Source organism: Magallana gigas, chromosome 5 (genome assembly GCF_963853765.1).
Source record: "Magallana gigas chromosome 5, xbMagGiga1.1, whole genome shotgun sequence".
In the NCBI taxonomy this organism is placed as follows: Eukaryota; Metazoa; Mollusca; class Bivalvia; order Ostreida; family Ostreidae; genus Magallana; species Magallana gigas.
The window spans coordinates 1,268,324-1,830,545 of NC_088857.1; the positions used below are offsets into that span (position 1 = coordinate 1,268,324).

The 562,222-nt window shown below is 35.0% G+C and overlaps 24 protein-coding genes and 6 long non-coding RNA genes across 77 annotated transcripts; 21 read left to right on the top strand and 9 right to left on the bottom strand.

The window, feature by feature from the left end:
• Positions 1–30,939: 30,939 nt before the first annotated feature.
• LOC105327353 (natterin-4-like) lies at positions 30,940–34,968 on the bottom strand. Of its 2 annotated transcripts, none has more exons than XM_066085427.1 (2): positions 33,725–33,828; positions 30,940–31,892 (listed from the first exon to the last, which is right to left on the bottom strand). In XM_066085427.1, the coding sequence occupies exon 2, from the start codon at positions 31,881–31,883 to the stop codon at positions 31,452–31,454; it is 432 nt and encodes a 143-aa protein (XP_065941499.1). In that variant the 5' UTR covers positions 31,884–31,892; positions 33,725–33,828; the 3' UTR covers positions 30,940–31,451. The 2 variants fall into 2 exon arrangements, with proteins under 2 accessions (XP_065941499.1, XP_065941498.1); XM_066085426.1 differs by lacking the exon at positions 33,725–33,828 and adding an exon at positions 34,753–34,968 and having other exon boundaries at positions 30,941–31,892.
• A 12,714-nt stretch (positions 34,969–47,682) lies between these two features.
• On the top strand, positions 47,683–48,959 carry LOC105324352 (natterin-3). The gene is made up of 2 exons (XM_011423413.4): positions 47,683–47,840; positions 48,365–48,959. Exon 2 carries the CDS (start codon positions 48,374–48,376, stop codon positions 48,809–48,811), a length of 438 nt encoding a protein of 145 aa, XP_011421715.2. The 5' UTR covers positions 47,683–47,840; positions 48,365–48,373; the 3' UTR covers positions 48,812–48,959.
• A 7,879-nt stretch (positions 48,960–56,838) lies between these two features.
• On the top strand, positions 56,839–68,183 carry LOC117680533 (uncharacterized). 3 transcript variants are annotated; one of them, XM_034480691.2, is made up of 2 exons: positions 56,839–56,980; positions 66,211–68,183. In XM_034480691.2, the coding sequence occupies exons 1-2, from the start codon at positions 56,966–56,968 to the stop codon at positions 67,255–67,257; spliced, it is 1,062 nt and encodes a 353-aa protein (XP_034336582.2). In that variant the 5' UTR covers positions 56,839–56,965; the 3' UTR covers positions 67,258–68,183. The 3 variants fall into 3 exon arrangements, with proteins under 3 accessions (XP_034336582.2, XP_034336580.2, XP_065941215.1); XM_034480689.2 differs by lacking the exon at positions 56,839–56,980 and adding an exon at positions 59,139–59,261; XM_066085143.1 differs by lacking the exon at positions 56,839–56,980 and adding an exon at positions 65,852–65,958.
• LOC136275571 (uncharacterized) lies at positions 60,765–64,949 on the top strand. The gene is made up of 3 exons (XR_010714159.1): positions 60,765–62,162; positions 62,243–62,346; positions 62,445–64,949. It is a non-coding gene; the product is annotated as an uncharacterized lncRNA (long non-coding RNA).
• An 868-nt stretch (positions 68,184–69,051) lies between the features above and the next one.
• LOC105327355 (methionine--tRNA ligase, cytoplasmic) lies at positions 69,052–90,656 on the bottom strand. Its single transcript, XM_066084516.1, has 25 exons — positions 90,465–90,656; positions 88,341–88,431; positions 85,865–85,943; positions 81,703–81,828; positions 81,473–81,548; positions 81,066–81,181; positions 80,814–80,945; positions 80,281–80,381; positions 79,786–79,902; positions 79,313–79,516; positions 78,888–78,977; positions 78,394–78,580; positions 77,770–77,940; positions 76,964–77,059; positions 76,540–76,657; positions 76,321–76,454; positions 76,000–76,079; positions 75,548–75,679; positions 74,988–75,092; positions 74,260–74,443; positions 73,124–73,219; positions 72,948–73,004; positions 71,926–72,081; positions 71,317–71,415; positions 69,052–69,441 (listed from the first exon to the last, which is right to left on the bottom strand). The coding sequence occupies exons 1-25, from the start codon at positions 90,565–90,567 to the stop codon at positions 69,280–69,282; spliced, it is 3,012 nt and encodes a 1,003-aa protein (XP_065940588.1). The 5' UTR covers positions 90,568–90,656; the 3' UTR covers positions 69,052–69,279.
• A 909-nt stretch (positions 90,657–91,565) lies between these two features.
• Positions 91,566–102,898, top strand: LOC105327359 (uncharacterized). Its single transcript, XM_011427783.4, has 13 exons — positions 91,566–91,817; positions 92,000–92,248; positions 92,407–92,528; positions 93,422–93,563; positions 94,184–94,294; positions 95,446–95,593; positions 95,890–96,012; positions 96,736–96,822; positions 96,958–97,037; positions 97,127–97,204; positions 97,363–97,408; positions 97,503–97,972; positions 98,589–102,898. Exons 1-13 carry the CDS (start codon positions 91,647–91,649, stop codon positions 102,690–102,692), a joined length of 5,931 nt encoding a protein of 1,976 aa, XP_011426085.3. The 5' UTR covers positions 91,566–91,646; the 3' UTR covers positions 102,693–102,898.
• LOC105327358 (cubilin) lies at positions 102,836–147,860 on the bottom strand. 2 transcript variants are annotated; one of them, XM_011427782.4, is made up of 67 exons: positions 147,700–147,860; positions 146,668–146,797; positions 144,490–144,540; positions 144,097–144,222; positions 143,408–143,533; positions 142,819–142,881; positions 142,295–142,333; positions 142,068–142,169; positions 141,875–141,978; positions 141,509–141,638; positions 140,879–141,047; positions 140,306–140,437; positions 133,274–133,369; positions 132,997–133,130; positions 132,502–132,688; positions 131,891–132,241; positions 131,007–131,191; positions 130,564–130,726; positions 130,163–130,353; positions 129,739–129,895; positions 129,342–129,523; positions 128,888–129,053; positions 128,157–128,382; positions 127,574–127,704; positions 127,037–127,223; positions 126,715–126,875; positions 126,360–126,541; positions 125,274–125,427; positions 124,760–124,941; positions 124,330–124,489; positions 123,936–124,117; positions 123,531–123,699; positions 123,191–123,372; positions 122,663–122,825; positions 122,436–122,549; positions 121,983–122,222; positions 121,515–121,647; positions 121,027–121,226; positions 120,547–120,728; positions 120,121–120,328; positions 119,508–119,711; positions 119,106–119,255; positions 118,689–118,876; positions 116,241–116,596; positions 115,890–116,068; positions 115,321–115,530; positions 115,035–115,175; positions 114,443–114,624; positions 113,391–113,559; positions 112,841–113,041; positions 112,592–112,744; positions 112,354–112,475; positions 112,035–112,260; positions 111,570–111,754; positions 110,510–110,669; positions 109,604–109,759; positions 109,307–109,495; positions 108,922–109,048; positions 108,447–108,664; positions 107,509–107,705; positions 105,982–106,144; positions 105,478–105,689; positions 105,162–105,303; positions 104,600–104,781; positions 104,304–104,469; positions 103,706–103,947; positions 102,836–103,191 (listed from the first exon to the last, which is right to left on the bottom strand). In XM_011427782.4, exons 1-67 carry the CDS (start codon positions 147,804–147,806, stop codon positions 103,087–103,089), a joined length of 11,172 nt encoding a protein of 3,723 aa, XP_011426084.3. In that variant the 5' UTR covers positions 147,807–147,860; the 3' UTR covers positions 102,836–103,086. The 2 variants fall into 2 exon arrangements, with proteins under 2 accessions (XP_011426084.3, XP_019922397.3); XM_020066838.3 differs by lacking the exon at positions 142,819–142,881 and adding an exon at positions 142,944–142,997.
• A 728-nt stretch (positions 147,861–148,588) lies between these two features.
• Positions 148,589–154,083, bottom strand: LOC105327360 (uncharacterized). Its single transcript, XM_011427784.4, has 10 exons — positions 153,888–154,083; positions 153,143–153,340; positions 152,541–152,653; positions 151,312–151,438; positions 150,859–150,987; positions 150,503–150,682; positions 150,284–150,418; positions 149,867–150,073; positions 149,650–149,734; positions 148,589–149,373 (listed from the first exon to the last, which is right to left on the bottom strand). The coding sequence occupies exons 1-10, from the start codon at positions 153,952–153,954 to the stop codon at positions 148,872–148,874; spliced, it is 1,743 nt and encodes a 580-aa protein (XP_011426086.3). The 5' UTR covers positions 153,955–154,083; the 3' UTR covers positions 148,589–148,871.
• A 416-nt stretch (positions 154,084–154,499) lies between these two features.
• LOC105327361 (protein arginine N-methyltransferase 1) lies at positions 154,500–160,250 on the top strand. 2 transcript variants are annotated; one of them, XM_066085077.1, is made up of 10 exons: positions 154,500–154,571; positions 155,322–155,453; positions 155,911–156,066; positions 156,922–156,985; positions 157,246–157,394; positions 157,739–157,826; positions 158,022–158,137; positions 158,616–158,766; positions 158,878–159,002; positions 159,318–160,250. In XM_066085077.1, exons 1-10 carry the CDS (start codon positions 154,509–154,511, stop codon positions 159,399–159,401), a joined length of 1,128 nt encoding a protein of 375 aa, XP_065941149.1. In that variant the 5' UTR covers positions 154,500–154,508; the 3' UTR covers positions 159,402–160,250. The 2 variants fall into 2 exon arrangements, with proteins under 2 accessions (XP_065941149.1, XP_065941148.1); XM_066085076.1 differs by lacking the exon at positions 154,500–154,571 and adding an exon at positions 154,735–154,857.
• Positions 160,251–162,539: 2,289 nt separating this feature from the next.
• LOC105327363 (uncharacterized) lies at positions 162,540–169,536 on the top strand. 2 transcript variants are annotated; one of them, XM_066085078.1, is made up of 15 exons: positions 162,540–162,680; positions 164,115–164,270; positions 164,470–164,611; positions 164,780–164,891; positions 165,164–165,311; positions 165,877–166,143; positions 166,437–166,583; positions 166,890–167,042; positions 167,394–167,509; positions 167,766–167,822; positions 168,048–168,119; positions 168,339–168,410; positions 168,593–168,753; positions 169,006–169,154; positions 169,365–169,536. In XM_066085078.1, exons 2-15 carry the CDS (start codon positions 164,130–164,132, stop codon positions 169,458–169,460), a joined length of 1,833 nt encoding a protein of 610 aa, XP_065941150.1. In that variant the 5' UTR covers positions 162,540–162,680; positions 164,115–164,129; the 3' UTR covers positions 169,461–169,536. The 2 variants fall into 2 exon arrangements, with proteins under 2 accessions (XP_065941150.1, XP_011426088.3); XM_011427786.4 differs by having other exon boundaries at positions 162,541–162,680; positions 164,470–164,545.
• Positions 169,537–174,941: 5,405 nt separating this feature from the next.
• LOC105327373 (sperm-specific sodium:proton exchanger) lies at positions 174,942–197,000 on the top strand. 6 transcript variants are annotated; one of them, XM_034462327.2, is made up of 30 exons: positions 174,946–175,389; positions 178,818–179,021; positions 179,207–179,467; positions 179,742–179,879; positions 180,117–180,233; positions 180,673–180,834; positions 182,228–182,336; positions 182,730–182,873; positions 183,977–184,148; positions 184,463–184,544; positions 185,360–185,462; positions 186,041–186,260; positions 186,514–186,611; positions 186,722–186,782; positions 187,059–187,313; positions 187,583–187,777; positions 188,108–188,309; positions 190,060–190,208; positions 190,610–190,735; positions 190,850–190,948; positions 191,813–191,995; positions 192,835–192,975; positions 193,138–193,252; positions 193,564–193,646; positions 193,765–193,947; positions 194,380–194,397; positions 194,637–194,654; positions 195,247–195,350; positions 195,507–195,524; positions 195,875–197,000. In XM_034462327.2, exons 2-30 carry the CDS (start codon positions 178,874–178,876, stop codon positions 196,539–196,541), a joined length of 4,371 nt encoding a protein of 1,456 aa, XP_034318218.2. In that variant the 5' UTR covers positions 174,946–175,389; positions 178,818–178,873; the 3' UTR covers positions 196,542–197,000. The 6 variants fall into 6 exon arrangements, with proteins under 6 accessions (XP_065941175.1, XP_065941176.1, XP_065941173.1 ...); XM_066085101.1 differs by lacking the exon at positions 194,637–194,654 and having other exon boundaries at positions 174,944–175,389; XM_066085103.1 differs by lacking the exons at positions 194,637–194,654; positions 195,507–195,524 and having other exon boundaries at positions 174,942–175,389.
• Positions 197,001–197,500: 500 nt separating this feature from the next.
• LOC105327364 (sorting and assembly machinery component 50 homolog) lies at positions 197,501–204,620 on the bottom strand. Of its 2 annotated transcripts, none has more exons than XM_066085107.1 (14): positions 204,522–204,620; positions 204,252–204,290; positions 203,798–203,899; positions 203,595–203,685; positions 203,052–203,155; positions 202,605–202,738; positions 202,184–202,271; positions 201,877–202,005; positions 200,742–200,813; positions 200,373–200,456; positions 199,950–200,091; positions 198,446–198,592; positions 198,031–198,172; positions 197,501–197,735 (listed from the first exon to the last, which is right to left on the bottom strand). In XM_066085107.1, exons 2-14 carry the CDS (start codon positions 204,285–204,287, stop codon positions 197,690–197,692), a joined length of 1,317 nt encoding a protein of 438 aa, XP_065941179.1. In that variant the 5' UTR covers positions 204,288–204,290; positions 204,522–204,620; the 3' UTR covers positions 197,501–197,689. The 2 variants fall into 2 exon arrangements, with proteins under 2 accessions (XP_065941179.1, XP_065941178.1); XM_066085106.1 differs by having other exon boundaries at positions 204,483–204,590.
• Positions 204,621–212,808: 8,188 nt separating this feature from the next.
• LOC105327367 (vinculin) lies at positions 212,809–240,693 on the top strand. Of its 15 annotated transcripts, XM_066085108.1 has the most exons (27): positions 212,809–213,024; positions 218,350–218,457; positions 221,809–221,980; positions 222,260–222,405; positions 223,043–223,211; positions 223,499–223,650; positions 223,763–223,835; positions 223,960–224,108; positions 224,292–224,484; positions 224,951–225,096; positions 225,180–225,272; positions 225,437–225,506; positions 225,677–225,828; positions 226,363–226,540; positions 227,038–227,235; positions 227,985–228,076; positions 228,400–228,505; positions 229,119–229,265; positions 230,658–230,702; positions 231,388–231,492; positions 232,689–232,816; positions 233,085–233,200; positions 234,809–234,871; positions 235,306–235,429; positions 235,790–235,880; positions 236,230–236,268; positions 239,135–240,693. In XM_066085108.1, the coding sequence occupies exons 1-27, from the start codon at positions 212,968–212,970 to the stop codon at positions 239,302–239,304; spliced, it is 3,282 nt and encodes a 1,093-aa protein (XP_065941180.1). In that variant the 5' UTR covers positions 212,809–212,967; the 3' UTR covers positions 239,305–240,693. The 15 variants fall into 15 exon arrangements, with proteins under 15 accessions (XP_065941180.1, XP_065941195.1, XP_065941181.1 ...); XM_066085109.1 differs by lacking the exon at positions 236,230–236,268 and having other exon boundaries at positions 212,810–213,024; XM_066085111.1 differs by lacking the exon at positions 234,809–234,871 and having other exon boundaries at positions 212,810–213,024.
• Positions 240,694–244,160: 3,467 nt separating this feature from the next.
• LOC105327365 (forkhead box protein N4) lies at positions 244,161–251,740 on the top strand. Of its 2 annotated transcripts, XR_010713920.1 has the most exons (8): positions 244,161–244,326; positions 244,584–245,322; positions 245,961–246,003; positions 246,525–246,714; positions 248,428–248,600; positions 248,910–249,021; positions 249,145–250,391; positions 250,522–251,740. XR_010713920.1 is itself a non-coding variant. In XM_034447304.2 (7 exons), the coding sequence occupies exons 2-7, from the start codon at positions 244,607–244,609 to the stop codon at positions 249,219–249,221; spliced, it is 1,311 nt and encodes a 436-aa protein (XP_034303195.2). In that variant the 5' UTR covers positions 244,161–244,326; positions 244,584–244,606; the 3' UTR covers positions 249,222–250,512. The 2 variants fall into 2 exon arrangements, 1 of the variants encoding a protein (XP_034303195.2); XM_034447304.2 differs by lacking the exon at positions 250,522–251,740 and having other exon boundaries at positions 249,145–250,512.
• Positions 251,741–252,522: 782 nt separating this feature from the next.
• Positions 252,523–322,382, bottom strand: LOC105319881 (nostrin). 6 transcript variants are annotated; one of them, XM_034447317.2, is made up of 20 exons: positions 322,262–322,382; positions 310,747–310,939; positions 305,048–305,156; positions 304,604–304,676; positions 303,311–303,463; positions 300,608–300,769; positions 300,076–300,156; positions 298,717–298,884; positions 293,790–293,941; positions 289,096–289,207; positions 285,526–285,660; positions 277,541–277,610; positions 266,947–267,120; positions 262,167–262,316; positions 261,256–261,291; positions 259,034–259,170; positions 256,709–256,791; positions 256,335–256,386; positions 255,949–256,086; positions 252,523–255,663 (listed from the first exon to the last, which is right to left on the bottom strand). In XM_034447317.2, exons 2-20 carry the CDS (start codon positions 310,853–310,855, stop codon positions 255,562–255,564), a joined length of 2,196 nt encoding a protein of 731 aa, XP_034303208.2. In that variant the 5' UTR covers positions 310,856–310,939; positions 322,262–322,382; the 3' UTR covers positions 252,523–255,561. The 6 variants fall into 6 exon arrangements, with proteins under 6 accessions (XP_034303208.2, XP_034303213.2, XP_034303202.2 ...); XM_034447322.2 differs by lacking the exon at positions 322,262–322,382 and adding an exon at positions 319,156–319,522 and having other exon boundaries at positions 266,947–267,117; XM_034447311.2 differs by lacking the exon at positions 322,262–322,382 and adding an exon at positions 319,156–319,515.
• LOC136275345 (adventurous-gliding motility protein Z-like) lies at positions 312,122–316,991 on the bottom strand. Its single transcript, XM_066084205.1, has 2 exons — positions 316,921–316,991; positions 312,122–313,892 (listed from the first exon to the last, which is right to left on the bottom strand). The coding sequence occupies exons 1-2, from the start codon at positions 316,989–316,991 to the stop codon at positions 312,122–312,124; spliced, it is 1,842 nt and encodes a 613-aa protein (XP_065940277.1).
• A 7,799-nt stretch (positions 322,383–330,181) lies between the features above and the next one.
• Positions 330,182–347,875, top strand: LOC105319882 (serine-rich adhesin for platelets). 2 transcript variants are annotated; one of them, XM_066085446.1, is made up of 7 exons: positions 330,182–330,286; positions 337,873–338,981; positions 339,803–339,851; positions 340,780–341,012; positions 342,036–342,181; positions 342,524–342,675; positions 343,257–347,875. In XM_066085446.1, exons 1-7 carry the CDS (start codon positions 330,220–330,222, stop codon positions 344,867–344,869), a joined length of 3,369 nt encoding a protein of 1,122 aa, XP_065941518.1. In that variant the 5' UTR covers positions 330,182–330,219; the 3' UTR covers positions 344,870–347,875. The 2 variants fall into 2 exon arrangements, with proteins under 2 accessions (XP_065941518.1, XP_011415909.3); XM_011417607.4 differs by lacking the exon at positions 330,182–330,286 and adding an exon at positions 334,558–334,716.
• Positions 347,876–350,169: 2,294 nt separating this feature from the next.
• LOC105319883 (diablo IAP-binding mitochondrial protein) lies at positions 350,170–359,130 on the top strand. The gene is made up of 5 exons (XM_011417608.4): positions 350,170–350,373; positions 356,368–356,499; positions 357,373–357,501; positions 358,313–358,382; positions 358,541–359,130. Exons 1-5 carry the CDS (start codon positions 350,212–350,214, stop codon positions 359,002–359,004), a joined length of 957 nt encoding a protein of 318 aa, XP_011415910.3. The 5' UTR covers positions 350,170–350,211; the 3' UTR covers positions 359,005–359,130.
• A 479-nt stretch (positions 359,131–359,609) lies between these two features.
• Positions 359,610–366,033, top strand: LOC105319884 (transmembrane emp24 domain-containing protein 1). Its single transcript, XM_011417609.4, has 4 exons — positions 359,610–359,819; positions 360,924–361,021; positions 362,063–362,255; positions 362,874–366,033. Exons 1-4 carry the CDS (start codon positions 359,655–359,657, stop codon positions 363,102–363,104), a joined length of 687 nt encoding a protein of 228 aa, XP_011415911.2. The 5' UTR covers positions 359,610–359,654; the 3' UTR covers positions 363,105–366,033.
• LOC109617580 (uncharacterized) lies at positions 365,859–370,025 on the bottom strand. The gene is made up of 3 exons (XR_002198670.3): positions 369,889–370,025; positions 366,908–367,021; positions 365,859–366,000 (listed from the first exon to the last, which is right to left on the bottom strand). It is a non-coding gene; the product is annotated as an uncharacterized lncRNA (long non-coding RNA).
• Positions 367,502–385,846, top strand: LOC105319885 (protein SpAN). The gene is made up of 13 exons (XM_034447375.2): positions 367,502–367,688; positions 367,800–367,908; positions 368,556–368,685; positions 369,593–369,665; positions 369,885–370,094; positions 370,206–370,332; positions 371,672–371,794; positions 372,480–372,631; positions 373,002–373,135; positions 373,237–373,358; positions 373,722–373,831; positions 384,790–384,911; positions 385,528–385,846. The coding sequence occupies exons 1-13, from the start codon at positions 367,641–367,643 to the stop codon at positions 385,745–385,747; spliced, it is 1,680 nt and encodes a 559-aa protein (XP_034303266.2). The 5' UTR covers positions 367,502–367,640; the 3' UTR covers positions 385,748–385,846.
• Positions 385,847–389,901: 4,055 nt separating this feature from the next.
• LOC136275325 (melanocortin receptor 5-like) lies at positions 389,902–390,934 on the top strand. The gene has a single exon (XM_066084137.1). The coding sequence runs from the start codon at positions 390,014–390,016 to the stop codon at positions 390,932–390,934; it is 921 nt and encodes a 306-aa protein (XP_065940209.1). The 5' UTR covers positions 389,902–390,013.
• Positions 390,935–397,780: 6,846 nt separating this feature from the next.
• LOC117681711 (uncharacterized) lies at positions 397,781–416,029 on the top strand. Of its 5 annotated transcripts, XR_010713975.1 has the most exons (7): positions 397,781–398,020; positions 398,466–399,462; positions 401,023–401,163; positions 411,201–411,240; positions 412,096–412,208; positions 412,451–412,504; positions 412,606–416,026. XR_010713975.1 is itself a non-coding variant. In XM_034447396.2 (6 exons), exons 1-6 carry the CDS (start codon positions 399,297–399,299, stop codon positions 413,787–413,789), a joined length of 1,632 nt encoding a protein of 543 aa, XP_034303287.2. In that variant the 5' UTR covers positions 399,154–399,296; the 3' UTR covers positions 413,790–416,028. The 5 variants fall into 5 exon arrangements, 3 of the variants coding, with proteins under 3 accessions (XP_034303294.2, XP_034303287.2, XP_034303278.2); XM_034447396.2 differs by lacking the exon at positions 397,781–398,020 and having other exon boundaries at positions 399,154–399,426; positions 401,053–401,163; positions 412,606–416,028; XM_034447387.2 differs by lacking the exon at positions 397,781–398,020 and having other exon boundaries at positions 399,166–399,462; positions 401,053–401,163; positions 412,606–416,022.
• A 5,998-nt stretch (positions 416,030–422,027) lies between these two features.
• On the top strand, positions 422,028–452,651 carry LOC105319886 (VWFA and cache domain-containing protein 1). Of its 11 annotated transcripts, none has more exons than XM_034472421.2 (25): positions 422,028–422,427; positions 422,638–422,773; positions 422,933–423,078; positions 423,288–423,350; positions 423,576–423,731; positions 423,950–424,158; positions 426,200–426,344; positions 426,749–426,947; positions 427,189–427,311; positions 427,672–427,751; positions 428,112–428,250; positions 428,463–428,739; positions 429,546–429,657; positions 429,751–429,925; positions 430,051–430,187; positions 430,560–430,735; positions 431,578–431,685; positions 432,888–433,004; positions 447,478–447,574; positions 447,757–447,852; positions 448,188–448,328; positions 448,689–448,789; positions 449,398–449,523; positions 451,020–451,135; positions 452,269–452,651. In XM_034472421.2, exons 2-25 carry the CDS (start codon positions 422,737–422,739, stop codon positions 452,538–452,540), a joined length of 3,348 nt encoding a protein of 1,115 aa, XP_034328312.2. In that variant the 5' UTR covers positions 422,028–422,427; positions 422,638–422,736; the 3' UTR covers positions 452,541–452,651. The 11 variants fall into 11 exon arrangements, 9 of the variants coding, with proteins under 9 accessions (XP_034328312.2, XP_065941521.1, XP_034328259.2 ...); XM_034472368.2 differs by lacking the exons at positions 447,478–447,574; positions 447,757–447,852; positions 448,188–448,328 and adding exons at positions 433,337–433,433; positions 433,629–433,724; positions 434,065–434,205 and having other exon boundaries at positions 422,153–422,427; XM_034472342.2 differs by lacking the exons at positions 447,478–447,574; positions 447,757–447,852; positions 448,188–448,328; positions 448,689–448,789 and adding exons at positions 433,337–433,433; positions 433,629–433,724; positions 434,065–434,205; positions 434,608–434,708 and having other exon boundaries at positions 422,159–422,427.
• On the top strand, positions 443,262–445,202 carry LOC105319890 (uncharacterized). Its single transcript, XR_004602156.2, has 2 exons — positions 443,262–443,559; positions 443,653–445,202. It is a non-coding gene; the product is annotated as an uncharacterized lncRNA (long non-coding RNA).
• A 4,876-nt stretch (positions 452,652–457,527) lies between the features above and the next one.
• On the top strand, positions 457,528–462,388 carry LOC117690023 (uncharacterized). The gene is made up of 4 exons (XR_010714395.1): positions 457,528–457,682; positions 458,184–458,294; positions 460,249–460,306; positions 462,273–462,388. It is a non-coding gene; the product is annotated as an uncharacterized lncRNA (long non-coding RNA).
• A 10,391-nt stretch (positions 462,389–472,779) lies between these two features.
• LOC105319888 (uncharacterized) lies at positions 472,780–477,490 on the top strand. The gene is made up of 3 exons (XR_010714363.1): positions 472,780–472,948; positions 473,376–473,486; positions 477,438–477,490. It is a non-coding gene; the product is annotated as an uncharacterized lncRNA (long non-coding RNA).
• A 34,330-nt stretch (positions 477,491–511,820) lies between these two features.
• Positions 511,821–515,553, top strand: LOC136275669 (uncharacterized). The gene is made up of 2 exons (XR_010714189.1): positions 511,821–512,398; positions 515,260–515,553. It is a non-coding gene; the product is annotated as an uncharacterized lncRNA (long non-coding RNA).
• A 14,469-nt stretch (positions 515,554–530,022) lies between these two features.
• LOC109618002 (neuronal acetylcholine receptor subunit alpha-3-like) lies at positions 530,023–531,713 on the top strand. Its single transcript, XM_020065188.3, has one exon. It carries the CDS (start codon positions 530,218–530,220, stop codon positions 531,457–531,459), a length of 1,242 nt encoding a protein of 413 aa, XP_019920747.1. The 5' UTR covers positions 530,023–530,217; the 3' UTR covers positions 531,460–531,713.
• A 15,952-nt stretch (positions 531,714–547,665) lies between these two features.
• LOC117687129 (acetylcholine receptor subunit alpha-like) lies at positions 547,666–549,167 on the bottom strand. Its single transcript, XM_034463324.2, has one exon. The coding sequence runs from the start codon at positions 548,918–548,920 to the stop codon at positions 547,691–547,693; it is 1,230 nt and encodes a 409-aa protein (XP_034319215.2). The 5' UTR covers positions 548,921–549,167; the 3' UTR covers positions 547,666–547,690.
• Positions 549,168–562,222: the final 13,055 nt, after the last annotated feature.

A 562,222-nucleotide genomic window follows, 5' to 3' on the forward strand; every position in this document is an offset into this window, starting at 1 on the left:
ACATGGCTTTTGACTGATGATTCGTTAGACCTCAGAAATGTTTGAAATTTATCCTCATGTTCCAAAATGTGATTACAAATAGCACTTCGAACAGCATAATGGTGACTTTCTGTACAAGTTAGACAATAGGAAACTGCTCTGAAAAAACAATTGCCATCTCCAGTAATATCCTTGGTCAAAGAGGGTCTACCTAACTCTCGTGAATGCATTTCAATTGTATTTTCATCCTTTTGAAAATATGGTAAGGCTAACTCATTGCAACATTCATGTTTTAAAGCTTCGGACAATGGACAAAATTGAAATCTATGTCCTTCACAATGAAGAAACATTAAATCATCGTCATCGTGGTTATCTACTACACTGGCATCTGTAGAATTGTCAGACCAATTCTTTTCAGTTTGATTTCCAGCAATATGGTTGTTTGAGACTTGTTGCTCCAAAGGGTTTACCCTGCATTTTGCCGCTGTTATGTTACATTCCACAATATTTGAAAACCCCATTGAAGTAGCTAGATTCTGGATATGGTTCAATAAATCTTGAACATTTTTGAACAAAAGTCTTGTACTTTTCCCATTAATTGAGAATAAGCCTCGAGTTGATCTTGAATGGGAGTCAAAGGTGTAAAACAATCCATTTGATTTTCCTATTAAGAAGGTATTTCCCCCAAAGCACACAAAACACCCATTTGATTCCAGCAAAGCAATTTGTAACGCCTCATTTAAAGGGTATGCATTAAAGTCTTCATAGCATGGTTCTTCGCCAGAGAGACAAATAATACTTGCTAATGTTGAATCTGTTGTAAATTCAAATGAACTATTGTAACACTCAAAGAACTGAGGCAACTCATCTACAAGCAAGTATCTGCTATGCATCAAAGAACTTCTTTGTAAAAATGTGTAAAACTCATCACCAGTTGCTAGAATCTTGTTCATGTCTTGAGTTGTCCAGTGCATAGTACTTTTAACCTGTTCAAAAGCTAGCCCCGCTAAACAGTTAGCAACACACTGAGTACCTGCATTGTCACCAAACATAGGATGTGCCTGATGAAATGAACCTTGAAGAAAAGTTGTAAAATATGTGTTTTCCATTTCATTCTCATCTTCATTTTTATTTGTTTTTCTATCATTACTTTGTTCTGAAAACATATGATTTACTGTGACCAAGTCAGTACTTTTTTTACGATCAGAAGCCGGTTTGAAAACTGTCTTTATTTCCTCATCTTTTGATATACTGCTGAACCCTCTTAGCACGGAGGAGTCCAGCTGCGCCTGACCTGCTGGGCTAGGCTCAGAGCCTTCATCATGCCCAGGTACTCTCGCAGGAGTACAAACCCACGCTGGGGAGTCAGGGGACGGTGCCCTTGTCACGTTTTTGACAAACAGACGACTTCCCCGAGGAGATGGCAACCTCGGGGCAGGTGAATGCATTCTCACACAAGGCGAGGCCTGCATCCTGGCCAGGGGTTTTTCCTCTTTAGGTGGAAACCCCATCAAACCAAACCCTGGAAGACTACCAGGAGGGACCGTGACAGCCCCATCCGTTGACCTGCAAGGGACAACAGACTTTGCAGTGTCATGTGGTGTTGTAACATCAGAGGAACAAGCCATCTGTTCTCTTTTCAGTCTTTTCCTCATCTTGTCTTTCTGGCGTTTCCGCCTATCGTCAATTATTGCTCTCTTTGGCATCTAAAAAAAAAATAACATAAAAAAAAAACCACTTTAAATTATCCATTAAAAGGATATACCATGTAAATGAATGGCCTTTGAATAAAACATTATTTTTTCCTTACGTTTATGTGGAATAACTTTTCCTTTAAAAACTGTTTTAAAATGATCATCGTATCATAATATGTTCTTGGTCAGAATATTTGTTTTAATATATATAATGATATCACTTAAGCTTTACTCAATGATAAATATCAATTTCGGGTGTTCCAACTGTTTCTTATTGATGTATATGAAATCTATTTTAGATAGGTAAAAACAACTCATATCAAACACTAAAAGAAGCTCTTTTGATTCATTATTTATGATTATTGTGAAGGAAATGCTGGAAAACAGTCTCTCTCTCTCTCTCTCTCTCTCTCTCTCTCTCTCTCTCTCTCTCTCTCTCTCTCTCTAATTCTTTGGTACTAGCATTTTTGCAATACTTTCTAGGAGAGAAATCAATGGTACATTGAATTTGGGGCAGTCAATACAAATCCAATCTCTTATTTCTTTGATCTGCTGCTTAAAACCAATGTATTGTAAAATAGTGTATAAAATTTCAAAAGAACAGCGTTTGTTCCCAAATTGGACAATTTTGTCTTAAAATCATGTATTAAATAAGAAAATGAAAACAACAAATCTCCTTTCTAAATTCATTTGCAAACAGAACTTAACAAGAGTGTCATCCCTAAAAGTTCTTTCAAAGTCAAAGTTAAGAAGAGGCCCAGGGACCACATCACTACTTGAGCAGCAATAGCCATAACTGATCAAATCAGCTTTATAGTATAACATTTTAAAAATTCAACAGTTACTTACAGAACATCTTACACAAAAAAGTTAAGGAATCTGCCAATTTTTAAACTTGGAATTTTCTGGTTATTTGCAAATCTTTACATATATAGTGTTCTCTTTACATGCCAAGTTTTACAAAGTTCTGTACAGTGAAAGGGTTTATACCAATAAAATACACAACAGATAGACTGAAAGATTCATTTTGACGTGATTCCTGCAGAAAATATGCACAAATTTTGCTCGAGACGCATCATTTCATTATATGTGCATCTCTAAGGACGTATCATATAACCGGTAGGAAAAACACACATTTTCTCGCTTACGAATTCCAAAACATCGATTGTTCCTTTCTTTACCTACTGACTAGAGGCACAATATGTTTTGAATTTTAAAAAAAGTACACTTCAAAAGCCAAAATTTCATTGGTCAACACTTAATGATTAACCAATGAGATTCAATGATATACAAAATCATGGCTGGGAAATTGATGTCGATCATGATTTCACTAAATAAAACAAATAAAATTCCTCCTGAACCTAGATAGATTAACCTAAAACCAGAGTTTATGATAAAGTAGATAAATGGCAGTTAATATGAGTAACTTAACAGACAATAAGATTTGGAACTTATTTTATTTCTGAAGTTTTATTATGTTCTCCAGGGGTCCTTTACTATATATAAGGTAAACCAACATGACCCAAGAAAGAAGAATATATATGGTTAATGGGTGGGGATCTTAACCGTTTTCAAGATATTCGGGCACATCCTGCTTGAGGGGGTCAGGACCATCCCCGTGGCCTATAACCTGCATACCATGTGATTCCCCTTAACACAAGGAACGAAAATATATATGGTTTAAGGGTGGGGATCTCGACCGTTTTCAAGATATTTGGGCACTTCCTGTTTGTGGGGGGTCAGGACCACCCTTGGGGCCCATGACCTACATACCATTTGATGCCCCTTAACACATGGAACAAAAATATATATGGTTTATGGGTGGAGATCTCGACCGTTTTCAAGATATTCGGGCACTTCCTGTTTGAAGGGGGTCAGGACCACCCCTGGGGCCCATCCCCTGCATACCAATTGATGCTGCTTAAAACATGGGAAAAAAATATATGGTTTAGTGGTGGGGTTCTTAACCGTTATCAAGATATTCAGGCACTTCCTGTTTGAGCGGGGTCAAGACTACTCCTGGGGCCCATGATCTGCATACCATTTGATGCTGCTTAAAACTTTTTTAAGATAAACGGGCACTTCCTGTTTGAGGGGGGTCAAGACCATACCCAGGGCCCATGACCTACATACCATTAAACCCCTTGACAAAAGGAACAAGAATATATATGGTTTAGGGGTGGGGATCTTAACTATTTTCAAGTTATCTGTGCACTTCCTGTTTGAGGGGGGTCAGGACCATCCCCGGGGCTCATGACCTACATACCATTTGATGCCCCTTATCATATGGAAAAAGTAATTAATGGTTTAGGGGTCAGGATTCTGAGAGTTTCTGAGATATATGGTCATTTCAAATACCTAGGGGATGGGGATGACCCCAGTGGTTAGATCTTATAAACCCTATATATTGCCTGTAACAGTTAATATATGATTCTGAAATCTTTGTCCTTTTTCAAGGTATAACCATTTACAATACAGTACACTATTTTTCCCCATTAGGTTCAATGTTAGATCCCACGACCTTCTGACCCCCTAGAGAAGTGTTTGGCCAACCCCAAATGAGAAAAATCAAACAAGCGTGCACATCTAGATATTCAGGCCTATCGTATCCTAGAGTTTTGTACAATTCTGTTCAGTCATATCTGGGAAACGCGATGAAAAAGTTCAGAGCGGGAAAGAAGAAAAAGAAGAAGAACCGTACAAAAATAATAAGTCTCCAAACTTTGTTTGGGAGACTTAATCAATGCCGGTATCCTATTTTAATCTTATATGCTTGTTATATTACCACTGTCTCTAAAGTATTCTTTTAGAAGAAATGGAAAGAAGTCATAGATTTTGCATCACACAACAACATGAAAAAAATGTACAAGCATTTTTATGGATGCATGCATTCATCTAAATTTATATTTTAATTAAAGCAATATGAGCTCTATCTTTTAGAATTTTATTTTGCTGCTAAAACATGCTAGTATGAAAAGTCTGCCAGTAACTTAAACTTTTAGGATAAATAAGATTAGTAAAAATCATTAATTCTTGTTAAGAGAAAGATTTCACTTATATAAGGAAAATATATCCGATCAATTTTGTACAGGACAATAATTAAATTTTGCTCTAATTAAGACTTCTTAATGGCTTTTCCCACAAAAACAGAGCTCACAGAAATTAATGAAAAACCATGATATTTATTGTCATTTAAGTAGAAAATAACATTTTCTTCTTTAAAAATTTCAACATGAAATTGCAGCTCATTTTGCTTTAAAAGAAACCATATGCAAACTTTTTGATGTACATTTTCCTCTTCCTGTATATATTAAAGAGACAGTACAGCTAAAAACACAAGCATGAATAACTTCAGATTTAACTGCAGATTTACCCATTGTTTTGTTAGGATATAAAAAATAAAGTTGATTGTAACAGTTGAAATAAATGAAAATCCCTTTCACATACCTAATTACGGTAATGTAGTTATGAGCTTATGGAAATTTAATAGTCGTACAAACCGGAATAATCTTATATCGTTTATTTGTACCACGTGGATTTTGATTGACAGTAATTGACATGTGCTGAAAACTACAAGACATTCGCCAAACTCCGATCATCGTGGTATACGAGGTAAAAAGGACTCCCTAAATGGAACACATGATCACTTTCTCGATAATCTATTAATGGTTTTCCAATTTCGGTTCATTTTAAAATGCACAAACATAAGTGAGTCAAATAAACCCTCAAGGGGCCTCACTTACAAAAATAAATTTAGCTTGTAGTCAACTCCTATGATAAGCACACAAAATACATGCTTACAAAATAATAATTGTGGTTATTTTAAAAACTTTGAACAACTATTACCTTCGAGAAGTAGAAAAGACATGATATTTTTATCAACAAACATGTACAGGATAATCTTCGCGAGCCCTGCATGTGTTTTGTTCACAGTAAATACGCATGCGTAATAGTATAGAAGGCTGACCCCGTAACATGTGCGTTGTATTTATGTGATAGGTTATACGTAATTATTAATCATAATGAATTAATAATTAGATTTATTTCATGGAGAACTTTGTAATTTTCAGAAAGTTTATATTTTCATGAGTGGTACTTAATTACTGAACCCAATCGGAAAATTTTTTCAAGTCAGTTTTTTTATAAGATTATCTGTACTGTCTCTTTAAGTTTATGTCGCAATCATTTCCTGTGTATAGATTGACAAACTCTGGGTAGGAAAAACATGCCCAAGGGAGGCGGGGTTACACACTAAAAAAACTAAATAATGGATGGTTTGAATGTCTAAAATGTACAAAATCCACCCATTTCTATTTTTTAAAAGAGGCTTCTTGATTGAAGTAAATTCAGATGTTTGATGATCATTACATTAATATGAGAGAGAGTTTTATCTTTAAAAAACATAGTATACAAATTATACTTCACAAACAAAGTGCATCGCAATAAATTAAACACAGAAACACACACAGAGTAAAAATACTTTCTTTGACATGTAGTACTTTGTTTTCATTTACTTGAAATAACAACTTGTTTCTCTTATCATCGAAGAAGCATGTGGTGCAGCTTGTGAGCAGCCTGTTTGATTTAAACACAAAGTACATTTTCTTTTATGGTAAAAAGCATGCATCAAAGATTTCTGATTCTCAGCCATGCTTGATAACTCTAAATTATCCATTTTTTTTTCCATTCCTACCACAAATATGACTTTTATATAGATAAAATGATCTAGTCTTCTAATGCTAATAATTATCAAATACTCAACAAATTGCTTCGCTTAGTAGATCTATTCTACAAAGATCTACTACCTACTGGTAAAGAGGTTTAGCCACTGATACATCAGTACAATCTTTTTATTGATTTGATCTCAACTTGTATAACTATTTGAGGGCAAATGTGTAATAACTTTGTGAAATGCATGGATACTATCAGCAAAATCATTTATAAAATGTTTTGATTGAAATAAATGTACATAAATGTATATTTTTCATTGTAAAATATAAAAAGGTCAATATAATACATGAGTTTCACTTACTTATTAGGTACCGATAAACCAATAATAACTATAGTTTTATTGGGCACTGCCAGTCAGTTTCCAGACATTTTTCTGTTATTTATCATATGGATAATTGGTTTGAAACTAGCTGCATAGTTTTCAAATGAAAAACTACTTATTAAGTTCAAGTTTTGTTTGGTCTGGATGAAAGATGATGACAAAAGTTATTTTTTACAGTCCTTTTTTTCCAAATCAAATTCATACTTCAAACAAGAACACAAAACAAAATTTGTGGTATAACATAAAAGGTTGTTTTAGCAAGATAACATCAAATATGAATAAATAATTCCATTAGAATTTAAATTGATTTCAATGATTAATACCCTATAGCCTGTATATGTACTTGTATGCAATACACACTTATGTCTAGCATTTACTTTAGGTAACTGTGTTAAATAATGATTTATCACATAATTTCTCAGGATGAAATTGCATATACAATATAATCAAATACCTGTATCTGCATTTTTTAATACCATTTATGCATAAAACAACAATCCTTTTATCAAAAATATAACAGCATATCAAACTCCCACATCCAACCCATCTTCAATGCAGCAGACTTTAACTCTCGCAAACTTAAGACAGCTTACTACAACTGAACTAATTCCTCAAATCTTAATCAGCAGAAACTTACTGAAATGTAATGTTAGATAGAATGATGTATGAGAAGCATATTAGTCAACTTGACAAAAAAACATGCAAATTTAGATGAAAAATTCTATTTCAAAAATTTTAATACAGCACAAGGGATTTGAACTCATGATCTGTGCTTCAAAAGTGGTACGAACTGATAGGATGCCGCTCTGTAAATTGAGACCGAATACCAACCAAGTCTGACCCAGCCTGTATGAAACTTTAACCACTGAACTATGATGATACACAATACAAAAAAAGTAAACAAACAGTTTAACAGCATTGATATCGCAATCTTGAGACGTAATGTCTTAAAAAGTTTAAGTCTAGATGTAGTGAAGTACCTTAATTGTCCAACCCATAACCTTCTGCTTATATATTACATGTATATTGGTTTCTGGTGATGCTCATGAAACCCATGCTCATTTAACGATCGCTGAACATTTTTTTTTCCTGGCCGAGATTTAGGCTTCTAAAGCTACATGTAGGTTGCTTTACAGCAGATAACCTTAAAAATTAAAATATGTCAAAGTGTTTGCCATTGTTTATCGTTATAACATATTTCTATCAATCAACACACTTCGGCCGATTCGTATTTCATCTAATCATACTAATTCAACATACACAAGCATTCTGAGAGTATTGCATATAAGCAATACACTACCACTACCGGTTTGTATCATTCTATAAAAGCTTCGAAGCATACATCTATTTCAAAACTATTATAAACAAGATGTTATTCTTTAATCAGTGATAAAAGAACAGAGGAAATTCAAAAATTAAATGAAAAATGGGTAAAATAAGACTCTATTTTATCTCCCGTAATTTCGCCAAGTCCATTAAGAATTCGCTGACCAGTAGAAATTTTTTAAAACATTGCACTGTTATGTAGAATTTCATTTCTTACAGTCTTCTGTACCCCAAATCAACAGACCAACCGGGACCCGAAAACGAAGCTGATTGTAATATTATAAAAAAACCTGTTGATTAAATTTACAACACAATGCTTGTCACTATTTTACAGAACTTACTTGTTTGTTAAACAATAAAAGGAAAGGTACAAGTAATGCACAGTATAATTACTGACTACATACTTTCCTCGTTTATTAAAGATAATGAACCCGAACAATAAAAAAATTGGAATGTAAAAAATTAATGTTCTCGAAAATATGTCAACCAGATGCTAAAAAGGTGTAAACTTGATATGTAGTTTGACATTTTAAAGTGGTTCAGCAAATTTCATATTATTCCTCAAATGCATCAGGAAAAAAAGTGTGGAAAACTTAAGTGGGATTGACAGACTGATGGACAGACAGACGGACGGACTAACGGACGCAGAGGAAAGTCCCCTCAGGTGAAACCGGTAGCGGACAAATAAATGTACATTCGAAAATCGGTTCATGTTGTTTTTTTTTACATCAAGATCGATAACTCTTCTCAATAATCAGTTTCATACATTTACGCCCAAGATGACACGCAATAATTCAAACTGTGATATCGAAAGCTACTAACAAAGCAATGACAAAATGATTGCCCAGTTAAAGGTATATTTATTGGATTTTTAAAACAACTATCGCTGAAATCTCACTAACACGAGTAGACCTATACCAAACACGTGACCTGTTACAAAACAAACAAAAACTTACGATTCTTTACTTGTTTGCGCTGATAAAACAAAACGCAGGGAATACGTAATGCTGGAGTTTGTCAAACCATATATCTATGTTGTTATTCTTCTTTCAATTTCACATTCTTTAATCGATGTTCAATCAAATAAAGGGAATGCACAATCTAGTAACTTTCCGATGTGACGCAGCTTTCTCGACCTTCACCTTCAACGGTTGTTTGCAGGTGTCACTACAGTATTATATAAATAGTGCCTGTTTGGGAGGGTAACAGTTGAAATTGACACCCCGAGAAAACCATTGTCAACCGACGCGAAGCGGAGGTTGACAATGGTTTTCGAGGGGTGTCAATTTCAACTGTTATCCTCCCAAACAGGCACTATTTATTTTGTTATACTGAATGTCCTTTTTAAAATTTTTAAGGAAATTTTACTGCTTTTATATAGGAATAACGTGAATTCTACAGCGAACCGTACGCGCATAATTTTCGCGCATGTAACATTTTTTAATGTTACCCGTTGCCAAGTGCGTTGCTAACGCTGAGGGTAATAGTAAATATTATTAACTGCGTCTTAACCAATCAGATTTCAGTATTTAACATGAAAGTATAACAATAAATTTTACTATATATTCTTACCAAAATTGCACAACTTTACATACAGATTAAAAATTCAAAACGAACTTCTGGAAAAAATCCTCTTGACATCTTTTTAAACAACGCTTCATTTACAATTTTCTAGCAAAATACACACGTGCATCCAGCAAGGCGTGAGACTTTGTTTACCTCGAAGTTACACATGTGCTTGAAAATCAAGCCCGGGCCTTTTCACCCCCCTCCGGAAACAACACGCATCAAAAATTCAAATGACCTCGCATTATTACAAAAATGGGATAGTTAGACCTCTTACACATTGTTTTTCAGCTCATAAAAAAAATCAGCTCCTGTCGCGTGCGGAAACGCCCCGAATTCAAAGGAAAATTCGGGAATTATTTCGGCTCAGCCATGTTTTGACGTGAACCTTCAGTGAAATACTGTTATGACACCTGCACAGTGAATCGTACGATAATTATTTCGAGTAAAACAAACATGTTTGTGTTTGATACGCAAATTACAGTTTATCATAAATTAATTACATTCGTTTTTTAATCAATAAAATTATATCTTCATACTTGAAATCTTTACAAACTCTTCATTCAATATGTCCAATGCAATATATGATCCAATATTATGTACGTGTTGTTCGATCATTCATAAAAATAACCAATCTCCGACAATTAGACTCGGCTTAATATTGCGATTTATGCTTTTACCAGCACAGTCTTCGTTAACTATAATGAGTTTTCATTAATTTTCACCAATAAATTTTTTTACAAAATCTGCATTCAGTGATGTACGGGGTGATTTATGTTCGATTATTCGATTATTTAACAACTAATTTAAATAATTTGCAACGATTAGGCTTTTGCGATTTGAATATGCTTTTACCAAATTTCAGAAACGACTATCAATCGCTTTTTGCTGTTAAATCGGGATCTATGTCTTCCACCTGCTTCGTTTTTCTTTTTATTCCAGCAGAGAAATTGTTCATTTTTCTCAAATTAGAAGCACATATTCAACATTCATGATCAGTCAAATTAAAGAAATCGTTTTAATTCACACTATAATTAACTATTTACAACCAGGGTTTGGTTTAATGACCAGTATCAATTGTTTACAGTAAGAGTTAGTTTCGTTGAGAATTGTACACTATTTTCTTAAAGCTTACCTGCGGAATAAAAAATTCCGGAAAAATCGATTTTTAAACCCCGATATCTCAGCAATGCGTCGTTCAATTTTAAAAAGAATTTCAGTTTCGTTTTAGGTTTTATAAACTCTATTATATGCAGTTAATGTTATTATTTGCACAAAAAATTGAAATTTTCGATAATTTAAAATCACTTCCGGTTTCAACCGGAAGTCACGAAATGCAATTTTTAGTTGAAATGCCATTAGCAAATCGGTACTTTTACATTCACAGAAAATTTCAAGTCTTTATGAATAACCATTTAAGAGAAAAGTTGTGGACAAAATCACTTTTTGAAAATTTTGAAAATGACGTAACTAGAAAACGGAAGTGATGTAACTTATGAAAGTTTAATACTTTTGAGGGACAACAATCGTCCATACTCCCAGAAAATTTCATGCAAATCGGTTTAAAAGTTTTTGAGATATAAAGCCAAAACGGAGTCAGAAGGAAAAACAAGAAGAATAATAATAATAAAAAAAAACAATAGAATAACAAGAGGGTCTTCCGTTGAAAACGGAAGACCCTAATAAGTTACAACTATTTGATTTCGCAATCTTCCTTAAATTTTCTTTAGAATTTACAAAAAGATATTACAAATTTTGGAGTAATTTTTTTGTGAACAAGATTTTTATTAAACATATTTTTCAATATAAATTCCTTTAGTGAAATTCAACCTCCAATCCTATCTCCTATTGTTGCCTCACCAAACTCCCGGAATTCATTATTTGAACAAACTTGAATCTACATAATCTAAAAATGCTCCCACACAAGTTACAGATCTTGTAGATTTATATCTAAGGATGACGTTTACTCAGAATATAAAAAAGATCCACTGATGATAATGAAAAACCAACTATTGGGTGTTATAGACCTTACATGGTAGTGTTATTCTTCATTTTCAAATAATTAGGTCAATGACCTACTTTTTGAGTTAATGGCCATTGAATATTTTTTGAAAATTTAAGAAAAATGCATAAAAATTTTACACTATGATTAAGATTTTCTTAATTGTGAAAATAATACAAATTGCTTAACTGTTTAACAAATGAAATACAGTATATGAATGGTAGTGACATTAAATGGATATGTAACATAAATGGTAAATGAAAATGGGTGATGAGTACCGAGAGACACTCTGAAGTCGCTAACGCCCGATTCTTTGATTGTTCCGAGTATCTCAGATCACGTGATCAAAGGGTATAAATACGAGATGCCGTGAGTCAGCAGTCAGTCGCAGTGTAGACGCTGAAGTGAATACTTCAAGGTAAGCTTATTGTTCGTAAGTCAATATTGCTCAGCGATTTGCAGAACAATAATACTGGCGTATAGAAGCAACTTGTCTTCGTGAGCGTTGCTTAGATTCAGCGAGTTGACATTTGTTATCAGTTACGAGGGTGCTTCGTGGGGTTGCTTTGAAGTGACCGACAGAAGCGACGGGTTGTTTGAAGCGACCGATATAAGCGACGGGTCGCTTGAAGTGACTGATAGAAGCGACGGGGTGTGTCGGAGCGACGCATAGAGTTCGGCTACGGCCCATATATTCAAGTATATATAATTAATTGAGTTTTGAATCAATAAAAGCTAGGCAAGCGATAAGGAAAATTATTATATATCTTAAACAATTATCATAAAAATCAAACACCTCAGCAAGGTATCTGAGGGGACCCATTATAAATATTAGCGTGTTTAGGCAGACACGTTACAAAATTTGGCGCCCAACGTGGGGCCACGTTTGATTGTATGATTTTTGTCCATTAAAGTTTTTAAATAATAATCTCGTGTTTTTATTGTAAAAATGGCATTGGAAAATATTACCGAGGAAATACAGAGAATTGAAGCGGAGCTTGAGGAGCTTAACAGGACGACGTTTGAACACTCGATGAAACTTAGAGAAGATATGAAACAGCAGACCTCGACTCCAGCACATCAAACTGTTCGGAAAAGCGACTCTGGAATTATGTCTGAAGGTCCAACAGAAATCAGATTCAAAAGAAGAGAATATAACCAAATGTATGACCCTGAATATCCAGAGGATCTCGATTTAACGGCATCGCCGAGGTTTCGTGAGAAGAATCGAATAGAAGTAAGGGAAAATGAACCGCGAATTACTGTCAGGCGACAACGACCGCTTGAAGCGCCCACAGAAAAAGATGAGGGAGGATATAAAAACCCCGATACTTCTTTTAAGAAGCCATCCAACTATATAAAGCCAGCGACATTTGATGGCAGCGCTTCGTGGCTAGATTACAAATCGCATTTTGAAGCGTGTGCAGCCTTGAATGGATGGACAGACAGGGAAAAAGGTCTCTACTTAGCAGTGTCCTTAAGAGGAAACGCCCAGGGAGTGTTAGGCAACCTTGCTGGCGAATTAGGTAGAAACTACAATGAACTCGTAAGGGCTTTAGAGGATCGCTTTGCACCTGCAAATCAAACAGAGCTATATAGAGTTCAATTGAGAGAACGTAGACAGAAAGCAACAGAGACGCTCCCAGAATTGGGCCAGACAATAAGGAGATTGGCACATTTAGCTTATCCAACGGCACCGAATGACGTGAGGGAAACGCTCGCAAAGGAACAATTCATTGATGCTTTGGTGGATGCGGATATGCGCCTTAGAATCAAACAGGCCAGACCACAGAGTCTAAACGATGCAATAAGGCTTGCAGTAGAGTTAGAGGCTTTCATAAAGTCAGATTTCGGGAGAATAGAACAGAAGTCACACTTGCGTGTGGCTAATGGTGACTCCTCCAGAAATGATGATGCCGACAACACCGATGAATTGACGAAGTGTCTAAAAGGCTTACAAAGCTCTTTGAATGAGCTTAAGTCGGAAATACGAGAAATGAGAAAGCCTGATGATTCAAGGCGATCAGCCCAAAATGGCAGTAAGCAAAGACACTTGCCGAAAACAATAAAATGTTACAATTGCCATGAAGAAGGACACATAAGCAGACAATGTCCATCAAAGCAAAAGAATAGAAAACGTCCAGTAGAAAGCAACTATGGTCCTAAAGCGCCACGTCCTGCATCAGTTAGTGCAGCAAAAACTAGACCAGAGGAAGAAGTTAAGCAACCTTCAGTGGCATTTAATAGACCGAGTGAGGCCGGAATGTATGCCGTTGTCTGCATAGGCGGAACTGAGATAAAAATGTTGGTAGATACAGGAGCAACTGTTACTTTGCTTTCGGAGAGAGCTTATAACAAAGTTCAACAATCAAATGGCACCTCTGCTATAGACAAAGTAAAGCAAGAGATTATGACCGCTGAAGGCAGATCTTTGAAGGTGTTAGGAAAGATCGTGGCCAATATTCAATTGGGTGATAGGGAATATCTTTCACAAATAGTAATATCAGACATTACTGTGGATGGAATCATTGGCTTAGATTTCATGACTGAACATAAATGTTCGTTAGATATACCTAACAAGGTATTAAGCATCGGCGGAGAGAAACACTCGTTGTTGCTCGAAGGTACGCTAGGATGTTACAGAGTTGTTGCTTCAGAATCGTTCGTTGTTCCAGCTAGAAGTGAAATCGTCACAACTTGTGATGTGTGCGTGCCAGATGGGGTAAACCTTTGCAGTGGTTTGGGGATCGTAGAGCCAAAGGACTGTTTGATTACGACTAATAGAAGTCTGGTGGGGAGGACTTTAGTAAACAGTGAAACTAGAGTACCTGTTCGGTTTATGAATCTTTCACAAGATCCTCAAACTATTTATAAAGGGACTAACATTGGACAACTTTGTCCAGTCGAAAAAGTGTTAGAGACTACAAAAGCGACCGACCACCAAATGACTTGGTCAAGGGAACTTGAAACTCTGAGTGAAGTCACGAAATACAGGTTGAATCAAGAGCAAAGAAAGTCAGTGGATAAGCTTATTGAGAACTATGCCTTTTTGTTTGCTAGTTCAGATAACGATCTCGGGAGAACAAACGTAGTCAAACATAAAATTGACACTGGAGATGCTCGTCCTATAAAGCAACCACCAAGGCGACTCCCAGTCCACATGAGGGAAGAGGCAGATAAATTAGTAGACGATATGCTACGGCGAAATGTCATAGAGCCGTCTTCGAGTCCCTGGGCCTCTGGGGTTGTTCTTGTCAAGAAGAAAGATGGTTCTACACGCTTCTGTGTAGATTACCGGCGTTTAAATTCGGCAACGTTAAAAGATGCGTACCCTTTGCCGCGCATCGATGACATGCTCGATAGCCTGAGCGGTGCGTCATGGTTTTTAACTCTCGATTTGTGCATGGGGTACTGGCAAGTAGAAATGGAGCCTGAGGATAAGCCGAAAACAGCCTTCGCGACAAGAAAAGGTTTATTTCAATTTCGGGTAATGCCGTTTGGTCTCTGCAATGCTGGAGCAACATTCGAGAGGCTTATGGAAACCGTACTTGCCGGGTTGAACTGGGAAATTTGTTTGATTTACTTAGATGATATTATTGTCATCAGCAAAACATTCGAAGAGATGGTAGAGAATCTTTCAAAAGTGTTTGGTCGGTTGGCTGGCGCTGGACTAAAATTGAAAGCGAAGAAGTGTTCTTTGTTCTCTAGGTCTGTAGAATATCTTGGGCATGTCATATCCGACAAAGGAATAACTACAGACAGCAAGAAAGTAGAGGTAATCAAAACAATGAAAGCACCAGCCAATGTCAGCGAACTTCGCTCATTCTTGGGCATATGCGGATATTACAGGAAGTTTGTTAAAAACTTTGCCGGTATTGCAAAACCCTTACACAAATTGACAGAGAAGAACAACACTGATTCTTTTACATGGAGTACAGATTGTCAAACTGCCTTCGATCAATTGAAAACCGCCCTGATAAGCGCCCCAGTACTTGCACATCCCGACTTTAACAAGTCGTTTATATTGGACACCGACGCAAGTAATTTTGCAATGGGGGCTGTGTTATCACAGGTTCATGAAGGTAAAGAGAGGGTAATTGCTTATGCTAGCAAAGTTCTATCAAAGTCGGAAAGGCAATATTGTGTGACAAGGAAAGAACTCCTGGCTGTGGTGTATTTCACAAAGTATTTTAAGCATTACCTCTATGGGAGGAAATTCATTCTGCGGACAGATCATAGCTCATTAAGATGGTTGACTACTTTCAAGAATCCCGAGGGTCAATTAGCTCGGTGGCTTGAAGTGTTGTCTACCTTCGATATGGAAATACAACACAGACCAGGAAAGCAACATCTGAACGCAGACGCTTTAAGTCGTCTACCCTGTAGGCAATGCGGCTATGATATTGATGATGACAAAGAGCCGCATGTTCGAAGGGCAAAAGCAGATGGTAAAGATTTAGCTTTTGACGAACCTTACATAAAGACAATACAAGATAATGACAAAGAGCTTAAATTAGTCAAAGAATGGATGGGCAAGGAAAAGAAGCCAAAGTTTCGCGAGATCTCTAGTCAAAGCGTATTTTTACGCTCACTATGGTCACAGTTAGATATACTTACTATAGAGAACAATTTGGTTTGCAGACGAGTAAAAGACACGGACACAGGATTAGAGAATTTACAAGTTGTTGTACCTATGTCGGAAAGGAGGCGCATCTTGCTGGATTGTCATGACAAAAGAACAGCGGGTCACTTGGGGATAAATAAAACGATAGCTAGGATACGAAGTAAGTTTTATTGGCCCGGCCTGAACAAGGATGTTCGAAAATACGTGAACGGTTGCGAGGTTTGTGGGAAAAGAAAACCTTCGTTCGCTGGACAGAGAGCGCCGATGCAGATTGTGCAGAGTGGGTTTCCAATGGATAGGTTAGCAACGGACATAATGGGTGAATTGCCCGTGACAGATTCAGGGAATAAGTATATTCTCGTGGTATCCGATTATTTTACTCGTTGGACTGAATGTTTCGCTATGCCGAACATGGAGGCTAAAACAGTGGCCCAGATAATAGTGGAGGAGGTTATAGTAAGATTGGGGGTACCATACACTATCCATTCGGACCAAGGGCGTCAGTATGAGAGTGAACTGTTTAAGGAGGTATGCAACCTTTTGCAAGTAGAGAAAACTCATACTACACCTTACCATCCACAATCCGATGGTATGGTGGAACGGTTTAACAGAACACTGGAGGCCATGTTAAGTTCATGTGTAAACCAAAACCACACCGATTGGGACAAGCAGCTACCATACCTCATGATGGCGTACAGATCGGCGGAACACGATACTACTGGGTTCAGTCCAAATTACCTTATGCTCGGTAGAGAAGCAACGACCCCGTTAGATCTCGTATACGAAATGGAAGTGCAACGAAAACCTATTCCACAAAATCGATGGGCGTGGTTGCTCCAAGAGAGACTGGAGCAAGCTCATCGCATCGTACGAGAAAACACAAAAGCAGAAATGTTGCGACAGAAGCGTTACCACGACAGAAAGTTAAAGTGGCAGATATTTTCCCCCGGAGATAAAGTTTACGTTTATTTTCCGCGAAGAAAATTAGGTACATCGCCGAAACTAACAAGCTTTTGGCAGGGCCCGTTTTTGGTCCTCGAAAAGTGCTCGGAATGCACGTACAAAGTTTCGTGTGGAAGCAAAGGTTCTCCTCAAGTGATACATGTAGATAGAATGAGGTTGGTTAAGTCTCAGATTTTGACTAATGAAGAGGAGGTCCCTAAGTTAGAGTCAAATTTCGATGAAAGAGAATCTGGTGATCAGATAGATGATGAAAATGATAACAAGTTGGGTTTAATTAATATTGAAGCTGAACAAGAGTTACCGCAAAGATCTGTTAGAAACAGACGCGCTCCTGCTTATTTGTCAGACTATGTGTTAGGTTTTGATTAATTTTGAATTGTTGTTTTATATGCCTGTGAGTTAAGAGTATTCATGTCTCGGACTAGTAAATATATTAAATTGGTTTTTGTATCCTTTCAGAACCAAACCCATGGCTAATACCAAGTTAACTAAAGCGAAGCAACAGGAAGGATGTCCTTTCTGTGACAAGCCAGTAAACGAGCCTTGGCAAGATCATGTTATCTTATGCTCAGGCCAAAAACACAAATGTCTGACGTGTGGAGTTCGCTTTAAGAAGAACAGCTATCTTCTAAAACACATGAAGAGACACGCTCAACCAGCTACAGTAACGCCACCGGCGAAAAAGCAGAAGTTAAGTCCCTCTCAGTCTTTAGAGAAAGCCCCAGAAAGGATCGAACCCACACTCACTACACCAGGTTTAGAAGAGGATGACAGCCCGAGTGAATGGGAAACGCAAGATCCTGGCAACCTGGAAGAAGTTCTATTGGGATCGTGTAGTGGGACAGATGAAGAGGAAGAGTCAATGGCAAAAGATGAAGACAATGATCTAGAAATCGGAAGAATAGTGAGGAAGAAAACTCAACCTGTCTTGTTCACTGGTCGCAGATCCGAAGAAACCAATCGAGATCAAAAAGTTCGTAACGAAAGTAGCAATCTGGGGCCATCTACAAGGGATGTAGCCGTGCAAACAGAACCAATTTTGTATGTACACTCCACGAAGAAAGTAACAACCAAGTGGGAGAATGGAGTGAAAGTAAAGGTGATTGAGAAGAAAAAGAGCCTGAATAAGGTGTAGAGACAGTGGGTTTGTTGTACGAAAATGGTAGATAACCATTTCTTGTTGTGGAAAACTTTTTGTTTAAATATATTGTTAAAGATAATCTACGATCATTGTAAATAAGAAAAATTGTATACACTGCTTGTTTGTTTTTATTCCTGGATTCAAGCGAGGACGCTTGAGACGGAGGCGTGGGTAATGTAACATAAATGGTAAATGAAAATGGGTGATGAGTACCGAGAGACACTCTGAAGTCGCTAACGCCCGATTCTTTGATTGTTCCGAGTATCTCAGATCACGTGATCAAAGGGTATAAATACGAGATGCCGTGAGTCAGCAGTCAGTCGCAGTGTAGACGCTGAAGTGAATACTTCAAGGTAAGCTTATTGTTCGTAAGTCAATATTGCTCAGCGATTTGCAGAACAATAATACTGGCGTATAGAAGCAACTTGTCTTCGTGAGCGTTGCTTAGATTCAGCGAGTTGACATTTGTTATCAGTTACGAGGGTGCTTCGTGGGGTTGCTTTGAAGTGACCGACAGAAGCGACGGGTTGTTTGAAGCGACCGATATAAGCGACGGGTCGCTTGAAGTGACTGATAGAAGCGACGGGGTGTGTCGGAGCGACGCATAGAGTTCGGCTACGGCCCATATATTCAAGTATATATAATTAATTGAGTTTTGAATCAATAAAAGCTAGGCAAGCGATAAGGAAAATTATTATATATCTTAAACAATTATCATAAAAATCAAACACCTCAGCAAGGTATCTGAGGGGACCCATTATAAATATTAGCGTGTTTAGGCAGACACGTTACAGATACAAAGCATTAAGTTTTCATTCACAATTTTTATAGATATTCTAGTCCGAATTTCCTCTATCAGTTTTCAAAATACTACCCAATTTTGATTCAAAATATCAAAAACCTGAATGATGATAATGCTAAAACATTTATAGTAATAAACTCAGTATATTGACCTCTCTCTGCTGGCAGAAAATTTATATGAGGTCAATGATCAAAATTTTGAGATATGGTGTCTTTTATCATTTTTAAGCATTTTTCAATATTTTTGTAGTGTGTGCTATACGGTTATCTAAACGAAAAAGCAAGATAAAACCAACAGAAAATGTGCAAAATTATGTTGACTAACAAATAAAATCTTAACTTTTGATATTATAGTACTACCAAGAATATTTCAGTAGAAAACAAAATCTGAAAAATTTATTTATATCTAATGAATGATTATCAACATGTTGTTATCTTATTAATATTCATATGAATGTCTATCAATTATAGCATTGTATTCATTCGGCTTTAGTTGAGTATGAAACGGAAAAATCAAATGTATACGAATTGTGAAACATTAACATGATTAAACGAGAAAATTAGCTATAACTTTTTACTTATTTTTCTTATATGGTATTGCTGGCATATCAGCGTAACGTACGCAGTTAGTGAAAGCGTTGTATGCGTGTTTTGAGTATTTTTATATTTTAAATATGATGTACATGTATATACTTACATCAAAATTGAATTTTCGCTGTTCTAGACGATCTTTTATCATACAGACGATACAGTATCATTGAGATGGAAGAAAAAAACCGTAGGATTGACGACATTAAAGATTAAAATACAGTAAACATTAAAATACCCGGTAATTTGTGAAACTAGTAATTTGTGAAACTAGTATTTTTAGCAATGCAATTTTGTTTACGTTTGCATTACTTATGATCCGAATAGAAAGCTCTAGACGTTGCCTGGTTTGATTTTCCGATTATATATTGGGACTATAGTCTGTCGATCCTAAGATATTAATGCAGCACATTTGGACAATTTATAATGGAAAATGTTGACATCTTTTCTCCATTTGGAAGTCACTCAGAAGACCTTGCACAATTTTTCAACACTATCATCCGGGTCTGTTGAAATGCAAAACCCCGTAGACTTCTTTATTTATAGCAATGTATTTATACCAGCTGATAAGCTAGAGAGGACGTTTTAAAGAAAGAATAATGAGAATGTTTAATGCTTCTGAAAGAGAGTCGCTTGAACCCTGAGGTATATATAAATATACAGCAAAAAGTGAATCGAGGATATTTTGGGACAGAATATAGTGGTCAATGCATGTACTGTTAATTTTGAGGAAATAAATATTCTTGAATAAATAATCTAATATTGCTAATCTTTCAAAAAAAATTAAGAAGGTACATAAAGTATATCGTTTTAGCATGATTAACAAATCTATGAGGTAAATAACATTAGATAAGATTTTCCGTTTTCCCTTCCGTTCCGTTTTCCGTTCCGCGTTTTAGCAACACCCATGTATGTATACACGTGAACCCATCTAATCGAAAAGCTGGGTAAAACTAGTACCCGCAAATGAGACATGCAGACCTGTGTTGTGTACGTAACTTCAGACAAAGATCATTCATTTGTAACATGCATGCATTTTTATGACCTATTCTTCAAATCCACTTGCACTATTTTATTAGGTAAATAACAGCTTTAAGGTGGTGCAGGACACCTGCATATTGTGATGTACATGTATTCTTTCTATTGAGATAAACAATATTAAAGTATATTAAATATTGATTAAATATTTACCCCCCAAATAATGTTACCTAACATTGAAGCGCAATGGGTTAGAGCGTTTACATGTCTGTAAGAGCATTGGGGTCAAAGGTGTATTTTTGGTATGGTAATTTTACAATTGATTTAAATGAATTTTCATGCGGAGGGGGGGGGGGTCTGGACCCCCCACTCCCACCCTTTCTCTGAATCTGTGCGCACGATGATGTACCTGTAGGCACACAGAAGCAATTCTAAGACCGGCAACCGCCATGCGGAGGGGGCATAATTTAATTTTTAATTTTGTTTGTAATAATTATATAGACCATTATACTTTCTATGACATGAAATGTTAAGATTATTGAAAATTACTGAAAATTCACTGCAAATAGTTCAACCCCAAATTGCACATAAAGTGCTGCTCATGTGTATTGTCATATGGGAAGGGATCTCATCCTTCAGTTATGAAAATTATAATCTTTAAATGTATTACCGGAGCTTGCATGTGGCCTTCATTTTTAATTAAACTGGTACAAAACAGTGTTATTTAGGGGCAAACACTTGGTGCGGGTATTACTGTCTAATGACAGCATCTAGTTTTATTTACGAAGATCGACAAAGGTTTCTACAAATACAAAACAGGAATATCTCATGGCTAAATTGCTTTATATATCTTTAACATAATACAGAGTAATACAAAGTATACCAACGTGAAGAATATTTTCTCACAAAAATTGAATGAATAAGCGCTGGAATTTTAGTTTTGTTTGTAACGTGAAGGGCATTGATTGATTCTCATAGAAAAATATCTAAGATTAAGTCTGTCAAATAAATGTGGATTGTATTTCATATAATACAGTGAAGTAGAAAATGCCCAAAACGTCAACATTTCATATTGCGATTTATTAGTTGTATTCAAATCGCAGATAACAATTCCATGTCAAAATACAATTTTATGTCCTGTGGTCTATATATGTATATATATATATATATTCAATAGGTGTCAAACTTGTTCAAAATTAAACACGACGAGTAAAACTAGAAAATAACTAATTACCACCGTTTAAAGATCTTAACAAAGTTACAAATATAATGTTATCAAATGGGTTTTACAGCCACTAGGACGTCTTCCGTATGACTTCTGATTGGATAAGATTTACATTAGGATTTAAATTGATCCGACCATCGAACATCGACAGAGAAAACACAGTTTTCTAATATCTAAATATCTTGATTGAAATTTTACTTAGCGGTGGAAGAGTACTTTCAACGAAATTTTGATGTTTTTTTTAATTTAAAATCAATTCCTTTAAATTAACATCTTATTAGGTCTTTCCACCTTTCATGTGATATACCTTTTGTATTCTTAATGTTTTTTTCTTCTTAGAATATATCAAAACAACTTTTTCTTTACGTAATAAATGAAAACAAGAAAAAGAAAACGCCAAAACATAACTAGGTAATGTCTGTAGGTTACTATATTCTTTTGTAGGAATCCTGTAGAATTACAAAGCTTGTCAAATGAATGGTGTATCGGTTTGTTCCTTTTATATTGAGTCCGTCTTACTCTTCAATATCAAGCCATACTTGTCATAATTTCATGAAGCCGCCATGAATGATTTTAAGAAATATTTCGTTGCCCAGGACAGACAAGTGGACCCTTCTCCTTTGAAAAGCTTGGAATGGTCCAAGATGCCTCGATATTAGTTTACAGAACTCCAAACTTTAAAGAACTCTTTCAGCATGAAGGAATTTATGCGTTTCTATGATCATTTTATGGCCGCTGCATTGTCGAAATAGCGCTATGTACGTCTGAACAAAATGAGTGACAAGATGAAGTGCATATGTAGAAACTCCTTTTTTGTACTGTAGCAACACTATAACTGGTATCCAAATTTTCTTAAAATTTTCTTATAATACCGAGGCAACGACCAAAAAAATTTAATTTGGTTTTTGATTATTTTAGTGTCAAAATCGGGAAAGTTATGCCTTGTGTGAGTAATAAAACGATTTTAAAAATAAGCGAAGATATTATTTATGTTGAAAACCTCAATTTTCTAAAGATAAATGGTTTGAATTATAGCAACACTGCTTCTACTGTCATAGGTGAAGCAAGAATTTTAAAAATCTGTGATATAGTCTGTAAGTTGTTGTTGTTTTTTTTTTTACAATGCAATGGCTTTTCCTGGTGTTTTTTCGGGAGTAAACAATTTTTTTTTTAGTTTTAATATTTCTTTGGTTTTCTCTTTGTTTTATTCATAACGTGCTCAACAAAATTCTCACACATTTATTATAAAATGTGAATAAAATTTTTAAGGTTATCTGAGTCATTGAGGTGACCTATAGCAATAACTTTTGTCTGTTGTCGTATTTCGTGCATAGTGTGTCCTGATTTAGCAATTGAACTTTTTCAATTTCTTAAAAACTACATGTACATGGTCAATGCTTTTTATACGGTATGGTATATCTTTGTGGAAAGAGGAATAGATAATACACGTGAATTTTGTCTAACAGAGGGTTCAGGATGCAGTACCAAAAACAAATGCGAGATAATGTGTAGACCTTTTGTTTATCATACTGTTCTATATTATCTTTTGTGATATAAAACTCCTACATAAATCCTGCACAAGAATCAATGTCATCGGATATATAAGTCAAACAATATTATTTTACTAATCGAATATTTCGGGACTTTTGTGCAGTTAAATCAATGTCTGGAGCATTTTGCGGTATATTATTCAATGTTTGCAATAAAACATTTGTACAAAATATGTTTTCCTGCTTTATGCTGTCAAATTTTAATGATCTTTAAAATATAAGGTTAATCTTATTCAAACAGATGATAAAATATATACCTCATTTTTTTCTTTATGTATGATTTTTTTTTAAAATAAAAAGAATACCAAGAAATGCCTTTACTGATGACAGTGTCTTTGTAATTCATTAAAAGTTTCACATATAACAATAGACAATGCTTAACATTTTATGAAACATCAAGCGATTTTATTTACGAAACAATTTCTTGTATAGATATGTGAGATTGTCATACATATATATTTTTTGACAAATGAATAAAAAGTCAGGTTCAGAAAATAGTAATCATTCGAAGCTCAAATCATTGACTCTTTCTACTTTATTATTATAAAAAAAAACAAGCACGGAAAAATTATAACATCTTTATGTGTTCACACAAATGGTAAATTTGTAATATTAAAATGATTTGTGAATAAAGAGGTAAAGATGTTTTTTGTTTTTGTATTATTATTATTAAGCTTTTTTTATTTAAAACGTAATGGGAATAGAAAGATCAATTTCAGGCAGATATCAGACTACAATTCTTTCAAAACACATTTCATAAAAGGTGTTCTTTACTTATTGTAAAATTCGTGCAAGATGAAAACATACATGTACCAGTCACAATGAAAATTCATTTCAAAAAGTACCATCTCATCTGAATTCTTCTGTGTAAAACTTTGTATTTTCATTAGTCCACAAGCATTAAAACACGGAAACGACTTTGCAATTAATATAAGGTGTTGAAGTATATAAATTATTTTCTGCCTATTTCTGGTCTATTTTTATTGCTCAGGACAAGCGAGGTAATTCTAAGTTTGATCATTGAAGTTTTGAACAGTTTCAGTAAACTGGTATTGATACCAGCGCCATATGGAATACTAAAATGGGGGGTAGTAGGGGTGCACGTCAAACAACACCTTCCCACTTATCCTTATTTATAAGTAATGTTTGTGTGATAAAGAAGTTTATGTTAAATTTTAGATAGGCAATTAGCATTTAAAATCATAAAATACATGTGTACCTTTCCTCAACTTTCATGCATATAGTTTATACAGTATTGTTTGAATTGTTTAATTAATGGTTATTTATCAGTGCAAGTTTTAGAACATTGAATCAGTGTTTTTGTTGTTCCATCATATATGTGTGGTATACATCAAAGAGAGTAGCCCTTATTGTGGGTTATGCAAAAAGATGGACAAGAACATATTTTAGTGTTTAAGAAATGGGTTGGTCCAAAAAAGTATATTAAAGTTTCCTCACAAATGATTTTGATTTAACTGGAAATCTGATAAAGCAATGTCAATATAATTATGTACGTGGCAAACAGGAGGCTAGACATGGGCGTTGATATGTGATGAATTTATGCTTTGATCGAAAGAAATCACCAGAGTACATATTTAAACTGATGTATCAACATAAAAGTAAGAAAGATAGGAAACAAGGCACCATTAAATGTGGTTCCAACAAATGTTTAATGGAAGCCTGGGCCTTGATTATATATAAATAAGATTTTGTTGAATCATTAAGAGTTTTGGTTGTTAAAAACCCAGGAATCCCACAGCGTTGGTTGGATATACGAGAAAGTTTTGACGATAATTCCCTTGCCACTATATGGAATGTAGGCTCTTTTGTGTTCTGGAATCAATTGTTTGGAGGTCCAAGGGCCTTCCTACTTTGCCCGGGCAATAATTAGAGGATGTTCGCTTTCCTCGTAACTGACACGTATGGCATTATCCGGAATATTACTTCCAGATGTTGATACTCACATTGCCACTCTATTTGTCTGTAATAAATAATTATCGATTGTTATTATCCTTTCATTTGAAGCTTTAGAAAAAAACATTTTTTAAGGAGAGAAAAACATACAGTAAATCTTGTGTAAAAGTACAGTGTAACTAGAGAATGAAATTGTGCTTAATGGTTAGTCGTGTTGCTGACGGAATGCAAAAATGACTGTGTACCACATGACTGGAGGCATTTGACCACGCTTTATTTATTCAGCCTATTTTGTTGAATTCCTATTCTATTTTCTTTGTTGAATTTCTTTATGTTTTGTAATGTTTGCAAGTTTAGCCGGGGCTAATTTTTTCTGCCCTAGATTTTTGAATGAAATTTTTTACAAGAATTTCTAGTGATATAATAATTATTTTAAGATAAAAAAAAAGAAGACATTTAACACACCGTTTGTTTAAGGGGTCATCTCAAAGTTTGTTAATTTTTAACATAGGACCCTATGGGATTTTGCTTAAAATGTACCAAATTTGCACATTTTTTAAACTTCTGCCCTAGGGATTTCTTTTTTTGTTCTACATATTAAAGTTATTGCTAAAAGGTATCAAATTGTCAAATAAAAAAAACCTTTTACCTCCTGGTTTGTTCCAGGGGTCTTATCAAAGTTATTTTTTGTACGCCCAATTTCCAAGTTTGTCAGATAATTGCTATTTTTTATTCGACAAAGACGGAAATGGTGATCTTTATTGTGTTATTAAAACATTACGACATATTTAAGTAATAAATCAATATATAACATCACATATTAAGGGTAATTAATATAAAATACATTGTTAATGTCTTGAAATAAATGAATGAAGCGATATTTAGGCGGGTTAAGAAAACGTGACAGAGGGTTAGGCTTGCTGAACCCTCTTCACGTTTTCGACCCGAGCCCAAAAATAGCTTATACTTCGAGATATTTATGTTTATTCCACAATATAATATCAATTTTACACATCAAACGAGCTATTTTCAACAAATTTCGCGGAATATCTGTAGTTGAAACTATCACGCCATGGCGTCAACAAAGCAAAAAGATGACGTCACAATACAAATGAAACGCTGCGCGAAAGCGTGCGTACTCGTTCTGTACTCGGCCTCGTTAATATAGTGTTGTTCTTAATTTGTCATTTATATCTTTTTTTTCTCAGCTAAATAACTCTCAAAATAAGTAAACGTAATTGTCGTTATCTTATTGTATAACCAAAAGAGGTATATCACATGACACTTTTTTACCACTATTTCGCATACACTTGAGTTTGAACGAAAAGAAACTTTTTTTTACTTAAAAATATGTCAAAGTTCATACATTTATAAAGCTTATAAACTGGTTTGTCATTAATTCGGAAAACCTTCATCTTCATTTTATTATGTTATAAGTGGAAAAAAAAAGCACAAAATTTTTATGCTTGGGGAAATCGATCCAGCGACGCAAAAATCAAACCCACGGTTACCATTAGGCCACGCATACATTTAATTATTAAGATGACTTTTTAATACCTGTGGCTATATACATGGATGTTTAAGAAAAGTCACTGTTGAAATAGTTGTCTAGATACCAAGTTATATCAAATTCAAATCAATGTACATGCACATTGATACCCGTACAACATAATTTTAATCCGATTGTTTTGGTTTAAAGAGGTTCCAATGTTCAAATATCTAACTGTTTTTGCTTATTAACTATTTTCCGATATATTTCCAACAAAACCTTAACACTTTATTAATATAGTGTAGAATATCTAGGACTCATTTAAGTTGTTGATAGTGTAATTTATGTTATTGTTTTTTAAATAAATTCAAATAAATATTGTGTCAAATTTAAAAGGTCTCATTTTTTGCAAAAGCGCTACAATGTTTGCGAAATTGTATAATAAGTGCGTTATACCCTTTTCTGCATTGATTATTTTTAATCAGAACAGCATAGTGTGTCCTGCTTTAGCAGTTAAACATTTTTAATTTCTTGAAAACTAAATGTACATTGTCAATTCTGTTTATATGGTATTGTGTATCTTTGTGGAAAGGTGGTCCAGGATGCAGGACAAAAACATGCAAGATAAGATGTTGACCTTTTGTTTATCATACTGTTTGTTATTATCTTTTGTAATAAAACCCCTTAACAAATCTTGCACAAAAATCAATGTCTTCAGATATGTATAAGTTAAACAAGCATTATCTTTCTAATCGAAGATTTAGGGACTTTTGTGCAGTTAAATAACAAATGTTTGGAGCATAATGTGTTATATTCTTCAAAGTTTGCAATATAACATTTGTACAAATTAAGTTTTCTTATTTTATAAACGGTCAAATTTTAATCATCTTAAAACTATGAGTTTTATCAAATTTAAACAGATGATGAAATATAAAACTCACCCGGTGAGTTCTCTTTTTTTGAAAAAGAAAAAAGAAAACCAAGGATTGCCTTAAATGATGACAGTGTCTTTGTGATTCATTAAAAGTTTCATATATAACAATAGACAATGCTTAACGTTTAATGATATATCAAGCGATCTGATTTTCGAAACCATTCCCTGTATAGCCTTGTTAGATTGTTTTACATATATACGATTTTTTTCACAACTCCCATATTCCTGAATTCATTTCATTTAAAAACTAAATAAGTGCACCAATATTCATCAAGGTGGCTTACCCATAGTTAAGAAATCTGCAAAATAAATAAAAGCCATCTTACTGCTTTAAAAAACCTAAACAAGCACCAACTTCAGACAACGATAGCTAATTGCCAACATATTTCTTGCTAGAGAAGAAAATTTATCCACGCACAGGTTCAAAAACATTAACATTTTAAAAGCATTCGGCGTTCGGTTCACTATAAATAGGGGATATATCGTGTGAAATTTACCTCTTATTAGCCAACTATTACGACTGACAACTTAAGCCCTTGTGTGTTCTGTTTCAAAGATACCTGCAGGCATGTCCACGAAGCTATCTTAGGACTATTTTATATCCTAAGTACATCTTAGGATACGTCTTAGTCTTAAAGGGGCATGGTCACGTTTTTGGTCAAAAATCATTTTTTGATTTTAATGTTTACAATGCCCCAGTAAGGCTTTTTTAATAGGCAAGCAAAATTTGAGAGTCATTTGTTGAGTTATAAGCGAGTTACAGAGCTTACGATTCTTCGCTATGTAAACAAATCTTTTGTTTACATTTTGAGTATTGAAGTGAAAATTCCCGTTTTAAACCTAAAATGAATGTTTTAATGGTTAGGAACTGTTTATTTATGTTTAAAATGAATAAAAAGATAGACAAATCAGCTTGAGAAAAACTTTTTACTAGTATATTGAACCTATGTAAAAAAAAAAAATACAGGACACGAGCCTTGTTTACATGACGAAGAATTGTAAGCCCTGTATCTTGCTTAAAACTCATTGACTGGCACCCTTTCATTTGATTATTAGAAATGCATTTCTAAAGCATTTTAGATAATAAAAACAGAAAAATAAAATTTGACCAAAATCGTGACCATGCCCCTTTAAGTCTGTTTCTCGAAGCTATCCTAAATTTAGGAACCGCCATAACTTTGCCCTAACTTTAGGACATAACTTACCTTGTCCTAGGACCATCCTAAGGCTGTAAAATCAAATTTTTGGGAATATTGGGACTGTTGTAAAGATTTTTTGAAGACCGGCAGAATAAAGCAATATTTTTTAAAGTTCCAGCATATCCGAAAAAACTCAAACTCCCAATCCGGGAGAAGGGGGGGGGGGGCTAAGTCATTTAGTCTATCATGTATGCTCATTTTAACAAAATTATGTGGAGAGAGACCCCAAACTCTCATCCCCCTTCCCGTTGCTAAATGCCTGCCTTTAAGCAATTTATTTTAACGCATGCGCAAATACTGTCTCTGTATTCTTAACATCTACAATGTACACTACGTGAGATACATTTTTTGTTTTGATTCTTTTGTTAATTTTTCAAATATCCTTGCCTAAAAAGTAAATTTACATCGGCTAATTTTTATCACTTCATTCAGAAAAAAAAATCTGAAAAATTTCGTTGAAATGTTGAAAACACTGAATTTATGTCTTTTGGAGATATATTATGACTTATTTCTTATTTAATATGTTCGTGTATTCTATTTTTTGCAGATTAAAGGGAAAATGGTTGTGTTTGTACATGTGTTTATTCTACATGTAACGTTAAATTCTAAGACAAGCGCGTATTTATGTATTACATGTACTTGAATGACATGATTATCAAATGTTGATTTACACTCAACGAATGCACAGGTGTTGTTTAAATAATTACTTGCTTTGTAAGCTATTTCTGTCCGGATACATATTTTCTTTTTTTTTGTTTTTTTTTTACTAAATTGTTATTAGACACTGATATATATATATTTAAGTATTTGTAAATTTTTAAAAATGTATACATTAAACTTACTGGTTTTAGACATATTGTTTTAACTACCGACACTTACACTTTTCTATGGCAAACTGGTTAATGATTTATCTCCACAAAAGTCTCTCAAAATCGATCTATATAAATAAAAATGTAAAGTAAGAAGGTTAGGATATCCTAACATAAGATGTTCCTATGTTACCGTCGAGCTACATTTCAAGACGTGTTCTAAGTTGATCTTAGGACGTTCCTAACTTTTTTCCTAAGTCATATCTTAGGAACACACTTAGGTCATATCTTAGGAAAGTTTCGTGAACATGCCTGCTGATATTTATCGGCTCATAAATTTGATTTGTCATCGCAAATGATTCTAGGAATAAAATTGAAAAAAAAATGCCTTAGTGTCAATTTATTGAAATTTTTCTGTGAATAAAGTTGCTGCAGCTATATTCAACATTGTTCAGCTATACTGTGAGCGAAAAAAAACCCGTTAACCTGAATAATGAAAAGTTGAGAAATTATATGATAAATATAATAAATTTTGTTTAAACAGATAATCATTACCTACCTTAACTAAAACCTGTGTTTTTATTAGCATTTATATGGTTAAACCTATCATTTTAAAAGTTTGATAGGTTTTTTTTGTAAGTTTTGCATGGCGTATTGTGTCCAGTTTTAGAGTTCGTAAGGAAGTGTAATATGTTTTAATTAATTTTTATTAAATGATCACGTATTGATGATTTTTTAAAAGTGAAGAAAAACTTCTTTCTAACAATATTCTGAAATAAAAAGGGAATTCTATATAAATTGTCCTTTACATTGCTACGTTTTGTAAGCCATGTACAATGCTTTAGGAAATGAGAGTGAAAGATGTGCCTCAATTGTACTATGTACGGTGCATATCCAAAAATTTGACAAGAGTACTATTTGCTTCTATCTTTCGTCGGTTTTTAGAATGATGAAACTAGCACATTCCTTTTATTGGGATGTGTTTTTTCTCTATGTAGATTGCAAGAAGGTGATGATGAACTTCTGGGACGCATTTATATTATACGCCTCAGACACTTTACCTAGTGTAATCGACTTTTAGGATATACAAGCTATGATACGTTTAAATTATGTATGACAGTGAAAACACACGCATGCTTTTTGTTTTCTTACGTTACACATAAGCTGTAAGTTATTTATTTTTCTCCCAGGACAGAAATACCTTTTCTAAAAGCAATATATCTTGTGACATTAAATGTTTTATCAAAATTTGATTGTTACAAGCGAAATACAAATGTAACAAATATTTATAAGGTTTACAAAGTTCGAGAAAAAAAGCTCTATGTATATAATGTGTTATTTTTAATTTAATAGGCCGTATACAAACACTTTTAACTTTTTCAATATTTTCAATGATATAATTTACAAACACTTAAAGAAAACTTTTAACCTTTTTCATTTACAGCGTAATGTTTTTTCTTCGCACAATGATATGCAAAAGAATCTGAAACTTTAGCCATTTTTATTTTGTATATCAAATGTATTGATATTGATGTCTGCTTTTTTATTTGGAAGAGCATTACTTATGTAATTAAGATAGTTCTTTTCCTTAAACAATTCCTTTTGATCTCTCCAAGCTACTTGATTTGACAGAGGACTTCGTATTCTTTTGTGGTGTGCTCTTTCAGCCCGTATCCAATGTAAGCAACCTTATAGCGAGTGCTAATTTTACCCGGAATCAGACCTCCGGCGTGATTAGCCCGTCCCACGTACAGATCTTTGTCTGTTTTGAAGGCGTTGTCGGGGACGTTTCCGCCAGATGCTTGCTTCCAATCTAAGAATCCCAGGGCGTTAATCGGATATACGAGAACCTCGTAATCTTTAATGATGAATTCCTTGCCGTTGTAAGGGATATAAGCTCCTTCAAGGTGAGATCCGCATTTTCCGGGGGTCCATGTGCCTTCCTTCTTTGCCCGGGCAATAAACAGAGGATTTCCGTTCTCCTCGTATCCGGCACGTATGGCATTTTCCGGAATATGACTTCCGGATATTGATACCCACACTGCCATTCTTTTTCTCTGTAATATATAATTAACATTAAAATTCGCACTGTTGTAACTATCTTTGCATTGTAGTTGTAGAAATAAATGTATTCAAGGCAAAGTAAACATCAAATAAATTTTGTGTTAAGGTAACCAGATTTTCTACAAACCTTCTTCCTAATAAATACTTACGAGAGAATGAAATTATGCTTAATGATTATTCATGTTGATGACTGAATGCGAGATTGTCTGTGTACCACCTGACTTGGGATATTTAACCCCGCTTAATTTCGTTGTATTCCATCGTATTTTCTTTTTTAATTTTGTTATGTTTTTTAATATATGCAAGGTTCGTTTGAATGGAGTGTTGTTGGCTTATTTCTTCATTTTTTGGGATCATATATCTCTTATTTTCTTTCAGCTAAATAACTCGCAAAATAAGCAAGCGCAACGTTTTTTGATGATCTTATTGTAAACCATTGTAATAAAAAGAACGTCCAAAAACGATATATCACATAGCGCCTTTTACCGATACTTCGCATACGCTCGTGTACAAAAAAATAGATTTGGGTTATTTATTCATTCAGAAATTGTATCATAATTTCAGGGAACCTACATAGAGAAATGAATGGAGAGAAGTCTATATAAAGTTAGTTGATATTCTGAACCGCGATTACTTCTAGCAAAATGCAATGAATTTAAGTGAAGACAGAATGTAGTGTTATTGGAGAGATGTTTTTGTATTTATGCGATCATACTCAGAATTATACAATAGGATTTGATATTTTAAAAAACATCAAAGCAGCAGATAAGATAAAATTATCATGAACTTTCTATTCTTATAATGTTCTGAGTGAAAAGAAAAAATATATTAACTACTTGGGAAAATCGATCCAGCTATCGGAAAATCAAAATACCTAGGCGTTACCACTAGGCCACGCATGCATCACATTATTAGGATTAACTTTCAATAAATGTGGCTATATACGTGAATGTTTTAGAAAAGTCATTAATTGGAAGATTTATATTATTACAATGTTACGACCGCCCAAAATTAATTCTAGGTTAACGTCACTTCAAAATACCAAACCTTTGCCGTAGGGAAATAAAACTAAAACAAACAAAATTTTCAAACAATTGATTTCTTTTCATTTGCATTTAAACAAATACATTGCGTATTCAAGCTACATACAGACTACCTCAGTCTTTAATAGTTAACTTTCTTATTTAATCCTATTGAGTATCTGAGTTATAGTCCATAATGTGCTCTAAACATTTGAATTTCTACAGATTACAGTATTTCAGTACAATTAAAGTTGAAACGATCAAATTAAAATGGTGGTTTGTTTGAGTTTTTTACACCAAATTTCTCCGCCTGAAGGTTACGTTAAAAACAGAATTAAATTTGGCCTTAACCAAAGGCAATTCAATGAAAATATGTACTACAATACTCGTAGAACATAATTTTAATTGTATTTCTTTGGCTTAAAGTGGATCCAAATACTCAAATATCTTACTCTTTTCATTACATACTATTTTCCTATATATATATTTTTTTATCAAAACGAACATTTTATTACTCTTGTGTGAAACAACTATGACTCCTTTAACCTAATAATTGTGTAATTTTATCTTTCTTTAAATAAATCAAATTAAATATTGTATAAAATTGAAATTGTCTCATGTTTGCAAGAGCGCTATAATGTTGGCGAAATCGTACATAAAGTTCGCTATACCTCTCTCTGGATTGATTTAATTTTTATCAAAACAGATTTAAACATAGTTTCTTTTATCCCCACTCCCATATTTTTAAATTCATTTTATTTTAAAACTACCTATGCATCTAAATAATCACTGAAATAGCTTACCTGTAGTTTATAAATCGGAGAAACAAATGAAAGATACCTTACTGCTTCCACAAACCAAACAAATATCAACTACAAAGTTATCTGAATGTGGAATGTCATTTTGGTCACCTGACAATTGCAATTGATCATTGGTCCGAGCACTTAAATTTCGTTCAAATTTATTACAATTGTGAATGTTTATTAAGGGACTTAGACACGATTTTACTTAACATTTTTAAATTTTATTTTTCCATTTCTAATGTTTATAGCGATAAATACAGATGTTTATAATGCTATGTCAAAATTAGGAAGTTAAAGATCAAGTTAGAAGCAAGATACAGAGTTCATAATGCTTTGATTTATAAACAAAGCTCGAATATTGTCATTTTTACATATGTGTTGTATTAGTGTAAGTTTGAATGAAATGTAATTTTCTTTTTTAGATAATAGTCTTTATGAAGATATTGAATTAGTGTAATTTTTTTTATTTGTCATTTTATCTAAGAAATGGCAATTTTCTACATTACATTATCTGTAAACATTTATACGACTCGAGCTTGGTTTACATAACAACCAATTTTTACCTCTGTATCTCGTCTGTAACTTGACTTTAACATTCGATATTTTTGTCAATCATCTAAAATGCACCTGTAAACCATTTTATACATGAAAAATAAAAATAAAATTTTTGATCGCAAATCGGGTCCAAGTCCCTTTAAAAGGGGGTTGAATTATTGTTTCAATTTTCCCTATTCTTAGTCGACTAAAAAGATAAACAAATTAACCTTCTGTTTTTCTGTTTTGATAAAAACTAAACGAGATGTGTTATTGCAAGTATATCTAGTTATAACATTAAAAAAAGTTGTACACAAGTTTAGATTACAAATTTTCTTTTTGCATATGAATTGACACCAACAGAACACACGTACATGATTTTGATAAGTATATTTTTGTAAAGTTATACGATTTTTTATCAGAACTCTCAATTGTCTGAATTAATTTCATTTTAAAACTAATTAAGTACCTGAATAATCATTGAGCTAACTTACCTGTAGCTGAAAAATATGCAAAACAAATGAAAGACTCCTCACTGATTCTACGAACCAAGTACAAACTTCAGACAAAGTTAGCTTAATGCAGAAGGATTTCTTGCTATATAAGAAGACTTGCCCACCTGACTATACCCCTCACAAACTTTTTAGCACAGGTTCAAATAAATCAACATTCGCATTCATCTTTAGGTTCATTTTAAATAGGGGATATATCGTCTGGATTCTCTCTCATTTTAGCCAACTATTACAACTGACAAATTAAACCCCTGTTTGTCCTAATTTAAAGAAACCTGATATTCATCCGCTCATAAATTTGATGAGTAATCGCAAATGTTCCTAGGGGAAAAAATTAAGAGAAAAAAAATTGCGTTTGTACATTTTGTACATTTACAAAATATTGAAATTGTGTTGTTTTTTTTCAATTATGTCGCCGCAACTATATTAATTTTTTGAAACTTTACTGTGAGCGAAAATAGAGCATAAGAATTTTTTGAAAAGAATAAAAATATATAAAATTTTACAATATAATAAATCTAGTTTAAAAATTAATGATTACCTTGAATTAAACCGGTGTTTTATCATCATATTAGTTTTACAGTTCTTAACAAAGTTTTATACGTGTCAACTAAATGTTTTATTCACTGACAACATATTGGGAAAATTTATTATATCAATATTGTAGAATTAGGGAGTACAATGCAAATTGTCCTTAACATTACAACGTTTTTTTTTGGCCATGTACAGTGCCTTAAGACAAGGAGAGGCGAAGCTGGTCCTTTATTTTGCTACGTACGGCGCAGATCTAACATTTGACAGGGATAACACTTGCTGCTGTACGGGAGGATGGTTTATCTCTCGTCAACATTACGATAGCGAAAAATACCCGATTCCTTTTATTCAGATGGGTTTTTGCTTTGTAGATTGCGCGATGGTGATATGAATTTCTTGGACGCATTCATATCATACACCTCAGAGCAGTTACTTTTTGTAATCAACTGATAAGTTACTCACGCTACAATTCGTGTCGATTATGAATGACTGAAAACATATTTTTTGTTTACGCTTTTTGTGTACTTTTAAACCTGTCATATAAGCTGTTAAGTACATGTACATTGCTAAAGTCGATCGCCATAATAATATATAGAAGTTTAACTATTTTTTTTGTTAGGAAAGTAATGCCTTTTGATATCAATTTATTTCAAATCAATTGGATTTATTAAAAAAAAAAAATAACTATTAAAGGTAACACAAGACTTAGAGCGTCTTAATGTCACATTCACAGTTTTAATGGACCAATTATACTGGACCATGACCGTAATTAGAGAGTTTTTCTTTGAGACAAAAAGCCGAGAGCAGCGAAAATTGACTAGGGCATTGAGACCGCTTTTGGCATAATCTTTGGATTTAGCCATTTTCTTGTTTCCTTTTCTTCGCTTATAGTTGTGCTTTTTTAGGTAAATTTATCTTTTTTAAAATTAAAGAAGCGGGCAATAAGACAACTTTTCGGAACCTACATAAACTAGAACTGCATTCAATTGATTTGAAATAAGTTTTATCATGTTTAACTGTGATGATACATCCCGGGGATATGTAGTGAGGCCTTCAATTATCAAAAGACAAATCCACATTTATAATGCATGGAATGAGTATAAAAAGAAAAACATTTTAGAAAGTATAAATACCATCCTTAGGTGTCAATTTTAGTACCAAACAAAAATTGACATTTAGTGACAGCAATCTGCACAAGTAATGTAGTTAATAGCTGGATTTTGATTGGGAGTAGCTAAGATTAAGGTGATATGGAAAATTTGAGATTTTGAAACAAAAAAATTATTTGAGTCAAAGAAAACTTTGCATTCACTCAACTGTACTGTTTTGTTATGAGAACCCTTATCTAGAATATGATTAAATGGCAATAGAAATTATATTGGCAACTTAATATAGCACATGATTAATTGTTTTCTTTTCCGCTTTCAGGCTTAAAAATATTTGATACTTTCCTGAAAATCAAAGAAAAATACTTTTGCACTTTCCGATTGTTAATTTATGATCAGCAGCAAAAAGTAAGATTCATTTCTTATTAAAAAAAAAATTGATACATGCTTCCGCTGGTATAATTTGGTTGAGTCAAGTAAGCTTTTGGAAAGCTATTAGTTGTCGTATAGTTCGCCTTTTTTACCTACTTTTCCAAGAAACGTCTATTTTTCCTTCGGCTGTATCCAGAGCATCTTTGTCAGTGTGGTTGTAAATCGGACACTTGAAAGGACCTGGATTTATCCCCCAGGTATAGATGATTAATTACAATGTAATTAATTAAGTCTCTAAATGCAACGGTGTTGATATATGTTTATTCATTTTAATCTCAATCCATCATCAACAGACACGTTTGTTTACGTTCTAAATTGGTCTCACACTGGACAAAACGATCTCACACCGGTGATAATGCGAGACAAACATGAGATAAATAAATATAAACGTGTAAAATAAGCAAATACACTTTAAAAAATATATTAAACGATCTATAAAGATAGTCGAGTATGACTTGTGTCCTTGTCCTTGTCAAAAGATGTACAAACCGTATTTAATATTTATATTATATCGAAAGATAAATCGCCGATTGAAGCAAATTCATTTCCATACATATATAATTATGATATATTTTGTCCTACAATTTTAGTTTCTGAATTAACAATGCATACAGCCCAATATTATTTTCATATATACATTTTATGTATGCATAAATTATTTATAAAAAGTAATTTCCAAAAAGAAAAAACCAAGCAGCGATTTTTTATAATTGATTTATTATTTAATACTGATAAAAATTAAGTACATGATTAAACAATTAAATAAAATATCAGGATGTTGTAACTCTTTAATAAATATTTATCTTAAAATTAACTTTAAGTTTTATTTCATACAAATAGGTCACAATCCTTATTTTTGGTTTAAAAAATCCTCTATAACTGCTAGGAAATGAAAATGAAAATAAATAGATTTTTTCATGCTGACAACCACAAAAAAGATATTTTCATAGATTACGTTATGTTTAACATTATTTATTTATATAATTTTCCACTTGGTCGCATGCTGAATGACTTTTTCACACTAATTGTTAGCCATAATTATTCACCAAATTGTCTACGGATTTTTCCGGGATTTTTCCCGATTACGACAAAGAGCCCTCGGAGGATGTGACCGGTCAGCAGAGGATGCTTACTCCTCTTGTGCACCTGATCCTACAAATGTACCTCTATCTTTTTGGAGGTCCGTGTTGCTCTACTTTGAATTTGTATTTCGTTTTATGGATTTTTGAGATGGTTGACGGTTTGTTATTGTCATTTTTTCATGTTAAACAAATCTAATAAACTAACAATAAGTGATTGCTGCATATAAAAAGTGTATTTACTTAACTGATGATGCTGTCTTAATTTCATTTCACATTTTGTTATTGGTATTTATAGAATTGTATTTAACTTACAAATGTACATACTATTGTATATAGTTATGTTATACGATGCCTGTGTATATAGATTATGGTCTGAGTAAATGAATATGAATTAAATTGAAAAATGTGCTTGGTATATTTTGAGTTTAGCAATCAAAATTTAATAGACGAAAAATTTTCTTTCTACAAATCTGAAAAACCTGAATATTGCTAAGATAATAATTCTGTCTTTAACTTATTTGTTAATTACTTTCCTTTATATCATTTTTCTTGTGTCTAAAGGTAGTTACCATTTGCTTTGTGCTCAAATTAAATAAAAGATGTGCCTTTATTTTGCTATGTTCGGTACATATCTAGACATTTGACAAGGATAATATTTTATCTTTCGTTGGCTATAAGAATGGGAAAATTACAACATTCCTTTTATTGGGATGGGTTTTCACTATGTATTGTGCGGCGCTGAAGATGAACTTCCAGGCGCACTTATATCATACGCCTTAGACAGTTTACGTAGCGTTATAAACTTTTAAGCTATACAAGCTATGGTTTGTATTAATTATGCATGTCAGTAAGAACACACGCATGCAATTTGTTGACTTATAAACGTTACACATAAGCTGTAAATAAAAATGCTAAATGTGATCACCTTAATAAAGATATAGAATTTTGATGATTTATTTTCCTGCCAGGAGAGTAATGTCTTTTATATCAATATATCACGTGACATCGACAACCAATTCTAAACTGGTAAAAATGATAGGTAAAAGGTCAACACTTTTATAATTGCTATATTGTTTCAAAGGAGATTTTTTCTGTGAAGCATAAATGGATTTTATATACGATTAGAAACAAATTAAAACAAAATGTGAGCAATTAAACATGTATGTGTTGGTATAACTGACTATTTTGAATAAATAATAATCAAAATCACCAGCTTAGGTTAAAGTTTAAAGAAATCATAGTCTGGAATATTAACTGGAGGGCCTCAATTGTTTTGTTCTTATGCCCTAATTTTACGATCAGTTGGACAATTTCTTTTATCTTCAAAAGGGTGTAAATTGCGCACGTGTGACTATAGAAGTTTTTCTATGAGATAAAAGGTGTAATCAAGGAGGCAAAAAGTGACAAGGAAATTGGGGCTGTATAATCTTTAATTTTAGCCATTTAAGGTATGTTTTTCCCTAAAAAATCCAATCGATTTTATTTTCGAAATAATTCCATATAAAGTCTTGTCATAATAAAATTAACACCGGCTTGGATAAATTGTAATAAATGTACTCCTGATGAAGCCGTTGTTGAATGATTCTTTTTAATGTAACTTTATCGAACTTTTGAGTTGGTAATCACGTAATTCTTATTTAAAACGTATTGGGAAAATAAAGGTAAATCTCAGGCAAAGCACAGAATATGTTATAAAGATAAAATTCTTCAGGACTATGGTTCTGTACCTTCTTGACTTTGTATTGTAGAGGGTTTATATAGGCTATTTCTTTTTTATAATTCATTTGAGTATCAAAAACAAATGTTTAAAATATTCTGTACCTAAGTTTCAAAAGAAGGAAAAACGGTAATACACTGATAATAGCGATCACTATTTCAAAATCCAACATAGCCTTTATGTAATGGCCGTATCATTTAATATTTATTCGTTTGATGAGAAATCGGCGCTTCTGATTGGTCGAAAAATTTCTTTGATCCCTGCATCAATAAAATTTTCGCCGGATCTACTATTCTCAACTGTTCTGAACTAAAACTATTTATAGAACGGGAATTTCCAAAATAAACACAACAAAGTGTAAAGTTGTGTCTGTTTTATTGTCAGCAAACAAAATACAACTTTATAAACATAAAAACCTGAAAGTTTAACCTTCAAAAATAAACACAACACAATATCTTATTCACGAAATAGAAAATTAAGCGTCTTCTCACGATTTCGTCTGCTTGAGATCAATCAACATTACTGCAAGGCTGGCTGTTTCTTTTCCAGAATAATTATAACGAACATATAGGCCCATACACTTTCACGGTAACACTGCTGTTCAAATTTGGTAACGATGATTTTTAAATTTACACAGTACCCTACATCATAAGAAGTTCAGAATAAGCATCGTTATGAGTACAATGCATCAACTCCTTCCTTCGGCGCATTCCAAGCGGCAGATATACCAATTAAGTACATCACTGGCTATATAGCTACCACAACGTTTATACATACTATTCTTTGTCGACATATCAAGTATTTTCGTCCACGATCGCCTCTCCTCGGATGGTTATGTCCAGTTGCATATTCCAGCGATCTCACATGAAAACTAGTTTTATTACGAATTTTTCTGCAGTGAATAATATCACAAGCTATCGCATGTGTTTTCCTATCGTTTTCAATTCAGCCGGTTAAGATTTTAACTCACTATTTGTGTTTAATCCATTAAATTCAGTTCAATAGCTCTGCATGATCAGCTAAAGGCGCATCCATTTTGAATATTGTTGCTGTTGTTGTTTTGTATTCATACGCGCCGCTTCATTTACATTATTTACATTTTTGATCAATGACACTTCACATTTTTTGATTTGAAAATGTTATAATAAATGATAAGAAATGAAGATAATTTTTCTATTGATCGACGTATCAAAGAAAAAAGTGACCGGAAAACTTTTTCAAAGAAGTTTTCCGGTCAATTTTTTCTATGATACGTCGATCAATAGAAAAATTATTATCTTCATTTTTTTAATCCAGCTTAGATAATATACAATTATATGCAATAAAATAAGACATTCAACTTAACTTTTTAAAAATTTTAATATTTTCATTACACATTGCAGCATTAAAATAACATTTTCTACGTAATCCCCCCCCCCCCCTCCAACTCACACACGCACAAAAATAAGAACTCATGAAAAATAAACATAGAATTTAAAAGAAAACACTTGTGAGATAATAGATTCGTTTTTAACAGGAAAAGTTAGAAGTTTAATAATTAAAAGCATGTTTAATGTAGCTGTTCTATTTTTTCGATAGGTTCATATTTTTGTGATTGACAAAGATAGTTCTTTTATCTAAACATTTTCTTTTTCTCTCGCAGCTTATTTGACAGGGGACTTCGTATTCTATAGTGGTGTTCCCTTTCTCGCCGTACTCCATGTCAGCACACTTGTGAGGGTAGCTAGTGGCGATCTTACACGGAACCAGACTCCCGGAGTAATTGGCCCGTCCCACGTACAAGTATGTGTCTGTTTGAGGGTTTTATCCGGGACTTTCCCTCCAAATGCTTGCTGCCAATCTAAGAATCCCACGGCGTTAATCGGATATACGAAAACCTCGTAATCTTTAACAATGAATTCCTTGCAGCCGTAAGGGATATAAGCTCCTGCAAGGTGAGATCCGCATTTTCCGGAGGTCCATAAGCCTCCCATCTTTGCCCGGGCAATAAACAAGGGTTTTCCGTCCTTCTCGTACCCGGCACGTATCGCATTATCCGGAATTTTACATCCCGATGTTGATTCACACGCTGCCATTTTTGTTTTTTCTATATAGATACATTAATTTATTAATAAAATGGATTCATATACAACAATGCATGAATAAGTGACAAAATGAATTAAAATATCAAGGAGTCGGGTTATGTGAATCATAAAAAAATATTGTTTACAGGCAATCAAATATTCTACAAACAAATTAAAACGATACAGTGAAAATGTGCATAATATGCCAACACTTTTTTTATCAAAAGATACATGGTTATTTTTGTTTTGGTCCCATGTAATAGTTCATTATGTAGTCAAAGCTAAAACTTTTGCCCAAACTATATCCGTTTTTTCCTAACTTTTTAAAATGGGATTTCATAATATAGCTATGCTGATAAACTTTTAGTAGATTTGCTAAACTGCCATTATAATCTCCTTGATAAGGTTTTTTTTATTAACATATAAAATTTAAGCATATTTATTTTTTTCAGCTAGTCTGCCAATCTTTCTGTCTGAAAGTTTCAAAGGGTGGGGTTATGTGAATCATACAAAAAACCTTCTTTACAGGCAATCAAATATTTTTCAAACAAATTAAAACGATACAGTGAAAATGTGCATAATATATGTACACTTTTGTTATCAAGTTCCTAAGTTATTTTTTTTTTCTATGAAGTAGCTCATAATGTAATCAAAGCTACTCTTTTTGCCCAAACTTTATCCTGGTTTTTTTTTCTAATTACCCTAGTCTGCCTATTAATATGTCTTTCTGGATGTCTGAAAGTTTCAAAGACTTTTTTTTTCATAACGTCTGCTCCTGCTCTCTCTCTCTCTCTCTCTCTCTCTCTCTCTCTCAATTTATTAAAGCTGTTTGAGGGTGTTAGTGAGGTGAGTAAGGTTGAATGCTAACGGATATGATACATGTTAAAGATTTTTATTCGTCTAATGATAATTCGTTAATTGAAGATTCCCACAAAGCCTTTGGTTGCATAAATGGGCCAACCTTTGTTTGTGTTTATGTTTTTGCTTAATATCAAGCAAATTAAAGCAAGACATACCTTTTAGCTCACATGAACCAAAAGTTGAATCATAATGCTAAGTACATTTGGGATACCAGAATGAAATGATATTCGCCTTCAATTTTAATAGTACATGTTTATGTAATCTTGTGTCTGTTGGTATATTTTTTATTTTAATCTCATTTTGGAAACACATTTTTTAAAACTTTTAAATAGGTATTTCTTAATAATTATGTAGGCAAAAATTTTCTACTAAATGCTTGCAAATAAAACATTTTAATTGAAATATTCAATGCATTATAATGATATGTGCTGATAACGAATAGTGTTCAAAATCGAAATCTGAAAGAAAAAAACAAAACAGGAGCAGAGCAAATACTGACCTCTTAAAAATATGTTAAAGGTAGAATCAGGTACCATGGAGGAGTGAGCATCCTCTGCTGGCCGCTCACGCCTATACCGTGTGCATTTTATCGTATCGGAATAACGGGGAAAATCCGTAGACAATTAGGTATTTAACTAGACTCTTGTTGCTATAGCAACAAAAAGGTCTTCCGTTCCTCATGTCTTTATTGGTATAAAAAGATCCATTTCTCTTTTAAAAGAAAATGGATACAATATATACTGTAAAAGAATACGGAATAAATTATTTCTAAGTTAAACAAAACAAAAAGACTAAATGTCAATTTTTGAGTACTTTCTGTGACGACCAGAAGTTACGACGGATCGATTAAAACATAGCAAACCATGTCTTCATACGTTGTTTTGTCTTTCCTCAAAGTTTAGATGTTCAAGTTTTTTTCAGTTATAATATCTCGTTGAGAATGGGTTTTTGTCTCGGGACCGGAAACGGACAAACGGAAGTGATTAAAGAAATTAAAAGTAGATATTTTTAGTACATTTACCTACGGTACGTTACTGTTCATCACTTTGAGTGAAATGTTAAAAAAAAAATTCTAAAGTTAAAAAATAAACCTCTACTGCTAAATCGCTTTGAGTGAGTACCGGAAGTGACGTAAGGCCAAATAAAACCCGTTAAACACATGTTGAATCAAAAGTCCATTATCCATAAAAGTTTTGTTTCTTGATCTCTCACAGTTTCTGAGATCTTGTGGGTAGTTTGTTTTTTTTAAAAAAGGCTACCTGAGATATATGAGATGTCTCACCGGAAGTAGATCTTTTTTACGTGTTTATCATGTGTAGATGACCTTTTGTGTTTTTATAGCTAAAATGTTACTTCCTTGCTAAATAACCAACATATTTTTAAAAAATCAAATTTTGTTGTACTTCCTGTGACGTCCAGAAGTTACGACAGATAAAATGAAATAGTGTTAACACATGTATATACATAGGTCTATAATCCCACAAAGTTTGGTTGTTCAAGTCTTCACCATATTTGAGATCTCGTCGAAATAAGGATTTTTGACTCGGGACAGGAAACGGGCAAACGGAAGTGCTAAATGAAAATTAAATTTTTTATTTACTTGTTTACTTGCATATTTTACATTATTATCCGTCGAAATAGCTTAAGCTATCGAGTGAAAGCAGTTAAAAAGCTAAACAGCTTGAATTGATTGAATTCTTTCGGTAAACTGGAAGTGACGGACGACAAAATAAAACTATTTAAACATATCTTCAATCAAATTTCTATCATCCATGAAAGTTTCGTGTCTTGATCACTTATAGTTTTTGAGATCTTGCGGGTACAAAATATGTTTTAAAAAAGCTTACTGAGATAATCGAGATATTTCATCGGAAGTAGATTTTTGTTTGTTTATTTAACATTGCATAGATGACATATGTAAGGAATTATACTAATATCTTTATTCTAAGGAAAATTAATTAAATAGGTAAAAATTAAAAAAATTGAAGTGCTTCCGGTGACGACCGGAAGTTACACCGAACAAAACAAAAATGTTTAAACACATCTACAACTAAAGGTCTATCATCCCTCAAAGTTTGGATGTTCAAGTATTAATCGTTTCTGATATCTACAGGTGATAAAGTTTTTTTTTGTTGCGGGACAGGAAACGGACAAACGGAGGTGCTCAATGTAAATTGTATTAAATATTTCTTGTATACTTGCCCTTTGTACATTACTGTTCATTGAGCTAACAACAAATATCAAAGAAAAACAGTAAAACTGATATACAGCTTGATTTGTTTGAACTCTTTCTGTGTGGACCGGAAGTGACGGAAGAAAAAATGAAACCGGTTAAACACATCTTCAATCAAAAGTCTACCATCCATGAAAGTTTTGGGGCTTGATCATTAATAGTTTCTGAGATCTCGTGAGTACAAAATGTGTTTCAAAAAAGATACCTGAGATACTTGAGATATCTCACCGGAAGTAGATTTTTTTTTTGATATAATATTGCATACATAACCTACGTATAGATTTATACTTATATATTTATTCTATGGAAAAAGAATTTAATGCGTAAAAGTTATCATTTCTGAAGTGCTTCCGGTGACAACCGGAAGTTACGACGAACAAAACAAAATAGTTTAAACACATCTACAACTATATGTCTTTCATCCCGCAAAGTTTGGTTGTTCAAGTTTATACTGTTTTTGAGATCTCGAGGTGACAAGCTTTTCGTCGCGGGACAGGAAACGGAAGAACGGAAGTGAATTTAGGAAGATTTTAAAGGTGATCTTCTAGATCTTTTTATTTTCAATTATCCGTGAAAATTTCATGAGAATTCATCCAGACATCTCTGAGAAATTCACAAGACAAAAAGGGGAAAAAAATAATAAGAAGAAAGAAAAAACCTAACAATCACTTAATTTTTGTCTAACAATAAGTATGAAAAACGTCAGTCAGCATCCGACCCAGTGATAGATTACTGTATATTTGCTGACAAGATCGTTGTATCTAGTTTTAAAAAATAATGATTATATTCAATCAAAAAATGTTTTTATTTCATACTTATGGTCAAAACAGTTTGAAAGCTGTCTTTCTTTTTAGTTTTGACTAGTATTTTAATAATGACGTCGACATATTGTGTCTAGTTTTACAGTACGTAACACAGTCTAATACATTTCAATCAAATTTTTAATAAATATCATAATGATTATTTTAAAAATCTTGCTTGGGAAAATTTCTTTATAACAATAATTTTGGAAAACGAAGTGATTACTATAGAAATTGCCCTTTACCTTGCTATGTGCAATGCCTTAGCAAAGGAGAGTAAAAGATGGTCCTTTTTTGGCTTCGGTACGTTGCATATGTAGACATTTGACAGAGATAATATTTGCTGCTATACTGCTAAACTGGAGGATTGTTTATATATTGTCAACTTCAAGAATAGGAAGATTACCCCATTCCTTTAATTGCGATGGGTTTTCACTATATAGTTTGCTGAGGCTGGTGTTGTTACCTGCATTAGAGTTTCCTTGGTGTTATTTCATGTCGTTTGGAAAGATTTTTTAGTTTGTAAAAGTTGACATTTAGAGCAAAGCATAGCAGTTAAATGAAACACAAAATGTTAATAACTATTTCATAAGTAAGCAGCCCGAATAAAAGAGGAAGGAATTTATTGATTTTCCATACTTATCTGCATTTAAAAACTTGACTTCCTGGGCTTACATGTAAGTAGAGATTAAGACCGATCTTCCTTGATCTTAAAATATTATATCTAAATGTAGAAAAAAATTACCGGTTCCTTGATGTAAAGATATAATATTGTCATTTACACGCTTCTTCCTTGATTAAAAGAATACACGTATTATTTCTAGATTTTTTTAGGTAGCCGAATATTATTGTTTAGGAGGAATGAGTTAGGTTTTGATTTGGGTTAAAGGGGCATGGTCAGAATTTTAGTCAAATTTATTTTTCTCTTTTTATCATTTACAATGCTTCAGCTATAGATTTCTAATGATCAAATGAAATTTTAGAATCAGTAGAAGAGTTTTGAGAAAAATACAGGGCTTACAATTCTTTGTCATGTTAACAAGGCTCGTGCCTTGTTTTTATTTTCATAGGTTCAATACACTTATAAAACTTCTTTCTCATGCCCCTTAAAATAATGTCATAAAAGCTATTTTTAAGATTTTATAATGTGACCAAAGCATGCATGCTTTGTAAAAATGCTTATAATAATTTATAAATTGAAGTTTAAGCTTCACTTACATAACCAAGTATTAAAAAGGATGTATATTCTAGGAAATATTATTTTCTTTATAAGCATTTTTAATATTTGTTGTGACAAGTAATGCTGAATGCAGAATCAATAAAAAAATAAAGTGGTGATTGAAAATTTGTATTAGATACAGTTTATGATAAAAAAAAATTGATAATAAATCAGAAATATGAATTATTATAATCGCATTTCTAATACATCAGCTCACATTTACAAAATATATGAGGAAACCTAATATCAAAAAAGTGTTGTAATTTAGAACATGATTTATTGATGAAGTCATCATCTAGACACAAAGATGAATTGTTTTTTATTTATCGGAGCTATAACATATTTGAGTTGATCATTAGTAATGTCCCTTATTCAATTTTGCTTAAATTTAATTAAAATGATATAAAATAGACACATGCTAGACATTATGTGGTTTTTTAATGAGCTGTCAATGTAAAAATTATCAAAATTCATGTTATCGAAATCGTAGACAAATTCTTATAAATATTTTAATCAGTTGTTTACCTTGATATTACCTATGGAAACTCAATTCAATTCAATTAAGTTTAATCGCTCAAACCATGGTATGGTACATGAGGCCCATCATTATAAAAATTTCAAATGTCAGAGGTACATTCTATAAATTAATAGATTAATTAATTTATTACATTTTTTCTGCAATTTTTTAAAACACTTGCCAATACTATTAAATCAAAGACACAATGAATTCATCATTTTTAAAAAGAGTTATAAATACTGTTTTGAATTATGAAATGATACCTAATCAAAAAATGATCTTACACACCATATAAGGAGACGTTATTACGCTCAGTACTGTGATAGGATAAACTCAGTAACTTCTTGTCACGTGAATTATCCCCAGAGGAAGCGCATCAGGCCATGACCTCGCGAGTCATGTGACTACATCTGACTATAAAGCAGCAGTTCTCTCCCGTGCCAGCAGGCTCTGGCAGGAGATAGTCCTCTGTAAAGTTTCTTTTAGGAGAAACCTTTGAACTTGAGGTAGGTCATTTTAATGAGATGTTTACTCAGTCCAACTATAAATTAAAATGTAAATCATACACTTCTTCATTAATAACTCAAAATTGCGCACACGATCTAAACTGTACTATCATTGTGTTGATTAATAATGAAATAAAGAGAGTAACCGATTTTTTACGGTTAAAATTTTTAAACACATTTATATACATGTATGCAATTTGGTATTTCCTACAACTTTTAAAGTATATATAAATCAAATGTAAAATTATATTGACATCTGTAAAAATACTTTATTCTGGTGGCCAATAGCAGTAAATGATAAGTGACACTATATTTCACAAATTTATTGATAGATAAGCATATTTTTTTGGTTTCATATTCTTCTCTCTAGATTGTTGGATTCTTTTTTTATAAGAATTATAATATGTTTCTTTGCAAATAAATAACTTTAAGAAATATTTTCTGATTCACACAATTTAGCCACTTGCAAACAGATTTTTCAAATGATTAATTCATTTTTAAGAATATATTTCATATCATTAAAGAGAACAGCGATGACACACTGGGTATCTACCTCTGGATGCAATATCCCAGAAAATGCGATACGTGCCGGGTACGAGAAGGACGGAAGACCTTTGTATATCGCCCGGGCCAAAATGGAGTGTACTGAAACTGCCGGTAAATGTGCACCCCACCTTGGAGGAGCACATATCCCGTACGATGGTGAGGAGAAAATAGTCCATAACTACGAGGTCCTAGTGTACTCGATCAAAGACCAAGGATTCGTAGACTGGCAAAAAGCTTCCAATGGTAATGTACCCTGCAACGCTGTCAAAACGGACAACGACAAGTATGTGGGACGGGTTTTTGCCTTTGGAAGTCTGATCCCGTGTAAGATCGACACCGCGCACAATCACATGTGTGCCTACATGGGTTATGGCGGGAAAGAACACAACACGAAGGATTATGAAGTCCTCTGTAACATCAAGTAGTTGGAAGAGACGACTGCAAACAAATAGCCGAAGTTTCACCTATATTTCGCAAAAATTGATGATCTAAAATAAAACTTCCTCCTTGTTTTTATCGCACAATATTTTGGCAAATTTATTCTTTTCTTTAATAAATTCTTTTTTTATGTCAGTTCATATTTTTGTGTTTTCCCTTCCGGGAGGAAAAGATTGATTTTTGAATATTTACATTTTCAAGTGTCTTTGTCGGTGACCAATTTTCAGTATCTCAATTATTCACACACAGAATGAAATGGTAAACATCATCACGTGGTTCCTCTGCACTGGTGGTTATAAACAGTCTGCATCCACGGGAATTAATATTTTACACATTAATTTATCACTACCAAAAATGAGAATTTCAGATAAAAGACTGCATTGAAAAAAAAAACAATATTTAAGAGGGTGGTCACCCTCCTCAATTTAACTTCCCTGCTTAATTAATACATAATTTTTTCATATAGACTTATAACATAGTCTGTTTCATGATTACGAATTTTATGTCTAAGGTTTACTACCAATCTGTCGTGGTATTAAAATGTATGAAATTTTAAAAAAACGCTAGAGTGTGCTTATTAATTTACATTTTTTAAACCAAGGTTATCATATCCAAAGTATCTGCCCGATGGTTAACTCACCTTACCCTTTTCGCCGTTGTGTAAATTCACAAGCACTTGGTAAATTAGTCAAACCGCGTTCCTGAGCACCCCATTATGGACTCTTAACAAAATAAATTTCAAAAATATTCGTGAAAAAATATTAAAAGGCCTATTTTTGATTTGCCTTAACATTTTTAAATTTTACTTATATATTTATAGCGAATGTCAAAGTCATAAAACAAGCATACCCGCCTCGACGCCGGTGATCAGACCTATATAAGGGCGCGAAAAACGTGGTACCTTTTATGTACAGTTAGTCTTGTAAAAAATTTTGCATATTATTTTCCCGTTGAAATTTAGCTTACTTGGGAAACTACTGTAATGCATGTTATTATACACATACTTCACAAAACTATTAAAAGATAGAAAATCGGACCAAGGGTAAGGAAAGTAAAACACACATTCATTTTTTTTAATGAAGTGGTTGAATTATCACATGTGGTCATGCTGTTTTTAAAATAAACAAAGTGGTTAAGGTTCCTCGACACATCAAAATTTTATTTTATGGATCGATAGAGAATTTTTTTTAAAACATGATTCCACAAAACAGAGATCAATATCGGCTTTCAGTTATTTTATACGAATTTTTTTGTATTTTTTCAGTGAAATAGGAAAAACTGTTTGGCAGACAAACAGAATATATTACAGCTTTCAACTTGTTGTCAATTAATGTGTAATATAATTATAAATAAATTCATGCCAAAGATCGTTTGGTCAAGTGTTTAATTTTTTAATTAAAAAAATATTTCTGAAAATCAAAATTGTAATTCTTTAATACCGTTTTAATCTATGGATAAAATTTTAAAAATAACATTTATCACATAAACTTTTTACTAAACAATAATATTTTACAAAGAAATTGAAATGAAAATGCGAAATTTTGGAAAAATTGCTATTTATCAAATTTTAACCGATCCCGATTGAAAAAAAAACTGATCCCGATCAGAATTATTTTAAAATTGAAATTTTACAAATAAACTGCAGTTTTTTTCTAAGTAATTGATATAAATTATAAAGTTAGTAAATGACGAAACCATTTTACAGCTAAACAACCTAAAATGTTTGCAAAATTCTGATTCATTCTAACTTTATGTGATTTCGTTCGGGATCAGTTTAATTACAATCGAGATCGGTTCGATTTTGAAATTTTCCATTTTTTCTTTAATTTCACTATTTGGTTTCAATTTCTTGTTGAAATTTGATTGTACAGCAATTGTTAAATGCGAGTAACAGTTTATCTGCTGTTTTTATCCATAGATTTAAAAAATATCTACAATCCTTTTTTTTCATTTTCATAAATATTTTTTTACAAAAATATTTCAAAGTTTTCTGGCCATTTTTGATATATATTTATAGATAATTGTATTGTGAATTAATTGATAACAAATCTTTAGCTCTAATATATCTTGTTCGCAGCTAAAACGATGTTTCCGGTTTCTATAAAAAAAATACAAAAAAATTCATATAAAATAATCAGAGGCCGATATCGATATAGGTGTCATTTTTGTATAATCATTTCTCAAAAATGATTCTTCATCGAACCTTCAAATAATGCATTGGTGTGTCGAGCCACCTTCTTTATGCACGTTTGAAGTTGAAGAAATTGTATTTACTCGAGGCTGACATGATGTAGAACTCTTTTCTATTAAAAACAAATAAAATACTAGTATTTGTTCTGACGTCACACCATCTATTTCGGTTTGGTTTACATATATACAAGGTACACAGTGCTCTATTTTATGCGTTACTCAAGTAATCGACTGAAAAAATTGATAAGGTTTAAGTTGACACGTTAATATAAAGAATAAATATATGTATGCATAAATATACTCATTTTTATGAAATAAATGACAGCTGTTTATCTAATAGCACTCAAAGACAAAATTGCCATGTCAAAAATAACGACGTAAGTCATTTTCTACGAATTTTTTTATCAGCTGACAATTTTCACAATAACTGTACAGTAGGCAGAGATTCCCCCGACCCACTTTTAGATTTCAACGAACACGCTCCGTTGTAATTCAAACGAAAGTCAAAGGTTAAAAATGGTCTCAAATCAATATTGTTTAAAAATTTTCAGAACTTGTCATTTAGAGCAAATATCATGATTTGCTTATACTGATGCTATGTTGATAAAACAAACCGGAATAGCTAGATGGTGGACGCCATCATAGATTAGAGTTCAGTGGCAGCTGCAATACTGGGGATAAATTTAAATTAATGATAATGAACTGATTTTTTGCACAACATATTTAAATCAATTTAATCTTTAAGAGGGGATGTGCAGCCATCTTATACATTTGAGAAGAAAAAAATGTAAACATTTTTTGAACTGGCTTGTTTCTGTCCAAAACTTACCAAAACTGTTGTCAAAAAATAAAAAATGAAAGGTGTGACGATCTACACGTTGCTTTGTATGCAAATGACGCACACAAGAGCAGAATAAGGCATTTTAATTCCTTCGAACTGTGCAGCTACAGACTAAAAATCAATATTTAGAAGTCTAAAAAATCCATAAGGATGTCATTATTGTCCACTTTACAAACATTTGTTGTTAAAAAAAAGTCCAACCTTGCTTATTCAATTTGTAACTTTTTCTCAAAATAGGGTACTTTATTCTTAAATGTGTCTCAAACTCAATAAAGGATCAATTGTCTATTACAATTAAATTGACCTATAGAGTCGGTATTGGTTCCTGTCTTTACAACAGCATATTGATTTCCGTTCCACTTCTTGATTTTAGGCCACACACAGTAAACTGTTGGGTTCTAGTTCTCATGATGTATAGTGATAAAAAAAAAGTTTCACAGTCGTTGTCCAAACAATATGAGTAATGGGCGCTTTTTTTGGCTTTACTATCTTTATATTTTATTTTCAGGTTACTTTTTTTAATACATCCACTTTATATGCGTCTATTTACAACCAGGGACGATGTATGTAAATTCTTCCAGATGAATTCCCTAACTTCTGTAGCCAACAAAGCTGCAAGAACCTAATGGCGTGTTATCATGTGGCCTTTAAAGGGAAACAGTTTTGCTTCTCCCATAATAAAAAACAAGCTGAAAATACATGTAGTTGTACCCTGTCCTAGTGACTCAAAGACTTTTTGAAGTACATCCATGGAACTATTATATTTTCCAGCGAGGATAAAGAGTTTGTCCACATGTGCCAACTTTTGGCTGTTCCAGAATTTCATCCTAGTCTGACAATTTTGACAAAAGGAGAATTTTTCCTGTAAGCAGCTTTGGAGCGACAAAGGATCATAAATGTTGTTTAGCCTCGCCGTATGTCAGGCTTCAAGTTGTATCTGGATGGTGAAGGCATCAAAATGTAAATCCAAAGACACCCCAAGGCTCTATTGAACTCAAAGCGTTTACTTTTCCATGTTGAGTGACACCATCTTCTTCCATACATTACGGGGAGGGCACTCATGATTACTGGGTCATTTGAGGCGATTTTGTTAAGATATATAGATTGCCTTCTGTTTTCCGAGCGATATGTTTTATTTAAGGAGATCGGTAAGCTCTTCTGCAGAAGTTATGAAGATACGACTACATCCACAAGGAAATTATGTGTTAAGAATTCTGCTACATAATAACTGACATCTGTCTGTTGAACATATCTTCTAAGAGCGTATGTAATTACGGCAAGTGAAGGTGAATTTTCAAACGCATGAGCTTTCATCCTGTACTCAATTAAGGTGTATTTTGGTCATTGTTTTCATACCACATAATACTCCTGATCCTTCCTGTCAAAGAAACAATGAAACATTCGTTCTATGTCTTGTCTATGTTTGCAGTATTATCTGCAAGTTGTTTGTAAAGTTAGGTCCAGTGGCGGAATATTGTTTCGTTGAACTCAGTTGGGGAGTCATTTGATCTCTAGCCCTATGTGGGGGTATACTTCAAAGACTCTGTCCTTGACAAAAGGTGTTCTCTTTATAATATTCTTATGGAAGATGTCAGCAGTGCGTTCTGCTAACTCTGTTGCTTGGTAGGAGCGCGTCGTCGGAATGGCAATGGTGTCGTCCAAATTCCATCCTCTTCCTCACCATTTCTTTATCCATCACCACAGAGTCTAAGTCATCTATTTCATATTTAGATATTATATTATTGTTAAGCCATTATTAATCACCAAATTAAATACAGGTTTTCCCGTTTTTTGTGATTACGTCAAAGAGCACACGGCGGGTGTGACCGGTCAGCAGAGGATACTTACTCCTCCATAAAACCTGATCCTACTTCCAATTTATGTAAAGGTCCTTGTTTGTTCTGCTCGTGTTTTGTATTTTTTTCGGACTGATGATTTTGAACTCTGTTCGTTATCACCACAGTTTATTTCTATGAAGTGTCTGTCCTCTACCGATAGTCTGATTTCATTCCATTATCATCGTTTTCTTTACAAAAGAGATTGCCACCCAAGTAAGGACCGGCTGCTGCCTATGATCTTGTCATGATGATTGTTAGTATCCAATTGTTTTACAGAGATGATTTTACTGCATGATTCAAGGGAGACCCGGCCCTTTCTTCTCACAAAGGTTTTCTTGCTGTTTATACTTAAGGGAGTCCTAGTTCACTCTGGGTAGACTTCTCCAATGATGACCCAGCCATAATGAAGCCGTTGAGCAAACGGTGTATCTTAGGATCCTATTTTCTTATCCAGCACATCTTGGGTTTCTGCAATATTCTTTCAATGAAAAGACCTATAAGTTAGTCTGGGTCATAGTGGGGCATGATGTTTGCAATATCCTGCAGGTGAGGAAAATACTGTACAATATCTGGTGTCGTAATTTCAGTCACATCGTTCAAAAGATCGGAGCACTCAATCACTAAAGGAAGCTTCAAGGTGTAGCACTTGTCAACGGTTGTCATAAGCCATACTTTGCAGCTGCTTGATGGCATTCCGAACCAGAGGTTATTGTGAACTGCGTTTCCGCTGTATGCATTCATAGTGGTTCTAGCACCCCACGACTGGTAAGCGACCTGTTGCAGAGTTCATTAAGCATGGCATATACTTTGGATTACCTCTCAGGATTCCCAGTTTGGTAGATGTTGAGAGCAAAGTCTTGGCATAGTAACGTCCTTTAAAGGATATTTCGCCCGCAGTTTGCTGTGCACTTGGAACTACAATGAAGGGCATTGAAGTGGTAAAAAAGATTGTTTGAATGAAATATTCTAAATTTTGTATCCAACGTCAATTGTTACATAGGACACGCCCACTTATTTTATAACGAGGCAAACAGTATTCGTAACAATGCTTTCTGAACCGTTCATCTTCTAAACAACACAAGCAGGGCAGACCGAAATGTTGACACAAGCTGAATCCCGATATTTTCTCCGTATATGTTTTCCATGTCCCGCGCATATCCCAGTACCCTCAACAAGCTGCGAAAACAGCAACAAAGCAGAAGATCAAAGAAGACGCTTACCCCTCTAAAACGAAAAACTGAAACATGTGCATATATGTTGTGAAATAAAATTCTTTTTTTGCAATACAGTACATGTAACAGGAAGTTCAAAACACAAAGTTACTCAAATATTCTTATTTTGAACAATATCCTTAAATGTTCTAAACTGCAGCATCTAAAGCAGACCCGAAGTCCTTTCTTCTCATCGGAGGATTTCTTGACAAAAATTCTTTGCAGTTTTGCAACGCATGAGTGCACGACTTGGGGTGTGTAGGGTACAAGACTTTCTACTTGTATTCAGACATCCCGTCCTGTTTTACACCTGTTTTCTCCGTTGTTACGTAACATAGTCTTTGTTTTTGCACCTGTTTCAGTTCTTCAGTGACCAGTATGTGATCAAACATGAAACAAGGGTCGCCCAATGTTGATGCCATCTCAGTGATCAGGTCTATGAACCTTGTGAAAGGTGACAAGGTTACACTTCTTGAATTCTTGTATCTCGTCGCACGGTCCACCCACTAGTTCTGAAGAAACTGGGGTAGTTTTGCTATGATAGTGTTCACGCCTGTAGAGGTGTCAAAGAAGGAATATACGGTTGCATAGTTCGAGTCTTCTCTCAGACACTGTATTTCTGACATGATGTCAACAAGTCATGTGTCTAATGTTTCGAGGAAGTTGAATGCGCTGGAAGGCAGCTAACCTCTTTCTGAACTCAAAAGTAAAATAAAATAGTGAAATAAATGGAATTGTGTTTCGTTGCATTCTAATCATTTTGAAAACAAAGAAAATTCGACTAAAAAAAATTGATATTTTTTCGTATGTATAACATGTATAACGTGCTGGTTTCTCAGATTTAGCAAAAAACATAGTTGGTAATCAATTAACAAATGTTGGGTTTTTTGGTGTGTTATGTAGAATATGATTTATTCTAATTTTCAATATTATTTTTTTTTTTTTTTTGCTTTTTTAAATTATTAGTTTTAGTCATTTTATATAAATTTTTATACCCAAAATGATAAAAAAGATTATATGAGATATACATAAACATACGTAAAATTATATATATATATATATATATATATATATATATATATATATATATATATAATCATGTATATGGCGAATAAACAGTTTTTCCATATGTCTGTGAGTGAATTTTTCAATCCGCCGAAAATGTTCTGCACAGACCAGTAAATATGTTCTCCCGGTATTTTAAACCCTGATCGCGAAAATATGTCCGCGTGAACAAGATTATCATCGGTAAATCGGGAAATAAAATCTTTGCGAATAATTTGAATTTTACCTTTGGATGGTGAATCGTTTATTATTCGTATGTTCCTGGAGACATTAAAAAATGTACAGTAAAATGTAACAGTGAATGACTAACAGCTGCATATAAATCATATTAGTACCATATTTAAGAGTTATTAAACCTTGCTCAAAGCGTACATTAATGTGATTGCTGAGGATTACAAATTGGGGTTTTTTTTTAAAAAACGTTAATCTGTTATGATATTTCTTGCTTTCTATATTTTTTTTCTTTTTTTTTCTTTTTTTTTTTTTGTTGTTGTTTGTTTGTTTTAAATCGAACCTTAATTGTCTAAAAACGAATTGATGAGACAACAGCATGTTGATTTAAACTTATTTTATTGTTATGCATTGTTACAAAAGGGATTCAGGGGTTTCGAAATTAATAACTCAAATACCCTGAAATTAATACATTGCGCATAAACCAACTGCATATTATTGTAGTAGTGTTTATATCTCAACTCCCATGTTACTAGAGGTAGTTTATCAATGATCAGTGTCTTCCTTGCGATACTTTAGGTTATCAAAATCTTTTTAATTAAACGTAATAAGTCTTTAAATACTCGACGACCTACTTTTACCGCTTCAAAATCACGGCCCCCGTGCTACACCGATCACAGCCCCCTTATGTGTGTTTGTACACGGTGACTTAACAATCTTTTTTATCGAGAAAGTCTGAATTTCCGGTTTTTATTAGTATAAATTTTAGACATTCTTAAAGTTTTGTAATAACTCGTGAACTTCGTAATGGGATGATTTAGAGCCATGTTAACAATGAAAGTAAGAAAAGCATTTACTTTTTAAATATTACTTCATATTGATTTATTCTTAAGTATGCTCTTTTTATTATATTTGAACAATAACTGCTATCTTTGCTATAATGGTTGCGATCTAAACAGTTGTTAGCATTACAAGAAAAATACTTATTACATTTTTCTCCTATATGATTGCAAATATAACATAGGCTTGTATCTAATTCTACATTGCATATATTTTTGAATGCAATTTTATTTTATAAAAAAAAACAATATTTAAATCAATATCATCATAATTATTCAGATTTCGAATAATAGAAGATTTAAACTTTCGCGAACTTTTCTACATTTTCAGCTGCATGAATTTAGCTATGAGATCTGACAAGTGTGAATTTGTTTGTGTTTAGTGACGTTTTTTCTGAATACTTGTAATTCTATTAAGCCTAAAACGAGGTACCTTTATCATCATTATTATTTCTGTGATACAGCTGAAATTATCAAAACGAAAGTCCTGGTTTATGCACTATTTAGTCTTTCTATTATTGTTCTTAATTAGAACCTTATCAAACAAAGCCAAAAAAAAAAAAAAGAGAGAGAGAGAAAAGGGCAACCTCTCTAGAAACATTTTTATAATTGTTTATTAATACAAAGCAGGGGTAAGTAATAACATTGTTCACTTCATATTATAACAAGATTATAACAAGAATGTCTGATACACAACGTTACATAATGGAGTTCTGCTGCACAGTTAACTGTGACTAAAAGGTGATTTAAAAATAACACGATCTGTCAATTTGTCAACAATAATCTAAAGCAAAAGAGCAAGTTGTTATTAATTTTATATTAACAAACGAAACTCCGCTCGGAAATATCTCACCTACAAGTACGCAGAGAAGTTCAGCAAATACACGTGTACATTGTAAGTGTACGTGTATGTTTAGAAAAATGTGAGAATTATGCCATGATGACGAATTTCAACACGTATGTACACGAATGAACACACGTGTAGATTGCAAAGTACCAGTAAGGTCAAACTTGTAGGTTATATTTTTTGTTAGCTTATTACTTTAACAAATGTACTGATTTAAAGGCGGTTTTGATATTCTATTATTCTGGTATTCTACATCTTGATTGCGAAAATTTGTCCCCATGAACAGGATTTTCATCGGTCAATCACGAAATAAAAGTTTTGCGAATAATTAAGATTTACCTTTGGACGGTGAATCATTTATTATTCGAATGTTCGTAGAGACATAAAAGTAAATTAGAAGTAATTTAAAGTTAACAGATGCTTAACACCAGATTTAAGATGCATAACCTTGCTCAAAGCGTGAACAAATTTAATGTGATTACTAAGGATTACCATTTGATTTTTTTTTAAAGAAAATGTTAACTTATAAAGGTTTTGGTTTGGGTTATTTTTTAAATAGTAACTAAGTGTCTAAAACTGATTTAATGAGACAACAGCCTGTTGATTTGAACATAATTTAGCGAAATGCATTGTTACAAAGGGATTTAGCACAAGTTATGAAAACTTATTACGCCCTCTCCCTACACGTTTAACGAGTTCAATGACATACGTCACATACGGTTTGTATATATAGTAAAACTTTTGCAATTACTTGTACAGTACATCAAGTGATAACGAACAGCGTTTAAAATCGAATGTCCAAAGAAAAAATACGAAACAGGAGCAGAGCATACACGGGCCTCTACGAATATTAAAGCTACAGGGTCAGTTGTCATGGAGATGTGAGCATCCTCTGCTGACCGGTCACCCCACCGTGTGCTCTTTGTCGTTATCGGGAAAAAACCGAAAAATACATTAAACAATAAGCTGATTAGATATTATTTAAGTGATTACAAATAAATAACACTGAGAAGGAAGGGGCTACTGCTTGCTATGGTAATGTCATGTTGTAAATTTTGAATTTACCGAATGGCAGTAAATAAAACTTACAACATGACAGTAATCTAGAAAAATATATAAAGACACCAAGAAGGAATCCATTTTCTAAAAATACAAATTTTGCCGATATTTTGTTGTAAATAAATTTTACCAGATAAAGTTGGGTTGAAAGTATTCAGTTTCTGTAAATACTTAATTAATACTTCATATGGTTCTTGCAATTAATGTTGCATAAAGCTTAAGTGAATTGTACCACTTAAAACAATCTTTTTCCTCCAGATAGTCTGAATTTCCGGTTTTTATTTCCAATGCATATATCATCCATTGTTCTTAAAGTTTTTGTAACAACTGCCGGAATTACGTAATTGGATGGTTTAGAGCCATGTTATTAATGAAAGTAAGAAAAGCATTTTTTTAATATTTCTTCATATTGATTTGTTCTTAAGTAATGCTTAAAATTTAATTTATATTTAAACAATAAATGCTCTCTTTGTTATTTGTTATAATGGTTGCGATCTACCAGTTGTGGGTACAATACTAATTAAATTTTTCTCTTATGATTGCAAATATTTCATTGACGGTACTGAAAAACTTAGTACTGATAATTACTGATCCTATTTATTTTGCTCTTACTGAGTTGAGAAAATGTACCTGAACTCATTTTACCTCAACTGATAAATTTCTCCAACATCTGACAACATACATGTATCTTAAAATGTTTTAATGAATTGATGCTATAGTTAAAAAGTAGTACACATCTCCAAGTAACTAATTACTAGTATTCCGTATTAATATCAAGTCCTAGCCAACTAAAAGTAGCTAGGTTTTCTTACTTCTCGCACCTGTTGCTAGTAGCCAGTTACTAGTAGCTAAGTTTACCGAAGACAGAATATCTCAAAATTTTAAACATTCAATTTGACTCTGTCAGCCGAATAAGGTAAATATCAGTATATGATTCTATAAATGTTTTAGAGTCATCATCAGTCAGATCTTTGTTTAATTGAAAGTAAGATTTCAAAATGGAAAGAGGAAATTCGGACTGGAATATTTTTAAAAAGTTGCTACTGAAAACTTAATGCTTTGTATTCATTTAGTGCCACTGTCATTCATAAACTGTATTTAATTTTTAACAGAGGTTGTGCCAAAATAATGTACGTCATTTGACACAGATATTTTAAAGTTTTAATATTGCCCCAGTTATAAGTAACTACGTTATGCTGTTGAACTCTTTAATTTTGTCAGTATGCTTATGATGAATTTATTGAAAAATTGTTTAAAAACCTGACTCGATCGTAGTTTTATCATGGACGGGGATACATGGAAATGTAAATATTAAAAAAGATATTCATTAAGGATAAGGTTTATAAATACAGAATGAAAAAATCCCCTTATGATAATGAAAAACCATTTATAGGGTATTGTAGACAATCTATACTTCTATACTACTATATTAAAATAACAGACTCAATTTTTTGGGCTTTAATACCGGTAAATCGGAAGAGTACTTCCTTTTGTTTTACTTATTTTTAACATCATTGGTACTTGAAGATTGCCAATTTGTTTTTATTTTTACTCAATTAAGCTTTGCTAATTAATAATTAGTGAAATTTCCTCAAAATATCCCGGAAATTATCTGGATTTTTTGGATTTTACAATCTAGCGCGTGCGCAATACATTCACGCTAACGGGAACTTTAGTTTATGTTTCCACAATATCATATTTGCATGAATAAACTCAGAAACGATAATAGAAATATGTGTAAATTTTCATTGGAAATTTAATTGCTACATATTCAGTTCATATATATTTTTCATTTCTTATGAGAGAAATTATAAATTAACAAATATCTTGAATATACATATTTACTTAGTATTTACTTTTGTCTTCGTGATGGCAAAATAATATTTGATTTCATGCATAAAATTCACGATATATTTCTTAGGAGAGTGAAATATAATATACAGAATGTTTTATCGTTAAAATGATAAAAATATATTTATATTTATGTCCTACGGACCCGAGTAGAATGCGTTCCATGTATTGTCTCTGTAGCAAAGAAAATACGTGTACGTTGTTGAAAAAGTGTTGAATATTTACATTATTTGGATTAAATTTTTAGATGAAAGGTATTTACAGTCAGTCTCAAAATGGTTTATTATGATTAATTTGACTGTTATTTTCAATACAACTTCATTAATTTTCTCTAAAATCGTTTCGGAGCGATTCTGCAATTTTCTGTTACATTACGGGTATATGAGAGGCATTCTAACTGTCCATGGTGAGGGCCTTTCCTAAGACACAGTTAGATTAGATCTATTCTAACTAGGAAAGTGTAGTGAAATTAATGGCGTTGCTTTGGTATGTAAATGTCAACAATACGGTGTTTCGATGTATTTATTTCGTAAATGTCCGATATGCAAATTGTTAACACGTGCACGCACGAGTCAAAGTCTAGTGTATTATAAAAACTATAAAAACTATATATTTGGGGTGACTTTACATTCGGGATTTTTCTTTTGATCATTTTAATTTTTCAGAAGATCGTATTTTCACTTATGTTCTTCTTCGTTCCACTCAAACGAACATAAATAATTCATAAAATAAAACACAAACACGTATGTTAGGATGTGAAGCGCTCTGAAGTGCAGTTTACTTATTCATGAAATACACAAGTTTTCTTCTCTATCTTCATTTCTACAAAATAAAACAATATTTTAACATAATATTCCAATAAACATCAAAAGCAAGGGCGGGTGGGTGGGAATTAAGTTATCTCCACTGAAAAGAGCCTTCGAATGGCTATATAACTTTCCGCGCTAACATCGGTCAGTTAAAACCCGTGCAATGAATATTTAAATGTCACCTGACAAGGTGACCAACAACTAACCAATATATTACAGGTGTAAATAAACACGAACACGTGTTATTCGAACCTTTAGGCTGTTTAAAATTAATTCTACGTTTAACGTTACCCGCGCGCGTAGGTTTCGTCGAAATTGTCGTTTCGAAAAAACAAACAAATCCGGTTTGGGTTTTCATTTAGCAACTGAATTCTACATCCTGTATGAGATAAAAACATGCTTAAAGACAGCATTGAGGTATTCAGTTTTCACAATTCGAAGAAAATGAGAGTCTATGCCACTATCAAAGTAAAAAAAACCCAACAATAATGGATCAGACAAACACATGATCGAAGTTGGCAGTAAAAATCTTATTTCGAGATTGTTTAATGTCGGTTGTCAAGTCACAGAGCCTGTACCATGCTGAACAAACTTCCGCCCAAAAAGGCAAAAACGAGGTTTGTTGTATATATTTATTTAAGTGTTCCATCAACAACTGAAATGACTACCCATCTTCTTTAACAAAACCTCAAAAGAGGAAGAAACTTATAGGTGATCCAGCTAAAGTGGAAGAACGGAGAGAAGTGGAATACACTTGTAGGTTGGCAGTTATTTCAAGAACCCTGTCTTGAGTTCTTAGAAGTAGGTACAGTGATTCTTACAACAAAACTCTGATATGATAAATTTTAAAATGTGTCATTATGAAAATGTGTGAAATAATGTCATTATTTTGATTTTAGATAATCCGTGAATCACATGTGTTGCGCAACATTTTCCCTGAAAAGAAAAAGTTTTCCCTTCGGTTGCTATGTTGATGTAAATCCATTGGATGTACCACTTCATGTGCTTGCAAATCACTCCACTTCTCGTCCAGTATACATGATGTACACACAGAAAGGATATAAACATAAATTACACAAAAGTATATTCTTTGAAAATGAAAAATTAACATGAATCCTACCATATGTATTACATGACAGTGCTGTATTGATAACTAAATGGGTGACTTTCAATAAATACACACTTGTTTGAAATTTTTGTTTGTTTATTTTTCCTCCCTCCCTCGTAGGTTTTAAATTTTCATGTGACGTTAAACGTAGAATTAATTTTAAACAGCCTTAATAAATATCGCATAGCCCCCTAACTCCGTCACTACCCTAACTCCGTCACTTTCGGGAAACTCCTCGCCGTTTGAAATCAAGTGCGATTATGACGTTATTTTTTGCATGTCAAAAATCTTCAATCAAATGTCAACAATTTACAACGGTTAAATTTAAGAATGTGTTCTAACTTAACAAAATTACATCTTGTTCATTTTATGCAACAATAATTGCGTGAAATCAGCTAACACTTTTTCACGGGTGCACTAAAATAACGATATTTCTGACATGCGGGCCTATTTGATTATTTACGGTGGTCAGTTATTTTAAGAGAGGTCAAGATGAAACATTTCACATGTAATTAATTTTTTATTGAGGTTATTAATACATTTTTTTCAGTCCGCAATAGCGTTTATGCACTACGTTTGATGATAACGTCAAATCGCTCATGCCGTAATATTTGCCTAATACAGGGTTACAGATATATACGGTATGTCGGTATTTAGAATATGCTACATTTATTAAAAATGTAATAAATAATATAATCATTAATATATTCATTATTGATATGATATATTTGAAATATGTAAGGACAGAAATCAAACGGCACCCATACATTCTGAAAAGGTCATTGTGATTGTAGTTACAACGACCCATTTTTTTTTTATTCTGGCGATCATTTCACTTTGATGATATTAAATACAATTTAAATTGTATACAACGATTTTACTTATTAAAACTTGACCTAGATACAAGTTGAGTTTAAACTAAATTGTTAATGTGTTTTCATTCCCTGGCGTATCATAGATCATGTGGGTGACGGAGTTAGGTTCATAAGTTAGGATAGCACGTGTGATAAACGTCGTATTCAGAGGGCTTATTTGAATAATAATAATAAAAAAATATTTGTGTTTATAATTTTATAAACTATATCGTTTCAGGTTATATTTAGTGGCTGCAAATGATAAAAACCGCAAAAAATAATTAACAGAGAAACGCGGAATGTTTTCTGCTTATGGTGACGGAGTTTGGGTACTCGGGGATACATATTAAAAAAACTACATACACGTATATCGTGAAATGTAAAGTAAATCAGGAGGACGGATTGTCAAAAAATTGTCAACAAAAAAATATCCATTAGTCATACTTTATAATTAAGGAATGAATTCAATATTTATTTGTTTGATACGATATAAAATGGTTTGGGGCAGTTTAACTTAGGCTTTATAAACCTCGAAGCGGTTTATAAAGAAGCGTAAACTGTTTCAAACCATTTTATATAATTTAAAACTAATAAACATTGAATTCATTGCTTATAATTTAATTTTTTACTCTTCATTTAGATAAAAACAGTCATTTGACCTTAACGAGGCCGGGTCTAATTTTTTCTGCCCTAGATTTTTTTATGAAATTTTTTACATGAATTTCTACCGATATAATTATTATTTTAAGGAAAAAAATCAGACATTCACCACACCGTTTGTTCAAGGGGTCATCTCTAAGTTTGTTAATCTTTAACATAGGACCCTATGGGATTTTGCTTGAAATGTATCAATTTTGCACATATTTTACATTTAATTCTTTTTAAACTTCTGCCCTAGGGATTTCTTTTTCTGTTCTACAAATTAAAGTTATTGCTTAAAGGCATCAAATGGTCAAATAAAAAAAAACTTTTACCTCCTGGTTTGATCCAGGGGTCTTAGCAAAGTTGTTTTTTTATGCCCAATTTCCCAGTTTGCCAGATAATGGCTATTTTTTTATTTGACAAAGACGGAAATGGTGATCTTTATAGTATTATTACAACATTCAGACATGCACATTTAAGTAATAAATAAATATATAACATCGAATATTAAGGGTCATTAATATAAAATACATGGTTACTGTCTTGAAATATAGAAATTAACCTATATTTAGGCGGGTTAAGAGAACGTGAGGGCTAGGCTTGCTGAACCCTCTTCACGTTTTCAAACCGAGCCAAAATATAGCTTATACTTCGAGACATTTATGCTTATTCCACAATATAATACCGGCATCAATTTTACGCATCAATCGAGCTATTTTCGACAAATTTCGCTGAATATCTGCAGTTGAAACTATCACGCCATGGCGTCAACAAAGCAAAAAGATGACGTCACAATACAAATAAAACGGAGCGTGCGTACTCGTTCTGTACTCGCCCTCGTTAAAATGACGTAAAATTGTACAAAATTAAAACGTAATGTCAGGCGTATTGATACGTTTTTACGTAAGTCTTACTATGACGTAGGCAACATTCTTTAAACGATATAAAATATTTTTTAGCCAATCAGAGAGCGCGTTACAACCAGAATTAAAATATTTATACCGAGCGCAGCGAGAGGCGGGCGAAGCCCGCCTCGCGAAGCGAGGATTTATACCGAGCGCAGCGAGAGGCGGGCGAAGCCCGCCTCGCGAAGCGAGGATTAATGGTAACACGTATATATAAGAAAATCAGTGAAAAATGAAAGTTGAATCAGGGGTACTAAGGCCAAAAAAAATTTCTTCCAGCCCTGGGCGCCGCCATCTTGGCAGCCATTTTGTTTTAAAAAAGTTAGTTCGATCATTGATTGACTGGTACTTATCGATGTTTATTGCCCCTAAACTCGATTTAATAAGTTCCAGTGTTTCAATAGAAGGTAATTTGAATTAAAAGAAATTAAAAAGGAAACCAGATAAGTTTCAATAGTGCTTCAATCAAGAAACACGACTTGTTCTATGTATGTCTTATCAAATTATCAGATGGAAAATAAAAACATTAACGTCAAGGAACTGATCTTTAAGATTCTGAATAAAGTATTCAATTTTATTACATTGGCATTCATATAAATTAAATTGATGAACAATGAAAGAAGAAATAACAAAAAATTCGGAATCACGTAAGTCTCCTCGGCTATTTCCGAAGACGTTTTACGTCTGAAATATGACGTCATAATGTAGACTGAGCACGCGTCTTTTAGTTTAACTTTGACGAATGATTTGAGTTGGCAACCTTCCTCGCGGATCCTACTGTGTGCGTTTTAAATAGATTTATTATACAAAAATCAAACTGCCCAGTGTTAAATCTGCGCTCGGTCCAACGGTCACACCGTTTACATATTAAATATTTTATTTTTGGCCTGTATGCTGTCATAAGGTAAAGGAAAATCCAAATAAATTAGCATAAATTTTAAAGTTTTTTCTTTAATTACATCTTATTTAAAAATGGCGTCACTGAGTAAGTAACCATTTAAAACCTCCAATTTTCTTTGTCAATGTGAAATACATGTCTTTCTCTTGAGTTACAATGTCTGGCACCAATAATATTTTGTCATTTGATGATAAAATGCATTTCAAATTGGTGAATTGCTAGTACATTATTCATATTTATGGTTTCACACATTTTCAGCGCCGTTCCATGATATGCTTACTAGTCTTGCTGACAATAGGACTGCTATCAGTAAAGCTAACTCCCCGTGACAAACTAGAGGAAGTTTGCAATGACAAAATCCCCCTGTCAATTTGTGCGAACAAAACTCAGCACAGACTTGAAGAAAACGCGCTAGAAAATGAAGACAAAAAGCATGTTGTTCGTGAAGCAAAGAGAATTGCCATTTATTATGGAATGGTAATGGTGACGTTTATAAACAAAGCATTTGTTCCTTTTCTTACCAACTGGATGTGTCATACTGACAAAATGGTGAATTACTCCCAGGTGTTGGTTCTAGTCACGGACAAATCAGTTTACAGGGACATTTCCGCCCAATATCCATCACTAACTGTTGTGTACATTAGTGTGTTCGAAGAGATGAACGGCAGACAGAAGTACTGCACTGCAGGCTTCATGCGCATCGGTATATACAGAACCAGGGTCGTCAATTGGCTTCTACAGGAAAATATACCCGTCTTTCTCTTTGAGCTGGATGCATTGTGGGTAAGCAACCCCGTGTCTTTTGTGACAAGCAAGAAAGAATACGACTTGACAATTATACCAACCTACGAGAAATCTTTCGAAGCAGCGATCGGTTTTTACTACATGCGGAACACGACTCGGATGAAGCTGCTCTGGGCGGAGCTCGTGTACCGCCTGGACGCATTGGATACCACGTTTTCATGTTTACACAACGAAGACCTCGTACGATCCAACCACAACGATCAGATTCAGCTGATGGAACTCATTCTAGAACATTACAGAAACATTGTTATCTACTTCCTACCACTGAATAGATTTCTAGATGGGAAGTGGTACAAAAACCCAAACACGGAACAACTGAAAAACGCCTTTATTCTTAACTTCAATTTCATTATTGGGATTCAAGAAAAGATAAAAAGAGCAAAACGTTTTGGACATTGGTTTGTTGCCGACGATCACGTGACATGTGTGAGACCAAGCGTCGAAATGACTTTAAGAAATCAAATAAAGAATAACAATAAGAATTCGGGGTCAATAAAGTGACTGGACATAGCTATGTCGTCACATCTTATGAATAGAAAATAAATTCGTGTAATAACTTTTGATGATTACAATGAATGCATTGATAGTGAAAAACAGTAAAGTCTTTAGAGACTTACAGTGAATAATGTGTACGAAATTGCGGAAATCCTGATGAATTCGCAAGTCTAAATTCTAATTATGCCTTAAAAAATTGAATGTTTTTTAAATAAATGACGAAATCGTGTTTTAAAGTTTATGATAAAGCACGTAACAGTTTTAAATTTATACAAAATTAGTTACTTTCCATACAAGATCGTACTGGACAAACTTAAAGACAACTTTATCATGTAGAATTATGGACCTTATGGGGTTTTTTGCAAAGAGAGGAACGGTACATCAGCAGAAAAATTGGATTTTATCCCGTTCACCATTTAAAATCACGAATTTAATTATTTCATCAGAGTCATCGTCTTAATTTGCTAGAACTTCAGAAGTAGCAGAAGAATTGGGAACATTGAATTTTAAGACATAAATAAAAAATAACCTGATAATTTTCTTAATGCTGTTTTGGGCATGCTTATTCTGTTCAGATTCAATCTTATTTCACCTGTTAATTCCGTGACATCGTTACGTTATTGAGATTCTCAAAGACACCCAGTCTTATAAAAGGACGTCCAATTATGATCCACAATACATGTATCTACACCACTGTATGACTTTGGACTCAAGTAACACAATTATATAGTATTCTAGATAAACACCTGATTTATACAAGAAAGGGTTCGTTTCTTTCCCATACAAACTAGTGGGTTATTTCAAGGCTGAGAATTTAATTATTCAAATACTCCACCATCTACAGGTTTCAAGAGCAGTTCTCAACAAAATCAAACAAAACTACCATCTCATGTTTTAAGATTGCAACAAATTCATATCATTCCTACTTAACTCAAGACATTTTCAAATTTTTTTTAAAGAGATTTTTTTAAAATATATTTTAAAATACGACCGAGAGCCCTTACTACTATAGAGCAATCATCAGAGAATTTTTACACATTTGTATGCTGTCATATGCAACAAATATACCCATACATGTATGAATTGTTTATAAATTTGTCACTCATATTAACATTGATTGTCAATTAATTTAAAATCAAATTCTGCATGTTTTTCTGAAATTCATATGACCAAAGACTTATTTGAATTGTGGTATAGCTGTGGTACAATTTATTGGTTACTATTGTCTAAAACAAAACAAACAAAAGTGTTTATTTAAACAATACATGTACTGGTGGTGTACCTTTATCCAATTAGAGAGAGAGAGAGAGAGAGAGAGGGAGAGAGAGAGAGGGAGAGAGAACGGCAGTCTATATTGTTGTAATATTTAGTAAATAATAAAACATAGGAAGTTAATAAAACTTGACCTTGAACCACTCGTAATATATGTATACATGTATCTGTTCAAACTTTCTAGAGCTCCTTGTAGAAGTGTATTACACTCGAACAAACACTAAGTGTCATCATCAAAGCTACGGAATCAAAACTTCAGGTTGGTTTCACAAACTGCTTGAGTTTAGCCTTCCCAGCTAAGTATCCATTGACGTGTGATGTGGTTTTATCCTTAAGAGTTTATCTATTTCTCAATTGACTCATTGGTGAATGATAAAATACTCAGTCATTAAAATATACTTATGAAATCATAATGACAACGATGTAAATTGCTACAAGTACTTGAACCCTCTGCATTTTACTTTTTCCACACATACTTTTAGTAAGGTTATTTTGTTCAATCATGAATGACAAGCAATAAATTACACATTGCAATAGCAATTTTTTGAAGTTCAAGCTGCAAACAATTTTCAACTAAAAAAAAAAGGCTCCATTAGTGATGTTTTAATGTTTTTATATTACAGTAAATAATAAATTCAATTAAATTAAAAATTCTTGGTATTCACAATTCTTTGTCTATGATGGCTTCTCTGACCACTTTTTTCGTCTTATTTCTTTCTTTTTTCTTTCCTTAGCCCCTTGTGAAGGCCTCTCTGATCACTTCTTTTTGCCCTTCTTCCCTTTGCCCCCTGTGAGGGCCTCGGGGTCCTGTCCCTGGGCCACAGCCAGCTTTCTCTTCAAATCCAGCAACACAGCAACCTCCGAGTCAATTCGGGATTTTTCTGCTTTTTGGGATTTTAGATCCCGAACCAATAACCCCTGAAAAAAAGAGAGGCTAGATGTGTCAGAATGGGTAAATGTTCCCTCAATAGGAAAATAAAAAAGAGGCCCAGGGGTCACATAGCTCACCTGATCAACAATATAGCCATAACTCTAATCAAATCAGCATTAGTATTGAAATTAATATATCTTGACAACTAAGTACAGTAGATTTTGCTCGAAAAGTTGAAAAAATCTGCTGATTTTTATTCATATTTTTAGGGTAAATACCAAACTCTTTTTGTTGTTTTATTATTGTAAGAAGATTTTTCTCTATTTCCATATAAAAATCCCCCCCACTTTGTGGCCCCACTTTTCTCTAGGGAATCAAAATATTTCATAGACAGGTCAAACAAAAAACAGTGTATTCTTGTTTCATGTAAAATAGCTGCAATAATGTAGCTCTCTCCCAATTTTTTTTCTTTTTCTTTTCGGTAAACATCAGATATAAAAATCGGAGAGGGCTACATTATTGCAGCTAGTAAAACACGGGTACTTTAAGGCAACTCGAGTTTTATGATTGTCAATATTTTTGTCATTTTAAAAATTGTTTATCTTTATGAAAACAAAGTCTGAATATTAATATCAAGTGAATATGTCCACTAAAGAATTATACTTCTACTTCAGAATTGAGTCGCCTTTTGAAGCTGTCTTTCCATTATACCCCTTTCAGTTAAAAATAGATCACTTATTTACCTTAACAAAAAACCAAAAAGTGTAACACTACTCCAAAGTTCATTCATAACTTGAGTAATACAGAGAAATCAAAGATATATTCAGTTAAAAATGACAGATTTCTTGAATAAAATATGACTAATGCTGCTTATTGTAACATCATATTGATCAGATATTGATGAGAATTTTTACTCAATCGATCTCTAAAAGAGTTGCCTTATCATACCCACAAACATAGATATCAATGCCTGTTAGAATAGAGGTTTTCCACATCTATTATGATAATGTATTCTCATACTAAGTGTAGAGAATAATGCCTGTTTCCAGAAAAGACCTTTTATGATGCTGTAATTCCACACTTAATATACAGACTTACTCGAGTTACATGATAGATGCATTCTGATGGTACTTCTACAAAACATATCAAAATGTACTTCCTACTGTTGAACAATAGATGTATTCTGATAGTACTTCTATAAAAAATATCAAAATGTACTTCCTACTGTTGTACAATAGATGTATTCTGATGGTACTTCTACTAAACATATACTTGATAAAAATGTACTTCCTACTGTTGAGCAATTGATGTATTCAGATGGTACTTCTATAAAAAATATCAAAATGTACTTCCTACTGTTGTACAACAGATGTATTCTGATGTAACATGTAGATAAAAATGCACTACCAACTGTACTATACAATAGATGTATTCTAATGATATATATCCACACAATTAATCCATTCTGATGTTATTTAAACAATAAAATGCTTTCTTTGGTGATTCATGCGGGTATGTTAGTTGCCAGCATTGCAGAAAAAAATACATAACCCGCATTATTTTTTTTTTTTAATTTCTACCTTAATAGCCAACATGAATCACCAAAGAAAGCATTTTACAAACATTTTATTTTTAAACATGTACCTATTTTTGCATAATTGAATTAATCCTATAGAGCAGGTATAAGCAACTATATTATTGTTAATGTACATCACTACAGTCAATAGAATAGCCTGTGAATGCTCCTATTTTGGGGGAATTTAAGTTTGATGTAATTTTTCTTAGATTAAAGACAATGAAATACTTGTTTGCACCGATCGTATAGACCTCAGCCCTGTAATTTCTATAGAGCTATGAATCACATTCGGTTTCCGTAAGAAATAGAGGAGGAATACTATGTGAATGTAAGTAGGTGGATGGACCTGTTTTGAGACGGCCTCCGTCAGTCTCTCCACTTCTTGGCTGTCCACCGCCCCATTGGCTGTTGTCCCTGATGACTCCATCTCTGGCTTTTTACTTTCCTAAAAAACAAAAAATTTACATTCCTGATCTTTTCCTTAGTTTTTAAAAGATTTCCTTTGTATACAGTAAAACTATTTATCAAAGAAATAGCCACCCATACAAGCTCCTTATTCCCTACAAGAAAGGATTTTTTTTCCTTTCCTGATCTTCTGTGGAATTATTTAAATTTGTGGGGGCCAGTTTTTGTGGATTGTGGGTAATTTGCTAAATTTCATGGATGCACCGGTTTTCAGTTTCGGTAAGAAAGGTAACTTTTTTCTAAATTTGTTTTCATGAGGATGTAAATTCATGAGGAAGACCTACCCAAGAACACCATAGAGAATAAATCTGGAGGCTTTTTTTTTTTTTTATATAAAATGCTTCCTACCATAAGCATACATAATATTCACATATGTTAAGAAGAATTATCCATCACCCTGCATTAGTTAAAATTTTAACTCTTATGTTACACTGAATAAATGAAAAAAAAAATATTCCTAGATTTTGGTTAGTTTTGGAATTTTATGAACCTTTTTGGCTTGCTTGCTGTTCTGTTTGCCTCCTGCTGGAGCAGGTTCCCCCGCTAATTCAGCCAGTTTCTTCTTCAGGGCCAGTAACTTGGCCACCTCCTCAGTGACCACAGCTTTCTCCGCTTTCTTGGCTTTGAGCTCCCTCACGAGGTTTCCCTGACAGACAAAAATAAGCTACATATCAGGCACGTAGCATCGTTTTTGAAAGTGGGGGGGCCAGACCCATCCAAAAAATCTTGACAAGCAAAAAAAAAAAGAAAAAAAATTTTTAAGTTTCCAAAAATCTTCAAAATCATAATCCGGGGGGGGGGGGGGGGGGGGGGGGGGGAGGGGTTTACTCAACTATACTTCCAAAAACAAATTCTTCCCTACCAAAAAATTTTTCCCTCCAAATCATGAAATTCCTAATCCGTGGGGGGGGGGGGGGGGGGGGGTACCTTCAATTTGACTACTCATTTCCTAATTTCCATATGGGGCCAACTCCTTTATAATTCATTTTTTTATATGTAAATTTTAAAAAATTTGTTGCTGCGAGAAAAAGTGGGGGGGCCAGGCCCCCCCTGATGCTACATGCCTGCATATATATACATGTATATATATACAATATATTAACTAGGAACTATTAGAATACACTACCAAACTGAAACAGTGTACAACTTGTATCTGAATTTGTGTAAGATTATTTTTCCCAATCATCCTATGTGAAGACTCTGAAGGGTCATGGCGATTTAATTTTATTGAGTTCTTCTTCTGAGCAAAGAGGAGTTTTGTAAATCTTAATTATTGTTAAATAATTCAATTCAATTGCAAGAATATTTCAATTATTGTTAATAAACTTAATTCACTTACAAAAATTTTTTTTTTTTCTAAGATTTGAAAGTACTTAGCCATTGCAAATAGTTCTTAAATGACCTAGTCCTATAACGCCTCTAGTATTTGTCGTAAATTATCTAGTATATAGGCTAGACCGTGAACCAGTTAATCAGGTTGTAACATAAGTGATAAAGATTCAAAATAATTACCTGTGCAGCGACTTCATCTGTCAGTTTCTGTATTTCCTCGGGATTTCCAGATGATGCCTTTGAACAATATTGGAAGATAAAATGTTTATATTCTTTTATAGCCTACTTCAGACCAAAGATTCTTGAATGACGTACTTTGTACCAAAAAGAGTCATTGCCATCAAAATTGTACTCACCTTTGAGGCATTCTTCTGCGGAGCTGGTTTCCCCTCAAATTTCTTCTTCAATTCCTGAATTTTAGGGGTTTCAATTTTCTCAAACAACGGACTAGGCTAAAAAAAAGTAAAGAATTAAAGATTGAAGATGGGCTAGATTCATCTAGACATAGGTTTGGATGGCTTTGTGTTAGATTGACAAGACAGAAATGGTCCAAGGTCACTTCCAAAATCAGGTGTCCCAACTTGAGAAGTACACAGGCAAATGTGTCTCAAATGATTTTTATTACATGTCAAAACTGCTACCATTCATATAACAAAGAGGACTAATCATGTTAACATGTTTTTTAGGCAATTAAAATTCATTTAAAGTACGTTTCAAGGGAAATTGCATACACACATCTAGCACAAAAAAAATTTATGTGAAAAAATATTAATGGAAATCCATCTGAAAATTTCACTTGTTACAGTATTAAAGTGAATGCTCTTTTGAAAGGTTATTCAAAGTTTAATAAATTGCATCTTAAAACACAAGACAATGTAAATGTAACATGTACAGTCAACATGTAGCAGATGAGGACATTTCTTCAATTCACTCTAATTCAGGAGATTGAGGATTAGACTATTAATATAGAAACAAGTTCCATAGAAGTCAAATATAAAACTTAAGCAAAATTTTCTACTTTACTATTCTGATCTTATTATAAAAATGAATATGTTCATTGTTACTTGAAAAAATGTTTTTTCTTTTGCACCTACATGTACCTTTTTTAATGAAACATCAACAAAAATAAGAATGGTATACAGGGAAATATTCGTCCCTGTTTTATTTTTGCCTCTTTCGCCCTCCTTGTCAGCAGGCAAATTTAAAGCTGGACGAATTTCACTGTCGCAAATAAAGTCTCTTTTAACACAACCGCATCTGGGCAAATACAACACATGGCGAAGTTGCAAGTTTAGGACGGCAAAAATAACACGAGGCAAAAATAACAAATTTAAAGCTGGACGAATTTCACTGTCGCAAATAAAGTCTCTTTTAACACAACCGCATCTGGGCAAATACAACACATGGCGAAGTTGCAAGTTTAGGACGGCAAAAATAACACGGGGCAAAAATAACCCTGTACAAAATAGAACATATCTTGGATCATTGGTACCTTTCCGATTTTATGTCCGGGTGGTAGCTGACACACAAACTCCTTGTAGATGACGTTACACTGGGGTGGGGTCCTGAGCTGACCCTGTATGGTGTCGCTGACCGCGGGCATGTAAGGCTGGACTAGCACAGACAGCAGGGTGGCCAGGTTAGCTGACAGACTCACCACTGTCCCCGCACGATGTCTGTCACCATAGAAACACAGCTCAGATATACCACCAAGCATAAACAAATTCACTTATGTACTAATGCAACAGAGCTTGGAAATAAACAGTGTCCATCATGATTACACTACTTTTGTTATAAATGATAATTCAAAAAGCTCAGAAATGATTTGTTTCTACATGTACCAAGCTTGAATTGCCTTCGAAGAAAAAGTAGTAAAAGCTCAAAAATACTCAGTTCTTTACAAGCAGAGAGTACCTTTTATAAAAATGAAGTTAGCATGGAAATTTGTTCTTATAAAGACAACTGATTAATGAATGTTGTCTTAATTGTCTGGTTTGCTTCTCTTTACCATTAGTACTAAAGACTCATTGCATTATGAGCTACAATTATGTCTCCTAATGCTGTCATACTTACTAAATCACTGCCCTTAACCACTAGCAGTAAAGACTCACTGTGCTATGAGGTCATTAACTGGTGACTTACTTGTCTGAATCGCTGCCCTTGACCACTAGCAGTAAAGACTTGCTGTGTCATGAGCTAGGTCACTAACTGGTGACTTACTTGTCTGATTCGCTGCCTTTGACCAGAACCCAGGGCTTGTTGGCCTGCATGTACTGATTGCCCAGTCTAGATATACTCAGGATGTTTCTGATGGAGTCCCTCAGTCTATAACACAACAGTACAGCAAAATTACACAAAAAACTCAAAATAATAGAACTTCTCAATATACATTTAACTTCTTATTAAACACTTTTCATTTGCAAATGCTAATGTGAGGCTATTTTCAGCCATATGCAAGTTATCACAGTCATTTGATTTTTTTATCTATACAATGAAATAAACAGGTTAACAATGATGATCAACTTGCAAAGGTTGCTCAACAATCCTGCAAGAGTGATAAGCTAGGTTTACAGCAACAGGTTTCCCTTTAAAAGATATCATGAACACTATCTTGTTAAAATATTAAAATCTTATCTATCTATATACCAATCTAATTGATAAACTTGCAGCAAAATCTCATAAATCCTGTGAAAATGCAATACCTGGTCTTTATCATTTTTTCAATTACACACACTCTCTCTTTAACAAATTACAAAGTAATCCACTGAGTAAGGTCTCACTTGATTTGCTCCATGTTGTCTATGTAGGAGGCTAGTTCACGGTTGACCAGAGCAAGTAGGTGGAAGTCGGCCGGGGTCAAGGTCATCTCCTGGATCTGACCCCCAAAGCTGTTACTGACAAACATCAGGGCCCTGAAACACACACAAAGGTACACATATAAATACACACACACAATAGTACAATTATAAATACACACACTCAGTAGTACAAATATAAATACACACACACACACAATAGTACAATTATAAATACACACACTCAGTAGTACAAATATAAATACACACACAGTGCAACTAAAACTTATTTCTACTCAACTTCTGACTGAGTTACAGGGCATTATGAATTAACACAATGACAAGCTAAACTGAAATTCAAGTTTATCATTTCTATGTTCTGTAAATGAGATTACTGTCAGTAAGCCTATAATATACTGTCTGTCTAAATGACCTGCCTGTTAATGAAGTTCCCCAGGTTATTCAGAAGTTCACTATTGTTTTTGAGCTGGAAATCATCCCAGCTGAAGCTGCTATCCTAGAAAGTCAAAGAACAGAGAGTTAATTATGGTGAACCAATCAGATTCCAAGTAAATCTTAGCCATGGGCAGGTAATGTAAACTATAGGTGCTGTAAGTCTCCGACTGAAGTATAGATAAACTAAAACATACATAAAAGTAACAAACTTTTTTATCAAAAACTCAAGAATTTAGCTCTCTCTTGATTGGCCATGACAGCTGCGTATTCTGATCTTACATCAGAGGGAGAGTTTAACTCACCTGAGATTCTGGTCGTACAAACAGCAGGTAAAATCTAAATATATCTGCTGGGATTCCTGTGTCCTTGGCTTGGTGACCAAACACACCTGTCCCCCGACTCTTGGAGAACTTGGTGTCCTCATAGTTCAGGTATTCTGTAAAACAGGCACTAATTTTGTCAACAATATCAAATAATGATTCCTTAATAATCTGTACCTGTAAATCTATCTGATCTCTCACCTGTAGCTGACATGTGGTTAACAACTGTAAAATTATCGTCAGCGCCCAGCAGGGAGCAGGGGAAGATGACCGAGTGGAAGGGGACATTGTCCTTACCAAGGAAATTGTACAGCTCCACCTATAGGACAGGTGTAAAACAGGTAAAGGTAAAAAATATATACACATTTACAGCTCCACCTTCAGAACAGGTGTAAAACAGTTAAAGTTAATCAATACACACATGTTCAGGTAAGTATAATCTACTGAGACTAAGTGCATCAGTTGATTTCGATGGGACAAGGCATGTCTCCAAGTTTTGTAATTAGAAAATGTACTTTACAAATTCAAGGAAAAATCTTCATTCATGAGGGCATTATTGTGAGGTGGTTACCTGTTTGGGGGTTTGTGAGGTGATTATATATTTGGGGTTTTGTGAGGTGGTTACCTGTTTGGGGTTTTTCCACCATTGCTCCCATTTGTCGGTGTATGAGGCGGTGGCTGAGATGTATCCAATGGGGGCGTCAAACCACACATAGAATACCTGCAACAGGTAATGAACAATGAAAAACTAATATAACTAGAAAAAACAGCAGATTTATAAAATATTAATTCCTTGACTAATAGTCTTATAACCTCTCTAGGGATATTGATTCTGTGCCTTGTACATAGTCTTGGAACTCCTCCTACAGTTGATTGCAGTTTATATCTTGCTACCCTCCAAAGAAAATAATACAGCTTTTCTTAAAACCCCTCAAGAGAAACTTTAGTACATGTCCTTTTTTTTAAACTTTTCTAAAGGTATTGATGTACAAATTACCTCTCTAGAGGTACTGATGTACACATAACTTAAAATCCCTATAGAGACGTGAATGTACATATGCATTTTTGGAAGTTCCTGTAAGGGTATTGATGTAAAAGTACTTGAAACCCCAGGGCCCTCTAAAGACATTGATGTAGATATGTGTACTTTACATTGGTCTCCCTGTAGGAGAATTAATGCCCACGTACCTTGTCTTGGTACCCCTCTAGAGGGACCGGTATTCCCCACTTGAGGTCCCTGTCCACGTACCTTGTCTTTGTACCCTCTAGAGGTACAGGTTTTCCCCACTTGAGGTCCCTGCAAACGTACCTTGTCTTGGTACCCCTCTAGAGGGACCGGTATTCCCCACTTGAGGTCCCTGTCCACGTACCTTGTCTTTGTACCCCTCTAGAGGGACCGGTATTCCCCACTTGAGGTCCCTGTCCACATACCTTGTCTTGGTACCCCTCTAGAGGGACTGGTATTCCCCACTTGAGGTCCCTGCTGATACAGCGTGGCTTCAGTCCATCTCGAATCCAAGAGTTGGTGATGACTCGAGCATTGTTAGTCCAAATCCCTTTGTCAAACTGAGCATTCAGGTGGGCCTTTAACTTATCTTCTATCTGTTGAAATATAAACATGCTATGCTTATCCATATAATAAATTCCATTCCATGATTAATACTTAAATAACAGAGAAAATAGTTTCAAACTTTATAATACATGTTGTTTTTTCATGGCTAATTTTGTGAATTGTCATACTTTATTATTGTACCTCACCAGGTTGAACTCAATTTGTTTAAACAAGGAACAAGAAATTAGGATTATATTTGGTATACATGTATCTAAAACCAGGTAACTTGACTTACCTTGGATAATCTTTTAACAGATTATTTTCTTACCTTGGATAAAATTAAGAACAGGTAACTTAACTTACTTTTGGTAAATCTAGGAACAGGGCACTTGACTCACCTTGGGTAAATCTAGGAACATATAAATTTTCTTACCTTGGGTAAATCTAGGAACATATAAATTTTCTTACCTTGGGTATATCTAGGAACATATAAATTTTCTTACCTTGGGTAAATCTAGGAACAGGTGGTTTGAGGACTTGACCTGGGGAATGCCTTTACACACTTTACACTTGGGGTCCTTGAGCTCAATGGCATTCAGTAGTTTACCGCACCCATCACACTGGTCACCACGGGCATCGTCAAAGCCACAGAGGGGACAGGTGCCCTCCACAAACCGGTCAGCCAGAAACCTGTCAATGAAAGACAGCAATTCAAACACAGAGTATGGTATATCTAAGTTATTATAGACAGAGGGGGTGGGTGGGGTGGCAGGTGCACTATAGAAACCGGTCAGCCAGAAACCTGTCAATGAAAGACAGCAATATAAACAAAGAGTTATCATAAACATAGATGGGGGAACAGGTGCCCTCCACAAACTGGCCGGTCAGAAACTTGTCAACGAATGTCAGCAAATATACAGAGTATGTTACATGTATATCTCAGTTACTACAAACGGTGTTTGATATCATGCATGGGTGAATTTCATGCATCACTGACCGTAAACACTGCTGACACTGCAGCTGTTCCACGCTGTCCCTGGAGATAAAGCCATTCTTCTCCAGCTTCCAGAAAATGTCCTGGGCTATTCTGTTAACAGAGAGAGTTGGAAACAGTTACGAATACACTAGACTTCAAAATCATTTTATATTCACAATGTATTATATCAAACACAATTTACACCTTTGAATGAAAATATTGAGATAATTTGAAATAAATACAGAAATCTCCATATGTATCAGTAGATCTCCATATGTATATCTGACTATTTTTAATAAAAAATCATGCAACACTTAAAGTTATTTGATATACAGTTTAAAATGTACATCAAATTTGAAAAATTCTTTTCCTCATTCAAATTGATGAGAACAAATGATAAATCTAACAGTAACACTAAAACCTGACAGACTCTGTACAATACTTACTTTGTTTGCTCTGGTATAGAGGTCCGGCTGAACTTGTCAAACGAGATGTTGAACCAGTCGTAGATTTCGGCGTGTATTTTATTGTATTTATCACAGATTTCCCGCGGAGTGACTCCCTCCTCGATCGCCTTTGTCTCTGTCGCTGTCCCGTACTCGTCTGTTCCACAGATGTACAGACAGTTGTAGTTTCGCAGTCGACAATATCTAAAAATAGCCTTCATATGTCATAATACATGTCGATATTGGTCTTATGTCACAAATGTTTCAAATAAAGTTTGTTCATTAAATACAAACAATTCATATAAAGATGGATTACCTCTTATATTTTTTAATGTTAAAAAGCACCTTTTGATTTTTAAATGATAGTTTGTAAATTTAAAACATTTTGAGGATCTTTAATGATTATAACATGAAACAGCAACTCTGGTTTCCATCTTTTGAGATTATGTCTATGTAAATAATGAAGCAGAGACCTTGAGAAGACATCGGCACTGAGCACACAACCAATGATGTTACCAAGATGAGGAACATTGTTGACGTAAGGGAGAGCACTGGTGATCAGAAGATTTCTCTCCCCTGACTTTGGTAAGCTGAAATATAAAGCCCGCAGTGTTAAACATCAAATTAATTTACATCACATCTCAGACCTACATATCAGACATATACATATATTTGTTATGGTAAAAAAAAACTGACAACAAAAAATGAATGTACAAAAACATATTAGCAATTTATTTTATAAGTATACATAATAAGAAAAACAGTTTCTTGTCTTATGTCTTTAATACTTGATGATACTTTAAGTACCGGTATAATATGAATATTACGTTGTCACGTAACTACAATTTGATAAATTAAAAACTTCGTCAGACATTTTTTATTGTTTTAGTGTTCACTAATCTCACTGTAATGAATTTTTTTAATTCCACATAGACTTTGTCATAAGATTTACAATAATGCTGACTCACATGGGGTGTTTTCGTTCTCTCGGCTTAGGGAATTTTGACTTCCCAGTCAGCCATGATTCTTTAGCAGCCTGAATTTCCTCAGGTGAAGCTTCCTTGGTGAGCTAACAATGTAAAATGAATTAAACCCTGAATATACATGTATAAGCTTTCTTGCTTTAACGTTCAAATGCCAACTTAATGGATATCTGACAATGACAAATTTCCACTTATCAATTCTTTAGTCAACAGGTATTTAGTATAGAGAAAAATAAATACCACAGGAGCCAAGCCTGGTTTGGCATTTATGGTTTCATTGAAATCAATGTCAAAACAGGCCTGGCCCCTGTAATATAAAACTGAGAATATTTCTTCATGATAAAAATGAACACAAGATTAATTTTTCTATTTCGTCAACCATGCTTGGTTATTCTTAACCTCACTTGCTTAGAACTGCTAATTCCTTTTTAGAAACTAAATAAGGCTGATTTATCCGTTTCCCGACTTCTAAGCTACATGCACCACTGACAAAGTAAACAACACTTTAAGACACCTACCAGACTCTCTTCAGGTGTTGGTGTCTCCGAGGGTTTTTCCATTTTGACTTTCTGTGGCTTTGATTTCTGAACTGGTTCTTCTTGTCTGGTCTCCGTCTCCAACAATGGAACAGGCTGAGTGTTCAGAGAGGCCTGTGTATATTACATCCATAAGTATAATTAAATTACATGCTCATTTACATATTATAATAAAGTTCTAAAGAGTTTTAAGGACTAGAATAATTTATTTATGGTAAATTCATCCAATACAACCTTTAGACAGGTGGTGTCTCCTCCTGGTATGACTTTATCCAGGGCTGTCTGACAACATGGCAGACTGTTGATGGTGTTAAACCAGGACTTGATGTTAGAGTACTGGCCCTCCCACCCTGTAATCACAAGGACTCACTACAGATGCCATTTCATGGGAATCAAACTCATACTCTTATTACTTGATCCATTTTAACAAATTATATAATTCTACAAATGATAAAAAACTGTCTTCTCTCATTCTCTCCTTTACTTTATTGTTGGTCAGGGTAGCATTTTATTATTAGAAGCAAAGAGTCACAAAAGGAGCACCTGGTTATAAATTATGATAATTAATCTTCACAAGCACAGTCATGTAACTCCTAAGCATTGAGATCTAAAGAATAAACTTTGTTGAAAAGTTCCTCTACCTTTAATTTCTGCTGCACCTTTGAACACAGGGAAGAGGGATGCCCAGAGAACAAAATCTGCTGCACAGTCCTTGGTCTGATCATTTAACAAAAACACTTACATAGTATCAAAGTAAAAGACTACTTATTAGTAAGTTAAGTTTTAAAAATGTTTTCAATATGTTTAAGTCCCTGTATAAGGTAACAGGGGGTGAACCCAAGAAGAAGATTGAAATCATGACTATAATTACCTTGGTCAGTGATTTACTTTTGAGTTCGGCGTTCAGGAACTTGAGCAGCTGCTGCAGTCTGTTCAGAGACTCGGCGTCCGGCTTCTTGTGAACAAAAACACTGACCAGGTAACGAACCAGGTAAGGCTAGAACAAGGAGAGGAACAATTGATGATTTTTTTTGTTTGAACAAAAGATCAATGATGTGTAAAGTGTGCTTAAGGAAGAAAACCATACAGGATAATAATTATATACTTGCTAAACTAATGCTCAGCACCATAAGATCCCTAACTCTTGATATAAGTCAAATTACTGCATCTTGATACACATAACAGTACACCATGAAACATAATGCTATAATGGGTCAAAGACAAAGTGCATACAAATGTAACTTACAAAGTCCTGTGACACATTGTAATTAAATTTTGTTCCATATTTGAAACAGGTCTATAATTTAACCTTAACACATATCATTTAATTCAACTTGAAATTGGACAGATTTATGCAAACACAGAACTGTGATAACACCTAGACACAGAGCTGTGATAATACAATGCAACAGAACTGTGAAAACACAATGTCAAATAACTATGATTACAAAATGACACAGAACTGTGATTGCAAAATGACAGAGATCTGTGATTACACCTTGACACAGAACTGTGATTACACTTTGACACAGAACCGTGATTACACCTTGACACAGAACTGTTATTACACCTTGACATAGAACTGTGATTAAACCTTGACACAGAACTGTGATTACACAATGACACAGAACTGTGATTACACAATGACACTGAACTGTGATTACACCTTGACATAGAACTGTGATTCCACCTTGACTCAGAACTGTGATTCCACCTTGACTCAGAACTCAGATTACACCTTGACACAGAACTGTGATTACACAATGACACAGAACTGTGATTACACAATGACACTGAACTGTGATTACACTTTGACACAGAACTGTGATTACACCTTGACACAGAACTGTGATTACCCCTTGACATAGAGCTGTGATTACACCATGACATACAACTGTGATTACACCTTGACTCAGAACTTAAATTACATCATGACATACAACTGTGATTACACCTTGACTCAGAACTAAGGTTACATCATGACATACAACTGTGATTACACCTTGACACAGAACTGTGATAACACTGAACACAGAAATGTTATTACACTGTGACATAAAACTGTGATTTCATCTTTACACAGAACTGTGATAACACAATGACTCAGAACTATGATTATACTTTGACACAGAACTGTGATTACACCTTGACATAGAACTGTGATTACACTGTGACACAGAACTGTGATTACACCTTGACACAGAACTGTGATGACACAATGACACTGAACTGTGATTACACCTTGACAAAGAACTGTGATTACACCTTGACACAGAACTGTGATGACACAATGACACTGAACTGTGATTACACCTTGACACAGAACTGTGATTACACATTGACATAGAACTGTGATTACACCTTGACTCAGAACTCAGATTACACCTTGACATAGAACTGTGATTACACCTTGACACAGAACTGTGATTACACAATGACACTGAACTGTGATTACACTTTGACACAGAACTGTTATTACACCTTGACACAGAACTGTTATTACACCTTGACATAGAACTGTGATTACACTGTGACACAGAACTGTGATTACACCTTGACACAGAACTGTGATGACACAATGACACTGAACTGTGATTACACCTTGACAAAGAACTGTGATTACACCTTGACACAGAACTGTGATTACACAATGACACTGAACTGTGATTACACCTTGACACAGAACTGTGATTACACAATGATACTGAACTGTGATTACACCTTGACATAGAACTCTGATTACACCTTGATTCAGAACTCAGATTACACCTTGACATAGAACTGTGATTTCACCTTGACACAGAACTGTGATTACACAATGACACTGAACTGTGAATACACTTTGACACAGAACTGTGATTACACCTTGACAGAGAACTGTGGTTACCCCTTGAAATAGAACTGTGATTACACCATGACATACAACTGTGATTACACCTTGACTCAGAACTTAGGTTACATCATGACATAGAACTGTGATTACACCTTGACTCAGAACTTATATTACACCATGACATACAACTGTGATTACACCTTGACTCAGAACTTAGGTTACATCATGACATACAACTGTGATTACACTTTGACACAGAACTGTGATAACACTGAACACAGAAATGTTATTACACTGTGACATAAAACTTTGATTTCATCTTTACACAGAACTGTGATAACACAATGACTCAGAACTATGATTACACTTTGACACAGAACTGTGATTACACCTTGACACAGAACTGTGATTACACCTTGACACAGAACTGTGATTACACCTTGACACAGAACTGTGATTACACCTTTACACAGAACTGTGATTACACTTTGACACAGATCTGTGATTACACTTTGACACAGTACTGTGATTACACCTTGACACAGAACTGTGTTAACACCTTGACACAGAACTGTGATTACACAATGACACATAAGTATAATTTTAACTTGAAACAAAAGTGATTATACCTTAACAAAGAACTGTGATAACACTTTGATATAGAACTGTGAATTCACCTTGACATAGAACTGTTATTTCACCTAAACACAGAACTGTGATCACACCTTGACATACAACAATGATTACACCTTGACACAGAACTGTGGTTACACCTTGACACATAAGTATAATTATAACTTGAAACAAAAGTGAATATACCTTAACAAAGAATTATGATTACAATTTGAAACATAATTATGATTACACCTTGACTCATTGCTGTAATCATACTTAGCTGTCGTAACACCTTAACACAAAAAATTTATTATATTGACACATGTTTACACCTTGACATAAAAATGTGAAGCATCTTGACAAAGAACTGTGATTAAACTTAAAACACAACTGTGATTATATCAAATACAAAGAACAATGAGTACATTTTGACATTTAACATTGAATTGCATTGACAGAGAACAGTTATTACACATTGACACTAAATTACTGACTAAATATGATTACACCTTAACATAGAACTGTGACTAGACCTTGACACAAAACTGTAATTACAACTTGAAACAACAGTGATGACATCTTAACATAGAACTGTGTTTACACATTGATGCAGAACAATGATGACATATTGACACAGAACTGTAATTACATCTTTATACAGAAAGAGATTATACCTGACTTTGACACAGTACAATAAGAATACCTTGACACAAAACTGTGAATACACCATTTCAAAGAACAATGTTTATACATTGACACAGCCTTACTATGATTACACTTTGACAAAGCTGTGATTATACCTTTATAAAGAATTGTGATAACACATTGACACAGAAATAACACCTTGCACCAAAATGTAATAACACCTTCACATATAACTGAGATAACACCTTGACATACAATATGTATATCTATGAATACACCAAGACACAGAACTGTGATCACACCTTGACATAGAACTGTGTGTTTATATCTTGATATAGAACTATGATTACATTTGAAAATAGATTTGTGATCACATCTTGACATACAACTCTTGTTTATTCCTTGACATAGAACTGTTATTACACCTTGACATAGAACTGTGTTTACACCTGGACACAGAACTTTCATCATACCTTGACACAGAACTGTGATTACACCTAGACACAGAACTGTGATTACACAATGACATAGAACTGTGATAACACCTAGACACAGAACTGAGATAACTCCTTGACATAGAATTGTTATTACACGTTGACAAGAACTGTGATTACACCTACAGAACTGTAATTTTAACCTTAAACCATGATCACTGAGAAATCAAATTTCACTTAGATATTTGATAGGGACAAGGTACAGTGATTATTCTTTGACATACATTATTATGTCTTACAAATTCAGTATTTTAATTAATATAATTTAAAAAGTTAACAGGTTTTAAATGATTACACCTTAAACTTAAGCAGATACATGTATTTGATTTCAACTTCACATAAATATGACACCTAAGTACTATATCACAATCACACCTGGTTGACATTAACATATCACCTTGACACAGATTTGAAGCCCCACCTGGGGATCAATGACAGGACATTACCTGGAGTTGAACACTCTCCCACTCCAACCACTTGTCTATGTTAGGATCATCCTCATCAGATTTCTTGTTCAATATGTATCTGTGGAATACAACAACATTTCATATTAGATGGTATGCAAACAAGTATCTGTGATTATTCAATAGTAATACCCCTGCTCAGATATGAATAAACAAAATAAGCAAAGTCAACATTTAACAGGACTTTGACGTCCAGTTGGTACAAAAATAGGCATATGGCATGCCTAAATGAAGAGTGTGTTAAAAATTTCAAACACCTGCAATGAATAGTTGCTGAGAAAAATGTGACAGAAATTGTTTTTATGGACAGACAGACAGACATACAAGGGTAACACAGTATACCCCCCTCTCCTTCGGAACGAGGGTATAATAACTTTTAAAGCAGTAAAATGTAAGCAAAGAACCAAAAGTCTGTGACCAGACAGGTAAAGAATAAGGTACATGTACCTAGAGCTATGCATAACTTATAGTCAGGTACTGTTTTGTGTGCAAAGAATCTCTCTTCATGACTAAAGATATTCATGAATTAACTGTAAACCAATTTTTATTTCATTAAAAGAGAATTTCAAGAGGTTCACATTAACCTTCCAAAACATTTCTCACAGCAAATCAGTGTTTTATTATCTCCGGTATTTTTGTAATATCATCAATAAAGAGCTTAAGGCTCAGTCCTATAAACAAGTCACTGCAAACCATTTCATCACTTGTAAATAACAAAATAAAGTCATTGCAAATAAAAACAAGAGGTCCATGGGCCACATTGCTCACCTGAGCAACAATAGGTATGATAAAATCAGCTTAACAGAGTCATAATTCAAACTATCTTGGCAATGTAGTATAATACATGTAGATCCTGTATAAGTAAGAGTCCATTTTTTTACTCTGGATATTCTTATGTTTATAATCAAGTCCCTTTTCTAAAAGCATGATTTTATAGTCATATCACCTGTTGAGCATTGCAGTTCTCAAAAAGAACCTTAACAATTGTTTATATAAAGGATATAAACCTACATCAAACTCTGAACCCCTTGTGAGGCCCAAGAATCGTCCTGGGGACAAAGTCTAATCAATTTGAAAGAATCAGCAATATGTCGAAATGCTCACATATAAGTAAAACTATATATCATAACATTTCATTTTTTGTGAATAATTAAAATATTTTCCTTCATAAAATTGGAATCCCGTAAGGCCACACCCTACTCCTCAAGATTTTGATTTGAAAGAACTTATATCTGCATTATCTGAGGTTGCTTTCAGTAAATTTACAGCTTTTCTTGGCAAATGGTTTTTATAAAAAGATATTTTAAATTTTATCTTCTTATATTCCTATGTAAATTTTTGCACCCCCTTCCACCTGGGGACCATGATTTGAACAAACTTGAATCTACCCTACCTGAGAATGCTTTCACACAAGTTTCAGCTTTCCTGGCTGATTAGTTTCTGAGAAGTAGATTTTAAAAGATTTACACCATATATTCCTATTTAAAAGTTCGACCCCTTTACATTGTGGCTCCACCTTCCCCCGATAGTCATGATTTTCAAAAATTTGTATCTACACTACATAATGATGCTTCCACACAGGTTTCAGTATTCCTGGTTGATTAGTTTCTGAGATAAAGATTTTAAAAGATTCACTCTATATATTTGACCCCTATTGTGGCCCCATCTTATCCCCGGGAACAATGATTTGTACAAATTTGAATTTACACCATCTGAGGATGCTTCCACACAAGGTTTAGCTTTTCTGGCCAAATGGTTTTTGAGAAGAAAATTTTAAAAGATATAAACTATATATTCCCATGTAAAAGTATGACCCCCCCCCCATTGTGGCCCCACCCTACCCCTGGGGGTATTGATTTTCACAACTTTTAATCTACACTACATGAGGAAGCTTCCACACAAGTTTAAGCTTTCCTTGCTGATTGGTTTTTGAGAAGAAGATTTGTAAGGATTTACTCTATATATTCTATGTAAAACTCCCCGTTTTGGCCCCACCTTACCCCCGGCGACAATGATTTGAACAAACTTCAATCTACACTACCTGAGGATGCTTCCACACAAGTTTCAGCTTTTCTGGCCAAATGGTTTCTGAGAAGATCTATGAAAAAATATCAACAAATTTTCAATAAATCCTAATTATCTCCGCTTGAAAATGAGCGTGGCCCTTCATTTTTACAAACTTGAATCCCCTTACCCAATTGATGCTTTGTGCCAAGTTAAGTTGATATTGGCCCAGTGGTTCTGGAGAAGAAGTCGAAAATGTACAAAGTTTACAGACGGACGGACGGATGCCAGACAAAAAGTGGTCAGAAAAGCTCACTTGAGTTTTTAGCTCAGGTGAGCTAAATCTGGCTTACAGTATCATACATTTTTTCAACAGAATGCAGCCCAGGCACAGATTTCCTGGTGAATGACCTGTCTAAAATAAGAATAGAAACTCATACACAAAATGTCTTACCTGGTGGCTGTGTTAGGTGAGAAGAGGAACCTCTGGGGGCTGACCTCTAGCACAGGTAAACTCGTCCCAGACAGGTAAGGGACCACTCGCTCTGTAACAAGAAATGTAACACACCAATAAAATGTACTGCTGTCCACTAACAAAAACACTTCAAAGGCAGTCAAAATCATCCCATCAGAGACAAACAATTTTTTTAAAAAGTTTCCAGTCCTACCTTCTTTTAAGCTGAAGACAAGGATAAAAATCATTTTTTTGTGTTATAAGAATAAAAAAATATACAAAATTTTTAGCAGACTAATTTGATGCTTTAAAATATATAAAACTAAAAATGGAATCTTTTTTACCTCTTTCACAAAGTCTTAACTCCAAATTTTCATAATACACATCTACTCTTAAATTTTCTGACTAAAATGGCATCATCTATCAGGTCTGAACTATTTTAATCCATCTATACAAGACAAGTATTTGATCAATGATTGTAACATACAAGATGACAAGAGAAATCACCCATCAAGGCGCGAGATAATTGAACTAACGATCGTTAACATACACAGGATGTTCTACAAATCTCCCAGACATGTTTCTCTGACATGATTTTGTGAATGAAACATTTCCTTTATTCAGTCAGTGTCCTGTGCATCTTATGATGCAATGCCAAGCTAATATTCACCAAAGTTATGATACCATTATGATGATTATGTAATTGAAATTGTAAGTTTAAAAATAAAGATCATTATTGAATCAACTTCTATCTGTACAACGTACTGTACTTTTTAGCTTTTAAATTATCATTTATTTATTTATTGGCTATTAAATAATGGAATTCTACATAGATATTTTTATTCACTTTGCAAAAACTTTGCTACTATATACAGCAAAATATTCAACCCTGTTTTATTTTTGCCCCTTTTGCCCTCGTTGTCAGCTGAGCGGAAAAATTAAAACTAACCGAATTCCAATGTCTCACATTATCTCTCTTTAAACACAACTGTGTCTGGGCAAATTCAAGACGGAGTAAAACTTATTGCAAGTGTAGAAGGGTGAAAATTATACGAGGCAGAAACAGCCCTGTACGTATAGTACTGTAATTTTTTACTCCAAATTACACGGTGAGCAACATGAACCATTGCAGTTATTTTGTCGCACATATCATGTAAATACTCATTTCTAATCTATAACCAGTACAAAGCATCTTGTCTAGTCAGTAAGCAATAGCTAACAGTATCTTGTGTGCAGAACACAGTAAAAATAGTTGTGTTGTATACACCTTTGTAGGTAAATTAATATCATAGAATAGAACGGTAGTACATGTAGTAAACAAAATTTCCTAAATTCACTCTGAAAGTCTGGAAGGTGTCTTAGGCCACACCAATATAATTTCTTGTTCGTCGTACATTTAGCGAAAAAGGGTAAGAGCCGGCCAGCAAGTAAATAATAAAATTATTCTTTTTTTATAGCAAAAAATTTTAAGCGCTACATAAATAAATTTGAGCGGACAGTTATATATCTTCTACTTGTTTCTGATTTATAAATTAAAACTATCAAAAATGCAAGAAAAGAACGAAAAAGGAACAGAAAACAGCGCAGAATTTCCTGGATGCCAGAAATTAATAATGTTATTTGCATAGTTTTATTTAAATATGAGCGTGTGCGGTCTGACAAACAAGAAATTATATAAGTGTGGCCTTACTATATTGTATTCTTTATCAGTGATACATTGTACGTACATGTAGCTTAGAAGTCAGAAAAGGAACAAATTAGTTACTTTGGTTATAGTGTGGAGTAAATCGAGTAGTAAGTTAGTTAGTTACAGTAACAGTCAATTGTAGAAAAAAAGGACACCACTGTCTGAATCACACTCTAGATTTGCGCACAAAGTTATTTAAAAAAAGGAATAACTTTATTACAAAGAGTTTTTAAAAGAAAAGAATTATTTAATCTACGTCGTATTTTCTCTGAACTATCGATTATAGCACACCCCTCTTCAAAACTAATTTCATATCAGATTGTAATGCAATAAATCAGACAGAAATCTTGTTTAAGATCAACAGATGGAGCACATCGACGAAGTGTGATCATGCAATGTTCCAGATGTAAACATCGGCATGTTTGTTTTCACTTTACCTTCCAGGCCACATTCCGTCAATGAATAAGACAGTCCCGTGAATTCTAGCGCTGCTATCACCTTCAAAGATTTGAAATTCCCTCGATCAGTGTATAGTTTCATTGTGTTTAGCGATGTAGATGAATAGTTTCATCAGCCACAAACAGTTGTCACACAATTAATGTCTGCGCCCATATAACACGTTAACAAGGAGGACTTCGAGCCCGATGATTAAAATCCTTCCATATCACCCCCTTTTTTATGATACGTTAAATCAGAGACATATATATATATATATATATATATATATATATATATATATATATATATATATATATATATATATATATATATATATATATATATATATATATATATATATATACGTCCCTGGTTGAATCTAATCACGCTATAAATTTTGTCAATAATAGATGACGATGAACACATTTTAGTTTGTTCCCTATTTTTGATATTTACAAATAAGCAAAATCACATATAGTGAAAGAATAAAAACTCTATCTATACATGATATCTTTAATATGAAAGGCTAAGAAATTGTATCAAGATTGGAAGGAGGATTTCTTTTTATTTTGATTGTTAACACATCGGGGCGCGTACCGCATTGATGTTAAAATCATATAATTTTATATTAGGTTATTATGCCTCCATCCTTTTAAAAGAAAATATATTATATACGTTTCTTATCATTTAATATTGATTTATTGTAAGAATACTATTTTAAAACAAGGAAACTATGTATGAAATGATGGACTCAATACAGTTGTTCAGACTGTTCATTGAAAATTTGTTAATAAAGTATCATTCGATTATTTTTTTTTTCAACAAAAATGATTTTTTAAACAAATTAAATGGGTGGTTTAACACGAATACGATTGGTATTATGAAATGAATTGCTTCTTTTTTCCGTGGATGGATTCAATGATAGAAAATATGGACGGGAAACTTTCTTCATGTATTACGCGCACTGATGCATTTCATCATCGTCCAGTTCTAATTTCTACCTTGATCTGTCGAGAAATATGTATTCACGTCATGTCAGAATTAAACGTCGCGCACCTTTAAGCGTTATGACGTCACAGTAATGTTCGATTCGTAAATCAAGTTGTCAAGCAACGGACGTAAGAAAAACATCATGGCGTTGTGAAAATGATTGTTTACAAGATTTTAGACCAAAGAAGAAAATGGAACAAATGAATTTATCTTCAAGACCAAAATCACCAGAGAGGGACAAGTGTTACGATGCGGGAGACGGACTTCCGTTATGGAAATCACTGCCTTTGTACTCCAAATTCCCCATGCTACCAGTTCCAAAGGGGACCATCACATTGTGTACAACAAAGCTATGCGAACCGGTGAGTTGTTAAAAAGCTAAAATTCGGTGTGTTTTTTTTTGGGGGGGGGGGGGGTTATTCTAGAAAATCATAAGGAATAATGCCCTTTTTCTTTGCCATACATATACATAAATGATTATTATAGAAGCTTTAATTATATGTTTAAAAACTTCTATATATTGTGACATTAATTCATTTTCTAGCTGTATAAAGTTAATGACTTGGAGTTTGACCTAAGTGACCCCTATTGTCACGTAATTTCCAATGAGTACCAACCCTTACATGACCCCCACCTGAAGAACCACTACAATCTCCCACGCATGCGCCGTCACCTCCGTAAGAAGGGGTTCATCACGGAGAGGGGCAAGATCATTTGTAACCTCCGGGAGTTCAACCAATACAGGCAGTACCTCCACAAAATGTGTCTGCTGGAAATGGCCAAGGAACGCAAGGTGTGACAACTATCAAATATCATTAATCTCGTGGGATTATATTATATTGTACATTGTTATATTCTTATTTCATAATTATTAGGAGGGGTCTTTTTTGTTGTTGCTTAAGTTGTTTTTTTTTGTTTGGTTTCTAACTCAAATTGCTCAATGAATTTTAGGAAAAAGAAGAAGAAGAGAGACTCCGGAAAGCTTCCCAGGAGGAGAGGGGAGGGAGACCGGAGTCCCGGGGGTGTCAGGTCAGGGCACGACTCCATCAGATGAGGGAGGAGACCAGGAAAAGGTGGGGAAAATAGGTCATCTACTGCCACCCCTAAAACCAAACATTTTATTCATTTTTTCACTACCACAAGCTACATGTAAATAGAGAATAATACATACCCTTTTCCATATCACAGCTTGTATCAGCCCGAGACTCCAATATCAGCCCGAGGGCCGAAGGCCCGAGGGATGATATTGGTCGAGGGCTGATACAAGCTGTGATATGGAAAAAGGTATCTATTATTATATTTATTACATACTTAGTAATAAATTAAAAAAAAAAACATCAACTTGAACAAATTGATTATTCATATTATTTGAAAATAGTCTAGACATGTACATGTATTTAATAAAAATGTGAGTTCTTGTTTTAACAAACATGAAGCTACAGTACGGAATTTCATCAGGTTTTAAAAGTTGACTGCTTTAAAACATTTGCTAGCATTTGAAGTTTTCAACTGCACTTAAAAATGTCGACTGTAACTGTCAAACGTTTTATTTTTTGTCTGTAAACATGCAAAAATGCCGAAGCGAAAAAAGGCAGAGGAGTTCCGCAAGGGGTGTGATTAGCCTGGTCCCCGAGGCCTTCCGATTGTGCAAGCACAGAAGGCCCTTCTGTGCTTGCACAATCGGAAGGCCTCGGGAACCAGGCTAGGGGTGTGATACGGATCCGTATCAGCCCTGGACAGCTGATAACCGATAACCTGTATCAGCCCCGGAGGCCGATACGGATTTTGTAATGCCATCTGTATCACATGTGCAAAAAACCTGTATTTATTACTAAGTATGTAATAAAAACATTTAATTCATTATCCTGTGTGGCATGATAATACATCAGCTATAGCCGTATCATTGAAACACTTTTCCATTATTTTGCCTGATCAGAGATTTTAGCAGTTTAAATTTTGTTTGCAGGATTCAGAGAGAAATTGAAGAGAAAGAGGAGAGACTGAAGTTAAGGTTACACGAAATAGAGATCCGCAAAAAACTGAGAGACAACCAGCGGCGTCAGCTGTTACAGAGGAGGCACGCGGCGGTGGCCGAGTACCACGACAAGGTGAGAGAGAGAGAGAGAGAGAGAGAGAGAGAGAGAGAGAGAGAGAGTCATGGCTACCTAAAAGAGAAATTGAGAGAATATTGAGAATACCACGATTACATGTAAGTAATATATTAAAGAATAGAGAATATCACATTGTGAGAGATAGAGAGAATACAGAATAGCACGACAAAGTTAGAGATAGAGAGAATAGATAGTTTTACAAGATAAAGGATAGAGAATATTCAGTTATAGAGAAATAACGAAAAACTAAGACAAGGTGAGAGGTAGATAAAGTGAGAAACGTATAGAGAAAAGAGGATATCACGGCCAGGTAAGGGATAGAGAATGCCACAGGTAAGAAAACAGAGAAAATACCAAGTGATATAGAAAATAGAGAATACCCAAACTTGTGAGAAAGAGATCTGTAACGCAGGAATAGGGACTGAGAAAAAGAGAAACATACAATAAGAATGGCCGTATGATACGAAAATATCAGAAAATGTAAAATGAGGAATAGAGAAGTTAAAAAAATCCAGATTAAAGAAAAGAAGTACATGTAGAGATAGAGACAACGACAGAAAAGAAAACAAGATAGAGGGAGTTCATGGTTATTTATAGTGTTCTCCTTTTTTAATCAGATGATGAGAGAAAACATGATGCTGAATCGTCAGTGGAGACAGAAGGAGAGACTCCGCCAGCACAGACTGGAGGAGAACAAACGGATGCGACAGCTCTCCAAACAGAAAAGAGTGAGTTGTGTTAAGGAAGGAATCTTTTGTGGTTTTCGACTTGTAAAACGTAAATTTGATTAATTGTTCATTAAATCAAGATGAAAAGAAATTAAAATAGTATATTTTTCTTTCTTTTTATTATCATACATCTTGGCATAGAAAAAGTAATCAATGTTTAGAATCTAATAAGGTCTATATTTTTGGCGTAATATTGGCGTAGGAAAATATCACGTGTTTCTCAATTCAGAACTGCTGCAGATTAATGAGTCTGTTTTAGCATTTTAAAAACAATAACATTAATGCTGAATTTTGTTTACTAATGTGAACTAATGATATGATACTTGGGTTTCAGAATATGTTTTTAAAATATGATTTGCCTATCAAATTACATTTTTATAAGCTTTTTAAAGTGCACATTCTATACATTGATTTTTGTGAAAAAATCACTAAAATCAGTTTTTCTCTCTTATCAAATGGTCAATATATTAGCTTTTCTGTCAATTTATATCTTTATATAAAGTCTTCGATTCATTATACATAAAAATCAGAAATATTTTATTATTGGAAGCATAAAAAAATAATCAAAATTTCTTCAAAATTTAAGAAAATTAGAGGAAATGCGGGCTAAGCAATATCAAATTTAGTATAAATATATATTCCAATTTCGTAGTATAAGCTGATAGACATTCTAATATTCTATCATTTCATTGGTGAATAGAATCTTCAAATCTTAAACAAATGTCTACAGAACTACAAAGAGCTACACTTATTTTTATCAACCTTTACGTTGAGGAAAATGGTAGTGACCTTGACCTGACCTTTATGCGAAAACAAAAAGGTCAAATTTGATTAAACTGATAGAATCATTTGGTAATATGATCCGTTTGACTGTGTCAAAATTTCATGAATTTCTTATTATAAGAACTATGTTTGATAACGGGAAGACTCATTCCTTAAAAACTATGTTTTTTAGAGAAAACGAGAAGATGTCACCAGAAAAAATCGAACTTAATGCATCGTGAACATAAAAAAGGCACTATTATTGGCATTTTTTTAAAAATCGCTCCACAAAACTGGCCCAGACATAATGTAATCCTGCACATAATTATACTAGCTAGCAGTCCTACATATAAGTATAGTTCTAGGTTGTAAGGATTTCCTACTTTAAGGATTTTGAGATGTGGAATTCACGGAGGGCAGAGCAGTTCCAGCGAATTGCAGCGGCAGAAGAGGCGCAAAAGGCAGAGGAAGTCAGACGCGAAAAGAGCATGGCCGAACGGGATCAAAAATTCACTCAACATCGCGAGAAACTACAGGGTGAGCTAAAATGTGGGGGATCACCGGCAATTTGTGTAATCTATACGAAATCTTTGACCCGGCGTTTGTTGTTTTACCCGGTGATCCGGTGTTTTAGCCCATTTGCAGTATAATGCGATAATTGTCATGTGCGAATGCTGGGGGGGAGGGGGGGGGTGTCGGAATTAATTAACTTATTAAATTTATAGAGAAAATTACCAGAAATTTGCGTCCCTGATCTATCCCCCATCCAGCAAATAAAGTTAATCCTCATACCCCCTGCAACCATCGTTTGACCCGGTGATTCTGCATTGTAGCGCACCTGGAGGAGATCCAGCGCCAGTCCCGGAGTGAGCGGGATAAGACGGAGAGGGAACACACGGAGAGACTGACCCGGCGTCTGGCCGTAGTCAAACACAGGATGGCCCGGGCACGCAGGGGTAGGTCTTGTATAGAGTTCGAAGTCTAAAGTTGTATCAAAGTACTATATACGAATTGAAAATAAAGCCAGGGCACGCAGAGGTACATGTATGTCTTATATATCTAGTATAAATTATATCTAGTCAAAAGTCTAAAGATGTGTCAAAATACTACACAAATTGAAAGAGCAGTTTTACATTCTATGGGGATTCATATATATACTAGTAATATAGTGATACATCGTTCACATGTTGTTCCTACTCCAAAAAAATTTAGTAGCCTACTTTATACAACAATTGCGATATTCGAATTTAATTCTATAAAGTCAATTGTCTTACGTTTATTTCATGTGAAAATATTATTCAAATAAAACGCAAGTGAAAGGGTTTTTCGAATTTCACTCCAAATCATTTTCACGTAATATTTTTCATATATATACATGTTTGTCCGAATATAAATATTCAAAAGATCTGCTGTTAGACCATTCCAGATTTTTTTTACGTTTAGCGTCCACAGGCGAATTGATTTTGAAGAATGAAAAAAAAAAAAAACAATGTACATGTACTCTAAGAATGAACCTTTTGAAAAACATTTACCTAATGATGATGCATGTTTGTTTATTTATACTTTTTCTTCGTATTTTGTCAACGGTGCTTATTATATATGTTTCATTGGTAACTGAAAATCAACAGTTTGGCAATTATCTTAATTAGTAAGCTAAAATGGTAACTTAAAATTTTCAGGTAGACGAAGTAGATGTCGCTATGAGAGTTTGTGGGCTTTGGAGGACATCCTCAGAGAAATAGCCACGTCAGACCTCCAGTTCTCTGGTAAACGTAGACAACAAGACCAATCTGTTTGGACCGATGTAAAAACTCAAAGATATTTCATTTTTTTCTTGTTTGATGTCAACTTATGGTAAGAAAAATCTATTTAACATAAATGTAATGTTCATGATTTCACAGGTAGGGAATCGACTGGCCAGTTTCTGAGAATGTTAAATGAGGCTCTAGATGCTGAGATAAAGAAACTCGGGGAGGACGAGGTAATTAAGGGATATTTAAAACATTTTTCTGATCACGAATTCCTATTTATGCTTTATGGTTGAGGTATCGGGTTGTGTTGGTTTTTTAGCCTGGATACGACAATGAGGAGGACATCATCACAAAGGCCAGAGAGATCGTAGACTCCGTCATCCAACGAGTCAAAACGGTGAGAACCAGTGACTAACTAACTCCTCTATAAAGATAGGTTCCTAACAAAACGCAATCATATAGGTATTCTAGTATTGTTCTACAATCTTGACATAGTTTAAGTTACCAAAAATATATTTTTGATTGTGCATACTTCTGTTTGATGATTTACTTTAGGACGTTTACCCGGTATATGTGCAGATGCGCCGGGAAGAACAAAAGAGTAAGTATTAAACGATCACTAAATTATGTATTTACTCTCCTCATTCAGTTAATTCAATACATAGTTGACGGAACTCCTGGGTGTATGATTTCAGGTACAGTGAGGTTTGGTAGAGACGACTCCATTCCGCCGAACCGCGCGGTGGACCGGACTAAGCTCCGCCCAGTCAGTGATCACGTGCTGACCCCGATCTCAACCCCTTGTGTCATCGGAAAAGACATCTCGACGGAGAAATGTTCGGAGATGAAATTAGTGGAGAGCCTCCTTAATCGTCTCCTTGACGACCTGAACCGAGGACGGCTTACGGAAGAAGAGGTCAACCTCCTGACGGGATACGCGATGGACGTGGTGTATAACCGCATCAAGGGGGTAGGGGTCGGCTACGACATGGGCAAGATCGCCGAAAGTGTGGTGGAATTTACACTCGAGAAGATCCTGAACGACATCCGGTCTGACAATGTTCCCCATGAAGAAGTGACCGAGATGGCTGCCTTGATGATTGGTAAAAGAATGGAGAGCGATGCCTCGGATATCAGCATTAGTTCTGATGATGATCAACTTCAGGTATTGTTATCAAAACTACTTACTTTCTTCATAAATAGAGAGGTTGAGATTTTAAACGTGTACGGGTACGTGTACGTGAACTAGGGGAATCACCTAAATTCTGTGCGTATTACGTCATCAGTTTTTGTGACGACATGGTTTCTACACGTTCTCTAAACTTGTAGAGTGTCGTCTACACGTAAGTACAAACGTGTAGCTTTTTACAACAACTGAAATCTTATTGATGAGTGAATGTATTCTTGTGATACATTATATAGATTTTTAAACGTCATTGCATAAAAATTGATAAGAAATTTACCATTTATTTGGAATTAACTAGATAAATTCATGTCACAAAACTGCGTCGATTTACGTACACATTTATATTCTACAAGTTAAGAAATCTCAACTGATAAATTACAAAAACGTGTACGTGTACCTGTAGTTTTAACACACGTACGCGTACCCGTACACGTTTAAAATCTCAACCTCTCTAATATTTATAATTATGAACTCGGGTGCAAATTTAGTTTTGAAAATTTAGTTTTGAAATAGTATTTGGTTTGCCGATTGAAAATAAAATGGAAGTAAAACAAAAATAAAACAAAGACAATCCGTACTTTATATTCTGTTACAGATGTTCATCGACGACACACTAGAGTCCATCATCAATGATACAGGTAGAGAATCGCCTCAGCATGATGCAATTTTGGAGGAATGGATAATGAATACGCTTAAAGAAATCTCAGACGACATCAACCACGATAGGCTGTCCAAGGGAGTGGTGGCGGAAATGGTGTCCATGATGACCACACACGAAGACAGTGGAGATATCCAAGTCGTGGCTTTACGGCCATTCTTAGAGAAAGTAATAGAGGAGATAGGAGAGGAGCAAAATACACCCTTATATAAAGTGGTCCACGCCATTGTATCGGCGTATCACGCCTATAAGATTGCGGCGCTGGAATCTTTTAGCCAACTGATCAGACTGCTCATAGAGAGACTCAACCAAGCAAACATGGACAGCGAGTTGAAAGACTCCGACATAGATCTCAATATTCTACAAGACGCTGCTGAAAAACTGTCATCAAGTGCTCTGAGCAAGGTCAGGATAAGCGACTTGGCTACAAGCATTGCAAAGGTATTCCAAGGCCATGAATATACAACTACATCAAGTCAGTTGGTTGACAATGTCATTGAGAAGGCAAAGAGCTTAGTCACAAACTCAGATTTTCCAACTCTCAAAGGATACGCCAAAGCGATGTCGGAGGCATTAGAAACTATTCTTGTCGTCATTCAAGAAGAGGAAAAAACCTGTCAAGTCGATCCAAACTATCTCAGTAAAGTAAACGACCTTGTTGTCAATATTCTCAAAGTAGTAGAAAACGGCCTGGAGAGCGACGGTTTCACCGCTGATGATGTACAGGACATGACAAGAATCTTCACAACTATTGTAAGTCGAAGTGTATCGCCAACAAAAGAGGGTTCAAGAGAGAAGATGCTCATTGCGCATATTTCTGACCTTCTCGGCACATTTGAATCCGGGCAATTGGACCCACATGAACTCTTGCATCTCGGTAGTGCACTAATTGAGTGCGGAAATCGATTGCTCCTCAGCCATGAGGCAGTGGACTCGTCTATTGTATCCAAAGAACCGTCTCTGACTAGTTCTGCTGTTGATTCCGATGTTTTGTCACACATATTGTATTCAATTCAGGATGAAATGAACAAAGGCTTGATTACCAAAAATGCGATTAAAGAATTGGCTCTATGCATTCTAAATACGAGAGCATCTGAGGGCTTCTATGAAAAACCAATCAAGAATTCCTTAGACGACAGATCTAGTCCAACATCTGCGGCCAAACTTGAGTTCGCGAAAGAAACGTTAAGGGAGATGCTCAGTGATTTTGAGCTTGGGAATGTCGACATGGATAAGACAACATCTGTTGCTCTATCAGTTGTCTCTGAGTTGTCAGATGGGTTTTGTGGTGAGCACAAGGACACGACAGAGAGAATAGCAGATACAATAATACAGCTGCTGCAAAGGGATGAAGTCACAAAAAGCGATACCAAGCGAATCTTCTCCATTGTTCTTCAACGTCTCGTATCAGGGATAGAAGAAACTCATGCTGATCATCAAGTAAAAGCCATTGGTAGTAATTTGGCCAACTCTGTGGTAGAAGAAGTCCTTAGGAAAATAGAGAGAGATATAACGAGTGGTCGACTCAGTGATGAGGACATTTTATGTGTAGTAGACGACTCCAGAGAGGAAAGAATCTCGGCCCTTAAAGGTCATTGTGATATCGTGAACCTGACTCTTGCTGTAATGCAGCAGTTCCTCCTGGATATGAACACCAAAAAGGCCACGAAAGAATTTGTCCAGCAATTTCTTTCTTCTGCTTTGCAAATGGATATTCCCTGCGATGAAACTGTTCCAATGTTGAGAATGCGTGTCCGAGATATCATGAAAGAAATCAGAAAGAACAAACTTCAGTCTGTACATATAAAAAGATTTGTGCATGCTTTTTCATCTAAGTTATTGGGAAAAGATGACGAGACGTCGAAAAACGAGGCAGTGACACTATTGAAGCAAGCTGTTCAAAATGTCCATCCAAGCATAATGTCTGACTTCATTCGTTTGACGCTACAGACACTTGTCAGCGACTGCACTTATTACCAGCATGAAGAAATGGAAAATGAACAACAGGGATACGTTCTTCGATCCATGTCATCTTTGGTAGCAGATAGAGTTGTTGATAACTTACTTCACACAATAGAGCACGCCATAAGAGAAGAAAGACCTGCACAGTCAGCGGATCATCTCGCAGTGGACAACTATCTTCTCAGTAGATCAGACCTTTCCTGCATTCCTTCCGAAGACTTGAATGCCATCATAACAGGGACATTAAACAGCATTATTAGCAGTATGAGACTCGAGAAGCCAGCTGAAACTGAAAAGGAACATCCAATAGAAGCTACCTCACAAATCATTCATAATTTTGTATTGGAGAAGTTACAGGACATTGTAGATAGTATGCAAGACAGCCTGGAAGAGGGCGATGCATTTACAAAGACATCCATTGCAAAACGGTCATCTTTTACTGCTATCGAAGGAGCAGGGGTCAAAAAAGTTATCAGTGATACATTCAGATCCGTAGTCAGTGATATTTCTACAGAGCCAGGACGTGTCAAATCCAACCATGCGGAACAATCCACGTCTACAGCGTCCTTAGAGGCGGAGGCTATTGTCGTGGAAGCTCTCCAAGGAATCATTCAGCATTACGAGGAAAAGGGAGTTGATATGTCCCATGATCAACTCATCAAAGAACACATGTTGTGTATCCTAGAAAATTTCAAGAAAGACATATACACGAACAAAGCCGTACACGACTCGCTCCAGAACATATTCAACTCATTCATTGTTCCTGTTGCGAGCTCACATATAGAAAACGAGGAAATGGAATCCGCGATTGACGTCATCATAGAAAACGTAAAGTGCGACAGTATACCAGTAGCAGATGTACCCAATGTCAAAGACGGAAAACCGGACAATCAAAGAGAATCGAGCATCCAACTGATAGAGGAGAGACCAGGTTTAGATTTGCAAAAAATGACAGATATGACACAAGAAATGGCATATCTGTATGACAATTTTCAATCTTCTCAAGAGGAAATGGATAATGGGGAATCAAATCATAGTTTAAATGAACGAGTAGCCAGCGAAATAAAAACAATCGCTAAAGAAGTCCTTGAGAAGACAATAGATAACGTCCAGCACAACACGTTGAGTAACGATGAGCTTCTGACTCTAGCCTCGGCGATATCGGCGAACGAGGGCGAAGTGCCGATGACACAGCTGAAGTACTCAGAGAGCAAGATTGAGGATATGATCGTGGAGGTTCTACAAAACGCCGTAGAGGACCTGAGAGTAAGTGGCATCGATCACGAAGACTTACCAATCATAACAAAGAAAATGTTCCAAGTGAAAGCAAACAACGGAGGTAAAGAAACGACGGCTAACACGAGTACTTCTGATGTTTCCCATGTACCCTCTGGTGTTATTGTGGAAATGGTGACCTCTGTTCTCAGCAAGATTGCGGCAAATTTATCAGAAGAGAGTGTCAAATTTACGAAAGTTCAGAGGAGTGACGAGTGTGTTCAACAAAGCGCATGCGACCAATCGGACCAAGTGGTTGTGGAACAAGGCAATTCATCTCAGGATAACATGAATCCAAATGCCTTAAAACTCCCCACGGTAAGATCGCTTGAAGATAACGCAGGGCCCTCAAAACGGACCACGCCAACTCCAGTTGTTCAATCTGCACACGACATCAGACACAAAACTCCCCATCAGAGCGGTAAAAGCAAGGAGAAATCTGATCGAAACGTGCCGAAAAGAGGAACTTCAAAACCTCCAGCACAGACACCAAAACAAACCCAAAGACAAAAGGCGGCTCACAAAGCCTATAGACCACCCTTTCCAAAGGAGAGTAAACCGCATTTAAAGAGTGTGAAATGCGGTGTCTCTCCAAAAAGTGGTACTGAGAAGGTAAAGCAAGTAAACTTGGCTGTCATAAAGCCCTGTAGAAGTAAAGAAAAAAATTTGCTTCCATGTAATGCAGAGAAGGAAACCTTTACAAACCAGCTGGAGGAATTGGCCCCAAAGGATCTGCCGCAACAAGTGTATTCTCTCTGGGGATCGTTCAAGCTTGCGGTAAAAAGCGTTTACGAGACGTCGTAGATTTCATAAGCCCTTTATGAAACATAATGAAAAACAATATGAGAAGTTATCAATAGAAAAATATTTTTGGTCACCCAATCTTAATATCTATTTTATTAATTAAGAGACATATAAAAATCGTTTAAAAAATACTCGACACCAGATTAAGTAGCAATAGCACTTTTTATTTATGTTTGATGTAAAATGAATAAAGAATGTTATAATCACAGTGTGTACTCGTAAATGTAAAACAAAAACGTGTTTTCAGAAACATAACGGATAGTCTTCAGGTATGACACGGTGACATTGTTGAATGAAGTATATAGCGGTTACACTCATCGAACCTTGTTCAAGTGACAGATGCCGCGGAATATACAATAGAGTTAGTTTGTGTCTAGGAGCTACATAGTCCTCATCAACTTGTGTACAAAAGTCGGAATCCAGGCGCAGTGTGAAATCCATCGGTGACGAATTTGATGAGAATCTTGTTACCGGAAGCCCTGAGAGGTGGTGGTTGTTCCTGCAATAAAAATAGCACACCTCTGATATACAAGGCAGAACGATATGTTTGGTTAAGAATTTTCGCAAAAACTAATGTCAAAGACCCTGCTCATGGACAATAAATTATTGGGTTTTTTAAAATAGATGGTGGAAAAATTGATCCGAAATCGTGCATTTTAGGTATTTGACACCACAAAGCATATTTATGGGATTTTTCTGGGGGGGTTTTGGTGTGTGGGTTATTTTTTTTTTAGGGGGTGGGGGGGGGCTAAAAACGAATCACTGTAACTATATCAGCATAAATTTTCTTAATTCTGCCGGTCTTAACACAAAATTTGATGAGTTTTCTTCCTATCTGTATTGAATATCTGTATTGAATGGGAAATAAGTGACTTAAAGGAGTTTAGACACAAATGATTATAGCACAGAATAACCAATTTCAACAGTGTACAAAGTCAATCAAATGGTTCATTATTATAGGTTAAATTACTTCTTTTTAAATTCATATAGAAATATTTTTAGTATCAACGTACGTTTCCACAGTATCGTCCAAACGAAGGTGACGAATCCAAGTAGCCATTATGAATTTCTACATATGCACGGTTACAGTCTGGGCTTCCTAAGATATTGATATTAACGACATATACAGTGATGACCCGACGCGCAGGCGCGGTGATGAGCCAGCGACAGCTGTGTCGCTCAGTGTAGTTACCGGGGTAGTTCGGACTGGTGATACTCCCGTTTATTCCAACGATATCACCGCCACACCCCATACCTAAAATTCAAATATACAAGATTTACAACCACATTCTCCAAAAAATAAAACTGTCTTGAATCCCTACACCAGTCATGTGTTTCACTTTTTTCGAATATCTCAAGTCTATTCTTAATATTCCTTATACCAGTAATCCATTGTATACTGGCCTAGGTACGAATTCTCACCACTAACCATTTCTTGCCTTTGAAATGAAATGTCAAAATTAACAAGTAATACTTTATTGTGGCGAGAAAAGGTACTGTAGTTGCCAGTAATTTGTATAAATCCTATGTACTTGAGATAAACTGATTGGAATTAAAAAATAAGACATTCCATGACTTATGAGCGGAAAGATAGCAAGCAGCCAAACACACCTGAAGTAGAGGCTGTCCACGTGATGTCGTAACCCGGATGGACTATCGAGGAATCGGTAACCAGATTCATCCACAGTGTATTCCCGGTGGCAAAGATCGGGTTCGGTATCGTGTTCCCACAAAGCTGATTAATGAGCGGAGAGGAGGAAGTGGATCCATTACGTATCTAAAACAATGACAACAAACCATGACAACCAGAAATATTAACGTAAGCTTCGTTCATGAGACATTTGAGAATATATGTCACCAAAGTTCTTTATAAAAAGATAGATCTGCAGATGTGGTAATTAGTTCACCTCCAAATAGTCATATCTACAGGTAGAGTGGGGCTCGATGTAGAAAGAATTGAAATAGAGTGTGACGTAGGTTCCGGCGGGGGCGGAGATGGACATTTCACAGTAGGCGTTTCTGGGGTAGTTGCCAGGCCAGCCTGGGCTGAAGATTTTACCCCCGGTCCCGGTGTAGGTCCTGTTGCAATCTGAAAAGCAAAATGGGGTAATACACAATTTTTGTTAAATGTATGAGGTTTTCTCATTTGCTATTTGATATCTAAGTGATATTCATTTAATATTTGGTATCTGAGTAATGCTTACTCATAAATATTCGAATGATACTCACTTGCTATTTTTTATAACAGTGATACTCGCTAGCTATCTGAAATCTGAGTAATACTCACTGGTAATTTGATATCTGAGTAATACTCACTGGCAATATGGTATCTGAGTAATACTCAATGGTTATTTGGTATCTGAGTAATACTCACTGGTAATTTGGTATCTGAGTAATACTCACTGGTAATTTGATATCTCAGTGATACTCACATGCTAATTTTGTATATTAGTGATAAGTGATACTCACTAGCTATCTGATATCTGAGTGAGAACCCCTGGCTTCCCGAGCTGGAGGTTACCATGTAGTTTATCTGTAGCGTCCGTCCCGCAGAGTCAAACGGTGGCGGCAGACTTGTACCACAGTACAGGTGTGAACGTCCGGTCCAACCCTGTAGGTTTTATATAAAAGCCAAATATTGATATTCTTCATGTTTTAAGTTAAAAATTCAGTTTTAAAGTAATCAAAGTCTTCCAACGCTTTCCAAATTTTAATCTATCGCTCAAATTTCAGATATAAACCAAGCAAACATTTATCTTTCCATCACCCATCTTAAAATACTTACCAGAGGCGAGTCTCTGAGTTCTATGTATTCCATAGAACAGTTGTTGTCACTGATGAGGTTGAGACCATTAAATGAGACCCGGATCTGTTGGTTGCTATCCCCTGAGTCGATGGTCCAGCGGCACCGTAGGTCCTGACCCACCGGCCGTGGGTAGGAGGGAGAGCTAATGGTTTGGGGGCTGTCAGAGGCCGAAAACGCCCCTCCACACAGCGCTATAAAAGGAAGAGAAATAGCGATAAAGAAGAGTAAACGTGGTTGGAGGACAAGACGGTCAAAGCGAGTACAATTATAACCAATATCCGCGTACAGTGAAAGTTTCTTTTCTCTAATCTAAAATGTTTTTAAGACTGATAGAATATCACTAAGCAACATCGCATGTCCCGGGCGCTTTGTTATTATCGTACTTACTAAATTACAATTTGCGTTTTGACATGTTTTTTATAAAAATGACAGAAACTTGTGGCGGGACTTTCAGTATACAGAATGTAATACTAAGGTCCTCACCGTCCTGCTGTTGGTACGTCGCGTTGAAGCCGGCCTTGTGGACCGTGTAGTCCGCCACGAACCTGACATACAGGACGTTAGAGGTCGACGTGATGGGGGCGGGCACCTGTGTCCCACAGTACCGTCCAATCAGCGGGTCGTCCTCACTCATCCCGTCATGCACCTTTAATGAGGAATTAGCAATTTCATTTTTTTTTCTAATATTTTTTCTCATTGAACCAAATTTATCATTAAATTCTACTTTTCCAATTTTAATGTTTACATTTTACAATGGGACCCTATGGACCAGGACTAATATCACAGTTGATTTTTCCCCCAAAATGTCATATTGTGGTATGTATTGGCTTTTAAAAAATAATAATATTTTTTTTTTTGAAAAACCTATATGTTTCTCTTAATGCTCTATCGATAAATTCTTATTTTTCAAATCCGTCGCCACCTCGAATTAATCACCTAATCACATTTACGGCAAAATGCATACTAGTAGTTTAAAATTCTGGGAAACGATGACGCGTAGGCGCCATTTTAGCACTTACCCAATCAAATTCTTAAAATCACAATTTCTCAACTATTAATTTAAACGCAATTCAGAAGAAAGATATAATTTTGCATCTACGGCTTCCATTCTCTCAACAGAGGTCGTGCCACACAAGCTTTGCTTGTCAACGCCCGATGTGCAAGATTCATGTACAAACTGAAACGATGGGCAAAATGTAATTAAAATCTATGTATCTATTTATTTCATCTATAAATATGATTTTAAGTATTTCAATCTAAATCTCTAATACTTTTATTCTTTTTTATTTTAAAGTTACTAGGAGAACTATTTCGCGGATGAAAAAATTCAAATACGATCACATGACCTAGTTTGACAGATGTTTGAAAGTTTTGAAAAATCAATTTCTTCACGTTCCCTATTCACCGTTGATTTTACACAAATCAGCAGCAATGCCATCTCCTATGATAGTTTTTAACTTGCCATTAAGTCTTTGACCATTAATATTCTCCCTTCAAGCTGATTGTACAGAAAAAACAACTCAACAATGCCATGTGCTATGCTTGTTTTGATCATGTGACAGACTATTTTTCTGGCGTTGATAGAGGTGTAAGCAAAGTTTGTGTAGCACGACTTCTGGTGAGAGAATGCTACAAAAATAAAAAGATGCGCAAAGTCGTGCGCAATCGAACTATACTCGACATCCTTAACTTTTAAAATATGGTCACTAAAAATTTGCAGATAGAAAACTAAGAAAACGACACATTTGCCAGTACATTCAACATGCATAAAAAAAACAAGGCACAGGCTTCGCTTTGCCCTCTATGGATAAAACCAACTCAACTTGCAGACTGTAGACAGTAACAAACATTTTTCTGCAGTTTATAAAGCGTAAACTTTAAATTGGGTAGCTATCGTATACTTTAAGAAAGTATGACATACAAAATTTATAGACCATATATCCACTAAATATTGATATCTTCATTAAATGATGTTAAAATCAGTATTTTTCAGAAGAGGACATGTCTCACCGCTACATAATCATATCGACAGTTAAAATGGTCCTCCAGGTCAAAGCCCTCAAACTGGAGCGTAACGACTTTATTGTCCCCGACAATGATCGTCCATTTACAATTCTGTGGCTCATAGACCCCATCTCTGTCCATGTCCACGGAACCGAAACGCCCCGATGTCGAATTCAATACACCACCGCAACCCTGTCTCTCACCTTGAAAATGAAAAATTTAATTATATGTTTACCATTCAAATACATCTTAATTCCATAAAAATTATTCGCTAGGTATATAGATGGTTATAATAAATGATCGTGGAATAAACTTTGATGGGACTTTATAAGCTCCATTTAGTTTATAAACAGAAAATAATTGTTGGACTTATTTTTTAACCAGTTTCCGATTACCAATATTATTGGGGGGGGGGGGGTAAATATCATCAATGAATGTCGATATTAATGAAGATAAAAGTACGTTATAATCAAAATACTTTCACCGGTTTATAATTTTCAAATTTTACAATATTTGGCCAATGAATGTGATTTAAAAATTTTGGAAAGAAAAAAATTACAAAACGCCCTTGCGAGATTCGAACTTATAACTTGCATATTCGTAGTGAACGCTTTAACCCATTGTGCTATGCTGATAGGTAACATTTCTAATCATGCCCCGACCGAAAATATCACCTCATAATATTCAAAGAATGATTCCTTATTACTTATATTAATAGAATTTTAAGCCATCGTACTATTAGATATTTAAATATAAATAAGCAAACCCCGCTGGCGCCTCGATTTGGGTCATTTGAAATTATGGGTTAATGAGTATGAAGTACAAAATCGATAGGTAGTTTTATCGCAGGCGAAGACACTGGAAAATATATTTATTAAAAATCAGATTCTTATCGTATTTAATTAATTTTTTTATATGATCCAATGAATGCTGTTGGTCCTTACCGTACGCCGTCCAGTAGCCGGCACTGAATCCACCCTGTACCACTGTGGGGTCAGTGACGAAATTTACCACCATGGAATTTCCGGTACTCCTCAGGAGATCGGGAACGGAGCGCCCACAGAACCGGCCCATCAGGGGAGAGGAGAGGCTGTCACCGTCACGGACCTCCACGTAGTCGTACCCACAGGACGGGTGGGCCTCCACCTCAAACGACGAGAATCTGTAAACATAAACAGTGAGATCCATGTGAGCTTATATCATCAAAATCGAAATTCTGGTATTAGCATACAATAAAACACAAGTGTCGAGCTAGAATCCCAAAACTTGAGAATCTGCCATAGGGATACGGTTTAATACATGTTTGTATAAACAAATATCCCAAAGTAAGCGTTTTTTCGCTTGTGGTTGAAACTGTTGTTGGGAGGGACTGGATTGGGGGGGGGGGGGTGTGATGGCATTGAATGGTGTATTACTTACTTGAGATCCACCACCCTGTTTTCTGCCACTGTGATCAGCCATGTGCAGTTAGCCTCGTTATGGTAGGGGGTGGGGTAGGTTGGTGTCCGGATGGTGCCGTATGGCTCCGTGTAGGTACCGCCACAATCTACAGCAAAAAAGTCGTCCAAAATATAACCAACCCTTATAAAAAAAATATCACAAGCCTACGTTATGTTCCTTTTTTAAAATCCCAATGGCCAACTGTTATTTGTAGGATGTTCAAAAACGTAAAATAGCAACTACAGGTACATATGTAAACACAATTATAGCGAAGCGCATAAAGTGTGTTGTTTTACCCTGTTTAATAGTAATGTTGCCCGAATTCTCACAAATCGACAGTAAATGAAGTATCGTGTAACCTTACCTGTCACGCGATACTGCGCTCTGAATCCTGAAAACGCCTGGTTTCTATCCGTCACAAACTGGATGAACATACTTCCGCTAGAACTGACGGGATCCGGAGCATCCGTTCCACAGAATTTTCCCAGAGACCTTCCGGTCGTATCGTTGCCAGCATATATCTGAACGTAATCGTAAGGGCATCCGACTCCACCTGGATATTTGTTCATTCAAATATGAAAGACAACAGAAATGCTTAAATAGTATTTTTGAGACTACAAAAAAAAAGCTATAAAATAAATTGCTCATTTTAGTAACATACCTTCCAGGTGGAAGTTAGCGCGGGAGAAATCGAACACGATGAATCGTCCGGGATGGGCAAGGATCGTGTAGTTACACATCAAGTTGTGGCCATATTGATTCGGATAACCTGGTGACACAAAGTCACCCGAGTCTTCTGTGAATATCGCACCACAACCTTAAAAAATAAAAAAAAATGTTGAACAAAATGATGAATAGTGTTATTGTTCAAATATTTTTGATAATTTTTCAATAAAATGTTAACCGTGACTAAAAATTAATTGTGTGAACATTTTTAAAAAGATGTAAAACTTGCATAATTTTCAGCTCACATATATTTTAAATGAAGAAAGTAAACCTTATGCGAATGTTTTATAAAATGTCTAGGCTATCTTTGTTATATTATCAAGATTTCTAGTTTACTGGAGAATGATATGAATTTTTAAGGACTTTTTTCGGTGTCCATAATATGGATTCCAAATCGCAAACAACGTTTTCTTACTCGTAATAATTTAATTAAGACCAGCTCGTAACACACTGAATGTACGATATCTTATCTTACGTCGTATACGGCAAAATCAGACCAACGACAAAAAAGCATTCATCCACTTTGCGAAATCTTTTTGAAAAAAATTGTATAATTTTGGTTCTACTGGCAGAAATTTTATTCGTTAATAATAAATCTCGATTTAACCTTTTAGTATGCAATACAATTAAACTCTTTCATTTTCACTGACTTTCAGTTTGCTAAATGTAAAATTTGGATAGTGTGGTGAGCATTGCTATGTAATTTTCAGCATTTACATCCCGTTATATGAACCCTTGGAATAGGAAACGCTGATGTAAAATAGAAAATGTGTTGGTCTTGTGAATTTATATTAACTAATAAATAGTTAGTTTATAAGATAAAGATTCTGTCTAATGATACCAGAGGTCCAGTTGGCGGCAAAACCATTGCCATTGATGGCGGGATCGGACCGGAACTTGACTACCATCTGACTGGAGGTAGATTTTTGCGGTGGTGGGGTTTGATTGCTGCACCACCGTCCCAGATTAACAAGTGTTCCGTTCCTCAAAGCGTCGTCTACCTAAAGGAGTTATTGAAACGTGTATATGTATTTAATTGTCTTGCTATAAACAACGCCATACGAATTAACATGTGGCAAGTGTGTATTTACGTCTTTAAGGTGTCAATTTACATTTGATTTACATGTATATAACGTTAAAAAAAATGCAAAGTATTCTAACATCTTTCATTAGTACTGAGAGAATGACAATAATTAAAATACTAATTAATAAACACACTATCACAACAATATTATAAATGTTTTGTTTAAACCAAAATTTTAAAACAAGTACAAATCTTGATTTGAATGAATTAAATTTCTTTAATGATCTCTGATCCTCAACCATGTTCGATAACTCTAAATTATTCGATTTTTTTTTGGTACCATAACTCTGTTTTTATGTAGACAAATTAAATAAGTCTTCTTTAATATTACAATCAGTTATCCATTAAAATGTTTGGCTTAGTGGCTCCACGGCGATTTACTACTTCAAGGGAAAGGGGTTCGAGCCGCCTGTACACCGATACCTTTTCTTATATTTGATTTCAACTTGTATATTTATTCGTTTTTATGTAGACAAATTAAATAAGTCTTCTTTAATATTACAATCAGTTATCCATTAAAATGTTTGGCTTAGTGGCTCCACGGCAATTTACTACTTCAAGGGAAAGGGGTTCGAGCCGCCTGTACACCGATACCTTTTCTTATATTTGATTTCAACTTGTATATTTATTCGATTATATTCATGGTAGGCAAATTTGCAATAACTTTGTAAAATGCATGGATATGCATGAATATTTTTTTTTATTTCATTTCGTTTATAAGGTTTGAAGGATACATAACATTTTTATGATCAGAGGACCTTCCACTGAGAACTAGCCAGCAAGCTCTGTCTGACATACTGCCCAGCTGTGAGCTTACCTCAACGTAATCATATCCACAGGCTCCGTGTGCCTCCATGTCGAATGGCGGGATAAAGTTGAGTACCACGTGATAGCCCTCCTGTACGTTGATGTCCCACACACACTCCGTATTGTGGGGGTAGCTGCTGGGGTAGTTGGGACTGGAGATCAGACCCGATTCGTCGTGGAACAGACCTCCACATCCTATTCAAACAAAGAAAAAAACTTTGACTTTCTTTGTTGTGGTATCATAATGGTCAGGATGAAATTTGATGTTATCTGGGAAAGTTTTATATGTACCGTCTTACGATATATCTCTACTATGAATAATTTTACTTCTGGATACCTCCGAGATAGTTAAGGCTTCTCCTTGGCAATTTGTAATTCACTCAAATTCCAAAGATAATTTTAAAATAAAAATTTACATGGATTTATATGCTTTTGTGTGCTTAGCACCGTAATATTTCGTGATGCAAATACAAACCGTCGGTGACGAACTGATACTGTATCCTGAAGCCATTGGCCGCCACACTGAAGTCAGTCTTGAAGATGATTCGGATCCCGTTACTCTGGGAGGTGAAGGGCTGCGGTACGGTGGCGCCGCACTTTTTACCGATAGAGGGCGAGCTGACCATACGACCGTTCAATATGTCTACGTAATCAAAATTACACCGAGGGTGGTTCTCCAGAGAAAAGTTCTTAAATGTCACCTAGAACAAGACAATTTTATTATCCTCTCTCCTCAAGTTTCAAGACAGCAAGTCAAAATTAGGATTTCAATGGGAAACAGAAAAATTTAATACCTGGATTTTCGCCCCCTCTGGCGCTAATATAAGCCACGCGCATGCGTCACTGTGATTATAATTATTTGGGAAGTTTGGACTCAATATTTCTCCATTATCTTCTGTTAGAACTCCTCCGCAATCTGAAGGCAAAAAAAGAACATGGTGTCTGTCTCTTGCAAAATGTAAATGTAATGGTTTGTTAGAAACGTTTTCATGTAAATGTGTAACACACTTTGAGTGGAGTTGACCAACATACCTGTGTAGGCATAGGTGAGAGCGAACCCCCTGTCTACAATAGACACGTCCGTGCGGAATCGCATCCACAAATTTGCTGACGGCGAAATTATCGGATCCGGAAGTGTGGTATTCCCACAATACCTGCCTATTAACTCTCCATTCTCTGTGCTACCTATTGGAGGAAAACATCATCAAAATACCTGGAAATACGATCTCTGTGTGTGTCTTTAAAAATGTAGAGACACAAAAGGTGTGCATCATACGATACCTTCTTTGATTTCCAAAAAGTCGAAAAGGCACCGGGCGTGATTTTCGAGTCGAAGGTTGTTAAATACGATGAGAATGGAGGAACTGGTTTGGTTCTGGTTTCTGAAGAGCCAGAGGCACTGTTCGTTATTGGTATAGTTACCAACGGCGTATCCAGGTGACGTCACGTTTCCAATGGGACGAGTCAGCACACCACCACATTCTACCAAGAAAAAAGAAAACACTTCAAATCTCTGATTAAAAAAATTACGTGTGTATGGGTGAGTATTTCTACATACATTGAACGACTTGAAAAACTAATATCACCAAAAAACAAAATTCTTTTAAAATATAATCTTATCGCTCCTGATTTAGTGAGATGAGATGTATCGTTACATTCATTGATCGGTTAGAAAGAACTTGACGGTACCTATAAACTATACTGTACAAATAAATTAGAAGTGTATGCATTATCTTACTTTGTTTGTTGGGCGAGTTGTATTTTTACACATACATGTATCAATTAATCAGCTTGTTAGAAACTTTCTGTATATATAAAGAACCGATCTTACTCTGTTCGTTGGGCGAGGTGTAGCGAGCACTGAATCCTCCATTACTGACCGACCCGTCTGTCCAGAACACCACCTTCATCGTGTTACCGCTGGACTCCACCACAGGCGGCGGCGTGTCGCCACAGTAACGCCCGATAATCGGCGAGTCACTCAGTATGCCGTTGTATACCTTCAATCATATAAGGTTTTAAAATGACTGAGGTGTTTCCTTTCATAACCATGTTTTCATTGCACGATCAATAAACTTACGAGAAAGCAATATTTATCATACTTATACAGAATAATTATTATACTTATACAGAATAATTATTATACTTATACAGAGTTATCATCAGCACAATCATGAAAAAATGACGTTTACGACAACCGTTACATGGTTATAAAAACCATAACTTTCATTATCAGCTAATTCAATAACATAATTATTTTTGTAATTATTTTTCCGAGATATAGTCGAAAGAAAAAGATTATACCACCATATACATGAATTGAATTAACCGCAATTTTTACACTATCATAATTTAAATTAATCTGATTGAAGCACAGTCAAAGCAATACATTTTACAGCCACATGATCAGCAGCATGAAACCATCGCCATTTTACAGCAACAGAATCGTGAACATTCAATCTTTCAAAAACAAATTGTAACAGTTTGATACTTCTGCTCCAAAATCACAATAAATATTTTTGTTATACTTTCATATTAAATACTGAAATCTGATTGGTTTAGACGCAGTTCATAATCTGTTCTATTACCCTCAGCGTTAGCAACGTACTTAGCAACGGGTAACATTACAAATTGTTACATGCGCGAAAATCATGCGCGTACGGTTCGCCTTAGAATTCACGTTATTCCTATCTAAAAGCATAGATGTTTTCTTTAAAATTAAGACATTCAGTATAACAAAATAAATAGTGCCTGTTTGCACTATTTATATACTGTCATATATGTTATATAAACACAAATTCTTCGCTCCATGGTGAATTACAATGTCATATATGTTATTAAAACATTAAGTCTTGCTCCATGGTGAAATACAGTCAAACTTACCGCCACGTAATCGTACACACAGCGCGAGTGATCCTCAATATTGAGAGCATTAAACATCAAGGACACCCTCCTGCCCGCGGGGACACGAATCAACCAGGTACACAGACGGTTGTGGGCGTACTGTCCGGGGAAGTTGGGCGAGGTGAAAGCCCCGGTACTGGTGGTGAACTCTCCACCGCATTCTGCGGAACAAAGTGAAGAAGACGTCTAACATGAATGTGTGAAAAGGAGGCTTGAGAAGGTAAACATTACCAAACTAGTCTTCCTTCATCTTCGCTTGCCAACGGCTTGAGATGAAGGTAAAAATTACCAAACTAGTCTTCCTTCATCTTCGCTAGCCAACGGCTTGAGGAGAAGGTAACAATTACCAAACTAGCTATAGTCTTCCTCCATCTTCGCTAGCCGACGGTTTTCGGTCCACTTCGCTCGGGAGCGGAGCTCAAGAGCGAAAACCCTTGGCTAGCGAAGATGGTCTTCTTTTTATGCTACTGCGTACATTCCATGTTTACGTATATTCTGAGGAACAATGTTTATGTCAGTTGAACATGGAAGTTGAAAAGTAAATTTTCCTTCATTTCATGCCAATTCTTACCTTCAACGCTAGCCTCAAACTTGAGTTGGAAGCCGGGGAAAGTGTTAGCGTTATTTGAAACAAACTTAACGTGAGCGTAACTGTCTGACGTCAGAATGGGCTGCGGGACCTGACTACCACACCTCGTCATCAAAACTGGGCCTTTGAAAGAAAGAAATTAAAACACATTGATCCTATTTATTGACACAATATGATCTGCCACATTGAAAACACTTAACAAATAGTCAATTTAGAATAAAAGAATTTAGATTGATAACTTAGAGTCTCAGCCAGATGGACGCTGTACCTGTTGAGTTGACATCTCTGATTTCCAGGTAATCCGCCGAGTTGCAACTTGAACTGGATTCAAGGTTAAAGGTTAGGAAAGTCAAGGTCAGGAAATGACCTGTTGGACCCCTAAGGTTCCACTCACAATTTTCATTATTTCCATAGTTACTTGGGAAGTTTGGAGATGCGATCATGCCGCTCTGGCCTATATAAGTACCTCCACAGCGGGCTGTCGATGGAACAATGGTACACGTATCATTTATAATTACGTTCTTGTCACATTTCAAGGAAAGGAGTGATACAGTGAAAAATGAAGATGAAAAATGAACTGAACACCCTCAAGAAAGTATTATTTTTTATGAATACCAATGTGAACCCTAGTTCTATTCTTTCATAAGTTAATTATGAATGGGTTTTTTTCAGGGCTTTGAAATACAGTAGCACAATGAATGATTAAAACTGCATTACAGTGAATTGCTTAAATTAAGGCATGCTTTATAAATACAGTCTATGAATTAATTCAGCCAAACAAACTTAAGCTTATCATGAACATATTTTTCAAAAAAAGGATAAATGCTAAATAATTACCTATGTGAACCAGGGCCTTGAACCCCGCCCGGGGCACGCTATTGTCGGTCCGGAAGCGAGCGTACATCACGTTGTCTGTTGACTTGACCGTGCTGGGCCGTGACGTCCCACAATATCGACCAATCAGATCAGAGTTCTCGGTCCCTCCGTCCCGGAACTCAATGTAATCAAAATTACAGCTGGAAACACCAAGCAAACAGATATATACTCAAAATACCGGCAAATGAGTCCGTAACAATGAAATACTTGACAATCATTCTATTTAAATTGGTAGAAAAAAATACGACAAGCAATGACAACATTGTATTTCTTTGTTTTACAACGCCACTATAAAAAAGGAAGAACACGTACTTTTGATGAGTTTCGATGTTGAAGTTTTCGTCAAACTCCACCTGCACGGTCTCTGTGGCAGGTACCAGTATGGTCCACACGCAGTCCACGTTGTGAGGGTAGGCTGCAGGGTAGTTGGGCGACATGATGTATGCCTGGGGAACGTCGTGAGTCAGCCTTATACTCTCGCCACACTGCACGTGAACTTCACGGAACGTCAACCGGAAACCGACCGCTGAGCCTGCGCCGTCGGACACGAACTTCACATACAGTCTATTACTTCCGGTTTCCATGGTAGCAGGACTCTGGTTTCCACAGTAACGGCCGTTTGTACTGGTGCCCACTGGCGGCGCATTAGCATTGTCTCCGTTCAGCAGCTGTAAATCAATAAGTTTTTCTTATTTCTATGTTTCGTTCGGGAAATTCTTCTTTAAAACAAGAGGCCCATGGGCCACATCGCTCACCTGATGAACAATAGGTATGATAAAGTCAGCTTAATGGAGTCATAATACAAGCAATCTGGACAATGTACAATAATACACGTAGATCCTGAATAAATAAAATCCATTTTCCCCCTTGGAACTCGGATAGCTCTGATTGCTGCCAATATTTACAAGAGCAGACTTTAATCACCGCTCCTGCACATATATAGGAACTCAACGTTACGCAGGCAGGGATGACCGCACACCTACGCAACTCAACAGGTACCAACGTTTCCGCCAACAGCTCAACCTAACGCAAGCAGGTAGTGCCGCACATTTGCGCTAGAAAGGCCTGAACACCTGCAGGGATGACCATACACTAGTGCTCCGCCTCAACCACCACCAATACAAGCAGGTATGACTGTACACTTGTATTAATGCGATATAGAGCAGGAATGACCGCACACTTTGTATCGAAGGTTAGAAAACACGGATGTTCACACACTCAATCTACCCATACCTGTTCAAGTTTAACCCCAAACAGTCGCTCATCATAATGCAATAGACACTGTCCCTATATATGTGCCGGCCGAAAATAATTCATAGTATCTAAAAATTGGAAATCAAAAATAAACAAACTAATCCGGCCTAACCCAAAACTTCTGATGCAGAACAACTTATATACATTGAATATTTATTATTGTATAAAAATAATCATCACAATAATTGGTTAACAGTGGATGCATTAATTAAAATAATCAAGAATCAATAAATCAAGGGCAACAACTCAATACAGTAATACAAAAAGATTCTAATGAAAAAATAGCTGCCTGCTTCAATTTTATAGTCACATCACATGTTGAGTATTGCAGTTCTCAAAAAAATCCTTTACAATTGCTTATATATGGGATATTTAGCTACATCAAACTCTGAACCTTCTTGTGAGGCCGAAGAATTGTCCTGGAGCCAAAGTTTTAACAATTATAAAGAATCTTGCTGATTAGTTTCTGAGAAGAAGATTTTTAAAGATTTACTCTATATATTCCTATGTAAAACTTTAACACCCCCCCCCCCATGTCACCCTACCCCCAGGGATCATGATTTTCACAACTTTGAATCTACACTACCTGAGGATACTTCCACACAAGTTTCAGCTTTCCTGGCTGATTAGTTTCTGAGAAGAAGATTTTTAAAGATTAACGCTATATATTTCTATGTAAAATGTTAACACCCCCCCCCCAATGTGGCCTCACCCTACCCCCAGGGATCATGATTTTTACAACTTTGAATCTACACTACCTGAGGATGCTTCCACACAAGTTTCAGCTTTCCTGGCTGATTAGTTTCTGAGAAGAAGATTTTTAAAGATTAACGCAATATATTTCTATGTAAAATGTTAACACCCCCCCCCAATGTGGCCTCACCCTACCCCCAGGGATCATGATTTTTACAACTTTGAATCTACACTACCTGAAGATGCTTCCACACAAGTTTCAGCTTTCCTGGCTTTCTGGTTCTTGAGAAGAAGATTTTTGAAAATTTCTCGAAATTTTTCATTATTTTCTAATTATCTCCCCTTAAACGGGTGTGGCCCTTAATTTTCACAACTTTGAATCCCCTTTGTCTAAGGATGATTTGTGCCAAGTTTGGTTGAAATTGGCCTAGTAGTTCTTGAGAAGATGTTGAAAATGTGAAAAGTTTACGGACAGACAGACAGACGGACGGACAGACGGACAGACGGACGACAGACAAAATGTGATCAGAATAGCTCACTTGAGCTTTCAGCTCAGGTGAGCTAAAAAACTAATTTAAAAAACTAATTAAAAACAGAGCACGTGTTTTTACAATATGGTACAGGTATTGTGCATCACGCACCATTTACGTGTTTTTACAATATGGTACAGGCATTAGGTATCACGTACCATTTGCGTGTTTTTACTATATGATACAGGCATTAAGCATCACGTACCATTTACGTGTTTTTACAATATGGTACAGGTATTGTGCATCACGTACTATTACATTACAGGCATTGTGCATCACGTACCATAACATAGTCGCCATCACATCCTCCCACAGAGCCCACCACATTGAATGAGCTGTTAAACGCCACCTCTATGGTCCGCCCCGTGGTTACCTGTACCACCCATTCACAGTTCTGGTTGCCTGGATACGGGCTGGGATAATTGGGGCTAGCTATGACCCCCTGACTCATGTCCATGCGACCTCCACAGGCTGACAATGATAAAGCAAGCCATACTTAATTTACTTATGCATAAAATTGTGAGTTAATGTTGAGAGGAGTCTAATATCAAGTAAGTGAAACCACATAATTAAGGTATGCTGAAATTATGCGTGCTTCAATAATAAATTAGATTTTTGACGCAAAATCATGCGCACTTCCAGCACATTAACAATAGTCTTCTACCTGCATTTGTTAAGGATAGACGGGCCAGTACCTTACCTTGTCGGTAGTTGATGGTGAATCCTGTCGCGTTGACCGAGGCGTCGGTTTGGAACCTGACGGACATGTAGTTGGTGGTGGACAGGAGGGGAGCTGGGTTTCCCTCTCGGCCACAGAACCGACCCAGAACTCGCCCCGTCCCAAAGGCGTCTGGAACGTCAAAACAATTGTATTTTTGTGAGGTTTTGTTTAGTTATATTGCATGATGGTCTTATACATAGAGATATAAAAGCATGGTAGATTCAATAAATCAATGTTCTAAAAAGAATGCTAGTAAAAGAAAAAGTGAAGACGTCCGACATGTTATTTTTGGTTTTTCTAACTTCTATGTTTTGACATGAAGTCTATATACTCATAGAAGGATAAATACTAAGAATAAACTCCATTTAATTAAAAACTAACTGTCGTATACGGTAATGCTATCGAAGGAGCACGTGAAGTGTCCCTCCAGATCTAGGGTGGAGATATTGAGCCACACACGGTTCCCGGGCAGCGTGGTAATCATCCACAGACAGTTCAAGTTATTGGCGTAACCACTGGGATATCCCGGGGATGTGAACACGTTGTCCTGGTTACTGGCGCCAAGATTTCCTCCACATCCTGGGACTGTAATTAAATTCAAAATAATTAAGAAGAGAATACTACGTAAACTCTTGACAACAGAACTTTATTTCGCGATTTGCCGCGGCAATAAACTGGTTTTCGCGCATTTTATTTTCGTGCATTTTGTCACACACAAAAAAACATAGTTAGCTGGAGTGTTTTATGGACCTTTTTTTTGAAATGATATATTTTGATATGAAATGAAAACTCAATATAAAAGACTTTCAGTGAACAGAAATCTAAATTGTTGTGGTAGATTTCATGGAACAAAGTGAATTTTCTTGTTTCAATTCAAAATATCTTCCAAATCGCAACTTCTAGGGCCTTTCGGGCAGGTTTTTTCCGAGCTTTGCTGGAAAGACCGGAGTAGTACTAATTGAATGTCTTTACGTTGATACAGTGGTTTTCTAACCGGGAGTAGTGGTTCCAGGGGAAGGCGTGGTGGAAGGTATCTGATCACTGGTTGCCGCCCACTGAAACATGAATCCCTGACCGGAACTTGAGAAGTCAGAGTGAAACTCGACTCTGATGACGTTACCCGGGCTGAGGAATGGGGGAGGGGTGGTTGTCCCGCAGAACTTCCCGATCTCCGCCCCGTCAGCGTCGGGGCCATCCAAAAACTGCCGGAAGAGAAAAGAAATACAGAATTATATAAGCTTGATAATTTCATGTATGATGTAATTTCTCAGTACAAAATTTGCTGCTGTAATATAAGATAGCTAAAAGAGAACAGGGGAGCAAACATTCAAATCGCTAAATATAGCACTACTTGTATTCACTTTAAGTTGTGAGTTTTGCTTAAATATTACGCAACAAACCGACAGACAAACAGACCTACCCTAAGATAGTCAAAGTAGCAGTTAGCGACCGATTCAATATCGAGGGCGTTGACGGTGACCCTGATCCTCATACCAATGTCCACGGTGATCGTCCACACATAGTTCACGTTGTGTGGGTACTGGTTAGGGTAGTTAGGGGAAGCAACCTGTCCAGAGCTTCCGGTAAGGTCTCCCCCATACACTGAAAAAATGTATGAGACAGATTTGTGACTGACATTTGTCTTCTCCATTAAGCGAACAGATCGACAGACCCAAACAATATTTTTCATTCTCAACTTTAGAAAGGATATAAGTTTTATTTTTATAATTGCTCTTACTTATAATAATCAATTTGTACATTATAACTATACACTGGAAATTATTTACAATGTAAAGGTAAAATTTACCATTGATTTTGGATTTATAAACGAAGCCGCAACAAACTACCGGAAATGTTTACTTCAGTATTACCGTGCGGGTGATAAAGAAAATCAACTTACTTGTATTGAATTCCGCCAAAAACCCGGTCCCCGAACCGTACTCATCAGACCGGAACTTGATCCAGAGTCCGTTGGCCGCCGTCAGGTTTCCGGGGAACCTCGTGCCGCAGTACCGCCCGATCAGTCGACCGTGCACGTCACCCTCCCGGAGCTCCACGTAGTCGTAGTTACAAGACGGGTGGTTCATCAGGTTGAACGTTCTGTGAGGGACAGTGCATGTCACGTGTTTTGTTTTGTTTTATGAAATAAGGGAAAATAAAACGTCTTTCTATGTTCAGATGGTAACTTTTTTTTACTTAAGGCACTTTGTGCGGTTTGAAAGCGGAATCTAATAAGTCATCTGTTGTATCCCTGTAATATTTAGGCACTTATTTGTGTTGATTTTCGCTTTTTATGCTCTCAAGTTATTTTTAAATAACACGAAGCCCGCTTACTAAAGCGTAACTTGGATAGAGGCAGAAATTTCGGGATATATAATGAAGTCTTACTGGAATGAGATGCCAACTCTGTTTCCAGGCGTGACCCGGATTGTCCAGACACACTCTGTACTGTGGGGGTACTCATTGGGATAGCCAGGGGTAGCTATGTAGCCGCTCTGTGCTGTGATTTCAGCACCACAACCTTAACAAAACATTGATAGAACTCAATAACAGTTACATGTACATACGGTATCAACAAACGCCAGGGATGACAGATCTTGATTCAGTATAACCACGATACATTGTATCCCTTAAGTTATCAAAAGTATATAACAATACAGTTATAAGATTTAAAGAATGAACCTTATGATCTCGCCTATGATCTCGCCATAAGCAGACTTTCGATACAAGAGTTTTAACTCTAACCGTGTTTTACTGTATTCATAATAACTTAGACACAGGAACAATTATCAAACATCTAAAGAAAAATCATATCTGAACAATAGAGTAAACTAGAAAATGTTGCCTGGTACACACTAGACATGGATTTTGTGTACAGAGCTCTGAATCCCGACATCTGCACCGACCGGTCTGATACAAACTGGATCATCAGGGCGGACCCTGACGATGTAATGGGGGTCGGAATCGTCCTTCCACAGTATGTGCCGACTTCCGGTGCATTAAGGTCGTCGCCATTCAACACCCGGATGTAGTCTTTTCCACAGTCCGAAAACTCCTCAATGTCCATGTGTGTAAAGGTCAAGGTGATCCGGTCATCTGTTTCAAATTTTTAATAAACATAACTTAAAGCAAGCAGAATTTTGAAGCATATAGGCAAAATTTTAGATTACAACATGTATTAAGTATATTGGTATGGGGAAAAGGAAAGAACAGATTATAGGTAAAGCTTTATTCCCATGTTTATGTAACATACAATGTACATATAATGTACATGTATAACGAGATTTACCAATGTTTTGGATAACATACCCGAGTGATCAGCCCTGATTAACCAACTACAGTTGCTCATCATATCGTAAGAGTTGGGATAGTTTGGTGACGTAATCACGCCGTCATCTTCCCCATTCAGAATTCCACCACAACCTTTAGAGATAAAATTTATAGATTTAAAAATCCATTACTATAATAACATACTATAGAAACAAAACATATAAAGTTGATCTTTGGTTTGATATTACAAATCACTGGGCACCTACCGGTGACATACTGGGCTTTGAACCCTCGTCCAGAGAGCGAGACATCGGACCTCATCTTGACGTACATATACTGACCGCTGCTCCTGTATATACTGGGCGAAGGCAGAGAGTTTCCGCAGTGTCTCATCAACTCTGTAGAGTTAGCATTCGTCCCATCGTAAACCTGGTCACAAGTAAACAATTGATTGAATGTAATTTTTGACACATTTACTATTACTATCTTTACTATTCATATGATTTCGGTTGAAAAAAAAAGGAAAATTGTTAAAACAACATTTCAAAGTGCTTTGTGAAACAGTGTTGTTTCAAGATAATGATCAGCCAAACAAATAAAAACTTAATTTTAAGCTCTACGATAGCTGTCAAAATTTGTATAGGGTATGAAATCATTTACTGACGAACATTACAATATAGCATAATTTTATATGAAAATAGGTCTAATAATTTATTCTTATTTCACTTTTTAAAGTGTAGTAGTTTTAAAACTAGAAAGAATTTTTGGCGCCAAGTTTCAAACAGAGTACGTACGGCCACGTAGTCGTAGGTACAGTTGGTGGAGCTCTCCACGTCAAAGTCCTGGAAGGTCAGCACCACCCTCTTGGACGCCTCCACGGAGATCAGCCACTCACAGTCCGTGTTATGGGGGTAGTTCTCGGGGAAGTTCTTCGACATCAGCGTCCCTGTCGGGGTACTGAAATTTCCGCCACATCCTGAAATATCAATACATATCAGTGACCTAACCCCCCAAAAACTACGGTATAGTTGTTACCACTTCTTTCAAAGAGAGAGTTTACATAGGTGTAAGGTCATCGTCAATGAATAAAACGGACACACGATAAATCAGTGTCTGACTAAAGATAACATTTACCTCCGACAATGGATTTGTAGGAAGCACTGAAACCTTTCCCGTTAATGCTGACGTCACTACGGAAAATGACGTACATGAGATTTCCGGTGGTCGTCAAAACCTGCTCTGACGTCTGCTTGTGACAAAGCTGGACCAATCTTGGTGCCGACATATCACGACCAGCGTACACCTTAATGTTAAAAAAATATGTGGAATTCATGAAGTAAGTACTTGTAAATGTAACCATGATTTCCATTGCTGAGTAATGTGATATTGAAATCGTTTTACACGTACATTCATCGTGTCTCGTTACATAAAAATTCCAAAACATAAGAGTATCATAAAGTTAATCAAGAACACAGTAATAAAACAATGCATGGATTCCTTCTAAGAACCCCACGGTCATTCACTGTGTTCTGTTAGTACCTCTAAAACGTCGAATCGGCAATCAGAATGGGTCTCCAAATCAAAGTCTTTTATGGTCAGCTGGATGGCCTGTCCCGTGGCCACCTCTATCCTCCATACACACACCCGTCTGTGGGGGTAGGGGTTCGGATAGTTGGGACTTGTGAACTCATTGGTGCTCTGGGTGAAGTATCCACCACAACCTTGCATTATAAAGCATTGACAGATGTGGATGAGGGAGACTTAGATTCATGACACATCATAACATGTTAACGTAAATAAAAACACTCCTAAATTATAATTTTACGCAATGTAATTTGAGCCTTAACGTATGCTTTAATAGATTTAAAGCCGAAAAATAGCCCAAAACTGTTTAAAAAAAACAAAAAAAAAACAACAACAACAACAAACCCACCATTGGTGATGTACTCTAGTCTGAATCCATTGCTGGCGACGGAAAAATCGGAGATGAAGTTCAGCCATAGGTACTCCGAGGAGGAGGAGATGGCAGGGGGGATGTTATTGCCGCAGTACGTCCCGATCTCAGGGGAGGTAGGTAAGTTACCGTCGCGCACCTGTCGAAGCAAACAGTCTATAACACCATTCTTTATCTGATATATCTCATAAAACTGTTTTAACGAATTAAATATAATGAAAATATAAAGACTTAGAGACTCTAAATCGAAAAAGACCATTTTGATCGATATATCTTTGTTGACTTTGGGACGTAATTGAGACGATTTCAATTGTTTTAAATAATACTTCAAAAATTCCCTTCCATCTGGAAAAAGCTTTAAGGACTCCGGACAGTAGCTTGAGACGATATTTAGACTTCCAAGACTTACCTGTAAATGGTCGTAATTACAAGAAGTGTGTGTCTCCACCTGGAAATGTGAAAACGAGACGTTGAGGGTGTTTCCCAGGGTCGCCTGGATGACCCAGGTACAGTTCCGGTTGTGGGGGTAGGGGTTTGGGAAGTTCGGGCTCTCTATGACGCCACTGTAGTCCGTCAAGACCGTGTCACAAACTGAATGAAAAACAAAACTGCTAATGCCAAGCTTTGCCAAGTTTAAAATCGTTTTTTTTTTTAAATAGCAATATATTGTAGAACATTTGGTACATTTAAGATAAGTTTGTTTTCCTGTTATTAAGTTATATTTATTTCTTTCTTTGGCCATTTAGCCATTACATCAGACTAATTACACGTTTTCATTTAAATCTTTGTAGTGTATTATAGTAAATCAATGGATAGACCTTACTAAAATAAAATCACTGAACCTTTACATTCCCCAATAACTTTAATAATTCCATAAACATCATTCTTCAAATTAATGTAAAAATGTTGCTTATTTTGCTTACTGCTGGTGTAAAAAGCATGAAATCCTCTGCCGGATACAGACATGTCCGATCTGAATTTTATCCACAGTTTGTTGCTAAGGGAATCGATGATGTCAGGCACTTGACTACCACAGTAACGGGCGAGTAGGGCGCCAGTCGCAGAACCGTCGCGGATCTTAAAATGGAATCAAAAACTTGTAATAACAAACCATATCATTATTTGTAATCGGAAAGCAATTGAAACGTCACTCATTAACAAAGAAAAATACCAATACCAATACTACACTAATAATTCATTGGATGAATCTTTCTACGATCAACACCATTAATTTTCAATCGTAAGTTTTCGTTACCATCGTATCAGATCGCTCTGCATCTTTACTTAGCGCGGCACGTCGCATTTAATCGTGCGCCCTAATCTGCTGGATCCATCTTGGGAAAGGCAATCATCACGATGCGCTGCGTTTAATTGTGTTGTGAAACTATCAGCAGTCGGGCTAAATAAACTTGTACATTGTCGGATTAAATCGTGATCGCCTTCCATCTTGAACGTGAAAAGAATCGCTATCATTTATATCATAACCCCATCGCAGCAGACCACATTTAACAAGTTCATGATGAACGTATTGCATTTAGAGTACATGAACATAAATCATCTGCACGTACACAAATGTACCATGCAGGGACTCGTGTCGTTAGGTTGGGATCAGATCGGGATCCAGTAGGGAATTCCATCTTATCTGAACGTACTTTCTTGTATCTAAACGGGCAATAAGATCGTGACAGATCGCGCTGCATAAATATTTCTATCGTGACCGTTCCGATTCAAAGCTAAATAAATCGCATAAGGTCTTATCGACTCTCATCACCTGGTACCTAATTATATATAGAGAATTTTCACGATCAGTTAACATTTGTCAATCGTAGTGCTCGTTAAAGATTGCACGACAGTAGGAACATAGCATAAGAACTATACACAGCATTTGTAAATATACGATATGGAATAGCTTATGTTGGTCTTTAAGTGATGAAAACATATTTCAATAGATCCATCAAACAAGTTGTTGGTGATGCGTCTCTCTTTGTATTGCCATCCGGACTAATTACCTCTACGTAGTCGTACAGACAGTTCACGTGGTTCTCAAAGTTAAAGTCCACAAAGGTCAGATGGATCCTGCTGCCCCGGGAGATGGTGATGGTCCAGAAACACTCGGCATTGTGGGAGTACTGGTTAGGGTAGTTAGGGGACACGAAACTTCCGGTGGGGTTAGTCAGGTCAGCTCCACAGCCTAAAGAGAAAGGATGAATATTCAGGACAATCACAGAAACTGATAAAAGTTAATAATTTCGTTAGCTGTTTCGCTAAAAATGCTATCTCGGTTGTTCATCATAATACTATAGGAATTGTATACAACGCCAAAAGGACGTCAAGTGTCTAGAAACTCGTGTACAAGTCTCCAACCTGTAGCCGTTGTGTCGTAGGCGATCCTGAACCCTCTTGCCGACTGGGAGGCGTCCGACTTGAACCGGATGTACATCCTGTTGCTGTGTGACCTTATAGTGGTGTCTATAGTTGTACCACAATACGTGTTCACTAACGGAGAACTCGGAAACCCGCCGTTCCTGAAGAAAATAACCTATCACTACTGATCTTACTTACACGTGTAGGTAGATATGTGCAATCAATTACAGTAAAGAAATAAGAATGTTCTTTGCTTTTGATATCTTAGAATAAATCTATGTTCTTAAATTATCATCATACTGAACATTTCAATCATTTCTACCTGATCTCCAGGAAGTCGTAAGCACAGCTGGCGTGACTCTCTAGCCGGAAGTCGGTCACGTTCAGCAGGATCTGGTTGCCGTCCTGTGCGGTGATGGTCCACACACACTCCCTCTCGTGGGGGTAGTTGTTGGGGTAGTTCGGGCTGGTGATCACGCCGGTGGAGTCGGTTAACTCTGCGCCGCAGACTGTAACACACATACGGGCATTCCATTAAACACTAAGTTACGTGCAGACGGTATCTCTTTTCTAGATCATATTGTAAATTCACCCAAACCCCCCGACCCAACCACAACCACCCACCCACCCACCCCCCCCCCAAAAAAAAAAAACACTAAGCAATTGTTTAATTGCAGGAATTAAATTACATCGGGAAAGTCGCATATTAATATGTGCAGTATCCAATAGAAATTCACTAAGACAACAGCCAATAGAATTACGCAAAGAGGACAGCCAATAAAGTTAGGTGATGTATTTAAACAACCAATAGAAATACATGATGAATAATGTCATCCAATAGAATTATATCAGGACTTACTTGTGGTGGCATTAAGTGTGACGTAACCAGCTGAGAATCCTTCATGCGCGATACTCTCGTCCGACACGAACACCACGGTCATGAAGTTCGTGGAAGATGTTATAGAGGGGGGCAGGGAGGCACCGCAGTACCTACAACACAATGTAGGGTAGCAGTACCTATATATAACATTGAATAACACAATAACAGTCCCTATTACACAATGTAAGGATATTATAGAGGGGACAGGGAGGCGCCGCAGTACCTACATATAACATTATATAACATTGTACATACAACACAATGTAGGGCACCTATATATAACATTGTATAACACAATAACAGTCCCTATTACATAATGTAAGGTTGTTATAGAGGGGGCAGGGAATCGCCGCAGTACCTACATACAACATTATATAACATTGTACCTATAACACAATGGAGGGTATCTTATGAAAAGTGGGCTAGATAGAGATAGACCACACTACAATAAACATGCATATCTATTATAAGAGCATAATATACAGCATACTCTATTCAGTAACCAAGAGGGAACGTTTCCAGGAGAAACACCACAACTTCAAGTCTCCATAGAGACACTAACCTTCCCAAGAGGCTGTTAGAACTGGCTGTGTAGTTATCATACAGCTCCACGTAGTCATAGCGACAGTTGGCGTTACTCTCTATGCTGAAGGTGTGGAAGGTCAGTCGGACCACCAGCCCGGGGCTGGCCTGGATCGTCCAGGAGCAGTTGACTCCGTGGGGGTAGATGTTGGGGTGGCCGGGGCTGGTTACAGTCCCCGTGGGCTCAGACAGCATCCCACCACAGCCTGTCATGAATTATAGAGATAGACGCAAAGGTAGGAAAATGATTACTATTAAAGACTTGCTGATTTAATGAATAACATTACATCATCAGTGTTATCCACAATTCCTCTAAGGATATAATAATGTGAAGTCAGAACGTTTTTATTAAAATACAAAATAATCAAGAACTTATCAATGACGTATAAACGTTATATGTTATGGTTTTTGTTTTAACCATAATTACAGCAATCCCCTTTCGTGATGCACAGGGGCATCTAATCCGCTCTGCTCTATATGACATATTTATATACAATCTAGTATATGTCATAGAGAGCAGAGCAGATTAAATGCCCCTGCGCATGATGGGTGCAAAATAAGAGTAAGGTCAACAGAATTATTGAAGTCGTATGCTGACACATTGCGTAATGGGTTATATGCAAACAGATTCTGTTTTTATTCTCGATATGAAAGCAAACAACAACGAATATATCGATCAACTGTGTGGAATATTGCGTGAATTACACGCACCTGCCGAGGACGATGTGTAGGAGGCCATGAAGCCAGTGTTATGCTGGGACCCGTCTGTCACGAACTTGACCGTCATCATGTTCTGAGTGGAGGAGACGGGGGCCGGGATCTGGGCCCCACAAAAACGACCCAGTAGTGGGGACTGAACGCTGCCGCCGTCATAAACCTGAAACAGTGTGAAAATACACAGATCAACACTAAAAGCGAAAAGAAACAAGACACGAATGACGTTCCTAGATTAGTATCTGTCATGGTTATTCGGTAACTAATTGCATCGCAACTGTATTGCATTTCAAATACATATCATCACAAAATTGGGAATATTATTATAAGACAACACATTGCATGTAAACGACCAATGTTACAATTGAAAGAAAAAGATTATTTGATAATCGTTATGGAGTTGAGGAGACATTTAGTTGACCAATCCAAGCCAGAGATGCTATTTGAATACCGTGAGATAGTCGTAGATACAGTTAGTGGATCCCTCCAAGTCGAAGGCGGTGAAGCTGAGGGTGACGACCGACCCCGGGGACTGGTTGATGGTGTACACACACTCCTTGTTGGCGGGGTAGGCGTTAGGGTAGGACGGCGAGCTGAACGACCCCTCGGGCTCCGAGTACGTACCTCCACAAGCTGTGAAACAAATCAAGCACAAATGTTATGCAATATATGGACCCTGGATAGAGACCTTGAAAACTCAGTGGGGGATCTTCAGAATATGTTCTATGACCTTTAACAGTTGTCCACACCTTATACAATTCATTCCTAAAACCTCAAATTTATAAGTTCTATTTAGACCATTTGTGAATAGAGAGAATATACCATCTAGTAAGATTAGTTTATCTTACCTGTGGTCCAGGTGGCCCTGAATCCCTGGCCGGTCTGGGAGTGGTCCGAGGAGAACCGGATGAACATGGTGTTTCCTGTGGAGGTGAGCGGTGAGGGGAGGGTGGACCCGCAGAACTTGTTAAACAGGGGCGACATCTCATTGGGGCCGTCACGTACCTGCAGAGAAAATAAAACCTGCTTAGTTTTGCAATGTTTGCCTGTGTATGAATCTGTATTGCCGCATCATTAAAAAGCATGAATTTTTAATGAACTTGTAAGAAGAATGACGATAAAAGATGGCTTATATAAATAAGTATGGATTGCTAATAAAAATGACAAACTTTATATCTAAATGGCAATTCCCTTTTTTGCAAATCGTCCATTTTGCAAATCTAGTCGGATACTATCGCAGCAGTTATGTAAAATCAAGAACCTTTTAATTACCTCAACAAAATCATAGTCGCAAGTGGAATCGAACTCGATATCAATGGTTGTGAACGTTAGAGTGATGGTATCACCCGCTGGGGCCGTGATTGTCCACACACACTCACTCTCGTGTGTATACGGCGACGGGAACCCTGGTGACACCACCACTCCCTCTGATGACGTATACTGTCCGCCACATTGAGGTCCAGCTATAAATATACACCGTAAAATTTCATCCAAATTATCAAAAAATTAAAATCATTGAGGCATACATGTACATGACAGGCTACTTCTACAATCTCAAATATATAGTATAGATAAATCATAAACTGGACTAAGACAACTTTTTAATAAAAAAAAAAAAAGACCTTTACAATTTTCTCAATAGTTGAACTACATCTCAGATTGGCTTAACTTACCGGACACCGCGGCGTACGTAATGAGGAAGCCTTGATCTGACAGTGAGGCATCAGAGTGGAACCGGATGTGGGCGTACGGGTTGGTGGTCGTGATAGGGACAGGAGACTGCGTGCTACAGTACTTTTGTAATAACGGCGCATTTTCGTCTAAACCATCTCGGATCTGTCAGCGATGTCATTTTATTATTTTGACGAATAGATCTCTTGAAAAGAACTTTCCCTCTAACCCAAAGTTTATTTATATAATTATTAGTTAATTGTTCCAGAAAACTTTGCTCTGTGTGGCCTTAATTTGAAGAGAAGAATTTATGTAACATTAGATTTCTTGATAATACCGGTATACAATGTACAGTACATTTCTTGTTACTGATATTGTATATTTACAGCATTCCTATTCATTGTTTTGATGTATATAGAATTTACAAAGTCAAAACCATCCTAACCTCCACGTAGTCATAGCTACAGTTGTCATGGTGCTCCAGGGCCATCACGGCGAACGTGAACATGATGTTCATCCCCGGGGACACCATCACGGTCCAGGCACAGTCTCTGTTGTGGGGGTAGTTCCCGGGGTAGCCGGGGCTGGACAGCGTCCCGTGATCACCTTGGTTCAACAGTCCGCCACAGACTAAAATTGCGGAAGAGAGAAAGTTTTTTAAACTATAAAAGGATTGAACTACATGTATCTCATTAGATTCTGTGTATACGTTATTCACACAACACGTTGTTTCAAACAGGCGGTCTGGGGATAGACGAAGACATTGCACACAAAAAAAACAATGTAATTTCATTTTAGGGAAAAACAAATTATTATTACTTCGTTCTTTTTTGAAACCAACTACAGTATATAAATAGTGCCTGTTTGGGAGGGTAACAGTTGAAACTGACACCCCGAGGAAACCATTGTCAACCGACGCGAAGCGGAGGCTGACAATGGTTTTCGAGGGGTGTCAATTTCAACTGTTATCCTCCCAAACAGGCACTATTTATTTTATTATACTGAATGTCTTAATTTAAGAGAATATTTTTACTGCTTTTATATAGAAATGACGTGAATTCGACGGCGAACCGTACGCGCATAATTTACGCGCATGTAACAATTCGTTGTGTTACCCGTTGCTAAGTGTGTTGCTAACGCTGAGGGTAATAGAACGGATTATCAACTGCGTCTAAACCAATCAGATTTCAGTATTTAACATGAAAGTATAATAAAACTTTTTATTTCAACTTTGGAATTTATATTCAAATTATTTATATTACTTTGACGCAAAATTTCAGTTTCGTTACGTGAGTACCAAATACATCATCATAAACAGTAAAAATTTACCTGGATCAGCGGAAATCCAGTTAAGTGAGAATCCGTCTGAAGAAATGGACTGGTCGCTGTAGAACCAGATGTACATCTGATGCTGGGTGGTGTTGATGGGCGGGGGGAGGGTGTAGCCGCAGTACGTCCCGATCTTGTGGGCAGTGGCGCTGGGACCGTCGTGAACTTGGAGGTAGTCGTAGGCACAGCCAGGGTGGTTCTCCACGCTGAAGGAGGTGAAGGTCACAGAGATGATCTTCCCGGGGGTGGAGACAATTCTCCAGGAACAGCTGACCCCGTGGGGGTAGGTGGCACCCGTCTGTGTGGGGTAGGTTAAGGTTCCTGTCTCCTGAGTCAACACACCGCCGCACGCTGTAACACAAAGATTTATGACAGTTGATTTAAATCATTGTATTCAGAAAAATAATAAAAGTTGACTTTAGTCATGAACGTAGGTCTTTGTAGTCCCAGGTTTGAAAAGTAAGTCTCTCTTTTAGAAAAGGAATTCGTTGCGTAAAATTGAAAGATTGACCAAAGAGAGTACACCTAAGTTGTTGTAGACTTTAGTTCTATTAACTCAACCGTAAATCTACAAGAACATGAACAACTTCGATATCTTAGATATAGCTTACATTGCGTCTCCTCTTCACAGTTATTTCCGGTGTAAGAACTTGTGCACGCGCACGTGTATCCGTTGACCCGGTCAGTGCACGTGCCTTCATTCTGGCACGGGTTGCTTGCACACTCGTTGGTATTGGTCTGACACTGGTTCCCCTCGTAGCCCGACTGACAAACGCAGTTGTATGTAGACCCTGAGTTCTAAAAACCAAAGTCAATGAAAGATAATCAACTCTTCGCACAGTGCAAATACATTGATGCTGAATACATTTTTACCTTCTGTTACCATGACAACGAGACTACATAGCAATAAATAAATGGTGTGAGGCTTTTTTACTCATCAAAGACTATCAAATTGTAAAATATGAAGAAAGTCTGTGACTGTGCGTGGCCATAGAATTTTGATTCTTACATAGAATTGATCTTACATGTAAGAAGGAAGATTATGTTTTAAACAAAAGACTTGTGTGGGTTTACCGATTTTACAATGTTGTTATAGCGTGCAGTACCTGACAGAGCGCCCCGTTCCTGCAGGGATTGCTGGCACATGGTCCATCCGTCACACCCTGGGTCACACAGCCGTTAGAACCTTGTCCATTACCCACATACCCCGGGGGACAGGTACAGACCACACCCTGTATACCTGTAAGGTGAACACAGCACTGTATACTGGTCTTCTTTACAGAACCAAGATACATTTGTTATTTTTGCATTTTACAGTGTTATAAAGTTTTTGTCGCGAAATTAATTGATATTTTCGATAAAAACATTAATAAAGAGCCAAACCTGGAGATTCCTGGCATGTAGCCAATGAATGACACCCTCCATTGTTTACATTGCACAGTCCTACCCACGTACACGTCACGCCATTTCCTTGGTAACCTAGTACGAAAGTGGTCGTAAAATGGTTAACAACATGGATATATTTTTTGTTGTTGGTTCATACTTTGAATAACAGTTACATTTCACATTAAAATAAAACACAATCCGAGTCAGTGTGTTTTTTCCGTAATGATCGAACGAAATGTCGTTATATCCCGATGAACCGACAAAAATATTGTAGTGTAAACGCATTGTATTATTGTATGTGTATTGTTATGCATGACCTCTGACCCTGGTCCACCCCAACCTTACCTGGTCCAACCTACTGGAGCTCCAGTTCTGATCCTGCCGTATACCGCACCACACCTGTTACCCTGTTTTTCCTTATATATTTTTACCATTGTCTGTTGTCTGCCGCATATTGTCAGGTAAGACACCAGATATTTGAACTATATGTTTTGTAGTTTCTCGGCTACACAACATTGGCGTCGCCGGTAAACTTTTATTGTATTTTTTGTGTATTTTTGGATATTTTTGTCCACACGGCGATACACATATCGCCGTTTGGATTTTCTTGGTCAAATTCGTTTTTGAACAATATTTATTTGCATTGGACGTTTATTATAAGCGTCAGGTGCGTTATTCCTGCAATTTGACCGGTAATTTCATGTTTTCACAGTGTGTTTTTGTCACGGCGTGCTGACAATTAGCACGTGCGGCGTCGTGATATTTTCATATCGGAACTCAATATTGTCATTATTTTTTCTATTGTGTATTGTTGTTTGCTTGCGTTTTCATAAGCGTACTTAGAGCGAAATTTAGTATAATTCGTCTTGTATTTTTGTCACTCGTGTTTCTGTACACACGTGTGTGACCGTTTTTCATGCATGATAAGCGTGAATTGTAAACACGTGTTCAAGAGTATAAAATTTTCGTAGTTTTTCAATTATTTTTCGTATTTATGTAGTATATTGTCACACTCAAGCATTTATCTAACTTTGAAAGTCATATTTGTAGTTATTATTGCCTAGAGAATGTTTTTCATATTTTTGACATTTTGTTTACTGTTTCGGTCGTCTTGTCTGTCGCCATTTTTAGCGCCAAATCGACTGTGACGGGTTAAAGTGAAAGTAACTTTCACTTTCGATTTCATTTTTCTGAAAACGTGTTTGTTTACATTAGACTAGTTAGTAGTTTATAGAATATATTTTCAAGCTTTAGTTAGTAGTTTTAAGTAAGGTTATTATATTGTTTGCAATGAACATTTACTTTATTCATTAGGAGAATTGATATTTTGAAATATTTTCTTGAACTTTTTTTGCTGCTGTTGCAGTATACCAGTTGTGGGCAGCATTATTTGATAAGTTCACAATATCATAAGGTCTTTTCATATCTGTTGACAATTAAATTGTATTAAATTAGTTGAACATATCATAAGTTCAAGTAGTTTGGGCTGTTATATTTGTTAATTTTTCAGATTTTTTAAAATTACACTTTAGGGGGAAAATTGTTTAAGAAAAAAGAAGAGAATTTTTGTTTTTTTCTAAATTTTTCAAATTGTTTTTTCACTCAATTAGGTTATTTTTGTTCAGTCTCTGTTTTAAAACAAGTTTTTGAATTATAGATATTTCTTGTATTTAATTGTCAAAATTAGTTCAGGCTTTGAAATTACTAAAGTTAGAACTGATTACTTGTGATCACCAGCATGCAGTCAACCATGCAGTCAATAATGGACAATTCATTGACTTACCATCATTATGATCAACAAGATGTATTCTAATCCAATCAACGTTGGATATATTAGTGAGGGGGTGAGTGCACAGAGTGCATTTCAGCAACCATTAGTAGGTCCAGTGTCTACAGGCCAACTTTCCCTGCAGACAGGTACAGTGCTACATGGTCATAATGCCTCTCCAGGATTCACCCAACATTACAGTGGAATCCCTGCACCATATGGAACACCATATTCAGCTCAATACCCTCCACAAAGTGCTATTCTAAATCCATGGGGGGTAATGTCAGGTGTTTCAATGGGACCAGAAAATAACACAAATATGTTAGTTGGAAGTTCTTCCATGACACAGGGAGGTTATTTACCGTCAAATGTCAATGGAATGATGCCAACTGGATATACAGTTTCAAGGGCCACTGGAACAAGTTACACTGGTACATTTTCCCAGGCACAGGGTGGTTCGACTGGTTCCATACCGCCAAGTGTTCAGGGGTTAATGATGCCATACCAAACAACATCAAGTCTAAGTGGATTTCCTTCCCAGGCACCAAGCAATTTCCAGTCATCGGTTTCTCAGGCATCAGTACTACCAACCACCAGTGTACCCATACCACAAAGCGGCAATATACCATTCAATGGTCAGGGTACAATTGTCAACATAGTACCATCTACCACCAATATACCTATACAACAGGGTAGTTATGTACCATTTAATGGTCTGGAAACCAACGTCAATAATGTACCACCTACAAACAATGCATCCATACCACAGGGTGGTTACGTACCAATTAGTGATCATGGTACAAATGTCAACATTGTACCACTTACCAACGGCGTACTAATACCACAGGGCATCTATATACCGATGAGTAGTTATAGTACGAATCTCAACATGGTACCAGGTACATATACCAACAGTACTCCTATACCACAGGGCGGTTACTTACCGATTAGTGGTCAGGGTACAAACGTCAATAATGTACCACCTACAAACAATGCATCCATACCACAGGGTGGTTACGTACCAATTAGTGATCATGGTACAAATGTCAACATTGTACCACTTACCAACATTGCACCTGTACCACATGGCGGTGTCATACCATTCAGTGGTCAAGGTACAAACTCAAACCTGGTAACAGCCACTACACCACAAGCGGGTTACATTCCATGTACTGGTCAAGGTGTTGATCTCAAGGTTATGTCACAAACATTATACCAACCAGTTCAATCAACACAGAACTCAAATACTTCCAACCAGTATGTGCCATGCACACCAAATCAGGCTATGCTAAACAGCACTAAACAACAGGTACTGACAAGCAATCATATTCAACCACCACCAGGTTTCCAACAACTGCAGCCACAACAAGTTTCACAAACACCCAGTCAGTTTCTTCAATGCACACAACAGCAGACTGTACAATACAATCAACAGGTTAACATGCAACCATTGGGAATACAACCTACACAGCAGGTTAACTCTCAACCAATAACAACACAAGATCAGCTCACACAACAGATACATGCTCCAACATTGCTAACTCAGAATCAGCAGACACAAGAGATTTACACTCAAACACTGCAGACCCAAATCAACATGCAACAGCCACAACAACATAATTCTCAGACACAACTTGATCAGATTATCTCTCCACCACAGCATTACACAATGCAGCAAAGCAGGCCAAGTGTATACCATGTTGGTCAAGTACATCAACAAACTCAAATGCAAGATGTACCATGCCAAAATACAGGTGTGGCACCAGCTCTGATGCAGGATCTGATCCCAGGCCTAACAGATCAAGTCAGTCCGACTCTGTTACATGGCAGTAACATACCTCCCCCTGGAGCAGGTCTGACAGTTACGGGTAGCATTCAGTACCAAGTCCATCCGGCAAAGTTGCAAGGTGGTTACGTACCACTAATGGCTTCAGCCAGTACTGAATCTATTCCTGGAAATGTGGAGAAGATTTCCAAGATGCAGATGACTTGCTACAATTCTGAGTCGGTCCAGACAGTGGGCGCTTTAAAACCGCTAACTGTTGAGGTATCTGACCAGGGTTCTTCTTCATTGTCTGGCAATATCCTTTTAACAGCTAAAGCAAGTGTTTGTTCTGACCATGCACGGAACACACAACCCCATGGATCTAAGCAAACACTCATGTTATTGCAGCAGTGCCAACAACCACATTTGCAAGGTGTACTTGCGCCACTCCTAGCACTTCAGTTGCCTCCTGAACAATACATGGCACAACCTCAACATCAGCCAATCATGTCGCTCTTACCACACCAACAGTTTGTAGAATGTTCACAAGAGCAGCAGATGACACTGACCACTATCGAGCAGCAACCTGCAACAATGCTTCCAAAGCAACACTTGTCAACCCTGCAATAATCCCCAGATCACGCTAACACAAAAGTGGTAACATACACAATGGTTGTGGTGAAGATGATAGGCAAGATGTTTGGAATGAACATGAAATGTCAGATCTTGCTGGGGCACTGACTGATGGAAGAGAGCAGCCAGAGGTGTTTGATACACATGAACAAGACACTTTGCTGCGGACAGTCAAGAGACACTATGTTGAGGTCTATCAACGGCTGTCCACCCTGAAGAATCATGTCGACTCTTTGGTCACAGACATGCAGACCATCACAAAGGGAATGGAAGCAATTGATCTGGAGCAGAATCATCTGAAATATGACTGCTAGTGAGAAATAACTGTAAATTTGTTAATAACTTATCATGATTCATTAAGCAGAATGTTACATGTATCAAGACATTTGCAGCTGCTGATAAATTTATGTTATTGACAAACCAGTATGAACAACAATTAAATCCTACACAGTTGTAAGAGTAACTTAAATATGTAGATCTGACAATCATTATGTTTTAGTAAACATTGTTTCCAAGCCAGTTTTCCCATTAGCTAGATACTTGGCAGTTATGTTAGTTATGTAGTACAGTATTTGCTAGTAGCTTTCCTAGGTTAGTATAAACAAAATACTGGTACAATATGCATTTGTTTCAATATGTAAGATACACATCATGTTCTGAACAAGTCAGTAGAATGTTATATGCTTGTCATTTGCACTACTGAAGTTCAATATGCTTAGATTATCATAGTACCTGTATGTTATTTATGTACCTTGTATTTCAGTCGATGAAGAAGTTCCAAGATCAGGGTCACGTCAAATTTATAGTTTATTATTACCAATAACAGTATACTTAGTCAATATGTGTCATGTAACTTTTTATAGTTAATATATTCCCCGTCCATGTTTTCATATTTTTGGTTGTTTATATTTTGATACAGTGTGTAGTTGAAAGAAGCATTCCTTTTCATGTAAAACTAGTTTGTTTTGTTATTTATTATACAAAAAATAATTTGTTAGTCAAGAAAGGGTGATTGTCATAATTAGATTTAATCTATTTTGTGCTTTGAATAATTGATATTTGATAGCTCTCCGTTACTGTTAAGTTAGTTAATCTACCGGTATATATAGGAAACATCAGCTACTGCTTCAACATCCTCAAAGGTTTGTATAGACATACATACAAACAATTCCGGAATCTGACCTAATGCAACAGAAGACCATTTCCAAGTTACAGAATGGTCAGCTAGATCAACAGGACTTTTCCGAAGTTCATGACGGAGCAGAATGTTCTGCAGATCATGAGACGGCGGACTAAGAATGTTGCATCTTAAACTCAGCTGTAGATTTTACCATATGGATCAGAGCCTTTTTCCACATAGGCCCACATTCGTTCTTGTTTATCCTGGTATATACCTACCTTCACTTCACCAGAATAAAGCTGCATTTGGACGATAATTTGTTGGTATATAATTGTACATACCGTACTAGTATTTGTTGGTGGAATCTGATCACTCCATTACATAGAGGCCTTACCTTGCCCAGCATTGTCTGTACCCTAACTGTGAAAGGAGGGGAGGATAACGTTCAGCACCAGCACATCCTCAAGATATTTAGAAATAAACAGCACATCCTCAAGATATTTAGAAATATACGTCCCGTTTACTTAATTGACGAGACTGCATGCGATGAGCCAACTCCAGTACTCAAAATTCATATCTTTGATATTAAATAGGTGCCTTAGGACGCTGATGTCCACAGTGCCATCACATTGTTAATAACAGTAATGTTCCTGCTAAATTTAGGGCTAGATATTGTTCTGCCCAATTCAAGTAGGATTTGTACTTAATCTCGTTGTATTTTCATATGGTAGTTTTCTTTAATACCTCCTCCAAAACTCGTTTAGAGAAATGTTAGCATATTTTTCAGTATATTGTATTGTCAACCTTTTTAAAAAAGAGATTACCTACTGTAGTATATATATACCTTCATCTTTTTATTATAAAACGGGGAGGAGTGTAGTGTAAACGCATTGTATTATTGTATGTGTATTGTTATGCATGACCTCTGACCCTGGTCCACCCCAACCTTACCTGGTCCAACCTACTGGAGCTCCAGTTCTGATCCTGCCGTATACCGCACCACACCTGTTACCCTGTTTTTCCTTATATATTTTTACCATTGTCTGTTGTCTGCCGCATATTGTCAGGTAAGACACCAGATATTTGAACTATATGTTTTGTAGTTTCTCGGCTACACAACAATATAATGAATTGTTGAAACAGGTATTAACATCAGTCTTCAGTTTATTATCCATCAACTGGGCTGCGTTCAAGATCATAGCTGCTAGCCTAGCCGCTAGGTCGTGTAGATATCGAGGTCTATTGAACGGACCGCTAGGTCTCAGATTTGAAGTTGGAAATATTCAACTAAAGACTTAATGCATTGATATAATTTGTTAATTTCAAGCGGAAATATATATGTTAAGATTCATTATAACTTAAAGGATGAATAAAATATCATTATAGAAATATATTTCGTGTTTGTTACAAGTGGTAACTAAGGTGGCCATCTTGAATTCGATGCTTAGCATAAAATATTTAGGCTACGAATATCTACCTAGCGGCTAAGCTAGCTTACCGTTCAACAACGTAGCCGCTACATAGCCCTACCTAGCCGCTACGATCTTGAACGCAGCCCTGAAAACAGAGAGGGTGAATGAAATTTTATGGACGGGTCTTTGAAGTGAAACAGTTTACACTCTATTATGAACAACACTCAGCTTTCATAAGAATTTACGAGAAATACGCAGTGGATGTAAATTTGTACATGTAATTGCAAGCCATTAGGTGAGTTGATTTTAGTTATTGGAATGTTCCACTTACCGGGTGGACAGGGTCCACAGGTTCGTGATCCCCTCGTATTGGTACAGTCCACTCTCGGATTAACAGAACAACCGCCATTGTTTATTTCACATTCGTTGATATCGACACAGGAAAATCCATTACCAGAATAACCTGGGCAATAGAGTGCATTCAATAACATGTAAAGTCAGATTTACTACATGTTAGTATTTGTCCTTAGTTTGACAAAAAGTTCAATAAAGGCCAATACTTGTATTACAGTATATTTGTATACAGTTTATTCATCATCCACGGAGGTTAACGTAACTCGTCTTTTCGTTTTACATTGAATATAACTGTTACACTTTTAGATCAAAACAACACTTAAAATTTCATTCAAAATTTAAGAAGATCGTCTATCCCTGATCCAGCGATTCAATGCAATCATTATGTCGCTGAGGCAATGCCTATAACATGACATCTATCATAACTTCATCTTAAGTTCATTGGACTTTAAAACCTAAAACTATCTGCCTGATTTTATTCGGTACTTTCTGTATTTTCAGTTCAAGTACAAACCTTCATTCATAATTTCGTATCAACACCTGGTCTTACCTGCTGGACACTGGCCACAGGTGAATGACCCCGGCAGGTTGATACACGGGACGCTGGGGTCAGCAGAACAGCGAGGGCCGGGCTCCGAGCATTCGTCACGGTCCACTACACACATGGGACTGGAACCACTGGTCGTCCAGCCGTCCTCACAGATACACGTGTACTTGGGCTACAACAATCAAACACACGTCAAAAAATTTCCTTTAGAATTCTTTTGGAATCTTTTTCTCACATTCTTTTATTTCGTATTATTTTTTACCTTTACAGTCTCACAAAAAAAGTTAGATACATGTATTAGGTTGCTCGATGACTGATGGTTGAAAACAGAGTAGAAAAATGGTTAGTTGTGGATCAAGGTGACGTGAGTCGACTGTATTGTTAATGATAAACATGTACTAGTGCTTTTAGGAGCCATGATTTAAAATATAGAAAAGGCACAGTGATACACATGGTCACAGTTTACACGACTTCAAGAATTAATGACAAACATCAAACAGACATCAAACAGAGAGGTCTCCTGATATTAGAGACAAAGACATCACACCATAATCAGATCAAAATTGTGAAAGAAATTAAGATAACGAGTCGCTATGGTGTTTTTCTGTATCTGTGCGTGGTTGTGTCCCTTACCTGTCCCGGCGTGACGCGGTCTGAGTTGACGCACGTGCCGTGTCCACAGAGTTCCTGGTGTGACGCCTGGCTGCAATCGTCGTGACGCTCGGAGCACCTGATCCCGTACCAGTTAGCCGCGCACTGACACCTGTAAAGTAACATAATGCCTTGTGACCAATATTCCAACCCATACCAGTTAGCCGTACTCTAACATCTATACAGTAATACTGTGACATGTAATTACTGTGGCACCCGAAAGAGTTTACCTCATATACTATAGTGCAGTGCAATGACATCTTGAAATACAATTTCATTATGACAGGTAAGTGTCATGACATCAAAGTATTTTACATATGCATTTTCTCTGCATACACGGCGACTCACGTGAAGCTCCCCGGGGTGTTGACGCACGTGGCCCCATTCTGACAGCCCAGGTCAGTGCCCGCGTACTCACTGCACTCATTGACGTCCACGTCACAGAATGCGCCCTGTAAAATACGGTCAAGTATGGGACAGTTAAAGGGTAACTTATTGTTAACACCGCATCCCCGCCATCCACATATGCCCCCGCACATACCTTCCACGCCGGGGGACACTGGCAGAAGAATCCGTTGTACCTGTCCACGCACGAGCCTCCGTTCCTACACGGGTTCGAGTTGCATTCGTTCTGTGTCAGCAGCTAAAGGTAAGAAGTGCAGGTGCGCGGATATTTCAGTAAGTTCAGTCATTGTAATTTTATGATCATTAACGTTTTTAAAATTTAATTATTTAATGAAGATACCATTTGCAAATACTTGATCTCACCTGTTGTAGAGACTGTACGTTTTCTTCCAAATCGGAAACCTTGTACCAAAAATTCAAATCATTAAGTTCAATGTACATAGGGATGAAAGCTATAAATTAATACATATGACCGCTATTTATAATTTCAAATTACAAATTATACCACTGTATACTTAAGTGTATTTTGTGACAGGGTATCATTATTCATGCAATAGACTCGGACAGAACATGCACGTGACTTTTTTTACATCTGGTTATATGCCCAATTTATTAATCATTAGGGTAAATTCAAATATGGAATAAACAATTCTTGAAAAGTTTCATGCATATTTTCAGGCAGAGGATCAAATTTTTCAATGCACGTTAAAACCTATTTTGCCATAGGTGAAAATCCACTTTATGTGATCGGGTATTTTTTTCATATATTAAGGATGTTGCAGGTATCATTTCACACGCAAGACAAATTTTCTGCCAGAGATTTTTATACTGCATCCGTGCGACAAGACAAAACATGATCGTGCACGTGCACGGCGTGCAATTGTTACCCTATTCCTGACTCTTCGTATAGCTCTATTTTGATTCCGATTGCGTCTGTTACTCGTTCTATCCTTAAAAAGGAAGCGCTAATGTTAGTAATTGTAAAAGTAATAGTAAAAAGAGATTTACTCACTCTCCTTTGAACGTCAGAGTTCCCATTAGAGATCTGACCTTGTAAGTTTGATACCTGTGTAAAAACAGTTTGGTATATCAACACTCAATGAGGAACACATATCATTCATTAATTTTAATCATAATTAATAACACGTGTATATCAATTTTATTACATGGATCAGTTTTGCAGACATTTTATATTGATGTAAAATAATATTATTCATGAAGGACTGCATATTCGAATAGGGGAAGATACCTATTTTACATACTGTAAGGTTGCTTTTTGTCCAACCTATAACACTTAAATTCAAGAAGAAAATTCGACATTCGTGCATCTTTCTGCTATATAGTATGATGATTAATTTGGACTCAAATGAAGTATTGAAAATTGGGTGAATGTAAATTGCCAGTGTTTTTACGAATGAAAAAAAAAACTTCACTGTTTGATTATATAACATATACAATATTGACTCAAACACTTACATTATTTTCTAATGTGGTTAACCTTGACCTGATATCATTCAAGGTCGTTTGAAGGTCGCCCGATGAAGTTATGGAATTCAGGCGCTGTTCTATCTGCGTCAGTCTTACAAGCAAGTTACTGGGCACCTAATCAAACCACAACAAACAGAAACAAACGTATTGGTTAAGTTTCACAGGCCCTATATTTTGTTTAAAAAATGAATTAATTTGAGACAATTTCCCTTAATTGTCATAATCAATGCTTGTAAATAAGACTAATAGACATATACCTACCATTTTACAGCTATCTATGACCAACTATGTGTAAACTTTTTGCCTCTATACGATACTTTTTATAAGTGTTTGATAATAATTTTATTAGTTATTAACATTGTCAAAATAAGTTGTATTAAACATAGTTTGATTAAACTGAATTAACAAGATGCCTAGTTATCACAGTTCTATCCATGGACATCGTTAAACTTTGTTAATTTTAATATTTCGATAATCACAATTGATAACATATGGTAAAGTAACATGCAGCACATGCAACCCCTCAATTTTTTCCATTCAGATCGTATATATTAAAAAAACTCATCAAACTCTTCTCTGTTTAAAGGTAGAAGTATACTTTAAAATAGCCACGATCACTGAGCCTCGTTAATATTGATATTTTACGTAATACGTGGTTGTGAAGGAGACGCCCTTACATTGATCTCCAGGGTGTTGACACGGTTGCTAAGCGTGGTCAGCTGGTTCTGGACCTCCCCCGTCGGCTGCAGGTTATTGAGGCGCTGTTCTACATTGGCCACCCTCGTCTCCAGGTTACTGGGCGCCTACACACAGACACACAGACAATTGAATATACATGTGGATTTTAATTTCTATTGTCCCCTATCTTGAATTGGGGATGACGTCCCAGATCATAACAACATACACCATTCATCACTAAATTTTCTTTACACAAGTATGTATGTTTAAATAATCTTTTCCACAATTGCGGTAATGCTATTAAAATTGTATTTCACTGTAGTATTTTACTTTTATTGTAAGTTGATTGCATCGTTAATTAATGTCACCGTCGGCCGGCGACACCTACTTACCACGGTGGGTGACGTCTTCATGTGGTCTATGTCCGCTTTGTTGCTCCTGACCTAAACATAAAAAAGCATCGCCATTATCATCGTCATCATCAGAATATTGTCTCAAAACATTTTTTTTCGGGTAAGGGGTAAGTGATAGGATGACCTGTATCAACTTAACGGAGGCACATCACAATCTCGTCTAAGAATCCCGCTATTGATGAAGTCGATCTTTGATGATCTTGAGCTTTCTTTGAATACCCCTGGTGATATATCATTTTTTGTTTGCACTTATAACGATGGGTATGATATATATTTTGTTATTTCAATGGAAATAATTTTGGAATGTTTTGTATTTAAAAAGCTGTCATAAAGGGTCTTATCAATAAAAAGAGGATTAATACAAGGAATAAGAACCGCTCATGGTATACATATTGTAGGCTACGTATATAAGTTTTATCAAACTCCCAATACATCGGGGATATAAACTCGATGAATAAAAGTCATAGACTATATGATTTTTGTTCATCATCATTTTGTTCAACAAAAATCATATCTTTAGTCTATCAGCTCAAATCATGGGAAACCAAAGATATATTTGATAAATATCTTTAACTAAATTGTATTTTTATTGCTTAATTTGTATGAATAAAAATTATGAAAGAGCTTGCGTAAAGAATTTGGCCTAAATGTTACGACATATTTACACATGCGCAGTAAGTGCGCATTGTTGGGCACCTGTTGCCATCTGTGATAGGTAACGATAAGTCACGGCGCGCGGTATAATGAATTCATAAAGCCCAGTAATGACCCGGCCATTGTCAGTACCAGTCGCCGGGTCGCTCCCCGTAAACACCGACCCTCCGTATGTAAATGACCACATCAAGGGGGCCAACAGCCAAGCGTTATTACCCCCCGATAAAACGCTGATAAGGAGACGCTCCACTTTCCCACGTATCCTTTGCAAAAAGTGTTCATAATTTATCATTATTCATTTAATAAGGAGAGTACTCGAATACATATATCATGTTACTAAATAGATGCACAGAATGTACGAGTTTCGTAACTCTTCCTCCCCCTATGTCATTAATACCAATCTTTAATTATAACAGAATAACCGCTCGATGTTTCCATTCATGTAGACATATACCCCAACTCTTTTATCTCCAACCCCATCCCGCCCGTTCAAAACACATGTGTCGGTGGTATCAAAAGTTTGTTCATAACATCATTACGCTTCTGTTGGACCCCCAAGCACTTTGCCCCCCGCCCCCTTTCCTTCCCCAATTTGTCCTGTTCATTAACACTAAAAAAGCAGGCAATTTGTTGGATGCCTTCTGTTTATGTCGACACATTCCATTTCTCTACTACCTCTATTACATTTTCTTTCCATGTTCTCTTGTTTTGTTTCTAAATATTGGACATAATTCTTGCTGTATGAGAAATTGACATAGCTCCCTTCACTCATCTTTAAAATCTTCTCTATCTTCCATCCCACCCACCCCCGGTTCTTTAAAACCAACATAAATAATTTTGGCATTTTCGCCGTCTATCGCTGACAAACCTGCTCTCCCACTCACACATTACCGCTTTCTTCTTAGCTTTAGCATTTATCAAGCTGGCTAACGGTGGGGCAATATTGCTGACCATGTGAACATATCCTGCTCCCGTCTAACGCTTTTAACACTATGCCCCACTTAAATTTGGTTAATTGATATTTTCCCGTATCGAGCTGGTTAGTTGTTGGACATTCTCGCCTTCTATGTAGATATACCCCTCTTCCTTCTATATCATATGATTCCCTTCCATATGTGTTGACCCCCCCCCCCCCCCCCCCCCACCTTTTTTTTCTTGTTTAATAAAGTAAGATGGCTAGCCGCTGGTCATTCTCGCCGACTATGTTGATATCTATCGCTCTTTACTGTCCCAATTTCTACACACTTTTCGCCGTTTATGTTGACATGAAACATTCTGTATCCCCCCCCCCCCCCCACACACACACACTCCTTTTAGTTCTTTATACTTACCAAGCTGACTAACTGTCACCGTCTATATTGACAAAGCCCCCCCCCCCCACTTCCCTTAGTTCTTTATACTTACCAACGTGGCTAACTGTTGGGCATTCTCGCCGTCTATGTTTACATATCCCCCACCTCCCACACACACACACACACACTTCCCTTAGTTCTTTATACTTACCAAGGTGGCTAACTGTTGGACATTTTCGCCGTCTATGTTTACATATCCCCCGCCCGTGGATCTGAACGTGATGTTGTGGTTAGTGCCCGTCTGAAAAATCAGGTGTCCGTTCATCGTCATCATCCGGGGTCTGAAGTAGAGGGTATGTACACAATATCATATAGGACAGACATAATTAAGTTGTTTAAAAAGTATTTTGCCGAAGTATATAATAATGCCGTTTTAAAGTTAAAAGACGCACCGGTTTTAAATTATACACATTATTATGTATGAGTAAATCATTTGTCCTTTGAACTTTTTCGAACGTTAAGAAAACGAATAGGGTTTGTTCCTTTTGTAATTTTATTGTTATTAAGAATAAAATACTGTGGAATCATTAAATTTCGTGGTGGCTTAATTTTCGTGGAATTCATGGGTATCTCTTTTCCACGAATTAACATCGTCCAAAAATGAATAAATTAGTGTATTAAAGTATAATTTCCTTTTGTAAATATAAGGCAATACTCGAAATTACTTCTCCGCGAACCTGTAGAATTTAAGCAATCCACGAAAATTGGCCCCACGAATTTTAATGATTCCTTACTACATTCCAGGATCATACTATACTTTATAAAAAAAAAACCGATGATATATAAATTTGCACGCTTTTTCATATCATAAAACATGTCGAATTTTTCTAAGTTTTACCAAAAACAGTTGTAAATTTATTTCATGATTCAATTTTTGTTTCCTTGGACCCCTTCATCAGCTACGAAATGTAATTTGAATAAACACGTGGATTTTTGCTTAAAATTTAAATAATTTTTGATGTTTATTTGAAAATGTCGCTCCCAATCATTTGTGAAAAGTATGCGATATAAACTATTATAAACTTTAGGCTTGAATCAGGGTTTTTTTTAACAAGTTCACAATCTTTCTTTTTTTAATTCAACATTCTCACTTCATGATAAAGTTCTCAAAGAGTCTTTGTTATCGGATTTAAGCATAAGAAAATTTTCCAAATAATAAAAAAAAACTAAAATCCAAACTTACTGTTCCGGCGATATTTGTCTTCGTTGTCTGACATTTTGTTCGGTTATTGTAAATAAATACACAAAAAATAAATACAGAATTATTGTCATGGCGCGAGCGGCCCCCATAGCTCTGAAGTCGCTTCCTCTCTCTGTCGACTGGGGAATATTTATACAATAACTTGGAATAATCTAATCATAAAATATGCTAATTGTACTCCACTTCAAGGCCTAAGTATCACTGATACAGATTGTTTTATAATATACCCATTACACAAGTCGGCACAGAGCGCTACACTGCGATTTCTTTATGAGAGTGAATTTATAATGAGTCAACAATATGCGTCTTCGTCTTATTGAAACGGGTAGTTTGTTTACTTTCACTAATTCAAAAACAATAAAACATGGGTGTATATTAAAACCTGCTACTACATTGTTTTACATTCTGTTGATTTTATGATATCATTTTATTGGTATATTTGATGAAGGTGGTTGAATTGTATACTTGTAAGTAAGTATTCCGGTTTCTAACATACATGTAATTCTACACTTGCTAGATATGAGTTCTAAAAATCGCCAGTTGCGTTCATATCTCTATAAATGCAATTGCTCCCATCAAAATTTGAAAAAAAAAGTTTTTATTGGAAGGAATTAATAAACAACATTTTCGAGCGTTCATGACATGATAAACTGCAGTAGCTCCGCTGATGTCTTAACGTTAGCTCATCATGGACTATGCTATAGCAAAGCATTTGCAGTTCATACGCAGTCACGTGTTTTATACATCATAATCAATATACGTATTTTACGACCAAGTATATTAAATTTAAATGAATTGATTGTGTATTCATGTTTCGCAACCCCTTTAGTGTTTATTCAAAGATGTTTGCTATAAACCAACATGTACAACATTATATGCCTGGGGATAGCATACAGTATCGATTGCCAGTGTGCCTGTAGCAGAGTCATACATGCAAGTAAGGATAAGTGTAAATGTATTTCACTATATAGTAGTTGATCACTCTTGATATCTTGGGTGAAAAGATCTGAACATGAAACATCACCAGAGTGTTTATAAGTGATACTCATAAATCGGGTCTATATATTTAATGCAATTTCATCATAACAAAAGGCACCAATAGTATATAGTAAAAAATAAAGCATTTTGATTCCTTTTTCACTCTTCTGCACTCTCTACCATTCACTATAGACGTATCGGAATGGCGGTTTTCTCGTTAACTTTGGCTGCCGGGGCAAACTTCGAACGTTGGAGTCAATGTCTGCGCAAATAACGCTCCGGTTGCTAAACTGGCTTTCTCTGTTAGATTTGGATTGGACTGTTTGTTTTTTCTTTGTAAGAGGTCTAATCTCGTCAGTCCCGTTCTCGCTGCTGACATCACTTCTGACGTCACTGTGGTTTGTTATATACTGTTGAGGCTCAATGGATTTTGCTTTGGAACGACCATCTTTTAAACTGTCGTACTTCAATTCTGTGGAAGAGACACTCATGTTGCTGTTGTCTTTCGGAAACGCCTGTATCGGCTCTGATGAGGCGATTTCTGTGACGTAAATTTCTGGAACAACTACGTCTTGTTCCTGCTTAGATCTGGGCGGTGACGTATCGTCTAAATGAACGTCATTTCCGTAGGAACGAATTATAAACTGGTTTCCATATTTCTTTCCGTAATGTTCTTTTCTAAAACAAATATCATTTTCATATTAGAATATAGTTATACAGTTACTTATGCATATGGATAACCAGAAATCTGCTCATTTATTGTTTTCTATAAACAGGTCCAATCCATCTAAACTGTAGGTCAAGTATCTGGCATTTTGGTAGCAATGGTTACTATCTCAACCATAAAGTAACCTTGGTACAGGAAAGGGACATATACTTCATTGTTTGAAATTTTTTGCCAAAAATCGAAAAATTTCAGAGACTGTGTAATAAAACTAATACTTATAGTGGTACCTTCGTCTTTTGGCGACTATGGTGGCGGCACAGATGATGATGACCAGCAACAAAACGGCCCCCGCAACCATACCCACGATAAACACTGCAACAACAACACATGTGACGTCACATACTAGTAGTGCGCTATCAAAACATTGGGGGGCATATGAAAAGCTTTCATTCCAAACCTACATGGGTGTGACAGGGACTGTGAAGTACCTATTGATAAACCTACGTTTATCCTTAAAGTCATCTTTTTCGTCCTTGACCTGGTTGTTGACGTAATAGGTTGAGGAGGGGGCGGCTCCCGAATCAGTGGTTTGTGGGCGTGGTCCCGGCGTGGTTTTTGTAGTTACAGAAGTAGTGGTGGCGGCGGTGGTGATGCTAGTTGTGGTTGGTGCCCATTGAACTCTACATCGCGCCTCTCCAAACAACGAGGAACCTTCAAGGACATTTGCTTGTAACGTTTCACCTTACACATATATCTCACAATAAAATTTTGTTAGAATCCAATTTTTTATATGTGTGTGTGAGCAATGGATTTTTTATAAATATTAAGAAAAAATGTCTATCAAAAGTCGCATGAGGCATGCCGTAATTTTCAATGACCCTGACTGACGTTATGTGTTTGACAATTACAACAGAGTCTCACCTATTTCACAAATGAAGGGCAGTCTCTCGCTGTAGCAGGTATCGGGGCTGATTGTGACGGTACCCGCCTGGTTCAATAGGGACCCTCTCCGAAGTGAAAAACAGTACAGCAGGGCGTCTCTGTAACCCCCACTTCCTATCAACAAAAGAATAAGTCGTATTTGGAATAATAACGACATAGATACACTTTAATAAATGTAGTTTAGTCATTGGATCTTACCTCTGTCCAAGTTGTTGATGACACTTCGGAACACCCCGGACCAGTATGTTTGAGGCCACGTCATGATTCTGTTCCTGCAGAATTCTTGGGAATTTTCTTGGTTAGCTAGGAAGCCTTGTTTGGTGCACAGTCCGTTGCTGACGTCCCAAGGGGTCTTGGTATCAGTCATGTATCCATAGCCTAGCAACAAAAATAACACATTCAGAGGGGCGTTTGTATAACTCAAATCATTTTACCATATATCTTTTATAAAATAGATTGTCTTATCATATATTTTAAATGTTAATCGTGTGAGAACGATTTTAAGTACAACCTACGTTTGTTATAGCTCATAAAGGTTAAAAAGTAATAATTACCACATGCTCCATGGAGATCAGTTGTACATGGTCGTGACGAAAACGAGACTCCGGACGGGAGACAATCCAGTTGTGAACAGAGACACATCTCCTGCTGCGGACATTGAGCGTTGTCGGGGGTGATAGAGGCTATAGGCATAACAAGAGCAATGTTCATTATACAGTAAGAATACAACAATATTTGGTGTAGTTATTAAAACGAAATGAAACGTCAAAAAATTGAATTCTTTCTCTAAAGTTGCGTATTTTCTTGTGTATCAAATACCAATATTAGAGCTTTTTTCTCTATAAACATTTGTTCTATTAGAATTTCTTGAATTTCTATTTAAATTTACTCTTACCATGTAGTGGTGAAGTGAATAAATGACTTAATGGCGTACAAATTATTTTTAAAGAACTTTGAGCGAATATGTGGTATCTAGAAGAATAATAAACATTTTCGACAATGTGTACCTTTTCTGTACACGCTGATGACGTCAGTGCCTCCGCAGTCTTCAGCCTCGTTCCCAGGACACTTTAGGTTGCATGGCAGACTAGCCTGGTTGCTTGGAGACGAATCGATGCAGAAACACGTGTTGTTCTGTAACATTTAGTACAATGTTCTTTGTATATGTATATCAAAACTATAAAAATAATGTCAATGCAATTTAATCGATACTTGTAAAACGACTGCTGAAAACTTTAACGCTGTATTTTAGATTTGTTCATGTAGCCTTTCTACAGAGGTTGCAAAATCCTTACAATCCCAGATCAGAGCAGCAAAAGCATCCGTTTATTTAACATGTATTCACCGAAAATTGTTCTATAGTCTGTCCCAAGATATTTATGCAGCACATTTGGACGTTTTTTAACAAAAATACACATACCTGTGAAAGAAGTGCAATTAAAATAGTTCAAAGGGATAATTTCCAAATAAATTTCATTAACACATTATCATCTTTCACTCGAAAAATTTCACAGGAACAAAAACATATTCCTTACGGATATTTATAATGGGAATGTTTACTTCTTTTCTCCATTCGGAATACACTCGGAATACATCGCGCAATTTTTCAACTTTATCATCCGGGCTTGCTGCAATACAAAATCTCCGTAGACATCACATTTTTTAGCAGTGTATTGAAACCTGATTAGCTAACAGGGGCGTTTTGACTGAGAAATCTTGGAATTTTTTTTATACTTTTGAATGAACATCGTTTGAATTCTGAGGTATTTGTAAATATCAAGCAATTAAGCAAAATCTGAATTCGAGATATATTGGGACAGACTTATAAACGTTTGTTTGCTTTACAATTGTTTTGATATCTTTTAATTTTTCTTTGGGGCACTTGCATTAATTAATCTATGAACACAACTAGGCTTGGAAACACAAGGTTGTAGATGCTTAAGAAATCTTAAATATAAAGTACACTTTTTTAAGAATGATAATAATTCTGTGTGTTGGTTTTATTGATTGTTGTCTTTTTAGTTGTTTCCCGCGTATCAACTACAGGTGATGTCCCCGGGACAGGTATATCAGATCCACAGATACAGCCACTGACATAAACTCAGCGCCCGCGGTGTAAGGTCGTCTGCTGTCCACATCTGTGTAGTGTTGACTTTTTCTCCCTCTATCTTTGCCTTTTCTTACAATTAGTACCCACTGACATACTTGTTTTGTTTTAGCTTTAATTAGCTCTCACCTTTAGACCGACATAGGCCGAGCCCTGACACATCTCATAACACACGGAAGCCTCGTTCCGGTCGCTGTTGTCATAGGTAACGTTCGACTGGACCGCGGAATCCTCGAAACAGCCTGGAGGAAAAACGGGTATAAATACAGCTACTGTTAATGACACTACCTGACAATCTAATATCGATTATCCAAACCGCTTAACCAAAAACAAAAGGTCTATAATTCAAATTTTATAACAACTTATTTTCATTTTCGGAGGGAACCGGTTATATAGCTTATTATAAGCCTATTACGTTTTGGGATATAGAGTATATCTACAAATTCTTTACAGAGGAAAACAGAATAGTCAATGAATCATTAAATCTGATAACCAGACACTTCTCTGAAATCTCAATATGTGATCAATGACCGACGTTTAGTGAGTCATACATTCATGAAATATAATTATCAACCAAAAAACACCATCCTTCCTTTTTTTCTCCATGCACACCCATAGTTCGGTCATATAGATAAAAGATAATTATTTAAAAAGCACGCAACCATAAAGATTTTCTAAACCCCCCCCCCCCCCCCCTCCATTATGATATCACCAACAGTTGCTGCACTTACCAGTGATTTCGAACCAGGCCGATAGCGTGCGGTGCTCCCCCACCCAGAACCTCTGGGCGGGGTCGATCTCCCCACAGTTCTCTATGATGTTTCTATTGAGGGTGGTGCTTCGCATCAGTTTCCCGCCTAAATTCCTGCAGACGTTCCGCGCTTCCACCCATGTCTTCTGCTCCTCAAAGTACAGTAGCTCTTTCATTCCTGGAGGGGAAAAATCGCTAAACCTTTGTGGTACATGGACGTGCACGTGGTAAAGGTCAAACTAGTTTTACTCTACATTTTTTTTTCATATTAATAGCTTCTGCGGCAGAAATCTAAACATCTAAGTATTCTAACTATTACTTCGATAAATATTTTCTTTTTATTTGATCGGGATTTTATTAATATATTATTATTTGGGTTTTTTTTCCATTTTCCCAAATGTATGATGGTTATGTAAAATATAATAAAATGAAATTCGGAAAAACTTTTTATCAAGTTTTAAAAAAGATGCAGGGATATTTCAGTTACTTAAGTGGCGAAAATTTTCTTCACATTTATTAACTTTTACAATAAAGAGTGACTATCTGAAATCACAGACACGTGTCCTAATATATTTTCTCATTATAAGAAAATTCCTTTCCCAATTGTTGCACGATTAATTGGTTGATTTTCGTTATTATAAGAAAATTACGTATATAACGTCATCTGCCTGCCCGTGTCTTATTTAACCTATTATATCATAAATTCCTATTTTAAATAAACTTACCATTTGAACAAGCAAAATAAAATCCATTCAAAATACAGAAACAAAATAAAATCACAGCCACTTCCATGCCGAGTGTGTATTGTTCCAGAGTTAACAAAATGAACAGTTGCCTGCCTCAGTGTTGGCCGTTGGGCCCGAGGGGTGGACTGTGTCTTATCAGGGGCGGGAGATAGGGATCAGATACACTCACTGATATACTGATCAGGGGTATATATAAAAAGACCGCGGCCACGCAGAAATCCCAAGCATTCCATCAGACGTGTTATTCACAGGAATTTTTAAAATCAAATGTGTTCGAATGATTTGTTTGATTTTCATCAATTTCTGATTTCATTATGTAGCATTCTTAGACACACGCACGCACTATAAATTCATTTTACTGAACGGAAGCGAGGACGCCCTAAAAACTTTTTAAAAATTAAAAACAATAATTTGATTACATTATTTTTTTTTAATCACGTATGATAATTAAATAGAACCGGTCAATATGTAGATGCCGAGTCGTTTCTGAGCGGATCCGGCTCCGTATTTGTTAGAATCCGGCAACATTATTACTTAGTGTCAAGTCATGAAGATATACTTGTCAATGCACTGTAAAATGTCGAATCAAGTATATCTTTAATGAAGATGAATATCTCAAAGCTATTCAGAAAGATTTTATTGAAGACCAAGACAGCAGACAAGGTAATATCAATACTTCAAACATCCTAACTGTTAAATTGAAGAAGAAAAAACCCCACACGTTTTAACTACTGTATTTTATTCAAATTGTGGTAAATATCTGGTACACTATATTTCAATTCCATTTAATAAAAATGTAACTAGACTCTAAAAATACTTCAACAAATATTCAACGTCATTTTTTGCGTCGGGATCAATGTCCAAAAATATTTGCGAAAGTACGCAAAAATTGATGACGCATACACGCGCTACACACAAAGGTTTCAAAATGGCAGAACACATGGAGCAGGTAAGGTTGCGATTAAATCGCATTTCGATAATTTTTGTAAAATAAAATGAATCATTTCATCTTAACAATTGATAAGTGATTATTTTGTTATTTTAAAGCAAATATGACCCAGTAAAACAAGCGGGATCAACAGATTCTGTATTTTTTATCATTTCCTTTCGGCGACCGCATGGCATTTTTCCGAAATCGCCGCATTGTGTGAAAGCGTGTTTTTTTTATATAATGTTGTTTAGTTTTAATTGATCTGTGTTAAAGATATTTACATACCGAATTGATTTCATGCTGATCAAGTATTTACTTCCAATGATTTTGATAATGATCAATTTATTTTATGCCAATTGGATGGATTGTAAAAATCAAATTGAATGTTTTGAATAACTGACTTAAAATGCATCTAACAATATTCCAATGCCACCCTCCAGATAATATTCTGTCATTGTTTGCCTTGGATTTTGATTTTCCAGACTTCAGTAACCACCACCTCCGAGTCGGAATGCTCTACCAAGCCCAAGGAGACCCCTGGCTCAGTCCCTGTGGAGGAGATGACCTCAAAGGACTACTACTTCGATTCCTATGGACATTTCGGAATTCATGAGGTTAGTTTATGTTTTGATTTGTTTTTATTCCAGTTTAGCGCACCTTATGCAAGACATCACTTCCGACATGTTAGCAGAGATCTTATTGACATTCTAAGGCAATTAATTCAATATCCATTGAGACATTTTTATGGTAGCTTTTTCCGATCTAATGGAGATGAGATTGACATGTAAGCAGTAATAGGATTTTTATTTGCAGAATAATTATCATTACAATTTCATCATTCATTTTCATTAACTTAATATATATACAGATGCACAGTTCATATGATATTATTTTAAAATGTAGAAAATGCAGTCATGTATTAATATTTCAATCGTCTTGAGATAAATGTATCATTTCACTCCATGTAATTATTTTGTTGAGGTTAGGTGATGTTAATATTAAGTTATTAGTGCAGGAAATGTTCCCAGTTTTTGTTTACACAGGAAATGTACAAAGTATATCTTGTTTCAGGAAATGTTAAAAGATGAGGTGAGGACTCTAACCTACAGGAACTCCATGATCTACAACAAGCACCTGTTCCGGGGGAAGGTGGTGTTGGACGTCGGATGTGGAACAGGGATCCTCTCCATGTTCGCAGCTAAAGCTGGAGCTGCTAAAGTCATAGGGGTAGGTGCAGTTCACACAAAAAGCTGCTAATGTAATAGGGATAAGTACAGCACACAGCCAAAGATGCTCAAGTCATAGTGATAGGTAAAGCTTTCATCAAAAGCAAAAGTTGCTTAAGTCATAGGGATACACACAGCACAGCTCATACCAAAGGTTGTTTAAGTAGGGATGGGAAGATCCACCGATGCACCAGTGCATCACGGTATTTATTTTGACGATATTTGGATCGATACATTTACCATTAATACAACGATACCTGAGCGAACCTAATTGTTTTTATTTTCCAAAAATATCCAAGCTTCATATATCGGCTATTTTTAGTCCGCGCGCCTAATATGAAAGTACAAAGATGGCGGAAAACCTCGTAAAGTTGTCAAAACTGTTAGAAAGCTAAATCTGGAGTGTGGACAACTCTTGGATTACTTGTCTATGAAAAAGTAGTGTATATGAGACTAAAGTCATTTGTAAATTGTGCAACACTCATTTTAAATATATCAATGCGGTAACACATCGACAGATAGAATAAATTTTAACCCTTATTCATGTTTTCATTTAGTTGCAATGTATCGTGATATGTATCGTATAACATCTCATGTATCGTGATATGTACCGAATCGGCTAAGTACAGTATCGTCCCAGCCTTATGTTTAAGACATAGTAAAAGGTACAGCACACAACAAAATGTTAAAGCTAAAGTAATAGGGGTAGATCTAAAGTCATATGGGAGATACAGCTTAAACCAAAAGTAAGAGCTGTTCGAGTCATAGGGAATTCATATTACAGTTTCACAGTGTACACATTCACAACAGATGATAAGGAAGTACATTGTCTCATTCTCATCATCTTGTTTCTCAGATTGAATGTTCCAGCATCATAGAGTACGGCCAGAAAATAGTAGCAGAGAATAATTACAGCAATGGTAAGAACAGCTGATGACACTGACCTTGTTTCAGTCTCCTCTTGATTCTTCTTTATCTTGAAAGTATTTTTGTGAAAACCAAAATATGAGTCTTATGATATAATATCATAAGTGGAATATTTCCCTAATCAAGTGTCTTCTTGATTTTGTTGAATTGACATGCATTTTGTTTGTTTACTGTTGTGTCTTGTAATTACTGACAACTGTCGCCTTTGTGTCGTGTAGTGTAATTAACTTACAACTGTCGCCTTTGTTTACAGTCGTGACTCTAGTGAAGGGGAAGGTGGAGGAAGTGGAGCTCCCTGACGGAATAGACAAGGTGGACATCATCATCAGTGAGTGGATGGGCTACTGTCTGTTCTACGAGTCCATGTTACAGACTGTCATCTATGCACGCGACAAGTGGCTGGTAACTATCTCTGACTAATCTAAGGCAGTGTAGCTCCATCTGTATATAAAGAAGACTAAACTTACAAATGCTGTAACAAGTTCTATCGTCTATATAAAAGAATTCTGAATTTACAAATACTTTAGCAAGACTTTTTTTATGCAAGACAAATCTGAGTGTAAAAGTTCACAGTTATAGTCTTTATGGGCCAACTGTAAATGTTTGAAAAAAAAATGATGTAGACAAGTGATCGTTTACATTATTTTTGTGTTGGGTTTATCAACAATAAATTGCAAAAACATGAACAGTGGGATTAAATGCTTGAAATAAAATGACTGAATGTAATGTACTTTTATTATGTTTAGAAACCTGGTGGTCTGATTTTCCCTGACCGAGCCACTCTGTATGTAGCCGCCATAGAGGACAGACAGTATAAAGACGACAAGATCAACTGTAAGTACTTGTCACCGGTAAAATTAATGAAGTATTGTATCCAGTCAAACACTAGTTTTATTTGAAGTCTGGGACAATGTATATCAGTTCAACTTAGTGATCCTTTCATTTTTGAATGCAATACATGTATTATAGATGTAGTAGCTATATGGAGACATAATAATCAAAGTTAATATGTACGGTTTGATTTTGCAGTCTGGGACAATGTGTATGGGTTTGACATGAGTGCCATTAGGAAGGTAGCCATCTCAGAACCACTTGTGGACGTAGTGGATCCAAAACAGGTGGTGACTAACTCCTGTCTAGTCAAGGTAAGACCCAATATGAACCCAATTTACCATATCACAAAGGTAAATCAATGGATCATGTAACTTAAAGTCCTTCTGTTATAAAGATAGATAACTCTCATAGGCATAGCTTTTATTTTTAAAAGCAAGTGCTTAATATCAAATATTTGACTACAGGGAATCTTGAAAATGTGTATAATTATTATGGTTCTCTTAAAAGTATTCATCACAAAATTTCATTCAAGTTTTGAAGTAACTTTGCTCCAGCAAAGTGCTAACTGATAGGAATTCTTCATTAAGAGAGAAAAGAAAATTTAAATTCAAGTGTCAAAATATTAGATTCAAAACTGTTAAATGGTATTGTATTAATGCTTGTATTACCATGTTATGTTCTCTTGATTCCCAAGTCAAATAATAGATAAATAAGTGTAATTAAGGATAAAAGCCTGATATCATTGTTTGTTGAATGTTGTGTTACGAGATATGTTTGTGATGTTTGCAGGAAGTGGACATCTACACAGTACAGGAAGCAGACCTGGAGTTCTCGGCTCCGTTCCACCTCCAGTGTCGGAGGAACGACTACGTCCATGCACTTATCACATTCTTCAACATAGAATTCACCAAGTGTCACAAAAGAACTGGATTCTCTACAGGTAGGTGGTTCACTAAAGAAAAAATGAAAAAAAATCCTATTTAAAGAAAAATTGAGTGAAGCCAGCTGGACCCAGATGTTGTTGTAATGGACCCTGTTTGTATTCTTTCAGCCCCAGAGGCCCCCTATACCCACTGGAAACAGACTGTGTTTTACTTTGACCAGTTGGACTTGACAGTGAAGAAGGGAGAGGAAATCCAAGGCTCAGTGAATGTCAAACCCAACAAAAGCAACAAGGTCAGTGACCCCCCCACCCCCCCCCCCCCCCCCCCCCAACACACACGCAGACACACACACACCCCATACCAACACTGAAACGGCATATGAGATTGCAAGAGATTCTTTTAGTTCACATAGCAAATTGATAGTTGAGATGGCAGTCACAACTTTTTCTTTCATTTGAGTTGCATGGTTAAATCTATCAAAAGACTTGATTTAGAATGAAGTACACATTATTTTTTTTCTTGCAATGTCAGATCTTTATAAATTCAATTTTATTTGAAAATATGAAATGTGAAGTCAAATAATAATATGTCTTTTTTTCCTTTGCAGCGTGATCTAGACTTTACCATTGAGGTCGACTTTAAGGGAGAACTCTCAGAAATGAAAGAGACCATGCAATACAAAATGCGCTAATAAGATGGTGGGGAATTCCCATGGTAACCACTCTTGAGCTCCCTCTCATGAGAGGAAAGGCCCAGAGCCCAGACAACACAACTTTTTAACAGACTGCCGCCTGTATAATGCTGTAGGCGTTATGTTCTGTGATTATTTGTTTGTGAACTATAATGTTTTATCTGAATCAAATGATTCAGTATGTATAATTGATCAAACCAATGTATAACAAATTTTAGAATTATAACAATTTAGAAATGTTCAGTCAGTGCATGGACCAAACTTTTTTTTTTGTGCATATGTTAATCTGTACTGACTGCATTTTTTTTTGTTTTTATCAAATTTTGCCTCTTGTATATTACATCTTAACATAATTTCAGATTTTGGTCAGTTTAGTTTTGAGTTACAATGTAGTAAGCAAGTTACAAAGTTAAATATAAGCTTATAAATTCTGAGACTTAGAGTCTCCAGATGGTGCGAGATATGGCACGTGGGGAATGATCTAGTTAGCCTCTACAGGACCAAAGTCGCTGTAGCCAGAGAAAACTGTGTACAGGATTATTTTCGCCCCAAAAAACGGTAAAATAGTTATTCTTGCGACATCATAAAGTGTAAGAGATTTCACCCCATTTTTTAATTCACTGGAACATGAAACTACTTGCATCATTGAATTATCCCTCTTTTTCAAATCCCCCAATGACAAAGAAGGGAAAGAAAAAGAAGTTATGATGGGAGGAAGTAAGGCTGTACAGAGTATCACTGTTGTGAGATTACCTTTTATTTGTTACTGTAATAGGCGTTTCTTTACGTCATCACTTAACAGGCTTTTGTGGCACCGGTGCCACACAGAATAAATCACTGCTAAAAACAGCTGGCATTGTTATTTGTTCCTAATAGAAAAATACACACTAAAGATCATTGATATAAAAGACAAAGCTGGTAAAAAATTTAATTTGACTTTATAACTGTTTTACCAATACCAAGTCTGATACCCTTACAGTTTGATACCAATACAAGATAATGATGAACTAATGGATGTTTCTTACATCAGAATCTAAATTCCAGTGAAGTTGTCAAAGGATTGAGCCAGTTCTTTGACCTTCCGCGACCCAAAGGATACAGTGGTTGTAATATTTATGCCCCCCTTCGAAGAAGGGAGGGCATATTGCTTTGCTTCGGTCTGTTGGTCGATCCACCAACAGTTTCCGTTCATTTTCTTTGCAAAGGATAAACATATTGAAATGAAATTTGGTATACCGGTTTATCTTGATAATATCTAGGTCAAGTTCGGTATTGGATACGATCGAGCAATTTTCGACAGAGTTATGGCCCTTGGACTTAGAAAAATTCGGGTTATTTGAAGTTTCCGCTCATTTTCTTCGCAGAGTGTGCACATATTAATATGAAATTTGGTATGCAGGTTTATCTAAATAATATCTAGGTCAAGTTTGATATGGGGTATGATAGAGCAATTTCCGTCAGAGTTATGCACCTTGGACTTAAAAAAAAAGTCCAAATATTTGCAGTTTACGTTCATTTTTTGTGTGGATGTTTTCCAAGGGAGGGGAGCATAAGTGTTTCACAAACATCTTTTATTTAGGTTTATTTCATTGAATTCCATAACCAGCCCGATACCAGTAAAGCAGCATGGACGGGAAGTGTAATCATTTAAAAAGAAAGCAAAAATATGCCTGTGTGTAAGTCATTGGAGAGAAATGAACCAGGCAATAGCTAGGGTGCACTGGTGAACTTTAGGATTTTTTATTAGATTTTTAATATCAGAATTGCTGATTCTTGAACATATTCTGTGTTACTAGAAAGCACCGCTTTTCAATTACACAGTTTAATAACAATTTCCACCAACAGATAGAGAATAATTTAGTAAAAGTAACATTAGGGGAACTACATGTATTGTAAATATCCCCCCGGCTCCGGACCAAAGAGGAATCCAACTCCGGATCCTAACCCCCGTTCACCGGGTCAGTGGTCCGCTTCCCAGACATCCGTTGCAGCTCTTCTCTATTTTATGTTATATACGTGTCTGTCAGTATGCGTGTTAAATTTGTTTAAATGGATTATATCCTAAAAGCTTTCTTGCATAAACTCACAGCGGTTCTACCACAGGCACGTACGCATCATCGTTTTTTAAACTGAATTGGGGAAGGAGAGGACAGACACGCGAAAAATCATGACATGTAGACAGGCGAAAAAACCCCATTCCCTAATCTTCAAAATCCTAATTCAGGAGTGTGGGGGGGGGGGGGGGGTAGTATCGAAAACTGCAATTTCAATGTTAATTTAGTTCACTTCATGCAATTTTTATCTGCTCCCAATAGAAGTGGGGGTAGGGAGCAATTCCATCAATTAAATCAATTTTCTATATGTAAATTTAGGAACAATGTTATCAATTTCTCATTCATCTTATCCTGTATGTAATCCACGCAAGATAATTGCAAATATAAAATCCCATGTTATAAGGAAAATAGTAAAATATGTTTGCTGCGAGAAAAAGCTGGGGGAGGGGGGGGGGGACTACCCTCGACTCCCCCCTCCCCATGCTCCTTTCTACATGTTTGCGCCTGTTTTAGTGCAATGATCAGACAAATATGTTGAGTTTTTTAAATTAAGAAAAATCAATTTATAGATTACTAGTGATACATTAGATAAAATGTTCTATCGTTAAAATGACAGATGTCCCACGGACCCTGAGCGTAGCCTGGTCACAGTAAGATTATTCTTTCTAGTGATACATCAATGACCACCGTTTTTTTTGGTTTGTGTAATTATCTCATATTGAAACGTTGATATTAATTTCGTTTTGTATTGTTCGATGAAAACTTTTATGCACTTTCTACTTTAGAATTGTTATTTAAAAATTTTTAGATTATGACCTACTTAAATAATAATTTGAAAAAGAAGTTCTTTTCATCCGAATCATTCTCTCGTTGAGAATTTCATCGGGTTCGATGTTTAACTGTTTTCAGAAATAATATTTTAGAATATATTATATTGTAAATATATATATTGTAAAATAAGAATATTGCATGATTTTAGTTGGTAAGGAGACAAGGTAAGTATTTCAATTTCTAATAATGATTTTATGATGTCTTTCACCACACGAAGTTCTTGCACTTGAACATATGATTTTTCTGGATATTCTCGGTATTTAGCGAGCCCTTGAAGCTTTATTCACGTGATCAAAAGTTGCAGAAATACTTGTTTTGAAGATTTGAAAGCATCACTCAACAACAGGACAAGGCGATATATTGAATTTGGTGTTCAAAACCAGGGGAAAATTGGGTATTTTATTTAAATAAGCACTTTCTTAATGGAATGAATAAACTCCGATAATTTTTATGACGGTATTTGCTGAGATGAGCTGCAACAGTAGGCCTACAAGAGTGCATTTGAATAACAGAAAAAAATATTCATTTTAAATATATCAATTTATTAAGTTTAAATTATTATCTTGATTCATAGAAATAAAAGCATATAGTCTTAGTGCACAAAGTCAAGAAATATTTAGCTACCTTATGAACAAACAGCAAGGAGATCGGCTATTTCAAGTTCTACACATTTCATAATATAGAGCCACACCAATATAATTTCTTGTTCGTTTGACCCTGCGCGCTCGTATTTTAATAAAACTGTACAAGTAATATTATAAATAATTTCCAACTTCCAAGAAATTATGCACTGTTCTCTATTCTATTTCCGCTCTATTTTTCGTATTTTCATTGGTTTTTGGGAGTTGATTTTAATCAACTCTCCTATGCAGTCACGCAGACAAACCGAAAGTGAAACAGTGTGTGGACCTCAGCACAAATCATCGCTGCTGACAAGACTTAGTTCTTGAAAATAATTGATAAATTCGATGTAATGTATGCTAAAGCATTATTTTTCAAGGAAACTTATTGATAAATACCTTGATAATAGTCAGATTTTAAATGGTACGAATAATTTAGATATTTTTTGTAGTCGTATGTATTCCTACGCCAGAGTTCAATATAGTCTCGTTCAACTCGACGCTCGGCTGTTTCCGTAAATCTCCGACAAGCAGAAAGGCTCTCTAGCTTTTCAGAGATTTACGGTGTCAGCCGAGCGTTTGGTTGAACGAGACTAGAGTTCAATATTGCTTGGATCCATACAATTTTCGAGAAATGTTTCTATTACTGATACATAAATGTAGTTTGATTGAATTAATTTTATCTTTAAATATTATTTAACATGATTCATATGGGGGTTTCTCGACATTCTTGTCGAAAAAGTCCAAAAATTCATATTATAAAATTGTGCGTAATTCAAATAAAAATTAGAAACTACATGTACTTGTCATGCAAAATAACATATCATTGATTTTAAAATAAATAAACATCGACAAAATCAACTCTCGTCAGTTCTTCAGTACTTTGATTAATTTAGAAATCAGAAACAAGTAGAAAAAATATAACTGCCTACAGAATTTATTCAAGTACTGCCTTAAAAATTTTGCCTACAAAATATCATTTTATCGCTCGCTTGTACCTTTTTTCATTGAATCTCCGCCGAGCAAGAAATTATATACATGTATTGGTGAGGCCTAGAGCAAATCATTAGTTTTCTTTCAGTGTACTAAATTCCTATCTGAAGAGGTAATATTAATGTGCTACATCTAAACTTGTGTTGAATTTGCATAATATAATAATATAATATCTAAACCTATTGGTTTTTGAAATCTTATTGAATTTGTTTAAGAGATCTGTTTAAGACATGGTCAGAGGATCCGTACCAATGCGAGTCCGGAGGAGACAGTCTGATGCCAAGTGGAGAGCCAGCGTTGCCATGTGCTACGAAACACTGAAGACAATTATCCCAAACAATGAGAAATTGTCCAAAAGGAAAATATCCAAGGCAAGGGTGTAAAATTATCAAAAAACAGCTCAAAATATGAATTAATATTTCAACACAGGATGTTTGTTTTATTGCTGTTTTTTGCTATTCAAAGTTTAAATTAATGTTTTCATCGTAAATTATGGGGTTTTTTTCAAACAGAATTTCTATAATCTATGCTCAATCTGGGTTTTTTTAATGTCTGTTTTGATTTTAAAAGGCATACATTTTACAAGAGACAGAAAAGCATATTGTGAATCTAGAGAGGACTTTGCAAGAAATTCTGGACCAGAAAGGTAGAGGTTTGACAATGGATGAGAGTGGACAAATTTTTAACAAACCTGAATATTTATGGAAATGGGGTATATAAATGTTAACTTGCTTTGTTTGAGTAAGTGTTAACAGATTTGTATATTTTCCCAACTATAAATCAAATGTGAATTTTAAAACGTCTGACATAATTATGTTAAGTAAAAACTTGATTTCAGTTACTGGTAATATGACATATAGACATGTAAAATTGATTTCAGTAAAAATGAAAGACAAGGCAGCTTTGTACAGAACAGAGCAGGGTCTAGTAGAGGCCAACCTAGGGGACCTGAAGAACCAATTCTCTCTCAAGCAGAAGGAGCTCTACCACCAGTAAGTTCTCCTAAAACACTTCTTAATGACCATTACTGTACAACCAGGAAGATGTCTCCAAACACTCTCCATTAACAGTTCATAGATCTCTGATCAAAGATTATTAGTTCAATGATTTCCAATAATTTGTATGCTCTCTGGACATATTATGCCTTCTGATTATTCTAAATATGCTACATGATTTTAGACAATAACTCTCTGCAATTTATAAATTTTATGAGCTGCTTTTGAGATGGAAGATTAATATAATTCCTGTATTTGGATATCTGCAGGAACTACACTCAGCGGAAGAGGAGTCGTTGTAATGTTCCATCAGACATGGAGTCCGGGCTGATCAGTCTGAGGTCGTCCATGTGTGACTTTGTGGTGTTACCAACAGAGTGTCTGAAAACTGACCTCCGACAGGTCAATGTCTCGAAGGTCAGTCTAAGGTCATTGATGTGTGACCTTGTGGTGTTACCAGCCGAGTATCTGAACACTGATCTCCGACAGGTCAATGTCTCGAAGGTCAGTCAAAGGTCATTGATGTTTGACCTTGTGGTGTGTCCAGCCGAGTGTCTAAAAACTGACCTTCGACAGGTCAATGTCTCGAAGGTCAGTCAAAGGTCATTGATATTTGACCTTGTGGTGTGTCCAGCCGAGTGTCTGAACACTGACCTCCAACAGGTCAATGTCTCGAAGGTTAGGGTCAAGACTAAAGGTCAAAAAGGGGAGAACAAAGTAACAAATATTTTTATGAAAAATCAATGATTTAGGTTTAAAAAAAAGTAAATATACCTGTATTAGTTCTCAGGTATGACCACATCAGGTCAATTGCTGCGGCATTTATTTATTTTATGAACATATCGAAAAGGGGAATAACTCAATTTTCAATTTTAAGTTAACATATAAAAATTGAGTTGTTCCCCTTTGCAAATCACCTGCCTGACTCATTATATGTTGAACTATTTGGGTTCTTCTGAGTTATATTTATACCTGTATACAGGTGGAGAAGGATTCTGTGGTGCCTCTGTCTCTGCCATCAGACAAGTCAAGTACAGTGGTTGGACCGGAGGTGTCACAGATCGAGGGTCTCTCCACCTACACCACCGACCCCCGACCCTGTTGTGCCATTCCCTTGTCCACTCCAGTGGGACCGGAGAGGAACGAGACATTTCTGTGTACAGGAACTGTGACACACCAGCAGAACAAGATGTTTGTCCAGAGAATGGATCAGGAAGTCCCGCACCACTTCTTCCTGACTCCAATCAAGGTCTCTATCCCTTCCTCAGTTAATTTTGTGTAATAATACAGTAATCACATTAGGATGCAATGATTTCATGAATATTTGTGAGTATAAATTTTCATGGATTTATCAAAATTTATAGTTTCAAGGAGACGTAAATCGTGGACAACTATCTTTTCAATAATATTTGCTGTCACATGTCTTACTTCAATGAGCAGTGATTTCGTCGATTGAGACAGGAAATGGTCAATGAATAATGATGAAATCACAGTATTATACACCCAAGAAAGAAATAGTATATATTAATTTCTGCCACCCAGTTTCCTGCAAGCAGTACCCAGCCTGCCCAGCACTTCATCAGCCCACCCCCGGGAATCAGGACCTTCTGTGGGTTTAACCTAGACCGCACCCCCTCCTCTGATAGACCACCCAAATCCAAGTCCCCATCCAAAAAGGTGATCAGAAAGGTAGGTTAACTTAGTCCTTCAGGACCCTTTAAGGCCTTAGATAGGTTTGTAGACCTTACATAGGCAGAGTACCTATACTGTCTAATCCTCTCATGTTTATACATGTATATAATAAAAACAAATTTCCTCTGGGACAAAAGCATGACTGGTATAAAACATGGTAAGTCAAAAAAACTTCAAAACTAAAAGAAGTTTTGTATGGAAAAGAAATGTATGGGCAATGGCCAGACTGCTATGTAATCCACCATTACAGGTTCAAAGATGTCCATTTTTAGGTACACATCTTTTTGTACTTGCCTATTCCAGATGCAGTTTGATAACAAGGGATTTACACCAGTAAAGATGGATGACCTAGGATTTACACCTGTACAGTTTGACAGTAGGGGCTTTACACCTGTAAAGTTACCTGAACATGAAGATCAGGGTGTGCCTGATTCTCCATTTACCCTCATCTCTGGGGTAAGTCTCTGAGTCAATATATTTCTGCCTGTGGTTGATAGCTCTGAAAAATTTCATTGCATTTTTTAATATATTTTAATTTTGGTTTGAAACGTGTTTAGGATACTTTTGATAAACATTTAGTATAGATATTTTCACACTATTGATATACTTTATACTTTAGAATTTTTAATTTTTGACATTTTTGACATGTGCTATACTTTAAGTATATACCTTTTTTCAAAAAAAAAAAAGGAACATAAAGGTTGTCATACATGTTAGCTCTACCACATAATGCAAAATTCTCCCTCTTTTTAACATTGTTTCCTGTATACCATTTCATGGTCAGATACACGGCAGATTCTGTTACAGCGGCTGTGTGAGGAGGAGGGGGAGGGGGATCTAAGTCTCTCTGACCTCCTTTGTACAGAGAGCATTGACCAGATGGACCTAGAGGACCAGCAAGATATACCTCAGCAGAACCAGAGGTAAGGTATTCCAAACCAGAGGTAAGATCGACATATCACATTAAAATCAAAAGTATGATTTATAAGAAGATATTGATCTTCTTAAACCATCAGAGAGGGTAAAGTATTAAGGTTGAACAAGTGGCAACTCATGTCTCAGCCAGGGCCTCTGAAATATCCTGCCAGTGCTTTAACTTCTGAGTTAAATAAATCTGAGTCTGTGAACGCGATAATATTTAAATATACCATGATACATGAACTGTTTGTTTGTTGACAGTACTCCGAGTCACAGACGAAGCAGGCTGCATCAGAGGAACAAGGAAGGGAGGGGGAGGTAAGGCAGGAGTCAGCTTGCTTACAGTAGTAAATTTTACTGGTACAAAATCAGCAGAACAGTCTGGCTGTCTGTCCCTCCATCTGTCTGTCCCCATATGTAATTAGAATTTTCTTTATTCTGTATAATAGTGTTTAATACATTGATTTAAATTGTTGATAGATTTTGTGTACATAGTGATAACATAAGATATGACCGTTGATATTTAGCTGATATTCTTTTCAGAGGTCGCAGTAGAAGTATGTCTGAAGACAAGCGGGAGACCAAGGAGAAGAAATGTCGACGACAACTAGAGAAGTATGTAAATTTCTAGCAGTCTGTATAATTGTCACTGCTTAAAATTCCCCAGTTTGTAACCTATACTGGTTAGTGATTGTCAAGGCTGATAGGACATGCACAGTTACAGAACTAATACAGAAATAATAAAATATGTTTCAGACAAAAGATATTATCTGATATGAATTGTAATTTTTGAAATTTCTCATACTATTTATGACATTTATTTCTTGTTCTAAGGAGTTTTTATGAGGAAAGAAACCCAGAGGACTTGGAGCTGCATGGCATGGAGTCACAGCCAGGAACGCCCAGGTATGGCAACAGTCAGTCCAACTTTGCTCATAAACTGGTTAGAGTCTGTTATATTGAAATCCACCTTATAGAAAGTTTTCACTCAATTCATGAAAATTGATTTCCCTATATATTGATATTGATAAAAACACAGTATTCCAGAAATCTCCCTTTAATTATTTTAAAACTACCATGTTATACAGGGACTATCTGTCATTTTGTCATTTGGATGAGAAGAGGTACTCTGTAACTCGGGGGACTGACCAGGGACAGGAAGGTTACGTAAGCATGGCGACCTTGTTGAACAGCCAATCAGAGGTCAGCAGCTGGAGCAGTCAGGAGGTCAATGTCAGCCAGCCTCAAGGTCAGTGTGAAATATGTCAAGGTCAGTAAAATGGACAGTCTATGATAATCCCTCTTGGGTATTTTTTATTTTTTGTTGATCGGGAAAAGGGGAGTGGTTGTAGTTAGTTTTTATATAATATTAAGTTATCATGATTTTGTAGAAGCACATGTTTTTAGTAAACTATACTTTATAAATAGCTAGAATTATTCTAATTATTAGATAAGATTCGTATCAAGCAGATGTTAAGTAATGAGAATGGTATGGTTTTAGATCTGTCGGAGGTCAATCAAGTGGTTCCAGGGCTGTTCCTGGATGACCTTTTGAACTCCCCTCCACCCACGGTCCATTCGCCATTCCTGCACTACAAGGGGAAACAAGAGGAGCCATACGATGACACTGGGTTCTTCACAATTCCTGAGGCAAGGAGTTATCATAAAACTGTTGAATATATAAATTTGACGTATTTTAAATTTATAATGTCTTATATATGATCTTCATCATAAAAGTTCTGGCCATTGTCTGAAAAAAAAATGAAAAATGGTAAAAAAAAATTAAAAAGAGAAGACAACCCTGAGTGGACTGTTAGTCTGGAGTCACTAGATCTTTACCCCATGTTTTGACTTTTGTAGGACATCATCACAGACTACTCGAGGACCGAGCCCTCGTCTTCTCAGGTCGTCCCAGATTTTGACAGCTTTTCTCACCAACAACACGCTATGTATTAATTGCATGTACAAGTCCAAAACCTAGAGGTAATGGGACCAGATTTTGATAGCTTTGTATCAACAATCCAAAAATCAAGAAGTCATGTTCCAACAAGGCAAAGGAGACTGTACAAAGTGGCACACATTAGGACTTGGAGAAACTGAATGAAGATTGATACTGTCAAAGCAACATCATGATAAGTCTTTGTTGAAAGTAAATCTAATGCTTTCATTATTTAGAAACTTAGTAGAATTTTATTATTACTCTAGCAAATCCAAGGCAGTTAAATGTTAAATATTATTACAGACTTGATGATCTGCACAAACCCTTGTAGGAATAGCTGTGCCTTAGCTTTTTATCTGTTTGTAATATGCTAGTGTTTATGTATTTATATTTATGTATTCCACATTTATTCTGTCAGTGAGAGAGGCAGCTTATATTTGACATTTGAATGTTTAGCTCACCTGAGGATAATCTAGGATCCAGGCTTGGTCATGAATATGTTTGACCATACTGTTACATTAAAAAGGATTATGATAAAATCTGTTACCCATTCAATCATTGTCCTTTTATCTTTTAGAATCGAGTTTATAGCTTTGAGACAGACTGACATCCTGTTCACTTTCATGTAAACAGACCTATGCCTACTACATGTTTATCATTTATTTAAGATTTGGTCTACAGTTTTTGAGACTTTGTTAAATAATGGCATCAATGAGTTCATTTATATTTCATTATCCGAAGCATCGAGTTGAAGTATTGAATATCCAGTGGTATACTTTCACACAGAAATTGAAATTACAAATTTGTACCGTACATATCAAAATAATTTGTACTTGTAATCAACAGAATAACTTAAAAAATTTAACTTTATTTTCGCAAATATGTACATTTTTTTCTAGCAATTTATTTTGTACATCATTTTTCAAACCAGATGACATGCAAATTTTTTCATTTTTCATAATGAAATTGATTGTATAACTTTAAAAACAAAATAATTTTTACAACTTTTTGTCTATAAAATCAAAAGCATTACATTTCTAAAAAAAAAATGCATGTAAACTTTATACAACATCTTTAAATTATCCTGCACAGATTGATTATTTTAATGAATTATTTTGCAAATTTAAATCACTGAATGGTAAATCTAACACAATAAATATTGCACTATCATGTAATCATGATTCATAATAAAGGAATGTCTGAATCTTACAAAGGGTAGCATATATAAGTCACATAATTACCCACCTGATTTAGTGATAAGTATTCTTAATTTCTTAAAATAAATATTCTGTTTTATCAGAATTCTTGGAAATTTCTTTTTAGGAGTAAAGGTTAACTTAGGGATTGATACAAAAACTCTGGTGAGCTTATGGGCCTATAGGTCTATTTCATTGTTCTCTTATTAATAAAGACTTTGAAAAATATTACTATTGTTGCTATTTCTTTCCAATATTTGCGAAGATTTTTATGTTCCAGACTACAATATTACAACGTTCTCGGTAACTGAGGAGACGGAATCAAATAATAAAATGCCCATCTTTGGTGTGTCACGTTTATGAAGGTAGCGGACATAGCAGAAAAAGAAGTAACCTCTCTCTCTCTCTCTCTCTCTCTCTCTCTCGTTATCTAATGGATATATTTATTATATTGTCTATCAGTACTTTCCACTGAAGAAGCAGCCAGCGTTTCGGTCTGTGTCGTTTAAGGTTTAGAAATCTGACTACAAACTCTCATTATAGAAACTTTTGATCGATCACAAAATAATTCACGCTTAGTCTATCTCAAAAGTGTAAAATAAATTTCAGTTTATCTTTATCATCATTTATTAAAGGTATTTGAACTAACACTGTCACTAAATAAATTATACTCTATTAAAATAGTGCGTTTGAAGACGATTAAAGGTTCAAGAAATGTGTACACGCGAACAATAACAGGTATTAGAAATTTGGAACGAAAATGTAGATTTTTTTATAGCCAAAAAATAGTTACTTGTAGTGCAGAATTACATACGTGTAACAATATAAGATGACTGGTGATAGATAACATTTTTGTTCTTTTGTTAATTTTAAATCAGCGAGCACTTGCCACTATAATTACATTTCTACACTACAAAGGACCTGTAGATATTGAGATTTACATGATGTGTCTTGTATTTTGGATTAATGGGAATCAAAATTGGTATATGGCAAAAAAATTTATTATTTGATCGAAAGTGTTGTAAAGGACAGATGAGTAAACAGTGACTTATATATCGACTATTTACGACTTTATGGTGTAGTATAATTCTTTAATACTCAACATGCGCGGATCCAGATAATGTCTCTGGGGGTCCGACGGTAATTTTAGTTTGCCGGGAGGGGGGGGGGTGTTCTGAGGCATATTTTTGGTGATTTTATAATGAAATCTAAAGAAACTTTAATTTTGAAGGGGGGGGTCCAGATCCCCCCTTTCTAGATCCGCACATGCTCAGTAATATATTTGACTGAGTTTTTACAAAATAACTGGCACTGTATATCCTAGATTCCCTGACTTGTCACAGTATTACAGTATTGGAAATTTGAATTTTCTGCGTGGTTACAAAATTATTTCTATTGTTACGTTTTTTAGGTAACTCGATGGTTTAGGTTGTTTTTATTTTTATTTTAAATTAAAATTTGGATTTACTACATGTATATTGCAGCACATTATACAGATATATACAATATGATTCTTTGAGTTTGGATATTGTGAGATAAAATTAAAGTAATTATTTTTTACTATCAAGTAATTGTATGAGATAAAAAGTTAACAAAACACTGTACGTTTACAGTCCAAATATTTGTATAGAAGTAATATTTAGTTAATTTTTCCATTTAAAATTGTTCGTGAACATTAAGAGCTGTGAATGAAATTAAAAAGATGCGAGAATTGAGTGTAGACTTTCCTCATTAATCGGTCAACTACCGACCCGACAAATTACAATTGTTGTCCCCTCAAATGTCAGCATTCCTCCGGGAGAAGACATGACGATCGACAGATGTGTAATATTCTACTTACTATAGGTACATCGTACTCATTAAATAGTCATTTTCCTGGAAGCTATTCAAAAATTTTAAGTAGGGAAAAGTGCGAATTAATGTATAAACAATTACTACATTGGATATTCTTCAATCAAAATATCGCTGATACAGTACACAATTAATGCTGATGTGAATGTGTCAATTTGTTTGTGCTGTTTTTTGTTTGTGACAATCTGGAACAATACAGTTACTGTATGGCGATTGGAGGACTTTAACTTTTGTACTTTTCTACGACAAGGAGTTGATTTATGTCCGATTTTGTTTTCTGTTTTGACAATCGTAAAGCAGCGCACGTGTTAATTTATTAATTAATCTCCAGGCAAAACCTTCCTCATCACATTTATTAGTAAATCATTATACTTATAAAACTTACAATTAACACTGTATCAGTGGGTTGGTAATTATTTCCTGTCAGTGATTGAAAGAGACTTTATAAAAACAAGTCCAAGTCTAGATTCCGGACTTGTTTTCAACATTAAGTCACATTTACACAAATTATATATGCCCGTAGAAAAACTAAATCATAAATAATATACACGTATATTTATATGATGTATATTTCAAATTAAAATCAGAGAACGTATGCAGTGATTGGGAAGGCCAAAAATGTCAATGGGACTATGGCCCCACAGTTATTGATTTTAATGGGCCATTTTCATAATGAAAGGGCCATCTATTTATTCATTGGGGCCATTTTGTAAAATTGAAATTATCAAGGACCAACCTAGAGCAAACAACTTCTATAAAATTTAAAAACTTAACGAACTGGTTAAATTTCATTTATTTGATGTGTTTATACATTTCACTGATGCAATTTTTGTTATGGTGTTTGCTTAATGATAAATAAAATCAGTCTCTGTACTTCTGTGTTTTTTGGAGGTATTAGTCAAACCCTTTGACCCAATTATTACCGTTATGTAGAGAATCTTTCAAACTTTGAAGATAACTGTAGGGAATGGTTTTTCTTATTATTTAAACATTAATTTTACGAGTTATTAAATAATTACAAGTTACAACTAATTGTAGTATCGACACTTAAATAAATAAACATCGGTTGTAATTTTCAATGCAGTGTGGTTGCATCACCCGTATTTATAACCCCTACAGTAACGATAAGCATGGTAAGACAGTCGTGAGTTTTAATAATCACAACAGGGATTAATTGAGGCTGTGAAAACGTCTTTTCAATTAGATAATCATCATTTTACTGCATTTGGGGTTAGTTTACATAATGGAGAACTCAGAATACTGGGCGACTTCAAGTTCTCTTTCGGAGGAAATTCTGGAATAATCTACCACGCATAAAAGAGTGGAAACGTTTTTACTGGTTGTTTATTTCTGTTTTACCAAACACGACCAATGAAATTTGATGTTTTAAAACAAATGTATTAAAAGACGATTAGCTAAGTCGTACAGAGTAAATTTCCAGCGGACATCGCTAAAACTTGTATAACCGATGAGAAATTTGAATGCGCACTTCGGCGCGTAGAGTAATTGATCTAATGCGCCATTTTTCTCTTAAATGCGACTATGGCGCGTGGCGCAGGTCCTTCCCAATCACTGCGTATGATATAAGTGAAAATCTACACATGTAAACCGATATAATTATTGTTTCTAAATCTAATTAAAATAGTTTCTATAACAAAAAAACACATCTAAAAATCTTCGTTTTTCTTTGACCCCGATTTTGGAAACAACATCTATAATCTCGAGTAGAAATGACTCGTATTCGGTATATAATATCATTTATCATACTACATTATGACAGACTGTAATACCTTGGACCTAAATCTGACAATTTGGAAGACAAATTGAGATGAAAATAATGGCGCATCTTTGACAAGTGATATGTTTTTTTTTATGTTTTGAAAACCTGTTCTGTGTGTTTATAGAATAGCATTCTTTATACTTAGGCCCTAATATCAAAGCACCGTGTTATGATTTAAATTTTACCAAGTACTGCCTCCATTCCATTAGGTATAAACCTGCCGAGGGTACATGCGCATAATCATATACTCTCCTAAATTTAGATTAAGCATATTTAGACTGCTGTCGAATAATTTGATTTCGGTGATATTTGAAAATATTCCCCGACAATTGCCTCAATATACGTACTACACCGCTATTACATGTTTATGTATGAACAGACAATAACAAGTTCGGCGACACATTTCAGCCAGTTAGTTGTCAGTGGTCGAGATAAGTATGTCTGACGTCACATGGTGTCGTCTGCTTCTTTGCCACTGGGACAGAGAGTTCGTCCAGGTCAAAGCTTGTCAAACATTTATTGCCCCTTATAGAAGGATAATTAATTCCCCTAATTACACTCCATTAAGCCGGAAAATGTCCTGACCGAAGGATCTTCTACTTCGAAGCTTGATACTGAGGTTTAAAAATGACGTATAGGAATACGATTCTTGTTTGTTTTTTAACTTTAAAAATGTTACATCAACAGATCATTTGGAGGTTGTAATTATCTGTTTTTGATTCACGCTCAAAAACACTTATCTGATATAAAAGCCATAGAAATTCATTTTAATTTTCATTGTATATTCTGTCCCGATTATATGACGTTAAACAATTCTTCACGTGAAAATAAAGTTTCAACATCTTTCAAAGGCCTGCATTTAATGGCCCCGCCCAGCTGGTGCAATTAATAAGACTCGGCCATCCCTCGCCATTACTCGTTTCTAGTCTTATGATGCGAGGATATTAAGTCCGGTCGTTTGACAAAACCCCGCGAACATAAATCACACCATCTGGCGGGGATTAGGCGCTGGAAACAGGGGACATAACCTGGAACAATAGGAGACTCGGTGACTGAGTGAAAATGACACAGAATCGGAATCAATGAACACTGTCGGATATTGTACTTTCTTTTGTCAGGGTAAGTTACTACATCTTAAATTTCAAGGGTCGGGATGGATAAAGTAAAATCAATCTCTCTCTCTCTCTCTCTCTCTCTCTCTCTCTCTCTCTCTCTCTCTCTCTCTCTCTCTGCACGTACATAAACTAACTACATTGAAAATGAATTGCATTGAAGAGCAGTCTCGTTTTCAAAAGTAGTTTGTGTTTGTCTTGAAACATTGTGATGTTTACCGAAAAAATCCTTGATCACTGCATAAATTAAGTAAATCTGGAAAGTAGATTTCAAATGTTTTAAATTCCATAGGTTTTTCTATTGTACGCACATGCAGAGTGCTTATAACATGAAGGTATTTCGTGGAATAACTGCTACTGTATCGTTTCCTTTGATAGATTTTTCCTTCAGTTGTACAACAAAATGTACGTTTAAAAAGGCTTATCAAGACATTTTGCATCATAGATTTTGTATTTTTTTATTGGTTTGGGTTGATCCAAATTCGACATACAAGTATGCCAATTCAAAAACTTGAAAGATTTTATTATTATATTTCTTCGTGTTCGATCAGACGTTCTCCTATACAGTATACGGTGTGTGGCAAAAGGAGGCAATCCATGGTCAGTTGTTGGCACTCATTTTTTGTTCCTTTGCCAAGCAGTTAAATACTTGAAATTGAATTAATGAATTCATATATACATGGGCGGGCTAATGTATTGGTGAAAGACATCAACATGCATGTAATATATTTTCATTCGTTATAATTTAGCCGTTTAGTTTGAGAAAAAGAGATCCAAGGAAAAAATGTTATCTTGCGACTTCTTTGATCCCTAGCTAAGCTGTATTGAACTGTTTAGTTATGTTCGTTGGGATGTAGCAGTAATCCTCTACAATTAATGGGACAACATAAAGATCCAACGATTTTACAGTTTTCTCACAGGCTTATGCCAATTAAACTCTCACCATCACCCCCTCCTCTCTCTCTCTCTCTCTCTCTCTCTCTCTCTCTCTCTCTCTCTCTCTCTCTCACTGGCTTTTTATTGTGTGTAACTTAAATCTAATCGGTAAAGTTTAATTAAAGTGACGTCACAGTGAATGAATCAAACTTGCTTGACACCGATTGGTCGAAATGGACAGGTATCAGTGACAAGGACACATGTCAAGTTCCCGTCCCCACTTCCTCGCTCGACCGATGTTCTTATACGCTCTTGTATCACACGTACTCTATATTACAAGCTCCTCTAATTAATTAATATACATGTAATGAAATTAATAAGGACATTAATCCTGTCGTTATCAATAAAAACAAGAAGTTTTTGATCATGATGAAACGGCCCCCTCACTCCATCTCCACGAGTCGATTTGCGGTTGCATATACTTATAGTTTTTCATTCACTCTCGTGGTGTTTTCCCATGAATATGTAAATACTAGTTTATCTGGAAAATATAAATTTTGTTGTCATGTTTTGAAATCAGCAATTGACAAAGTGTTTTCTAACAGTGAGTGGAAATTTTGTGCCAGTGAATTAAATCAACGATTTCTACATGTATATATATGGATATTCCTGTAAATAGCTTTAAATGCTTAGAGTCTTTTAGGTAAGGCTATTATTTTACTGGTTTGTTTTTCTACTCTAACGTGCCAAAAGTATGTCAACCTTTTTTTTTATTGATCAAAGTAGATTCAATTTGCACTTTTTAACATACAATAAAATAGTTTTTTGACAACTCATATTCAAAATTTCATATTTCAAACACAACACGAAGATATTTTTCAAGTGCTCTACTATATATCCTTTGCAATATTAGAGCCGAAAAATCTTACTTTGGATTGTAAACATCAAATCTCAAGAACTGAAGGTGGGAAAATAATTAAATATGAAGCCAATAAAAGTCAGAGAAATTTTGAATTTATCAATCCAAGCCTTTTTAAAATCGGTCAAGGAGTTATTTTTAAATGAGTCTTGAAAAAAGTTGGTTTTCAATGAAATATTTAGTGAAAAAAAAGTGACATCCTTTTGGCACCTGACCGTACCTATGATTATTTATAAGTTATATTTCCTTTCTGCTTTAAACATTCTAAATAATTCTTCACAACAAATTAATAATCGGTACATTTGTAATTCCATACCAAAATTAATGACTAAAACACCTCCCTCTTAAAAAAATATATTGCATACGCCCCCCCCCCCCCCAAAAAAAAACAAAACAAACAAAGTTGAAACAAAAACTTCGCTTTGATTTTTCAATACAGTTACTTTCATTAAAGTAGTAAGTTGATTTATATCAAAGCATGTCTTCGCGGCTAACTTTCAGTTATCAGAGTCTTTTAATACAAAGAAAAGTGAAGTTGTGAGCGCATCAAATTAACGAGGCCGAGTACAGAACGAGTACGCACGCTTTCGCGCAGCGTTTCATTTGTATTGTGACGTCATCTTTTTGCTTGGTTGACGCCATGGCGTGATAGTTTCAACTGCAGATATTCAGCGAAATTTGTTGAAAATGGCTCGTTTAATGCGTAAAATTAATGTTATATTGTGGAATAAACATATCTGTCTCGAAGTATAAGCTATATTTGGGCTCGGGTCGAAAACGTGAAGAGGGTTCAGCAGGCCTAACCCTCTGTCACGTTTTCTTAACCCGCCTAAATATAGCTTAATTCATATATTTCAAGACAGTAACCATGTATTTTATATCAATGACCCTTAATATGTGATGTTATATATTTTTTTATTACTTAAATATGTCTGAATGCTTTAATATTACTATATAGATCACCTTTTCCGCCTTTGTCAAATAAAAAATAGCCATTATCTGACAAATCTGGGAAGTTGGGCATACAAAAATCAACTTTGATAAGACCCCTGGAACAAACCAGGAGGTAAAAGGTTTTTTTTATTTGACCATTTGATGCCTTTTAGCAATAAATTTAATATGTAGAACAGAAAAAGAAATCCCTAGGGCAGAAGTTTAAAAAAATGTGCAAAATTGATACATTTCAAGCGAAATCCCATAGGGTCCTATGTTAAAGTTTAACAAACTTTGAGATGACCCCCTAAACAAACGGTGTGGTAAATGTCTTATTTTTTAATCTTAGAATAGTAATTATTTCAGTAGAAATTCATGTAAAAAATTTCATTAAAAAATCTAGGGCAGAACTAATTAGACCCGGCCTCGTTAAATAAAATTGGTGGCGAAAATAAAGATAAAGGAGAGTTCGAGCAACATTTTCCGAAAAAAGAATCATACAAGAGATGGGTTACGGTCTGAAAACCAACCCTGATATCGAGGAGAGGGTCACATCTAGTCAAATATTGGGAATATTAATTACCGGACTGGTTGGTTAGTGCACTTCGCGCATATGACCTTGTGACGTCATGACCACAGTTATGGTGATGACGTGAATAATTTTGACTTCCGGCAGAATGAAAACAATGTATTTTCAATATTTACAGATAAATTCATACCGTAAAACTGTACAGAGAAGCCTGGCAGCAGAAAATCGTCCGCCATGCGAACAAATATGCTAACTGCACCTAATGCTACATCAAATTTTACACCGCCGAACACAACAAGAATACCCAGTAAAACTTACCACAATGAAGCGTCACATGCGCTCAACATCATATTTTTCATTTTCTTTTGCTGTGCCTTGGGAGGTGAGTTATAGATTTATATATTTTTTTTATATTATACATTTGATTTTTTTCTCGAAAATCATTACAGTAAACTTTGTAAGAGCTTCAAACATACAAAAATTTCTTCACTCAAAATGTGCTGTAAACAAACCAGAATGTTACTTTTGATATGCCTAATTTTTTTCCCACATGACATTCACTTTCAGCCCTAGTTAGACAGATCATCCATGGGCTGAAGATCCGGCTGCCCTACACTGTGGTGCTATTGGTCCTGGGGGTGCTGTTTGGGCTGCTATCCACAAACAATGCCACGGTCCACTCCTACGCCCGTGTGGTGGAGACAGACCCCCACCTTCTGCTGTTCATATTTCTGCCTGTACTTATCTTTGAGTCAGCGTTTGGAATGGAGGTCCATACATTTATGAAGACTTTTATGCAGGTTTTACTTCTGGCCATTCCTGGGTTAGGTAAGTTTTTAATCCTGCTTGTGTACAGTTTGATGTCTGCCTTGTTGCAACACTATTTGGAGGTTAAATTCAACATGCTGATAAGTTTTAAAAAATAGTTTTGGAAAGATGTTAGTTTGTTTCCAGATATTTTTTTAATATTGAAGAGGTCAAAAACGTAAAGAGACCTTTCCCATGAAATCAAACAATTAATCATTCAATCAATCTATGTATCAATCCATTAACTCCCCTTACCTTGCTATGTATCTTTCAATCAATGCTTTCTTTGATCCAGCGGTGGCGTCCCTGTTCACCTGTCTGCTGGCCAGGTACCTGTTTACCTATGACTGGGACTGGAACATCGGCATGATGTTTGGCTCCATCCTCAGTGCCACAGATCCAGTGGCGGTGGTGGCTCTACTGAGAGATCTAGGTCAGTCGCCACACACCACATGATGAAAAAGGATACTTAACAACAGTTTATTCATATGTGGACATCATAATACATTTTTATAACCGTTGAATCATTTAGATTTGTGGGGGCCAATTAATTGTTGTGCCTTGTGATGTAAACTGTTGATGAGGGGTACCTAACAAATAAACATATATCGGTTTTACAGTATCATAATTTTATTTTTATATATATATATATTTTTCCAACTATACTTAGGTGCCTCTAAGCAGCTGGCTATGGTTGTAGAGGGGGAGTCATTGATAAATGATGGAACAGCCATCGTCTTTTACAACGTCTTTGTTAAACTGGCAACATCAGAGGAAGGCCTCACTGGTAGGGAAAACACAAGTGATTAGATTTAAGTTACATGTACGCTTGTTCCTTTTAAACATATCCATATCATTGGAAAACTACAAAATATCATCATTTTATTATTCTATCAACTCTTTTAATCTTTTATTGCTAACACAGATATGGGTAAGATTATAGTTTCTTTCAAATCTAAACAGTATATGAGAGAGAGAGAGAGAGAGAGAGAGAGAGAGAGAGAGAGAGAGAGAGGTGTTTATACCTACAATTTAAGATTTTATAGACTAGTTGTTAAATAAACTGCGAGTATAGTTACTTTGTGTAGACACTTAATTAGTGTTAATTTCACTGTTCATGAGTACAGATATGTATATAACTATATGTTGTAGTTTGTAAACTTTATAGCTGTTTATAGGTAAAAAATGGTAAACACATACACTTTTCCCCTCATTGTCTATTTCAGGTGGAGAGATAGTGGTGGGGTTCCTACAGGTTGCCCTAGGGGGCCCATTGTGGGGGTTCTTTACAGCCAAAATCACTCTGTTCTGTCTGTCCCGAGTCTTCAACGATGCTCTGGTAGAAATCACAATCACCCTGGCCTCCACATACCTGACCTTCTATATAGGTAAGTAAAACATCCACATACCTGACCTGTACATAAGTAAGTTAAGCCCCCAAATACCTGACCTTCTACATAGGTAAGATAAGCCTCCACATACCTGGCTTTCTACATAGGTAAGATAAGCCTCCACATACCTGGCTTTCTACATAGGTAAGATAAGCCTCCACATACCTGGCTTTCTACATAGGTAAGATAAGCCTCCACATACCTGGCTTTCTACATAGGTAAGATAAGCCCCCACATACCTGGCTTTCTACATAGGTAAGATAAGCCTCCACATACCTGGCTTTTTACATAGGTAAGATAAGCCTCCACATACCTGGCTTTCTACATAGGTAAGATAAGCCTCCACATACCTGGCTTTCTACATAGGTAAGATAAGCCTCCACATACCTGGCTTTCTACATAGGTAAGATAAGCCTCCACATACCTGGCTTTTTACATAGGTAAGATAAGCCTCCACATACCTGGCTTTCTACATAGGTAAGATAAGCCTCCACATACCTGGCTTTCTACATAGGTAAGATAAGCCTCCACATACCTGGCTTTTTACATAGGTAAGATAAGCCTCCACATACCTGGCTTTTTACATAGGTAAGATAAGCCCCCACATACCTGGCTTTCTACATAGGTAAGATAAGCCTCCACATACCTGGCTTTCTACATAGGTAAGATAAGCCTCCACATACCTGGCTTTCTACATAGGTAAGATAAGCCTCCACATACCTGGCTTTTTACATAGGTAAGATAAGCCTCCACATACCTGGCTTTCTACATAGGTAAGATAAGCCTCCACATACCTGGCTTTCTACATAGGTAAGATAAGCCTCCACATACCTGGCTTTCTACATAGGTAAGATAAGCCTCCACATACCTGGCTTTCTACATAGGTAAGATAAGCCTCCACATACCTGGCTTTCTACATAGGTAAGATAAGCCTCCACATACCTGGCTTTCTACATAGGTAAGATAAGCCTCCACATACCTGGCTTTCTACATAGGTAAGATAAGCCTCCACATACCTGGCTTTCTACATAGGTAAGATAAGCCTCCACATACCTGGCTTTCTACATAGGTAAGATAAGCCTCCACATACCTGGCTTTCTACATAGGTAAGATAAGCCTCCACATACCTGGCTTTCTACATAGGTAAGATAAGCCTCCACATACCTGGCTTTCTACATAGGTAAGATAAGCCTCCACATACCTGGCTTTTTACATAGGTAAGATAAGCCTCCACATACCTGGCTTTCTACATAGGTAAGATAAGCCTCCACATACCTGGCTTTCTACATAGGTAAGATAAGCCCCCACATACCTGACCTTCTACAGGATGAGTTCAGCCTGCATTGAGGTAGAGCTATAATAATCACTAACTTTGTTTGTGTGTCTGTAGGTGAGGAGTACCTGGGTGTGTCGGGGGTGCTGGCCACGGTGGTCCTGGGGGTCACCATGAACTCCGAGAAGACCATGATCAGTCCCGAGGTGGAGCACTTCCTTCACAGGTAGAGATGGTCACACCAATTATACACCTCATTCTTGTGTCCAAACCATTGTGTATCGCTATTGTGTAATGATATGATATACTACAAATAACCTCTTTGTTTTAAAAAGCTTTTGACATACGACTAAATTTATAAATAACGTAAATTATTAATTATATAATTAAACCCGTGTAATGTAAATATAGATATTGCAGTAATTTAGAGAAAATGTATTGTATAATCTCTAGCTGCATTGACCAAATTGTCCATGAGACCAAAAAGAATTACAACTATGTTATAAGTTCTTTTATAAAACACAGCCTTGCTAAAGGTTGCCATAAATACTGTTAGCAGAAAAAATGAAACAAATATGTTGTCTTGCCTAAGGTATTGACAGTTGGTTTGTGATTGCAGATTTTGGGAGACCCTGGCCTACATAGCAAACACCCTCATCTTCATCATTGTTGGCATGGTGATCGCAGAGAAAGCCATTTTTGAAATCCACGGCATTGACTGGTTTTACATGTTCGCATTGTACTTTGGAATATTTGTTATAAGGTTTGTATCTCTTTATTTGATGGACCTTTTATTATTGACATAAACCATATTTTAAGACACTTAAAATGTCAAACAATCTGGATGGCAAGGTGCAGTTTAAGATACGATACATAACGGGGACCTAGAGCTATTTGTCAATGCTCGGCTGTTAGAAGTCAGTGTTATGTAGCAGTCTGACAAACGAGGTCATTAATGTAAGTAAAGTAATGAAAATAAACAACAATTAAGCGTGTGGTAATGGCCAGGTAAAAACACGTCTGACTTGCTACCTGTGCGGTGCAGAGCTGGGGACGTTTACAGTCCTATAGGTGTGAAGATAAGGGCATTCTCCTGTCTCACAGACTCCCAGTCTACGCCTAGGTGACTCGTAAAAAAGCATGTTATAAAACAATATTAAAAAGTTTTCATTTCTGTAGAAAGGTTGAGAATCTTTGGAACTGGCTATCCAGTTTCACACTTATCTACACGAATAAATATACTGTTTCTTTAGTGCATACAAAGTTTTGGGTTTTTTTTAAAAAGATTTTTTACCTACTGTCATTGATGTGACACGAAATAGTTATTTTTGGTCCTATTTTTAGTTTGTAGGCTTGTGAAGCTAAGATGGAGCATTTGCAGTAAATTTCAAATAAAACAAATATTTTGATCTTATTCCAGCTTAATTTCCATGGGTCAAATTAAAAGATAATTGGTCAAACTGTAGATAAATAGTTCTGCATAGAATGACATATACCGGTACAAACATTTTAATGGTGACAAGAAATCTGTACAGTAGTAGAAGGTCCCTATAAATGCAGTGTTCATGATGATTACACAATAGATTTATAACTAGGTGAACATCAGAGCAGCCCCCCTCAGGTGTTGGACATGTGAATTGCTTACTGTGAACATTTCTAAGTTCAACATGCATCAACTCAAAAGTGTTTGTGGGGGGGGGGGGTAAAATTAAACAGAATATTCATTAAAATGATATGAATGTGAATTTGCTGTCTAATGGACAGTTACACACATTATATAGGTATGGGTATATATATTTCTCTAGTCTGTCACAGTGACATGTGGTGAGGTGATAATGTATATTGTATTCTGTGTTCGTTTTGTAGAGGCCTGGTGATCGCCATCTTCAGTCCGATTCTACGACACACGGGGTACGGTCTATCCTGGCAGGAGGGTATGGTGATGACGTGGGGCGGTCTGAGGGGGGCTGTGGGGCTGGCCCTGGCCCTACAGGTGGCCCATCACGACGAGATCGACTCTGAGACTGTCGGCATCCGGGTGAGTAGACGGCCGATTCACTGCATGTGTGGTGTAAGGTGTAAGGGTGTACATACTGAAACGTTGTCTCATAATTGTGTTATTGTAGTTACTGGTATATATCTTGTAAGTCCTTGTATACATCAAATGACACAATTTTCAGTAGTTTTTTCTCACCTTGCATACCATCTTAACAGAACCTGAATTTAGTGCTCTCTGAGTAACAAGTACCTGTAGTTTCTGATTCATGTATCATAGTCTGTGACATTTCTGTCCATAGATTTTAGTCCATTTATCAAGTTTTGAGTTACCTGTACCTTTATTTTTACCTGTAGGTCCTGGTCCATGTATCGGGTATTGTGTTCCTGACTCTGTTGATCAACGCCACCACCTGCTCTGCTCTCCTCAATGTCCTTGGTCAGTAATCAAAATAGGGACTTTTTTTAATGTACTACCGTATAACGGGTAATTTTTACTGCTGTAATTTTTTAAGAATTTGTCATAAAATAGGGTGATTTGAATTTTTACGCGTTATTTTTTTACGAATTGGACATGTCCGTAAAAATTAAAATCATCTGTGGTAAAATGTGGAAATTTCACTGTGACTTTGTTACAGTTGACACATACATATACAAATCAGAAAATCGTTTTTCTGTTAACGATTCCTTATATTTATAGGTGAGTTTATACATTTACCTTTATTTCATATGTGATATACACTTTACTTACTCCTATTTATCTGGGTATCATCATTGATGTACACCATGTGCTCGTCTCAGTTCGATTTACCGGGAAAAAAAGAAAGACAACTCCATTTCAAAAAAAATTTCTCTCTTTCTTTCTTTCTCTCCCAACCAAAAAAGACATCTAGCTACTAATGTGGATTTATACGTAGTTTTAAAAAATACTCAAGACAGACTGAAAGATCTGCACTGTTATCACCACCTAACCAAAAACGCCCAAATATACCTACATGTACAGCCGTCAGGGACTGAGCTGAAGGTCATGAACATTACTCTCATACGTACGATGTAGAAATTTACGTGCGGTGTTTTTTTACTTCTGTGAAAATTTACTCGTTTAATTTTTACGGATTTATATAACTCGTAAAAATTAGCAGCACGTAAAAAATACCCGTTATACGGTATATTATAGCAAATTCATCTTGTTCCTTGTGCTGAAAAGAATCATGATTTTATAACTCATGTTTTACAATTATGATAATTTTGCAGGAATGAGTGACATCTCCCCTGCCAAGAAAATGTCCATGGCCAACTCACTGCGATTTCTGGAAGACATGCGGGAAAAGACATTAAACATGTTAAAATCAGACAGGTAAAAACTCACGGTACCTTAATCAGAGAAGTCTAGACTTTCCTGGTCATATAGATGATATATCTGTAGGTCCAGCACCACTCTGCTCAAGGGAGCTATAAGTAAACTTCTATTCACATTTGGTTGTTTCAGTACTTGGTATCTTACATTAAATCATTTGCTGAGTTGTCAAGATTCTAAAGGACAATAATCTTCTGATATTAGTCATAATTTACACAAAAAGAATGTTGGGGAAAGTAAAAATAAGATATCAAAAGTGGGCTTGTTTAACTTTGAAAAGCACCATTAAAATTGTCCAAACTTTCTATTTACTATCATATAGTAAATGATTAACATTGCAAACATATTGCTCATATTTATTTATTATTTTATCATAATTCATTTGTAATGTACTATCTCATTTAAATACATTAATTAATTTACATAAACCTTAGCATTATGAATTCACCATGAAATTTTTGGTGGTTTGATGCTCCGAAATTGAAATTTTGCATAAAAAAAATTTTTTGCATAAAATAAAGAAATCTACAACACACATATGATAATACAACAAGAAAGTATCGTTGACATTTGATCAGGTTTTTGGCCGACGCTGACTGGGACACAGTAGAGAAGAGCTGTGAAATTGACGACCCGTACATCACAACGCAGGAGGAAGCTGAGGTCGAGGACTCGCTGGACGTCCGGCCGAACTCAATCTGTCCGGAGTGTGATGCCAAACTCCCCGCCCAGTACACTCGCAAGGAGCTCCGGGACATGACCAATGAAGCCATCCTCAGGATGCTCAAGGCAGAGAAGGTGATGTACTTTATATGTCAATCTGCTGTACAATAACTGTCAATCCTTTGTAAAGTACTGTTCAATATTAAGCTGTACAGTTTATCATGGTTTATGTTGATCTGTTGTACTGTACCTGTCAATCTATTGTACAGTTCTTTTGACTAGCTATGGTAAATTACCATGAAGATGATCTTAAAGCTGCCAAAAGAAAAGTGATAGTGATTATTTTAGTCACCCTGATTTTTTATTTATTTGTTTATTATGATTTTAGATGAGTTACTGGCGACAGTTTGAACAAGGCATGCTGTCGAGGGAAGCCGTCCGCAAACTTCATGACTGTACAGATACCGCCGCAGACAAACAGGGGAAGTAAGTCAGGCTGTCAATGATTAATCGGAGCACCAATATTAGGTGTATACTCAGAGAACTCAAGATACGCTTTTAGAATCAGTTTTATTAATGACCTCAACTTATTCCAGATTCTTAGATGTAGATGAAATCAAAAAGAGCTGGGAAGTGCCCAAGTTTTATGTAAATGTGGTAAGTATTTAAAGAACAGAATGTAGATTTATGCTGTACTTGTTTACAAAGTTCTGATGTCAATATATACCAATGTACATTGCAAGTCCGCATGGCCATCTGTCTAGTATGATCTGAAATTTTATTCCCAATTTCAACTTTGCAAATTTTACAAAAATTTAATTAAGATGTTGCATAAATATATTTCAGAGCTCTTTTTAATGTTGGGGTCAAGGTTACTTAAGAACAACCTTGAAATCAAAACTCACATTCAGATTTCTGTTCTATTAATTCCAGAAAAGATTTGTGCTGCGTCTGATAGGTCAGGTTACGATACCCGCCCCTAAGTCGGAGGTGGTGCGACACCTGTACACGGTGACCCAGCACCAGGCCTTCTACCTGACCATGGTCTCCATCATCATCATCGACATGGTCAATGTGGCCTTCTCCATCGTCTGTCAGTACCATGACGACTGGAAGGACAAACGCAACATCTTCCGCAGCCTCAATGTCATGTTTGTGGCGCTCTACATCATGGAGTGTGTTGCCAAGGTAACAGCATTAAAATTGAATTATTGATGTTTTGGGGAAAATCTATAGTTTGAGAAAAATTGTCATATATAGTTTATAGGCTTTTGATTTTAAAATATACATGTACCTTTCAAAGGAAAACAAATTGTAAAGGTAACAAAATATTTTATTTATGATACCCATATTAATATAGTTCCAGTGACCTGTATTATCCCCCATTGACTTGAGAACTACTTATTCCCCCTTTTTTACATGTGAACTGACTGACTGTATAATTGGTTTTTCAACAGGTGCTTGTCCAGAGACAGGAGTACATCAGGACCGGCTGGAACAAGCTGTGTCTGGTCATCATCTCGCTGGGTATGCTGGACATCATCATCGGCTTCTCCCTCCCCGCTGTGTACGGTGAAGATCACAATGCTGTGGCCATCATCATCGTCATCTTCCTCCTCTTCAGGGTCATTAGACTCTTCCGGCTGCTGGAGGTCAGTGATAGATGTAAAATAATTAGGACAATGCAATTTGCCCAGTCTTAAATTTGCCTGCTGTCAACCAGGGCAAAAGGAGTGAAATTAATAGGTAGACAAATATTTCACTGTAAACAGTACATGTATGGATGTGATTGTGGCTTTATGATTTAATGGTGGCTGTATAATTCCTGCATACATGTTGTAGTGTGGACATTGATCTTGAGAGAACAATTCTTCTTTTAACGAAATGATAACAAAGACATCTTTATAAAAATACCCAGAATTTAGTAAAATATGAATGGTATAACCAGATAAATTTACAAACCATGCATCCTCCTTGTTTAGCCGCTGATGCCTCTGATTGTGAAGCTGTTGAAGCGACAGATCAGTAAACAGTTGAGTTACGGCTATGACGTTGGGCGGGGCTACGTGGCGGGGGAGGAGGAAGTCAGGAAGCTGATAGATCACATGATCGACCAGAAGGACATCGCCAAGAACCTCAAACAGTCCAGTGATAACGGGCGGCTTGACGTCATCCGATGTCTGGGTAAGTGTCTGAAGCAATTTGATGATAGTCTGGGTAATTGTGTAACAAAACCTAGAGAATTGTTGTTTGGATGTAATCTGGTGTCAGAAAAATATTCAGCAGTCTTTAAGAGTTCCTTGACTTAAAGCATCAGGATGTTAACTAATGTCTAGGTACACTAGAGTTGACTGTTCAGTTTTATCATCTCTGAGAGGATTTATTTTGATTGTCTCTGAGAATTGACTGTCTATTACAATTGTTTCTGAGAGGACTTTTTATTACAATTGTTTCTGAGAGGACTTTTTATTACAATTGCATGACTGTCCATTACAATTGTTTCTGAGAGGACCTTTTTATTACAATTGTTTCTGAGAGGACTTTTTATTACAATTGCATGACTGTCCATTACAATTGTTTCTGAGAGGACCTTTTTATTACAATTGTTTCTGAGAGGACTTTTTATTACAATTGTTTCTGAGAGGACTTTTTATTACAATTGCATGACTGTCCATTACAATTGTTTCTGAGAGGACTTTTTATTACAATTGTTTCTGAGAGGACTTTTTATTACAATTGTTTCTGAGAGGACTTTTTATTACAATTGCATGACTGTCCATTACAATTGTTTCTGAGAGGACTTTTTATTACAATTGTTTCTGAGAGGACTTTTTATTACAATTGCATGACTGTTCATTACAATTGTTTCTGAGAGGACTTTTTATTACAATTGTTTTGGAGAGGACTTTTTATTGGGAGTTGATCAAAATCAACTCTCCTATGCAGTTACTCAGACAAACGGAAAGTGAAACAGTGTTTGGACCTCAGCACAAATCATTGCTGCTGACAAGACTTAGTTCTTGAAAATAATTGATAAATTCGATGTAAGGTATGCTAAAGCATTGTTTTTCAAGGAAACTTATTTATAAATAATTTGAAAATAGTCAAATTTTAAATGGTACGAACAATTTAAATATTTTTTGTAGTCGTATGCATTCCTACGCCAGAGTTCAATATAGTCTCGTTCAACTCAACGCTCGGCTGTCTCCGTAAATCTTTGTCGGAGATTTACGGTGTTAGCCGAGCGTTTGGTTGAACGAGACTAGAGTTCAAAATTGCTTGGATCCATACAATTTTCGAGAAATATTTCTATTACTGATAAATAGTTTGATTGAATTAATTTTATCTTGAGATATTATTCAACATGATTCATATGGGGGTTTCTCGACATTCTTGTCGAAAAAATCCAAAAATTCATATTATAAAAATGTGCGTAGGACCTAATTCAAATTAGAAACTACATGTACTTGTCATGCAAAATAACATATCATTGATTATAAAATAAATAAACATCGACAAAATCAACTCCTGTCAGTTCTTCAGTACTTTGATTATGATTGCATAATTGTTCATTACAATTGTTTCTGAGAGGACTTTTTATTACAATTGCATGACTGTTCATTACAATTGTTTCTGAGAGGACTTTTTATTACAATTGTTTCTGAGAGGACTTTATTACAATTGCATAACTGTTCATTACAACTGTTTCTGGAGGGACTTTTTATTACAATTGCATTACTGTTCATTACAATTGTTTCTGAGAGGACTTTTTATTACAATTGCATGACTGTTCATTACAATTGTTTCTGAGAGGACTTTTTATTACAATTGCATGACTGTTCATTACAATTGTTTCTGAGAGGACTTTTTATTACAATTGCATGACTGTTTATTACAATCGTCTCTGAGATGTGACTGTTTATTTTGATTGTAGGCATGTTACAGAAGCAGCACCCTGACATCGCGCTGTCCATCAAAACACGTCAGGCGATCCGCAGCGTGCTCAACAACCTGAGGGATGGCGTCCATGAACTGCTGATGGATGGGATCCTGGAGGAGGCGGAGGGCACCAAGCTAGAGAAGGTAGGTCAAAGGTCAAACAGAAGGTTAGACAAAGGTCAACCTTAGAGCTTAGATCAGACCAAATGTTACAGTCAAACTATATACAAAATTTAAAGAGAATGTCTGACTTGATGAAAAGGTCATAGAGAAGGTCACACTGAGACAGGTCAAGGGAAGTTCAAAAATGCTCAACCATTGGTCAGACAAAGCTCGATCTTAGGACAGATCAAATGTTATGGTCAAACTATATGGAGAGATCAAAGAGAATGTCAGACTTACAAAGGTCATGGAGAAGGTCAGACCAATACAAAGGTCAAAGAGAAGCTAGTTCAAAATAAAAAGGTCAATGAAAAGGTCTCTGGCAAATTTAGTGTATGATGAATTATTTTGTTTGGATTTTGATAAGTTGGTGTTTGTTGTAGATGATAGAAGAGAAGATGAAGCGGCTGTTGAGTTTCCCTCCCAGTCTGCCCCTGCCACCTCCTGACTACATGTTGAAGCATGTCTTCTGGCTCCGAAACGATGCCAAGCTCATAGCCTACATCAAGGTAACCCATGTTAAGAATATGAACACCATCTTGTTTTATAGTTGTACATTGATTCGGAACTTTTGCTTCAAGGTTTGAGACACTAATACAATCTCTTTTTAATGTCATTTGCAGAATCAGGCCAAACTAATCAGTTACAACTATGAGGATGTGATTATCTACGAGGGAGACCCGCCAGGAGGGATTTACATCATTGTGTCGGGGATGGTGCGGGTAAGTCTCCACCCCGGGAACCTGTATAAATCCCCAAACCTCCTCACTGACTATGATGCTCGGTACATGCTGACATTTCTGTTACAGATTACTAAAGCTTTACAATGTGATCACTTGTGCCAGGTCTGTATGTCCTCATTATTATAGGCTATTCCAGGGACTGATAGTCTAGCTAGTCCACATTCAGTGCTTTTCTCTCCATCTCTAGTGAGAGTTTTGTTTTACAGCTATTCTATGGATAGATACTAGAATACTAGGATGCTCACCCACTTTTTTGTTTCTTTCCCTTATCTGCATTTAGATTTCATAGCTATTCCACAAATAGATATTGTCCCCACATACAACTTCTTTTCTTTCAGAGCTCTTGGTAAGATTTTACAGCTATTCCATAGAGAGATTTCTGTCCCCCCCCCCCCCCCCCCCCCCTACAAATTTATCCACCTTCCGAGAAAAGATTTTGTTGAATTTATTCCACCAATTTGTTATTTGATTTCCCTAAATTATTTTCTCTGTTTTCTTTTCTCTTCATCTTCTAAGGATAGATTTTACAGCATTTCTACACACAAATTATCTGCCTTTTTACTGTGTCTGACTCTGTCTGTACCTGGTAGTTAGATTTTACAGCTATTCCAGAACATACATAAATTAATGACCTTCTGTTTTTTGCTTCTTTCTCTTCTGTAGTGAGATTTTACAGCTGCTCCACATATTTATAGTTTAGTTCTTTATCACTTTCTTTCCTTCTGTAGTGATTCCACTTGCAGATCTGATTTTCTTCAATCATTGCAGGCTATTGCTTACTTGTACATTTACAGGTTTCCAATATCCATGTCATCTAATATTTGTAAATATAACCTTTAACAGCTGGAGTCCACCACACAGCCTGGTAAACCAATCATCTACGAGGGTAAGCCTGTCAGTGGGTCAGGGCTGCAGGTCAAGGCCAATCTGATTGACTTCTTGACCTCGGGAAACATCATTGGGGAGATGGGGCTGCTGACCAAGAGACCGCGGTCAGCTACCGTCACCTGTGAGACAGCCGTCCAGGTAAATATCCTAGTACAGGTGTTGTTTCTGTAAATATATAATATTGTTATATTCAGTAGTATATTCTCACTATATAACTCTATATAGACGAATAGTCAATAATTGTAATATTAGCTCGTCCGAAAAATATTGACCGGTCAATATTTTATTGATATTGACCGGCTAGGAATAATATCTAGAGAACATTCCCTCTATTTCAAATAATCGCCTCTGATTTGTTGATTCGTAAACGATGACGTAAATAACTCTTCGCGACTCCAAAACAAGGTGACGTCATAATAGACGGCCAGTCAAGGCTAGTAAACAACGGATGCGCAATGCGACGGTTTGCTATCATAACGGATATCAGGATATGCGAATAACTGTGAAGTAAAATCAGGTAGAACATCTGTATGATAATTCTTACGGTCGGCGGAATATCACCAGTGACCGTTTGATGCTGAGGATATTTTGGAAATGAACTTTGCACAAAATTGATTTAGTGAATTCTTTGTTGAGCTGAGAAAATTAAGGCGAACTGTTTTCAATTACTTTCTTAAATTTTGGTTTGTTTCTTCATATAACAAAACAAATGTTGACTGTGTTTTCGGGCAACATTGATTATATTAGCCCCCTTGAGACGAAAATATTGCCCTCCGCTTCGCGTCGGGCAATATTTCGTCCCTCGGGGGCTAATATAATCAATGTTGCCCTCAACCCCAGTCAATATTTGTATATTGTGTGTTGTATGTGTTATTTCTGTAAATATATAACATTGTGTTGTAGGTGATGTTTCTGTAAATATATAATGTTGTGTGTTGTATGTGTTATTTCTGTAAATATATAACATTGTGTTGTAGGTGTTGTTTATCAGTGGTGAGGACATGGAGAAAGCGTTGGAGGAATTCCAGGACAGCGAGCCATCACTGGAGTACCGACTCTGGCATGTGTGTGCCAACCGCATCGCCACCTCCATACTGATGAAGCAGACTGCCTACCAGGTCAGTCCGTTTGAGCAATCTAGGTCTTACTGGGCAGACAGTCATTGGTCGGTTTGCCTGTTACTGGTTAAACAGCCTGTCATTGGGCAGAAGTTGCTTTATCTGTTGATGATTTGGAGAGAAGGAATCAATGCTGTACATGAACTTGTTTGTTTGTTTCAGGGCTGGACCAAGGAGAAGATCAAGCTACAGCTGGAGAACTCCTACCTGCTGGACTCGGATGACATCGATGTGTTCACAGTCGACTCGACCATGAGTGATGTAGTTCTCATCAATGGTGTGTACTTCATTACTTCTACTTGTAGAAGACTTTATAAATCACCAAAAGGTTAAACTAATGTTAGGCTTTGATCAAAAGACAGGGAGTTATAAGATCCAGTGTCATCCATTGGACTGGAAGTAATTATCTCTGCAAATTCTTGTACCAAAATAAATTTTTTGATGATCAAGTCATTCCTACTAAGTTTATTGCATGTCAGTACTTTTATTACTTAATTTGATTAAATTCATTATTTTATTTTCTTCAAAGTGACAGCAATCTTCATAATACATACTGTAACAGTGTCTGCCTTTTTGTGTTTTGTGTAGGACATGCCCAGAATGTGTTCACTAAAGAAGGGTTTACAGCACCCTGCTACATTCCTTGGACCGTTCTAAAACTAGAACTACTGGTACCTATCAAATCCTGTCTTTCCTTTCTTACAAAGAAACTTGAACTTAAATTTACTTGAAGTTGATATTATAATGTAAATGGTGACTAAATGAGTCCACCTGCTCTGTTTTTTGCAGCCAGAGAAGAGTCATAAAGTGGTGCTCCTGATCGTCCCCACCGAGATGGGCCAGCCCACTCACTCTCAGCACGTGTCGGGTCACGATGCAAAACACGGACATGGGGCGTTTGTCCGCTCCATCAGTCAGCTGTGTCTGAAGCATGCCTCCAACCACCGGACCAAGGTCATGTCCAAGTGGAAGGTAAATAAACCCCACCCCGCGTTTTCCGGCTTCATCCGACCACGCCTAAATTCCTGTCCATGTGTGGCCCCACGCTCAATGCTGCCCCCCTCTCCCCATGGAGGTAGTAGACAGAGAAGGCAAACCCTGGGGGCCAACCCTATCCTAGAGGATGAGGAGATGGAGGGGGAGAAGTGACCCACTCCCTGGGAGGGGGAGTAATGATACACACCTAACTGTTGCCCAAGATCTGTGCCAGAAACTGTGTGTGTCTGACCTTATAGTGTCCGAGTCTTCTGTGTTCTGTCTGTTTGTGACGTGTCTGTACTGAAATCAGGCGTTGTGTTTCAAAATCATAGATAATAAGACTCTAACAATAAATATTAATTGGAAAAAAATAAGTTATATGGTGTGGTTCATACACTTTGAAAGCTTTGAAGTTGTGTGTTTCAGGCAAATGAACATCTTCAGGTATTTTCATTATTCAGATTCTAATTTCCATTGTATTTCATATTTTATATTTTTTTCCTCCATATTTAATACATTAAAAAAAAAGCAAGCATTAAAAAATTCAAAAGCAAAATTATGTAACTTATTCTCTTATAAATTTTCAAGTAATGTTATGAGAGTTTCAGAGCTCTGTACATTTGTGCCAATTACAGTAATTTGATATATTACAAATCTTTGTACATGTATTACAATGATTGTAGCAAATAAGGACAGCAGAGGTTCCCATTTTGTCAGTTATTGTTGTTGTTTGTGTTTTAAATTTGGAAGTCCTCAAAAATTTTAATATATTATTTTTGTTTACTATTTTTTATCTTTATTCATTTTTTATTGCCATGACAATCTAAAAAAAAAATGATATGTAATTTGTTACTTTACTACATACTAACATTTCAAAATAATATTTCTAAAAATTAATTGCTAAATATCTAATAATCAAGAATGCTACTTAATTATTTCTTAATGCATGTACATTCATTAAGTGATTTATTTATCCTTTAATTAATCAGGAATCTCTCAAAAAGAATTGTAAGAAGAAGAGGTAGGCCATTGATCTATGAACTGCTCTGGCTTCACTGCTTCAATGTTGTGTCCCCAGCAGAGCTAACACAAAGCTTACACACAAACTGTCACCTCACAGGGCCTGTGTGGCTCACCAGAACATAGCATCCTTGTCTTAAGCACTCTACCACACTTGTATTAATGTTTATAGATTTGTGTATCTGTATTTGTGTATTGACTAACACTTCTGGTGTTTTGTAGAGGAATAGATTGTAGCCACAAACTCACAAACTAACCGACTAATCATTGCAGAAAATCCAGCAAGCAAAGAGTCTAGGGCTTTTGTCCAGCAAAAATAAGGAGTTATCTCCCGATCCGAAAGCACATGTTCAGTTCCAACCCAAGGCTGAGAACCGGTAAGTGCTGGGAACCAGGTCAGTGAGGAACTAGTCAAGTCAAAGATTTGTAATGTAACCAGTTTAAATTCAAGTCAAATACTTGTAACATTCATTCCAGTACATTTCAAGTTCAAGATATTTGGTATATCAGGATTATTTCATCTTTTATCACAGCATGTTATGGTTGGACAGGTAAATTGTGTTGACAAGCTTTGTGTAAAACAATCCTCGTAATTTCTGTTCATCTAACCTTCACTTTTGCACACATTGCACTGTGATTGTACACTCTTCAGTTACTTGTGCAAGTTAATCATTTTGATATCTTCTTTGTTCATGCTCCTAATTAATGAGTTGTATTTTTTCAGTTTAAAAGAGTTTTGAATTTCTCTTTTGAATAATGTGATGTAAACAAATTAGTAAACAATAAATATAATCATCTATCTTACCTTAATGAAACACTTGATTTAATCTATGGACTGATTTTTTTTTTTGCTTCCATGATGAATTGCTCAAATCAGCAGTATGATTTTCCTTTCTGACAGGGAGAGAGTGTTATTTACAGGAGCCCGTGCCTCCACCCCTGGGCTCCTAGAAGGGCGACCACTGAGATCGCTGTCCCTGGACAACCAGACGGTCAGTAACACGGAGCCAATGGACATCATACAGAGGTCAAACAGCGTGGACCCTGGGCCTTCTAGCAGTTCCTCCCTCGAAATGGACGGCAGCTCCTCCAGTTACAATAACTGTACCTCAAACGCAAAGACTAACCCTAACTTCATTCTCCGCTCTAGAATTATTGAGGAGAACGAGCAGCTTGTTTCTCCTGTTGTGTCTCCTGTTGAGAGCCCCGCCCTAGCTGTAAAGGAAAGCAGAAAGAAATCGGGGCATGCTGTGGTTAGCCCCTCTCTCTCAGTGAGTGACAGGGAGGAAGCGGGGTCTGACCCAAGCTCCTCCCCTGGACATCCTGTGAGTGACCGGAAGGACTCTTTGACTGAGCAGAAGCTGAACAGTGTGTGTAAGATTATCAGTAATGGTGTACCTCGAATTAAGTCTGAGAGTGAACAAAACAGGGATATAGTGAGTGGTACACAGGTGGACAGTGTGACCCCTGGGGGTGGGGGGACAGAAGGGACCTACGTCTGTACCCTGACCATCAACAATGAACAACCCATGACATCTCCCCAAGAGAGAGAAGAAACCAAATTCTGATAATATGATCTGACCGTAACACTGAATCCAAAATGTGAATTTACTATGTATACTCTTATTGAAATGATTCTATATGTACACTCTACATGTCAATTGTGATATTTCAATTTGTCATTGGATGTTTACATTCTTGTTAAACAAGCGTAAAATATGTTTAATGTATATATATGCATTACATGATTGTATAGGAATACAACTACTCATTTTATGTGTAACATTGAAGTTCATAATATATGCAAGTTACATGTACATTGATTACCGGTATTTTTTTTTCTGTGATTGTAATACCGTTTTATGTATTATGTGCCTCATCTAAATCTTTTGTACAAATGTACATGTATCCTTTATTCGACAAGTCTATATTTTGTATTTAACACATTCTACAATGTCAAAAGTGCTGCCCAGAACAAGATACATGTAGTATTAAAACGTAATCAATTAAAATGTAATCAAAGCATTTCGTCTTATTTAGGTTTATTTTGGTATAAAATATTATATGCCATTACTTATGCAGTGATACCAGTATTGAGGAATCGACCAAATTGTTCCCATTTAAATTACATATCAATTGAAATCATCATATGAGTTTATCTTTGGTATCACAAATTATGCAGATAAATTGAGGAATTTCACCGATTTGTTCCTATTTAAAAAACATACATGTAATGTCAAATGCAATAACAGAGTATGGACTACACATGTATGTTGGGTCCCTTTGGAACTGATCAGTTTTAGATTTCTTTCCAACAGAACCAGAGAAACCTCATACTGACACTATGGTAGAAAGTCACCAGTGTGTCTAGGAAGGCTGATGTGCTACATTCCTCATTACTTGTATTTACATTATGAGAGGCCACCTTGTATCACTGGTGTCTGACCCCTAGTCAGCCTGCAGATGTGTAGGGGAGGCAATACACTCTCATGTGTGAAATGACATAAACTGCAGTAAAACTATACAATAATATTCAATAGGCATTTATTTCATTCTATAAAACATATCTGTGGGGTGTTGGGGCATTAAAAAAAGGCACCAATAACCCAGTCATCCCGTTTATTTTCTGTCTTTTTTCTCAACACACACATTTATCCTTATGTCCGGTATAATGTCACAATGAATAATGTCATGAAGATCACATGACTTCACTCCATCACAGAAAGGTCACTCCAATGCCAAACTGCAAACCTGAATTTATACTGAAACAAAGAGTCAAATTTTTATTACAGAGGTTGATTTTTTTCTCAGTTACCTTTTATTTTTTTACATACACCGGTAATTGTTTTTGAATCATTACATGTATGAGTTTTTGATGATAAAAATATGTTCCATCTGACATTACTTCCTCAACAATTTTTCTATTCATTTTTTTTTTTTTACATTTTCATTGTCTATTGATCTTGTTACTCATCTCTTTTTTCTCCATTGCCTATTTTCCCTCTTTCATATAAGGATATCTCTCTCTCTCTCTCTCTCTCTCTCTCTCTCTCTCACCTGTCACCAGTCTGGGCTCTGACGGGCACCACATAGTTAAGCTCTAGCCGGGCTATGTTGCCCATCATCAGCACAATGCCCGCTCCATATGCCAGGCGGAACTCCTCAGATAGCCCACGTAAGTTTTCTATGATGGGTTTATCTGAAAAAAAGACATAAATATACCTGGCTGTTCATTATTTCAAGGTGAGGTTATGAACTTTTAAATTGTAATGATAGGTCATTCAAGATCCAATTCTCTTATACAATACATGTATTTGAGAGTACATGTACATCAAAAGGGATCTGTACAGTAGATTACAAAAACTAACAGATTATCTTGGTATTTGTAATAGTTAGTGGTATGGGACAATAATTACAATGACTGAATACCAGACATGTTTGGGATACCAAATTTTTCCTACTACTTTCCTACCTGTCTGTATGTTATAAACATTCCCAGCATTTACGAAGAAATGTGAGCGGAAGAAATCACCAAATCCGCCTTTGCCTGGCCTGAATGGGAGGGGTGTGTACAAATGTAGGCCACTGGCCCAGTAGACGTCACCACCCAGGGCGTTCCCTGTCAACAGATAAAGTACCAGCTTTAGTATTACCTAAACATAACCATCAAAATCACCACACTAATTATTCTGTCAATACAGAAAACATGTGTACAATATGTACATAAAACTTGAATATAACAAACATGGACATAGCAAAATTTACAGCTAAAACGAATTCTTATTCATGTTCTGGCAAGGTCCTTATATAAACCTATAGAAAATTGCCGTATAACCAAGTAATTACAAGACTTTTTAAAATGAATTTGCTGTAAGATTTCTTATAAATCTGCTATAAACAAACAGCGATTTAAAGTTACAAAAAGTTTTTCTTAAGGTGATGTAATTTAAAATTTGTTACATGTATATGTGAGTTTTGCTGTAAGCTTATTGGGGAGTACACGGTACATGTAGATAAAAATGTAGATAAAAATTCTTAATATTCAAAACATTATGACATATTCTAAAAAAGACTTTGTTACTTCTTTAAAACAATCTCAGACTAAAAAATATTTGATGGATTGGCAGTACTCAAATGAAACACTTAAAGATGGCAAACTTGTTACTTATTTATTTTTGAAAACTAACTTCAGACTGGAAAAGTATTTAACTATATTAAGACCTGAATACAGAAAGCCAATCTATAGACTGCGGATATCAGCGCATAGACTTTTTATTGAATCGGGCAGATATAATAACACACCTAGAACAGAAAGAATATGCAAAAATTGTACACTTAATAAAATTGAAGATGAAGAACATTTTCTTATCCAATGCAGCAAATTTACAAAAGAAAGAGAGGAACTATTTGATTTAATTTCATCTAAAGCAAAACATTTTACTAGTTTAGAAGATAAACAAAAACTATTTTGGATTCTAAACTGTGAAGAATTAGATATATTAAACTCTGTTGGTAAATTTTTACAAAAGGCATTGCCTTAATTTGTATTTCCTATTCAAATATTGGTTTTTTATTTTTCAATCATATGATAAACTATTTCAAATTTGTATGTGCATTTGTATCTTGACATATTTATGCATGGTGTTTAACATAAATATATAGAAGACACTATATTGAATGTATGGAAACATACATAATTATACATATATATATACATATATACTATTTAATTGTTCATGTCTGTCATAGTTCTTTAAATCATCCAGCTCTTTCCCTCTTGTATATGTTTATTGAATGTTTTATGTTCATTGGATGTTGTATGTCAGCAGTCTTCATGTTGCCCCTTGAGGGCCCTTAATTGGTTAATAAAGAAATTGAAATTGAAATTGTAGATAAAAATGTACAGTAACTCCTCACAGAATCAATGACCAACACAGTGTGACCTATGTAACTAGATCACTGACCACTGGACTCACCCTCACTATGAGGACCCACACCCTTGGTGTTGAACCCTCGCAAAGTCAGCGGACCCCCCAGAAAGAAGCGGTCGTTGATGCGTATCTCGGTGTTAGGGTTGGGGTTCTTCATGATCCCTCCGGCCAGGGACAACTGAATGACCTAGATAATGGACAGAAGTCTTTGACAAAAAGAATACACAAGAGACCAAGTCATTGTTATTTGTCCGATGGAAGAATAATAATAGAAAAAGGAAATGAAAAATTTATTGTTGCAAAATAAGGTACATATAACGTATTACATAATTATGATGGATGATAAAAAATATTTATATATTATATACATGTATCAATATTAAGTTTAGGTTTTTAGTTCAGATAATTTTCTGAACAGATTTTTTTGATCATGTGATATCCAGTTCTTAGTTTCTACATTCTACTTACACTGTCCAATATCAATTTTTTGTTAAACTGCAATTCCATATCATGTCTAAAAAATTCCACATTTCCTCCAAGACCTGCAAATTCCTGTCAATAGAAACCCAGAAATAAGGTGCAAAATCTTATGACGCTTTCAATCTGATAATTTGTTTTTCATTGTTTTTTTTGCAAAGTCTGAGTAGCTTTATGATTGTGTCTCGGTGCTGTTTGCTTTGTATTGTTTGTTTGTATTTTCAATTTTGATTATTTCATATGTTTTGTTTGATGAAATGAAGGATGAAAGGTTCTGACAATGGATTTTGTACAAATTATGAAATAATAATGGTTTATGATTTTAAAGATTTTTTTGAGGGAAGGGTGGTGTGTGTTTACCTGCTCCATTTTGATGAGTGATCCGCGACTAGGTAAGATGGGGCTGTCCCTCTCGTCTCGTGTGAACTGGTGCTGGTAAATAGAGAAAACACGACATGTAAGCTTTAGTGTTCATCTGTGCTAGGCTAATAATTCAACCTTCACTCACTATATACTACATGTATTAGTAAACAAATTTAAGATAAAACACAGGTAAATTATAAGAGTTAACAGCAACAAAATAGTATTTTGATAATAAACACAGTGATTTTGGGGAATATAGATAACTTACCATAATTGGACAAAATTTGATGTCCATCAAACTTACTATAGAGGATGCAGGCCTACGTATCCACACTAGACTTATTTTAGTTCTTTAGTAATAACACCAGACATTCTTTGACACTAATTCTGACACTGGAATTGCTTAACACAGGAATGACTTTAACACTAAGCTTACTTTTACACCCAAAACCACTTTGAAATTAAAGATACTTTGGTATTGGACTAACTATAAGAACTGTCTTAATTTGAAACTAGAGCTACTTTGACACTGGACTTGCATTGACACTGGACTTACATTGACACGAGACATACATTGAAACTGAACTTACTTGGACTCTGGACTTAATTTCACTATTAACTTACTTTGACACTGGGCTGACTTACTTTGACAATGGACTTACTTTGTCACTGGACTTAATTTTACACAAGACTTAATTACTTTGACACTGAACTTACTTAAAAGCTGTATTTATTTGTTCCGTGGACTCACTTCGCCACTAATCTATTCTGACAATGACTTTTCTTCAACACTGATCTCATTTTGACGCTTGATTTACTTTTAAACTGGACTTACTTTGTCACTTTACTTACTTCGACACAAGACTTACTTTGACACTGAACTTACTGTGATGCTGGAATTACTTTGACAATGGACTTACTTTGAAATTTGATTTACAATTAAACTGGACTTACAACCTACTTTGATGCTGGATTTGACACTGGAATAAAGTTTAAAAAATGACTTACTTTCAATTGACACTGGACTTACTTTGACACTGGACTTACTTTGACGCTGGACTTACTTTGACACTGGACTTACTTTGACGCTGAACTTACTTTGATGCTGGACTTACTTTGACACTGGACTTACTTTGATACTGGACTTTAAGGAATGGCCGGCTTGTTCTCTGACTGTGAAGGAAGTTGACCTGTCCATGGTCCGTAAATCTCTCCAGACACCCTCCCATCGCAAACAGTGGTCACCAAAATTTGAGGGAAACTGAATCAAAATTACTGATATTCAATGCATGAATTAAAGGGCAAGATATACAAATGTTATGTTTAAAATGTCAAATTTTCATAATATTTTGAATATGTACCTTTAAAAGCAAAATAAAAAAAATCTTTAAAGATATTTTAAACAAAGGAGATTTTTTTCCAAAAGTTAGTTTACTCACTGTGAAATCAAAGTTGACACCCCTTGATGTTTCTTTGAATCCACTCCAGGGATACTCTAAGTTCATTTTGTATACAGATGTAGAAAACCTGTCAACAAAGTGCAATCAAAGTACATCAAAATCCTGTAAACATTAAGGGGTTCATTAAAATAAACAGGGGCTTGGAATGGATTTAAGATTATCTATCAATACATGAAATGAATTCCCCTAGATCTGTTCTGTGAGCTACTCTCTAGATTTGTTGTCATGAATTCATTTCTAAATTGTATAATACAAGATGTTTCACAGATAAGGGTCAAGAGAATGATTGATGTAAAATTATATAGCAAGATTCTTGCACTATTTCATGAAGACATTAACTTAAAATGATTTAACAAAGAGTTATTATAATGTCTTCCTTATCTTTTAGGCTGTTGTTTACCTGACATCAGGGTTGCCGTTTAATGGTTTGGAGAAGCGGAGCGCCCCTCCGTGGTCCCCCTTTAGACTTTTGTTGTATTCCAGAGCAACGTTCTCTGCTCGACCAAAAGTGTTAGGAAACTGTAGGCGGCTGACCTTAGAGAGTCAAACAAAGCAGGATTAATCAGTGAGCGAGCGTGTGCTCTGTATTAGTAAGCTAACCAAGTCTAAATCCACTGAAAATCTACTCATTTCTGATAAATTGATAAAATATGAAACAGTTACCCAATATGTCTATACTCTATAATAATGGTGTGTTCTCTTAGATTCTACAATATGTATCTTTATAATGACTTTTAATTGCTGTATCATTGGTTTTATGTAAATGATCATTTATATGTATAAGCAGACCTGTGTAAATTGATAATTCCCTCTTTATTTATAATATTGATAAAGCATACACTTTTACCATTGTAGCATTGTTTTCTCCACCAAATGTGGCATGCATTCCCCCGCCAAACCAGCGCTTCTCCTTCATGTGAAATGTCACATCATATCTGTCGTCTTCGTCCACTGTAAACAACAGAGAACTGCTCCATTAATTACCATCTTACATCTGATCTTTTGTTACAAGGACATTTCACCAAAACAAGCATCCGTGACGTCAGTATCAGTTCACAACCAGAATAAAAGTTTGGAAAATTGGTGATTATTCAGAGGGAATTGGGAAAATTAATTTTTATTATTATTTTTTTTATGGGGGGGGGGGGTCTCAGTTGGGGAAAAAAGGGACCTATATTTCATATACTAGTATTGAACTGGGTCGTTCTGTTGCCTCCAATTATAGAAAACTGAGAGCTTCTTTGATCACATATCAACTAAAACCTTGGAGAGGTGTTTTAATTCATTCGTCATTATCCTCATATAGTTTGACAAGACTAAAGTTGAATGTATTTTTGATTCATATACATGTGGATGGACATTTCACGTTTATCAGAGGACTCGTACATACCGTTTTTTGTTGTGTCTATCTTGATTTGGACCGATTTGAAGATGTTCATCCGACTGAGATCCATTTTCGCTGACTGACACAGCAACAGCATCTACGAAACAAAGGTGTACAAATCAATGTATCTCTCATATTTTACGTAAATTATTCAATAGATAGTTGTATTCTCTAGTTTATAAATACTTCAGTCAGTTACTCCTTCCTACCTCTTCGACTGTACTTGCTGTAAATATACTTTCAAGTTTCTTCTGTATGAAATCATCCTTTGTCTTCTTAATGCCTTCTACGATGATTTTATTCACCCTTGCCTTCATAAATCAATGTAATAGGTATCATAAAAATTGGGTGACATATTAACAATTTGCAAAATATAAAGAAACAAACAAGTCCATAAAAATAAAATGTAAACTTACTTAAAAGTAATATTTTGTGTATGTACTCCATTCAATGGAATAAAAATGAATAGAATATTGAAAATAAACACATTAATTATCCGGAATATCAAAACAAAACCATACAGTCACAAGGGCAAGGAAAATTGCAGATTTTTACTATAAATGTCTTGTATCATTGTGTAGCTTGTTTTCATATGTGCAGAACAATTAGTTTCAATTTGAAAGTGATTCAGAAAATGAGAAATTATCATTTAAAGTTGCTTACAGGGATCTCCGCTAAAGTAGAAGCCTCCAACTCCATCACCTGTAGAAAAATACGTGTAGCTATTCAATCTGTCAAAATGTAAAATAACAACATCGGCCGATTCTTAATGTAACGTATGCTCAAGGACAAACCGGTCTTTAAACACAAAAGAAAAGGCATCGATTCTTTATTGCCTTTAAAAGTAAAACAATCGTATAATATGAGACACAATTAACTTCAGTTTATATATACCTTTCCTGTCTAGTGACACAGAAAGATTTTTCTACAAACCTGTGTCTACGTGATGGACCCGGCACAGCAAATTCGGGATAAAAATAAACCGGATGTACAAATATGACGCTAATAAATAACTTTTCCGGATTAAATTAGGGCTTTTGGGTAAAATGCTGACGATGGACCCTCCACTTTGGAGGGTCCATAGTGGAGGGGGTGGAGCTTGGCGTGTCAGTCTTAATTCAGAGTCCGTTTGATCTGTCATTCCAATTTTATCATGCACCAAATAGCTAAAACATATGGGTTGTTTATTAGAAACTTAAAAAGAGGAGAGGGAGGTCCTAACATTTAATGAATTTAGCAACTTCAAATGAACTTTATCAGGATACATAAATTACTCTATGTTTGTGTAACAATTATTCTGAGTCCAGTGAGACTGTGAACAGGAGGTTAACTCACCTCAACGTTGGGAGAGATTTATCTTTTTTCCCCCGAGTAACAAATGTTAATATATTAAAAGTAAAAAAAAATGCTATGGATGTTGACAATTATTTACAGAAAAATTAAGAAAACCACCCGATGATCTTGTTCTCAAACAATATGATTATCGGAAATATCTGAGTCCGAATTCCAAGTCACCAAGAGTGTCAGCTTCGTTGCAAAATATGTATTAACCTGTTAACAATGCGGATTGTTGTCGGAGACAATGTCCGGTGTTTGAAATGTCTCGCCATGTCATAGTGCATTTAGAAATTTCAGCACAATTATCTTCAGGACATAGGGACATTTAAAGGAAATGTAATATAAAATAAATTAATCATTTTTACAAGACTTACACTTTTGTAGAATAAAGTTCATAAGCTGTTATAAATTTTAAAAAATTTGTCCATTTCAGCAATAATGCAACTGTAATATTTTTACTATATACACCTTGTGTAGAACTAATGAACAATATGTACTTTTAAAAAACCCAGCACCTAAATGAAAGTGCCACCATTCGTCATCGTCAATTAGGGGAGAGAAGTTTTATGTGCTTGTGTTTAAAAGTCATATAAATAAAACAATGTGCCCCATTCTGTTTCTGATAACATAATTGGAACGACATATCAATCGGACTCTGAATTAAGACTGACACACCAAGCTCCACCCCCTCCACTATGGACCCTCCAAAGTGGAGGGTCCATCGTCAGCATTTTACCCCAAGCCTTAAATTAGAGAGGGAGGAGGAGGAGAGTAGGTACATATATGTAGGGGGGGGGGGGGTGCCCCTGTAACGAAGAATATTGACCCGGGTTGAAAATTGACCCGGGGGTCATTTTTCAACGTTGAATATTGACCCGGGGGGTCATTTTTCAACGTTGAAAATTGAGACCAAAATCGTGAAATTTATACCCGGGGTCATTTTTCAACAGTATGAGAAAGATTTTTCTAAACTCTGATGACCTCGACCCGTTGAAAATTGATCCTGTTAAGAATTGACCCAAACCTCAGAGTTTTGATCTGAAATGGAACTTACTCTACACGGTTTAAATGTACAATCATGCACATATTTGAAAGTTTCAGTTTTAAAATGTACATACTGTCCGATACATATGCGGACGTGGCTAATTTCTTTTAGGCTAATGTGATCGCGTAGTTTTTACGGTGCTAGGGAATTCGTCTGGATCTGTATCGGTCGTGTGCAGTACGAACCGGGTGAGGGAATGTTGGCGTAAAGGGTATAAGGTGTAGGCGCGCTGTGGGCCGTAGGGTAATAACGAAGGGTAGGTTTGCCGTATTCCCAAAGGTCCACCAGTATACAGTTCCAGAGAAATAAACCAAGTGATGAAGGATTCCGTATTTATTGGACGAGATTCAACGATGGCAACATTATAACAATTTAACAGACAGACATTTTACAAACAAGTCGGATATGGCCAGTAGTGGCCTCCGGACTCAAGACTCTGGGTGAGTCGGACGTGGCCGAGGCTGGCCGCCGTATTCCAGACTGCCGATTGACAATTGTACATAATTATTTATAAGAATCTGAACAATGAGTATAAATTGACAGGTGATGACATAAGTAAGCTGAGTGAAAGGTTCACATATATAAAATAATTAAATAAACTCAATGAGTCTTTGATGTCCAAGACATGAAAAACTGATAATTGCACAATGTTGTTTTAAGAGATTAGCAGTTCTTGAGACATGGCACTGTCTCTTTGAAATCACATTAAGAGTCTGAAAAGTGTCAATCACTAAATGAATAAGTAACTTTGTAAGAAATAAACTGTGAGAAAATATTACGAAACAGATGTTGAATTTTAAAAGTAAAGTCCAAAATAAAGTTATAATTAAACAGCGAATTTTGCACGGTGATAGTTTCCCACCGCTCCGGGGAAAACACGTCCTCGTGTTTTGAATGGAATATCACATTTATTCCTCTGTTCTTTGATTTTCTTACACCGGTGACGGACGTTTGAGGACAGCTGAAGTTTCTACAGTTGACCGTTGTTTCCTGGTGATGAACAGAGAAAACTGTCTGCATAGTTCATGGCGGTTGGAACTTTTGTTGTCCATCGTTGTTACGTTGAGACTGAGTTGATGTTCAATGGGGGAACTCGCTGGCTGAAGAGGTCCAGGATCTGACTACTGCAAAATATATGCAGCAGCCCCGGGCGTTGTTGTTACCCTTAGGATTCATCCACCAATTGTGATCGCGTAGTTTTTACGGTGCTAGGGAATTCGTCTGGATCTGTATCGGTCGTGTGCAGTACGAACCGGGTGAGGGAATGTTGGCGTAAAGGGTATAAGGTGTAGGCGCGCTGTGGGCCGTAGGGTAATAACGAAGGGTAGGTTTGCCGTATTCCCAAAGGTCCACCAGTATACAGTTCCAGAGAAATAAACCAAGTGATGAAGGATTCCGTATTTATTGGACGAGATTCAACGATGGCAACATTATAACAATTTAACAGACAGACATTTTACAAACAAGTCGGATATGGCCAGTAGTGGCCTCCGGACTCAAGACTCTGGGTGAGTCGGACGTGGCCGAGGCTGGCCGCCGTATTCCAGACTGCCGATTGACAATTGTACATAATTATTTATAAGAATCTGAACAATGAGTATAAATTGACAGGTGATGACATAAGTAAGCTGAGTGAAAGGTTCACATATATAAAATAATTAAATAAACTCAATGAGTCTTTGATGTCCAAGACATGAAAAACTGATAATTGCACAATGTTGTTTTAAGAGATTAGCAGTTCTTGAGACATGGCACTGTCTCTTTGAAATCACATTAAGAGTCTGAAAAGTGTCAATCACTAAATGAATAAGTAACTTTGTAAGAAATAAACTGTGAGAAAATATTACGAAACAGATGTTGAATTTTAAAAGTAAAGTCCAAAATAAAGTTATAATTAAACAGCGAATTTTGCACGGTGATACTAATATGTCCAATTAATCATCTAATTTTTAGATTGAACATATGATATCCATTTATTATTACAATACTATGTAAATAAAGCTAAGAAGATGACCGTTTGCTTCGGAATGGAGCAGGCGAGTATGGCTACTTTTTTCATTCCCTCATGTGACAGAATTTTAAGTTTAAACTTGTCACAATCTCTGATAAATATATCTAACAAACATATTGCCCGTTGTCGTCAATTTTAAGGCAATTCAACAGAGCGCTTTTCGACAGGCACCTGACGTTGTATATTTTTCTAATAACTAAAAATATATAACCTCTATACTGCTTTATTGGGTAAAGGGTATATATATTTATATCAAGACAAAAGGATATAATGTCAGATACCTATGCTTAATTTGAAGAAGTCAGAATATTTCACTGACAAAATAATAAATGAATGGTTGTCATATTTTTATCCTTTTTCATTTATACTGGGTTTTTTTTATACGTATATATACAGCATATACATATTTACACATGTTTTTAATTTTTTACTACAATTAAAAAATAATTTTTCATAAACTTGTCTGATTAACTTTATTGAAGCACCATCCAATTTTTTGCATATACAGCCATAGTTCTTCTTAAAAATGCAATTTTTTTCTATTATTTTGAGTTTTCAATTCTATTATTTACCTGTAAATTAGAAACACAGGCAACTGACGTAATATATTTTCTGAAAATTAAAAACATATACCCTCTACAGCAAAAATGTTATTAATTTAAAAAAAAGTAGGTTTGCATCTAAATACACAGTCGGAGGATTGTTGATCTAATTATATTAATGGTATATACATGAAAAGGTATGCGAAAAGTATACAACTGATAGATATATTGTTTGGAGCAGCTGTATCAAGGAAAAATCCGAATTGCTTAAACATGTACAAATTGAGGCAACCAGGACAGTGACAGGGATAATAGTTAATTCTTCTAAAATAATTTTATATAGTGAGCTTAATTTGGAAACCTTGCAATCTCGAAGGGATAACCATAAACTAATTATATTCAACAAGAATATAAATGGTTTAGCACCACAAAATTTGTTAAATTGAATTCAATCATATTATCTTACTGAACATGCATATAATCATAGATCGAATTAGTTTTTTTTACTATCTACCACTATATACTTATTACAATAGCTTTGCTTCGTCTACATGTAAATTATGGAAAATCTTCATGCAGAAAAGAAAATTTCATCAACTTTATCTTTCTTTTAAGTCAAAACTTAAAAAACAAAATATACCTAGAGCTTTCAGTTAACCTTTAAGTTAAGACAATAGGAAATATTATTTTACGTCAATTACGGAATAAAGCTAGTAAAGCTTACTTATTTAAGGATTTTTTTTATCTGATGTGAGTTGATGTTTATACTGTGGGTCTGAATCTGAAGGAAATGTGATTTTTCCCCTGGATATCCAAGATACACTCAACAAAGAGACGAACTTTTTAAACAACTTATTGACATTAGTGTACCATTTTATATGAACTATATACTTTATGGTAGCTCTGATTTTTCATATAATTGTTTCCCATGTTTATACTTATATTAGATCTCCAAAGCGTTTTTGATTCTCTTAAGGTACACTGTTTAAACCTATTTAAGTATTATACCTGTATATTTACTTAATATACAGTTCCCTTTTATTTACTGTTCGTTTCAAATGGGCTGGATCATGAAAATCTCATTCTAATGTTTGTATCTCTGCAGGTATAAATGAAGGTGATATGTTTGTTAATATAGCTGTGAGTGAACATGTCTACCAACAATATGTCACACAATCATATATGATAAATATTCAGATAATTATTTAATATTCAAGTACCTCATGTCTTATATACACACTATATACACATTTAACACGTTTAAATTAAATTAATAATGTAGGTGGCTGTGATAGGAAGGTCAATCATCTACTCCAACGCTGCTGTATGATCTTCTACTACTTATTTCTATTCAAAAAATGCAATTTACCAATTTATTGACGAAAACAATTACTGTTAGTAAATTTATGATAAATTTTTGTGATCAAAGCAATTTAGAAACTTTAAAGCAAAATTATATTGTCATCCTGTACAAAAATTAGGTTGCTAACTTGCTACAGATTCCATGAAGCAGAATTGTTAATGCCTAGAAAAATTAGCGATTTGATGATATTTAGTTACATAAGAAGTTATTCTAATGGAACAAATAAAACATCAAAAATCGGCTTCAAGATATAGTTACTACAGTATTGTTCATGAAAGAGTACAATCATGTTAGCATATCATCATTTTGTAAACTGTTATTGGCTGGATGGGTGTGAATACAAAATTCAGATAGTCACAGTTTTAACAAACTGAGTGGGGGCAAACACAAAAATATCAATATGACATACTGTAATTTTTTTTTATTTACACCCACTCGGAAAATTTACAATGAACAATATCTTAGTTTCAATTTACTGGGTGAACGTAAAACCAAAATCAAATAATATGACATATTGTAATTTTTTTAAATTATTTATAATTGTACACTTCTAAAGCAAATTTAAAAAAAAGAGTTTTACTGAATTGAATATTTTAACGTGTAACCATGTATACTAATATTATTAAAAAACATATATTTCTTTAAAAATATATAGATATCACACAAAACATCAATTATACGCGATAAGTTTATTATGAATAAAATAGTTATTACATGTACAAAATTAAAGGGATACTATGTAAATTCAAAAAATAAATTATTTAAGTCTCATTTTAACCCCCCCCCCCCCCCCCCCCCGTTGAAACATGTAAATCTAAAGAATAAATATATAAAAACTGATAAATTTTAATTAAATAAACTCAAGTTATAATATTGATTCGTTAATTTGTGCTTCTTTGATGTTGAATTTTGAACCGGTTTCATGATCAAAATTCCACGATGCGGGTCAATTTTCAACGGATTAGGGTCTTTATTCAACACCTTTGGTCTCAATATTCAACGTGGAAAAATGACCCCCGGGTCAATTTTCAACCCGGGTCAAAATTCTTCGTTACACCCCCACACTTTTTCTCGCAGTAAATATTTTTCTTAAATTTACATATTAAAAAAATGAATTTACATATGGCGCATGGAGCTGCCCCTCCCCACTTTTTCGGGAGTATGTAAAAAAAATGAAATGAAAATAAAATAGGAAATTAAAAAGTGTAATTTAAGTTATAGGTATACTATGGTATCCACCCCCCACGCATAACGATTTTCTTGATATCTGGAAAGTTATTTTTTTTAGCTTGTCAAGATTTTTTGGATGATCGAGTCTTGCCCACCTCCACCTCCCCCCACCCCTTTTCAAAATCGATGCTACGTGCCTAGAGAGATATGTCCATTTGGAAGAAATTGGAAATCAATTTCTTTTCACAAAACTATGGTGGCATATTTCTGTCCTTTGTGTGCAAGCTATTTTTTTTTTATCAAATATGTCGACATGCAAGATAGTTATGTCTACATGCAACATAATTCATTGGGGCTATATTTATCAAATTAATCTATATAAAAAAAACTAATTATTAATTTTTTACTTAAAAAATCTCGGATTTATGGTGGCATATCTCTGCCCCTTGTGTACAAGTTATTTTTCTATTAATTATGTCGACATGCAAGATAAATATGATGAAATGCAAGATAGTTATGTCAACATGCAACATAACTATGTTGACAATATTTTTGTTTAAAGTAGAATTATTTTCAAACCTTTTTATCATCGACAAAAATGAAATCACAATCCAGAATTGACTCAAAATTAGTATGCATAAATAGAGCTTAGTTTGGTTTTCTGCGGCAAGTACAGTATAGTCTGTTCGGCGATCGAATCTAAATGGATCTTTTTTTCAATAGAGGAAAAAAATCAATACATGTATTTAATGAAGGTTTATCCTTGATGCTTTGTGTGCTATAATTTATATATATTATTAATTAACCGATGCGTGTTAAATTATATCTTATAAGACATTACAATGGTTCGGGGAAATCGACAAGCCAAGAAAGTGTGCGCGTCCCTGTTCTCTCCCCTCCTCCTCCTTCTCAATGGATAAGGATTTTGAAGTTTAATTGACGGAGTTGTGTGTGTGTTTCTCTTGTTGTGTTTTGTTTATTTATTTATTCATTCATCTTTTTTTGGCTTAATTGTCAAGTTTTTTAAGTCTTCTCCCCCTTTCAAAAACGAAGCTACGTGCCCGCATTATCACTCCAAGACAAGAAGTTTTGAACTTAAATATCACTAAAGTCTGTCAAGAATCAATTAAATTGAGCGTTCTGTGCAAAAACTTATTGATTAATTGAGTTAGTTAGCAGGTTAGTGATTGATTGATTGATCGATCGATTTGTTTGAGATAATGAATGAAAGTGTGGATAAAATTTCACCGAAGTAATTGGTGCTTTGTTTTATCGCCTAAATTTTATGGTGAAATAAAATGTAAACGATTAGCGATCACCTTTTTAAAATTCAAAGTAAATTTTAAAAGTAAAACATTTATAAATATTTACAAGCCATTTCTAAATAAAAGAAAATCGATCAAATTATTTTACTTAATGTTTATTAATATTCCCAGAAAATCAAGAGTTAAGACTAGTTTTGTTCATATCTGAAATAATTTGATCCGACAGTTGACATATGATTAATTATAGTGAAATAAACAAATAAGCGCACCTGTTCCGGTTGACCTTGTTGATCAGGGGTCGACTTTCCAAATATGGTAATTAGCACGCGCCTTCTCAAGTTTCTATTCGCGTTTTTCAATAACTTAAAAACAATCTGATGCACAGAAAACTTTATATATGTTCCTAATTATATTTTAAGTATACAATACCATACAGAAAAAGAATTTTTAAACATATATTGAAGGCCGCTTGAATACGAAACTAAGTCTACGAAGTGAAAGTTACTTCTGGATTTTCCAGAGTTCGGCTGTCGAATACTTGTGATTTAATTATTGCGATCCGAGGGCAGGACGGAAGTGTTTAAGTGATAAGTTTTCAGGCTGCATTTGTAGCTGGTTGTGTTTCTGGACTCGGGATTATTCAAGATGCCTGTGTTCCACACAAAAACCATAGAAAGCATTCTGGAGCCAGTGGCACAGCAGGTAGGGAAAGTTGTCTGCCCCTTGTATTTACATCAGAATGAGATGTAGAAATTGTCAAGAAAACATTTATATCAAATTCACCTGGAATTAAATAAATCATGTAAAACAATTGTAAAGTCTTGGAAATAAAAAAAAAAATCATGTTATCATGGTTATTTTCCAGCTGTTAGAAAAGTTGCAAAAAACATTAATGACAATGCCAATCTGATTAAAATACAGATCTCTACATAAGCGCACAGCTCTCTGCGCTGTGCGCTTATGTAGAGATCTGTATTTTAATCAGATCGTGACAGTGCTACATTGTCATGATAATAAACATCTTTTCTTCTGAGTTCTCTATATTTTTGCACTTGAAAACAAAATTAAGTAGACAAATATATCGTGACAGCCCTCAATGCATAATGTCACAAACCACTTCATGTGCAAAGTACTTGTTGTCTAATTAAAACAATTAAAATTGTTGATATCCTCATTTATAAAATACTCCTCTTAAAATAATTAAGGTTTGTATTAAATGCAATAGAGAGTTCATAGATCAGTGAAAGAGACGAGAGAGTGAGAGAGAAAGGGAGAGAGAGATCCATCAAGTGATATATAGATTTCATAATAAATAAGAAGTGATACATATTATTTTGACCTATCACTATCTAACACATGATCACACAATCCACATAACCTATTATTACATAAATGTCAGATAAGCAGAGTTTTCCCACATAACACAGGTTTTTTTTATCCGACAAAGAAACCTGTAATATCTACGATCACTGATGCAGAAAGCCCTTCTCTTGCAACTGTTATGTTGCATTATGCTGTGTAAATTTTGGGTAATTTTGTAAATTATAACAATTGACAGATTTAAATGTGTGATTAGATTTAATATAGGGTATTACTTTAACAAAACAAAAAAGATGGGAGAGCAGAACATATGTGTAGACAGTGATAATTAGATACAGTTGATTTTGGGAAAAGGGAGGCTGAGTCACTTAGATGTCATTGTTATAAAAACTACAGCATGAGCTGTTGAATGGTCCATTAGCTGGGAGGGACATATTCTTGAAGATTGGCAAAATGATATTGACAAGGAAATGAACAAGTCATTCTGACAGATGGATGAGCGTATCGGTGATGGCTTTTGATGCCCTGCTACTTGTTGCCGTGGGGCTGTGCCAATTGCTCTGAGTGACTAACTTCTCATGAATGAGATCACAATTAAGATTCTGTGATTCCTTCCAATTGTTTTTGATAAAAGAGCGTTATTACATCCTCATGACGGGCATCAGCCTTCTCTTTACTGGAATAATGTTTGTTTGGCCCTACCACAGTGAGGATTTATCACCACACCAAGCAACATGTACACAATTCATGCTACTACCGTAGACAAAAAGTATACAATTATAGCAATATCTCATCAAAGCTTTATCAGTCAAAGATAAAAAAAAAACCCACCAACTATTAGACCAATTGCATTATTGGCATTAACCCCAGTCAGCTGGGGCTAAGCCTATCCTATGTGGAATAAAATCAATCACAAGTAAATGTTCCTTATTTTTGTTCTGTCAAAAAATTGTTAGAAAGTATTAATGGCCTATTATGAGAAGTGATCAGATTAATATTTGTTTGAGCAAGCAAAACTGACAGTTGGTCATCCTCTTACCTCTCCCTTTCTAAATCTCTATGGATGGGGGGGGGGGGGGTTTGGTTTATTGGTCAGTTTGACTAGACAGCTCATCTACATGTATAAGTAATCACAAACAAAAACCCAGTGCATCCAGCAGATAGTGAAAGCTAATCACGTAGTAGCTTGTTCTTGTCTGGAAATAATTTTATTGGAAGGAGGTTTTAGTTTACAAATTTATGTGCAGTCTTCTACAGAGCATGAAGCGTAAAAAGTTGACTAACTCACACCTGATGACATCTCATTTCTAAACAGGAATCGCATGATCTTACCTTGAAATGAGGGGGTGGGTGAAAAGGTCAAGGACAAATAAAAGCCAAAATAAAACTTTAACTGTCTTAGAACAGGTGTAGGATTTATAATGTCTTATTTATAACTACAAACGTACATGCAGTCATGGACTCATTGTTGAGCCAACGTAATTGGATTGATGTATAGTGAAGTACATGTTACAGCTTTTTTCAATTATTCACACTCATGCTAATAAGGAAGTGCTAAGTCATCACTCGGTAGCAACCTGTGGTACTAACACTCGGGGATGGTGATGGTATTGTAGTGGAGTACTTATATAAAACAGTTTATCAACATTCTTCCACATGCCGTCACTTTAAATTCCACACTCACAAGCCCCCTCTGTTCAGTTTGGTATCTAGACCTGCTGAATATTTCATGAACAGTATACCCCACTAAGAAAAGAAAAATGCGTCTTTATGCCCTGAACGCTGTAGCATGTGGAAGCTGAGTCAGTGCTCTATCTTCCTCTGTGGAGGGGGGTGAGATCTGATTGCTATAGTTTGTTAATGAATTAAGGGGTCACATTCCACTCGTTTGTGTAGTCTGACCTCATTAGACTTCCCACAGGAGTCTAACACCCAAAGTGATAATTAAAGCATCAAGATTTGGAAAAAAACAGCTACATGTACTTAGTATGATTCATACAGGCTCCCACATCTCTAGATCTTCCAGTAGTAATATTACACAGATGGTCAAATGTTTCCAGTGGAATGATCCAATGCTCTGAGGAATGTTGGCTCAGGAATCAGGATTGAATCTGATTCAACAGACTCTGACCAGTCATAAAGAAAAGGTCAAGGTCGTTTCTGCACTGTTGGCAGCTGTCTGTGCAGATTTTTATATGATATCAATTGTCTATCTATTTATGAGTATCTATAGATCTGTGCTCAGTTTGAATAATCTTGGGTCATTGATATACAGGGAGATACACATGTTTCTGTGGCATCGTAACCTCTATGTTGATAAAGCTGAATCAGGAGGGTTTGGGAATTTGAAATATTTTGATAGTTGTTTTTAAGTTTGGATTGCAACTGTTTGGAGATAGGATTGATGCCATGAGACAGTTGTGTATTCTGAGTGTAAGAACATGCTGTGTGTGATTCTGATTATGGGGGGGGGGGGGGATGTTGATAGCCCAGCTACAAGCCAAGTGTACAATGTGTAGGGAATGGGGGTGTGTGGTAGGGATGTGTACAGCACACACTCACAGATTTGGGGGAGGAGTCGGAGGGTGAGATGTGTGTATCTTAGTTTGGTACAGTAACACCCATTCAAGGGAAAGGTTTAGTATTTAGTAATTTTGTGTGGGGTTCGGGGGTAGGGGTGTAACTACAGATGAGAACACTACACTAAGCTAAGTGAACACAACACATCCAGTGTGGGGGAGTGAGGGGGTGGGATGTGTGCTAATCTGTTATAGAGCATTAGAAAACAGCTTAGTTTACTGTAAACCACACACTCAGGTGTAAGAGATATTGCTCTAGTGTGAACCACACAAATCAACCACACAGTCAGATTTGCTCGTGTATCGGGGGGAGGGGAGGTAAGCAGTAGGGAAGTAAGAGCAGAAGGATACAATGAAGCTTTGATAGTTTGCACTAAAAACCACAACATAACCGTTAACAGTTAACCAGATGTGCATTCACTGATAGGCTGAGGACTTGTAATAGATACATGTAGGATGTAGCTAAAATATTTCAGCTGAAAAGGGGTGTTGGATGGTGGTAGGGTGGATAGAAATAAGGGGAAGTGGGGGCGTCAACAGGAACATGGCCTGATATAGGGGGGTGTAGGAATCGGAAGCTGCTACAGGAGCTCACGCCACATGTTGATGACCCGCTGTGTTTACACCTGGAATCTCTCAGAGATCTCTGGTATTGTGTAGTTACAATGATTGTCATGTTCCTTGTGTTCCTGTCAGCATCACACAGTGTGTACACAACAGATGACGGAGACTGAAGGCAGAGAGAGAGATGGAGAGAGAGAGAGAGAGAGAGATTAGGAATTTTAAAACATGTAAAGGTGATTGAAGGCAGGAAGGGAAAGAGAGAAGAGAAATCAAAGTACTGATAGTACTGAAAAGTGGTAGCCTAGCTTGGTTTTAAAGGAAATTTACTTTACAAGTGCAAGCTTAGTTAGAAAGAATCGATTTGATTTTTCTCTAGACTGAGAGAGAGAGAGACAGACAGACAGAGAGGGGGAGACTGAGAGGGGGAGGGAGACAGAAAAAGAAAGAGTGATGTGGGATATGATGGAGACTGAAGGCAGGAGAGAGAGAGAGAGAGAGAGAGAGAGAGAGAGAGAGAGAGAGAGAGAGAGAGAGATGTGAATTTTAATGAAAACATAACTGAGAAGAGAGAATGAGAGATAGAAAGTGAAAAGTAAGCTTTGGGAGCTTTAGGTATTAACATTTCACTCTGTGATTGATCCAGTTAATCTGGTGATTTGGTGATTATCTTTTGAAGTGCCTGCCTTGATTTCTTAAGGAGAATCAGTGCATTGGGTGATTTATCTCCCTTTCATTAGGGATTAACATTAGTGGTAATTCTTGTAATCGGTCATATAACATCAGAAGGAGAGAATGAATACTGCTGACATGCCTAATCTGAAATTAAACGGAATTAACTTATTGAAAAGTAAAATCTGGGGAACTATTGGGAGAGCAACAATAATGTTACAGCAGTATCAATAGTGTTCTGAGTACAATAGCTAAGTGTTCATAAAAAAGTCTCTCAGGAAGCTTGTAACAATTATTGTTCAGTGGCTAGATGCCTCATCTATCAGATATGGTCCAAGTTTTTGTAATGCGTTTACATGTAATTTGCTGTGAATGCTGCAGTAATCAAAATCAAATCATGTTTATTTTTAAATTCAGACATTTGGTGACTTTATCAGGGAATGACAGTTAACTCAGTCATTACTAGCATTATATAAGCAGAGAATCTTCCTGCTCTGCAAACTAGTACAAGACAAATTGTTGGGTCCCTGGTATCCTGTTCATCTGCCATCTGTCTGTTCTATCAAACTCTCAATCCATATTTGTTTCATATCTGTTCCGTAACTTTTACAAGAAAAAGGAAAAATCAAAGGGATCCATACCTTTCAGAAAGATTGTCCGTGATCTAATGGTGCATTATGACCTTGTTCTGATATCAATGCAAAAAGGTCAAGGTTACATCATCATCAAAAACTGCTTGGGTTATTACTCCATCTAGTGCAAATGATATTGGTCCATCATGAACAGTTGTAATTCTAGTTGTATAACTATACAGTACAATGTATGAAGTTTTTCCTGTATCAATGTTTGTGAGATTTTACATAACCCTGTATCTAACTTTGTCTGTGTGTTTTAGGTGTCCAGACTGGTCATTCTCCATGAAGAGGCTGAGGATGGGAACGCCATGCCGGACCTGGCCCGCCCCGTACAGACGGTCAAACTGGCAGTCGACAACCTGGTCAAGGTCAGTCTCTCTTACAGCAGCACCTAGTATGGTAGTCATCATCATTTACCTGCTACTTTGTGTCGGGTTATCGTAATAGACAGGTCTCTCAGTAGGGTCATTTTTTACATAGTTAGTACGCTACATCATAATGCCTCATATCAGCCTCAGGTCAAAAACCCAGTTAATTTACAAGATTACCCCTCAAGATGTGCATCAAAGTCTTCAAAATTAATAAAAATTAATTTTGTATTTAAAAATATTTTTTAAAGCAATTAATATAAAACATTTATATATTGATTTAGAACATAAGGGTATGGTAGGTAAAAAAGTGAAATAAATATGAGATCTTTTGAGCAAATTTCAGTCTGTTGGTTAATACTGTGTAAAGGGAATTAAAATTTGTTACTGTTTCCTCTTATGTAGAAATAACATCACATTTCCTGATGTGCATGAGCAGTTTTCTGCAGAATTGATACCCTCAGAGTCTGTATAATATATTGAGATAAACTTGTCTCTTACAATTTTGATTGTTGAGAAGGGGGGGTGGGGGGTTCCAGTAACACAAATCTTCTGTAGCCTGCAGATATGGTGCAGGTGATGATATCTGAGTAATATTGATACTGCATTGGTCTGCATACATAATTACATTGTTCCTTTGTTTGATGTTAATCACTCAGAGACATCGATGACTAATGCATCACTTAAAGGCGGAGGTCAGACCTGTAAAGTTAGGGGGAATCATGTCTGTGAGGAAGGGGCATTGTTTGGGGTGTATGTGTGTGTGTTTGATGGGAGGGATTATTAAAGCAGTGTAGAATATACACATGTAAAAATACTGTATACATCCCCCCCCACCCCCGATATATTTGCCCCTTTTCAGCAGGTGATTTTAAAACTGGGCGATTTTCAATGTCTCATATTATATCTCTTTAAACTCAACTGTGTCTGGGTGAATTCAAGACAGGGCGAAATTGTTTGCAAGTGTAGAAGGACGAAAATTACACGGGTCGAAATAACACTGTATACATTTACTGTACATATTAATGATGAAGAGTATGATCAGTGTATGAATGAAATTCCACCTCAGCAGGGAGGGGTGATGGGGTTTTGATAAAATGTGTGAGCAGATAGGGCTAGTCATATAAGATGTTCTCAGTTGTAGTGGGCACTGGGAGGGAGGTAGAGGGGAATTAATGATTTCATCACAATCAACCAGGGTTTGTAACACTAACTGAGAGGATGAAGGAGTTAGAAAGAGAAATGGGTTTGTGAGCAGTATACAATTCTGCCTGATGATGATTAATTAAAGAGAAAGCAAACAAATGAGATATTTAGAGCATTTATACTTGTTTTAGTCATCAATTCACAGTTGTGGAGGTTGGGGTATAGAAAGCCTAAGTCCTCAAAATATACTGGTAGTGTATATTAACACACATTCCAAACTCTGGGAGTTTTTAAGTAAAGCATGCTATGCTATATTTAGGTTCTGTACTGTATTTAGGTTTTTCTGAGTACTTGAGATTTGTTTTAACATTCCATTGATCTATAAGTGGACTGATTGAATGACTTCCGTCCTGATGCGGGGGTTCTTCCTGGCTTTCTGTCCTGGTCCTGGTATTGTTTGCTGTGTTGACAAAGATTCAAATTCTAAAACAAACGTAAGAAGGTGGCTCTCACAAACAGCCCTCTTACCACCACGGACCTATTAGTGGGATTTCTTAAAAATAATGTATATGTAAATAAATTTCCTTGTTTGCTATATTTGGTGGTTTTATGAGTAGGAAGTTTATGTAATGTTAAGGGACCTCTAAATTTTGTCCTGTTTTGTAATTTAAAAACACAGAGTTTGTATTATCCCTAAACATGCTAAATAAGATCTAAAATTACTTCAAGGGAAATGTTTAAATGAGACAACACTATAATCTGTTGTTGAATTTTATAATTTCTATGAAATTAAATAAATTTAAAATGTGCTTTCTGGATCTCACAGATATTGAAGAATGACTTATTCAAAAGGCACTTGTGTAAATAAATGACAGGGATGAGGACATAGATTTGGGTGTACCAAAAGCATTTTTTCATATTTTGAGAGAAAAAAATCACAGTCATAAAAAAATGTAAATTCATGGTCATTCTTATTGAAGTGACAGGTATATTCAAGGTCATTCTGAAAGCTTAAAGCTGACATGAATTCATAAAAGCATTTGGTTGCCATATTATTTTCGATCGCTCCTCTACTGCCACTGGGGTATATATATCGGTTGAGAAAGTTACGGTCGGTTGCTTTCCGATCGAGGCATTCACGTTGCACAGACTTCAAAATGCATGAACTACACATTGTAGTAAAATGTAGTAATAAAGAAAACAACAATCAATGAAATACAAAATATATTTATTCTTTGAAAGGATTTCCAAGTTATCCGTATCATTTTGCACAGACTGTGCTGCCTTACTTCGCATGCACAACGAACATGTGTGTCGTTCATACAGAGTGCATAACGTCTGCATCTTCTTGAAAACCCTGGCAACACTACATCCAACACAGTAGCTAAATGATAGTAAATCCAAGAAAGTAACAACGTTTCCATCCGAAATTCCTGAATGCGGTGAAGCATGAATAGTATTCTCTGCCTTATATAGGGGGTGTGTAGCGATGATATGGCGGTAGTCGGAGAAAAAAGGGAAATAATGCGTATTTATGAATTCATGTCAGCTTTAAGGTCAAATGATTAGTTTTGATTCAATTTCCTTTCTCCCAACAGAATATATTGACATTGAAAGCTACCTCAAACAATTCTAACATCAGTTTATTGTGTCTTTATTGTGTCTTCACCTTTTGTGAAAGAGAAAACATGTTTTTGATTTTTATATGTAAAAAAAATTAGTCTAAACTAATTAATGTGAGGATAATGTAAAACCAAACCAAATTCTCCAGCAATGGCATGTTTGTCGGGTACATATTCAGGGTTTTAGATGATGCAAATGGATCGATAGTGTAATATGACTTTTGGTCTTTATATTGTAAATATAGCTGATGTCAGTGTACATGATACATATGGGGAAGACTGAGGGCTATTCAGATAAAATCAACCAAAAGATACATTTAAGTGAATTTCAAACCATATGTATTCATGTTTGATTCATGGGTTAGGTCCCTTTCTGGGTAGGAGGTGGTAAAGTGTTCCATAGCTGAGTTTCTTTTCAAGATATATTAAGGAAAGGGTTTAAACATTGTGAGTTTGAAGGTATGGTTGACTTTTTTTGGTATTGAAGGTGAGATAAAATAAACATGTAGTTTGTTTTGATGTATATTTGCATTACTTTGATGTGTACTTTGGTTGTTTACCTTTATTGAATATAATTGTACAGGTTGGATATGACACAATTAACAGCAGTGAGGACCAGATTCTTAAGCAGGATATGCCCCCCGCCCTCAATCGTGTGGAGGAGGCGTCCCTGCTGCTCCTCCAGGCCTCGGAGATGTTGAGGGCAGACCCTTACTCCGCCCCCGCCAGGAAGAAGCTCATTGAGGGCTCCAGAGGTAAGTGTACCATCTGTCAACATCTACTTGTATCTTTATTGTCTCCCAATTATAATTTCTCAAAGTATATGGAGATAAATGTTCTGCCTCTCAGCATCTCTATGTTTATCCCCCCCCCATTACATTTCCCTGTTAAGGCTGTGTTTAAGTTTAGCTGATTCCTTCCATATTGAATTTTTTAAATGAAATTTATAAAGTCATTGGTCATTTAAGTCAAGAGGGTTCCCTATATTCGTGTAGTCTGTGTCTGTTACTATGATTGTTGTGTTTGTTTTGTAGGCATCCTCCAAGGGACCTCCTCCCTGTTGTTGGCCTTTGATGAGTCTGAGGTCAGGAAGATCATCCGTGTGTGTAAGAATGTGCTGGAGTACCTGGCCATTACAGAGGTGGTGGAGAGGATGGAAGATCTGGTCACCTATGTCAGGGTAAGAGTGATGGAAGATCTAGTCACCTATGTCAGGGTAAGAGTGATGGAAGATCTGGTCACCTATGTCAGGGTAAGAGTGATGAAAGATCTAGTCACCTATGTCAGGGTAAGAGTGATGGAAGATCTAGTCACCTATGTCAGGGTAAGAGTGATGGAAGATCTGGTCACCTATGTCAGGGTAAGAGTGATGAAAGATCTAGTCACCTATGTCAGGGTAAGAGTGATGGAAGATCTGGTCACCTATGTCAGGGTAAGAGTGATGAAAGATCTAGTCACCTATGTCAGGGTAAGAGTGATGGAAGATCTAGTCACCTATGTCAGGGTAAGAGTGATCATCTTCTACCATGGCAAGGCAGATTTGATCCTATATCTAGGTCATATTGTAGATTTGATCCTATTTCTAGGTCATATTGTAGATTTGATCCTATTTCTAGGTCATATTGTAGATTTGATCCTATTTCTAGGTCAAATTGTTGATTTGATCCTATTTCTAGATCATATTGTAGATTTTCTCCTATGTCTAGGTCAAATCGTAGATCTAATCCTATGTTAAGTCATAAAGCACATTTGAATCCATGTCGTGGTCAGTTGGTAAGTTACATCCCATGTCAACTTGCCCTTTATCTGTTTTTCAGAACCTGACCCCAGTACTGACCCGCATGACAAAGGAAGTGGACGCAAGGGAGAAGGAGCTGACCCACCAGGTTCACCGGGAGATGCTGGTCCGGTCCCTGGAACAGGTGAAAAACCTCACACCTGTACTGATCAGTGGCATTAAGACCTTCATCACGGTCAAGGACTCAGGTGAGTGTCACTCAGACAAGGTCTCAGGTAAGACTCGGTGTGGTCAGTAACTCAGACGGAACTCAGGTGTTGGAGAAGTGAGTCACGATTGGAATGATAATCAGTGGTCAATCACTCAAAGAGTGATTCAGGTGAGAGTTCAAGCGTTTACTCAGACAAGAAGTAAGGAAAGCTTTCGACTAATTAATTACTCAAACTAAATGACAATCATTTGTTAGTATCTTAATTTTGTTAAAATCATAAGTTTGTTGACTATGATAATAGTCTCTATGCTTTATTATATACAGGTAAGAACCCCCAGGACACTCAGGCCAACAGAGATTACCTGGTGAGGAAGATGTCGGATGAAATCCATGAGATAATCCGTGTGCTACAGCTGACAACGTACGACGAGGAGGAATGGGACGCTGATGACATCACCGTCATGAAGAAGGCCCAGGTCTGTACCGCAACGTGAGATCTCGCGTTATTTAGAATGTGTAGAATGTTCATTTACATGTACATTAAGTGTCATCTTTAATAACCTGCACTATTTTTTTTTCTGGTTACAGAGTGGTATTGAACAGAAGATGAAGCAGGCCACTGATTGGCTACAAGATCCAGCCGCTCTGATTGGTAGTTTGGGTAGGTCAAAGTTCAAGATTTGCTTTTGAAACTAAACTACATTTAATTTACATTTTATAAAGGATTATTATCATACAACATTCTTATTAATGTTGATAGTTCATGTGCAGTGATTTTATTGTAGGAGATAAAGCCCTTCACCAGGTGTTGGACGATGCCAGGAAGATCGCAGAAAGATGTACCAACCCAGCCGACCGGGATCAAATCCTAAAGACAGTGGGAGACATTGAGTCTATGGTGGATGCCCTGTGTGAGCTGAGACAACTTGGAAAGGTTCGTAAAGACAAAACTTGTCAACCTTACATTGTGTTGCAAATAATTTTGCATGCTGTTTGTAAAGGTTCATCTCTTCACTCCATGTCATCAATACTTTCTGATACTGTGTTCTACAGCTTGATAGGGATTATAATTTATCATTACATGAGTGATAAGATGGTATTTTCCTTCACATGACAGGGGGATTCCCCACAAGCCATGTCCTTGGCCCGAGAAATCCAGAAGAAGCTGGGAGATCTCCAGAACATGACCAATGTAGCCATTGCCAACACGGAGCGGAGTGGGATCCGTCGCCCTGCTCCCACAGTGGACGGCAAAGTAGAACAGGCCCGGACATGGCTGGCCAACCCTGGGATGGACGACAAAGGACTAGGTCAGAGCCCCTGATTGGCTGTCTGTTAAAGAACCATATAAATAGCTACCAAATTTATAGCTACCAATTTATTAGTTAGTAGATCAATACCAACCAATATTATAGGTACCAAATTGATACCTTTCAAATATAAAAGAGTATAAACAAGGTTGAGGTAATATTCATTTTTTCAACCTCAACCCCTGCCCGAGTTTAAGATTGGTGGCTACTGTATTATATATATTTCTTTTAGATATATTTTTGTATCTTTGATCACCAGAATAGGCTGATTTGTTGTCAAAAATATTTATAACATTATAACAGATATTAACTGTTAAATTATCTTGAAGTTATTGAAGATTATTGAAATGTTTACAAATGAACACAAGAGCAGCATGTTCCACAGTATCTGAGTCCTATTCACCTTGCTTGTGTACTTGAGTTTCTGAGTTCCTTAGTTCTACTTTTGCTTGTGTACCTACTACAGGTGAGCAGGCCACTCGTCTGGTCGTGTCGGAGGGGAGGAAGATCGCCAACTCTTGTCCCGAGCCCATGAGGAAGGAACTATTACGTTTGTGTGACGAGACTGAGATACTGACCAATCAGCTGGCAGATCTCATTAGGAATGGGCAGGTAATGGTGAACATCATCCAATCAGCTGCCATGTATTACGACTCTTTGGGACTCATTTCTTATGTTGGCTATTGTGATTTTAGGGAAATTCGCCTCAAGCCCGAGCCATAGCCAATCATTTGTCAGAGAAGCTGTTCCAGTTGAAAAATAAAATCAAAGAGGCCCTCATTAACCAGGTATATATCTCACTGAAGAGTTCCTATAAATCAGTCTATTGATTACCAGTACTGATATTAATGATATCAGTTCATTTATCATCATTGATCATAAAAAGTGTTTTTCATAGGGAAAAACCTGTATTGTTGGTACACAATAGATAATTAGGCGACTTATTTTGTAGGTGGCTGAGGATTTCATCGACATCTCTACTCCTCTTAAACATCTCAGTGAGGCATCCATTGTTCCTATCGGTAAGTGTGTTTATCACTTATTTTGTGTTTCATCCTCTATGAGTTACATATATTTTCATTTACTGTAGTAGTGTATAATGTTTTCTTGATAAAATTTGTTGTAAACAGCAATGTTGTATTATGTAAATATTTGTGATTTCTGGCAATAATTACCGCCCTTTGTATAACAGGTACTCCAGGTAGAGACCAGAACTTTGCAGAAAAATCTCAGAATTTTGAGGGACATGCAAATAAACTTGCTGACACAGCAAAAATGGTGGCCACTGCTGGAGGATGTCGCAACAAGAAAACGGTCGAGGAGATCTTCAAAACCTCGGCTCAGGTGAGATTTACATCATACAGAACTCTGAGGAGGCTTTAACTGAGACCATATTTCAAAATTGTTTGTCCACCCTCCCCTGACAGAAGTAAAAAAAGTAGAGTACCCAACTCAGCCTGAATAACCAATGTTTAGAAACGGAGTTGGGTGAGGGCAAACAACTTTTAAAAGGTGGTCTCAAAGGGTGGACAATTCTGTTGAGAAACTGTTTTAAGTGGAAATATGATTAGTCCTACAGTGATAAGATGGAATGTAACACTTAGTCTAGATAAGATATATGAAGCTTCATTGAGAAATATTTCAAGTTCATGTAGATAAATGAGAAGCAATGTACTTGAAAGTTACCTGGTATATGAAAATGAAGTACCAGGTAATCAATCACTACTAGTTCATATTTTGTCATGAATTGAGCTTAAGCAGGAAAAATTGTGTCGTTATTTTCTTGGTTGATTTCTTTCTTATAGAATCTTAGATTTACTATACCATCATTCTCCTAAGACTTTGTTTCATTGACCTTCACTATTTCTCCCTCCCTAGGTGGATGACCTGACCCCCCAGGTAACCACGGCAGCCAAGATTGTGTTCCAGGACCCCGGGAACCAGGCCGCCCAGGAGCACTTTGACCTGATGAAGAAGCGCTGGATGGACAACATGGAGAGACTGCGGGGACTGGTGGACGAGGCGGTCGACTCATCGGCCCTCATCAAGGCCGAGGGTGGGTTTCATTATTAGACTCAGTGCCCATATTGTAGCCTATCGTATATACCTCTATCCTGCCCTAATCAGGGCCGAGGGTGGGTAAAGTCAAAGATTAAGTGCCCATAGTGAAGCAAACAAGATAAACCCCTCCCCCTTCCTAGTTTCTCATCAAGGCTGAGGGTGGGTGTAACCAGTCAGGGCACATACGGTAATGTAGTGAACAAAATGTGACCACATTATACAGTATATGGTCAGGGCTTCAGATACTATTTTTCTCTACCCCTGTTCCCCAAAGGGGGACATTGTTATTAACTAAAGCTGAAGATCAATGAAGCCATTATATCTGTCCAGCCATAAATGTAGTACTTTTAATTTTGGTACGATCTCCACAAAAAAACAGCTGAAACAAACACCTTTATTGTGACGATCTCTGTATAAACTGACAGGACAAAATAGCAAACTGTCAGAGTGTTATGTGTCCTAAGATTTGGTGACACTTTGTGTGTATTACAGAGGAGGGGATTATGCGGGACACAGAGAGAGTGGAGGATGCCATACAGATGAAGGATCCCCCTCGTATTGGGGCCCATGCCTCTAACATCGCGCGGCGGGCAAACCGCGTCCTGCAGGTGGCACAACAGGAGGCGGAGAACAGCGAGGACCCTAAATACGTGGACCATGTCAACCAGGCAGCCTCTAATCTACGCGCAAGTAAGGAGTTACCTCCCCATCATTATCGCTAAACTAGACTAGTCAGTTAGGCAGCATTTGATACATGATAAAGTGTTGATGATCGAAATGTAAAATTTGAAAGCTTTTATTCTGTTCTGTCATGGTGATCAGATTTTGCAAACTTATACTGTATCAAGGGCTGTTTTAAAAATAAGGGATTGATTAATTTTACATAATATTTATTTAAATTTACTAAATTGATTTGTATCTGCACAGATTTTATAGGTGTGGTAGAATGTAGGTATCAGTTTAATTCACTCTTTATTCTGCTTGCTAACAACTTGCAATGATTCTATTGATAACAATTTGTTAACTATAAAGGAAATCAGAACTATTGTTGTTATCTTTTGATATGTTTACAATCAAAGAACACTGAGTAATTGTTAACATTTAATATTAAAGACTCTTGCTAACTGTAAAATTCTGTCATCATAAACAAGAATGGCCGATTACGGTACTAAGGTTTACTAAACAGCTGTTTTGAAAAACTGTTATCCAAATTATTGTTTATAGTTTTTGTCTCTATCATTATAAGAAAAGAGAGTACCAGTACCGGAATATTATTTCTGTGCTATATAAACTATAAAGTCAATCAGCAAACAAGTACTAACTAGTATATGCGATGACTTGTACATTTACCAGTAGTCAGTCTATAGTTATACACTGGTGCCTAAGTGACTTATAGAACTGTAGCCCGGTACTAACTGTCTGTTCTCTGTTGATTCCAGCCATTGCCCCAATGGTACAAGGAGCCAAAGGAGTCTCCATGAATCCAGCAGACACAAACGCCCAGCAGAACTGGAGGAAAGCCAATCAAACTGTACGTAACATTCCATCATACCCAATCAGAGTGTACCTAACATTTATTGTTCTGTCTCATCCAATCAGAGTACATGTGTAATATTTTGAATCTCGTAAACATCAACATTAAATCTATACTGGAATAATACGTAACTACTTACATTTAATTTTTTAACCTGTAAAGTCATAATTTATCTCTGCATTTGTAAAAACTGAACTCAAAATGATTTGAATGGCTTCCCAAACATTAAATTATGTATCTGTATTAACTGTGGTAAAAACTGTCCAGTTTTTTCTAAAACTTATAAACATACTTTTAACAGCTGTTGTTTTGTTGTGTAGCTGATCGATGCTGTACGTGATGTGAGGGGAGCGGTTACCGTGGATGCTGGAGTTGACCAGTTTCCCCCACCCCCTCCCCCAGACCTGTCCGAACTCAAAATATCAGGTATGTCTGCAATCATTGCTTATAGTGTAGATAAACCAATGTTATATACAAGTTTGATATGGTAGGCTTCTGACTATAATGGTACAGTTATTTACAATATTGGCATGTAGATCTACATTCGTATTAGGATCCTTTCAAATATTCAATACATGTATTAGGTGTATGGGATGTATATTACCTGTACTGTAATTCATCTTGGAGTTGTAGGTAAATTATATTTATAATAGATTGAATATGTGTAGTTTATATGAATTTTTTATATAGATGTATGTACACTGTATTATGAAATTATATGTATACATATTTAAAAAAAGAATTTATACATTAGATTATATTACTTTGTATATTGTATGTCTTGTAAAATATTGTAGTTTTAACATTCTTAGATACTATTCTTTGTCATACATTGTGTATCATAATAATCCTAGAAATGCCATACAAAATCCTTCAAGATTACATCTTTTTATGAAATTGTCAGAAAACACTTTAACCGAATCAGTAGAGCTCCATGTTTCCATTGTTATAACGACCTCTTGCTTTGTAGAAACGAGTAACTAGCTGCGCTTTAGACACCAGTAACTGTTGTAACCCTATTGTTGACTTTTTTACGTAGACTTGTACGGCCCCCCTCGGTGGGAGCCGATCACCCCCAGCCGAGCCCGGCCTCAGGCTGCGCCTGTCCCGGTCAGTCCGCGACCCCCCAGGGCTCCAGTCTTCTCCCCCCACAGTGACCCCCACTTTAGAAATGTGAACACTAGAGGTAGATGGCTTCCCAGCATGCCGTTCTGTGCTCGATGGATTGGAGTGTTCTCCCGCCTCTAAAAATCAATGCATGATCATTCGGTTTACAAGATAAAATAGCGATAGGGAATTTCCGATAAACAGATATTAACTTCTTTTATAGTTAAACTAATTAATGGCCAGAGGCTTACAAAATAAGAGATGAGCAATGTATTCCTCCAAAGCATTCCGAAACATTTTTGGAAGTTCCTACTTTGTGAGTGGTTCTGATAGAGATAAATACGACACAATTCTAAGTGATATTGTTAACATCATTAGATAACATACACTTATTTCATATTGCCCTTTAATAATGAAATAAAAACAGATCTGGAATATTAGTTTCCATTCCTATCAAGATGTATTCAGATATATGCTACATTAGTATCACCATACCTTTTAGAGTGGACAAAAAAACCCAACTTGAAAAATGTTGATACTCGATATTCTATGCATAGTACCGGGTAATTTATATTCTAGATTGCAGCTCAATTAGGCATGTGTAGCAGCATATGTTCGGATCCTCTTTGAGGATTTAGAGAAATATTTGCCCAATTTTTCTGTCACTGTCTGTTTTTTGATGTGAGACCTTGTGTGTGTTTGTGGGGTATTGTTAGATGTACCTTGTGTCTGTATGTATGTATGTTGTTGTACATGTGTATCTGAGTGTGTTGTTGTGTGCCCATTGTGTGTTAGTGGGCTATTGTTAGATCTACTGATGTTGTGTTTTACAGACAGTGAGCCTGAGCCCCCAGAGGAAACTCCCCCTGCATGTAAGACTGAGCACCGTGTTATACCACCCTATTACCACACTCCTCCCACTAACACATCAGCTGTGGTTTATGTTAAACGATTAGGAACTGTTCTTTATGTCTTATCAATTAAGTTTGCTCTGATCTTATAACATGACAACACTTTATAGTTTTTTGAATGGAGAGCAATGTGAAAAGTTTTGATCACAGGAAGGTAAAACTTGAATTTGTGAGACATTGTTGACTTTTTCCAGGTAGTTCGGAGTAATTACTTAAGTGCTGTTACTGATTTACAAATTTTGCTGATGAAACAATTGATGAATAAACCACAGTTAATTTAAGTAACCACATACTGTAGATTTTATCCGGAGAATTTGTCCCATTTTTGCACCCCTGTATTCGGTTGTCTGTGCACTGTGTATAGAGTGGGCACTAACACCTGTTTTATGAGATATTCTGATGTTTTATCCTAACTGTTCTAACACAGGTTTTAGTTTGTTGATATATTATAGCACATTTTATACAAATACCACTTATTGTATCTCTGTGACGTCTTCGCTCATCAATCGTCCAATCATCAATCTCATCTCATCATCTTGTTGTTTATTTACCGTCTCTAGTGCCGGACCAGTTCGCTGACGGACCTATCATGTACCAGCCCCAAGGTATTGCCCCGTAATAAATACAGCTTTTGCCTCTGATTGGCCGAATCTATCAACAGATTTCAGTTTTTTTTGTATTCTGGACTTGTGTTTTTATTTTTGTTCATTTTCTAAAGAAAGCTTCAATTTTTACAGGCTGGATTCAATTAGCGTTATACTAAACCTGTTTTACTTTTCATCTGTCTTTCGTTTCATTTATTTTCTTTTTTATCATTTCATTTTTTTTTTCATTTTCAATTTATTTTTTTTGTCATATCTTTGGTTCATTTTTCTTACGTTAATTTTTGTTCATAGATTATTTCAATGTTTGTACTTTGAGATGAAACGTTTTATACTCTCCTGTTTATTTCTGGCTGATCAGTGTGTTTTTGGTTATACATGGACATGCTATTCCTCATCATGCTGCTTAACTCAGGATTTTATCATAAAGCTTATTGTATTGCATCAGCATCAAAAATAGCATTGAAAAATGCTGGACATATGTAAACAGTCATATATATATCCTGGCTTTTGTCACTATAAAGCATAAATATACCATTCCTGGTAGAAATATTGTCAGTTAAATGTTAGAGATATTGACTTTAGCTTAGATTTGTATTATATGTATTTTATATTGTGTATTGCTTTATGCATATGGTCATTAATATACATATATTCTTTGTACTGATTGGAGAGTTTTAATTTTCAGCGACCCTACATCAGGACCCCCTATACCAGGGACAGTCCTGTGCTCCGTTGGTGCCCCCACCCCCCGTACCCCCGCCCCCACAGGAGTACGGGTTCTATGGCAGAGGTGCTGTACTAAGCGTGCATTATTAACCCTGCCTTCTTGTGCATTGTTTATATTTTATGTTTCAGTGTGTCACTTTGCCTTATGTTTAGTTATCTATCGCCCCAATGCTCATTTCTTTTGGTTTTTTAAAGTTTAATTTATTGGCTCATTTTACCATCTGATGACTGTTATGTTGATTATACTTTGATAGATATTTTTTTTTTCCCTTTTCCCTCCTTATTTCAAGGTTTGATTTTGTTGTAAAATCATAAAAATGAAAAGATTCACTCCAAAAAAATGGAAAAAGTAAAATACTAGTAATCTTTCTTACCTTTTCATTTGAAACATTGGATACTAGAGAAGTTTTATATTGAGATAATTACTTAATATTAAAAATCTTGGTCTAAAGAAAGATGTAATGAAAGATAACAGGATGGAGAGAAAGAATAACCCAGTGTTCTGATAGATACATCTGTACAGTAGAGTTAATCTTCTTGTAGATCACTGTCTGCACTCGGTAACATTACCAACAGTTTCTCTATCTTTCTTTCTCTCTCTCCTAGCCGTTATATGACAATCCACAGTGCTAAAGTAACTGTCCGTTTTGATTGGTATGTTGGATGTTGTCTTTTCACTAGTTATAGAGTAGGAGACCCCAGATTGTGTGGATTACTGATGATATAAAAGACAAATAATCTGGAGAAGGAAGTCTGACTCTCAGACAATGGGTCTACTCCACAGTCGGGGTCAACAAGGCATGGCAGTCTGACCTCACTTTCGTTTCCAGATCTCCTGTTTGACCTCTGACCTTCATGGTTCACCCTGAACTAACCTTTTATCTCCACAGATCTCCTGGACAACCGCATCAACAATCATATTTTATTTTAGATCTTGAAATGATAAATCACATTAACATCACCATTCTTTTGCATGTCAGCATCACTCATGAATTTTATTTACATTGAGAATTAAGAATGTGTAACGTTTGAAGAATAAACATGTATCTAAACATTTCTTTTATAAATGAAGTATTGGTGTATTTGAACATGTATTTTGACTCATATAGATATGGCATATACATTTTTCAAATTTAATTTAATCAGTTTATTACAGAGAATGATTAAGATATACTCTTTAGTTGTATACTGCAATGCTTGAGTAGCTGCCACCCAATGTTATTTATGGTCACATCTCACTGTTATTGTTGGTGTTTACAGATGGTGGAGCTCCACCCAGACCTCCACTCCCCAATGACAATGCCACACCCCCCAGACCCCCACCCCCAGAGACGGACGATGAGGATGAGGCAGCCTTCCCAACCCCCCAGGCGAACCAGCCAATCATGGTAAGTTACCGGGGTTGTCTGTGACAGTAGTCAAGTCAACCTTTCTGCTGATTTGCAATTGGACCACGTGTAATTAAACACAAACTATTTTGATTTCTTATTAATGTAACTCTATATATCAGATAGGCTTTAAATATATTTCAAAATCAGGAGAATAAAACTGACTTCACTGAATTGAATTTGAATTAATGTTTATCAAAAAACTACCGGTAGTTTTTTGGCTTTATTAAAAATTTTGCATGGTTGTATATGGATTTATTCTTTGCAGATGGCAGCCCATGCTCTCCACATGGAGGCCAAGCAGTGGTCCAGTAAGGACAATGACATCATTGCTGCTGCCAAAAAAATGGCCTTACTGATGGCCAAGCTCAGTCAGCTAGTCAGGTCAGTACAGGGGTCAGGCTAATGTCAGGTCAGTACGGGGGTTACTGAATACAGAGGTCAGGCTAATGTCAGGACAGTAAGGGGGTTACTGAATACAGAGGTCAGGCTAATGTCAGGACAGTACGGGGGTTACTGAATACAGAGGTCAGGCTAATGTCAGGTCAGTACAGGGGTTACTGAATACAGAGGTCAGGCTAATGTCAGGACAGTAAGGGGGTTACTGAATACATAGGTCAGGCTAATGTCAGGACAGTACAGGGGTTACTGAATACAGAGGTCAGGCTAATGTCAGGACAGTAAGGGGGTTACTGAAAACAGAGGTCAGGCTAATGTCAGGTCAGTACGGGGGTCACTGAATACAGAGGTCAGGCTAATGTCAGGTCAGTACGGGGGTTACTGAATACAGAGGTTAGGCTAATGTCAGGTCAGTACAGGGGTTACTGAATACAGAGGTCAGGCTAATGTCAGGTCAGTATTGGGGTTACTGAATACAGAGGTCAGGCTAATGTCAGGTCAGTACGGGGGTCACTGAATACAGAGGTCAGGCTAATGTCAGGTCAGTGCAGGGGTTACTGAATACAGAGGTCAGGCTAATGTCAGCTAGGACAATAGCAATCGCAACTTCTCGGATCTTTCCGGAAGGCTTGGAAAAGCACCTTGAATGTATTACATAGGCATCCATAACAGCCCCCCTTTTTAAAAAAAACTTGATATAAATACAATACATTTTACGATCTGTTGAGATGTAAGCTAGACTTCATTAAAGTCAATGAAATACCCTTAAACATATCCGAAAAGCAACACAAATAGCTGTCTAGCCGATACTCATTTTAATGGGAAGCGACTCCATATTGTATAAAATTTTAATATCAGGTAATGTAAATACATTCAAGGTGTTTTTACGAGCCTGCCAGAAAGGCCCGAGAAGTTGCAGTTGGGACAATAGTTATAGAGATCAGGCTAATGTCAGGGAAATAACCATGTTACTAAATATAGATATAATGACCATATTAATGTCAGTGTTAATGTTGTTCTTAATATACCAATAGGAGTCAGAAAAATGAATATTCATGTTTAAACTCAGTTTGAATAAAAATAAAGTGCTACAGATTAACTTAAATATTAGTTCATTGTTGCAAAATAAAAAAAAAACATTGTTGAAACAGAAAATTTTTAAAACTAAGTCAAGACCAATTGGAATCAAAATTATACAGGCAGGTTCCCCTATGTTTTTGTGTATGCCTAAGTAATACACAAAAATGTACAATACATCATAATACATTGCTTTTCCAGTTATTGGAAAGGTATGAGATGTTGATTTGGGGTTAGAATATCACCAAAAAAAATACCCGGTACACATGCTTGAAGTAAATATCAGGAAAATAGTTGAAATTCAGCATCTCAGCCCAGTGTCCCTAAATCATTGCTTAGTTATTGAACTCACATTATGTTTATTCAAATTAGATTCGATGTGAATTTGATAAACTGATATTTGCTCAAAGGATTATTCATGTAATTTGCTGTGACTCTAATAAACTGAGATAACAGTGTTCATTCATTGAACAAGAATTATGAAATAATGTATTTATTTGGATCACGACTGGACAGGATTCCGTTCGATTTCAAGGGCCTCAACTCAGTGCTGGGTCTGAAGGAATCGCCCATACTTGGGTATATATAATGTCTTCTGCGCAGGCCTCTCTGGAAAATCTTCCACCAACGAGATTTGCCTAACAATTTCTTGGTCTAATTTTAATGAAAGCAGTTGCTTTTTGCATGTTCACTGCCTTATTTTCTCATATAACAATTATTCAAACAACTCATTTTCATTTTTTCATCTTTTTTTCAAGCATCCAGCTGCTTTACTACAAGATTTACAACCAATGCTTGATATTAACTATAACAGAATAAGATCAATTTTATTTTGTCATTTATTTCCAAATCATTTTTCGAAAGTTTTATTTAGTCATCAATGTAACAGTGTTTGATTGGTACATGAATTGTGAAGGTTTTGAGATTTTCCCTCTTGGTATGTATAAAATCAGCTTTGTTTTGTGTCATCTATTTTTGAGCGGGTTTTCATGAACATTTCCTTATTCTTAAAGAGGAGAGGGAGGAAGTAAGAAGGACCTTATCGCTACGGCTAAATCCATCGCAGAGTCCTCAGAGGAAGTGACACGACTGGCCAAGAAACTGGCCGCGGAATGTACGGACAAACAGATGAGGAAGGTCAGACTCCATCATTGTCTTGTCAGCTGTAGAATATGTGCTTCATTGAAATCTGATGAAATTGGATTCTGATTAACATGCTCTGTTTTCTTCACTTAGAGTTTGAAAACATACTCCTGTTGATTATTGATCACAGTGGTGTGACTGGAAAGTTAGACTCCACTGTTGTCATGTCAAATGGAGAAAAATTAATCCAAAGAATATTAAGAAACTGTAGCTTCACATGCATTGTGTTTGTCAACCAAGTCTTTGAAAAGATAATAATGTAGAGTGATACAGAAATCTATGAGATTTCAGTGGAGAAAATTGATGTTTTTGATGTTTTCTTTAGAAGTATAACAATTTTCACTCTGGTTGTAGAATCTCTTACAAGTGTGTGAGCGGATCCCAACCATTGGCACACAGCTGAAGATCCTGTCTACAGTCAAGGCCACCATGTTAGGAGCCCAGGGTAGGTCACTGGGTCAAGGTCAAATATCTTTACGCTTCACAAAAATTTGTTAATGTACATGAACATCAATGATTTTATAATACTTCAAAATGGAATGTTACAACTTCCTTGATATAGTTACATAGAATGTTGAAAATGTTTTACAATGAGTGATGTCTTGCATAGTCAAATCTTCATCAGGTTAAGGTCAGTTATTTCAGCTTTCACCCAAACTTTGTAGTCTTACTTGTTAATGTACAGAAACAATGATTTCATAATGCTTTAAAATGGAAATTTAAAATTAGCTTACCGGGGATAAGATGAACGTGCACAGTTGACAATGTCTGATGATGAGTGATATTTTATGTAGAGCCTATACCAGCCCCAGACGGCAGCGAGATAGAGTGTGGTAAAGAATTTGTAGGCATGAAGCCCCGCCCCCTCATTAACATGTCTGACTCTGTGTTTTGTGTGTGTAATAGGCACAGAAAGAAAAAAATCTAGATCCACCAATGCATTGTGTTATTGGAACAGAATAAGTCTACCGTAGTTACTAACATGGAATGAGTTCAATATTTCAAACACAGTGTTGTTTGAAGTCCCATTGAGAATGTTTGAGTTGGAGATGTCACTATCACTGCCTTGGGGTGGCAATATTTTGCCCAAAGCTTAGCTTTGTCATTTTTTAAGCCCTAAATATTAGGTGTATAAAGCCAGGGTTTTACAATTTCACCCAATATACACTATGTAAAGTTGTCCTAAATGATACATAAGGCAGATGTTAAGAACTTAGTCTTGCCTACTTTACTTATCTAACATCGTAAGGGGATTAAGGGAGACAAGGATTAACAAGCTGTAACAAAAGCTCAGTCACCCATGATAGATGTATATGCACCTTGGTATGGAATTGCATCTATAGGAGAAAAGAAACGGTTACAAAATTAAAATTTATATAGGCATATATTTGAGATAGTTGCTAAGTTCCTATAGATTTCATCTGTGAGATGTAAAAACAGATATTGATATCATACTATTATTTGAAATATTCTTTAAGTCTTTCATCAAAATGTGTTGTTTTCTGAGCTCTATAACTATCATATTATTGAAATCGTTATTTTTATCCGTGAGAAAATCCTATCAAAGCATGCCTACATTGTTTCAATAAGCTGACTTCTCTCTCTCTCCATACACTTGGAAACTTTTATACCTACCTGGTATATCAAAATTAACCATATACCGCTATCATATATGTATATCTGATTAATCTATTTGGCTAGCTCTGTATAGCAATTCTTTGGGTACTAAACTATGTAAGAAAATTTGTTTATATGGACAATTATTGTTATGCATGTGCTGGTACACTTTGTTTATGACTGTAAATATGTGTATTCTGGCTGTGTACTCTGAGACAGGTGGTTCAATCAGCAAGAGGTGTGTACCCCCAATCATGACAGTACAAGACTATAGCCTTCTTATATCTACCAGACATGACAGTACAAGACTATAGCCTTCTTATATCTACCAGACATGACAGTACAAGACTATAGCCTTCTTATATCTACCAGCATGTTTCCTGTAGTCACATTAAGCAAATCTTCAAACATCTCATAGAATATGACAAAATGTGCTCAACCTTACCAAACTTTTTTTTTTTTTAATAAAGATTGGTTTTAGATACAATAATGACCGTTGCTATGTCCTCAAAACTCATTTCAAGTTGTGACAGAACAATCATTTGCTTGTCATTTTTACTTTTATATGCACTGTTTTTTGTGCTGTGTGCTGTTGTGTGCTTGCTAATCTTGCTTTGTGTTCATCTAACTGATCTTGCATTTTGGCTTTTTTTTTCTTTTTGTGCATTTTCTTGGATTCCATGGAAACAGAATCTAGTAAGTGCTGTTTGATCTTCCCCCTCATTAATCAGTTACACAGTGTAGACGACCATCAATTCTCTCCTGTAATGTAGACTCAAAGCAGGGTTTGGCTCATTTCTAGAATCAATGTACTGTATACATAAAAATGAAGATAAAATTTTGCATATCTTTTCAAACCATAGGTTGATTTTATGGAATTTTAAATTAAAAAAAAACAAATTTGCAATCCAAACAAAGTTTCCTCTGCACCAACATTTCTGTATTTGTAGTAGGCTCACAAACTTGCCTTCAATCATTCCCCTGAATGTAGATACTGTTTGAAGAAAACTGCAAGTACTTACCGTAATTATAATAAGCAAAATTTACTAATTTATTTGGAGAAGCATGAACAGACTATTTCTTATAACTGGTCATGGAATGAGATCAAACCCTGACATTTTCTGACATTTTCAGCTATATTTACTCAGTTATCTCCTCTTGTTTTTAAAGGAATTCCATCCTTATTTTCTGGAAACTATTTTATGCCAAGTAGTCTTTGAGTCTTCTTTTTTCTATAAGTTACATATGTACTGTAGATTCCCTATTTTATGTGAGTACCTTATTCCGCAGTTTTGTATCAAATGGCGAGACAGTAAAGGTCGTAAGTACCAAATTTTTGTTAAAATTTCATGTGGTTTTAGAACTGTCCAAAATAATAAAAGCAAGATTTTAAAATTTGCGAGGGATGTTTCTCATGATTTTATATGGATTTTATATGGATTCATTGTATATAATTTGGAATCTACAGCACATTTTTCTCTTTACATACACCAAAGATTGAAATGAAGTAGTCATTAGTCATTACAGCTCAGTTCTTAGGAGCCTGTGGTACTGATGTACTCATCCCATGCAAGAAGATTCCCGGTTCAAAGTCACATTGATCGGATGATAATGTAGCTCCTAAACCATTCTCTGTAGTCCCTCAAAAGAATCATCAAAGTTAAACATATTTACAAATTTGCAGCTGTAAAAAAAATTTCTATCTGTATGCATAAATCTGTAAATACATCATAGGTTGGTTATTTCTTATTTATGTCAATTATTTCAAATCTGGTGCAAAGTGAAAAGATTTATGCATCAACAAGCCATTGCCTCGTCCCAGGGTTCTGAGCAAATGTACTGACCCTGCATTGTCATAAAAAATTATACAGAAACTGTGTGGTTAGACACAATAGCACTGTTTACCCTCATTACCCAAAAAGTCTTCCAATAGCTTTAGATTATAGCAGTACTTAACTATTAGATTGAAAGTAAAATCATTATGTTACATATAAAGACAGGAAAGACAGACAAAGTAGAGGACACTAAGCCTCTAAAACAATGTGGTATCTGTTTGTAACAGTGCATTGTGGGTATTTGTAGGTTCTAAAGAGGACCAGGAAGCGACGGAGATGTTGGTGGGAAATGCCCAGAACCTGATGCAGGCCGTCAAAGAGACGGTGCGAGCGGCAGAGGCAGCCTCCATCAAAATCCGCGTGGATTCTGGCTACACAATCCGCTGGCTCAGACGCAGACCCTGGTACACCTCGTGAGTCGGATGTCTCTAGGATCTTCTATTACCCAGGACCGGAACACCCCGGGGACGAGTTGAGGGGGTCCGGTAGTGTGTATCGCGTATATATACCTAGGTGTAACATGTGACTGACATATCTATTGTTTTATGTAGCATGGGCCTGGGACTCTGTTATAAGGCTCCCAGGGGTTGATTCGCATTCAGTCTTTATAAATTTTCAGTTATTTCTATCAATTTTATTTCGGCTATTTAACGGATATGATCCTGAAGGATGAACTGTATTCTTCAGAATTGAGTAGTGATATGAAGCAACAGATCTGTGATTGTTTTGTTTCTATTCATCATTTTTATTAATGTTGATTTCTGTATGCATAGCTGAGTGATATCTATTTTTTGTTGTTCTTATTTTTGCATTATTAGACATATTTATAGCTATTTCTATTTTTACTTTTAACAAAAACTTGCTTAGATGTGGAAAAGACTGTATTACTACCAGTTAATTGAACAAATTGGAAGAGTGAAGTCTCTGATAGAATCTGAGTAAGTTAAAATTCAGTAACCTTGAAAGGTAAAGGTCACTGATGCGGGCCGGGTTGCCGGTCTGACAGCAATGGTGCTAACTTGTCTCTGATGTGGTGTGTGTGTTATTTATGTCAAGATTTTTTTTGGAATTAATGCTTAGTGCTTTTTTATACAAACTTAGATAGCCAAACATTTTCACAATGTTTTTTCACTTACAAGAGTTCTGACAATGTGCCTTTTTATCAAAGATTGTTGACAATCTGTCATTGATGAGATGAGAAGTGATCGATGTTGTGTGAAGTTTTATAAACATTTAGCTTTGTTTCAATTTACCAAAATCTGCATTTTGTTATAAACACACATCAACTATTCTGTAAATTAAAACTCTGTATATTAACTGTCAACATGTGATCTATGAATGTACTAGCTAACGACAGAGTACATGTAACTTCCAAGGAATGTTTGTGTCGGTATTCAGGAATTCTCTGAAATTCTAGGATTTCTGTGTAATTATGATGGTTATCAAGGGACAGAACTCTGTTTTCGTTAGCACTTGCAATAAATGGCAGTAAATAAATAAATGAGGTGTGTGAAGTCACTGAAAGCATTGCCGTGTCAGAGGTGGAATCTGCCAAATTTTTTTGTTGTAAAAGATTATTTATATGATTGTATGCAGAGATTTAAGTAATATTGAGAGAAAATTACGGATTTTGTACGACTTTTGAATTTATATTCGTACTTAAATAGTGCAATGTATTGTTAGATAGAATTCAAAAGTATTTAATGCAGTATATGATTTATACATCACATACATGTATATAGTGCAATTTAGCCCAAAACTGTATTATGACTTGTAAACTGCTGAATAAATGCACTGAGAACATCATTGTTAAGCTTAGTTTGTACATGTATTGTGGAGCGATTTCTGTATAGTACTGGTATTGTAACAAATGACTTGCCCTGTAGCTTTGCACTAAACTGAATCTATGGATTTCATCACAATTGGGCATTTGAATATAGGACTTAAAACATTATCTCGCATGAGAGTAATGGAAAAGAAGTAAAAATTTTACAGCATGGCGGATGGTGATATACAAGCATACAGCCAATTTCAGGCACGTAGCATCGTTTTTGAAAGTGGGGGGGCCAGACTCATCCAAAAAATTTTGACAAGCAAAAAAAAAAAAAAAAAAAAAAGGAAAATGTTATGTTTCTAAAATCTTCCTAATCCGTGGGTGGGGGGGGGGGGGGGGGGGGGGGGGGCTGGCTTACTATATAACTTCAATTTCACTTCTCATTTCCTTATTTTCATATCAGTTTCTTACGTACTCCCAAAAAAGTGGGGGGGGGGGGGGGGCAACTCTATGATAATTCCATTTTTTATATATAAATTTTAAAAAATTTGTTGCTGCGAGAAAAAGTGGGGGGGGGGGGGGGGGGCAGCCCCCCCCCCCCCCCCCCCCCCGGCCCCCCCTGATGCTACGTGCCTGAATTTTGTGGATTCATAATGTCTTAGTATGATGGATTTTGTTGGTATCCCTTGCCCACAAATTAACATCCACACAACTATACAACAATATCATCTTCTTAAATTACTCCTTAATGAAAATTAAATCATATCCGTTGGTATGAACCTAGCTGTCTAAGAAATTCACAATCAAGGAAAATTTGCTCCTTGAATTAGCTGCAGGTCTGTAGCTCGCGGTCTAAAATATTCGGATAGATGACCTGGGAAGTCGTCCATCCAATTTTCTTCAGACCGGGAGCTAAAGACCTGCAGCTACCCTCAAATAATAATGATTCTTTGGAAAGCAATGATTTATTGATATTTTTGCGATATAGTATTGATGTTAAAAGAAGGTGCCAAGTGCACGAAAATATCGAAGGTATACTTATTTCAAAGTTGTATAAATTTGGAAATAGAGGCCCCCCTCCCCGCAATTACAACCTCTCCATGTGAAGCATGACGGCCAGCCTCGATCGGTGTCAAATGCCAGAGGAGTACCGTTAAAGTGAGTGTGACAGAAAATTAAATGACAAATAACAGAATTTCTTAACGGGGAAATTAAAAAGAGACCAATGAAATTGTAAAAATACCCCAGGTCATAAATACTGCTCTATCACGTGTCTTCAATTCATAGGTAGATCTAGATATATACTCTGTTTGTCATTTATAATTAATTAATTAGATAAACGTTTGTAGTATTATTCCATATCTACAAAGATCAATTAGTGTCCATGTATATTGAATTATTGATTTATGGTTTGAGTTTTATTACATGCCATCTAGTATTTCTTGAGTTTGAATTTTCCAATTTGAAAGCTATTCAACATTTTCAATAATTGATTGGTTCAGAATTCAAACGAAACCCCAAAGATTTACCGTTAATTAGAAAATTGCTTATCAGTGACAAATATGAGTCAGAATTATAACGTTAATACAGTGTTCTAATAACGGTTGTTAATTATAGATATAGAACGACGCTTCTAATGAATTTAAAAAAAATGTTGGATGTATATAATTTACAATCGCTATGACATTTTTTACGATCTGTCTGAGTTACTAAATATTTATTGCAGTAGTTAGTTGAGCATTAAAACAAGTTCTTTATTTGGTGAATCAGAACCGTATATATGCTAATTTTACTGCATGTAGTATTGTTATACGTCCCTAGATGTATACTAGTTTTCCGTCGATTTTTATGGCGTTTTGCATTCACTGAAGATTCATAATCTACACAATTATCATAAAACATTTCTAAATAACGCTCTTGACTTAAAAGGTGTTTTAAAAGGGCAGGGCTGATTATATTACATGTAAGTGTATGTATATTCTAATTTATATATTGATTCATTTATATACAATGCAATATGTGTAATTATCAAACGTGATCTATCATATTGTAGAATCAAAATTAATAGATGCTCTATACTTCCGAAGACTCTGGATTGGTATATATATATATATTATAATATAAACATATAATAGACGTCTCTTTAAAATGTAAATATACATAACCAGATTGATTCAATAATTAGTCTAAAAATATAAAAAGGTAAGAAAACAAATCAATATTCCGTGTAAAAATAATAATTTCAAACCTTATGAAATTCGGGGGGAAACCCAAATGCTGTTGTACAAAGTCATTCATACAAATCACTTTTAAAAAAAATTACTATAAGATTGATTTACGAAAAGAGAGAGAGAATTCTATCATATTACACCTAAAAAATCTTTTGATGTTATTTAGTGAGGTTATATATTTCGTAAATTCCTTTATTAAAGCTGCTTGGTCCGATTTTATATCAAATTTTATGCACGCTTTTAAACGATGGCTATGCTTAGTATATGTATAATAATAGACATTGCAGTAGTTTTCCCAGTCAATTAAGCCAAATTTCAATGAAGAAAAATACGTACAAAATTTGCTAACAAAACAAACGACATTAAAAGGTACCGCGTTATTTCGCCTCATGTTAAATTTCACCCCTGACGACGAGACGGGTATGGTTGTATTACGAATTTGACATCGCTTTAAATAAAGGTCGAAATGGTCAGACAAATGATCAGACAAATTACAAATAAACATGTGTACGTTTTGTTCGCCAATATTTCTAAAGTCTGCATTTTTACAATCGATGCATAGCATGCGGGTTGAATAACCCCAATCATTCGGGGGACGAAACCATGCGGTTTCCTTTTCTAAACATTCCCGTGATGCATTTTGGTTTGTTTTTTCGTTTGCCCAAAGAGAAATTATTTTTATTTACTTTGAATATTTCTAACTTTGAAAGGAGATTGATTCCGCTGGTGTAAATAGGAGAAAGTCCATAACTTTGTAAGATAAATGATTTGTTTGAACAAAATTTTGATACTGTAATTACGAAAAAATCGGACCAAGCAGCTTTAACTGATTGCAGTCTAATACGCTATGAATTTGTTCTAGGAAATATTTTATTGCATAATGTTTCCGGTTTTTAGTTATCACATTAAGGTTTTAAATTCCACCTTTTCCTCTTCCTCAAAGTTCTTTCAAACCGGCGCAAACATTTAAAAATTGGTTCAAATTTCTCCTTCAAAAAATCCCCTAGCATCGATTCTATACAGAGTATCAAATAAATAGCCAAGTTAAATAATAAGTGCACCTACATAATCAATAACATTCATTATGTAAACATTTCAAAATATGCCCTAGCGAAATCCTACATTTTTCTATGATTTATTTACAAGTACGGGCACCTGTTAGTTACGGTAGGTGATTTTCCAAATAAGGGGTGTATACAAGGTCATCGCCATGGAACAGCCAATGAAAACTGGGGCTACTTCAAATCGGAAAATATAGGTCAACCAATCACATCACTTCATTCAAACTGTAGTGGTTCTCTTTGTTCGTTAGGTTGATCTCGGGATTTTACTATAGTTGTAAGGCTCTTGGGATAACATCCGAAATTCCTTGTTCAAAAAGTGAAACTACGTGAGATACACTTTAAACTACTGTTGGAACAAGTGACAGTCGTGGTAAGTGATATATTTCATGATTTTTAACCGATATGTAGCCATTTTGTGTGTGCAATCAATCGATCACTGCTTGAAGTCAATATTTGTCATGTCCGAAGTTTGAATTTACCTCGCTGGTCCGAGACTTGAATCTCGTTCAAAACATGACGTTATGTTTGCGCCAAGTTTGAAAAATTAGAGTATAAATACTCTCCACGTGTGTTGTAGGCTTTCTTTTAGGGTTTAAAGATGACACCATTTGTAATTTTTTGTTGTAGAGTGAAGTCTGCGCCAGAGCACAATGTTAAGCATGGCGTATTGTAATCCGTCCGACATGGATTTTCTAGACACTGTGTCGATGGACTCCCACGATATTCAAAGTGAAATGGAGAAAATACTGGCAAACGCCGATTTCCTAAATAATGAAAACAGCAACCATGCCAACAGTGCTTTTGACTTCGACAACACAGGGCCGTCCATTGATGACTGGATACAAAATATTCAGTGGAATGATGTGGCCAAAGTTCAGAATATGATGGACTCCTCTTTTGAGATAGACAACAACAATCCAAATCTGATTGTCAACCCACAATCTGTGATGCCCATCGCAGTACGCCCAACTCACCACAGCTCGCCGAAAAAGACGGCGTTCTCACAAGTAAGCACACAGACGAAGCCAAACTCCACAGCCGTCAATCTACAGGGCTCGGTGTATGGGTCAGACCTCGGACTAAAAATCGAAAATGTTGTAAGTCTAAATTCACAATTCAACGAGAAAAACAACAACCAGTTATCGTCTTTACAAGGAAACTCGGTGTCTGTGCATTCTCCCAGCAGAGTGTCGAAACCAGTAACAGTGTCTATATCCAATAGTGCTGTGTCGCCCATAGATTTAATGGAAGACCAAGAAAAAGTGTTCCCTAAGCCTGTGTATTCATATAGTTGTCTAATCGCCATGGCTTTAAAGAACAGTCGCCATGGAAGTCTTCCTGTCAGTGAAATATACAGCTTCATGACGTGAGTGCCTCAGGATTTTACCTATCTTTTATTCAGTATTCTGTGTAGCAGAACTTTAAAAATGTTAGTCGATTTACTTGCTTAAAATGTCCTTATTTGATGGAATTATATTGGAATATATACGTCAAGTACTAGCTAAAGGCATGCTCAATATAGGAGATCAGATTGTGAAGAGTAAATTTTAGGTTTTGTTCCAGTAAGAATATCACTAAATTTCTTGAATATTAATATTCTTCAAGTAAATATGTGCACAAGCTGCTTAACTCTGATGCATATTAAAATAGTTTATCTTATTCTTTTTAAATTTACTCATATATATCTATATCATGTATTGAGCAGGTATTGCTAAAACATCATTTACATATATTAAACTTCATTTCTGAATACACTATTACAAAGAACAATTGATACACATCACCAATAAATAAATGGTCCTGCTCCTTTGAACTTCACACTCAATATTCTGTTATCAGGGGGGGAAATATCTAAAGAGAAAGTAGAAAAATAATTTTTATATTTATGAAAACCTTTCATATGTTTTAATAACTTTACGTTGACATTAATCATGTTTGATCATGTAAAAATTTTTCTTGTCTTGTTGCATAGATATTAAACAATGTCTGATTTTCTTTTTACAGTGAACATTTCCCATACTTCAAAACGGCCCCTGATGGATGGAAGGTATGTATATGTAATTTCATACGGATAAGTTTAAATTTATTCTGGCCTACTGCGCACCATATTTAAACAGGTGGCTTAGGGAGGGCGGTGGGATTTAAATTACAACGGGAAGTTTAAAGTTCACTTCAGGATATTTCCTTTGGTATTCATAAATTTGGGGTTTACCATCCGGGTTTGTGAGCAGTGAACTGTGACTGATAGTAAAACTGCATGTCATTGAGAAAAAATAGTATGCCTTTCTAAAGAGAATATCCTCCAAAATCAAGGATTTTTTAAATAGGTGTTTGATCATACTATTTTCCAAAATGATTTTTGGATTCAATATTCCCTTTGCAATGAAAATGATTTCAATGATTTGTGGTTTAACACACATTTTTAACAATGAATTGAAGCTTTTCTTGATAAGATTTCAAATGGAATAAACTTGTTCAAATTTAATTTATTTATAATTTAAGCTATCAATTATTGAATATATATATTGGTTAAAAATTTTATATATGTTTTTATATATTCTCTTGTAGAATTCAGTTCGACACAATCTCTCATTAAATAAATGTTTTGAGAAAGTGGATTCCCCCAAACTGAATGGAAATACAAAGAAAGGTTGTCTCTGGGCTCTCAATCCGGCCAAAATAGAAAAAATGGAGGATGAAATTGCAAAGCACAGAAAGAAGGACCTGGATTCAATACTAAAGAGCATGTCTGATCCAGGTATGTATAATTACATTGATAAATGAAGTATCTTAACATGATCACAAATAAATCGGGAATTAAAGTAGGATTAATTAATTAGATTATCGAGAAATTTGATAATGACATCGAAAGATGCATGAGTTTTGATTTTTGTATGCAGACATTCAGATCAGTAAGTTAGTCTTCATGGCCGATACAGTTATGTCTTATAACAACAACATTCTTTTAGCTGACATCAAAGACTTATTTATAATACAATTATCTAATTGATTAAACATCAAAGGCTACCTAGATAAAGAACATGAGATTTTCTGATACTGTATACACAAATTGACTTAGGGCAGATGTGTATGTTAACAGTAGGTCTTTACAAGGGGTGCCCTGAGGGGAAAATTTTACACCTGAGTGATTCACCAAGAGTTAGAGCCCTTGGAGTCCAGATTATAACACCTCTATATAAAGTGTAATTGACACTGATTGTAAGGGTATAGAAGAGTTTATCAATGGGAAGTAACTCTGGGCCATGAGAATTAAGTTAATGCAGTTACCCAGTAAATGTCAAAGCTAACAAGAATCAATAAAAGCTAATTAATCAGACTCTTAATTTAAATGAATTCAAAATCAAACAGCAGAAAATAACCCTGAAAGGTACTTTGTGAATGTACTGATGAGATGGAACCTTTAGCTGTTTAGAATATTTGGGATTATCATAAATAATTATCATAAAGTACATGAATTAAAGGGAAGTTTATTGGCTTATCATTAATCCTGTGATGTAATGGATTATTCATGGGTTAATTAACATGTAACAGAGAGAGTGACCTGCATACCAATGGGTTGGTGGCCCATGTAGAGCGCAGTGAGAGTAGGCAGGTAAGCAACTCACCTGAGGAGGAGCATTAATTAAGGTCACTAATGATCACCTGTAGTCAGGGCCAGGCTTTTGACAGGTGTCACTCTGTGACTGACCAGCAGTAACAGAGTTGTCAGTCCTTATCTGCCAGTAAAACTCCACACTGCTAATATCAATATTGATACAGAAACCTGTCATAAATCATAAACAGGGCAATGGCACCCACAGTCAATACGGCCTGTTTATTGATGGATAGGATTAAGTCCCTATCATCTACATGATTTATTCTGTCAGAGAGGTGTCTTAATTAATGGAGTGTTTGAAAACTTGCTTTTTTATGATCATTGAATGTTAATAGAAAATGGCATTGTTACTCACAAAGTAAAGTTACATTTTTAAACATTAAAGTCAGTACAATTTTTTATAACCATTACAATTATGTGCAAGATTACATAATGACTGATATTGATTGTATAAGTTATGGGAGATTTTGCAACATTTAAAACTGTGGAACATAAATTGTGATTGAATTTAAAACTTTCTTCAAAATTGGCACTTTTATGTATATTTAGAGAGATTTTGGAGTAACTCAGATAAAAAAAAAAGATAGAAAAATAAAGTATACAAGATATAAAAGAATGAACTAGTTTGTGAAAAAAATAAGTGCTTGTGAAATTAACACAGTTTTCAAAAGAGAAACTATTATTTATGATTTGATTTGTTAGTGAAATTTATTTATGACTGTTTGTCTTTCTGTTACACTTGTACTAGTTAAATTACATTACTGGTTACATTACATTACTGGTTACATTACATTACTGGTTACATTACATTACTGGTTACATTACATTACTGGTTACATAACTGTTACATTACAGAAAATCTGGAGTTGATAGAGGCGGGAAAGGCGGGGCCTGTGGGGTCACCAAACGAACCACCCTCCCCAAAGCAGCCAATCAGAGATCAGAAGACGGCTTACCTGACGACCGACGTCAACATCCTAGAGAACGGGATCGGACTCGAGCACGAACTCCCAGATATCAACTTCCAGGTAAGGGATCAATGAGCCCAATATTACCTTCCTCATCTGTAAATGTTACCCACTGATGTGTAGAAAGGGTTTAGAACTGCTAAGTGTTAAAGAAGTAATGACACCAGTATTCAAATGCATACTAGTTTCCTTATGTGAGAACATTCCTCTAAGAACTATCCATGCATGCTCAAACCTTTTTTATCATGGTTTCACATAATTAACACCATAAATATTCACATATTTGTATAAGAATAAATAAAATCAAGAATGCATTTTACAATATTTCATGAAAACTGATTAAAATTGAGGTTATCTCCCTTGTTTCAGAGCTCTGGTATTTGGGATGAGATCCGAATTGATTCTGTGACATCACCCTCCACAACACAAGTCCTTACAATTAGTGCTGCCCCCTTAACAGGCCCCACTACCATAGCAACAGGTAAACAATGCAATAAATGACAGGATCAGTGCTATTAAACAATGCTGTTAGCTGCAATATATAGACAGGACCACGAGTTGTCAGTGTTTATTTTGTGTACTAATTGTAATTTTTTTACTACAGGGAATGGCAGTTTATATGGAATTCTTACCTGCACAAGTCCCCTTACCCAGAATTCCTCAGTGACCCCGAGTAGTTAGATGCCGTCCATGAGCCTAGTCGTCGCTGTGTTCAAAACATTCCAGACATCGCCAGTCTAACTGAGCGAGATTTCAGGTCTGCTAGAGTCATCTTCCCTCCAGTGTTGAAGAATTGTGTGTGTGTGAGGAGATGATTTCAAATCATGTGTATATTAGAAAGTAAATCATGCACTATGTGTCATATGTTGTAAATAGATCTGAAGTTTTAAAACCTTGTTGTATGGATCATGTTCTCTCTATTTTTCACAATGTACCCTTACACATTTGTCTATGCAATCTTGGTGCAGAAAGCCATTTTGTGTTCAGACAGAAAGCCTAGTTAGCCTGTTTTCTGTTGTGAGGCAGCTGATGTTTTAGTGAACTGCTCAATACATATCACTAATATAACTTGTCCCACACTGCTTGTCCCTACACCACCACTCGGCTACCGTCTCTTCTGTGAAGGATACCAGGGCTTCCAGTTACTGGTTGTCTTTGAAAAGTTCATACCACTAGTTAAGAGACTTCACAGCAGCTATATGAAATATAGTGAGACTATGTCATTGTTGAACATGACTATTCTGTGACATAGTGAGACTATGCAATGGCTTAGTGAGACTCTTCCATGTCTATGTGAGACTATTCCTTGTCTATGTGAGACTATGCTGTTGTTGATCGAGACTATTCCTTGACATAGTGAAACTATGTCGTGGCTGAGAGACACTGTGCAGTGTCTGTTAGACTATGCCAAGTGGAGGACAAGTGGGGCTGTTTTGTTAAGATTTTATACTTATAACAGATGTATCCTGTACCTAATATGTTGATCATACATTGTTCTGTTAGTGTTTGTTGTTCTGCGGTACACAGGGGTCTTCCTTGCGTTTAGTTACCTGGCTTTTTAATGAAGAAATGGCAAGCTTTTATCTTTTATTGAACTATGTAAACCCTTTGAGACATGTTGACGAGTATTGCTCACATATTGTTCTGATTTGTTTGAGGATATTTGAATGTATAATAAGTGTAAATAGCGAGAATGAATGCTAGGTTAATATTTAAATGGAGGCATGAAATATTGTATGTTAAAGTGCCAAAATGAAGTTTCCTTTGTGAATTGCTTCATGCTAGACACAAACCCTTGAAGGCAGCACTGTACAGGAGCTCACTGGTTCAGCTCAGACCAAGGGATCAGGGGTTCAGCTCAGACCAAGGGATCAAGGGTTCAGCTCAGAACAAGGGATCAGGGGTTCAGCTCAGAACAAGGGATCAGAGGTTCAGCTCAGAACAAGGGATCAGGGGTTCAGCTCAGACCAAGGGATCAGAGGTTCAGCTCAGACTAATAAGGGGGGAGGGGTTCAGCACAGACCAATAAGGGGGGAGGGGTTCAGCACAGACCAATAAGGGGGGAGGGGTTCAGCTCAATCAGACCAAGGGAATAAAGTGGGTTCAGAATAGATCAAGGGTTTGAGAGGTTCAGTTCAGACCCAGGGGTTCAGCTCGGACCAAGGGGATCTGGAGTTCAGAGCAGGACTAGGGGATCAGGGATTCAGTTCAGACCAAGGGATCAGGGGATCAGCCTAAATCAATGGTTTATGGGTGTTCAGCTCCTACCAAGAGATCAGGGGTTCAGCTTAAACCAAGAGGATTGGGAACCTAGGGTTGGAGCTTAGACAAGGATGTAGGAGTAGATTAGCTTACTCTGGTGATATATAGAGGGTTCACTTTGGGTTTTTCTTAACTTGTCCAATATGCTTAGATTTAGAAATTTGTCATCCAGAGTTTTAGAATTAAAAGCCCAGATCTAGATATTTTTCAATGGTAAAAACTTTCTTTGCTCCACAATATGATCACCATCAACTGCTTCACCCCTGTTTCCTTCCTTGGATCTGATGATCTAACCAGTGGCTCAATCTTTGCTTTAGTAACGTTGTGTTACAGTATAATCCATTGTAGGCTATTTAATGAGTAGATTTCAGTGGCGTGTTGACACTTATACCTACCTATCTGTTATAATAATGGAGCAATCAAGTGTTCTTGTATGCTTCCATAAGATTGTTTTTTTTTTCATATTACAACTTTGATTCAGATGTACAGTATATTACAATGTTTTGCGGAAACATCACAGATTAATTTCACCTAGTGCTATGTGTACAGTGTTCAGTGACCTTGACCCGATTTTGTTCACTCCTTGGTTTTTGTCTTAAAATGTTCAACATTATCCACTGTGTTCAGAATTTTGTGACTCTGTAGATTTTTATTTCTTTCAAACCTTGCACACATGGTGATTTTTAGACGTTTGATTAGAGCTTGCCTAATGTTGATTTTTAAAAATGAGTAAATTTTTATTAAATTTTTATTGCAGTATATTTTTGTTCCTATTTGTAACATGCAGCAGTGATTGTGTTCATTCCTCCATTGTGAGGATCTGTCAAAGATTTCATTTGGTTTATGTTTATTTTATTTTTTGCACAATGTACTTGCAGTAAATCCAATATAGATTTGTGGTGACCAAAAAAACAACAATAAAAATCTTTTGTATTACATCCATAGTTACTGTCTGTATGGAAAGAAGGAAAAAACTGTCATATTTATGGTACTTTGGTTTGGAAAGAGAGCAAATGGAAAGAGATGTTCAAACTCTAAAAATGCTAAATAATGAGTATCAGTACCTCAAATACAAGTACTCACTCCTGACATTGTCCAAGAGTTTACGGAGGCTGGTTGGTCAAAGTAACCATCAGATTTGCCTTTAACTTTTAAATGTGATATTTTTGGCCATAAACTATTGTTAAGTAAACAGAAAATCCAAACATTTAAGCTTAAATATTTGAACATTTTCCAATATCTTTGTAGAGAGTTCATGTAAAGGAGGTAAATATAGCCTAAAATGATGACAACTATCCAGCTCTCTTAAAGCAAAGTCAGACTTGTGTATCCAGTTACGACCCCTGGATCATCCGTATTCAGATTTGTTTATCCAATAATGACCACTTGATCATCCAAGTCAGACTTGTTTATCCAGTTATGGCCTCTGGATCATCCGTATTCAGACTTGTTTATCCAATAATGACCCCTTTATCATCCAAGTCAGACTTGTTTATCCAGTTATGGCCCCTAGATCATCCGTATTCAGACTTGTCTATCCAATAATGACCACTTGATCATCCAAGTCATACTTGTTTATCCAGTTATGGCCCCTGGATCATCCGTATTCAGACTTGTTTATCCAATAATGACCACTTGATCATCCAAGTCAGACTTGTTTATCCAGTTATGGCCTCTGGATTATCTGGATCATCTATATAGTAAGAAACATAACAAGCAATGGTAAAACAAAAACAACAGTTTATTGAGTTCTATCATCTTGGCACATACTTTGCCTGTACAACATCAAAATTAGTTGTGGGAGGTAATAATAAGCCATGTTGATAATGCTTTTGGTGGGTAGGTAAATATATACTGAGGGTATACACAACTTTGTATCAACAAATACAGGGCTATAGCAAAGACATGGGTCCAAAAATGAACATTTTATCGTAAACAATGTGAATGTATGGTAAACATTAAGAACAGATCTAAAGACCTGTCTGGTTCTAGAGTCACCAGTTGCTTCCCTTTCCTAAATTGGGAAGATCTGCATGCATTTGAAATAAAATGTTTGGTATCTTACTCAATCTGATGGATAAATAATGAATGGCAGTAAAATTCACACTGTGAAAAAATAACCTTAGTCATACTCCTTAAAAATCTCTATGAAACTACCCCAATTAATTATGTTTTATTTAAAAAAAGAAGAAGAAAATACTCTTGCCAATTTTAGACCTATCTATGAAGCCTTTAAGACTGCTAGTAACAAAAACAATGGCCAGATACAAACATATAGATTCTACATTTAACAAATATATTAGTTTATACATGAATACTGTATACAGTGAACTATTTGCCCCTGTTTTATTTCAGCCCATTTCACCCCAGTCGTTGGTGGGCAAAGAAGATGGGGGGGATAAGATTGCGCAAATGCCCATTCAGTTTAGTCGTAAAATACAATTTTGAGTTTATTTTTTTCCGATTGAATCTATTTAAATATATTTTAAATTTAGTTTGCAAAAGAATAATTTCTAACTATATTCAGTTTTTAATATATTTAACAAAAAATAAGAAAAAAATATTGCTTTAAATTCCTGTGGTATCGAACCCATAACATAAAAACCCTACATATATAAGGTTAGCTTTTGTCGGGTGCTCTAACCACTGAGCCATTTCTGACACAACAAGTCAGGTGTTTAAATACTATGTGTCACTTTGGCCTCAAATTTACGGACTTGTTATATTTTTTCAAAACGTTCAAGTGTTGGGATACAAAATGATAATTTTAATGTATAGTGGGTCATCTCTCCACGTTTTTGTTGATTGATATCGGTTGGTTTTCCATTAGACCTTATTTAGGCTACGAGAAAAATATGGAGCACAGACCCACTCTATATAAGAAAATGCCTTGAAGTTCTAAAAACTGACACTATTTGGAGGTTTTAATACGTATACGCCTGTTTGAGTCAACATATTCCCGGTATTGAACATATTTATAAGTTAAAAATAAATGATATGTTAACTATATATTGTTTTAAATGATATTTTAAGAAATATCAGATTTATTGATATTTTGATTTTTCAGTATCTTGTCCGACTGTGCATGGGCATTTTACACGCCTTATCCACCCATCTTCTTTAAGACTGGGCAAATTCCATTGTCTTAAGTTATCTTTTTTAACCCAGCTTTGGGCAAGTTTAAGACAAGGTGAAACTGTTTGCAAGTGTAGAAGGGCGAAAAATATACAGGGTGAAAATAAACCTGTATACGATAAACCTTCAAATTGAAAACATAAATTATTTTCACAAAAAGAGAGAAGGCAGTCTATATGTCTCTGAACTTGTGCCCAATCCAAATTTTCTATCTGTACAATTAAAATATGTCAAAATCATTTGAATAATGACTTCACCATCTCTACACAAAGTTATAAAAACAAATTGACAATGACTGGCCCCTTTGAAACATGCATTCACAATAATTCCTATGTGTATGTTAAAGATCTATGGCATAACAAACTAGTGTAAAATAGGCCAAAAAAAATTAAATACATTTTTTTTGTACTGGACACACTCATGTGAGAAATTAAATCATCACCTTAATCCAACTTTCAACTGATTACAAGAAATATTCTCAAGTTCACAAGAATCACATTATTCGGAATATTTCTCATTGCAAACCAGATCTTTAATTTTTTGTTGTCCTTTGTTTTATTATGAAAAAAAAATTGATTGCAAATATTAGTCACTGTAAACGAATTAATCATTCATAAATTGCTAAATAAAATCAAATTTGATGGTCTACAGATAATAAACAATGTCACAAGTCATGGTGAACATTAACATAAATCAGGAAACAATCTATACGAAAATTCCACACTCATAAACATGTGCCGCACTCTTGGTCCATTTCATGCTTCAGCCATATATAATAACATACATATTGCAAGAAATTTACAAATCTCATTGGATACAAAATGAAAGACATCGTAATGAAATCAAACAATCTATACATGCACATACATGTACTATCATATTGAAACATGTTTTTTATTGAAATTCAAATAAATTGTGTAACAGGCATAGTCTATGTAAACCCTCTCCAAATACATGTACACACACCACCAAGATGGCAATAACAAGTGAACCTTCAACAGAGGCCGCACTGAATTACATGGTGGTACCAGAAATCAAAAACGTAACTCTAGAATTTAATGCAAAGATCATCTAAGCAATTACACGTCTCATAAATCACACAGCAAACATCAAGTGTTGAAACTTAAAATCTTCTCGCATGAAAGCTATTTCATTTGTTTGCATGTTTCACCAAAGTGTAAAAGATAAAAACAACGGTAAAAAATATTTACATCCATAATGGCTACATGTATTTTTAAGATATATATAAACAGAAAAATCTGAATGACAGACCCCATAAAAGGCCTTTCACATCCATTAAAAAACACTATGCGTATAAGTGATGCTGTGAATTAAATTCAGAACATCAGATTTTTCGTTGGTTTTGGGATTTATCAGAGTACTGTCCCCTTCACTATAGGATTCCTCTGGCCGCTGTTTCAGAACTCTTTCCTCTTTTGAGCGATCCGTTCAAAATCCTAACCACTTGTTCAGACATGGTTGTCCTTCCTGATATGTATGGCAATGTTTGTTTGTGGACATCTTTGGCTGTAGGATTGAGTATGCTTTACACAACATCATGTTTACACACCTGTCAGGTTTCTGTCTTTGTCACACCTGCCTAGGTGTTTATACCTGTGCCCTGTTATACCTCCTTCAGGTATTTGAGGGGACACAGGGCATGCTTTTTGTTGGCTGCTTGGACACGAACCATTCCCATATTCTCCTCCCCTATCTGTAACACGATCTGAAAGTCAAAAACAAAAATAACTGTCACTGATGGTAAGCATTGTGACACAGATTATGGTCTTTAAATTCCCCTCCCTCCCTTCTGCTCCATCCCTATCTATTCAACACAAGTTCCTCTTTCCTCTATTTCTTCATCCTCATTTCAAACTTCTTTCCTTTTGGAGCAGATAATCAATAATGATACTTGACAAAAAGAAATCTACATACAGAACAAGGAACAGCTAGAAAATGTCAATTAGGGACAGGGAAGATAATCGATGGTAATTGACAGGTGTAAATTTACCTGGTCCTTGTGGAGCTTCATCCCGTTGCCCCCCTCCGTCAGGTGCATGGAATGGATCACCTGAAACACGCGCTGTCCGGTCTGGATCGGGATCAGGTAAGTCGCCGGAAAATAACCAACCTTGCCATTGCATTTACCCTGAAAAATAAAACAGAGCAAATTTAAAAATATGTAGTTGTCTTCTTTTAATAGTGTACATGGCTATGAATAATGAATTTTTTATAGTACTTTCTTAACAACAGAAATACAAAATTATTTTATTCTCTTAAAAAAGAACTATTCTTTAAATAAAAACATGCAAGTTTCACTGTATTTTATCAACAGTTCTCTCACCACCTTGTGAAACTTCACAGATTGACCTCTAAGACAATGTGAAGGTCACTTACCTTCCACCAGTCCTGATCAGAGCTGTCCAACACATTGACCCTCCACCCCGCCCTGTCAAAAACAAGGTTACACTCAGACTCGGACAATACAAGACACAGAAAATTGACTAATTTAACGGCTAGTCATAGATATAGAGCAGTGTACAGGTTTGTCATTGGAAAAGACTCAGAGAAGTCATTTGATGTGGCCAGTGTCTTGTTATTGAAAAAAAAGCATGTTTTTATGACCAGATGTGGCTTTTGATTGTGAAATTCTGTACTAATTCACACAAAAGTAAGAGAGTCCACCTAGTGTTTGATGTGGGAGGTAAATTTAAATCTTTAACAGTATTAACCACTACGACAAATCTGACCTGTGTGACCTTGAATCATACCTAAGGTCAAGGTCGTCTTTTTCTTTTCCTTTGAAATTGTACAACACAACGTACAACTGAGTATTCTGTTTCCTTTGGCTTTTCTGGAAGTAAAATTAGAAAAATTTCAGATGATTAACAGTAACTCTGAGTCCAACACCATATTTCTCTCCATGGAATTTGACTGACAATCATCTTTATTTCTTTTTTAACAGGTAACCTATCAAGAGTACTTTAGCTACTCTCTTAAACATACTTATCAATATTAACAGAATAGCAGTTTTATTATTGTCACAGCTGTTGCTTTAATGGAAACCATTAATCATTAATCTTGCAACTGACAATACGGAATGAAAAAGTCATGAAATCATTCAGTAGCTTGGAAAAAGAATATGTCTCATGTTTTTCCTAAAATAATTTTGTTAAAAATTTAAAAGGTTTGATGCAATGGGTTAAAAATGAAACAGTGTTATTGCCACCAAGGGACATTCATTGACAAGAGAATCATGCATGCAGTATGTAATGGTACATGAAATTTGAAATTCAGCAATGAAATGAATGTTTTAACATGAATATTGAGAGATTGCATTCATTTCATTGCTGAATCAAGCTGAGTGGGTTCTGAAGTCTGCATGTAAGTGCATGTACCACAGATTTACTTAAAGTGAACTAAGCTTTCCCAAAGAATGAGGTACGGCTTCCTTTAATATATGCCCCAAAACTTAAAAGCTGCTTAAACTCTAGCAAATGCACATTTACATCCTGAAATAGTGTGTGTAAAAGATAGCATATTTCCACTACTATTTTGCTTTAATTAGGAAATGATGACATCAACAATATGTCAAAAGAAAAAATGGCACATTTTCTCATGTTTTTTTAGGAGGAAAAAAATGTGTATGCAACCATCCCCCACAACAAAATTTATATAGATTGTGTAGAATCATAGCCATTTACAGGAGAATCTCCCAGTCCTAAACTTTTCTCACAAACCAATCACAGGCAGCCCCAAAATGTCCTAGATCTATCTCACAACAAATCACATGCAGCCTCTATGTAGGGAATCCCCCAGTCCTAGATCTATCTCAAGAACCAATCACAGGCAGCCCCTAAGTAGGCAATCTCCATTCCTAAATCTATCTCACGAACTAATCGCAGGCAGCCTCTATGTTGGGAATCCCCCAGTCCTAAAACTATCTCACGAACCAATCACAGGCAGCCTCTATGTTGGGAATCCCCCAGTCCTAATCTATCTCACAAACTAATCGCAGGCAGCCTCTATGTAGGGAATCCCCCAGTCCTACATCTATCTCATGAACCAATCACAGGCAGTCCTAATTTGGGAATCTCCCAGTCCTAGATCTATATCATGAACCAATCACAGGCAGTCCTAATTAGGGAATCTCCCAGTCCTAGATCTATCTCATGAACCAATCACAACAAGCCCTAATTAGGGAATCTCCCAGTCCTAGATCTATCTCATGAACCAATCACAACAAGCCCTAATTAGGGAATCTCCCAGTCCTAGATCTATCTCACGAACCAATCACAGGCAGTCCTAATTAGGGAATCTCCCAGTCCTAGATCTATCTCATGAACCAATCACAGACAGTCCTAATTCCTAGATCTATCTCATGAACCAATCACAGGCAGTCCTAATTAGGGAATCTCCCAGTCCTAGATCTATCTCATGAACCAATCACAACAAGCCCTAATTTGGGAATCTCCCAGTCCTAGATCTATCTCATGAACCAATCACAGACAGCCCTAATAAAGGAATCTCCCAGTCCTAGACCTATCTCATGAACAAATCACAGACAGTCCTAATTAGGATATCTCTCAGTCCTAGATCTATCTCATGAACAAATCACAGACAGCCCTAATTAAGGAATCCCCCAGTCCTAGATCTATCTCATGAACAAATCACAGGCAGTCCTAATTAAGGAATCCCCCAGTCCTAAATCTATCTCAAGAACCAATCACAGGCAGTCCTAATTAGAGAATCTCCCAGTCCTAGATCTATCTCAAGAACCAATCACAGGCAGTCCTAATTAGGGAATCTCCCAGTCCTAGATCTATCTCATGAACTAGCCATTACAACTTATCTAATTATTTAGGAATCTCCCAGTCCTAGATCTATCTCATGAATCAATCACAGACAACCCTAATTAGGGAATCTCCCAGTCCTAGATCTATCTCATGAACTAGCCATTACAACTCATCTTATTATTTAGGAATCTCCCAGTCCTATATCTATCTTACAAATCAATCACATATTAGTAACTAACAAAGGATCCCCACTTGTAGATCTATCTCCCAAACCAAACACAAGTTATATTTGGTGCTTACTGGGGAGTCCTTTGGTGATTGAGTGTAGCTCAGTTTGTCCTCTAGCTCCAGGGAACTCGCTCGATTGGAGGAACTAGCAAACTTCTTGCGTAGATTTGCTGCTGAAAATACATACTTCTCATCGGGGCTTGTGGACCCTGTTTAAAACAAATGGCAAGATTGTTTACAAATAAAACGGTTACACTCAATTTGTCAGAAGTCACAGGTGTAAATCTTACTTAGACAATACATTTTTGGATATACAAGTATTTTATAGCAAAGACACATTATCATCAAAATTTGTCACTCTACAGAATGCAATCGTAGATCTTATGTAATATTATTTTTTGTAATCATGTTTGATAAACATTTTATTATAATCCTTACAAAATAATGAACTTCTATGTTCAGTATAATCATTAAATCTTTTTAATATATACATCATTGTTTAAATATACATGTACATAACTTTCTTTCTTTGTTTATAGTATCATATTTTTCTTGGCATATTTCTATGATAGGTGTTTCTCAACTGAATGTGTTGTAATGGAAAATGAAATAATTTCATCCTTAAACTGACACATGAATAATTCAAGAATTGCAAAATCGTTCATTCATGTATTTCACAAACAACATGCATTGCATTGCCATTTACGATAATTTAAATTATGCACGTTATATGATAACTTGTCCCAGAAATAGCTGTACACTGTGGTAGATAGGAATGCATCTAAATGATTGATTTTGTGTTCAGTGATGCAAAACTAAGGGTATGTAGAAATTGGTGCTGCATGCAGTTCAGTAAATTGGAGTGCCGTTAAAAATTTTTAACTACGTACTACGTACAGTGCATTAAGCCTTATAACAAATTTAATATTTCTACTTCCACCTGATTTGTGAATTATTATTAAACTTCTCAATAAGCCTGAGCTATCAAATTATCAATGTTCTGTAGTAGCTTCCTTATTTGTTGTCATAAAAAGGCGATTATATTCAAGGGTAAGATAAAAACAACTTCTATCATGCTTCTGTTTGGTTAAATTATAAAGGTCCTGAAGAAAAACAAATTACAGATTAATAGCTGTGTGTTGTAAACCGACAAGAGAAAATCTTTTATGATCTTTTGTTATACGAGACAGACAATTTAAACAATTAAATTAATGATATCGTTTATGATGCTACCTTTTTCCCATTTATTATTTCTTCAGTTCTTTAGCGTTAGATGGAAACCAATATTGAATCAATTATGCCTCTTCAATCAGGCTACACACTTACAGAAGGAACTAAACTTTCTACAGTAAAACTCCTTTAGTACAAACACAGACAAAGCAAATTCATGGTTATAGCAAAACTTTGCCTAGTCGTGGCAACTTGTCAAATATATACATGGTTCCTGTAAGGTTCTGTAATCATCCACAGTGATTAACGAGATTTTGCTTGTGTTCAAGTCTGTAAGATGTATTAGCAATATAATTTAATTTCCAATCAACTTATTATTTAGTGTAATAAATTCATATGTGCATGTATATTGATAAGTTTTCAGGTAAAACAATGTGAATCGTATATTGTCTGAAATACTACTGAAGAAGGGAAGATATGTCGTATTAGATAATCAAAAACACTTTTTTTGCATCTCAGATACTATTTAAAGGTGACTTAAGATTTCTTTATTTTCAGTAAAATATTTCTAATTTACAAAACTTGTCTAAATGTTTTTACCTGAAAATCATGGTTAACTTATGTAAAGATATTTATTTCAATAATTTTGAAACTCATTTTGAAATTGTAGGCATAAAAGTTTACTATAGTAATGAATTCGTAACCTACCCAATTGTTATGAATATAAACTGGGTTGGGGCACCATATGACTTATAAACCGCCAGTTGATTTATAAGAAAGCATTCTAAACTGTTCCATGTGAAGCCAATTAATTCTTGTATGAATTGAGTTGCATTTAGATTTATTCCTAAAATAAGTTAATTCGCAAGTTCATTAATATCTCAAAATATACATCAGAATGAATGCTTTTAACCAGGATAAAAGACTATAGAAAAACATGTCTTCTTTCAATTGGGGATAAGTACATATATAATCTCTGTAATAATGAACGAGTAATGCATACAAATAGATGTGGAGTATAATACTGAAATTGCTTATTTTTGTGTTGATAAAAAAAAGGCATGCATCATGTTTCTGACCCCGAGTGGCAGGTCGACCTCGGAGCCCGCCCGCAGGGTACTTACCTACATTCTCTGGAGCCAGCCGCGAATTTAGTGGACCTATGTAGGAAAAGAGAAGTCAGATCACAAAGGGGGATAACTCACAACATTGCCAAAGGTCAGGAAAAAAGGGCAAAACAGTCGCCTTCAGTCAAAGGGAATTAATTAATATAACAATTGGAGAAAGGGAGATAACAGATTTAGGAAAAAGAAGTCAAGACAAAAAGAGAGAAAATAGAGATTTTTATCATCAAAAGCCATGGGAATATCATTAAGAGAAAAAAACACTGTAAAGCTACATAATATTTGTCAGAAATGAACTAAGATTTATTACAAATTAAAGGACTACAACTAAAAGTTGACAGAGAGAAAAATATCATCTACAAGTAAGCCTTGTCTCTAGGCGCTCTGAGAATTGTAGTGGCATCGATTTCTAAATCATTACGAGGGGAACTGACATTTAATGAATCCCTTGTGTCACCCCTTTTCCTTCTTCAATTCATATTCTTGATTTAAGCTTGTACATATAAATCAAATAAATTTGTCATCCTACTTATGATATAAAAAAGATTTACCACAGACAAGATGATGAAAATTGTTGTGTTACATTAATTTTTTAATCTTTTTGCAAATTACTTAATACTGAGAGAATTAAAATTGATAGGTAGTTAGAATTAATAGCTCTACATTACACACACACACAAAAATTGATTAGAATAATACTGAGCTCAAATTACTTCAAATCATATTAAGATTTTGAAAATAATAATCCACAATATTAAAAGGGTGCTTCAGTTATACACAGCCAGGAATTAACTGTAATTAGGAAAAGGGATAATTAGCTAGATGATTAATTAAGAGGAATGGCTGAAAACAGATAAGACAGGGAGGGTAAGACATCAATAAAGAGTTAGCACTGGTTAACATAAAGTCACCTCCAAAACATGTGTTAGTAAAGGAGCTGCTCTTTTTCTTTGTCGTCTCGTCGATTGCCAGCAGATGTTTCGACGGTTCAGGGGTGTCCAGCGAAAAACTTTTCATGCGAGAATTCAACTTTTTTCGCCGATTTTTCGGACTGTGGCTTGCTACAAACAGAATGTAGAAACTTCACAGAGCTAATATAGAGTATCACTCAGAACCGTCGCACATGATGGTACTTTGATTATTATCATTTATGAATTAATAATGTCTTTATTTTAGTGTCACAGAAACCTTTCATGAACTTCCACTAGACCTTATCATTCTTGAACTGAAAGACAATAAACTACTTAACTTTCAATATATTTCACTGGAATGACTCTAGCTTGATTAGCCATAACGTTGTCTAGCCAGAATCTCATCTCCTATCTACCGCACAGAGCTGGTATAACACCAATAAGTGTAATACCAATAAGTATAATAGCGTGGGACAAAGCCAACATGACACAGAAATTAGCGCCCAGCAGTAATGTGACAATAACGGAACCCTGCCGCCGGACAGCCAGAAATTAGAACAGAGGCAATAGCTGGCCGATATAAAACTCCAGTCTGTCACCGAGGCGACAGTCATAAAGATGGCTGCCGAGCCAGACCCGGAATGGAGAAACAGAAGATGTATTACAGTATATTGTCTTTATTACTAGACCAACAAATGTCATATTACAGTGTATCAACCTCACTGACAAAACTTGTTTTCTATCACTTTCACAAAGATTTAATGTTCTATAATCAATAGTAAGGACAAAAAAAATAATATATTGAGAACAAGTGACACACACAATGCTTCTAGCTGTAACTTGATTCTTCTTGTTCAAATTCTACACGGACAACATTAGTCGTACAATTACTAATTTAATGGTGTATTGTCCCCTTCACCATCCCTCCCAGTAAGTTAACCTGGGTGGGGTAGGTCAAAGGTTCAAAGAGTCATAGATCTGTATGCCTATAAAGGAAGGCGTATATTGAAAATAAAAGAAAATCTTAAGAAAATATCAAAAACAACAACAAAACATCTGCTATAGACATCCATCAGGAAAAAAACAAATTACTGTAGAACTGTTTTTTTCTGTGGGTGCTTTGTCGATGCTGAAATAGGATTATTCTGGTTTTTTTAATGCATAACTTTTTTGTGACTTCTGAATCAGTGACTATATATAAAGTATAAGATTCACGTTTTTTTACAATTGATTTTTTAACACTTGAAATGATACTGCTAGATTAAGCAAAAACAGCACCTCTCAGAAGAGTCCAGTTATACAGGGCTGGTAATTAAACCAAAAAAAAAAAAAAAAGCAATACAGCTAGTATATGCTTCAATCATAACAGAGGAAAAAGAGCAAAGAACTTTGAAGTAACGTGTTGAGTCATCAAAATCAAGTTTAGATTACCATACTTGTTCCTATTGATGTCCTATAGTGATGCAATAAAAAGCTTTTGACCATTAACCAAGCATCATTGCACTTTTCTCTTTTAATGACAAAACAATTAATATATAATACATTATTTTTCAAAAAGGAGGTAGTTCTTGAATTGATTCAAAACAGCACATCTGATTTAAAAGTATATGTCATCAATATTTCGCAGGGTCCAAAATATTACCGCATATGACATCGGTATATCAATTTATTAACAAGAGGATCAATTACAACACAAAAAAATTTGCCGATACACGCTTTCTCACTGTTTGGGACGGTAATAGGATCAATTATGGTAAAAAATACGGCTACATCAAAAGTTCTGACTTGATTTCAGAGTAAGAAACAAGGTACTGTGCAGACAATAATAAATCTATGTGTGTAATATCAAAGTCAAACAAAAACAATTCTTTACACACTAATGTTATCACAAAATGCTGATTGAAAATGATTAATATCTACATACATATATATATATAGAAATAACAACAATGAAAAAATGGAAAATGTTTGTAAAAAAGATAGGGCATTATAGGATTGATAAAATCCCATTTGAACAACATGACAATTCAACATGAAAGTCAATACAACAGCGGCAGAGCAGTATAACGTGTACACATAGAAAAAGCCACAAAATCTTCTCAACACATGGCTGTAACATTTCAGGTTTTATTGTAAAAATTTTTTAATTACGAAAGCTAAATTGTATGGACCCATAAAAGAAATACCCAGTATATAATTTCCATTGTCAAAATTACAAAAAGTGAGATGAAAATAAAGCTGTTGTTCTTCATCTCTTTATTTCTCATTCACAGAATGGATAAGTGTTTTCTTTACAGGGTAAAAATAAAAGAAGAAATGTTTGCAGAAATTTAGCAAAGTGTAAATTACAAAACAGATTGCTGGCTTTTAACAGTTGACTTAAGAAAAAAATTAAAAATAGAAAGCAGCAAGTTTTTACAATTTGAAAAGAAAACAGCCGGTGCATTTTACTTCTGTTTAATTGAAATGAATTAAGCCAGAACAAAAACAATCAACCAAAAAAAAATTGGTGTCAAAAGCCAATATAAAAAGTAGGTTAAGCTATTACTGCCTTTCAAAACAAGAGTATAGACAATTTTTACAGAGTTCAATCGATGTCAAAACTTCATAAAAGCAGGATGTTGCTTACAAAGGTAAGATAAAAGACTGTCAATCTACAAGAAAGCTAAATGTAAACAATACATAGCCACAAAGTGGTCCTAATGGAAAACCATCAATAAAAACTACCATGTAGGGTTTAACGTCAGAAAGGAATGTTCTAGGATGCACTGAAGGGAGTAAAGGGTAGGGGGAGGGGGATATAATAGCTCAAAGGGGAGGGGGATATTACAATACAAAAAGGTTACAAATATCACACATAATTACAGTTGGTTACAGTCATAGATGACAAAAAGACTTAACGGAATCAACAATATAGAGTTAATGTTCAATACTGTCCAATGGTATAGTGTGTTACTTACAAACATAGGGGCTTACTGATAACTTTGGGCTTGATAATTTGTTATTTGTGGTATGTAGGTATACCCAGAAGATTAGGCGGTTGTTGATACTTTCGATCAGAAAAATGAGAGTAGTCTTATCTTGTTGGACTATACCATAATTTAATGTCATAAATCTTTTCTCAGAAAAAAGTTAAATTAACTTCGGACAAACAATTAGTTAAAAACTTGGGAGAAAAGATTGTTAACAAATATACAGTTAGAAATATTTTGTTAGAAAAATTTGTTAGAAATAGCTGTAAATTACAATAAATTTAGTTTCACAATGGAATTGGTTGACTTTGGCTCTAACATTGTAACAAAGCCATTTTGTCATTGTAAACCAGGCAATGTATGAGGATTGCCTAGGTCTGGCAAGTGTAGGCAAGAAGTAACCGAGTGTAGACAGGAAGTGACCCAAGGTCAAAGGTCGCGGTCAAAAAGGAATTATGAAGGGAGAAGAGCTCTGCTTTTTGATGACTGGGCAGGTTTGTTTGTAGTAATTCTTGAAATCACCGCCTAAGCTTGGGTCAGCTGGGCCTGTCAAAAACAATGTCTGTCTTAAAACAGCGACTCTTTTAAAATATGCTGTTAATTCATATTGACAATAGAAAAATTCAAATGCCAAGCTGAAGCTGAAAAAAGGAAGTCGCAAAAAAAAAAGAAAAAATTATAAGCTTAATATATAGACAGTGCAGCTTTAGCAAAAGTGTGAAAGCATATGAAAAAATGCTCTTAAGCTTAGTAAAGCAAAACAAAATAACAATGTAATAAAAGTGTACAACTTGATTTAAAGTCAATTGGATATCTTAGAAGATTTCCAACAGAGAGCAAGTGATGACAAATAGCTTCGAAAAACAAATTGCTTCGAAAAACAAATTGCTTTGAAAAACAAACTGCTTATCAAGAATCTTTTAACAGTAAACTGTATCTACAAATAGATTCAAAGATATCAAGCTTTATCAGACATGATAAACAACAGTGTTCCTCCAAGCAACATTCAAAATGAAAGCAGCCAATGAGAGGTTTGCATAGATTAGCTATTTATATATAGCCAATCAGCTTGCTTGTAAGAAGTGTTATATCGGCCAATCACAATTAAGCTTGTAGAAGATCCCTGATTGGCAAGGCCTCATTGTGGTAGAGCTCTTTCCTTGACACCTAACAAGTTAAAAAGAGAGCTGATATGTGTGTTAATAAGTGTTAGTTTGTTAGTGACATCAGATACTTGACAGAATTGTTCTATACACAATGAGTAGACAGTAAGCGCTCAACAACATTTAGCACACAATAAGTATTCTGGCAAACTGATTTAAATTCTTAAGTGAAGTAATATTTCATTGTATTAGGTCCCATAGATGTTATTTTAATGTATAAGTGTCTATATTTTTGTGTATAATGGATTTTGTTTTTTAGATTGAAACTGAATCAGTCAATTATAATATTGACAATGCCTGGGGATACTTCAAACTACAGCTACTTAACAACTGCTATAACACCCGAGCTAATGAATTACCAGGTATCAAACTGATCATCTGATTTTTAAAACAGAGTAATACAACTGCAATGTGACTATGACTAAATCTCCATGGTACAAACTATAGAGTTGAAATTTCACTAAATTTTACTTTACCAACAACTACATGTAAATACAACTATTAATTGAATTACAAAAACAAGTATTTTTTTCTTTACAAAATACCTAGCTATGGGTACTTACCCAAAACTCATTACTAGATGCTATCAAACAGCCATCACTATTGATTGACAGGTGTCAGTGTCTACAGGTGGGTGTGGCTTACCTGAGGAGGCGGGGCTTGTTGTCTTGGATGTGCTCGTACTGCTGGACTCGCCCTTGGTGGAGGCGGACGAGTGGTGGCCGGAACACTGCGCATGGATCCCACAGCTTGGCTTGCTGGCCTTGGGAAGGTCTGCTGCACACTTCAGCAGGCTGTAAACCGGGTCAATCTCCCCTGCTAAAAATTCAATTTAGTGAGACAAGTTTCAAAAAACAGCAATTCATTTTTTTTATACAATGAATAGCTAATTTATCTAAATCAATGCTGATCCTAACCCAATTGTTAAGAATCAGTTCAAATTATAGATAAGTTTTCAAGAGCAACAATTGATAACTTTTTTTCAATCATAAATAGCCTATGTTATAGTAATTCCAACATTTAAATGTCCTTTACACATAATAAACATTTTTCACCTGTGGCTGAAACCTATAAACCTCCCAAGTCCATTTTCATGAAAACAACACCAATTTTTAAAAACTGAAATCTTTCATTTGCATTCCATTTTAAATCAGGGTTAAGGTTATGGTTTAAAATCATGTTAAAAAGTAATATAGATACCGTGCATGTATTGGAACTTATTTTATTATTTTTGAAATCTGGGTGGTAAATTTAAGGCAATCCAGATGCATTCAATTTGTCAGACTAGGATAAATGTATCTTGTTTTATTTTATCATTGAAATGACAGTTTAAACACATTTGTTCATTATTTTTACAAAGAAATTATGCCATGAACATTTTTTTTAGCAAAGCAGTAGTTATTAAGCATGATAAACAGAATTCATATATACCAAAGTCCAGACACCTGTATGCTCCTTTCATGTGGAAGATCTTGACCTTACAACTTATAGAGCTCGATATCAAAGAACAGAATTCATCATTCAATCATCTAACCATAGGTACGGGACATTCACCTGACTTTTTTTTCTTATTACCATTGTTACAGAGGCTGTTTCAACAGCTAGTTAACAGAGACTGGCCAGCTAGAAATCAACAGTTAACTGACACTGGCCAGCTAGAAATCAACAGTGGTGAACTTGTCACTCATTGCTGCACACACAATGTTTCACAGTCTGCACAGCATGGAGAAAACACAGACAGCAGAGAGAGAGAGAGAGAGAGAGAGAGAGAGAGAGAGAGAGAGAGAGAGAGAGAGAGAGGGAGAGCGCACAATCAGAAACAGGTGCTTGTTTGATGTGGTTCTGGGTTTCAATATCATTATATAGATCTTTATAGAAATTTTCTTCAATTAGTGTATCAATCAAGATATTTATTGAAGCTATGATATCCTGATCACTTGCTAGACTCTCTATAAACCTGAAGACAGCTGATCCTTCACACAATGTGACACAGTACATGTTGGGAAGTTGCTACTGTGTTTTCAATAATCAGAGGACAGCAATATTCCTAGATTTAGTAAAATTCACAGTTTCAAGGATACATAAATTTGTGGACACTACTCACAGTAGTCATTCCAATAATAAATTTTGTTGCATTTCTTTCCACAATAAACATTTGATTTTGCACATGGGTTGACTCAACAATGATATCCATGGAAACTTTTCAATGAATAAAGAAACCACAAATTGCCATGTAAAATGATCTTTCATCTGGTCATTGTCTGTTACACTGGGGTCTTGTATCTTTATATACATCAAGGACAGTCAGAGCCCAAAACTTCTGATGACAACTAGCTAATGGTTAACCCCCGACTCCCACCCCCAAAACAGCTAATGGTTAACCCCGACTCCCACCCCCAAAACAGCTAATGGTTAACCCCCCGACTCCCACCCCCAAAACAGCTAATGGTTAACCCCGACTCCCACCCTCAAAACAGCTAATGGTTAACCCCCCGACTCCCACCCCCAAAACAGCTAATGGTTAACCCCGACTCCCACCCCCGAAACTTCTGATGACAACTAGCTAATGGTTAACCCCTGACTCCCAACCCCAAAACTTCTGATGACAACTAGCTAATGGTTAACCCCCGACTCCCACCCCCAAAACAGCTAATGGTTAACCCCGACTCCCATCCCCAAAACTTCTGATGACAACTAGCTAATGGTTAACCCCTGACTCCCACCCCCAAAACTTCTGATGACATCTAGCTAATGGTTAACCCCTACTCCCACCCCCAAAACTTCTGATGACAACTAGCTAATGGTTAACCCCTGACTCCCACCCCCAAAACTTCTGATGACAACTAGCTAATGGTTAACCCCCGACTCCCTCCCCAAAACTTCTGATGACAACTAGCTAATGGTTAACCCCCGACTCCCACCCCCAAAACAGCTAATGGTTAACCCCCGTCTCCCACCCCCAAAACTTCTGATGACAACTAGCTAATGGTTAACCCCCTACTCCCTCCCCAAAACTTCTGATGACAACTAGCTAATGGTTAACCCCGACTCCCACCCCCAAAACTTCTGATGACAACTAGCTAATGGTTAACCCCTGACTCCCTCCCCAAAACTTCTGATGACAACTAGCTAATGGTTAACCCCTGACTCCCACCCCCAAAACTTCTGATGACAACTAGCTAATGGTTAACCCCCGACTCCCACCCCCAAAACAGCTAATGGTTAACCCCCATCTCCCACCCCCAAAACTTCTGATGACAACTAGCTAATGGTTAACCCCCGACTCCCACCTCCAAAACAGCTAATGGTTAACCCCGACTCCCACCCCCAAAACTTCTGATGACAACTAGCTAATGGTTAACCCCGACTCCCATCCCCAAAACTTCTGATGACAACTAGCTAATGGTTAACCCCGACTCCCACCCCAAAAACTTCTGATGACAACTAGCTAATGGTTAACCCCCGACTCCCACCTCCAAAACAGCTAATGGTTAACCCCGACTCCCACCCCCAAAACTTCTGATGACAACTAGCTAATGGTTAACCCCGACTCCCATCCCCAAAACTTCTGATGACAACTAGCTAATGGTTAACCCCGACTCCCACCCCAAAAACTTCTGATGACAACTAGCTAATGGTTAACCCCCGACTCCCTCCCCAAAACCTCTGATGACAACTAGCTAATGGTTAACCCCCGACTCCCACCACCAAAACTTCTGATGACAACTAGCTAATGGTTAACCCCCGACTCCCACCCCCAAAACAGCTAATGGTTAACCCCGACTCCCATCCCCAAAACTTCTGATGACAACTAGCTAATGGTTAACCCCCGACTCCCACCCCCAAAACTTCTGATGACAACTAGCTAATGGTTAACCCCCGACTCCCACCCTCAAAACTTCTGATGACAACTAGCTAATGGTTAACCCGGACTCCCATCCCCAAAACTTCTGATGACAACTAGCTAATGGTTAACCCCCAACTCCCACCACCAAAACTTCTGATGACAACTAGCTAATGGTAAACCCCCGACTCCCACCCCAAAACAGCTAATGGTTAACCCCGACTCCCATCCCCAAAACTTCTGATGACAACTAGCTAATGGTAAACTCCCGACTCCCATCCCCAAAACTTCTGATGACAACTAGCTAATGGTTAACCCCGACTCCCACCCCCAAAACTTCTGATGACAACAAGCTAATGGTTAACCCCCGACTCCCACCCTCAAAACTTCTGATGACAACTAGCTAATGGTTAACCCCCGACTCCTACTGCCATTATATAAGCCCTAACTTACATGTGACACTGGACATTGGATTCATTGAAAAGAAAAGTATCTCTTCCATCTTTCAGTGTGTTAACTTTTATGGGCTTGAACCATAGGAAAATCAATTCTTCCACACTTTGAAAATTTTAGTCTTTGGTTTATTCTTATAGGCTTGAACTAAAAGCACCAGTGGAGGCTGATATTGTGTTCACAGTTTAAGCTACCAGTACAAACTGTCTGAAACACGTTATTACCTTAATTACTGAAGTGTCAACAATGGAGAGTAGGGACTTTATTTGTTACAGACAATGGCAGTTCTGCCAGGGAAACACTCCAAAATGTCAAAGTAAATTTGTCCTTCTCTCTGTCAGCTAAGTCATAATATGAATAGGAATTACTTATAAATAAATACGGGGTCAGAAACCAGATTAACCCACGGAATACACCGAATGTTCCGTCGACAGCTAGGACAGGCAGAGAACCCTTTTTCTACAGGTTCTTTTTTTTTTGGTGAGTACCTTTTCTATGAATAGCAAACGATGCATAACAAAACAAAGAGACGATCGAGGTCTGAAGAAATTAGCGGCACATTATGGAAGTTGTGCCAGCAACTGAAGGGGTTAGCCTGCCGAGGCGAACACATTTAAATGATTTCTCCAGCGTTATTGTGCGTCATCACTACCTACGTACTTATGATGCTCGCTCCACTTATAGACTCCTACCGACTCAAAATATCACAAAACATTCAAAATCTTTATGATGGTTGTCAAAGTTCTGATAGCTTTAACAGGGACCTCTTCAATATCACAGTATGGGAATCTTCCCTTTTAAAACACAAATCAATTCTTAATTAGATCCTGTGGGGAACCATTGGATTAAAAAGAATTCACTGGGAAAAAGATTATTTACTTTCAAATTAAGTTAAAAAATTGAGTAAAATTGATAAGTGCACAAAGGTCATGGGAGCAAAATCTTCTGTCTTTGTAGGTTCATCAGATAAAAAAGGTTACATTTACTGACATTAAGATAATCGCATAGGGATTAAATTCTGACAATCTGAGCAATAAAACTATCAGCAATGATGAAGAAATCAAGATCTGATCCCCACACTCTGATGTATGTACAAATAAACTTCTTGCTTATGTGTGCAGACTGGCAATGGAATCAGTCTAGGCTTGAGGGCTTTGAGATTTCCCAAGTTAAATGTAACTTTATATTTAACCATCATTTATCTACCACTAAATCACTGTATCAATATCCATCACATCCTGTCAGTACTTGACAAATCTCATCAACTGACCAGTGCAGCCTCGATCCTAGAATAGAGAGTTTACTAAAGGAAGAACTCTTATAAACCAATCATATATAGAATTTGTTAATGTAATGATGGTCATTTCTATTCCACTGAGTATTACAGCTGTCAATAGGTGGACAAAGTTCTCAGAAAAAGAAAAAATATATATCTAGGTTAATAAATACTTAGCCTAATTGCAAAGAGAGGCCTGTCATTGCCTGATCTTCTAGCTATTGTCTATAGTTAAACCAATGTGCTGTAATATTCAACAATGATATACAATTACATTTATATTTTTGTAACGGGATGAGGAAATAATGACAGACCAGACCGGGATTCGAACCTGGGCCCCCTAAATCTCTAGGTAGGTGCTCTACCAACTGAGCTACTAGTATCTGGCGCCAGTAGTCGACTGGTCTGACCATCCAATTTTATGAACATATAATTCTAACTCATTAATCTCGATCAAAATTCCTTAACTTTTTTTTAGTTTGATGCTCTTTAAAATTGATAAAGCACAACATCCTTAAACTTTTGCTAAATGTGACCTCCTTGCCATGGTAACAAAGGTTTGAAATGGAAAATGAAAGTTTTAGCTACTCTTAGGACAAAGAACTGGGTACGCTAAGTATAACATATCGGCCCTGTCGAAATGTGAAAAATCAAACACATGATATCTTTAAAATGTTCGCCGGAATAATTCATGTAGGACACCCCATGCATGAAAGTAACTTTCGTTTGCTAAAATTCACGTGCGTTTGGTAATTGTAAACTCCGAAACCGGATCTTGTTTACGGATTTTGTAAAATATATGGGTTTTTGTAATGTTTGATCTGATATTTCTATAAGGCCGCATTCGAGTACATACACCAATATTTCAGAATAGCACAATTTTAGACTGCTTATTAAAATAGAAACGGAAAAAAATATGTACAAGACTGCGGCCACTTTCGTTTTTTATTTTTTTCTATTTTCAAGATGCACAAAAAATGAATGTTTTCATTGGTTAGCTAAGACGTAAGATGAGTTTCTTTAATATGACAATGCCTAAATAAATACTTAACTGTAAAAATAGACTTATGTTGACAATTGACTTTAATTAAAGAAAAATAAAACCGTTTCATGGAAAAATTGGAGTATTTTTATTAGTCCTTAGACACAGTGTATTTGAATTACTCACAATTACATACTGTGTATTGCAGATAAAATGGTCAACATTGTTGTGTAGTAAAAACAAATATACAATATTGATTTCAGAATGGATATAAGAAGAAATATTTTTTTTAAAAACCTCAACATTTCTTATAATTTGCTATTTAATGAATATAAAGTTATATGTGTGTCGTTGTACTCTATATAAATGACGTAACAAGTGTAAACAAATGACGTCATAAAGTAGCTGAGAGAGAGAGAGAGAAGTTTGTACAGATACATTTAAAATTTCAAAACAGTTTTATTATCAAATCAGAAGTCAGATTCAAAACATTATATTTGTGTAGGTTTATATATTTGGTACAAAGTTATTAGAAATATATACTAGTAAATCAGACACTGAATGTTTGCCGATCCTGTTGAAGTAATTAAATCAAACTTTAAAAAAATATTTTCACAAGAAAAATATAATAGTGATCATATTCCTATATGCATGCATTTTAAGCGCCCAGTATATTTACTAGTACATGGATGTCATTAGTCTCTGTAACGGGACATGTGTCTAGGGGTTAGTTGTGTACATATTCTACAGTATTTAAAAAATACAACATTTTGCGTAAGAATGTAGGAATTCAAAACTAATGATAGATCTCGCTGTGTTTAGCTTTATAAATGAAAACTTTAATTCTAGAAAATACATTAAATACTTTTTTTTTACATCGTTCACGGATGTCTTGCGTTAATTATTTCTTGATCGATCTAAACTATCTATTACCGTAGAATGTTGGTAATAATTGGTGTTGGGTTATCGTTATTAACAAAAAATAATCAGTTCAGATTAAAACATTGTCAAATATATATTCATGTCGCTGGAATATTTACTGGATGAATTAAATCGCCGAACAGGGGTATGTCCCGATTTTTGATCAATTGATCAATTTCATTCATCTTGAAAAGATATAACTCGCGTGTCTTACTAAATGTACATTAATCAATTAGTGGTCAAGTGTGCATAGTGTTTCTTCGATACATTTCTTCTAAAACATCCAATCTAAAGTATGATATATATAGTTGTTACAAAACAAATGTAAAAAAAAATCATTTGACCCCCTCCCAATGGATTTATTCAAACATTGGAGATCTAATCCGTTGAGGGTTAGGTAATTTAAAACAGGTCTTCGCGCGATAACTTCACATGAATTCTTAATGTTTGCGTGCCGATTAGTGGACGGGATCATGAGAGTACCCCAGAGCACACCGTGTGTACACATGCAGCTTTATAGATATTTGAATAACAAAAACTGTTTCTATTACTTTCCTATCGTTGGAAATGACAAAAAGGCCTTTCATTTTCCATCTTAATAAAACAAATACAATTTAACTGCTTTATCTTTCAAGCTTACATGCAATTATTTGATATATGTACACCTCAAAATAATTTGAAATAATGAAATAAATTCATTTCAAATAATATAAAAGTCATGTACATGCTCCAGCTATTATGGTGTTCCGATGGGGCCACTTCGACTTTCGCCTTGAGGGCGAAGAAGCAAGAGTGTGAAGTTGCGAAGGCGAAATTGCGAAGGCGAAGGAGCGAAGATGCGAAGGCGGGAGTGCGAAGGCGAAGGAGCGATACTACTGTCGCTTTTTCGCCCATGCAACTTCGCACTCTCGCCCATGCAACTTCGCACTCTCGCCTTCGCAACTTCGCACTTTAGCCTTCGTCTTTTTTTTTTATTGCATTCAGCATGAGGTATCGGTCGATTCCAATGGAATCGAGTTTGTTGCAGGCACCGTACTCGCCCGAGGTTTGCCGATTAATCTCAGATGTTATTGATACCCATGCGCTATAGGCCATCGTTCTTACTATATAAGTTTATTAATATTTTACTGTGTTATGTGACATATATGTTTACCGGTGCTCACTATGCCTAATCATTATATACTCCTCATAAAATGTAATGTCACATACACTTCCAGACTCCCGTCACTAATCAGCTGTCTGTTTACCTTAAACCAACATCGTGGTTCAAACACATTACCATTTTAATTTAATTATGCGACATTCCTTTTTCATGCACGGATGAGCTGGAGAGGGGCCCGGACCCCCCCCCCCTTTCCCCCACGGAAAATTAATTTCACACAGTAATGGAGAGAGGGTCGGACATTCCCCCCCCCCCCCCCCCCCTCTACCCCTGGAAAACTTAGTATTATTGATTTCACATAGTAAAATTACCAAAAATATGCCTCGGACCTCCCCCCCCCCCGACTAGTACAATAGTAGAATTATTCCTCGGATCCTCCCCTCCCCATAGAAATAATGAAAATATTGATCTGCGCGGGGTGTTGAAAATAAATTCTCAAAAGTTAATCTTCTGCCAAAAATGTTATTTTATACAGCTAAAAATATCATTAAACGATAGAGAGCTCCAAAAACAAAAAGGCGAAGGCAAAAGTGCGAAGGCGAGAAGCGAAGTTGCGGGGGCGAAAGAGTGATAGTAGTGTCGCTCCTTTGCCCTCGCAACTTCGCACTTTCGCCTTCGCATCTACGCGCTTGGCCGTCGCATCTTCGCACTTTCGCTCCTTCGCCTTCGTACCTTCGCCTTCGCAACCTCGCATCTTCGCCCGAAATTGCAAAGGTCGAAGTGGCCCTATTGGAACACCATAAGCTATATATCGAAGAAAAAGACTGAATTTTCTACTTCCGTTTATGAATTTATGAACAACGGCGAAAATTAAAATTCATGTCATAAGATACAGTAGCCCTTGAATTATTTTGTTTAGTCGAGCAAGCTTTTTGGAAGGCTATTACTTGTACAGCTTACACTTCTGTCAACACTGGAGAAATAGTATGTCACATGCTCAAAACAAGGATGACAGGCACGTGTTATTGCTGTTTTCATTCTCTTGTCTAATCATCTTAAAGAGAGGACAAGCATTGTGGGCAAGTTTATAAGATTATAGGAGTTGACACTGCTGCTGATTTCTATAAAACCAGCGATCAATCTGGAGCGGGCAAAACCTGCCCTTTCAATTTCTTAAAAATCCGTCAAACTAGATAATGTAATCATGCAGTTTTTAAATTTTACCTCGGCTAAAAAGCTCTTACAGTAACTTTGAAAGAAAGATGTTCACATGCATTAGGCATTTAAATTGATTTTAGATAAAAAAAAAAAACTACATTGATTTTAAATACATTTTGCTCATCGTCTCAATTTGTACATTAATCTTGTACATTGGGCGTTGTCAGAGGTGCAAGCGAAAGTTGCGTAACACAACCTCTGGTGAAAGAATGCAAACTATTATGATGATGATGTATAAATTTATATAACATGAAACATAATTAATTCCTTACTGCAAAAGGCAAAGAAATAATGGATTAAATATGTCTTTATCACATTATATACCAGAACATCCTTTCTATAATTATTATTTGAAGAACGTTGTCAATACATTTCATGACGTCATGACGTTTTTGGTTAACTGAGTAGCTATAAACAATGCTTTGTTTAGATAACTATTTTATGGAAACCGTAAAAGATATTTTCAAAAATCAAACTGTTTTGAAAGCGGTTAATTCTCCAAATATTTCACTCAAAATTTCATTAACTTTGAAAACAGGGCCGATTTTGCTGCTTACCGTACCCAGTTTTAGCTACTCTTAGGACAAATTTTATTAAGAAGTCACAACAGTCTAAAATAAGTACAGTGAAATGTGAAAAGCAAAAATGTTTCAATTTTCAAGTGAAAGAAAAATATGGGTAAATCTATACTGGTATTTTATGAATGTTACCATGGTAACTTATACAAGAACATTGTATTCCAAAATTTATAATATTTCACTCAGTAGTTGTGGGAATAACAAAATACAAAATGGTACAAAAATCTGTTAAAAACAATAATGCAACCTAGCCTTTTAAAATCACTAATGATTTTTTCAATTTCCTCTTTTTTCTACCTTGTTTCTATAGGAATGGGTATCTGTTTTCATATATGTTATACAATTTTAAAAACATTTAAAGGAATTTTAAATTTTCCAGAGAAATCCAATTGGGCTTTTAAAGTATCACTTTTCAAAAATATTCAGAAGATACCAGGCCAGATTCCTTACAAATTTGATTAACCACATAATATGTTTTTCTATAATTTACAAATTAATTAACAATATTGTCAAAATAGATTTATGATTTTACTTTTGATAGCATATATATGTTATTCTGTCTAACCTTTTCATATGAAAGTTAAAATTTGCCAAGTTTGTCATCTGAGCTTTGGATACCCATAGCAACTAACCTGCATTTATTTAAATATAATTATTACAATATATCTAACTGTATGAAATATTAAGAAAATTGCTGATCATGCCTCCTCAGACCTCTTTTGAAGAATTTTGATTTTTACACAGAATAGTTAAATGAAGATTGCATATAAAATACATTCCTTTTGTTGACAAATCTTATGCCAGTGCTTTAATAAGTTTTTTCCTTTAACCATATCAAGGCATGTGTTGCCATGGAAACACTTACGTTCAGCATTCTCCTCTACTTCCACTTCTTGAGAATTCTGCTTCTTCTTGATCAAACTCCCCTTTTTGGTCTACAAAAAAGGGGGAAATGAAATAAATAAAAATTCATAATCTGAAAAAAAAAATGAAAGGCAAAAAACACTTGCTCAATAAAGATACACACATGTATTTATATCTATCGTTGATGATCTACATGTATCTTCATTCAAGATTATTTCACTTAAACTATAGCTAATGATGCTGAGAATGGCAAATGTTGACCTTTTTATTTTATGTAAACAGAAATTCCTTTTCAAATAAGGGATTTATTATCAGACAAGGGATTCGTTATCCGACAAGAGTTTCATTATCAGACAAATGTTTGAATATCATACTACTAGAGTTTCATTATTAGACAAGGGATTCAGTAGCAGAAAAGGGTTTAATTAAAAGACCAGTGATTCATTATCAGACAAGGGATTTATTATAAGATAAGTGATTGATTGTAAGACAAGGGATTTATTTTCAGACCAGGGATTCATTATCAGATAGGAGATTCACTGCCATATAAGGGATTTATTGTAGGAAATGGGATTCATTATAAGACGAGGAATTCATTGTCAGATAAGGGATTATCAGACAAGAGATTCACTAGCAAACAAGTGATTCATTATAAGGCAAGAGATTCATTGCTAGACAAGAGATATAATTATTATAAGATAATGGATTAATTCTAAGACAAGGGATTTATTATAAGACAAGGAATTTGTTATATTACAAAAAATTCAATATCAGACAAGTAATTCATTGTAAGAAAATGGATTCATCGCATGACAAGGGACTCATCATCAGATGAGGGATTTTGTTATCAGACAAGGGATTCAGTATAAAACAAGAGACTAGGTGATATTGTAATTATCGGACTTGTGATTCAGTATCAGACAAGGGATTCAGTATCAGACAAGGGATTCAGTATTAGACAGGGGATTATTATCAAGGAATCTATAACCATAATTTTTTTCAGATATTTTCCACTCCTTTATAAGACCAGGTTTACAGTAAATTATTATTGGAAACATTAACTACAAAAGCTATATTTGTACTTTGATTTAAAAATTACAATTTTGATGTGCTCTTAATGGTTGACAAATGATATCAATTTCTACAACAGAAGTCACTTGAGGTGTTCCGAATAGTTGCTCTCATATTTGGAGTTATAACAGCTTTCCCTGAGGTGTTTCAAATGGTTGTCAATGAATATCAAGTGTAACAGAAGTGTGAATGGACATGAGTTCACATGGTTGTCAAGTGCATAGGACAACAAAAGTTCCCAGAGGGGTTCAGTGGCTGTCAAATGGTATCCAGTGTTACATATGCACCACTGTTAGGCCTGTAGACTTCAAACTGATTTACAGAGCAGCAATCAAGAGAACAAGCTCTTCTATAAACAAACATGATTTCACTGCCCTGAATATTGGCAAGACATCGTTTCCTGGGTGTCTATATTACATCAAGTCTTATCATAATATTGAGCTCTTATAACAAGTGTCTGACAAACATTGACAAGTATCAGCGATAATATTGACTGAAGAGTTCCGATGCTGAAACAAACAATTAGCTAGTTCGCTGTCCATATAATGCCAGGAAGAAAAATTACCTGCTTCCAGTTGTCTACAAATGGCTGAGACCAACAGGCTGTAAACAAATTCATCATACCGCGCTGAAAGCATCACTTCAAACCTTAATTGTGGATTCCATAAGCTTCCATCACATCTCAACAAGTTTATATTCCACGACTTAAACAATGAAGCAACAAAATTTAAACATCACTCCAACAGTCTTGTACCATCAATCAACAACTTCTGAAATCTTACTTAATCAAAATCAAGATTTGAAAATTTACACTTATTTTTTAGCCAAGACAATCCTCTTACACAGACAACTAGTCTGAAATCTCAAAACTTTTTCCTTGAGAACCCTTATTCTTATGCATATCTATTTACAACTGTACCCATTTATAGAAAGCTTCAATTCCCCAAACTCCAACAATCCAATGTAACTGTACTGTGTATCTTGTAATGAATATTTCACACCCTCTTATGGTGCGTAACCCAGTTCTAACTTACTCAGACCAAAACAACAACAAACCACAGGAGAGGTTTACCAGAATATTGCCTCCAGAATACACAAGCAGTCCCTATCTGCTTTAGCAGGAATTCATGCAAACTGCATCTAACTTCATCCTTTTTTTTTCCTCAGAGGAAAGCCTTCTTAACTCTGTTATGAAATAGAGAAAAATCTATAGGGTTCAAAGACCTCACAGAATTTGAGGTCTATTGGTCAGGGGATGTTAACCTTGAGTGATGTCAAGGACAAGAAAACCCCTAGAGGAATAGATACCTTAGCTAAAACAAAAGTTTAGTTACATTTACATATAACACATCCATATATTACATAGGAGATATCCAAGCATGACTGTTAAAAACAAAAATACAGTTGTCTAGTGTCAAGTGGGGGGACTGGTATCTTCGAAGTTCTGGGTTAAACACTACAACAAGACCACCTCACTTTAACTCCTTCCATACAAGCAAAGTTCTCAGTGTTTACCCTACAGCCCCCTCCAATACTAAGGAAGATAAGTACACAGCTATAAGTAAATACTAGTAGCTGTAATTGGCATCTGATACTGACCTTGTGGTAGCCATTACTATACAGCAGTATAGCTGTCTAACACAGACTTGCTGACAACAGATGGTTGTAGATCAAGGTCAGACTCTAGGGAGGTCTGAGATCTCAAGAAAACAGGTACAGGGCTGGCCAACACTCAGTATCTCCTGTCTACATCAACAGTATACACACAGAAACCCCCACCCCCACAAAATACCATACATTACAGAGGGAGAATTGGTAAACTTAGCAGAAAAGATGACAGATAAAAAACAAACCATAATAGCAAGCCACAGGGATGTGTCCATTCTACTTCCGTACATAAAACCTACATGCCTTGCCATGTTGACAATACACATACAGTTAGACTTTATGGTAAGTGATTGACAGTAAGAGAACTTTAGGTAACCTTTGAAAATTTACCACCCCTACAGGTTTCTTCAACCTCTCACCCCAGCATTATAATGTAGACACTCGCGGGATTCCTTACCAGCAGTTCTGTGTCGACCTTTGCATTGAGGTTGACATTATTGTTGATGAGTTCTGGCGCACTGCGTGAAGAGGTCAAGGACTCCTGGCCTCTGTCCTTGACCTCCCTTCTCTCAGACTCTAAGGTTGCATCATCACGATTCAGTTTCAATTTCTGCACCACTTTTTTCCACATGATTCACATTAAGTCTTGATTAATCAGTAAATCTTTCCTTCAAATTATTCATGAACTATCTAACACAAAAGTAGTTAGTATTTGGTCTCATAAAACCTTCAGTTGACTCCTCAGTATAAATTCTGACATAGATTCCTCACAACCCCCACACTAACAGAAACTCCCCCCACAATGGCCGTCTCCCTGACTCGACTAAGCTGGTAACATGTGTCACTTGTTACACAGACCCAGGAATAGCGTCCAATACATCTACATGTATCTCCATCACAACCATGGCAAAAAAAGTGGCACTGATCAATCTACATGTGGTGTCCATCTGCCTTACTGTGTAACTCAACCACTCTCTGCTCTGCCACTTATTTCTGCAGGTAGTTCTGCTGACTTATTTGTTACAATATGATTCAAAGTGTTCATGTGAGTTGTACACATTATCTAATACCTATTGACACTCCCACACTACATCCCCACTATCCCCCTAAACCCCCACCTTCTTTCCATGCACACATAAAAAGTCATAAATTGCTAAGATGATCCACAACCCTGATAACTATACATTTACCAGTAGCTAAATAATAAATAAGAGGGAGCAAAATGCTGAGGAGGGATTTTTGAGCTCACCCAGGATGCATTTGGGGTGTTTCTCCATGTCCTTGTCTAACTTTAGGGAAATCGTAAGTAGGGGCTACAATAAGATTATCACTACAGATATAACTATTCCTCTTACAATTTGGAGGCTCCCAAATAAACTGATTGAATCATAGAATATGTCTGTCAAAACCCAGGATCTGGGCTCTCTCCCAGTTAATTGGTACGGAACACTACGACCTCTGTGATCCGATCTGACATGAATCAAACCACAGAAGCCCAGAAAAACATGTCCAGTTTTAGAAAGATCTCCATGACTTCACACTCAGCTTTCTATTTCTGACAATTCTACAATTGCTACAGCACGAATTCGATCGGAAAAGTACCACTGGGGTCTTTAAAAAACATTTTTCAGACGCAAGAGCTAAAAACACAAGACAAATCTGTCAAAAATGTTGAATGCTAATATCCTTGTGGTCTGCATCAATAAAGCAGGCATTTCATTTTCTAATAACATATTTATTAAGAGGTTGATGAGTTAATATGTTGAAAATCTAATGGATTTTGTTATTGACTTTTTGATGTAATGGACTGCTATTTTTTTAATCATTTAGCGTAATGATTTTGGGAAGCTTAATTTCCTGTGAGCATTATGATAATCCGTCCCTAGCTATCTAATGGCAGCAGGGGCTCAATTTCAATACTGAACAAATCATATATTGAGCATCGGACCTAGCTTAATTCTCATTTTTACGACCAGTCCATAATTTTTCTAATTTCTACATTTGTGCTGACTTCAGCACCAGGATTACAATCAACAAAAGAATTACGACTATTTAGAATTTGTAAATGCTAATAGCATGTTAGCTAATGAATGTCTTAACTTTATATGTAAAGAGATTGAAATAATTGAGAACGATTTTTTTCATTTTATGAGACTGAAAAGACAATATTCTTGAAATTTAAGGCAGCCCCACTCATATAACTGTACCTCATTCTTTTTGTACTGACAATATGGATAGAACCATAATACTTGAGGATAACAGCATTGTTAATACATTGAGTACTAGGGGGTTTACAATTTTTACATCTGACTTGGGTTGGAAGTTTCTGTGTTGGGAGTGGGGGTGGGGGGATGTGGGGTTAGAATCAATTATTTAACAGTGTTTTATTAGAATTTATTAGAAAACAATGTTCTATTGATACTTGTTTTTGGTTTTGTCCATATGAAATGTTACTTCCAAATAAGGCTATCAATCAATGTGACTCCCCCCTCCCTATTTCAACTTCTCTAACTTTACCAAGGTGTTTTAGATACCTACTGGACAGGTAAACTGTCTACTCATCTGCCACAAATGTGCATATCTAGCCCTGATGGTCCATTATACACTGACAATATCTAGCCCTGATGGTCCATAATACACTGACAATATCTAGCCCTGATGGTCCATAATACACTGACAATATCTAGCCCTGATGGTCCATTATACACTGACAATATCTAGCCCTGATGGTCCATAATACACTGACAATATCTAGCCCTGATGGTCCATAATACACTGACAATATCTAGCCCTGATGGTCCATTATACACTGACAATATCTTGCCCTGATGGTCCATAATACACTGACAATATCTAGCCCTGATGGTCCATTATACACTGACAATATCTAGCCCTGATGGTCCATTATACACTGACAATATCTAGCCCTGATGGTCCATTATACACTGACAATATCTAGCCCTGATGGTCCATAATACACTGACAATATCTAGCCCTGATGGTCCATTATACACTGACAATATCTAGCCCTGATGGTCCATTATACACTGACAATATCTAGCCCTGATGGTCCATTATACACTGACAATATCTAGCCCTGATGGTCCATTATACACTGACAATATCTAGCCCTGATGGTCCATAATACACTGACAATATCTAGCCCTGATGGTCCATAATACACTGGCAATATCTAGCCCTGATGGTCCATAATACACTGACAATATCTAGCCCTGATGGTCCATTATACACTGACAATATCTAGCCCTGATGGTCCATAATACACTGACAATATCTAGCCCTGATGGTCCATAATACACTGACAATATCTAGCTCTGATGGTCCATAATACACTGACAATATCTAGCCCTGATGCTCCATAATACACTGACAATATCTAGCCCTGATGGTCCATAATACACTGACAATATCTAGCCCTGATGGTCCATAATACACTGACAATGCTCCATCTGTACCACCCCAATCAATGGCTGCCCCCCCCCCCCCCCCCACCTCTGAGTCTGACTAGAACAGAGATAACCCCATTGTTTATATCTCAATGGACACTGATGCATGACAACATGCCTGAGGGTATTGCAGATGCATTCAGTCCTCCCTGCAGAAGCCCGATACTGAAGAGCAAGGCATGTATTTCTTATTGCAGAGGATTTCTCATATCAGGGCAGCAGTACTCTCGTTTCAGATATTACAGATCAGTAGAGGCTCCCCAGCATGAAGAGATCGTCTAGAATGTAATTCCTCTCAATTCACAGGTGTTTCCAATGACAGAGGTATTTCACAAACTGGTGCATGCTGCACTCTTAAAACTCAGGCAATCTCCAGCAGTATCAACCCCCCCTTCCCCCTGAAGTTTCTCCCGAGCATGAGATACCTTTAATTACATTTAAAATACATGAGTTGGGTGTACTAATTATTTAATTCAATTGTTTAACTAAATCCAGCAGTTTGTCTCCATATGACTGATCTTGTAATTGGAAGAACTGAGCTACTTCATAAAGAGATGTTGAGTTCTTCTCATCTCCTGACTGCCAATCTTTCTGATTGAGATGTAAGTTTATGTTATACAGACAATAGAATTGATTTTAAGTAGGTGATTCTCATTTAAAGGTCCCTCAACTCATCACTCTACTATACAAAAGACAGTTCAAAGGTCCCTTTGTTATAACTGAGGTGATTTTAGTTAAGAGGTTTGTGAATACGAAATATATTGCTTGGTGTGAGATAGATGAGAATGTTATTTTGCTCAATGTGAGATAGTTTAAAGGATATACTGCTCTGTGGAGATAGTTGAGAGAGATATTTTTCATAGTGTGAGATAGTTTAGAGGTTTGTGAATACAAAATGATTTTGCTCTCTGTGAGATAATTGAAAGAGAATCTTAGCCCTGTGTGAGGTAGTTGAGAGAGATATTTTTCATAGTGTGAGATAGTTTAGAGGTTTGTGAGAATAAAAAATGATTTTGCTCTCTGTGAGATAGTTGAAAGAGAATCTTAGACCTGTGTGAGGTAGTTGAGAGAGATATTTTTCATAGTGTGAGATAGTTTAGAGGTTTGTGAATACAAAATGATTTTGCTCTCTGTGAGATAGTTGAAAGAGAATCTTAAACCTGTGTGAGGTAGTTGAGAGAGATATTTTTCATAGTGTGAGATAGTTTAGAGGTTTGTGAATACAAAATTATTTTGCTCTCTGTGAGACAGTTTAAAGAGAATCTTGGCCTTGGCCCTGTGGGAGGTAGTTGAGAGTGATATTTTGCTTGTGTGAGATAGATTTGAGGTCTTTTAATACAAGATATTTTGCTCAGTTTGAGATAGATATTTTCCTTGTGTGAGATGGATAAGAGGTATTTGACAACAAGATATTTTGTTTGGTGCGAGATATTTGAGGGAGATGTTTTGCTTTTTAGATAGTATTGAGGACTTTTATTATGATCTATTTTGCTTAGTGTGAGACAAGTGAGACAGCTATTTCATCCTGAGTGAGATGGTTTTGAGGTCCCTGACTCACAGGCTTATTAATATCTGAGCTGAGAGATATTTTGCCCTGTGTGAAAAATTTTACAAGGATATAACATCCTGAGCGAGATAGGTCTGAGACTCACAAACTTGTGTCTGAGGTGAGAGATATTTTGCCCTGTTTGAGATAGTTGATAGATATATTTGGCCCTATGTAAAGTACTTGAGAGAGATATTTAGCCTTGTGTAAGGCAGTTAAAGATTTGGCCCTGTGTGGGGAAGTTGAGAGAGATATTTCACATTGAGAAAGATAGTATTGAGGTCTCCGACTCACCAGCTTAGTGTCTGAGGTGCTCTTGAGACTCTTGAAGGCCTTCTTCCACATGCTTTTGATGGTGGCCGAGGATTTCTTACTGTCCTGGTCCAGACTCTCCACTGAGCCGTTCTGTTTGGGAGACAGCGCCTCAATCTACAACATCCAGAAAGTAGAAGCTGACAAAGTCTGTCAAAAACACTAAAAGTCACTCTTTTTCATGGCCTGATAAATTGTAAGCAGTTACTGTAATATACTCATTTTTTTAAGCTGTGAATTTTATCATAAAGTAGCTTTCATTAATAAAGTTCATCAATATATATATATATAAAAATAACAACACCAATTAAGATTCATTCGACTAGCTGAGAAACCAATCTTCACCAAATATCATGCATGCTAAATATGAAACATTTACAGTTGATCTAATTTAATGGAGGTCCAGAAGGTGATTCCTACCGACCTTGAAACATCAGGTACCAGTTACAGACAATCTGAGTATTTATGTGTTATTGTCTTGATGGAACACTGGTGTAGACAGATGTTAATCTTGACCTTTTGCCTTATCAAACAACCTTGATTCACGTCAGGTCATATCAATAGAACAGACTCATAAACAGAAGGTGGCACACAGACTCACCCGGTTCCTGTAATTCTTCTATCTGTCTATATCTATACATTGTCAGTGTTTTAGAAAGAGAGAGAGAAGATAAAGGGGTATATCATATAAAAGAATCAACAGTAGTAACTGCTGGGTAACTGGTACATATCAATATCCTAGTGAAAAATCACAATTCTGAAAGGTCAACAAACTTAAAGATGCTGAGAGAGAGAGAGAGAGAGAGAGAGAGAGAGAGAGAGAGAGAGAGAGTATATACATTAGTTCACTGGTAATTCATCTGCAGGGAGCTTGTCAGAAATTTCATTAGCTCTCAGCTTAAAGTATTTAGACAGGATGACTATCTATTTTTGCCACTTTCTCATGGGCCTGAGTGATCACTACATTAGGACACTCAACCAGTCATAAATAGATCTATCACAAAAAAGGAGACATAAATAAATAGGTCTACCGCAAAAAAAGGGAGACAACCAGGGGCAGTAAATCCGATCTGGAGTTACAGATCACATCCATCATTATCTCCCCTGACTTGGGCAGTGTGATTTATTTGATATAAATCAGCCATCAGCGATGGATCAAGAGATATGCAGCATTGAAACCATAACATACCAACATAGTGGCAGACATTCCAGCACCATCAGGAAGTAATTATACCCGTAGTCATATTAATTAATACCCTGGCATGGAGGCATCCAAACAACCTGATGAAGTGAGGTGGGGGGGTCTCAATTTGTTATGGTGGGGAGGGGGTTGTTGATTTACTGGAAGATCAAGTTGTTTGTTTTTTATCATAATAAGCTGCTTTGCTTTAATCAGTATTTTATCATGTATTGAAAACATGCATGGATTGGGCATCAGACAGAGAGCGGTCTCTCTCCTCAGTGGGGTTACTTACTGGTGATCACTTTCTATTAACACCTGACAAGCGAAGGCTTTTCCTTTGATATCCTATACAATTCCCTGGGCTTATCCATTAATGCATCAGATGACACCTTGCCTCTTCATCTTATAACGCACTTATTGACTCAAATTCACTCAACACTCAACTCTCTTCATCTGACATGAGAGGGGTCACGCTTGATAACATTTATCTAAGACAATACACTCTCTCTCTCCTCTCTCTCTCTCTCTCTCTCTCTCTCTCTCTCTCTCTCTGAGTTACACAGAGGCAATATGCCAGCGACCAGCAGAGCTTGAACACCAGTGATGAGGGAAACACCACTGTTTACTACTGATGGACTAACCATTTATATCTAATAAGTAAATAGTTTTATATGCATCATCATGCTAATTTACATTCTTTCTAATCTTCAGTTTAGCCCACACAATATCCTACAGGAATGACTGCATGCCTATAACTTTTTCACCCTAAATTTAAAGAAGCGACAATAAATGACTTCTCGCTGAGTTTCAAGGAGTCCAAATGATCAACAAATTAACCATTAGATTTGTCTGCAAAATTTAAACATGAATATCTTTCAGCCATAAATTATCATTAAGTAAAAAATATTTTTAGCTTTAATTTTCCTGAATCTTTTTACATAGCTTTTCTTCTGAAGAAGATTAAAATAGTCTATAAATGTTGGACTGTGCATCTTGGAGAGAGATTTAGTTATCCGAAGTCTCTCTACTTATGCCAGTCTGCTTCAGGTTAACCTTGTAGTTCATTAACCTAATTAAAAGATAACGGTGGACTACTTCTGTAATAGGTTGTTGTCAAACTGTTAATTACATGTTTAATTTATGTATGATATATCAGCGTACCAGTGCCTACTCAGCCTCCAGTCTCATCAATATTAAAACACAATCCGTCAACTGCTACTGAATGCATTTTAATTTTTCATGAAAAAGAAAATAAAGTAGGGTAGAAGCAAAAATTATGATTAAGTATGTCATACACTGTATTTCATTTTTATCTTCACCCTACTAATTAAGTTAAAGTGGCTGTCATAAATCTTTTTATAAATATAATAATAATAATTTTAAAAATTCTTCTTTTTATGTATTCTTTACAGTTCTTAAATTTTTTTGCAATTTTGAATTTTCCCATGAACAAATTACATAAAACATCCCAAAAACACTCTTTCCCTTGAATCAGCTAGTTTTGAAATCTATCCACACAGTACAAGTAGCTGATTGATTTTTCACCCCCAAAAAAGTTCAGAAAATAAAAGCATCATAGATGAAATCACCAGATGGTTATAATATCTCAGGGAAAATTCTGTGGGGCGGTCTATAGATTAATTACCAAAAAAAAATGACATTGGGCCTGTTCTTGTCAAACATAAATCAACTATGATGCTGCAGGGTAAAAACCTGCCATTTTTTTTTCTGTCTCAGGAGCAGAACTGATGAGCTTTTGGGTGTAGCGTAAAAGTTAAATGCTGGAGCCATTTATCAGATATTTAATAAAACCACTACCGAGCTAGGAATGGGAAAACTTGCAAAAAAACAATAATCTAAAAAGCCATAAAGATACACGAGACAAGATCATCCCCCAGCCTCTACACTGAAACTCCCTGCGCCGAACTGTCATATCTTTATTGTTCAGCCGTTTGCTTTTTGGCAGTTTTTTCTTTCTCTCAAGCTATAAATTTTGTTTAGTTATTCACACCAACAGGTATCAGGTCAGCGGTTCTAGGATAAATCCCCCCCCCCCCCTTTATTCTACGTCACTTGGTGCACTTTCTTATAAATATACACACTTATCATACTTTGTCAGTCACAATTCAAATGAACTTGGAACATGCCTCATAACTGCAATGTCTAATAGAGATTTAATTGAAGGCTCTTTCCCAGACTGAATATGCAGATTTCAACCATAGCCCTCGCTATCACTAATCTCTGCTCCATCTAATGAACTTTATCACCTCTCTATATCGGATAAGTCAGTTAATTCCTGGATTCATTAAAATCAACTTTAAAGCCTAAATCAATACGAGATAAAAAACAAGCTTCTTCATCAGGCTTACCTGGGCTCGGATGGAAGCTAATTGCAAATTTGCCAGCCGTATTTCATTGCGTTTGCAACACATGTCTCCTTGGGTTTCATACACTTTTGAATAAAGATGATTTGCTAAGTTTCTGTAAAAAATAGAAGTACAAATTAGAAAACTGTTCTCACCTGGTTACTGTCGTCCATGTCTTTAAGGTTTCCCGTACTTTTGTTTGAGGACTGTGATAAATGTCGGCCAGAATTAGGGGCTTTCATGCTTTGACTTCTCTTAACACTCGACTTAAAACTATCACTTTTACGGGACTTGGTTTTATTACTGTCGGAGCGGTGGATTTTTTCGGTTTTACTGCGGGCGTAATCCTTTGGTCGCGTGGACATTTCCGTCACTATTCCGCTGTCCTTACTCTCCTGTTTATGCATCTGTCTACGAATTTTTAGCTCCTCTTCGCCACTATTTTGTCGTGACACGGAGCCCTCTGTACGGAGTAAGCTCCCTTTGTAAGGATCCCCATTCCTCTGCTCCCCGGCTCTCTGTCGCATTGATGGCTCTGCCTCAAAAACTGACATCACGTTATCCTTAACACAATTATCAATAAAGGTAAAGCTTGGTGTTTTTACGTCGCCTACTCAGATAGTGTCAGTCCAATCAACACACACAAAGATCCTCACTGCTTATTCATCAATTTAAAAAAAACCACAATGTCACAGCAACTACTAGAGTGTCCTTTGTATATTATGCATGGTTGGAAGAAGTGAGCATTAAAATTCCACCTAGGGATTTCACACCGACTCAGAACAGAATCAGATTTTGCCTTTAACCATCAGGATTCTGGCGACTGTGCAGCCTCTTCAATTAATGACTGTAAAAAAAAAACTTGTATGGAGCACTGTCAAAATCTCTCCATTACATTGCATGTGATGATGTCACTTGGCATCTCCTACCTAACTTATCCCTCCTTCTAACTTCTCCTGAGAGTCTCAGCTTCTGAGAAGCAATTCCCAGTGGCTGCAGGTAGCTGGGATTTTTTTCCAAATCAAATATTGAAGGAAGAAACATAAATGGCTGAAGTATTCTCCAATTTCTGTTTGTTTTGCCAAACATCCAACAGGAGTATAATAAGTTTCAAGTATAAACAGCCGAGGTTTCCCCTCTACTGGCGTATTGTGGATCGGCAGAGACCCCGCAACCACTGAGCCACTCACAACAGTGCGGCAGTCTTTAAAGTTCTCCGCTGATCAAGAAATACACAAAACTCCTAATTAAATGTAAAGTGTCTACATACAGCAATTATTCATGAGGAAGATTTCTTTTCAATTTACAGCTGATAGAAATTTTGCTTTTTCGGTGATGGAACTCTTGGTTAGCTTGCTGATGTGTTATTATCTAAGAGTTACACATTTTGTCATCCTGCATAAAAAACAAGCCTGAAGATGTTGTCTTGCACACACCAGTTTTTTAGCTCTGCCACAGAAAAGATAATAACTTTCACATGTTCATTGCCTATTGGTACCTGTACATGATAGTTCTCTCTGAAATATGATTAATTCCCTTTCCAATTAAATGGGAGCCCGGGAACACAGGGGCACTGTTACTGGGAAGTTTACTCTCCCCCTCCTTCACTTACAGCAGCCACAACTACTGCGTTTGTCCATTACAAAACAAGATCCTGACATTGTCATTAATCCATCAACATAATCATTCAGACATAACCAGTCAGCAGACGACACTCACAGCAAACTCAGGACCCCTGATTCAGATATTTCTCCAATGTCAGCGGAAGGTTCCAACTTATAATTGTCCACTCTGACGATGACAAAACTCTCTGTACAGGATGATTTGTCGGCTCCACACACTTAGTTTCGACTGGAGCTTCCTGGAACCCAGTGGTACAATATGGAGTAAGTAGAGCAAGGTAGTGAGAGATTGAGGGGGAGAGGATTAGCTGACCAGACACCAAAGTCTTGGGGAGAGCTCAGTAGGAGATGTACTTTATCTGTGCATCAGGGCATTTCCTTCTATTATGATCAGCTTATCACTGCTTCATCTCACAGAGAGCTGTACATAGACTGTATAGAACTCTCTTCTCAGTACAATTATCATATGGACCCCCCCCCCCCTCCTCAATATAACCTTCTTACCCCCTCCCCCCCCCCCCTCTTTCCAATCTACAAAAATCAATATATTCCCCTCCCCTTAATGAGACATATTTTTTTATCCCAAGGAACTGATATTAAATAATCAACCGAATATTCCCTTTTACCTCTTTATATAGTACTGGGATATGACAAAATTATTCTTTTGATGTAACAATGTTAAGACATAAGTATATGTTCCCCCCTCTCCATACAAGACACCTGTTATATATACCTCTACCCCTTCAGGACAATAAAATCAAGAGAAGCTCTTCCCCTCTAGTTTACAGTAGAACTACTTTGATACTTCAGTGTAAATGTACTTATAACCGGGCTCTGAGACTGGGAACTTAAGAAATGAAATAATTCCTGTACAAAACTATATAGTTCCACAGAGGAGCATACAAGGGTTATTAATATTTAAGTGTGGGCCGGTGGATCAATACCACCAGAAATCATTTCTCTTTGCAAGTGTCTGAAGGAGAAAGCTGCGCTGTTTGATGTTCAATCTTCAATCAGGCGATGAAGCAGAGGTAGAAAATGAAAACAGCCAAAGTTATTTGTAATCAAAGACTAATTAGCGGAGAAACCCGGTAAATGAATCACGGGCCTCCGATCCGACTGATCTTCTACTTTACCGAGCTTCTTCCTTCTCCAGGTGTAAAGAGTAAAAAGGAACTGATGCTTATTGTGATGCAGTGCGCGTGCATTTAACAATAAATCCCCCCTCCCCCTTTTTTTTTTTAATTCTAAAGATGTAATTCTGAGCCCATGACTCTGATGTGTTTATTTTCAGGATAAACTAAAAATATTTCAAACACAACATTTAAAACTTTTTTTTGTATGGTTAAGAGCATTCATGATAATATTCAAAACACATTTAGAAATTCCTGTCTGTTACTCTGGATTCATAAATTCTGATATCACCAGTTAATGAAAGCCAATTTTTATTGAATTTCGACATGTCTGAAAATTCTATTATAGAAACAAGAGATTTTACTCTCAAAAGTTGGTTCGATAGGAACAAATTAATGTAATATTGTAATTATGCTTTGTACATGGATCTATACATAACAGCGATAGGATACTGCATTTCATATTACTATTCCCCATATATTTGAAGTTCAAAACTGGTCAGGTCCATATATCATTGTACAAGAGGAAATAAAACAACTGATTACCTAGTTGATGATGGGATAAGTATCTTTAGAACTTGTGCCCCATCCAGTTGTATATTAGCACAATAAAAATATGTACGAATCAAATCATCCTTAATTAAAAAACAAAACTACTACATGTAAGATAATGGGAAGCATCCTTGGAAACTTTGAATGTAGTTCTATGTGTCTTCAGTAATTCACCATGCTCTGAGACTATACCAAATCATTTCTGGGCTACCGAGTCCCCTGGGATCCCGACTGACAAGATTAGCAGGATGAGGTGCAGTAATTGGCCAAGTCTCCCCCCACAAATCAATTCCTGTCCCTCATAAAACATCCAGTGGGGAAACATGACTACAGCATAACAGATTACAATGTACATGAGGCTCAGGTCAAATACAGCATGTCAATAGACCATTCATTTTTTACAAAATTCCTGTTGGACTTTGGTAGGTCCTAAGGCATTTTGTATGGAATTTTGTAGGTCTTGGGTAATGCTATTGGACTTTTGAAAGGCCTTGGACCACTCTTGGACATCTGATCCTCAGTTCTCTCCCCTTATCCTCAAGTTCCATAACACAGCTTGGGCATACATGTATTTACCAGAGATCTGCCGATCAAACCTCTTCAGTAATTCACCCTCTCCAGAAAAGCATTATTTAGCTATATCAAATTATGAGCTGCATCTTCTTGCTGTCTGTCAGGAACATCCAATCATTGATTTCCTTCACTTCAATGAACAGACCCTGTATACTGGTCCAGAGAGGTATAAACAGTTCACAGAAATCAACAAACTCAATTAGCAGCCATTAATCCTTTTGAAATTCATACATTAATCTTATTTCAAGGAAACAATGAAGGTCTATAGATTGTATATCAAATGGTTATCTGGGGATATTGAACTCTGATGACATTTTCACTTTCTGTTTATAAGTATTAAAAGGGGAAGGGGGAACATGAGACTCTTATTTTTGGAAGTGAAATCAGAAAAACTTGAAACACCTGAATATTTTGCCATTCTTTTAATGTAGCATTAAAATAATCATTGAAAATGGACCATATCTTACCATTTTAACTTCAATACCTGCTCAAATTTTACTCTTAACATTCATGAAAGCCCCTTTGAAAATAGTTGGAGATACTAATCTAAACCTTAATAATCTTGGTCGCAATACATCATTCTCACATTATTCTCTCAGTATGCCATAGGTTCTGAATTTAATAAAAATCTTATAATCAACTGTTGTCCTTGACCTTTGGCCCCAAATTTTTTTCAATTTGACAGATTTATCAGTTAGTCTCTGAATATACCTTGAGCACATTCACATATTATGCATTGAATACTGTTCTGAATTTTGCATATTAAATCTCCATAAATTTTTGTCTTTGACCTTGACCTTTGACCCTGTGTACTGACCTTTGACAGATCATCATCAGGGTGTGGATGCTGTCCTGGTTGTGTTTGATGTACGACGTCAGGACGGCAGCCTCTTTCTGGAGTTTCTGTCGCCGCTCCAAGATGATTGGTTCCGTGTGTTGGTTAACGATCAGCTGGTTAACTGTCAAAGTCTGCACAACAGTCAAAAATATGTGTCAGAGGAGAATTCAGTGATTTTGCTACATCATAAGACCAATTCAAGATCTCTTTAAAAAATGAGATGGAAAAGTTCAACAATCCCTGAAAGCTCTGGCAAATACCAAAAGACCTTCAGGTGACCTTTGTCCTAACCATGTACTGATTGCTGCAAACTGAATAGTCAAAGACACTGGGTGTATTTCACAATATTACATTTAGTTCTGAACTTTAATTTTATAACTTTCATAAAAAAAAAAGGGGGGGTACTATACTAAGTTAAAAAATGTTAAACTTGATATTATATACTTGTATATTAAAGTCATCAATCTATCAAACTTTCCAGCTGTTCATGATAAAAGGTAAGTAACGATGAAGAAGTAATGGATAAAGAAGGATGAGTTTCAAGTATTTGCATAATATTCGTACATGTAATATAATTTCTTATTGGTTGATGTACCAGGCATATGAGTCTTGTTTTCATCAATTAGAAATATAAAGGAGATGTTAATTCTTATCCATTTGATTTAAAAAGAAAGGAAAACAATGCAGTATTTTACAAGTTAAATTATACAAGCCAAACAAATTTTGTGTTAAAATCAGGATTGGTTCGGTAAATATTTAATATCAAGTTCTGTTTTATGGTGGACCTGGCCGACTTTGGGCCAAGTGAGCATCTTGTTTGCTATTTAATATATCTGATACCTGATCTGTTAGTCCATGTATTAGAAAAAAAAACATGTAGAGACAAACTTCATGACCATTATCATTAATGCAAAGAAAGGTCCATTATGAATGATACATCACGTATCCACTAGATAGAAGATTACTGACACTGATACAGCGTTTGTTGGAGAAACCCTAATTTCAGAACTCTATAAACTCTTATAATTACTGATTCAAAGAAAAATGGATTGGTTGTCTTGCAAAATATTCTTGTCTTTTTTTTTGTTTAAATTGCTCTTGAAGCAGCAACAATCAATTCAATAACACCCATTTTCTGATCTAACATTGAGAAATTGACTGGGTCCTACATAATGTCAGCTCTCGGCAGTGGAGCTCATAATTGACTGATCATTTACAACACACTTATGTAAAGTCTTGGTATCAATCTCTGTCAAGATAGGGCTTAGTCTGACCCACCCAAACAACGTCATCCCAGGGGGGCGTTTCTCTAGACGGGGTCCCCCTGTATCACTGAATATCTGTCTGTCAGATAGAGGCAGCTCTAAAATACATTGAACTGTGACCTTACTGTCTGCATACTCTATAAAACTGTCATATTTTATATTTTTCTTAGATATGTAAAACATTTTCTACGTGAATGCAGTTGATAAATTTAACAGTGAAGGTGTCTCAAGTCAGTAATTGACAGGTATTTAATAACAGGGTCATATCAACATGCATACATATCAATAACAGATATCAACTGTAGATATTCCATTTCTGTTCAGAATTTCATTCCAGAGACGATTTTTCTTGGAAAACATTGCAGCTGGGTTTTAGAATATTTTCTTGATCTTTAAGTTAATTATAGAAAAGTGTCTGTAGGAGTTACAAAGTAACTATTACTCCATCACTGTTAACAACACATCACGGCACGCAGTTAACAAATATCTGATAGGCAGGTTTTGATCTTGGAATTTGAAAACATATTTCCATCGCATCTATTACATCAACAAAATCCATTATCTTAATAATACAGAGTAAAGTCAAAACCGACAACGTAAACAAACATTTGACATCAAACCCTAAATTAATCCCTCTGTGTAGAAGCAGCAATATGACTTAGTTCGTTACATTTATAAACCAGGCATAAAGTGCACAATATAGATCTAACGGGGAAACAATCAAATTCACACACAACACAGAGCCTGAAGTGCATGCCAGTTACAGGGACGCAGAGGCTTTACGTCAGAAAGCGATTCAAACTGAGAACATGATCCATAGATATCCGCGAGACAAGCACTCGTTGACTGCAAGCATCTTCAGGATTCAGACTGGTCAGCCCTGATTTGGTTTACTCGGATGTCAGAGCCTGGATAAGACCAATTACTTAATGAACTGTGATGGATCCTGACTGGGAACCAGAGAGCACCTGCCATAAGGGCTTGTTCACAGACCTCCAACAGAATGCAGGACAATTCCTCCAGATGCTTTGTTTTATCTACATAATACACCTGATCTCGATACTCTCTTTCTCTCTTTCTCTCTCCCTCTTTCTCTCTCCCTCATTCTCTCTTCATAAACTCTATCTTCATGATTTTCCTTTCTATTATAGTTTATTATTGTCTGCTAATTTTTGTGACAGAACAGGAAAATCTCTCTATCTCTCTCTCTATCTCTCTCTCTCTCTCTCTCTCTCTCTCTCTCTCTCTCTCCCTCTCTCTCTCTTAAACCTTCCAGCACTCAGTGTGCTTGTAAATATTTAGCCACTGTCTTTGATGACTGCCCTGGTTCTATTTGCCAATGAAGTAAGGCTCTCAAGGGAAAGCCGGGAGAAAGTGCCACTTATTTTGGGTTGTGTGTCAGATTATGTCAGATAGAAGCTGAACACATTAAGCAGCAAAGGCAGAAATGATTAACTTTGTCAGGCCATTGTTCAGCTTTGTTTTACATCATCACGCTAAGGGTCCTATAACTAAGGGCCTGTAATGTTCAAAGTGACCTCAAGTGTCCTTGAATGACCTTGAAAGTTGGGACTTTAGTGAAGTTCATCATCTTATTTCAGACATTCTGTTTCTAGATGGGCCAAAAAATATTTCTTTTATTTTCCTGGGAAAAGTCTTTTTGAAGCAAATTAAAATGTCTGACATAAATCTTGTGAAAACAGCGCCATTATTTTATCAAAAGCCTTGCTTTGTTATGATTGCAGAAGAATACTCTCAAAAAATGATACTGCATTCAACTAGATTTCTCACTGCTTGAAAACCATCAAAATCCCCATAAATCGATGATGTGTTTTTCTCAAGCCACTATAATAAAATGCTTTAACAATATTATACATTAGCAACTTGTTTCTTCCTATCTGCGATCCTTTGAAAGCTGCTGTGGATTTTTTTCCCATCAGTGAGCACTTGTTATAGAAAGCATCAGTAGAAAAACAGGCTGAGTGAAATCTCTGTAGAACCTGCAATTCCATAATTTTGCTCAAGAATCTTCAACTCTCAAAACTATCATAATTCGATAAAATCTTCAACATTGATCCAAAGTTATGAAAGGAAAGATGCTTATATAGTGTACTCATATTTCTGCACCATATAGCATTATACTCAAAACATGTAATAAATTAGATCTTTAATGCACTCAATGCACCACATGTCTTCCTTTCCATTTCAAGGTAAAATAAAGGTCACAAAATATCAAAAGCTACAGCAATAATTGGCTACAGGAAAACAGCCATGATCTTGAATAATTTCTTGGAACTGATCTTGGGTCTGTTGTAATCTAATGAAACAAATAAGTTGCAAACCGAGTGAAACCTGGAGCGGAGAAATAACACCTGAAGTCGAAAGTAGGCATAAAAAACTAGGAGTAACGTTCACCTGAAATAAAGCTGTTTACCGCCTGACCTGCGTATATGCACTACACATTGAGCACACATGGTTTTTGAAATCACTTTCTACGCAACCAATTTTTGCGAAAAAAAAATTCTTGACAATCTAATTTGGCAGTAAGCACATCATAAATCATAGGGCGATGGTTGTCCTTCAGAAGTCGTGTTTTTACGGAAATTCTATCCCAATCAGCTGTACCAGGGAGTCATCAACTCCTCCTTATTTCATCCTCTTAACCAATAGACACACAAAGAAATATAAGGTTACTAACCATGTAAGTGTATTAAAGAGTAATGAAAAATGTATATATCAAAACTTAATACAGAGAAATCATTAGACTTTACTAGGGCTCAATTTTTTGTGGATTTTGATCAATGGTATAAGGGTCCTCTATCCAACAATTTACGTCCTCGACGAGTCATGAAAATTGATTATTTATTATCTAAAAAATCTCTTCCACAAAATTAAATCCCCACCAACCTGTGAAAAATGAAATATTTGCAAAAATCGGCCCACACAAATTTCAATGACCTAACTAGTTTTCAGTAGGTTGTGTTTTTTCTATAACTAACATAATCGTTATAAAGTTATTCAATTCCAAGAATCCATGATTCAGCCAATAAATGTCACCTCTTCAATATCAAATTACATTCAAAACTACAATTAGAAACTACTAGTACATGTGGATAATGTAAAAAGAGTGCTGTATTGTAATTTAATAGCAGTTGAACATTCTTATTTATCAAACAATTGTGTGCGAGGAATACAGCAGTGTTTACTGCCAATTACTTCAGTCAACCCACGTATCAACCATTTATGTTATTATGGGATGTACATGTAACTTCTGGTTTGTGTAGATTGAATTTTTGGAAAGAATTCATACACAGAAGTTTATAAAACTGGTCTGTTTGTGGGCCTTTATGTGTACTGTGTAGGTTAACAATGCATTTCTCGAGTTTCTAGTGATAATATTACTGACCATAAGCATGTCTTTGGTAATCTCAGTATCCAGTTAGTCCACAGACGGGGTTGGGATGGGGGTGGGAAAAAACAAACAGAAATAAATAGATTAGGGATCAGATATCATTATCTAGTGAAGAAGATGACATTATTCACTGTGCATGGGGGTATGAAGGGACATAACTCCTACGAAAGGTCACAACCAAAGGGAGATTACTCTCTTCAGTTGACATGCTTTACACACATCAGCATACCTCTGCGTTGTAGATGCTGACATCACTGGGTCTAAAAGTGTGCGTGGACAGTTCTATCTTTGTTGGCTCCATTTCTATGGCTGACAGGAAATAAGTGATGTCTGACTGTGGCGTCACCTGGCGGCAGACCTTTAACATTTCCTTGTAACGATGGTGTTGCTCATCCGCCTGACAATTAAAAGTAAGATTACAGTCCGCTTAAAATAAAAAGTCTGCTTATAATCAAAGTCTGCTTTTAAATATAAAAAGTCAACTTATAATGGACCAATCCACACTTTCAAAAAGTTATGTCCCTTGGTTGCCATCTGTAGGGAAAAAAGTCATAGATTTCTCACAGTAGCCTTTGTAGTTTAGAAGTTTGTAACTCTGTCATTTGACGTCAAAAGTCCGTTTCTGTTGTGTTTTGAGTGCCCCAGGATGGGGCAACCTACACATTAAAAGAATAAATCAAATTCAAAGAGATTTCATCACATGCTGCCTAGAAGGGATTTATTGTGTTCATATTGACCATTGGGTTGACCCTGCAAATGGATGCTACTTTTGTAAAGTGTGGATTAGATATCGTTTATTGTAAAGTATGCTTAATATAATAAAAGGCCAATTATGATAAAAAAAATCTGCTAATAAAAAAGTCCGCTTTTAAGAAAAGTCTGCTTATAATAAAAGGTCACTTATAAAATAAAAATTCCGCTTAAAATAAAAAAGTTCACTGATGATTAAAAGTCCGCTAAAATAAGAGTTGGCTTATAACAGAAGAATGCTTGTGATAAAAATTCCGGTTGTAATAAAAAGTCTTATATAAAAGGCTGCTTATAACAAAAATTCCGCTTTTAAAAAAGTACGCTTATTATATTAGATATTGGCTTATAATAAAAGGCAACTTATGAAAAAAAAAATCCACTAAAATCCGCTTATATGAACAGTCTGCTTATAATAAAAGGCTGCTCTTACAAATGTCCAATCTGTTGTACAATGTAGCTAGATTTTAATGAAATGTATTTCCAACCACGTATACTCCCACAATATTTCTTTTCTCGTAGGAATTTACACTAAATCGTAAGAGGCTGGATAAATAAGATTACTAACAGTATCTGACGATACAGAACCACGTGGTCCCCTCAAGATGAATTCTTCAATCCCCAAGTCACACGGTATTTTGCGGCATGACAAATTAAATTCAACCTGATCAAATATCTAAGGGTGATGTTATTAGTATGGAAATGAGTAGATCAGAAGGAAGACAGTCAGCAGAATCTGCTAAATTGCTCATCACATTGAAAGAGCGCATCGAACTCCCTCGAGTCTGACAGTTATAACAGAGTTATCTCACTTTGATTGAGCTAGAGTTGTCTTTCTTACCTTGGTCAGTAACATCAGCGCGTGACTCTCCATGGCGATGTTCACAGTGTTACTCGTGTCAATGTAGATCTCCTCCAGCTCCTGTAATAAATGATGAAAAATACGTCATAGTAGGAGACTAGGGCGGGCAGCGGCTTTATTGTTGGGGGGGGGGGGGGGGGGAGGGGGGATAAGAACCTACCGACCTTTCTGATATCATAAAATATACACCACTGAATTAAAAGACATGCAAGTATTTTTAGCAAAGAATACATAACCAGAAAAGTCAATACTGTAGATTGTATATACACTGCTGCATTATTACATCGTCAGAACCCACGTACTTTCTATCGGTCTCTTAGTTCTTACAATGGTCTCGAAAAACCCGTGGTTCAAATGGTGTCTTGTGCAAAATAAAATCATTTTTTCGACTCGCATTGAGTTTTTGAAGCAAAGGATTTTTCAAAATGCCTACAGCATCACATTATTTGTTATAAATTGGTTATTTCGTATTTTGATTAAATATAATTTTCTGTTCACTTGGCGACCTTACCTCTAACACCTGTGGGACGAGGTAGTGGAACTCCTCAATGGTTCTGTTGGAAGCACACAGGTGACACAGGTATTCGTTGTGAGCGGTGTGGAATTGTTGGCGGGCCATGAAGTTAGAGCCGGTGGGTGAGGCCTTCACTGACCTCTGGTAGTTCTCCTCGGCCTGTGGGGAGACAGGGGACGGCGGTCAGAGAGAGAGAGAGAGAGAGAGTAATATTCCTTAATACATGTATTTCTTATATAAAATATTATTTGGTCATCACATAATCTGTATCAACTTGAAAAGTTATAGATGAACCATTTGTAGCATATAATTTTTTACAATTTTATTTGACCACCTCAGTCAAAATGCAAATAACTCTTAATCTGAACCCTTTATTCAGAAATTCAAATGTATAAACGTTTTTAAAAACTCAATATTTACACCCTTAGCAAATCGTATTTAATTTCTTTTTTGTTTAAGATGATTTAAAACTGTTCTTGCATTTGTGCAACGATCAGGGGAAACAATTAAAATATCTCTCTCTCTCTCTCTCTCTCTCTCTCTCTCTCTCTCTCTCTCTCTCTCTCTCTCTCTCTCTCTCTCTCTCTCTCTCTTTGGGTGTTAAAAATCGAATAAAAACACAATCAATGGATTTTGAGTAAAGGGCAAATTCGGATTTTACATCTGTGGTGCGGAAATTGTCGGACTTCTAAAGGTCAGTGATGTAGACTTGTTACTTATTCATCAGTCTTCACCACCGAGCCACACTGGAGTAATTAGATTGATTTCATAATCCAATATCTTACATAGACCAGGACAAGAGAGAGGGACAGGTGTTGAAGACGTATCAATAGCTTGATAGGAAAATACAAGCTCTCGGCAATAAAAGAAAGTTAGGGAAAATAGTTGAAATAGGACAGATTCGACAATGTAAGATTGCTGCAAAATAGTTTGATGGAGAAAAAATATACATGAACATATATATATATATATATATATATATATATATATATATATATATATATATATATATATATATATATATATATATATATATGACCTATTTCTAGGGAATGTAAGACTTAAGTGTTGGCAAAAGAATCTGTATCTGTATGACTTGTTGATAGAAAATGATGTAGAGAAGTACATGTTTGTAAAACAAATGGATATTTGCTTGCTGATAGAGAAAACTTCAGATATATAATTCTTTGATAGAGGATTTGTACGACCTGGTGATTAAAAGAAGTGCGACTCCTTCACAGATTTTCAATTCAATACATACAATTTCAAAACGAAGAATACATGCATGTAAAAATAATCTTGAATTTATTAATGGATATTGCGCTGGTTGTACAGATGTTTTTAAATACAATGGCCTAAAACTACCCCTCCCCCTAAAAAAATTAATATAATACCTTCCAAATCTCATTATTGGTCAGAAAGTTTGATGATGTTCATGCAAAAAAATAATGTAAATTTATAGAATTCATAAATGTAATTTGTAAGTGCGTTCTAAATTCAGTGTGTAATCGATAATATTTGTGTTTTAGTATTAATGATGACATTTAGAAAGTTTGACTTCACACATATATAAATTATTACTCGACGAAATAGTCTTTCTATACTACGTTACATAGTTATGTGCCTACACGCTTGATGAATCATTAATAGATTTGAAATCATTGACATTGATTTAAAAAGCGCCTTGTTTTGATATCGCCATTCAGGATCTGTTTTATTTGTTAATTTTTCAATTCTGTTGAAAGATTGAAAATTTTGCAAAAAAATTACTAGTATCGCCGTTATTAAACTGGATCTGTCTTGCGGGGGCTGTTTTTAACAAATAAGATAAATTAACATTTTCAATTATTTTACATCTTGTTTCTCTATAAATCACTAAGAAGAGGAAATGTACAGTTTAAAAGTTGGAAAACAATTGTCTATTCCTTGGAAAACGTTCAGAAAAAGACAAATTGTATTAATAATTGTCAACAGATACGCATAGCAACATTTGTCGACTTTATGATAGAAAACATATGTGAATTGTTCATAGATAAAATGTAGGGTAACTTATTTATGGAGAATGTTAAGGACATGATGACAGAAACAGGTACAACTGTTTCCTAATGAATTACTGAGTGTAAATAGACGAGTGACGAGAACTTTTATATGCGTTGTGCTTGTGTCATATTGTAAATTTTTGAAACTGAGTTGTTGTAAATACAGAATTAACAATATGAGACTATTTAACGAGCGGTGAGCTTAGATGACATTATTTGATCAAATACATGTACACTCTATTTCTTGGTACAACGAATAGCTGACAGAAACACAGAAGACATAATTGACCTTATGATAAAGTTGATTGGCGTTCAAAGAACTCGTTATGATCTTAGTTGATAATAGCACTATCAATTTTGTTATGAAAAACAAGACATGCGACTTAATACAGCTTCCATTGATGCCTTAAGACAACTGTTGTAGATCGCAGTGCTAAGTTTATGTATATACAACCTGATACGACAGTGCAGTCACCTGATAGAAATACATCCGATATGATACGATCGTTGAAGATACATAAGACTTGGAACGACATTGTTTTATAGGAATACACAAGTAGAAACATACCAGACAGCTTCAAGTAACGTATCGGACGGTTTGTAGGACAATAAGAGACTGACTTGACCCGGTTTAACAAAAGATGACGTCACAATTACTCACGACTTGTAGGTCGTGCTCCACTTTGTCCATGGTCTCCTCCAGCTGGTCTCGGTAGCCGTTCAGTTTGTGGGTCTGGGTTTGTTTGTGGACGGCCACCTCCTCCAGGGGACGGTACACGTTCTTCCTTAGGAGCACCGCTACGTCCATGTGTGCCTGGGGAACGGAGATAATCGGTGTCATTTTACATCATACAGTACTAAAAGCTACACCTGATAAGAGGACATATCCCCTGGGTATATGTACTAGTCAACTATGTTGAAGGACAAACTTCTCTACAGAAAGTCATTTTAAGTTGCAGGATTTGTCTTTTTTTCATCAATAAATTATCTGCTGGTATTTGCTCCAATTCATGTAGATTATCAGTGTTTGGGATATTGGCTTTGCACATTTTCAGTTTAACCCGTGTTCAGTTTAAGCGATGCATGTGTTCAGTTTTACCTGTGTGAATAGTGGTACCCGTGTTTTTCAGTTTTACCTGTGTCGTTAGATTTACTTGTGTGATCAGTTTTACCTGTCTGATAAGTTTTACTTATGTGTTCAGTTTAACATGTGTGTTCAATTTTACCTATATGTATAGTTTTACTTGTATGTTTGGTTTTACTTGTGATTAGTTGTACCTGTGTGATTAGTTTTAGCTGTGTTTTCGGGTTTACCTGCTTGTTCAGTTTAACTTATGTGTTCAGTTTTACCTTTATGTTTAGTTTTACCTGTGTAATTGGTTTCACCTATGTGATTAGTTTTAGCTGTGTGATTAGTTTTAGCTGTGTTTTCGGGTTTACCTGCTTGTTCAGTTTAACTTATGTGTTCAGTTTTACCTTTATGTCTAGTTTTACCTGTGTAATTGGTTTTACCTATGCGATTTGTTTTACCTGTGTGATAAATTTTATTTATGTGTTCAGTTTTACCTGCGTGATTAGTGTTACCTGTGTTTTTGGGTTTACCTGCTTGTTCAGTTTTACCTGTATGTTCAGATTTACCTGTGTGATCAGTTTAACCTGTTTATTTAGTTTTACTTGTGTAACTAGTTATACGTGTTTGATAAGTTTTACTTATGTGTTTAGTTTTACCTGTGTGACTAGTTTTACCTATGTGATTGGTTTTACCTGTGTGATTAGTTTTACCTGTGTGATTAGTTTTAGTTGTGTTTTCGGGTTTACCTGCTTGTTCAGTTTTACCTATGTGTTTTTGTGTTCATTTTTATCTGTATTTTCAGTTTTTCCTGTGTGATTAGTTTTATCTATGTGATTATAGTTTTACCTGTGTGATAAGTTTCACCTGTATGACTAGTTTTACCTGTGCGTCGTTTTCCGTCCCGTACAGGAGACATTCCCAGGCGGACAGGATCGTGGAAGGTGTGTCCGTGGGTCTGTGTGTTTAAGACACCAAAACAACATTTTAGACATAATCAACCGTCAATAATGATCAATTATTGTAACTTGTCAATATCTTTAATCAGAGTGGTGTCCCTTGATCATACAGACCGATGTTTTGATTCCCACCCAACTAACCACAATGTTCCGAAATTTGGATCCAGAAATAAAGAAAAATAGATAAAAAGTTGTAATTGCATAACTTAAAAATTGTCTTGCATGCTATAACCTTTATGTTATAATATTCCCTTGTCTGTCATTTGATTTCATTTTGACTATGCCAACAAGGTGACGTCAATAAACCATTAAATTGAGTTAAAAACTCAACTCAACTCTCTCTCTCTCTCTCTCTCTCTCTCTCTCTCACCTATCATGATTGAGATCACTGTACTTGGCTTTGAATGCTGAAATGATTGTCTGTATGTCTTTGGCAAACTGTTCATACACTGCCGCCATCTGCCGGGCGAAATCAGATACTGAAACAAAACAAGCAACAAACCGACTATAATCGGAGAGACAGATATTTTCTAAAGTTCTGTAATTTTTTTTACAAGATCACCAGATCGCGGGACATTTTTGTCACCGTCTTTCATCAGAACCTTATGTTTTTGCAGATTTTTATTACATTTAGATGCATAATATATTACATGTATGAGCGAGAGTAAACATGTGTTACGTCTCAATTATTGCAATAAGAATAGACGCTAAGTATCTATATTGATGTAACGCATTTAATTCTAAGTGAATGCATTATTCCACAACAGTTGGTGATTTTTCTCTTTTATAGAATTGGGGGAGGGGGGGGGGTGCGCTTTACTTGTGTATCTCAGGGTCTGGTGCGCGTTCGAATTCTTTTTCCGAATTTACTCTCCATGGATATGGAATATTTTCACATAGAGAGAAAAATTTTCAGAAATAAATACCAAATTGATTGATATTGATATCAGGCACGTAGCATCAGGGGGGGCCAGGGGGGGCCTGGCCCCCCCACTTTTTCTCGCAGCAACGAATTTTTTAAAATTTACATATAAAAAAATGAATTATAATGGAGTTGGCCCCCCCACTTTTTTGGAAGTTAGTAAAAAATTGATATGAAAATTAGGAAATGAGTACTCAAATTGAAGGTACCCCCCCCCCCCCTCCCCCAAAAGAATTAGGAATTTCATGATTTGGAAGTATAGTTGAGTCTACCCCCCCCCCCCCCCCCCCCCCCCCACGGATTAGGATTTTGAAGATTTTTGGAAACTTTAAATTTCCCTTATTATTATAATTTTTTTTTTTTTGGCTTGTCAAGATTTTTTGGATGGGTCTGGCCCCCCCACTTTCAAAAACGATGCTACGTGCCTGGATATAACACACCAAGTGAACCTGTGCTAAGATTAATGGCGAGTTCCTCAATCACATTCTTACGATATTTCCAGTCACAGCATTACTGAAGCCTTATGATGATACAACGTAATGATCCACTGAATTAGGGGGATCAAAACACAGGAATTTGTTGATTCTACTCGGAGGAAGAGAGACCCCGGGCTTTGCTAAATGTTTCTACAAGTGCATAACATATACTGCCCCCAATAATTGTATTAAACTCATTGCCGTGGTAGAACATAATAATTAGCAAAATGATATACTAAAGTTATGCTTCAGAGGGTTTTAAGTGCATAAGGAAACTACCTTAAACCCTTAAAAATCATTGTGAGAAAATGAAGAATTGCTTTTCTGGTATAGTACGGGCTAATGGCTCTTGGATTATTTAAAAGTATGTGGAATGCTTGCGCTAAAAACCTAAAAAAAAAACGAGTAATTCCGCAAAAATTGCATATAATGGTCTACTGACTTTAAAACGGTTTCTGTGAATGTCAATGTCATAACTTTTAAGTGCTTTTATGAAAATCAATACGGCTGATTGGAAACGTCCGGAGTGAGTAGGGGGACACGTATACCTGTCCATTGTTCACCTGTGCGTGACCTATATCACTCACTCCCACCGGAGGACCAATTTAACAGTCCATGACTTCATCACAATGAAATACAATAAAACTTGTTTTGCTGACAAGGAAAAACAATGGGAGTTTGTATCCACTGCGTCGGTGTGTATTTTAATTTCGTTACAGAGATAGCTGGGCTTACAAAGGGTGCTCAAAACACCACTTAAAAACTTGGGGGTGGGGGCGGGGGACCAATATTTACAGTACCGTAATTAACGCTTCTTCCTCATCCCGCCCCCGAATCAAAGTGAATGGAACGATGGATTTTGATAACCATAGTGAAGAAATTGGTTTTATGTTTCGCTCTGATCAATTTATAAATCATTGCTCACTCTCGAAATGAATATGTGTGCTTTGTTGTGAGTTGGCGCCAGAAGTGGCCCGCCATTTTATACCCTATTAAAACTCACTGTGTAAATTGTAGGAGGATGGAATGCAAATATTGACTTACACCGGAGAATCTGGAGAGACACCTGATAAGCCAGGGACTATACCCAGGGCTGGAAATAACCCAGACATTGTAATAGGAACCTAAACCAGGGCACTGAATGAAATCCAGAATTTGACTGACGTCATCAATTACGTTATAATCAGACTCCTGATATAGTATACAAAATACAATCAAACATTACGTTGTTAATTTTGATATAAACATTGAAAGCAATCAAACATTCGTTTTTTCAATGCATTACTGTCAATATTTATAAATACATCTACGCTTGTTCAATAATTTAACCATTTTAATATTACTATGCATACAATGTACTTCAAATTCTACCTATCACACGGACTTGCAGTTGTCAATTGTTATACATGGAAAGAACCTCGTAAGTTGTTAAAGATTGTGTTAGAACTATTTGTATATGTTTATGCACTAAAATTCCAACCAAACATTCGTTATACATGTATATGTATTAACACAAAGTTAATTCAAAATATGCAAGTATAATAAATTGTTGTCTAGCTCAATATACATGTACGAGAATCATTTTTGATCAATCATTTTTTGTCCTCTACTTGTGTTCTGAAGATTTAAATAATTTTCTGTAGTTTCATTTTTCATGAATACCAAAGACTCAGCGATCTGTTACTTATATACTCCTTTCAATCATACAGCTCTTTCCATCTTATTTTTCTGTATATTGTGCATATTGTTTTATTTACATACAATCATACAGTTGTACGATCATTTTGTTGTCCGTTAAGGACCCCTATTTGATCAATAATTTTGATTTGAATCTGAAATGTAACTGCAAAAAGCATAAATAATAAAATATACATGCATTCAAATCATTTATCAATCTCTTCATTTTTATTTTTTTTTTATTATCTGCATTCCCACTGGAGCATACTGAATTACGATGATCAATAATTTGTAAATTATTGATTACTCGAATCTATACCAAGGCTGCACTTACTTAGGAATTTGTAGACAGAGTATTTTTTCCTCTAATTAGATAATTAATTATTTTCATTGTTTTAAAATTCCGCTTTGTTGGTTCTGATACTTAAAACTAGGCCAATGATTTTTATTGGTTATTCAAAAAAACCCCAAAAAAACAAAACCCACAAAAAAACCCCACAAAAACAAAACAAAACAAAACAAAAAACTGAAAACGTCGAAAATATTGCTTTTATGTCGGTCTTACGGATCATCGCAGTCCCCTCTGGAGAGTTATAGGAACATGGCCGGCCTACCATTCTAATTTCAACTTTTTTCCCACCAGTGCCGACGCATTGATCTGTAATCTTTAAGTGCTACCAAAGAACAATGAAGAGCACAAACAGTAAACTTTTCAGGACAAATCTATGTTTTAAAATCAATTTTAAAAATTTGGCATTGTCTGCCAAACAAAGCGGTTTGTTGGTCCGGACCCGGTCCGGTTTTTCTTAATAAAGGACCTCTCTGTATCATTTCTTTGCGATGCCATAAGTTAAAGCGAAACGAACATACTGCCCTAGAGGTCAAAGAGTGAGTATATGAGAGAGAGAGAGAGAGAGAGAGAGAGAGAGAGAGAGAGAGAGAGAGAGATCTCCTTATATAAGCATTGATTTTGTTCCTATGGTATGTATTTGACAGATGCCGCCCCTCCAATCTTCATAACAAAAATCACTGCTTACGAGGATTTTCGTAGTTTTTCATTTTCGTTTTTGCGCAATGCTTAATTTGATACGAATAATTTTCATATAGATTCTTACACTGTAAATAATAAATTTGATATCCATAGGATATTAATTTACGCACGCTTTATCATAATATGATATCACACAATTGTGTCGACAGGGTATGAATGTTTCAATCGATAGAGGGATATAAATGGTAGAACCACGTCCGGTCCTATGTACCGAAGTTTTGGAACTCCAAAGTATTTAAATCTTACATTCACCAGAACTTCATCAACTAATACAAAATCATGATTTCCTCCCATAAGTCCAAATTACAATAGATCTACTTCCCCCTCCCCTCGTTTTGCTTCCGGCGGCGGACCAATGACGTCACGGCTGGTAATAGGGCTCCTTTGATCAATGGCCACCGGACAGCAACAGGAAGGACGAGTTAATTAGTTGTTCTAATTTGCCAGATTTTATTGGTCGGACAATAAAACGAGGATCTACTCCTCTCGGACCAGACTTCTTCCATAAACCCTCATTACCGGTGGCCTTAGAGCGAGCCTACAGGAAGACCAAAGGGTCACCAACAGATGCAAGCAATTAGAGTGGAGGGAAGGGAACTCTTAATTGTGTGTTTTTTGTATTGTGTATCTGTACTTTCTTTACGTTATTAATATATAAGCAGACAGACAGATGTCTTAAAAAATTGTAGTCCATGCTATTTGTCTACCTTATTGTAGATGACTGGTCTGCATCCATTGTAATGATCAGCTTTATTTACCAGAATAAATTAAATAATAAAAAAATTAATAAAATAAATAAATGAATACATAAATAAAAAAATAAATAACCAGTCGGCTTAGCTCATAATAAATTTGTCAATAAATTTCTGTTAAAGAATACTGTGATATATCAGATTAGACTTTGCCTAATAACACTGGTACGTGCATGCGTATATAACAGGAGAAAACTCAGTTAAAAACTGTGGTCATCCAATAATCTCTTAATAACAAAAAAGACCCGCACATGCACGTGTTGTCACATTTATAATGGAAAGACGAAACACATCGACTTCCGATCACTAAATATATACACCTTCCGCAGAGAGAACCATTTGGGTCTGTGTGTAGACTTTATCGAAAGAAGAGAACACGAATTCACCATTTGTTTTTTGTAACCCCCAAAAAGATGCCATCGGCTTTCGCAAAGCGAATTACATTCTAATCAAATTTCTGTGAAGTTTCTGCTAAAAACGAGTTATCACAATTAGTATGTCGTCTGCTAGTGACGTCATATTGATTGTGTGTCTACAAATAAGGAAACCTGATGCTAGTTTTGGATACCCTTTATTTCTATGGATCGGTTCTGACGTGGTTTCGGGGAAAATTTTGATTAAAAGTAGATCGTCAGTGTACGAGATAAAATCATCCTTTGTCAGTCTGTGTTTGAACAAAGCTATATAGATAGATAGACATGAATTGTACGGGCATCTCGATGCGTGCTATGAGGTGGATCTGTTGGTACATCGTAACTAATTGCAAATTGCATGAACGGGCAAGATAGAAAACTAATTCACAGCGCAAATTTCTCTACCTCCAAATGAAGTTCTTTAGATTGATTTAAGCAAGTCGCAATTGCCATTAAGTTTACTTCCCACTTTGGGAAGAGTTTTTTTAAACCTGCGAACTGATGTATTCTTCAAGAATATTTCTGCATATACACGACTTAAACATAATAGAAACTGTAGTTTCTGAGGGATAATATAAGTTTTAGATTTTTATTGCTATTCAACAATTGCATTCGAACCCGCGGTATCTGTTGGTTAGCGGCACTAACTAAAAACAACTGATCTACAAGTTCAAGATTTAACAAAAATAGTTCTCGATTTCCATGCATAAGACACGGGGTGTAGAGGGGCCATAAGGCATAAAAAGTGGGGTGGGGCTGGATGAGGGCGATGACTTACCCAAAAGCGCCAGGCGCAGAGCCGAGGCATTGTGAAGTTTGATGAACTCGGCAAAGGAGCGATGGGTGAAGTCGGCGTAACACCGATGTTTGGGGTATCCGGACTGCATGACTCACTCAGCGTCCACGAACACACTATAGCAAGAAAGCAGAGCCTGCCTCGGCGTCATCTGTGGGGTGTCTAGGTGGCGCACCTGTAAGTAACGAGTATTAATCCGCCATAAGGGAGTATCCAGTACCGGTATGTAGAGTCACTGAGAACCCCAGAACTATAATCTAATCAGTGATACTAACGGAAGCTGATAACGCTCACATCATCTGACATTCATAATTAATGTCTCGGAATTCAATAGTTTTGTAGGTGAGAGAGAGAGAGCGAGAGAGAGAGAGAGAGAGAGAGAGAGAGAGAGAGAGAGAGAGAGAGAGAGAGAGAGAGAGAGAGAGAGAGAGAGAGAGAGTATGCAATAAGATGGATGTATTTAATGCTGTTTTGTTCCCGTGGACTGTTTATCACTTTATAAATTCACCTGCAGTAAGATATAATACACAAGAACCATCTATCTATAAGGTAACCCGTCATCAGCGGGGACCTGCAGACTTTTGATCTGAGAGTCTGCTAGTATTACGGCGGTCGGTGATGCGGTGATTAGGTCGGGGTCCATGGAATGTTGACAGGCTACACGCTACAATGAGCTCTCTCTCTCTGTACACAATGTGCTACTCACATTAAACCGTGATAGATCTAGGTTAATATTTCACAACATTCATAATACCATATTCATTCTCTCTCTCTCTTTCTCTCTCTTTCTCTCTCTCTCTCTCTCTCTCTCTCTCTCTCTCTCTCTCTCTCTCTCTCTCTCTCTCTCTGAATTATTTGATTGTAAGGAATAGCTGGAATCTTAGATTGATACAAGTAATTTCTAAATTTTCAGCAATGATAGCTGATTGCATTAATGGAACTATATAGTTGCATGCAGCTGTCTCCTCCATGTGAGATGCTGATGAATGCTCGAATAAGCAATCTAGAAATTAAAACAAAACCCAAAGTATATGTACAGTGGGCTAAATGGCGTCATTCACTTTGATCTTGTGTTCATTTACACCGAATTCGATATAGACCGAATATGTTATAGCCAACTAAACAAATGCAAAAATAATGTGCACAACCGAATGTATGAGTTAAGCCTCACTGGTGTGTGGGAAGAACTCGGCCGAATTTCATTAACATCGAGCTATTTCTTCATTAATGTAATTAGCATTAGTTTTTGCAAAGAATACATACAATGTACCACAAAAATAAACATGAAAAGAACATTGTTTGTAATAGTCGTTTGTCTCGCATGCAACACTGCCAAAGCAACACGCTCAGGAGTTCATCATTGGTGAATCGTCCGAACAGAAGTATCGGACAGTAAGTCTACAGTATCGGACAGGAAGTCTACAGTATCGGACAGGAGGTCTACAGTATCGGACAGGAAGTCTACTGTATCGGACAAGAAGTCTACAGTATCGGACAGGAAGTCTACAGTATCGGACAGGAAGTCTACTGTATCGGACAGGAAGTCTACTGTATCGGACAAGAAGTCTACAGTATCGGACAGGAAGTCTACAGTATCGGACAGGAAGTCTACAGTATCGGACAGGAAGTCTACAGTATCGGACAGGAAGTCTACTGTATCGGACAGGAAGTCTACAGTACCGGACAGGAAGTCTACAGTACTGGACAGGAAATCTACAATATCGGACAGGAAGTCTACATTACCGGACAGGAAATCTACAATATCGGACAGGAAGTCTACAGTATCGGACAGGAAGTCTACAGTATCGGACAGGAAGTCTACTGTATCGGACAGGAAGTCTACAGTACCTGACAGGAAGTCTACAGTACTGGACAGGAAATCTACATTACCGAACAGGAAATCTACAGTATCGGACAGGAAGTCTACATTACCGGACAGGAAATCTACAATTTCGGACAGGAAGTCTACAGTTTCGGACAGGAAGTCTACATTACCGGACAGGAAGTCTACATTACCGGACAGGAAGTCTACATTACCGGACAGGAAATCTACAATATCGGACAGGAAGTATACAGTATCGGACAGGAAATCTACAGTACAGGACAGAAAGTCTAGAGTGCCGGACAGCAAGTCTACAGTACCGGACAGGAAATCTACAGTACTGGACAGGAAGTCTACAGTATCGGACAGGAAGTCTACTGTATCGGACAGGAAGTCTACTGTATCGGACAAGAAGTCTACTGTATCGGACAGGAAGTCTACAGTATCGGACAGGAAGTCTACTGTTTCGGACAGGAAGTCTACTGTATCGGACAAGAAGTCTACAGTATCGGACAGGAAGTCTACTGTATCGGACAGGAAGTCTACAGTATCGGACAGGAAGTCTACTGTATCGGACAGGAAGTCTACAGTACCGGACAGGAAGTCTACAGTACTGGACAGGAAATCTACAATATCGGACAGGAAGTCTACATTACTGGAAAGGAAATCTACAATATCGGACAGGAAGTCTACAGTATCGGACAGGAAGTCTACAGTATCGGACAGGAAGTCTACAGTATCGGACAGGAAGTCTTCTGTATCGGACAGGAAGTCTACAGTACCTGACAGGAAGTCGACAGTACTGGACAGGAAATCTACATTACCGAACAGGAAATCTACAGTATCGGACAGGAAGTCTACATTACCGGACAGGAAATCTACAATTTCGGACAGGAAGTCTACAGTTTCGGACAGGAAGTCTACATTACCGGACAGGAAGTCTACAGTTTCGGACAGGAAGACTACATTACCGGACAGGAAATCTACAATATCGGACAGGAAGTATACAGTATCGGACAGGAAATCTACAGTACAGGACAGGAAGTCTAGAGTGCCGGACAGCAAGTCTACAGTACCGGACAGGAAATCTACAGTACTGGACAGGAAATCTACAATATCGGACAGTAAGTCTACATTACCGGAAAGGAAATCTACAGTACTGGACAGGAAGTGTACATTACCGGACAGGAAATCTACAGTACTGGACAGGAAGTGTACATTACCGGACAGGAAATCTTCAGTATCGGACAGGAAATCTACAGTACTGGACAGGAAGTCTAGAGTGCCGGACAGGAAGTCTACAGTACTAGACAGGAAGTCTACAACACTAACCCACCAACCTTACATGTATATGACCCTTCCACCCCGGACCCATTCAGCCCCAGAGCCAACCTCTATACAAGTGAAAAGCTGTCAATGTGACATCAAACCGGGTTTTCATTTATGTGAACTGTTTCAATAATCCATGTCAACCCATATCCAGTGAAATGGAGTACCCTATATGCAATATTTTGCCAAAAAATGACTAAGTTCAAAAGCTGGTATTTTTATCATAAATTATCGGAAATCAAAATCCTAGCAATATGCACACCTCTGATATATTTATAATTGATCTGCAAAAGAACAACTTCCTATCTTGAGAACTGTAGGGGGAGTTATCCGTACAATGAGGGTATACCCTATATGCACTATTTTGCCAAAAATGACTAAGTTCAAGAGCTGGTATTTTTTCATAAATTATCGGAAATCAAAATCCTAGCAACATGCACACCTCTGATATATGTACAATTGATTTGCAAAAGAGCAACTTCCTATCTTGAGAACTGTAGAAGGAGTTATCCGTACAATGATGTTACCCTATATGCAATATTTTGCCATAAAATGACTGAGTTCAAAAGCTGGTATTTTTTAAATAAATTATCAGAAATCAAAATCCTAGCAAAACGCACACCTCTAATATATGTACAATTGATCTGCAAAAGAACAACTTCCTATCTTGTGAACTGTATTTGGCAGCCGCCCGCCCGCCATTTTCACCATTTTAATAACCGGATTTTTCCGTTGGAAAACCCGGTTAAAAATACTTGTCCCAATGCACTGGTAACAATTCTTTCAGTTTTCTAAAGATAACAATAATCATAAATTAGGTATCTTAAGGCCCTTTAGAAAACTAAATCATCATCGATTAGAAACAACTTTTATAATCGAAATTCGTCAAACGGACATATTTAATTTAGCCGTCCAGTATCGGCATCTGCCCAGTCGATGCAATTTATTTAAGAAATAATGAATCATTCTTTGAGTATTATGAGGAGATAATTTCGATCGGGGCGTGGTCAAATCCAATAAATCCCGAAGGGCGTTATGATAGATTTGACCACGCTCTGACAGAAATTATCACTTCATAATATTCAAAGAATGATTCCTTATTACTTATATTTCCATTACAACATTATTTTAAAACCACTATCTTTTTAATGTAGCACATGCTATATTTTACTACGCGGCTTAGCACACCCATTTTGTGTCACTCATGTTTTATGAAGTTAGAACCTTGGACTTTCGGTAGGATGTAACTATCTTTTTCTTGCGTCAAAAAACACGTTAAACATGGCGATGGTTTCAAGTAAAATATATGTTGTACAGATTGCGTAGTCTTTGCTCAAAGGCCAGACAAATCTTGTTGATGTCAAAGAGCCATTGCCGAGTTGCCAGCAATGCAATTGACAGACCTACGTCACATTGCTGTTTGAGACAACTACCTAAAGTCCAAGCCCTTGTTAAAATGGTTCTGTTGGGTTTTTGGGTTCAAAGTTGATTCGTAATGTTATCACAGACAAAGACAGTCGAAAATGTAAACATATGACAAAGAAAGACGTCTTTTGATGTCCGAGAAATATTCAATTTTGAGAATTATCTGTATGAGTCATTTGGGGTATTTCAAATTACGTTTTTAGAGCTTGGTTGCAAAATATGTAAAATTCATAATTATACATGCTTATTTGGTATCAACAGAAAAGAAAAATTATTGTTAGGAAACAAATATATGTCACCAATAAATTCTATCTTTGACAAAGCGACACCATCACTTTAAATAGCGTCTTGCTGGTCACTTCCGGTATTTCGTATCAGGAGCTAAACTGCCCCCCCCCCCCCCAAAAAAAAAACACGACAAAATACTGTAATTAACGAATTAGTTAATATTAGCACAGTTAAAAAGTAAAAAAGCATTATCTTAGTCCATTCATTTGACTATTCTAATTTCAATAACAACCCCTTATGTATTACATGTACAGGCTCTCTGAAGAAACACAGAGGAAAGTACAGACACAGAATTAACCCATTGCCGTATACAAAGTTAGATTTTAATAGTAAACAAAACCTATCCAAGACACATGTGGGGTAAGTCCTCATTTAGACGAGTTGTGTACATACGTGTTTCAAAATACATGTACCCAAACAGAGGAAGGTTAAAAATACAGCAAATGAGTCTAAAGATAATTTTTTTCATGCTTTATTTCTATTATTACCATCTATCTAAAGATAAGTTATATAAAAAAAAACTTAACAGTTTTTGAAAGGTTATATAATTGCCAATCTATCAAAATACAGTTTGTTAATTTCTTTTCGAAGGCTATAAGGCTATAGCACAAATGAGAAACTTTCAACATGTTTTCACCATGCAAATTTCCTCCATAGAGGATAGCGACATTAATTAACCCACAAATCTAATTAATGTATGCTGTGTCCTTATACATTGCGGATGATGATTTTGTAGGGTAGTTACACTTGTTGCTGTTTTGTACATTGCAAAGCTTCATACTTCAGAAAACGCCAAACGCAAGCTGATTGGACTGTAGATGAATGGAACACACGGAAACGTCATAATGCCAGGGTCATTGAATAAAAGGGTACATGCTCCTAATGAATCATTTTATTTATAGATTTATAGGCCTAATTTTAGAAACGTTAATGTATTTCTACTCTCCGTCGATTTTAAATGATATGACCGAGTGAGGTTTTTTTTTTCATTCTTATCCCTTAGTAATTTTACTCAGGTACATTAGATGTTACAATGTGATTCCTGATCGGTATCAATTAAAAATCAGACGATTTTAAATAGCAGATAAATTTTCAATATCATGCTCATTTGATTGAAATGCCCTGCTTAAATTGGAGCAAGCAATATGAAAGCAATTAACTCCATTACACAAATCTAGACAGAAAAAAACCTGAGGGGGCGAAATGCAACCTCCTCACGCGCATGCATCACTAAACGCGCCAAGATTAGGTGCACTCCAGGGGTGACGGTGGGGTGCTGGAATCCCCCTTACTGTCCGTCCTCTGTAGCTCCATCAGACCCGACAGACAGCGGGGAGGGAATCCTCCATGTTTTCTGGTTCATAATTCTACTTTGATGTCAAGTTAGGGTAGGACTCAGAACCTTCTTCCGTTGATTCATTCAACTCTTTATACAAATGATTATATAAGCCACATGTAAGGGTTGTTTTCTTATTTCGGCTGACAGAAAATAGATTGGGGTCAAGGTTATGAAAGGGTTATTCTCCATGTACAGCAGAACTATCATTTTAAAAAGATCTTCATAAAATAGTCTTGTTGAGACCTAATGGTATGCATGCATTCTAATCCATCCATCCATCCCTCCATCCATCCATCCATCCAATACCTGTTAACCTCCTTTTTTCAAGGACGAAATACATGAAATGAACTTATAAAGTTTGACACACAGTAATCGTTAGTACTTTTATTGATAGAGACCATGAGAGTCAGACTGTTGGCACCGGAAGAGACCTTGCTACACCGGAAGTCTCACCACAAGAACAACTGCCCGGGGTAAGGTGTACAATGTTGCAGTCAGATATCATAAAGGTCACGTGAGGTAACCAACATTCAGCAGTTTGTATCAGTTCAATTCTTACATAGTTGAACGCTGTATGAGTTGAAATAAGAGGAGGGGGTGATGAGAAATAAAACCCATAAATGTTAAAGCAATTATCAAAGACCGTTTTACGGAAATATAACGTGTCAATCAATAAAACTTGGATTCAATATTTCATGCACTCTGGTTACTTCATATAGAAATATTTACCATTTGTTTTGTTTCTTTGAAGAAGGACACTCTTTGTAAATTTTATTTCTGTGGAATCGAGTCATAAAATGAACAGTATTGATTTCAGCGCTATCTAAATCACATCTTAGTGTGATCGGTGATAAATGTCTGGATATAATGTCACTGATTTCACTGGCTTTGTTGACATCAAAGAGAGGAGGACCCATTACGGTATTCTATTGTCAGTCGTCAACTAGCATCGAGATCCGAGCAGCATTGCTCGCTGAGCGACGGAATTCATCCCTAACAGACCATCGCAAGGGGAGGAGGGGGCGTACTGAAATATCTGCTGGAATCCGCTGCTGTATCTCTTGTATGCTGTGTCTTTTTATTCTAAAAAAAACCCCGATGCTTCCAAGGACAAGACAACAACGGAGACCGCTCTCGATCATGTATTTCAGGAGATCCAGCACCCAACAGGTGGCGCTTTAGAAATAAGTGTCACATTGCTATCATATTATTCCTTAACAAAAGTAGGCCTGTATGATCTTACATATACCGTGCCCTTACACAAGTTTCAAATAAGATTACAGTATACCTGTACAAAACATATGGCTATCTCCACTTAGAATCTATAGAAGTGCTTCTATCCACAACTCACTTGCAATTGATTTGTTTTTCAATAACCAAACATTGGTGTTATATTTGATAGAATAAACACAATAGCTTTAAAGTATTGTGTATTACGCTCATTAATAAATATGTATAGAATGTTTAGAATGTTTTATTGATCCTTAAACACCCAGAAATCAGCGTGTTCTGTGTGAATATACACAATGTATACAGCGATCATTATCCAATAGATAAACTGTCGTCCCAATACAGATGGCAGCTAAAACAGGTCTAAACGAAACGATGGAGTGGTCGTTTGTCCTCTTAGAGAACATACATCTCTCTCTCTCGCTCTCTCTCTCTCTCTCTCTCTCTCTGAGACGGCAAGTGGGGGGGGGGGGGGGGGGGTAGCAGGGGCCTTAACTGTCTATCGATAATAGCAGGCCCCGGTCCATTGGTGAAAACCCAGAAAGATGGTCGGGTCGGTCTGAGGTTAATATACAGAAAAATAACCGCGTCATGAACAGATATACCCGTATATATATTGACCATTTCGATACTTTAACATTTTTAATGGTTTTCGTGTTAGTAAATATTTACACTGCATGAAACTGATTTTAGAGTATACATGTACTATATCTATAGAACTTTAAGGTACATTAAATTTACGTTAAGCACAAATTGACCGGCCCAGTGGTCGATTGGTCAAATATTTAAATGATGCTGACCAGAAAAAGGATACCAGTTTAACTGACTGCTGAATATTCTCTCTCTCATTCTCTCTCTCTCTCTCTCTCTCTCATTAAATTTATTTGGCATTATTTACAATGAAGTAAAAATAAAAACAACTTTGCCAAAGTTGATTATTAAATAAAATAAATTTTACCTTGTATTTAATATCCTTTGCTCATTTTTCTTTTCCTTTGGATAACTCCAACCATACAATAGAGAGACACAAGAACACAGGTATAAAGTTCAAACGACAACTAATCAAAGGCGTCCAGGCGCACTGCGAGGCTAATTGACTTTTCTCCCCACTCATTAAAGCAGTAAAGCCAGAGAAGCCTCGATAGATGGAAGTTAGGTAATGCACATCAGCATCTGTCAGCTGCGACTTGACACGGATCAATGCATGCGTGTGCTGGGGCCCCGCCCACCTAGCAGAGACAGTGCGCTACACACAGACAGACGAAATACAATGCGGACGGGAGAAACGATACACCTCCAGTTAACAAACCAATCAAGCCTGCATATCGATCCCGTTATTATAGTTAAATCAACACGTCTATGTGGAGAAAGGATAGCGTTTTGTCAGGGCTGAGTTCTCAATAAACACTTATAGTCATTTAACGAACAGATAATTCAATTTACAGAAATGTTCGACCCGTGGCCGCAACTGATTTCTTCCCACTTAAATTAGGAAGAAACCCCCAAAACGCTATCGCCATTAAGAACCTGCCAAACATTAGAAGGAAGACAATCCATTAGACAATGGAATTTGGTCGGCCTTGTTGCAACATGCATTAATCTTTCAAATCCATTCATTGATTGTCCTTCCAAGGGTCTGGTTAACCCACAGAAACGACAGGGAGGGGCCCTGATAGATAGACGGAGAGGATAACCCACAGACACGGCAGGGAGGGGCCGTGATAGAGAGACGGAGAGGATAACCCACAGACACGGCAGGGAGGGGCCGTGATAGAGAGACGGCAAGGATAACCCACATACACGGCAGGGAGGGGCCGTGATAGAGAGACGGAGAGGATAACCCACAGACACGGTAGGGAGGGGCAGTGATAGATAGACGGCAAGGTTACCACACAGACACGGTAGGGAGGGGCAGTGATAGAGACACGGCAAGGTTTACCCACAGACACGGCAGGGAAGGGTCATGATAGATATTATACATAATTTATATTACATGGCTTCGAGGGCGACATACCAGAATATTTGCCCCGAGACAGGAAAGCCCTAGAGTGTTATGTCGCCCGATGGCGAAGGCAAAGGGCGACATAACACTCTAGGGCTTTCCTGTCACCGAGGGACAAATATTCTGGTATTGACGCCCGAGAAGACATGTAATATATGTTAAATAACATTTTTAAAAATAAAAATCTGTTTAAGAATATATTTACCTCATCAACAGGTTATTTCAATTATTAATGCATCTTCATATCTTACAAATCAATTTTCTTGTAAAATACTGATCGATGATTTCAAAAAGAATATCATTTTTCAAATTAAACAATTAAAGGAAGTTTCTCTAAATAGCAGACACTGTCATGACATTTTTATTTTTGAGGAACTGTTTTCGTTTTCTTAGCTAAATATCGGACCCAACGTAATTAATATGCAGAATTATTGCACGCGATGGTGATATAACAGTTTCGGAAGGGCGATATAACCATTTCCTGTGAAATATAACTTTTTTCCGGTAGAGCAATATAACTATTTCCGGTGTGATTACCAATTTACAGGGCAAAGTAATAAAATCATCTTATTTGTTACATAACGAGAAAACTTATTCAAAAATGTTATATACGGCAATCTTAACCCAAAGACACGACAGGGAGGGGCCATGATAGATATACGGCAATGTTAACCCACAGACACGACAGGAAGGGGCGGTGATAGAGAGACGGCGAGGTTAACCCACAGAATCGGCAGAGAGAAGCTGTGATAGAGAAGAGAGACTGAAAGAACCTCTCAAACACAGACCACCGCCCCGCCGCAGAAATATCAGCCATACACCTTATACCGCAGACCAGTACAACCCAACAAAAACCACCCTTCTTGCAGATACAGCAGCCGATACTTATGTTCTATCAAGCACGTATTAACCAGTAAATACTCATTTACCAGCCAGTACTTATATACCACCAGCCAGTACTAATATACCAGTCAGTACTAATATACCAGTCAGTACTAATATACCAGCCATACTAATATATCAGCCAGTACTAATATACTAGCCAGTACTAATATACCACCCAGTACTAATATACCAGCCAGTACTAATATACCAGCCAGTACTAATATACCAGCCAGTACTAATATACCAGTCAGTACTAATATACCAGTCAGTACTAATATACCAGCCATACTAATATATCAGCCAGTACTAATATACTAGCCAGTACTAATATACCACCCAGTACTAATATACCACCCAGTACTAATATACCAGCCAGTGCTAATATACCAGCCAGTACTAATATACCAGTCAGTACTAATATACCAGTCAGTACTAATATACCAGCCATACTAATATATCAGCCAGTACTAATATACTAGCCAGTACTAATATACCACCCAGTACTAATATACCACCCAGTACTAATATACCAGCCAGTACTGATATACCAGTCAGTACTGATATACCATCCAGTACTAATATACCAGCCAGTACTGATATACCAGTCAGTACTGATATACCAGTCAGTACTGATATACCATCCAGTACTAATATACCAGCCAGTACTAATATACCAGTCAGTACTGATATACCATCCAGTACTTATATACCAGCCAGTACTAATATACCAGCCATACTAATATATCAGCCAGTACAAATATACTAGCCAGTACTAATATACCAGCCAGTACTAATATACCAGCCAGTACTTATATACCAGTCAACACCCGCCGACCATCCACTATCATGAATTTACCATATAATACATACATACCAGCCAGAATCCATATACCAACCGGAATACCCAAATACCAGAAAGCAACAATTTACAAGCCAGTATAGCCATATACTACATAGTGATCATGTACCAGCCAGTACTTATATACCAGCAAGCAGCGATACACTCACCAGAACCCAGATATTAGTTAGTACATGTATATCTATATACCAGCCAGTACCCATGTACCAACCAGTAATAGCCAATATCCACGCACAACTAAACCATGATCTTACACTAGTATATCAATGACTCCATCAAAATATTTAAGCTACATATTAACTTATACAATGTACTTACAGCGCATGGAGAAATCTGCTGATGCCACCCTCTACCACGGACAGTGGCACCGGGACTACAGGTAGGGACCACCTAACGGAAAACCGCAGGCAGCACTTGACAATACCTCTAAAATATCATAAATGTTATAACAAGCACTCAACCTAAAAAAATGACTGAATGTGTTCAACAGATGTTAAGTTATCTTTTCGTAAACTGATCAAGAAAGATGTTTAACCCATCCGGCGCTCAGTGAATGGTTTTCTTGGAAAGAAGAAGGAATGTCGATATCGCAGGTAGACTTGGAGGAAATCACCCGTCACAGAATCTGGCCATGTCTTACAGATTATAGAAAAAAGTTTAAATCATCTAGTCTGTCTACGGGGAATAAAGAGTATAAATCTACGCACAACAGATGTGACAAATCGAATGTAATAGTTAGAGCCGAGTGATCGGGCGCCAGGAAGCACGTGGTGTTTAGTGACAGCGATGTCGTGTCTGATGGAAGAGGGGCTAAGGATTACTGGTGTCTCAGAAGTAATTCACGGTGTCCCTCATTAGACAGCAAAAGATTACAACAGCTCGACTGATATCCTTTAATCAGAAAGCTGTGGATTTCTGATGTCGATTTAACATTAGAAAAGTACAAGGCCCCAGAATAAGCTTTATTCAAAATATCCTCTAATTTCTAAAGTCTTAGAATCTTTGAAAATAATAAAACACGTCTCTAGCACTTTAGCACTTTTATCACAAGAATACAACAACCAATTTTATAACTGATATTTTTTAAATAGTATAATACACTAAACACCATTTTATGTCTGATGCCTTAAGAACAATAAAACAACCGCTATAGATGAATTCTTTAATCGGTGTATTAGAAAAAGTACAACACTTTAGATATAATTCATCTTTAATCACTGGTGTATTAGAAAAAGTACACGCTAGATTTAATTGAATTACTAATGTATAAGAAATAAAACAACACGCTAGCTAGATGAACTAAAGTATTTAATTAGTAGTGTATTAAAAAAAGTATTTACCACGCTAGATTTCATTTAATTACTGACACGCTAGTTGACTGAAAATTATAGAACATGCTCAATGAAATTGAATCAATGATGTAACAGAACTAATACAACAACTAGATATCCCTAATGATTTATGTGTTAGAACTAGCGCTTCACGCTAAATATAAATTTTTTTTTTTTTGAATTATTAATGTCTTAGAAATAGTTCACCGCGCTAGATCTCCGTAAATGTGATGTTTTAGAAGTATAACAACACGCTATGTATTCTTTCATTACTGATGCCTTAGATTTAGTACTACAAGTCGGATTTCATTTAATTACTTTTGTACTGGAACACTACAAATGTTTTAGAAAGATTACAACATTCTTGATATCATTTAATTACTGAGGTCTTAGTACTAGTGCTACTCGCTAGATATATTCAAATTTCTATTACAGCACGCTACATATTCTTTAATTTCTGACATCTTGGATTAAGTACTTCAGTTTAGATAACTTTTATTCGCTGATGTTTATGAGATATAACTGATGTCCTAGAAATAGTGCAACACACTGTGTATATATCTTACAATTGATAAAGTCTTAGATGACTCTATACGCTTGATAAACAATATTTACTTATGTCTTTGAAAAAGTACAATACGTTTGATATCCAGTAATTACTGGTAGTACAATACAATTGATATCCAGTAATTGCTGATAGTACAATATGTTAGATATCCAGTAATTACTGAAAGCCCAATACGCCTTATATTCTGCAATTACTGGTAGTACAATACGTTTGATATCCTGTAATTTCTGATAGTACAATAGTTTGATACCCAGTTATTGCAGATAGTACAATACGTTTGCTATCCTGTACTTACTGGTAGTACAATGTTTTGATATCATGTAATTACTGATAGTACAATGGTTTGATATCATGTAATTACTGGTAGTACAATAGGTTTGATATCATGTAATTACTTGTAGTACAATAGGTTTGATATCATGTAATTACTGATAGTACAATACGTTTAATATCCAGTATTTGCTGATAGTACAATAAGTTTGATTTCCTGTAATTACTGGTAGTACAATACGTTTGATATCAAGTAATTACTTATAGTACATGTACAATACGTTTAATATCCAGTATTTGCTGAAAGTACAATATGTTTGATATCCTGTAATTACTGGTGGTACAATACGTTTGATATCAAGTAATTACTGGTAGTACAATGCGTTTGATATCAAGTAATTACTGGTAGTACAATACGTTTGATATCATGTAATTACTATTAGTACAATACGTTTGATATCCTGTAATTTCTGATATAGTACAATTTGATATCATGTAATGACTGGTAGAACAATAAGTTTGATATCCAAAAATTCTGATATTTTAATACGTTTGATATCTTGTAATTTCTGGTAGCACATTGCGTTTTATACCCCACTAATTACTGGTACAGTGTAGCACATTACGTTTGATATCCAGATATTACGGCTGCTAAGAACAATTAACACAATAGATATCCATTATCATTTATGTCTGTAAAAGTTGTACAACACACTATAGATACATGTATCTTTCTTTACTGATGTTTAAGGTATTCGATGTATAATGACCACATTTTTACCTTATAAATGAATGGTCCGATATTCTTAATCATGATATCATTTTGAAGGTGTTATAAAATAAAAATACTCCACTAAAGAAATTTTCAAAATTTTGGTTATGGTCCAACTAATTACACCCTGAATTTTGCATTGAAGTCTATGGGCAATGTATGTTTTATTAAGATATTGTAAAAAGTAACTTAAAATTCCTAAAACTCTTTTGGTTAATACATGCATAAACTTTCTCTTTATTTAAATATGAATTAAAATGAATCATTTACCGCAGATATTTTGACGAAATTAAAATTTTCTTTTTTTCATCAAGGGAAGATAACTCTTTAAAAAAAATTAAAGTCCGAAATGACCAGCTCCTTATATGTTGTCTGTCATGTGAATTTGGTTCATTTCACTTTGATAGTTATCTAGCAATACATATTTAACTAGTTTAAAATGATTCAAAATTGTTCAATATCCCTTCATTATACATTAAATACCTTAAGAGTTTTGTTATAGTTTTCTGTTGTATGAATGAGGAATTTACTATATATCATACCGACAGTTTACTACTGACCTAAATACAATATCAGTAGACTGTTGTTTAAGGCGGGCCGTTCTATTATACAAAGACTCCTTTTAGTGTTCTGTAGATTAATGTACTAAGTAGAAGACACCTCTTAATGATATCATCCCATTACACATGATCATTTATTCAGAGGACTGGCGACGCTCACTGCTCATTGACAACAACTCTGTGTCTTTGAATATCGAACTCATTGCCAAAAGAACCATAACCCATTATCAATAACAAACTGTAGGAACTGTTAATTTATGTTCAAAACGAATTAGCAGGTAAAAAAATCAACTTATAAAATAAAACTTTTACCGGTATATTGGACCATTGTAAACAAAAACATGACACGAGCCTTATTCACATTAGAAAGAATAATTTGATTGTGAGTTCTCTATCTTGCTAATAACTACGATTGACACTCATATTTTGATTGATCATTATAGATACATTACTGAAGCATTGTAAATATAATAAAAAAAAAAGAAAAAAGAAGATTTAACCAAATCGTGACCATGCCCCTTTAAATATAGATGTACAGTATTTGGCCACAATACAATGAATAAATTTCCGCCGAGAAAAAAATAACATGCAGTGATTTTCCATTCTATCGGTATGGTAACACCATGGTATTAAATATTTTTCCGATCTTAATGTTTACAGTGCTCCACTAAGGCCTTTTTAGTAGTCAACCAAAATTTGGGTGCCATTCGTTGAGTTATATGCGAGTTACGGAGCTTGCATTTCTTTGCAGTGAAAATAAAGGTTATGTTTACGTTTTGAATGTAAAGTAAAAACTTTATTTTATTTCATTTTAGGTCACTTTTAGACTTAGAATAAATGTGTTAAACAATAGGAACTGTTTATTTATGCTCAAAATGAATAAGTAGACAGACAAATCAACTAAAATAAGATTTTTTTTCTGGTATACGAGCCTTGTTTACATGACAAGGAATTGTGAGCCCTGTATCTTGCTTATAACTCTACGACTGGCTCTCAAATTCCACTTGATCACTAGAAATGCATTCGTAAAGCATTGTAAATAATAAAAATAGGAAAATAAAATTTGGCTTAAATCGTGAACATGCCCCTTTAAGAATAGATATACAGTACTTGGCCATGATACAAAAGACTTTCAATCGAAAAAAAAAAATCCCCCCATCAAAAAAACCCCCCAACAACAAAACAAACAAACAAAAGAGACATGCAGCGATTTTCTGTTTTATCGGTATGATAGCACCACGGTATAAAATTTCATTGTTTATTTCACCAAGAAAGCACAACTTCAGATGAAAATAAAACAAGAGGCCCAGGGGCCACATCGCTCACCTGAGCAACAATTGCCTTAATTCTGATCAAATTAGCATTACAGTATCAAAATATCTAGACAACTAAGTACAGTAGATCTTGCTACAAAAAAAATTGAAAATCTGCCAAATTTTATCCACCTCTTTTTTTTTTGGTAAATACCAATCCCCTTTTGTTGTTGTACCTGTAAGAAGATTTTTCTCTATTCCTATATACCCCCCCCCCCATTTAATGGCCCCACTTTTCTCTAGGGAATCATGGTTTCATCAAACTTAAATCTGCATAACCTGTGCTTTCACACTAAGTACTGAGTTTTGGACCGAAAACTTTCCCAGAATATTTTTAATGATTTTCTCTATATATTCCTATTTAAAAATTCAAACCGCCATCACGGCCCCGCCCAACCACTAGGGACTGTGATTTTGCAAACTTGAATTTACACTACCCGAGGACACCTCTACACAAGTTTAAGCTTTTCTGGCCAAATAGTCTTTAAAAAGAAGATTTTTAAAGATTTTCTCTTTATATTCCTATGTAAAAATTCATCCCCCATTGTGGCCTCATCCTACCCCTGGACTACTATTTGAACAAACTTGAATCTATACGATCTGGGGATGCTTCCACTCAAATTTGGGCTTTCCTGGCTTAATAGTTTTGAGAAGAAGATTTTTAAACATTTTCTCTATATATAAATATTTATCCCCAATTGTGGCCCCGCCCTACCACCAGGGACCATGATTTGAACAAACCTGAATCTACATTATCTGATGATAGTTACACGCCAATTAGAGCTTTCTTGGCCAAATAGTTTTTGAGAAGAAGATTTTTAAAGATTTTCTCAATATATTCCTATGTAAAACTTGATCCCCCAATTGTGGCCCCACCCTACCCCCGGGGACCATAATTTGAACAAACTTAAATCTACACTACCTGAGGATGCTTCCATTTTAATTTGAGCTTTCCTGACCTAATAGTTTTTGAGAAGAAGATTTTTGAAGATTTTCTCTATATATTCCTATGTAAAACTTGATCCCCCCATTGTGGCCCCATCCTACCTCCGGGTACCATGATTTGAACAAACATGAATACACACTATCTGAGGATGCTTCCACTCAAATTTGAGCTTTCCTGGCCTAAAGGATTTTGAAAAGAAGATTTTTAATGATTTTCTCTATATATTCCTATGTAAAACTTGATCCCCCAATTGTGGCCCCACCCTACCCCCGGGGACCATGATTTGAACAAACTTAAATCTACACTACCTGAGGATGCTTTCATTTTAATTTGAGCTTTTCTGGCCTGATAGTTTTTGAGAAGAAGATTTTTAAAGATTTTCTCTATATATTCCTATGTACATGTAAAACATGATCCCCCTATTGTGGCCTTACCCTTACCCCGGGTACCATGATTTGAATAAACCTGAATCTACACTACCTGAGGATGCTTCCATTTTAATTTGAGCTTTTCTGGCCTAATAGTTTTTGAGAAGAAGATTTTTAAAAATTTTCTCTATATATTCCTATGTAAAATTTGATCCCCCAATTGTGGCCCCACCCTACCCCCGGGGACCATGATTTGAACAAACCTGAATCTACACTACCTGAGGATGCTTCCATTTTAATTTGAGCTTTTCTGGCCTAATAGTTTTTGAGAAGAAGATTTTTAATGATTTTCTCAATATATTCCTATGTAAAACTTGATCCCCCAATTGTGGCCCCACCCTACCCCCGGGTACCATGATTTGAACAAACTTGAATCTACACTGAGGATGCCTCCACAAAAGTTTAGGCTTTTCAGGCCGAATAGTTTTTGAGAAGAAGATTTTTGAAAAATACCAACAAATTTTCAATAATTCTCAATTATCTCCCCTTTAAAGAGGGCGTGGCTCTTCTTTTGAACAAACTTGAATTCCCGTCACCTATGAGTGCTTTGTGCCAAATTTGGTTGAAATCTGCCTAGTGGTTCTTGAGAAGAAGATGAAAATGTGAAAAGTGTACAACGACAGCGACCATTACGACGACGACAACGACGACGACAACGACAGAGAACGGACAAACTGTGATCAGAAAAGCTCACGTGAGCCTTTGGCTCAGGTGAGCTAAAAAGTAATGTCTTTTTAAAAGAATCTTTTTTTAAATAGAAAATTTACTTAAATTACCCGCACCAGTTTCTGACATCAAACAACAATGCCCAACTTAACATGTAAAGAAATATGATAATTAGTTATTTTATCAGAATAACAAATGACGATTTTACATTCATTGAAATGATCCATCTTTCCCGGAACTCGCGATGGTTGTAAAATTAAGTAAATTTGAGTCATTTTTAAGAAAGTAAGAGATGAATATATCAAGTAAAAAGACTTTAGTTATATAGATAAAAATAAATGCCAACATTTTTGAATCGTTATTGTGAAACCACGATACATTTACGTCACAAGCACTCGACGTTATATATTTTTCTCAAAATAAACACAAATACCCTATATCTAGTAATACATTATTAGTTAATTATAGGTATATATAATTTTTTTCTGAGAAAAATTTGTAACAGGTGCCTGTGGTTTACGTCATTTGATAAAAGGCAACCATTTTTTTTAAAGTCATTATAGTTTTAATACGCTGTTACCTGAATTTCCAACATTTTTGTGTGCGACTGTATTCGGTTCAGGGCAATCACCCACCGTGTATCATAACTATGTCGGGTATCTATCGTAATGTGTGCCACCCATCCTTGTTGTCTTTGATGAGTAACTATCTATTGTCATATCTAAGGGAGGAACAATTAACATATGGTTTCACTAAATGTTGGAGATATTACTGTAAAGTTCAAATGTTGTAAGTTATCTTTAACTATTGGAAATTCATTCTTTAAGAACTATTTTTCGCCCGTATAATCAGGATGGTAACTACATGTATAGTGGTTAGGAAACAGTGCAATAATTAATGGGTCTGTCAGCCATCGCCTGGTCACAATTAAGTTTTTGGTAAATAATTTTTAAAAGTTAAAAATCCTTACAAGCAAAACTTCATATACGTATGTATATACAAGAAAGAAAAAAAGTCCATGACCCCCCCCCCCCCCCCTTTATACACGCACACTCGCACAAAGAAAGATTATAATACCAAAGTGGGGTACAAACCATAAATAGAACAGTTATTATATAGTATAAACTTCAACCGCCCCTTGTATGCCGATATCCATAAAAACTACAGTATTTGTAAAAGGCGTGAGTTATAAAATGCTATGCTTATCAATCTTTCTCAATCGGGGTGCGGAATTTAGAAGAAGTAAAACGTGACTTAGCCAATCCCTGATAATTTTGAATTTTGAAATGGCACGTGGCAACCAACGTCACCAAAAAAATTTGATATTCACAATGTTGACCTTTAACTCCTGCAGTATAAAAAGGCACGGATTTCCTGTTAGAGAAGCAGTGCGCGTTTGGATTTCATTCAGAGTAGACCTCTATGTCGGGTATTACACCTATGTCGGGTTTCAGTAGTAGTGCGCGCTACTCAACCGTATCGTTTGAGTGTAAGTAGTACTAAAGTAAAAAATCTACAAGTTCTGCCAGTGTACTACCTGTATACACTGAAATACATTTGTTTGAACTTACAGTATATCATCTGAATTTAAGATGTTCGACTTGGGTGCCATTAAAAATATTTGCATTTGATTGTGATTAAAAATTATAAAATTTATACTCGAATAAGGAAATAGGTCATTGACATTCTGGTGATGTGGCCAAAGTATTGACTTGTTAGAGGACAGCTGCTTGAAGATAAAAAAAACCCTACCCCACTCAGAAGTCGAATGTTGGGAATTTAGATGTACTTAATCTTTAACGTAGCATAAAAAGATTGAAGTTTGAGTTAAACAGCTTCTTTTTACTAGAAATACCTTTTTCGAGTCCCAAATATTTTTCAAACCTTTATTAACATATACCTTGTAATACGCAATAATTCTTTCATTTTGGAGTGTCACAACGCTGTCAATTTGCGACATGTAGCCACTAAATGTCACCCCAATCCTCTGACTAGCGGATCGAGGGTTGCCATTCTTAATCTACAAATGGTATGTTAGGAATTTTTTAAAAATATAGATGGTGTGCGAAAGTTTTGACTACTACAACTTATTTGACGTTGTAAAGTGAGTAGGACGGATTGTTTCAGTCATACCTGTATCTCGAGTCGACAAAAACAGAAAACTTTGTTGTACGTGATACCCGCATCATTTTCCTTTACCCTGTCAAAGGAAGGTTTGCGAAACATGATGAATTTTTGATGATTTATAATGCGTTCCTCGGGTACTGGTGTCACCTGAAAGGTGGGAATTAGATTAAATATAGATAATGGCTCTGTTTACTTATTCTATCTTCCCGTGAACTGCATCATCACGAAAAACAATATGGTTAATTCGACAGGATACAGGAGGTCGCAAAAACAGGTCAAAAGATCCCGTGATTCTGATAAAGTGTCTTATACAAACAAACATTTTCTATGTTGTACAATAATCCATTACAAGTAAGGGGAGGGGATGTCGTGTGATGTACTGAGAAAGTCTTGGTGATATCAATGGTTATACCATATACCATATACATTACCTGTAAAAAAAAATTACGACGAGTTTGTTAAAAAACTAGTTTACAAATGTCAAACTCGCCTTATTATTTTTTTTTTTATCTCAAACTGTAAAGCATGCAGTGAAAATTGTTTGCCTGATATTATCATTATGTCCATCCAATCTCTCACGGTTGGTGAATCGACGTCTACCTACAGACAGAACCATCGGGCTTATGGAGGACAAAAAAGTGATTCGCTGCATGGTTTCACAAATTTAAACAGTATTTTTCTTGCTATTAATGTTATGATAAAAAACTACTACTTGTTCTCTCCTTTTGTGGTTGATATGAAAATTGTGTGAAGAGTTAAAATGCGTTAGTTTCAGATCCATTTTAACAAGAGCTTGGACTTTGATAGCTGCAGGACTGTAGCTCCCGGTCTGAAAAAATTCGGATGGACGACCTGGGAGCTACAGTGCCTACCATAGGACAAATCTGCAATTTACGGCGCACAAAAAATTGCGCTAGTTTTGGACTAATTAACCTTATTTTCACACAAATTCTGTAAAAAGAATTAGTACCATTAATTTATTCAGCCAATTTACTACTGATATCGCCACTTTACTTGCCTTAGACTTTCTCTTAAAAATGATAACCGACCTCGGAAAATGAAGTATGTTAATTTACGTCGAGATCGAGAGTCGCCATTTTTAAATGTAAACAAACTTGCACCACTTTAATTTACAGGGCTGCTGATGGTGTTTAAAAGAATATCAGATGCAAGTGAAGTGACGATATCTGTAGTAAAATGTCCGAGGAATTTTTTGGGATCAAATATTTGTACAGAATATGATCGTAAATGAGATTAATGTGTCCAAATCTAGCGCATTTTTTTGTGCGCAGTAAATTGCAGTTTTTTACTATGGGAGGCACTGTAGCTCCCAGGTCGTCTATCCGAATTTTTTCAGACCAGGAGCTACAGTCCTGCAGCTAGGACTTTGAGTAGTTGTGTCAATCAGCAATGTGACGTATAGTAGGTATGTTTATTTTCTTGTTGGCCACTCAGCCGTGGCTCATTGAAATCAACAATATTTGTCTGGCTTTCGAGCTAAGATTACGCAATTGGTGCATATTTTGCTTGAAACCAGCGTCATTTTTAACTTGTTTTGACTCAAGAAAAAAATAGTTAAATAAGTCCTACCGAAAGTCCGACGTCTTGTTAAAATACTTCTAATGATTTGTCTGTCGTTTCGAAACAGTCCAGTCAAAGAATTTTGCCTCTGCAGGCGGTAAAGGATGCGTGGAACATTTCTGGATATTTGCGGTGGTCATAGATATGTTGATATCCGTAACAGTCTTTGATTTTTACAGACTGTGACGCTCAAAGCTTGTTGATATCAGATTTGTGCGTTTCTTTCGCCTTCAGAAGTTTGCGAGTCCATGTGGAGGTTAGATATTTATAGATATCTGTGGTGGCAAACCCCTTTGTGGATATCTAGACCGCCAAACCCTTTGTGGGTATCTAAGCCACCAGGCCCTTTGTGGATATCTAGGCCACCAAACTCTTGGTGGATATCTAGGCCGCCAAACCCCTTGTGGATATCTAGGCCACCAAACCCTTTGTGGATATCTAGGCCACCGAACTTTTTGTGGATATCTAGGCCGCCAAACCCCTTGTGGATATCTAGGACGCCAAACCCTTTGTGGATATCTAGGCCACCAATTTCTTTGTAGGTCGATGCATGCATGCGGGGGTGAAAGATTTATTGGTCCCTGTCGTGGTTTGTGATATGAGTCACTTCGATACTGTGACCAGTTATGGGTAATCCTTTGTGGTGGTCTTAGTTTGGAGGAGTCTTATGTCCTTTGTCAAATATTTCAAATCCTGCATGTAGACTCCAAGGTGACAAAAGATTTGACAAATTAAATCTAATCTCGCTCATCAATGGCATTTTACATAGCTGAGCATATAATTCAGGTAAAGTTCAATGTAATGTACTTTAATGTTCTATGTTGTAATGCTTTCCCTAACTCCGCCCAAACCGGATCAGAGTCCGCGTCATATTTACATAATATTCCTATATTCCCGACTGAGATATATATATAACTACAGTGAGAACCTATTAAATAAAAAAAAAACAATTATAAGAAAAGGCAATATTTTATGTACAAGTGTTTACACCTACGTTTATTTTTAATGACAGTTATCCTTCTTATTTATATATAAAGAAAAAAACACAAGTTAACGAAATACGGACATCATTTTTAGATATAAACCAATGTTCTAGGGAAATTATATTTAATTTTAAAAGAAAGTTAATTTAATTTAAGAAGTATTTTGTTCAAGTATATAAATACAATGAAATGGATTGAACAGCAGGCACAATGCCCATTTATGTTCTCTCTTTTTAAAAGAAAGTTAACACGAGCGAGTAGGTGTGTTCCTGTTTATTTATAGTTTTTGTGGGAAAAAATTCTTGGGTTTGTTCGATTTTTAACACGTAGACAGACACTGGAGTAGCAAAATCAAAATGAGTCTTACAAAAGCTTTTTATATGTACGTCTGTGTGCTTTAAGAAAATATATCCTTAAAAAGGGGTTCTGCTTTGCCTTTGGACGACTTACAGTGATATGGATTGAGGCATGGAAAATGACAGTACCCCCCCCCCCCAAAAAAAAAAAAATATGATGGATGTTTGATGTGATTTAATTGAGCAAAAAAAAAAAAAACCCCACAAACAAACAAAAAAATCCATGCGCGGATCTAGTGGGGGGGGGGTGTCCTCCCCCCCCCCCCTTCTGCAAAATTGAATTTTTTTAAATTACCCAAAATATGCCTCGGACCCCCCTCCTCCCGGTAAACTCAGATAGCCGTCTGACCCCGCCATCCTGGAAAAATTTTCTGGTTCCGCGCATGAAAATCCACCCTCAATATATTAAAGGATGAGGTTTCACTCATGCAGTGTTTATAACATGTTTATGTGTTTTATTGTGCTATATCTATTTATACAAAGGGAGTTAGAAATTGGAACATTACTGGAGTGAACACAGGTCTACACCAGACATTCAAGTTTTTCGCTCCGTACCATTCGCTGGTAGATCCACAATCACTTTAACTGTTGTATGATGAAAACTGAGAAACTGTATATACCACGTCAATAATTGCAAAAGTTATTCTTGGAAAATATTATATTACATTCTAAAACTCTAGATCCACGCGCAAAAATTCCTGATCCAACCACGTGACTTCATTCACAATAACTTCCGGTTTTATCCTTCTTCATTCTGAGTGTATTGGTGTGGAAAAGAATGGGGCATTACTGATAAAATACGGCCATTCCCGAGGGGTTTCCTCAGAAGATGGCGACATCGGAGAGTTTAGCAATCGTCATTGCCTCGGACGGTAGGTTTATATAAAGAAAAGGGCGAGGATTCCGTCTTCAAATTAAGCAAAATTTCATAAGTACGCCATTGGATTCTTCAATGTTTACAAGTTGGGAAGATCAATTTAGGTGGATCTAAGGGGATTGGGGCGGTATTGACGGTTGTGTTGTTCTAGATCTTCCGTAGACACTGTACAGTTTTTGGTTTGTGTTTTTCATTTGAAATTTCACATCTGACAGATCTTTCTTGGACCCCCTGGTCCGAGTCATAAATGCAGTTGTGATCGAAGTTTGGGAGTGGGCCAGCCACATTGAATAAGATGGGCCTAAACACAAGTTTTCGTTGAAATAGACACTAAACTCTTGTACTGTATACTTCTATTGATTTAGTGATTAATTTTTGGTTTCTTGTCTTTGAATTTCCATGTATAAAAATATCCTAATTTGAATGAAAAAGGAAAAATGGAAATGTAGACTTGACACTGATCGCATTTTGATATGGTCTGTAAATAAAAGCTGATGTTTTAGCAAACTCATGGCACTCCTATCACTTGAAGGTTATCCTGATGAACAATTTAACCAGGAACACGAGGAAATTGATGGAAATTTCCAGGCACAATCAGACCTTGTCTTAAGTCATCTCTGTGTGTCTATGCAGTTAACATGAAAAATACACCCGGGGTTGGGTGATAAACACCACCGTCACAAAAATGTCAATTATTATTTTAATTTACCTTTTTTTATTGGTCTTGTCTGATAAAAGTTATCAATAGAATATGATAATTTTTTTTTATCATGGCATTATCACACAGTGTAAAAAGCACTTAAAAATAAAACTACTTGGGGGTGGGTAGGAAGAAAAATATATAAAATATTTTAAAAAATAAATAGTTCTAGGTAATAGTACCATATTGATTCTGTGTAATAATTAGATTTATAATGAAAAAAGTTAATAGAAATTTTGAAATTGAGTAATTTCCCACATGTGCCAAGATAACGGTAGAGAAAGTGAAAGTGAAAGCAAACTTCAGAAATATAGCAGTTATTTGTTGGATCAATGTCAAAGGGAATCAGTGAAAGGAAAATTAATTTTTGAACTTTGAAACAAACTAAACTTTGAAAAACTAATTTGGTTCCTCCGTAGTACAAAAGCATAATCCAATCCAAATAAAATCTCAGTCCTTGAGAGAGAGAGAGAGAGAGAGAGAGAGAGAGAGAGAGAGAGAGAGAGAGAGAGAGAGAGCGAGAGCATAGACACTATAGACACTAAGCTGTACATTAGATAACATAATGTACTGTATTGAATGACCTTATTTTGTTTTCCTGTTTACAGTGATGCATGTTTTATTTGTGAATGGTACTGTTGCCTAGTTTATGAATGTTATAAACTCCAGGTCAAGGCATGTAGGTGTACTAGTAATGCCACAGAAATTTGAAAGGAAAAATAACGAAAATGAAAAGATAGAACCATTTTAACAAGACCGTGGACTTTTGGTAGGATGTAATAATCTATTTCTTGTCTAGGAACAAGTTAAAGATGACGCTGGTTTCAAGCCTAAATCTGCATAATATACACTGATTGCATAGTCTTAGCTCAAAAACCAGACAAATCTTTTTGATTTCAAAGAGCCATATCTGAGGAGCTAGTAATGAAATAAACAGGCCTACGTCACATTGCTGTTTAAAGCAACTACCCACAGTCCAAGCTGTTGTTAAAATGGGTTCTGATGTTGGGCTTCTTGTACAGTGTTCACAGATCAAATAACTGTGTTTATATTGAGGCTCAAAGAGGAAAATAATATCATTAAACACGTAATTATTTTCAGTAAACAAATTCTAAATAAGTCTACTGCAGCAGGTGATCACAGTAATACATGTACAGACATTTAGTTTTATAATTAAATATGATCACATGTGATGTTTGGTACTGTGAGAGCAATTATCATGTCTGCCTTCAAACCTGGGGATGTATGTTGTAATAAAATACCAAATGTTTAGATTTGGAATGACATGCTTATAGTAAAATTTATACAAAGGAAAAGAGCACTGATCCATGTATGTTATACATTGTAAAAATACACCAAGCCTTAGAGCCTATCACTAACTGATAGGTAACTAGAAGGGGACGGGGTGCTTAGGAGAGGATCTGTTACTTAGTAACTAAACTAATCAATGAATTACACATTTAATGATTTACAATGTAGGTGGGGTTTGGGCCATGCAAACGAGAACTTATGTGAATGAAAAAGTTTACATACTAAAAAAATAGGGGGGGGGGGGGACTCATTATATATATAGTGGATGTGGAGTATCTTTAAAAGAGCACGGATGATATATTGGATAAATATGTATCTTTTTATATTATGGGGAAGGAAGAATGAAGTAAAGTGGTATTGAATTTTGTATGGCATAAAAAAGGAAAACTGTGTTGTGTATGACTTACATTGGAATAGAGGGTGTTGTGGAGGGGGGGGGGGGCTTAAGATGGAAAAGTTCACTAAGCAGGGTGCTTAAAAAGGGCCCTGTGTATTTATCACTTGTATTGTGGAAACATATAAATTTGAAGGGGCCAAGTTGCTAGTTTTTGACAGGTTCGTTGAAAAATAATTTTGTTGTCTAATGAATAATTAAAAAAAAAATTAATGATCACTAAATTTAATTATTTGTTGAAGATATAAATTAAGAAATCCATGAATATTGAACCACAACAAATATTTGTGTTCAACATTACATAGAAATGCATGCTTTAAATCATATCAGTTACTTTTGCAGTTGTAATGAGTTGAAATATCTGCCAAGATAAAACATCTGATAGGAAAAGCCAGTGGTTCTTTTAAAGCTAGGAGCAGTTTATAAGTGCTGATGTTGACATCAAAACAAGACTGAAGTTCATATTGATAATCATATTTAGGTTATTTAGTCTTGAACACCGAACCTTTTAAGACAAAATTTCTATGAAGCAAAACCTAGATTTCAAACACCATACAGATTTTTATTTTATTATTTATGATATTGAATATATTGAGTGATATAAGAACAGCGTACTGTAGGTCAATTGACACTTGCATGCTAGGGTAGATCATTTTAATGTTTTATTTGTTTTTATTGAACTTTCGCATATTCACATACCATAGTATAAGTATTGCACATTTTAATGTTTTATTGATTTCTTTTAGATGAGAGTGACAGTGATGTTGAAATTCTCCGGGAGGAAAAGAACGAGGATTTAGATGTAATTATTGTCGCGGAGACAACGGTCAAGCCAGTCCAAAGGCTAGAGATGGGGACAGGGGGTGTGGCAGGATCCAAGTCGGTCCACTCCTGTCAGGGCTTGCGTCGTGAGGTTCAGGTGGACCTATCTCTTGATGATTGTGATGACGAGGACAGTTCATCAGCCGTGGCCACACCTCTCAATCTGTCGTCAAAAAAGTGCTCCGGTGATGACACAGATCTTGATTTGGATTCTAGCAGCCCTACCATGATCATTGCAGAGCAGACTGCTAATACCTTTACAAACTTCTTTAAAGAGTCGTTTTCCTCAAACGTCAAACTACTGTCCAAGTCAGACAACCTCTGTGTACCCTCTAACTGTGATAATTCTGATTCTAAAACCCTTGATCCGTACCACAAGAAGATGGATCTGTTTGAGAGCTCTTTAATGCCTGGGCCCAGTCTGTCTGCCACTGATCTGTCTGTTTTGGGCTCTGTGCCTGTTCCCACGGTCATTCCCCCTAATACCAGCGTCGGCGACATTCCGGTCGACTTCTCCTCAGACAGCGACAACAAACAGTCCTGTAAACGGTCTCTATCCTCCTCCACGGATGATTCGTTCAATGGCAAGAAGGTTAAGAAAGAGACAGATTTATTCGACAGTGAAGCATGGAAGATGTTGGACTTGGATTTCTTGTCAGAATCGGGCTCTAGTTCCTACACGAACAATAATGGTTGTGATAGCAACCAAAACCTGTCCGCTGGGGCCCAGGGGGGACCTCCTGCTACCCACGTTATCACGGGTCGCTCTCTAAGTATATCCATAGAGACCTCCACCAAGCACCTGCCTCCAAAGAAGCAGAGTTGCTTCCGACAAGCCAGTGACCCTGGGTTCAATGTCGCCAGTCACCCTACCTCTCCCCAGCCTTCCTGTAGTAGCTGGGGGTCAGAGAAATGCACCAGCTGTAACATCTCACTGCTGGGGTTCCGGATATCCAGGTGTATCCAGGGACATCCCACCTGTGCTTTCTGTCTGGAGGAACAAGTCAAACTTGTTCTGACCGGCAAAACCAAGGTACAGAATCAGTTGTCCAGACTGTCACTGACACATAATATAGTAGTTTATTTTACCAAAAAAAAAGGGGGAAACTCAATGAGCACTATATACAGTGAAATATTCGCCCCCTGTTTTATTTTTGTCCTTGTTGTCAGCAGACAAATTTAATATGGCAAATTCAAAATTGTGTTAGGTAGAGTATCAATCATTTATTCTATTGTCAGGGTGAATTCAAATATGGGGGGGGGGGGGGGGAGAAAACACTTTGCAAGTGTAGATGGACCAAAAAAAAATCTGCAGGGCAAAAACAATCCTGTATACAGAAGTTAACTTTGATTTCAAAATTATCTTAACAATAATAACAAGCTTTTAATACTTTACAAATTAATTCATGTACCAGTAAAGAAAATTTATAGAGATTGAAGCATTTCGAATAAACGGTGTCTGATATTATGTAAAATTTGTGCTTAAAGGAGAAGTTTATTTGTTTTTTATGTACAGTAATACTGTAAACGTACTACATTTGGCTGTGTATTCTATTTAGTGCTTTTGGCGGAATGCGGCTTCCGCCAAATCAAGTACAGTGCTAAATGACATGCACATATATATGAAATTAGTCACATTCAGGAATATGCGTATTCAAATCCATGCCAACTTGTTCAAAAACTAATTTCTGCCAAATACCGCACACGCCAAAATAATACGTTAACGGTACACTTAAGGTGAAGGTATTATTTAAAATGCTGAATAATACACTGTAGGTCTTAGTTATGTGTTTTGGTATCATGATTCATGTGAGCATTACTGTATCTTTTTTTGTGTATTTTTTTTTCTTTCAGAAATCATTGTTTTGTGTTCAGGGAGGTTGTGACAGTTATTATCCAATGAGTGAGTACAACAAAAACAACAGCTATTAATAGAAAAAGGAAAATGTATAAATCTATAAATAGTAACAAACTGTAAAATATCATAAATAGTATCAGGAAGATTTAAGTTTTGAATGTTACCAAAACATGTGTCAGTTCACATGTACATAGTTTTTAATAACTACATAATTTTTTTTTAGTATTTCTGCTTGCATGGATATCTTGACTAGTCTAGTGTTCAATTTGAATCCCCTCAACTCCGCCTTGGCTGATATAGGTGGTGATGAGGGGATACAAATCAAATAATTAGTTAGTGAAGATGATTGTTGGCATGTTGATATTGTACCTCATTCTGCATGGTTCTGACAGCCTTGATTAGTGAGAAGTCTCTCTCTCTTTGTATGGGTGAATTAAAATCTGTGTAGGTGAAATAAATTCTCTGTCTGTGTAGATATATAAAATCTCTCTCTTTGTGATGGTAATATAAAGTCTTTATCTGAGCATATGTGAGCTTAAAAGTAAAATCTGTGTGTAGGTGAATTAAATTCTCTAGTGTAAGCAAGTTCAATTTTCTTTCTGTATGTATGAGTTAAATTCTTTGTCTGTGTAGGTGGGTTAAATTTTCTTTCTGTATGTATGAGTTAAATTCTTTGTCTGTGTAGGTGGGTCAAATTCTCTTTCTGTATGTATGAGTTACATTCTTTGTCTGTGTAGGTGGGTTAAATTCTCTTTCTGTATGTATGAGTTACATTCTTTATCTGTGTAGGTGGGTTAAATTCTCTTTCTGTATGTATGAGTTAAATTCTTTGTCTGTGTAGGTGGGTTAAATTTTCTTTCTGTATGTATGAGTTACATTCTTTGTCTGTGTAGGTGGGTCAAATTCTCTTTATGTATGTATGAGTTACATTCTTTGTCTGTGTAGGTGGGTTAAATTCTCTTTCTGTGTGTAGGTGAGCTGAAGCAGTCGTTACCTAGCATGGTTGTAGAGATCCTTGAGACTAAACTAGACGATGACTACATCGAGTACATCGCCAATATGATCGCCAAGAAGACCTCCGATGACACGGCACTGGAGGATCAGGAACCAGACAACAGGACCAGCAACTGGGAGGAGAAGTCGGAGGACAGTCGTAAAAACCCAACCGACTGGCCGATACACTGGGACTATATGGATCCACGACAGGTCAGTGCTCCGGATCGTATGGATCTCTACAGATGGCTAATGGACTCCGGATTAACATTGTTAAATGAAATAAATGGATATCATTTACTCAGGGTTAACATTACTAAAAGAAATGAATTGATATTATTTCTAGTTTCATCAATATTCCTCAATCAACAATTTTCCAGGAATTTATTGTGAATTAATCTATAAAATGAAACATTTATCAGAAATGAAAATTAATAGAAATGACATCAAGAGAAAAACTGTCCACAAATTTAAATATCTTCAATACTGGATTTTTCTTAATCCACGAAAATTGATCCGTCTTAATGTTAATGAAATGACAGTTATGACAAAAATGTTACTATCTATTGCCCTGAATATTTCTGCATGTTGTTTATATCTGATACAGTCATTATTTCCTGTGGATATGTTTTTCAGAGAAATGTTTTGTTAGTAAGTTTAGTAATTATCTATGAGGATTTCCAGTATACAGTATTTATAACAATGCATTTATGACATTTGTTTTGTCATTTTTTTGTATCAAAATTTGGGGGCGGGGATTGAAGCTTTAAAGCCTATTTAACCCACTTTTAATTTTGAGTGTGAAGATTCATAAATGAAATTTTTGTATTTAATGATAAGAAATAAATTGTAGTTGCATTTATAAATAGACTAGTATACTGATGTGTAACAGTTACCTTTACAGGGCTAGTATACTGATGTGTAACAGTTACCTTTACAGGGCTATAAATAGACTAGTGTACTGATGTGTAACAGTTACCTTTACATGGCTAGTGTATTGATGTGTAACAGTTACCTTTACAGGGCTATATATAGACTAGTGTACTGATGTGTAACAGTTACCTTTACAGGGCTATAAATAGACTAGTGTACTGATGTGTAACAGTTACCTTTACAGGGCTATATATAGACTAGTGTACTGATGTGTAACAGTTACCTTTACAGGGCTAGTGTATTGATGTGTAACAGTTACATTTACAGGGCTAGTGTATTGATGTGTAACAGTTACCTTTACAGGGCTATGTGATGGTGGACTTGGTTCCAGACTCTCCAGAATACATAGAAGTGTGTTCCAAGTTCTACGAGACTCTTCATTTCCCTCAGGCAGATATTGTAAAGATTAGTCGCATTCAGAACCCCATACAGTGGAAGTACTTCACTGTGTAAGTAGATGGAGCCTACTGAGAGAGGTCGAGAAGTAAATCAATAGCGCTTCACTTTATGGGAGTTCGAGTTTGATATGAAGGGCTGGCTAAGACTGTGTGTCGTTCCTTTGGCAAAGTATTGAAAAATTTTGATTCAACAATTGCGTCCATTTTTATCACATCTTATTCAGATGCATATCAAAGAAAAGAAGAGCGAACACTACAATGAAAATCTTGATTCTAAATTACTAATGTTCCTTAAAGAATTCTTAAATGATGTAGGAGTGCCTGTCCAACTCTATCTGTATTTACGTTTTTCAGTAAGATAACCTAAAGATCTCTGTTTTTTTTGTTTATCAGTAAAAGGACGGAGATGATACATGAAAATGATGGCCTAGCGGTAGTGGAGAAATACCTGTTCCACGGGACGCACGCCTCGGTGCTGGAAGCCATCTGTAGGAAGGGCTTCGACTGGAGAGTCTGCGGCAAAAACGGCACCGTCTATGGTCATGGTGAGATACCTTAGTTCAATGAGATTTTTCATATTAATTCATTAATAATTAACTTGACCACGAATCGAAATCATTTTTCATGCAATTAATTATTGTATTAAATGTTTTAAAAGTTTAGTTATTGTATCGAAAAACTGTTTTCAAAGTTCATTAACCAAAATAACTTGCAAGAATTTTTGTCTCATTATTTGTTTACTCAGCAACTGAAATGATAGAGATTTTAAGCGGATTTTGGACCTCTTAATTATCCTTTGTATCATTAAATTTATGTACCGTATTTTCCAAATAAATCTTTGCTTCCTAGCACTTTGGAAAAGATTTATCCTGGTTTGACATTTTGTATATTTTGACATTCGAATAAGACTTGTATAAAAAAATTAAAAATTCAAATACTGTTTTAAATCCACATTTTAAACCACAATCAACAGAAACATTATCTCGCAATAGAAAACCTTGCTCAAAATACTGGTGAACTGTATAATCTCAACCAACCATACCGTGTAACCTATCCACCAACCACACAAGTTTGTGATTGACAGATTTGATTGACAGCTGTGATTGACAGGTGCTCTTTGTTACAGGTTCCTATTTTGCTGCCCATTCCTCCTACTCTCACCAGTACACAGACAAGGCAGACCGTCGCCGCAGTTTTCAGATGATGCATGGCACGCTGCTCCAGATGGGCATGGTCCCCTTCCAGAACTCCACCCACTTCTCCTTTGTGTCCCTGCCCAATCAGATTGTCGTCCCGTCCAGCATATTTAGCAGGCGAAGGCTTTACGGAACTGCGGGTGACGGCAGCAATGGGGCACCTGCTGCTTCTTCAAGCTCTGCTGCTGGAGGGTCAGGGTTTTCAAAGTTTACGCACAATGCCGCACTGCCTACTGACCCAAATCTGACAAACCTGTCTAAGTGTAACACTAGAAGACTGGCGACTGCCCTTGCTATGCACAGTGGCCATTCGTCAAGTCTGAATGATAAACTGTTTCCTGGTCAGGTTTTGTCCACAGGAACTGCCCAGGATGCTTCATCTAATTCCAATTCCTCAAGCAATAATATACAGAATGGAGGACCAAATCAGTTCAGTGGTCCAAGCATTCAGCCTTTTCAGAATGCCTCAAGTTCCAGCAGCTCTCCGAACATTCTGACCAATCAGAATTTGTTTCAAAATGGAAGTCAGAGTGCATTTGCCAGCCGGAAGTATTCCAGTGGGTTCATGCAGCCCCAGTCTCTGCAAACCATAGCGGGTGTCTCCTCAGATGTCCAGAACCAGCCCAACTCAATGCAAAATTCAACAACAAATCCTGGACCTTCTCAGCAGATGAACCCTGGGCCATCTCAACAAATGAACCCTGGACCTTCTCAGCAAATGAACCCTGGGCCTTCACAGCAGCTGAACCCTGGGCCATCACAAGCAATAAACCCTGGGCCATCACAAGCAATGAACCCTGGGCCTTCTCAACAAATGAACCCTGGGCCTTCTCAACAAATAAACCCTGGGCATTCACAACAGATGAACCCTGGGCCTTTACAACAAATGAACCCTGGGCCTTCTCAGCAAATGAACCCTGGGCCTTCACAACAGATGAACCCTGGGCCATCACAAGCAATGAACCTTGGACCTTCTCAACAAATGAATCCTGGGACTTCTCAGCAAATGAACCCTGGGCCTTCACAAGCAATGAACCCTGGGTCTTCTCAGCAAATGAACCCTGGGCCATCACAACAAATGAACCCTGGGCCTTCACAACAGATGAACCCTGGGCCATCACAAGCAATGAACCCTGGGCCTTCCCAACAAATTAACCCTGGGCCTTCTCAGCAAATGAACCCTGGGCCTTCTCAACAAGATTCTTCAACATCCATAGATCCTTTAGGGAGCTCTGTTTATACAAGGAAGCTTCATGCTCTGCACTCAATTCAACACTTTCCGCCAAAGCCTTTTCATCATCGTCCAGCAGAATCAGGGGAGAAAACACTCCACAAAATGTTTATGGCAAAAGTACTTGTAGGGAGGTTCACTGGAGGAAGTAGCACCTATAGGAAGCCCCCGCCCCTCGACCCCGTCAACGACCCATACGGGAAGTGTTATGACTCGTGTGTGGATAACATCCACAATCCGAAGGTGTTTGTTATATTTGACAGCAGTCAAGCTTACCCAGACTACCTCATTGAATACAACTACTCCAGCTGAAGGAGCCAAACTTAAAATCTCACATTGAGTTTTTATTAGAGGAAAGCTGACTCTTGCTGTGATGGAAGGAAATCTGGCAGAGGAGTGATGAAATGTGATTAGAAGTTGATCTGTTACAGTGTTATATGTGATTGTCCAGTCTCAGTATTTTTACAGCCAATGTAATGCTAAAATACTACTTCACTTGCTGTACCAGCAGTTAACTAACAATACATAAGACTTGTGTGTTTGAACCATTTGTTACCCAAGTATTTGATCTGTATCTGGAAGGTTGTTATCATAGGAGGATTGTCTCCCCTTGATGAGGGTGTTACTCTCCGGTCTGAGGTGATGAGAATAAACGTAGCTTGATCGTTTGTGTACATTAGCGGTATGCTTATAATAAACTACCACAAAATGTAGCATTGTGTTGCAGGTTTACATACAGTATTGTATATTGTACTGTATATCTTGTATGTATCCTGATTATTGTACATTGTGGTACGATTCAGTTCTCTGTACTTACTGTTAAAACACTTATCATTGGCCAAGTGCTGTTTGTTGTTGCCAATACAGGGACAGAGTTATATGGTGAGCTGTGCTTGTAGCCCGAGATATAGCTGTGTGTAGTGCTAGATCATGTTTTGTTGACAATCCTTTTACTCTGATACATGTAGTTCACTCTTGTATTCAATATGTATGGATGGTGAATATATATATACCTGTATTTATATATGAAGGATCGGGTTCTCTGTATACATTTAACTACCCACACATTATATCAATCTCAAACTCACTATGGATTTATCAATGTTTATGGCCATCAATTTTTGTGTATTTTGTCAAAAGCACGAATTATTAGACATAAAAAAAAGGTGTCATGTTTTTGCTTACCGTAACTGTGAAATCCATCAAAATTGGTAATCAACAAGTATCAACATAGCCATAAAACGTGTGAAACAATAACGTGGATGATAAACTAATGGTGGACTTATTGAGAGTAAACTGTTGGAACCTTTGGTTCCCTGTAGAGATGTGTGTATGTATGTGAAGATAAGGCATGAGGCTTAAGTGAATGTGCGAGTGTGTCAAAGGCATAATTCTGTCCATGTTTAGATGATGTATAAACTCAAGTATAGCTAGGCAGTGTATATAATGGAGATACTGGGGAATCGGCACTGTTCATGGTTGCTCAATGTTCTCGAAAATTGTGGATGCCACTTATCAGTGAATTCACATCCACACTAACTTTGTAAAAGCTTTGAGTTACTTGGAAGTTTGTTTTCTCACTAGGACATTCAGGTGCAAAATTATGTCCACAACCAGTCTATTCACAAACATTGACCCTCATGAAATAAGAGGATTCCTCAGTATACTGCAGATGTAGAGAATTGAGTGTATTCTCTGTGGAAATGTGTGACATTCCCAAGCACCCGTTGAGGGGCACCTGTTATAATAGAGTAATATAAACCTGTTACAATTGTCACTGTTTTTGGTTTGTCTGATATTGTATCTATGAACTGTTATATAGTATTTTCGATTCCATACATCCTGTAATTAAGTCTTTCCATTGCTCTGTTTTTCTTGGGGGTTTTAATAATCAAAGTACTGTGATGTAACAATGGCAACACCCAACTACCAGCACTGTCATCTAAAGTATGACCTCATTTCAAGTCAATTTTTTTTCTTTTTATTTTGAAGAGACATCTATCAAGTTCTTTTTTAGATGCACACAGTTTCTGTGTTGATTTGCAAATTCATTCTGCATTTGGACTTATCATAGGGTCCACAGATGCATAACAAGACTTGTTTAATATTATTTAAAATAATGTAAGCGACAGTACTGGTATAAAATACTATATAAAGTGGAGGCTTTTTGGTGTAATAATACAAATTAGGCATTCACCCCAGACCAGTAGGGGATCTGTTATGTAGAAATGATAGACATTTAGCCAATATTTGTTAGCAATTTGATTTAAATCTGTTTGTTTGTTTAATTTTTTAAAGGTGCTCATATGTTGCAATAATTTAGACTCTAATCAATCATGATATGAATATTTCCTTGGATGTAACTAAATTTAGAATTAGAAATACTTTGAAATGTGAATCAAGTGGAATGTCAAAAATTATGAAGCCCCAATAACTAATTGTTTGATTTGAAAATTCCATTATGTCAGTAGATAAACTTATATTTACTTTGATTGACTTTAAGGTTAAAGGGCCATCATGTTTTAAGGTTAAAGAGCCATAATGTCTGTAACAAAGAATCAACGTGGTCTGGGTTTTCAAGGTGATGTAATTGATTTTTTTTTCCAAGTTTGATGAGTTCATTGTACATATATATGTATGTGTGTTTGTTCTTGGAGTGAACAGGTTATATGATGTATCATTGACTGTATGACTTCTTAAAGATTTTAATACCCCCTCAAATGTTGTTCAGTTAGTACTTGAGTAAGTTTATAACTTTTAATATGTTTGTATTTGTTTGTGTATATGTGTATATTGAGAAGACCTGGTGTAGTTAACAATTTAAAATCTTTTAAATATAAACTTAACCCCCCACCCACTATTTTAGACCATATCATGAAAGATGGAAACTGTTTCGCAAATTCTAAATTCACAATCAATTGTATTTTTTTTTTAAATGTGAGATATTTCAAAAATTGTATAACTTACAAGGTTGTACACAACTTTAAAAGCCTGTGATGACTGGTCCTCCATTTGACCAATTTACTGATAAGAACCAGTTTAGACTGTTGCGTAAATGATAAATACATGTCCAGTATTTACATCTCCTATTAAACAAATGTTAAATGACTTAGCTGGACTGTTACACGTGTAAATGAGATGGTTGCAATCTGTGAAGTTAAAGCTAGAGATGTGGGAGCCATTAAAACAGCCCATTGTGGGATACTACGTTGATCATTGCCAACAGTGTCTGAAACATTGTGATAGGGTGTAGCAAGGAATGTCTGTTTTAGTTTGAGTATTGGCTTTAATAAATAAATAAATAAAAAAGATAAGAAACTCAACTTGTCATTTATTTATCATCTCTTACATGCATAGTCCTTATACGTAATATATATGAATGCTTACTTAATTAAGATGATCATAATTTCTTGCAGTCTGACAAATAAGAAATCCGCAGTATTTAATGAATTTAATGTCTTAACAATATTTTCTAACATTGTATATCAAAAGTTCATTGCCTATGCATTATAATTTTTAATGATTTTCAACATTATTCTGAATGTTTCTTGGACTTAATTTATCCCAAAAGACATAAATCATAAAAATACATTAATAGATAGTAAAATAAAAGGAATCCATGCATGTCAAAAGTTTTTGCAAATACATGTAGTACCTAATCGGAGTCAAATTTGAGTTTATTAAAAAATGGTATGCAAATACATGTAGTACCTAATCGGAGTCAAATTTGAGTTTATTAAAAAATGGTATGCAAATACATGTAGTACCTAATCGGAATCAAATTTGAGTTTATTAAAAAATGGTATGCAAATACATGAAGTACCTTATCGGAATCAAATTTGAGTTTATTAAAAAATGGTATGCAAATACATGTAGTACCTAATCGGAATCAAATTTGAGTTTATTAAAAAATGGTATGATATTAATGCTCCCAAAACTGTATCGCTTGCTCAAAGAGACCTTTACGGGTGCTTTATGGATTTAATTGGAGCATGTGACACTGCCCTTTTGACTACTTTGATATGTATTTGAACAATATGAAGTTAGTACATGTACTTTATTAATAATCTACGTCGTGGGCCAAACACTCGCTTGTTCAATTGTAACGCAAGGAGTGTTCGATTTACTGCAAAACCACGTAGTCGAGTACCTATGCTATACACAGAAAATGTATTGGTATTGCATGCTACAGCAATATTTCCCGGGGTGGCAGTTTCAGATATTCCCATTGCAAGCCTGCAATGCGGTATTTTAATAATGTGTCTAAATCGCTACTCAACGGGCATGGGGCAGTGGTTCGAATCCAATTACACTCTACTCAGATCAGAGAGAGTGGCACTGCAATCATTAAAGCAGCCCCTTTAGTAAGCCTTCATTTAAAAAATCACCCTTAAAAGTTGTTCAGTTGGTCAGTGAATTAATGTATTGGCCTTGAGTATGTTATTGAGAAGACCAGGCTCCAGGGTCATGAGGCAATCTTCGACTTAAGACAAAAGTTGTACATGTACACTGTCTTAATGTCTCTTGATTGAACACATTGACAAAATTCAAATGCTATTACATGTAAGATGGTATGGGACACTTACTTGTTCTCACGAACTATTTACCGAAATAGACAATAAAATAAAGTGTAATTTTATAAATAGTTTCTCTCCCAAAGTTATGACATAACAGCGTAGCGCAGTGGGTTTGCGGGTTTACTAAAAATTTGAAGGTTCCCTATACAACTTGATAATACGGTTGTTAAAAGTGAGAAAAAAGAACGATTTGTAACGAAACTTAAAGTGCATGCAATTTTCTTACGGTTCCCATCTGTGCATATAAAAATATTTTTAGGTCCCTAACATTCCAGTTATTTTTCTACATACTGTAATTATGTCAACATGCCAAATGTCGACAAACAGACTTTGCAGGATATATATGACAGTGCCAAGGTGGCATTTTTAATGCAGTTCTGTTAAATTCCATACATAGATGTACCGAATGATAGACCATTGTCTGGAGAGTATATATAACCACTTTTGCTTTTAGTGTGTTTCACCTAACAGGTGATCGAGATATATTTACCTTGAAAAATTTAATATCCCACAGGCCGAAGATAATGCATGTATATTCCCATAGCATACAAGACTGAAAAAAAAATTCTACAAGAAATATTAAAAATCCTTTAGGAAAAGTATTAATTGCTTGCAGAAATCTGAAGTTCAGAGAGGGAGTTGTCCTATAGGAAATTAATATGTCCTATCGGATTTTAAAATCCTATGGGAGTTTTATTCAAATTCTATCGGTATTTATATCCCTATAGGAAGTTCTTTTATTCCGGTAGGAAACTCCAAATATCGTTCAGGCAAATTGTTTTTCCTATGGGAACTATTCAGTATATCTTCTCATGTAGGATTTTTTTAAAGGTAAATACATGCATATTTACTGACAGGTGAGAGACATTAATAACAAAGGTGGTAATGAACTCTTTTAAAAACAATGGTCTATCTTTTTCGATACAAGCAGATGGGTGAGGCGCCGAAATATAAAAATGTTGTAAGTCGTAATAACTCGGTCATTTCCGCTGGTAGGTAATTTTCGTCGCCGGAATCGTCCGAGTAAGAACGATTGTCATTCGCATGCGCTAAAAACGTAAACATCCGGTTGGGGCAATGATTCGCAACACATGGGTCAGAATTCACGCCCTGCGGTCTTGTGTCCGACGGGTCTTTGGTAGAAAATTGCCGACTTTTTCTGGTGGTAGCACCTTCCTCAAGATCTTTACAGGGTCCTCAGTGACATTATGTGTAATGCCAGTGGTCAGTGCAATGGAGGTAAACAATTAGCCCGAATTTACTCGGGACGAATTTTATTCCATAACCCTGAGTTAACTAGGAAAACCGAAATTACAGTATTTACCGAAATGACAGTTTTTACCAAAATGACACACGAAATTACCGGGATGACAATAGAATCTACAGAAATGATAATGTCTATTAAAAATTGTGTTTTCACCACAAATATACTAAAATATATTCATTTCTATCTTTATTTGTAAATAATTGGTGTATATTGTTACGGGGTTCGTTTTGCTTGAAGTAAAACAAGTTTCTGTGTTTATGGATTTATTGGAAGTCTATCAATTTGAAAACAGCAAAAATGCGTCAGCACTGGATTGAATCAAATGTAAAAGATAATAATAGCTGATGCCTTATTCAGGCTAAGAAGTTGTAAACTGAACAGTCGCAGCCTTATTCAGGCTAATTGACTATGCCTTATTCAGGACTTCATTCGTTCCTTATTCAGGAAACTAGAGCTCTTATTCAGAACCAAGCAAAGCAAAGAAAAATCAAATATCATGATAATCAACATTTATATAGACAATGATCACGTGACAAATATAAAGCGACATCTATACATTTTCACAAAATACACAATTAAAGGGCGATAATCACATTTACATTGATAATAAAATCTTTTATTGTTTATAAAAGATAAAGTCCGTAACATAACCCACGCCTCTTGTAGATTCGTCCCGAATCGCGTAAACAAAGTCACATAACATGTTCACTTTTCACAATATTGTCACTGGAACTCCGTCCACTCGGTTTCAGATACGCGTCGTTTACGAACGATAACTCCATTGCACTGGGTGGTAACATCACAACGGCTCGCGATTTCCGTATTGCACTGTACGGCGGCATCCTTACACAGGTAAACAGCATCCGTCTGGCATCCAACGTTTCTGGTGGTTTGATCGCATCGCGGCGCAACAGAAGTTTTATGTTGATCTACAGGGGGAACAACATCCGTGGATATAACGGACATCAAACTGTCAGCGTTGTTATTCTTGTCGCGCGATGATCCGGTCGCAGCCGGCTTGTCCTTCTTAGGGTTGAATACTGGCGTAGGCTGAGTGCGGCGCCGGGTAGTACAGTCTTCCTCTATCCGTGGCTTGGGTCTCTCTACATCGGCGTGCGAAGGATGGCGGCGTTCGCAATGTCTCTTGATGTCTGCTGATCTTTCAGATGTGTAGTCGCAGTACTCACACCTTAACCTTTTGTCGTGTTTACGTCCAACATGGTCTAGCACTTCTTCAGGGCTCTGGAAAATTTCTATACATAGCGGACACTTATGCATCGCAGATACTTTACGCACCGTATTTTTCGTCCTGGCCATACGATTGCAAGTTTGCAAATGACAGTCACAAGCAATGATGTTTGGATTGAGCGGCTCTCTCTTTGATGTCTCGGCTACTCCCGACAAGCGATACAATTGAAAATCATCAAACCGTCTCGGTGGTCGGCATTGTCTTTGAGACCGGGTAGTTGCTCCGCGATGAAACCTTTGATCTTTTGAATCTGTAGCGCCGGCAACACTGAAGGTCTCTGCATCGTCATCAGTGTATGGAACCGCAACAGGGTCAATAATTATGTCTGAAACATTCGGAGGGTCATTTGTGTCTTCTTTAAAATGAACTTCTTTACCATTATTTTTCTTGTCGTTACTTTCACTTGTTTCTTCACGACAAATACAAGCCTTTAACCTATCAACATGGACTACCAATCGATTCTTGTCTTTTCCAATTTGATATGTGACATCACTGAATTTCTTCAGCACCGTATACGGCCCTGTCCACCACTTCTGAAACTTTGGTGAGATGCCTTTGGTTCTCTTTGGGGTATACAGCCAAACCTTACTGCCAATGTCAAATTTCTTCCAGGACAGTCTTGAGTCGTATCTCAGTTTTTGCCGTTTTAAAGTGTCTGATAAATTATTCCTTGCTATTTCATGAGCTATTGCCAATGTATCTTCTAGTTCATTGATATATTCTTCTGTTGATCTCTTCTGGTGAGCGGGTAAACCTGCTACTAACTCTACTGGCAGTACAACCTCCCGTCCAAAAGTTAAATAGTTAGGCGTAAATCCGGAACTCTCGTGCTCTGCAGATCTATATGCCATGCATACCAGCTGAAGGTTTTCATCCCAGTTCTTTTGATTTGAATCGACGTACATTGACAACATATTTTCAAGTGTGCGGTTCATGCGCTCCACCATGCCATCAGATTGCGGATGGTAGGGGGTCGTGCGAGTCTTGTTGATTTTCAGTATATCGCACAGTTGTTTGAATAATCTTGATTCGAACTGGCGTCCTTGGTCAGTATGGAGAGTTCTAGGTGCGCCATATTTGGTAACGTAATTGTCTATGAAAGCTTGCGCTACCGTATTGGCCTCCATGTCCGGTATTGGAATAGCTTCAGCCCATTTTGTGAAATAGTCTTGAATTACCAAAATGTATTTGTTCCCTCTGTTTGATGTAGGAACGGGACCTAAAATGTCCATCGCAACTCTTTCTCCTGGGTCCCCTGCTCCGGTAACTTGCATAGGCGCACGTGGAGTTTTACCGTATTTCTTTCTTTTTGCGCAATCAGGACAGGACGCGCACCATCTTCTTACATCTTTGTCCATGCCTGGCCAGTAGAAGCTTTGCTTTATTTTTGTAAGAGTCTTATGCCTACCAAGATGTCCTCCTGATGGTGCATCATGGCATTGCTTTTGAATGGTTGACCTCATGGAATTTGGTACCGCTACTTGTTCTTTCTCCACTTTTCCTTTGTTTGTAAACCATTTCCGGTACAATATATTGTCTCTTACTGACAACTGGTCAAACTGAGCCCAGTACGCTTTTAAACTTGTGCTGCGTGTGGATATTTTGTCCCAACTTGGCCTATGTGCGTTTCTTAGCCACTCTATCACTTCAGCAATCTCTGGATCGTCTGATTGTTGCTTTTGCAAATCTTTAGAATGCGTTGCAATGGTGATGGCTGCTACTGGTTTTCTCTCTGATTTGCTCCATATACCGGCGTCATGATCAATCCTCGATAGTGCGTCAGCATTGCCGTGTATTCTCCCTGCTCTGTGACGAATCTCAAAGTCATACTCCGATAATGTATCCAGCCATCGGGCTAATTGTCCTTCCGGTTCTTTGAAGCTCATCATCCACTTCAAGGCACTATGATCAGTGCGCAAAACGAAACGCCTGCCATAAAGATAGGGTCTGTATGTCTTTATAAAATGTACAACTGCTAAAAGTTCTTTTCTTGTAATGCTGTATCTTCTTTCTGCTTTGGTTAAAGACCTACTTCCATAGGAAATGACTTGTTCAGCACCATCCTTAATTTGACTTAACACTGCACCGATACCGCTACCAGATGCATCCGTGTCTAAGACAAATTGTTTTGAGAAGTCCGGCAATGCAAGAACAGGTGATGTAACCAGCAATCGTTTCAGGTCTTGGAAAGCTGTTTCACAATCGGCATTCCAATCAAATTTCTTGTCTTTCTGCGTAAGGCCATGCAAAGGATTGGCAATAGCGGCAAATCCCTTCACAAACCTCCTATAGTAAGAGCATAAACCCAGAAAACTGCGTAGGTCACTCACATTGGTTGGCGTTGGCCATGATCTTATGCACTTTACTTTTTGTGGATCTGTTTCAACTCCATTTTCTGTAATGACATGGCCAAGATACGAGACTCTATGTTTGAACAGACTGCATTTCTTACTTTTCAGACGAAGTCCTGCATTTTGAAGTCTGTTAAATACTGATTCAAGTCTTTCTAGGTGTTGCTCAAATGTAGAACTGAATACAATGATATCGTCGAGGTAGATCAAACATATGTCCCATCTCAGGCCAGCGCAGACGGTCTGCATAAGTCGTTCGAATGTTCCTGCCGCATTGCATAAGCCAAAAGGCATAACATTGAACTCGAACAGTCCTTTGTGTGACGTAAAGGCAGTCTTTTGTTTGTCACTCTCATCAACCTCTATTTGCCAATAACCGCTCATCATATCCAAAGTGGAAAACCATCTTGAACCGCCTAGCGCATCTAACGATTCATCGATTCTTGGCAACGGGTAGGCATCCTTTACTGTCACATTGTTGAGCCTCCTGAAGTCAATACAGAATCTTAGAGATCCATCCTTCTTCCGTACTAGTACGATTGGACTTGCCCATGGACTTGAAGACGGCCTGATAATATTGTTGGACAGCATATTGTCGATCTGAGTGTCAATCTCTTTCTTAAGATGAAAAGGTACGCGTCTTGGTTGTTGGCGTATTGGCCTTGCATCTCCGGTGTCGATTTTATGTTTAATCAAATTTGTATGTCCTTTTCTTTTTGTTTTTCTGAGTTTTGAGCATTTGTCATCTTCATGACTTCTTCTTGTAAACGAATAACTTCCTCTAGCGTCGCCGCTAGATCGTTTTGCAACATATGTATTGATTTCTTTTCTACAGCATGTACTCTTTCATTGGTGTTGCTTGGAGGATAGATTTTCACCTCAGGCGTTTGTCTTAATCCTATTCCCGCCACTGCTGGCGTACGACATCCATCCGGACTCATATCTCTTGGCGTATGTCTAATTCCCGGCGTACGCAAGCCATTCGCCGTCCCTTGCGAACGCTTATCTCTTGGCAAACGCATATCCGTTAATGAACCATCTGTCGTTTCCTCGCCATTAAAATAATAATTTTCGTAATCCCACGACATCTTTGGAGGGCTTTCCTCTTCTAATGACTTAGCACTTGTCATATCTCCAATACCAGAGTCGCGTACATGCTGCCTACTTATATGTCGTTTTGTGACGTTTTCTCTATTCAGGTACTCTTCGTCTTCGCCGCCTGACGCCATTTTATTTTGATAGTTTCCAATCCCGCAGCTGCCACCAATTTGTTACGGGGTTCGTTTTGCTTGAAGTAAAACAAGTTTCTGTGTTTATGGATTTATTGGAAGTCTATCAATTTGAAAACAGCAAAAATGCGTCAGCACTGGATTGAATCAAATGTAAAAGATAATAATAGCTGATGCCTTATTCAGGCTAAGAAGTTGTAAACTGAACAGTCGCAGCCTTATTCAGGCTAATTGACTATGCCTTATTCAGGACTTCATTCGTTCCTTATTCAGGAAACTAGAGCTCTTATTCAGAACCAAGCAAAGCAAAGAAAAATCAAATATCATGATAATCAACATTTATATAGACAATGATCACGTGACAAATATAAAGCGACATCTATACATTTTCACAAAATACACAATTAAAGGGCGATAATCACATTTACATTGATAATAAAATCTTTTATTGTTTATAAAAGATAAAGTCCGTAACAATATAATTGCAAGACAGAAAATGGTTGGATGGTTGAAAAATTATGAGATGAGCATACCCCCCTCACCCATTATAGCACCTTGTTGATACATGAACTTTAGTTTGTCTAAAAAAGACATGCATCCTCTGGCAATGTATTTTTAAAAAAAGATAATGTGTAAAACGCTTAATTGACAAGAAAACAGGCCACATTAGTTACAAAAACTAGTCGGTCTACAAATATTCCCATTACTACATGTATAGACAGAGCTTATTTTCTGACACTGAGTAATGACAGCTTATAGATAATGATGAATTGAAAGTGATAATATTAACACAATAATTATAAAGATGACAATTTCATAAAAACTAAATTATCAGTTAGAGCACTTTATAGGCCATCTTTTAAAATTTATTTGCCCTCTCCAGACTCGGGGTTCAAATTGGGTTCAGTAAGTAGGAAAAGTAAGTTTATATCAAAATTTGTGCAAAAACTATTTCAACAATTAAAAATTACATGTAAATGAAAATAAGCAGCTGGTTGAATGATGGCCTTAAGAATAACTTTTAGTATGGTTTCCAGTACATAAAGTTATAGGGGAATTAATACAGTCCTTGATAATTTTTATAAGATAAAATAAAAATGTTTCACAAATCTTGATATTTAGAGTTCTTTTCTATAGATGCCCAATGTTGACGACTATGCCATGTCCAAGCTCCTCCAAAACTCAAGTGTGGCAAGTGCTGAGGCAGCATCAGCATTTCTGTCATATGTCACCATGGCTCTCTACAACACAGAGAAGGAATACACAAAGGTATAGCATAGCTCTTATGTTGTTTGTCACAATGGTTATATATAGCACAGAAGGAATAAACAAAGGTATAGCATAGCTCTTATGTTGTTTGTCACAGTGACTCAATATAACACAGAAGGAATACACACAGGTATAGCATAGCTCTTATGTTGTTTGTCACAATGATTATATATAGCACAGAAGAAATAAACAAAGGTATAGCATAGCTCTTATGTTGTTTGTCACAGTGACTCAATACAACACAGAAGGAATACACACAGGTATAGCATAGCTCTTATGTTGTTTGTCACAATGGCTCTATATAACACAGAAGAAATAAACAGATTAAGTTATGGTACAACTCTTCTGTCATGAACATGACTCTTTACAACACAGAGAAGGAATACTCAAAGGTTTGGTACAGCTCTTCTATCGTATGTCACCACACTTTGTATTACACTGGGGAAGAATACACAAAAGCATGATACAATCCTTCTATGTATGTCACCATTAGCTATATAACAAAGAGAAAGAAAACACAAGTTTTCAGCTCTTCTATTGTATGTCACAATAGTTCTCTGTATAACACAGAGACAGAATACACAAAGGTATGATACAGTTTTTCTATTGTTTGTGAATACACAAATGTAGCATACAGTTATGCAGAGTATGAAAATCAAAGTTACGAAGATACTGATGGATAGCTGATTCAATGCATTTCAAATTTCTTAAGATTTTTTTGAAATATTAAAAAGCATGGAATGGAAGACCTTTACAGTATTTACTTACAGGTATTTGTTTGTCTCTCCAGCAGTATCACAGTGTGTTAGAGCCTCACTGGTATTAAAGTTGTTAATGTTTGCCTGTTATTGCTCATCTTTGTGTCTGATGTAGGGGGTTTACACCCTGATAAAGCTTATAGAGATGAGACTGGAGAATCCAGGTCATCCGGATCAGGACAAGATGGAAGAGCTTATCGTAGAGACCAGGATCCAGGTCAAGTCCCTGAAGAAGAAGAGACAGGTTGGTACAATCAGTGTGACGATGTCAGTGGGCATACCTACATCTGTTGGTACAGCGTGACGATGTCAGTGGGCGTACCTACATCTGTAGAACATAGGTCACTTACACCCATTAAATGATATTAATTTGACAGCTGAATTATTTTAGATAAACATAATATAACTTTTGGACATTGAAAGCAAAATGACTAACTAGAAGAATGTTGATTGTTCAGCCATATGTGTATACTTGTACTAAGTAACTGCTGGTCAAGGAGACTAGATGGTAAAAACATTGCCAAATAAACTATTTTAAATATAGTTTAAAAAAATTCCAAAAATATTTATTTGAAAATTTTAATTTTTTTGTATATCTCTATACAGAGCTCTTCTTACAGAGATAAATAAAGCCTAAAAATGGCATAAACCATCCAACCCTCTTAATCCTGGCCTTGTTTTTGTTTTCCAGGACTAGGTGATGATGCTGTCTGTTCAATCCTGGCCTTGTTTTTGTTTTCCAGGACTTGATGATGCTGCTGTCTGTTCAATCCTGGCCTTGTCTTTGTTTTCCAGGACTTGATGATGCTGCTGTCTGTTCAATCCTGGCCTTGTCTTTGTTATCCAGGACTTGATGATGCTGTTGTCTGTTTATCCTTGCCTTGTTTTTGTTTTGCCAGGATTTGATGATGTTGCTGTCTGTTAAATCCTGGCCTTGTTTTTGTTTTCCAGGATTTGATGATGCTGCTGTCTGTTTAGTCCTGGCCTTGTTTTTGTTTTCCAGGACTTGATGATGCTGCTGTCTGTTTATTCCTGGCCTTGTTTTTGTTTTCCAGGACTTGATGATGCTGTTGTCTGTGTGTCAGAGACTCGTGAATGATGCTTCAGAGGCTGCTTACATGGCAGGTAAATGCATAATCTATCATACAGGCATTTATAACCTTGAATATTGCATGCTACCAAGGGTAACATTGGGAACTGTTTATCCTAATTTGAACTTGATATTAGGATAGCCAGTTGTTAAAAATTATTATAATTAAATGGACTTGTTTATGTTGTTTTAGGTGCAGAGTTTGCTGGCTATACAACCAACAACAAATTGACAAGCTCTGAGAGTTTTCTGTCGCCATGTGAAATCGAACGTGTGATTGCAGAGAGGCACTTGTCGGAGCTTGAAGCTCATGTTATTGAGGTGGAATCTAAACGTGCCAAAGAAGAGGAGGAAAGTGAAACAAAACAGGAAGAAGTGAAGGATGATGGGAATTCTGGAGAGGGGAATGAAGGTTTGAATTCTGACAGCAATACTAGAGACAAGAAAGAAGATGTGAAATCTGAAGAAAGTACAGCAAAGGAGAAGGGAGATCAGTCAATTGATGAAGGAATGGAGGAAACAGACATTGCTCAGAAAGATACAAGTATTTCTTCAGAGACTAGTCCCGAGGCTGATAATAAGGAATTCATACCCAGAATGGACTATGTAGAAACATTCAATATAGGTTCCCAGGATGAATCCATGGAGGATGATTAATTTATCAACACTTTGGACCTTATATGCATGTTCTTGTATTTGTTATAATTGTTATGATAGTGTCTTTGTAAATGATAAATTTTATGTATATATTTGATATAGAATATTAAAAAAATGCACTATTAACTCACCTTCACTATAAGCTCAAGTAAGCTGTTCCCACTGGATCCTACTTTTCATTATAAGAACCCCCCCCCCCCCCACCCCCCATTGGAAAATGGGGATCCTCACCTCAGATACCTGTGGTATAACATAAGGAGCAATGTTTTACATATCAATTTAAGAACTACCTATTAATTTAATAATTTTATATTAAAAACCTTTCCTCTTTTCGATATAAAGCCTAAATATGCCATGTGAGAATAGAAAAAAATCACTTCAAACCTGCTGCTTAGGTGAGCAATGTCGCCAATTGGTTTTTACAGAGACATAAATAACATGTTATTTATGTCTCTGGTTTTTTAAATTTATTTTTCCAACAACCAATCAAAAAAATCAAATTCCAAAAGTTGTCACTTTTTAACATGATTTTTTTTTTTTTTGGTAAACGGTAATCGGTGTCTGTTGCCGGATCTTCCGGCGTCTGGGGCCAGATATTACAACGACAATTGTTACTTCCTGTGAGAAATAGGGCTGTGCTGTGTGGCAAAATGCCGACAACTTTAGTTTTCAAGTTTTTAGCTGCTGTTATTTTTAATTTTGTGATCTCTGTGCACACACTAGAAGTTGATTTAACGGTAGATGTCAAACCGGGTCACGAAGAGTGTTTTTATGAGGAGATTAAGAAGCCAACGAGTTTTGAAATTGAATACCAGGTAGGTAAGGGTTAAATCTTGGCCCTTGATGACTATTTGTATCTTTAAATCCCCATACTCGCCCCAAAATGTTCGATGGATGTCTGGTTATTAGCATATTTGTTTGCCTACACGCTGCTACGATATGCAAACACAATATTTAACACATGTATTAGAAGTATGACATGCACAACAAACTCGACGATTTGGAAATGGGATGAAAATTTAAAAGATAAACTTCAAACTTTCTTATTCTTCTCTTTATGAAATTGACTCATCGTGAATGTAAATATTCAACTATTCAAAGTATGTTGTGTTTATGTTTAATTAGTAATAGATATACCATACATTTTTAACTGTTTTGTGGTGTTGAGACAGTGTGAATTATTCCATGGTTTGGTTCACCGACCCCAGTGTAGCGTTTCTCGCTAGCTGTTACTGTGGGTTGCTGGTGATGCTGCAGAGAAAAAACACTACAGATATTTTGTAGGACATTTCTTGGCAATTACCGCCACATATATTGTAGTAAGCGATTGGTATAACGTACAGCTATAATATATTCATCTTCGACGACATGCAAGTGAAGGGCAATATATACGTCATCGCGCATGCAAGTTTGGTCCAGGTGGTTCATGCCCGTCACCGCCAGGACCACCACACTGGGTTTAACCTCGCTAATAGAAGTCGAGTTAGGTTATCTTGGTTTGTGAATTCCTAATCATGGTATAATTTACACGACACTACAACCTATGATTTAGCTATTAAATTGTTCGAATATAAACAATATATCAAAGTTTTGGCACATTTAACCCCATGGAACCCCAAGGATACACAAAAGAATCCCTAGGAATCCCAAGGATACCTCAGTAATACAAATTAATATCATATGATGTCATAGTTTAACTGTCATTATTCATTATCTTACCATTGTTGTTTTAAAAAAGTTTCCCTACACATTACTGTGCCTCTTCTTGAGAATTTATTACATTACGTAACACGTTATGTAACAAATAATCACAGGCCTGCTATTGTACATAATGACATTCTTAGTTGCTATATACATGTATATATCTTGGTAGGGAACTTAAATACATGGTTACTTATTTTTTTTTAATTCTTTGCCAGGTTATAGATGGAGGTGACCTAGACATTAACTTTATGGTGACATCCCCTCACGGTAGAATAATGGTGTCTGAGCTGATGAAAAGTGATGCTGTTCACAAGTAAGAGAGATTCACTTAACGACTTTTTGCAGATATATAGGGGAAAATTTAAATGTAAAGACATAAAGTGAAATATCTGATCATGACATGGAGTTTTTCTTCAGTTTAGAACTGTCATGAAAACATGAAAGTCTAATTGATCTGCCAAAGTTGTAATATTTGATATTTTAAGATTTTTATCCTTGGGCCTAAAAAAAAAAGTTTGTGTCTGCCTTCATGCTAATAAAAGTAGTGTCGTTTGGTCAGAATTAAAAAAAAAAATTTCTTATTTTTTTTCTTTATTGCATTATGTAGTTAGCAATATAAGTGCCAGTTTGATAATGACACTGCTGATTGTCATAAACTGAGAACTACTTTTTATATTTTATATCAAGTTTAAACAACACACGAATTCTTATGATACATGATGCATGTATAAACAACAAACACTGGCATGGTCTTTCTTGCAAAGTTTATTACGGGAAGCCATTGTCTACTTTCACTTTAAAAAAATAAAAAATGATCGTATATATATGATTCTTCCTCCGAGTGCCAGCGATGAGAGAATTATTGCTATCTTCAGCATGTGGAGACATACAGCCATCAGTTACACCGATTTGAAGAGAACAACTGTTGAAGTGTTTTTGTGACCAAAATTTCATTAATTTTTTTTACCAAATTAGATAAAAATGGAAATTGACGAACTTCAGTCAAAAATCCTTTAAAAAAGTTTAAAGTAGACGGTAAAAGCTAGGGTTAGTCGGGAAAGCGGAAAGAAACAAATTTTTTCTTTGGCCTTAGTTGTTTATTTATCTTGAAATCAAAGATTGGTATATCTGTAGATTCCAACCTTCTAAATCAGCAAAAGCACTTCAATTTTATCTCAAACTTTATATAGTTGGTTGTTTAAACTGATTTTAGGCTGGAATCTGATGACCTAGAGTTTGCGTTGACATCTCAATCACCCAGTTTCAGTCCTTTCAATACTTTGATTTCAGACTTGAATTGATGCTTTTCAAAGTCCCTCTGTCAATTTCAATACTCTCAATACTTTGATTTCAGACTTGATGCCGTTGATCTGGGTGTTTACAAGGTTTGCTTTGACAATTCCTTCAGTCACTTTGCTAGAAAGCTAGTCTTCTTTGAAATCATCGCTGGTGATGATGAAGAGGATGAAGATGACGATAAAAAGGACTGGAAGGCGGCCCAAGAGGAGTTAGCCTCCATTGTTGACATGACCCTGGAGGATTTTAAGGTAGGTCTGTTGGCTTTCTTTGTAAGGTATGATCCTTAAGAGACAATTAAACTACTTATCAAATGATCGATTGCTAACTAACTTTAATTAGCCACAATGTAATAAAGTGATTTGCACCACCTATATTTTGAGGCCTATGTAGACATTCAGACAAACAGAGATGTTAATAGACTTTACAAATATATATGAAGGGGTTCCCATGAAGCTTGCAAAATTTTCTCACTTGCAAATAAAAAAAATGTTTTACATTACTTTATTTTATATCTCACGAAATTATGATGCAAATTGACCTTCAGTATCACAACATCATGTTTATAATATTTATACAGTGTTTTCAAGCCATTTGATTTCAATATTTTAAAAACAGATTCATTTACCTGGTATTTCTTGAATTTGATTCCAGGAATCATAACTTTTCATTGTCTGCTATCTATCAATTTCCTGTAGTTCTTGGTGAAGCTATTCTGTTACTGCAATTTTATGAAAAGGCTTTCCATCCATAGCAATAAAGCGTACCAATTTTTATAGCCAGATATATTCAGTTACATCCGAAAGCAATCACCATTGTGTCTAATTGACCTCTGAAATTTCATACCGCTGATATTACTTTTCCTTCAGAAACTGCTGGATAATGTGAACAATAATCTGGACAAGGCTCGCTCTGATCAACAGGTGCTCCGGAACTTTGAGGCACGGGATCGGAACACGCAGGAGAACAACTTCCAGCGGGTGAACTTCCTGTCGGGCGTTCAGGTGTTCATCATGCTGTCCGTGGCCTTGACCCAGGTCCTACTCATCAGGAGTTTGTTCGACGACAGAAAGAAAGTACAAATGAGGGCCAGCACATGATGAAAAGTTCCAGTTAGATTGTACGGATTTAGAAAGCTGTTTCATGTGGTGTGGTCATGTTTGATTGATACAAATTAGCGAGGAGGATGTACTATTTTTCTGTGTTTCTATTGTTACAATAATTTAAATGTTACATTACCTGTAGTTACATTACCTGTAGTCAGGTATGAATTACTCAAGTGAATCTTGAACAAGATTTTTTTGGGGCACTTTTATTTATATTTTTTTTTGCTTGCAATTCAGCATTCTCTAATTGATTTTTCTATACCCCCCCTTTTTATAGAAATTTACAATGTTTTTACCACCATATATTAATTATTGATAAGTAACTGATCCATAGAAATAATATAACAAGCTGCTTATGGTGTAATAGGAATGACAAGCAAATGACTGTCTTATTGCTTAGTTAAAAAACCTCATACTTCTGTATCCACTCGTGAGTGAACAAATGGATCATTTGATCTGATTAATTTTAGATGAATCGCACAAGTAAATGAGAAATGTGGAAATTAAGATACAATGTACTGGTAGTAGATACCGGTAATAGTCCAATTTTTTTTATACAGTCCACAAAGTTTTGTCTCACATGTGCACTGATTTCTTACTAATATGTTTGGTTTAGTAGATTTAGAGACACCAATCTTCTTCCTGAAGTTAGTCCCATCTCTTGTAGTTTTCCCTCCAGTCAGCCTCATAATGTGTGAATATTTTTTATACAGATACTTTACATCTATGAATACTTTATATACAGATACTTCAAATACTTTATATACAGACACTTCACATCTATTCTTTTCTAAATGTGAAATCTGTGAGTGCTGCTGTAAATTCTTGCTGTGCAATTTCTGTTTGTTTTCTACTTATTCTTTGTCCATCTATGCAAACAACATGAACAAACTTTTGACTTTTTTAAACTGTTCAGAATATGTTGTCAGTTTTTTACACCGATACTTGGAAGAGTGGTAAGTTTTAGTCATGTGTATAAATGTTTAAATGGTACTTGTTAATTTCTGGTATGAGAGATATAAGATACAGGATGTTTAGTGTTTGTGTATCTATAATGTTTGTATCCATCAAAATTATATTATGATTGTTAACATTAACATACATTTATGAGTTTAAGGTCAGTGGTTCAAACCCCTAGTGGTAGATTGTAACAGTCTACCCCAGACAACTGTTAGAGTCCTACATTAAGTGCTCTCTAAGTCTAACTAAAACTTGTTTACAGGTTTATTAAGCTTGACTCTCGGTTACTCAAGCCATTAACTTCTTTACATAGAACTGACACTATAGTAAATTTTCCCAGATTGTCCAAAACCTAAAACAAAAGTCTGTTTTGTGTTAAAAGATCATTTTTCAAGATTATCATTCATTTATGGGCATAAAGGGTACCCATAATAGCAATAAATTTTTTAGAATGATTCTAAATAATCTGTCATGCAATGAAGGGATTCCATAATACATGTACATTGTACATTGTATTTCATGGATGAACTAATCATGAATAAAAACTGGACTTATTTCATCATTAGGTCACAAATTGTAATTTCTCTGTTTCCACGTAGAAGGGAAATCCGTGATTAAACACCCTCTGTGTTTTACTTCATTTTGCTGTCTATATCCTGAGAATAAATGTATGTACTTTTGTGCTATATTCAGCTGTTCTCTGTATTCATTATATTATTGTGATCTTCTGTCATTTTCCACCACATTTTTTTTATTATTTTCCTGATCACTCCCCAGCAGTCTTGCTGTTTTGTAGAGAATAGTCACCTTGTTTGTCTACTTGAGGACTGTATATTATAATTATGATAATCTACACCTAGTGTTTAGTTGATTTGTAGAGAATAGTCACCTTGTTTGTCTACTTGAGGACTGTATTATATAATTATGATAATCTACACCTAGTGTTTAGTTGATTGATAGCTGTAGTTATTCCTCTCAGTGATGTTTACTGTAGTGCATTGCATATGTAAGGCTATACAACCATGTTTCAGGGTTGTCTCTAAAAGTTGAAGTAGATGGTAGAAATAAAAAAGTAGAAGGGGGGGTCTAGGGGTCTTGCATATAGCTACATTGTGTTGAAATGCAATAATAGCCGGGTAATTAAGGCATTATAGGCGGGGGATTTCCCCACCTCCCGGGTCTTAGAGACAACCCTGATGTTTACTGCTATGTTTTATATGATGTGATCAACAATAAGGCATTCGACCTTTGACCTCAGACTCTATACCTGCTGTAGCTCAGTATGTGATCAATGATCCTCGGTTCTGCCTGTCAAACAGACTGTGAGATAGATTGTTTGATAGGAGGACCACTTTAAAAGTAGATGTACCTTTCTTGATATACAATATACTAGAATATATATAATGAACACCATTTTTTTGACCAACGTTTTCTTTACTGATATGTTTTATATGATTAATATTCCCCGATTCTTTCTTTCAAACTGATTGTAAGCAGTGGCGTCGGAAGGAAATTGAAAGGGGGGGGCTATACTGTAAACCCCCCCTCCCCCCCCCCCCCCCCCCCCCGAAAAAAAAGATGGGGCCCTCCCCCAGCCCCCTCCCCCAGTTTTGACGTCTATGGTAAGATCACTTGCTTAAAATGATTGGAGAATCACAATTATAAGCAGATGTATTTCTCTTTAATTTCTTGCACAATGTACTAGAACATATGATAGACAACATTTTTTGATTTTTTACCAACTTTTTAAAAAAATTGTGTACTGTCCTGTCCGTGACAGCTCTTTTACAGTATTATACATGAACCTCTATGCAATATTCACTGTTCCTTTTCTATCCTCTGTGACCTTGAACTTTATGAAGTAGATGAACAAATCCTGAGAATTGAACGTCTTCTGCAAGTGCTGAATGTTTTCATACATCATTTTTTTCTGTGATCAATAATAAAATTAGAAAAAATCGAATGAATTTGTTCTACCTTAAAGGGCAAGGCCTGAAATAGGCTTCTGAATGAATAATGTTAGTCACATAGAAAATCTTATAAATAGTTAAATAGACTTATTAACGGGCTTAAAATTTAGCAGTTTGAAGAAATTATTGGGAAGTTTGTTCGGGATTAAAAAAATCACTTAAAGTTTATTAAAGATGAAGACGATGAGTGGATAAGGCGTGTTAAACGCTTACAAACGGACGGATAAGGTACCAAAAAAATTCAAATATCAATAAATCTGATAACCAACAAATATTTGAAATATCATCGATTTAACACTTCAAAATATTTAATACTTGGAATATGTTGATTTAAACTGTCGTATACGTATCAAAATCTCCAAATAGTGTCATATTTTAGAACTCCAATGGCTTTAATTTTATAAAGTGGGTCTGTGCTACATTATTTGAGGTCTGTGGGTTCGATACCACAAAAGGAATTTTTTTTCTCACCGCGTTATAAAAATATCCAAAACTGAATCCATGTATTGTTAGAAAGTGTGCTTTTGCAAGCTTGTATTGAAACATTATCAAATAGATTGAACTGGAAAAAAAATGAAATTTGAAATTGTATTTTACGACTTAACCATATGGGTCTTTGCGCTATCTAACCCTCTCCCCCACCTTTCAATTTTTACGAAATTAAGTGATTTGGTTTAAATCGCCAAATTAATTAACAATTAAAGTGTAGCATCACGCAAAAATAATTCACTTTACGGTATATTTCAGAACCAGAGAACCCTTTGTGTAAGCTCTATGGATAAAAAAAAAGAACCCGTGCAGTGTTAGCAACGAGGGAATCGAAATTGTCGTAGTTCCAGCAGTTGATTATTATTGTAACATACGTACGTTCCAACAGGTCGTTACTTCTACCAACTGATTTTTTTGGTTCAATACCCTGGTCTCTGTCTTGATTTCGTGATATCACAACATCAAGAATCTCGATCATTAAAGGTGATTTTTCTGAAAACCAAGAGTACAACGATTGAAAGAAACAGAGCAAGTAGCAGATGAATCTGTAAAAATCAATTACTTATCCCACCTCTTATAAGTTTGAGAGGAACAGCATTCATTTTTTTAAAACAAAATACTTTTCTAAAAAATGGGGGGGGGGGGGGGGGTCTTGTTCTATATTTTGAGTATGTGAGTGGCCTTCCAGAATTGGAAGTTTTTGATGTGCATATTAGTATATAAACTAAATAAGATATTCATAAATATCCATGGATCTATCGATCAATAAATCTATGGATAGAATTTTCATTAACAATCAGCTACATGAATCTCTTTCCATTCTAAACATGATCAATTGATGATGAAGTGATTGGTCTCTACAGCCCACCTCTGAGATCGAATCGCCACAAACACCTGTCCTATCTTGCTAATGTGGTTAAATGGTTAAATCTTTTAAGTTTATATAAAAAAAAAACACTGATAAAAACTATCTATAGAAACGTAGAAACAAGGTGTCATTCATCACTCGTCATGATAGATAGCCTTAAATACACGCGGAAAGTTACAAGTCATCTGTAAAATTAATGCAATTACAAAATTATCGTTCTTGTGGGAAAAATCATTCCTCGAAATGTCGAACCTACTTGTGTGTGGAATTCTAGTTTTATTCATAAATATGGTGAGCTTTGTTTTAATAATACCACACTTCACCCATTTGTTAAATTTTGCTTTCTTTCAATTGAATCAAACATTAAGTTGACATAACACGATTTTGGTCATTCATCGACAGACAGTGGTGTCGGCCCAGGGTCGGGCCCGGGGGAGAGGGGTCCGGTCTGTGGTGCCGGTGTGGACGTGGCCCCGTGGAGTGGTGCCGTACGAGATTCCCGGGGACTTTGGTAATGTTTTAATCCTGTAATGACCTCGAACATTTTTACAGACGTTACCTTTAATTCCGGGGACATAAAACTTAAAATGAGCTGAAGTTTGATCCCAAGCTTCTTTTTACAAGAAGAATATATTGCGGAAATGTCAGACCGAGATCAAAACTGAGCTCGTTTGCACTATGACCTGTTTAACTAGATATCAAAATCTCATGGTAATTAAAGTGACAGATTTTGATTTTCATTGCGCAATTAATTCTTCAATTTTTGAAATACCTACAAACGTGCTATTTGATTACTTTAAAAGGTTACAAAATTATAGGAGTTAAACCCTTGAAGCGTTCAGAAAAAACGTAATATATTCCAAACTAGGTCAAAGCTAAATTTAATACACTTTGATTAATCAAATGTCCTTAAAAACTATTTGTTTTATTAAAAATGGCATCGTAACACTTTTACTGAAGGCGTTATTATGCCTTTTTGCTCCATTTTATCGCGTTTATACACCTTTTGAAAAGGGGTTTGAAGTCTTTCTTTTAATGATAAATTACGCTTTTCCCCCGCGTTGTCGCATCTTTTTCGTAATACTTTCATACTTTCGTAATATACAGTACGTTCAGATTACCGATATCTTTTATTGGTCGGATTTGCTGTTATTACAGATGAACCATCCAAGGCGCTAATAAAAGTCGCAATGAAGAGGTGGGAGAGACAGACCTGCGTCCGATTTGTCCCTCACTCTGAGCATGCGAAATCGGAGGCATACATAAAGTTATACAAATCGAAAAATTCGTAAGTAAGTCAAAATTAATCTATATCAGACTAGGAATTAATTTCAGGTTTACTAAAACAGGCAAATATTAACACTGAAACAGCAATTTTCATTTATAAGTCTTACTGTTTAAAAAAAATCTTATAGGATATATAGGCCAGTGACCGACTACTAGTATTTGATGTAATATACATTTGATATACTCTTGCCAGTAGCTGTAGCAAGACTTACGTTCTTATTAGTTTTTCCCTAAGATTTTCGAGGGAGGCCCATTTATCTAGATACTAATAGTACCCATTTCTTGTAAGAAATGCATCACACCTCCATATTTGTGGGAGGAAGGAAAGCTTTATAAAATTTATTAAAAGTCATAGATGTAAAAAATGTCAATTAAGAAGAGGAGAATTCGACATATTTTTTCGACAAGTTTTTCTCTCGTCTGTTCTACAAAAAGACTAATAGTTTTATCCAACCTTTACTAGTGATTCAAACTGATAAGGTAGTGTATAGAAATGGAATAAAGGACAATGTAAACATTGAACCGAAAACAGCATGTAGCATATAGCAATCATACACATTCCGTCTTTAAAGCATAAATTCCGCATATAGAAATTAGACACATCCTGTATACCCCAGACAATTATCTCACCACACTGGCACAGTAAAGTTATTAACCACTTTTTAACTTACTTATAGGCATCATTTACTTGAAATTCACGTTCAAAGCTCCATTGCTTTCAATGAGACACGATTTGTATGGAATTAAGGAGTAAAAATCATTCTTTGAGTATATTATAAAGTGATTATTTTGGTTAGGGCGTGGTCTATTCAGTTAAAGCCCGAAGGGACTTTTTGTTTCGTAACCTCTTTTGACAGTTGTTTTTAGACACAATATGAAGTTAAATGTTTAGTACCCTGTTTCGACAGTTGCTTTTCAGACATTGGTAGGAATCCCACCCAGCAACCTCAACTACTCGGGCTCAGTGACGGCTGCATGGGGGTAAGTCTTAGGCGACACACGTGCATGCAGACATGCACATAGCAAAAGGGGTGGTGAGCGTCCATTTTAAAATTCTTACATGACTTAAGGAATAATTGTGCAGCCCTTCATTTTTTGTATCGCCCATCCACTTTGAGAACGATGCTACGTGTCTGGAATCCGCATTGTCATTGATCCTACTTACTTATCCAACTAGTTTATAAATATGTTAACTTTTAGATACCTTCAATTGTCCATGAACTCGGACACGCCCTCGGGATGATCCATCCGATGTCACGTGATGATCGGGACCAGTACATCACGCTACGGGCCGAAAATATAAACAACGGATCCGACCGGAACTTCCTGAGCATATCAGATCGAGGCTACATGTATTTTACCTACGGCGTACCGTACGACTACAAAAGCATAATGCACTATAATGCTAAGGTGATTGACCCTTATGTCAGTATATTGAAGATCTTTCAATGATTAAATCACCTACAAACCAACAAAAGATTTACACAAAATTTTTAACTTTAGATTCTTCCTCTCTTGTAGATTTGGTCAAAGAACGGAAATGATACCATGGTAACTGTAGCACCAGAATTCCAGACCATCATTGGAACGGCTGACGACGTCAGTTTTAGAGACAACCTGTACATCAACAGGGCCTATCTGTGTTCATGTAGGTATAAGTTTTAGAGACATTCTGTACACACCATAGGACGTATAGATCTGTGCAGTGTGGATATAGTTTTTTGACAAACTGCACAACAACAGTGCCTCTCTATACATTTGTTGGTAAAGATTTCTTTAATTTTTTTTTACATGCTGTAAAATTTTCAGGTTTTACACACATGCTATCTTTTAATATTTGCGAAGCTCCTACATTTAACTTTATATTTCTTTCTCAAAAGGCTAATAATGGCAAAAGTATAACTGCCTCCATATATCTTTATTAAAAGCTAAAGTTTCTTATTTGAGGAGCTAGGTTATTTTAGAAAGAATAGATTGATGCTACATCTTTTCCCTTTGTCCTAAAAAGGTCTACGTATAACAGCACATTATAGTAATAAAAGTACATATATTACAGCACATTATAGTAATATAAATACTACATCGCCTTTTAGTAATATAAGTTCATTGTATTACAACACTCTTTATTCATTTTAGTAATATAAGTATTACAGTACATTTTAGTAATATTATCATCACAATACATTTTATTAATATAAGTATTACAGTACATTTTAGTAATAGAAGTATTACAGTACATTTTTGTAATATTATCATCACAGTACATTTTAGTTATAGAAGTATTACAATTCATTTTATTAATATAAGTATTACAGTACATTTTAGTAATAGAAGTATTACAGTACATTTTTGTAATATTATCATCACAGTACATTTTAGTTATAGAAGTATTACAATTCATTTTAATAATATAAGTATTACAGTACATTTTAGTAATATGAGTATTACAGTGCATTTTAGTTATATAAGAACATTGTATTACAACATTCTCTAGTATTATAATCATTACAGTACATTTTAGAAATGTAAGTATTACAGTACATTTTAGTAATATAATCATTACAGTACATTTTAGAAATGTAAGTATTACAGTACATTTTAGTAATATAATCATTACAGTACATTTTAGTAATAGAAGTATTACAGTACATTTTAGTAATATAATCAGCATAGTACATTTTAGTTATAGAAGTGTTACAATTCATTTTAGTAATATAAGTATTACAGTACATTTTAGTAATATAAGTATTACAGTACATTTTAGTAATATAAGCATTACAGTACATTTTAGTAATATAATCATTACAGTACATTTTAGTAATATAAGTATTACAGTACATTTTAGTAATATAATCATTACAGTACATTTTAGTAATATAAGTATTACAGTACATTTTAGTAATATAAGCATTACAGCACACTTTAGCAATAAATGTATTACAGCACACTTTAATCATATAAATAATACGGTACATTTCACAAACTAGGGCAGTGTCCCTGGATGCGGTGTGAGAACGGGGGAGTGGCGTCAGGGACCCCGTGTAGGTGCGTCTGTCCCGATGGTTACCATGGAAACTACTGCGAAAAGCGCCTTCCTGGAGTGAACAGAAGTGAGATATATATTATTTGATAGAGGACTTTTTTTCGGGATTTCAAAAAACCCATGTCTATTAATAAATGTTCCTTTTGTTTTCCGAAAAATGATGAGAAAAATTAGGCATTTGTAGTACTGGTACTTATATACTTATTGTTACAACATTTTGAATAGGGGGTGAAGTAGGACATACATTGTTTTTAGACAGAAAATACACATGCTTATGTTTTAGCAACCTAGTCATAAACATGGTCATGTTGATAAAAAATGTAAACTGCCATCTTGTTTGATCTTAAAAATGTACACGATTGTGTATAATGATTAAAAAATTGCATACAATTATTTTTGATGATTAAAAAGGTATTTGATCATCCACAACGAATAGAATATATTCACAATCATGTAAAACGATAAAATATATAAACTTTCCAGTACAATGAATAAATACTGTATACATAAACGATCGTATAAAATGGTTAAAAAATGTATATGATCATCTCTAATAATTGATATATTTACACGATTCTGAATAATGATATGAAAATATACACTTTCGGCTAAAATGAATAAAAAATGTACAGAATCATGTTTAATGATTAAACAATGTACATGTACACGGTGATGTTAAATGATCAAAAGGTAATGAATACTGATTTTACTAAACAAAAACCCTATTGTGCATTATTTCCCTTTCTGTACAGTTGTTGACTGGACATGCCGTACAGGGTGGTTCTACAGGGCCGGGACGTGTTACAGATTCCTGTCCCACGCCACAGTGCCCTGGAAAACGGCGCACGATCTCTGTCAACAGAACAGTGGGCAGCTTCCGGTCATCACAGACACAGAACTGATGGTGCAAAAAAATCTTTATTAATTAGAGCTGAATCTAAACTTCTTATTTAAAGTCATATTCGAGTTTTTATCCTTTGCACCCACTTTATTTTGCAATTTTCTACATGTACCTATATAATATTTCGTTGATAATAATTATTAATCGAAATCGAGGGTTTGAAGAAAACTCAAACAAATCCAACAGAGTTATACTCGAGAAACAGAAGCAAAGACGAGGTCCTAATGTATCTCCTAATTTTTTTTCGCACGCGAATAAATTTGGTTTAAAGTATAAAACCCACTGATATTGCAGTGAAACTTTACTTTTCCTATCAGTCTTAAGTGAAAAGGTCATACAGGAAACGTGTAAATCATCCATTTCATGTTTTTAGAGATTAACTGGAGAACTTGTTCTCGAGGACAGAGAGTTGTCATCAGCTAAAACTTTCTGGCTAGGGCTACAACTTAATACGACTTCCGGTCTATACACGTGGACGGACGGAAGTGAGCTCAAACACCCTGAATGGTAAATATAGTAACGTCTGCACTCAAATTATATCTCAATCATGAATGTCTTAAGTGTAATAAACTATGAAAACAAATAACTGAGATGCATCTTAATTATAGGATTGTCAATCCAGGAGAGCTCTCTTCCGACCGCGCATGCGCTGTTTTCAACGGGACTGCCATAACTGTGACGAGCTGTGGACTCAAACCAGATAACGGGGTGCTCTGCGTGGCGCCTTTTGGTATGTATGTTTGTTCATTTCAGGTCAGTTGGTTCTGTCTTGAATTTTGACACTAAAATTGTTTATTACCTAGAATCCGGATCATCATGTATTGTTCTACTTGTTTGTCATTCTCACTGCTATCATAATAAAAGGAATTGGCGAGAATTTTTTTTAAAATAATATTTTTTCAAATAAAATTCTTAAAAGTTTAGTCTTCGACAATAAAAGTAAAAGTCGAAGAAATTACTGAATTATAGACTTAGTTTTTTTTTTCGAAACGTACTTTTTAGGATATAAGCCTTGCGTGGCCATTTCTTTGCTGTCTAGGGCAGTTACGATGAGAATGAAAAACAAAATAATCTTTAGTTGTCTTTTGAACAGATCCGTCATGCGGTGGAGTATTTTATCTAACGAACAGAGGCGTGGAAGTGACGTCACCAAATTACCCAGATCTCCATCCACCGGATATCACGTGTCAGTACGTTTTCAAGGTAAGCAAACTTTTGAACTTGGTCACACCTGAACATCTCTGTCAATTATACTTTAAAGGTGCCGTAAACAACAGCTGCTTGCAGAATATCTTTTTAGTGACAATCATTAGTCGGTAATGAACGTACTGCATTGTCAGAAGAACGCCATTATCTTTCGTGGAATGTTCTATATGTGTTCAATTACAATTTTATTTCAAAAAAACAATTCTGAAAATTCATACAAATGCACAAATGTACTTGTGGAAGCATGTACTTAGATGCAAAATGACAATGCAGATGATTTAAGAAGTATTATGGACTGTAAAATAGCAACTGTATGCTATATGTTAGGGCTCATGTGGACATGGTAACTAACGCATTTTAAAAAATAACGCACTACTATTTTTTGTTTAAAGTGCGTAAATTTTAGGATCAAGTCAACGCACTTTGAAAAGAAAATCAATGCCTGTTAACATAGTCAATATCAACAAAAATAAATTTTAATACTTGAAAAATTGAGATTTTAAAAATACAAGAAATAAATATTTTTACCTTATCAGGTAAATAGGATATGAAACAGAATTTTGTTGAAAATGTGATTAACATTTTTTCGATTCATACGTTTTCTCGTAAACACACGTATTAAACAAGTGATTTATATCATCAACATTGGACCGAATAGTCATTAATTCATCATCAATAAATAAAAGCTGACAGTATGGTTATAAACACTGGAACTGCTGTCAATATGAACGGGGAGATGACACCCAAAGGTACAGTCCAAGTGAATCTCAAGTACATCATTTTAATTGGTTCAGCAAAAGGTACCTAATTCGTCGCCATTCTTTTCCAAACATTGTTATTTAGCAAGCAAAAGTAAACGTAGAATAATTGAAAAAGGAGGAATCTTTGCATGGATGAAGTACAGTGATGTTATTTAAAATGAGCCGACCAAAGTTTGATTCTTCAATGACATGAGACAAAATTGTAAAGTTCTGTAGGAGAAAAAAAAAAACTTTAATGACATCATCTTTATTCTAATATTAATATAAGGAATGACAACTTCATGATAGTGGTGTGTAACTGCATCAAGTGTAGCATGTGAAAAGTATGTCATTTGTGTAACATATCTCTGAAATAGTACAATAGAATATTAGACATACAGCTTTGATATTACATGTACATATAGCAATGTCAGGGCTGTGCAATTACAAAATTTGGCCACAAAGTTACTAGCCCAAGATTCAAAGTTACTAGTCAGACTATTGTCTGACATGTCAACATTTCATTTTTTTTAAAAACCTAAATTTTATGTACATAAAGTAATAATGTTTTCTCCTGTATGATAATAGTATATATTTACATTTTCCAGTGTCTTTGCCTGTGATAACACACAACTTTTGTACTATACGAGGGTTGTCCCAAAATAATGTAGACAGGACACATAATTTAAAATCTGTTCACTGTAATTTCATTAGACTTCTATGTTTTCTTCAATGACTCTTTGGCAAACAATACTGAAAAATTCAAATCTGTACACTATTTATCTCTCGAGAAAATGAATAATTCGTAACAACAAGTTTTGTCAGGCGGCGCAATGTGCGACGTCGAAAATTTCCAATTTTACGTTGTTGCTAAACCCTCCACATCGTTTACGATAACATTAACGTTTTATTTCCGAAAATGTCTCAGAAAAAGATATTATCTTTGAACATGTACCCTGAGTGCACATTCAACATATATTTTAGTTTAGTTTTTTTAAAAATATTTTCTAAGTACAAACGATCTGTCGGCTCCAAACTTGCCCTGTATTACTTGTTGTCTAACGTCCGTCTTGTCGAAATATGTCGTTCAGCATTTTGACGTCCATTGATATCGTTCGGGTTTTTCTTTTTTCCACTTAATGTCATCATACTTGTTTAAATATTTTCAATGTTGTTTAAGTACATATTCACAAAACGCATTTCTATCGATTTTGTTAATTTCATTTACTCCAAAGCCGCTTAGGATTTATTTCATGGTCCTTACAAAATTGTATCAGTTACTGATGCGCCGCCTTAAACGCTGACATCATCATTTTATTACGAGTTAACTTTTCAACTTGTCACACAACGCGCTATAAAATATTTAAAAGTTTTGTTATTGCCAAAACATTTTCTAAGTAAATAATAGAATTGTTATCAAATATCAATGTATGTTTTATTTGAATTTATTCATTCGAAGTACTTTTCATCGCAATTTTCATTTCATTGTCTTGATTTTACCTTTTTGTTTTTGATATTGCGCCGCATGTCGAATTTCTGATCTAACATGCTTTCATTTCACTAATTTAATCTCAAACAATATTTGATTTTAAAACATTATTTGAATGCAAATTTCATGAACCCTTTGTGGCACAAATTTCAACTTCCTTTGTCTTCAATTAACTGAATAACGCCACTTGTCTACGCTATTTTGGGACAACCCTCGTATAACCCATAATACAAATGACGCCAAAACGAGGCGCCAGCGGGGTTTGCTTATTAGTATTTAAATATATAATCGTACGATTGCTTAAAATTATATAAATATAAGTAATAAGGAATCATTCTTTGAATATTATGAGATGATAATTTCGGTCGCGGTGTGATCAAATCTATCATAAAGCCCTTCGGGCTTTATTGGATTTGATCACACCCCGCCCGAAATTATCACCTCATAATACTCAAAGAATGATTCCTTATTCCTTATTTAATTATTAATATACAAAATATTTATTACTTTCATGTTTTCTGCAGTTAAAAAATATTCAACTTCATTGATCTCACATTTTATTTACAAAATTGGTTTGGGTGTTTATATGTGAGAAAACTCAATAATAACATTGTGAATGTGAACAGACTCTATAAAATCACTGAAACTATATGTGTGCATGTATTTTATCCTGTTGAATTAGGCAGGTCACTTTAAAATGTGTTCATGAGAATTGTTACTGCAGAAATTTATAATATCTCTAATACATCTCTCTCTCTCTCTCTCTGTAAAATTAATTTTTAATGCCAATTCAACACAAAAAGAAAGGGAATCATTTTACAGTGATGTACTTGAAAACAGCTGCACAGGTAACTATCGAAGCCATGTTCAGTGAGGTGTGACTATCTCGTCTAGCCACTGGTCAACACTGTCGGTAAAACTTCAAAGTATGAAACTTACAGCAGAGTGTTTGTAGAAGCTTCTCTGAAGAATGTAGCACGAGAAAAAGATGCGTAAGAAATTTTTAGGCTATCATGACACAAAAAGAGCAGATTTTATGCCTCTGTGATAACAATGACGATACACTTTTTCTACTAGAAAAAAATTGCTGTCGGGAAGAAAAAAAAGATCTTTTTTGTAATTTTATTTTTTTTCTAAAAACTCGGAAAACCGAGCGGCGGGTTTGTAAACCTAAAAATAAAAAAATGCTGGCCTAGAGGATATTTGGCATTTCCTACCGAAAGAAAAGAACTCGTATTCCTATAGAATTTGAACAAAACTCCCAGGTCTTTAAAATCCGATAGAAATTCTATTGGAAAACAATCTGAAACAAATTCCTGCAAGAAATAATTCTTTCCTACAGGAAATATAATTCCTATACGATTTTTACAAAATCATATATGAGGTTTTCAATGTTTCCTGTAGGATAGGTAGTTCTCCTTTGGAATTTTTTTATTTTCCAATGGAATATCAATTTTTTAAAGGTAAATTTCTCACCTAAGAGATGAACTATACTATAAACAAAAATGGTTACATGTATATATTCTTTAAACAAAGGTCCATCATATATGGATTTTTACGAAACTGCATCTTAAGCGGGTCAAATATCCTGCTCAGTGTCACACACACCATAGTACCATCTTTTTATGCAGACGACGTAAATGTAATCCCCTTCAATGTCAACAGATTAAAGGAATCCACGAACTATTTTAATAATCAAAAACTTCGTCTCATTAAACAAGAGGCCCATGGGGCCACATCGCTCACCTGAGCAACAATGGACGTTCAAAAGATATTGTGTCATATGGTCCCTCGGTAGAAAAACAAAAAATAAATATTGTAAAGTATTCGAATTTTACACTATTTTGTATACATATAATCTTTGACATTGTACCTTCATGAAATATTATTTTTTACCAGAATAAGAAATTTCTACGCAAGATATAAAACTAAATATTTGGTAGAGGTATACTGTAAAGTTGTTAACTTCCAAATCCCTATATTTTCGTTCTGCCCCCCCCCCCCCCCCCCCCACTTTGTAAAGCGATCAAAATATATGAGAGCATATAGGTACATTTTTTTCATCAACTACTAAGTACTTACTAGTTATTGTATTAAAAAAAAATAAAATTTATTGTTTTTTATTTTAAAAACCCTACATGTATAGATGTGAAGAAGAAAATTGTACCTCAATGTGCTCAATTCATCAAATTAAAAACATTCAAAAAATTTATTTGTCTTCTCCATTATAATTAAATGACTGTTATTTACTTCGCGTACAAACCAGAATAATTTTCCGCTGTGATATTCTTAGGAATAGCGATAATTACTTTATCCCCACAACAGAAATGTGTCAGAAATATGGAAACTGTTTTAAAGATGTCGTTTTTATTCACTCGTGTCTGAAAAACTATCAAAACTGATGTAGATTTCACATTATTTATTGTATAAAGAGAGGGCCCCAGAGAGTAGATATATACAGAATACTAGTATCATTCTTTTATTTTGTTTGTACAAGTATTAAACATACTCTAATTCATAAAAATTTTCTAATGTTCAACCAAAATTTCAGCGTCAATTGTAGAATTATAAGCAGGATACAGAGCTCCAATTCGCCTAGGTTTGATTCATATTTTGTTCACATGAGTTTATTACATTCAGCTTATGATTTTTAACTTGGTATTTCCTATTCAGCATTTAAAATGGAAAAAAAGAATGGCCTAAGATTTTATATTCTTTTATTCACTCAAGACCAGTTCACTGGTATTTGAGGTTCAAAATCAGTTTATACAAATGTACACAAACACAGTGAAGGATCACATGTACAGTAAGAGTAATAATGATGAAAAAATGTTAAGTTTACAATACAATAAGATGTTAAAGTTGGTTTCTGAACGAACAGACTTTGAAAATTTTCTTAATAAATATTGATAAATTTTTTACTTTTTTAATCTTTAGTTTTTAAGATCTGTGTACAAACATAGAATTGTGAGCAAATCTCTGTATCTTGCTTATAATTTGAAGCTTAACACTCAAATATGGTTAGTAAATAGAAATTGAAAACAATTAAACACAAGAAACATTCACTATAACAAATAAAGAACACAATTTATTTTTTTCGAAATGAATCATATATATACATGTATATACCTACATATTTCCGTCAGCAATGCCAAACTTCATTTAAACTGAATAAACTCGAGAAAATGCCGAGCATCGCAACAAAACCTATTTCATTAATCTACCATTACGCAAAAGATAATGCCGATCGAATTACCGATAGAATGAATTGTATTTCATTATTTTTTGATACATCAGATTTTGCTCAATTTGCGCAGGTAAACAGTTAACTGTTTGATTTACCAAAGTCTCTGTTTGATTTGATACGTAAAAATCACGAAATAATTAATACAGACGATAGTTCCCAGGTTACAAGCAGAAATAATGAAAACGAAACGAAAATCGGAACAAGCTAACACCAACGTCATGTGTGAAAACTGTCAACGCATTGAAATATTTAGCCTCAATTTACTTCACAAAATCGGCAACAATATATTTTGCATGTTTCAAAAATTTCCCTTCATACGCGAACTGTTGCACAACAAGCGAATTCATTAGTCAGATCGACCCTTTTTCGTATAATGTCATGGCTGCTTTAAACAAAGAACCTCGTTTTAGAAGTATGGAATACGAGTCTAGGTAAAATGGGTATGCAAACCCGGGCCGTGGCAAAATAAAAGCCAAGGCAGATCGACAATCGTCAATTCCAAATACGCATTATTTTGCAGCAATATTTACAGCGAATACAAATATACTAGTCCATCAAATATCCTGAAATTTTAATGAGATTGGCAGATTAATAACTGCCAATCTTTGTTTTGCCCAGACCAAATCTTGCCTACCCATTTTACCGGATGCCGGATTACCGGATGCCGAACCCGAAGCTATTAAACAGATTAAAACACGCATTTCCTTTATTATTATTTTCGTAATAACTCAGATTTGAAACAGAATTAGCACTTAATTTTTGCAATTTATATTTTCCTTCCCATAAGGATAATTTATGCTAAACTACGTTGAATTGGAATCAATAGTTCTTGAGAAGAAGATTTTTAAAAATGCACCCCCCTTTTTCTACAGTTTCAAGGTTTTCTCCGCTTTGAATACAGATCGGACTTTTATTTTTGCAATTTATATTCGCCCTCACATAAGGATGCTTTGTGCCAAATTTGGTTGAAATTGGATAAGCGGATTTAGAGAAGAAGTTCAAAATGTAAAAAGTTTACAGACGGACAGACAGACAGACGGACAGACGGACGACGGACAAAATGTGATCAGAATAGCTCACTTGAGCTTTCAGCTCAGGTGAGCTAAAAACAATAATCATCCGAGCAAGATAGAACAAATCAGAATAAATACCTGGCTGTATATTGGTATTTGCTGCTAGGCCTCGCGGTGAAATGATCTTTTGATATACAAAACATAAAAATATAAAAGCATTTACAATTCTGTTTTATCTTCATGTATTGGATGTATTCCTCCTCTTTTCAATATAACTGTGAAAGTTAAAAATAAAATAAGGACAGACACGCAATATTTTTTTTTTCGTAATTTATGTTTTAATATTCCTAACATTTACATACATGTATCCATTTTGAATTATGAACTACATCTATTTTAAAAAATTGCATTTTCCACCGACATATAAAAAAAACACCTTTCTTCCTCGGTAAAATGTGATATTTGAAAATGATACATTGAATCATATATGTTTCAATAAATATGCCATTTAGACAATGTTATAGAGAAAACAAGTCTGCCGGGCTTAGATTTATTGAAGAAATAAATTGAAAAGAGAGTTAACCGTGCCCTGTTGTGATGGCGATGGGCGTTTATTGAAATAAACTCGGTGAAAAGTTGAGTGCTTCCTTCTAAAAAAAAAGAAAGGCCTTTACTATAGAGCTTTCTCTATTTTTTGAGTTTACTTGTTTTATATAGACAAGAACTACATCTTCGCTCAATTTAAGTACAATCATATGTTATTTATATATCCTTAGAGGGATTGTGTGCACCGTTAAAGTTTTGTTCATATGAAATTCGGTATATCATAAAAACAGAAAAACTTAATAGTAAAGGGCTTCCTTTTTAGCTCACCTGAGCTGAAAGCTCAAGTGAGCTATTCTGATCACTTTTTGTCCGTCGTCCGTCCGTCCGTCCGTCCGTCCGTCTGTCCGTCCGTCTGTCTGTCCGTCTGTAAACTTTTTACATTTTGAACTTCTTCTCTAAAACCGCTTATCCAATTTCAACCAAATTTGGCACAAAGCATCCTTATGGGAGGGCGAATATAAATTGCAGAAATAAAAGTCAGATCTGTATTCAAAGCGGAGAAAACCTTGAAACTGTAAAAAAAGGGGGGTGCATTTTAAAAAATCTTCTTCTCAAGAACTACTGATTCCAATTCAACGTTGTTTAGCATAAATTATCCTTATGGGAAGGAAAATATAAATTGCAAAAATTAAGGTCTAATTATGTTTCAAATCTGAGTTATTACGAAAATAATAATAAAGGAAAGGCGTGTTTCAATCAGTTTAATAGCTTCGGATTCGGCATTCGGTAAAATGGGTAGACAAGACTTGGCCTAGGCAAAACAAAAGATTGGCAGTTATTAATCTGCCAATCTCATTAAAATTTCAGGATATTTGATGGACCAGTATATTTGTATTTGCTGTAAATATTGCTGCAAAATAATGCGTATTTGGAATTGACGATTGCCGATCTGCCCCGGCTTTTATTTTGCCACGGCCCAGGTTTGCGTACCCATTTTACCAAGACTCGTATTCCATACATCTAAAACGAGGTTCTTTGTTTAAAGCAGCCATGACATTATACGAAAAAGGGTCGATCTGACTATGATGAATTTGCTTGTTGTGCAACAGTTCGCGTTTTGAAACATGCAAAATGTATTTGTGCCGATTTTGTGAAGTAAATTGAGGCTAAATATTTCAATGCGTTGACAGTTTTCACACATGACGTTGGTGTTAGCTTGTTCTGATTTTCGTTTCGTTTTCATTATTTATGCTTTGTAACTGGGAACTATCGTCTGTATTTCGTGATTTTTACGTATCAAATCAAACAGAGACTTCGGTAAATCAAACAGTTAACTGTTTACCTGCGCAAATTAAGCAAAATCTGATGTATCAAAAAAGTACTGAAATACAATTCATTCTATCGGTAATTCGGCATTATATTTTGCGTAATGGAATATTAATGCAATAGGTTTTGTTGAGATGCTCGGCATTTTCTCGAGTTTATTCAGTTTAAATAGAGTTTGATATCGCTGTCGGAAATATGTAGGTATATACATGTACATGTATATATATGATTCATTTTGAAAAAATAAATTGTGTTCTTTATTTGTTATAGTGCATGTTTCTTGTGTTTTAATTGTTTACAATTTCTATTTACTAACCATATTTGAGTGTTAAGCTTCGAATTATAAGCAAGATACAGAGATTTGCTCACAATTCTATGTTTGTACACAGATCTTAAAAACTAAAGATTAAAAAACTAAAAAAAAATTCAATATTTATTAAGAAAATTTTCAAAGTCTCTTCTTCCAGAAACCAACTTTAACAACTTATTGCATTGTAAACTTAACCTTTTTTAGCTCACCTGAGCCAAAGTCTTCTCAAAAACTATTAGGCCAGGAAAGCTCAAATTTGAGTGGAAGCATCCTCAGATAGTGTAGATTCAAGTTTGTTCAAATCATGGTTCCCGGGGGTAGGGTGGGGCCACAATAGGGGGATCATGTTTTACATAAGAATATATAGAGAACATCTTTAAAAATCTTCTCAAAAACTATTAGGCCAGAAAAGTTCAAATTGAAATGAAAGCATCCTCAGGTAGTGTAGATTCAAGTTTGTTCAAATCATGATCCCCGGGGGTAGGGTGGGGCCACAATTGGGAGATCAAGTTTTACATAGGAATATATTGAGAAAATCTTTTAAAAATCTTCTTCTCAAAAATATTTGGCCAAGAAATCTCAAATTGGCATGTAACCATCCTTAGGAAGTGTAGATTCAAGTTTGTTCAAATCATGGTCCCTGGGGGTAGGGCGGGGTCACAATGGGGGATGAATTTTTATAGATAGAGAAAATCTTTAAAAGTCTTCTTCTCAAAATTATTAGGCCAGGAAAGCCCAAATTTGAGTGGAAGCATCCCCAGATCGTATAGATTCAAGTTTGTTTAAATAATAGTCCAGGGGTAGGGTGAGGCCACAATGGGGGATGAATTTTTACTTAGGAATATATAGAGAAAATCTTTAAAAATCTTCTTTTTAAAGAATTTTTGGCCAGAAAGGGTTTAAACTTGTGTAGAGGCATCCTCGGGTAGTGTAAATTCAAGTTTGCAAAATCACAGTCCCTAGTGGTAGGGCGGGACCGTGATGGCGGTTTGAATTTTTACATAGGAATATGAAGAGAAAATCTTTAAAACTATTCTGGGAAAGTGTTCGGTTCAAAACTCAGTACTTAGTGTGAAAGCAAAGGTTATGCAGATTTAAGTCTGATGAAACCATGATTCCCTAGAGAAAAATGGGGCCATGAAATGGGGGGAGGGGGGGTATATAGGAATAGAGACAAATCTTCTTACAGGTACAACAACAAAAGGGGCTTGGTATTTACCAAAAAATAAGAGGTTGATAAAAATTGGCAGATTTTCAATTTATTTTAGCAAGATCTACTGTACTCAGTTGTCAAGATATTTTGATACTGTAATGCTAATTTGATCAGAATTAAGGCAATTGTTGCTCAGGTGAGCGATGTGGCCCCTGGGCCTCTTGTTTTTATAAGGTAGGGATGAGCACACAAGTATCACTCGGTCACCCTTCTCCGTGCTTCTTACAACACTGCAAAACGTTTCAATGACTTAGTCGAGAAATTCAACAAACATTCGGTCCAAACCACTGTCTCTCGGAAAAATGAAACGTTCTTCTTTAGAATCTGATAAGAAAATGAAATTCTTCGGAAACTCCAAATGGTTAATACATTAAACCAGAGCTAAAATCAATTTTTACATCAATATTTCAGTCAAGATTATCCCATCTACGAAAATAGCTATAAAACATGTTATTCATTTCACTTCCGAGGCTAAAAATATAGTGTCAGAAACTTTGTTGAGAAACTCTTTTTTATGAACGAATAGATATGATTTAACGATTGTTTTTCATGAGTACAAATCAGAATGGTTGTGTAAGTTTAAACGATTCATCTAAGCTTGCAATGATAAATTTATTCAAAACGCACGATGACTTTTTGTGCTCATACGCAGTGATCAGGTTTAGCATGTTACTGAAAAAATAAAGGTCACAGATTTCCAATGCAAACATAAGGGAAAATCTACACTGAATGTAAAATGATATTTTAAACATTTGGTTAACACTTAACATGTACTAAATGTCATTGACTATGTATGTTTAACAAATCACAAAATATAAATATCTTGTATTGCAGAGTCAAATTTCAATTGATTTTCTACATGATTTTATCAAAGAAATTTTGCATTTTCCTCATTGTCGACAAATAACTGAATATTTATATTCATAGAGACAATTTGGTGTTTTTTTTTTGTATCAAGAGTGTTCTTTATTTACCATGTGCATATATGGAAAATGTAGCAAAAGTTGCTCTTGACAAGTTGTATACAACATGTATGGCCGTGTTAACCTACCTGTAAAGTTATCTCCCCAGATATCCGGAAACAATAGAATAGAGATTACCTTCAAGGATTTCCTCCTGGAATACTCCAACAATTGTCAATCAGACTCCCTGGAGGTTCAACTGGAGACAGATGTATCTATCCCCGGGAAAAGGTAAGAGAGAGAGAGAGAGAGAGAGAGAGAGAGAGAGAGAGAGAGAGTAAGAGAGAGAGAGAGGGGGGAATATGAAGTAGGCTGTGCATTTATGCATACTTGTTACAAGCAGAAAAAAGATTATTTATGATTTGTTGATGTGTTTTAATACATGTTACACAAAGGTGATAGATCAACCACCTCACTTGAATTTCAAACCCTGATTGAATAAATTCTCATCAAATCAAAAGCCAGAATTAAAAATAAAAAGTTACATGACTGATTCACCAGGTTCCTTATTCCGTTAAAATGCAAAACAAACGCACCTTTTCGCATTCTATAAATAATGAAAACTACATGAGATGATATGGATTGCCTTTGGAATGAAAAGCGATCCGTGTGAGGAGATGGATTTCATAAATGAAAATCCTGTTCATTATACTTTGTACTTTGTTTTGGTGACAAGGAGGACAAAAACTGTTTCATATCTTACTGAAATTCGTCAAAATGATTAATTACAGTTTGGTGTTATGTAGATTTTTTCGAATGCATAATATAGATGTATAGCGATAAGGATTACAGTCTATATTAACAATGCTTAATAAGTACTGAGTGATTGCTTCATATGTATTCTCAGGTACTGTGGCTCGGAGCTGACCAACACAACCCTGGTGTCAAAGGGTAACTTCGCAATCGTCACTCTGAGGACAGATGCCAGGAACCATGGCCGGGGATTCCAGCTGACCGCTAATCCCGTACAGAGCCGCGCGCGTAGCATCTCAGACCATTTCATGAATATTCCAATTTCGTTTTGGAAAAAACTGTTCGAAGTTCCTGGCCGATTTGGCCTCGGTTAATTGATATCTGTTTATATGAACTGATTTTTTTACATTATCTAATCTTGATTATATATACGAAATACATGCTTGATTAACTTGTTTCAGATGCGACCACAACTGAATTACTTATAGTTTAAACAATGATAGAAAAATAGCGTGTCTGTTATAAGTTTATTATCTAAAGCATTTTTTTTGTCTTGTCATGTACTGGGGTTGAAATTGTAATATGGTATATAATGTGTATTGTACGATATCACATAAGTAAAAAAGATTCGATTCAAATAGTGAAAGAGCATTTCATCCCTTCAAAGAAATTGTCAAAAATTTCAATTTCTGAATCCATTTTTAAAAAGCATCACGGTTGCTAATTCAGGTAGACCACCTAAGCACTGGCTGACGGCTGAACCAAGGGCATACTTGTAACGACGTCCATATAATAACTTTTTAAGATTTAGAAAATGAAAAATGGTTCTTCTGTCAGGTAGAGGCGTTAAAGAGTGCATAGTAAGCCAGGTTTTGTTTCAAATTTTTCTTACTGGTTCAAAATAGTGATCCAGTGTTTCGTCATTATTAAGAATATTTATGAATCGTCTTTGATTGAATTTGCTTAGCGGTTTGTAAACGTAACCGATTTTTGTGATCGGCTTCGGCCGATCACAGTTGTGTCCATATGAGGCATCCGGCAAATTTAACTATTTGCGCACGCATTGTGCCTTGCACTATTTTATTTACTATGCAAGGACAACCTTATTTAAATCTATAATTAAACATAGATTACTATAAACGTTACTCTTATCATTTTACCCTGAAAATAAAACATTTATAGAGTTACATACATAAAGATTCAAATCACGTTTTTTTTTTCACATATGCGTAAGAATATTAGTCGGAAGTATGATTCGCCTATTAAGTGTAAAGTTCATTCATGCCTTGCCATTTCGCAAATCATTCAAACGGTGTTATATATTTTTTACTGCATGTAGCGTATATTATATTAACAGAGTTGACCAATGGTATTTCATGCCGATCATTCCTTTAAAAGGAATACTTGTTCTCATCTGTCAATATTTGTGCTATCCATCCGGCAAAAAGCTTTAGCACTTTCAAAATATGCTTCAAAATGAAATACATCCATATTTGCGATATGCCAACAACTTTGGCAAAATCACGAATTATGTATCTGTCGATACTTTAAACTATTTCCCTTACTTTTAAGACATTTGCGACAGTCAACGGGTCTGCAAGATTTTGCTGCATCTTTGAGGCTCAGTGCCAGTCAAAACTTTCTTTGTCTACCTACGTTCTTTCTCATTTAGATACTTTATCAGACCCATAAACTTCCCCCAATTCAATAAAATCTGCTTTACCAAATGGCCAAGTTTTGTGCAAACATTAATAAAGGCTCTAATTTCTTTAATAATCTCAACCCGTTTCTCAATCATTTTTTAAACATTGGTCAATGAAGTCCAGAATTTTTTTTTGATGTACATGTATACATTAGTATATGATCTTAAATAACACGACATCGAAGTGAAGATGCCCATGAATTTCATGATTAACTCTTTAGTTTTTGTATCCTTTCTCTTAGACATGAATGGTAATAACATAATACCGTTAAAGATTTATTTGGTATTGTCAAATATCTGCCCTCAGTGTTAACCAATTTTTATATAGTATTGTATCAAAATTAAATCTTTACAAAACATTAAACAGAGGATGCTAATTACATCAATCGTAATATTAGTAAACATTGTCCAATAGCTGTTCATCTATGGCGTCACAAAAATGGGCAAATTCCCACAATTTAAGACAAATGAAAATATAGTAATATTTCCTTCATTTTTTGGCTTTGATACTATAGAGCGCAGGTCTGCTCAAGTACAATTTTTACATATGTTTTTGTTTGTACGATTATTCACCGCACACTTAAAAATAGTACGTGAACAAGCATGCTCTCGATGTTTCCCATTCAAAAAACCGTGAAAAAACACCACTTTGCCCCAAAACATTCATTTAACAAAATAATACAATCTTCATGACGTTATTTATACATTATTACGCCACTGGGTAATTTCTTTTTACATACATATTTTTGATGTGATTTCTACGGTGGCTGCCATAGGACATATGCTTGAGATTTTTTTTTAATGCGTGGCCACGAAATAAAAGTCGTTCCCACGAAATATATATTCAAATGAAATTATAGTTGAAGAAGTTTATCGAATAATATGTCAAAAGTTTCATCTTTAATATTTTATAATTCCTTCAAAATAAACATTGTATCTATAGGTGCAACACATTTTTGTAACAAAAACAGAACCTTTAATTTTCATTATTTAATTGCAAAGAAATTAACAGTAGATATGTGTAATAGCCAATCAAACATGAAACAGTTTTGCTCATGATTTCAGTTACTGTAACATTTTACAGCCTTGTCTATATCTTACATTTTATATAGAACTTTTTTCTTATTTGAAGGGGATGTATATTTATTTGATAAAGTAAATTGGGTTAAACAATTAACAAGAATTAATTGATTTTTGATGTGTTTTACGGGTCATACCAAATATGGATTTGGATAAAAAGAGGGATTTTTTCAATATATTTTTCAACAAACTTTTTATTCCTATCTGAAGTTCTAACAGTAATAAATAAAAGTCATAATAAACAAATAATAAGCTGGTTCATAGAAACAGTTAACTTGTATATTGACCATCTAAAAGATGAAATACATTAAAGTAGTATATAACACGCAGCACTTATAAAACCCATTCAATTTCTCATTTAGTTACAGAAAATAAAATTCATGGCCACGACTTTTATTTCGTAGTCACACATTTTAATTCGTGGAAACGACTTTTATTTCGTGGCCACAAATGTAAAGAAAATATCTCATGCATATGTCCTATGGCAGCCACCGTAGATTTCAACTATTTTCAACGTTATTTTAAAAGGTCTCTATGGAAGTATAATTTTGGGGTTCGAGAAATGTACATTACCACATATGAATTTTTTAAAGCATAAAATCTAAGACCAAAACATTAATTGATGTACAGCTTGTATTATCAATAAATGTTGAGGGAAAAAAACGGATGAATGAATATCAAAATTAAGAATTACGTAAAGAACTCACCATGTCCACTTTATGGGATTCGTCGGGTTCGCTGCCGTGGATGACGTTCACCTATAACGTTTGAAAGGTCAAATATCATCCTGAAAACTCACGAAATGAGATTTAGTTAAGACAATGTTTCATATTCTTAAACCGATTCAGAATTTGAAGAGTGTTGATTATAATGACATTTGGTGATAACGAACAGTGTTCAAAATCAAAAGTCCAAAGAGAGAAAAGTACAAAACAGGAGTAGAGCAAACACAGACCTCTAACAATCAATTAGAAGTAGGATAGGATCAAGTGCCATGGAGAAGTGAACATCCTCTGCTGAAGGTCCCATCCGTCGCGTGCCCTTTGTCGTTATTGGGAAAATGGAAAAGTCCGCAGAAAATTATGTAATCATTTTGGTCTAACAATAAGTATATGAACAACGCCAGTCAGCTTTAACTAAATGCTTTTACTAGAGTTTGCATTTAACCATCGTGAAGTCAGTTATTAAAACTTAATGATTTGATGGACCATGGATGCAGAAAATACTATAATCGAGTATAAACCGAATGATATTGAGAAATTCTGCTTACGTATGCCCAAGATTAATAAGCAATTCGCCCCATTAAAACAACCCCGCTTTTGATAATTTACCCTTCTCGAATAGAAACTTCCCATTAAGACTAATATATATTTAAAAAAACGCTTTATAGTTTTCCTTTACAATTTACAACAATCGAGAAAATCCAAAAACCCATTATGTTTGGCTTTTATAAGGCATGTTTTATGAATTAAAGGAGCAAATAGTAACAATATAGCTAGGAAAGGGCTATTAAAAGCAATATAAACGAAGCATATAATGTACGGATTTTTAGAGATCATTATATGTCAAACATCATTAGGAGAGTTTGATCCTTTTTATATGAATTCTATGCACACCACATTGGAGTCTTTGGTTTGTTAATAGAATCTTTTAAAACTTGAAATGAGCAATGAGTCTAAACTCAAAAATATTTTAATATGAAGAATGTATCAGTCATGGTTTCCTGACACTACTGGCTCTATTGATCTTATTTATCTTCGTGGGTAGTAAGCCCAAGACTTCAGACCAAGCATCACACTCGAGAGAAGCTATTCACCAAGTCCTCTTGAGCTACAGACAAGGAAGTGAGACAATACAAATGGCATCCAAAATTCTGACCAACTCCGTGTTAATACCGATGGGGGTTCCTATATGTGTGGAGAACTTGATAGCCATTGTGATCCTGTTCCGATGTAGCAAAATGCTTGTGCAGATCCGCATCCTGTCCATCAATCTGAGTATCACGGACTTTCTGGGCGGACTCGTGTTGTGTGTTCCCGATGACATCGCCATCAACTGTACCTACAAGAAGTATCTGGCTAGCCCCTTCATTATTGTCTCCCTACTGACCATCACCATGTTTAACATTGACCGGTGTTGTGCCATCAGATTCGCCATCAACTATTACAAAATCATGACCACGCGTTTACTCCTGATCCTGTGTGTCGTGTGTTGGTTCATTGCTGTATTACTCACGTACTTTATATTCTACGATGCGGAGTCTCCATACGGGATTTACTGTGGAGTAATGTACTTAGCACCAAGACTCCCTGTCAATATGGTTGCCAAGTGGTCGTGCATTTTCATATTAATCGCAAATATTTTGATGAATGGATATCTGATGTCGTACTTATTTACAAGTCCATATATGGGCAAGAGAGATTATAAACCAAACAAAGATCTTAACGGTATTGTCGGCAAACTCTCAATGATCACTGGATTTTTCTGCATCTGCTATTCGCCATACTGTTTAATACAAGTTATTCCGGAAATCAACACGTCTGCTGCTTTTGGTTTTATTCACGCCGTGGCTTTGGGTGTCCTGCTTTTGAACAGCATTATAAACCCGATTTTATACGTGTGGAGGTTTCGGGAAGCTCGTTTCCAACTAAAAATGTTGATGTGCTTTTGGGACAAAATTCAAAGAGAGAAAATTGAAAACCAAAGAAACCGATTCTTTGCCACGTATACTATTTCGATAATACAAAACGTGAAAGCAAGGCTGGATCGCTCCTCCTGACGTTTATTTTAATATGGTATGGCGGACTGAGTATTAAACCTTTTGTTATCGGGATAACCCCTTTTTTATAATTACGTTAACCGTGTTCAAACCAAAATCCCTACCTACTGGTTGCTGAATGAAAAAACAAATCTTTCATAAAGCGGATATACCATTATGAACATCGTTTTGTTTCTTATTGTTGCCGTTATAAACTGAATAATTGTTTACCTGATAGTCTGTATGTCGGTGTTAAAAGTGGCCATCTTCTCCCGTGTACACTTCAACTTGACTAATGAGCTTGTACTTACAGTCACGTCTCCTTCGGGAACTGATTTACAATCCTTACTAGTTGTAGACCTTTATATTATCCAGGGAAATTGAGTGATAGACAGAGTTCAGCTTTTATAAAACATTCACAAATAATTTGAAAAAAAAAAATGAATGCACTGTTACACAATAGCTCATATTTTTAACATACAACTAAATTTCTTATTGAACAAGTTGCTGTATATTCATATAACCTTCTGTGTTTAATGCAACTTTATTCCTGGATCTATTTCTGTAAAAGTACGAAACAATTTCTTTCAGTTTTACAAATTTCTGAGGAAAGGGATCCAATCACTTAGTCAACATTAAGTTAACCGACTGTCTAAGTGACATACTCATTAGAGTAGATTTCGTATAATCAGGTATGGATAGTTTTTCTTCTTCACGAAGTTAAAGTCAACATAAATGGCATACATGTATCACTTAGTAGCCTTATCTAAATAGTTTACAGACCATTGCAAGTAATTAAGTCATAGTTAGTTGTAAATGGGTTTAAAACAGATAAGGCTCGACAGCCGAGCATTCAATGCACTCAACCCTATGATATTTGATCTCTTGCTTCATTAGATTAAAAAATTAAACCTTAAAAGCTGTCTTCTCTGGAAAGTTTAATAGAAAAAAGATAGGTAAATTATACACCGAAATGAAGCGTACTAGATAGATATCTTAATCAATATTCCAAGAAGGATTACCTGTCTGCATTTATATTCTGTAGTTTTGTTTTACATATCAATTTGGGAGAAATAAACTGATCCTAGTCTGGCCTGTCTGTATATACTGTGTAGATTCCTTTTTTAAGCGAATGCTTAATTCCACAATTTTAACTGTTTTGCATTAAATCACAAGAATATAAAATCGCAAACGCCGAATTTTTATCGTATTTACCTTATGCATTCGTCTGTTCGTGAATAAAAGCGAAATTTTAAAATCCTACTTCCAATTTAATACGCGGACAATAATTCTTTGCGTATAATTAGAATCAGTATATTATGGGATTTTATTTTTTGAATATCACTTAGAGAAAAACAAACTGATTCTGGTTTGTCATGATCAAATCCTGCTCTCGTGAAATACCGTTAAATGTGTCTCAAGAAAATAACCATGATTATAAATCAAAAGTCACTGAGGAGGAACACACTATCAAGAGAGAATTTTGTTTTATTAAAACGGTAATGCCATTCGAAACCAATTCATTCAGGTTAATTACACATTGTAAGTACATGTATTATCAAGGAAGATATTTTTTTTACACTTTACACTTTATTTCTCAACATTTACAGTCAATAACATTAAATCTTTGTTTATGTTATCTGCCAACAGATATACACGGAGATATGAATAGAAACACAACATATTACAAATTCCAGATATATTACGGTTACAAATTTACAAACGATTCGAAAATAAGTTTGGACAACTCTTTTACAAACTGTTTTCCTTGAATGAATAGATTTCACAATTTAGACAATCCGGTGATTGATAATGTTCTAAAATTAAGTTTGAAAAAAAAGTCAGCATGCGACCTAGCTATTGTATTTGTATTTGCTAACAAGGTCGTTGTATCAACCATAGAACTTACGAAATGTTTACTTGAATCTAGACTTGTTTATTTTGTTTTATCAACTTGTTTGTCAGTAGCTTGCTTTGTTTTAAAAATTGATCGTACGTAAAGCATGTCATTGCACATCGATTCAACTGATTAAAAGAAAATCCATATGCAGGTGATGAAGTTAAATTGCTAAACAAAATTGAAGTCATCACGTTAATCATAACGGTTTATTGTTAAGTTACAATTAATGTCTTTTTCTAGTAAGTATCTAAATATAAAACAGATGCCTCAGACTGTGTGATATCCCCTTTTTAAAGTTCACTGGGATATATCGAGCCAACGTAAGAAAGGAAGTTTCAATTCTTAATTGATTATACGTTGTCGATATACCTAAATGTCGATTTGAAGGTCACAACGGGTGATTATTTTCATGCATATGTCTTTGAATAATTTCTGCTTCAAATGAATATAGAAATGTGTCTGCTAACAATGGTGAGCAATTAGTAGCCATGGGAATTCCAACAGATTGTTGGAAGACCTGATTTTCAAAAACTACATAGATGTTGTCAATGAGAAACACAAGCATCTTTTTATGCATGTAAATTTAAGAGATCAATTTTTATTATAAAAGCAGCAATCAATGATGGTAAAAGGCTTGGACTTTAATTTATCGTAAGGAATGGTTGTCTACATTGTAGAAAAGTAGTAAGTTTGATGCGATTGCTTTTGATAAATTTTGTGATTTCAAATTTTCTGAAAGTTTCTTTGAATGTTTTAGCAACCACGTCTGATATAACTGCTTCTTGGATATACTGTTGCAGTTAAAAAATAAATTGTTTCATTGATATACGATGAATTCATCCATGCATATTAATCATTTATGGAAATAATTAAAATATCTTAATAGTTTTGGTGAGTGTTGAAGATAAGTCAAGGATGTAGAAATGTCAGAACATGTTGAAACAAATCCTCGATCGTATGATTACACAAGTTTTTCAAACACATTTTTAAGGCAAATGCAAACTATGGCAGAGGTGAAACTAAGTATCACAAGAGGTCACGGTAATGATATAAGGTACTGTTCTCACCTTTTGGGATAGTGAACAGATTCCTTTAAACTAAGCTAGATACAAAGTATGTCGGAAAGATATATAAACAGATAGCGGGTTAAAACAAACCTAAAAAAATACATTATGAGACGTTCAAATGTTTTTTAAGTATGTCCTTTTTCAATCGCCTCATCAAATCAAAAGTGTCTACAGTATGCATTTTCAACATAAAATGTAATTCGCAGCAAAAAAAAAAAGAAATATTATTAAATCTAAAGATTTTAATTATTTCAATCAAACAGAAATAAAAACAGGTTACTTTTATGATTTATATATAGATAAAAATTTTGATTTGAAAAGTGATGAATGACATGTGATGATAACGAACATTGTTCAAAATAGAAAGGCCAAAGAATAAATCAGTAAGCGAACTTTTTTGTGTCAAAGGCAAGCCGTTGTGCCACGTTGTACAACGAAACTACGAAAACTGACTGTATTTAAAATTAAAATTAAAATGAAGAAGCAACCTTTCCATGAGGATTAGAAAACAACAATCAAAACCAAACAGACCAAAGCAGCAGGCTGGAACCAGTCAGTGTATGAACCAAGGTTTTGAGAAATGTGATAAAGAAGAAACATTCGCATTCTTCATCTGTACAGAGTGAATTATCAGACAACGGAAATAAAGTTTGACGAACCATGCAACGAGTTATTTGAGAGAATGAAACTATATGAGTACTGAGAACTGCGATCCATGAAGTAGTGTATCATTAATTTAGTTGCATACTGTACAGACAAGAAACCATATCGAATACGTTTTCAAATTTTCCTTATTCTTTGTTTTTGACATTCATATCTTAAACCGAGCTACCAGCTTTTGATTTAATTTTGCATTAGTTTCTCTAATTTCTCTTCAATTAGAAATCATGTCTTTTTTACTTCAGATATACCGTTGATGGGTTCTTTAGAAAGTAGCTATTATGGCATTTTCAAAACACGTCTTTAATTTTATGTGAATAATTTGAAAGACACACACTTTATCAAATAAACTTTATCAAAACTTTAGCACCGGTCAACTCAATTACGACTTTTTCATATGATTTTGTTAATATGGTCAAACGCATTATACTAAAAATGGTACTTTTTAAATAAGTATGTGCTCAATGTTTCTCAGTCGAAAAAACCATCGGAAAACACTAATATTCCGCTCCAAAACAATAATCAAAATAAGACATTCTTCCTGACGTTTTTTTTTATTATGACGTCACTGTGATGTTTACACTTATTTTCAATATTATTTCAACATTCTTCCATCCTCATTAAAAAAATTCGTTACAAAACTTCAATGTTGAAGGCGAGAGATACATAATCCCACATTTGTCATTTACACACAGTTCTTTTCTCTGTATTAAATCGTGAAATAAAATGAAACATCATGTACCATAGATATTTTGTCAGAAATTGTTTTTTATCTTTTTTTCCTTAAGGGAGGATAACTGTTCAATTTGTTTCAGATGCAAAATGTACGGCTTCTTTTATGATATCTGTCCTATGAATATTTGGATTATTTCATTGTAACTGTTATCTAGCAAAACGTTTTTCATTAATTTAAAATTATGTGAGTTATTTATGAAATAAATGGCAACTCCTGCACAATACTATTTATCACAATTTTATTCACAAGGTAAAAGTAAAATATAATGTTTTTTAAAACTACTGTCAAAGGGTCACTGATTATGAGTCAAATACTGTGTACGCACTGTGCAGAAGGTTTTCCTTCTCCGACTGTGATTACGACTGTTTTCACTCACATACATAAACATATACATCACTAAGGCAAATCCTGACTTTACATACACCGCGCTCTGGGGGTGTGTTTCTCTTAACTTGTCAGAACAACTATAATATATATTTTAACTCGAACTAGCGTTTTCCCAAATAATTATGAATAACACAGAGACTCTCCGAATGTAAATTAAACGGTCAGAACCAATTATATGTGTAGATACGTTCTGCTTATGCCAAAGATGAACATGTCATGTCATGTAATCATGCTAAATATAATCCCACGACACTCTCCCTACCCAAAAACCGAATAATATATTGAGGTATTGACACAGGAATAAACACAAAGAAATAAATCATTTAACTTTAATTTTTCTTTAATCTTTAAGTCACTAAAATATCTGTAAATCAAATTAATTGTTTCAGAAGTTCACAAAATAATGACGTACAAGTACATAATATTCAAAATGAAATAAGTAAACTTTACAGGAAATATAACTTTTCACAAGTATTTGGTATATTCATCATATTACAGCACAAATATATTTCATCACTGTAGAAACTGAAGACATCACTATCTTTCGCAATCCGTATAATTTCGCGACTGCACAATCTCTACAGAACGTCGTAAGCGAACTCCTCGACGGTGGAACTAATTCACAAGTCTTTGAAACAATTGAGGCGAAGAGAATCTCCTGATTTCCGCGGACTTCCAGGCAATCTGCACGCAAATCAAGGTATAGGATATATCATATGCTACAGCATCTAGAACACCCATACCAATATAAAATAGAATCTGTTAATGAATAAATATAGAACATTTAATTAATACCTTGTTATCTTATACAGTATACAAAGAAACTTATTTCAATTTAAAAATAAAATCAGTTAGCAAATTGCAGATTACTTATGCTATCAACGAGAGCAGAAAGCGTTTCTTCCTTAATATTATGCAGTATTGTGTGATATTATGCAATAAAAAAAAATACCAATTGAAGGAGCCTGCTGATGCAATTTTAAACTTATGTTTACTTCTTTTAAATAACAGGGAGTGAATTATTTGACGTTTTACTTGTCTCCAAAATCAGACGATATTTATTTGGCTGGTGTTACTAGGATGGCGATAAGTCTTGAATATATAGCGGAAATGCCACCAATCTCCTCTCCCGTCTCGTCCTATGACCATGTATCTAGAGCAAATAAACTTTATCTAGGAACTTCCAAGCCAAAATACACTTTTTATGTAGATCACATATTTCTCTCTCATTGAACATCGATAACACAGAATAACATTCTTTGAAGACTGTATTACGTAGGTTTTTAGAAAAATAAAAGTTAGGACTTTAATATTTACACTTCACACCATTAAATGGTCACTATGCAAGCTACACATGTTTTCCTTCTACACGTACTTATAGGGCCATATGCAAGTATGTCAGAAAAAAATTCTGATAGAAGAGCAAAACCACAAAATCTAAACAATATCTAAAATGTTCTTCACCCTTGTTTTGATATCGTTCTCTGCCAGGAACAAGCCTGCCGGTTCCAGAGTTAAGTCACGGTACCAATGTAATTGTATACTAGCAGTGGTTATTGCTTTTTTTTAACACCAAATTCCATGTTCCATGATATAATCACGTCACCAATTTATCGTAATGATAATAACACTCTAGAAACTTATAATATCGCAATGCTCATCTTATTTCGTGCTTTACCAAATCAATTTACGACTATTTCAACGTCACATTAAATTTATTCCAAGTTCTAGCAAAATGAAAACATTTGTTATGAACCGATCGATTTTTTTTTATTAATGAGCATAATGATATACAAATGTATACAAAAAAACTAGTATACAGTTAAAAACTTCCCTTTATTACCATCCTTACCAAGATACAACATAAAAAAGTCCAAGTAACCTAAATCTAAAGTTAACCCGCTTGGCACGAATTTAACGCCTAGCATATTCCTTATGTTAATTTAGCACAATAGAATCTTAAACAAACGTGTTGCACTATGAAAATATACGGGACAATAAACAAATCACTGAGTGAGACAATGAACGAGACGGGAAACGGAGACTGGGACCCACCTATCTACCTGGGGAAGTGAGTCAACTCGAACCTGATAGAACATTTCTATGACATATGTAACAATCACTTGTATACTAGCACCAGGCTAGCTTCGTGGCCCTTTGATTTTGTAAGACGGGTTACCCATAAGTCTTTGCAAATGCGCAGTCAGGTAGAACCGCTGACACCTAGTCATTCCCGGGTTGGCTGCCGTGTAACGAGACACGATTTTGAGGGCAGCTCTTGTTTGCTGTACTGAGCAATATTGCAGCATGCATTGTGCATGAACCATGTTATAAGTGGGCACGGATAGCAGACCGTGGTAAGTATATGTTACATGTATCAGTTTTAGTGTATTCGACTAGTAATTCTTGTTTATTGAGCTAAATATAACCTTGGCCAGCGTTCACCTGTTAAACTTACCTGTGTGAGCAGTCGAGCGTATCTTTTGTATGGAAGTTGAAATACCAGTTTTATACTATCGATAAAGCCTTGTATTAGAATTGTATAGCTTTGAACGTTATTCTATGCGTATTTTTTTGTATTAGATAAAACTTGCTGATTTATTTGAATGTCTTGGGCGGAAGTGATTCTCCGGAACTTATTGACCGGAAGTGTGCGCCATATTTGTTTTGTTATTTTTTATATGTTGCTATGAAACATAACTTTGTTTACATATTAGTGACAGACACTTATCATATGATTATTTTATTCAAGTATCATCATATCTTGCCACACTCAGGTTGCCTACATGTAATAAATTGTAGCATTTTGACTTGGTCATACCACGTAGAACTTCCAGTGGAGAGAACCACTCTGATGTTGAACACCACCACGACGCCTATGGTCCAGGACTACAGCCCTGTAAGGAGTCCACGGTGGATGTAAGGGAGAAATAAAGTCTACCTCATCACATCAACGAGGAATTCAGATAGTGAGTGAAGTAATTATCGAATTGTGGCAACCATATTTTGAACTTAAAGAAAACTATTATATACCGGTTCATCTGTTTGTCAAACGGTTTTTTTATATTCATAGTATTTTTTTTATAAGTTTGTTAAAGTAGGGTTATTAATTACTGCAAATTGAATGAGTATGGGATGTGAGCGAGTATAGGTGTGAAAGTGTTATTGTACATATATTTCATTTGTTCTTTTGTTAATAAATTTATTAACCTGAAGTTGTCTTAACTGTTATTTGGAGAACGCCTGGCTCATCCACGTTACAACATAACATGTTTAGATTAACGATGAATTAAAAATCCACTTGCAAACAGTTCAACCTCAAATTGTACATAAAGGGAAATATGTGTATTATGTAATCTCATTCTTTATGAAAATTATTAATTCTTAAAAAGTATCGGAAATTGCATGTGGCCTTGACAAAAACTGTTACAAGAGAGTGTTTTTAGGGACAAACACTTGGTGCAGATATTTCTGTGTAATGATAGCATTTATAGTTTTCTTTTGTTATCATGATATCGTACGTAGTATTTGATATGCATGTTGTGCGATAAAATAACTCTCAGTGACAAGTGGATCACTGTTAAATGATCATATGCTTAATGCTATAAATAAATTAGATCGCAAAGGGAAGCCATGTTTAAAGTACGAAAAACGCCTTGTGCGTTAAATAAAACTGTATATGACGAAGATAAAGAATCCTTTAATTGTCAGAAGTCGGTCAGCAAGGTTTATCATTGTATCCAAGATGATGGAAAGAGATTGGGTGAGATATGTATACAGTACGTCTGGGTCCAACCAAGTATGTATTAATATCACTATCAGCCATTTTACATTAATAAGTGTAATTGTATTTTGAAAATAAAACACAGTCAGACGTATATGTCTTGTGTTTTGTATTCAGAGCATGTTTTAAAACTCTAAATGCATGCTTTTAAATATTGTATTGCATTGTATTTTCTGGATACAACCAATATACATTAATCAAACGAGTGTACATGTACAAGCTTTTATTTCCAGTTGTTGTAAAAAATACATTAGTCATTTTTTAGTCACCTGGCCTACCTATTGCAATAGGTTGTTCTCCGTCGTCGTGCGTCGTCGTCCGTCTTGTGTTATCAATTTAACATTTTTAACTTTTTAAAACTTACACAGCCATTTCTTCCAAAAGTGTAATGCATAGGGGCCTTAGGGGCAGGACAAAATTGTCAATTTTTCGAAAATCTTCTATTCTGCTCACACACATCTGTAAGAAAATCTGAATTCAGAATTAAGTAGACCAGAGAGTCCTCTACCAAAATTTTAATGTGCCCGGGGTAGATGTTAAGGCTCTAGGGCGGGGCCAAAACGGTAATATGCATTTGGTGTTTTAAAACCTGTAGTGTTTCTGGCTTAAGTGGAGACTGTTGTATATTATATAAAAATATCTTATTATTTTATTCTGCAATTGAATCTTAATGAAAGAAATAAGTAAATACTTAAAAAGAGAATAAATGAATCTGTAAATCAAATTTAAGGTATTATGAAAGCCTCTGGTGGGGATTGTTGGTGTTGTATAAGTTGATTAAGGAAACGCATCCCTTTGTTTCTTTATAATCGATAATTAATCATTGTAAATTATGTAGTTAAAAAGTTGAATGATTAAAAGAATTTAACAATCATTTATATTATATACAACAAAACAGCAAAAAACCCAGAACAGTTTCTAAATAAACAGATAGACTTGTAAATAGTAAAGTAATAATTAGCTAGCCAAAATACTGACGTGTGGTAAATTGACATAGAGGAGAGTTTATGACCCCTGGGATTGAAAGGTGGGGTTGTTAAAAAAAATATGCGATCTTTATATGATCTATGATAACATATACACATAAAAGCTATCTTAAGTTAATAAATATAGGAAAATTATTTCCTATTAGAGTCTTGCACCTTTTCAAATCAGGTCATGCACTCTATTATGATCTAGTAAAGTCTGTTATAAAAATTATAGGTTTCATAGTCCTTTTTACATGTAATAATGTAGGGGAGGTGTCAAGCCAATACCATATTTTAATTATTATTTTTTCTCCGGAATGAAAATTAATTCAATGCATATATGAGATTTCTCGACAGGCTCTGGTACTCAAGTGACCGTTAGGGCATGTTGGCCTCTTGATTCATTACAAAACAATGATAGTATGCAGTATCGTAGGGTCAGAAATTGTTTTGATAAAAATGAACTTGACGTTTGAAGGACGTGTTGTTTATTAGTTTAATTGCTTTCATTTACTTATCACTATTTTTTAGATAATGACTTAACTTTACTTTAAAACAAATTTTGTTGACGTATGGCAGTTATTAACAATTAATTTAACATTTTTAGTTTACACCAGGGTTTAAATCTTGTTTATAGACTACTGTCCGGAATACAACACCGAGGCCAACGCTCTTAATGTAGTTCCTTGTAATGTATCCACGGGGTCATGTCCAAAGAAACAGTTTCAATCTAACGAGGTCTACAAGTGTAAGACCTTTTAGTATATATAGTTCTTGATTTTCATTAAATGTTTCAGATATGTAATAATGTTTCAAAAGTTGACAGGGATCTTGAAGTTTCTTTTAAATAAATAAATATGATAACAAACAAACAACCTATAACCTATTAAAATAACCTATTACCCGTTATCATGTAATGTTTCAAGATTTTACAAACCCTGTTTTTAAAGCGCTAAGCATAGCTCAGCGCTTTATTGTCGTTAGACTTCTATTTCCGGTGCAAGAAATAACTGCCCTCTATGAGCAGAAATATACATCATTTAAACTGGTAAGAGGTATAGGGAACCAGTTATCTGGGTGACGGAAATGGCCGAGTAGATACGATTGGTTTGCGGGGCTTACGTACATCAGCACGGGATGCTACGCAGTGATGAAAAAATATAGTGCGTATTCAGAAGCTAAAATATAGAAAAATAAAATCGATTCTTTGCAAGAAAATGTCAAAAACTGTAATAAATTACTGTTCAAAAGGTATAATTGTGCTGTTAGAAGAACAGCTAAGATAACCATGGAAGGCAAAGTATCTTCAAAGCTTTATTGATAAAGCGTGTGCCAACATATGGTAAAAGGCTGTAACAAAAAATAGAACACAAATAAAGACACCATTACAATACCATGTCATACAATACACACACAGTCACATGCATTTATATTCTAGCAAGCTATCTTTAAGAGTTAATAGAGAGAAATTACATATTCAGAAAGCTTAATAAATTCAAGATCTATTAATATACCAGAAACTTTTAAAACAAATTGTTGATACTAAATATACAGAAATAGCACATTTAAATATGGCCGCCAAAGTATCGATTAAAGTATTAAACCGTGTTCGATTAAAAAGAGTTGATTTACACATAAAAAGCAATCTAAGAAACAGAGATATTCATAACTATGAGTTTATATAATCAGTCTTACATTTTGAGCAGGCTAGGATAGCATTCAAATCAAGGAAACGAAGGTGGAGCACCTCGTGTATTTCGACTAGGTAAAACGTTGGATCAACGAAAACATTGAAGAGTTCCAAAATACAAAAACATTAGATAACTCGTACAACAAAGACAAAAAAGGGGCATAACTCTTGTTTGATTACAGCACACTCCCCGTCTGGTATCTTACTGATACCACTATTACATTTAGTAAAGAAAAATAATACAATAAACAATCGATGACAAGGTTCGACTAGACTATTACTCTAACAACACGACAAGTTCTTGCACTGGTCTGGTATAGAAGGTAGGTTTCCCGTCACGGATGGTTCTAACCTCAACTTTCCGGACTAAGTCATCTTCACTCTTAAAAACTCTCGAGACAATGCCGACTGGCCAATTGTTCCGATGCTCCGAAGAATCTCGAATAAGTACAACATCATCAGGATTCAGGTTGCGATGTTCATGCTTCCATTTACGGCGGGTTTGTAGAATGCTCAGGTATTCCCTCCTCCAATGACGCCAAAAGATATCAGCGAGCACCTGCACATGCTTCCATTGCGCTCGATAGATGTCAGGAAGATTCAAGGAATCGGACACAACAGGTAAGAAATCCACTTTTCCTGTCAGAAGCATGGACGGACTAAGAATCATGGGCATCTCTGGGTCTGTCGATATTGGAACAATTGGGCGCGAATTAATAATGGCGCAGACTTCACATAAAAAGGTAGCAAGAGTTTCATGTGTGAGGGGTTTGGATCTGGATTCAAGTAGCATAGAGTCTAAAATCTTTCTGGTCATCCCTATCATTCTTTCCCAGATGCCTCCCATATGTGAAGCATGAGGAACATTGAATATCCAAGTAATTCCAGAGTTGCGCAAGAATTCTTGAACGGGTCCTTCCTCTACCTTTACTGTATTCATCTTCATTTCTTCAGCTGCTCCGATAAAATTGGAGCCTCTATCAGAGTGTATAAACTTCACAGGGCCACGGATTGCCAAGAAACGACGGAAGGCGTTTATAAATGAAGAACTTGACATCTCTACAATTTCTATATGCACTGCCCTACAAAATAGGCATGTAAAAATGATTCCCCATCTTTTGCTGTTAGCGGCACCTCCTCGAGTTTTGCGTGTAGCCACCTGCCAGGGTCCAAAGGCATCAATGCCGACTGATGTAAAGGGGGGTCCTGGGGTTATCCTGTCTGTAGGAACATCAGCCATTTTCTGAGTTTCTAAACTGCGTCTTAGTTTACGACAAGTCACGCACTTGTGTATGAGAGAAGAAATCAATCGTTTGGCGCCAATGAGCCAATATCCTCCTGTGCGCAGAGCTCCTTCCGTAATAAGTCTTCCTTGATGCTTGGTTTGTTCATGAAAGTGACGAATAAGTAAGGTGGAAACGTGGCTAGCTTTAGGTAGGATGATAGGGTTGACTTCTCTTGCAGGTATTTGTCCGGCTGCTCGATTGATCCTGCCTCCAACACGAAGTAGCCCATTCTCATCAAGATAGGGTGAAAGTGTCGCAATACTGCTGTTCTTTGCCAGAGGTTTATCATTGGCCAGGCATTTAATGTCTGTAGTAAAGTGTTCTTGCTGAGTTTCCTTCAGAATGAGAATCTCAGCTTTTCTGAGGGCATCACACTGGCTAATGGGTTTGGTGTCATGATATCTATCGCGTCGATTCCGAACTATGCGTTGAAGAGATGCGATTGTGGAAACCAGAGACTTCCAGCTAGAAAAACGCTCAAAGCGCTTTGTTCCGAGACAAGCAGGCACCGGGGAAAGATGGTTGGTGGTGATCTTTGTCATCAGTGGCCTAACTTCCGCATCATAATCAGGTTCAATGAGTGGAAAATACTCCGAGGTACCAGTGCATTCTGATGTACTTGTATTGCTTAACCACTGTGGGCCAATTATCCAAGGAAGCTGCATGATATCAATGACTGAAGTGATACATCTGGTGCAGGAATCGGCAGGATTCTTGTCTGTAGGAACATACTTCCATTGATCAGCAGTGGAGATTTTCAGAATGCGGTCCACTCTATTACTCACATACGTATAAAAACGACGAGTACAATTGCTGATATATCCCAGCACAACTTTGCTGTCTGTGTAATAATGCATAGAGTCCAATGGGATGTCTAGCTGTATGGATATTATTTCTGCAAGTTCTGTTGCCAGAACAGCTCCACAGAGCTCTAAGCGTGGAATAGTGTGACCTCTAGGTGGGGCTAGCTTGCCCTTGCCCATCAAGAACCTAACGCTGTTGCGGCCTTGGTCATCTTCCACTTTAATATATGCTGATGCTCCAATAGCTTTTTCAGATGCGTCGCAAAATATATGAACTTCAGCAGTCTTGGCTAGGCTCACAGACACGTGCGATAACATCCGTGGTATGGCGACTTCTATTAGGCTCTGAAGTGAAGACTGCCACTCTGTCCACTTCTGAAGGTAACTGGAGGGTAAGGGTTCATCCCAGTCTACACCAGGGGGTGTTGCTTCTCGAAGGAGAATCTTTCCGCTTATAGTAATGGGTGTTATAAATCCTATGGGGTCAAATAAACTATTCACCGTTGACAATAGACCACGTTGAGTGAATGGCTTTTCCTTCACTGGCACTGTAAATCTAAATGTGTCATCTTTCAGGTTCCAACAGAGACCAAGGCTTCTATGGACCAAATCGTCGTCGTCAAACTCCTTGAGTTGTTCACCATGGTCACTTGGATCAAATGCTTCCATCACTGCCAGTTTATTAGAGGTAATTTTGTGTAGTCTTAATCTACCTTCTGACTTCATGATGGACTGGGTGCGTTTCATGAGGTCGATAGCGCTGGCTTCATCAGGCAAGGAAATGAGTCCGTCGTCAACATAAAAGTTACGATTCACAAAGTCCTTCACATCTTCATCAGCATTCTCTACTGTCTTGCGGATTCCGTAAGTTGCTATGGCAGGCGATGGACTATTGCCAAATACGTGTGCACGCATTCTGTATTCAACAAGGATGTCGTCAGGATTATTCTCTCTGTACCAATAAAAACGTAGGAAGTCCCGATGGTCCTCACCCACCCGAAAACGGTAGAACATTTGTTCAATGTCCGCAGTAATTGCCACTTCATCCTTCCTGAAGCGAAGTAGGATTCCTAATAGGCTGTTAACCATGTCTGGACCAGACATAAGAAGGCTGTTGAGTGAGATACCTTCATGAACAGCAGATGAATCAAAAACACCTCTAATTTGTTCTGGCTTTCTCGGGTGGCGAACTCCAAATAACGGTAGATACCAACAAACTGCATTTGAAGACGAAGGGGCCACTTCTGCTGCTCCACTGTCCAGTACTTTACGCATGAATGTCACAAACTGTTCTTTCTTAACATGATCTCTTTGCAAGTTTGTATGAAGTATTTGGGCTCGGTGAAATGCTTGTGGTTTGTTGTTGGGTAAGTATTCAGGAAGTTGTCTAAAGGGCAGAGGGGCTGTCCAATAACCTTCCTCGTCCTTCTTGAAAGTTTTGTCCATAAGCTTTAGGAACAAACGATCCTCAACTGATAAACCAACTTGGTCATCGTCAGGCGTCTTTGTGAATACATTATCACCCCGAAAGTCACGAGCACAAACTAAACTGTTAGAAGTTGAAATCTGTTCTTTGATATGCAAATGATTCGGACAAAGTTCATTGCATGTCACTCTACCGTCATTCAAAACTGAGACTTTCTTAACGTTAAGGGACGTTCTCTGATGAATCCTCCCAAGACAGACTTCGCCAATAATGGCCCAACCAAGAACGAGTTTCTGTGCGAAGGGTGCTCCTCGGGGTCCAAGGATTTGCTCTTCAACATGATGGGCTTCCAGTAGATCTCTGCCAATCAGTAAGTGAACTTTTGAGTCTGGATCAAACTCAGGAATCTTAGATGTGATAACACTAAGATGATGATAGGATTCTGCAATCTCCGGTGTTGGGATTTCAGATAAATCGTTAGGTATATCCTCGCATTCGAGAGTAGATGGAAGGTCTAAAGTAACGTTCTTGTCAATAGATCGCACTTTGAGTCCGAGAACATTTCTGCCATACATAGCTGTCTTTCCTGAACATGTAGTTAGAGTGAATTTGGTAGGTACACTAGAAATATTCAGGATATCTAACAGTTCGGGTGAAGCAAGTGTCTGATTGCACTGATCGTCCACGATCACATAAATACGGTGCACATTGTTCGGGTTGTTATCATGAAACACATCCACAAGAAAGGTTTTGCTGCAAGATTTTCCTTGGAATCTGTCCCCGCAGAAAGTCGTACACTTTGATGTCACAGTACTACTTATCGAAACCTTGGACGTTGAAGGTAAGTCTGCTTGGCCAGGTCCAGAGGAGTGTGGTTGTGTAAAGGAGTTGCGAATTCCCTCCCCGCCATGAATGCTTGGGCTCCAAGATGAAACTTTATCCACATGTAGTGCTGTGGCGTGGTTGGAATACCCGCAGATTTTGCACTGAATTCTCACTTGACAGTCCTTAGGTAAGTGTTGGGTTGACAAACAACATCTTGTGCAAATGTTTCTGCTTTGTAAAAAGTTTTTTCTCTCAGTAAGTGGCTTTGCACGAAAACCATAACAGTCGTGTATGCTGTGATCAGCCTTGTGATAAGGACACCGGTTCGGATCAACTCGTCCAGGGTCAGTCACCTCTGATTTACGACTTTGCACCATAGGAGTACGTACGGGTCTGTTCTTATTAGCAGGAACTGCTGGTCTGCTATACACAAATGCAGGGTCATTTCTTATAGCACACATTTCCTTGAGAAAAGTAACAAAAAAGGAAAAGGGTGGAAATGGGACTTGATTTGTTCTTTTGTGGGCAGATGCTCTAGTGATCCACTTTTCTTGGAGGCTGTAAGGTAACTTGCTGATAATGGGGTTCACTCCTGAAGATGAATCATAATAGGCTAAGCTTGTGGCAAACTGGGGGTTTGTTTTCAACGATTCAATCTTGATTAAAATGTTCAGTAGGTCGTATAGTCTACTATTTTCACTCGAACCTATTTGTCGAAAGTTCTCTAATTGTGAACGCAGCGAAGACTCAATCAGTTCAGGTCTACCATACATCTCGTCTAATCGTTCCCATATCAGTTTGACAGCACGGTCGGCATCACCAGGGTTGGCATTACGGATGCTGGTGGCCACTTCCTTCGACCTTCCTGAGAGACGGTTTACGAGCAATTCAAGCTCTTCAAATTTTAACACTTTTAGTTCAGCCACAATGCTTTGAAATGAAGATTTCCAAGAATTATACGATTCAACTTTATCGTCGAAATTAGAGAATCTTTCTGGAACAAGCTGTTTTCGCATGAGGAATAATGTCAACTCTGACAAATGTGAGTCTGCAGATGACATCTGGGTTTGAGTGTTCTGTATATCAACTGTATTTGACAGAGGATCAACATGATCAACAGGAAAATGAGCTGCACTATTGTCTGCAAAATGTTGTCGCTGGATATAAGACGGGCGATAAGGTGTGGGAATTGGAACACCTTCGGCAGGAATCGGAGTACGAAGGTCTGCATCTTCACGTTCAATGTCATGATCATGTGAGTTCAAGTTTTCAACATATCTTCTAGTTCGGTCCTTTCTATTGTCTGTTGTAACAGATAACGACACATCATCCTCTTCGTCCTCTTCATCCATCATCACAGCACTTTCTTGTTTGAGTAGATTCAGATTTTTCTCTACTTCTTGTTTCTTTCTTGCTGCTTCCGCTTTGTGGGTAATTTCTTCTTGTTCTAATTTCAGCTTTTCTTTCTGAAGTTCTGCTTCCTTCTTCAGGTATTCTAATTTCTGCTCTCCTCTTCTTCTTCTTTCTGAACTTGAAGTAGTAGAAATATGTGATGCATTTTCCACCAGGTCCATTCTTAAATTCTTTATTTCTTCTAAAGCGTTTTCTACAAGTTGTGACGCTCTTGTATAATATGCTTTCAGTTTCTCTTCTTCTTTTCTTGCAAGTTCATTATTAACTCTGCGTAAACATTCTCCATACACATTGACTCTTTCTGTATATTCCTCAAACACAACACGAATGTCATTGTCGAGTTTTCGTAAAGATTTCACATCTTTCTCACTATCTTGTATACTAAGAATAGAATCTTCAACAGAATTCCAGGCTCTGTCTATAAGTTTTCCATTTTCCTTACACAATGTTTCAAAGTTCTCTAAACCTTTCTCTGTAAACTTAATTTCACGTTTAACTTCTCTTTCTTCTTTGTCTGCTGACTTATCTTCTTGTTTATCTGCTGACATTTTTTCAAGCTGACTGTATCACACTGTGTACTGTATGGGGTAATGTGAGTTTCAATGGATCCATAAACCTGGTAAATCCTTTTACTGTGCTGTTAGAAGAACAGCTAAGATAACCATGGAAGGCAAAGTATCTTCAAAGCTTTATTGATAAAGCGTGTGCCAACATATGGTAAAAGGCTGTAACAAAAAATAGAACACAAATAAAGACACCATTACAATACCATGTCATACAATACACACACAGTCACATGCATTTATATTCTAGCAAGCTATCTTTAAGAGTTAATAGAGAGAAATTACATATTCAGAAAGCTTAATAAATTCAAGATCTATTAATATACCAGAAACTTTTAAAACAAATTGTTGATACTAAATATACAGAAATAGCACATTTAAATATGGCCGCCAAAGTATCGATTAAAGTATTAAACCGTGTTCGATTAAAAAGAGTTGATTTACACATAAAAAGCAATCTAAGAAACAGAGATATTCATAACTATGAGTTTATATAATCAGTCTTACATTTTGAGCAGGCTAGGATAGCATTCAAATCAAGGAAACGAAGGTGGAGCACCTCGTGTATTTCGACTAGGTAAAACGTTGGATCAACGAAAACATTGAAGAGTTCCAAAATACAAAAACATTAGATAACTCGTACAACAAAGACAAAAAGGGGCATAACTCTTGTTTGATTACAGCACAATAATTCGTGATTTTAACATATTTTTTTTCAGGCAAGTATCCATATACAAGTCGTGTTCAGCTTTAATTCACATCATCTAAAGAAAGTAACATATATTTAAAGAAATCTGGCCTTCGATACTTTAAATTGATATTCATTAAACATATACCAAAATTTCAATAAGGCTCATTTCCGTCTACGCTTGCACACAATAAATTTTCTTAGAACTAAGAAAGGTTAGCGCTTTTCAGTACTTTCAGTACTTTGATTTGCATAAATCTATCAGGTAGAGGCAATATGTTATAAGGAAATAATTTACACTTTTTAATTAATAATCTATAGACTGAAAAGTTATATTTATCAGTTTTTTTTTACTTTCATTTAAGTTGTTCAAATCGTCGTAATTTCTAGCAAGTTTTTGTCTCACCTGAGCTGAAAGCTCAAGTGAGCTATTCTGATCACATTTTGTCCGTCGTCCGTCCGTCAGTCTGTCCGTCTGTAAACTTTTTTTTACATCTAAAACCGTTTGGCCAATTTTAACCAAATTTGACACAAAGCATCTTTATGGTAAGGCGAATATAAATTGCAGAAATGAAAGACCGATCTTTATTAAAAGCGGAGAAAACCCCAAACTGTAGAAAAAGGGAGGTACATTTTTAAAAATCTTCTTCTCAAGAACTACTGAGTCAAATTCTACGCAATTTTACATAAATAATCCTTATGGAAAGGAAATAATAAATTGCAAAAATTAAGGGCCAATCGATCTTTTTCCGAATTTGAGTTAATACGAAAATAATAATTGGAAGGGGTAGGCTTCGATCAGTTTATAACTTCGGGTTCGGGATTCCATATCTCAAAAACCTCTTTGAAGCGGCCATTTTGAACGATAAATGCGTCCATCTGACAAAGATGGATTAGGTTGTTGTGGAACAGTTCGCGTGCGAAAGGAATCTTTGAAACATGCAAGATACATTAATGCCGATTTTGTGAAGTAAATTGAGATTAAATATTCCAATGCGTTGACATTTTCACCTTTGACGGTGATTTTTAGCTTGTTTTGATTTTCGTTTCGCTTTCATGAATTAAGGTTTGAAACTTGGGGGAACTATCGCCTGTATTTTGTAATTGTTACGTATTAATCAAACATAGACATCGGTAACTAAGACAGCTGACTATTTACTTGCGGAAAATAAGAATCATTAACGGGTACGGTACATTAACAACTAATATACAAATTCTAATGGTAATACGGTATGATCTTTGCGTAATAGTTGAGTAAAGTGTTTAAGGCTAGTTGTCAGTATTTTCTCTAGTCTATTCAGTCTAAACGGAAATTAATTTTGCTGATGGAAATACCAAATGTATGCACATTTAGCAGAGACATAAATAATTGTTAGCTCACCTGGGGTGAAATATGCAGAGAAAAATCTTTAAAAATATTCCTCTCAAAAACCAATTGGCCAAAAAAGCTGTAACTTGTGTGGAAGCATACTCAGGTATATTATATTATATCGTATTACAAATATGCAAACATATATTGATATTTGTTGATTCTCAGTTGTTTAGACTGTGGTCCTGGATAATTCTTGGGCCACACAAGGGGTTCAAAGTTTGATGTAGGTTTATATTCATATGAACAGTTGTTTAACTAAAGATTTTTTTGAGAATGGTAATGCTCAATATGTGATATAACTATGAAATCATCTAGTTACAAAAGGGGCTCAACATAAGAGCATGGGTAGAAAATTTTGAAAATCTTTTAATACAGGATCTGTTTTAATCATTCCTTGTCCCAATATTTTGGATATGACTTCATGAAGCTTATCTTATTATGTATAATGTTGCTCAGGGGAGCGATGTGGCCCATGGGCCTCTTGTTATTATTTATATTCAGACATCCATTACAAATTTTCCTTAAGAGTTAAGGATTCTAGTAACAGAGTTTTAAATTGTCCAATTGTTTAAAAAAGTCCTGCAATTTAAAAAAAATGTTTCATTGTTTCATGTCCTAAAAATAGGGTTATTCGTTGAACTATAAATACCTGTACGTTAGTAGATCATTTTTAAATTACAGAACGTATTCTTACAATGCTTTTTCAATTCATATTCCAGATCCTGCGTGTCTAAACTCATCAATAGCAGGTGATGTAAAGTGAGTATTTCTGTCAACTTTAATCTTTCAAATATATATAACACGTATCCTAATAAATCAACAAGATTACAGAAAACTAGGCACTTTTTTTAAAGGAATTAAATAATAAAAATTAGTTTTTAAAAACCCCATGAAAGTTGTGAACTGCATGCTTACTTCATTTACTGTTCAGGTTATATTCACCCATAATATATTGTGTAATATTATTAGGCAAGATATCTTTTGGCATTGACAGTGTGATTGTTGATTGTCTTTTAAAAGATAAATGTCGACTCTTTAGTTAGATATTATATCGTTATCTTTATTGTGTTTATTCCGTCTAATCGTGTAATGTTTACTTTTTTCTGATTGGTATTACTTGTTCGTTAACAATTCTAGCTAATCATGACACGTAGAATATTGAAAACATTGTTATTTTCATTTTCAGTTCATTTTTATGTGCATGTTATACTTCATTGATAAGTGTAATGCCAAATATTATTCCGATGTATTATAATGTTATATATTGTTAGATTGACTCATCAGAATTCTACAGTATGTTATTAACAATTCATTGAAAAGTTGAAATTTTCTGAAGAAGTAACATAAAATATGAACAAAAGACTTTGCATCATAATACTTCGCAACAATAACATATAATGCTATGTTTTAATATTTTAATTACACTTTCTGAAATCAAATACTTGTTTTTGCGGGGTAATAATTTTTACTAATGTTTCATTAAAGATACAATTGAAAAGCAATATCTTGATGCAATTCTAATATTTAGAGTATAATTGAAGTGAGAGTTAAGAGTAATGTTTGTAATCAACATTCAAACAACCTACTTTAATGATTTTTGTGCGTTTTATTTAGTGTTTCTAAAGAAAATATAACCCCACTATCATGGATCTTTGTCGTAGCAGGAGCATCAGTTCTGATAAGTCTTCTCTTAGTGAGCTGTGTTTTGTATAAAATTTGGCCAAAAAGTAAGTCATTATTTGTCGTATGAATGATATTTTATAAACTGATCGCTATGCTACCCAAGTTTTTTTTGGTAAACTTTATTATTTATGATTTGGAAATGTGAAACTCTATATTTTTCTCATTTAATTATTACTAGTTAACACTGGTTCATTATTGTTTTATAATTTAATTCACTACATGTTTTAGCTTTTAATCTGCTTGTTTTAGATTTGCAAACCCTTATTTTCTTAACAATATTATTTAGAACGAAATCAGAAGGAAGACGAGGAGAGTTTACGACCACTGCTTCTACTAAATGGTATGAACATTCTTAAAATAAAAGAAACACTATTATGAAACGATTGTTTAGAAAACTTCTAATGTCGTAATAAAATTATCTTAATTGTTTCTATCAACCAGGTTTAAAGGAGCCTTTCTACAAATCGGCAGCGTTTCATGAAGGAGTGAATTTTATAAAAAACCGTGGAAAATTACTTTGTTTGGTAGGACAGTGGGGGTCTGGAAAAACGGCAACAGCTAAACAAATATACAAGTCTGTCACCGATAAACATCCAATTATTATGCAAATTCCTTTAAAATTCGATGTTGGTAATAAACCCATTATCTTTGATGGAGCGATTTTAAAGGAAATAACGAGCGGTGAAAAGGATCAGTTAAGGGAAAATATAAAGACTTTATTTGAAAATATGTTACGCTTAGGGACAGAAGCGTTCATAATTATTACACTAGAGGAGAATATGGAACATTTGTATGGGTTTGTCAAATCTCTTATTCCATGCGAAGATGATGTCAGATTCATAAATCTTACAAAGAAATTAACAAAGGGAGATAGAACTAAAATTCTGCAATCACAATTTGACGTTTTCAGTCCAAATGAAAATTTTAGTAAAGTTGAACAGCTAGCTTTAAAAGGTACAGGTCATTCATTGGGATACCCGGAAACATGTGCTTTGTTTTTAAGATGTAGTGCATTCCAAAAAATTGGTCCAGTGGTATTTTGTAATCGTCCTTTACGATATCTAAAGAGGCAATTAGAAGATATGCATTATTCCGAAGATAGTAAAAAGTTTCTGATGTTGGTTTATATGAGTCTGAATCAAATGGAGATAGATGTTGACACCACAAACGATATGTTTAATGAAATAGTCAAGTCATGCAAATGTGGTATCAATAAGAATGACAGTAGCAAAACAAAACAAATAAAGTCTCTCGGAATTAAATTGAGAAATATAGGCGATGAACTGAATGACTCAAATTTCAAAAGCACGCTTGAAGAAAAGGATAGACACAAAAATTATATGACATCCTTACTGTCGAAAGAGTTTGTGGTCAAGAACGCAGATACGTCAAACTACAGATTACAACATGCCGTTATAAAAAGAATGGCTCTAATAGTTTTTGGAACCTATCATTTTGATAAACTGCTTGAATTTTCCAAACAAGAAGATTTAAAAGGATGGGTTAAAGAAAAAAAAATTAATTGCAATCCATGTGAACGTTTACGAGATGTGAAACCTGTTTTGGAGATCAAACAAGACCAATGGAGGCAATTTCAAGTAAAATTAGGAAAAACGTCAATTTAGGAATAAAAACTTCAAGCGTTTTGTTTTCCACTCATTAAACGTTACTGGCATAAACTACATGTTCGATTCATACGGAATAACGATAATATTAACTCATTTCGCAGAGATTAAATCAATTTTAATTAATTAAAAGGAACAAGTCTGGTTTTTAACATATTTTCAACATTATTTCCAGTGAGTAGTACACCATAAAGTACCCTCTGGTGGTGACGGGGGATAAACATAATGAAAAAGAAGGAGAGCACAATGAGAAATTGTAATGATTAACATAAGTGCAATGGACACTTTAATAATTCAAAAGGAGAGAAATGTGATAAAATATATACCAAGATAAGGGTAATACCGGTAAGGTCAACGATACAATGTATTCGATACAATGTATATGATATCTGGTACTCTGTGATAGATACAAAAATAGGTGAATAGCGAGAGATTTCCGTTTCTTAGTTAAATAATCGATTTCTAATACTGTGTGAACATGCAGTTAAACTGAAAAAGAGATTTAAAATGAAGATCAATGGAAAATATTGTCATTCTCTGATATACATGTAGTAGAGAAAATGACAGAGAAAAGGGATCCTTAAAACTGTTGCTATAAAAAGCGACGACACCATACTTTTTCAATTCTTACCTCAAACGCAATTCAGCCATTCGATTGTTGAAGATGATCACCATAGTTACAGGTACATAACCAACGCAATCCAAAACGTTCACTTGTCTCGATGTCTAATCTTTGAATGTCCTATTTAAATACGCGCAACTGCGAATTTAGTCGACAATGGAGATGGAGGCTGTCTTGCTGCCACGGTGGTGAAATTCCCGCATATTAATTTACTTCTATAGAAAATGTAATTGATACGTGAGTACCATGATAAGCTTGTCTTTATATAAATAAATGTCATTTTCATTGATATATTTTTGAAAAATATTTTTAAAAAATGGTATACAGTAGTCATTTTAGCATTGAGAGATAGTTTTCATTTCATTGTGGTCTGTAACGCCGATATTACAATTATATTATTGTCATTTAATAATTTACATATAGACGTTAATCTGTAATAGTAATATAATGGTTAATCTGTTTATAAATGTTTGTATATTGAACTGTTGATCGCCGATGTCTTTTGTGAATGTAATTTAATGTAACTCTATTGCTGCACTTGTTTATTTATGTACACCTAATTTTATATTCATTAGTTAGTTTTATCGCTTATTCTGTTACAATTTAAAATCTCCCAGCAATTACTTAATAAAATTATTTTATGATATGTAGCTTGTTTCAGAAATCGTTCGACAAACATTAAATGTTAAATGGAAAATTTTGAACTAAAAAATCATTGTTTCATTGTATTTTGTTTTAAGTTTCTCAAATTTCTCTTCCATTAGTAATCATGTCTTTTTACTTCATTTAAGGTATTCGGTGTATAACGATCACATTGCACCTAATAAATAAATGGTCTGATATTCTTAATAATTATATCATTTGTGTAGAAATATTCCACCACAGGAATTTTCTATAAATTTGATTATTGTCTAATTAAATGCACCTTGAATTTTAAATTTAAGTCATTGGACAACGCTTGTTCATTTAGATTGTAAAAAAGTAACTCGAAATTCACACAAATCTCTTGGTTTATATGTTACAAGGTTTATCAATGGAAACTTGTAGACTTCATTAGAGATTTATTGCAACTGCAGAAGAAAGATAATATATATCATAGCTCTAAAACACACAGATATACTTACACATACACATCAGTAGACAACACACTCATCTATTAAGTACAATAACTCCATTTCATAATTCAATCACATTTACTACTTTAATGAAATGGAAAATAGATAATAAAAATCTAATCAATTGTTCATATTTCACCCTTATAATTAAGTACTGTCGATATATAAATTTATCACACATATGAATAATTATGGCCTTTATATATTAATGTAAAACAATATTCAAAACACAAATAAGGCATTTTGAACCACATACGTTGATACGATTGTCGCACAAAACATAGATGTTACCAATTCTATTGTATCAGAACCTTATATGTAATTGACATCAGGTACAGTGCATACTAAGTCACTGAAGGATTGTAGGAATGACTTTACAAATCAACCGAATAAATAGTTAATTACTGATAGAATAATAATTTTGATAAACAGCATTATTACACTCTCCTACTTTAGGTGTAACTCCAAGTCCTCAGTATAGAATCATACAAGTTTCCAAAAAAAAAAAACAACAGAAAAAAAATTACTTTCCAAAATCCTGAAAATCTTAATCCGTGGAGGGGGGGGGGTTTACCTTTAACTTCAATTTAACTGATTATTTCCTTATTTTTATTTAATTCCTTACATGGTCCCATAAAAGTGGGGGGGGGGGGGATCTCCTTGTTAATTCAATTATTTGTATGTAAATTTAAGAAAAGTCATTGCAGGCCCCCTGGCTCCCCTGATGCTACGTACTTGTCCTGCTTTTAACCACTAATTTGTACGTTGTATTACGCATATGTATAGCCCTGACTTTTTATCTCAGAATTTATAGGGTTCATACCTCTAAAACAATAATAATCTATATTTATGAAGATTGCATGCATAGTATCAGGCATTCGGCGAATTATACTATTTGCGCACACATTACACTTTGCACTACTTTGTTAACTTTGCAGTGACAGCTTTGTGTAAACAAATTTCATATTTTGATGCGTTTTTCTTGAGATTTAAACTTTTATACAGTGACATAATTATTCAATCTCCTCTTATATACAGTCACATAATTATTCAATCATACTTAAATGCTTGACAATTTTTAAACGGGAAGTACTCTTCCTCGCCTACTATAAAAGTAAAGTTAAGCTACATGTGTATACGGAAAACAACAAAACATTGAAAATTATGCTAATTGACGCATGTTGCAGTTTTGGCATAATATTAACTTATTTCATAATACTGACAGTTCATATCACATGTCCATCATTTCTTTAAAAGGAATACTTTGTTTCTGCACTGATTACCGACGACTTTACAATTACAGTGCCTTTGAACTTATATGTGCATATGCAATCCCGATCCCGATTCAGATAAACGTGTGCTAGTCTGGTTCCCTGAGCTACTGATTACACACAGAAACCAGGCTAGCTCAGCGCAGGCTGAATTTTCCCCATAGCATCCGGTTTAACCTCGCTTATATATTTTCTGCGTGGACCTCATGATACATGACATAGAAAGTCCTTATCGGTAGTTACCGAAGAATTGAATCAAACTCCCCAAATCACTCTACCTTCAAAAACTTCAACCTTTCACCTTCAAACCAACTAATCAGAATTTAGAATCACCAGACCATGAACAACACTCTGAATACTCTATGTGTATGGAAACCCATTATAGAGACTTTGCTAGATAAATAACTTAATAAACATGTACAGTATGGAAAATGGAAACATATTAGGAGCATTGATGAATTTATTCAAACAACCAAATTTAAGGTGGTATGGGACACCTTTATGTCGTGACGTACTATTTATCAAAATAAACACAATAAAATCAAGCGTAATCTTATAAATAGTTTCTTTCCCGTAATTGTCACAGCGCAGTGAGTTAAGGCCAAGATCTAGTTAATGATCCCAGAGTGGGTTTTTGGTGCTAGAACCATTCTGACGTTATAATTGATTTGTTAAATCTTTTCCCCTTATTGTTCACATCCCACTATTTTTACCCCGTGCCCATTGACCACGCAAGTAGTTCCATTCTAAAAATATATGTATTATTTCAAAAATTCCTAGGGGTACTAAATGGTCAAATTTGGTTCCTTTTATGGCATGGATGGAAAGAAGAAGGTTTGAAAAAATTACAGGCAGGAAATTTTTTTGAAAAATTATCTTTACAGGCGCAGTAGAAAGGGATAAAGAGGCCAATGTTTACACAAATTCCAAAGTGAAAGTGAATTTTTAATGGTAGGGGTTATTTTAGGGGCCATATCTCAGTCCCCTCTCGATTGATTTTTCTGTAGTTTGGATATGTTGTTGGACTAGTTGTGTCATTCTATAGGTATGCTGTATTTGAACTCATTTGAGCCGGTTGAATTTTTTATATGATTTATTTTTGTATAAAGGAATAAGAGAGAAACATAATTGCGGTCTGTGTCCTTCTTTAAAGGAGTTATGTAGAAATTACCTGACATTCTATATTGAATCATGGGAAAAGTAATAACGATACCTATATTTAATTTGACATCATTTTAAAGGGGAGGTTAAGAGCTTGTTTGGTGCCGTTTTTAGAGAGACTATAGGCATTCTAAATTTATATCATTAGTTAAACGTGGACCAAACTCCGATACTTTTGTTACTTATATTCTTTATATTACATAAAAATAAACAGTTACAAACATGATTTTTCATTGTGTTTACCAGAATATTAAGCCCTGGTACATCCTTTCAAGCAATGCTATTGTTATGAAGCATCGTTGAAAGAATTTATATCCTGAATTTCATAAACCTGCAGGCATCTTACTGTTGACCTTAAAGGTTTCACTACAAATAAAAGATAAAAAAGAATGTTTCACTACGAATCTGTAAGCGCTGGGTTCGAATCCTGCTGAGGAGTTTAAAATTGTTACCTTTCAAAGATGTTTAAAACACATCTTGCTAAAATATTAATATTGTAAAATTTGAAAATTCTAAATTAGTGAAAGTATTTCAATGAACTTTAATCCTCATAAGTATTAACGGATGTCTTAACCACATTAAAATAACTTGCAACCTATTTCATTACAAATATATGCATAAATGACAAGATTTGAGAGATCAAATAAATGTCCCAAAGGATGACTGCACTTAAGGACATGCGATATTTGCGAAAAAATAAACTTTGATAAGAAGAATTTTTCTTTCCATTCTAGAAATGGTCAACATTTAAACTGCAACTTTACGTAATTGCGTTAAATAAAAGTATGTTGTTTCCAAGTACGAATTTGTTTTCGTAGGCCGAGGTCATCACGATTTCTTAAATCTCCATACGCCACCTTTTATACTGACTTCATATATAGTCAGCGTATGTTTGTCTATTGTTCTCTGTTTAACAGTAGTTGTATTGGAATTCATCCCGAAGCAACCTTATCTCTAGTCGTCATCCTTATAAGGATCAGGTTAGCTTTAGCTTAACCATTGGGTATGGTGGCCGCAATTGATATCGGGTTCGGCATCCTTTTTTCAGCAACTTCTTCCATGATGCCGGATCATCAGACAAAATTACAGGTTGTAAATCCATTTTATCTGACAAATAGAGTAACCATCGATTGAAAATACATTGGTTAAGTATACGCTCAGTTACTGTAAGTATTGCCTTTTAACCCAATTTATTCCCAAATGTCGTATTTTGTTCATAACAATCTAAAACGTAGGTATCACGTTATTTCAACACGTGCTTTTAAAATCCCTCAACGTCAGTTGTGCAGTATATTCTTCGCTATTTAAGAATTAAATAAAAATTAACAGTTATCATAATTTCCACATGCTATACAAATATTTAATGTATGTATACTTCAATTACATACTAATCCTACAATTACTTATGTTATTATGTTACACTTGTAGCACAATCACAAAAATGGCGATGAGAACTAGTTTATTTTGGAACACGTGCAGCATCGTTACGACAAAGAAAGACAATTCTACTCAGTATCATAACAATTATTTGTAGCACAATCACAATGAAGACGGGGATGAGAACGAGTTTAATTTGGTAACGTGCAGCATCATCATGACAAAAAAAAGACAACTCTATTCAGTATCATAACAATTTTTAAGAGTTATCCTTCTTGAATCTATAATATATGACAACACTTTTGATCAAAGTGCAGCACATGTGTTTTCTAACACCTTGACGTCTGTGTTGAATATATGATCAACTACTGTAAGTATTGACTTGCATCAATTTAATTAATAATCCAGTATTGACCACTTAAAAAATGATTATCAGGTAATGTCACACATTGATGCGGGTGACACTAAACCAACATTTCAAACAGTAATTTTTGTGATCAGACATATTTAGATTTAATATTTAAATTTTCATGATTCCAATCGTACCCATTTGCTATAGAATTAACATTCAAGCTTTCATTAACACTTGGCTAAAACTTGTTATACAATATTGTAGAGTATTGCCACAGGTAAATGCCTCAGCATACATGCCGACGTTAACCATTAGAAGACTTGAAAGAATCGCTGATGTGATTGATATATATTTATTGATTGAACAAATGATTGTTGATGTAATGATTGATTAATTTATTGTGCAGCCATATACCTGCTCACTAACTGAATGGCAGGTCGGTTGTTAAAATGCATATTCAATTTCAATAAATAAGCCACGACCAAAAACGCCAGTTGGTGTTCAGCTGTTGACTTTTATAAATTTGCATTATCAAAGTTATGTCAAAGGCAGCTTAATAGTCAAGCATGCGCTCATGGTTTAAATAAAAAAAAAAACTGTTTCTTTTTACTTTCGCTTTCCCTGTTGTAACCAAGGGTCGATGCATGTTGAATATTTTAATATTCACCACGTGATTTCTCACCTCGGGTTACTTTGTAATTATTAATTTCTATCATGTGACGTGTAAGGTAGCATATTATGTACTGACTAGGACAATGTTTTCGAACATGTTAAGTTGTCATGCATTGATTTAAAGTCTTCTGTACTTACATGGACGTGGTCTAATTGCCAAAACCATAGTAAATAGTATACATGTACCATGTAGAATAGATAGGGTTATGGTGAAAGATTGATCACATAAATTGTTATACTTGGCATCGTTATTAATGCTAGTCTAATTTTAGTACCATTCTGATAATGTCAATTCCACCTCTCATGCATATTAATCGAAAGCAGATAAGCGGAACTTCTTTTTTCGAAAATTGTATAGAAAAAAAACCATAGAATGAGCTCATTGTATCACAGTCTAAAATTTTAATTCATGTTGGAAATTGATTAGACTCTTTAAAAAATTTAACAAAAGTGATATTAGGTTAAGAAATAAACGCAACAGAAGCGACCGAAAAGGACCCAAAACCCGGCGCTAAGTGGAGTCATCCTTTTAACTAATTTCTTTATAATATTGCATCAAAATGAAATCTTTATAAAACATTATACAAAGAATGCCTTTCACTTCATTCTTTTTAGTAGTCCATTAGCTGTTTTTCTATGACGTCATCTAAATGAGCATTTCTCAGCAAGATTCGTTGAAACTGCGTTTAATGTGAATCAGATACATGTATATGCAACTGGCCGTAACCATGCAAGAAGACGCGCTCGTGGACGAAAATAGTTGATATGCCGACAAATAATAGTATGTATGTGTGATTTTTGTAAATTGTATGGTAACTAGATAGAGAGTGAGGTATGATAATCTGCCACTTGAAATACGCTTGAGGAATTGATGCAATTCTAATAGCTTTGCTTTACAATGCTTATTCTGATGACCATGTACGTGTGTTAACTTAAAACTCATCGTTACTAAATTTAAACAGCAGTGTTACCGTGAAAGTGCATAGGATTTTATGTTCTTTATAATTATTCCTCGAGTTGAAACCGCTAGCCTCGCCGTAAATGTTGATCGTTGATTTCAAGCAGTCGAAATCCTAAAAGACGCTTGATTTTCTATATAGTGAATTAAATAATGTGTTCTGTTTATTTCTGAAGGTTAAATTTTTTTCTTATATTTATAAAGTTGTATTTTGTTTGCTGACAATTAAACAGACACACCCTAACATTTTGTTGACAGTGTTTATTTTTAAATTTTCCTTTCTCTTTAATTCTGTTAAATCGGAACAGTTGAAAAAAGTAGATCAGGCAAAAATTTTATTCATGCAGGTATCAAAGAAATTTTTCGACCAATTAGAAGTGCCATAATCTTATCAAATTAACAAATATTAAATGATATGTCGATCAACAGAACATCATTAAATTCATCTCTTAAATCAAAGCATTCTTCAAGATTTTTGTTTTACATTACGTCACTGTGATTGACAACCTTTTACACACATTTTCAATATCATTTCAAACCATCTTCCACCGTTGTTTAAATAAACAACTCTTTATAAAACTTCAATGTTAGAAAAGAGGGATGCAAAATACCTCATAAGTCCCTTACACACAGTCCTTTTCTCTATTAAACCATGAAATAAAATTAATCGTGTACCGCAGATATCTTGACAAAACGTAAAAGTTTCTTCTTTTTATTAAGAAAAGGTAACTCTTCGAATTGTTTAAGATGCAAAATTACCAGCTTCTTTAACGCTTTCCGTCCTGTAAATTTGATTCATTTTATTGTAACTTTTATCTAGCAAAACACATTTAACTAATATACAATGATTCAATATGAGTTATATATGAAATCAATGGAAACTCCTGTACAATACTATTTATCACAATTGTATTCACAAGGTAATAATAAAATATCATGTAATTTTAACTACTGTCAAAGGGTCCACTGAGAATGTGAAGTGTTCCTTTCCTGATTATAAGTCAAGTATTGTGTGTGCACTGTGCAGAAGGACTTCCTTCTCCGACTGTGATTATTTTAACGACTGTTTTCACTTAGCTGTGAATTTGTCGAATTAAGAATTAAAACTGGGTAAGTAACTAAATTTTATTCAAATTTGAAATGTATTTTTCTATCAGTCAAGTGATTTTGATTCCCTTTTCACTATATAAAAAGTTTATTTTTAAAGTTCAAGTAGTTTGCACCTTTACATATCAAATTTTGAGATAAAAAATTTGTATTTTTATTATAGATATAATATAATGCTGACGATATGAACTCGACGTTGTTTTAACATTGTAGAGTCACCCACTGGTTTTGAGATCGGCAAGCACTGACAGTCAAAACCTTTAAGCTCATCTAATTTTTGTTTTTGTCAACTTTCATATTGTCTACACAACCATGAAGTTGATCTTTGTAATGTTATTAACGAGTTTATGTAATTATGAATTTTTTTAATTTATTTTAGATATGTTTAATTTACATTGTATAATACGTTTCAAAACTTTAAAACTAAATTTTACGACAACAGTAAAATTGGTTTTATTTCATAACGTTTAATTTGGTAAATTGTTATAAAATCCCTTCTCTTCACAAGGTAAAACAATGAGGGTCCCGTACCTGTTCGTGTGTCTGTTCATTGTGAATCAAGTGGTTCTAACGAGTGCCCAGGATATCAACGCAGGCATTCTTTCCGATGAACTAAATAAAGTGGCAGATTCAGTGGGGTGGTCATTTCTACAGGTAGAAAGCACTACAGACTTCACTACACACTAAATTGTACAAAGCTGACGTGGTAATTAGAAAGATATTGTATAAAATCCAGAATTACTCTCATAGCGCCAAGTCTTTATATTTTAATTTGATGCTTCATAATTTATCTGTTATAGGAAAATCTTATGATATAACAAAAATATACCTTTTTATTAATACGATGTTTTTGTTTCCTGTAGGGAGAGTACAACAAACTGCAATACAGAGAGAAAAATATCGATGGAATCATGTTAGTTCGAGAGGTAAAGACAGATCGCTCAAAAACATAGAGTCCGCTGTATCACGCTTTCCTTATGCTTTACAATTAAAAAATTGGTATAATGATAGAAATTTAAACAAATGATTAAAACACTTTAAAACTTATGAATTGTTTCTACGTCTAAAATCTAATAAGGGTAAATATTGTGACATTAAATGATATATTCAATATGTATTTGGTCCTACTTGTTTTCCCAACGATTTACAAGATTGCAGGTAAAATTGGAGGACGAATGATTGAAGTGGACAATGCTCTGAAGAAGCTGAAGGAGGCTGTAGAGGAGGACCAGCTGTCGTCTGATTATGTCCCTCAGGACTGCTGTGTGGACGGAGAGTACAAGGGAAATCTCCGTTTCAGAACTGACGTAAGAAATTCACTCACATTTACACGATGAGTACGAAACTTCTTAAGGTAACGAATGTTGACAAATATATCTTGTGTGCATAATGTTTGGGATCTGAATACATTTATGATAAAAATTACACTAAGAAATAAAATGCATACTCAACACATTCAATATTTACGAAATTTCCCTCTCTTGTGGATCAGTGGCATTTACCTCAAATTGAGTTTTCCATTTAGGTGTCTGAAGACAAATTTTGCTACAGCAAGCCATCCTATGTGAACCTAGAGAACATCCGATTTCCATCTACTAACATACTTACAGTCTTGAAAACGAATTTAGATGTAAAGCACCTCCAATTCCAGTACATTGCAATGAATTCTGGTCTTTACATCAATTACCCGGCCACCAAACTGACGGATTGTGATACATACGATCCTCGATTCAGGTAAATATACTGCAAAGAAAACACATTTGACAACTTACCGGCACAATATACCCTTTTACTTTTTCTAATTGAGTAAAAATAGCTAATACATTGACCAGGCATTTGAAAACCACATGATTTAAAACCGTTAAAACATTGAAATTGAGGTCAAAACGGGCTTGGCTCCTTTGCTTCAAACTGATTGCCTTGGGAGTAACACATATACTGTATACTTCCTGATTCATCATTGGTAGTATATATGGTTGCTTTAAAACCACTAGAAATACAAAAGCCTGTTCAGCAAATAGCTAGACGTCAAGCAGGTCCTGCATCTCTAAAGAAAAATAATTAAATTTAATAATATTAAATCGAACTTATGAATCTTTGCCTTTTATATTATAAAAGGCAATGATTCATAAGCTCGATAACAAGACTTTCAGTATTGTTATTTTTATGCAGTCGTAGATGTACCTTTCTCCTTTATTGTGTGTGTGGTTTAAAAATCAACATTATCTAAAAGGTTTATGAGTTGTAAAGTTCTGTTTTTATTGCCCTAAACAGGCAAAATACTAAAATAGTACTTAATTACTCTTTAGTTTTAAATGGTCATTTATTTTTTAATAGAGAATTTGTTGACATAGCATGAAAAAATTAAAAGAAACCATTCAATGTCATTTTTTTTCTCGTTATAAATCAATTGTTCAAACTGAATGTACCCAAAATTGAAAGAAATTGGGCACTGAAATTCATAACTTTGATTTAAATACTGTAACAAACCAGGAGGTCACGATTTGTCATTTGGAGACTTTTTACAATAGGTTTGAAACATTTAAAAAGATAATCCCTTAGGTAGAAATGCAAAAATATGGTAAAATCCAAGTTGCGCATTTACAACAACTATGCACATATCAATAAAGATATTGATAACTGGACGTATCCTAGGAAATCGGGATGATAAATAAAGTATGTTTTATCTAAATATAGAAATTGGCAAATGTCCAATGCAATCCCATATAGCTCAATAGTAAAGTTGTTAAGTTTTAAGACGATCCCCTCGGAAATCAGGATGCTGAATAATGTGTTTTCCTCTAAAAATTAAAAGTGGGAATTTCCAAAACAAACATTCCCACAGAGTTCAAAAGAAAAAGTAAAAACTTTCAATACAATTGCCTAGAAAATCAGAATGGAAAATAAGTTCTGTTTAATCTAGAAATAATTGACATAGAAGTAAAAATTCAGGAAAGAATATTTAAAAAAAAATATCCAGGGAAGAAATGATTAGAACCAAGGTATTTGACCTTATACTGGTATTCCAGTATCTTTTCCAAACTAATAGGTAATGGGCAAAAAGATTGATTTGATATTGCTCAAACATCAAGATAACTGTGACACAATTTTGTCACAGAGATTATACAAGTTCCTATTTTATGTATTTATATTGATTGGTAATAATGCTTCAATGGTGTATATCAAATAACCAAGCACGTTTGAGTGAATGCCGTGAAGTTCTAAACAATATACAGAGCTCCTAAGTCTTTGTTATGAAAACAAAGCTTATAAAAAGTTGTTGTTTACATTTTAATTTCTGAATAGAAAACAACAGATTTAAAGTAAAATTGACCGTGATAAATCTTAGAAACTTTTGAATTTTTTTTCACAAGAAAGAAAAACCAAAATCAGTTTACCTTCTTAAACAAAATATTGAATCAGCCTTGTTAACATTGGAAATTATTTTGAGCTCTCTTTATTGTCATAACTCGACAAGTAATGCTGAGATTTTGACAGAGCATTGGAAATATTTTTCTAAAGCATTGTAAACATTTAAAGTAAAAAAAATTGAAAATTGAAAATTTCCTTAGAAGTATTAATAAACGTTTGGTGTATCTTTAGTAATACAAAAAGTGTTTTAGGTGCCTTTATTTATCATACATTATATTTTGATCAATTAATTCAGAAATTAAATTGAATGTCGAATTAACTTTTGAAGGTATACATAAAATTGATGAACAAAGTAAATTCAAAATATCTTAACTTCTTCAGTCTATCTGTTTTTATATTTTAGACCCTTCTATGTGTCAACAACCACTTCCTCTCCTCGTGACGTCGTCGTTATCATAGAAACGTCCTCTTCGATGCGGGGAGATATTCTTTTTGAAGCTAGACATGCCGTTCTTACAGTAATGGAAACTTTGGACGTTGAGGATAGGGTGAGTCTTTTTATTTTGTCCACTTTTGAAAAAGCGATTATAAGCAGACAGATATTTCAAAAATGTGGTGTTAAAGCGTAGTTTTTTAAACCTTGTATTAATAAATATTTTCAGCGGTTTTTTTTGCATTAAGATCTTTACCGCAGATAAGATGTGATAATTGGAATAGGAAAGCTGGATGGTCAAAATATTAACTACTAGAATTACCAAAACTGTGAAGAAAAAAAGTTTTCCTTTTAAATATTGGTATTTTTGTATATTTTTATATCGCGCTGTTCTTCGAAAGGAGATCTATTTAGTCCAAAACTGGACACAACCATCGAGCTGTCCTAAAGCCTTTTTTCACGTTTATTTATTAATGTAATTGTTAACGCAGCCGCGATAGTTGTTGTATCTTTTGATAGTTTGGTCTGGTGGTTTTCAATGACATTGCAAAAACCTTAGGAGGATGCTACGAAAATCAACTTGTTCCAGTGACCAGTGCCACCAAGAAGAGTTTCAGAAATTTTCTGTCATCTCAAACAGGAGAAGGTGGAGCAAACTATGTCAATGCCCTCCGTAAAGCATTCTTGTTATTAAAGACAAATTATACAGAAACCCGAGGTGAGTGAAAGTCAAATTAAACCTTATTCAGGAGAACTCGGGGTTAAAATTTAAAAGATTTTGGTAACAAATTAAACGCAAGGCAAATAAACAAGAAGACATTTGAATTGACATTGTCAAGATAAATATTTTTTATTCCTTTCTTTATTAGTACTTATTGATCTTTGTAGTTTCAAACTTGTATGATATATATTAAGTACATATTTTACGTCGATACCATTATAAATGTTTCTTCTTGCAGATCAAATTCTTTTATTTGTTAGCGCCGGGAAAAATACAGAAGGAAATCCTCTTGAAGTAATACGAGATGAAAACGAGGCCCTGCAAAACAGGGTCATAATCAACACGTACGGTATAGGCACTGGTAGGTGCATTGAGGCAGAACTCAAACACATTCATGTAAGAGTATATATGTGCATTGGTAAAGGTAAAATGGGATAAGAATGAAACCGAGATCAATAGAGGCTAATTAATAGAATTTAAAAAGGTAAAAAGGAGTATCTAAATAAAAATAAAAATAAAACTAAAGAAAAATGGTTAAACTCCTTAAAAATAAGGCAAAAAATTACACTGGCTTTAATAAGTTATAAAATTCTTTCAGTCAAAAACGTTTCACCTCATATTCTTATTCTTCATTTATTGGGGAGTTAATATGTGAAAATTAAATACCCATTTCATTCCTGGATTTCAAACTTGTTACTTGTCCCTTAAATTTGTTTTACAGGTCTGAGAACTAGTGATCAAGAATTATTAAAAAATATGGCCGAGCAGATACTTAACAACAACACATACGGATTTGTGACGGTAAGTCATGATAAGAGAAATTCCTCAGAGCATTACGCTAACATACTAGTAAAAAGTAACTAACTTGTAATCATATCATCGATGTAAGATAAAAATATATTTTTGAATACAATTCCCTTACACAATCACAAAAGCTTTAAAACACATGATTTTAAAACTCAATTCACTAAAATTAAAAACCAAAAAAAAATGTGTAAACAAATAGAAACAACAATGACAAATAAGTTCGCCTTAATAAAACTCTTCTTTTAAGTTACGAAATAAAATCATGTTTTCAGTGAGGGCTAATAATTCATTTTAGATCTTGACATAAGTACAGTCAATGATGAAAGTTATACAGTGATAATTGGTCAATTTTAGCGCGGGAAATCAACGATCATCACAGACATTATGACGTCGTCCTTACGTGAGATCATGGGAACCTATTACGTAGACTTGAGCGTGCCCATAGCAACGTCCCCAACCTATACACAGCCTTACATCGATTTCTTTATCAATGGTGAGGTTGTCTTCAATAAATTTGAATAAAGAATTAAAGACACCGTGCAGATTATATGATATAGACCAACTTGACCTATATGATAGATAACCATTGCATACTTGATATACATGACATACATCATGGTAAATAACTTAGTTAAGTATGAATGTACAGTTGATGTAGATACAAAATACAAGATTTTGAATGTTGTAAGTATTGTCATTGCATAGAATCAATCATCACTGGTTGTCTACCTGTTGCGTTTAACGGGGCTTTTTCTGGAGTTGTGTGCGCGGACATTTTGATCAGTGAACTGGTTGCAGAGATTTTGTATCTTAAAAAAGAAGAATTTTCCTATGCATTTATCATTGATGGGGAAGAAAGGACAATGCTACACCCATTGCTTACGGACCCTCGTGGCATCATAATGCAAGAACAGGACATCAACAACATATACAATTTTGAGACTTCCGGTGATGTGTCAAAAGTTATCGACTCCATGAAAAAGTAAGTGTACTTTTAATAATGTATATACCTTTGAGAAAAGTATACTTATTTAAACATACAAATACAAAATACAAATACATATTTTTAACAACTACTCCATACGTTAAAACATTTTTTAATATAATAAAAATATGACTGTTGATAAATGATTTTGAAAGTCCCTGTGATATTGTCAGTTATCCATGGTTCAATCTAGGATGGATGGGTATTTACCCCAGGTTGTATAACATACATGGAATACGTCCTGCGGTAAATCCTGGAACATCCTTGATTGGATCTAGATTACAAATTTATTTCCCGTGTAAACCATATACATATGTTCCTTGTCCAATTATTGGAGTAATACACTATCAAACTATACCATTTGCGCATTTAATGTATTGTAACTTCACATTTAATCCATTTTGATATCACGTTATTTACCCCCGGCTCAAGTAGGATGTACGGAAATTTACACCCGGCTCACTAGCAAATAAAATCTCGTGTCATAAGCTACATAGGAAATAAATGAAAAGAGATGCAGGTATTCAATTTCCTTAATTTATTTTGTGTTTTCGTTATTTCTGTGTAGCCTGTTATTCTTTATCTATATTTATGAGATAACCACGTGGGTATTGTGCATTACAGAGAGAACCGTTTGTTTTTTCCTCTTTTACATCACTTTTATTGTACACACTAGTTTTGGCTAGAATGATGAAAAAGATCACTGCTTGAAATATCTGTTTTCTAAACTATTTTTTGACTCCTTTTCTTCGCAGTTAGCACATTCGATTATGGATTATAGATATTCAAAGTTCATTTTATAGGGGTTTGGATTCACAGACGTCTGTAAAAACAACAATTATAGAGGCTAGAGGAGAGAAACTCTTTGAGGGTGACTCCAAAGTTTATCTAGATGCTGTTTACTATTGGACCCCGGTAACAAATACAACCCATTTATTCTCTCATACATTCACTTATATTAAATGTGAAAAACACGTTTTCGTAGTAAATGAGGCTTTGTATTATCAGATTGTGGCTCCAGGTAGTAACCTCTCTCTGTGTATCGTGATGAAGCAAAACAACACTGTTTCCAACAAAGATGGTTTAACCAGGCCCTCTGACGGTGACTTCCTTTACCATCGATGGGATTTGAATCAATGGCCCGCCCCCTTCTGCAGGCATTTTAGTAGATATGCTACAGAAGGTTTGTGAACATTTTAAAAAAGATAGACTTTTGATCGAGATATCTCTTACAATTAGTGTGTCGTTTGTCATTCAGCCTTTATCGTTTGTCGTTCATTCTGTATCTTTGTCTTTTTCAATATCCAGCAAAATCGACAGTAAAACTAACGCCAGACGCTTTCATAGAGGCGTATTCATACACTGGAGTCAAGGAAACAGAAGTCAGAGTCAAGCAGTATAAGGACTACTTGTCTGGAGCCATCACCACTAATCCAGGACTAAAAGTAAGAAAATGTAAATGCAAATCAATTATTTGATAATTAATACAAAGAAAAGTACATGTAATTAAGTCGATTAAACAATCGATACAAATAAACAGGAATTTCATATATGTATGGCAGTTCGTAGTATACAAAGATACAAGGAATTTAGAGTGGAGTAATAACACTTAATTAAAACATCAGTACGTAATAAATTTTCATTTTATCAGGTGTATTATTATATAACATTAAGAAAAACAATCCCAGCAATTTATTTGTGACCCCATACACCAACCCTTACAATGGGAGTCTCTGAAAAAAAAATGTTTGAAGATTTTAATTTGTTTGATCAATTGAAGCAATTCAAATAACAAAGATCTATTTTGCAATATTCAGGCATCAGCAGTTAATTCCATACGGTTAACTTACCCACTGGAAAAGTTTTGGACAACGACCTCAAAGAAAGAGGCCCCGTATCTAGCGTGGCGTTACGTCATGACAGAAGACGGTGTGATTAGAACGTACCCAGGGATACGGCTAAAGGATGACTACAATCACAAACTCAGAACTTGGTAAGTGCCTCATAAAATTCTTAATGAGCAGGTCAAAGCCAAATTCAGTAAATTTGGTATCTTTTATGCCGTTCATACATTTTGGGGTTATTCGTTTTGAATTTGAAAAGATCAATTTATTTAAGTTTATTTTAGTTTGGTCACGATTATTTGGTTAAAGTGGCAATGTCACGATTTTGGTCAAATTCTGTTTTTCTATTTCTATTACTCACGATGCTTTAGGAATGTATTTCTAATTATATGTAGTTTTTAAGTTATAAGCAAGATACAGAACTCACTATTCTTTGACATGAAAACAAGGCTCGTGCCCCTGATAATGTTAACATAGGTTCAATTTACCCAAAAATACTATTTTACCTGATTTGTCTATCTTCTTATTCATTTTTTGCATGAAAAAACAGTTCCTTACGTTTAACTCATTTTAGGAATTTTTACTTCAACATTCAAAATGTAAACAACAGCTTTTTTTTTTTTTTTTACATAGCAATGAATTGCAAGCTCTGTAACTCGCTTATACCTCAAAGAATGATACTCAAATTTTGGATGTCTATTAAAAATGCCTCAATGAGGCTTTGTAAACATTAGAATAATTTTTGACCAAAATCGTGACCATGCCCATTTAAGCCGGCGTGGGGATTACAAGTGTAAATATGGATCCCAATAGAGTAAAAACGGTAACAATATAAAGAATTTGTTTTAAGGTCATAAAAGTCTTATGTTGTATACTGAACTTATCCGATATATCAATATGTACTAAATCGTCTCTCATTTTTTTGTGAGTCCAAAAAAGAACAGTTCTTAAGGAAATATTCATAGTTAACTATAATGTATCCCTCCGAAAGGTATCGTCGGACCGCTGCCCAGAAGTCGCTAAATGTCTTGTCTGCTCCATATGAAGATTCTTGGGGATCAGGAAGGATTATTTCTCTCACAAAGACCATATTACAAGGGTAAGTTAATTCTTGTGAATATGCTGTCGTCATTATTTTAAAGTATTTGTGTCAGAAATGTCCAAATATGGATAACAATTCATATCGAAACTGTTCGTTGTCCATGAGCTATATTAATGATTAGTATCAATGGAATATCTACTGGAATATTTCTCTTATTTAATCATAATCATAACGATTTGTCTATTAGTTTGATATTTTTAAGTGGGCTGTCTTCGAAGATGATACCCATTATCAGAGGGTGCTACAAAAAGGTAGTGCAATATGTCCGAAGGATTGAAAACAAAAAAGAAATTACAGTCAAAGATTCCTGTGTTTTTTTCCAAGGGATTTTAAATACAGGTCTTTAATGGCCTCTTCAAATAAACGAAACAGTATTTTGATCTTAATAACCCTCTTTTGGGTTCATTCAATATAGTCGATTAGCTATTTTGGCAGGTAATAGACCACACAAGACATACATACTCACAGCTTGGCCCCGCTAGTGCCTTATAAACTATACGAATTTTTTTTAAAAAAGTAGACTTGCATCTTTAAAAACATTTTCAAAACATCCAAGAATATATCGCCTTTTTACTATAAGGCAACCCCCCTGCCAAAAGACCTTGACATTTCTAATCAGTGTAAGCCGAAATTTCCCGCAATTAAATATTGGTTGATATTATTTTGCTAGTAGAAACGTTTGCAAAGGGTGTGGGTGTGTTTTATACGAAAACGTTTATTTACCGTGTAACATCATTCACTTAAGGAGAATTTGTCAGCCATTTTTTCTACTAAGCTACCACATGTCTTGCTTGCCTATGCACAGTATCAAAATTCATTAAACACTTTTCGTTTGCATTTCATTCCCGAATTCCCCATTACATAATCCCTAAATATAGAAATCGTTGCCAAAAAAAAATTCCCCTACTTTTTTGAAAAAAACTTCTTTACAGCTACATTATCATAGTATTGATTAATTCAACATTATTTTCTTTGTCAGTTTACAACTAACGAAGAATTGTTTATTTGCATCACGTAAAGATTACTCAATAACTCTTTGAAGGATTCTCTTGTTCGCTTCATCATTCAAGTCACGCCCGATTTTGTTTTAACTTCCCATATTACGATCTGATTGGACAAGTCAGTCAAAACTTTACGTTAATCTTTCTGGAATTAACGCTGTTCGAGATACTCTGCGTTCACTTTACTATTTTTTGCAGAGGAAGCAACCCAGATAGAAAACTGGAAGCAGTGATAGGTACAGACTTCTCAGTATTCTACTTTAAGCAGATGCTGGAAGATAAATATCCAATCTGTGCAAACAAAACTAATTACATGTAAGTCGATTGGCAAATCGTTTTAGTAAAGTTATGATTTCTTTAAAAGTTTAAATTTTTGTATTTAGTAACATTATATTATTTTGTTTTGTAAAGTATTAAGCCATTTACTAGCCATCAAGTATACGTTTGTTTTTAACTTTCTTTTTAGTTTTTATTTCATATTTAATCATCATTTCATATTTTACGTTTATAATCGAATTACGTTGTTTTCAATCGTATTTTTATGCAACATAATTTTTAAATCAATATTCTACCAGTTATATCTAAATAAACATTTTTATTAAAATTTACGTTGGTTTCTTGTATTTTATGATATTTCCTGTATTTAGTTGTATTGTGATCGACAACAGCGGGTTTCTTGTTATGCACCCTTTTTACACAGAAACAACGACCCCAATAAAAGCACCGGTTCATATAACTTATAAGGTAAGTAATCAGTAAAGGTTTTTAAAAACGTGATTATGATATTTTCATTAAGGCAATTTGTCTTTGCATTTTATCGTAAGGTGGGATTGTAAAGTAAATGAATAAAATACACTAGTTTACCGATTAAGATAGTGATAGTCTGAACATTTCGTTTGTTTTTGTTTAATTATAAGTCACAATATATTTGTTTTACAGGAGGAAAGAATTTCTCGTTCCCTGATAAGCAGAACAGTTATGTATCAACAACCCTGCAGAGATACAGGAAATAAAAAGGAACAAATCACATTTAGGGTAAAAAAAAATATATTTTAAACGATATCAAGCAACTATAAAGAGACAAGAGTAACAAAAAAATTGGATAGTAAACCAATAGACCCCCCCCCCTTAAATTTTCAACTATGTATAACCCAAAATTAATAGATTTTGCCCATTATGTTTATTTTTTGGCCATGGATAGGAAAAACAACCTTACTAAATTGATTTTGCAATGTAAACTAGGAACTCTTATTAAAGACTATTAGATTAGCTGAGTGATAAAATAAATAAATGATTCACTAAATGCTTAAAAAAACTAAAAACAACAAAAGAATTGCGTATAATTAAAAAAACCAAATAACATATAATTTGACAGGTAAATCTGCCAAAGTCTGTTTCAAGTGGATTTTTAGACTCAGATGAAGGATATGAAATGCGTCCTGTAGCTGGCTCAAACGTGTACCTTATTCTTAAGCATAGACGCCTGCAGGACGAAGAAACGTGTTGCACGTCAGGGGTACGTCAGACATTTTCGTTCATGTGCACTGAGATTTTAATTTTTAGGAAAAATAATAGTCATATATATCAACTTACAAAGTGCTAAACATAATGGTCTTCACCAATTGTATATTTTACTAGAAATAAACAAATTGTTTCTCTATATGCCTCTTCTCTTCCACATCTTCCTTACTTAGACTTTAATATGAGTTTAGTACTCTCTACTACTTTTCGCTATAAATATGTCACATACCATTGCTTCTTATTTTTCACTATTTTTGATAATGAATACATTGTTCAACTTTTTTCAGTCTTTCAGTTTCTATATCTGTATTTGATTCGATACATTATCACACAATATAAAGGTTTGATACTGCACGATAAATACATTTGCATGTTTTTACTTGTTATTCATTTACAGCCATTTACCTCACCTAGCTCAATACAGTGTACAGGAGTATGTAATTGCCTCTGTTACAATGAACTGTTCTTCAACGAATGCAAGAATAAATACGACACCATGTAAGAACCTTGTTTAAACTCTCTGTTATTGGATTACGATATTTAAATGAAAGGTGCTAAATCTTCTGAATTTTTTTTTAAAGGAACTATCATTTAATCTGCTTCCATCGTACGAAACTTTGTTTAAGTACCAATGATAGAAAAACGAATATGTATGTATTAAATGTAATCATTGATCACGTAGTTGAAGTCTATTATAAATTAAAGAGTTGTCGCCGTCGGATTGGTAAATCAGGTATTGAAATCAATTTTGGTAGCTTTTGGTCGGGAAAGTATCTGTAAGCTCTTCTTCTAAAATACTTCACGAACTCTAAAAAAAACTTGGCAAATAGCATTCTTTGATCAAATTAATAAATATGGCATAGAAACTAGTTCCTTCTATTAAGAAATAGTTAAAAATGATGAACATCAAAAGATTATATATACATATATACTAAGAAAAGTGTGTTATATTAACTTCTATCGTCTTTCATAGGGACGGTTTTATTCCATGCAGTCCTCAGTTACCAACACTGAGGTCAGTAAGTACACCGGAAGAGGATAAAACTAGGAATCTGCAAACGTGTTTTTCTACTAATTGTGAATGTAGAAAAACAGAAAGGCAAGCATTTGATTCTTATTTATATAAGTAAAAAGCAATAAGTGCAGTTTTATTGCAGAATTTTAGTTTAAATAATCTTTTTTGTTTTTTGTTTTTTTTTCAAATTATGCTTCATTTAGGAAAAGTGAGCATTTTTAACCCCTTTTTACACTGTCTGACTTTCAGTCTATCTGTCCGTCAAACTTTTTCCCATTTTTGACATCTTTTATTTATTTGCTTGATCATTCAAACTAAATTTCTTTTGCCCAATAATTCATATAAATTTTAATGGCAAGAAAAAAAATGAAATTATACATGAATGGATTGTAGGCACTTATTTGTATCAATGTATCCGTTTTAATCTTTTCCATTTCAAGTATAATAATTGGGTTTTTTTCGTTTGTCAGTGAATGTTTCCGCATATCAAGTTGTTCTTGGTGTACTAGCGATAAAAAGGGATACCTCCTGAAAGGATTTTGCGGCCTGAAGGAAATATGTCCATCTCAACAATGTCTAAAAGATGGTTTGTCATCAATATTCGTTTTTTTCGTTATGGAATGAATTTCGTTTCAATAGTTTTACTTTCCACAAAATAGTGAATCCTTAAAATTATAAATTAAGATACATTTATGATTTGATGCACGTGGCATTTACTAAGACTATACAAAACGATGACTTTCTTTTTGTTGAAAACCATTCATTTATACATTCAATATCATGCATTTAAGAATTATCAAATATAAATAGCTATACCAAAAATTCTCTTCATAGATTGCAAAGAAAAGTGCTGTGGATCCGAGTGCCAATTGCCGTCATCCTCAAACGGGAATCAATCGCTATATGTCGGTGTATCGTTGGGTACATTGGTATTTGTCATCTTAATCGTCGTTGCCGTGTTTTTCATCGTTCGCAGATTAAAACCTGACGTGGTTGACAATACCTACCTTGAACCAGTTCATACGTACAACACGATAAACAAAACACTACGGGAGAGTGATCATTACGACACGATCCAAGACTTCCATAACGAAGAGTGTAAATAGCAAAATAGAAGAGAGATAATTTAGTAATAGGCCTATATAATACGTTTAACAAAGTCTATAGATTTGAACTCTTGTACATCACGATTGAACATTTTTAACAAAATATTATGTTAATTTGTTTTGATATAGTATATGTAAAATATGAAATATTTTTATATATTGAGCTAATAAAATGTTAGTTCAAAGTAGATAAATTTTGATGTTTAGCATTTTACAAAGAAAAAGCCTTTGTTTAATTAGTAAGTTGGTATTGAGTTTTTATATATCAAGACAAGAGAACGGTAAAAATCGTTTTTACTTAAAAAAAAATACAATATCCGTCCTTTTGGTTGAACTTAAAGGGTTCGATGGTCTTGGCCAATTTTTCGCTGTATTTATCTTCTTCAAGATTAATTTAATTTTTTTTAGTTAACAATAGTTTATTGGTAAAAAAAGATCATCATGTTTTAAAATGTAAGGTAAATCTGATAATTAATTTGTTGGCAACCGGGCCTCCTTAATTGATCAACAAATTTATTATGTATTATTTCAGCCTATAACATATTATGACGTTTGCTATAATGAACGATTTACAAATATATGATTAAAAAATTAAAGCATTGCGTTCAAAAACAATAAAATGCCAATTTTAAATGCAGATTGGATATACACAGTTTTGTTAAATAATGTACATTATGAGTTAGTGCAAGCTGAAAAGTTAATGTCTCGCTTTTTTCATAAAAATGAATGCAATAAATTTCAATACATTTTCAATTTTGTCAAATTCAATATAATGTTATCGACGTCGAAGACGATGATTTTGAAGATGGTGGTTTTGATGATGATGATGAAGAACAAAATGATGATGATGGTGATGTGGTGATGGTGGTGATATTGTCGACAATGAAGAAGCAGACGGCGATGATATTGATTTCAATAACAATGAGGTTTACCATTTCGATGATGATGATGATGATGATGATGATAATGATGAAATGAACGATTAAGCGGACAATTATGATGATGGTGTTAATAACAATGACGATAATGAAACAGACGATGAAGCAGATGATGAAGATGATGATCTGAATGACATGATATTGATAATGATAATGATTGTGTTGGTTTAATTTAATCAATAGATAACGTCCATATTAAGGTCCGGGACTAAAGCCCTGGAGTAGGATACTAATCTGTCAGGTTATTTTGTGGTAGTGTAGTCTCTTTCAATTATGCAGTAATTTTTTCACATTTTTTTATTCTAAATGTTCATATATTGTTCTAGGTGTGTGAAAGGTGTGCAAGTGTTTGTGTGGTTCATTGTTTAATTTTTAGGGATGTCAACGAGTACTCGAGTATTCGACTATCGCTCGGTCACGCCGATCATCGACTAAAATAACCTCAGTCGATTACTCCTAATAAAGTGAATAGTTTAAAGTACAGTACCGATCAGACCCAACCTTACAGAAAGTAAACCCCAACTAAACCCTTGGTTTACTTTCTGGGTTTACTCAGGGTTTACTTTGGGTTTACTAGAGTAAACCCAAAGTAAACCCAGATAGGACACAGAGAGTAAACCCGGTCAGACGTATACCCCTGAAAACAGACGCTAACTGTGTATTAGGAATATACAAGAGGCAGGAATTACAGGCAGTGGGATGGTAAATTAGCAGACAGGTCTGCTTCACATTTCAATGCATAAATTTGACCTCAATAGCAATTTCCAAGTCAACCCAAAGTAAACCCTGAGTGGACCCAGATTTTCAAAAATTAAACCCCGAGTAAACCCCAAGTAAACCCCAAAAGTAAACCCAGGGTTTAGTTGGGATTTACTCTGGTGTTAGGTTGGGTCTGATCGGTACTGTATGATTTTTTTCTTAACGCAGGCGTTTTTGAACTACGGTTGTGTTTATAATCATTAATCTTTGATTGTTAATTAAGTACGGACAATGACTTACCGTGGAACAGGTCACATTTGATTTTCCTAAGGTGACATGGATCTCAGTTATATATAGCATCACAAGAAAAACAGAAAAAACAGGATATTTTTAACGGATATTTAGATACAAAACACGTTGCAATTTATTTTACAGTTACATTTGATATTCCAGTATATTATCATAACTTTTCAAATTTTTTTTTTAGTTTTAGATAAGATGTAAGTGTCTGCAGCATTTTTTGATTTGGAAAGGACTCACAATTCTAAATAAATCATCGAGTAGTCGATTATTGCTCGACCAAAGTCTCTAATTAATCGACGAAGCTAACCGAGTAAAATATTTAGGATTAAGTTTACTCAGGGGCGGACACTTTTCCTTTATAAGAGTAAAAAAACCTACAAATTGTATATTGTAGTCTTACGAAAGAACTGAAATTTTCACTTTCAAATGACTTGCTTTTATGTTTGTGACCTCTGAATGCTATTCAAAAATCTATCAAGATTATCCATTCTAACACCCCCCCTCTTTTTTTAAATTCTGAAATAATTCGAATCATGACACAATTTTGAGATTTTGAAGCAGGGAGTTATCTCTACTTATTATATTTGAAAAAAAACCCCTAGACAACAAACATTTGAATATCAAAGTTTGACTGTAATTTATTTCAAATTTCCTCCTTTTCTAGAATTTTCTAAATTCTACCCATTTTCACTAATACCAAAAATGACTACTAGGAGCTCGAAACTGATAATTGGCTTAAGCTACTTATATGGCCTATAGTTTTTGGATATTGAGATTATACAAAGTATACAAGGTCAGTGAACATATTTTTGAGATATGCTATCAAGTAGTATTTTTTTTAAATTTATGTTTGCATTGTTCCCATTGCATCTCAGCCAGTTATCTGAAATTATACACGAGATGAAACGACAATGAAATACTAGTCGTTGACCCGTGTGTGTACGGGTTGACATTGCATATGATACCAGACATTTACAAAATAGATATATCGACACACCGTATTGTTGACATTTACATAACCAAGCTTTCAGCCTACAATATTGCTATTAATATCACTACACTCTGCTTAGTTAAAATAGTCTAACTGTGTCTCGGGACAGGCCTTCACAAAAGCTAAAATGCATCTCTGGTCCCTATATACCCATAATGTAGCAAAAAATTGCAGAATCGCTGCGAAACGATTTTGGAGAGAATTAATGAAGCTGCATTGAAAATAACAGTTAAATTATTCATAACAAACCATTTTGAGGCTGTAAATTCATTTTTATCTATAAATTTTATTCATATAAATGAAGAATTTAACACTTTTTCACCAACTTTTTTTTACTTGCTTCGAATTTACACACCATGCTGACATTCGGATCTCGGGGATTTTTTTTTTATATTAAACATATTAGATGCACCGAGCTAGAGTTATCTCCCGTATTTCCTTTGATGAACAGAATATATAACAAATTTTTAAATTTTACATGTATTTGTATTATCGTTTCTGACTTTATCCATGCAAATGTGATATTGTGGAAACATAAAATAAAGAGTCTCCCGTGATTTAGCGTGAATGTAATGCGAATGCGCAAGATTGTAAAATCCAAAAAATTCATATGATTTCCGGATTTTTAAAAGGAATTTTCGTTGAAAATTAATTAGCGAAGCTTGATTGAGAAAAAATAAAAAAACAAATTGGTAATCTTCAATTACCAATGATGTTTAAAATATATAAAACAAAAGACAGTACTCTTCCGATTTCTCGGTAATAAAGCCAAAAAATTCGAGTCTATTATTTTAATATAGTAGTATAGATGTAAAATAATGAAATAAAACATATAAAAACTTAAATTATACAAAAAATGTCTAATGTATAACAGGACACTGATCACGTGACTATTATTGCAAGATACCTTGATTTGCTAACTATATTATGATAATATGATATTATATCATAATTGATTTGATTGTATGATGCTATGATGCCATTTATCCATTTCGACCTCATACAGGATTTGATATATCTTTTTCCGTACTTAATGGCTCTAAAGTTGTCATTTTCACAACAATAGTTGGGGCAAATTTAACATTATATTCAGATACATATTCTGATTTTGACCTGTTCATGTTAATAAGTAAATCTAAAGAATGCATTACTTTTTTAATGGTCCAAAATATAATTTGTCACAAAAGGTCATTATTCCAGAATAAGGGGTAGTGGTGATTCCTATTGTAGTATCTATCTTGAATGCCAAACAAGTTGCTATGAAAATTTTATAAGTTATAGAGCACCTTCTAAGGTTGATACATGAAATAAAAAAAAATCATTGACAATTTTTTCAGTGCTGTCACATTTTGTTCAGATTTTGAAACAAAACTACAAAATTTGAAGTCATAAATTCAGCAATATTTTGATAGAATTATGTCATTGCAATGTAAAAAACCAATGTTATAAATATATTTTGAAATTTGTTTCCGTTCTTAAAATCTCTGAATATAATTTGCAAATAAACTCGATCAAATAAAATAATTATTGCAGAAAATTAAAATTGTCAAAAAAATCATAATGCCAAAAAAGAGGGATAATTCCTATCAAAATATCTCCCTTGCAAAGTAAGAAAGTAGTCATGAAAATGATATATGTTGTGGTGGACATCTCAATGTTAATATGCTAAAATTAAATAAAATTCATTGACAGACTATTTTACACTGCATTGTTCTGTTTCCCCTTAAGCGGGGGAAAATAAAAAAAAAAGTTCAAATTTTTATTTCAATTTAAATCCAACTTGTTTATTACATACATTCCTCAAATTCTTGATGTGTTCTTTCAGACCCAGTGTGTCTAAATGCAACGTTTACAGATCATGAAACGTAAGTACTACTTTCTAATTAATTGTATAAATTATACATTACAAACTGATATACACTATGCGTTAAGAGAATGACTAGGCTCTCTTTTTTAATGATGCATAACATGGTTTTTGTGTAGTGAACAGTATGTATACTTCTATTGCATTTAACTTAGATTCCTTCCACCATTAGCTGCAAAATTTTTGATTACAACAGGTAAGCATGATTTATTCTCAAAAATATTATTTTTTTAAGACTGCTCGTAGGTCGATGGCATATATTGCTTGTGTTCAATTCATTGTTGAATATTGAGTTATTTCTGATTGTTATTCTTATTTGTTACTGTTATAACTTGATATGGCGCTGTAAATATTTTTAATAAAAATATTCCTTTATTGTTTCTTTTCACTATCTTTTTTCATGTCTTTCACTGGTGGAGAGTGTAATGCGAGATATATCTAAATTTACGTGCGTTTAAATAAGCTATTCCTCTTTATTGAAATTACGGGAATTTCATATTATGTTTGAACACTATTTTTAAGATTAAATGAGTTAGTTGTACTTATGTACTTTCTAGTTTAATTTATCAGTTTATATAAAGGATGGCTACCCAAAAAGTTCCTGAACACATGCAATTTCACTCAATATAATGACGCCTTTTTCAGGAAAGGTCTCAATATTTTAATATAGAGTATAATCATGTGTATGCAATTAAAATCAGAGCAGTATACATTTTAACATTGGAATTATCATTATATATACAATGCCTATACAGGCCGCAGGGCCTGGTCGGACAACGCTTCAATAACGTCGTAGTCCTTGGTTTACCTGGAAGTGATATGTTGCATTTACCGACTGGCCAGAGGGTACATTTGCACGCTCCATCAGAAATCACTCCAACTAATCCTATGTTTTTCTGTTTCCTTTATCGTTTGTTTCGTTTCTATCGGTTTTTACCCAAGTCGACACAAAATGCCATGATTGCGCGCTGATTTGTGCGTTCAGCCGACGTCGCTTTTTCTTCCGTCTTTAAAGACATGTTCTTGCCGTAATAAATTTTAAAAATCCTCTGCTCATTCAAAAACGGCTTCAAATGACGTATGAAAATGACACACAGTACTGAATACTTCATTACTGAAGATTGTGTAGTTTTGATATGTTTCAAAAAACTAAATAAAACTAAAAATGTATGCCTCAAACATCAATTATAAAGATTGGACATTTTTTACACTTGTTCGTGCGTACTTACGCGACCCTTTAATTTAGTAAAATTTTAGTTCAATTTTTGGGAAAACCTCCTTCTTATTTGATTTAGAATTTAAAAACAAATACTTCGGCAATATATTATTATAATTAAACCCGTTTAAAATGACAAAAAACTCCATGATTGTTCAAGACCGTTTTGGACAGCCCTCGTACAAGTTAAAACATAAAAGAAGTTCAAAACACCATCTCCTCATATATAACATAAATTGAATACTTTGCATTTTGATAGTTAAACATTTGAATTAAAACATAGAATGCTACCTTCGAATTAACCTTTATTTTAATTTCATCCTATGATTTTTTGTGTCCGTGAAAATAAAAAGGATCACCTATGGATAGCTTAAGAAATATGAATGTAATTTAGTCTATATATTTTGAGGTAATGGTAAATTTTACAATCTGATTTAGAGTTTCAAAAATGAATAGATATATAATTATAAATAAAACAACAAAATTTAATGGTTTTTGTGTGTTCATTTAGAGATATAAGCAATAATACTTCCTCTACGACGTGGATTCTTGTTGGAGCATTAACTCTAGTTCTTCTCATCCTCATCATCATCCTGAGCTATATTTTATTTAAAAATTTGCGAAAAAGTGAGTCATACTTTTGTGACATTTTTAAAGTTATTACTGATGTTTCATTAGTTGAATACCGTGTATAGCTTTTAAATAATGCAATAAACTGTTTCTATCATATAAATTAAGGTAACTTTAAAGAATTGGTATCATGTACAATCGTTCATAAATATTGAAGGGGGTAGAATTGAAAAAAAACCCCAGAGTTGAATAAGCACAACGTTTTTTCTGGAGCATGATTTAATTCATGTAGTCGAACCAAAATTCCCGACATAAGGGTATGACGACATTTATGTGCATCTAGTCTTATAAATCTCTTCAAAGTCAAATTTCATTAACTAAAAAGTTCTGAATTCAGTCAAACTTGCATCACTGTAGTACGATCTAAAAATTAAAAGAGTGCTTAAAGATTAGATTATTGCAATTTTATCAGAGTTAATCTGCTTAATTTGGCTAGATATTGACTAGATAAGTAGGTATCCTTGTCCCTTTCAAAAGTCAGAATGTTATCAATCTTTTTTTTTTTAGAGAGAGATAAACATTTTTAAACAATTTAATAGAAAAAGTGGACAGAGGTGTAGAAAGTTTTCCATTGCTTCCACCAAATGGTATGAATTGTTTTAACAAAAGAAACATCATTAAAAATAAATTCTTCTGAAAATCCTTATAATTATTAACGTAATTGTTTTTTCACAAACCAGAATTAGAAGAGCCTTTTCACAGATCTACAGCATTTCTCGAAGGGGTAACTTTAATAAAAAATGGTGGAAAACTACTTTGCTTGGTAGGACCGTGGGGATCTGGAAAAACATCTACAGCTAAACAATTGTACGAGTCTGTCATCAATTCACCTCCAATTATCATACATAATTCTTTAACATTCAGTCTTAATGATCGACCCCTTATCTTTGATACTGCAATCTCTAAAGATATAACGGATGTTGAAAAGGACCAGTTTAGTGATAAAATCAAGACATTATATGAAAACTTGTCACGCTTTGGAAAAAACAGCTCATAATAATTACACTTAATGAAGATATGGAACATTGTCATGATTTTGTCAGATCTCTTACGTACCGCAAAAAGGACACCATGTTCATAAATCTTTCTGAAAAATTAACAAAAAATGATCGGATTGAAATTCTGCACTCACATTTTAAAACTTTCAGTCGAAATACAGATTTCAGTAAAGTCAAACATCTAGCACTAGCCAACAATGAACATTCATTAGGATATTCAGAAATATGTGCATTGTTTTCTAGATGTACCGCTTTCCAAAACACTTGTCCAATAGTATTCAGTAGTCGCCCACTACATCATTTAAAATCACATTTTAAAAAAAATGCACGAATACAAAGAGAATGAAAAGTTTTTGTTGCTGGTATATATGAGTATGAATCAAATGGAGATAAATATCACCGCCCCTAACGAGACACTTTTTGAAATACTGAGGTCTTGCAGCTGTGGTACCAGTGAGAATGAAAGTGATAGGATTACAACACAAATGGAGTCTACTAAAACCACAAAAAAAAAAGATTGTTATACAGAGAATGATGCATGCTCTGGAACAAAGCCTAAAAATAAATACAAAAATAAAGAATATGTGAAATCATTGCTGTCGAAGGAGTTTATAATTCAGGAAGCAGAAACGTCAAGTTACAAGTTACAACATGAAGTCTTCCAGAGAATGGTTCTAATCGTGTTTGGAACGTATCATTTTGATAAACTGCTTCAATATTCCAAACAAGCTAAAGATTTAAAGGGATGGATTCAAAAGAAATCATATTTTAGAAATCTTTTTACAAGTTCACGAGACTCAAAACCTGTTTTAGAGATTAATGGAGAACAGTGGAGACAATTCAAAGAAAATTAAACAGAGCATCCAGTTGAAAATAAAAAAAAACTTCTGGCTGTTTGTTGTTAACCACAATTGAACTTTACAGAAATGCTTGATTCATAGCATTTGATACGGAAGGACAACTTAACATTACGCAACATGTAGAGAAAGATTAGTGAAAGCTTAGGAATCTATATCAAAACTATTTCATGTAACATGATTCAATTTCGTGTACATAATGTGATATAAATCATGAACCATTTCAATATGTCATTTTTAGCTCTCCTGAAACGAAGGTTCAACTGAGCGTTTCTGATCATTTGTTGTCCGTCGTCAGTCCGTTGAGATGTCCATCCGTCTATCTATCCGTGTTTTTTAAAACTTTTTACATTTTTAAATTTTTCTTTAAGCCACTCGGCCAAATTTAAACAAAAATGATTCATACAATCTTTGTGTGAAATAAATTGTAAATGGTTAAAATAAATAAATAAATGAAACGCTTAATAAAAGGGAGATATTTACGAAACAGTGAATATAGGACGTGCATGTTGAACAATCTTCTATTTGTTTAAATCATGAAAAACATTGGTGCCTTATCCACTGTGTTTTTGTGATCGGCTTCGGCCGATCACTGTTGTGTCCATATGAGGCATCCGGCAAATGCTTCCAAGAAAGTAGTTCTTATTAAAACTTGAAGTTTGGTTTAGTATTTATATAACATTTCACTCAGTTTTATTTCAATTCATTTACCTCATACACAAAATACAGTTCGACCTGTTAATTCAAGAATGCACATTTTGTCTCACGCGTAAGAATTTCGGTCGAAAGATTCATTCAGTAATGCAGTTGACCTCGATGAACTGACCTCAAGCATAAGAAGATGCTCCATGAACTGACCTCGATTTATTGATGTTGCATAATAGTAGCTAGGAAGACGGCTTGATTTATAAACAAGGTTATTTTATAATGCAACCTCAATAGCAAGTTATGATGACATTCAATGTTTTTCAGTCGCATAAAATTATCTTAATACAACTCTTTCTTTATATACGTGTTAATGCTCTTTGAAGAGCGCTACTCAGTATCCTGAAGAAGATACATTAACATTTAATAATTACGTTAAAAATATAAAACTAGACAAGGAGTTTACGAACAGCTTTCCCCAAATTTATTTCAAAATTAAATTTGTTGACGGTTAATAATGATAAAATTATAGTGTACAGATTCAAAATATTCTATGTTTTGTAAAAATACAGTACTTTTTTGATTAATTTACATAAAACTGATCATGTTGATTGTTTCTAGCTATCAATATATCATTATTGCCGATCATTCTTTTAAAAGGAATACGTGTTATATTTTAAATACACACAATTTCATTTCATTTCAGATAAATGTTTTGAAAACTATGATTTTTTTTATCAAAGTTTCAATGAAAATGTTAGTTGATATAAGCGGCCTTCCAATGATAGCTCCTATATAATAAATTATTTTTTCAAATAAAAATAACAATGTATGTGTTTGTAGTATTACTTTTCTGTATCTTCAGAAGTTTAGTAATAAGATTATAAATGGGACGCTTGTTTATCCCCATGATCAAAGAAAACAGCTTCTACTTTGCTGCAATCATTTTATTTTTACAGCTTACGTGTTTCTATTGGTAATTAGCTGAAAAATAAGAGACCTCATTTTAAATTACAAATTCAGAAAAATATTTCATGCAAGTTTTATTTACTGTAAAATATCATCATGCATTATTAATGTGCGCAGGTCATTTTAGCAATAAATTATCAATACGATTTTTTTCATTCAAATCCTATCACTGACTATAAATACAAAATTAAAGTCTGAAGTACATATATGTCAATGACAATTCATTGTTAACGAAGAATTTTTTATTTCCATCACTTAAAATTACTCAATAACACTTTATTTAAAAGATTTTCTCTTCCTCATTCAAGTCACGACCGATATTGTCCTAACCCCACATTTTACGATCTTACCGGACATGTCAGTCAAAACTTTAGGTTGAAAATTTTCTGGAATCAACGCCGTTCGAAACACTCTGCGTTCACTTTACTTTTTTTGCAGAGGAACCAACCCAGATAGAAAACTGGAAGCAGTGATAGGTACAGACTTCTCAGTATTTTACTTTAAGCAGATACTGGAAGATAAATATCCAATTTGTGCAAACAAAACCAATTACATGAAAGTCGATTGGCAATTCATTTTAGTAAAGTTATGATTTCTTTAAAAGATTAGATTTTTATATTTAGTAACATTATCTTATTTGATTTGTAAAGTATTATGCCATTTAATCGCCATGAAGTATACGTTTGTTTTCAACTTTCTCTTTAGTTTTTATTTCATATTTAATCGTCATTTCATATTTTACGTTAATAAGCGAATCACGTTGTTTTCAATCGTATTTTTATGCAACATTATTTTTAATTTCAATTCTACCAATTATATTTAAACAAACATTTGTATTAAAATTTACGATTTTTTTTATTGTATTCTATGATATTTCTCACTTCATATTATACGTTAGTCAACAAATCACATTGTTTATAATCGTATTTTTATGCATTATGAATTTTAATCTTAATTCTACCTGGTGTATCTTAACAAACGTTTATATTAAAATTTGCGTTGGTTTTCTGCATTCTATGATACTTCCTGTATTTAGTTGTATCGTGATCGACAACAGCGGGTTCCTTGTTATGCATCCTTTTTACACAGAGACAAGAACCTCAATAAAAGCACCGGTTCATATAACTTATAAGGTAAGTAATTCGTATAGGTTTAAACGTGATTATGATATTTTCATTAAAGCGTTTTTTTGCATTTTATCTTAAGTGAGGATTGTAAAGCAAATAAATACAATACACTTATTTACCGATTAAGATGGTGATAGTCTGAAAATTTCGTTTTGTTAATTTTGTAGTCACAAAATATTTTTTTACAGGAGGAAAGAATTTCTCGTTCTCTGATAAGCAATGCAGTTATGTATAAACAACCGTGTAGAGATACAGGAAATAAAAAGGAACAGTTCACATTTAGGGTAAAAATAATATATATTTAAAACGATAGCAGTCAACTTTAAAGATGCAAGAGCAACAAAGTCGGATAGTAAACAAATAAAGACACTACGATTCGTCAATTATGTATAACCCTAAATTAATAGATGTTGCCAATAATGTTTATTCCTTGGAGATGGATGGGTCAAATTGCCTTACTAAGTCAATTATGCAATATGAACTAAGAACGTCTATTAAGGCTATTTGATTAGCTAAGTGATAAAATAGGTAAACGATTCACTAAAAGAATTAAAGCTATATCGTAGAAACTTAAAAAAAGAATGGCGTATTATTTTTAAAAACCCATTAATTTTGACAGGTTAAGCTGCCGAAGTCTGTTTCAAATGGATGTTTTGACTCGGATGAAGGATATGAACTGCGTCCAGTATCTGGGTCAAACGTTTATATTATTCTTAAACATAGACGCCTGCAGGACGAAGAAACATGTTGCACGTCAGGGGTACGTCAGACCTTTCCGTTCATGTGCACTGAGACTTTTATTTTTAAGAATAACAATAGTCATTTTTACTTGAAATAAAGAAATTGTTTTTATATAAGGCTCCTCTTTTCACTTCTTCCTTTCTTAAACTTTAATGAGAATTAAGAACTTTATATACTTCTACTTTTTAAAAAATAAATATGGCACAAAACATTGCTTCTATTTTTCACAATTTTTTGTAATGATTACATTGTCACCTTTTTCAGTCTCTCATTTTATTTATCACTATTTGATTTGATACATTATCTAACAATACTAAGGTTTGATATTGCACGATAAATACCTTAATTTGCATGTTTTTGCCTTGTTTTTTATATACAGCCCTATACGTCATCTAGCTCAATACAGTGTACAGGAGTATGTAATTGCCTCTGTTACAAAGAACTGTCCTTCAACGAATGCAAGAATGAATATGATACCATGTAAGAACCTTGTTTAAACTCTTTTTTTCTCTGATTTGTATGATATTGACAATATCAGGATTTTTTCGTAAAGGTCTAGTTTGTATTTGGTTTGCTTACTCCGAATATGATAGCTGATTGCATTTACATTGCCGTTGCACTATTTTTGACGGCAGTTATGGAGTTTTTTTTATGGGTTAGGTTCATATTTAGTTGAGAGTTTTGAAAATCAGAAATGGCGTATTAAATGAACTATGATTTAATTTGCCTCTATCGTACGAAACTTTGTTTCAGTACCCACGATAGATATCCAATATGTAAGTATTAAACGTGATCATTAACACGTTGTCGAAGTCTATGACAAATTACAAGAGTTGTCGCCGTCGGATTAAACAGGCCTCGGTATCTATTTTAGTTGCATTTTGTCGGGAGACAATATGTAAGCTCTTTTTTCTAAATACTTCACGAACTTTAAAAAAAACTTGGATTAAAGTAAAAAATATGGCTTTGAAAGTAGTTCCTTCTAAGAATAGATAGTCAAAAATAATGAATATTTAAAGATTAAACATATACATACATGTTCATGTATATGATAGAAACAAGTGTGTTATACTAACTTTTGTCGTTAGGGACGGTTTTAGTCCATGTAGTCCCCAGTTACCAACCCTGAGGTCAGTAAGTACACCGGAAGAGGATAAAACTAGGAATCTACCAACGTGCTTTTCCACTAGTTGTGAATGTAGAAAAACAGAAAGGCAAGAACTTGATTCTTATTTATAATATGTTTTACGGTGCTACGGTTGGGGCGAGCGCAGCTAGCAAGTATTACACATACCTTGCATCATTGTCATGTTATTAGTTATCAACTGTAATAGAATTTGAGAGAGAGCGAGAGAGAGAGAGAGAGACAGAGACAGACAGACTGACAGATGGGGAGAGGGAGAAAGAAAGAAAGACAGACAAGGAAGATATATTTCTAAGTTTAAAAAAATTCTTACAAAATACATAGATTTGCTTCCACCTAAAATCGTTCTCTACTTTTGGAGAGAATTGATCAGTCTGTCAAAACGTAATTCGTGTTTGATTTGGTCAAAACTGTTAACGATAAATACAGTATTAGTTTGGGGGTACCTTGTTGTTATCTGAATTGTATTTTGTTCTACCTGGTTCATATTTTTTTAATTTGTTTATTTTTGCAGTCAAATTACAACGTTGTATCCGTGCCCCGGGTTACTGTTTGTAGGTGTGTAATTTCCCATTTTCCATTTTGAATTAATTGTTTGACAACAGTTTTTTCAACTTTTTATTTTTTCTCTTTGTTATTCTTTATTTAGTTCAAAATGACCTATTTTTTTTTAATCTTCCCTACTTATATTTACTGAACATGCATACAAAATCAGCTTAAAATTGGATCGATATGACAGTAAAGTATGGCTCTTGCTATTATATTTAATCTCTCTATCAAAACCTACGAACACAAATTTTAAAAACATCATCTGAGGCAGGTATCGCAGTATATACTTAAATCGCTATTTAGTACACGCATTACAGATATTTGATCCACCTCTAGTTTATCGCGGGAAATATATTGCGAGAGCACTGTGACGTCATCCATGAACTTTTTTGTCTCTGTTTACGTAACTCGACACAATACGAAGGTATGGAAGCATGTAACAAATCTCTTGGATCTCGCCAAATTTTGAGCAGTACTCAGAACGTTTCTTCAAACGTAAAGACGCCCTATATTACGAGTTAAATGTCGGCCATTTTTAGCATAGCACAACGGGTGAAACCATTAGAGAGCATTATGGGACGTAGACACAACATTTTGTTTGATGAATCTATAGGTTTAGCTCGTTCTTTTTCCCGCGCACATTGGTTCTTAGAGCTCGCTTTGCTCGGTATAAGTAAAAAACGATAAGTGCAGTTCTATTGCAGAATTTTAGTTTAAGTTTTTGTTTTTCTTAATTATGCTTCTTTAAAGAGAAGTAAGCATTATTTACCGCTTTTACCTCGTTCGTCTGACCTTCAGTCTATCTGTCCGCCCAAATATTCACATTTTTGACATCTTTTATGTTAATTGCTGGATCATTCCAACTAAATTTGTTTTGCCCAATAGTTCATATAAATTTTAAAGGCAATAATGTTAAATGAAATTATACATGAACGGATTGTAGGTCACTAATTTGTACAGATGTGAACGTTTTAATCTTTTCAACTTCACGTATAATATTTTTTTTTCGTTTGTCAGTGAGTGTTTCCGCACATCAAGTTGTTCTTGGTGTACTAGCGATAAAAAGGGATACCTCCTGAAAGGATTTTGCGGCCTGAAGGAAATATGTCCATCTCAACAATGTCTAAAAGATGGTTTGTCATCAATATTCGTTTTTGTCGTTGAGGAATGATTTTCATTTCAATAGTTTTACTGTCCACAAAAAAGTGCATCCATAAAATTATAAATTAAGGAATTAAACATACTTCTTATAATAAGAAATTCATGAAATTTTGACACAGTCAATTGAATCATATTACCAAATTATTCTATCAGTTTAATCAAATTTGACTTTTTGTTTTCGCATAAAGGTCAGGTCAAGGTCACTACCTTTTTCCTTACCATAAAGGATGATGAAAATAAGTGTAGCTCTTTGTTTAAGATTTGAAGAGTCTATTCTTCAATGAAATGATAGAATATCAGAATGTCTATTAGCTTATACTACTCAAATGGAATTAATATTTATACTAAAATTGATATTGCTTAGCCCGCATTTCCTCTAATTTTCTTAAATTTTGAAGTAATTTTGATTATTTTTTTATGCTTCCAATAATAAAACATTTCTGATTTTTATATATTATGAAGACTTTATATAAAGGTATAAATTGACAGAAAGGCTAATATATTGACCATTTAATAAGAGAGAAAAACTGATTTTAGTGGTTTTTTCACAAAAGTCAATGTATAGAATGGGCGCTTTAAAAAGCTTATAAAATGTGATTTGATGGGCAAATCATATTTAAAAAACATATTCTGAAACCCAAGTATAATATCATTAGTTCACATTAGTAAAAAAACCCAACATTAATGTTATTGTTTTTAGATTGCTAAAACAGACTCATTAATCTGCAGCAATTCTGAATTGCGATACATGTGATATTTTCCTACGCCAATATTCCGCCAAAAATATAGTCCTTGTTAGATTCTAAACATTGATAACTTTTTCTATGCCAAGTTGTATGATAGTTTAAAAAGAAGGAAAAATATACTATTTTAATTTCCTTTCATCTTGAATTAATGAACATTTAATCAAATTTATGTTCGACAAGTCGAAAACCAGAAAAGACTCCTTCCTTAAGATAGATTTATGATTTGATGCACGTAACATTTATTAAGACTTTACAAAACGATGACTTTCTTTTTGTTGAAAACTATTAATTTAAATATTCAATATCATGCATTAAAGAACTATCAAATATAATTGCTATACCAAAAATTGTCTTCATAGATTGCAATGAAAAGTGCTGTGGATCCGAGTGCCAGCTGCCGTCATCCTCAAACGGGAATCTATCGCTATATGTCGGTGTAACGTTTGGTACATTTGTCTTTGTCATCTTAATAGTCGTCGTCGTGATTTTCGTCGTTCGCAGATTAAAACCTGACGTGGTGGACAATACCTACCTTGAGCCAATTCATACCTACAACACGATAAACAAACAACAACGGGAGAGTGATCATTACGACACTATCCAAGATTTCCATAACGAAGAGTGTAAATAAAATTGCGAAAATGAACACAGCAGAGATTACTTAGTGTTATATGTAATAAGGTTAAAATTGTCAGTATAGATATTAATGCTTTTATATGGAAAATAAATATGTTCAATATCATTTTCAGAATTAGTTTTGTTGAATTAAACAGAATTCGGAATACCACAAATGAAAAATACCCAGGGGTTTTTAGCTATTAAGCAAAATGTTGAAATATGAAACAAAGGAAATATTAAATAATGTTTATTATTCTAAGAAGCAATAGTTATATCTTTTGATACACTTTTTTAGCTCACCTGAGCCAAAGGCTCAAGTGAGCTTTTCTGATCACAATTTGTCCGTTGTCTGTCGGCGTTGTCGTCGTTGTTGTCGTCGTCGTCGTTGTAAACTTTTCACATTTTTATCTTCTTCTCAAGAACAACTGGACAGATTTCAACCATTTGGCACAAAGCACCACTAGGTGAAGGGGATTCAAGTTTGTTCAAATGAAGTGCCACGCCCTCTTTAAAGGGGGGGTTAATTGAGAATTATTGAAAAGTTGGTATTTTTCAAAAATCTTCTTCTCAAAATCTATTCGGCCTGAAAAGCTTAAATTTGTGTGGAGGCATTATAAGGTAGTGTAGATTCAGGTTTGTTCAAATCATGGTCCCCGGGGATAGGGAGGGACCACAAGAGGGGGATCAAGTTTTACATAGGAATATATAGAAAAAATCTTTAAAAATCTTCTTCTCAAAAACTATCCGGCCAAAAAAGCTTAAATTTAAATGGGAGCATCCTCAGGTAGTGTAGATTCAAGTTTGTTCAAATCATGGTCCACGGGAATAGGGTGGGGCCACAATTGCGGGATAAAGTTTTACATAGAAATATATAGAGAAAATCTTAAAACATCTTCTTCTCAAAAACTATTAGGCCAGAAAAGCTCAAATTAAAATGGAAGCATCCTCATGAAGTGTAGATTCAAGTTTATTCAAATCATGGTCCCTTGGAGTAGGGTGGGCCACAATAGGGGGATCAAGTTTTACAAAGGAATATATAGAAAAAATCTTTAAAAATCTTCTTCTCAAAAACTATTAGGCCAGAAAAGCTAAAATTTGAGAGGCAGCATCCTCAGACAAAGTAGATTTAAGTTTGTTCAAATCATGGTCCTAAGGGGTAGGGTGGGGCCACAAGAGGGGGATCAAGTTTTACATAGAAATATATAGAGAACATCTTTAAAATCTTCTTCTCAAAAACTATTAGGCCAGAAAAGCTCAAATTAAAATTAAAGCATCCTCAGATGATGTAGATTCAGGTTTTTAAAAATCATGGTCCCCGAGGATAGGGTGGGGTCACAAGAGGGGGATCAAGTTTTACATTGGAATATATAGAGAAAATCTTTAAAAATCTTCTTCTTAAAAACTATTGGGCCAGGAAAGCTCAACTTTGATTGGAAGCATCCTCAGATAGAGTAGATTCAAGTTTGTTCAAATCATGGTCCCCGGGGGTAGGGTGGGGCCACAATAGGGGGATCATGTTTTGCATATGAATATATAGAGAAAATCTTTAAAAATCTTCTTCTCAAAAACTATTAGGCCAGAAAAGCTCAAATCGAATTGGAAGCATCCTCAGGTAGTGTAGATTCAGGTTCAAATCATAGTCCCCGGGGGTAGGGTGGGACCACAATTGGGGGATCAATTTTCACATAGGAATATATAGAGAAATTTTTTAAAAATCTTCTTCTCAAAAACTATTAGGCCAGGAAATCTCAAATTTGAGTGGAAGCATTCTCAGATATTGTAGATTCAAGTTTGTTCAAATCATGGACCCCGGGGGTAGGGTGGGGCCACAATTGGGGGTTTTACATAGGAATATATAGAGAAAATCTTTAAAAATATTCTGGGAAAGTTTTCGGTCCAAAACTCAGTACTTAGTGTGAAAGCACAGGTTATACAGATTTATGTTTGATGAAACCATGATTCCCTAGAGAAAAGTGGGGCCACGAAATGGGAGGGGATGGGGGTATATAGGAATAGAGAAATATCTTCTTACAGTTACAACAACAAAAGGGGCTTGGTATTTACCAAAAAATAAGAGGTGGATAAAATTGGCAGATTTTCAATTCTTTTTAGCAATATCTACTGTACTCAGGTGTCAGGATATTTTGATACTGTAATGCTAATTTGATCAGAATTAAGGCAATTGTTGCTCAGGTGAGCGATGTGGCCCCTGGGCCTCTTTTTTTTTTTCACAATCCTCAGGTTTCAAATATATTTTTATGAGTGTCGATGAATAGATTAAGCAACCTTATTAAGCAATCATCTCTACTTTTGAGCAGATATTTATGATTCACTTATTCTGCATCGTATATTAATTCTGATGTATAAAACGTTTATAAGGTAAGTATGTCGGAAAGAAGTTGACATTAAAAAGATTCTTGAGTTTCTGATAGACAATATCTATGTAGTTTTTAATCAAATATGATTATATCATTTAATATCTTTCATGAATTGTGGTATGTATTTATTGGTCAAATTTGTATATACGTGTACACATGTGTTTGGTTTAAATAATGGATGTATTTCATTTTAAAACTACATGTATGTCTAATGATTATGTATTTTTTGGATAGAAATATTGTTAAAAATAATTTGTGTAATATTGGAAAGGAAATCAACACAAAATCAGTGAAAATGAATAAATACAGTAGGAATTTGTTGTATATATATATATTTATCAGATTTCATATACCATGGCGGTTTGTATGAGCAAAGATGCCAAACAGTTTCATGATGTTTTCACCTTTACTTTTTTAAAGTCTTTTCCTTCGGGGTTTAATGGTACGAACACGCAAATATGAGTTCAACCACTTATTTTAATAGAAAACGTGCAACGAAAACGTTACTAATTGTAAAATTTTCAAAGATAATTTAAAAAGAGAGCAGTATGAATTAATAAAATTTATTAAAAATTAAGTTATGTTAATCCTTTTTTTATTCTAAAATATTACACAAAACAACAACCCCATTAAAAGCACCGGTTCATATCTCTTATAAGGTAAGTAACTTGTAAAGGTTTTAGCGTGGTTATGATTTGTGAAAGTATATTAAATTATATATGAAGTTTATTCTCATACTATTTTGTTTATCATTTTTGTTGCATTCTATCCTAAGTGGGGATTGTAAAGTAAATAAATAAATAAACTTATTTACTTATTAAGATAGTGATATTCTAGCAAAATTCATTTTGTTTTTAATAATTGCAACAAGATATTTGTTTTACAGGAAGGAAGCATTTCTCGTTCCCTGATATGCAAAACAGTTATGTATAAACAACCGTGTAGAGATACAGGAAATAAAAAGGAACAATTCACATTTAGGATAAAAAAATACCTTGCATTCTATTATGCCATGTGTGCCAAGTATATCTGCTTGCTATGTTTTTAAAAAATCTTAATACTTAGGCCGCTGAATATGAAATTGATACATTTTTTTCAGTTTCGCAAATCAGTTTTATTTTTTATTCTACTCTTTCCTGAAAGAAGTGAAATGTCATTCTTGATACCTTTATATTTACAATCAATGCATATTTCCCCTTATGTTTGTATTGGAAATCTGCGACATTCAATTTTCTATGAATACACTTTGCTAATTCATGCGCCGTGAACACAAATATAAACGTCTTTATATTTTTGAAATATTAAATGCAACTTTTAATCTTACGTAACCAAATTGATTTGTACTTTTGACAAACAATCATTAACATATATTAACTCCTTAATAAAAAAGATTTTTTTTCATAATGTTTTTGGCACTATATTTTTTGTCGCGGAAGCTAACTACATGTAAATAACATTTTAACATGACTGTTCCATGTATATTTCATATCCCTGACTAAGAGCGTAAATAATGGCTTTATAGCAGCGATATAACATATTTAATGCAAATAGACATCAGTATGAAAATATAAATATAAGCATTGAATGCTTATTTTGGGATGTCGTCGGTCCTATGACACACCAAGAGGTGCAGACAAATGGAATACCGCGCGGTATGATACTTTGTCTGCACAGCTTGGTGTGTCATAGAATCGACGTCATGCAAAAAGAAGCATTCAATGCTTAAGGTGGCTCACTACACCTTTAAGTATTTTCTCAAATCAGCAGAAAATTACTTGATTATGATAGATAATATAATGGATAAGAAGTATTTAAGTCAAATAGGCAAACAAAAGTGCAATTTTGGATGAAAAAAACATTTTCGAAAAATTAATTCAGTAAACATGAACAAAAGCTCCAGGCGGATTTGAACTCATGATCTGCGGTTTAGATGCCCAGTACTTTAACCACTGAGCTACGAAGATATACAACCGAATCGAACGATATAAACAGTTTAACAAAACATTTAAATCGCCATCTTGTGATGTAGTGTCTTAAAAAGTATAAGTCTGGGTGTAGTGAAGTACCTTAAATGAAATATAATTGGTTTAAAAAGACAAAATTATTAATGACTTAATTTTTTTTTTACAAAAGGTTTCTGAATTAATAGGATTTGTCAGTCAAAGCTTCAACAAGAGTTTATGGTATGTAATGCACTAAAACTTTGCGACATGTCGACCCGTCAGTATATGTCGACAAGTCAGTAAAACTATAGATTTTTGTCCTTAAATAGTAAATTAGTTTTAATATTAAAGCAATTTAACAGTCCAAACTAAGGAAGTGAAATATCATTGAACAAGCGTAGAAAGACAAACAATTAACCAATCACTGCATTCCATTTTCTTATTGTTATAGCAAATAATATCTCTTTTACCCTTAAATGGATATTATAGACATGTATTATTTTACATCCATTATTTTCATGCAAATCAATGTCATGCGATTTTCAACATAAGCATTTCTATGATGTATACCCTGCGAGAAAAAGAAAAAAAAACATGACACTTAAATCGATAAAATGTAAACATGTCACATGTCTATTGCTATAAATAAATCAAAAGCTCTAATAGAAGCCATGTTTGAGGTACGAAAAACTCCTTGTGCTTATGACAAAACATCGTATGAAGAGGATAAAGCTTTTTTTAACTGCCAGAGTTCCACAAATGTTTATCATTGTGTAAAAAATGATAGGAAAAGTATAGGTGAAATATGTATACAACCTATCTGGGTCCAACCAAGTAAGTATTTTAAGTCTATATAACCAAATACAAAATAACCGATTTTACATTGATTTAACATGATTGAACATAAAGATACGATCCGCTTGGGCGCATTTGATGATCTTTTTAGCATAAACATCAAATTACTATAATAAATTCTGAATGCACTATTGTTCAATATTATTACATTGTTGTTTCTTGTATCTTTACAAACGTTATTCAGTATATCAACAAAGTGTGAAAACACTCTTGTTTTAGTTTTTAAAGGTAGTACAAATACCTTTTTTAAGTTATAAATTAAACACCGGTACTGAAATACTTTGAAAATCAATACATTGTTTAAATGAGGAAGAATATTTAAAATTTTAACAAAGTGTTGTATAACTAAAATACATTTATTTCCTTCTTGTCTTGTGATCGTGACTTAACTTTACTTAAGGACAAGTTTTGTTTTGGCGATTATCTAACGTGACTGTTTCACTGTATTTTTTTAACATTTTGATTTATTACTTTTCATAGATTTCTGTCCTGAATACATCACTGGTTCTTACAATCTCGATGTAGTTCCATGTAATGTGTCCTCTGGATCGTGCCCAGAGGAACAGTTTCAGTCAAATGAGGTCTACAAATGTAAGAGTTTTAATTTTATAATTTCAAAACATGTATTGATATATCCTATAACCTTGAAATAAGCCGCGTCTTATTCTAACTTTTGGTTAAAAAAGTGGTGACCTATTTTCGAAACCGTCTTATATCAAATCGCAGCTTATTATCAATGCAAAATTCCGTAAACGATGAGATCATAATTATTGTTTATCAACAAAACTATATTAATAGTAATTGATCGATTGTTAACTATTGACTGTTCCAAATATGGTATACAACTCTTGGATAAATATGGAAAGTAATAAAGTATTTATTTTTAATTGAATTTCATTCCATGTATTAGAATATTAACTCTCTCTGACTACTGTTCTTTGTATCTAAGAAGTTCTAGCCAGTGTATTCGCCATTACGAAACCATCCACCTGATGACTCGTTGCGTGGTCAATGTTTTTTTTAACAATTTACGGTGTTTGAAGCATGCACTGTCCTGTCGGACTTCACAGTTTATATATGTATAGGAAGATAAGCAATCATTATGATTTGATTAAAAAATTAATTACTTCATGTCCCGTAATGCCAGAATTGTTTTGCATACTGATGGACACCGATCATTTGTATGATTTGATAATGACGATTTCTTCACAAAGTTTAATTTACGATAATCAAATAATTGGATTAATTATCAGTTAAATAATAACCGTTGTTGATTCACAAACGTATGTTATCACTTTTAACCAAATTGAATACACTATGTATAATGCATAGATACAGCAGATTTTTCACGGAATTATATACACATGTGCATGCTACACATGAGACTTTATAGTAGTCTAAAATCTTTCAGGCTTATTTTTTTCAGTAATTTTAGTGCAAGAAATAAGTGGCTTATATACAAAATCGGCTTATTTTTAAATCCGGTTAATTTTCAAGGTTTACGGGTTCTTCAGAACTTGAAATGGTACTAAGAGTTGAAATAAAAAAAACGTGGAATAGTATTACAAACACAACTGTATTAGGTTTGCACTGTTCAAAAAGCTTCACAGATCTCGGATAGGTTATGTTTATTGAATGAAATTTATGAAGAAGGCTTAAGTAAACATTGCCTGCTGCCTAATGCATTTATTTAAATGTATATTTGCATAATAAAATATGTTGAAATCAAATCAATAAAATTAAATCACATGCTGAACGAAAGACATTTTTACATGCAGAAAATCTCTTTTCACGGAACTAAAAGTTTTGTTTATCAGAATTTCAAATGCACGTGACAGTATATTTAATCAATGACAAAGATATTTTGAAATATGCAAAATTTCTGAAAAATATATGGAGCGTATTTTGTTTGTGAGAAATTTCGTGTAATTACAGATCTTATTGCACTATCATTTCTTTTTAAAAAGCGTTCTTGTTTTTATACATGTCTCGTTTGAATCATCTTTTCGTAAGTTCTATGGTCGATGCAACGACTTTGTCAGCAAATACACTTCCATTTGGTCGCATGCTGACTGACGTTTTTCATACTAATTGTTAAACCATAATTAAACACCAAATTGCCTACAGTTGATTACTTAAAAAGGGCACACGGCGGGTGTGACCGGTCAGCTGAGGATGCTCACTCCTCCTAGGCACCTGATCTTACCTCTATCTTTTTAGAGGTCCGTGTTCCTCTGCTTTGAATTTGTATTTCGTTTAATGGATTTTTGAGATGGTTGACAGTTTTTTTTGTCATTTTTTTATTGTTATAGTCAAACATCAAGTTTAATTCTTTATTAAGAAAAAAGGATACTTCTTGAAGTTTCTAATTATTTATTGATTTATGAAGTGTTCTTAACATGTTGTTAACCAAATGCTCCATTCCTAAGATCAATAAATTGTTATATTATGAATTGTGAATATACTGTATATATATAACTACATTATTTCACTTATATGATACAATACGTACTATTGAAAGTTTTTTAAAAAAATCGCCTTGCAGATCCTGTATGTATAAATACAACATTTATTCCGGATCAGGAGATGACAGGGGATGAGAAGTAAGAACAACATATACTTTCAGCTTTTTCTTTCAAAATAAATATCTCAAATCTGATGTATATCAACAAAGTTACATTCTAGAAAAACCAAAATATGTGTTTTGAGAGGGGATATAGGGAATTATAGATCAAGAAAAAATTAACATAATTTCAGAAGATTTAATGAACATAATGCACACTTGAATGACTGTTAAACTTAGAATATAATTCGCTGATTTGCTTTTAATAGATGATGATATTTTATGGTATGTCTTGTAAGAAAGTGTTTTGTAAAAATATTGTTTTATGTAGAAGTCATGATTTGAGAATATTTATAACGAACATTGCGACGAATTTTACTATTGTTGTATACCCAACACACACCTTCGGCAAACTCTGCACTATAATTGGCCTGCAATCATGCTAACTGTTCTATTGAGAGATAAAAGACTCACACATTTTCAATTTAGTATATGGTTTAACCCTAAGAAATTCACTGTTCAAATAGAAATTAAACAGCGACAAAAGTCCGAGAAAACACATCGTTTTCACAAAAGACCACGAAAGGTACTATATCTGTAAGAACCCGTTAAGTAGTTTTTGTACTTCTTTTATGCTAGAACTTCGTGCGTTTTGTAATGTATATATATTTAACTACAAACGATAGTTTGCTAATGACATAAAGTAATCATGTCAAAAGAAGTACAAATAGATATCTATTCATAAACACTGTTAATAAGAGAATCCGCCCTGTCTATTAACCAAATGCAATTAAATTAGCCAAAAACAGTTACTTTAAAACAATTTAAAATTATTTTATACTAGGTTTAGTTTTATTTTATTCTCTATATAAACGTTGTGTTTGTTTTATGTAGAAATAAAAAGGAGGCAAATGTAACTGTGAACTAACAAGTCGAAGGTGTTGACGATGAATGCCTCCTCGTAGAGGATTAAAACTTTTTATAGTTAATGACGTTGTCACGAAATGTGACCAATAGAGACACACAAATGAATCAGAGTTCAACACTTTAAACTGTGTCATTTTCTAAAATGACTGAATTTCTACTTATTTTCACAAGCAATAGGCGTGCTTCTTCATAACATTGCACGCTCCATGAGAAATCACTCCAACTAATCCCATGTTTTTTTCTGTTTCCTTTATCGTTTGTTTCGTTTCTATCGGCTTTTACCCAAGTCGACACAAAATGCCATGATTGCGCGCTGATTTGTGCGTTCAGCCTACGTCGCTTTTTCTTACGTTTTTAAAGACATGTTCTTGCCGTAATATATTTAAATATTTAAAAATCCTCTGCTCATTCAAAAACGGCTTCAAATGACGTATGAAATTGACACACACAGTACTGAATACTTCATTATTGAAGATTGTGTAGTTTTGATATGTTTCATAAAACTAAATAAAACTAAATATTTATGCCTCAAACATCAATTATGAAGTTTGGACAATTTTTACACTTGTTCGTGCGTACTTACGCGACCCTTTAATTTAGTAAAATTTTAGTTCAATTTTAGAGCAAACCTTCAGAACCATCTTATTTGATTTAGAATTTAAAAACAAATTTTTAGGCAATATATATAAAATATATACACCCGTTTAAAATGACTCGATTGTTCAAGACCGTTTTGGACAGCCCTCGTACAAGTTTAAACATATAAGAAGTTTAAAACACCATCTCCTCATATATAACATAAATTGAATACTTTGCATTTTGATAGTTAAACATTTGAATTAACACATAGAATGCTACCTTCGAATTAACCTTTATTTTAATTTCATCCTATGATTTTTTGTGTCCGTGAAAATAAAAAGGATCACCTATGAATAGCTTAAGAAATATGAATGTAATTTAGTCCATATATTTTGAGGTTATGGTAAATTTTACAATCTGATGTAGAGTTTCAAAAAATGAAAAGATATATAATTATTAATTAAACAACGAAATTTAATGGTTTTTGTGTGTTTATTTAGAGATATAAGCAATAATACCTCCTCTACGACGTGGATTCTTGTTGGAGCATTAACTCTAGTTCTTCTCATCCTCATCCTCATCCTGAGCTATATTTTATATAAAAATTTGCGAAAAAGTGAGTCATACTTTTGTGACATTTTTAAAGTTATTACGTTACCTTCGTTATTAACATCAACAATAATGGTTTACAAAAGTATATCAAATTATTTATCTATCAATTTGTTAATACTTTTCACTGATGTTAATTTTTAGTGTCATTAGTTGAATACCGTGTATAGCTTTTAAATAATGCAATAAACTGTTTCTTTCATATAAATTAAGGTAACTTTAAAGAATTGGTATCATGTACAATCGTTTATAAAAATTGAAGAGGGTAGGATTGAAAAAAAAAACAAGAGTTGAATAAGCAGCACGTTTTTTCTGGAGCATGATTTAATTCATGTAGTCAATTCAAAATTTCCGACTTTAGGGTGATGACGACATTTTTGTGTATCTTTTCTTATAAATCTCTTCAAAGTCAAATTTCATTAACTAAAAAGTTCTGAATTCAGTCAAACCTGCATCATTATAGTACAATTTTAAAAATTAAAAGAGTGCTCATTAAAGATTAGTCAGATTATGCCATATTTTATCAGAGTTAATCTGCTTAATTTGGCTAGATATTGACTAGATAAGTACGTATCCTTGTCCCTAAATTGTCAATAGTTTGATTTCAAAATGTGCATCCATTTCCTAAGAACATACAAGTCTCTGTTACTAATATTTTTCAATAGTCAGAGTGTTACCAATCTTTTTTTTAAAGAGAGATAAACATTTTTTAACTATTTTAATAGAAAAAGTGGAAAGTGGTGTAGAAAGTGTTCCATTGCTTCGACCAAATGGTATGAACTTTTTTTAACAAAAGAAACATCATTAAAAAATAAATTCTTCTGAATAATCCTTATAATTATTAACATTATTGTTTTTTCACAAACCAGAATTAGAAGAGCCTTTTCACAGGTCTGTGGCATTTCTCGAAGGAAAAACTTTCATAAAAAATGGTGGAAAACTACTTTGCTTGGTAGGACCGTGGGGATCTGGAAAAACTTCTACAGCTAAACAAGTGTACGAGTCTGCCATCAAAGCACCTCCAATTATTATACATAATTCATTAACATTCAGTCTTAATGATCGACCCCTTATCTTTGATACTGCAATCTCTAAAGAAATAACGGATGTTGAAAAGGACCAGTTTAGAGATAAAATCAAGACATTATATGAAAACTTGTCACGCTTTGGAAGAAAACAGCTCATAATAATTACACTTAATGAAGATATGGAACATTGTCATGATTTTGTCAGATCTCTTACCTACCGCAAAGAGGACACCATGTTCATAAATCTTTCTGAAAAATTAACAAAAAATGATCGGATTAAAATTCTGCACTCACATTTTAAAACTTTCAGTCGAAATGCAGATGTCAGTAAAGTCGAACATCTAGCACTAGCCAACAATGAACATTCATTAGGATATCCAGAAATATGTGCATTGTTTTCTAGATGTACTGCTTTCCAAAACACTTGTCCAATAGTATTCAGTAGTCGCCCACTACATCATTTAAAATCGCATTTTAAAAAAATGCATGAATCCAAAGAGAATGAAAAGTTTTTGTTGCTGGTATATATGAGTATGAATCAAATGGAGATAGATATCACCGCCCCTAACGAGACACTTTTTGAAATACTGAGGTCTTGCAGCTGTGGTACCAGTGAGAATGAAAGTGATAGGATTACAACACAAATGGAGTCTACTAAAACCACAAAAAAAGAAGATTGTTATACAGAGAATGATGCATGCTCTGGAACGAAGCCTAAAAATAAATACAAAAATAAAGAATATGTGAAATCATTGCTGTCAAAGGAGTTTATAATTCAGGAAGCAGAAACGTCAAGTTACAAGTTACAACATGAAGTCATCCAGAGAATGGTTCTAATCGTGTTTGGAACCTATCATTTTGATAAACTGCTTCAATATTCCAAACAAGATTTAAAGGGGTGGATTCAAGAGAAATCATTTTGTAGCAATCTTTTTAAAAGTTCACAAGACTCAAAACCTGTTTTAGAGATTAATGGAGAACAGTGGAGACAATTCAAAGAAAATTAAACCGAGCATCGAGTTGAAAATTAAAAAAAAACAACTTCTGTCTGTTTGTTGTTAACCACAGTTGAACTTTACAGAAATGCTTGATTCATAGCATTTGATACGGAATGACAACTGAACATTACGTAACGTGTAGACAAAGATTTATGAAAGCTTAGGAATTTATATAAAAACTATTTCATGTAACATGATTAAATTTCGTGTACATAATGTGATATAAATCATTGACCATTTTAATATGTCATATTTAGCTCTCCTGAAACGAAAGTTCAAGTGAGCGTTTCTGATCATTCGTTGCCGGTCGTCCGTCCGTTGTGATGTCCATCCGTCTTTCTATCCGTGTTTTTTACATTTTTGAATTTTTCTTTAAACCACTCGGCCAAATTTAAACAAAGATGATTCAAAACATTTTCGTGTGAAATGGATTGTAAATAGCTAAAAAAAAAAACCCCGGTGTAACACTTCATAAAGAAAGATATTTACGAAACAGTGAATATAGGACGTGCATGTTGAACAATCTTCTATTTGTTTAAATCATGAAAAACATTGATGCCTTATCCACTGTGTTTTTATATTTTACATACACACAATTTCATTTCATTTCACATAAATGTTTTGAAAACTATGATAGTTTATCAAAGTTTCAATGAAAACGTTAGTTGATATAAGCGGCCTTCCAATGATATTTCCTATGTAATAAATTATTTTTTCAAATAAAAATAAGTATGTATGTATTATTAGTATTACTTTTCTGTATCTTCAGAAGTTTGGTAATAAGATTATAATAAATGGGACATTTGTTTATCCCCATGATAAAAGAGAACAGCTTCTACTTTGCTGCATTCATTTTATTTTTACAGCTTATGTGTTTCTATTGGTAATTAGCTGAAAAATAAGAGACCTCATTTTAAACTACAAATTCAGAAAAAAATTTCATGCAAGTTTCATTTACTGTAAAATATCATCATGTATTATTAATGTGCACATGTCATTTTAACAATAAAATATCAAAACGATTTTTTTCATTCAAATCCTTTCACTGACTATAAATACAAAATTAAAGTCTGAAGTACATATATGATATATCTATATTATATTAATATTAATATCGGTTAAACCGGGATATCATTCATTTCCTCGACAATAGATAGTATTTTTTGAACCTCGTTTAACCTGCACCCTCTGTCCGGTCCGGCAACCTTCTGGTTACAGAGCAGTTTCACTGTATACCAATTAACGCCAAAGGGCCATGTAAACTCTCTTTGCCAGGCGCGGATCAACAGATAAAACGAGACGTGATCTGCATCTTAATATCAAGTTCGTGTAAGATAATAAATGTATAGTAACCCTTCCATTAAAAGATAAAAACAAAACCATGTTAAGTAGTTTTAATTGTTAGCCTTTTGAACTGAATCTGCTTTAGAAATAACTTTTAAAACAAGCTGAAGGACAGATGATTTTAATGTATACTACGTCATCAGTTTTAGAAAGTGGTGATATGGATTCAGTAACCTACAGTGTAATAGTCCGGAAAACTGGTTCATAATCTGTAAAATAAACAGTATTAAGATAAAAAATAATAGGTATATAATAAATAGTCTGTTTCATTGGTTTACCCAGTATCTATGCATGACAAATTATCACATGCCTAATGCTATAAATATATCAAAAGCGATAATGGAAGCCATGTTAAAGGTACGAAAAACGCATTGCGCGTATAGCAAAACACTGTATGAAGAGGATAGATCTTTATTTAACTGTCAGGTTTCAACAAATATCTATCATTGTATCAAAGATAATAGGAACAGATCCATTGAGATATGCATACAGCCGGTCTGGGTCAAACCAAGTAAGTATCAACTTTATATTACAGGGTACATAATCAGCCATTTTACATTGATCAACATATTATTAAGGCACGATACATTCAGACGCATTTGATTTTGTTTTTGGCATACAAAACATGTTTTACAAAATCGTAATGCATTGTTTGCAATACTGCGGACTTTGTATTTTCTTTTAACTTTACAAACATTATTTAGTTTGTCATTCAGTGTGGAAACAATCTTGCCTATTTCTAATGAACCTAAATTTTTTATTTTAAACATCCTGGTCAATTACTTTTCATAGACTATTGCCCAGAATACATCACTGGTTCCTACAATCTCGATGTAGTTCCTTGTAATGAGTCCACAAGATCGTGTCCAGACGTAGAGTTTCTCTCAAATGAAGTCTACAAGTGTAAGATTTTTTCAGAATTATAGTTTCTCAAAATTCAGAACAAATATTAATATATTTCAGAACTTCTAAGGGTCCGAAGAGTTAAAACAATATGAAAAGTATTAAAACACTACAAAGGTTTAAGTCGCAAAACTCGTTCATAATTTAATATTTTAAGATTGCTAACTCATTTGAATGTTTTTAAATGTTTTGGTTTCAATCTTTTTGAATAGGATAATGGTTTTATTGTATGTAAAAGCCATCAAATTTGTTTTCTTCCTGGTGCATGGTAACATGATAAATGTTATTTTTTTGTTGCTTTATGTTAAGATGAAGTTTGTCGTTTTCTTTTACATATATATTTCTTCAGATATTTTAAAACTGTGTTTACACATTCATGTCATTTTCTACACTAGCTGCAGATATGTGCCACTGCGGGTGAAAAGCAACAACTCTTTAGCTAGTTCTCAAAATATCTAACTTATTACATAACACATACTATGTAAATAATAAATTTAAAAACGTAACACATTTTCTTTTAAATTTTCACCTAATAACCTCAGAGATCTCGGATACTTTAATGAAATGAAATTACATGCTGATCGAAAGACGACATTTTCACATATATAAAAACCTTTTTCACGAACCTTAAGTTGTGTTTATCAGAATTTCAAATGCATGTGACAGTAACTATAATCAATGACAAAGATTTTTTTAAATATGCAAATTTCAGGAGAATTTATTGGAGCTAATTTTATAAAGTTACCTGTAAAATGTTCTACATACTGGTTTCTATGAGATTTTGACCCTTTCATAATTTGCTAATTTTTCATGATTTTTTTTTAGCCTTTTAGACTCCCCCCACCTCCCAGCTAATTCCCTGCAAAGAACTGACCTTCCGTACCGTGTGCATGTTGCACTCTCACATGTAAGAAATTTACCTGTTTACAATGTCCCATCCACCTGCTTTTCGTGTTATTTAACCTCCCGTCTGTCACTTGCAATTTCACTGTGTAAAGTCAACACAACAGTCATAGCCGCAGTTTTGCATTTTTCTTTTGATTCTCATGTACCTAACATATGGGGACTACACCTTACATATTGTATTTCAATTTCAACAAGAGACATTCTCTCACTAATGATAATTATTTAAATCATTTCATGAATTTCAGCAACACTCATAAGCCCTCAAGTACAGCAACTCTCAATTTTACAAAAATATATCGGGTACTGTATCCGAAACTGTCTCTTGCTACCTAAGAAAAAAAGATATTTCTTGGAAGTCGTAAAAATGCTTACATTGTCATTGGAAATCTAAAGTATTATTTTGTTAAAAACCATTCTGACTGCACACACAAGTACTCTGAAGTTGACATTAAAAAGATGCTTGAGACTCTGATAGACAACATCTATGTAGTTTTTGGAAGTCAAGTCTTCCAACAATCTGTTGGAATTCCCATAGGTATCAATTGTGCCCCATTGTTAGCAGACCTATTTTGTATTCTTATGAAGCAGAATTTAAAATCTTGTACGTGAAAAAATAAATCACTCGCTGTGGCCTTCAACTCAACATTCAGGTATATTGACTACGTATTATCAATTAACAATTGTTATTTCCATACTTACGTCGACTCGATATATCCCAGTGAACTTGAAATAAAAGATACTACTGAGTCTGCGTTATCTGTTTCATGTTTGGATACTTTACTGGAAATGGACATTGATGGTAACCTGACAACAAACCTTTGTGATAAACGCGATGACTTCAATTTTTCTATAGTCAACATTTATTACTTATGTAGTGTAACGTGTTATGGGTTCGGTGATTTAGACCAGTCTGGGGAATGTGTTTATTTAAAATTTTGTATGAATACCGGCGTAAAACTATCACAAAAATCACGAGTCAATAAATACAGATATAGTTGCAAGAATGACCCATCCTTAAGCATACAAAACAAATAATTCACAAAATAAAAGGGACAGGGCTTTATGATCTGTATGATGTAACCCGGGACTCTATCCGAGGCGCAGGATCTGTCCTGATAAGGCTCTATGCCTATATCATATGTACAGGGCTGTATCCCTGCAGCAGACACAAGCTACAGCCAGGTACACTCAGTTAATAAAATATAAAATATCAACGCTCTATTTAAAGCTTAACTCAATACGAACACTGTGCAGTCGTATTACACTGATCGCCGTACCTGCTCCTTTGACAGCCAAATACATAATCAGAATTCACTCGAGTGCGCTCTTATATATACAAGTGTCATCTGGACTATCCTCGCACATTACCAATAACATCAAAGATAACAGCCGTATGATATAAAAATTATCCGAACACCAAACCCGATTATGTATTACATAAGCAATATACCTTCATCACTTCCTTATGGTGTTTTTGTCTCTGAGTTAATAAGATACACAAGAGCATGCTTTTCGTATGAACAGCTTCTAAGGCGGGACAAGCTACTTACAAACAAGTTGATAAAACAGGACTTTGAACAGTCTCGTTTGAAGTGTTCTAAGGTCGATACAACAACCATGTCAGGAAATGCAATTTTCCACAGGGTCGCATGCTGACTGACGTTTTTCATACTAATTTTTAGACCATAGTTTATCACTTAATTGTCTACGGACTTTTCCGTTTTTCCCGATTACGACAAAGAGCACAAGGCGGGTATGAGGGGTCAGCAGAGGATGCTCACTCCTCCATGGCACCTGATCTTACCTTTATTTTTTTAGAGGTCCGTGTAGCTCTGCTTTGAATTTGTATTTCGTTTTATGGATTTTTGAGATGGTTGTCAGTTGGTTAATGTCATTTTTTCATTTCAAATTGTTTATTGATTTTATTAAATGTTCTTAACATGTTGTTAACAGAATGCTCTATTTTTATGATCAACAAGTTGTATTCTATGAATTGTGAATATATTATACATGTACATAGTATACCTGTACTTTCAATTAAAAAAAAAACTTACTTATCCAAATTTTTTTTTTACAAAATCAAGAAATTCCTAATCTGTGTGGGGGGGGGGGGGGGGGGGGGGCTGTACTTCTGAATCCAACTTCTCAGTCTTTCTAGGTAAATTTTGGAACAATAATCTTTCCTGCGAGAAAAAGTGTGGGGGGGGGGGGGCCTGAACCCTCTATCATGCTATGTTTCTAATGGTTAGGTTAACTTTGCAAAAAAAGTGGGGGGGGGGGGGGCTGAGCCCCCCTTGCCCCCCCGGTTCCGACGCCTATGCACCTTGCATACATGTAATTGACAAATGATCTATTGAGATATAATATATCAGGGGTCATATTCCTACCTTGGGATCAATAACTAATATTCATTGACAAGTTAATAACTGATTCAAATTATAAATGTTTATACTCCACATCCACCCCCCCCCCCCATCTAACCTGGTTCTAAAGAATCAGTCTTCTTAAACATTCTCACATGTGTACAGTAGCAATTTTTTCTCTCCTAATGCACATTAACATTTTGGAAATTGCTTGATTCAATTTTTAAGATTTATAAACAAAATGTTATATGCATGTGTATTCGCCTATTTTGGGCAATTGTTAAGTCTCTGAAACAAAGCAGTGTCATCATTAGGCTAGGAATTACCTACATGGATCAAACACTACATCATATGAATAAGATAAAATACTTTATTATTTCTAGTTCTAGAATGTCAGAGTGTCTCCAAGGGGGCATAACCTATATACAATTTGACGCGCAATGACACAAAGAGCAAGTCTTAGAATAAATCATATGGTTTAGGGATGAGGATCTCAGAAGTTAACAAAATATACAGTGTATCATCATTTCCTATTTCATAAAGGGGGGGGGGGGTTAAAGACAACACCCGGGGGTTATTAATGTACTTTACACCACTTTTTCCTGTTTCGTGGGGTCAGAACAGTCCCATAAGGTCATGACCTACATTGTATTCGATGCATTATAATACATTAAGAAAGAAATACTCCTTCCGTAACTCATATAAAAATGATAAGTGTCTACACTTACTAACATGCAATGCAAAAATTGTTTATACAGTGTCAATATGGGGTCAACTAAATAGTGTAAGTCTGACAAATAAAAAAATAAAAAAATAACTTTTGCAATTAAAATGACAGAAACTTTACAAATGCGATAGGATAGGTAACAATGATAAGCTTATTTAAATATTTAGAGATGATGATACAGTATGCTGTCAACGGGAGATCACAAAGTGAAAGTAAAACTTATGTGTGCTGGCATCTCATTATATTGTGCTACTGCTACTACATGTATTATGCTTACCTATATTGGTCAACATCATAATGATAATCCAAATAAAGCACAATAATGAATTCCTTTAGCTGATCTTAACTAATCCTTTTCTGCATATGGAAAACACATACATGTATATATACATGTGAAACCATCTAATCGAAGAGCTGGGTAAAATTAGTACCCGCTAATGAGACCTGCAGACATGTGTTGTGTACGTAACTTCAGACAAAGATCAGTTATTTGTAACATGCATGTATTTTTATGACATATTCCTCAAAACCCCTTGCACTATTTTATTAGTTATTATTATTATTTATTATTATAGGTAAATAACAGCTTTAAGGTAATGAAGGACACCTGCATATTGTGATGTATACTTCCTATTGAGATAAACAATAAAGTATAGATATTAATTAAATATTTACCCCCAAAATAATGTTACCTAACATTGAAGCGCAATGGGTTAGAGCGTTCACATGTCTGTAAGAGCATTGGGGTTCAAGGTGTATTTTTGGTAATTTTACTATTGATATAAATGAATTTTCATGGGGAGGGGGGGGGGGGTCTCGACCCCTCACTCCCACCCCTTCTCTAAATCTGTGCACACGATGATGTACATGTAGGCACACATAATTTTTAATTTTGTTTGTAATAATTATGTAGACTATTATACTTTCTATGACATGAAATGTTAAGATTATTGATTAACTGAAACTTCACTGCAAACAGTTCAACCCCAAATTGCACATAAAGTGCTGATCATGTGTATTATCATATGGGAAGGGATCTCATCCTTCAGTTATGAAAATTATAATTTTTAAATGTTTTACCGGAGCTTGCATGTGGCCTTCATTTTTAATTAAACTGGTACAAAACAGTGTTATTTAGCTGCAAACACTTGGTGCAGGTATTACTGTCTAATGACAGCATCTAGTTTGATTTCTTTTAAATAATTCATCAAGTAGGTAACTATTGCTCGACCAAAGTCTTTGATTAATCGACGAAGCCAACCGAGTAAAATTGACTTCAGAAATGTTTTAAATTTATAACTTAACTATTTATACCTTAAAATTGTATAAAAAAGGAAGATCTGATGGTTAATTTGTTGGCCAATCCAGCCCCCTAAAGATATAATTGTTTTGGTTTTTCGTATTTATATAAATTGTCAAACGAATAATTTCACAAGGAGAAACATCACTTTAATCACAAATAGCTGAATAGGGACTCACCTAGAGACAAGTCACATATAATGCCTCCAAATATTTAAACATCATCAAAAACCCATTAAAGTGAAATGATTTTTTCATCAATGTAAAAATTACAAATGTAGATATCCATAAAATTATGAAATACTTCACTTTCTTTGACCGATTAGCATGGCTAAGGAAAGAAAAAGTGCGGCATGTGAAGGACATAACAAGTTAAAAGATTTGAGCAAATGTGTTAGTAAATAATATTGATCAATCCAAAACAAGCGCAAGATTTAAGCACCGTAATAATTTAATTTTTTGTATGTTAGGAACTGTAACTCAACAAAATCTCCCCATTAAGCTTTAAATTTTTAAACCTTTCACCAGTATCAAGTGGTGTGAAATAATTTTTAATGCAATAAACAAGTAGAAGAAATTCAATCATTTCTACTTTTAAATTTCTTTTTGCCATAACTTCTTTTTTCTACATACTTCACCCGGATTAAAATTCATTAGCATGTAGAAAGTATCTATTTTCTATTCATATTCCAATTTTATTGACTATTTATTATTATTCATGCTCGGTAAACATAATCTTATGACGTTTATGGTGCGAGTAAAAAATATACTTATATTGATTGAATCTAAATTTATCACATAATGCTATAAATAAATCCTGAGTACAGATAGAAGCCATGTTTAAAGATCGAAAGGGGCCTTGCGCATTTAACAAAACCACATATGAGAAAGATAAAGACTTCTTTAAATGTCTGAGTTCAGTCAATGTTTATCATTGTATCCGAGATGATAGGAGCAAATTAGGAGAGATATGTACACAGCCAATTTGGGTCGATCCAAGTAATTTAATAATTTTTTTTCGGACAGGTTATCGGCCATTTTAAATTTAGAAACATGATTGTTTATAAAGGCACGACAACTCTAGAGCTTACATGTAAGATAGTCACATTCTGTATGAACCCCACTTTCCAAATAGTACATGCCTGTATTCAAATGTTATAGATTTATTCAGTAGGTCAATGGTTACTTGTATAAAAAGCAATATTTCGAGCGTGTGTTAAACTTTATTATAAAAGCGATACAATGCTTGGGTAAATATAAACATACGATCGATAGACGACGTGTATAATTGTAATACAGGCACTTGCATTAATATGATATCATAACTAAACTTTACTCAAGGGCATTTGCTATATTTAATGATTTTTATTCATGATTCATTAAATTTGGTGTTTATCATTTTATAACTCTATTTTTTTTTTCATAGACTACTGTCCAGAGTATATCACTGAATTTAATTCCCCCGACATTGTTCCTTGTAACGTGTCAAATGGATCATGTCCAAAAGAACGATTTCTGTCATATGAGGTCTACAAGTGCAAGATTGTCAATTTTATAGCTTCTTATTTTATTATTATTTTTTAAAAAGGTTAATTAAAACAAAAGAGTTTGAAGAGCATTCAAACATCACAAGGGAGGGGGGGATGTGCTCGAGTGGAATTATCCGTTCAGGGTAACTTATTAGAGATACTGTTTCTCACATACATAATTTTGCAACTTATGGAGTTACAGAGTTAAGTGTTTTTTAATTACTAGATCATATGAAAAAAATTCATTCAAAGTTGCATCGTCAATTGATTGAAAAAGGCCCTTTTCATGCCAGATGCCGCATGGAGCCCAGTGTTTTAGACAAATTAATTAATTATAATAGTGTGTTCAGTAAATTGTTCTAATCACTATTATATTAATGATTAAGTTTACTCAGGGGCGCACATTTCCATTGTTATGACTAAAAAATTACAAATTGTACATTGTAGTCCTACAAAAGTACTGCTATTTTCATTTTCAAATGACTAGGTAAATGATTTAGCTTTCATGTTAGTGACCTCTTTGTGACACCCTTTTTTTTTATTCTGATATAATTCAAATCATGATACGATTTTGAGATTTGGAAGCAGTGAGATATCTCTACTTATTATATTTCAGAAAAAAACCCATAGAAAACAAACCTTTGAATATCAAAGTTTGACTAATTTATTCCAAATTTCCTCCATCGAATTTTCTAAATTCTACCCATTTTCACTAATATCAAACAAGTATTCCTTTAAAAGGAATGATCGGCATGAAATATCATTGGTCAGCTCTGTTTATATAATATACGCACCATGCTGTGAACTATATATAGCACCGTTTTATTGATTTCAAAAATGGCAAGGCATGAATAGGCTTTACTTTTAGTAGGCGAATTATACTTCCGACTAATATTCCTACGCATATGTGAAAAAAGGTGATTTGAATCATTATGTATGTAACTCTATAAATGTTTTATTTTCAGGGTAAACGGATAAGATTTCCGTTTTAGTAACCTACGTCTAGTTAAAGATTTAAATAAGGTTGTCATAGCATAGTAAATAAAATAGTACAAGGCGCAATGCGTGCGCAAATAGTTAAATTTGCCGGATGCCTCATATGGACACAACTGTGATCGGCCGAAGCCGATCACAAAAATGAATTCTATGAGCTCGAAACTGATAATTGGCTAAAACTACTTATATGGCCGTAGTTTATACAAAGTATACAAGGTCAGGGATAATATTTTTGAGATAGGCTATCTAGTCTTATTTTTTTTAAAGAATTTGTGTTTGCATTGTTCTTATTGCGTTTAGGCCATTAATCTGAAATTATAAACGAGATGAAACGACAATGAAATAAGTAAAATAATGCAATAAAACATTTAAAAACTTAATTTATACAAAAAAAGTTTAAGGAGGAACAGGACACTGATGACGTGACTATCATTGCAATGATGCTTGATATGCTAACTCTATTATTACGTCATAATTGATTTCATTGTATGATGCTATGATACCATTTATCCATTGCGACGTCATACAGAATTTGAAAGATCTTTTTCCCGTACCTAATGGCTCTAAAGTAGTCATTTTCACACCATTAGTTGGGGCAAATTTAACATTTTATTCAGATATATATTCTGATAAATATCTGTTTATGTTAATTGATAAATCTAAAAAATGCATTACTTTTTTAATGGTCCAAAACAGAATTTGTCACAAAAGGTCATAATTCCTAAATAAGGGATAGGGGTGATTCCTATTGTAATATTTCTCTTGAATTCCAAAAAGTTGCTATGAATATTTTATAAGTTATAGAGAACATGCTAAGGTTCATATATGAATTAAAAAAAATCATTGACAATTTTTGAAGTGCCGTCACATTTGTTGTTAATAATTTTAGAATTTGTTTCCGTTTTTAAGATTAATTAATGAATATAATTTGCAAATAAATTCGATCAAATAAAATAATAATTGCAGAAAATTGAAATTGTTAAAAAATCATCATGCCAGAAAAGAGGGATAATTCCTATCAAAACATCTCCCTTGCAAGGTTAAAATGTAGTCATTAAAATGATATATGTTGTTGTGGACATCATAATGTTAATGTGTTAAAAAAAAATAAAATTCATTGACAAACAATTTTACACTGCAACGTCTTGCTCCCCCTTAAGCGGGGGGAAATGAAAAAAAAAATAGTCCAGATTTTTTTTAAATTTAAATCTAACTTAATTGTTACATACAAGGGTTGTTCGGAAATTATTGAGACATTTGCGTTTACTCCTTTGAAACGAACGACACATTATTGAAATTTCGCACAAATTTAATCAAGAACATGTGACACAAATATTTAAAATTTCAAAGTGATAGCATCATTAGGTAATTCCCAATGGGAAAAACAAATTGTTTATGTTTATGCATCCGGCGCAGTCTCCAGCGGCTACGACGACATCATTTGACGTAACTTTGACGGCGTAAGTTTTGATTAGGCCCTTAACTCAGGACTACTCTTTTTCAAAGTAAACACCATCTACGTGGACGCACTTCTTATGGCGAGCTACCAACTTGTCATAAACAGATTGGCACCAATCAGTATCTAATGATCTGACTGCATTTAAGGTGGCTCTTTTCAATTCTCCAGAGTAATGAAATTTAATTCCCCGCAATGCTGATTTACGTTTTGGAAAGACAGCAAAGTCCATTGGAGCTAAATCTGGACTGTAAGGCGGGTGCGGATGTAGTTCAAATCCTAAAAGCTTGATTTCCAGCTGGGCCTGTACTGCTGTAAGTGCTGGCGCATTATCTTGATGGAAAATGATACTATCAAGCCGTCAGTAAAGTTCCGATCGTTTCTTTCTAATGGCATGTATGAGGTTGCACCTGAGTACCTTTCAAAATAAAAATATTTCTGGGCATCAATTAAACAGTCTCATGCATTTTTAACGGGCAAGTTGCTGTGGGTTATGAAATTATTATCTAGTTTAATTTTTTTTATCATTATTTCAGTTCAACCAAATTGCGTTTAAGCATTTACCTTTGAGTAATATGTAGAATTCACCGTTTGTTTTTCGGGAACAGAGTGGGAAAGAAGAATGCCTTTACGTTCCATAAACATGATACACGTGTTTTTACAGGATGATTTACACACTTTTGCTTTTTTTGGTAATGTCAACATCGAAGACCCTCCCCTTCCTCTTTGAATCGCTTCAGAAAAGAAAGAGAGGCATTGACTCTTTTTTGGCACCCAGCGGGTACAGATTCTCTCAAATCCCAAGGTTTCTGTTAATAATTTCTGTGTTGTTGGTAATCCTATGTCAAATTACAAGGAAATTGTCCTAACCGTCAAACGCACGTCATTCTCCAATAGTTTCTGAACCGATGACGTTAGTTCCTCCGTAATGACCGAGGGTCGCCTAGCATCTTTGCTTTCACCTTCACTGAATAGTTTATCAGAAAAAAACGTTTATGCCACCGATAAACCAAAGCCCTGGATACGTTTCTCCCGCACTGTGTCTGTTTAAGCAGGTTCTTGGTCTGGACATGAGTTCTTCCAAGCTGCTCCGCCTAAACGTCAAAACGCATTACGCCGTTAGTGTTAGATAAATAAACCTTGATAAAAATCATGTCTGGTTCCAGTATTTGAAATCCAAAATATACCAAACTTTCTCAAAATGAGGTCACAATAAATTACTTATATTGGTCATTCCGATACGGAATACGTGATAGTTGAATTTTCATACTAACTGGTTTTCTGACTGCGCCGGGTACACCTACCATCAATTCTTTTCCGTTGTGAATTAAATATATAATTTAACTGAAAAATGTTTTGCTGCTATTAATTGTTAGTGCCTGTTTTACATGTATGTTTATGCCAATTTTCATCAAAAACGTCAAATAGAATAGAAAATACAATGAGTGTCTCAATAATTTCCGAACAACCCTCGTATATTCCTCAAATTCTTGATGTGTTCTTTCAGACCCAGTGTGTCTAAATGCAACGTTTACAGATCTTGAAAAGTAAGTACTAATTAATGGTGTAAATTATACATAACAAAGTGATATACAATATGCGTTAAGAGAACGGCACCTTTAAAACTAGGCTCTCTGTTTTTTAAAGTGGTGATTAAAAATAAGATTATGATACGATATAATATGGTTTGTGTGTAGTGAACAGTATGTATACTTCTATTGCGTTTTAACTTGAAATATGATGACATCCTACTTTTAGCGGTAAAACTTTTGATAATGACAGGTAAGCAGGATTATAATTAAGATATTGAGTTTTTTAAGACTGCTAGTAGGTCGATGGCATATCTTGCTTGTATTCATTCATTCCACTTAGAAAAAACCCAAACCATGTAGAATATTGAGTTATTTCTGATTTTTATTTCTTATCTGTTGCTGATAATAACTTGATATGGCATTGTGAATATTTGAATATTCCTTTCTTGTAACTATCTTTTTTCATGTCTTTCACTGATGGAGAGTGTGAGGCGATATATATTTAAATTTACGTGCGTTTAAAGAAGCTAATCCTCTTTTTGAAACTACGTGAATTTTATATTATGTTCGAACACTATTTTAAAGATTAAATGAGTTAGCAAGGCAATGTATATATGTACTTTCTAATTCAATTGATCAGTTTATATAAAGGATGGCTGCCCAAAAAGTTCGTGGACACATGCAATTTCATTCAAAATAATGACACCATTTTCAGGAAACTGTCTTAATATTTAAATATAGAGTATAATCATGTATATGTAATAAACATCAGCTAGAGCAATATACATTTTAACACTGGAGTTATCATTATGTATACAATGCCTATACAGGCCGCAGGGCCTGGTCGGACAACGCTTCAATAACGTCGTAGTCCTTGGTTTACCTGGAATGATATGTTGCATTTACCGACTGACCAGAGGGTACAATCGCACGCTCCATCAGAAATCACTCCAACTAATCCTATGTTTTTTGTTTCCTTTATCGTTTGTTTCGTTTCTATCGGTTTTTACCCAAGTCGACACAAAATGCCATGATTGCGCGCTGATTTGTGCGTTCAGCCGACGTCGCTTTTTCTTCCGTTTTTAAAGACATGTTCTTGCCGTAATAAATTTTAAAAATCCTCTGCTCATTCAAAGACGGCTTCAAATGACGTATAAAAATGACACACACAGTACTGAATACTTCATTACTGAAGATTGTGTAGTTTTGATATGTTTCATAAAACTAAATAAAACTAAATATCTATGCCTCAAACATCAATTATGAAGTTTGGACATTTTTTACACTTGTTCGTGCGTACTTACGCGACCCTTTAATTTAGTAAAATTTTAGTTCAATTTTAGGGAAAACCTCCTTCTTATTTGATTTAGAATTTAAAAACAAATACTTCGGCAATATATTATTATAATTAAACCCGTTTAAAATGACAAAAAACTCCACGATTGTTCAAGACCGTTTTGGACAGCCCTCGTACAAGTTAAAACATAAAAGAAGTTCAAAACACCATCTCCTCATATATAACATAAATTGAATACTTTGCATTTTGATAGTTAAACATTTGAATTAAAACATAGAATGCTACCTTCGAATTAACCTTTATTTTAATTTCATCCTATGATTTTTTGTGTCCGTGAAAATAAAAAGGATCACCTATGGATAGCTTAAGAAATATGAATGTAATTTAGTCTATATATTTTGAGGTAATGGTAAATTTTACAATCTGATTTAGAGTTTCAAAAATGAATAGATATATAATTATTAATAAAACAACAAAATTTAATGGTTTTTGTGTTTATTTAGAGATATAAGCAATAATACTTCCTCTTCGACGTGGATTCTTGTTGGATTCTTCTCATCCTCATCCTTATCCTGAGCTATATTTTATTTAAAAAATTGCGAAAAAGTTAGTCATATTTGTATGACATTTTTAAATTTATTACGTTACCTTCGTTAATAACCTAAACAATAATGATTTAGAAAAGTATATCAAACTATTTATCGATCATTTTTTAATACTTTTCACTGATGTTTCATTAGTTGAATACCGTGTATAGCTTTTAAATAATGCAATAAACTGTTTCTATCATATAAATTAAGGTAACTTTAAAGAATTGGTATCATGTACACTTGTTCATAAATAATGAAGGGGGTAGGTATGAAAAAAATAAATTAGAGTTGAATAAGCACCACGTTTTTTCTGGAGCATGATTTAATTCATGTAGTCAAACCAAAACTCCCGACATAAGGGTACTGACGACATTTATGTGTATCTATTCTTATAAATCTCTTCAAAGTCAAATTTCATTGACTAAAAAGTTCTGAATTCAGTCAAACTTGCATCACTGCAGTACGATCTAAAAATTAAAAGAGTGCTTAAAGATTAGATTATTGCAATTTTATCAGAGTTAATCTGCTTAATTTGGCTAGATATTGACTTGATAAGTAGGTATCCTTGTCCCTTTCAAAAGTCAGAATGTTATCAATCTTTTTCTTTTTAGAGAGAGATAAACATTTTTAAACTATTTTAATAGAAAAAGTGGACAGAGGTGTAGAAAGTTTTCCATTGCTTCCACCAAATGGTATGAACTTTTTTAACAAAAGAAACATCATTAAAAAATAAATTCTTCTGAATAATCCTTATAATTATTAACGTAATTGTTTTTTCACAAACCAGAATTAGAAGAGCCTTTTCACAGATCTGCAGCATTTCTCGAAGGAGTAACTTTCATAAAAAATGGTGGAAAACTACTTTGCTTGGTAGGACCGTGGGGATCTGGAAAAACATCTACAGCTAAACAAGTCATACATAATTCTTTAACATTCAGTCTTAATGATCGACCCCTTATCTTTGATACTGCAATCTCTAAAGAAATAACAGATGTTGAAAAGGACCAGTTTAGTGATAAAATCAAGACATTATATGAAAACTTGTCACGCTTTGGAAGAAAACAGCTCATAATAATTACACCTAATGAAGATATGGAACATTGTCATGATTTTATCAGATCTCTTATGTACCGCAAAAAAGACACCATGTTCATAAATCTTTCTGAAAAATTAACAAAAAATGATCGGATTGAAATTTTGCACTCACATTTTAAAACTTTCAGTCGAAATACAGATTTCAGTAAAGTCAAACATCTAGCACTAGCCAACAATGAACAATCATTAGGATATCCAGAAATACGTGCATTGTTTTCTAGATGTACTGCTTTCCAAAACACTTGTCCAATAGTATTCAGTAGTCGCCCACTACATCATTTAAAATCGCATTTTAAAATAAATGCATGAATCCAAAGAGAATGAAAAGTTTTTGTTGCTGGTGTATATGAGTATGAATCAAATGGAGATAAATATCACCGCCCCTAACGAGACACTTTTTGAAATACTGAGGTCTTGCAGCTGTGGTACCAGTGAGAATGAAAGTGATAGGATTACAACACAAATGGAGTCTACTAAAACCACAAAAAAAAGAAGATTGTTATACAGAGAATGAATCATGCTCTGGAACTAAGCCTAAAAATAAATACAAAAATAAAGAATATGTGAAATCATTGCTGTCGAAGGAGTTTATAATTCAGGAAGCAGAAACGTCAAGTTACAAGTTACGACATGAAGTCATCCAGAGAATGGTTCTAATCGTGTTTGGAACATATCATTTTGATAAACTGCTTCAATATTCCAAACAAGATTTAAAGGGCTGGATTCAAAAGAAATCATATTTTAGAAATCTGTTTTAAAGTTCACAAGACTCAAAACCTGTTGTAGAGATTAATGGAGAACAGTGGAGACAATTCAAAGAAAATTAAACAGAGCATCCAGTTGAAAATAGAAAAAAACTAACTTCTGGCTGTTTGTTGTTAACCACATTTGAACGTTACAGAAATGCTTGATTCATAGCATTTGATAGGGAATGACAACTGAACATTACGTAACGTGTAGACAAAGATTTATGAAAGCTTAGGAATTTATATAAAAACTATTTCATGTAACATGATTAAATTTCGTGTACATAATGTGATATAAAGCATTGACCATTTTAATATGTCATATTTAGTTCTCCTGAAACGAAGGTTTAAGTGAGCGTTTCTGATCATTCGTTGCCCGTCGTCCGTCCGTTGTGATGTCCATCCGTCTTTCTATCCGTGTTTTTTTATAACTTTTTACATTTTTGAATTTTTCTTTAAACCACTCGGCCAAATTTAAACAAAGATGATTCAAAACATTTTCGTGTGAAATAGCTAAAAAAAAACCCCGGTGTAACACTTTATAAAGAAAGATATTTACGAAACAGTGAATATAGGACGTGCATGTTGAACAATCTTCTATTTGTTTAAATCATGAAAAACATTGATGCCTTATCCACTGTGTTTTTATATTTTACATACACACAATTTCATTTCATTTCAGATAAATGTTTTGAAAACTATGATAGTTTATCAAAGTTTCAATGAAAACGTTAGTTGATATAAGCGGCCTTCCAATGATATTTCCTATGTAATAAATTATTTTTTCAAATAAAAATAAGTATGTATGTATTATTAGTATTACTTTTCTGTATCTTCAGAAGTTTGGTAATAAAATTATAAAGGGACATTTGTTTATCCCCATGATAAAAGAGAACAGCTTCTACTTTGCCGCAATCATTTTATTTTTACAGCTTATGTGTTTCTATTGGTAATTAGCTGAAAAATAAGAGACCTCATTTTAAACTACAAATTCAGAAAAAAATTTCATGCAAGTTTCATTTACTGTAAAATATCATCATGTATAATTAATGTGCACATGTCATTTTAACAATAAAATATCAAAACGATTTTTTTCATTCAAATCCTTTCACTGACTATAAATACAAAATTAAAGTCTGAAGTACATATATGATATATCTATATTATATTAATATTAATATCGGTTAAACCGGGATATCATTCATTTCCTCGACAATAGATAGTATTTTTTGAACCTCGTTTAACCTGCACACTCTGTCCGGTCCGGCAACCTTCTGGTTACAGAGCAGTTTCACTGTATACCGATTAACGCCAAAGGGCCATGTAAACTCTCTTTGCCAGGCGCGGATCAACAGATAAAACGAGACGTGATCTGCATCTTAATGTCAAGTTCGTTTAAGATAATAAATGTATAGTAACCCTTCCATTAAAAGATAAAAACAAAACCATGTTAAGTAGTTTTAATTGTTAACCTTTTGAACTGAATAATCTTAAAAATAACTTTTAAGACAGGCTGAAAGACAGATGATTTTAATGTATACTACGTCATCAGTTTTAGAAAGTGGTGATATGGATTCGGTAACCTACAGTGTAATAGTCCGGAAAACTGGATCATAATCTTTAAAATAAACAGTATTCAGAAAGGAAAAAATAATAATGGGTATTTAATAAATAGTATTATTAATTGGTTTACGTAGTATCTGTGCATTACAAAATTTATCACATGCCTAATGCTATAAATATATCAAAGCATTAATGGAAGCCATGTTTTAGGTACGAAAAACGTATTGCGCGTATAACAAAACACTATATGAGGAGGATAGATCTTTATTTAACTGTCAGGTTTCAACCAATATCTATCATTGTATCAAAGATAATAGGAACAGATCCACTGATATATGCATTCAGCATGTCTTGGTCAAACCAAGTAACTATCAAATCTATATTACTGGATACATAATCAGCAATTTTACAATGATAAACATTATTATAATATAAGGCACGATACCTTTAGACGCATTTTTAAAGTATATATGTTTCCTATTATAAATTAATCGGTGAAATCTCTCTCTCTCTCTCTCTCTCTCTCTCTCTCTCTCACTTCATCCGGTTATTAAACAAAATAATGTTAATGAACCAAAACTACATGATTTAATTTATTAATCGGTTTAAGGTTACAACAGGTGTGTCGTGTGCCCAGGTGCAAGTCAGGGTTTCTTAAGGCGTTGAAATCTTAGTATGTACGTGCATGTATACGATAAGTCTAGTGAATAAAAGTTTATTTACATTTGTAATTCAATTTAAAAGTATTATTTCCTAACTCTTGGTTTTAAAAATGTCACGTCTACAAATTAAAGATACATGTATGTAGGAGTAAAATCTAGAGGCTAATTAATTACTGAACAGGTGATCATAAATAGGGGTTAATATTGTTTAAAGATATGTTTAAGAGTAAATATGTCACATACCCGGCTTGGTACATCATACAGTTGTTTATACAAGTATATGTATACATCATTTGCAATTGCCACATGCAGTAAATACGTCACCCGTAATTGGTAATATTGATAGTCTAAAAATCATGTATACAATTAAATATTTAAACATATTGGAACGGCGCCGTGATCATGGAAACCGGGAAAATTGCGTAGAACCAATACCCTAATAGTTTCAATGCATTTAATAAGAGAAATGATTTCATCTGCTTCCTTGCATTTCATTTAGCTATGAATTAGATGAACGTTTATATATCTACTCGGTTTAAATTTATTTACTAAGTAAGCCTAACGGTTTCCATTTAGATATATTTTTTTTCACTGAAGACCAAGTTCTGTATTTCATTCTAAATATGTGCATGCATGTAGTTTATAAATTAGATATAATTGATTGTTACAATTTGAATGGAAGTCAAACTCTTTTCAAGTAAAAAATACACATTGAATACATTTATTCAATATCCACCGATATATAGGATTTAAAAACCACATGAAATATATAAGTTGCCATGGCGCAGAGGAAGTGAGGTGATACTGTTTAACAAATGGTACCGGGTTCAATTCTCGTATTGGTCGTTTTGATTTTTTTTTTCCATTTTATTTTCTAGATCCAAAACCGTTTTTAATACCTTTTCTATCATTATCATATAGTTAATATATTTTGTTGGGAAATTAAGTACAATATTGAATTAATTTTTTTTTAATGGCTTAAAGGCGGCTTAAAGGTGGCTTAAAGGTAGCTTAAAGAAATTTGGACATTAAGGACCTATAAGTTGTCCTTAAAGGTAGCTTAAAGGTGTCTTAAAGATAGTCTTTAAACTGCCTTTAAGCCACCTTTACGCTTTCTTTAAGCCATCATTAAGCAACACATATAGCTTAGAGGTGGCTTAAAGATCGTCTTTAAGCTACCTTTAAGCATCTTTAAGCTATCTTTAAGGAGAACTTGTGATGTACATGTAGGCACACAGAAGCAAATCTAAAACAGGCAACCGCCACGGGGAGGGGGCATAATTTAATTTTCAATTTTGTTTGTAATAATTATATAGACCATTATACTTTCTATGACATGAAATGTTAAGATTATTGATTAACTGAAAATTCACTGCAAACAGTTCAACCCCAAACTGCACATAAAGTGCTGCTCATGTGTATTATCATATGGGCAGAGATCTCAACCTTTAGTTATGAAAATTATAATTTTTAGATGTTTTACCGGAGCTTGCATGTGGCTTTCATTTTTAATTAAACTGGTACAAAACAGTGTTATTTAGGGGCAAACACTTGGTGCGGGTATTACTGTCTAATGACAGCATCTAGTTTTTTTAATTGTTGAAGTTGAGATTGAAAACAAAGATTTCATTTTAGTTAATGTATATGGACAAACACAGATCAACCTGATCTTTTTATTAACTTAAGAAATGAAATTGAAAAGTTGTCAATTAATCAGCATATAACACTGGCAGGAGACATGAATGTTGTTTTGAACCAAGAACTAGATACCATGAATTACAAAAAAATAAACAACCCCCAAAAACCAATGCGAACTAAGATAATTGATGTCTTAAATTTGGAAGATAGTTTTCGTATTTCTCACCCAGAGCTTAAAAGGTATACTTGGCGTAAAAAAAATCCTGTAAAACAGGCAAGGTTAGACTACTTCTTGACTTCCAATTCCTTATCACCCTTTATCCATAACAATAAATTTGAAAATAGTTATAGATCAGAACACTCTCCAGTTGTTCTTTATGGAAGACTTACTGAACTTAAAAGGGAAAAGGTTTTTGGAATTTAATAACTCTTTGCTAACAAATATTGAATATGTACAATTTATTAAACAGAAAAATAACTGCCATTAACACGCAATACGCAGCTTTAGTTTATGATATTGAAAATATTGAAAGTATAAGTAATGCAGATATCTTTTTCAGAATAAAAGACCACATATTTTTAGACACTTTATTAATGGAAATAAGAGGAAAAACAATATCATATGCAACATTTAAAAACAAACTCCAAAATGAAACTGAAAAAAAGTTAGAGAATGAAATTAAATTATTAGAACAAAATGCTGACAATGAATCAATAAAACTAATTGAGGAAAAACTAACTGAACTCATAAATATTAGAAACCATAAACTTAGAGGAAATTACATAAGGTCAAGAGTTAAATGGATAGCAGAAGGAGAAAAACCAGCAAAATATTTTTGTATCACGAAACTTTATTAGTAAACAAATAACTAAACTAGAAAGAGAAAATGGACAAAAGACTAAGTGCGGTTTTATGCAATTTCTGCCCCCAAAATCAAAGTTTTAGAAAAAGCTTTAAAATAAGGTGAAAGATAGTTAAAATCATATTGGAAGTAAATGTGTAAAAGGTTATCACCACAGTGACGTCATAATGTAGGAATGACGTCATGAATGTTGCATTATTTTGATAAATTCATGTTTTGTAGCAAAATATGGGTGTTTTCCGATGGATTTTATTGTGGGAAACATCGAGCGCAGGCTTGCTCAAGTACCATTTTTTAGTGTAATATGTATACCTATCTGAAGAAAAACATATGTTAAAATCGCACTTGAGCAGACCTGCGCTCTATACTTCCGAATGCAAAATATAGAGCAAAAATGAGAATATCTTCATTTGTTTGCAAATTTGCGGGAATTAGGTCATTTAGGTGACGTCATAGATTAACAGCGAGTGAGCAATGATGACTAAAATCAAGATTAAAGTTATAGGGATCCTCTTTACAATAATTTGTGAAGATTTCATTTTTATACAATACTATTTAAGAGCCATTCTATGTAAGCATTTTAACACTTGTATAGGTGGTTCGGCAGGCATAGTCACCGATTTTCCTCAAATTTTCATATGATGCATATTATCATATATCTATCATAAAAACACCAAAAGTTGGTTGCTAGGCAACTCCGTTACCATGGATACACATACCCATCATTCTTAGCAAAAAATGGTCTTGATTTTTACTGAAGAACACACTTTTTCAGCGTAAATATTCATTTCAATTAGATTAGTTTGTGATAAATCTTCATCAAACTCTCAAAGCATCACATCTTAACTATTGAATAATACATTAATCAAATTAAATTATTTATTTTTCTTTATTGTACCAGGGGCTTAAAAGTACTTGGTTAACAACTTTGTAAAAAACCTAGAAATGAGGCATTTTTGGTGATGCCCTATAAATTCTTGCGGACTGGTTGATGCAAACCGACACCAATCCTGAATTGACTGGGTCTTCTGTTATCAGAAACAATCAAAACATGATGGGGAAGTAACCTCAAAATTGTTGTTTCCATGGAAACAAAAGTGTACATTTTACATCTTTCAAACTTCATAAAACCCGTACTACGGTTCATAAATATGTGTAAATTATTTCCTTTTGAGAGAAAAAATGTGAATATGCAAATATGCAATACATTGAGGGTGTTTGTAATATTGGTTTACAAATTATCGAATCTAGGTAAGATATATAAACAATCGTTACCATGGAAACATGATAAACAATTTCTTTCAATTCTATGTATAATAGACAGTTTATGTCTTTGTATCTCATTTCATTATGTAACGATTATCAAATTTTGATGAAAAAAGGAGAGCAAATTTTATCAAACTTATGTTTCTAGCTCATCTGAGCTAAAAGCTTTTTGGAGGCCATCCGTCTCTGTCTGTCCGTCCATCTGAAAACTTTCCACATTTTAGCTTTTTCTCCAGAACCACTAAGCTAATTCTAATCAAACTTAGCACAAATCATCCAGAAGTTTAAGGGGGTTCAAATTTGTTAGAATAAGGGTAACACCCTCTTTCAGGGGGAAGTGATAAAGGACTAAACATCTACTATGATCTTAACATTTGACCTTTAAATTGGTTCAAGGTCACTGCACACTTTTTACTTAAAAAGTTCTGTTTATGAAAAGTAAGAGCAAGACGGAGCTTAAAGAAGGGTGTAAATGCTTAGAATTGTTTTTAAAGTAATTTGATATGACCTTCATTAGATGGAAAGATGTTTGGATGGATGAATGTACAGACAAACAGATCACTATACGTCACATTCAGAGCACGACCCTTATTTATAATTATTAAAAAATTGTTGGCATTCTTTTAAAAATCTTCTCAAAAATCATTTGGCCAAAAAAGCTTAAACTTGTGTCGAAGCATCCATGGGTAGCGTAGACTAAAGTTTGTTCAAATTATGATTCCTAGGAGTAGGGTGAGCCCACAATCAGAGGGGGTGAATTTTTACATAGAAATAAAAAGGAAAAAATCAAAATGTTCTTCTCAAAGAAAGAAAAATTTGACGTTTAAAATGAGAATATGCACAGAAAATTTTAAAGATCTTTTCTAAACAAAAATTACTAACTTGTCAAGATACAGTGTTCTGATTTCATCAGAGTTTTGGCTACAGTTGATGAGGTGAGCCATGAGGCCTTCAGGCCTCTTGTTTGCATAAGTGATTGCTTTGGTAAAATTTTATTATATTGTAAGAAAGATCATAATGCCACATATACATGTATTCATTTAGTGCGAAAATTTTCATTCAAATAACTTAATGATTAAGGTATCATCATGGTAATTATTATACTCATACCAGTTATAAATAGTATTCTAATATAAATTATCATGACATCCTTTGCCATCTTCTTTTTCAATCCCTCAAGTGATTGTTGCAGCACTAATAAAATCATACATCTGTATTTTATTTATAATTATAACTTTAATGAATTAAAAAAAATGCATAAAGATGAGAATGCTGAAATTAATAAAAATTTTAAAATCAAGTGTACATATATGTAAAAATATAATCATGCAAATGTACTTGTAAGAAATGATCCATGTGTTGATTAAGTATAATTATACTATGTTTATGAATGCTTGCATTTTTCTTAGCTGCAAAATAAGAATAAAAGTACTTCTAATTATAAATATGCTGGTCAGAATCCCAATTGTTGTAGTTTCCATTTCTCCATTGCTTAAAATCCCAATTCACTCACTCAAACAACTTGAATTTTTAATTCATGGATGAACCCAAATGCTCATAACCATGCAGTTTGAAGAAAAGTTTAAAGAATTCTTTAAAATTTATCTGGAAACTGTTACTCAGCATACAAGGTTATTTTTCAGTTACCAGCTAATGGCAGATATACACTTTTAATACCAAATAAGTCCTTGTAATAGAACTGTATTTGAAATACTCTATTCCCCTTCGATCAAAGTATTTGCATGGCTGCTAATTTCATTCCATATTTCCTGTTTAACTGTAATCAAGGATCAAGAAATTTCAAATTATCTTCTTTAAAACTTCACAATCTATATTATACAAGTACCCGATATGATGTTATAACTATTAATTTACATGCATTATTTACAAAAATACAATTCCTGCAATTTACCAATGCAGAGAATTTTTAAACATGTTCATCCAAATAGCAAGTTTGTAATTAAAGTTATGTTTACATTCTTAATGCATAATATTTCATTCCTTTCATTGTTTCATACCAATTAACAGTTTTGGCTGAATCAGAATGGCTCATTTTTATAGAACTCAGCATAGGAGTCATGCATGAAATATATAATTTCTCAGCAGAAAAAAATATTACTTTCATCAAATAAGGTATAAATTCATTACTTATCCCAAATGTCATAAAATGTGATGCTGATTTCAAAAGTTTATAATAATTATAAATTTTAAGGTATGTGAATTAACTTCAATAGATAATAAAAGTAAATTAAGGAAACTCCTTTCATAATACAATGGACCCCACAGTACATTTTTATAAACATGATTTTTAAGTGTTTTTCTGGGTAGGCCGGATTCAGTGTCATTTTTTAGTTCTCTTTTGTAATTCTAAATACTACAGGGGAAGTGACCCTGACTCCCGACACCCCTATAGATCAGTGCTTGAATGGCAAATTATTTATACTCAAATTTTTGAAGCAATAAAAAGTTAAAAGATCTGCAAATCTGATATTTACAGTCCTATTCCTATATCCCAATGACAATTACTGGCATAAAGACCAGTAAATACAAGCCAATTTAAAACAATACCTTTCAATACATTATACCTACATGCATTTTTATTAATTGATGTGAGTATGCTTGGAAAAATTATCCCCTCAAACAGTATAACATTTGGTAACATTTTTCAACTTTCTTAACAGCTAGCAGGAAACTTAGAAGAAAGTAACAAAATTCTCTACTCCAAAAATTTAGAAACTACCTCTGACTGTTGATTGTATCCCCTACATATACATGTATAAATGCATTCTACATAAATGTACATGCAACAAACAGTTGTAATACATGTATTTTAAAATGAATACATGTACAATGTACATATAAGCATATGTGAAAAGTGTTTGGTTTTAACAATCAATTTTCTAACTTTCAAATGATACATATGTGATTTTGTGTGTATTTTCCAAGCTTTTGTGGTGAGGGAGGGGATATTTTTCATATTGATAATAGAATACCAGAATATGTATGATAAAAGCTATATCTTTGCACACATTTTTTTTTTGCTTACAGATTTAATTAGTTTGGTTTTCTTGTGTGTATTGATTTTCTTGTTTGTTTTCATGCAGGATTGAAGGTACTAAAGGGGAAACAACTCATATATTTTAGATTGAAAGAAACATTTAATAATACATGAATGTAAAATAAGTTCCAGTGGTATTGTAATTAATATAACTGGTATTTTTTATTTGTAATTTATGTTTTTTCTCAGTATCCTCGTGTGCCCAGTAGTCGTGCGCTTAAGAAATAATCTGATTTATTGAGCGGTTAAATTAAATTAAGAATTATTTGTCAAGATAATTAAACTTACTGAACTGTATTCTGATTTTCTGTGTATCTAAAATACATTAAAGTGCTTTAAACAGCTTATTATCGAGGCCGAAACGAAGCGAGGAATTATGGTCGCCATCTTTGTTTGGAACCAGTAGTCGTGCACCCGGATATGTAAGCAAAAAATGAGGCCAAGAAAAGTAAATTTTGTGTAGTTGGTAACTTTTTCATTTTGATGTCACAAATAACATATCAAATATATTCTTAAATATCAACATATTCAAACAAATGCTATGAAAAGTTAACAATTAGTAAAATAAATTATGTTTCATAATCTTGGTGAATTTCTTCATTTCCCAACTTATGATACAGTCATATACAGGTTAATTTGTATTTCAAGATAACAGATATTTGATACTATCTTAAGAATCACATTAATTTATCAAGATCAAGGTATACACAAATTTGAAACTCAAATTCTACTCTATTTACAGTGAGGGCATAGATAGTGATCCCCTTTCCGGACTACTCTGATGTCAGTGCAGTAATTTAAGTGCACCCAATGTCTACATTTGTCACACTGTACCCACTTTACAAAAATAAGGGATGTGCTATTTCGAACAGCATGTGGGGTGAACATTTTACAGATACAACACAATTCTTCCTCAGAAATAGAGACGTCCTCAGAGTCTTCGGATAGGAAGTATTGCCTTGAAGATGTGTTGTCAATTGGCTTCACATTGGAGGGTCCAGGTTCCTGTGAATGACCTTTTGTTTGAGGAGATGTTTTCCTGTTCTTGTTTCCACACTTTGGACTTTTACCATTCTTCGTAGAGGTGGTAGGGAGTGTCTGATTTTTTATGTTTTTTCTCTGTTTTGGGGCTGCTGCTGCTGAAACATGCTCCATAATTTTTTGCTGATACCTCCGGCTCAGTAATTGCTCTGCCTGATGTAATCTTGCTCAAGGTTTTGCGTTCTTTTTTGGCCTTTAATCCCTCGGATTTTATACGAACAAGCTCTCTAGTTCGCTCTGCAAAAAAATCCTGACTGTTGTTGTTTTCATCTGCATCCAAATCAGAGTCGCTCTTGTCTTCTTCCTCGTTCCTTTGAGTCAATACCAAAGAAGGGGCAAGAGCTTCTGCTGGCACCACATCAGCATTAAAAGGATAAATTCCACACTTGCGGAAGGCAGACTGAAGATTTTGAGCTGATAAAGCTTTGCTGTATGCCTGGCATGCTAGGGCACAAATATCCTGTTTGGTGATTACTGTTGATGCTGCTCTCATCTTTTGGTGGCACAAATTGTTATAAATTTTCTGTAAAGGGCCATAGCAACCAACATCCATGGGCTGAAGAATATGACTAATGTGCGCTGGCAAAACATGCAACACGATATTGTGTTCCTTTGCCCATTCAACAGCTGCAACTGAAACGTGAGACCTATGCCCATCTAATAGCAGCAGAACTGGTTCATCGAGTCCACCAGGAACATAATGAACAAAGTGGCTCTGTAAATACCAGCTGCTCCAGGTGTTGAGCCTTCCATCAACTCGGACCTCATCCGCATGCCAGGAAAGACAAAATATGGTTGAATGGCAACCCCAGAGGCACTACCACATCCCAGTATGGTAACCGTAGAGGACTTTCCTGTTGTTACAGCTTGTGGTGCGTCTCCAGTGCCGGATACTACATGAGGAGGTGCATGGTTGAGTGTGATCCCCTTCTCGTCCACATTAAAAATTCTATGGGGCTTTTCAAATAAGTTGTACTTTGTGAGAATCGACGACAGTTCAACAAAGTATCGTTGTACATTTCCTGGATTTGATGATTTTGCGCGTTGATACTCCAATGCCCGTGGCTTAACAACCTTCAGATCTGGCCAACGCTTCATAAACCCTCTAAACCATTTTAATGTGAGAGGTTTCTGCTGCTTGGTTCTCTTGCGTAGCTGAATGGCATAGTCAGATGCCATATTGGTCACCTCTTTTCGGGTATACCCATAACCAAATGAGGCCATTGCTTTCAAATGCGAAACAAGAATAGCCTCCTCTTCTTGTCCAAGCAATGGTGCTGGCCCCATAGTTACCTTCTCCAGGTCTACCTTCCCTTTAACCCGGTCGCGAAGAGTTTGGGTTGGAACATTATACTGCATTGCAGCTTTGCGAACACTTGTCCCCTTTTCTTTGACAGCTAGATATGCATTTATGAGTCGAGTTGGACTGTACTGTCTGAATTTACTTTTGGGTTTTTTCTTTGGGGTCTAAAAATATGAAAAGGGATCTTTAATTTGACTCATTAATTTTTCTTCTTAATAGAAAGGAATTATTTTATTTAATGAGTAGAATATTGAACATTTCTTATAGATTTAAACTGGACAAATATTTCCTGATTAAAATGTAAATTCATTCAAATAATTTTTTTTTTTGTATAGTAAATAAAAATTCAAATATTTTTAAATTCAAATTAAAGGTATAAAAGTGTTTTTCCCACAGTTAAAACTATTGTTTTTAGCCCCTTTCTCAATTAAATTTATCCCTGCGTTATAATTAAGTCTACAAAAAATGTAAGGAATATGAACATTTTCATAACCCAACAATTAAAATGTTTGGCCTGTAGAAACAATCGATACACATTGTGACCTCTACATTTAGATATGCTAATTAGCCATGTGCCTTTCATGTCTGGAATGTAAGCTTCAACCCGGTAAACATGCATTTTTATAAATAGTAAATTTGGTATTAACAAAATGGCGGATATTATACATAAAATATATGTTTGTATAATTTCCTACCTGTTTATTCCGCATATTTAACTTTACGTTTCTGTTTATACGCACTTGATATCAACCTTTCAAAATCAGCCGTTTATGACGTAATATTTTGGCACGTGACCAAATACGACAACAAACAAGATGGCGCACGACTACAGGGCACGCACGACTATAGGACCTTCAACCATAATTCATATGCATAACATACCTGAAGAAACAAAGATCCATTAAATCCAACTGCACTACATTTACATGATGGGATTTCAGAAATACTAAAAGAGGTTCATGTTAGATGTGTAGTGACAATATCTATGGGTCTTAACAAAAATAAGGATAAAATCTTCAAGATTTTGGGAAAAAACCACTTTGTTGACATGCTGTTTCAACGATTCTCTTTTTGAACTCTCAGCACAAAAGAGTTCTAAATTGCAAAGGGAGATAATTCATTTTCCAAAAATGTAATCATTTTGGAACTTATTATTTCACAACAATAAGGATAGCTTCCCCATCATGTTTTTACATTTTTAGATAGATGAAGGATTGATGATTTTAATTCTATGCTTGTTAAACATTGAGCTTGCCGCATTTTTTTTTATAACACTGCAGTAAAAATGGCCTATTTCGATAAAAAATGAAGTTAGGGTCGAGTTTCCATGGAAACTGGTCAGTATATAGACAATTTGGCATGTGCATTTTAGATAGTTTAATAAGGTCTACATTCTGGAAACTTTTCGACAAAAACCGTTTCTATGTGTGCCGAAAAAGTTTAAATGCTTACAAAGAATGGCTCTTAAAAATTGTTTGAAATCGGGGGCAGATATTTGAACATACTGCACATAGTCCTTATATACAATCAAGATGATATCTTAAATGAAACAAAAATGTTTTATGAGAACTTGTATAAGAAAAAAAGACAATTAGAAAATGAAAATATATGTTTGAAACTAATTAATTTGGACATTAGAAAACTTACAGAGGAAGAAAAAGAAAGTATAGAAGGACCTACAAGAGAACATGAAGCCCTGAATTTTTTGAAAAATATGATAAAATGATAAAAGCCCTGGTGCCGATGGTTTTACAGCGCAATGTAAGTTTTTTAACTTAATATATGAGTTTGTTTAGCTGACTAAATTTTAGCATATAACACCATCATCTTATTTTAAAATGGATTAATCTGTATGTAATAGTTGGTATATTTTAAATAATACAAATGTAAAATTACATGATTGTACATTTATGAATATGTAAATCTATTTTAATTAATTAATAAAATACAAAGCTATGTGTCAATTAATATTGACCAGCAATAATATGTATGTATCATTTTATCAACATTGTGTATACATTGAATAAAAATAATAGTTAATTAAATAATCAAATTTTTAAATAAATAATTCATTAATAACAAAATCTTTTGATCTACCACTGATACTCTCAGTACACTAGTAAGAGGGTACCTGAGTAGTATTTATTCCTTAAATTTCATTGGTTAAAACTTTTACCTCCAAAACTTTGACCTAAGACAAAGACATTTAGTCAGCTACTGTCAATCTAGACTGACTTGAAATTTGTACATGATCTGGCTTTAGTTATATTATAAGAGACTAAGCAGAACCAATAATTATGTAAGTACTTACTTTTCTCTTCTAATTAACAAGTTGTAAATTAATCATCTCATAATTAATTCTGAGTTATCAAACTTAATTCAATGTATAAAATACCCCCATTTATAAACTATGTATTTTATGACTTGTGAAATCAATTATAAGTATTAAGTGCATTGAACATGTATATGAAACTTAATTATATTTAAGTATATTTACAGGGCGATTTATTGTGATAATATAATAAATCATGATATCAACGAACCCGCAGGTGTCTGTTTATACTAATTACATAGGACCCCTGTTACAAAATGGCGCCCACGTTGGGACTGGTTGCCAACATCATTTGATCAACATCACCATTATCAACTAGAACGCAACTGGAATTTATTTCTCTTCATCAACTTATCATAAAGAAATTCATCTGATCAGCACCATTCATCATGAAGACCTAGCTAGGGTATGTGGTACATGTACCAGTGACAATTCACAGTTTAATTTCGTGTGCACATTATAACATTTGAACTATTTACAGCTAGCTAGCTCAAAATTAATTTATATGTTTGAGCTTTAAATTCTTTTAAGGTTAAACCTACATATTTATTGGTATGAGATCTCAAAGTTTTTGTTGTAAATGTAATTATTATTTTATATACGGCCGGTATTAATTTGTTGTTTATTTTATAAATAGTACTTTAATTTATTTAGTTAGTAATTAGTTTTATAAGGTGTATAGTCAATCATAGTTATAGGAGCAGAGAGAAAGGAAGAGAAATAGGAATATTCACTACTAATCTAATTTACTAATTTAAAAGTTATCTCCCTTTATCAAGCTTTATTCTGTTCTAACATATAGAACATCAGAGTTCATGTAGCTATCTTTGAAGACTGTCATTGACAGACAAATTGTATAAATAAGGTTTAAAATATAATTTTAAATATATAAACAAATCCCTATCTACTTAAAAACAATATTTGGTATACTGTATTATTTTCATGAGTTTTCACAAGTTAGAAAAATTTGTAAGTAACCCTACACATCTTAAAGGTCTTAAATCAAAACAACCAATTTTGGTGTCTGATAGTAAGGGGTTTACAATAAGGAAAAATTATAAAGGTCAATTTCCAGTCGAGCTTTGGTGTCATGCTGGTGCTAAAACAAAGTTTTTAGTTGACCAGATTGAAACACAAATTGAACCTGCTTTGAGATACCACAAAAATATTGTATTTCATTTGTGGTCGGGTATTTGTGATATTACACAAAAGGCTGGAAAATTCATCAGTATAAAATGTTCAGACAGTGACCAAGTATTAGACAGTTTAGTAAAGAATTTCGACGAGCTTTTGAAATCATAAGACGGTATAGCCTCTGGGCTACATTGAAAATTATTGACTGTTCTCTGTTGTCAATCAGCAGTTGGAATCAATTTAAAGGTCATAGCAATCCTGAGATTTTCAGAGATGAAGACAAACTAGCTACAGAACAGATTGCTCTGCTGAATACTGAAATTCAAAAACTTAACTTGGCTTATTCTGAAAATACTGTTAAAATCAGTAGATTTTACTTCAGATCACGTAAAGTAAAAGGTAAAAGTTCTCGCCATTCAGTGAATTTAGCACTTAATTATGATGGAATTCATCCAGGGAATCTGTTGAGTTTGGCTGTTATTAAAGAAGTGTTGGAAGATGTGTAGAAAGAATGTTATTATATGACTGAATAGATTTTCAGGACACACAGTGTACTTTCCTGAATATATGTACATTTGTTAGGTGTGGTGTAGCATTTTGAGTTTCTGATCAAAATTTTTTGTGCGTCATGTACTCCTCAACCAAATGTATACAGTACAACCTTCATTGACCAAGTATTAGTTAGGTGTGTCAATCACATCAGTTTAGAAAAGTCAATTTCCATGTTTACTGACCTAAGTAATGATTAGGTGAGTAAATCTCACCAGTTGTAAAAGGGTCGGTAATTCAGTTTATCATCTCATTTGGTTGCTTTACATGAAATTGTGAAGTATATTATATCACAGTACGTTTAATCGTTTAATATTTGACTGTTAGACTTCTATACCATAAATACTTAGATAACACAGCGTATTCCGACTGTAAATATTGTATACTCCGAACTTGCGATTCGTGCGGTTTATTCGACAGACGATATTGCATGCAATCGCGCGGGTTTTTTTTATGCGATTATATGATCTAGAGTAGTGTATTCGGTGTATATTTACATTTGAATTGTGTATTCAGTACATTCAAAAGCAACATGTCTGAAGAGGAGAATGCAAAGAGTGCAGAGAAAGGTAAGAAAACTGTCAAAGAAGAACCAAAGATGTCTGAAGATGAGGTCAAGACAATGGTTAGATATCTCACGCAAAATACAAAGTATAAAGTTTTGACAGAGGAAGAATACCATGATTGATTTAACACAGTCTAAAACAGACAAAGATTCCAAAGGTATTCCATGCAATTTAACATCCACACCAAAGTCTCTTTTCCCTCTTTTAAATCGTTCTCCCATATTGCCTCCTCCAGCTAGTTCTCCTGACCCAGTTACTTTATCCTCCCCAAGAATCCCAATATTTTCAGGGGAAGAGAAAAATGATTCATCATTTGAGGTTTGGAAATTTGAAGTCAAGTGTATTTTAAGAGAGAAAAATTACCCCACTCCAATTTTGTTACAATCAATAAGGAATTCTCTCAAAGGAAAAGCTAGATCCTTATTACTATCAATGTCTGATGAAGCAACTCCTGAAATGATTATTGATAAATTGGAAAGCGTTTTTGGTAATGTTTATGACAGTGAAGCGGTCATTCAGAAATTCTATGGAAAAACAAGAAGAAGGACAATCTGCAGCTGAATATGGAATAAAGTTAGAAACAATATTACAATCTGCTGTAGAAAAAGGTCACATCAGCCAGACGGAAAGAAATGACATGCTTCGAACCAAATTTTGGTCAGGTCTCAGAGATTCGGAACCTAAAAATGCCAGTAGGTATAAATATGAAACTACCAAGGACTTTGATACTTTGAGAAAATAAATCAGAGCTATTGATTAAGAGATTTCAAATTCCAAAGAAAGTTCTAGAACCTCTGTTCCTCATAATCCAATTACAAGTTTTACTGATACTACTTTAGAGAATATCTTAAAGAAAATTGAAAAAATGGATGCAAAGATGACAACCTTTGAGAACACCCTATCAGAAATCAAACAAGAGAGAGTAGAGCAACCCAACAGAGGAGGAAGAGGTCAACGTCCATTTTGGCGAGGAAGAGGTAATCAAGGTAGCCGTTTATATATGAAATATAATTTTATGATTGTATTCTACTTTACGTTAATTAGTAATTAGGTTGTTGGGCACTCGAAACGAAATAAGTGTATAGTGAACAATGTTAAAGGTCATTGACCGAAAGGGACAACTGCGTAAGTAGAACTCGTGGTGTTAGCGGAATGACCAGGAAGAATAAAACTCTCGATGATGATTGGACTTTGGAAAACGGTCAACAGATGCAAGGCTCTTAATTGTAATTAACCTTTAACAATGGACTTCGTTTATAAGTCACTTATGAACTGTGACCTGAAAGGATGTACTGACAATTGATTATTCTATTTTTACTGATTTTTGTACTTATGATTTGATTATTATTTTTGTAGATGGATTTTAGATTGATAGCAGATTGATTATATATTGTTTTTATACCACTATACGATAGCTGTGTGCTTAATAAATATCATAAAACTCCAACTGACTTATGATTTCAAAAGTCTAAAGAATAACAACAGAAGGATCACATAGACGTTTATGGTGCCGTGACCAGGATAATTGAAGTGCTAAAGAAAAACTGAACTTTTAAGGTAAGAACTTTTCCTCAATATCTCGGTTCACTATCTCAAAGTAAATAACTCTGATCAGCAACCTATATGGCAACTGGAAATGGTAATGATAGAAAAGAATCTAAAAACCAAATGGAACAATTGGAAAAACAATATGCGGGGTTGGGTCAAAGTGAAGAAAAGGAAGGGCATGAAACAGGTAAAAAATTCCAAGAAAAAGAACAGATAAAACAAAACACGTTTGAAAAACAAACTGACACATATTATGATGCAAGGTTGTATGAAACTAAGGAACCTCGACACCGAGCCCCAAATCAGGATGATGACAAAGATTTTTTAATTGTCAAGTTAAATATATAACATCCCCGCTTTTAGTGCCCCTATCTTCTGTGATAACTCCTTCCGAAGGAGATTGGTAAAAATAAATTCAGAGCGTTAGTAGATACTGGCGCGGCCGTATCTTTGATTAGTAAAAGAATGTATGATAATTTGTTCCCCCGCCCGAAATTGTGTAAAAATGATATCCCTTGTCTTCAAGCAGCAAATGGTAATTCTTTAATCACGTTAGGGTATGTAAATATTTCATTTAAGATCGCAGGGTTAACTTTAGACCATAAACTTTTTGTGACAAAGGGACTCAACCGAAATCTGATTCTCGGTCGGGATTGGCTCAAGAAAAACAATGTTCGTTTATACTTTGATCTTGGATTCATGCGCATTGATGGCAGGGCTTATGCTGAATTAAAAGAGGATCTACACATTTCAACGATTGTAAGAACACCCAAGAAACTTATGGTGAAACCAAATACTGTGACTGTATTTTATGGAAAAGTGAACAATAATTTTTCCCTTAAAGAAAAAGACTTTGTGGAACTTGTGAACAGTATAGACAATAATTGCATTATGGAAGACCCAGGACTATATTTAAAAGACTCACTTTGTGTAGTACAAAGAGACAGAAAAGTTTCCATGATCTTCGTTAATCAAACCAACAAAAGTTACAGAATCCCAAAAGGCTACATCGTAGGACGCGTTACCGCATTTAGACCAAAAGAAATTTCGGAAATCCAAATTCAAAAGGACACTGAAGAAAAGATTGATGTACCTGAAAGATTCGAACACTGCATCCAACGACTTGTGAGGAAAACCAATGACTTATATGCTAAAAAGGACAGCGACCTAGGAGTGACTGATACCGTCAAAATGAAGATAGAAACCGGAGATCATCACCTGATAAAGAAAAGACCATATCGAGTTCCCCTAAATAAAAGACAGATAATCGACAAGGCCATAACAGAGATCATGAGCGCAAAGATTGTTGAAAGATCACAGTCGCTTTGGTCATTTCCTTTGGTCGTAGTAAAGAAGAAGGATGGATCAGACCGGATGTGCGTAGACTTTCGCAGTTTAAACAAGATAGTAAGACCAGTATCATTCCCATTACCATTGATTGATGACATTCATTGTTTGCTCGGTAAGGCCAGGTACTTCACTGCACTAGATTTAAAGAGTGGATATTGGCAGGTAAAATTAGAAGACTCGAGTAAAGAAAAAACAACTTTTGCATGCCACAAGCTGAAGGGATTGTTTCAGTTTAATAGAATGCCATTTGGATTAAGTAATGCCCCAGAAGTCTTCCAAGAGCTAATGAACATCGTTCTACAAGGACAAGAGGAGTTTGCTATCGCATACTTGGACGACATACTCATATTCTCAAAACACCGGACGATCACCTTCATCATATCGAGGATGTGTTTGATCGTCTAAGGACACATGGATTAAAACTGAAGTTGAAGAAGTGAAGATTCTTCAAAGAGCAGACTGACTATCTTGGTTTTATTATCAATGAACATGGCGTCAAACTGGATCCAAAGAATGTGGAAGCCATTAAAAAATTACCAGCCCCCACTACAGTTCGAAAAGTCCATGGTTTTATAGGCATGTGCAGTTATTATAGAAGACTTATACCAAATTTCTCAAAGATTGCGGAGCCATTGATTGACTTAACCAGTATGCCAGATTCAAGTGGACATCATGCTGTCAAGAGGCTTTTGACTTCCTAAAAGAGAGTTTAACAGTAGTGCCTTTGTTAGCTTATCCAGATACTAATAAGCCATACATCTTGTATACTGATGCAAGCGACAATTGTATAGGAGCTTGCCTCACCCAAAAGACTGACGAAGGAGAAGATAAGCCGATATACTATTTTACACAAGCTTAGTAAAACCCAGGTAAAATGGTCAACCATAGAAAAGGAAGCATTCGCAATCCACTACGCCCTCCAGAAGCTGGACCATTACCTTCACAGTGCTGAATTTACTATTAACAGATCACAAACCGCTCAAATATATTTTAGAATCCCCTATGCAGAATAAGAAGATTCAATTATGGACTTTGAGTATCGCTGGATATAACTGCAAGGTAGAGTACATAGAGAGAAGGTTCAATTGCTGTGCGGATCTTTTATCCAGGTTACCGTCCGCTTTCTCTGATGATGAAGAGGAAGAAAAATCTGAATATGAACCGGATGTTAAAGACAATTTCTTTGAAGTCAACGTACTAAACTCAAATGCTCTCTCACCTAAAAGATTAGCCAGATGCGAAGTTAAACAGAAGGATGAATTGCTCAAGCCTTTCATCGACTTACCGGGAGAAGTAAACATAAAGGAAAGCCAACAAAATGATGAACAGATCAAAAAGCTGAGGAATAGGTTGAGTAAAGGAAAAGCAACGGCGACCGAAGAAAAGAAGTACAACAGCCAGGAGTAACGATCAACTTCCTATCAACCACAACAATATGGTAGACAGTCAACTCCGCAAGGATATCTACAATGGTCAAGTTGTACATATTCCATGAACAGTAACAGATCATATGAGACTCCAGGTCAATACAGCAGAGGATACCGTAGCAGAGGATATTCCAGAGGATATTCCAATAGAGGATGTTCCAACCGAGGAGCATACAGTTCAGAAAGAAATAACTAGATCAAGTCTCCATTGAGGAGCAAGCAGATAGCAGATACAAGTGTAGAACCAACCAAGAAAATTCCAAATCTAAATCTTATCAAGAAAACATCAATAAATGTACTTTAGTTGGTTCAACAAATGAGGTCTGTTACTATTGATTATTATAAAACAACAGCACTTGTTGATACTGGATCTTCAATTTCAACAATTTGTCAGAGCTTTTATGAAGAACATCTTTATAATATACCACTGCAATCTTTGTCAAATATTTTACATGTAGAGTGTGCAGATGGTAAATCATTACCATACTTATATTCAGTGTTCTCTGAAAGCGAAAGGTATCGACTACAATCAAGTTTGTGTAGATGGTTTATTCTTAATTCTACCAAACACATCACATAACAAAAGTGTTCCCTTTTTAATCGGTACCAACATTATCTCTGTTCTAATGAATCTAGTTAAGGAATTGCATGGTCCTAGGTACTTACAAGAAGCAAATTTATTTGCTCCATAGCACCTTGCATTTCGATGTGTTTCTTTAAGAGATAAAGATTTACAAAGACACAAGATTGTTCTAGCTTTAGTTAGACTAGCTGAGTCATCTAGAGTTACCATTCCCCCAAATACAGATATTTTAGTCAAAGGGTCTCTACATAAAGAACTTCCATATCAACCAGTTTGTGCGTTGTTACAGACAACAACTAAATCAAAGATAACTAAAAACTTAGACATGTCTCATGTACTTAGGCTATATCATATCAGCATAGACAGAATGGAGTAGTACCTGTACATACATGTATTAGTAATATTACTACAAGAACTGTTACTTTAACTCCACATGCTTTACTCTGTGAAGTTCAACCAGTCAGTGTTGAGAATTTTACACCACTTAAAGATGATAGTGTGTTCAAAGAGGTTAATATCATGGAATTAAATAATATTCCAAAAGATGAACTTTCAAGAGACAATTTACAAAAACTGACTGAGTTGATATATAACTTCAATGACATCTTTTCAAAAGGTGGCACAGATATTGGCTATAGCAAGTCAGTAAAGCATGATATAAAATTGCAATTGTCTAATGAAATTCCATTTAAGCAAAGGTATCGTCGAATTCCCACATCAATGTTTGATGAGGTGAGAAATCACTTGCAACAGTAACTAAGTGCAGGTATTATTCGACGTTCACATTCTCCTTATGCTTCAAATGTTGTACTTATCAAAAAGAAAACAGGTGAATTGCGCCTATGCGCAAGATTTCAGAGAATTAAATCAAAGAACCATCAAAGATAGTTATTCCTTACCAAGAATTGATGAGATTTTAGATTCTCTGTCTGGCAATAAGTATTTTTCAATTTTAGACATGAAATCAGGATATCATCAAATCGAAATTGTAGAGGAACATAGAGAACGTACTGCTTTTACTGTTGGTCCACTAGGATTCTATGAATACAACAGAATGGCTCTCGGGTTAGCAAATGCACCTGCTACTTATCAGAGGGTCATGGAACAATGTCTTGGAGAATTACACCTAACAGTTTGTTTTGTATACTTGGATGACATTATTATATTTTCCAAGACTTATGAAGAACATTTAGACAGATTACACTTAGTCTTTCAAAGGAGTTAAACTTTCACCAGAGAAATGTTCTTTATTAAAATCCCGTGTGAAATATGTTGGTCATATTGTTTTAGAAAAAGGCATTGAGCCTGATGAAAAAAGGGTATCAAAGGTACTGGAATGGCCTCAACCTAAATCATGTGAAGAAATCCGTCAATTTTTAGGTTTTTTAGGCTATTATAGGAAATTTATCAAGATTTTTCAAAAATAGCCAGACCTTTAATAGATCTTATGCCTACAACACAAAAGGAAAGCCGAGGTAGAAGGAAAACACCTATTAATCATCAACAGGTAGATTTTAAATGGGGAGAAGAGCAAGAAAGTTCTTTTAATTTTCTAAAACAACAGTTATCTTCTTATCCAATATTAGCCTATCCTGATTATTCAAAATCATTTGAATTACACACTGATGCCTCGTTACATGGCTTAGGTGCTGTTTTATATCAGGAAAAGGAAGAAGATGGACTGAAACATGTCATTGCAAATGCCAGTAGAAGTCTAAGCAAAGCTGAGAGAAATTATCCTGCTCATAAATTAGAGTTTCTTGCACGGAAGTGGTCTGTCACAGAGAAATTTAAAGGATATTTATATGGCCACAATTTTACAGTATATACAGATAATAATCCACTTACCTATGTACTTACAACTGCACAATTAGATGCAACTGGCCATAGCAGGCTTGCAGCTTTGTCTGCTTACAATTTTGATCTTAAGTATAGGCCAGGTAAAACAAAACAAATGCAGATGCACTGTCTCGTTTACCAGGTATATCTATACTACAGAAACAAGATGTAACTACTATATCATCAGATTCTGTGACTGCTATATGTAATGCATCAAACATATGTCCATTCATTGAAACTTTACCTGTCACTGAAGATGCTATCAATATGAACACCAGTGCATTACATAATGAAAGCTTTCAAAGTATTGATGTTATTCAAGAACAAATTAAAGATCCAGACATATCATATTGGTTTGATCAAGTTTATAACAATTACAAACCACATAAGGATGAAACACCACCAACTCCTTACAGTAGAGCATTGTTTCAGTGTTTTGACAAACTCAGAATTTTTGATGATAAATTATTCAGAGACATAAGAACAGAAACAGGTATTGTACATCAACTTGTTTTACCATCATCTCTTATAGGTCTAGTCTTACATCATATTCATGATAAAATGGGTCATCAAGGTAGAGATAGAACTCTTTCACTTGCCAAAGATAGATTGTATTGGTATGGAATGAACCGTGACATTGAAAACCATATTTGTCATTGTGAAAGATGTATCAGGACGAAAACTCCAACCAATATAAAAGCTCCCCTTGTGTTTCTAGGTTTGCGATGGCAATACCTACAAAGAATATGACAGCTAAAACTACAGCTGAGGTATTTTATCAGAATTTCATTGTTTATTATGGTATACCACAAACGATCCATTCTGATCAAGGAGCTAACTTTGAAAGTAAAATCATCAAAGAGTTGTGTTCTTTATTTGGCATACAAAAATCTAGAACCACACCATATCACCCAATGGGTAATGGTCAATGTGAGAGGTTTAATCGTACCTTAATGTCAATGTTGGGGACACTGAATCCAGATGGGAAACAGGATTGGAAGTCTTCCATAAAGCCAATTGAACAAGCATATAATTGTACAAAACAAGACAGCACATCATTTTCTCCATATTATTTGATGTTTAGAAGGGAACCTAATCTCCCTATAGATATTATACTCGACAATAATACACAAGTCGATGATACTTCCAATATCTAAGTACATTGAATCTTTGAAAGATAGACTTAAGTTTTCTTACAATCTTGCTTTGAAAAATATACAGGATGCACAAGCAAGGCAGAAAAGAAATCATGATGTGAAAATAAAAAGCAGTGTTCTAAAACCTGATGATCTTGTTTTGGTAAAAATTGTAGCCTTTGATGGCAGACATAAGTTTACAGATAAATAGGAAAATGATCCCTATGTTGTTATTAATCAACCAAGTGATGACATTCCTGTATACAGAGTTAAAAACTAGAATGGTGAAGGAAAAATCAGAGTTTAACAAATGAGAAATTTATAATTTCCCATCTGTTCATCTTTAAATATTGATGATAAACCAAAACCAGTTCCTAGAAAAAGGAAACCAGTCCCCAAAGCTAAAAAAATTTCCAATCATGGATCAGCTAATAACAGCAGACCTTGTGTAGAAAATGTTGATGAATCAATCAGCGATTCTGATAATGATTCTATAGTGTTATACACACTTGAACAAAATCCAGTAGAAGTTGATAAAGTATTCAACGATTCTGCAGCTACTGAGTTAGATAATACCCCTGTTGATTATTATGTTCCGCATACTGATTCAAATGTGCAATCAGATGCAGAAACATACTCTAAACATGATTCAGAACAAAGTATTAGTACAGGATCAGGTACACACCAAACAGATATGTTTGATGACACAATTCCTGAAAATTCATTTCACAGAAGCTCTGTAAATGAATCAAACAATGATGAAATTGAAAGGGAGATAGCTATTCAATCTCCTAATCAGAATATAATTAATTTTATACTTTTTATAAAAATATATAATTGAAATATGAATGTTCAATACTGATCATGATGATAGATCTGAATAAAGTGTTTTATAAAATGCTGTGACAAGGGGAATAACTCTGTCTTATTTATAGCATTTATAAACCATGTATTTTATGACTTGTGAAATCAATTATAAATATTAAGTGCATTGAACATGTATATGAAATTGAATTATATTTATGTATATTTACAGGGCGATTTATTGTGATAATATAATAAATCATATATCAACGAACCCGCAGGTGTCTGTTTATACTCATTACATAGGACCCCTGTTACATGTATATAAAAAATACCACAACACCACAACATTTGTGTTGAAAACCACAAAGTTGTTGGAGTAGGTTCACACACATTTAATAATTATTAATAATTATTAAGTACAACTTAGTCTTAAATAACGTTACAAATAGTCTACTACCGAGACACGGTTAGATTATTCAATCTAAGGAAGTGTTCAGTGAAATTAATAACATTATTGTAGGCTTTAACTTTGTTATATAAATGTATTGGAGCATCCCCTCGCGACATGACTTGGTGTAGGTGGGAAATGCATTATTTAGGAAAATACATTAAAATTTTCACATCAAAATTAATCAGATCCAAAAAAATATGACACAAGTATTTCTAAAAACAACTAAAAATTCATTATATCTATTTTATCTTAATCCTCAAGCTTTGTGGTGTATGAATTAGGGGGGGGGGGGGGGTTGTTTCATGTACGTGGATGCACAGTTTTCCTGTTCCTAGCAGAAACTCAACACATGTACACATATGTTTTAAAGTTAAATAATTTAAATTAATTAAGTGACAATCATTTTTGTATAAGCATACATAAACGATCCGTATATATTACGAAATGTAGCTGAAGATCTAGCGATCTGTAGCCGGCTCTGATGGACAATTCTAGTTGCTTGTGGTATGTCAACCCATAGTAGTAGATATGCAGCTATTATTAATATGAAACAATCTTCGCGTGATAAATGTGCGATATCTGTTAAAGTTTCTTCTGAATTTTGAACTAGTTCTACTGTAAGTGTCACATTAAAATTCATCATTGTATATATTTAGTTTCGTATTTTAATTTAACCACATATCCCGTGATGAGCCCCTTAGTGTTTATTTAATAGTGTTTTTTTTCACAAGAATTAATTACATTCAACTTAAGATTTTTAAACTTGGTATTTCCTATTTAGAATGAACAAAAGCATGGCCTCAGTTCTGCGAGCGAAGCTCTGTATCTTGCTAAATTGATAATTTTTGTCCTATATATAGTGCATTTTCTAACATCATAATACGATATACCATGTAACTTTTAATTTTGATAGCATTTCTACAAACTTATTGAAATGAAACTGAATACTTGACTAAACAGATATGCAACATGGAACTGTCTCTCTCCGGTTATGTAATATTATGAAATTAATTAAACAACACGGTTTTATGACAATAGAAACTTGTTTGAAAACTGCTCTGTGACACCAAAGAGGAGCTTGTAATGGACTTGTCATAATATTCCATATTAGTTCAAACAGTTTTAATTGCAGTTAAATGCATTGAAAATAACCAGCGTTTCATATTTCTGTTAATGTGTTTAAAAAACCCCACAAGGTTACCAAGAGGAGCTTGTAATGGACTTGTCATGATATTCCATATTAGTTCAAACAGTTTTAATTGCAGTTAAATGCATTGAAAATAACCAGCGTTTCATATTTCTGTTAATGTCTTTAAAAAAACACAAGGTTACCAAAGTGTTACATGCGTATCCAGAACCATTAAATTACAAAAAAATATTCAGTTGACTTATATATGCTATATATAATTCAAGCTAAAACGAGGTCTCTTTTGAAAAATTTCAATAGTTGAGATATTTAATTGCTTTTAATGCCAGGTCTCACGGTCACAGTGGTAAGTGGTAAATGCCTCAAAATTACAGTAAATACATTGATGACAGCTCATAACATGGCAGGACCTCATTCACAATAAATCCCTGCAGGGGGAAGTAAACTATAAACAGTAAATATGCCCTATTTAAATACAGGATTCAATCCAATTTTAAAGTTCAAAGATGTTAACAGAATAAATTAGGATTAATGATGTCGAGTCTGGTTACCTTTGCCCGAAGGTTTCTCTCGTTCGGTTTGATAAAAATACATTAAATGTTCACTTCGTTTTCAATTTTCCACATGCCTAGATGCTAACACTTTTTCAATGAATTTTAAATAATTCATCTCGTAATGAATGTTTTATCTAATATTTGTGTTTGTCCAGCTAACTGGCCTTCAGCATATAAAACCATCGACGTATTTTAGAATAGAATTAACAGTATTTTAAAAAAATAAAACACAACATTTGTGTTGAAAACCAAAAGGTTGTTGGAGGAAGTGCACACACATTTTAATAATAATTAAGTACAACTTAGTATTATTTAACAATACAAATCGTCTACTTCTGAGAAAGTTGCTTGTTATGATTATAACAATCGTTCACAGTTAACACAATGCTAATGTTTTCATTTATTCGTGATGGTAATATATAAATAGTGCCTGTTTGGGAGAGTAACAGTTGAAATTGACATCCCGAGAAAACCATTGTCAACCGACGCGAAGCGGAGGTTGACAATGGTTTTCGAGGGGTGTCAATTTCAATTGTTATCCTCCCAAACAGGCACTATTTATTTTGTTATACTGAATGTCTTAATTTTTAAGAAAATTTTACTGCTTTTATATAGAAATAACGTGAATTCTACAGCGAACCGTACGCGCATAATTTTCGCGCATGTAACATTTTTTAATGTTACCCGTTGCTAAGTGCGTTGCTAACGCTGAGGGTAATAGAAAATATTATTAACTGCGTCTTAACCAATCAGATTTCAGTATTTAACATGAAAGTATAACAATCATTGTTAGTTAATTTCAAAAGGTCTCTACATATTTCAATCCTTAAAAAATACCTTTTTTAAAAATTAAATCAAAATACCAATGAAAGATTTAGTGCATTTTCTGCTTTTATGTTACTATTTAACATTCAGATGTGCATTTATATTTAATGGATAACCTTTAAAACGAAATGACGACCTCCATATAAACAGTTAGTATAAATCAAAAAATATGATACGTGCTTTGTATAATGCACCGAATCTGTACGTCATGTTACATTCCGTTTGGTCATATAATTTAAATCGTTTTCAGATCGGTTGTGGTAGAATACCCCAATTCAACGCTAATATGCCATTTTCCCTTGTAAAACTAGCTATATCGATATTTATTTCTTCAGCCTTCAGGGATAACTGTTTTAACATCAGGTGTTTTGCCAAAAAAACCAAACATATCGAGACCACTTTTCAGCCACATGTCTATATGTATTTGTTTTCTTTTTTGCAACTAGGTATCTGTCTTCAATTATCATTTCCTAATTGAAGCATTTTCAATGAAAAAAAAAAGTAAACATATCTGACAGTAATTTGTAAAGTCCTTATTATAGATACACAAACATCATTATTGTATACACATGCACGTATTTTTAGGCACAGACTGAATGGTGTATTATGACAGTTGTTTGACGGATCAATCATTTAATATTTATTAGTTTGTTTAGATATTAGCGCTTTTGATTGGTCGAATAAGTCTAGGATACCTGTATCCTGTCGATCTGTCGGATCTGCTTTTCTCAACTGTTCTGATTTAACACAATTTATAAAACGGGAATTTCCAAATAAACAATGTCAACAAAATGTAAGGATGTCCCTGTTAAATTGTCGGCAAACAAAATACAACATTATAAAAATTAAAATTCCTGTTTAACCTTAAAAATAAACAACGCACACTTTTTAATTTACTAAATAGAACATTAAGCGTCTTCTCACGATTTCGTCTGCTGAAGATCAACGATCAAAATTTACGGCGTTGCTAGCTGTTCATATAGGCCTCTAAACTTTCACATCAATCATGTTAACAATGCTGTGCACATATGCTAACGGTGCAATTTCAAATGATAAGCAAAAAGCGTAAAGCAAAACTATGAGAAATGTATCAACTCCTTCGGAAAATTCGAAGCGGCAGATTTATCATTTACCGATAAGTACCTCACTGGCTATCTGAAAAGTTCCCACAATATTTAAAATATTCTTACTTACATACTATTCTTTTTCGACATATTAACTATTTTTATCCTCGATTACATCCCCTTACAAGGTATGTACAGTTGCATATTCCAACGATCTAACTTACAATAAAACAATTTTTAACGAATTTTGCTGCACATTAGATAAAATCCCAAGCCATCGCATGTATTTTCCTTTTGATTTCAATTCAGCCGGTTCAAATTTCAACTTTCTATTTGCGTTTATTCCATTAAATTCATCTCAATAGCTCTGCATCAGCTGAAGGCACATCCATTTGAATATTGTTGCTGTTGTTGTTTTGTATTTATACGCGCCTCTTTATTTAAACTAATTACAGTTTTAATCCATGAAACTTCACATTTTATGATTTGAAAATGTTTTGTTAAATGATTAGAAATGAATTTACTAATTTTTTATTAATCGACGTATCGAAGGAAAACTTGACCAGAAAATGTTTTCATCAGTGCGCTACGCAATAGGATTATATTGGACATTGCATCTCTAGTATCTTACACAAATGCCTGGTAAGGTACCCTAATGTTTAGCAAGAAAAATTGTCAAAGTAGAAGTACATCGATAGAACAATTCCTGGAAAAATTTAATAAAATTGAAAAAGGTATCGCGTAACGACAGGCCCTGACATGTAATGAATTTTCATTGCTCATGGCTTCAAGGCCCTGGAAGTAAAAGGATTTAAAATCGTTGAATGGCCATAAGTGTAGATCATTCTCTGTTTGAAAAATTAAATTGTTTAAATAGAATGCCAGTTCATATTTTAACATTCATATTGAATTCATTTTAAGGTAAAGGTGATTAAATCCCAAACACAAAACATCTTTGAATATTTAGTAAAATTTTGTCTAAATTAGATAAAACTGCGTCAACGGCGTTTCAAACTCATCAAATAATTTTTTTAAACGTTGAGGGAGATCAATTCATTGCCGTTGGTGACAATTACCTATTTTCAGATAATTATGAAATTCCATGGACGGGTTTATACAAAAAAACGACACTGATAGTGTTAATGTGCATCAAAACAAGGTTGTCAAGAAGATATATAAAAAATTTAACGACTTTGTAAAATTAAAAACATGTGCAAAACCATGCCCACTTGAACTATAATTAGGGTCTTCCGTTTTCAACGGAAGACCCTCTTGTTATTCTATTGTTTTTTTTAGGGTTTTCCGTTTTTTAACGGAAAACCCTTCTGTTATTCTACTGTTTCTTATTATTATTTTTTTTTCCCGCAAATTTTGTGCACGAGATTTCTCGAACATTTTTTGTCTGATTGCTATGAAACTTTCAGGGTATGTAGATGATATTAATATCTCTAGACGTTTTTTTCAAATTTTTTAAATTCACTTCCGGTTATGAGTTATTGCCCTTTAATTGAAAATTGGGGGGTCTTTTGTCCGACTTGATCTCGGGAACTACAAAAGATAGTTGCATGAAATTTAGCAGAATTGTTGGTTACATTTTATAGTTTTGCTGGCATGAAAATTTTGGCAAAATGTGTTTTAGTTTTTAAGCTATTTGCCGGTAAAGTTTAAGGTTTTGGGGGATCTGAAATGTTGTTGCTTTTTGTATAATAACCTTTAAACTAGAAATATTTTGTTAATACATATAGAACAAAAGTTGTTTAGAATAACGAGAGCTTTCATTTAAAATTAAGAAAAAAAGGGGGTGGCCCCTATAATTAGGGGTCAGCAGCTCAAACACGTATTTTTCTGATAGCAAAAATCGTTATCATTTTATGAAAAAAAATTATTTCAGTTATTGTTAATATATTGAATAATGTCATTTGGTATCAAATTAAACAAGTTCTGTGCTATATTTTTTTTTCAAATTTCATAAAACAAATATGTGAGAATCGTACATGAACGAGTTAATATGTCTACATAGACACACAAGCGAACAAATGCCACTTTAAGGCCCAGGCATTTACTGCATTACGTTGTGTTGCGTCTTAGATAAATTGTTGTGATTCAATTTCATTTTTTTCATCTATATCATTTATGAATTCAATGAACACACATTATTTAAACGTTCTATGTGCAACTATTTGTCGGGGCGCCCCTGTTTGTAACCCCCGCGCGCGCGCCGCGAACGCCATTGTAGAAAAGAGAGAGCCGTAATGCAGAAGAGAAGTTGTGTATTCTTTCGGTGTACACATGCATTTTCAATTTACTGTGAAACATATGAACATGCACAGGGAACAATACTACATATTTGTTTAAGGAGGATATTTTTCTCGTGTGAATCGTTTACGAGGAAATTCTGACAGCCACACTTCTGTCGACGATCAGCCGTTGATAAGCTACGAGTAATAAAGGAGAAAAGATGGACAGTAAAGTGCGTGATTTATGTGGATGATACTGAAGAAGGTGAGGCTATGGTGGCATAGATCTGCCACCACTTGTCAGATAGTTATGTCGACTTGTCAGATGATTATGTCGACTTTTCAGATATTTATGTCAACTTGTCAGATCTTTATGTTGACTTGTCAGAAAATAACCATATTGACTAGAAACTCAATATTCTGTTGTTAAAGCTTGTTAGTGCCACTAACTGCCATTAAGTTGTCATCATAATATCTGACAAGTCGACATAAAGATCTGACAAGTTAACATAATTATCTGACAGAAAAAATAGTATGGCCACTAATTTATAGAAAATTATTATTCATATTATAAGTCGACTTGTCAGATAAAGATGTTGACTTGTCAGATGTTATGTCATCTTGTCAAATAATCATGTCGACTTGTCAAATGATTTTGTCGACTTGTCAAATAATTATGTCGACTTAAATGATGCCAATGTCGACTTGTCAGATCCTTATGTCGACTTGTCAGAAAATATTATTTCAACTTGATGGCACAAATTGGGCGTGGAAAGGTTATAGTGTGAAATTTTTAAACACGTGGATAAGTGACAAGTCGACTTAAAGAACTGACAAGTCCACATAATTATCTGACAAGTCGTCATCAAGATCTGACAAGTCGACATAATTATCTGACAAGTGGTGGCAGATCTATGCCACCATATGAGGCTTTTACTCCTTTTAAAGTTTCTTGTTAACTGGTTAAAATTTAGTATATAGTATAGGCCTAGATGTACATGTAAGTACGTGCACACTGTTAGATGTTTTTGTTATGGTGTGGGTGTTTGTTTACTAACGTGTAATTTTTACATGTTTCATGGATGTTTAGACTCGCTCGAGGTTCATGGGGGACTGGAAAGGGTAACTGAATTTATCTATTGTGAATTTTCAACTCAAAATTCAAAGCAGGGTCTAATTAGAAACATATCATATATTCTTGTGCAGAAGACTCCAAATGTAGTCATGAATACCCTGTAGACATAACTTCAAGTAAATAAAATTGTATACTTCAGACTTCAGAGTTAAAACATGACTTTAATATCTTTATGATGCCGATCATTGTATCATTAGAGAGGTTTAAAAATTAGCAGACCAACGGGTACCCGGTACATGTACTTGTACATGTAGGTTACAAGTTAGAACTATGCGTACCATTGTACCAGTTCACATAATTTTTCTTGTTTAGCAGTTATGATGTGTACTTAAATTGTCCTTGTTAATGTTTTAAATGTAATTTTTTATTCTCTTTTTTTTAATCTGACTACTGGCAGTACTGGTGTGCGAGCAGTTCTCGCCGAGGACCATTTCTCGCTGGTGCACTGTTACATCATATTTTCGTATATAATTTTATGTGCTGATAAAATGACGTAACAATACACTGGTGAGAAATGGTACTCGGCGAGAACTGATCGCACGCCAATATTGATTAATTACAGACAAAAACTGAAGGTTGCGAGTGTTATTTTTTATTGAACAACATTGTTTAAAATAATTCTTTATATATGTGACGATCAGACCGGTTTGAATACCAGTGCCAGATAGCTCAGTTGGTAGAGCACCTGACTAGAGATTCAGGGGGATCAGGTTCAAATCCCGGTTTGGTCCTTCATTATTTCTCCCATCCTGTTACAATATTGGTGTTGTGACCAACCCCTAGAACTAACAGGTTAACTCCTGCCAGGGGTGATCTTCGAGGGTGAAGATCATTTAAGGGGGGGGAGGAATGTGACGGTCAGACTGGTTTGAATACCAGTGCCAGATACATGTAGCCAGTTGGTAGAGCACTTGACTAGAGATTCAGAGGGCCAGGTTCGAATCCCAGTTTGTTCCGTCGTTATTTCTCCAAATACAATAAGTGTTAAAAACCTTTACTTTACAACACAATACATTTAAGTGAATATTTATGTTTCTTGTTATTATTTGGTGTGGGTTTCTTGACAGTGTCGCATAAACAATTTACCCGCTCCTAAAACACAAACTTTCTTTCTGTGGATTCAGCTTACCGCTGATTGGCTGCTGTTGCAGCAGACAAATAAGATATGCACGCACAAAACACAATGAACTTATCAGAGAATGAGTTGAGTTTATTTCAACTGTTGGAATTTGGGTATTTTTTAAAAAAATGTATACTTGTGACAAAACATATATGTGGTACATACAGCTGTAGCTTTATGAAGAAAATTTTGGTTAGACCATATATACCTATCATGCAAGTAAATGATATTTACAAAAAACTTGCAATTTATGGCGCACGAAATATACGCTAGTTTTATAAAGATTGACATACATGTAATGTACCACATTCTGTGAAAAATAATCTATTAAAAATTCTTCATTAAGTTTACTCATACATGTTTTATGCTTATTACACATAGTATTGTTTTTAAAACATGTAATTTATAAAAAAATAAACAAAAACCCTCGCTAAATTTATTTGCAAAAAAAAAACAACACAGTAGAATTGATAAAAAATGGTATACCAGAAGCTAATACCAGTACATGTACTTTGACGCTGTTCGGTGGGTAATATTCGTTTGTAATTTACGAATTGAAATATTGACTGTTGCACTATAAGTACGGTAATAAACTCTCTCTCTCTCTCTCTCTCTCTCAAACTCTCTCTCTCAATTTGATAAGTGTTTATACCTATGAAATTTTTTTAATGTTATATTAATTATGACTTGATATGCAAATTTTTGATCTTGTACTGCCTAAATGTTATGTCATGTATTGGGATATGTCATACTTATTACACTGCATGGTCAGTGTATTTTTTCCAGAAATACTATGCATATGTTAATGTAAACACAGCTATTACTAGTACATGTATGTAAACACAGCTAATTATTTTTTTTTAAATTTCAGCTCAAAACAGACTCTTGTTACCACATGGCTTTTACCGGTACCTGTTGATTCTTGTGGGTCAGCTCCTGAGATTAACCTGTCACCTCTATCCACATGCATATTCCTTGTGTTCGACAGACTATTTACCGGTAATTCAAATTAAATCCGATAATGCATGAACAATAATGGAACTTGAAGAAAGCATCATGCCATGTTGTAGTTTGTGTTTGATAAGAAATTATGAAAACAAAATTAAGGCTGTTTAAAGAAATTCATAATTGCTGTGAAAATTTGTTTTTCAATAAAAGTATGCAATTATGTTTCCTTTATTTTTTATTTCATAAAGATATTTAGATGTGTTTACATAATTGAAAAATCCCTCCCCCCCCCCCTCTATTTAATTGTCTGCATTAAGATTACATGTAGGATATGTAAATGTACATTTGACTTTGAAATAACATCTGCTATGATAATTACTTTTGAAATGAACAAGAAACAACCTATTTCTACCTCTCTAAGGTATATATGCATAAAAAAAGTAGTAAAACATGTCAAATTTGAACATTTTTCATTGAAATCAACTCTGTCTCCAGCTACCTGGGTGTGTTTGAATTTAATTCTAATTTAAGGCAGATGTCTAACTTGTAGGTTGTAACTTACTGTTTTAGCATGGTTAGAAGGAGACTAGAAATCAGAATAGATTAGATATTCACTAAATATGATTAATTGTTAGCTTACTTTTTTCATGAAAACAAGAAATCACAAGCAGGACAGAGCTCTGTCTATTTGTTAATTAAAATGGTACAAGTCATACAATAAACAAATAAAGATCAAATTTTAGAATCATTGATGATTGTTTTCAAATATGTGTGAGAAATGACTCAAGGAAATTGCCACACATTTCATAAAATTAGGTAAAACATTTCAAACCATGACTTTTTATGAAAATCAATAGATTGGGGGGGGTGGGGGGTATACATGTAAGGGTATTTCTAAGTGATGTGAAGCTTTTATCATGATTATATCATGTAGGCGTATGTTGTATTGAATAAGGTTTCTTTTTAAAGGTGGTTGAACAAAAGTTGACCTCTAAAAGGTCAGGTAAAGATGTTTTACTATGGAGAACCCTGTAAATCTGTGTTTACTAAAGGAAATTGGAAATGGTGGGTTCACTTAAATGGCTATATTTTTATAAAACCTCAATGGAATTGGCAATATGTGGTATTCTTTTTCTCAGAATTGCATTAGCTTTCTTACTCTAAGACAAACCGTCCTTTCATAAAAATGTTAGTGTACTAAGTTAAAGGTACAAGGAACAGATTCGGATAAAGTACCGTCAATATTTTTATAAAATTGAGAGTGACCGTACTTGAAGGTTTATCATTGTTGCGTAGATTCATGAAATGAATTTTAATGATTATCAATAGTTAGAGGGATGTCTCTTGTTGGAATTGGTAAGCAATATTAAGGCCCCTAATTTTAAGTACATGACAAGCAGAAATAAATTGTGAAACTTGCGGCTATGACAGATATGTTGACTTTACAGTGAAATTGAAGGTTACAAACGGGAGGTTATATAACATGAAATGTAGGTGGATGGGATATTATATGCCTATTTAGTATATACTGGGTATGAGGACAATAGCAAGTTTATTGTCCCCCAAGACAGCAACTATTTAATGAGGCAAAGCCAAGGGAAATAGTTGCTGTGGAGTGGGACAATAAACTTGCTATTGTCCGAATAGTCAGTTAATTAGTATTTCATTATACAGAAGAAAACTGTATTTGTCAGCAATGCAGAATTTCTTGATGATAAACAAATTAGAGTTAAATCAAACTTTGTATTTAATGCGGCGATCTTATTAGGTCAGAGGTGTTCCGAGTTTAAGGTGATATGGGACACTTCCATGTTGTGACGTATTGTTTATCGAAATAAACAATAAAATAAAGTGTAATTATATAAGTACATGTAGTTTCTTTTCAAAAATGGTCACCTAACTCCTTAGCACAGTGGGTTAGAGGGTTTACTAGGAACCTTTAAGTCATGAGTTCGAATCCTGCTGGGGTTTTTACAATTTTTACCTTTTCAAATATTTTTAAAAGCATATTGTAAAATTTGAAAATTCTAAACCGGTGAAAATTTTTCAATTATATAGTACTTTAATCCACATTAATATCGACAGATGTCCCATACCACCTTAAAAAGGAGGGAAATCAAATTCTGCTGATGAATGGTTTTGATGACTATTCACCATGGGCAGATAGCATGGATACTATTTTAAATTAGATAAAAAGGCATGTTTATGCGGGCGCCTTCTAGTGATCAATTTGTCCGTCTGTCCATCCGAGATGGCTTGACAGGAGCATAGCTTCTCTCCCCTTGGCCCAATCTGGCTCATACCTCATCCACAGGGTTCCTTTGGTTGAAGGATGTGCAGTGACCATGAACCATGTTTTTAGGTATAAGGTTATGGTCATAGCAGAGTTATATATATAAAATCCTTGTCTGGGGCATATCTTTTTTCCCTTTGGTCCAATCAGGCTAATACAGAGTGTCTCTATGGTTAAACGATGTGCAGTGACCTTGCATGAAATTTCTAGGTAACGGGTGAAGATCATATCGGATCATGCAAAAATCCTTTTTTGAGAGCATATATAATTTCTACTAACCCCTATTTGGCTCAGACTTCACATAAGCAGAGCTTTTGAGTAAAGGGTGAAAGGGTGTGTAGTGACCTTGAACCTATTTTCAGTAAAAAGAAACTGTGAAGGTCATAGCAGAATTATATTTTTAAAAATCCTTGTTCGGAGTATATCTTCTCTCCCTTTGCTCAATTCAGCCTCATACTTCACCCACATGATGCCTTTGATCAAAATATATGCAATGACCTCGAATGATATTTGTAGATGAAGAGTCAAGGTCATATCAGATCACACAAAAATCCATATTTTAAGAGCATAGATATACTCTGCTTTTAGCCCCTATTTGGCTAATATTTTACCTTTAAAGAGTTTATTGGTTAATGGCGTGCAGTGACCTTGAACCAAGTATGTCAATGTGAAGGTCATAGCAGATCTTTTTAAAATTAGTTTTAGACAGTAGATCATTTTCCAAATATGCTTAATCTTGGTCAGATTGAACAAAAATGCATGTATGTTAGGGGGAATGAAATTGAATTAAAAGTTCTATGCCAGCTGGAAAAATTTCAAGTTATAGGTCAAGGTCAAAGCAGAATTCTCTGAAATAACATAGTGGGGCCCTTTGAAATGTTCACCATTTCAATGTTGTCTGGTTCATAGTAATTTTACATAGAAAATATTCACAGAGGTACAGTAAAGTAAACTTTACATCGATAAGTTTCTGACAAATAATGACGCAACGAGCACACAGTACGAAAGGTCAACCCTTTGAAAAGCAGTGAAGAGGAAAATTTGCTCAGAATTATGTTTTAAACAAAATTGATTTTTTACGTAAGTTTTAATTTTGCATTCTGGGTTAGGAAAAAAAGATGTTAGTTCAAGGTAAAGTAAACTTGTACCTAAATGTCCTAAAATGAAGTCAAATGTGTTAAGTCGTACTTAAACACATTGTTTTTTTGTTAAGTCGTTCTTGAAATGGTTAAGAGTTTTTGGTTAAGTCGTACTTAAAAACATTCGGATTATGTTAAATTGTACCAAGAATCATTCGATTTTTTTTTATCTTTTTGTACTTAGGTTTCTTTGTTACTAGATTAAGAACTCTGCTTCTTAGACGTACTTCTAGCGTTGCTTTCGACATTAGCGGAAAACCCACTCGTTGCTTTGCAACGAGCTTTGCTGTAGTTAAGGTCTTCCGTTTTCCAACGGAAGACCTTATTGTTTTCGTTCGGTTTCTTTTTCCCTAATATTATTATTTTTCTTTTTTTTTCCAACCAATTTTGTGTACGCGATTTCTCTAAAACTACTCCACCGATTTACAATAAACTTTCAGGTCTTATAGATAATGATCTGAACCTTATTGGAAATTTTTTTTAATGATGACGTCACTTCCGGTTTTGAGTTATTTACAATTTAACGATTTTCAGAGGGTCAGCTTGTCCAGGGGTAAACTCCTAAACGATTTAAGATATTGAGTTCAAAATTTCAGGGATTGTAGACAAAAGGTTGTAGATCTGACATTTGGTATACATATTTTCCTGTGACCAAAAGCGCCGAAGCTCGCCCGAGCTCGAAAATTACAGTTAAAAAAGCGTCGTGATTTTTCTTGGTTTTCTTTCAATATCTCTTTCCTCGATTGTATTTTGTTATAAGATGTAGAACAAAAAATCTTTATAAAGTCAAGAGCTTTTATGTGACATCAAAAAAAAGGGGCTGGCCCTTCAAAAAAGGGGCTGAGGGAGCTCTAAAGTCTTTTAATGATAACTTTTTACCGTGAAATATTTTGTGATACGTTATAGAAGCAATTATGTTTATTCTAACGTTTTGTACCTACACATGGCAATTATTTACTCCTATGTTACGTAATTAGGGATTTAAAGGCGCCAGGAAGTCCAAAACTTTGATGCTCAATATCTCAAAATGGAGGAAAATTTGAAAAGCAATATTGAACGAAAGATGCTCAAAATATTAAGCTTAACAATCTGCAACCATAATTTCTTTGTTATGCGGTCCCTAAAGGAAGTTCTAGGGTCGTCCCCTAAAACGACCCTCTCAAGATATCTCGAGAACGGTACAAAATTTGTAAACACTTGGTGAACAAAATGTGTTAGAATTAATTAGTGCTTTTATTTGAAATCAAGTAAAAGGGGCTGGCCCTTCAAATAAGGGGCTGGGGGAGCTCTAAAGTCTTTTGGCGATAACTTTTAACTGTGAAATATTTTGTGATACGTTATAGAAGCAATTATGTTTATTCTAACGTTTTGTACCTACACATGGCAATCATTTACTTCTATGTTACATAATTAGGGGATTTAAGGGGCCAGAAGTCCAAAACTTTGATGTTCAATATCTCAAAATGGAGGAAAATTTTAAAAAGCAATATTGAACGAAAGATGCTCAAAATATTGAGCCTAACAATCTGCAACCATAATTTCTTTGTTATGCGGTCCCTAAAACGAGTTACAGGGTCGGCCTCTAAAACGACCCTCTCAAGATATCTCGAGAATGGTACACATTTGTAAACACTTGTTGAACAAAATGTGTAAGAATACATTAGTGCTTTTATTTGAAATCATGAAAAAGGGGCTGGCCCTTCAAATAAGGGGCTGAAGGGACTCTAAAGTCTTTAAATGATAACTTTTTACCGTGAAATATTTTGTGATACGTTATAGAAGCAATTATGTTCATGTTAAGTTTATTTACCTATTCATGGCAATCATTTACTCCTATGTTACGTAATTAGGGATTTTAAGGGGCCAGAAGTCCAAAACTTTGATGCTCAATATTTCAAAATGGAGAAAAATTTGGAAAAGCAATATTGAACAAAAGATGCTCAAAATATTGAGCCTAACAATCTGTAACCATAATTTTTTTGTTATGCGATCCCAAAAAGGAGTTCTAGGGTCGGTCCCTAAAACGACCCTCTCAACATATCTCGAGAACGATACAAAATTTGTAAACACTTGTTGAACAAAATGTGTTTGAATTGACAAGAACATTCTTATAAAATCAAGAAAAAGGGGCCGGCCCTTCAAATAAGGGGCTGAGGGGGCTCTTAAGTCTTTTAATGATAAGTTTTTGCATGAAATATTTTGTGATACGTTATAGGGGTAATTAAGTTTATTCTAAGGTTATTTACCTATACATGGATTTTAAGGGGCCAGAAGTCAAACACTTTGATCCTCAATGTCTCGAAATAGAGGAAAATTCTGGAAAGCAGTATTCATCAAAAGATGCTCAAAATAATGTGCTTAACAATGTACAACCATATATTGTTTGTTATCTGGACCCTAAAGGGAGTTTTAGGACCGGATATAAAAACGATTTTTCCTAGATATTTCAAAAACGGTAACCACTTTCTAAACACTTATTAGCGGTACACAAAATTACCGTTTAACTAAAATGAATTAAAAAAGGAGCTGATCCCTCAAATAAGGGACACCAAAGGGATAGATAGTCTTCCACCCATTACACTCATAGATTCCGCCTCCTTTTCCGGATACGTTTCGTTGACAAAGATCAAGAGTATGGTCAATCCTTATTATAAAAATCGGACGGAAGACCTCCTCGTTGCTCGCAACGAGATCGTGTCTAGTTTATTATTATTAAGGTCTTCCGTTTCCAACGGAAGACCTTATTGTTATTCTTCGGATTCTTTTTCTTCTTCTTCTTCTTTTTTTTTCTTACGGTTTTTTGTGCACGCGATATCTCAGAAACGGCTCAACCGATTTGCACGAAATTTTCAGATCTTACTAACTATGTTGTGAACCTTATCGGAAAATTTTTTGGTTGATGACGTCATTTCCGTTTTTGAGATATTGGCCTTTTAATGATTTTTAGGGGGTTGGTTTGTCCAAGAGTGTTCTCATAAACTACAAAAGATATCGATTTCAAAATTTCAGGGATGATAGACAAAAGATTGCTTCTCTGAACAAACGCATTCATATTTCTCTAGCACAAGAAACGCCGGCACTCGGTAGGGCTCGAAAATTGAGATAATAAAAGCGTTCTAATTTTGCTTGGTTTTCTTAGTTTATCTCTTTTCTCGTAAATATTTTGTTAAGACATGTAGAAGAAAAAAGATTTATATTTACGAGATCTTTTGTTTGACATCAAGAAAAAGGGACTGGCCCCTCAAATTAAGGACCTAGAACCCTTCAAAGTTTTCATTTTATAACTCAAAAGCGGTTAAGATTTCGATATAGCTGTCGCTGCAAAAGTTGTTCATTATGATCTAATTAATTTCATAACAATAATATTTTGTTCGGGTATTGCATAATATAAGTGTTAAAAGCTAGACTTGTTACCATGTATTTGTGTTTTATTTGGCAAATAAACGGGGTATTAATGCGTATAACTGACATAAAGGGTACCAGTTTATATTACGGGAATTGTTAGAACATTTTATTTATTTTCTGGTGATACACATTATGGATAAAGGAGCTTCTTCTATGCAATGCATTTGAGCCGCATTTAAAATCTAGCTGGATTCCGAGCTGTGTATGTGAACAATTAGGTATCCGATCCCTTGCCCGCGGCCGAGCAAATAGGTCACGGCTGGACTACCGAGCGGTCTACCGTTATCCGATACACAAAATTTGCGCCTTGCTGTTATGCACCCATGGGTTTATTTATTTAGCTGCAAACAGAAAAATTCCAATTTTAAAGATTTTACCTACTTCCATAGACAGTAAACCAGCTTACATGCGGAAAGTGTTTAAACAGTTTTATACTTTTCTAGTAAAACACATTATGAATAGGAGAACTGTTTCTATGCAATGAATTTGAGTCGCATTTAAAAATCTAGCTGGATTCCGAGCTGTGTATGTAAACAATTTTAAGCATCCGATCCTTTGCCTGCGGCCGAAGAAATAGGTCGCTGTTGGATTAGCGAGCGGCCTAGCTATACTGTTTTCCAATACACAAGATTTGCGCCTTGCTGTAATGCACACATGAGTTTATTTCTTTGCAAAAGATTTTACCTTTACCTACGAATGAATTCTGTTTTGGTCTCGTAATTTCAAAAAAAGATAGTAAGCCTGTCATTGAAAAAAGGTGTTACATAATTGTTCTTTGTGATCTTGTCTATGTCATAAAATAGTTCTTTCGTTTAACAGCGCATCGATTGTGAACATTTCAGCGTGGTTTAAAACAAGAGGGTTAAACGACCACGAATTTTGACAGATTTGGCTACAAAGAGTGTAAAAAAGATGGATACAAAACACAAGTGCGATTATATCTTGTAGGAGATAAAAAATATATATAATTAATCTACGTTTGCCATAAATACAAAATTTTATCATAAGAATATTTGAACATTTAGATCCGCCGAATATTTCTATTTCCCTTCATTGTTAGATGCTGATTTGAAATAACGTTTCGAGGTATAATAAGTGGAGAAATAAGTTTTATTAAGCTGCATGTTCCGATTGGCCATTATATCTTTGTAAGATCATTCATTTGGTTTGCATGGAAAATTATTTGATACTCGTATTTACACGGAATTGATAGCCTTTTAACGTTAGAAATATTCAAAGTAAATAAATATAATTGGGCATACAAAACCCCCATAAATACATCATGGGATAGTTTAGAACGGTTAACTGTTTGGTCTCATCCTTCGAATGACCGGGTTTATTCATCCTGCATGTTTTGCATCAATTATAAACAACGTAAACTTCAAAACTATTAATGAACAAATATACAATTTTTTTATTAAATAGTCATGCTGTATATGTTATGTATTATTGTCAAAATCGTAATACAATCATACTAGCTTCGGCGTAAGGGGCCAGTTTAAACACGAGGCGAAATAACGCGAAACCCTTTTATGTCGTTTATTTTGTAAATAAATTTGTACATTGTACGGTAAAACTTGTCTAATTTGGTGGATAAAAATCTTGGCCGGAACGGCCAACTTCCTTTTAAAGATATTTGTTGCAAAATAATTATAGTATTAAATGCAGTAGGTCTTGATCGTGTATTCTTGCAAAATTTTCAATTCTTTTGAAATATATTAGATTACATCGATCTTATTTACGGTACCTATTTTCATTTTCATTTTTTTTTCGGGGGGGGGGGGGGCAATAAATCCATAACGGAATACATACGATGGAAATGCTTTTTCAATCAAATCATCGTAATTGATAATTTTTCAAACATCCGATTAACCTGAAAATTCTTAACCGGAAATTGTTAAAAATCATTAACAAGTCAACAGTGGGCTAAACTAACTAATGGCAAGAACTGTTATTATGCAGGAAACAATAGATTAATATTTATATATAAATGAGAATTTTATATATAAAAAATTGAGAATTTTGACAGAATAATATGCAACTTTGTACGTGTACCCATACAACGGGGATAACAAACGATATCGGCAGTCTTACTCCCACGGTATCCTGAATCACGGCCTTAAAAAAATGGAGTGAACTATTATCTACCTATCTAATTTTGGAAAAAATGCGTATTTATTTATAACTTATTATTAATTATGACTTAACGGTATAAACTGAAATGAGCTGCTAGTTTGGATCTTTATTCACAGTTATTTAAGTGAATAGCTACGACAGAAACAATTGTCGATAATTGAGCATTAATTATCTCGCAGAAGGCCGATCGATCGATAAGTGACCGGACTACGGGAGATAACTCTCACTAATTTTAAGCATCGCGGCCGGAAAAGACAAGATCCGGATTGCACAATATTTTTTAATAATACACAACATCCGGATTCAACAAGTTTCAACATGTATATTATTTTTTCATTGAAATAAGGCTTAATTGACCAGGAAAACTAATGCAACGTATATCATTACACACATACTTAGCATAACCCTCGTTTAAAAGCGTACAAATATTTTATCAAAAATCGGACCAAGCAGCTTTAACATTAAGATTTACATGTGTAAGACACTTTATTTGTCATGTGCATGATCCTGGGCATGAATTATTTTCAACACTTGTTTATTTCTCCTAAGTGATCTCTAATTCTATTCACAAATGTTGTCATTTAAAATAACGTGAGGTAAGAAATTTAAAAATTTGAGTCGATCTCAACTGTTAACTGTTATGTTTCGAAGAAATCTATTGATTTTATCATGTGTTACGTAATGAGGTAATTAGATTTTTAGGGGTCAAACGTTGAAAATTTTGATCACCAATATATTCATTTGATATTTGACATTTCATTTGATATCAAGAAAAGGGGACTTGCCTCTCAAATTAAGGGACCAGAGGGCTCTAAAGTCTGTTATCTATAGCTGTTTACTGAGAGATATTTTGTGAAGGGTCATAAAAGCAGAAATGTTATCTTACATGTACAGTTATGTATCCAAGCAATGTAATGATTTTATCATGTGTACGTAATCAGAGGTTTTCAGAGGTCAAATGTTCAACATTTAAACACCAATATATCAGAAATGAAATATCTTTTGAAATGCAGTATAGATGGAAAGATGCTCAAAACGATGTACTAAACAAAATTCAACCTTCAAAATGTCGTTAAACGGCCCCTATAAGGTGATAATGAATTGGTCCCTAAAACATTCTTTCCCGTATATCTCAGGAACGGTAACAAATATTTAAACACGTGTTGAACAAAATATATTTCAAATTAAAAGACCTTTCATTTGATATCAAGTAAAAGGGACTGACCCTTCAAATTAGGGATCAATATGGGCCGAAAGTCTTTTTATCTATATAGTCATTTACTGAGAGATGTTTTTAATAGGTTCCAAAAGCAAAATAAGGTATGCAACGTACTTTGACAAAATTACGCAGTTTGAATTTTTTTTATTTAACCTAACAATTTAATGATCTTCTCATGCGTTACCTAATAAGGGATTTTAGGGGCCAGAGGTAAAACGTTTAATCTTTTCTATCTCAATTGAAAGAATTGCAAGCATTAGCAACGTAAGAGAACTTATAAAGCAGGAAATCATTAGTACTCAACTACTATTTCCAGATCATGTTTTGTTGTCAAAATTTAAGTCCATGACGTCAAATCCGTTCTAAAATTCGGACGGAAGACCTCCTCGTTGCTTGCAACGAGATCGTGTCTAGTTATTCTTCTTGTTTTTCCTTCTGACTTCTTTTTTGCTTTATATCTCAAAAACTCTTCAACCGATTTGCAAGAAATTTTCAGGGATTATGTTAAATTCTTGTCCCTTGAAGCTTTTTAACTTTCAGTCATTAAGTCACTTCCGTTTTCTAGTTACGTCATTTTAATAAAATTTTCAAAAAGTGATTTTGTCCAGAACTTTTCTCGTAAACGGTTGTTCATAAAGACTTGAAATTTTCTGTGATTGTAAATCTGCAGATTTACTTATGGCATTTTAACAAAAAAAATTATTTTGTCACTTCCGGTCGAAACCGGAAGTGATTCAAATTTTTCGAAAAATTAAATTTTTTGATCAAACAAAAAAAGTATACGGTTTTTGTAGAGCTTATTAATCTGATCCTAACACTGAAATCCGTTTTAAAATCGGACAATGTATTAAAGAGATATCGGGGTTGAAAATTGATTTTTCCGGAAATTTTGTTTCCGCGTCCTTGGTTTAAAAAATAGCGGAATGTTCAAAGTAAAGTTAACTCGTAACAAAATTAATTGTTAAGTCGTACTTGAACACATTCGGATTTTTTTTGTTAAGTCGTTCTTGAAATCAGGAAGGTTTTTGTTAAGTCGTACTTAAAATCATTCGGATTTTGTTAGGTCGTACCAGAAATAATTCGATTTTTTTCATCTTTTTATTTTAGTTACTCTTGTTATTGGTTCAAGAGCTCTGCTTCTTACAGGAACTTCCAGCTTAACTTCCGACATTAACGGAAGACCCACTCGTTGCTTTGCAACGAGCTTTGCTCTAGTTGTTTATTTTGAAATTATAGCTTATATTAACGAAAAATTATTGCATGACACAGTGTATTCTATTATATTTTCGTAAATATGAATCCTTTTTTAGAATTTAAAATGACCATTATGACATTCAGGTTGTGTGTCATACCATTGACATAAAGTTGAGCACATGTCTGTCTCTAAACCTCGTTTAGTATAAAGACAAGTTATTCAAGACTTGCTTGTGTCTGCTTTATCAATCATTGTTATCTTTAAGGTTTACTAAAGAAATAAATTTTTACACCGAATGTTTAGTTATACATGTATCTAATAACATCAGTATTTCGAGTTAACGAGGCCGAGTACAGAACGAGTACGCACGCTTTCGCGCAGCGTTTCATTTGTATTGTGACGTCATCTTTTTGCTTGTTTGACGCCATGGCGTGATAGTTTTATCTGCAGATATTCAGCGAAATTTGTTGAAAATGGCTCGTTTAATGCGTAAAATTAATGTTATATTGTGGAATAAACATAACTGTCTCGAAGTATAAGCTATATTTGGGCTCGGGTCGAAAAAGTGAAGAGAGTTCAGCAGGCCAAACCCTCTGTCACGTTTTCTTAACCCGCCTAAATATAGCTTAATTCATAAATTTCAAGACAGTAACCATGTATTTTATATTAATGACCCTTAATATGTGATGTTATATATTTTTTTATTACTTAAATATGTCTGAAGGCTTTAATAATACTATAAAGATCACCTTTTCCGCCTTTGTCAAATAAAAAATAGCCATTATCTGACAAATCTGGGAAATTGGGCATACAAAAATCAACTTTGAAAAGACCCCTGGAACAAACCAGGCGGTAAAAGGTTTTTTTTATATGACCATTTGATGCCTTTTAGCAATAACTTTAATATGTAGAACAGAAAAAGAAATCCCTAGGGCAGAAGTTTAAAAAAATGTGCAAAATTGATACATTTCAAGCGAAATCCCATAGGGTCCTATGTTAAAGATTAACAAACTTTGAGATGACCCCCTAAACAAACGGTGTGGTAAATGTCTTATTTTTTAATCTTAAAATAATAATTATATCAGTAGAAATTCAGGTAAAAAAATTCATTAAAAAATCTAGGGCAGAACTAATTAGACCCGGCCTCGTTAAATGCAATCAAACCCAGTTACTAATACCTTAATTTAAAACAAATGAAATTTGTTACTCCCAAGTTTACCTTTTCGCAGTTTCAAAGAATTTTTTTATTCAATTTCAATTTAGTTATACATGCCATTATGAAAACACACCTACACACAACCAACTTAGTATTATACAAGTTTTATTTTTTTTATTTCCCTTAACTACACAAAAATATCGCACAATGAATACTACCATATTTCTTTCACACAACAGTTTATCATAGTAAACACAAATACAAAAGGATACCATATGCCTGTATCAAATATTTATCTTAAAAGATTAAAAGATTAATAAATGACAACTTAGAGCCAAAGAACTTTTTCCAGGTGTCTAAAACTTTATACTCTCAACTAGAAATGAAACAAGAGGACCAGGGACATACATTAAAACTCGCAGAAAAGAAGCCAATGGGACACAGCGCTTTTATCTCAACAAACTAATTGATATCAAATGACACATGTAATACTTTAAAGAAAAATGTCACTTCTATATATATAATGCGAATTTTCTCTTTGTTTGACGATCCAGGATCAATGCTTACTGCTCTCTTTGCTCATTTTAAATATCAATCTATTGTAAACAGATAGCCATGCTATGACCTTAAATTGCTAGTATTAAATAATGGTCACTATGATATTTATGTGTACCTAGGTGCTGCGCACTGAATGGTTCTAAGGATAATTAACAGAATGAACTCTGTGAATCTTGTAGCAATGCGTAGTATTCCTAAATGATGTTATAAAGCCAGGTGAATAATACGGGCATAATAATATCCAAATTGAGAGTTTAAAAACAGGTGTCATATTTGGCGATTCTGTGTTTGCAACGATAGCTCTGGTAATCTATATTGAGTCATAAATTGTGTATTCTTTATATTAACCTTTGTAACCTTTTATGCCATGTATGAATGAACGTATTATGAGAGAGTGATGCCTCATACTGGGGGGGGGGGGGGGGGGGGGGACTCCGAGACCCAGGACTCGGAGACTCAAATCCTGCATCCAGACTCTTTGATTGGCAGTTTTGACGGTTCTGTTTCTTTTCTTTTGGAATAAACTATTATTCTTAATTTTGAACACTAAATGTTCACTCATGATCGTCGTAAATGGGCCGAACTAGTCAAAACTGTCCATCATATGTAAATTGTTATATATACCCATGTATAATGATGTTGAGCAGAAAGAGGCCGCTGATAGAGAGATTCCGCTTATAGAGATTCTTAGACTTTTTGATTAGGACTGCTTTTAATTGTTGTAACTATACGATCACGCTTTAAAAAAACCGCTTGAGAAAGAAATACTGTACTTGTTATCACTAAGTTTGAGCTGACCCTCAATTGGATCCGTAAGACAGAAGGCTTACACTATTCTGCTACTTCAATTTCCCTCCCCCACCGTATATACTTGTCCGACACCTACACCATTAGACCTCCACGTTAGGACATTAGGCTCCTGTGTTAGGACCTGCTCGTACACAGATTTTAAACAATTATTTCTCAACCTTCCCGTTGTTACCAATCCAATGCCTTGTTTCAATTATTTGTTTTAACAATTATAAGTTGTAATTGTGTTAAGAAGTGTAACGTACGCTTTTACAACCTAAAGCAATTAGTTTTAGTCATTTACCAACAATACTTATCTCAGGGTCGACAGTTTGAGATTTAAACTGTTTTATTCATAGACTACAGGACATATGTTTGAAATCTATTTAAATCTGAAACAAGATCTTGGCACTAGCTAGGAAGAAAAATATTATCTAAAAATTGCTACTTTGGATTTCTCTCAATTTACAAAACATGTTGACAAAACATGTCATCTACCGATGACAAAAAAAGATAATATTATAAATGATATTATTTAAATAAAACCCGATAGTGTGTAATTGCCAGTGCAATGTTCTTGAATATATTTGGCAAGCCTTTTTTATTTTTCGGTTTGATCCTCGTCTAGTTCCAAAGCATTACATCTCCTTTTCAATCTTTTCAATCACAATATGCCAGCAACGTTTTTGCTCGTCGAACTGATCGGGTTTAACTTTTTTTTGCATTACCGTAACTATTATATGGAATGTTTCATAACGGATTAGTTAAAATACAGCTGAACAACACCTAATCGTTTTTAAACACTACCTAGTGTACACAGGGAAGATATATTCAACCAATGAATTTTCAGTCCAAATTCAAAATAGCATGAAAACTGCCACACATTGGTAAAGAAGGAATTATTAAAGGTTTTAAGATTTACTAAAGTCTTAACTCCGTGGGCAAAAATCGTATCAAATTGAAGAAATCATTATAGGAAAAACGAGTTACAATGACGGCAGTACTATATGTCAATATTTATTTCGTTATTTCGTTGATCGTGTTACCAGGACCATCTTCTGGCGAAACATTGACAGAATATAACAACCTTTACAACACAACTCTGAAAGGATACAACAAAGATTGCAGACCCCTTCAAAACCAGAGGAATACCATGAATGCTACTTTATATTTTTATCTGAGAACAATTGCCAAACTAGACGAAGTTTCGAGCAAGATGATCACTGTTGGACTTTTTGAGATTAATTGGTGGGACGATATCATCACCTGGAACCCATTCTCATACGGAGACACGACATTGTTACACATTGACGAATCTCTGGTGTGGAAGCCATCTATGACTCTCATTAACACGATGTCAACTAATGTTGGTCTCCTCGGTTTAACACAATCTAAAATACGATATTGGTATAATGGTTACGCGCTCTGGAATGTTGCTGATAGGTTTCAAACCACTTGTGATTTTGACACAACATATTTTCCTTTTGACAAGCAAACCTGCGAAATTAAAATCGTAGCCTGGGACTATACTACCGATAAATTTATGATTTATCCATTAAAACCAACTGTAAATTTAACGTATTACAGTGAAAACGGAGCTTGGGAGTTGGTATCTACAGAGACAAGATCTGAATATCTGTCGTACTACTCCGTCGTAGTGTTCAGTCTGAACCTGAAGAGGCGGCCTATGTATTTCGTTATCTATCTTTTGATCCCAGTATTCACGATGCTATTTTTGAACACATTGGTTTTCATGTTGCCATCAGACAGTGGTGAGCGCGTGGGATACGCCATCAATTGCCTATTGTCCTTAACGGTTTTTATCACTCTTGTTTCAGAAGGTCTTCCGCAAGATTCCGAACCTATGCCGGTGATTGGGTACGTGCTGACTGTGTATTTAATTATCTCTGCAATCATTTGTGTTTTGACGATATTTATCCTGCGCCTGCACCACAAAGACGAAAATAAAGAAATCCCCCCAACGTTTAGAAAAATGTATAATATCCTTACTTGTGCGACCTGTAAAAAAAAATCTACATTTGTCGAAGCACATGTTTCAAGCATCGAATTAGAAAACGTGGAAGAATTTGACAAACAAAATAAATTTGATGTATTGTCCCTAACATGGAGAAAACTGTCATCTCGTTTGGACACAATTTGTTTCATAAGCAGCATGTCTTCTGTAATCACAGTTGGAGTTGTATTTTTTGTGATTGTGACTGTGAAGTCGTGATCTGAACAATCATTTCTTCCGACGGCCTATTAAGGCCCCTTTAACAGTTTTATTGATCATAATGGATAATGATTGGAAATCAACCAAAACATTCTAATTTGAAATATTCCTTACTTTCCACATCTTTGAAATGGTTATCAGCGCTTGCACCATCAACCACTACACAAAATTTATCCCTTTCCAAACAATACTTGTTACTTTAAAACTGTGATGCTTTTTTATGGTATTATTACATTAAAATTTAGCAATTTAAAGTATTCAAGACTACTTTTAACAATCTATTGTATAAAGTATTGTTCAAAAGCTTTAAATTAAATTACTTTATTCCTAGAAATAGTATAATGCCCTATTTCAACGCTTGAGTTTTTAACGGAAAATATCCTAAAAAAAACCCAAAAGGGTATTCATGGGAAGTCAGAAGAGCACACAACTTAAATGTTATTTTTGACTATTAATTCGTGTAAGAAATTAACGTAAAGAAATAACAACATACTTAATTTAAAGGGTCATGGTCACGATTTTCGTTAAATTTTATATTTCTATTTTTTTTTTATATACAATGCTTTAGAAATGCATATCTAATGCTCAAATGACATTTGAGAGTCAATCTTAAAGTTTTAAGCAAGATACAGAGCTCACAAATATGTGTAATGTAAACAAAGCTCGTGAGTGCCCTGTTTTTGTGTATATAGCTACAATTTACCAATTAAAAACCTTTTTAGCTCACCTGAGCTGAAAGGAATATATAGAGTAAATCTTTAAAAATCTTCTTCTCAGAAATTAATCAGCCAGGAAAGCTGAAACTTGTGTTGAAGCATCCTCAGGTAGTGTAGATTCAAAGTTGTGAAAATCATGACCCCCGGGGGTAGGGTGGGGACACAATGGGGGTTCAAAGTTTAACATAGGAATATATAGAGTAAATCTTTAAAATCTTCTTCTCAGAAACTAATCAGTCAGGAAAGCTGAAACTTGTGTAGAAACATTCTCAGGTAGTGTAGATTCAAAGTTGTGAAAATCATGACCCCCGGGGTAGGGTGAGGCCACAATGGATGGGGGTCAAAGTTTAGCAAAGGAATATATAGAGTAAATCTTTAAAAATCTTATTCTAATGAGCCAGATGATTCTTTATAATTGTTAGGACTTTGGCCCCAGATCAATTCTTGGGACTCACAAGAAGGTATAGAGTTTGATGTAACTTTATATCCCATATATAAACTGTTGTTAAGGATCTTTTGAGAACTGCAATACTCAACATGTGATATGACTATAAAATCATCCTGTTAGAAAAGGGACTAATGATTATAAACATAAGAATATCCAGGGGGAAAAATGGATTTTATTTATACAGGATCTACATATATTATTGTACATTGTCCAGATAGTTTGTATTGTGACTCCATTAAGCTGAATTTATCATATATACCTATTGTTCCTCAGGTGAGCGATGTTGCCCATAGGCCTCTTGTTCAAGCTGATATTTCTATCTTTTAATTCATTTAAAGCATACATAAACATTTCCTAACCTTTAACACATTTATTTTAGATTTAAATTTAAAAATTTAAATTTTTACTTTGACATTCAAAATGTAAACAAAAGCTTCGTTTAAATGTCAAAGAATTTTACGCTCTGTAACTCGCTTATAACTCAATAAATGACACTCAAAATTTGTTTGCCGAGGGTTTTCTACGAAAAAAGGGGGGGGGGGGGGGGATAGGGCTTGGGGGAGGTAGTATAACAATAACTCCAAAAAAAAAAAAGAAAATTCTCTTTATCACTATTAATACTTAAATTTCTTAAGGTAAATTTTAGGAACAATTATATTAGCTGTAAGAAAAAAGTTGGGAGGGGGGAGGGAGGCTGGCCCCTCCCTGATGCTATGTGCCTGATGGTTGGTTCTAACTTTGCAAAGCCCCCCCCCCCCCCCCCCCCCGGTATCGAGGCCTATGTAAGGTATTTTACAGAATCTTAGTTTTATTGATGAAAGTCTTATCGACTAATCATATGAAAAAAGAAATGCAAATTTTACCATAGGATGTGAATACATCGTGTGGAAATTTTGATATATAACAATAATTATTTATGGTTACCAGTTATATTTTTGTAACCATATTATTATTTTCGGAAATATTGGAGAAACTTTGTCATTTTTCGGGCGAAACGTCACATCATTTGACTTGTAATATGCAGATCGATGTATGTAATAAGAAATGATAATAACAAACTGTCAACCATTTCAACGACCAATAAAGCGATATACGCATTTAAAGCAGAGCAATACGGACCCAAAAAAGATAAGAGGTTGGATAAGGAACATAGGAAGAGTAAGCAATCCCTGACGACTGTTCAATATAATACTATAATATATTTACTTTAATGTAATTATGCACGTTGAAAAAAGGGACAATTAATAAACGGTGAATCCTTTCTTAATTCATTACATATTAGTATGTAACGGCGTTAAATGTTGGTGTGACCGTCATCAGGACGAAAAAGCTTTCAGTGCGATCCAGCCCTCAACTTTCAATCAGTTGTTCTACTAGTTTATGATATGTAGGGTTTTGACCTTTACTCTTTCCTCCATTCTGGCGAAATATGTTCAAAAGTTAAAGAAAAACTTTTGTATTTCATCGATTTAACGTTAAATTGTTTGCAATTTTTGAATTACTTGTACACTTCAAATCCATGGCTAAGTGGTCATGCTATCGCAATCATAATTATTTTCTAAAAATTTACAATGATTGCTTATTGACCAACCATTGCTGCATGGTTTTCATTGTCAGAGAAACAAAAATTCGTTTTTTTCTCCTTAAAAAACCTTTTAAATGGATAAATAATAAATGATCAGATTTGTTATACCGTATATCCGGTAATTTTAGCGATGATCAATTTAAAATCGCAAATTATTGAATACGCAGAAATTATATCCTGTTTCATTTTCAATGAAAAACTTTTTATATCGTGAAAAATGACGCAAAGTATATTTATATAATTTTAGGCCATCGTACGATTAAATATTTAAATATAAATAGGCAAACACCGCTGGTGCCTCAATTTTCTTTAGATGTTAAGTGAAAAATGCACTATATAAAGAGGATGTCCCAATAGTTTTTATTTAGAGCTGTAACTCTGGCGCAATATAAATTGAGACAAATTCCATGTAATATGTACGATGCATTACTTGTATATAAAATCAATTTTTTAACTTAGCTTTAAAGAATTGAATTGAATATATGGGATTTAAAAAAAACTTTTAATGGTGGCTGTATCAACATTTTAAAAAAAACTATTTCAATAAAATCTTTAGTAAAAAAATAGTATAAATAAACAAGAGGCAATTAAACCTTAACGGTCAACTAGGGTAGCATATAACCCATACACAAACTTGTCGAGGAGTCCCATATATTCATTTAATTGGGTTTCATTCTGGAGTAGAAAAAATATAAATTTGTAATGACGATTCTCCCTGCCTGAAATCTTTCAAAAAATACTATAAAACCTATAATTTTAGTGAAAAACTTAAGGATCTGGTCTACAAAATCATGAATTCAGTTTTCCTTTAAGGTGTGTGGGAGTAAAGAAGATGATTTTAAACATTATATGACTTAACACCTAAACATCCATTTTGACCCTGCCCTAGAGTCAAAACACATACTCCAGGGGACATTATATTTGAAATTTTAGAAGAGGACTTCCTGGTAAACATTATTATGAAGTCAGTTTTTAATACAGATGTGTAAGAATAGAGAAGAAGATTTTAAAACATTATATGCATTAACACTATATTGTCATACCCCCCCCCCCCCCCCCATGTTCTGAGCCCCTGATTAATGAATTTTCCAATTTAGGTAGAGGAGTTAGTGGACATCATAACCATTATTCAGTATTTTGCCCACATGTATGGGGGTAAGGAAGAAGATTTTTTAATATTTGATACATTTTTACTATATGGCAGTATTGGCCCCACCCTAGATCCTGAACCCCTAACAAAGGGGTCACAAATTTCACAATTTTGGTAGAGGAGTTAGTGGACATCATAATCATGTATTCAGTTTTTTCCCCACATTTTTTGGAGTAAAGAAGGAGATTTTTAAAAATTTAATTCATTTTTACTATATGGCAATATTGGCCCCACTCTAGAACCTGAACCCATGATACAGAGGTCATGAATTTCACAACTTTGGTAGAGGGCTTCAGGGTCATCATAATCATGCTTTTTGTTTTTAACAAATCTAAAGGGGAGTAAAGAAAAAGGTTTTCTAAAATTAAATACATTTTTACTAAATGGCCATATTGGCTCCACCCTAGAGCCAGAACCCCCGACCCAGGGGCCATGAATTTCACAATTTTGGTAGAGGGCTTCATGGACATTATATCCATGCAACCAGTTTTTTCCTCACATGTTTGATTAGAGAACATTTTTGAAAACGAAAACGGATAGCAATAGGTCACCTGAGTTTACTGACCTCAGATGACCTAAAAATCTAGACAAGAGGCCCAATGGGCCACATCGCTCATCTCAGCAATAGTGGCTGTATATTGGCGTTCAAAGGATATTGTGCCATTTTGCCCCTCAGTAGATTAACCAAAAATGGATATCCGAATTTACACATTTTAGCATATACTTAATCTTTGACATATTTAGCTTTATGGAATACCAGTTTAACCGAAAATAAGATAATATGCAATATAAATAACTAAATTTTCATTTGGTTTTCATGGTTAACTTCCAGTTCCCTCTACTTTAGCCCCCATCCCCATTAATTTATGAAACAATTGAAATACATGAGAGCACAAATGTACATTTTCTCCCTCTACTACTTACTCGTTTTTGTATTTTATTTTTAAAAATCTGTCTCTATATGTGAAAGAAAAAAGGTGTGCCTCAATGCACCAGAATGAATGCGCTCAATTCCTCAAATGAAAAATATTATAATAAGCCTTCTCATTTTGAAACGGTTGTCATTTACCAGTGAGACATGAATTCATTTCGTATGATGTTTCATATCCTTATTCACTTGATTGCAGAATAAACTTAACTGAAAACTGTTGTCACATATGTTAAAGGGCTATAAGTAATATATTGGCAGGCATGTCGCTCTACTGTACTAACGCCCATCCATTACCGATATTTTCATCTATATTAAAAAAAGACAAATGTCTACAAAGAAAGATGATTTTCTGTTGCAGTTATTTTTTTTAGACTAACGATAATGCTTTTATTTTTATAATAATAATTTGTCAGGACTATGGAAACTGTTTAAAAGACGTCGTTTTCATTTACTTGTGTCCGAAAAACTCTCAAAAATTTGTGTAGATTTTATGCAACTCATCGTTGAAGAAGGGTCACTAGAAAGTAGTTACAGCATATCATCCTTTTAGCAAGACATTTCTATTGATCAACCAAAATTTCATCGTCAATCATAGAAGTATATGCAAGATACATAGCTTAGTGTAAGTCATATTTTTGTTCACCTGAGTTATTATATTCAACTTAAGATTTTTAAACTTGGTATTTCCTATTCAGCATAGCTGCATTAAAATACAGCTCTGTGTCTTGCTTATTACTTGCAGCTTGACCCTCAGGTAAAATTATAGAAATTTGTAAACAATTAAAACAAGAGAAAAATGCACTAAGACTAAGAAAAAACTCAATTTTTTTCATCAGACAAACACACACACACACACACACACACACATATATATATATATATATATATATATATATATATATATATATATATATATATATATATATATATATATATATATATAATTCTATCAATGAGAATAATCTCTCTTAAAGTTTAAATTGCTAAGCATCTTAATCAATTACCCATTACGTAGAGATCGTACCGAATTACATGTACCAACATAATGAATATGTTCTATAATATGCTGTTAGTGCATCATATTTTGCACAGGTACATGTACATGGAAACAATGAGCTGTCTGATTAACCGGTCTACACGTAAAATTTTTTAATTCTAAAATAAAGACGATGGTCCCTCTCAAGTTAAAAACATAGGTAATCACAGATTACTAACCGAGACGGAGCATCACCCTTATGAGACATCACCTTCATAAGACCACCTTTATCATTTTATATGAAAATCATACTTTCTGATCTTGGATATTCATGGATTCTGTTTTGACAAAATATCGTATATCATCTGTTAATTTTTTTTATGATAATCATATGTTCATATGTTAATCAATACAATAATATAAAATTAAATATTGCATTATGTCATATTTACAATATGATATCATATAATACAAAAAAATACCGTAATAAACAATGATGAGATAAATAATGTAATGTATGATATGACATTGTATTGTGTTATACCTTATTGTATTTGATCACATAATACAATATCACAATATATAATACAATATAGTATTATATTACAATCATATTACATAATACATCATAACATTGAAACATATTATTACTAATTAGGTTAGTTACTGACTCACTACGGAAATATATTGGGTTGATCAATCTCATAGAAGGCGAGGCGAAGCCGAGCCGTCTATGAGATTGATCAACCCAATATATTTTCGTAGTGAGTCAGTAACTAACCTAATAAGTGTTTTGTTTTCCCGAGGACTATCAAGCGACATATTTATTCACAAATAGCGATGATCTACGCAAAGCCATGTACAAGATGCCTAACACCTCGTCCAACTCATTTAAACTCTTCAAAATTCAATCTCACCTTTCAAATACTCTTTAAAAATCTTTGCTTCACCTATGTTCACTTACAATGTTTTGTTGCTATTCAATTCTAAAAGTTTTCTCCCTTTCCTCTGCAGAGATATGAGCAAATTTCGACGCTGCCATTTTGTTCTGCTCCAGACAAAACAATGTGACGTCAATATTCTAAGGGCAACTACTCTAATTTTAAAGAATTTCAAAGGGCAACTACTCCAAATACTTTAAGAACCTACAGCCCGGGTTTATGTATTAAATACTATGAAATGTCAAAATGAGTAAGGTAAGCGTCGGCCAATGACGGCCATATTGCCTCATATTATTTCTCATCGAACAAATATAGAGATATATGAGGCAATCACGTGCTATGTCTAAACCAATGAAAATGTGACATTTCAGTCCAAGGGAAAACAAGATATTATATTGTATAATATAGTATGATATTGTATTGTATTATACTGTCATATTTGATACATTATATGATATTTTATCATATAATACAATATAATTTGATACAATACTGTATCATATCAAATGATACAATATTATGTGATAAAGTAAAATATTATAAAATCCCCTTTTTTTTTTTAAATTATACATATTGTATCATATGATAAAATAATATATATTACGATATCAGATAATACAATTTCATGCGATATAATACTATATCATATAAACCAATATCATATCATACAATATCGTATGGAACGATATTATATAATCTAACAATATCATATAATACAATTTTATGTGATAAATTTCTATATTACAGAAACCAATATCATATCATATTATACAATATTGTACGATACAAAACAATATTGTATCATAGGACACAATATTATATTTTGCAATATCTTATGTAATAGTATCATGTGATAAAATAATAAATTGATAATACAATAGAATATGATACAAATTGTATCATAATATACAATACTTTACATAACAATATCATGATACAATATCATATCATAAAATATCCAAAAAATTGATACAATATCATCTTGTATCGTATAAATTTTTATAATAAAACATGCTATTATATTGTATCATATCAAACAATATTGTTTTATATCATACAATACTATAACATAGGAATCATGTTATATTATTTATCAACAAACACATCTATCTATCGAGCAGGTTTGAGTGAGGTAGGAGATTACTTTAGCATCCTTGATAATGGAGACCAGGCTCTGAATCTGAAGCAACTTTAATTTAATTGCGTTTAATTTATAATAAAGTAAAATCAACATTGCAAGCTATCATCTATAAAATATGTGACCAGTTCCAAAAAACTAAACCTCATCCAGCATCCGAAACCTTTGGCTCAGATTCAGCATTCAAACCTGTCAGGTGCATCGGTATCATAACACGCACCATCCATGCAAGTTTGGTGAAGTGTGGACCAGTAAAAACTAAAATATCATCATCATAGGGCACTTGCAGTTAAAACCTTAACTTCCTCCAGCATCCGCAACCTATGGCTCAGATTCAGCATCCATGCCTGTCAGGTGCATCTGTATCATTAGACACACCATCCATTCAAGTTTGGTGAAGCTAGGACCTGTAATAATTAAGATTTATTTTTTAGCATCCTTGATATTAAAGATCAAGCTCTGCATCTGAAGCTACCTCTGCAATTCATTCATATTACAGTTAAATCAACTATGTACGTTTGAAATAGTACTATCAACTATTCACCAAGTGACCTGTTCCAAAAAACTTATCTTTATCCAGCATCCAAAACCTATCGCTCAGACTCAGCATTCAAGCCTGTCAGGTGCACCAGTATCATAAGATGCACCATCCATGGAAGTCTGGTGAAGCAAGGACAAGTAATAACTAAGATATCAGCATCAGAGGGCACCTATTTCAAAAACTTTATTTAACCAGCTCTTAAAACCTTAACCTCCTTCAGCATCCGAAACCTATGGCACAGATTCAGCATTCAAGCCTGTCAGGTGCATCAGTATCATAAGACGAACCATCCACGCAAGTTTGATGAAGTTAGGACCAGAACAACAAAAACTTTAACCAGGTCCGGACGCCGACGCCGGGGGTATAGCATAAGCTCCCCTTGACTTTGTCTATGTGAGCTAAAAATACTAAACGAAAATCAATACAAGCCGTCACAAATGAAAATGTCAACGCAATGAAATATTTAACCTCAATTTACTTCACATTAACGGCACAAATATATTTTGGATGTTTCAAATATTCCCTTCGCACGTAAATTGTTGTACAACAACCAAATTAAATTCATCTCCGTTCAACTCTAAGATGGCTGCTTCTAATAGACTGATCCTCTAAAGTGGTTTTTGATATATGAAACATCGAGCCCGAAGTTTGATTGACCCCATTCTCTCTGTCTTCTTATTATTTTCGTAAATTACTGAAATTTGAAACAGAATGAGCTCTTAACTTTTGCAATTTATATTTTCCTTTCCATAAGAATGATATATGCTAAATTACGTTGAATTTGACTCAGTAGTTCTTGAGAAGAAGATTTTAAAAAATGCACCCCCTTTTTCTACAGTTTCGAGGTTTTCTCCGCTTTGAATGAAGATTGGTATTTCATTTCTGCAATTTATATTTGCCTTCTCATAAGAATGCTTTGTACCACATTTGCTTGAATTTGGCCAAGCGGTTTTAGAGAAGAAGTTAAAAATGTGAAAAATTTACAGACGGACGGACGACGGACAAAATGTGATCAGAATAGCTCACTTGAGCTTCCAACTCAGGTGAGCTTAAAAAGGGAGGGTCTCGTTTGTTTATCCCTCTAAGTTATAGGGCATTAATTTGACCTTTTTTGCACTCTGTGTTGACATATATAGCGCCAGTATTTTAAACCAAGCAGATTATGTACATCAAATCTTCTATTATGCAAAACGATCATGAATAAGACAAAACTCTATCTTTATAAAATCGCATAATTTTAATGACCATTTTGCTTATAAAAACACAATTTTTTTTACACGATCATAAGAAACAATATAATCTAAATTAAAATCATTCTGAATAAATTATTTCAAATAAATTCAATGTAGTATTTCTAGGTATGATATCAGTATGAAATTGAAATAATAAGACATGGAGGTCACGCAGCACCGTTCATGTTTACTAAAAACATTAAGGGATGTACACGTTAAAAAATATACTATTAAAAAATATTCATGTAATTTTTTTTTATTATTATTAAAAAGAAATGTTAAAGCCACTTTGTACATGTTAAGCACTTTGTGTGGTCCACGGTAATGACAGTCATGTGATATGGGTTGATAGTTCTCCCGAATGAAGGCCATATACAAATTTCAATATCGCGAGGGCATACCGTTATTTAAATTTAAACTTTGAATAAAAATAAGATTCAACATATAAATTCTATTCTGAAAAACTTTGTGTAGAGTTCATCTTTAAATAGAATTATTTAAAAGAAATGAGGGTCGGGAGAAATTTATATGACCATCGATTTTTTTTTTAGCTCACCTGAGCTGGAAGCTCAAGTAAGCTATTCTGATTACATTTTGTCCGTCGTTCGTCGTCCTTATGGGAAGACAAATATAAATTCCAGAAATGAAATACCGATTTTTTTCAAAGCGGAGAAAACCTCGAAACTGTAGAAAAAGGAAGGGATGCGTTTTAAAAAATCTTCTTCTCAAAAACTACTGCGTCAAATTCAATGAAATTTAGCATAAATAATCCTTATGGAAACGGAAATATAAATTGCTAAAGTAAGGGCTAATTCTGTTTCAAATTTGAGTAATTTACGAAAATAATAAGAAGACAGAGAGAATGGGGTCAATCAAACTTCGGGCTCGATGTTTCATATATCGAAAACCACTTTAAAGGACCTGTCTATGTTAGATGCAGCCATTTTGAACAGAGATGAATATGCTTGTTGTGCAACAGTTTAAGTGCGAAGGGAATATTTGAAATATCCAAAGATATTTGTGCGTTTATGTGAAGACAGTTAAAGGAAATGAACATGAAAAAATTAATTGTTGCTTAATAAATTTTAAAAGTCTTTTGAAACTTAAAAATGAGGTCTGTTACCTTTTTGTTTATTTCTATTAAGAGTTATCAATTTAACACTCTCAGTGAAAGGTTTATGAAGGTAATCCATTATTCCCCAGCATGCATCTGTTCTCTGACGTAGATAAGCCACATTGCTGCTGGTGACTGGGTCAAGGTTGGAACTAGGCCAGTGTTTATGTACAGAGTTGATAAAAGTTACGAAGACAAAATATGCATTGATGTGAAATTTTGTGTACTATCATGAGAAGGCAAGGATTTAGTACGTTTCAATAAATGAACCTCAGATAACTATAGATGATTTGTGCAAAAAATGAATAGATAAATTAATTTGTGAAATATGAGACCATCGCATTCCAGATGTTTGTACGTAGATGTGGCAGTCAGTGTTTACATAAATAAAATGCTATTTATAGATTTCAATTTAAATTAATATAAAAATGTAATTTCATTTTCTTTGTGGAGTTTCTTACCGTTACTTTTTATTTAGATGCCCTGGACATTTTTCTGATTTGTTTTTATCTTTTTTGATAGATAAGATCTTGATGATATATACGCCGGTTCTGTTTATGCTGTCAGAAGAATAACAGAACTAAGACACTTTTTAAAAGTCAGGATGCTGAGCAATGTACCTGGTGTGCTCATTTATGTAGCACACATAAAGTTCAAACTCATAAACAAGAAATTCCCGAGTGCAAGAAAAAATAGGTCACAATAACACTGATCCAAGGACATTCCATGCTAATTACATGACACATCAACTGCTGGTGGGAATGCATCATTCTGAGATCCAAAATCTTCCTCCATAAACACTGTTTAAAAATGACAACTCTTTACATTCATTTCAAGTTTCATTTCACATTTTGATGATGGCATTTTATCTCTGTTACTAAACGTGTGTAAAAATTGCAATGTGTCTCACTGACATCAGCATCAATGCTGCCCTCTCTTAGATGCTAAGAGATAACCCAGCAGGGAGGTAATGAATTTAACAATATGGCAGCGCTCATGGATTGCAAGAATTAGTTATTCTAAGTGGTATATCTTCTTACTGAGGAAAGCTCTGTCTAAACGGTTTTCAGATATCATAATACACATCAAACAGACAAATTTGAGCCCTTGATAATTTTTTCCTGTTCACTTCCTTTAACGTTAAATATTTCAATGCGTTGACATTTTCATTTTTGACGGTGGTTAGCTTGTTTTCATTTTCGAATAGCAAGTTTAGTTTCTTTTTATTTAAACTTAAAAGGAACCATCGTCTTTTTTTAGGTATTAAAATTTTTACGTGTAACGTTAGACCGGTAAATCAGACAGCTGTTTGTCTACATGTAACTGCGCAAACTCTGATGCACTAACAACATATTTTAAAATAATATTCATTCTTTTAGTATATGTCATTCGGTACGATCAGTAATGGTTGATTAATGCAACACGTTTTATCAAGATGCTCAGCAAGTTCAATCTTAACGGAGATTATTCTCGCTGCTAGAACGCTATTTATATAAACTTTTTAATATATATATAAACTTTTAAAACACTGTTTCAAAATATTTCGACCGTGTTACCGGTGTTTATTGTCTATAGCAACACAACGTAGAACATATACTATGTCTATACATTGTATCTATATATATGATATAGTATATGTTCTACGTTGTGTTGCTATAGACAATAAACACCGACTGATGAAGACCGGTAACACGGTCGAAAGATTTTGAAACAGTGTTTTAAAAGTTTTTTTATTATTCATTGAAAAAGAGACTTTGTATATATATATATATATATATATATATATATATATATATATATATATATATATATATATATATATATATATATATATATATATATATATATATATATATATATATATATATATTAGGGATGTCAAATCGGTCAATTTTTAGTACTCGGTTACTCGGACGTTTTTCCGATCGAGTACCCGGGTACTCGGTAAAAGTGTGAATAAATATGAACAAGTACATTGATAACTGTAAAACCTGGGTCACTTTTGTAGAAATAAAACCACATGATCTAATGGGAGGTTTCCCCGTAAGTGTGTTTCTGTTGTAAGAATTATAGGCACTTCGTATTTCCAGACCTTTGAAGTCGGTGGCGGCATTATAGGTCTGTTCATTTTTTCTACTGTGTTCTATCTAATTTATATAATAGACTATATCAACGATGTTCAGTAAAAACAAATCAATAAAGTAAGCCAAAAATATGGGTAGAAGACAGCCAAAGGCGAGAAAAGCTAGGTAACAGGTGCTTGGCTACGATAATTACTATATAAACACTGCCACAGGCGATAACGGTCATTTAGCATATTTATAGGCGTAAGAAATCCTAATTACTGTATGTACAAGTGCAATGGACATTTTAAATCCGATGTTTTAATGCATTATTAAATAAACTTAAAAATATTTAAAAATATACATCCGAGTAAACGAGTACCGATTTTAGTATTCGATACTCGGACCTTCGATCGAGTACCCGGTTAACCGGGTACTCGTTGACATCCCTAATATATATATATATATATATATATATATATATATATATATATATATATATATATATATATATATATATATATGATGAAAATAAATTATGTTTTTTCTTTGTTTTAGTGCATTTGTCTTGTTTTTATTATTTACAAATATCTATTTACTAACCTGAGAGTCAAGCTGCAAGTTATAAGCAAGATACATAGCTGTGCGCACAATGCTACTGTATGTTTGTAGACAAAGCTGTGGTTATGCTTAAGTTTGTTTATATTTTAAATGCAGCTATGCTGAATAGGAAATACTAAGTTAAAATTTTTTAACTCGAATGTAATAAACTCATGTGAACAAAAATATGACTCAAACCAAGCTATGTTTCTTGCTATCTTGTAGTTTCCATAGTCCTGACACATTTTTATTATGAGTATAAAAGCATTATCGTTGTTCATAAAAAAAATTGCAACAGTAAATCATCTTTGTTAGTAGACATTTGTTGATTTTTAATAAAGATTAAAATAATGAGTAGAGCGACATGCCTACCAATACATTGATTTGAAATATAGCTCTTTAACATGTGACATTTTTCAGTTAAATCTATTTATCAGTCAAGTGAGAAAGGATAAAACACGTCATCAGAAAGAAATTCATGCCTGGTAAACGACAATCGTTTATAATGGAGAAGGCCAATTACATTTTTCAATGTTAATTTGAGGAATTAAGCGCATTCATTCTAGTGCATTGAGGTACATTTTTCTTCTTTTACATTTAGGATTAAAAAAACAAAACAATAACTAGTAAGTAGTGGAGGGAGAAAACGTACCTTTATGCTCTCACGTATTTTAATTGTTTTATAAAGTAATTGGAGGGGAGGGGGCTAAAATAAAGGGAACAGGATGTTGACCGTGAACACCAACTAAAAATTTAGTTATTTATATTGCATATAATCTTATTTTCGGTGAAAATGGTATTCCATTAAGGTAAATTTGTCAAAGATTAAGTATATGCAAAAATAAGTGTAACACTCGAATATTCATTTTTGGTGAATATACCGAGGGGCCAAATGGCACAATATCTTTCAAAGCCCATAAAAAGCCAGTGTTGCTCAGGTGAGCGATTGGGCCCATTGGGCCTCTTGTTTACGTATCTATTGATTCATTCCCTCGAAGCAGTTGTATTTTTTAATAAATGAAAGATTTTCTTACTTTATATTCAAAAGATGACAATAATCTGTTAAGTGTATGCCCTTGTAAAAGCGAATTTATATATTATCCCAATTTCAAACACGTGGAATTTGGAAAAATTGCAAAAAAAAATACATGTGCTAAAAAAAAATTACATGCTGAATTGAAACAAGCATAATAAATAGGATTGAATGGTATAGGCTAATACTTGTTAGAAGATCAGCTTCGTTTTTTTATGTAGTGAATATTTCCATAGAAAAAATATTGTTCCGTCTCTCTCTACACATAATATATGTCAAAAAGTTGATTACGGTTATCGTTGTTGGACTTATTGTGATCGGCTTCGGTCGATCACAGTTGTGTCCATTTAGGGCATCCGGCAAATTTTACTATTTGCGCACGCATTGCGCTTTGCACTATTTTATTTACTAGGCAATGACAAACTCATTTGAATCTAAAATTAGAATAAATCACGTAAATTACTAACAATTTTACTCTTATGTGTTTTCCTTGAAAGTAATTCAATTATACAGTTACATGCATAATGATTCAAATCACGTTTTTCTTCACGTATGCGTAAAAATATTAATCGGAAGTACAATTCGTCTACTAAAAGTAACTCTTATCCATTGCAATTTTGGAAATGAATAAACTAGTGCTTTATATCTTACACATCATGTTTTATGCATGTACCTTAATGCGTTCGCATTACATTAATAGAGCTGACCAATGATATAACATGCCGATCATTCCTTTAAAGGGAATACTTGTTTTGTTTGACTACAATGTTGCAAGCACAACGTTCAACGCAAGTTTTTTTTTTTAAACTTTATGTATTCTTACAGACAGCAATCGCAAAATACTTTAAATTTTTAGCATTTTAATGAGTGTTTTGTGTGATGTCATACTTACCTGTTCTTGTACTGTGTGGTGGGCGCAATCACAATATAGAACTTAAAATTAAGTCTAGTGAATGATTCCAAACTGTATTTTTGGAGCTAGAATCGTTATGACGGCATAATCGTTTTCCCTTACCAAAATCAACCGCGTTCAAGGAAATATGTAGGGCATAAACCAAGTTATTGACATTATGTATTAAATAATGTTAAAAGCTATTCTAATACCGATATTCAATTTGACAACATGTTTATGAGAGTTATAAAATTTCATTTTTCTTATTATTAATAATGAGTCAAACGGCAAAATGTGAGTGTCTTCACACGTTAATAGCAAAATAAAGACTATGTAAACAAAGCTCTTGACATATTTTTGTTTAACACGGACAAGAACGGTTTTAATATGCGGTAGAAAGGGCAAATGTCACCGCAAAGATATATAAAAGATAGATAAAATCTCATTATAAACAAGAGACATATAGGCCCGATCGTTTATCTAAGCAACAAAAGGTATGATAAACTTAGCTTTATGGAGTCATATACCACATATCTAGACAATTAAGTACGATACATGTAAAATTTCGTATATATAAAAATTGACTTTCCTTTGGGTAATATTCTTATGTTTATAATCAAGCCTCTTTTCTAACATGATAATTTTATAGCCAAATCTTATATTTAGCATTGCAGTTCTTAAAAAGATATTTCTGTCTCAAAAAGTTCTTCAAAAGATGCTGAACAATTAGTCATATAATATAATCTATTATCATAACCTACATTAAGCGTAAAAGCCCCTGTGAGGCTCACGAATTGTCAAGGGGTTAAAGTGTTCACAATTTTTAAGAAAAATCAATATGCCAACTCTATTAAAAGTAGATTTATATTAATTACGACATCACAATCACAAAATATACAACTCCAACTGTGATGACAGAAGACAGGCTGCTAATGAAACAAATAAAGTCCAAACGGGATGAGAGTTTCTTCCATGTTAAGGGTAATACAGAAGACTTCTTATGTTTGTCATTTTCTTCTACATTTTCTGAGTCGGTGGTCGATAAATATGCTTCGACAGTTCGAGATCTTTTTTTACAGGTCGCACAAGTAAGGATATTATACATTTTTCTAAACGATGGGGGGATTTCTTTATTTTCTTCTTTGTGGTGCAGGCGCAGGATAAATATCGTCAAAACACAAATGATTGCAGAGATAATTAAATACACAGTCAGCACGTACCCAATCACCGGCATAGGTTCGGAATCTCCAGGAAGACCTTCTGATACAAGAGTGAGAAAAACTGCCAAAGCCAGTAGGCAATTAATGGCATATCCCACGCGCTCACCACTATCTGATGGCAAAATGAAAACCAATGTGTTCAGAAATAGCATCGTGAATACTGGGATCAATCGATAGATTACGAAATACAAAGGCCGCCTCTTCAGGTTCAGACTGAACACTACGACGGAGTAGTACGCCAGATATTCAGATCTTGTCTCTGTAGATACCAACTCCCAAGCTCCGTTTTCACTGAAATACGTTAAATCCACAGTTGGTTTTAATGGATAAATGAAGAGACCCTGGATAGTGTAGTCCCAGGCCACGATTTTTAACTCGCAGGTTTGTTTGTCAAAAGGAAAATACGTTGTGTCAAAATCACATGTTGTTTGATACCGATCAGCAATGTGCCAAAACGCCACACCATCAGAAGAATATTCTATTTTAGATTGCTTGAAACCTAGTAAACCAACATTAATTGACATGGTGTTTATAAGGGCCATCGATGGTTTCCACACCAGAGATTCGTCAATGTGTAATTCTTTCGTGTTTTCGTAAAGGGATTGATTCCATGTGATGACTTCATCCCGCCAAAGGATGGTAAAAAGTCCGACAGTGACCAACTTGCTTGAAGCGTCATCTAAGTCGGCAATTGTCAACAGACTGAAATCTAAAACGACAATCATGACATGGTTCTGGTCCTGAAGGGGCCGTCCATCCTTGTTATATCCTGTCAGAGCGGTGTTGTAAAGATTGTTGTATTCTGTGAATGTTCCACCGGAACACTGTCCTTGTAACACGATAAAAGAAGTTAAAAAAAAATTGACATCGAACACTTCCATTATTTCAATTTTCTTTTACTCTAATGCGATTTGTTTTTTTTTCTAATTCCTCTTTGTTCCCACGTGTTTTAGACTTGTCCAATCTTAAAACCTTAGATAGCTCCTTCTTTACCAATGCAGGGCAGTTTTCAAACTGTTTAAAACTTCCTAGACAAAAAAGCTGATAGGTATTCATTGGTTAAATATATCTTCCCTGTTTACACACCAGAGTGTGAAAAAATAGGGGTATTTTAGCTGTATTCAAGTTCAATGTTAATATGTGGAAGTAAGCGGTCTTTAATGCGTGAATGCAAAAAAAATAAACCCGATCAGTTCGACTACTAGCAAATAATGATTAAAAGGACTGAAAAAGATATGAAGTGCATGTTAACTAGACGAGACACGAAGTTGGATTGGGGCTAATTCAACTATCAAACAAGCGTAACTTCAAAAGTTATTAACAGAATGAATAATACATTATTAGTTTTAAGTCAAATTTCTTAAATAATAATTATTTGTTTTCATGTTTAGAAGTTATGAAATACGTTATGCAATGCAATTTGTTGTCATAGACATCATCAAAGAGTACTGCAATTGTAGCCGGTTTTGTTATTTTTTGAAAGACCTTGGAACATAATTTGCTTGACTTAAAGATTAGCAACATATTTGCCACCTTAAAATATATGCACTTCACAAAGTTACACTAAAATAGTTGTGCATTCGTCAATGGATTTTATTTATTGTTATGTGCACATTGATAATAACAACTTTTGTTGAAGCTGTGTAGTATCAGGTTGTTATGCAACTTCATTTACTAAAAACCCAGCAGAGTATTCTATTTTTTATATGTAGTTTGTCGAAATGGGTGTTTGTTTGTTAACTTGTAGCGTGTTAACTCTGCATTAGTCTAAAACAGATGAATGATGTATTTGTGGCTTTCACTCGTTTTTTTATTCGATGTACGACTGCAAAAAGGTATACTTGTGTTATTATAAACAAAAGTGGTTTTTTTTTACCTCTCATTTAAAACTGCACAAATTTAGTATTTTATACAGACAGTACAGCTGAAAACATAGGTGTAAAAAACGGCAGATTTACCTATTGTATCGTTAGGAAATAAGTAATAACGTTGATTGTAATGGTTGAAAATAGCTGATACATATAAATCTCTTTCACATACTTAATTAACGTAATTACAAACCGGAATAATCTTGTATTGTTTATTTGTACCACGGGGACTTTGATTGACAATAATTGACACGTGCTGAAAACTACAAGATCTTCGTCTGACTACGGTCATACGAGGTTAAAGGGACTCTAAACAGAACACATCCTCACTTACTCAATAATTTATAAATAGTTTATCAATGTCGGTTCATTTTCAAATGAACAGACATAAATATGTCAAATAACCCCTCAAGGGACCTAATTGACGTTGAGTCTCGTCCAATATATGAGGAATCCTGCTTTAATTGCCTGTTTATTTCTCTTGAACTGCATTATGGTGGACCTACGGGAATACAGCACACCTATCATTTGTTTTACCTTACGGCTTACAGCGCGCCACAACTTTATATTTGCAACCCATCGCCAACAGTCCCTTACTCAGTTCGTACTGCACACGACGGATGCAGTTCCAGACGAAATCCCTTAATACCGAACAAATCTAAGCAGTTACAATTGGTAGAGAATCCGGGTATGGCCAGCTGTGGTCTCCTGACTCAAGATTCTGGGTGAGTCGGATGTGCCCGAGGATGGCCACCATAATCCAGACTGCCGATTGACAATTGTACATACCTATATATAAGAATCTGAACAATGAGTATAAATTGAAAGGTAATGACATTTGTAAGCTGAGTGAAAGGTTCACAGATATAAAATACTTAAATAAACTCAATTAGGCTTTGATATCCAAGACATGAAAAACTGATAATTGCACAATGTTTTCTTAAAGATTATCAGTCCTTGAGACATGATACTCTGTCTCTTTGAAATCACACATAGAGTCCGAAAAGTATCAATTACTAATTCAATAAGTAACTGTGTAAGATGTAAACTCTGAGAAAATATAAAACAGATGTTGAATTTTAAAAGTAAAGCCAAAAATAAAGCTATAATTGAACAGTGAATTTCGCACGGTTATAGCTGTATACATTAGTAAGGAGATTGAGGATGATTTATTTACGTGGTTGCACAGTTCCCCGTAGTCCTAGCGGAAAGACACCATATATGTTTTAAGTTTATATATATATATATATATATATATATATATATATATATATATATATATATATATATATATATATATATATATATATATATAGTAAATTTGTTTTGCTTGTTATTTTTTAATGACATGCATTCAGACAATTTAGTATATTCATAATAAACAGAAACGTAGCTAAAGATCTAGCGATCTGTAGTCTGCATGGCTCATTCGAGAATCGAGATTCAAGATACGAGATATGAAATACGAGACTCAAGATTCGAAATTCGAGATTTAATATCTAAATTATCCAATGAAATCGAGGATCTGAAAGTCTGTATCCTAGCGACATCAAACTGTTTTAAATTAAGAACATCCATACCTGCTCTAACCCACATATCTTATTTAGTAGTTTTATAGGGGTTGAATTAACTTTGATGATTTAACCCCGCACGGTATAAACAATTAGATTAGTAAAAACGCCGTGCTTTGCGAATCTTAATGGAATCTTAATGATTTTGTTCGCCTTGAATCTATTTTCCTCCGATACATTTTAAACCAAAGTATATTCATGATATTTATGAAAGAAAGGTTAAGAACTTGTATGACAAAAGACTTCGTGAACTGAATTATAAGTTATAATATTTCGAATTTTTATTCATTTCAAAACAAATGGAAATCAAGGTCTAATGCAAAATGTGAATTCTGTCCGTGTGGAAAGGAAGACATTAACCACCTTTTTTAATGTCTATCTGTCCAAAAGTAGGGTAAAAATTGAATAGTAATTTGAATTTCGATGTATGCTGGAAACACATCATTATAAGCTTCTATTTAGAAAACAATACAATTATATGATATGTATCATTTGTGATTTATAAATATAAATGACATGTAGAATGAAAGAAAATTTTGTAACACATTTTTGAATTTTTAGAAACTGTTCATACGAATAGCATGCATTTGCTTATCGAATCAACTGAGAGACAAAAACAAAATATGCAGGTGAAGGAGGTATATTGTTACATAAGTAAGGAAAGTTGACTATAGAAAAATTGAAGTCACCGGGTTAAACATAAAGTTTTGTTGTTAGGTTACCATCAAAGTCTGTGTCCAGTAAATTATCAAAATATGAAACAGATGACGCAGACGCTGTGTTATTTCAAGTTCACTGGGATATATCAAGTTGACGTAAGTATGGAAATAACAATTGTTTATTGATAATACGTCGTCGATATACCTGAATATTGAGTTGAAGGCCACAGCGAGTGACTAATTTTTTCACGTACAAGTTTCTGAATAAATTCTGCTTCATAAGAATACAAAAATAGATCTGCTAACAATGGGGTACATTTGGTACCCATGGAAAATCCAACAGCTTGTTGGAAGAATTGATTTCCAAAAACTACATAGGTGTTGTCTATCAGAAACTCAAACTGTGTAACTTCATAACGATGCCCTACAGATAAATTATGAGTAGATTTACTTTAAATTAATAAGTACCTTACTTATAATCATGTTAGATTAGTTACACAATGCTCTAGTTCCAATAAAAAAGGTAAAAAAATAGAACAGCGAACTTTCTTGCAGATCTTACTGTACCACACATAAGCACTAAATAAGAGATTTTTTTGTAGATACACTGTAAGAGCATGTACGAATGATCTTTATTTAGAACATTTTGATATCTCTAGGTTACATGTTTCAGATCTTTGATTTGATTGCTTAATTTAGATATTGAATCTCTTATTTCGAATCTTGAATCTCGTATTTCGAATCTTGTATTTTGATTCTCGAATGATCCTTCTAGGCTTTCGTTGCTATCTTGGAAAATTCGTGTGAACATATCGGTCTTAACTTCAAAACCATTTTTAAAAAACAAAAAAATAGAAATACGTTCCTATAACATGAAATAAATTCGCCTTGCAAAATTAAAAATGCCACGAAAAATGTTTACGGTATTCGTCAAATCTCAATCTTTTCTAATGTTTGGATCTCTTCCACTTTCATTAAAGCTGAACATCGTTCGTAAATAGGCATCGTCACACAGATACCTGGGGTAGTATGCATAAACATTCTTAAGTGCTTAAGCATATTCTTAAGTACAGATTTTGTACAAAGTAGATTGAAATTTGCCTTAGCATATTGCTTAGTATGTTGCATAAAACTTCTCAACTCTTAAGCATATGCCTAGCATATTCTTAAATCTAAGCATTGGTCTTGCCTGTCTTAAGTATTTTAAGATGTTTTTTTTAGCGTACAAAACATGTTTTACAAATTCGTTTTGTATTTTTTGCAATAGTGCAGGCTGTTTTTACTCGTTACTTGTTACTTGTTACTTTGATTGAATTAAACGTTAAATTTGGTCCTAGAGTAGTCTTTGTCATTTCTCTTGTAGTACCTGCTGTAATTGCAGAAGAGTTTGCGAGGCTGGTTGACCCATGCGCACACATTTATCCAATTGATCCGCGAGATCCTAAATCGGACTCAAATCCTGGGATCTGGACGGCCAGGATAACATAGTGACGCTGTGGTCAGCAAGAAAGTCGACAGTAGCACGTGCTGTATGCGGTCTGGCGTTGTCGTGCTGAAAAAAACTCTCTCTGCCTGTTAATGACTGGAAGAAGATGAGACAGGAGGATCTCGTCGCGATACCTTTGCGCCGTTAAATTGCCAGAAACAAGAACCAGTGGCGTCCGTTGATTGTAAGAAATAGCGCCCCACATCATAACACTGCCCCCACCGAGTCTGTCAACTTCTACTACACCGTTGTTTGCAAAACGTTTATTTTTTCTCCTGTAAACACGCGTTCGGCCATCTCGGTGCTGAGGCATAAATCTGCCTACATCACTAAACCAGATTCTTCTCCATTTCCTCAGAGTCCAGTTCCTAACTGTGTTGCACCATCCGACCCGTACACGCCGATGTTGTCTCCCCAAGATGGGACCGAAATAAGGTCGTCTGGCCCTCAGTACAGCTTAACTTCAAGAAAGCGATTGGGCACTGTTTGTGCGGATATTCCGCGAAGGCCAGGTATGCTTGAAGCAGTCTGTGTTGCAGTTACTGTCCTGTTGCGTAGATGAAAAATACGTGATACTGTACTCCTGTGAACATTACAGTGTTGAGTAATAACATATTGTGACTCTCCAGCTTCGAGACGGCCTTTTGCGATATTGCACGTAACGATTTCATATTTAGCCATGCGTAAAAATCGTCCTACAGCTAACAAGGCCGAAAAGTTAATGCATGTGATAGTCTTGTTTTGTTAACTTACATCACACATATAAAAGAACAAAAATTAAAGCGTCCAAAGCGCTTTCCACTTTCTTGAAACATTAATAGAACAATATTCGTATTTTTTTTTATTTCGCAACAGTTAATGTTAATCGCACATCAGATTTTGCCATTAAAAATTCATCCGTGGTAATATAGAAACCTAAGCATATCATTAAAAAACTTGCTTTTAGTTTTTTTATAAACAAAAATTTCTTTTGCAAAAAATGGTACTACATGTAACGTTTCATTCTGGAGAGTATATTTTTTCTACCGAGTGCGTGGTTACATAATGAAAAATATTTCTATTTGCATTATGTTTTAGATGAAGTTGGTAGTTTTCTTTTACAAAGATATTTCCATGGAGATTTGAGCAAACTGCATTTACACATTCATGTCATTTTATACACTAGCTACTTGTGCCTCTGCTTGGGTAGAGTGACAATTTTTCCGCTCTTGGTCCCAACTGTTCTGCCAAATATCAAAACTCATACTTAGTAAATAATAAGTAAATAAAAATTCAGATCTAATTGGATAATCATTTTAATTTACAGCATTTTTTTTGTAATAATCAAATATCAAGTTCAATTTTTTATTAAGAGATAAGGGTAAATCTTGGATTTTCAAAGTTGTCCAAATTGTTTAAAAAAGGTATCTAACGTATTGTTAACAAATTGTATTATTAAATGATCAAAACTATTATCATTCGACGAGATGTAAATATTAAAAATACATAAGTACTTTACTTTTATATTGCAATACTGTACTGGTCAGTGAAAAAAGGAAACTGTAGTACTCTTGTAAATGCCTCACTCTTTATTTTGGAGGGTGACAAAACATGTAAGACGTAATGTAAGCCTTCCGTCTTACGGATCCAATTGAGGGTCAGCTCAAACTTAGTGATGGCAAGTCCAGTATTTCTTTCTCAAGCGGTTTTATTAAGCGTGATCGTATAGTTACAATTACATCAGCTAATAGCAGCCCAAATCAGGAGTCTCAGAATCTCTATAAGCGGAATCTATCTATCTCTCACATCAACATCATTTTACATGGGTATATATAACATTTTACATATGATGGACAGTTCTGACTAGTTCGGCCCATTTACGACAATCATGAGTGAACATTTAGTGTTCAAAATTAAGATTAATAGTTTATTCCTAAATAAAGTAACAAAACCGTCAAAACTGCCAATCAAAGAGTCTGGATGTAGGATGTGAGTCTCCGAGTCCTGGGTCTCGGAGTCCCCCACCTAGTATGAGGCATCACTTACTCATAATACGTTCATTCATACACGGCATAAAAGGTTACAAAGGTAAAGATATAGAATACACATTACATGAGTCAATATAGAGTACTAGAACTATCGTTGCAGACACAGAATCGCCAAATATGACACTTGTTTTTAAACTCTCAATTTGGATATTATTATGCCCGTATTATTCGCCTGGTTTTATAACATCATTTAGAAATACTACGCAGTGCTACAAGATTCACAGAGTTCATTCTATTAATTATCATTAACACCATTCACAGCGCAGTACCTAGGTACACTTAAATATCATAGTGACCATTATTTAATACTAGCAATTTAAGGTCATAGCATGGCTATCTGTTTACATACGTCCCCCAAACAAACATGCCTGGCGCCCGGAATAGGAAAGCGTCCTTAATCTACCCTTGATCAGACGAGCATCCTAGCGACTTACCAGTCAGAACATCTATGTTAAGAGATAGTATCAAGTGACATGTTTCCACCTCCGGCTTGGAACATCATACATCTACTAAAACAAATCTTTAACCAGGATCTATACACGTACATAAAATCATATGGCTTGATTATATCGCATTACAATCATGAAAACAATAATGAATTAAGTATGATAATAATGACCAAGATGAAATAACCATAGTTGAATATGTTCGTAATTCATCATCAAAGTAATACTAAGTATGGTTAAGTTTGATGTCACATATATATACAAAGTCAGTGCATGCTTTTAAGTTCACAAAATATATCTTCCTTCCTAGGGGCGAGGTTAACGTCATGGGTTCGGAGTCCATCGGTTTCTTCCTGAAATTCTCCGGAGTGAATCACCAAATACAAGATTTATATTAGCACAAGATTTTACATAATTCACATTTTTAATTTTCACTAAACTTCACAATGCTTTCATAAGGAATACACAACTTCTTCGCGGCCGTAGCTTAATTATTCATCCATCATCGGCACCCGTGGAAAGAAGGTCGGCGCGGATGGCGAGGCGACTTCTCGCGGAGCGTCTCCTGCGTTCCTCTGTTGCGTAGACATTGCGGCCTTCTCATTCAGGTATTTACGTGCCAGCTCTTGGTCCGGTCTATAGTATTTGGTCCATGGAGATTCTTCATTTTTCTCCTCTTCAAGTAATTGTTGTGCTAGTTTAGTCGAAATTGTCCCCGTGTTACTGGTCAATTTGCGAGTTTCGAGTCTTCCGCTCCGTCGGGGTTTCTCTTGGATCCTAGTGTCTTTCGGGATTGGTTCAAGTTCAATAATGTCACTAGAGGTCCATTTCTCTGGATTCTCACAACAAAATACAGTTTCTTTGGAAGAACCTTTCTTGTCTCCGTCACAACCCCTTTTTCGACAACCTGTCCAGCAACCACCACAGCATATACCACCCCACTTTTTAATAGTTTTGCATTTATAAATACAAAGTCCTATCGTTATTGTTACTGCCAAAGTTAAACACACATAAAACCAGGGGCTTCCCACCCAAGATGATGACTTCATGGGTTGCAAATTAATTACTGGCAATTCCGCCATAAGTGTATTCATAGGGAAAACTTTTAACTTAATATCTTTTGTCTTAAGACATTAAACCATGAAAACCTGAGCAACCTTGTCCCATACTCAAGATGTCGATTGCAAAATTTGATTATTTTTACCAATAATCTGAAATCACACACAAAAATCAGTCGTATTGTTTCCTTACTTAGTCGCTGTTTCATGTATTTTGAGTATATGTTAAATCTCCACATATATATACAAATAACCGAAGTGCCGAGTCCGCGTTTGCTAGTCGGCGTATCTCAATACATGTTTTAATGTCACAGGGGGTCATCCTGTCATATCTTTTTTAAAAGCGTGCAATATATACAAAGCTAAGCTTATTCAAGATTATTTACATCTACATTATACAATAATATAACTTATTTAGCTTATTAATTTGGTTAGTTCCTTCATAATAGCCAACACATACTTTTGTTTGCTATTTTCTCTACAGGGCTTAGGGATTGATTTACGCGGTTTAGGGATTGGTTTGAAGCCTCTACCCACTTTAGGGACTATTTCATCTATTTCCATATCTTCATCTAAGGGTACATTGGGGTTATCTAAGGGTATTTCATAGTCTTGACCACTATTTTCATCACATTGTTTTGACTCATGGGTCTCATCCGATTCTGAATCTACGGTCTGATCATTCTCGTGTTTATACTGCTGATCATCCATGATTTTCTTAGCTCTTAAACGTCTTTGAAGTTCTGCTAGGGGAATATCCTCTTCGTCTGAAGATCCTTCTCTTTCCCATTGTTTGGACTGTATAGCTCTTTCCAATGGTTCTGATTGCATGTCTTCATTTTCTGACGACGATTCATCTTCCGGTGGCACCACATAGTTAGTTTTTCTTAGAGTTCTTCCACCATCTTCAGTAGTTTGTGAAAGGGGCCAGTGCGAAATATCTGCCAGTCTTAATTGTCGCGCATGGCATTTGGTGTTTAATCCAGTCAATTGGTCTCTCACCACGAAACTAACTGGTCCTTTCTGCTCAATGATTCGATAATATGGTATCCCAGTTTTATCTAATTTATTTCGTCTCCTGTTGTTCTTAAGGTAGACAGGGTCACCTACCTGAAAATTTTCGTCTTTGCTTTTCTTATCGGCCTGAGCGTTCTGTATCTTCTTGGCTTCCTTCATATTACGATGTACTAGCAGGAAAGCTTTATGTTGTTCTTGTAGGGCGATCTTGTGTTGATCTTCTCCCGCATATCTCCTTCGAGGTTTCATTAACGTATCAAGAGGTAATACGACATCTCTGTTGTACATAAGGTAATATGGGGAAAACTTTGACGAATCGTTAGGATGGAAACGAATGGCTGCTAACGTCTGATTAAGATGAATATCCCATGTTTGAGCGTTGTCTGTTGTTTTCTTAGCCATCACGTCATATAGAGTTCTATGAAATCGTTCTACTTTACCATTACCTTGAGGGCTGTAATAAGATGTTTTGATATGGTTGATATTCAATTCTTTTAAAGTTTCTTCCACTTTCTTATTCACATTTTCTGTTCCGTTGTCTGTGAGGATTTGAAGAGGACAGCCATATCTTGGATATATTTCTTCTTGGCTTCCTTCATATTACGATGTACTAGCAGGAAAGCTTTATGTTGTTCTTGTAGGGCGATCTTGTGTTGATCTTCTCCCGCATATCTCCTTCGAGGTTTCATTAACGTATCAAGAGGTAATACGACATCTCTGTTGTACATAAGGTAATATGGGGAAAACTTTGACGAATCGTTAGAATGGAAACGAATGGCTGCTAACGTCTGATTAAGATGAATATCCCATGTTTGAGCGTTGTCTGTTGTTTTCTTAGCCATCACGTCATATAGAGTTCTATGAAATCGTTCTACTTTACCATTACCTTGAGGGCTGTAATAAGATGTTTTGATATGGTTGATATTCAATTCTTTTAAAGTTTCTTCCACTTTCTTATTCACATTTTCTGTTCCGTTGTCTGTGAGGATTTGAAGAGGACAGCCATATCTTGGATATATTTCTTCTAAGATAAGATGTACTATATTGTCAGCTGACTTATCAGGAACGGGAAAAGCTTCTGGCCAACCAGAGTAAATGTCAATAAAAGAAACTATGTACTTGTTTCCCGACAAGGATGTTGGATATGGTCCTGATAGATCAAGTCCTACTTTAGCCATTGGAAAAGGTGGTATATCTGTCTCTTGAAGTGGAGGTTGATTTTTCTTATTGCTCCTCGTTTGGCATACTATACATCCTTCTATATAGAGTATAACCTTTTGTTCAAATTTGGTATGTAGTACTTTTGCCTGATTACGTCATATGTTTTGTCCACTCCCATATGTCCAAGTCCGTCATGATACTGCTGCACTTCTAAAAGTTCTAACTCACGTGGTACATATAGGCGAAGTCTTGGGCCTTCTGAGTCTCCATCTGAAAGATAGTACATTAAACCATCAATTTCCAAAAACTTCTTTTCTTCGGTTGCTGTTGCTGTTCCTTTACTTAACCGATTCTTCAGCTTCTTGATCTGCTCGTCGTGTTGTTGACTTTCTTTGATGTTGATTTCTTCTGGTAGATCAATAAAGGGTTTGACCAATTCGTCGTGTTGCTTAACTTCACATCTGGCCAATCTCTTAGGCGAAAAGGCATTGGAGTTAAGTACGTTCACTTAAAAAAAAATTGTCCTTATCATCTGGTTCATCATGCTCTGATTGTTCTTCCTCTTCACACTCGAGGTTAACTGTCGGTAATCTGGATAAGAGATCTGCACAGCAGTTAAATCTTCCTTCTATGTACTCTACCTTACAGTTATATCCTGCAATACTTAATGCCCATAGTTGAATTTTCTTATTTTGCATTGGAGATTCTAAGATATACTTGAGTGGCTTATGGTCTGTTCTTAAAGTGAACTGAGCACCGTGTAAATAATGGTCTAACTTCTGAAGGGCGTAATAGATTGCAAATGCCTCCTTTTCTATGGTTGACCATTTTTCTTGAGTTTTACTCAGCTTGTGGGATAAGTAATATATTAGCTTATCTTCTCCCTCATCTGTCTTTTGAGTAAGGCACGCTCCAATACAATTGTCGCTGGCATTGGTGTACAAGATGTACGGCTTATTAGTATCTGGATATGCTAGTAAAGGCACTACAGTTAAACTTTCCTTAATAAAGTCAAACTCTTTTTGGCAACATGGTGTCCATTTAAACCTTGCATATTTTCTGGTTAAGTCAATCAATGGTTCTGCAATCTTAGAGAAGTTCGGTATAAATCTCCTGTAATAACTACACATACCTATAAAGCCACGATCTTCTCGGACTGTAGTGGGCGCTGGTAACTTTCTTATAGCTTTGACTTTCTTTGGGTCAGGTGTAACGCCATGTTCATCAATGATGAAACCAAGATATTCCGTCTGTTCCTTGAAGAAACTACATATCTTTAGCTTCATTTTAAGTCCATGCTTTCTTAGGCGGTTGAAAACGTCTTGAATATGACGAAGATGATCATCCGGTGTCTCTGAGAATATAAGAATGTCATCCAGGTATGCGATGGCAAACTCTTCTTGTCCTGGAAGAACTATGTTCATCAGCTCCTGAAAGACTGCCAATGCATTACTCAACCCAAATGGCATCCGGTTGAATTGGAATAGTCCTTTTTGACATGCAAAGGCCGTTTTTTCTTTACTTGAATCTTCTTATTTCACTTGCCAATATCCACTCTTTAAGTCTAGTGCAGTGAAATATTTTGCCTTACCTAGTAAACATAGGATGTCATCAATCAACGGTAGCGGGAATGATACGGGTTTCACTATCTTATTCAAGCTTCTAAAGTCAACGCACATCCGGTCTGATCCGTCCTTTTCCTTCACCACTACTAAGGGAAATGACCAAGGCGATTGTGATCTCTCAATAATCTTTGCGTCCATCATTTCCAGTATGGCCTTGTCAATTATCTGTCTGTTATTTAAGGGTACACGGTAGGGTCTGTTCTTTATTGGGTGGTGATCTCCAGTTTCTATCTTCATTTTAACAGTATCAGTCACTCCAAGATCACTGTCTTTCTTTGCAAATAAATCATTGTTTTTGCTCACAAGTCTTTTGATTGAGTGTTCAAATCTTTTAGGTACATCAATTTCTTCTTTTGTGTCTTGAGTAGTCTGTATTTCTGAGATTTCCTTCTGTTTTAATGCGGTAATTCGTCCTACTATGTAGCCTCTTGGAATTTTATAATTTTTGTTAGTTTGGTTAACGAAGATCATTGGAACTTTCTTATCTTTCCGAACTATACAAACGGCGTCTTTTAAATATAGTCCTGGGTCTTCCATAATGCAGTTATTGTCTATGCTGTTCACTTCAACCAAGTCATTTTTTTCCAGAGGAAAATTGTTATTTATTTTTCCATAACATACAGTCACCGTGTTTGGTCTCATAATAATTTTCTTAGGTGTTCTTACAATAGTTGAGATGTGTAAATCTTCTTTAAGTTCCGCGTATACTTTGCCATCAATACGCATGAGTCCAAGATCAAAGTATAAACGAACATTGTTTTTCTTGAGCCAATCACGACCGAGAATCATGTTTCGGTTGAGTCCCTTTGTCACATAAAGTTTGTGGTCTAAAGTTAATCCTGAAATCTTAAAGGAAATATTTACATACCCAATCGCAATTAAAGAATTGCCATTTGCTGCTTGTAAAGAGGGGATATCATTATTAAACAACTTGGGGCGGGGAAATAGATTTTCATACATTTTCTTACTAATTAGAGATACGGCTGCACCTGTATCTACCAAAGCTCTAAATTTATTTTTACCTACTTTTAATAAACAGCTACTGGGGTTGTTAGTAAAATTAATTTCATATGTAGGTCTTTGTTTAAAGTTCTTTCTTCGGGCTTCAACGAAGGAAGAACGTCTTAGTTTTCCTGTTTTTGTTCGTCAAAATAAGAACGCGATTTGAAATTTTGAGACGATCCCCTATTTACTTGGTCGCTAGATTTATATGTTCGGCCTTGACGATTTGATGGTCTGCCCTGATTTTGCTGCGCTCTTTGAAA

Excerpts from the sequence above, each read along its gene's own strand:
- LOC105327353 (XM_066085427.1), bottom strand. The coding sequence starts at position 31,883 with ATGGCAGTGTGGGTATCAATATCCGGAAGTCATATTCCGGAAAATGCC.
- LOC105324352 (XM_011423413.4), top strand. The coding sequence starts at position 48,374 with ATGACACACTGGGTATCTACCTCTGGATGCAATATCCCAGAAAATGCG.
- LOC105327355 (XM_066084516.1), bottom strand. The coding sequence starts at position 90,567 with ATGAAACTATACACTGATCGAGGGAATTTCAAATCTTTGAAGGTGATA. Across the intron at positions 85,944-88,340 it reads TCACCTAACACAGCCACCAG|ATACATATTGAACAAGAAAT; the intron begins GTAAGACATTTT and ends TGTATTCCACAG. Across the intron at positions 76,658-76,963 it reads GGTGGAAAAACCCCAAACAG|GTGGAGCTGTACAATTTCCT; the intron begins GTAACCACCTCA and ends CCTGTCCTATAG.
- LOC105327359 (XM_011427783.4), top strand. The coding sequence starts at position 91,647 with ATGGAACAAATGAATTTATCTTCAAGACCAAAATCACCAGAGAGGGAC. Across the intron at positions 92,529-93,421 it reads AGGGAGGAGACCAGGAAAAG|GATTCAGAGAGAAATTGAAG; the intron begins GTGGGGAAAATA and ends TTTTGTTTGCAG. Across the intron at positions 96,013-96,735 it reads GATGGCCCGGGCACGCAGGG|GTAGACGAAGTAGATGTCGC; the intron begins GTAGGTCTTGTA and ends TAAAATTTTCAG.
- LOC105327358 (XM_011427782.4), bottom strand. The coding sequence starts at position 147,806 with ATGGGGGCCGCTCGCGCCATGACAATAATTCTGTATTTATTTTTTGTG. Across the intron at positions 140,438-140,878 it reads CTGTGGCCAGTGTCCAGCAG|GTTATTCTGGTAATGGATTT; the intron begins GTAAGACCAGGT and ends TCTATTGCCCAG. Across the intron at positions 129,896-130,162 it reads GCGACTATGATTTTGTTGAG|GTACGTGACGGCCCCAATGA; the intron begins GTAATTAAAAGG and ends TTTTCTCTGCAG.
- LOC105327360 (XM_011427784.4), bottom strand. The coding sequence starts at position 153,954 with ATGGAAGTGGCTGTGATTTTATTTTGTTTCTGTATTTTGAATGGATTT. Across the intron at positions 153,341-153,887 it reads TTATTTTGCTTGTTCAAATG|GAATGAAAGAGCTACTGTAC; the intron begins GTAAGTTTATTT and ends TTTCCCCTCCAG. Across the intron at positions 150,988-151,311 it reads CATCAGCGTGTACAGAAAAG|CCTCTATCACCCCCGACAAC; the intron begins GTACACATTGTC and ends TTATGCCTATAG.
- LOC105327361 (XM_066085076.1), top strand. The coding sequence starts at position 154,765 with ATGTCCAAAAATATTTGCGAAAGTACGCAAAAATTGATGACGCATACA. Across the intron at positions 156,067-156,921 it reads GAGCTGCTAAAGTCATAGGG|ATTGAATGTTCCAGCATCAT; the intron begins GTAGGTGCAGTT and ends CTTGTTTCTCAG. Across the intron at positions 157,827-158,021 it reads TAAAGACGACAAGATCAACT|TCTGGGACAATGTGTATGGG; the intron begins GTAAGTACTTGT and ends TTGATTTTGCAG.
- LOC105327363 (XM_066085078.1), top strand. The coding sequence starts at position 164,130 with ATGGTCAGAGGATCCGTACCAATGCGAGTCCGGAGGAGACAGTCTGAT. Across the intron at positions 167,043-167,393 it reads CATTTACCCTCATCTCTGGG|CGGCTGTGTGAGGAGGAGGG; the intron begins GTAAGTCTCTGA and ends ATTCTGTTACAG. Across the intron at positions 167,510-167,765 it reads ATACCTCAGCAGAACCAGAG|TACTCCGAGTCACAGACGAA; the intron begins GTAAGGTATTCC and ends GTTTGTTGACAG.
- LOC105327373 (XM_034462327.2), top strand. The coding sequence starts at position 178,874 with ATGCGAACAAATATGCTAACTGCACCTAATGCTACATCAAATTTTACA. Across the intron at positions 185,463-186,040 it reads AACATGTTAAAATCAGACAG|GTTTTTGGCCGACGCTGACT; the intron begins GTAAAAACTCAC and ends ACATTTGATCAG. Across the intron at positions 193,253-193,563 it reads TGATGTAGTTCTCATCAATG|GACATGCCCAGAATGTGTTC; the intron begins GTGTGTACTTCA and ends TGTTTTGTGTAG.
- LOC105327364 (XM_066085107.1), bottom strand. The coding sequence starts at position 204,287 with ATGGAGTTGGAGGCTTCTACTTTAGCGGAGATCCCT. Across the intron at positions 203,900-204,251 it reads CTACTTTAGCGGAGATCCCT|GCAAGGGTGAATAAAATCAT; the intron begins GTAAGCAACTTT and ends TGATTTATGAAG. Across the intron at positions 197,736-198,030 it reads AGAGCCCAGACTGGTGACAG|TATAAATTCAGGTTTGCAGT; the intron begins GTGAGAGAGAGA and ends TCTTTGTTTCAG.
- LOC105327367 (XM_066085108.1), top strand. The coding sequence starts at position 212,968 with ATGCCTGTGTTCCACACAAAAACCATAGAAAGCATTCTGGAGCCAGTG. Across the intron at positions 223,651-223,762 it reads CCGTCATGAAGAAGGCCCAG|AGTGGTATTGAACAGAAGAT; the intron begins GTCTGTACCGCA and ends TTCTGGTTACAG. Across the intron at positions 225,097-225,179 it reads ATCTCATTAGGAATGGGCAG|GGAAATTCGCCTCAAGCCCG; the intron begins GTAATGGTGAAC and ends TTGTGATTTTAG.
- LOC105327365 (XM_034447304.2), top strand. The coding sequence starts at position 244,607 with ATGTTAAGCATGGCGTATTGTAATCCGTCCGACATGGATTTTCTAGAC. Across the intron at positions 246,715-248,427 it reads AAAGAGCATGTCTGATCCAG|AAAATCTGGAGTTGATAGAG; the intron begins GTATGTATAATT and ends GTTACATTACAG. Across the intron at positions 249,022-249,144 it reads CCCCACTACCATAGCAACAG|GGAATGGCAGTTTATATGGA; the intron begins GTAAACAATGCA and ends TTTTTACTACAG.
- LOC105319881 (XM_034447317.2), bottom strand. The coding sequence starts at position 310,855 with ATGCAGTCCGGATACCCCAAACATCGGTGTTACGCCGACTTCACCCAT. Across the intron at positions 303,464-304,603 it reads GGACGGAAAACGACGCACAG|GCACACATGGACGTAGCGGT; the intron begins GTAAAACTAGTC and ends TCCGTTCCCCAG. Across the intron at positions 255,664-255,948 it reads TGAAGCTCCACAAGGACCAG|ATCGTGTTACAGATAGGGGA; the intron begins GTAAATTTACAC and ends TTTGACTTTCAG.
- LOC136275345 (XM_066084205.1), bottom strand. The coding sequence starts at position 316,991 with ATGAACCAGAAAACATGGAGGATTCCCTCCCCGCTGTCTGTCGGGTCT. Across the intron at positions 313,893-316,920 it reads GGAGCTACAGAGGACGGACA|TACTGTAGACTTCCTGTCCG; the intron begins GTAAGGGGGATT and ends CTTCCTGTCTAG.
- LOC105319882 (XM_066085446.1), top strand. The coding sequence starts at position 330,220 with ATGTCGGGTATTACACCTATGTCGGGTTTCAGTAGTAGTGCGCGCTAC. Across the intron at positions 338,982-339,802 it reads TTCTGACCGGCAAAACCAAG|AAATCATTGTTTTGTGTTCA; the intron begins GTACAGAATCAG and ends TTTTTCTTTCAG. Across the intron at positions 339,852-340,779 it reads TGACAGTTATTATCCAATGA|GTGAGCTGAAGCAGTCGTTA; the intron begins GTGAGTACAACA and ends TTCTGTGTGTAG.
- LOC105319883 (XM_011417608.4), top strand. The coding sequence starts at position 350,212 with ATGATTCGCAACACATGGGTCAGAATTCACGCCCTGCGGTCTTGTGTC. Across the intron at positions 350,374-356,367 it reads CAGTGGTCAGTGCAATGGAG|ATGCCCAATGTTGACGACTA; the intron begins GTAAACAATTAG and ends TCTTTTCTATAG. Across the intron at positions 356,500-357,372 it reads CAGAGAAGGAATACACAAAG|GGGGTTTACACCCTGATAAA; the intron begins GTATAGCATAGC and ends TGTCTGATGTAG.
- LOC105319884 (XM_011417609.4), top strand. The coding sequence starts at position 359,655 with ATGCCGACAACTTTAGTTTTCAAGTTTTTAGCTGCTGTTATTTTTAAT. Across the intron at positions 359,820-360,923 it reads GTTTTGAAATTGAATACCAG|GTTATAGATGGAGGTGACCT; the intron begins GTAGGTAAGGGT and ends ATTCTTTGCCAG. Across the intron at positions 362,256-362,873 it reads TGACCCTGGAGGATTTTAAG|AAACTGCTGGATAATGTGAA; the intron begins GTAGGTCTGTTG and ends CTTTTCCTTCAG.
- LOC105319885 (XM_034447375.2), top strand. The coding sequence starts at position 367,641 with ATGTCGAACCTACTTGTGTGTGGAATTCTAGTTTTATTCATAAATATG. Across the intron at positions 370,333-371,671 it reads CAGGGCCTATCTGTGTTCAT|GGCAGTGTCCCTGGATGCGG; the intron begins GTAGGTATAAGT and ends TTCACAAACTAG. Across the intron at positions 384,912-385,527 it reads GTATCTATCCCCGGGAAAAG|GTACTGTGGCTCGGAGCTGA; the intron begins GTAAGAGAGAGA and ends ATGTATTCTCAG.
- LOC136275325 (XM_066084137.1), top strand. The coding sequence starts at position 390,014 with ATGGCATCCAAAATTCTGACCAACTCCGTGTTAATACCGATGGGGGTT.
- LOC117681711 (XM_034447387.2), top strand. The coding sequence starts at position 399,297 with ATGTTTAAAGTACGAAAAACGCCTTGTGCGTTAAATAAAACTGTATAT. Across the intron at positions 412,209-412,450 it reads GTATAAAATTTGGCCAAAAA|AACGAAATCAGAAGGAAGAC; the intron begins GTAAGTCATTAT and ends AATATTATTTAG. Across the intron at positions 412,505-412,605 it reads ACCACTGCTTCTACTAAATG|GTTTAAAGGAGCCTTTCTAC; the intron begins GTATGAACATTC and ends TCTATCAACCAG.
- LOC105319886 (XM_034472421.2), top strand. The coding sequence starts at position 422,737 with ATGAAGTTGATCTTTGTAATGTTATTAACGAGTTTAT. Across the intron at positions 423,351-423,575 it reads GAATCATGTTAGTTCGAGAG|ATTGCAGGTAAAATTGGAGG; the intron begins GTAAAGACAGAT and ends ACGATTTACAAG. Across the intron at positions 447,575-447,756 it reads CGGTTCATATAACTTATAAG|GAGGAAAGAATTTCTCGTTC; the intron begins GTAAGTAATTCG and ends ATTTTTTTACAG.
- LOC109618002 (XM_020065188.3), top strand. The coding sequence starts at position 530,218 with ATGACGGCAGTACTATATGTCAATATTTATTTCGTTATTTCGTTGATC.
- LOC117687129 (XM_034463324.2), bottom strand. The coding sequence starts at position 548,920 with ATGGAAGTGTTCGATGTCAATTTTTTTTTAACTTCTTTTATCGTGTTA.